The sequence below is a fragment of the Capra hircus genome, chromosome 15, assembly GCF_001704415.2.
Source record: "Capra hircus breed San Clemente chromosome 15, ASM170441v1, whole genome shotgun sequence".
NCBI lineage: Eukaryota > Metazoa > Chordata > Mammalia > Artiodactyla > Bovidae > Capra > Capra hircus.
Genome location: NC_030822.1, coordinates 56,242,677 through 56,819,392, shown reverse-complemented (window position 1 = coordinate 56,819,392; position 576,716 = coordinate 56,242,677). Strand labels below are relative to the sequence as shown.

Sequence of the window (576,716 nt, the reverse complement as noted above, 5' to 3'; positions counted from 1 at the left end):
AAGCCACTGGGGACAGAGATGCAGAGAGACAGAGGCAGGAAGAAGACTTGAGATTACTGCTGTTGATAGTGTTTATTGACATAACCACTTTGGAAAACAATTTGACAATATCTAGTAAAGCTGAAAATACATACTCTATCGTCCAGCAATTGATTTTCTGTCCACAAGCCCTAAAGACACTGTCACAGATGCATACAGGGATGTCATCGCATCAGTGCTTATAATGTGAAATTTTTTTAAGAAAACAAAATGTTCATCAATAGAGGGATGAATATATTGTGATATAGTCATACACAGTGGGAGGCAGTACAGTACTAAAAGAATGTGTTAGATCTATGTGTATTGACATGAAAATATCTACAAAACATAAAATAGATACACACAGTATAAAAGATTTATACAGATGCTGGAAACCCAAAAAATGCAACATTTATTTTTATAGACATACTTTTAAGTGGAAAAAGTATAAAAACATAGACTGGAAGGATATGAAGAAAATTCATGATGGGTGTTTTCTCTGAAAGGGAGGGTAAAGAATGGAAAAAAGATGAGAGAAGAAAGGAAACTTAGTTTCATGTGTATTGTTCTGTTTCTTTTATTTAAAAATTTGAAGCAAAAAAAATGCAAAATGTAAGCATTTAAAAATACTGGATAGTAGGTACATTAATGATAGTTTATTTTCTGAACATTAAAAATTTTCTAGACATTTTAGAAAAAATATGTAAACAACAAAATAACCAAGTTTAGTCCATTAAAAATGGTGTAACATGTAATGTTAATACCTTTGTCAAAGACACGACAAGAACATCTTTTCCGATAGCAATTCTATTGCTCTTGATGAAACTTTTCTACAGGGCAAGGCATCATACTGGCAGAAAGCAATCTTTGGCATTTGTTAGGATCTTTCAAATTTCAAAAATGATATCCAGGCTATTTTGATGACTCTAGCTTATTGTATTGGAGAAAGAAATTAGAAACAAGTCACTTGTTATGTCTGGAACAATACATTTGTAGCCCCCTGTTCTCAGGGTCATCTTCTAGAAACCAGCATCTCTTACTTCTTCTTCTACTGCCTCCATCATAGCTAGTTAGGCTGTTAGGACAATGAGGATCCATTCCTCTAGCAGGATTAGTCCTTGAGACGTTGCACTAAAACGTAACAATTGTGAGAATTAGATGTATGAGTCTTAGAAAATCTGATTGATCATGAGACGTTGACCATGCCGTGAAACTGAGTACCAAAGTGTAACTGGGCAGGACCCTATGGGGCCTTTCCAGGACAGACCCCTTCCCACATCCTCTGCTGTGGTTCCTCTCTCAGTCAGTTCAGTCACTCAGTTATGTCCGACTCTTTGTGACCCCATGGACTGCAGCACACCAAGCCTCCCTGTCCATCACCAACTCCCAGAGTCTATGCAAACTCATGCCCATTGAGTCTGTAATGCCATTCAACCATCTCATCCTCTGTCATTCCCTTCTCCTCCTGCCTTCAATCTTTCCCAGCATCAGGGTCTTTTCAAATGAGTTGGCTCTTCGCATCAAGTAGCCAAAGTATTGGAGTTTCAGCTTCAACATCAGTCCTTCCAATGAATATTCAGGACTGATTTCCTTTAGGATGGACTGGTTGGATCTCCCTGCAGTCCAAGGGACTCTCAAGAGTCTTCTCCAACACCACAATTCAAAAGCATCAATTCTTCAGCGCTCAGCTTTCTTCACAGTCCAACTCTCACATCCATACATGACCACTGGAAAATATATGGTCTTGACTATATGGACCTTTGTTGGTAAAGTAATATGCTTTTAATATGCTATCTAGGTTGGTCGTAACTTCTCTTCCAAGGAGTAAGTGTCTTTTAATTTCATAGCTGTAGTCACCATCTGCAGTGATTTTGGAGCCGCTCAAAATGAAGTCTGACACTGTTTCCACTGTTTCCCCATCTATTTCCCATGAAGTGATGGGACCGGATGCCATGATCTTTGTTTTCTGAATGTTGAGCTTTAAGCCAACATTTTCACTCTCCTCTTTCACTTTCATCAAGAGGCTCTTTAGTTCTTCTTTGCTTTCTGCCATAAGGGTGGTGTCATCTGCTTATCTGAGGTTATTAACATTTCTCCTGGCAATCTTGATTCCAGCTTGTGCTTCTTCCAGCCCAGCGTTTCTCATGATGTACTCTGCATATAAGTTAGATAAGCAGGATGACAATGTACAGCCTTGACATACTCCTTTTCCTATTTGAAACCAGTCTATTGGTCCATGTCCAGTTCTAACTGTTGCTTCCTGACCTGCATACAGGTTTCTCAGGAGGCAGGTCAGGTGGTCTGGTATTCCTATCTCTTAAATAATTTTCCACAGTTTGTTGTAATCCACACAGTCAAAGGTTTTGGCATAGTCAATAAAGCAGAAATAGATGTTTTTCTGGAACTCTCTTGCTTTTTCGATGATCCAGCAGATGTTGGCAATTTGATCTCTGGTTCCTCTGCCTTTTCTAAAACCAGTTTGAACATCTGGAAGTTCACAGTTCATGTATTGTTGAAGCCTGGCTTGGAGAATTTTGAGCATTGCTTTACTAGCGTGTGAGATGAATGCAATTGTGTGGTAGTTTCCTCTCTAATGGAGAAGGAAATGGCAACCCACTCCCGTATTCTTGCCTGGAGATTCCCATGGATGGAGGAGCTTGGTGGGCTACAGTCCATGGGTCGCAAAGAGTCGGACAGGACTGAGCAACTTCACTTTCACTTTCACTTTCCTCTCTAAAGTACCTAAATAACAATATCTGATGCACATTTCCTGAGTTGTTTTAAGGATGCAAAAACCCCCACCAAGTGGAAGATGTTAACTACTTGATGATCATGAGCATATAGCCCTCAGAACTATTGGTGCCTGTTGATAATGTTAACCCCTGTAACTCCTCCCTGTTATCTCACTATCAATCCATCAGAAAACTGTGCATGAATTGATCACTTAGGCTCCAACTTGCCTCCCTCACCTGGCCTTTAAAAATGCTTTCCTAAAACCCATCGAGGAGTTTGAGCCCTAGCTGCCCTGGACTTCTTGTTTGGTGCCTTGCAATGAGCTCTGGACTTTCCTTCATCACTGCCTGGTGTCAGTAGCTTGGCTTTGCAGTACACGGGCCAGTGGACCCAAGTTTGGTTGGGTAACAAACTGGGTCTAGGTTGGACTCAGGAAGGGAAAACTAGCAAAAATTTTTAAGCATGGATATACCAGTAGCTTCTTGGTGTCCTTCCAACACCATGCACTTCCTCCCACCAGGTACACACACCATCCTGTCTCATTTACAGGATCCATTCTTTGATGTGTTGAGTTTGGTTATGCTCTCTGAAGATAACTTATTCAAAATTTATATAAACTTGGATCTGAGTTTTCTATTGGAAGCCTTTGAAAAAGTTACAAGTATTCTAAAGAAATTATCTAAGAACACAAAAAAAGAAAAGAAAAATCACTATTAAATATATGGTCACTCACAGCTATTTTGTTTTGAGGAGATGAAATTGGTGGTTGGTAGAAAACTTGAGATGATGAAAATTTGATCCAGCAATTCAATTTCTACCCATGAAGCCTACAGACACTGCCACAGTTGTTCCTCAAAATAGACTCATAAACTGCATTAGGTAGAGTGATCGATCTGTTTTGATGTTCTGGGACAGTTCATGTAACACAAAGATTATGTGTTTCTTGAAAGTTGAAAGTATCCACTGGTCAAAGTCCCAGGATTGAGAATCTTTATATCTGAGAAAACAATCTATTGGCAAGACTTCTTGAAAACTTGAAATGTTTACATATGTTATTCTGAAATAATTATAACAATGAGTAGTCTCAGTTTTCCTCATTTCTAGTTATTTAAGCTATAGCTTTTAATTAAGTCTAAGGAGTTTTGATGTTTATAAGGTTCTTTTGCATAATGAAGTCTTTATTCTTGAATTTACACTTTTATCCCCTCTTAATCAAATGAAGTACATCCTCAAGTAGTTTCTCAATGAAGAATATTATTATTACCAACAATAATAAGCGCTAACACTTTTAGAACTGATAGATATGGCAGACACTCCTCTGAATGCTTTATGTGGATTATATCTTTTAAGATTCAAAATAACTCTAAATAACATTAATATAACATTGAAATTGCCATAATACAAGGCCACTTATAATATTGACACACATCAAATACAAATATCCCTATTGATTTTCATATTTAACGTTGCTGAGAGGAAGTCAAAGGTCAGCAGGATTTTTGTCCCTTGGCAGCAGCCTGTCTTGCTGTTGTCCCCAGTGGTGGTGGCTTGGTTTGTTTTGTTTTCCTTACGCCACTTACTTATGGTGGCAGCATGATGCCCCTTCCCACGGTGCACTTTGTTTCCTAGCACAAAGTGAGCCCCTGTGATCTGCATGTGTAGAGTGTTTTCATTTCTGGAAAGTTTTCTCCAATTCTGCCTTGTTTTTTGCTTCTGCTACACAATGTCAACTGTAGAGCTCTATTCTCTCTCTTCCACATCTAGTCTATTCTCTTTAAGCTTTCTTTGTAATAGAGAAGAGTTTTTTAAAGTTGTAATAAGTATTGCCATTTTAATTGTCCAGGAAGTCAGATCTGTTCCTCATTGCTTCCAATGGGACTTTAATTGTTCCACTGCAATTCTAGTATCCTTGGAATCCTCCCCTAACTCAGCTTGTTTCCTTCTTGGCACATATCTTTATTTAATCTTCTCACTCAAACTTGCTCTTTCCCACTGGCTTTCTGGTCCTATTTCAAGGAGACCGTGTCCTTATATCCCAATGAAAACAGCAAGTAGCTTCCAGCACTTTGGATGCTTTGGGTTGCAAATAAGACAAAACCAATTTATACTGTAGCAAAGTATTTCTGTCACCCTGCTTATTTAACTTATATGCAGAGTACATCATGAGAAATGCTGGACTGGAAGAAGCACAAGCTGGAATCAAGATTGCCGGGAGAAATGTCAATAATCTCAGATATGCAGATGACACCACCCTTATGGTGGAAAGTGAAGAGGAACTAAAAAGCCTCTTGAGGAAAGTGAAAGAGGAGAGTGAAAATGTTGGCTTAAAGCTCAACATTCAGAAAAGGAAGATCATGGCATCTGGTCCCATCACGTCATGGGAAATAGATGGGGAAACAGTGGAAACAGTGTCAGACTTTATTTTGGGGGGCTCCAAAATCACTGCAGATGGTGACTGCAGCCATGAAATTAAAAGATGCTCACTCCTTGGAAGGAACGTTTTGACCAACCCCGATAGCATATTGAAAAGCAGAGACATTACTTTGCCAACAAAGGTCTGTCTAGTCAAGGCTATGGTTTTATCAGTGGTCATGTATGGATGTGAGAGTTGGACTGTGAAGAAAGCTGAGCACCGAAGAATTGATGCTTTTGAACTGTGGTGTTGGAGAAGACTCTTGAGAGTCCCTTGGGCTGCAAGAAGATCCAACCAGTCCATCCTAAAGGAGGTCAGTCCTGGGATTTCCTTGGAAGGAATGATGCTAAAGCTGAAACTCCAGTACTTTGGCCACATGATGTGAAGAGTTGACTCATTGGAAAAGACTCTGATGCTGGAAAGGATTGGGGGCAGGAGGGGAAGGGGATGACAGAGGATGAGATGGCTGGATGGTATCACCGACTTGATGGACGTGAGTTTGAGTTAACTCCGAGAGTTGGTGATGGACAGGGAGGCCTGGCGTGCTGCAATTCATGAGGTCGCAAAGAGTCAGACACGACAGAGCGACTGAACTGAACTAAACTGAACTGAAAGTATTTCAGGGACATTTTGGATAGAGCTCAGCTCCAGGCCTCAGGACTTTGTTTGTTCTGCCCTCCTTCACATGTCAATTTGTTCATCAGGCTGGCTTTCTGAGATGCCTGCCAGAAGCGACCTGCACAATGCGTCCCAAGCAACCAGGCAGAAAAAGAGCATCACTTCCTACACTTAGTGAAAAAAAAAATTCTAAGCTTCACTCTAATTGGCCACCTTTGAACCAATCACTGTGTCTGAGGAAATGCCTGGCTTAGGTCTCTTAAAACAATCACTGTGAATGGGGATGGTACCCCATCCTCTCCATCCCCACACCACTCCAACCCCTCGCCAGGGAAGGGATTAACAGCCTGAAAAATAATCTGAGTATGGTTAGGAAGAGAAAGGAGAGGATTATCTACAGTTTGTTGATATTTGGTCTAGGTCTTAGTTTTCTGCAGCATTTGGGGTTTTTTTTTTTTTTTTGGAGAATCACAGTTAGCTCTTCTCTTTTTCTCACCATCCCCACCCACCAAAAGTCATCCACTGTAAGAACTAGCAACAATAACTCCCAAATATTTCCTGAATCTGACCAGTTGTTACCATGGCTTCTGTTTCCTCTAATTCCAGCTACTGTCATCTCTCACCTAATCATGACCGCAGTCATTTCGACACTCCATTCTTCACTAGGCAGTGAGAGTACTGTTTTAAAATAGTATCTGGGACTTCCCTGGTGGTCCAGTGGCTAAGGCTCCTTGCTTCCAATGCAGGGGGCCCTGGGTTTGATCCCTGATCAGGGAACTGGATCACATGTGCTGCAACAAAGATCGAAGATCCTGCATAAGACCAGGTGCAGCTGAATAAATAAATACATGTTTATTGAACAACAACAACAACAAAATAGTATCCAAAATATCCACTGCATTAAGAATAAAATTTGATATATCAATGATGGCATATAAGAGGCTAGCTAAAATGGACAGCTTTTCACTATATTCTAGCTATAACTGCTTTCTTCTGGTGCCAACTTGAATTCTACCTTGGGACCTTTGCAAAGGTTATTCCCTGTATCACATGGGTCCTCCTCACAGAAAGTTAGAGAGGCTTTTCCTGACCATTCCATATAAAATCATACCCACTTCATCACTTTATAATCATCTTCTTCATGGCATCTCTCCCTTATTGAAATTTGTTTTGCCCCAACGTAGTAAAAGCTTCACTAGGGCAGCTTTTTCTATCTTGTTCACTGCTGTGACAGCACCTGGCACATAGCAATCGCTCTAGAAATCTCTGCAGAGTGAATGAGTAAATGACAAAGGACAGATTCTCTGGGAAGTTATTGGCTATGCAGAGCCAAAGGTTCACCCTCTGTACTTCTAAAGTGTATTGATAAGGGTGGTAGGGGAGTGGGGTAGGGGAGGGGGCAGCAGATTGTGGTTACGTCTCAGAGAAGGATTCGTTATGTTCAGAGTCACTCGTCAAGGCAGGAAAGACAGGTGGGCCAGAATCTGCAAGAGGGAATTGTCCCTAACATGACATGATCAGCGTTTGTTCAAAAACAAGAGACAAAAGGCATTAGACAGGAACTCTGATTCCTAGAGCTTGTTTTCCAAGAATGCATGAAATATATAAAAGAAATTGATATGAGGCTCTGTGGGGGAAAAAAAAGTTGGTTACAAACAATTCATATAACAAGCCCTGGAAGGCTCATATATCTTCCTAGATTTATTAAATTTCATTTCAAAAGTTGGTTATAAATCAGCCAACAAAACCCCTTTTCAAACCGTCTCCAATATCCTCGGTTGCTGTTATTTAGAAACTTAACTGTCATTTGCACAGAAGACATAACGCTTTCCATGGCCTTCGACAGCCAATAACCTCAGCTGATTTAGACTCTCCATTTTGGCAGTGGACTTGAATGAGCCCCCAGAGACTAACACCCAAAAGGCTGAGGGATAGATGGGGAACGTGGGAGGGCTTCCAAGAAGTGGGGGAAGGCAGAGAGAGGAGAAAGCATTGCCAATACACGTGGAGAAGCATGGAGGGCAGCCCTCGGTGCCCCCAGACCTGCCCCATGCCCTGTGGTGAAGAACAGGAACCTTGCCCCTAGACAGATCTGGGCTGTACTCCCTGTGTGGCTACTTCTTACAAGCATGTCTTGGTTGGACTAGCAAATCGTTTTGAGCCTTTGTGTTATCATCTGAAATGGGCAGCGTCACCTAAATCATTGTGTTGTTGGGAGCATTAAATGAGATCATGCATGTAAAGCACTTAGCTAAGTGCCTGGCACATGTAAGCCCTCAATAAATACAATTTCTCAGGAGCCTTCCTGTCAAATGCACATCTGCCGTCTCTCGGGACAGTCAGCTACTGTGGCCCTGGATGAATTTATAGTAAAGCCTCATTAATCTGGACCTTACTCACTTAGAATTTACGATAATTCAGCAGTGGTCTAAGCTAAAATTTACTTTTATAAGTGCTATTTAAAAAAAGTAACAGGGAGACTTGAACGAATTTATGAGGGGACTGTTTAAGTTAATGAACCATTCACTCTTTCTTTAGAAATAGTCATTTACATACAAATAATGGATGTGCTAATTACAAATGATTCTTATCTACATAGGAGGAAAGTGGGCCCTTGATTTGAAGTATAATTCAAATCATTTAAAGTGTAAAAGTTGTTTAAAAACCTAGTTTATCAGATGACGGTAAGAAATTGATATGATTATAAGGTGATAGCAATGTTTTACCAATTTTTAATATAATTATCTTAATATTCAAGTATTGGCCATATTTAGGAGGAAGTTCTAATGAAGCCCTGTTCAAGTACATGTGGAATAAAGGAGGAAGGAAAGAAAGTAGAAAAGGACATAATTCTTCCCTCCAGGCTCCCTCTCATTGCTGGTGTCACGTTTTCTTTGCCATTAGAGGAACGCTGTTCTCACAATTACAATTTTCCAAGTAAATAATGACCACTTCTCCACTTCTTGAAACTCTTAGCACATTTTATTTTTATTCTGATAAAACTGACATTTTTTTTGTAACTCTCAGCTTTTATAAGAAAACAATTTATCATTCATCCTTTGATCTAGAGTTGTTATGAATAAAAAAGATAGTGAATACAGTAAGCCCCTGCATATGAACGAGTTCCATTCAGAAAGCATCTTTGTAAGTCCAATCTGTTTGTAAGTCCAGCAAAGTTAACCTTGGTACCTAACTAACACAATTGGCTATATAGTTCTGTACTTCAATAGGTTTATAATAAGTTTCACATAAGTAACATGTAAGAAACAAAAAAACCCCAAAAATAAGGAAAACATTGCAATTTTACAGTACAGTACCTTGAAAAGTACAGTAGCATAGTACAACCACTGACATACAAGGGCTGGCATCAGGTGACCAGGCAAGAAGAGTTACTGACTGGAGGAAGGAGAGGAGGTGGGAGATGGTAGAGCTGAAGGAAAGTCAGTGATAAGAGACGGAGGGCAATTTGCAACTTCACTCACGCCTGACATCGATGAAACACATGTTCGCATCTTTGAAAGCTCACAACTTGAAGGTTCATATGTAGGGGATTTCCTGTATATATAAACACTGCTCATTTGAAAGCATTGATTTGGAATGAGAGAGCAGAAGTAAGGGAAAAGATAACATGGTCAGTTGAAAGAAAATTTCATTTTGAGAAAATACAGTCCCTTGGCTTCTACCAACAAGTATTGAAGGGTAAAACAAATCCTAGTTTTCTCCTGACAGAAAGATAAGAGACCCAGGAGTAGAGGAGACTGCGGAAGACATAGCTCATTTTAACAATATTTTTAAACATAATAAACCTTTGGTTAAGGAATTTCATCCTGGCTAAGATGATGTCATAGGATTGGATTTATCCTTATACTGAAACACTATTTAAAAACAACTAAATATATGAAACAACAGTTTTCAAAACAATAGACATCAGACAAAGAAGGACGGTGATCCCTTAGAGATGAGAAACAAAGCAGATGAGTCTTGGGATTGCCCCAGCTTCCTGCCTGAGGTGCAGCCCATAGGCACATCAGTCGGGGGTGGGAGGAATCCCAAAGGGAGCCCAGAGGTGTTCCTGGAGCTTAGTGTCTGAGGAGTCAGGGGTAACTTAAGTTCAAGGGCAGAGTAGTAGAGAAGAGACAGTGGCACAAAGAGACCCTCGGAGATTGCAGAGGATCCCCTTCCAGTCTACAAGCTGAGCACTGAATATCCATGGGAAGAAACCACCCAAGGCTCATTCACCAAACTCAAGAGCTGCAGGGTTGGCGGGGGGAGGGAATTTAAGAAGGGATGAGGACAAGAGCTCATGAATAGGTCTCACCTGAAAAGCTATTCAACAAGATAATCTGTGAATGTTACCAGACCTATGAGGCAGAATCACAGTCTAGAGACTCTGGATTGTAACTGTTGACGTTCAAGAGGATGATCAAGATGGTGCGACATGTACACTATTGATATTATGTGTAGAATGGATAACTAATGAGGACATATTATACAGCATAGGGAACTCTACTTAATGCACTATGGTGACCTGAAGGGGAAAGAAGCCCAAAAGGGAGGGAATGTATGTACATGTATGGCTGAGTCATTTTGATGTAGAGTAAAAATGAAGACAGCATTGTAAAACAACTATACTCCATTAAAAATCAATTTTTTAAAAAAGGTGGTGAGACAAAGGGGCAGATAAACAGATGATGCTGGGCATCTTCCCTTGGGATCTCTGGTGCTCTGTTGCTGGACTCTTTGTAGAATCATGAATGGCTACTTTAGGACTGCCCTGGGCTAAACACCTGGAAGCTTCTAATTCTTCAAATTGTTGTTCTGTCACCAAGTCATATCCAACCCTGTGACCTCATGGGCTGTAGTCTTCCTGTATCTTACCCAGATCAATTCCTCTAAGCAACAGAGAAAGGTTGCTCTTCCAGCCCTCCCTTTTTTCTTCTGGTCAATTGCATCCCTCTCCTTCTATGACCTGGGGCCTGAGTGAGAGTAGCCATCTGCTCACACGTGCCCATAGAAAGTGGACTCTGGGTCCAGCCAAGCTGCTGTGCCAGCCTTAGACCAGAGAAACTCTTTAGGAGGTGGACACATGGTCTAAGCCAAGATAATTAGAGCTCTTCCTTGGAATTTTATTTCACATTAGAACTGCGACAAGAACTTCTTTCTTCTATGGTGGTAAACCTAGGATGATGGGAGCTTAGACATTTCAAGTTGCCACATCCTCAAGGAGGGCTTCACAGGTGGCCCTAGTGATAAAGAACCCGCCTGCCAATGCAGGAGACTAAGAGATGTGGGTTCAATCCCTGGGTCAGGAAAATCCCCTGGAGGAGGAAATGGCAGCTCACTCCAGTACTCTTGCCTGGAGAATCCCAGGCAGAGGAGCCTGGCAGGCTACAGTCCATGGGGCTGCAGAGAGTTAAACACTACTGAAGCGACTTAGCACGTAGCATATCCTCAAGGAAAATGCTTTTAATGATTAGAAAGAAAAGATAACACAGAAAGAAGCAGAAATGATAAATGGAGTGAAAATGTCCTTCAGGGGTTTTAAGTTACTAGGTTTGGGCTTTCCTGATGTCATCATTATATGAGAACAAATTCCCCTTTGGCCTAACCTAATTCAACCTGGCTTTTTAAAATTGCATCAAAAGAAGATATACGGAACAAACTGTAATTTCTTATAGCTAATTTCTGGAGTAACAGGGAATCATTTTTTTTTTCTTTTTTAAAAAAATTTATTCTTTAATTTGAGGAAAATTACTTCACAATGTTGTGTTGGCTTATGTCATGTAACAAAGTGATTCAGCCATAATTACACACATATCACCTCTTTCTTGAGCCTCCCTCCCCTTCCCCCAGTGGAGACAGAGAAATTGCCGTGTAACACAAGGCACTCTATGATGGCCTAGAGGAGAGAATATACTTAATCTTTGTTCCCCATGACAATTTCTTTAGCTATTTGAAAATGAGTATTATGTTTTTCCTAAATTATGTAATTTTTTTCAATAAAAATACTCTGGTTCTTTCAGCTAGTCCTAATACCTAATATTTCAGTCCATTTTAGTTCGCTGATTCCTAGAATGTCGACATTCATTCTTGCCATCTCCTATTTGACCACTTCCAATTTGTCTTGATTCATGGACCTAACATTCCAGGTTCCTATGCAATATTGCTCTTTACAGCATCGGACCTTGCTTCTATCACCAGTCACATCCACAACTGGGTATTGTTTTTGCTTTGGCTCCATCCCTTCATTCTTTCTGGAGTTATTTCTCCACTGATCTCCTGTAGCATATTGGGCATCTACAGACCTGGGGAGTTCCTCTTTCAGCATCCTATCATTTTGCTTTTTCATACTGTTCATGGGGTTCTCAAGGCAAGAATACTAATGCTTTTGAACTGTGGTGTTGGAGAAGACTCTTGAGAGTCCCTTGGACTGCAAGGAGACCCAACCAGTCCATCCTAAAGGAGACCAGTCCTGGGTGTTCATTGGAAGGACTGATGCTGAGGCTGAAACTCCAATAATTTGGCCACCTCATGCAAAGAGTTGACCCATTGGAAAAGACCCTGAATCTGGGAGGGATTGGGGGCAGGAGGAGAAGGGGACGATAGAGGATGAGATGGCTGGACAGCATCACCAACTCAATGCACATGAATATGGGTGAACTCCGGGAGTTGGTGATGGACAGAGAGGCCTGGTGTGCTGTGATTCATGGGGTCGCAAAGAGTCGGACATGAGCAGACTGAGCGACTGAACTGAACTGAACTGAATACTTAATATACCATGGTTTCCAGGTCCCTCCTTATGCTGGTTACTCTACTTTGGATATTTTCTCGTTGCCTATGATCATCCTGAAATATGTAGACCTGATAAGTAAGGTGCCCCCCAACTTGGTCTTATCAGTGACTGAACCACACTCTGGGTACAAGTTCTTATATTAATATAAAAAAGACCAGGTCAATATTTTAGGCAATTGCACTATTCTTTGCTAAACTGAGATTATGATCTTTTTGAAATTCCAGTGTTCACATGAATTACTGCAAAGCCAGTTATTCCCAATCCCACAGTTGTGCAATACACTTTTAAATTAAAGACTTTATAGTTTTTCCTGTTCAGTTTCATCTCACTTTGTTACTTTTGCACTAAGACAATTAAAAATCTGAGTCTTTGATCTTTAATAGTAGTTATCATTCTAAATATGGTAGAGCCGACCTTTCTTGTCTAGGATAATGGACAGAACTTTTAAGGTGCCATAGACATACTCTCTGCCTAGCCATACGAGCCCTTGAAAGGTAAACTCCAGATGGGCAGGGGTGACTAGTGTCTTCTCACAATTCCAATGATAAAAACCAGAGCTGCCTGATCTTGTATTTAATCCTATCCACTATCTATTAAAATTCACTAAAGCTTGCTAAGCCTCATTTCCTTGAAAGCCTATCAGGTTTCGGTTTCATCAAAGTCAAGTGTATTTAATTAACACAATCCAATTCATTCTGGAAGTGGTCAGGTTTTCCGAAAGGTACTCAATAGAGCCACTGGTATTTTTATAGGAATTAAATGTATGATACAATAGACAAAAATAAGCATGCTTTATACATGCCATTCCTACCACGTCTTTTGCATACAATTGAATAAATTACCTTTTGTTAGGAAACATTAATCCTCTTTGCTAAGTGGAGTAATTCTCATCTCAGATTCAGCCTGCTAAGGAGTGCCTTGGGAGTCAAACTTTAGTGATCTTGTACTGGCATAATGAGAAGGGGACATAGTCGTTTGGAGAGGAATGCCTATTTCGTGATGTCAAAATTTTGCCCTCTGGCCTGATCTGGGGCAATTAAATCCCTCACTGGCTTTCCCTCCCTGGTACTCCAAATTCTAAGATGAGCTCAGACATGTAGGTACACGATTGCTTGTAGGAAGCCAAGGTAGTCACAACCAAATTAGCCCAGCAGTTCTTGGTCAGCAAGAAAAGAACTGTGTAAGGAATTGGTGTGAACATTTCAGCCCCCAGGCTTCAAGAACTTTCCTGTAATAAGTTACCTAAGTAACTCAAAAAAAATATGTCCGTGTCCTAATCACCGGAACCTGTGAATGTCATCTTATAGGTTAAAAAGTCAAATGTTATCTTTTTCAAAAGGGTACTTTGTAGATGTAATTAAGCTAAAGATCTTGAGATAAGGAAACGATCCAGGATGGTGTGGGTCCTGAATCCAGTGATGGTGTCCTTATAAAAGAAAAGCAGAAGGAGGTGGGACGCTGAGAAGAGAAGACAGAGGAGAGGTGATGTGAAGATGAAGGTAGGGATAGGTATGATGCAGCCCCAAGCTAAGGAAAGCTGACAGCAGAAACTGGAAAAGTCAAGAGTGGATTCTCCCCTAGACCCTCCAGGGTAGTGAGGCCCTGTCAACGCTTGCTTTCTGTCTCCTGACCTCCAGAACTGTGAGAGAATAGTTTCTGTTGTTTTATTTTTTCTTCAGATTTTTTTTAATGTGGACCATTTTCTAAAGTCTTTATTGAATTTCTTACAATATTGCTTCTGCTTTAGGTTTTAGTTTTTTAGCCCTTGGCATATGGGATCTTAGCTCCCTGACCAGGGATGGAACCTGTACCCACTGCATTAGAAAGCAAAGTCTTAACCAGTGGACCACCAGGGAAGTCCCTAATTTATGTTGTTTTAAAGCACTGAATGTGTACTAGATTGTGACAAAAGCTTCAGGAATCTAATAGCATTCCCCTTAGGTGGCTGAGTAATATCTGAGAAAATGTCAAAAGGTAGAATGGGGCGATGCTTCTATCATGTGTCTCCCGAAGTGTACATTTCATATTTCATACTCAGCCAAAGCTGCCCTCCCTGTTGCCAGGAAGATCAATGTGTTAAACTACCCTTCACTTAATGCTGAGATTTCAAAGGCTGTGCACAGCCATCCTCTGACTTAATGCAGCTCAGAGCTGTTAGCTGTGCTGTTTATGTTAGCCAGGATTTGTATGGAAATAGGTTTGGGGAGAGGATACAGGAGACCATTGAGGGGATTTCCCTAATTTAACCGGCTCTAGGAATGGAAGGAATGGGAGTGGCATGAACTAAGAGCTGGCCAACCAAGCTACCAGTTGCCTGGAACTCCAGTCAATAAGGGCTCTTAAAACATAAATTGAATTAGTTGGAAATACAGGGTCATTTGGGGCTCCCCAGGTGGCTCAGTGGTAAAGAATCTGCCTGCCAAGTGGGAGACTGCATTTAATCCCTGGGTCAGGATCCCTGGAGAAGGAAATGGCAACCCACTCTGTGATTCTTGCCTAGAAAATCTCGTGGACAGAGCAGCCTGGCAGCCTACAGTGCATGGCATTGCAAAGAGTTGGACATAACTTAGTAACTAAACAACAACATAACTCAGGTTTTTCACACCAAACTCCTGTCATATATGCTGAAATGTACATGTGTTCCTCTCTCATAAGAATAGACAAATTCATTGAGAAGAAATATAGAAAGCTCTTTTTCTCTTAGATGTGGTTGTCTGTTTCTTTTTCAATGCATACAAGAAATGCAGCCTAGGTCAACATTGTTTTCTTTTAATTTCAGCACTCACTTTTTGTATTTCAAAAGTTCTTTCCTATTTTCTGACCCTCCTGTTTCATAACACTCAATTCCTTTTTGTATGGATGTAATATTGCCTTGACTTTGAGCAACACTTATAAGTTTTGAAGCTTTGATCATTTTGTTTTATTTCACAGAGACTTTTCTACCTTTTGAAGACTCTTTATTTTCTCCAAGATCTTTAATTTTCTGCTTCTTTCTCTTCATTTTCCTTCAGTTGCAGGTTTTTCTCAAGGGCTTGTAGTAATTAAAGTGGTAGATTGTGTTTTCCAAAGATGGCTGCAGTAATATCCTACACCCTACATGCTTTTCTACAATATAATCCACTCCCCCCATCAATCTGGATCTGAATCTGGATCTGGGAACACTCTGTGATAGCTTTGACCAATAGAGGAAGGCTCAAGTGCCCTGTGACAGTTCTGAGTACACCCTTAACTGGTTCAGCACCTCCTGCTTTCTTTCTCTTGGAAACAAGCCTCCAGGGAATATATGTGGTTACCCTGAGACTGCCATGCTGTAGAAGGCCAAACCATAAACACGCAGAGAGGAAAGCCATGGAGAAGCAAATCGCTAAGCATGTAAGTAGGAAGCCATCTCTTGGAGACTCAGCCCAATAGGAGCATCAGTTGACTTCAGTCCCGTGTGCCACCTGATTTCAACGATATGAGAAACTTCAAGGGAGAACCACCTAGGTGAGCCCAGACAATGTAGAGAGGCAGGAGAAAAAAAATAAGCCACTGAATTCTGGAGTGGTTTCAGGCAGCAATTGATCACCACACTTAGTTTCTCGTTCATATTTAAAATGTGGCAAGATGAAGACTGAAAGCATCTGGGCTGGGAATATTGAGCTGATGGCCTTCAACCTAAAAATATTGATTGGACCTTATCTTTGAGAGCATCAATATATAATGTGGAGAGCTTAGCTTTAGAGTACCAACACCCATACACAGCAGTTGCCCTAGTTCTTCTTTGAGTGTTCTTTAGAAAAGAACCTCATAACTCTTTTCTCTTGGCCTGAGATGAAGGGCCTGCTGCAGTCTTCTCTTTGAGCAGGTGAAGATGAAGGAAGGATGAGACAGGACGTGTAAATTATTCCATACATACACCTCAACTCTGCCTCCAGCTGCCATATCTGCTACTTGGCAAAACTCAGTCCTAAGGCTCTGGGACACTGAAGGGCAGACATACTCCCTTCTAAACAATAGTCACTTGGGTGAATTGTCTCAGCTTCATCTTCTCACTTCTACTGCTTTTCAGGCTGACTTTTGGGGGGTGGGGGCCTGGGTTTTGCATCTTTCAGAAGTGTGTTGAGTTCTGTCTCTGGTTAATGGATCATCCCCAACTCTCTGTTTTATTCTTTCTTACATGTGATGGAGGTGGTTGGGTGCAGGAAAGGGGTTATTCATTGTTTTATTCTTTAAAATCATTTTAAATTTGGTTTTAGATCATTTAAAATTTAGATTAGAATAGATGTGTTCATATCTACATCCTAGAATCTATGTTTTATCTAAATTTAAAACACTTTAATATGTCTCCTAAGAAGTTTTTTGGCTTGAATATTTGAAAATAATTTTTTTAACTAAAGACCAAAAAATAGAAAAAAAACTTTGATTCTACTTCTTGTTTGTATATAGAGCTTTGCAAGAGTCTCCCTTTCAGCCCAACCACCAAAACAGCCCAGGTGATATATGAAACCATAGATTTAAAAAGTCCACAAGAGGAGAACACAAAGAAACCCAAATAAAGTAAATTCCAGAATACTAGGAATCCTTTAAAGAAAAGAAGAGGTTTGCTGCTGTTCTCATCCCTGGTGAAACTTCAGGAGGCAGAGAATTCCATCATGGTGGGGCAAGGAGAACTCAGAAGGAAAGACTAAAGAACTTGTTAAGGCCATGTGTGCACAAGCATGAGAGACTGGAATCCTTAAGGACCACAGCCACCGAGCAAGGCCCTCCCACTCCTAATTGTACAGGTCTTCACAAAGCACTTGAAGATGGTATGCCAGAAAGAAGGGACGAAAGACAGCTGAGAGACATCCACCATAAGACAGATGAGACCACCACTAAACGTAAGGCATTCGCCATTTGAAATCAGGGGGAAGGAGAAAATAAAAGGGCTGAGAGAAATGCAACAAAAACATTCTAAGCACTCAGGCTTTCTTTTTATCTTTTTAATTGAAGAATAATTGCTTTACAGAATTGTGTTGGTTTCTGCCAAACATCAACATGAATCAGCCATAGGTGTACATATGTCCCCTCCCTCTTGAATCTCCCTCCCATTCTCAGGCTGAAGGGAAGGAGAAGGGTTGAAACAACCAGCATCTTAGGTACTCCAGACTGTAACCTAAGGGAAACTGAAACAGAGAAGAAAAGCAAAAAAAAAAAAAAAAAAAAAGACCCTCAGGCAGTTAAGACTTTCAACTACCACAGACTAGGCAAGAGGCAGAATTTCTGAAAGAAACCCCTTTATTCATTCTAGGTCTTTGCAAAAGGTTGGGACTCTGCCCTAAGAAGACCCAGGGGTGAAACAACAGGACTGATAAAGATATCCCCAGGCTCAGAAAAATGAGGGTTAAACTCAGGAGGAAAGAGAATACCTCAGAGACCCAAAAGACAGGCAGTTGGGTTGTAAACCAAGGAGAGATTTTGCAGAAAGCTTTTATTAGTTCTTAGAGCTCGGGGATTATTGAAGAATATGTCCTAATTTCATCCTCAAAATATTTGAAGTCAGTGATGAATTGAATCAAACCAAAACCACAACAAAGACCAGATCCAATTCAACTACAGATCTGGTGGTCTGACATAAAACAGGGTATGCCTTTCCCTGAAGTCAAACAATATTTGTCAAGTTTCTGCTTTGCTTTCATGCAAAATGTCCAGAAAATTTTTTAAACTCACAAAAAGAAAAAAAAATGAAAACAATACCCTTGGTTAAAAGAGTAAATAGTGGTCATGGAAGCAGAGACAGAGATGACCCAGAGCAGAGACAGATTTTAAAATAACTCTGATAAGAATGCTAACAAATCTAGTGTAAAAGGTGGATACAATGGATGAAAAGATGGTACATTTCAGTAGAAGCAGGGGAAGTATAAAATAGACTAAAGTAAAAGCAAGAGAAATGATAAATAATATTTTAAAAAGAGATCATTAGATGGGCTTAACAGAAGAATAAACACAAACAAGGAAGGGATTGCGAACTAGAAGACAAATTTAAGGAAATTATACAAATGGAAATATAAACATGCACACACACACACACACACACAAAAGTAGAGGGAAAAAACAAAAAAGAGCATTCAAGATCAGTGGAGCAATGTCAATAGTCTAATATGTGTAAGTGGACTATAAGAAGGAAAGGAAAGAGAAACAAATATTTGAAGAAATAATGTCTGTGAACATGCACCTGGGAAAACTGACCTATATCAATGAACTCTGAGATACACACTATTAATAATATTAGAAAAACTATTTTAAGCCTACAAGGAACAAAGAATGTTATACTTTTTATTAACCTTGTGTGACATCTCAAAGACGATCTTCATTCAACAAATAGATGACTGGAGAGTCTTGAGCAAAATGACTGATGGTGAACATTGAATAAGTATAGAACTAAGGCTAAAACACAGGCTCCCCTGGTGGCTCAGACAGTAAAGAGTCTGCCTGCAATCCAGGAGACCCAAGTTTGATCCCTGGGTGGGGAAGATCCCCTGGAGAAGGGCATGACAACCCACTCCAGTATTCTTGCCTGGAAAATCCCATGGACAAAGGAGCCTGGTAGGGTACAGTTCATGGGATTGCAAAGAGTCAGACATGACTGAGCAACTAACACACACGCACATACACAAAGCAAACACGATGATGAAGACAAGAGTGGAAGAATAGCATGTATATGTTATAGATTCTGAACAAGAAAAAACAAATAATGAAAATGGGGAGAGAGGGAAAAGAAAATAAGAGAAACAGAATAAACTCGTTGATTGACATATAAACATTAAGTAGGAGACAGAGGATTTCAATATTATAAACTCAGCAATAGTAGCCCATGTAAGAAAAAAGGGAACTGCTGGCATTAAAATTTATTGGTATAAAGGTAAACTGTTGAACAAATAAAGTGAAACTTTCTAAACACCAAAGAAATTACAAAACAAAGAAAAAATGTCACATGGAGAAAAATGTTAAATCAGTGAGAAAACATACCAATCTATTTTTTTAATGGACAAAAGTATTAACAAATATTTTGCAAAAAAAAAAAAATCCAAATGACCAATATGCATATGAAGAGAGGCACAACAGCAGTAAACCACCTATATAAATGCTTGAGAATGACTAGAATTTAAAAATGAGTGGTAGAAAATGCTGGAGAGACTGAGGAGTAAATTAAAATTGTGTACACTGAAGATTGGTATGTAAATGGTACAACTACTTTGAAAAGCTGTGTAAGCAGTGTCTACTAAACCCAACCTGGCAATTAGGCTCTTGGAATGTATGTACCCGACAGAAATGCATCATAGGTGCACATATTGACATGAACAAGCATATTTATAGCAGCTTTACTTAGACTGAACCTGGAAGCAGTACAAATATCTATCAACTGTAGAACACCTAAACAAAGGGTAGCATAGTCATGAAAGGGAATCTATTACAGTCACAATGCATAGCTAAAAGTAGTCATCACTGAGACATAAATTTGGGGCACAAAGGGGGCTCCGTGGTAAAGAATCTGCCTACCAATGACATGGGTTCGGTCCCTGGTCTGGGAAAATCACATGTGCCATGGAGCAACTAAGCCGGTGCAGCAAAATGCTGAGCCTGTGCTCTAGAGCCCAGGAACTGCAACCACTGAGCCCAGGTGCTGCAACTACAGAAGCCCACCCGCCTGTGCCGCAAAGCCCGTGCTCCGAACAAGACAGGCCACTGCACCGAGGAGCCCACGCACCACAACCAGAGAACAGCCCCCATCTGCTACGAGAGAAAAGTCCATGCAACAGTGCAGGCCCAGAACAGCCAAAAACTAATAAATAAAATGAAAAAGTACTCATTTTGAGCCAAAAGGCCAGACATACAAGATTACAAACTGTATCAGTTCTTGTATGTGAAGTTCTAAAGTAAACAACACTAATTTATAGAGTGAGAAGCAGAATTAGAGGGATATTGGCTGCCAAACAATATTCTGAATGCTTCTAGGGTGCAAGTAATAGCTTAGATATTGATCTGCATAGTAGTTATGGATTTGTCCATTTCTAAAATTCAGTCATGTAAAATATGTCTGTATATTTCTGAATTCAATTAAACTTTTTTTAAAAATTTAAGACTGAAAATAAATAAATGCAATGCCCAAACTCAAATGGCATGACAAAGAACAATAAATTAAACAAAAATAATGCAGAAGGAAGGAACTAGTAATGATGGAAGATGGTACATTTCAGTAGAAGCATGCTGCCGCTGCTGCTAAGTCACTTCAGTCGTGTCCAACTCTGTGTGACCCCGTAGACGGCAGCCCACCAGGCTCCCCCATCCCTGGGATTCTCCAGGCAGGGACACTGGAGTGGGTTGCCATTTCCTTCTCCAATGCATGAAAGTGAAAAGTCAAAGTGAAGTCGCTCAGTCGTGTGCCACTCCCAGCGACCCCATGGAAGTATAAAATAGACTAAAGAAATTTTTGAGGTAGAAAGCAGAGAAAGCAATAAATAAACAAAAATACTTCTTGCTTGAAAAAAACCCAATGTAATGGACAAACCACTACCTAATCTAATCAATAGAAAGGAATAAAGCACAAATATAAAAACTAATGATTAAAATGTAGAATTAACCATAGAAACAGAGGAAGTAAAACTGAGAGTGGCAAATAAACTGAAAAGTTAAGTAAAGAGGATAAATTCACAGGACAAGGTAATGTACCAAATTGGGCCTCAGTGAAAATAGAAAGCCTACATGAACTAATTTCCATAAAAATTTTTAAAAATGATTTTACAGGTGAACTCTACCAAGCTTTCAAAGATCAAAAAATCTGAATGCCACTTAAATTGTTTTAGAACATAGGAAAAGAATCACTGGCTCAGACTGAATGTTTGTGTCTTCCCAAAATTCACCTCTTGAAATTCTAATTCCTAAGTGATGGTGTTAGGGGATGGGGCTACTGTTAGGTGATAAGGTCATAGGGGCAAAGCCTTATCCAATGGGATTAGTGCCCTCATAAAAGACAACAGAGAGCTCCCTTGTAGCCCTTTTCTGCCATGTTAGAACACAACAAGAAGATGGCTATCTATCAGTCAGGAAGCAGGCCTTCACCAGATACCAAATCTGCCAACACCATCATCTTGGACTTCCAAGCCTCCAGAACTGTGAGAAAAAAGTTCTGTTGTTTATAAGCCATTCAGTCTATGGAATTTTTTTTTATATCAGCCTGAAGGGGCTAAGATTACATCCAAATTCTTTTTATAAAACAAATAAAGCACTTCTACCAAAATCTGGTAAAGACAATACTCCCACAAAATTACAAGCCAATGTCACACAAATACTGATGTGAAAAAACCTAAATAACATATTAGCAAACAGAATTAAAGATTACATTAAAAATAAAAAGGGAGAATATATCATGACCAAACAGAATTTATTCTAATAAGGCAAGAGTAGATCAATATTAAGAAATCTGTATAATTTAACATATTAATAGAGGCAAATAGAAAATGAGTATGATTTTCTCTAAAAATCCTACAAATGCCTTAGGTAAAATTCCAAGCACAATCCTGGTAAAGGTTGATGAATCCTTTCTTAACAAAATTTACAAATGCTTTTCTCAGTCCTGAGACTAGATTCTTAGTGTGGAACTACCAGAGGTATTGCCTTGAATGTCAGCATCAAGGCAAGATTGCCCACTATGAATTAAAGACATTAGGCAATACAATCAGGTACATGAAAACCTTTAGAGTTGAAGAATTAGAACTAGAAATGAATGAAGAACTAGAACTGAAAATATCTGTCTCTTTTTGTGTGCTAATCACCTGAAAGTGTATGTCAAAGGACAATCAACACAAAAAATAACATACTTCACTAAGATATCAAGACATTAAAATAGCATACAAATCAACAGTTTTCATGTATACAATCAATTCAAATATATAATATATAATGAAGGAGCATAATCAATTCACAAAAGCGATGGAAAAAGTCAGGAATTAGGTTTAACATAAAATGTGCAAAATGCATATAAAGAAAACTTGAGAAGAGTCCTAAAATCACAAAAATAGACTTAAACAGTGGAGATGTCACTTTTCTTGGATAGTGTGGTGGATAGAATAGTTACCTCCCAAAGATGTCCATGTCCTAATTCCTAGAGCAGGTGATACATTACTTGATGTGGAAAAAGGAACTTCATAGATGTGATCACACTAAAGATATAGAGATAGGGAGATTATCCTGGCATAGTATATGGGTGGGTCCAACATAATCATAAGAGGCTCTCTAAGATAGAGGGCCTTTAATGAAAAAGACATCGTTTTGGAGTGTTAGTTCTAGAAGGTCTTGTAGGTCTTCATAGAACCGTTCAACTTCAGCTTCTTCAGCTTTACTGGTCGGGGTATAGACTTGGATTACTGTGATATTGAACGGTTTGCCTTGGAAAAGAACAGAGATCATTCTGTCATTTTTGAGATTGCATCCAAGTACTGCATTTCGGACTCTTTTGTTGACTATGATGACTACTCCATTTCTTCTAAGGGATTCTTGCCACAGTAATAGATAAAATGGTCATCTGAGTTAAATTCACTCATTCCAGTTCATTTTAGTTCGCTGATCCCTAAAATGTCCATGTTCATTCTTGCCATCTCTTGTTTGACCTCTTCCAAAAAAGATATCATTTTCATTATAGGGGACTGCAATGCAAAAGTAGGAAATCAAGAAATACCTGGAGTAACAGGCAAATTTGGCCTTGGAGAACAGAATGAAGCAGAATAAAGGCTAACAGACTTTTGCCAAGAGAATGCACTGACCATAGGAAACACCCTCTTCCAACAACACAAGAGAAAACTCTACACATGGACATCACCAGATGGTCAATACCAAAATCGGATTGATTATATTCTTTGCAGCCAAAGATGGAGAAGCTCTATACAGTCAGCAAAAACAAGACCGGGAGCTGACTGTGGCTTAGATCATGAACTCCTTATTGCCAAATTCAGACTTAAATTGAAGAAAGTAGGGAAAACCACTAGACCACTTAGGTATGAGCTAAATCAAATTGCTTACGATTATACACTGGAAGTGACAAATAGATTCAAGGGATTAGATCTGATAGAGTGCCTGAAGAACTATGGACAGAAGTTCATGACATTGTAGAGGAGGCAAGGATCAAGACCATCCCCAAGAAAAAGAAATGCATAAAGGCAAAACAGTTGTCTGAGGAGGCCTTACAAATAGCTGTGAAATGAAGAGAAGTGAAAGGCAAAAGAGAAAAGGAAAGATATACCCATTTGAATGCAGAGTTCCAAAGAATAGCAAGGAGAGATAAGAAAGACTTCCTCAGCGATTAACGCAAAGCAATAGAGGAAAACAATAGAATGGGAAAGAATAAAGATCTCTTCAAGAAAATTAGAGATACCAAGGGAACATTTCATGCAAAGGTGGGCACAACAAAGGACAGAAAATGTATGGGCCTAACAGAAGCAGAAGATATTAAGAAGAGTTGTCAAGAAAACACAGAAGAACTGTACAAAAAAGATCTTCATGACCCAGATAATCACAATGGTGTGATCACTTGCCTAGAGCCAGACATCCTGGAATGTGAAGTCAAGTGGGCCTTAGCTGGCATCATGATGAACAAAGCTAGAGGAGGTGATGAAATTCCAGTTGAGCTATTTCAAATCCTGAAGATGATGCTGTGAAAGTGTTGCACTCAATATGCCAGCAAATTTGGAAAACTCAGCAATGGCCATAGGACTGGAAAAGGTCAGTTTCATTCCAATCCCAAAACAAGGCAATGCCAAAGAATGCTCAAACTATTACACAGTTGCACTCATCTTACATGCTAGTAAAGTAATGCTCAAAATTCTCCAAGCCAGGCTTCAATAGTATATGAACTGTGACCTTCCAGCTGTTCAAGCTAGATTTAGAAAAGGCAGAGGAACCAGAGATCAAATTGCCAACATCCGCTGGATCATTGAGAATGCAAGAGAGTTCCAGAAAATAACCTACTTCTGCTTTATTGACTATGCCAAAGCCTTTGACTGTGTGTTTCACAACAAACTGTGGAAAATTCCTAGAGAGGGGAATACCAGACCACTTCACCTGTTTCTTGAGAAATCTGTATGCAGGTCAGGAACCAACAGTTAGAACCGGACATGGAAAAACAGACTGGTTCCAAATTGGGAAAGGAGTACATCAAGGCTGTATATTGTCACCCTGTTTATTTAACTTAGATGCAGAGTACATCATGAGAAACGCTGGGCTGGATGAAGCACAAGCTGGAATCAAGATTGCTGGGAAAAATATCAATAGCCTCAGATATGCAGATGACACCACCTTTATGGCAGAAAGCAAAGAAGAACTAAAGAAGCTCTTGATGAAAGTGAAAGAGGAGAATGAAAAAGTTGGCTTAAAACTCAACATTCAGAAAGCGAAGATCATAGCATCTGGTTCCATCACTTCATGGGAAATAGATGGGGAAACAGTGGAAACAGTGACAGACTTAAATTTTGGGTCAAAATCATGGCAGATGGTGATTGCAGCCATGAAATTAAAAGACACTTGCTCCTTGGAAGAAAAGTTATGACCAACTTAGACAGCTTATTAAAAAGCAGAGACATTACTTTGCCAACAAAGGTCAGTTTGTCAAGCCTATGGTTTTTCCAGTGGTCATGTATGGATGTGAGAGTTGGACTATAAAGAAAACTGAGTGCCAAAGAATTGATGCTTTTGAACTGTGGTGTTGGAGAAGACTCTTGAGAGTCCCTTGGACTGCAAGGAGATCCAACCACAGTCCATCCTAAAGGAAATCAGTCCTGAATATTCATTGGAAGGACTGATATTGAAGCTGAAACTCCAATACTTTGGTTACCTGATGTGAAGAACTGACTTAATGGAAAAGACTCTGATTCTGAGAAAGATTGAAGGCAGGAGGAGAAAGGGACGACAGAGGATGAGATGGTTGGATGGCATTACTGACTCAACAGACATGAGTTTGAGCGAACTCTGGGAGTTGATGATGGACAGGGAGGCCTGCCATGCTTCAGTCCATGGGGGTGCAAAGAGTTGGACACAACTGAGAGACTGATCTGAACTGAAGCTAGAGGCCAGAGGATCAGAGTCAAAGAAGGTAATATGACCACAAATGCAGAGTGGAAAGGGGATCTAAACCTGCTATACTGCTGGCTTTCAGGATGGAGGAAGACCACAAGCCAAGGAAGATGGAAAGGCAAAGAAACAGATTCTCTCCTAAATCTCCAGAAGTAACAGTCTTGTGATATTTTGATTTTAGCACAGTGAGACTGACTTAGGAATTCTGAAATGCAGAATCCTAAGATGATATATTTGTGTTGTTTTAAGCTACTGAATTTGTGATCATTTTTACAGCAATTTTTCATAAGAAAACTAACAAAGACTTAATGACTCAACAGTAGTAGAAATACTAGTTCCACCATATTAACACACATTTAAAATGATCCCAATAAAAATATCATTAAATTTTAATTTTTGAAATTAAACAACTTGCGTCCAACTTATCCACTTCATAAATATGTGAATAACTGGAAAAAGCAGCAAGAGGAAGCCAGCCATGCCAGAAACTGAAACATACTATAAAGTCACAATAATGAAAACATTGTGGAAATGGACCACATAGTAAACAGACCAATAGAAATAAATAGCACATCAAGAAATAGACCCTAAATAAAATAAATTTAAAAATAAATAAAAGTTATATTTCAAAAAAAAGAAATAAACCCAAGTTCATCTAGAAAATTAGTACATGAAAAAGATTTCATTCAAATGACTGGGATAAAAATTATTTCTTAATAAGTGATAATGGAACATCTAGTATTTATTCCTCAAAGCATGCATAAAATAAACTCTAAATGAATCAAAGTTCTAAATGTAACCTCTTTAAGAACTAAAAGAAAATAAGGGTGAACTCCTTTATAACCTAAATGTGGAGAAAGACTCCCTAAACTATAACTCAGAATCCAGATAAAATAAATTCACCTACTACATTAAAGAGTTTTTGCCTGAGCAAAATTAAAAAGAAAAACCAATAAACAAATTTTAAACTATTAAAAACAATTGCAAAATGTATCATATGTAAAAAGTTAATCTCCCTAATATATAAAATGTTATTTAATTTCAAGCAAAAAATACCAAAAGTCTTCTTTAAAAAAAAAAAAATCAGATATGAAGTGAAAGGCGTGGACAGATAGTTCACAGGAAAAGATATACAAATGTCCTTTAAACATGAAAAATTGGTCAGATTCACTCAAATTAAAAGAAACTCAAAATAAAACTATATCAAGACACCTTTTCTCACCACCAGATATCCGAGAATTCAAAACCTTGACAACATTCTGTTAGCAAAGCTGTTGGGAGACCAACAATCTCACATACAGCTGGTGAAAGTGCAAAATAGTATAACCTAGTGATTGAGGCAGAGAAGGCAAGGGCACCCCACTCCAGTACTCTTGCCTGGAAAAATACCATGGACAGAGGAGCCTGGTAGGCTGCAGTCCATGGGGTTGCTAAGACTCGGACACGACTGAGCGACTTCACTTTTACTTTTCACCTTCGTGCATTGGAGAAGAAAATGGCAACCCACTCCAGTGTTCTGGCCTGGAGAATCCTAGGGACAGGGGAGCCTGGTGGGCTGCCATCTATTGGGTTGCACAGAGTCGGACACGACTGAAGCGACTTAGCAGCAGCAGCAGCAGCAGTGATTGAGGAATTCAAAATATCAAAAAGAATTACATATATCTTAACCCTTTGACTCTGTAATACCATTTCTAAGATTTTATCCTTAAGATAAAACTGAAGAATCACTATTTAGGTGATGGATGTTAGCTTAACTTATTGTGGTCATTGTTTTGAAAATGTTTCATCTCTCAAATCATTATGTTGTACACCTTAATGTGATGTTATCTCAGTAAACTTCGGGGGAAAATACACCTCCAGAATTTATATGAATTTTTGGTTCCCACTCTGATGTGTAAGAAGCTTGAAAATATCACTTTCATCCCCACAATAAGAAAAAATGCTGAACAAACTGAAAATAAACAATTTTTCTTAGGTCCATCAAAGAACTGAGGTCAAAGGAGAAACAACTGCCCTGAAAACTGAACAGGAAAACACAGAGAACCATAGCCTACAGGGAGCAGAAACCAGTGCTGGAGCCAGCAACTGGTAGGAAATCAGTAGGAAAACAAACATCACTGACTAATTGCTGGGGACTGAATGTGCACTAGCTTGAGAAAAAAAGTCTTAGAGGCCATCCATAAGGTTGGCTATACTTTCCAGAGTTTTATCCCCAAGAGGCTCATTAGTTCTGAGTGTAAAGAAGTGAGAATAATCTGCTTGTATTTCCAGAAAGGGAGGGGGAAATTAACCATTTAAAATATACCCAGTTGTTTTTCTTTTTCCTTAACAAAGCCCTGCCCTCAAGGAAAAACATTTTCTTGGAGCCTAATTGACAGGAGTTTCCCTGGTGGCTCAGAGGGTAAAGAATCCACCTACAATGCAGGAGATCTGGGTTCGATCCACAGGATGGTAAAATCCCCTGGGGAAGGGAATTCTAAAGTAAAGTAATTTAGAAGCTGAGAGTAGAGGGATGTGTGCTCATCTTCTGTGAGAACTCCAAAACTGCAACACACTGCTGAACAACCATCGACAGGAGAGTGTGGGATACCACCAAAAAAAGACACCCCACGTACAAGGGAAAAGGAGAAGCCTCAACAAGACAGTAGAGTAGGAGGGCTGAAATCACATTTAGAATCAAACCCCATACCTTCTTAGAGACACTTGGAGGGCTCAAATAAAACCTTGAGAGGGAGAGGATGGGATGATTTGGGAGAATGGCATTGAAACATGTATACTATCATGTAAGAAACAAATCGCTAGTCTAGGTTCAATACAGGAAAGAGGATGCTTGGGGCTGGTGCACTGGGATGACCCAGAGAGATGATATGGGGAGGGTGGTGGGAGGGGGGTTCAGGGTTGGGAACTCATGTACACCTGTGGTGGATTCATGTTAATGTATGGCAAAACCAATACAGTATTGTAAAGTAAAAAAATTAAAAAAAAACCTTGTGCACACCAGGACCCAGAGGTCCCACAGAGACTGAGCCAGACCTGCCTTTGAGTGTTTTTGAGTGTCTCCTGCAGAGGCACGGGTCAGCAGTGGCCTGCTAAGGAGACAGGGGCTCTGATTGCAGCAGACTTGGGACACGCAGCATGTGGCATAAGCCCTCATGGAAGAGGTTGCCACTAGCCCCACCACAGAGCCACCAAGCAGACAACCCACAAACTGCAAAACAATTATACCAAAGAAATCCTCACACTGTTAAGAAAGTTCAAGGATCCACAATGGACTTCCCAGTCTGGGTATCCAGCCAGGGACTGAGAACCCCAGGGAATTTGACTTTTTAGGCCAGTGGGATTTATACAGAACTTCCACAGGACTGGGGAAACAGACTGTTAGAGGGCACAAACAAAACCCTGTCTGCACCAGGGGCCAGGAGAAAGGAGCAGTGTCCCCACAAGAGACTGAGCCAGACTTGCTTGTGAGTGTCCAGGAGTCTCCAGCAGAGGCATGGGCCACAGGACAAACAACAGGGAGGGAACACAGTCCCATGAATCAACAGAAAATTGGATTAAAGATTTACTGAGCATGGCAAAGGAGAAAAGGAAAGATATAAGCATCTGAAGGTAGAGTTCCAAATAGCAAGGAGAGACAAGACTTCCTCAGCAATCAATGCAAAGAAATAGAAGAAAAGAACAGTATGGGAAAGACAAGAGATCTCTTCAAGAAAATTAGAGATACCAAGGGAACATTTCATGCAAAGATGGGCTCGATAAAGGACAGAAATGGTACGGACCTAACAGAAGCAGAAGATATTAAGAAGAGGTGGCAAGAATACATGGAAGAACTGTACAAAAAAGATCCTCATGACCAAGATAATCACGATGGTATGATGACTCACCCAGAGCCAGACATCCTGGAATGTGAAGTTAAGTGAGCCTTAGAAAGCATCACTACAAACAAAGCTAGTAGAGGTGATGGAATTCCAGTTGAGCTATTTCAAATCCTGAAAGATGATGCTATGAAAGTGCTGCACTCAATATGACAGCAAATTTGGAAAACTCAGCAGTGGCCATAGGACTGGAAAAGGTCAGTTTTCATTCCAATCCCAAAGAAAGGCGATGCAAAAGAATGCTCAAACTACTGCACAGTTGCACTCATCTCACATGCTAGTAAAGTAATGCTCAAAATTCTCCAAGCCAGGCTTTAGCAACACGTGAACCATGAACTTTAGATGTTCAAGCTGGTTTTAGAAAAGGCAGAGGAACCAGAGATCAAACTGCCAGCATCTGCTGGATCATCGAAAAAGCAAGAGAGTTCCAGAAAAACATCTATTTCTGCTTTATTGACTATGCCAAAACCTTTGACTATGTGGATCACAATAAACTGTGGAAAATTCTGAAAGAGACCGCCTGACCTGCCTCTTGAGAAACCTATATGCAAGTCAGGAAGCAACAGTTAGAACTGGACATGGAACAACAGACTGGTTCCAAATAGGAAAAGGAGTATGTCAAGGCCGTATATTGTCACCCTGCTTATTTAACTTATATGCAGAGTACACCATGAGAAATGCTGGACTGGAAGAAGCACAAGCTGGAATCAAGATTGCTGGGAGAAATATCAATCACTTCAGATATGCAGATGACACCACCCTTATGGCAGAAAGTGAAGAGGAACTAAAAAGCCTCTTGAGGAAAGTGAAAGAGGAGAGTGAAAAGTTGGCATAAAGCTCGACATTCAGAAAACGAAGATCATGGCATCTGATTCCATCACTTCATGGGAAATAGATGGGAAACAGTGTCAGACTTCATTTTTGGGGGCTCCAAAATCACTGCAGATGGTGACTGCAGCCATGAAAGTAAAAGACGCTTACTCCTTGGAAGGAAAGTTATGACCAACCTAGATAGCATATTGAAAAGCAGAGTCATTACTTTGCCAACAATGGTCCGTCTAGTCGAGGCTATGGTTTTTCCAGTAGTCATGTATGGATGTGAGAGTTGGACTGTGAAGAAAGCTGAGCACCGAAGAATTGATGTGTTTGAACTGTGGTGTTGGAGAAGACTCTTGAGAGTCCCTTGGACTGCAAGGAGATCCAACCAGTCCATTCTGAAGGAGATCAGCCCTGGATGTTCTTTGGAAGGACTGATGCGAAAGCTGAAATTCCAGTACTTTGGCCACCTCATGTGAAGAGTTGACTCATTGGAAAAGACTCTGATGCTGGGAGGGATTGGGGGCAGGAGGAGAAGGGGACGACAGAGGATGAGATGGCTGGATGGCATCACCGACTCAATGGACGTGAGTCTGAGTGAACTCAGACAGGGAGGACAGGGTGGCCTGGCATGCTGCAGTTCATGGGATTGCAAAGAGTTGGACACAACTGAGCGACTGAACTGAACTGAACTGACCATGGCCTCACCCATCAGAACAAGACCCAGATTCCCCCACAATCAGTCTCTCCTATCAGGAAGCTTCCATCAGCCTCTTATCCTTATTCATCAGAGGGCAGAAAGAATGAAAACCACAGTCACAGAAAACTAACCAGATGGATCACATGGACCACAGCTTTGTCTAACTCAATGAAATTATGAGTCATGCCATATAGGGCCACCCAAGATAGACAGGTCATGGTGGAGAGTTCCAATAAAACATGGTGCACTGGGGAAGGGAATGGCAAACCACTTCAGTATTGTTGCCTTTAGAACCCCATGAACAGTATGAAAAAGCAAAAAGATATCACACTGAAAGATGAACACTCCAGGTCACTAGGTGCCCAATATGCTACTGGAGAAGAATGGAGAAATAACTCTAGAAAGAATAAAGAGATGGAGCCAAAGCAAAAACAATGCCCAGTTGTGGATGTGACTGGTGATAGAAGTAAAGTCTGAGGCTGTAAACAACAATATTGTATAGGATACTGGAATGTTAGGTCCATAAATCAAGATCAATAGGAAGTGGTCAAAAAAGGAGTTGGCAAGAATGAATATTGACATTTTAGTAAACAGTGAACTAAAATGGACTGGAATGGGTGAGTTTAATTCAGATGACCATTATATCTACTACTGTGGGCAAGAAATCCAATAGAAAAAATGGAGTATCCCTCATAGTCAACAAGAGAGTCCAAAATGCAGTACCTGGGTGAAATCTCAGAAATGACAGAATGATCTCTGTTCATTTCCAAGGAAAATAGTTCAATATCACAGTAATCCAAGTCTATGTCCCAACCACTAATGCTGAAGAAGCTGAAGTTGAATGATTCTATGATGACTTACAAGACCTTCTAGAACTAACACCAAAAAGATGTCCTTTACATCACAGAGGACTGCAATGCAAAAGTAGGAAGTCAAGAGATACATGGAGTAACAGGCAAATTTGGCCTTCGAGTACAAAATGAAACAGGGCAAAGGCTAACAGACTTTTGCCAAGAGAACACACTGATCATAGCAAACACTCTCTTCCAACAGCACAAGAGAAGACTCTACACATGGACATCACCAGATGGTCAACATTGAAATCAGATTGATTATATTCTTTGCAGCCAAAGTTGGAGAAGCTCTATACAGTCAGCAAAAACAAGACCAGGAGCTGACTGTGGCTCAGATCATGAGCTCCTTATTGCCAAATTCAGACTTAAATTGAAGAAAGTAGGGAAAACCATTAGACCATTCAGGTCTGACTTAAGTCAAATCCTTTACAATTATACAGTGGAAGTGACAAATAGATTCAAGGGATTACATCTGAAGCTCCTTATTGCCAAATTCAGACTTAAATTGAAGAAAGTAGGGAAAAACATTAGACCATTCAGGTATGACTTAAATCAAATCCTTTACAATTATACAGTGGAAGTGACAAATAGATTCAAGGGATTACATCTGATAGAATGCCTGAAGAAATAAGGACAGAGTTTCATGATATTGTGCAGAAGGCACTGATCAAGACCATCCCAAGAAAAAGAAATGGAAAAAAGGAAAAATGATTGTCCAAGGAGACCTTACAAATATTTGAGAAAAGAAGAGAAGTGAAAGGCAAAGGAGAAAAGAAAAGATATACCCATCTAAATGCACAGTTGCAAAGAACAGCAAGGAGAGATAAAAAAAAGACTTCCTCGATGATCAATGCAAAGAAATAGAGGAAAACAATAAATGGGAAAGACTAGAGATCTCTTCAAGAAAATTAGAGATACCCAAGGGAACATTTCATGCAAAGATGGGCATAATAAAGGACAGTAACTGTATGGACCTAACAGAAGCAGAACATATTAAGAAAAGGTAGCAAGAATACACAGAAAAATGATACAAAAAAGATCTTAATGACCCAGATAAACAAGATGGTGGTTATCTTGAGCCAGAAAGCCTGGGTGTGAAGTCAAGTGGGCCTTAGGAAGCATCACTACAAACAAAGCTAGTGGAGGTGATGGAATTCCAGCTAAGCTATTTCAAGTCCTAAAAGTTAATGCTGTTAAAGTGATGCACTCAATATACTAGTAATTCTGGAAAACTCAGCAGTGACCACAGGACTGGAAAAGGTCAGTTTTCATTCCACTCCCAAAGAAATACAATGCCAAAGAATGTTCAGACTACCACACAATTGCACTCATCTCACATGTTAGGAAAGTAATGTTCAAAATTCTCCAAGCCAGGCTTCAACAGTATGAGAACAGAGAACTTCCAGCTATTCAAGCTGGATTTAGAAAAGGCAGAGGAACCAGAGATCAAATTGTCAACATCCACTGGATCATCAAAATAGCAAGAGAGTTCCAGAAAAATATCTACTTTTGCTTTATTGACTAAATAAAGTCAATGAAGACTTCCCTGGTGGCTCAGACAGTAGAGTCTGCCTACAATGCAGGAGACCTGGGTTCAATCCCTGGGTTGTGAAGATCTCCTAGAGAAGGAAATGGCAACCCATTCCAGTATTCTTGCCTGGAAAATCCCATGGACGGAGGAGCCTAGTAGGCTACAGTCCATGGGGTCACAAAGAGTCGGACATGACTGAACAACTTCACTTTCTGCTTTTTGACTGTGCCAAAGCCTTTGACTGTATGGATCACAAAAATGATGGAAAATTCTTTAAGAGTTGGGAATACCAGACCACCTCACCTGCCTCCTGAGAAATCTGTATGCAGGTCAGGAAGCAACAGTTAGAACCGGACATGTTAACATCAGACTGGTTCCAAATTGGGAAAGGAGTAAGTCAAGGCTGTATATTGTCACTCTGCTTATTTATCCTATATGCAGAGTACATCATGCGAAATGCTGGGCTGGATGAGCACAAGCAGGAATCAAGATTGTTAGGAGAAATATCAATAACCTCAGATATGCAGATGACACCACCATTATGGCAGAAAGTGAAGGAGAACTAAAGAGCCTCTTGATGAAAGTGAAAGAGGAGAGTGAAAAAGCTGGCTTAAAACTCCACATTCAAAAAACTAAGATCATGGCACGCAGTCACATCACTTCATGGTAAATAGATGGAGAAACAGTGGAAACAGTGACAGACTTCAATTTTTGGGGCTCCGAAATCACTGCAATGGTGACTGCAGCCATGAAATTAAAAGATGTTTGCTCTTTGGAAGAAAAGCTGTGATAAACCTAGACAGCATATTAAAAAACAGAGACATTACCTTGCCAACAATGTCCGTCTAATCAAAGCCATGGTTTTTCCAGTAGTCATGTATGGATGTGAGAGTTGGACCATAAAGAAAGCTGAATGCCAAAGAATTGGTGCTTTTGAACTGTGATGTTGAAGAAGATGCATGAAAGTCCCTTGGACTGCAAGGAAATCAAACCAGTCAATCTTAAAGGAAATCAGTCCTGAATATTCGTTGGAAGGACCGGTATTGAGGCTGAAGCTCTGATACTTTGGCCACTTGATGCAAGGAACTGACTCATTTGAAAAGACCCTGATGCTGGGAAAGATTGAAGGCAGGAGGAGAAGGGGATGACAGAGGATGAGATGGTTGGATGGCATCACCGACTTGATGGACATGAGTTTGAGCAAGCTCTGGGAATTGGTGATGGACAGGGGAGCCTGGTGTGCTGCAGTCCATGGGGTTGCAAAGAGTTACACATGACTGAGCTGAACTGAACTGAATTGACAGGAAGTAAGGGAAGTGCCCAACTTTCAGCCTCCTCCGTCCTTCACATTCCACCTAAATGTAGGGAAAAGAGAATAAACTGAGAAACACTCATGAAGGCCCCAGCCTTGGGCAAAGACTCACTAAAAGACTGAGACGTTATCATAGGATTATAGAAAAATTTTCCTCTTTCCCTTCCACCTCTTCGCCACTCCATCAATAGGGCTACCATATAACATCAGGGGAATAAAACTGGAAGAACTGAAAGTCTCTGATATTGTTTAAGAAGTCTCTAGGGAAACCCAAAGACGACGGAGAAGACAAAAGTAGGACACCAGGGGAAGCTTTAGCCTTTGATACCCACAGCCACAGCAAACAGTAAACACAGCCTAACTCTTAGCCTGATAAACATAAAATCTATACTGATGGACTGTTTATGTCAGTTTCTTTTACTTAATAGAGGGTGCCCAATTTTCAACAACAATAGAAAAGAATGAGGACAAGGAAAACTTGCTAAAAAGCTAAGTACACGGTCTGAAGAGACAGAGCAAGCATCAGAACCAGACTCAGATATGGCAGATTTTGGAATTAATCAACCAGGAAGCTAAAATAACTATGATTAATACATTAAGAGCTCTAAAGGAAAAAGTGGACCCCATGTAAGAACAGATGGGCCGTGTAAGCAGAGAGATGGAAATTCTAAGAAAGAATCAAAAGGAAACGCTAGAAATCAACAACACAGTAAAAGAAATGAAGAATGCCTTCGGTGGGCTCCTCCGTAGGCTGGACACCGCTGAGGAGAGAATCAGTGATCTTGAATATATCCCACCAGAAATTTCCCAAATGGAAAGACAAAGAATTAAAAAGGAAAAAAAAAAAGAAAAGAACAGAATAAGCTCAGAACTATGGGGAGACAATTACTAAAGTATAACATATGCATGATGAGAATGCCAGGAGAAGAAACAGAGAAAGGAACAGAAGCCATCCACCTCCACAAATACAAAACAACATATGAACACGGCCACTCTCTGAAGCACTATATGTAGCAGCAAAATATTGGAAGAAACCAAAATGTCTATCTATAAAAGACCAGATAAATAAATTATGATTTATCCCTTGATGGTGCAGTCCTGCATAGCAGTAAGAAAAAATGGGGAAAATCTCCATGAGCTGATATGGAGAGAGTTCTGGAATATGTTGTTATATTTTTAATTAAAAAATAATTTAGATTTTATTTAAAATGCATAAAACATATATATATTTAAATAATTTATATCTTTATATAATTATATTATATATTATTCATAGTATCAGTTCAGTTCAGTTCAGTTGCTCAGTTGTGTCTGACTCTTTGTGACCTCATGAATTGCAGCACGCTAGGCCTCCCTGTCCATCACCAACTCCCAGAGTTCACTCAGACTCACATCCATCAAGTTGATGATGCCATCCAGCCATCTCATCCTCTGTCGTCCCCTTCTCCTCCTGCCCCCAATCCCTCCCAGCATCAGAGTCTTTTCCAATGAGTCAGCTCTTCACATCAGGTGGCCAAAGTACTGGAGTTTCAGCTTTAGCATCATTCCTTCCAAGGAAATCCCAGGGCTGATCTCCTTTAGAATGGACTAGTTGGATCTCCTTGCAGCCCAGGGGACTCGAGTCTTCTCCAACACCACGGTTCAAAAGCATCAATACTTCGGCGTTCAGCTTTCTTCACAGTCCAACTCTCACATCCATACATGACCACTAGAAAAACCATAGCCTTGACTAGATGGACCTTTGTTGGCAAAGTAATGTCTCTGCTTTTCAATATGCTATCTAGGTTGGTCATAACTTTCCTTCCAAGGAGTAAGTGTCTTTTAATTTCATGGCTGCAGTCACCATCTGCAGTGATTTTGGAGCCCCCCCAAAATAAAGTCTGACACTGTTTCCACTGTTTCTCCATCTATTTCCCATGAAGTGATGGAAACAGATGCCATGATCTTCGTTTTCTGAATGTTGAGCTTTAAGCCAACTTTTTCACTCTCCTCAAGAGGCTTTTTAGTTCCTCTTCACTTTCTGCCATAAGGGTGGTGTCATCTGCGTATCTGAGGTTATTGATATTTCTCCCAGCAATCTTGATTCCAGCTTGTGCTTCTTCCAGCCCAGCCTTTCTCATGATGCATATAAGGTAAATAAGCTATAGGTATACAAATAGATATAGATATTAGGATATTATTTTTTGTAACAAAGAAGGGCTGATTTTTGCAAAAAGAAACAGAAGAAAAATGAATTAGAAACAAATAAAAATTGTTATCTTCCTGGGTGAGTGAGAAAGGGGAGGAAAAGTTGGGAACAGAATTAGGACTTTTCTAAATGCAACTTCTGCATGATTTTGACTATTGAGCCATGTAACACTTTTGCATTCAAAAGTAGAGTAACATTAAAAAAAAAAGATGAAAAAAGTGGATACTCAAAGTGAATGCAAACAGGAATGGATGAATCTAACAAAATATTGGAAACAAGCTAATTGCCTGCCCACAAAAGATTTGATAAAAAATTGTGATTTATCCTGTCACAGTATAGCACTATTTAGCAGTAACGTGACCACAACAGAAGAAAGAGTTTTTGAAGTAGCTCTGGAACGTAGCACTTTGGTTGTATACACCTTGTGGAATATATTGTAAGATTTTTAAAGAAGCAAAAATACCTGAACATTATTTCATAAGTTTGCTATTAGAGGTGGTGTTGGTACAGTAAATCTGAAACTCTTTACTGTACATAGTGAATATACAAATGAATAAATATCATTATGTTTTGGGGAATGAGGTTCTTACTGTGTACAAGAGAATCACATATGCAATAAGGGAAAGGGGGTGATGTTTCATTTCCACTGTAGATATCAATATAAACTCACAATTTTGTTCTGTCCACTGAAAGGGCCTAAAGAAATGACACTCAGTGTATTAAATGATATCCTCAGAGAAGTTTCATTTCCATGCCTAGTTCTCTACTCCATTCCCACCCACTTCCCATAAGTGATCATTTCCTTCTGGTTCTGATTCATCCTTATTCAGTTTCTTTTTGCAAAATAAGCAAAGAAACATATAAGTATACAAAATATTCTCCTTTCTTACACAGAAGGTGGCATATAATAAAACTTCATGCCCAGAACTTGACTTTTAAATACCAGTTCTCACTAAAAGAAACTACTTATTCTCAAAGAAATGACCAATTCCAGATCTGAGGTGTAAAAGTTACAAAGAGAACTTAGAACACTCTTTGTGCTAGAAAGCAAGGGAGACAAAGACTTAAGATGATCTATACAAAGGACATAGGAGCAGGCTTGAAAGAGCTCTGATTAGAAAAATGTGGGATAATTTGAGCATCAAAATTACTAGTGAAGATAATAGGCCTTAATACATTGAATTTAAAAATCCATAAATTCAGAGTGATACTGAAAAAAGAGATAGAAAAGGTGAAGGGGGTGAAGAATAAAGTTCTTTATGGAAGCATGCCATCTAAGAAAGACAGAAAGGATGAGAATTAGAAAAAATCAGGATTTTGCAGTCACTGATATAATAATTCCTTCTCGCAAGGATTGTCAGTGGATGCTAAAACCACTGAGTTAAAGATTATTGGGGCACAGCATATTTAGAAGACTTCAAAGTCTCACTTACTCCTCATCCCCCACAGTCACACCTCAGTTTTATTTCTTATGTATAAAGTTAATGAACTACCTTTAGAATAAAAAAGATCTGGAACACACCACCTTACCTAAATGATCAAATTTAGGAACACCAATAGTAAAACTATCTGATGTTATGTGCCTCCTTATGTGATGCATGCAAAGTACAAAACATCAATCATGTAGTATTTTTGTTAAATATATATTGAATATATATATATGCACAAATATATTCAATATATAGTTTATATTCACTATATATCTATCATGGAATCAGTGACAGACTTTATTTTCTTGGGCTCCAAAATCACTGCAGATGGTAACTTCAGCCATGAAATTAAAAGATGCTTGCTCCTTGAAAGAAAAGTTACGACAAACCTAAAAAGCATATTAAAAAGCAGAGGCATTACTTTGCCAGAAAAGGTCCATCTAGTCAAAGCTATGGCTTTTCCAGTAGTCATGTATGGATGTGAGAGTTGGACCATAAAGAAAGCTGAGCGCCAAAGAAATGACGCTTTTGAACTGTGGTGTTGGAGAAGACTCTTGGGAGCCCCTTGGACTGCAAGGAGATCAAACCAGTCAATCCTAAAGGAAATCAGTCCTGAATATTCATTGGAAGGACTGATGCTGAAGCTGAAGCTCCAATACTTTGGCCCCCTGATGCAAAGAGCCAACTCATTAGAAAAGACCCTGATGATGGGAAAGATTGAAGGCAGGAGGAGAAGGGGACGACAGAGGATGAGATGGTTGGATGGCATCACCAACTTAATGAACATGAGTTTGAGCAATCTCTAGGAGATGAGATGGACAGGGAAGCCTGGCATGCTGCAGTCCATGGAGTCACAAAAGTAGGACACAACTGAGTGGCTGAACAACAATGAATATACATATACATATATTCTTGCTAAATATATAGATTGAAAATGTATATATATATATATATATATATATACATACACATACACTAAACTCTCTCTCTATATATATATATATGCACACACACTCAACCCAAGTCTCAGCAAGAGGAAATAATCACAAATCCAGATCATACAAATCTACCAAAAAACTAGCTTAAATTCTTTAAATTGTTAATGTCATAAAATATACATATACCTACACATAGATGTGGGGGACTGTTCTAGATTAAGAAAGAATAAAGACAAATGATAAGCACATCAGAACATGATCCCTGATTGGATCTGGTATTGGGGAAGGAGCAATAGCTCTAATGGAATTGTCTGGATCTATTAGAGTAAGTTGAAAACGTGCTATACATTAAATAGTATTATTGTATTAACATAAAATCTGGGGGGTATAATAATGGTGTTGTGGTCATATAGGAAAATAGTCTTATTCTTAGAAGAATCATGCTGATAGTTTAGCAATGCAATGTCAAGTTGTCTGCAACTTACTTGCCAATGATGGAGAAATAAAAATATATGTGCATATAGTGAAAGACACAGACAGACCTAATAAAGCAAGAGTGAGAGGAAGCAAGCAAGTACACATATGGCAAAATATCAGCAACTGAGAAATGTAATGTGAGTATAGTTAGTTAGGTAGCTCAGTCACTCAGTCGTGTCTGACTCTTCGCGTCCCCATGAATTGCAGCAGGCCAGGCCTCCCAGTCCATCACCAACTCCCGGAGTTCACTCAGACTCACATCCATTGAGTCGATGATGCCATCCAGCCATCTCATCCTCTGTCGTCCCTTCTCCTCCCGTCCCCAATCCCTCCCAGCATCAGAGTCTTTTCCAATGAGTCAACTGTTCACATGAGGTGGCCAAAGTATTGGAGTTTCAGCTTTAGCATCATTCCTTCCAAAGAACACCAGAACTGATCTCCTTTAAAATGGACTGGTTGGATCTCCTTGCAGCCCAGGGGACTCCCAAGAGTCTTCTCCAACACCACAGTTCAAAAGCATCAATTCTTCAGTGCTCAGCTTTCTTCACAGTCCAACTCTCACATCCATACATGACTACTGGAAAAACCATAGCCTTGACTAGACAGACCTTTGTTGGCAAAGTAATGTCTCTGCTTTTGTATATGCTGTCTAGATTGGTCATAACGTTCCTTCCAAGGAGTCTTTTAATTTCATGGCTGTATATATTGATGTTATTGCAATTTTCCCTAGATTGGAAATTTTTCAAAACAAAATCTTAAGAAAATATAGAAAAGTTAGAAATAGTTTGTAGAGTTGTAAATGAGTAAAAACTGGAAATGTAAATATATTGCATGCATGATTTATAACTGTAACCATGTAAATTGCCTCTGCTGTAAATAACTGAGTAGTGGAGCTACAGCTAGGTATGATGGCAAAATTACAAAAATCTAAAAAAATAATAAAATATCGCATGATTTTGAGTATTAAGAAAAAGTGTACAATTTTAATAAGGGAAATTCAATTTTCTCTTATCTCCACTAATAAAACATTGAAAATGTAAAAACTATCATTTGAGGCTTTTAGTTCAATATAGAGGATTTAATATATGCATTTACCTCTGCTCTTCTCCAGCTTTATTTTATTTCAGTTTTTCAAATGAGCCTGTTCAGGTCTTAACCTAGAGAGGAAACTACAATAACAAAATTCTGAAAGCTAAAAATGGATGGACAGGTAGTGCCTGACTCAGCAGTTGAGAAGTCATTGCATCCCAAATCTTTGTGATGGGGAAAGCCACAAAGCAACTCCGCTTATACTGTAGAATCCATAAAAGAGGCTCAGAAATGAGCAACATCTGGTATTTGGGGAAGTAGGGAGTGAACATGGCTTAAAAAGAGGAGGAATGGCTACATGTCTATTTTGTTTTATTTTATTTTAGTTTAGTTTTTTATTTTTTAAATTTTAAAATCTTTAATTCTTACATGCGTTCCCAAACATGAACCCCCCTCCCACCTCCCTCCCCATAACATCTCTCTGGGTCATCCCCATGCACCAGCCCCAAGCATGCTGTATCCTGCGTCAGACATAGACTGGCGATTCAATTCTTACATGATAGTATACATGTTAGAATGCCATTCTCCCAAATCATCCCACCCTCTCCCCCTCCGAGTCCGAAAGTCCGTTATACACATCTGTGTCTTTTTTGCTGTCTTGCATACAGGGTCATCATTGCCATCTTTCTAAATTCCATATATATGTGTTAGTATACTGTATTGGTGTTTTTCTTTCTGGCTTACTTCACTCTGTATAATCGGCTCCAGTTTCATCCATCTCATCAGAACTGATTCAAATGAATTCTTTTTCATGGCTGAGTAATACTCCATTGTGTATATGTACCACAGCTTTCTTATCCATTCATCTGCTGATGGACATCTAGGTTGTTTCCATGTCCTGGCTATTATAAACAGTACTGCGATGAACACTGGGGTACATGTGTCTCTTTCAATTCTGGTTTCCTCGGTATGTATGCCCAGCAGTGGGATTGCTGGGTCATAAGGTAGTCCTATTTGCAATTTTTTAAGGAATCTCCACACTGTTCTCCATAGTGGCTGTACTAGTTTGCATTCCCACCAACAGTGTAGGAGGGTTCCCTTTTCTCCACACCCTCTCCAGCATTTATTGCTTGCAGATTTTTGGATCGCAGCCATTCTGACTGGTGTGAAGTGGTACCTCATTGTGGTTTGATTTGCATTTCTCTAATAATGAGTGATGTTGAGCATCTTTTCATGTGTTTGTTAGCCATCCGTATGTCTTCTTTGGAGAAATGTCTATTTAGTTCTTTGGCCCATTTTTTGATTGGGTCGTTTATTTTTCTGGAATTGAGCTGCATAAGTTTCTTGTATATTTTTGAGATTAGTTGTTTGTCAGTTGCTTCATTTGCTATTATTTTCTCCCATTCAGAAGGCTGTCTTTTCACCTTGCTTCTCTCGCGCCTCTCCGACTGCTGGCGACGGCCGGGTATGGGCCCGATGCTCCAGCGCCATCCATTTTCAGGGCTAGTTGATTCGGCAGGTGAGTTGTTACACACTCCTTAGCGGATTCCGACTTCCATGGCCACCGTCCTGCTTACATGTCTATTTTAAAAAGTTGAATCTCTTTTGCAACTCTTATTAATAGTAGCCATGAGTCTGCCCCTTCCCCACAAACTGGATGCTTATTCTCTAGAAACCATTAAAGAGTCATGCTGCGTGTGAAAGTGCCATACTGAAAACAGAGCAGTTAAACAAAAATTTATATCAGACTGCTGAGAACTAGCCTCCAACTTTCTTTTTCCACTCACCTTCCCATAAGCTGGAAGCCAAGTATTTAACCACCAAACAGGGAATTTGAAGTCTATGCTAATATGAACAGCCCCCAAAGACATTTAAATATAGTGACACAGGGCGTCCCCTGCGCTACCGTCCAACAGATCACACTAACAAAAGAATTATAGTTGACAAGTCCCACCATGTAAGCAAAGTGATCCAGGCCTGATATAAGCGACCAAGGATCATGAACATCTGAGAAAATATTTAATGTGAAAAAAGGAGATCACAAGAGCAGACGGACAAGGGAGGGGATGACTAAGGAAACAACCAATTCAAGACTACAAACCTTAGTTTAAAGAACTATCCTTAAGCTCCTCAGAAAAATAGCAGCTGTTTTGTATCCATGAAACAAGAATACAATGCTAAAAGAAACGAACATGCGAAACATTTTAAACTCAATAGAAGTAAAAGATAAAATTGGGGGGAAAATAAAACAGAAATCAGAACACAAAGGTAAATAGAAAATGGGAAGGGAAAAATATAAGAAAACTGGAGAATTAATCCAGCATTCAGAAAATGGAGTTTCAAAGATGATAGAGGGCTGGAAATCATTAAGAGTAATTTAAGAAAAAGTTCCAGAATTTAAGGGTTTGAATTTCCAATTAGCATTCAAACCTCCTAGTATTTCTCTCAACTTAAAAAAATAAATAAGCTTAGCTCCACCTCCTCTATAGTCACCATCTCATTTTTCTCTGTTTAGTTAAACTATCTGAAAGAGTTGATTTAACAGGCTCTGATTTCTCCTTGCTTATCTTCCTTTGGGTGCACCTAATCAGAGCTTTGGCTCCGCAGCTCCACTGAAACTGATTTTTCTCAAGAACAGTTTCAAGTTGCTCAATCCAATGGCCAACTTTCTAGGCTTTACCACCCACTCCAGACCTGTGGGTGACTTTCAAGTTGCTCAATCCAATGGCTGACTTTCTAGGCTTTACCACCCACTCCAGACCTGTGACTCCTCAAATCTTGCCTGCCTCTTCTAATGACACCTTCCTCTTTGCTGTTGCTCAGAAAAAGAAACTGTCTTCAATTTCTTATCATTCCATTGTAATCAACTGAATCAATTTCCCTACCCCTCAGCATTCCTTTTCCATCCTCCCCATGTTATTGTTCTCCATGGCATTTTCCATGTTGTAGCACACCAGCTTCTTCACTGTTTTTATGATCTTTCCCTTTTGGTAGAATGGAAGCTCCCTGAGGGCCAGGAATTTTCTCTGTTTTGTTCTCTGTTGTGTCACCAGCATAGAGAACAGTGCATAGAGCTTAGGGAGCACTCAATCAATATCTGGGGAATGAATTATTGAATAAATGATTGCTCACTGAGTGCACAGAACAAGGGGTGGAAGTAGATCTATGCTAAAAGTATGATGAGGAGAAAACGGAAAAACTTCCATAGAGAACAAAAAAGCAGGTCACTTACAAAGGATAGAGAATCAGAATGGCATCGGTTTTTCAATAGTCGTTGTCGTTCAGTCACTAAGGCATGCCCTAGTTTTTGTGATCCCATGGACTGCAGCATGCCAGGCTTCCTTTTCCTTCATTATCTCCCAGAGTTTGCTCAAATCATGTCCACTGAGTCGGTGATGCCATCCAACCATCTCATCCTCTTCTGCCCTCTTCTCAGAAGGTAAATGCTAGGGTGTAATTTCTTCAAAACTCCTAAAAAATTCCTTCCTAGAAATTTGATACACAGTTAATTAAATGTATATGTGCACTAAATACACTCACAGACATGCCTTAAGGCCTTGCTACCTGTTATCCTCTCTATATGAAACACTCTTCCCCCTACTACCTTTATGGTTAATTGCTGCACCTCCTTTAAGTCTTTGTCAGCTTCTCAACAAGGCTACCCTGAGTACCTCTAACTCTGTCTTAGTGCCCCTGATCCCAATACTCCTCTAAGATCCAGACAAGAGGGTCTCCGACCTGGGTGCAGATTTTGTAGGGCCTTTGGCATCACAAATACACACATACACACACACATACACAAACACGCACACGCGCAATTGTTAAAGACTATATGCACACCTCTGTCAGTTGGAATCTGGCCCTCCAAGGTGGCCCAGCGCTCTATCTGATGGTAAATGCCCACGCTCAACATGAATACCATTCAGGCCACAGAAAAATGCATTTCTCCATCTCTTTCTTGCTGTCCTTGAAATAAAAGGAATCTGAATACATGAAGTTCTGTGGATAGGGCCACTGCCAGCATCAAAGAGGAACACTGCTTTGGAGTTTAGGGAGGATTTGAGCTGTAGACACACTGAAACAAGAAACAAATTAATTAACTTGTCAAATCTTTTCTCTCAGATACCATGAATGCAGTAGATTCTTACATAAGAAAGCAACATTTTCTAGCACAAGAGTATATTACTTTCTTTGAATTTCAATTTTGTGGTTCTAAGGTACTCACAAACTCAAGAGATACCCACAGTAGTTGCACATGACAGCTGAAGAATATTTTGCAAAATGAAATGATCCATATTGCTGTTAAATTGGTCTATACCTGCTGCTGCTGCTGCTGCTGCTGCTGCTGCTGCTGCTGCTGCTGCTGCTGCTGCTGCTGCTAAGTCACTTCAGTCGTGTCAGACTCTGTGCGACCCCGTAGACGGCAGCCCACCAGGCTCCCCCATCCCTGGAATTCTCCAGGCAAGAACACTGGAGTGGGTTGCCATTTCCTTCTCCAATGCATGAAAGTGGAAAGTGAAAGTGAAGTCGCTCAGTCATGTCCGACTCTTAGCAACCCCATGGACTACAGCCCACCAGGCTCCTCTGTCTATGGGATTTTCCAGGTCTATATCTAGGTCTAGACAAAACATAAATCAAGTGTGATGTTAATTAAAGGGTTCTCATCTTGTCTCTTACTTCAGGTTCCACAGATGTTAGGAGCAGAACTGATTCCCTCTACCCTTCTCTACTTTTTCTTTCTCCTTGGCACTTACCACTTCATATATTAATAATTGACATATTCATTATGTTTGCTTTTGCCATTAGCCTCTCTCTGCTAGAATATAAGGTCCTCAAAGGCAAGAATCTTAGAATATTATTCACTTATGAGTCTCAATATCTAGAATAGTGCTCAACCCTTAAAACCTATTTTTTTTTGTAGAATTCTTAATAAGCGCTCAGTGAAATTGAATTTGTGTGTGAATGAATGGCTTAATTCCGTGTGTTTTCTTTCAAGAAGCAACTGGAGCACGTGCACCCCTACACGAGGGCTATATCGTGGCAAGACAGAATTCAGAACCCACGGATGGTATATGAGATAGATTCAAAGGGCCTTTCCAGGCTGGTGAGGAAAGAAAAGCCCACCAGCTCTGCAAAAGGCAGAAGGCTAACCAGTCCACACTGAAGCATCCCACAAGACTCCCAAGAGATATGAAGATGAAACTGACTCAATGACTAAGATGGTGGAATATATCAAAAAGAAATGTATGCCACTGAGGAAGTACTTGACATTGAAGTATTTGACAATAGCAGAGGAAAACAAACAGGCAAGACAATTATTAACTCCAGGGAAAACCACATCTGACAGAAGAGGAAAAGTTGGCACAGAGTACCACCAGACCTATAATAGTCCTAATAATGCCAGCTCAGAGCATCCGTAGGAGCATGTCAGGGGGAGACCAGGGAGGAAGGCAACCAAACCTTCACATTCCATAAGGGAATTATGCTTAAAACGGAAAGCTCAAGAAGCAGTAATATAAGAAATGTATTTGGTGATCTGGAGATAAATACCCAAAGAATCAGCTAAGAGACTAGAGATTATTTCCGGAAAGAAGGAAATGGAGGGGTTGGTGTGGGGGAGGATTTCAGTTTTTCATAATAAGCCTGGAGGAACAACTGTTTCTCTCAACTATATACATAGGAGACTTTGATTAAAAAAATGAAAACTGTTCAACACAAGCCAAGCTCACAACAAATCACATGGACATGTATAGACATATAGGTGTACATGGATCAAGAGCAGGCGTGCGTGCCAACCATGGACAGCAATTACTTTCCTCTTAGAGAAGGGAGTGAGATGTGGGCGTGGGAGGAAGGTGGATGGGGAGGAGGTGGATGACTCATGTTTTGCTCCATTTACTTCAATTTTTGTTTTTCATCTCAATGAGAATACACTCATGAGAAATCAAACAAAAAGATACCATAGATGTGGGCAAAAAGAATGACATTTTGAAGAAGTATCAAGCTAATAGTTAATCTGGGGCAGCCTCTTATCTAACAGTAAGTTGAAATAGGAGACACAAGAGGGGAAGAAGGAAGAATGTTCAGTGGAGATTAGAAAATGAGAACTGGAGTTCTCCAGGGACTAACACCTGGAAGAGGACTTTCAACCCTGAACAGAAACAGGAAACTTCTATAGAGGCACGGTGCTTCTGCAGAGAGCCTGGTACTCAGGCTGTATTTTAGATGGAAACCAAAATCATTCCCTCCCAGGCAAATGCAACAGCAAAGCAACCTCCCTCCCCACCCTATCCCAATCTCCAGAACTTAGGTTTGCCTCACTCTGTGGGTTGGGTTTTTTCTAAAGCAAGGAAAAAGTGCTTTCCTAGGAATAAGCTGTCTGATGTCTGCTTCCTGCCCTCTGGCCAGCCTCACAGATGGGCCACTCTGGCCGGCAGCCACCCAGCGCTGCCCTTGAGTGTTCTCAGCCCACTCGGCCCCAGCCTGCTCCCCTACCAGAGGCCCCCGGGAGCTGTAATGTCGTGGGCCATTACAGCAGAACATTGCCTCTGCTGCAGGGGCAGCTGGCTCGCCCCTGGAGAGCTGGGCCTTGGCAGATGTTACACCTCCCTCCCCACCCTCACCAATGAGCAAGGGGACAATGGCTCCTACAGGATAGGTCAGGGCCATCCGGCAGGCCAGCAGGAGGCCTGAGAGGTGGTACCTTTGCCTAAAAGAGCACTTTTTACAAAACAGTAGGTCGGAAAAGAGAGCAAGATGATTTGTGGGTTTTGCCTGATTTTTGTTTGGGGTGGGGAGACAGAGGAGGAAACGGAACTATCAAATCACAACAAATTGTTATCCATCTAGGCCTGCATTAAGCCTTGCTAATTTCATGTATTTCAACCCTAATTGAGAACTAGTGCCATAATAGCGAACATTTGTTGAACTGTAGACTGTCTCATGCTGAGTCTCCCTATCTGTTATCTCAGCTAATTATCATGAACTTATGAAGTAGGTGTTGTGATCATCCTAATTTTATAGAAAAGGGCATGAAACTTGGGTTAAAATAACTGGCCCAAGATGACAGAGACTGAGAGCCAGGACTGACCCATTTGTCCCTGGTTTTTGGATATATACCCTACCACCTCCCATACGTTAGAAGCCAAGTTTTGAGCTAGACACTCTGCGTCAATCAGAAAAGCTTGTGTTTACTTTAGACTGTTGTCTTTCCAGACCATTCGGGGTTGAGGATAATGAACTTAAGTATACATGGTTGGGGTTGGGGAAGAAGAAAGGCACTGGTTTGGTGATAACCCAGGTGGACTTAGGGCAAAAGGATGAGTCCAGACTCTCCTCAGTGATGGAATAGAAAATCCATTAACTACATGCTAGTCCCTCATTGCTTTAGGAACCATGCCAGTCTGAGCACGTCAGAAGCTGGCCTTCAGCCCCCGCAGCGGGGCAAGGTAAGGGCAGGGAGAAGCAGTGGATAGGAGGAGGTGAAATGGTCAGGGAGGGAGAAGAGAGTCTGAGAGGGTTAGCCAGAGAAGGTTACCTGAGATGCTATCAGAGCCACTGAAAACTTTTGAGTAGGGCAGAGTCATGATTTAAATTGCTTTTGCCTATCAACTCTGCGTGTATAGCATTTGTATGCAGAATGAACTGGAACAAGAAAAGATGGGAATTAAGGAAGAAGTTCAAAGGGTCATGAAGCCATTCTTCTAAGCCTTAAAAACCTCATGGCTATGGAAATCATGGAAATGACATTTAAAATGATCAAAACAACCTTGCAAAGGAAGGAGAACCCCAGCTTCCACCACCTTCTAAGAGATGCCCTCTGAACTGCCTCCTCGCCAGCTTCCTTCTTCATTCCATCACTCCTCCTGCAGGAGGGTTCTCCATTGACAGTGACCGCAGAGGGGGCCAAAGGCCAAGGAGGATTTCTGTTCTGTGTGGATGGCTTTGCGATTGCCCAGTGCCAGCAATACACATGCAGTTCTGTGTAGAGGAGTTTGCATTGAATTTGGTAGAAAGGAAACTCAGAAAAACCTCTGTCGGAAATGACAGCTCTTGACAAGATGAAAGGAGGTGTCTTGCTCAGATCTTCACTTAAAACAATCTGGAGTTCCATTAGTATTCATGGAGGAGAGGCAGCGTGGAACAAGTGCAGCCCCATGAATAAAATTAAAACTGGTATTGACTCTCTCTGCACAGAAGGAGGGTGGGAGGGGGCTGCTAGGAGCTGGCCAGGCTTCCACAGCCTTGATTCTTAGTAGCCAGATGGGACCCATTCAAGGCACTGCATGTACATTTCAATCGGGCAATTTATCACTGTCAACAACTGCCCATCACCGTGCCTTCCAGCCAGTCGCATTCACCTTCTGACTTTCCAGAGTGAACTCGGCCTCAGGAACCTCCTTTGTTCTTCACACCATCCTGATGTACACTCTGTCCAGGTGCTGCTTCCAGCCGGCTCCTGACTCTCGGCTCCATTCTATGTTTTGATTCTTACCTTGATCTTTGGGGTCCTTGCTGGAATTTTTTCTCACTAATTCTGATGCCTGTCTCTTCTGTTTCCCATGTGTTTCCCTCCCCATCCTGCCATCCGTTTTACTCCAGAGCACAGAATACCCAGGCCTGGTCTGTCCATTGAGCTCCAACCCCCAGCTCCAGCCCCACCTGCTTCAGGTACCGTAAGCTAAGACTTTCTGTACAAGTGAGCAGTAAGGTAGGGTCATCTTCCCCAAGCTGTCCTTTGTAAAACCCATCGGGCTGGCCCTAATCAGCCTCAAGCATGTCACGCCCACCTAAGAAGGATCAGGAAAGAAAAAGGAAATTGTTCCAGGAAAAAAAAAAAATGTTGAAAAACTTCACTTGCCCTTTCTTGGCTCTCTTTCATGGTTCCTACAGGGTTAGAGTGACCTCGCTCTTTGCAGGTCTGCTATGTCCGCAGCACTTATTTGCAAGGCTGTGTTAGCCCCTGGTTGTGTTTGCAGCTGCAATTCTAGACTCCAGAAGGTCCTCTGTTCAGAAAAGCACCTCCGTCTGTCGCTGCCACCCGTATGTTTCCCATTTCCTAGACCCGCCTGAGCAGCTGTCTCCAATGAGCCGCAGACAGAATTTCTGCTCCAGAGAATTCAAGCTGATCAGGGCATTCCTGAGCGCAACGTCCAGCACTGGGACATGGCCAGGGGCTGTGAGCACTGGGGGCCTGGGAGAAAACAAGCGTAACTTGGCAGGAGCCCAGCCCCACTCCAGAGTGACCTCACAAGCTAACTTCCAAAATGACAGAGGCACCATTTCCAGCCACTCTTAATACAATTTTCAAATTCATTTGATGCCAAAGGAAAAAAATGACTCTCTCAATAATATTCAGGAACTCCAGAAATTTGCTATCGTAGACCCAATGGGCCTCACTCCCTGCCCCCTTACCTGGCTTTACTCTCTGGTCCCCTGCTCATTCTCACTTCATGCCACAGTGTTCCCCATCTTCACCTCTTGAAGGATCCAGTCTGAACCTGAACAGAATAGCTGGTTCAACTTGACCACGGCTCTGCTTTTCAGGTGATGTGTACATGGCTCTTGGGCTCACTGAACCGAGAGGCTAAAGCTGTCCATGATGGAATGACAGGGACCCTGTAAAGGTTAAGGCTCAAGAACCCAAGCCCTGGAGGTGCTGGGACTCTGGAGCTCTGTTCAGGTACTGTGCACACAGTTACTCTCACCGGGACTCTCCCCATTGCCTGTAGTTTAGACATGCAAAGGGTGGATGTGGAACAGGTTTGGAAGGAACAGCTAAATGTCTGTCTATTGGGATCTGGTTAACTTCAGATGTCCTCAAGTCCCTGAAAAATGATTCAGTTCTAATAGATGCTTCTCTTAACTAAGCTGCATTTAACAAGATCACTTCTGCACCCAATCACCTTCCAGAAGCTGCTGCCAGAAGACACAGCTGGGAAAGGTGAGTGATGGTCATTTTGGTGATAGAGGTGGAGACGTTGGTGATATCCACCAATTATACAGACTGAATCTCTCCTCTGAATGATGCAAGGACTCTCCTAATGATGCAGATATTTCTGTGGTGCTTACTATGGGCCTTGTACCATACTGCATGCTTTACAAGTATTGTTAACACACTGGATCCCCACAAAGGCACTTTGAAGCAAGTTCTATCACCATCATCTCTATATCTTAGATGTAAAAACTAGCAGAGAAGGGAAGTAACTTTCTATGCTACCAAGCAGTGAGGCCTGAGTTGAAGCCTAGCTTTATAATTCAGGTTCCATAGGCATCACAATAAAATTCTATGACAGCTTTTCCTCATCCATTTATTATGTGTTGTCATTCATTCATTTTTGGTGTCTATGTTTCATCTTTAATTAGATAAAAAGATACTTGAAGGCCAAGACCATGTTTGATGCATGTTTGATATTGTATTTCTCACAGCATTATTATTATTTATTATTTCTCACAGTGTCTCACATCTACAATTGCTTAATAAATGATTACTATGAACATGGTGAACAGAAAAAAAAGGAATTTAATCTAACCAATTTCAATCTTTTCTATAAGTTATTTTGCCTCCTAAGAATCCCTCCAAGAATATACTTGACTCCCCCAGGAGAAGTTATTTTAAAAACTAAATAACTCAGTACTTAAGAAAAATTCATCCCTCCTGATGAACTGATGCTCATGCTGTTTCCCTTTTTATTTCTGCTGCCAAGAATCTCAAGGCTATGTGTGTTTTTTTTTTTTAGAAGACTTGTTATATTTAGTCTAAATATTCTGGTACAATTATACCCCCCTTTATTATTTGACCTTAAATATATATTATACTTATGTTCTTATATTAAGAGCCTTATGAATTTTTTACCCATGTATTTTATTGTAAGTCACTTCACTTTCTTTTTAGAAGTCTGATAGTAGTCTGGAGTTGGTGAGCCTCAGTTTCCTCATCTGTAAAATGGAGAATACCATGGTCCCTATATCATAGGGTTGTTGTGAGGATTTTATGAAAAGCTTGAGAAAGCCTGGCTTGTAACAAACACTCACACGTTAAGGAAGATGAGGAGAAGGAGAAGGAAGAACTAGAATATCTTTCTAGATGTCCATAGAACATTTATGAGCGTGTGTGTTAAAATAATTCATATCTTTAAGCCAAGACTCTTCTTGAATGCCAGGCTTGTTTATCTAATTACTTGTTACCTCCACTACTGTATCTAATAGATGCCTCAAACATGTCCCAAACTGAACTCTTTATATTACCATCCCAAATATTTTCTTCCTACAATCTTTCTCTTTTCAGGCAAATCGTAACCCCACTCTTCCACTTGGGCCAAAAAATTGAAATCATCTTTAACTCTGCTTTTGAGAAAAGCACCCCATGTCTAATCCATCAGGAAAGCCTTTGGTTCTACCTTCAGAATAGACCCAGAAGTCAACCGTTTCTCACCTGTTTGTTCCTGCACCCAGCTCAACAATACATGGATTATTGCAATAGCTTCCTAGCAGTTCCATCTTTCCCAGGCCCCAGCCCCATCCACTTCCAAAGCAGCACCCAGAGTAATCCTACCAAAATATGACTCAGCCTCTCATTCCATTCATAGTAAAGCTTTGGCTTCGACTACCAGGCCCTGAATGACCTGCCCTATGGGTCCCCTCTGACCCTCACTCCTTCCCTGCCACTCACCTCCTGCCCTTCCTGAAGACAGTGGGGCTTGCCCTCACGTCAAGCCTTTCTCTCTTCCCTCCTCCCCAGATCGCTCAAGGCTCTCCCAAACCACCTTTAGATCTTAAATATTACTTCATAGGCTCTTCCCTGACCACTCTGCTTAAAATCACAGCCCCTCAGCCCAAGCACACACCACACACACACACACACACACACACACACACACACACACACACACACACACACACACACACACACCCCCTACCCTTCTGTCCTGCTTTGTTTGCTTTGAGTAGCACTTAACACCACATAACATTCTATAGGGAGACAAGATAGAGCTTACTGATCAGTTTCACAACCTCTAGAGCGCTTCACTTTCACTTTTCACTTTCACACATTGGAGAAGGAAACGGCAACCCACTCCAGTGTTCTTGCCTGGAGAATCCCAGGGGCGGCGGGGCCTGGTGGGCTGCCGTCTATGGGGTCGCACAGAGTCGGACACGACTGGAGCGACTCAGCAGCAGCAGCAGCAGCAGCAGAGCCAAATTACCTGGGTTGAGTCCCAACTCCACCCATTTCAAGCTGTGTGATCTTTGGCAGGTTACTTAACCTTCCTGTGCTTTCATGTCTTCATCTTTAAAAATAGGTTGTTTGGATGATTAGGGTGGTTGATAGGATGATTAAATGAGTTAACACATGTCAAGCATCTAGAACAATGCCTGACATAAAGTAAGCACTCCAGGTGTTAGCTACTAAGTCATCTGGTTTATTACATGTCTCTTTCACTAGAATGCAAACTTTCATATAAGAGGCAGTGTGGCGAGTATGGGTTTTGAATTAGTGTTTATAGTTTTTTTGGATATATACTGAGGAATACTGGAGAAGGAAATGGAAACCCACTCCAGTATTCTTGCCTGGAGAATCCCATGAACAGAGGAGCCTGGCGGGCTACAGTCCATGAGGTCGCAAAGAGTCGGACACAACTTAGCGACTAAAGCACCACTGAGGAACAGGATTGCTGAGTCACATGGTAGTTCTATCTTTAGAACTACCTATTAGAGGTACATCTTTATTACATACCTCTTAGAGAGGTACATATTAGGGAATTACCTATTTCTCTATTTTTCTTTTAGAAACTTCCATACTGTTTTCAGTGTTGTGTGTCTTGTTCATCGCACTGTTACCAGTACTACAGAAAAGTCCTGGCACCTCTTAGGTGTTCAATAAATGTTTGACAGATAAACGGAGTTAGACCCTGGGAGAGGGTCATACAGAGGGTCATACACAGACTTAGTCGTCATTTTTTAAAAAAATAAATGACATGAAGTTTAAAAATGAGAAAGAGAGTAGAGTAAAAGAAACTAGAACATAAAAAGAAATTAAGATCTGAATTTTCACTTCTTTGACAGCTACAGTCATGGGAGAAGAAGAAGAAACAACGGTGGCCAAGAAATGGCCACCAAGCCTGGATGAGACTTGAGATAGTTTAAAACAAAAAGTCATAAACAATAGGCAAAAGAAAACTGTAAGAAGCAGGGGGTGAGAACTGTATTGAACATTAACAAGACTTGGGAACATTAACAAGGGAACAGATGGGTACCCAGGTACCACCCCTGGGTCTGGTTCCTCTCAAAAGAGCAAAGTTAGTAACAAGGTAGGAAAGAAGCCAAGACCAGACTAAGCCAAGGAGAACTGGCAGGTTAGGAAAAGGAAGCAGCAACTATCGACTATTTTTGACAATAAACAGTGAAAACAAATGGAAAAGGAAAGCTGTCAAAATAGAACTCTTCTCACTTCACACAGATCTGAAGCCAGGGTTTCACTGTGACTTTTCACGTTGTTTTCAAGGGAAGCATTGTTATAATTTACTAATTATATATTCAATACATTTATTGATCACTACTTATTGATCACACTGTTTTTACTTGTAGAAACTCTCTCCCTCTCTCTCTCTCTTTCTAGTTATATATTAGAAGAGAATTTTTTTTTTTTTTTAGGAATAGGTGCAGTCTGGGTATATGGGTATATAACTGGCTTCCAAACAAGATTGGTGGGTAACCTCAATAAACTCTCATTGTCTTTTCCCTCTTAGGACTCAAAATCTCTTTGTGGACTGAATCTGTTAATAAATGAATATGTCCAGATGGGGGAAAAGTGCTGTTCTAAAGAAGGGGCTTGGAAGAATACCCAGTCCTCACCTGCCCTACACAGGTTTGTTGTTGTTGTTGTTGTTTAACTGCCCAGTCTTGTCTGATTCTTTTGTGACCCCATGGATTGGGATTCTCCAGACAAGTGGATTGCCATTTCCTTTCTCCAGGGGATCTTCCCAACCCAGGGATTGAACTCACATCTCCTGCATTGTATGTGGCTTCTTTACTGCTGAGCCACTAGGGTACTAACTGGCTTTATAAATCCTTTCGAGGCAACAGAATCCAGCTTCAGTCCGTCTTTCTCCACATCTGTCCTGTGCTACAATCATTGCAACAGTGTTGGGAAGTAGTGTCTCTCACCCACAAGCACCAAGGGGTTCTTGGGCTCCCTGTAATGGGCTACAGAGACACGGGAGAATGTAGAAGCCAGATCCTGGAAGGCCTCTGGCCTGCACAGAGGCTGGAGGAGTGTGCCAGCTCCCCAGAGTTGTACTCCGGAGTTAAATCCATAACACGACCAGGTTGTAAATTTCAGGCCATAGTTCATTAACTCCAGAAGTTCAAAACGATACCCCCTGCTTGCCCAGTCAATGCAGCTGAGAGTTTTCCCGGCGTGTGATGATCCATCAACAATTGGATTCCAATATCTTTTGCTTCATTAATAGAGTCACACAGGCCCCTCCTATGGAGCTGAGTAAGGTTCCTGCCTACATGCCGGCTGGTGGCTGAGGTTGTGCAGGGCTGTATTTTGAGCCTCAAGCTCCAGGCAGACCCCAGGTGCACATTTTTCTGAACTCTGCTAGCCCAGGATCTCCAGTTGACCACAGTTAACATGAAAATGCCTTCCATGGGGCTGGTTTAGCTTTAACAAGATGATTCCAGTGCTGATTCAAGGCAGTGCAGATCTTAGAAAACCCTATGCAGCTTTAGGAATCTGTGGGTGTGGTGCATGCATGCTCAGTCACGTCCGACTCTTTTGCGACTCCCAGGGACTGTAGCCCACCAGGATCCTCTGTCCCCGGGATTCTCCAGGCAAGAATACTGAAGTGGGTGGCCCGGCCCTTCTCCAGGGGATCTTCCCGACCCTGGGATTGAATTCGCATCTCCTGTGGCCCCTGCATTGGCAGGCAGATTCTTTACCACTGTGCCACCTGGAAGCCCTTAGGAATCTGTATTGCTTCCTAAAACTCATACCTGTGGCCTAGGTGACTCTTAGTCCAGTGGGTTTTTATAGTCTAAGATGCATGTCACTGACCCACTGGGCCCCTTGGGAAGTCACCTCCCCGACACATGTTGAACAAGCAGAGATCATCCCCCAGAATGGGGCTGGGCACAAATCCTGTCAAAAATGGCCACGTGAGCCACAGTCAAGAAGGGGAGGCTTGGCTCAGAGTTCGTTAGGCTGAGTGTGAGCAAGGGGAGCTGAAAGCATGGCGAGCCTCAGGTGTGAGTACCATCCGTGTTCAGGGGACAGTGGTCACTGTCCAAACAGGAAAACCACAATCCAGCATTAAGTCTAAGGACAAGCTTGAACTTGAATAAGTCCAAACCAAAGCCAGAAGCCAAACTATCCAAGATGAAGGGCAGCAGTGAAGACAATGGACTCCAGCTCAACCACTCAGTCATGTCCGACTCTCTGCGACCCCATGAATCGCAGCACGCCAGGCCTCCCTGTCCATCATCACCTCCCGGAGCTTACTCAAGCCCATGTCCATTGAGTCAGTGATGCCATCCAGCCATCTCATCCTCTGTCATCCCCTTCTCCTCCCACTTTCAATCTTTCCCAGCATCAGGGTCTTTTCAAATGAGTCAGTTCTTCACATAAGGTGGCCAAAGTGTTGGACTCTAAGCTGTGCTATAAACATCGCTTATCGGCTTGGCTGATGCGCACAGAGTCACAAGGCTGCCTCTTCTCTTCCCCAAATCCCTTCCCCTACCGCCAACAGCCCTTGAAACCATCAGGGTCCCCAATACAAACAGAAGGGCACCACTGCCACGATTTCTAAAACCTTTGTGAAATTCAAATGAGGCTCTTTTCCTTAGCAACCCACTCCCACTGGGAATTCATTTTTTTTTTCCCAGCTCTTAAAATCTCTTGCCTTCTAAGCCACTGAAAAGACATATATTGTGGACCCCATAAACCTCCATTGCCCATAAGCAGTAGTAACATTTTCTGCCTCCTGTTAATAAATTGTTCCTCTCTTTGCACAGCAGAGAAAAGATGAAGACAAAATTGGGGGGAATTATTTCCCAAGTATTGTTTCTCTAACAATAGCAATCCCTGCTCCTGAGAACTCTATTTTGCTTAATACGTTCTTTCTGCAAAGTGGTAAAATGTGACAGTGTAATAACCCAAAAAGCAGCGTGAAGGGCCTGATTCCCCAAGTGTCCACTGAGAAAACACACAAGTGTTTCCATCAAGAAGGAATTGTGTGTATTGAGGGAAGGTAAGTGCACAAAATAAGGGTCTGCTTCAAGTGGGGTCCAGGCATCAAGGATTAAATGTTTGGATACTTTGCTTCACAATAGAAGCATTTGCAGGAAGAATGGGGCTCCATTTCTTTCCTTAATGGGGATATCACGCGCATACACACACAGCAAGTGCATGTCTTCTTCAGGATAAAAAGAAAATTGGCTGGTTTAAACATTAAAAAAAAAAAAAGCACCTGGCTAAAAAATACACCAATAATGCTGAGCAAAATCAGAACAGACTTCAAAGTGGGCCTTGGAGTTAGATACTGGGGAGAACCTCCAGACGTCATGGTCTGATCCCCTGAGACAAACAGCCAAGAGGAATTTTGGAGATGGATCCAAGGTGACCTTTGTAAGTCAGTTCAAATAGCTGCCGTCATCAGACTGGTGGCATGGACTAGATCATCAGATCTGTGGATTCTAGAAAACACTTTCTTCTCCCAGTTTCTTATGGTTTTTCCCCTTCTGTGGTTCCTGACTCCTCCTCAACATACCTTTGGACCACAGCATTTGCTGGTATCCTGGCCAGGTAGGAAGAACACATGTAGGGATAGAGAGGTGACAGAGAGGCGGCGATGCTTCCTAATGAGGGCAGGGGAGTCCATCGAGGAGGAGTGGACAGAGAAGAAGTGGTACAGTGGATTATCCCTCAGCCAGAAAAAAGAATGAGATAATGCCATTTGTGCTGACATGGACGGACCCACAGACTGACATACTGAGGGAAGTAAGTCAGACAGAGAAGACAGATGCTGCTTCTTACGGTATCACTTACATGCAAAATCTAAGAAAACAGTACAAATGAACCTATTTACCAAGCACAGTCACAGATGTAGGAAACAAATTTACGGTTACCAAGGGGAAGGAGTAGAGTAGGGATAAATTGGGAAATTGGAAGTGACATATACACACTACTGTGTACATAAAACAGGTAACTAATAAGGACCTACTGTGTGCACAGGGAAATCTACTCAGTACTCTGTAATGACCTATAAGGGAACAGAATCGAAAAAGGAGAGCATATATGTATATATGTCTATATATATAACTGACTCACTTCACTGTACATCAGAAACTAACACAACATTGTAACATCAACTATACGCAAAAAAATATATATCATTAAAAAAAAGTGATCAGCGGATGATTTGCCATGAGAGAAAGGCGGGATACTGGCGTGAAGAGACAAAAGTCACCAGCAGTAAGACAGGAGTTGGCATCACAGCCTACGGTAACGGTAACTGCTTTGAGGTAGACCCTGAACGGGTGAAATTCAGGCTGGGCGTAGAGAGAAGGGCTGAGAAAGAACCTCTGGGCCAGGCAGGACTGCAGTGTCTGGCGAGGTGCACTGTGTCCAGAACACAGTGCCCGCATGTGTTAATGCTACCCCTTCACTCTGTACTTTGTGACTCTCCAGTTCCTCTCACCAAAGGGTCCAATTATAGTTCCCTACACCTTGACTTTGGATTTGGCCGTGGGACTTGCTCTGGCTGGTGGAATGTTAGCCGACATAGGGGCCAATGGCTTCGAAGCACTTGGGTCTGCTCTCTGTATTTGAATGCTGTCAGGGGAAGACTAGGCACCATCTAGCCTGTTAGTCCCGGGAGGGTGATGAAGCATGCAGCTAACAGGGGGGAACTGCCCAGCAGAGCCCTGCCTAAACGCCCACCCCTGGCCACAGCAGCCGTGCAAGTGAACCACTCAGGAGAAGAGCAGAACCACCCAGCTGAACTCAGCCAACCCCTGACTAGGCACTGGATTCATGACAAGACTGCTGTCTCTTGATGTGCTCTGTTACATGTCATTTTGTGGCAATAAGTAACTGATACAGAGGTCCAGCTGAGGAAGCTAAGAAGGGGCAGAAATCCAGCCTGCACTCAGCTGTGCTGCCCTGCCCTGAAGCTGTGTCATCTTAGCCAATACTGTTTTCTAGCTCATACAAAGGATCTGTTTAGGCGAGTGGTGGTCCCTGTAAAACTCCGTGCGGACCATTCCCCACCTTCATTTTCCCAGTCTACAAAGCCCTCCTCGCTTTTCTTGGCATCCTCATATCCACTTGAAATCCAAACTCAGCCTTCTCCATCTCATACTTACTAACACTCTAGGCTCTCCTCCTACCTGCCCTTCGAAAGCTCTTTCTGTAACTGAGCAGGAGTCTACGGAGCCTTCCTGGGACAGACTCCTCCCCTAAAACCTCTTCCGTAGCTCCTCCCTGATGCAGATTTCCCAAGTGGTTTCACAGAGGCTAAAAACCTCAACAAGATGGAAGACATGAACTACTTGATGACCTTGAGCTGGAAGCCCCCAGACCAACTGGCGCCTGAGGACTGACATTGCCCTATTACCTCACCATCAGCCAATCAGAGAATTGTGGGTGAGCTGATCCCCTCAGTGACGCCCCTCCCTCACCTGGCCTTTAAAAATACTTCCGTGAAACCCATCAGAGAATTCCGGTGTTTTAAGAACCGGCTGCGCTTCAATAAACACTGCACTTCCCTTCACCACAACATGATGTCAGAAGATTGGCTTTTCTGAGCACCGGCGAGAAGACCCAAGCTTACTTTGATAATACTTCTGTGTCCCTCCTCAGGCTTTGCTGTTTTTTCCAGCTTCTGCACAGCTGGATGAAAGGTGTGGCTGATGGCTCTCCGGCACTCACCATCCCACAGCTTGGCAGGGCTGTTTTAAGCCGCTCTTTGCAGGAAACCGCCATCAGCAGGATGCCTCTTTCCTTGTCACTTACTAAAGCTGTACTGTATCTAACTTTTAACTAGGCACCCCCATGCTCTACTCATTTTCAACCCGAGCACACCTTTCAAATCTTTTAATCTCACAATTCCTTGCCTAACTTGGTTCTTTCTGTGGATCAAAGAAATAGGAAGGAAGATAAGTAATTAGCAGATGAGCGGATCTCCCCCCTGGGAGAAGGAAATGGCACCCCACTCCAGTGTTCTTGCCTGGAGAATCCCAGGGACGGCGGAGCCTGGTGGGCTGCCGTCTATGGGGTCGCACAGAGTCGGACCCGACTGAAGCGACAGCAGCAGCAGCAGCAGTCCTCCCTAGCTTCCCCTTCGGTAATCTCACAAACCAAGTGACCAAACTGGGTGAACAAGATAACATCTTGAGAAAGGTCATGAGGAGTTCACCAACCTGCAGGCAGTGGGGGATGGTGACCACTCTGAAGCCCTAGCTCCGTGATTCACTGACATTACTTCCCTCCTTTCCTTTAAAACTTTCCTCCTCGAACAGATTCTTCAGAGCTGGTGTTCATGGGACACTGAGTCCACCATCTTTGCAGACTGCTGGCATTCTGATTAAAGACAACTCTCCCCTCCACGGATGTTTGTTTATCAGTTTGACTGTGTAAGTGGCCAGCAGCAGGAATGATTCATTCAGAAACACTGTGCCCGTGCTGAGCAGGCTCTAGGCTGCCCCGGGTTGACTCCCCACTGCCCTGGACAGCTTCTGTGCCCCAGAAGCCAAGGTCAACCACGTCCTAAGAGCAAAACAGGTTTCAGATGCCCGGTAGGCAGAATGCCTGCACAGTTCCTCTCATTACCTGGGAGGAGAGGCAAGACGACCCAGAAGAAAGCATTAGCTTATCCATGAGCTCCAGATGAAGGGCCGTTGCGTTCTGGGGAGAAGTTTACTTTTAACTGAGGGTCTTTGGAGAGCTTTCAAGGAAGAGGTGACTTTGAAACTGATCTTGAAGGATGGAAGGGCTTTGCAGATGCAGAGAAGGGGGCCTGGGGCTTCAGGCAGGGGGACGCAGCAGGAGAACAAGCATGGACCCTTCCTCAAAGTTCCAGAATCACCTTAGTGCTGCAGAGAGCTCTCTGGCGCCAGGCCACAGGCAGCATTGGCACATGGGGACGGGGAACCTCCTTCCGGAAACCTAATTTGTCAACACGCTGGGCTCAGAGGAGAAAAACAGGAGCCAGAGTCTCGTTAGCTTTGAACGTGCACGGTCCCTTGCCACAGAGTGGCTGCCGTGATGTGGACGCAGCCCGTGTAAATAGCGCCGGACAGGATTGCAGCTAATAGGGTTATTAATACCTGTCACAGCCCCGGATAGCAGAAGAATGGGGAGGTTTTCCACTGTAGATTAAAACCAACCAACAGGGACTTTTCCGAGTCTGGCCGTCACAGCTCTCTCTTCAGACATCTTTTCCTGCAGCCACGCAGGCTGGGGTAAGTAATTGTCCCTGGGAAGGATTGTCACTGTGGTAAATGCAAAAGCAGGAACAAACTTGCCTCCCTTGGCTTCAGGCGAGAACAAGCATATTTGAAATTCAAAAAGGTCAGCGCCAACCCTGGCTTCCTTGGGTAGCTTTGACCTCTTTCCTGGCCCAGGCGGTCACCCCAAAGAAAAGCCACCTTTGTTTGGGCTTCATGTCTCCAGCTCCTAGGAAGAATCTGAGCAAGGCAGAGAGCTGAAGGGAGAAGGGAGGAAAGCGTAGAGTCTGGAGGGTCTGCAGAAAGCCGGGCTCTGGAGCTGGGGCTCAGGCAGGGCGGCTTCTTGGGGACAAGATCACTCCTGTCCCCTCTGGGTCCTCAGATAGTCACTGGAGTCTGGTCCTCTCTATTGCACAAAGGTGCCCCAGAACCATCAAGAAAGGGCTCCGGTAGCAAACAGGTCAAGGGGGTAGAACCCTGCTGGAGGCTTTTCCTTAAACAAGACCCAGCAGCACCCCACCACCCCACCCGCCACAACCTGAGAGAACTTCCATGGGCAAAGACACCAGGTGGGGACTCAAGCTCCCCTCGTTGCTGTGCCTCTGATCGGAGGGTCAACAGGCATTCTGGGAGAGGAGGCACATCGCTTCATCTTGCTTCCCCTTCCAGGTCTGTGTCACTCCTCTTCTCAAACAGAAAGCTCTGGACACTTATTACAGGGGCTTAGGGACCCATGCCACCCTCACGAGCTCCCTGCCCCTGGAAGGGATCCAGGCAAGCCCTGGGGTAAATGGGGCTCGCTTTGGAGAGGGAGACTTGGTTCTACCTCTGTTTTGGGGTCCTCCCTTCTTTTCCCTTTGCATTTTCAACTACTCCTGGGAGTCCAGCTCTTCACTCTCTACTATCATGGACTGAATTTTGCCATTCCCCCCACCCCAGTTATCAATGGAGCCCTAGCTCCAATGTGACCTTATAATCATAGGACCTTTAGGGAGGTAGTTAAGGTTAAGACAGGTCATAAAGACAGGGCTTTACTCCAATATAACTGGTATTTTTATAAGAAGAGATACCAGGAGTGTGTATGCCTGGAGGAAAGGCCGGGTGAGAACACGGTGATAAGGTAGTCAACTGAAAGTCAAGGAGAGTCCTTGCAGGAAACCAGCTCTGCCGGCACCTTGACCTTGTGTTTCCAGCCTATAGAAGTAGAATAAATATCTACTGTTGAGGCCTCCCAGTCTGTGGTATTCTGTAAGGCAGCCTGAGCTGACTAAAATACCTGTCTTGTCTCTCTGCTTGATGACTTACTGGAGAGGAAGAGAAGTCATTTTGACTCTAGAAACCACCGCAGATTGGTATGGAGGACAAATCCTGCATACTGGATCGCAGGACAGTGCTGCCTAGTGGTTAAGGCCATGTACTTTGAATCAATAAACTGGTCCCATGGGAGGTTAATATTCTATTCTATGCCCAAGGAACTTCATCTGTCAAATGGGATAATAATTGTTCCATTATCACAGAGTTGTAGCAAAAATAAAAATAAATAGCAGCACAGAGTAGGAGCTCAATAAAATATCTGCCATGCTTATTGACAGCTTGCTGCCTCTGATATACAGTTTGACCTTGGTCCTACTAGCTTCTCCACTCATAAATGATGATGAGAGAGGCTTCCCATCTCCCAGATTTGGTGACAAATTGGAAAGAAGCAGAGATAAGGAAGAGCTAGGGAAGAAAAATGCCTCAGAAATTCAAGATTGTCTCTATCACCATCATAACCATCACCATCACCATCATTATCACCATCATCACCATCATCACCATCATCATCACCATCATTAGCACCATCATCACCATCATCATCACCATCATCACCATCATTATCACCATCATCACCATCATCACCATCATCACCATCATTATCACCATCATCACTATCATCACAATCATTATCACCATCACTATCATCACAATCATTATCACCATCATCACCATCATTATCATTGCCACAATCATTATCACCACCACTGTCATCATCAGCATCCTGTGGCCCCGATGCTACAAGTGATGCACAACAGTCTCTTTCTGAGACTCCACCCTATACTCTGGTTCTTGTTCCTGCTGCAGACGCACAGGTACGTCCCAGTGGAGGTCTGGCGGTCCGCTGCTTGCTTCCACAGCCGCTTGCACACATGGATATGCTCCCTTCCCCAGCTTTCCTGCACCACCCAGCTTACAGCAACACAAACAGTAGTCAGTGGGAGGGAGGCAAGAAAGCAGAGTGAGTCCCTCTTGCACCTTCCCACCCCTACCCCTGGCGGAGCGTGGTCCCATGCCCACAGGGAGGGCATACCCTTGCTTCTTTCCCTCCAGCGATGTGAGATAAATGAGATAAATGAGGGGCTGTTGGAGAGCATCCAGGGAACCCACAGGGCACAGTCACCCTCCAAACATAAGCCACAGGGTTGGGAATTGAATGACAGGCCTGCCCTCTCCGTGCCCCCACTTTAGCAGGGCTCTGGGAAAACACCGTCCAGCAGCCAGTGGCCCTGAGAGCCATCCTGGGTGGCCACTATTTACAGCCCAGCCCTTTCCTTCTTTCCTGGTAATCCTTCTGCCCATCCCAGTAGCTGTGGCACCATGCCAGCCCTGGTCCTGCTGAACAGTCTTCTTAGACATTTCCATGGCTTATGGGCAGTGGAGTGGTCCAAAAAGTGGAGCCACTGGGTGGGAGTGGATGTCCTAGGTGCCCTTGAAATCTCAGGATTGCGATCTGGACTGGCTTTATCTCCAATGGCCATTTGGTCTTCCCTCCCCGTCTATCAGGAACTGGGAGACCCAGAGCAGAGGAAAGCAGGGTCTGCTTGGAAGAACATTCTAGAATGCATCCTCCATGGCCAAGACCAGCTCACCATAAAAGGCTCTCCCACCCCTCTTCCCCAGCTCTCTTCAAAAACAAACAAAAGAAAGAAAGAAAAGTGGTGAGAAGCACAATCAAATCAGCAGGTGACACTGGTATTAATCCCCAGGGCTCAGGCACAGGGAACAAGATAAGAGCTGGTAAAGAAGCCCACGAGAAGTGTCGATTCTGAGTGGGGACTCAGCACTGTCAGGATGAGCCAGGCCCCGCAAGTGCCCTCTGCCCGGTCTGCTGTTTACAGTAAAACTTCATCACAAGATGCTATTAAGCTTGGCAGTTACTGTAAATGCTACTGTCGCTGTTGACTTCCACAGCCCCAGGAAATTTTATCCAAGACAGAGTGGCTTCAACAGAGAGGCCCCGAACTACCTCTTGTTTCTCTATAGAAAGTAGAAAGTGCCCTGGAGAGAGATGAGCCCAGTCTTGGGCTGGAGAACGGCAGCCCCCCCCCCCCCCCACGCTGAGGGCTGGAAGGCTGATAATGAAGTCAGCAGGGCTGGTGGGAGAGATTCCAGAGCAAAATGAAAAGCGGTTTGTCCATTATGAGGAGGCCAGAGAGCATGGTCCAGCCGCTCCTATCTGTCTTCTCAGTTACCTTGATGGAGGCAGAGAAATTGCCTATTCTGGGACCAATAAATAAAAAATGGACACAGGGCCAGTCTGAATTATCTGGGGGAGGGAGGCAACAAGAACTGCACTTGCTTGAATGTTGGTGACAAGACACAAGGACACACCTGAATTTGTCAGCCACCTACCCCATTTCCCACCTCCCTTCCCCGAAGCAGGTACATAACCTCCAGATATAAGCCACTGAGGGACTTGTTTAAAATTCTCTGATTAGTTCATGGCATTTATCTTACTTTCATCTGATTCTGAAAAGGGAGGAAAGCTTTGGTGCCTCACCCAGCATCCTGAAGCAAAGCCTTATTCATCTCCATATCTCGGTGACACAGCTCCGTGTTCACTAAACACTGGTTGGATGGGTGGTGTTGCACATTTGAGCCAGAGGTGGAAAGAGCAGTGGACTTTTTAACAAGAAAACCTGGGGTCAGATCTTGGCTCTGTGATTTGCAAGCTATGTAACTCTGAAGCATAGGTCCAATTTCCTCTTCAGTAATTTGGGAATAATAATACCTACATTACCAGGCCATTGGGCAGATTAAATGAAACAAAGGTGTTAAACACATCAATAAACCTTGTTGAATCTGAATCTGAGGGATCAAATCTTGACCTCACCAAGACGCGTAGCAAAATGACCCCATGCCTCTGAATGGGGCACAGCCAGCTACTGGGATTATCTGCTGCAAATCTAGGGTCAGGAACCGCTTCCTCCCAGCGTCCCTGAGCCACAGCTCTCTATTTCCTTCCACTCACTCCCCAGCAGATGTAGGCTCAGGGAAAGCTAACGAGTTTTAATAACATCCCAAGTCAAACATCATTATGAGAGTAAACCTGCTGGAAAAAATCACGTAAGGCATCCCAAGGCCAAATGTAAATGGTTTTTTTAGATTTTCCATTATTTTAGGTTACCTATGCCCAGGAGAGACAGGGAAGATAGCTTAAATTCATACAGATAATCAAGAACTGATTGTACTTCTAGATGGCTTGCTTGTTCTCGATTCTAGATCTTCAACCTGATCCCACAGAGAATCTACTGGTCACCTCCCAAAATGGTCCCTCAAGTCAGGGATGGTAAGTGATTCGATGACTGCAGCTGTTAAGTGGTGTGATAGCTGCTTTAAGCAGGGGAGGAGTCTCAGGTTCTGGAAGCTTTTGAATGAAGTAATTTACCTAACTCCTTTAATTCTGCATAAATCCATCTGCAAGCTCCATTCTGCCCCAGTCTCAGAAGATCAATCTGAACTGTAAACAAGGGAAGACTGGCCCACATTGGTGGTGGTGGTGTTTTGTTGCTAAGTAGAGTCCAACTCTTTGCAACCCTATGAACTGCAGCACACCAGGCTTCCTGGTCCTTCGCTATCTCCTGGAGGTTGATCAAACTCATGTCCATTGAGCTGGTGATGCCATCCAACCATCTCATCCTCTGTTGCCCACTTCTCCTCCTGCCCTCAATATTTCCCAGCATCAGGGTCTTTTCCAGTGAGTCAGCTCTGGGCATCAGGTGGCCAAAGTATTAGAGTTTCAGCATCAGTCCTTCCAATGAATACTCAGGATTGATTTCCTTTAGGATTGACTGATTTGATCTCCTTGCTGTCCAAGGGACTCTCAAGAGTCTTCTCCAGAATCACAGTTTGAAGGCATCAATTCTTCAGCACTCAGCATTTTTTGTGGTCCAACTCTGAGTTGATCTCTCCCTATCAGCTGTCTGTCTCTAGATGTCAAGTCATGGGTTATTGTTTCTTCCATGTGGAGCAGCTCCTGAGGCCGGTTTCCCACCTGATAATGCAGCTACGGTGGTGTTCTTGGGTCTGAGCCAGGACCCTAACTCTCCTGCATGCCTGTAGACCACCACCTCCAGATCTTCCCTGGGAACCTCTGCACGTTGTCAACGGGGAGTTTAAGTAGACACCCTGGATCTAACATTCAGCTTGGCTCTTGTCTGGTACCACTTCACAGATGATAAACTGAACAAAGGCAAATTTTTGTTCCATGCACTTAGGATCATATGCCTCATAACTATGATACTAGAATACTACCTTGTACCGAAGAGGTCTCAATAAATATTTACTGACGGGATGTCCTACCTGTTCCTTTCTTTAATCTCCTGGTTTTTCCCAGCCTTTGAACACAGGTTCTTGTTTTCCTGTCTCTGGAACAGCCAGTCTCTGACTTTCCCAAGAAAGAAGGTGTAAGATACAGTGGAAAGTTCAGGACTTTACAGGCAGAAACCTCTAGATGTAAGTCTCAACTCTACCACCTTTAAGTTATGTAGATCTGGTAAGTTGATTAATTTTTAATCTGAGATTCCTTGTCTCTGTCTCTAACATGAGTATAATTGCACTCATAAATTTGTTTAAAAAGATTAAATTATGTACTTAAAGTCCCTAGTGGAATTCCTGGAGCAGAGATCAAGTTTAGCCATTGTTATTCCTTTCTCCACTTTCCCACACACAGAGATGTCGCTGACAGTCAACAGATAACTTAGATAACATTCCTTTCATATTTGTGTTGCCTAATAAATGCCAGTTCCTTTGTCCATGTGTTCAGTCAATCATGAAAGAAAATGTTCACTGGGTCCCACGGCGTACCAGGCATTGTGCTGTGTGCTGGGTATGATGATGAAAAGACTTAAGCAGGGGGTGTTCCCTGGTGGTCCAGTGGCTAAGACTCCAAGCTCCCAGTGCAGGGGTGGAGCCCCGGACTGATCCCTGATCAGGGAACTAGATCCTAAATGCCGAGACTGAGTCCCCATGCTTGGACTAAAAAAGATCCCTCATACTGCACTGCAATGAAGATCAAAGGTCCTGTGTGTTACACCTTAAGATCTGGTGCAGACAAATAAATATTAAAAAAAAAACAGATCTCTTGATCTGGGGTAGGGAGAGGAGTCAAGTCAGCAGAGAATTGCATTAGTCTAGGTCAGAACAACAGGAAATGCAAAGTGGATGTGGAGGTCCTAAAAAGGGTACCCACCTCTGACCATCTGACTCCATCTATGCGTGAATCTGTGCTCTGGCTCAGGCAGCCAGCACCCAGTCCTGACTATGGAAATGGAGCCGATGATTGACAATAACTGGCTCCATTGAGGTACAAGATTAACTAACAGCTTCTAGACCTGTAGCAGAGAAGGCAATGGCACCCCACTCCAGTACTCTTGCCTGGAAAATCCCATGGATGGAGGAGTCTGGTAGGCTGCAGTCCATGGGGTCACTAAGAGTCGGGCAGGACTGAGCAACTTCCCTTTCACTTTTCACTTTCATGCATCGGAGCAGGAAATGGCAACCCACTCCAGTGTTCTTGCCTGGAGAATCCCAGGGACAGGGGAGCCTCGTGGGCTTCCATTTGTGGGGTCACACACAGTTGGATACAACTGAAGCGACTTAGCAGCAGCAGCAGCAGACCTGTAGGCATTCAAAGGCAGAGTTTTCCAAAACCCATGGAGCAGATCATTCCAGACAATTGCGACCCCTCTTTCTACTTTCCCCTTGACTTTCTGTAGAATGAGGGACCGAGGCCAACTCCTCTCTCTTCGTTTACCCCCTCCTGGGGGTAGGTTTAAAGAAAAGTCTCCAATATTATTTTGTGTGGGAAGAAGAAGGAAACCACCACTTACTATGTGACTCCTTTATGCCAGGCATTCTGTTGGCATTTCACGTTTGCTGGCTTCCTTCTCACAGCAGCTCTCTAGGACAGACAAGCATCGCTTCACCCATCCCACAGATATGGAAACTAAGAGTTTAAAATACTCCCCTGAAGTCAGTTACTAAGTTACAAGGAAAGCCTGGTCTGGGCAGACCCGGCTGGCTCACACAGTTGTGCAGGATGTCCAGTGACCCGAGGCATGCATCTGAGGGGCCAAAATCCAGGCTGGGCTCTGCTCACCCTGATGAGCACCTGGCCTGTGTCCACAACCACCTGAGCGAAAGGACACCTGTTTGCAGTTTCTCTAGGGCACTATCTGCTTCCCATACCATTATCTATCAATCAGGCTGAATCTGCCTTTAACTCTTTCAGACAATAGTGCCCTATGGGGGAGTAGCAGCCTCAGTTGGGAGCCCACTTAGCCCATCTCTAGAGTCTGAGAACACCCCAGAATTCCCTGCAGTCTCCCCAGACTTCAGCACCTTCATTTTATGGGTGAGGACACACAGGGGGCTACCACACACTAGGCATTACCATGCGCCAATTCTTAGGATTAACACTGTAAGTGAGACTGACTGCCCCCACCTAACACAAGAAAACAGAGACTGGAAAAGGCAAGAGGGAATGCCCTAAGTAAGGCCAGAACAAGGATTTGAACTCGGGTTTCTTTGGCCCTGAAGCATAAGTTCTTTCCATTGTCCCAGGCTGCCTCAAGAAAAGGACTATTTGCTCAAAGAGCTACCTAGCAGCACAGCTAGCCTTGGAAGCTGGTCTCCTGATTCCAGATTCAGTGAACAATCGTTATTGACTGGTTGGGGACAGTCCTGGTCACCTACTTGTACGTAACAAGCCACCCCAAAACACGGCGAGTTAAAACAAAAACAAGATTGATTTTGCTCAAAAGCTTGTAGTTTGGGCAGGGCTTGGTAGAAATGGCTGGTCTCTGATCTATGTGGCTACAGCAGGAATAGCTTGATAAGGGTGAGAGAATTCCCTACTAAGATGCTGTCACCTGGGAGCCAAACTAGGACTATCATCCAGGGGTCAGGATTCCAGCCCACATGGACCTCTCCATTGGAATGACTTCAGCTTCCTCACAACATGGTGGCCAGGTTCCAAGAACAAATGTCCAAAACCCCACAAGGTTTCTTCCCACTTTGTCTTGGAAGTTCCAGAAAATCATTTCCCCTTGCCTTCTACTGATCAAGAAAGTCACAAAGACCAACCCAGATTCAAGAGGATAAAAATTAGACCACACTTCTCAAAGGGAAGGTAGAAAAGAATTTGCAGTCATCTTTAATCCACAGAAGAACCTTGGTTCTGTCGTTGTTCAGTGGCTAAGTCATGTCTGATCCTTTGAGACCCCATAGACTCCAGGGACACCACGGTACTGGAGAAAGATATTCAATGACATTTTCCAGAAATAGGCTTCATTTGACTGTCACAGCGTCAAACTGCCTTACTAAACAGCTAGTTCAATGTTCACAGGTAAATCATGGGTAAAGATTTGGTTGAAGACTGGACAGGCAGCCTCACCCCTGACCTACAGGGAATGTGATACCTGGAGAAACTGAGCGGATTCCGAGCCCAGAGCTTCAGGGCATGTCATAATCCTGGCTGCTCCTCACTAACAGTGAAAATCACCGGAGCAAAATCAATCCACACAGCATCTGGTCTCCATACACTGGCTGACTCCAGCCAGGCCCTGGGCCCCCCTCACTGTCACAGGTACTAAATTCCCCTGGACATGCATGCCAGAGAAAGCCAGGGTTGAAAACTACTAATAAATCCATCTGAACACTGTGCTCTCTTGGGGCTTATCAGTATTTCATTTCTAGTCACAAAAATAACATACTGTAAAAGACTGATTAGTCATCGGATAATTGAGTTCTTAAATGTCAAAAACAATATCGTATGAATATTCAACAGATCATGCTACTGAAACTTACCTGTTCCATCAACAATGACTAACATTTCTCCTCCATTGTTCTTTCCCAGAAATTATGTTAATACGACTTTTCCGAGGTGATGAATGTGGTTCTCTTTAAAACATATTGTCTTACAGGTTAATGCATAATGAGCTGGTTTAAGGAAAACAGCTTAGGGGTCGGGCTGGATTTGCATCTCTCTGCATTAGCTTCACCTCCCTGTACAGACAGAGGGGGGATCAGAGGAGAATTCCTTCCAGCAACGGATCAACTTCAGAGCTTGATTCTTTGCGGATTTTAGTTCTTATTTATTTATTTACTAGTTGCTTGGTTGGTTTTTGACTGAGACCTGGGAATGATGTACTGTTTTCTTGCAGCTCAAGTTTAAACAAGTACTAAATTTCAAGTTTGGTTGGAAGCTGGCACGTAACTGAATTCCATGGGAAGTTATGGTGCATGCGTGTCTGACTCTTTGCAACCCCAGGACTGTAGCCCGCCAGCTTCCTCTGTCCATGGAATTCTCCGGGCAAGATGACTGGAGTGGGTTGCCAAGCCCTCCTCCAGGGAATCTTCCCAACCCAGGGACTGAACCCACGTCTTTTTATGTTTCCTACATTGGCAAGTGCGTTCTTCACCACCACCACCACCTGGGAAGTCCGAGAAGTTAGGGTATGGTGGGCTAAATGTATTTGTAAGAACTTACCTATGTTTTTCTGAACTCTTGTGCAAACAACACACGCACACACACACACACACACACACACACACACACACACACACACACACACACACACACACACAGCCAAGCTGGGAGGGTGTACAGGATAGCTGGAAGGAATTTTCTGAGCCTAGAGTCCGGCGAGGAGAGAACTCCCCCAAGCAGATCGTGCTTTCTGTTCGCCTGGCCTCAGCAGATGCTGCAGCAGCTGGAGCCAGGAGCAGCTTGGTGGGGTGGGAGCTGATGTTTGGGTCAGCGTGCAGGCCCTGCAGCATGTCAGGGGCCTCGCTCTTGGTGGGAGCAACAGGATAGGCCAGGCACTGTCTGCTCCTCCAGCAGACTCTGTCACCCCAGAGGCTGTTCCAGCTCTTTCTAGCCAGAAGCATGAGACCCTCTGACTGGAGTGTTTCATGTCCAGCCCTCAGCCAGTCCCAGCCTCAGCCCAGTCCCCTGGGATTATTAATAGAATGTGCACAAATGAAGATGTTTGTTGGTTCAAGGATTTACAATCACGCCCACCATCCTAAATCTCACTCCTGAAAAATCCCCAGCCTGTCTCTGCCGGTTCTAATCTTGTTACAGCATCATCTACCTAATAAGCCTTCAAGAACTTTATAATGCTTCTGTCCTCCCACTCCTGTTTCTCCCAGAAGAGCCTTTATTTCTCCCCTAGCCATCCTGGCAAACAGTTATTAAAACTCACACAGATGAAAAAGTGCTTTCAAGTTGGACTATAGGTATGGGCCCAATTGTGATTTCCAATCCATCCCCACCCAACTCCACGCTTTCCCTGTTCTTCCATCCTGCAGACACCAGCTCCCTGATGAGAACAGCAACGTAAAACATCTGCTTACAACAGGAAACTCTGCTCAGTGTTGTGTGGCAGGCTGGCCGGGAGGGGAGTGTGGGGGAGAATGGATACATGTGTATGTGTGTGTATGGCTGAGTCGCTTGCTCTGCTGTGTACCTGAAACTATCACGACTTTATTAATCGGCTATTGTTGTTCAATTGCTCAGTCGTGTCCCACTCTTTGCAACCTCATGGACTGTAGCCCTCCAGGCTCCTCTGTCCATGGGATTTCTAGTCCAATATGAAATAAAAAGTTTTTTAAAAGATATTTAAAACAAACAAATAAGCATCTGCTTACAGAAAACACACGGAGAACCACTTCTTCTCCTGCCCAAGGTTCCAGGGACTCAGAGAATCAAAAGGAGACACTAAAATTAGTCATTCATTCCAGAGCTTCCATCTGCTTCCTGCCCAGTTTCACACGCACAGGCCCTCCCTGCTTTATGTATAAATAAACTGCTTGACCTGGGGCTGTCAGGCAGGCCCTGAGCGTTGAGTGCTGACCCCAAAGCTGTCACACTAGGTCATCAAGAACTGGACAGAAGATTCTTCCTGCCTTGGAGGGGCTTACAGCAAGGCCCTGTGAGAGTGACTCTAAGCAACAGGCAGGCAGATTCCTCCCGCCTCCAAGGAAGGGCCTGGGCTCAGTGGCCAAAACAGAGACTAGAAGCTGGGCGCTTACTCTTGCTGGCCACGTCTTAGAAGCAGAGGGCTTGTGTCTCCCTTAAGCATGTTTTTAATCACTGCAACATTTTGTCCTCCGAAACGGCAGTGTGATTCTCAGTTACCCGCATGCAGACTGATGCTCTCGGTATGGAGTGGGGAGAAGACATTTAAAAACAATTAGGATCATGGTGAGGCAGCTCCAAAGAGCTCGTTAGGTAGGTAGGGGAAAGGGGAAGGGAAGCCAGTATGCTCACCAGATAACAAAGTTATTTGTACTTTTGATGGGGAGGAGGGAGATGATTGGTTTCTTTATTATTTCCCTTTTGATGTCAGATGGGAGCTCTGGACACACGTGGGCGCAGGGAAACACACATACACACACACACACACACACACACACACACACACACGCAGCATTCCCAGATGATGAGACAAATGCAATTTGAATGCTTTAGGAGGCACTGCCAATGAAGAGAGCTAGAGAAACAGCTGATATCTCTTTGGCAAACCCTCTGATATCCTGCCATGCCCAGCAGGCTGAGTGGGTGCCAAGAGGGAGGGCCAGGCCCCAGAAGAGCTGGGTTTGGGGTATGGATGAGCCTATGGTGCTGAGAACAGCCTCCCTGTGCAGGGACCACAAGGAAGTGAATGGCACCTGCCCTCTAGACTTGGCTCCTGAAGCCGAGAGTGCCTTGGTGGGGGTTGTCTTTAACGGAGCCAGGTGACACCAGCTCCACCCCTCTGCCTGTGTCCTTGGTTAAGGTCATCCTGCACTGCTGTGCTCAGCCGCTCAGTTGTGTCTGACTCTTTGTGACCACATGAACTGCAGCCCACAAGGCTCCTCTCTCCGTGGAATTCTCCAGGCAAGAATACTGGAGCGGGTGGCCATTTCCTTCTCCAGGGGATCTTCCCAACCCGGGGATTGAACCCACATCTCTTGCGTATCCTGGGTTGGTAGGCGTATAATTTACCACTGTGCCACCTGGGAAGCTCAGTTAATGCCATGTGTGACCCCACCCCCCCGGGTGTTCTGAGTCGTGGTGGTGGAAGGAAGGAAAGTGAGGGATCTCTTGCCAGTCTCAGTATGGAGTTCCTCTGTTACTCCAAGAGTTGTCATAACAAGCCTCTGAATCCTCACCCCCAAATTTCTCCCCTCACCCCCAAATTTCCAGGGGGCAGTGAGCTTTGTCTACCTTGCACAGCACCTAGGCTGACTCTTACTTGCCCATGGGGAGGTCTCACGTTAACCCACTTTGTTCCCGTGTATATTCATTCACTCAAGCATTTATTGAGGGGAGAGTGCCAGGAAGTGTGCTAGGAGTGGATGGAAAGACCCAGAAAGAACTGAGTGTGGTCAACAGACCCGGAAGCTGTGAAACGTCCCTGCTTCAATGCACCACACTCCCCTTGACCTCCTGATCATGCTATGTCACTGCAGGCTGTTCCCTGAGCTCCACCCCCTGGAAAGACCCTGGTTCAACCACGTACAAGCTGTGTGCTCTGGTCAGTGGCTCAGTTGTGTCTGATTCTTTGCAACCCTTTGAACTGTCCATGGGATTCTCCAAGCAAGAATCTTGGAGTGGGTTGCCCTTTCCTCTTCCAGGGGATCTTCCCAGCCCAGGAATTGAACTCATGTCTCCCCTGTCTCCTGAACTGCAGGTGGATTCTTTATCACTGACCCATCAGGGAAGCCCATACACACTATGAAATCTGCGGTAATTACTTGGCCTGTCAGAGGTTGTTTTCTTGCCTCTAGATGGGCAGCTGTTGGGAAGATGAGCTAAGATGATACCTGAAATGTAGCGATTGTAATAGTAATGATGATACGCCGTATGGTCTCTGCTGTACCTGTGTTCCTCACAGATGGGAACTCATCGTCCACAAAGATCTTTTGAACTCATACCTTCCCCAGCTCTGCATCATATGCCACGGTTCTCAGTCTTTCTGATCACAGGTTAGTGAGACCTCTTGGCCCATCTACTTACATTTGCCATTTACTAGGAATTTTTAAAGGTACCCCAAAATAACAAGTACATGATGCACATTAACGGATTATTCTCTGATATGCCAGAAATATTATCCCAGCTAAAGGGAAGAATGGTGCAGTTTAAAATAAACACCAGTGCATTTTCAACTCCACTCTTGCTTTGTATCTGAGTACACCACAGACCATGCTTCTGGATTTATTTCTAGAAGGTCTCTCTTGGAGCCCTAGGCCAGAAGCAGAGAGCTCCCAGAAGAGGGCGCTAAACCAATCGATGGGATCCCTCCCCAGGGAAAGATCCAGACCCCAGGCCTCCCGGGTGGTCAGCCCCACTACAGCAGGCCCCCGAGATGTTGGGAGTATTTTTGAACATTGATGATCTTGTAATTTGCAGAAATGTTGATATCTCCATATGCCGCCTCCGAGTGGGATTGTCTCACAACAAGCATGAGAGAATCACACCTCGGCAAGGAGTTCAGTAAATTCATCTGTGAAACATATTTCAATTCCAACGGCAATTTTCTAATTAGTAACGACACGCAAAGCCTTGGCAATCTGAAACCAGTTCTCAGCAGAGCCGGTTTTGAGCTAATCTAAGCCTGAGAATGAGGTACCAGATGCCTCCCTGGTCCACGACAGGCTTCTGAAAACCCTTGGGCCTTGATTTGGAATGAGGTGGGGGCACACTTACCACTAGACAAAGAAGTGGATCTTTCCCTCCACCAAAACCCTTTATCTTACAGCCAGGGCTGGGAGCCACAGGGGCTTAGAATAGGCAGCGCACTGTATTTGTTCATTCAGTATTTAATGAAGACTTGTAAAAGGTATGGACCAGAAAGACATCATTCTTGTGCTCCTGGAGCTTATGGTTTACAGGAAAATTCAGACATTACTACACAAATAATTGAGTAACTAAGGAGTAGCAAAAAGGGCTCTGACCAGTATCCCAGCTCATCTGCAAGGTGGAGACAATTTTCTCAAAGGACATGATATTTAAGCATACTGAAGTGGATTTGAATTCCAACTCTATGATTTATTTTAGAATACTTTGTGGTTAGCTAGTCATACTCTCTGGGTCTTGGTATCTTCACCTATAAAATGATTACATAATAACTACTCACAGATTTATTATAAGGATCTACTAAGGTAATGTACTTAGAGTGCCTGGCATCATTTAAGGCACTTAATAGATGCTCAATAAAAAATAGCTCTTGTTACCATTTCAGGAGGCCTCCCAACCTGTGGCTGATGGGACGCCCAGGAAACACAGCTCACTCGTCTACATTCTCCTTCTGAAAGGAAGCTGACAAGTTATCTGGGCAGGTTTTCAGGGACCTGGCCAAGAGAGCTAGCCTTGTTTCTAAAGTGAAATTGCACGACCTGACAGAATGAGCAAATAGATGCAGGAGAGGGCACGTCATTAGGAAGCATACCTTGTTAATGAATAGAATCCCACCAAGCCTTCCAAGCCTGGAACCGAGGAGAGCACTGTGAGATGGAAGACCTGGGCCAGGACAGAGGACAGCATTTTGTGCACTCAGGCTGCAGGGCTAGACGCCCCTGGCTTCGCAGGAGCAGGGGCTGACTGCCATCTATAATGGGGGATCTTGGATCCTCAGGCTACACTCCCTTGGGAGATAGGAGTTTTAATCCCAACTTCACCCCCTACTCAATGGTCTTTATCACACCCCCAACCCCGGCACAGCTTTCCAGGTTCTCAGCTTCCCCATCTCTAAAGTGAAAAATGATCCTTCCCAATTTTGTCCAACATGCTATGCAGATTGTTAAAGACAATGAGATCCTGAGTAGAAATGTGTTTTATGCTTGAAAGAAGAAATCCCAAGGAGTATCACCTGCAACCAATAAATCTTTCTCTCCAGGTGAAGCAGCTGGCAGCACTGAGCCCCCCAGGGATGGAGGCGCCCCCCCACCCCCACCTACATCGCTGAGATGCTTGCCTCGCTCGGCTGCATCCTGGGCTTGGCATCTCTAGAAAACCTTTGGAGCGCTGCCTCTCTCTCTCCTTTCCATCTCATTTCATCCCATCTCCCTTACCCAGGCTGCGCTTTCACTCACGGATCCCAGAGCCCCGAGCCCTCTCGAGCTTCTGGCCGCCCTCGTCCGAGGCCCTGGGCATTTGTTTTCTCACTGCACGAGGTTGCACACTGATACATTTGTACCACAGGAAGCAGAAAACTAGTTTAACATCTCATTTATTTCATAGATGAGAAAGTAATTCCCTGCTGAATGAGCGTCCCAGACCAACAATTCAGAGAGGAGGAATTTACAGTGCTGCTAAGGACCAGCCTGCATCACTGTCGCGCCGTTATATAACGGAGCTGGAACCTTTTTCTCTCTCTCCTGTTAGCCTGAAGAGAAAAGCCATTAAATATGATTAAGGTTAAGAGATTGCTAAAATTACAAACAGCCGCCATTCAATTATTTTGCTCTATAAAATGCAACACAGATTGGAGTTATTTCTCTGAAATGTGTTTTTAGAAAATAACATAACACAACTAATGTGGTTTGATCTAGCAAATCAGGTTCCAGATACCACTTCTAATGCAAAGCTAAAAGGTTCATAATTTAACTCAAAGTTTGTAACTTAAAGTCGTCAGGTGCTTACTTTAGAGAAAGCTTTATAAAGAGAAAAAAAAAATCAATATCATCCCAACTAATATTCTGAAGTCATCTACAGCCAGAGATTCAATCAATTTTATCACCTATTAAAGGGACAGACAGAAAAAAAATTTTTTTTTAATTTAAAGAACCAGTAACCCCTTGACCTAACAGATACATATTTGGGGGGCAGGGGAGGAGGGGCAGGAGGGAGTGTTAACCTCTCAGAAATTTTCTGGCAATTTTCATAGGGCCAAATTGGGATACTGAGGGTGTTAGTTTCACAAAGAAGTGGCAGGTAAATGGGAAAGTAACTCTTCTAAATCTGTTCCTCCCAAGAGCAGTCTTGGGGCAGGGAATAGTCCACAAGGACAGCCTCGCGCTGTCCTTGGACTTATAGTCACATTGCAGATGACTTACTCTCAGCTTAGAAAGAATCAAGAGCCCAACTGCATTGAAATGAATTTTCTGTCCACTTTGTGTTGAATGCTGAAATAATTGGAAATTTCAAAAAAAAAAAAACCTCTATGCAGATATATTAGTGGCTGGAGACTTCTGGTTATTATGGTTAATAAAACACAAGAATGATATTACATGCTGCTCACAGACTCTAGCCCAGGCCTCACAGTCCCTCTAGACAGAATATAAGCCATTTATGAGAGTAAACTTTGTACACAAGCTAAACACATAAAGCCGTGTATTAGAATTGGACAAAACATTGCAAGCCAAATAAAAGCTAGCTAAATGCCATATTCCCAAGGGCAGCCGAGGCGACCTCCTGCTTTCATGAACCACACATGGATTTTTCTCTCGGCTGTTGCAGCGACCAGAACACAGCAGCCTCCCACAGCTGATGGGCCAGTGAGGAAACTGACAGCTTCTGCCCTCTCTGATCATTTTTTCAAGCCTAGACTGACTCATACCCCAAATCCCAACACACTGGACAATGAACAGACCTCTGTGAAATAGAACTGGGATTAGGAGTGTCAGAAGTTTGTGAGAAAGAAGGCACCCGGGAGGAAAGACCAGGCTACTCTACACAGGCTTAAATCACCTATTGTTTACAGCGATGAAGCTATCTGAAGCAGAAATAGAAGCGCACACAGTCAGAGGACTTGATCTGACTTGCGCATGTACGTACATAAAAAGAAAACAGGAGTAAATACCTTAAGAGAGGTGTGAAAATCAATGACAGATGACCAACAGGAGCATTGCGAGGAGGCAAATCTGCCTCTCCCAGGCTCCTCTCAGCTCCCCATGGACCCACTCCCACACACCCTCCACTTGAATCCTGCAAACTTCTTGTGTTTATTCAACACTGTTGGCTATGCACCTACAGTCGATGCCAAGTATCATGCTAGGAGTTGAGTTCCTGTACCCAAGAAACCCTTTATTTAGTGAGAAAGAACTATACATGAACAAATAATTACAAATCAATGTGAACAAGGTGCTACCGGAGCACAGAGAAAGGTGCCCGAACTCCCAGGTTGGTCCACAGAGGGTTCAGAGAGAAGGGAGGCAATCAACCTAGTCTCAAGGGTAGTGTGTCAGGCAGGTAGGGGAGATGGATGGAGGGAGGCAGGGGAGGAGGTGGAGGACAGAGATATACAAAAGGCACCTCGATGTGAATAGAAACGGCATGTCAGGGGATGGTGAGTAGTCCAGGGTGGCTAGAGTGCAGGATGGGAAAGGGAGAGGGGAAGATGATGAGTCCAGAAAGATAGACTGAAGCCCAATTGTTAAGGCCCTCAACAGACACCCCACTAAGGATGATGGAGAGCCACTCAGAATCTTCCAGCAGGGCAGTGACATGATGAGGTGTGTTTGAGAAAGACAGCTCTGGAGGCGAGGCAGTAGATTGAAGGGGGCAGGATGAAGGCAGAGAGAAAAGGTGGCAGGAGAAGAGGCAATAACCCTGGAAAGAAACCGCGAGGGTGAGCAAAGGCTGTGGCTGCAGAGATGATCAGATGGTGATTGATTCAAGAGGATTTTAGACAGTAGAATCTATAGCACTTGGTGTTGATTGAATGTGAGCAATAAAGCAAAGAGAGACTTGGAGAATGAATCTGCAGTGGAGATATCCAGCAGGCGTTTTGGAAATAAGCGTCTAGGACTCAGGAGGAATTTGGGGCTTCACAGGTGCCGCGACCTCCGCGTAAGGTCACAGAGATGCAGGGCCATCATCTGTCCTGGAGGAGAGCCATGGTTCCCAGAATCATGAGCCCCCAGGCACCCTGTGCTATGGGTCTAAAGTCCCTAGCTCCAGGTCCAAGCAGAGATTGCTGTGAGATGAAAGAGAAAAAGAAGTTGGGAAACACATAGGTCTTCGTGTCAACTGCCTTCTGTGGGCCTCAGTTTCATTTGTTGCTGTTGTGTGGTTGAGTCACTGAGTCATGTCCAACTCTTTGTGACCCCATGGACTGCAGCATGCCAGGCTTCCTTGTCCTTTGCCATCTCCCAGAGCTTGCTCAAACTCATGTCCACTGAATTCAGTGATGCCAGCCAACCATCTCATCCTCTGTCGTCCCCTTCTCCTCCTGCTCTCAATCTTTCCCAGCATCGTGGTGTTTTCCAATGAGGCCCACTTGGCATTAGGTGGCCAAAGTATTGGATCTTCATCTTCAGCATCAGTCCTCAGCTTCACTTATCAAGGAAGGCAATTATAAGACACAGAGGAGGTATACTGAAGTATACTGAACTCAAAAGTAAGGCACCTTAAAAGTCCAGGTGCAGAGTGGAGCGTGTGAGGCCAAGGGGAACACCAGAACAGGGGTGATGTGGCCAGAGGCCCCCACATTCCCCACAACACTGACACAGCATTGATACGTGTTCTGCCAGGTGAGTTCAAGATAATCAGACAGAAAAGACCCTTAACAGAAACAGGTGAGCAAATGAGTCACAGGGTATTCAGCTTCACGCCTTAGGGAGATACCCTAGGCTCTCCTATGTCTGTCTATAGATTTATCCAGAAAGTCTCCAAGGACCATGCACTGAGTCCTTAGCAATTTCTGCCACATTCCACCAGCTCAAGGGCAGCTGGACCAACAACAGGTCTCACTTCCTGGACCCTGCCTTACCCTTGAGATGCTCAGACTTTGCAGTGACAGACATCCTGCCTGGACCCCTGAAAAGGCTTTGGTCACGTCTCTCCTCTGACTCTTTAGCACCTTCCTACTGACAGGGACAGCTGGTGCAGATAAGGCAGGCATGGTGTGATCGGCCATGAAAGCCTTGAAGGCATTGGTACACATTCAGAGGGGACAGAGGAGAAAGCAGCGTGTGCTCCTGTGGTATCCACACAGGAGAGGGGGAAAGTGCGCTGACCTAGGATGGCATCTCTGTCTGACCCCAGGGCTATCTTAAGAGCACACTCTCCAAATCCCTTCTACTTCTCCAGGCTTGATGACATGTTTTGGGGGTAAAAAGGATAAACAAAGAAGTGCTGCAGCCATGGGTTCATCTGAACGATAGTCAACCTCTGTGAGAAAACTTTTAAGATGCCAGCGTAGCTAACCTGGTATGCCTATTTCTGATCTTATTTTACCCTCAAAGCTTCACCCCTCTGCTGCCACTCTCCATGACCCTCCCTACACCCTCTTCCTCCTCCTCACTTAGCCAGCTTGAGCCAAGGGCCCAGCGGCACCCAGGCCATGACAGGCAGGTCTTCCCCCTCACCAGGAAGGCAAGCGAGAAAAAAAGATGCTAACACATTGCCAAGGCTTCTGTTGTATAATGTTGTGGCAGGCAAGGCTGGGGCTCCTTTATATACTTAATCATGTTCCATTTCCAGCTGACATAACTCAACGGTTTATGACACAGCACCACTTAATAAGACTCACTATCAACTTAGGAAGGGGGATGATGAAGCTGGAGGAGGAAGCGATGAGCAAAGAAGCTGAATAGAGGGGATGAAAATGATACGATTTAAAAAAAAAAAAAAGGCAGAAAATCTGTTGTCAGTTTAGATTATAGTCTAAGCAACCAGGGCAGGTCCTTGGAGGTTAGAAACATCTCCCAAACAGAGCAGAATCTTCTGTACAAAAGCACTGAGATGGAAGAAGCCAAATCCTTTTCTAAGAAAATGGGGTAACTCTGGGTAAAGGGTCAGGATGGCATTTATCTTGGCTTCTGAGAGCAAAACAGACCAGGGTCAGCAGTGGTTTCTTTTCATCATTCCTGACCTGGGCACTTACCCAAACTTCTCCCTCCAACTAAACAGTAATTTCACCAAAGGCAAGAAGGACATCCTTTTCTTATCTTTATAAAGCTCTACACCATCAAACAGTTGCTGGCTTCACATTGGGCCACAAGTAAAGACTTGCTGATCTGACAGAAAACACTGTTCCCACCCAGAAAGTAGAAAGTGAAGTCGCTCAGTCTTGTCTGACTCTTTGCATCTCCGCAGACTGTAAGCTACCACACTCCTCCGTCCATGGGATTTTCTGGCAAGAGTACTCTAGTGGGTTGCCATTTCCTTCTCCACAGGATCTTCCCAACCCAGGGATTGAACCCAGGTCTCCCACATTGTAGGCGGATGATTTACCATCTGAGCCACCAGGGAAGTCCGCCCAAGGGATGGTCTTATCTCCCTTGATGACAGAGAGAACAAGTAGAAATTTAGAGTGCAAAAGGGCCTTCAAAATCAAATCATTGGATTTTCTCACTTCACTCATTGGAAAAGTGAGCACAAAGAAAATTGCAAACCATGACACAACTCTTAGTGACTCAGCCAGACCCCAAACCCAAGTCCTCCGAGTCCTTATCCCACTGTTCCTTCCATGCCACCTGGTTGCCTCTTCATGCATGTGCCCAGGACTTCAGAGGCATTCCCTTGTCCATCCATCCATGCATCCATTCTTCCACTTACCCGTTCCACCCTCTCTTCTGCAAGCCACGGCTGGGTTATCCCTGAGGTAGTGCAAGAGCATAAGAGCATAAGAAGATGACTCATCACATCCCACCCAGTTCCCTGCACCCCTCATTCCTGAGAGGAGAAGGCATATAGATGTGAAAAATACACCCCAGCATGATTGGGTAGCTTAGGGACAAGTGCTATTTAGCACAGAGTGTAGAGTAGGTCAGGTAGGAAGGTGGAAGGATTGGGAAAGGTTTCACCAAAAAAGGTCGAATTTTATTTTCTCAAATAAAGAATAGATGGTGATCACACAGAGCAAAGCAAGTCAGAAAGAGAAAAACAAATATTGTATATGAACGCGTATATGCGGGATCTAGAAAAATGGTACAAATGAACCTATTTGCAGGACAGGAATAGAGACACAGATGTAGAGAAAGGACTTGTGGCCACAGGGGCTGGGGTGGGGGAAGAAGAGGTGGAATGAACTGGGAGATTAAGAGTGACATGTGTGTAAAAGAGACAGCTAGTGGGAAGCTGCTGTAGAGCCCAGGGAGCTCAGCGCGTGATGACCTAGAGGGGAGGTATGGGAGAGCGTGGGAGGGAGGTCCAAGGTGGAGGGGATATGTGTAAACATGGCGCTGATTCGCTTCATTGTATGGTTGAAACTAATGCAACATTGTAAAGCCACTATTCCCACCCTCCCTCCACCAAAAAGAAAGAATAGATGGGGGTGGTCAATCACAGGAGGGAAGGAAGGTGATCTGGGCAGAAAGAACCCAAGAATGCCTCTCCCCCGCCTCAGCTTCAGGTGTACCATTCTGTCACGGCTCTTCCCCTGCCCTCTGCGCACGCCTGGACATCTCTCTCAAGATCATCATCTCACACCTGTAACGCGTCCCTCGGATTTGGTGATCAGTCAGTTGGCCACTGGGCACTGTCCCTGGCCTTCTAGTAGCTTGTGTTGTTGTTGTTATTGTTTAGTCACTAAACAAGTCGTGTCCGACTCTTCTGCAACCTCATGGACTGAAGTCTGCCAGGCTTCTCTGTCCATGGGATTTCCCACAGGCAAGAGGACTGGAGTGGGTTGCCATTTCCTACTCCAGGGGATCTATCCTACTGAGAGATTGAACCCATGTCTCCAGCATTGGCAAGTGGATTCTTTACCACTAAGCCACCTGGGAAGCACCTAGTAGGTCATATTTACCTGTTATTTGCTCTTGCAGCCCCACATCCCATGCCTTCTTAATACTTATCACCGTGGTCATCTGCTATTTGTCTGTGTTATCTCACTTAATGTCTGTCTGCCCTACTAAGTGGGAGGAAGGTCCTATAGGCAGGGACTGCTTGGCTGTGTCCCAAATACCTGGGTGTGGAGGTTGGGGAGCACACAGTAGATGCTCAATTGATGCTGGCCAACGGAAGCAGACATGAACAGTGGGAGCAGAAATTCATTTTCATGGACCAGAGAGCAAATGGAATAAAAAGGGAGGTAACAAATGTTGATCATTCTTTAAAGAAAAGGTATGGTGACAGACAAGAGATAGTACCGAAGGAAAAGGGGATGCAGGATTTAGGGAGAGTCTTAGAAGGAAAAGACTTTCTAAAGATTGAGAAGAAGCATCAGTGGCAGGTAGAAGCAGAATTTACAAGGTGAGGTGATCACCCTGGGCCTGGTTTCCTGAGGAAGGAGATCATAAACAGATGAAAGGGGAGGCTGAGGTCAGCAGATGTAAGTCTTTACGCATGGAATGGATAAACAACAAGGTCCTACTGTATAGCACAGAGAACTATATTCTGTATCTTATGATAAACCATAATGGAAAAGAATATTAAAAAGAATGTTTGTATATATAGATATATGTATAACTGAATCACTTTGCTATATAGTAGAAATTAATATAATATTGTAAGTCAACTATACTTCAATAAAAAATAAGAAAATAAAAACAAAGTCACCAGGTTAAAGAATGAGAGATGATTAGAACTGAAATGTTCAGGCTGGTAGTCTATGCGGCCCTAAACCACCAGGATAGAAAGTCAACCATTCAGTAAATAATCAGTAAAAGTTATTGGGCTTCCCAGGTAGCTCAGTGGTAAAGAATCCGCCTGCCAATGCAGGAGACCCAGGTTCAATCCCTGGGTCAGGAAGATTCCCTTGGAGAAGGGTGCGGCAACCCACTCCAGTATTCTTGCCTGAGAAATCCCACGGACAGAGGAGGGCTGCAGTCTATGGAGTTGCAAAAGAGTCAGACAGTTTAGCGACTCAACAACAACAGGTTATTAACATGTCATTTCTATAGATTCTTATGTTGGAAGATATTAACCATGTTTGTGTCTTCTCAGTTCTTAGGATTGAAAGTTATCAAAGATTGTACTGCTATGTCAACAAGAACCAGAAATCTTCATTTCTGAATTGGTTATTAATCCTAAGCTATTGCGTGGCTTTTGCTTTTTTAAGGTACATGATGTTTGAGAGAATAGAATTTAATTCATGGTTCCCATTTGTCTCTTCCCACACTTTTAAAATTATTCATTTTATTGTTTAACTTTTTGTCTTTAGAGAATTTCTCTATATTTTTCACTAATAACAGTTACCAATACAATTTAAAAACACACACACACTCACAGATGAGGGCTTTGCTTAGAACAGGAATGTCTCTTCCAGAACAGAAAGAAGCAGATACAGTATTCCACACACAGTTAGGTATCCATAAAACCTGTACTGGCATCTTCTCTGTCCTGTCTTGAAGTACTTTTTTCTACTTGAGTTTACAAAAAAAAAGAAGAAGAAGAAGAAGTTATTTGTGGACTTTTTCAACCTTGCTCCCAGAGAAGAGTAAAAAGTGTCCCTCCCCTAGACAGCCAGGGCGCATCCTCCCCAGCCAATCAGAAAGCCCTGTGCGAAGGTGTCTATCCCTCTCTCCCCATACTCGGGATATCCTCCCTACTCCCTACCCCAGCCCACTCTGCATGGAACCAACACCCTTAGGTGTGAGTCTCTCATCTCAGTCACTTGAAAGCAAAGCTCCAGGCTTTTAGGGGCCAGGCTGAAAATCCCTGCCATGCTGTCTCAGAGCTGGGCGCTGTTCTCCCAGGATGGGTTCTGGGTCCTCCGCCTTCAGTCTCACAGACAGCTCTCTGACCTGGGAGTGGACCGCGGCTGGATGCCCCCACTCCCCTCAGGCTCTGCGGTGCATGCTGCACTGTCGGCCCCTCTGCCCTGTATCCACACCCCCATGCGACCCGGGCTGCTCTTCAAGAGCTTTTTCATCCAGAGCCATCCCCCTGCTCTTGACTAGAAGAGAAAATGGATTCTCTGCTCCAGAGCATGGGAACCATGATGATGGCATCACTAAGGTGCAGGTTAGAAGAGGGAAGCTGGTGAGGCCTCCTAGAGACAGAACCCTACAGGAAGCAGCGTTGGTGCCTGCGCCTGGGTCCCCAGGAAAGCCCCACTGGCAGAAAGCAAAAGGATCCCATCTCCATCCTGCTGTGAATCGTGCGTGCTAAGTCTCTTCACTCACGTCCGACTCTTTGTGAACCCATGGACTGTAGCCACCAGGCTCCTCTGTCCTTGGGATTCTCCAGGCAAGAATATTGGAGTGGGTTGCCATGCCCTCCTGCAGGGGATCTTCCTGACCCGGGGACAGAACCTGCATCTCTCACGTCTCCTGCACTGGCAGGAGGGTTCTTTACCCCTAGTGCCACCTGGGAAGCCACGGGATGAGGGTAAGGCTGCCAACTTGAGAGTTGCTGGGAGGGTTGAAGATAACGTAGGGAAGCATCCCTTGTTGTGTGTGGCACCTAGTGGGGATTCAGTGCCTGGGAACCAGTTGTTCCAGCGGGGCTGAGGGATCTGCATGAGAGTCAGGGGAGTAGGCTCACAGATCAACACAGTCCATCCTTGGCCCTCTTCTCCCTGCTGCGGCTATGTGCTTGGGAGGGAGGCTCCTTGCCAAGGGCCCCGGGGCGGGTGGGGCGGGTGGGGGGTCAGGACCGGGAGGCACAGCCGAGGATGTGGAGGAGGGAGGGCGGCTCCCTCCAGCTCATCCTTCCCTCACAAACACGACAACAGCAATCAGCTGCTTCTCTTCCCTAACCTGTTTCCATGGTTCCCGCCCAGCCTGCCTCTGAAATCTGACACACTTTTAGCATAATGTGCGGCAAGCACCACGGCAAATATCTCTGTGTCGCCCATGGGGTCTAGGCCGAGCCCCTTCCTCCTGTGTCCTGGGGATGCTTCTGGCCCCGGGTCGGGGAGGAGGGGTCAGGCAGGGCGCCTGAAGCCTGGGTCTCCTTTGAGTGCACCACTCTGTCCAAATTACCAGTGCGCGCCAGGTCCCTCTCACAGGTGGACCCATTAGCAGCATTGCGCGTGCAGCCTGTCAGCTCCCTAATTACACCTTTCGGTGGAAGGCTGGCTGGGAGAGTTCCATGCTTTCTGTTGGATACCTTGATCCACGCTGTTGTCGGAAATCCCTGGGTGGCCCGCCTGTGTTGGGGGAGCGGCTGCCTCTCTTCAGCTGGTGTCTTGTTTGGGTGTTTTGGGGTTTGTTTTTGGTTTTTTTGCCCTTTTCTGCCTTTAGCTAAGCTGGATTTTGAACTGAAAATGGCAAGTAGAAAGAACACACAAAAGAAACCAGAAAACATGAATTTAAACCTTGCATTCATCGTTTGTTTGCTGGGTGGTGGTGAGCAGACCTTTCTGGGTCTGTGCATCAGGCGTATTAAGAAGACCTACTCCAGCAGCGTCACTGTGACAGTCAGATGTGATAGCGCATGAGAAAGTCTTTCTTAACTGTAAAACAATCCATAAGTGCTTATTATTCTTGCAGAACCATGAATTTTGGACTAGAGCATGTAGTTAACTTGGTGAATGCTTCAGATAAATCATTTAACCGCTCCGAGCCCCTGTTTCCTCATCTACATTGTTGTTGTTTAGTCCCTAAGTCGTGTTTACTACTGCATGGACTGTAGCCTGTCAGGCTCCTCTGTCCATGGGCTTTCCCAGGCAAGAATACTGGAGTGGGTTACCATTTCCTTCTCCAGGGATCCTTATCTATTAAAAAAAAAAAGAAAAGATTAATAATATACACCCTATCTTCTAGAATTTTTGTGAGGACCAACAAAGGTTCAAGACAGGGAATTATTTGAATGTGATTCATTTCTATATTTGAAAAATATGTTTGAAACAATAGGAAGTGCTCCATACCTGTAAGGCAGTTGTGTTACTTAAAGCAGGCTTGCAAATCAGAATAGGTCTGGGGTGGTAGGGGAGAGATGGGCTGGGAGTTGGGGTTAGCAAATGCAAACCATTACATATAGAAAGCATAGACAAGGTCCTACTGGATAGCACAGAGAGCTATATTCACTATCCCGTGATAAGCCACAGTGTGAAAGAAAATGGAAAAAATTATATTTATATATATGTATAACTGAATCACTTTGATGCACAGAAGAAATTATTAACCAACTGTACTTCAATAAGATATATTTTTTTAAAAGAATGGGAGGCCTCCAGGTTTTGAAGACTTCACTGATCCCACTCTCCCAGGCATGTACCAGTGTGTCTGGGAGTGAATACCAGGAGGCAGTGGGCCATGGAGAGGATCCCAGCGGGCAGTGCAGGGATCCCTGTATAATATTACACAAAATAGAAATTTTGCTGAGTGTTTGCCATGTTCCAGACTCTGTTCCACATATTTCAGGTCCCTCAGATCTCATCTAATCCTCCTACCAGCCCATAAGACAGTCCCATGAGTATGACCATTCAGCGGATGAGAAACTGAGGCTTAGGGAGACAGAACAACAACCCGATTTACCACATCTAATTAGTGGCAGGGCTGGGACCTGACATTTAGTTCTGATGCCAAAGCCAAGTAACAATAATACCTGCTAACATTTTGTGAGCACCCACTGAGTTCCAGTGCTCCTGTGTACTAACCCAGTTAGTTCTGGTCCAGGTTATAGGGATTGTATTGTCCCTGTTCTATAGATGAGAGAACTTGAGGCACAGACAGTTTAGGTAACTCTCACAAGGTTTCACAGCTGGTGAAACCACGGCATCCTTTATGTCAAATTTGTGTTAAGGGCATCTCTAATGTCCGAAAAGGGGCTTCCCAGGTGGCTCAGCAATAAAGAATCCACCTGCCAATGCAGGAGACTTGAATTCGATCCCTAGGTTGGGAAGATCTCCTGGAGAAGGAAATGGCAACCCACTCCAGTATTCTTGCCTGAGAAATCCCATGGACAGAGGAGCCTGGAGGGCTATAGTCCACTGGGTCTCAAAGAGTCGGACACAACTGAAATGACTAAACAGCAACTTCAAAAAGCCCTGTCTGGACAGGGCAGAAGTCAAGGATTCTGGTTGCTTCCATTCTTCATCCCAAAGTGAAAATAGCCGCTTGCTCAGAATCTAACATAAAAGCTATGTTACACAGATAAGAGCTTGCCCTTAGCAAAGCTCCATTGCTTATGGAAACCATCCTTTTTGTCTAGTAAATACTACAGACTTGTGAATGATGATTTAGAGTTAACACGTATTTTTCAGCCTCTTGCCTTTTTTTCTTTGCAAATGCTCACAAGGACCCTTTATTGAGAGGGCTCCAGGCTAATCTGGAACTAGTTTAGGGATAGGGGGACCACCGTTTAGTTAATACATTGTTATCGTCTGTGTCATGGGATCACCCACAACAGTCCCATTATACAGATGGGAAATCTGAGGCCCAGAGATATTAAGGTCTTATGACTAGTAAAAGGCAAACCTACGATTTTCATTCATTCATGAACTTTCCACTAAACCCCAAGATACACCACTGAAAGCACCTCTGAGGTCTGTTACTAAACTCACCCCAGGAGAGGGAGGGGGTTCAGCCTGGGCACAAAGCTCCTGGGATGGGAGCTGGTACCAAATGCCTGAGGAGGCTGGGAAATCCTTAGCAAAACATGTAGTATCACTCCTCACAGAGAAGCAGCAGATCATAGCCACTGTCGCTACGGCTGTGTCCCTCCCCTAACGCGTGTGCACATGTGCGGGCCAGACAGAGAACATCCACTCCACGTGACTTCAAGCCCCAGCCTCCGCTAGCCGCCTCACCGGGATGTCACCTGCAGAAGCCATCGATCAGCGGCTCAGCCCTCATCCTCCCTGACAGCAGGGCAACGCTCTTCACTCGCCTCTGTGAGGCCTGTCTCTCTCAATGGACTCTGCCGGACAGATACAGAAAGTGAAGTCCACAGCAACCTTACCTCGCCCCGAGATTCCCACTTCCTAAAGAAAGCATTTCTTTTTTAAAAATTTATTTCTTTTTAATTGCAGGATAATTGCTTTACAGTGTTATATTGGTTTCTACCATACAACAACATGAATAAGCTCTCAGTATACATACATCCCCTGACTCTGGAACCTCCCTGCCAACTACCCCTTTCATCCCACCCCTCTAGGTCCTCACAGAGCACTGGGTTGAACTCCCGGTGTTATACAGCAGCCTCCCATTAGCTGTCTATTGTACACATGTAGATGTTTCAATGCTACTCTCAATTGGTCCCACCCTCTCTCACTAAAAAGAAAGCTGAGCGCAGAAGAATTGATGCTTTTGAACTGTGGTGTTGGAGAAGATTCTTGAGAGTCCCTCGGACTGCAAGGAGATCCAACCAGTCAATCCAAAAGGAGATCAGTCCTGAATATTCATTGGAAGGATTGACGCTGAAGCTGAAACTCCAATACTTTGGCCACCTGATGCGAAGAGCTGACTCATTTGAAAAGACCCTGATGCTGGGAAAGTTTGAAGGTGGGAGGAGAAGGGGACGACAGAGGATGAGATGGTTGGATGGCATCACTGACTCAGTGGACATGAGTTTGAGTGAACTCCAGGAGCTGGTGATAGACAGGGAGGCCTGGCGTGCTGCAGTCCATGGGGTTGCAAAGAGTCGGACGCGACTCAGCAACTGAACTGAACTCTCCTTCCCCTGCTGCGTCCGCAAGTCTGTTTTCTATATCTGTGTCTCTACTCCTGCCCTGCAAGTAGGTTCATCTGTACCATTTTTCTAGATTCCATATATATGCATTAAAATATGCAATAAATGTTTTTCTTAATGCATAAAGAGAGAGCTGGGGAGAGTACCATCCAGAAGAAAATGCACCCCTTCCTAGGTCAGCTGCTGAACAACTCTCTCCTGTCTGTCATCAAGGGTGCATTTAGCCCCCGTAACTGGCAAAGCAGTATGAAAACAACCATGCACTCAGGGTCTAGAGAGCTGCGTGCAGGTCCGGACTTTGCTGTGTGCCATCAAGTAGTTTAGTTGCCCTCCCTGGCCTTCTTTTCCTTTCTCTGCAAAATCAAGAGATGGGACTCTGAGCTGTAAGCATCTATACCCACGGTCTCCACCACAGCAGTTCATTTCCAATGCCCCGCATGGAGTGCCAAGGAGCATTCAGGGATGACGAGAAGTCCAGCTTCTCCTCAGAAGCTGTGTATTTGGGACCTTCGGATCCCACAAGTCCCATCTTGGGACATATCACAGTGATGCCATCCTGAATGGTGGTGAATCCAGCTCCTGGCAAAGTGACATACTCAGGAAAGCTGGCTGTATGGAAGGATGAGGAATTGAACACACATCTTTGGCCTTTTGGCTCCCTCCCTCCATTATCTCCTGATTATCTCCAAGGTTACCACTTTCCGGAGTCCACTTCGAGACCCCACCTGGCCCTATGGCCTGCTCTCCGAATGATGGCTTCCCCACAAAGTTGTGGCCCTGGCCTCGCCCATGTCCTGATGGATAGATGTCCTCTGTGCAATGAGTAACCCTCTACCTGACAAGTAATTAGCTATGGAGAAAGCCAATTAAAAGAGACACCATATGAATAAGAGGGTGTGGGTGTGTACTTGACTACAGATGCACAATGAATTACTTTAATATGCCAAGAAAACTCTTCTGGTCTGTAGAGCTTGCTTTTGCTGCCAGAAAGATGGAAACTGCCAGAAGATGAGCCCCTACACTTACTTCACTTCTTTAACCAGCGTATTAGTCCAGCACTCGTTCAGTTGCCCGGGTGTCAGCGTTCCTCCTCCCCAGACGCCCAAGTAGCCCGCAGCACCCAGAGGAGCCCCTGGCTACCCCGGCCCCCAGACCTCAGATGCTGTCACTACGTGTTTATTTCTGCAGGCAGTGCGCTTAGGAGAGGAAGCGAGTCCTGGGACAGTCTCACCCGGACACTAGAGGATGCCTGGGATTCCAATTGTGTGCATGTCTCTGGGAGTGTGCTCCCCACTCCCCGCTCCCACCCCCTCAACCACCTTGCTATTGAGTTGAACAAATCCAGTGCTTTAGAGGACTCAGCTAAGATTCTGAGGACACCAGAGGACTCACCACCTCTGGAAGGCCTCCCCTGCCAAAGCACACTTGATATTGCTAGTTATCTAGAGGCAGCTGTGGTAAAGCATGACCCTTAAGTCTAGGTACCTGGGTTCAGATCCCTGCTCTGTGTGACTTGAGCCAGTGACTTCTCGGTGCCTGTTTACATCTGTTAAATGGGCCAACAGCATCTTCCTCGCTGAGCGGTTATGAAAGTTAAATGGAACAGTGCGCTAAAGCATCTGGAACAGCATCTGTCACCTGCCAAGCGCCTACAATCACCCATCCTCATTGTCAGCTTTCTTATTAATACCCCTCTGGGAACTTGCCAGTTCTGAGAAGGCAGGACACACACACACACACGTCTTCTCCTAGTTCCATAAGCACTTGTTCAGTGACAAGAGGAAGGACTGGGCATCCTGACCCACCGTATCAGAGACCACACAGGCTTCAGGAAGCTCACACCTTGCAGGAGAGTCTGACTTCCCTCAGGGTGACTCTCCATCCCACCTCCTTCCCTGGGAGAGCTGGTTCTTCCCTCCCTCCCTCCCGCACAGGTGGTATTTAACGCAATAAAGCAAAGTGAGAAGGAAAGAAAGAGAAACAGCTGAGATTCCCAGCCTCCTCGGGAGGGTGGGGGCCTCTGGGGAGGGACGCCAAGGCAACAGCCCCTGGGTGTGGAACCCAGGAGCTGCTGGAGATATTAAATGCCGATTACCCCCAGGGCTTGTGGTTACAGCGCTGTGGGAACCCACCCCCTGAAGCGCCTGATTGCTTAAGCATCTCTTTGCAGAATGTTTATTTTATTTATTTTTTCCCCATGAATGTTTAATCAGGTACCTTGACAGAGCACAGCAGCCCTCTTCAGAGCAGCTGGAGGCGGTATGATCAACCCTGGTTTGTACAGAAGGTGGCAGAATGTGGCCACTGCCTGGCTCTTGCCTCCTGATTGTCCCCAACCCATGTCTCCCAGTCCCCCATCCCACTGTGCCCAGCTCAGGGCGTCCAGCACCCTTGCCAGCAAGATGACTTGAAGTGCAGCCACTTGGGCCCCTGCATCCGAGTCTGGTGGTGATCAAGGTCCTTGTTCTCCCCCAGCCTGCTGCCTACAGAGCCTGGCCTCCTGCAAGGAGGAGGTGGGGGTCCCTCAGGCAACCCCTCTGCTTGGACAACTCTGCCCAGACCAGGCAGGGGAATCCCCGGGGCCTGCCCACTTGAGGATCTTGAAGTAGTTTAATCCCTTTTTCTCCTGGTCTCCCTTCAGTTTTTATCTTTGTCCAAAGCTATCTGCATAAACAGGGAGCTCTCTCTGCCTCACCCCCATTCTGGCAGGAGGCATCCCCTAGGTGGCTGTTTGGACGTCCTCCAACTCCAAGGGATGGGACGCTGGGTTCACTGGGGACTCCCAGCTGCAGAGGCGGCCGACCTCTCCTCCCTCCTTCTTCCGTCCCCATTCACTCCACGCTCAGCTCCAGGCGGCTTCCTGGATTCTGCCTCCCCCTCACTTATCCCCAGCCTCCTGGGATTATGGGCAAAGCCATTACCTCAGGATTAAGCTGCAGTTTGATTCTCATCAAAGACTCTGGTCACCGAGTATTTGCTTAACACCAGACCTTTCAGGCCCCATCAAATTTAACAAGGCCTGACAGATTTGGGATTAAACAGAGAAACCCAGACAAATCCATACTTTCATAGGAGCCCCCAGTGACTGCGGCAGGACAAGCAGGATTCTCGGAAGCCAGATACCCTAAAGTTAGCGCCTTCCTCCGGTGACCACAGCAGGGACTCTGCTCCCCAGGCTGGCCGCCCTCACCTCTGCCCGCCTGCCCTGAGACTGGATTTCATGCTTTCACTCTCCCCAGTGAGAAGGTTCGGCATTGATTCAGGAGCCAGAGGCTGCAGGGAGAGTTGGAGGGGTGGGGTGGGCAGGGGACAGCATGGGAGAAACCCCCCTCTGAGGTCCGCTAGGTCTGTCCCTACCTCCACCCTGCACTCCGCCATGGTCCTCTGATCTCCGAGGCTCCTCTGGGGTGGGTCTTCCCCCTGACAGATCTGCTCCACCGGCCACAGACCCCCACCATCATCACCCCAATTCCCAACTCTCCATCGAGCCAGACGTAGAACGGTAGCAGCATCAAGCTCTGGGCAGCAGACCCAGCGCAGCCTTGCAAATTGATTTCAAAAATCACTTTGTGACACATGTAATCAAAGAGACAGCAGGATGATGTGGAAAGCTTGGAGGCCGCAAAGCAGGTTTTAAATCTGACCCACTGGTCATGTGGCCTTAAAGCCTTCAGTTTCCTCGCCTCTAATATGGCAGCTGATAGGAAACACCCTCCTCTGAAGCTGTTAGACAGGTGAGCTGAGAGAAGCTCTGTAAAGTTTCCCAGGGCGGTGCCTGGGCAAGTTGCAAGTAGATGCTTTCCGGCTTCCTCTCTCCTTTACTTATTTGATTATACGTGCATGCGTGCTAAGTCACTTCGGTGATGTCTGACTCTTTTATGTAGCCTGCCAGGCTCCTCCGTCCATGGGATTCTCCAAGCAAGAATATTGGAGTGAGTTGTGATACCTTCCTCCAGGGGATTTTCCCAACCCAGGGATCAAGTGGATTCTTTTACCTCTCCTGAATCGGCAGGAGGGCTCTTTACCACTGGCACCACCTGGGAAGAGCCACTATTTGGTTATGCAACTTGATGAATTAAAAAAATAATAAAATGCCTTCACCTCTTGCTTCCTCATTGAGTGTTTCTGCAAGAAGCACATACAATAAGCTTTTCCCGTCTCAGCTCCTAAAAGGTGCAGTATTCGATGAAAATTCTACACCATCAACACCAGAGAGTTAACACCAGGGCATTTCTCGGAGGCCTGTTACCCGGTTTCTCGCAGGCTCTCTGCCCAGTTCCTTTGGCCCTGCCTAACTGCTAATTTGCCCTCCTCCCAACGCCTGGCTTAAGTTCAAACTTCATCCTTAAAAGCCAGAGAGGTGGGGTAGGAGGCAGGGGCGGCTATGGAGGCTTCATTTTAACTTTCATCATTGATACAAAGGAAAACAATGGTTCATGTTTACTTGAAAATTAATTTTTTGGGGGAAATTACTTTGTCATTTGTTTTACTCTTCTTAATTAAAATTTACTTGGTGAAGAGAACACCCCATAAATTAACTCAAATGCAACAGCAAATTAATTAGCATTTAGTGACTAGACATTACTCACAGGCCGGACAAATTGTTTTCAAGCTGTTGTGCAGGGGCGGGGCTGGCAGGGTGCTGCGGGTTACTTTGGCTGGTTCTCCAGACAGTACCTCTTTGTCACCTTGCCCTTCCAGGGGCTTAGGTCACTGTCAGAGCAAGGGCCCTCTGAGTGCAGGTTCAGGCCAGACCTCTATCTTCACATCGGGGATACTCACTGCCCACTGGAAAAATCAGGACAAATCCATCAGAGAACAGAAAGACTGAGTTGGAGCAGCCCTGCCTAGGCCGGAAGACAGCACAGTGACCTCATGGAGCCCCTTCTAGTCACAGGAACCTGAGGATCTCTACAACTCGGGCTTAGAGGATCCAGGACCAACCAGCATCTAGTCTTAGATCACGTGTGGGATTCCTGGGCCTGAGGAAGAGCTTCCCAAAGGAAAGAACTGGAAGGACGGCAGGGAGTTAATACAAGAAACAAGCTGGACTGAACTGTTTCTGACGATGAACTGCCCTTATTTCTTGCGAAAGAGAAATGGAAGCTTAGCATCAGCCAGTTGAGGACCTAGGCAGACTGCCTGGATTGGAATCCCAGCTCATCTTGCTACTTTGTGACCTTGGACAAGTTACCTAACCCCTCACCTTTGGTTTCCTTGAACAGGAATAGTTTCTATCTTAGCTGCTGGGCAGAATCAACCAGAAGGAGCATGTAAGGCCCTGAGGAGGGGTCTGGCATGCAGCAAGGGCTTGGGAAGCATTGGCAATGAGTTTGGAACCTAACCTGGCCACTTACCAGTATCTCAACTACTCTATGCCTCAGTTTCTTCATCTGCATAGTGGACACAAAAGGAGGTTCTTACTCTGAGGAATAAGTGATTTAATACATGCAAAGTGCTTCAAATAGTAGAATAGTGTCTGGTGCATAATAAATGTTCAATAAGTGATTATTATTATGATTTCATAGATATACTTTTTGTGACCAGGACAGGGACATGGAACCAGAAGCTCACAAGAGGCCAGTTCTCCTCCATTATTTTCCAGTGTACAGGAAGCTCCTTCTGAGAGGGAGTTGCCTCTAGGAAGCACCCAGTCCTACCAATGAATGGACAAGTCAACCCAGCCTGGCCTGGCTGGTGGCAGCAGCAATGCCCCCACTAATGCAGCCTGACTCCTTCCTAGCTCTGCAGAGTGGCAGCCCCGTAAATTGTCCCCCTTCCTGACAAATGGGAGGAACGGCCTTGCTGGGGTGCTTGCTCGCTGATAAACAGTGAGGTATGGTGGGCTTCTCCAGAAAAACAATGCTCCCCAGGGAGGGAGGTGGACATGGGAGTGACCTGACTCTGTGATCAGAAGAAGGATCACAGGGGACTCCTGACCCACCCAGGAATTTTCCTCCCCAACCATGGTCTCCTCCATCTAATAAGTGAGCTATGGGGTCTATCAGAAGCAGCGTAAAGGCGGAGCTTTGCTGCGTACTCTGTTAAGAGCAGGTACCCTGAGTCCCCCTGAGCTGGTTCACCACCTATGAACCACCTACATACTCAGAGCAAGGCTTCTGTGTCTCAGTTGTTCCAGCTGTAAAGTGGGAATTGTTATAGTACCTAACTCACAATTACAGGAACAAATACATATAAAGTGCTTCCTTATCCCAACATCTGGAATAGAAGCAGCACTCGGGAAGCATCTGCAATCATTACTAACTAATAACATCTTCCACAAAATAAGTGCAATCCACTCACATTTTTGTGGAGCATGTAGGTTGTAGAAGATGTTGTATCCCATGCAGGAAGCGTGAGAGTAAGTGAGAACACAGCCCCGACACTCAGCAAGCAGCATCTGTTATATAGTGAGCACGTCCACCCAAGTGGTGGCATCCCATCATATCTTGCTTTTCCTGCCACCTATTTCATTCAACAAATATTTCAGTGGCATCTACAACATCCCAGGTACTGTAAGACTGGGGTCCCCAATCCCCAGGTCATAGAACAGTATCAGTCCACAGGAACAGGGCTGCAGAGCAGGAGGTGAGTGGCTGGCAAGTGAGCAAACCGTCATCTGTATTTACGTTGCTCCCCATTGCTTGCATTACCACCTGAGCCCTACCTCCTGTCAGATCAGCGGCGGCATGAGGTTCTCAGCATCAATCATAGTGAACCCTACTGTGAACTGCGCATGTGAGGGATCTAGGTTGCATGCTTCTTATGAGAATCATCCCCAAACCGTCTCCCACCCCAGTCCATGGAAAAATTGTCTTCATCAAAAGCAGTCCCTCACACCAGAAAGGTTGGGGACCACTGCTATAAGAGGCACTGGGGATATATAAGGCCACACAGAAACAGTCCCTACCTTCAGAGCATACAGTCTAATGACTAAAATGATAATTATTGGTACTAGATGCTATGGTATCTACCCAGCATTCATCACTCCAGTTTTCTTCCTGCTAGAGCCCCCATGTCCCATACCATCCCGCCTGCAAACCCATGAACCTGACTGGCCCAAGGGCCCCCTGCCTTTGATTGTTGTAGGAATGGATCTATGAACCAATTTTTATAGAAATATGAGAGGAAGGTGCTGGAGGGCTTGGGATAAACTTCCCCCTCTCCCAGGAGAGAGTCACAGGGAGAGAGAGTCTCTCTCCTTTCTCAGAATAGCATTGTCTCTGCAGGTGATGCCTGTATCTGCTAAGCCATTTTAGACCAGGCTACAGATCAAGCTAACATCCAGGATGGCAGAAGAGAGAGACAAAAAGAACCTAGGTGCTGAAGACACCGCTGAGACCTTGAGCCCCCACACCCTGAAGCTTGATCTACCTTTGAATCTCCTGTTATAGGAGATAATAAATTTCCCTGTGGTTAAGCCCAGTCTGGGTCCTTTTTTTTTTCCGGTTCTTTGTTGCTAGAGCATCCTGTGGAATCATAGGCTAATAATAATACATATTACTATTAATAACTAACATTAAAAAGCACCTGACATTTCGCAATATGGTTTCACATTTATTATTTTATTTGATCTTCAAACCCACACCGTCAGAAAGGTCTTCCTTTCATCCTCATTTTGCAAATGAAGCAGCGAAGGCTCAGGAGGTTTGATGACTTGCCAGGTTGCGCAGTTGGCAAGTGAGGAGCTGGTTCCGCCTGCCTGAGCTTAGGTATGCTGATTCCATTTTCTGTTCCTTACTCTTGTCTTTGCTGGGCTACCATTGCTCCAGCATCTTTGGGGAACATCTCTCCTGGACTCTCACCAATCTAATAAATAACAAACAGCTCCTAAAGGGGCTTTCTGCTGTTTCTAGAGGAATCCAGGCATGCTGGTTTGAACCACTAGGGTCTTTCCTTCCCTAAGGCTTCAATAGATCTCATCAGAAATACGGAACTTTGGAGCCATCCAGGAGGCAGACAAAAAGACTGAACCTTAGTGTCTTGGGCAGTGACCTCCATTGACTTCTCCCAGTGGACAGATGGAGTTCAGTCCACGGACGCTGCTAGATCACTGAAGAAGAGGGATGATTCATTGTTGCCCTTAGCAGTGACACTTGTGTTATCTCTCAGCATGGTTCCAGAGGGATGTAGTGTCAACTTCATGAAAGGGGAGCATATACTATGACAGCAGAAGCCACGTGAAAGACTGTGAACAGTCACTGGCTCGGAAAGAGGCAGGGGACACAGTGGAGCCAAGCTTGGGCATGGGGGGAGAGTCTTGGGACGATAGTTGTCCAGATCAGGATTGGATAAAAAGTGAAGCAGGCCAGAGGCCTGCACGCGTTTGTGAATAGAGAGAGGTAAGTCAACAGAGCAGAAACAAAGGCTGAGCTCAAGGAAAAGACCAGAACTTAATAGTGGGTCTGATGTTAGGAGCTCCTCAGATAGTGAGAGGCAGGCCCCACAGGGAGAGTGGAGCTGAGGTCAGTTGCAGGAGAATGAGATGGTCCAGACAATGGCCCTTTTAAAGGTAAAGAGCCCAGGCTGCCTACTGTCTAGCCTCTCGGCATCTGCAGTTGTCACAACTGTGACTTTAGATCAGGCAGCCCTACTTCATCTTATTTTGGGGTCTGGTACCTCTCTTCAAGAGAAGGTCATTTCTGTTTTCTCTTCTGGTCCCTAAACAGTCCTCACATCCAACAGGAGAGTACCACCCCTTCCTCAGTGCCCACCGCATTCCCAGGACTAATGGTTCAATAGCAACTCTAATACCCCATCTTCTAAAACTTTCAGAATCTGTGCATGGCTCCTTTAAGAACTAGAGGAAGATAGCAAATTGGCAGTGTGGTTAAAGGGCCACATCATTGAGATAAATCAACATTGTCTTCACTTTGGGTCACACTTTCTGTAGTCTGAATGATATTGAAATTCTCCATGGTATGCGTGGGCACGTAGCTTCCAGCTCACAGCAGAAATGGCAGCAACAGAGAACACTAACCAGGCACCTTCCCTATGGAAGCTACTAAACTGCTATTTGCATCTAATTTTATGTAACCTTCCCGGCAGGCCTATGAAGTAAGAATCCTAATTTCCATATTCTAGAAGAGGAACCCAAGGCTCAAGAGGGAAATTAACTTATCCATGGTTACTTGGCTAGTTGTGGGAAAGGCCAGGGTTAATTCTAGTTCCCTCTGGTGCTAATGTTGATGTTGTTCAGTCCCTCAGTCATGTTCAACTCTTTGCAACCCCATGGACTGCAGCATGCCAGGCTTTCCTGTCTTTCACCATCTCCTGGAGCTTACTCAAACTCATGTCCATTGAATCCAGTGATGCCATCCAACCATCTCATCCTGTCATCCCCTTCTCCTCCTGCCTTCAATCTTGCCTGGCATCAGGGTCTTTTCTAATGAGTCACCTCTTCGCATCAGATGGTCAAAGTATTAGAACTTCAGCTTCACCATCAGGCCTTCTAATGAATATTCAGGATTGATTTCTTTTAGTATGGACTGGTTGGTCCTCCTTGCAGTCCAAGGGACTCTCAAGGGTCTTCTCCAGCACCACAGTTCAAAAGCATCAGTCCTTCGGAGTTCAGACTTCCTTATGGTCCAACTCTCACATCCATACCTGACTACTGGAAGAAGCATGGCTTTGACTAGACAGACCTTTGTTGGCAAAGTAATGTTTCTGCTTTTTAATATGCTTTTTAGGTTTGTCATAGCTTTTCTTTCAAGGAGCAAGTGTCTTTTAATTTCATGGCTTCAGTCACCATCTGCAGTGATTTTTTTCCCCTATCTATTTGCAATGAAGTGATGGAACCAGGTGCCATGATCTTGGTGTTTTGAATGTTAAGTTTTAAGCCAGTTTTTTCACTCTCCTCTTTCACTTTCACCAAGAGGCTCTTCAGTTCCTCTTCACTTTCTGCCATAAGGGTGGTGTCATCTGCATATGTGACGTTATTGATATTTCTCCCAGCAATCTTGATTTCAGCTTGTGCTTCATCCAGCCCAGCATTTCACTGATGTACTCTGCATATAACTTAAATAAGCAGAATGACAATATACAACCTTGACATACTCCTTTCCCAATTTGTAACCAGTCCATTGTTCCATGCCTGGCTCTAACTGTTGTTTCTTGACCTGCATACAGGTTTCCCAGGAGGCAGGTAAGGTGGTCTGGTATTCCCATCTCTTTTAAGAATTTCTCACAGCTTGTTGTGATCCACACAGTCAAAGACTTTAGTGTACTCAATGAAGCAGAAGCAGATGTTTTTCTGAAACTCTCTTCCTTTTTCTATGATCCAATGGATGTTGGCTAATGTTGATACTCTTCTTCAATACCACACAGCATCCCAACTTTTTATATCTCAGCACGTATTGTTTCATCTGTCTTCTTAAAATAAAATAAAAGTTTATTTCTTAAAAAGAAATAAACGCCAAGACTTTATTGTTTCTCTTCATCATTCCAACTGTATAGTAGAAGTATAAAACTTCTCTCCAGTTCAGATTTCCTTTCAGGAGGAATCTATCCCTTTATCTAATTTTCACTCTTCAGCCATCCTTTTTTCTGAATGTGCAAAATCTCTGACTTTTTCAGGATTTCAGCTGGGCCGTGGGACAGCTGCTCCATGTATCACTATGGACAGCTTGACTTTGGTCTCCAGAATGTGGATGCCTTCCCAAAAGTGATGCTGACGTGACCCCATCTGCCTATGCTGCTTCAACTTGCTAAGGGTCTCACCTGCAGATTTATTTGCCCTCATCCAAAAAACATGACTTGAAACTTTTGCTAAAGCATCAGCCAGGTACTTTCATATCAACACAGGACAAGATACACTTCTGGTCACCAAAGCTACTTCTTCAAAGACAGAGTGATCTACCATATTTCAGCGACAGTCCTCATCTTCCACAAACCACTCAAAAATTTCATCTTAGCATTCTAGAGTCACAGCACAGAGTGATACTCAGATCTTTTCACATAATAATAACTCTACTCTCTAATAAAATACAAGCTAAACATCACCCGTTGACTCAGTAATACCACTTCTAATAATCTACCCAAGGAAATAATTGAAATATAGACAAAGATTTATGTGATGTTCACTGAATGTTATATATAACAACCCCAAACTGGAAACCATCTCAATATTAACAATAAGAGAATAGTTAAATAAATTATAGTACATAACTACAATGGAATAATAGGAAGCTTTAAGAATCATATTTTCTAAGAATATTTAAAGACACAGGAAAACATACACAATATAGAAGTAGGGTTTTTTTTTCTTTTAAAGAAAGAAAACCACTTTCAGATATATAAGCGAAAAAGGAGTTGTAGCTTATTCTGAGTGGTTCTTTGAGGAGAGATAGAAGTAGTACCAATATGAGAAAATCACTTAGAAACAATTATAAGTGTTTCAACATTGTAGATTTCCTGGAAAAGTAATGATTTCCCTGATACAGGAGGAATTCAAACCAGGGCTGGGCAATCATTTGAAGGGGACATTGAAAAGCAGACTTGGGCACTGAGTGTGAAATTGACCCAGATAATTCTCAAGGGTGCATCTTCCCCCTGATATCACAAGATTACGTTAGAGTTTTTGGATTCTAACTGTGTATCTGAGCATGATCAGTGTTGGAGAAGACTAAACAGAGAAGGCATAAATCAAGGCAGGAGCAGGCAAGTACGAAGTCTGATCAGCCAAAAAGTTCCCCAAATGACAGCAGGTGGGTCCGGCTGAGAGGCTGCCCTGGGCTGTATTTTATGAAAGCATGGCTGCCCTTCACTAGCCCACATGGGTCAGTCTTTGGTTCTTTCAAAGAAAGAAATTCTTTTCTCTTCCTCAGTGACCTGTTTTGTGTGGAACAGCCCTCTTGCTCTTGTCCACTTGGAGTCTCTATTCACCTTTCAGCATGGAAAGTTATGGTCTTCATTGAAGAGACTTGCAATACAGAGATGGAGGGACAGAGCAGTGTGTCGTGACTACTGTTCTTTCTAAAAACAGCTTCTCTGTGATGTGGCCCACTCCTTCATTAGCTGTACATCAGGCTCATTGTGCGTATGTTTAGTTATACCAGGGACTTGGGAAAATAGTGGATTGTGAGGCAACTTTAAGCTGATGAGAGACCACTGTGATAGATTGGAGGTGCTTAATTGGAAATGCGAAAAAGAGATTTGTGTAAGACAAAGAGGAGTCTGAGCTTTCAAAAGATCTAAGGAACACCCAGCACCTAGACCTTGATTTTTAATCCCACTCCCCAGTAAAAGGAATGAAAGTTCCTTGGAGAAATGGTCGACTCTAAGGCTGGTGCTGGGAAGATGAGCCCAGAGCATCTAATAGAGTATCAGAAAGTAAGGAAAACCACAAAAAAATAAAAGGATGAGCAGATTAGAGGGATACAGGAGCCAACCTGAATAAGCTTCCATTGGCTAAAACTGGAAAAAAAAAATTGAGCAACCCAATAAATAATATAGCATGCTATTATAACCCAAAATAAATATATAAAATAAATATCCATGAGTCCATATTGGTATAAAGAAATGATTAAATAAATAAATGAATGGGGAAGGAGAGACAAATCTCTTGGGGGAAAGGATTCCAAATAATTTATGTAGATGCTTTCCCTCATGAGGGAGTGAGCAGAACTCCTCACTCCTTACGTGTGTGTAACAAACAGCGACTCCCTTCCAAAGAGTGTTGTGTGGGAAGAAAGAGGAACTTCACAGGCAGAAATCTGACAAACACGACCTCAGCCAAGGGACCAAGGCCAGCCTCAGCGGTGATGGTATATGCCCGTGATACACTTGATAAGAAGACTCCGTTACCTCTGTGGTCTTCCTCCCCATAATCCCAATCTAACCATGAGGAAAGTGAAAAGTGAAAGTGTTAGTCATTCAGCCGCTCCAACTCTCTGTGACCTCGTGGACTATAGCCTGCCAGGCTCCTCTGTCCATGGAAATCTCCAGGCAAGAAGACTGGAGTGGGTTGCCATGCCCTTCTCCAGGGGATCTTCCTAACCCAGGGATTGAAACTGGGTCTCCCATATTGCAGGCAGATTATTTACTGCCTGAGCCACCAAAGCATAAGAGAAATCCTGACAGAGGCACATTCTTTCTACACAAGAGCTGGCCAGTACTCTTCAAAACTATCAAGGTCATCAAAACTGAGGAGAGTCTGAGAAACTGTTACAGCTGAGGAGAGCCTAAGGATTCAGACAACGAAAGGTCATGTGGTGTATTGAAAGGAATCCTGGAAAAGAAAAAGGACATGGGTGAAAAAATAACGAAATCTGAATATAACACCAACGCTTGTTAATAATAACACATCCACATGCTTGTTAGTTATGACAAATGTATCATCCTAATGTAAGATATTATCAGTGGGAGAAACTGGGATGGAGCATGTGGGAGTACACTGAATTCTCGTCCATTTTTTCCCATAACTATTTGACAATAAAAACTGTTTTTTAAAAAAGTGTAAAGAAGAAACAGGAAAGGGTTTGACCTTCGTGAGCACTTTGTAGAAATTGACTGAGGCCAAATGCTCAGAGAAAGAAACAAATTGGATGGATTTCCAACACTGGCAAACCAAGAACAAAGCAATAGGCAAGGAGAAGCAGGGTGCTTTGGGGAGGGAGCTAGTTTCATCCTGAACCTGGGGTTTTGCCCAGCTCCTGCCAGAAATGCTCCAGCTTACTCTGTCCTCTAGATCTGAAAGAGATTGTCTGCCTGCTTGTGAGGAAAGCTGGAGCAAAGATCAGAGGCTTTGTGTTAAGCAAGACAAAGCCATGCTTTGAAACTCTGTCGTACACAAGCCATTTGAAAACCTGTGTTGTTCTATAGTCCAAACTCCAGGACTCACTCACCTGGAATGAAGTCATGCTTTCATTTTTAACAAAAAGTAAGCAAGTCGATGTCTCAGGAACCTTCCAACAGAGAAGATGGGGGTATAGCCCAGAAGCCAGAGCAAGGTCCAAAAGGCATCATTTGGAGTGGCACCGGGCATGTCTTCATTTCATAGTTGCCAATTAGTGTTTCATGGAAGTGGAAAAACCGGGAGCCAAAGAGGATGGCTTCTGCCTTCTGAGAACTTGAGTGACTCTGAAGCCAGAAGACAGCCCAGGAATAGGGCACCCAGTAATGAATGAAACACTGGGAAGCCAAACACACTCCTTGTTCAGAAATCTTCAAGGAAGATTTGTCAAAGTTTCCTGGGATCTAAATGTCTGTGTACTTAGCCCTTGACTCTGGGCTTCCTACTGCCCATGGGGCCAGCCCTGCCTCCCCATCTGTAATCTACCAGGCCTGGGGATCACCACCTCCACAGAACACCCTCCTCCCAGAGGCTGCTCCAGGGCTGACTGGCTCTTTGGACCCAGACGGTGCCCTCTGGCAGCACCTCCTCATTTCCCCCACTTGCAAAGTAGTAGAGAAAAAGTTTGGGGGGTCTTATGATTAAAAAATTGGCTAGGCAATGTTTTATGCATGCATCTGTTACGCTAAAATAACCATCCTTTCTAACCAGGCCCACCTGCTGTCTTTTTCAATTTTAAGTATTTCTAAGTAGCAATCAAATCAGTATAATTTGTTCTTTATCTCGGCAAAACCATTGTGAAAGAAAAATGTGACCATTATGTTACATCAGGGAAAAAATACAAGCCCTTTATTTGCAGCCTTCTCTATATTCTATCAGATCTCACAGTTGTCATTATGCCAGTTGTATTTAATGTTGTTCAAATGAACAGAGCTTTCTTTAATCACTACAGCCTTCTTTCCCCTAAATGCTTTTTTCCAAGGTTATGGTTTTCAGAGATAAATACATAAATACCAATGTTATGAATACGTTAAGGGTATCCAAGAGACAGCTTTCAGGATTTGTAGCAAGAACCTGCTGTCATTGGAGTTACACAATAGCTGGCTGATGTTTTGAGTACGAAGTTACTGGGTATTAGAAGTCCTGATACCCGCACAGAGGCGGAAGGCTATTTTGAGCCGATCACAATAGACCACTCAGCAAATGCTGACTTTATAAAGCCGGTATCAGGATCCTCGCTGCTAATAACCAAAGCCAGCAAGTGCAGACCTGTGAACGTCCATCCTTCAGATCTGGGTTGGGGTGCTCTGTCCTGCAAGCTTCTGGACCAAACCTGCAGGCATGGTCCCCCATGACCCCCTGACACCAAAGGCAGGCAGACATGAGGACTGAGGTCAGCCTTTTAGACCATCCACTGTGATACACTTTCTTTGCAAATTAGCAATCAGAAGCATGAAGAAGTTCATGACTTGCCCAAATGCATATGTCTAGTTGGAAACGGAACTGGGATTTGAGCACAAGTCTGTTCCCTGGCGACTCAGACAGTAAAGAATCTGCCTGTCATGTGGGAGACCAGGGTTCAATCCCTGGGTAGGGAAGATTCCCTGGAGAAAGGAATGGCTACCCACTCCAGTATTCTTGCCTGGAGAATTCCATGGACAGAGGAAGCTGGCAGGCTACAGTCCATAGGGCCGCAAAGAGTCAGACACGACTGAGCAACACACACACAGAGTTCAACATGTATTTTTCCTTCACTGCCATCTCAGGCACTCTAACCTTTTAGCAGACATTACATGGGATGATTCTGAGGCTATGTGAACCCTACATTTATTCATTTATCCATTCAGTCATTCTGTTAGCAAATATTTACTCTTTGCTGAGATGCTGAGGACAGTAGTTAGAATTATCAATAGCTAATATTCTTGAGTGCCTGACACCATTCTCAGCACCTAATATAAATGAGAGCATTTCTCCCTGATGGTAACCCTCAGGGGTAAATGCTGTTCTGCTCCCATTTCACAGATGAGGTGTGCCCGTATCATTGCAAGTGCTGAATAAACGTTTGCTGAATGAAGCATTGTAACTTGCCCCTGAGAAGCTTACAATACAGAGAGGAAACGTTTATGTAAACAAACAACTGAGATGCAGATATGATATAAAGTGTTAGAAGAGAAACATAAACAAGTATAAACCGGTGGCGTGCTGAGGAGGGCGTGGTGAGAGCCAACCAGGAAAAGTGGGGAGGAGCACAGTGCAGGGGAGGAGCACAGTGCAGGGGAGAGCACAGTGCAGGGGAGGAGCATAGTGCAGGGGAGGAGCACAGTGCAGGGAAAGAGCGGCAGTGGGAAAGTGGGTGGGGCCAGGCGATCTCGCTTCCCTCTTGCACCGCCTGTCTTCAGCACAAATCACAAGGTGTCTACACTTGCCTATGTCTAACAGGAGAATAATGCCTGTACCTTTTATCTCAAGGGGTTAGGTCCAGATTTATAGGAGAGAGTATAAGCAACAGTGATGTACTGATATAAATTGCAAATCTCTTATCGATGTTATGTATGACTAGTGGTTTGTGAGCTCCTTGAGGGAAGGAGAGACATCTTTTTCACTGATTGTATGATCTTTGCTCAGAGCAGGGTCTGACATACAACAGCATTGTTGAATCCTAGAGAGAAACTAGGAGGGGAAAAGGATGGAAGGAAGAAAGGCAGGAAGGGAGGGAAGAAGGAAAAGGGGGAGGAAGGAGGGAAAGGAGGAAGGAAGAAGGGAAGGAGAGGAGGCGGGAGGGAGAAAGGGAAGGAGGGACAATTAATCAAGAGGTCAGAAAAGATGCTGTTTCAATCAGGGCTTTCCAGAGAAACAAAACCAATAGCATCACTCATTACGCATCAAATTTCATTAAGAAATTTATTTCAAGTTGTTCATCCAACCAACTGAAGGAGCTGGTAATTTCAAAATCCATAGGGCAGGCTAGCAGACTGGAATCTCAGGCAGTAGTTAATGCTATAATCTGGAGGGAGAATCTCCTCTTTATTGGACAAATCTCACTTTTTGCTAGTAATGCCTTCAACTGATTGGATAAGGCCCACCCACACTATTGAAAGTCGTCTTTTACTTAAAGGTAACTGATTGCTGATGTTGACCCCCATCTACAAGTTACCTTCAGAGCAGCACCTAGATTAGCATTTGATCAAATCAATGGGTTCTGTAGCCTCGCCAAGTGGACATGAACAAAAAGTTTACGCTCTTCCCAAAGAGGAAACTGGAAGAGGGAAGCACAGAGGCAAGGAACAGATCTCAAAGCTAAAAACTAACTTTACGCTGGGATTTTGGTCTGGGTAGGAGCATGGACTGACAACTGGAGACCATGTCCATCACGGTCAGTTGGAGACATCTGAAGGAACACTAGCGTCATGGGCTATCTGCTCTTCCAGGGAAGGGTGGACTCAAGGAACTTGTTAAAAGCACAGCTAGGAAAGAAAAAAAAAAAAAATGAAGCTAGAGACCCCATTCCAAAACTGCTGCTGCTGCTGCTAAGTCGCTTCAGTCGTGTCTGACTCTGTGCGACCCCAGGGACTGCGGCCTACCAGGCTCCTCCGTCCATAGAATTTTCCATGCAAGAGTACTGGAGTGGGTTGCCATTGCCTTCTCCGCATTCCAAAACTTCTTAATCTGAATTGCTCAGGTGAGCCCAGCAATAAAAACTGTAGATTCTGATGTAACCACCGAACACCATTGTGTAAATCAGAAGTTGGGGAGACTTCTGGTTTCTTTAAGGGGATGGATCGAGGAGTCTCAAAGATGTGGGTTCAAATTTTGCACCTACCGCTCATTAGCTATGTGCCCCTCGGAAAGTTACCTTCTCTAAGCCTCAGTTTCCCCATCTGTAAAATGGACCTCTTCACAGTACTTCTGGGGTTGTGAAAGTGAAATAACACATGTAAGAATAAGACCTAGTCCAGGACCTTGAAGGCACCCCTTGGACACTGTGGGACTGGAGTTAGTTATCTGGGGACAGTCAGTACTGGGTGCTGCAGGTACCCCACAAAGTCTGCTGCTGAAAGGCTCTGGGGTTAGGAGTTCAGGGGGCCACCTGCCCCAACACAGCATCACGGCCTGCCCACTGTGCAGAGCACGCTGGTCGTGGCAGAGGATTTGGAGTCCACGCCTAGGTTCCTTCATGTCACCCTAACCCCAACCCTGAGCTCTCTGTTCCCAGCAAACTGCACTTCCCAGAGGTTGGCCTGGCTGGAAGACTTCTCAAAGTCTCTTCTACACTAAAGGAAATTCTGCGAAACACAAAACCGACCACTGTAAACCAGAAATCCTTCACTTGTTTATGAATTCAGCTCGCCCACCGCTCTTCTCACTCACCTCACCGTACATTCATATACCTTTGATTCTGAGTTTTCTCAAGACAGAGAAAGCTGGCAAGTTAGCAAGTGGGTGTAGGCTTTACTCTGGAATTCATCTTCCAGGGCAGGATATGCTCAGCTCAGAATCTTCTACTCTTTCTGTGTAGCTCTGTGCAGTGTTTGGAGAGGGGCAGTGGGTCATCGAAGAGACAGATAGCCTATTTTGTTGCTAGCGCTACTTGCTAAGGTGGGAAAATAGATTATGCTCTTGTTTTACAAAGATGTGTGGCTGCCCTGGTGAAGACAAAAGGAGTTTTCCCAGTAACACTCAGTTAATCAGAGAATTCAATTCACCGCCACAGACATTGCCACAAACATTGTGTAATTGAGATGTTAGACCCAGCGATTCAGCACTGTCTGGGAGGTGAAAGTGGGGGAGAGGAGTGGGATTCATCTAGTTAGACGGTTCTCAGAACTGGGGTGGAATGTGTGCGTGCCTGTTAAGTCACTTTAGTCGTGTCCAACTCTCTCTGACCCCATGGACTGTAACCCTCCAGGCTCCTCTGTCCATGGGATTCTCCAGGCAAGAATACTGAAGTGGGTTGCCAGGCCCTCCTCCAGGGGATCTTCCCAACCCAGGGCTCGAACCCCCATCTCTTACGTCTCCAGCATTGGCAGGAAGGTTCTTTACTATTAGTGCTACCTGGGAAGCCCAGGTGAGATAGAGAAATCTCCTAACACAGCAAGTCCCCTACACATGAACCTTGAAGTCGCAGACCTTCAAAGATGTGACTGTGCGTTCTCATTTCCAATCATGCAAGTGAGTTCACGTGTCTGGTGTACATCGCCACGTGTGCACATCCTCTATAAGTGGCTGTGCTTTTGTGTACTTTACTGTACCATACTGTATACAATGCAGTCATGCAGTATTTTATTTCAAGGCCAGGATGTCCAGAAGCAAGCCTAAAAGCAGCAGTGGTGTAGCTGGTACAGTACTACCCGGATGGCACTGAATGCTGGATTATCTTCATACCATGGGCAAGCTGGCGGTAAATAGAATTCTGAATCCAGGCAAGGAACCCAGACACCTGCAGCCCATCAGTGTACAAGGCATCTCCACCTGAGTGACGCTGCGGCTCGCCCTCCGTCTCCTGTTGCTGACGATCCACCGGCTCTACCATCTCCCACCTCCACATCCTCCTCCAGTCAGCAACTCTCCTTGCCTGTTCACTCGATGCCAGCCCCTGTACTGTACTACTGTACATTTCAAGGTACCGTACTCTAAGATTAAAAATGTTATCTCTATTTTTGTGTTTGCTTTTAATGTGCCATTTGTGTGAAAAGTATTATAAACCTCTTAGAGTACAGTACTAGATAGCTGGTTGTGTTAGTTGGGTGCTAGGCTAACTTTGTTGGACTTAGGAACATGCTCTTGGAATGGAACTTGGTTGTGTGTAGGGAGCTTAGTTTAGGAAGAAGACTTCTTCACTGAGCTCCTACCATGCACCAGATACTGCACAAAGCACTTTGGGAATGAGCACATTTGCTTCTGACAAGAAGTCAATCTGCTTTGACTCCCATTTTAAAGATAAAGAAACTGAGGCTCAGAAAGGTGATGTGATTTGCTAAGGTCACAGAAATAGTAGAGTTGTCTGACACCAAATTTCCATATTTTATCTTAGTGATGGAAATATCAAAGCCAAATAGCACAGTTTTCTTCATACTGAATACTAGAACTTGATACAGTGAGAGATTGAATCACAGTTCTTCCAAATTTATTCTCAGATGCTGTTACAGCTGAAAAAGAACCAGTTTCAGGGCTGAGGGTCCTTTGTCCCAGGCCCTAAGAGGATCACTGAACCTGGTGGATTAAAGAGAAGGGAAGCAGAGGGAACTCAGCTCAGGAGTAGAGAGGTGATCAGGTTCAAGAAGAAAAGAGGGGATCCTCTCCCCATCTTCTTCCCCAAACCTCTTCGCCTCCTCCTCCAGCTCCTGCTTTTCCAAAATCATCCGTCACTCTCCAATGCTAAGAAAATTCCTTCAGGAACCTCTGGCAGTTGATGAAGATCCAAACTGACTATGGAGAAAATACAAATCATTAATAACCATAAGCAATAATGCCCAACTTCACTTGTAATACTAGGAAATGGGAATACAAATGAAAATAAGATGCTCTGGAAGATTTTTTAAGTGAGGAAGGATGTAGTCAAAATGCTCTCTCCATAATACTTCTTTGATTAGGAGTTTTAATGCAGCAAATCCCTCCCAGATGTCTCAGGATGTGACCAATTTCATATTGTTCATAGTTCCAATTTCATATTTTTCAAACTTTTGAAATAATAGTACTCAGTATTTATTAGAATATAATAATAATCTTTTAAATTTTATTTAAATTATATAAACATTATACTAGTATGTAGCATAAGATTATATAAATTATAATAGTTAAATCCTATGATTTTACTATTATAAAAATAGCAGTATTTCACACCAGCAAAAATACCAGTACTTTTGTACTTAAAAATAGTATAGTACCCATAATGCTGGAATACCCCAAACCAGGATTGCAGTCATGAATTATATTCTTTTTCTGTATTACCTCCCATGAAGCCAGTAAATACTGTTATAGCTTCTGGAGAAACACCCTCTGCACATTAGTTCATTCACTCCTCATATCAATGGTGCGAAGCCAGAGTGAGTTTGATACACATTCTGCAGATAGAGAAAGCACTCAGTGTCACACAGTTTGAAAACATCCGAGCCGAGTGAGACTTGAACCCAACTTGGAGAATTTCAGACCCCAAACTGTGACTCTATTTCCCCTGGGGTCTTCGATCCGTGCTTTCTTCCGACAGTGGGAGACCCTCTGTCTGAGACTTCCACGTACCCACTCTTGTTATCTAACCTGCTCTGTCCCCGGCCCAAGAGCTCTTCCAGGTGGAAAAAGAAAGCAAGAAGAACTGGAGCAGCCAGGCCCACTGGGTCTGCAGACGTTCCCGGACCCTGGCTGGCAATCAAAACCTCCAGATCGCTTCCAGCCAAAGCAGGAGGAGGGTTCCCCTGCTGCCAGGAAAGAAAGGTTACAGTCATTTTCCTGCGAAAGGGTAGGGTGATGGATAACATGCAGAAATACTTTCTCATGTTGGGAGATCTCTTGAAAAGAGCTGGGAGTGGGAGATGCAGGTACACCAGGCGGGAAAACATTCTGCTCACCTTTGGCCCCAGTTCCCAGCTGCACACCCACAAGGAGGCTGCACAGGTATAGACAGCGACCCCTTAGGCAGGATTGGGCAGAGGCAGGGGGGCAGCGATGGGTCAGCCCCTAGGGATTCTGCCCAGCACCCAGGAGTGGCTGGGATGAAGATGGAAGGTCTAGGGGAATTCCCTGTGGGTCCGATCACTAGGACTCTACCTCGCTTCCACTCCAGGGACTTGGGTTTGATCCCTGGTCTGTAAACTAAGATCCTGCATGCCACACGGTATGGCCTAAATAAATAAATAAATAAAAAGAGGAGGTCTGAGGAGGACGAAGGCTGGGCCAGCAACAGTGAGATCATGGACGCAGCACTCGGCAGAGTTAAAAGCAGGACTGGCTCCACATGGCTTTCCAGGGACCTAGGCTCTGAAGGGTGCCCCTGGCTTGGGTTTTCATGCTCTGTAGTTGTCACCCTGAAATTCTTAATAATTTTATCTATGAATTTGCATTTTATAAGAAATTCCAACTGGACCATGGAGCATGTGCTTAGACCTGGAGAAACAGCTCACATGTGGTCCCAACTCCCCCACCTCCTGCCCCCGCCAAGACCAGTTCTCAGCAGCCAGGTCCCCCAAGGGTGCAGGTACGGGAGGGTCCAGAGAGCCTGCCCCATGTGCCGAGTCACAGGCTAGGGCCCCGTGTGCCTGTGAAAGTCTGCATTGATTGCAAATATTAATATCATGTGTTCAAGGGTTGTTGTTGCTGTTTAGTCGCTAAGTCGTGTCCAAATGTTTTCGACTCCATGGACTGTAGCCTGTCATACTCCTCTATTCAAGGGATTTTCCAGGCAAGCATACTAGATTTTCTAGGCAAGCATTTCCTTCTCCAGGGGATCTTCCCAACTCAGGGATCCAACTGCACAGGCAGGCGGGTTCCTTACTGCTGAGCCACCAGGGAAGCCGTGCCCAAGTGAGCACACACTATACAGCAAATAAAAGCACCGTGACATGCCCAGAGGAAGGAAAAAGCTTTTGAACAGGAAGCACACATTGTTATATCTCACTCATCCCTGGAGCCACGTCACCAACCTTGTAAGCGGAATGAGCCTTGGACAGAGACATAGCATCACACCACTAGCCCCATAGAGCAGATGGGACAAATGTGAAGGATAAACCTTCTTTTTCTACACACCCCCACATCCTCTGGGGATTCCCTGATAGCTCCACTGGTAAAGAATCTGTCTGCAATGCAGGAGACCCTGGTTCAATTCCTGGTTGGGAAGATCCCCTGGAGAGGGGATAGGCTACATCTTCTAGCCGGCACCCTTTTAACTCCAGGCTTCTTATCTCTAATTCTACTTCTCTCCTCCCCTACCAAAGTCAGATCTTAGCTGACCCTACTCCATAAAAGATGTAGTTAGTCATACTCTAAAGATACAAAACAATATTGAAGATGTAGATGATTTCAGATCTTTACCCTTCTCAGGGAAACTAAAGCATTTTTACCATAACCAATGCCTTAACTCAAAGAAGTGAGTTACTACTAGTGGGATTTCAAATCCTTTAGAAAGTCAGGATGCTAATAAGAATAATGAATAACTATGGTTTATTGAATGCTTATATTTTCAGACACGGATAAAAAACATTATTTTAATCCTCACATTAACTCTGGAAGGAAGATAATATTGCCTCTATTTTATAGAGGAAGAAACTGAAGTTCAGAGAGGTACCTTGCCAAGAGTTATGCAACCAGTAAGTAGTGAAATGGGATTTGAACTTTCTTTTCTTCTGACCTTGACAAATTTCAGGTAGGATAAAAGCTTTAAAAAAATTTTTTTTAAACTGGAATATAATTGGTTTGGGCTTCCCTGATAGCTCAGTGGTAAAGAATCTGCCTGTCAGTGTAGGAGACAGGGTTTGATCTGTGGGTTGGAAAGATCCCCTGGAGAAGGAAATGGCAACTCACTCCAGTATTCTTGCCTGTGAAATCCCATGGACAGAGGAGCCTGGCAGGCTATGGTTCATGGGGTCAAAAAGAGTTGGACATGACTTAGTGACTAAACAACAACAATAACAAAAAATGTCTTACTACCCCTATGCATAAGGATGATACTGGATTTAAGAAGGCCAGGAGGGCCTTGATGAAAAGAAATGGCTCTTCCAAATTCCAAGCCCAGGCCCAGAGGCCTGCTGAGATGGTAGAGAGCTGCCCAGGTTCATTCAACCTGGTTTAGGAAGCAGGGGCAGTCTTGGCATTGGTCTCAGCCTGCATCTCCTCATCAAGGGAAATGAGACTGACAAGCAGCTCAGGCTATCCAGGCTGCTTCTAATTAAAGTCACTGGTAGCTCAGATCACTGAGAACTCATTCATAAGCTAATTTTTTGAAAGCCTCTTGTGCAAGGCACTGTGATAGGCACTGGTGGTCCAGGATAAATGAGACTGACTAGTCCCAGGCCCCGTGGATTTTACAGACCGAGTAGGACTGTCTCTTCAAACAACCACAAAACAGATTAAAAGGTACATTTTACACGTCAACCTATACACAGGACCAATCCACACACCCACGTGCTAAAACAAGCTTCACAGACCTTTACTAATCCTTACTATATATCATATACTCTTTTGTGTTCTAGTAGTTTCAGTTTTTAAAATCCTAGACAGGAACAAGTGGACTGACTTTGATGGATCACCAGAAAAACTTCTTGTAGGAGATACAGTCAAGTAAGTTAGTAATGTGCTAAGAGGTTCCAGGTTTATGAAAGCACATGGGATGTAGAGCTCTTCAACCAGTCAGAAGGATCAGGGAGGGCTTCCTGGAAGAAATGACCTCTAAGCTGAGATATGAATCCAAGAGAGGTAAATAAGAGCCAGATCACACAGAAATTTTTAGTTCTGTAAAGGAATTTGGACTTAATACCATGAGCCATGGAAAGCCACTGAGGACTATTAAATAGGCATGGTCATCATTGGATCTATTAACAGCTCTCCTTTTGGGCTCAGGTTAGCAATGCATTTTCCTCTCCCTTTTGAACTTAGATGTAGCCATGTATTTATTTGGTCCAATGAAATATGAGGCTTTAAAAACCAAAGAACAATTTACATATATACTTCTTCCTGTCATGGTGACCCTCAGGATGGAACCTAGCAATCATAACTGAAATAGAGCAGAAAGTGACCTGATTCACTGAAGTTCATGCTGAGTGCTAAGAAAAAGATAAGACATTGAAAGAGGATATCAAAGTGTCTTTTACATGTGAAGATCCCACTGCAAAGGTAACTTTCAGTAAAAGATTGAAGATGAAGAAGGAGTTGGCCATGTAGCTATCTGGAAGGAGGACACACCAACCAGAAGGAACAGCAAGTACGATGGTCCTGAGACAGGTGTGTGCTGGCATATATGACAAAGATCTAAGGAGCCAGTGTGGCTGGAGTGAACCCAGGCGAGAAGGGTGGGCCATGTTTCCCAGACCCCCTGACTACAGAGTACTTTCTCCAGGAGACACAACTTCTGGAACTGTACACGGGAACTCTTGGGGAAACAAAGACCTAGACTCTCTCAGTTCAAAAAAGGGGCAATGATACGGATGGATCTTGAAGGCATTATGCTAAGTAAAGGGCTTCCCCAATGCTCAGTGGGTAAAGAACCCATCCACAGTGCAGGAGACACAGGCTTGATCTCTGAGTCAGGAAGATCCCCTGGAAGAGGAAATGGCAAGCCACTCCAGTTTTCTTGCCTGAAAAATTCCATAGACAAAGGAGCCCGGAAGGCGACATTCCATGGGGTCGCAAGGAGTTGGACATGACTGAGCAACTAAGCACATGTTAAATGAAATAAATCAGAGAAAGACAAATACTGTATAAACTCACTTACATGTGAAATCTAAAAAAGCAAACTCAAAGAAAAAGAGATCAGATTAGTGGCTGCCAGAGGGGGCAGATGAACTGGGTAAAGGTGTTCAAAAGCTGTAAACCTCCAGTTATAAGTAAGTACTGGGGATGTAATGCATAACATGATGACCATAATTAATTCTGTTTTATGGTATAGTTGAAAGTTGCTAACAGAATAGGTTCTAAAAGTTCTGATCACAAGGGGGAAAAAAATTTTAACCATATGAGGCGATAGATGTCAACTATAATTATTTTGCAGTATATGCCTGTCAAGTCATTACTTTGTCCTCCTTCAACTTCCACAGTGTTGTGTGTCAATTACAGCTCAATAAAACTGGAAGGGAAAAAAAGACACAATAAATGCTTGAAGGACTCATGAGAATAGAACACTCCTCTTTCAGAGGGGTCCCCAGAGACTTACCTGCTAGGGTCAGGACTCTTGGGTCCCCAGAGACTTACCTGCTAGGGTCAGGACTCTTGGGTGACTTCTGCCAAAGTGACATTACCTCCTTTGGTCAACTCTCTCCTGAAGAGGAATGTGCTTTAAGCAAAAGAGGTTGTACTGAGTTGCTGGGATTTTAAATCTTTTCTTGCTAAAAATACATCTATTGTGGAAAAATCCCAAAAGATGAAGTACATCACTCACCTCAGGGGGTCGAGCGGCCCTTCCTCGCGTGCACGGAGCTGTGTTTCCAGCTCTTATCATTAGCAGTAATCTCAGGTCAGGAGGGGTTGCCTGGCTGTTCTCAGCTACGTGGGCTGCTTGCTGATTTCCTGGGGCCCTTGAGAGGGAGAAACACAAATTCTACTTTAGAACAGTGCCTGTGTTTGTTTATTGGTAATGATCCTTTTCTTAAGATTCTTGAATGTATGGTTGTCCCTATAGTCCCCAAACCTCCACCTCCTCCCCGATCACGCATAATGTCTGCAGTCCTGAGGGTCTAGGAGATCAAGGCCACACACCCCTCCCTCCCAGCCAGCACCAATGGGAAAAACAAAAACAGACCCCATGGCTTTTCTTGGTTTTCTGGAAAATAAGGACAAGAAGCTTCTTCGCCCAGAGGCAATCTCCAGTGACAACCGGGCCCAAATCGCCTCTGCTCCTCCTGTCCCAGGCTCTGTGGGTCCTCACCAGCCTGAACATGTGCATAACAGAAGGAGCAGCCGTGTGTCTGGGCCAGGCTCTGTATTAAGGGTCCAAGTTATTTCGATCTTTCTTAGCTCCAAAGCCACACACTTATTCCCAAGTGGTCTAATGGTCACAGCAGGGACCTAGAGCAAGAATACAGACAGATTAGAAAAGCCCCAGTACAAGGAAAGGAGCTTCAGGCACATGTACCACCAAGCATTTAAGCCATTCTATCCTCACATATAACATCAATAGAGCAGCTGCTAGATGCTGAAGACTAAATTATGAATGAGGCATAATCTCTGTTCACTACTACAGATAGAGATGTGTAGATATACATGTAGATTCAAGATATACGTGTATCTATGTATATACATACGTACATATATTATGAGTGAATGAATAAGTATGATTCATGGCATTCCATTCATGCATAAAAAGCTTGAGGAAGGAACAGTTAGAGGTAAGGGGATGTGAAATGGAGGGAGAGAGTCACAAAGAGCCAAGAAAGCAACCCTGGATTGGATGTTGAAGGAAGAGAAAGAGTGGGCATCTCAGCAACTTGTGCAAAGACACAGCAGTGTACAAGCCCTTGACCCACGTCACTGGACAGCATGTACCATTTCCCACTAGCCAATGCCAAAGTTCATGGGAATGAAGGAACTATCACAGGTGCCTGAACTCTAACCACCTCAGAAAGGTTAGCTGCATCATTCTATCACTGTGTAAAAGGCTCTAGTCATCACCACACAATTACATATCTAAAACCAACCATGTTCAAGGCCCGTGCCAAGTAGGGAACCTATAAATACATATAACTATACTGCGAGGAGATCCAGCCAGTCCATCCTAAAGGAGATCAGTCCTGGGTGTTCACTGGAAGGACTGATGTTAAGCTGAAACTCCAATACTTTGGCCACCTGATGCGAAGAGCTGACCCATGGGAAAAGACCCTGATGCTGGGAAAGATTGAGGGCAGGAGGAGAAGGAGACGACAGAGGATGAGATGGCTGGATGGCATCACCGACCCAATGAATATAGATTTGGGTGGACTCCGGAAGTTGGTGATGGACAGGGAGGCCTGGTGTGCTGCGGTTCATGGGGTCGCAAAGAGTCAGACACAACCGAGCAACTGAACTGAGCCATCTTTTCTCCATTCCATATTCTTGCCACCTTTGTCATAGATTAGGTGACCACAGGTGTGTGGGTTTATCTCTAGGAGTGCGGGTTTATCCTGTGCCATTGGTCTGTATTTCTGCTTTTATGCCAGTACCGTACCATCTTGATTACTATAGCTTCGTAGTAATAATCTGAAGTCAGGGAGCCTGATTCCTCAAGCTCCTTTTTTCTTTCTCAAGATTGCTTTGGCTCTTCATGATCTTTTGTGTTTCCATATAAATTGTAACTCACAATGATGCTTAGCATTTATTGAGCATTTACCATGTTAGCCACAATGCCTAACATTTACTGAGCACTTACAATGTAATAGGCGTGGCACCAAGGCTTTCATGTGCATTAGCTCATGAAGCTTTGCCACGCCCCTATAAGGTCGACACTATCATTATACCCATTTCCCAGAGAAGAAAACTGAAGCACAGAGAGTTCAAGTAGCTTGCCCAACATTACACAGCTCGTCCAACTCTAGAGCCCATGACTCATAAGCTCACAAGTGTAACTCCTGTAGTTCACGTCCCCCAACCTCCACCATGCTCTGGGTGCAGAGAGCAGGTGCAATGGAACGTACATGAGGGAACACAGGTTGTTAGCTTTACCAGTGTGCATGGCTAAGCTGAGCCTTCCAGAAGGACAGGCTTTAGAAACAAGAAAAAAGCTGGAGTGGGCAGGAATAGGGCACCAACTAGTCTTGCTCCAAGTTGGCAGTCTCCACAGGGCTGCTCAGGGGGGCATCCGTGTCCTTTATGAGTTGCTCCCATCCAGGGTTTGATTGTCAGTCTTGCAGGCTGGAGCACTCGATTTTCTCAGCTCACTAAGAAAAGAGGCATATCTCAGAGGTGAGCTTAGCATATTAGAATCATATTGTCTTGAGACAGAGTAGTTCTGTTTATTTGACTAGTACACCCTCTCCATATGAATAAAGTCAGCTCATAATCAGAATAATAATAACAGCTGGTATTTGTTGAGTTCTTATTCTATAGTACGTGCATGAAGCATTGTGTAAATAATGAAACAAAAGGGAGTTAAGATAAATTAAATATACAATGGCACCACACTAAGACAAACTGATGTGCCCATTTCTCCAACATGGAGGGTCCGGCCAATGAGATGGAAATACTTGAAATATAATGGTCATGACGCTTGCTTGAGTCACCATAATGGGGCTCTTGGCCCAAGCTCTGTGCCCTTTGTATGGTCAATGCCTTGGTGACTGTCTTTTCTTTATGCATTAGGCTGAGCAGTGCCACTTCTGATTAACACATGCTTCCTGTAGGTGCGTTAATACATTCAATCAGGTTACTGTCAAGTCTTTCTGCCCAGGGAACCATTCTGTCTCTTGAAGGTGACTTTGCATATCTCTGCTCTGTACAGATCTTAAAGTTTAATTCTCAGCAGACAATGCTAGTTCCCTTATCTACGGATGCTTGGGAGATGCCTCATTTCAGCCCCCACATACAGGCACCATGAAAAAATGATACCAAATATACCAAGAAGCAATGTGTTTTACTGAGGCTTCCCAGGTGGCTCAAGTGGTAAACCTGTCGGCTAATGCAGGAGATGCAAGAGACTCAGGTTTAGCCCCTGGGTTGGGAAGATCCCCTGGAGGAGGAAATGGCAACCTGCTCCCGTATTCTTGTCTGTAAAATCCTATGGAGCGTGGAGCCCGGTGGGCTACACTCCATGGGGTCGCAAAGAGTCAGGTACAACCGATCGACTGAGCATACAGTGAGTCTTACTGAGGCAGAAAAATTGTGCAGGGAAGTTAAATTTGCAAAGATAGGTTGGATCATGGAGCACTGAATGCCAGAATCATCACTGCCCAAAATTACCACCAGGGTCTGCCATTGTGTTGGACGTGTGTGTGTGTGTGTGTGTGTGTGTGTGTGTGTGTGTGTGTTTGGGTGTATGCTCGCTCACTCACTCAGTCATGTCCCACTCTGGGACCCCAGGGACTGTAGCCTTCCAGGCTCCTCTGTCCACGGAATTCTCCAGCCAGGAAAACTAGAGTGGGTTGCCATTTCCTTCTCTAGGGGATCTTCCTGACCCAGGAATAGAACTCAGGTCTCTGTGTCTCCTACATTGGCAGGTGTATTCCTTGCCCTACAAAGCACAAATAGAAGTTTTGTCTGTCTGTCTGTCTGTCTCTCTCAGAGCGTACACAGGCACACACACACACACACACACACACAAACACACACACACACACACAAAAGACCTGCCCTTTCTGAGCTTCTATTTTAGAGCAGAAAACACTGCATAACCAACAGGATTATAAATTCATTCATTCATTCATTCATTTTTAATTCCTTTTCATTCATTCATTCATTCTGGACATATTTATAAAGTACTTCCTGTAGGTCAAGGACTATTCTCAGAAAGGTATCTTCTGGTCTCACAGAGGCTCCCTCTCCTCCCCAGTCTTAACCCTGATAGAATAGATGCAGAAGAGGGAGGGGGAGGAAGTGCCTACCCCTTGCCAGACCAAGCTCACTTCCTCCACTCCAAAGGAGGTATTGAAGCAGGGAGAGCATGAAAGATGAGGCTATATATCATTTCTGCTCCAATTCCAAAGCCTGGTTAGGACGGAAGGAAGTGGAACAGATGAAGTTTGAGTCTGATTTGGGATTTGAATTTTAAACTCGATTGGACTTGTTTTTTCCAAAACCAAAGGTCACCGTAAAATTAAAGATTTTACCCAAAGTATCAAGGGGAAGGAAAAAAGCCCAATTGAAAACAGGCTCTACAAAATAAGAAATTTAAACCAAGTCCATAAACATTTACATGATTTTTTAAATTGGTCCAATTCTTCGCAACCCCACTCCCTTCACTATGGTTTAATCCTCCATCATTTCTCAGGGGGATTCCTGCCAAAGCCTCCCCACAGATTCATCTTTATCCACTGTTGCCCTGATCCAATTCCCTTTCCAGCAAGAGTCAGCCTGATTTTTGAAAAACCTTCTGATCATGTCAACATCTTGCTTAAAACCCTCTGCTGCATTCCCATTGCTCTGGATAAAGACAAATCTCAACAGTAGAATTTTTTGGTTAAAAGGACATATTTGGGAACCAGATATACTAAGGCATAGATTAAATCCATGGATTTAATCATGGCTCTGCCATTCACTAGTTGTTAGTAAATTCTTGGCACCATCTCTGTGCCTCGGTTTCTTCAGTAAGATGTGGATAATCATGGGATCACCACATCATGGGACAGTCTCAAGGATCAAAGGAGTAGATAAGTGTTACGATCTTAGAACGCTGGCAGGCTCACAGCAGTGACTGTGAAGTGTTCCATGCTGATGTTTCCTTGGGGAGCTGGAGTGCTGCAGCTTAATTTACAAAGAATGGAGGGAGCTGCCAGCTAAGACTGGGGACTCACTCCTGATTCCTCACTGCCTGGCCTGCAGCCTGGCATGCAGGAAGTGTTCACTGAATATTTGACGGATGGATGGATGGATGAGATAGAGTCCTCCTTCTACTCACATAGGACCCTGGACCCTCCTGTGCCTCTTCCCTTCCTCAGCTTGAATGGCTTCATGGAAGGGGCTGTGGTAACTTAGCAACAAGGGCTTCTGCAGAGATGAGGCTGCAGACGATAAGATCAGGCCCCTAGTCCCACCCTGCCCTTGAGAACAGGATGTGTGCAAACAGGCTCCTGCACCTCTTTCCCGGCTTCCTTCAGGCCTTGACTCTACTGGCAGGAGCAGTCCTGGCCCCAGTGATATGCTCTGGGAGGTGAAGGGATGGACGCCCTATAGGCTGTCCCACCAGTCCAGGGGATCTGTGACGGGATGGGAACATTTGGTACCCTGGACTCAATAGAGAGAAAAAGCTGAAGGTGAGGGTATTATGCAAGCATCTCCCCCCAAACCCTATTTCCGCCATGATGTGAGGTCCAGGCTGGTAGTCAAAGAAGGATCCAGGATTCTTCAAAAGCCACAGTTAAACAGACAAGATGATCTCAGGATGAGGTGGCTGAGGCTTGTTATGGCAGGCAGGGCAGGAACAGTATTAAAAGACAATAGGGTGGAATGTGCCAGATAAGATGCCTGCACACAGAAGGTAAGATTCTGGCCTGGGAGTGGAGGGATCGGGATTCTGGTGATGATCGGCTGCGGGTGTGCCACCGCTTTGTTCCAGGGCTCATTCTTTCCTTTGCAAGATAAGGAGCTCGACAAGATCTAGGTCCCTCTAGAGCTATTGGCCATGAATCCATGCCAATACCCACCACAAACACCCCTAAAACTGCTCATTTGTATTCCTTTTTTAAAAGAAACATGTCAACTTGTTTTTTCCACCTCCAAGTTCATTTTACATGTTCCTTGCTTGGAGGATACAAACATTGGCATAACCAATTCCCCCATCCTCCCTGCCCACTCCCCAACCTGCACCATCACCAACCAGCACCATTCACTGTAGTGGGAGATGTATTCAGAGTGGCTGCTCCAGAGCTCAGGGTAAGAGAGAGAAGCTGTCAGAACCAGGAAGTGTCAAGGTGTCTAGAACCTAAAGGGCCCAGACAGGCCCTTTGACCCAAGCCTTTAAATCAGGAAAGATCTAGAGGGATGATCAGATGCTAAAGAGACTCCTCATGGAGCCATGGCGATTGTGATGGAGTCAGGAATCAGGAGATGGGCTACTGTTAAATGGGAGGAAGTGGTCCTCGTATGTCCTACCCAACCTAGGTAATCATTAGTGAAAGCAGAGGAGGGCTTGGTGCAGGGCCAGGAGCAGGGCAAGCTGCGGGGTCATGAGGGTGACTGTGGGGGTGCAATTCAGCACGGCTGCACACCAGAACCTAGCAGGCCTGCCTGCTCCCTTGCCGGTGCTGAGAAGCCTGAGCTGGAGGAGACCTTCCCAGGGAAATGCCTGCCAAGAGGTGGTCACCCGTAATGAGGCAATAAACGGGGTAATTACTGGGCAATTACTAGCCCTCCAAGTGTCTGGGAAGCTGCAGGTGAGAGAACTTGGCCAACTTGAGGCTCACACATCTCTCGTGAACAGGAGGCCCAGCTGATAATTAGTGTGGATGGGCGAGGGCGAGGCTTTGAGAGCACGCACTTCATCTTTTCTTGCTTCTTTTTTCCTTTCCCTCTCCTTCTGGCCCAAATTCAAGGCAGTCAGCAAGTGCCCGAGGCCTGGGTATTGGCCAGGAGACAGAGCCTGCTGCAGACTTTCTTGGCATCTTTGGAAACCAGAGTCAACCCCACCCTACTTGCTTCCACCCATTCCACCTGCTCCATCCCACAGAGCCTAGCCCCTGAGCTCTTGGATGGAGGCTTCCGGGAATACCTCTCTAGGACCAAGGCTGGGACAGGCCCATTGGGGCCCCACCTGCCAGCAGAGACAAATTCAACTGTGCCGCTGCAGCCTAGCAACTTGACGTCAAAGTACAGCTTCTCCGGTGGCCTCAGTGGTAAAGAATCCTCCTGCCCTTGCAGGAGACACAGCTTTGATCCCTGATCTGGAAAGATCCCACATGCCATGAGACAACCAACCCAGTGTGCCACAATTATGGAGCCTGTGATCTAGAGTTCAGGAGCCACGACAAGAGAAGTCACTGCAATTAGAGGCCTGTGCACGCTGCAAGTGTAGAGTAGCCCCCCGCCCACCACAACTCGAGAAAAGCCCACACACCAACAGACCCAGCACAGCCAAAAATAAGTAAACAAATCACTTTAAAAAATGCAACTTCTCTTTTCTTATTCAAACTTGGAGGTCTCAGCCCTCCTAGCTCCCTTCTTCTAGTTAACCAAACTGGACTAGTTAGCCCAGAAGAAAAAAAAATGGAAGTAGTTAAACATGCAAAATGTCTGGAACTGTTGAGGTTATTGAATAAAATGGGTTTGTTTGGTCTGGCTTAGTACAGGGTGGAGATTTGGGGGGAATGTGGAAATGAATGAGAACATTTTTTTGGTCTCTTTTATGTATTGCGTGTCACTGTGTTAGTTTAGGAGCATTAAAAATGTATAACATAAAGCTTGTTCTGCTCATAAATGATCCTCTTTGGCATATTAAAATTTAAAGTATAGTTTATTCAGGCAGTAATTACACTTTTGCTAATTGAATTTATCTTTAAATATTTCAAAGTTTTGTAATAAGTTGAGCTACAAGATACTAAGCCTCGAGATATTTGTATTCAGTGGTGTTTCAGAAATAGGCAAAAGCTGGAGAACAGAAGAAATCACTAGCATTAGATTAAAATGAGAAAAGGGGTTTCTTTTCTGGCGTTCTCTAGTGCCCAGAAAAACAAGAAACCAAACAATACATGACACAGCGCATTACTTTATAAAGCTTCTTTACATACATTACCTTATTTGATTTTCACAACAGAAGTCTAAGCAGAAAAAGAAAAGGCTATGCATCTAAAGATAAGGAAAATGGGAATCAGACATGCTGAGTGACTTGCCCAAGGTCACACAGGAATAGCAGAGCTTAGATCTGTCTCCTAACCCCAAAGCCCTGGCTCACTCACCCTTGGAAAAGATTCCTGATAAAATGTCCTCAGTGGACAACTGGATTGACAAAATGAGGTCTGTGCATACAATGGGATATCATTCAGCCTTAAAATTCTAATACTTGCTATAACATGGATGAAACCTGAAAACTTCATGTTCAGTGAAATAAGCCAGCAGGAAAGGAAAAAATATTACAGGTTTCCAATTATATGAGCTATCTAGAATAGACAGATTCATAAAAACCGAAAGTAGAAGATGGTGGTTGCAGGTGCTGGTGGGGTGGGAGGAGTAGGAAGTTGTTTAATGGGTGCAAGGCTTCAGTTTGGGGCGATGAAAAAGTTCTGCAGATGGACACTGGTGATGGTCGGCATAACCTCATGAATGTGCTTAATGACACTGAACATTTTGAAACCATCAAAGTAGTAACTTAAAAGAACCTGCCCTGAACACGGTTTATTTGCTCAACTAGTCTTTTCAGCACATTCTGCTGCCTCCAAACCACCCCCCCACCCCCCGCAACTTCCTTCCCATTCACACACTTCTTGAGAAAGAAAGCTTTGCCTTGGTGACTGTAAGATTCTCTTCAGTGACAAACCAACCTAAACCAATTTGGTTCTTTTTGTAGATAGTTGAGGGCCGTGCTCTCATTTGCAGATAGTATGTTACAACAAAAAAACTTTCAGGCTGGCTTCTCCAGTGCAGACAGACTTATTAGCAAGCTGGCCTCAGTCTATCCAACAAATTCAGTGAAGCCCGTCTTCTGACCTGTGAGGTCATGGGACGGACAGCACCCTGCGTGAATGTGGGCCAAACTCTAGTGACGGGTTAGGAATTAGGCTTTCAAAACCTGTGAGTGGCTATAAAGAAAACTTACTTTAAATCTTAGCACACCATTCCAAAGAGCACACGTCACCATTGGCCTTGGTAAACTGATAGACCTTTCCCACGCAGGGTGGGGAGAGCTCCTGCCTGATAGTGTGCACATGTCAAAGCCTACTTGTTTCACCAAAGAGAACCATTTCTAACATCCATTATGCTAATGAGCAAGGCCTCTAGTGTTGATAGGAGATAAAAATGACTGAAAGTCTTGGAGTAGCTGCCCAGAGAGTGTGGTTTCTGCTTGGAGTCTTTCAAATGTTAACTAACCAGCCCTGAAGTCTGTATTGCTGATTAGAATTCTTTCCGTGTTAACTAACTGGCCCCTAGAATTTGGATCAAAAGCATATCTCACAGTCAGGCTTTGCCAGATGAAATATACATAATATTTGGGACATACTTCCGCTAAGAAATTATTTGGTATTTATGTGAAATTCACATTGAACTCTGCGTTCCATATTTTTATTTGCTAAATTTAACAACTCTGCTCAACAATACTCTATACAACACCTAAGTATTTTGAAATGAACAACAGACAATATAGCACATAACTTCGAGAGGTAAAAATGTTACAAGTTAATGTTTCTCTTGACTTGATTGTGAACATTTCTAAGCCTGACTCTTCTCCGGCTGCAGAAGGCAGACAGTTCTGAGCAGGTGTGACAATCAGCTACTTGTTTTAAAATCCACAGAAATGAAGGGATGTTCCTATCTCTCTCCATGGTCCTTCACTTTCAATCCTCGATGCCTAGGAACACATCCACTGACACTGAGATCCAAATACAGCAAGAGCAGACCCACAAGCAAAGAAAGAAATTCCTGAATCTCCTGTGTGTGTGTGTGTGTGTGTGTGTGTGTGTGTGTGTAATTGTATTGCCCCTGGATGCAGAAATGTGTCTTTTACTCTTGCCTGTGAGAGTGATACTACACTGCTTGTTCCTGGTGGACAAGAATTATAATGATCTGATAGTCCAGGTAGTTTCACATTAAAATCTTTTCCTTGCATCGAGGGATTTAGAATTCACTGGTAGAAGGTGGGGAGGCAGAGGAATAACAAAGACAGGATAATAGCACCGTATCTGAAAGACTGTAGTCATCGTTCTAAAACAAAATGAACATAATTTTTGCCCCTAAAATGAATTTTATTTTCCAAAGTGTTACTAATTTTCATTTTCACCATTGTTAAGGTGGGGAGGGGAATGCTAAGGGTAAAAATAAAACAACATTGTCCCCCATTCCCAGCACTGAAGTATTTGGGGAAAGAACAGAGAGGAAAGAAACCTTGTCCTTTCTAACTGAGGATTCAATGACTCCTAAAGGCCCTAGAGCAGGTGAATTGTTAAAAAAACAACAACAACAACAACAACAAAAAAAAAAAACGCCCCTCTCTGGCCCCTGTACCTCCAGAGCTCCTGGGAAAGGTCGCCCAGCAGGTCAGCCCCTCTGTGGGGCCCAGGGAGCCTGGACTCCCACCACCTCACTCCCTGCAGCTGCAGCTTAATAAAGCTTAATAAAAGGTGTGATTGCCATGGCAACCTCAGTAACACTTTCAAATAGATAGCCAATTATTATTCACTCATTTACTGTTTATTGTGGCGATGCCAATCACAGTGAACACCAGGAGTGTATTAATGGAGATGTGAGTGGAATTGGGGCCCTGGGGACTGGCATTGTAATGCCTCATTCATTAGCAGCACGGCTTCAAGGTGGGTGGGCACACAGTCACTCCCTCTGGTCCCTCAGCCCCCAGCCACTCAAGCACACACACACACACACACACACACACACACACACACACACACACACACACACACACAGCAAAAGGGACTCAGCCTAGAGGTCGTTGAAGGACTCAGGCCCCTTCGGGGTGGCCCCCAGTGCACACCTGGATCACAAGACAAGCAGATGGACCCAGACCTTGGCTCAGCCCCAGAAGGTATTTTCAGTCGTACCTTTTATTATTTTTCACCCTTCCCTATGAACCTGTTCCCCATTTCGCATCTGATAAATACAATGCCTCGTTAAATTCTGCCAAGCTTTTAGGGGAAGATAGATCAGCCCATCCCCCTTCCAGGAGATCTTCACAGTTGGAGGTTCAGGAGACTAGAAGGGGAAAATACAGGGAGTCCTTCTTTTAAAAACTCTACACTCTACTCGGGTGCCTGCTCCTTGCAACCTACCTGCGTCTCCTCCCACCCTGGCAAAGGGTCACAGACCTTCATCTCATCCCAGTGATGAGCATTCTGGGCAGCGTGACTTAGTGAGATGCTCAACTGTGCTTCATTCTGAAGGTAGCCAGGCATTTCCTGAAAGCAGAAGATGCAGGAAGACAACTTCCACCCGTGGTTTCCTGGATGGATTTTGCCAGGCCTTCCTGGAGAGGGAAGAAAGAGGGCTGGGGGCATAAGAGGGCCCTGAGGAACTTCCAAGGCCAGCAGGGGAAAGGGTCTTCCAGGGAGGGCTTCCACGGTCTAGCTACAGGCCTCCATAGGTGTCCCTGCTTGTCCCCAGGTCTGATGTGAGAGCCACAGGATCACCTACCCTCCCAGTCCATGCGGGCCTGGAAATAGCTGCAGCAGCGGACCCGTGGGGACCATCGGTGAAGGCTTCCCACAGCTCCCTCTGTGCCTGACCCTGGTCCAAGGGAAAGAAGGATGGAGAAGCGTTTCTGCCAACATGGTGGGGTGGGACCCAGCATCACATCTCCTTTGATTTAAAAAGTCGACACAGCAGAGGCATGATGGTGCTTGTACAATACGCTGGAGTGCGTGGTAAAACCCAGACTCACTCCACAGGCTGGCAGCTCCAGTTACCAGGGAGACATCACCCCCAGGCAGCCTGCTCTTCAAGCCAGCAGCTTGTTCTTGCCCTGCCTGGCTCCTTTCTAGGGGCCTAAGGCTCCAGGCCCCACCCCAATGCCTGCAGGAACTCCCACTCACAGCTCCCTGTCTCTGGTGCCAAGCGGGACCAGAGACAGACGGGGGTGGGAAGGTGTGAGCGTGACTCACTCGCTTTTGCTTGTCTCTGTCTTTGCCCAGGCTCAGGATGTGGGGGCAGTGTTAAAGAAAAACATTTTTTCTGACACCCATTAAAGAAAGACTTTATTCAGGACTATCCTGAGCCAGTCAGTCCTAAAGGAAATCAACCCTGAATATTCATTGGAAGGACTGATGCTGAAGCTCCAATCTTTTGGTTACTTGATGCTAAGAGCTAACTCACTGGAAAAGATGCTCATGCTGGGAAACATTGAAGGCAGGAGGAGAAGGGGATGACAGAGGAGAGATGATTGGATGGCATCACCGACTCAATGGACATGAGTTTGAGCAAAGTCCAGGAGATGGTGAAGGACAGGGAAGCCTGGCGTGCACAGTTCATGGGGCTGCAAAAAGTCGGAGACAATTTAGTGACTGAACGACAACAATCCCGATAGGAGAGAGAGGCTGGGACTCAACCTGGAATATGGCAAGGACAAGTGGGGGTTTATAGTTAAGGAGCACAGTGAGGGGTTAGTGCATGGAAAGTTACTAAGAGGAGACTTCCAGGCTCAGGGCCACACCCTGTGGCTTTTGGGATTTCAATTTCCCTACTAGAGATGGAACCGAGTCCTAACCATTGCACCATCAGGGAATTGCCCAGAGCAGGGGACTCTTGCTGAAGATAGGCCAGCAAGATCAGAAATCAAAGGACTTCCTTGATAGTCCAGTGGCTAAGACTCTGGGCTCCCAATGCAGGGGGCCTGGGTTCAGTCCCTGGTGGAGGAACTAAGATCCCACATATTACAACTGAAGATTCTCCATGCCACAATTAAGACCCAGCACAGCCAATTAAATAAATAAATAGTATTTAAAAACAGATCAGAGATGAAGAGTAGGGGGATTTTCTGGAAGGTGGCTTAGCAGCGTACTTGCTAACACTGAACTCTGCAAGGGAAGGACTCGGAAGCCCCAGTGAGCTTAGAAAAAGAGAAGGCTCAGAGGAGCCTGGCTAGTTTGGTCAGGAGAGGCTTCATCTCCACCCCTGGGAAGGAGCTGGGGGACAGGTGGGGGAAGGGAGAGCAAAAGGAGAAACTGGATGGGAAGGCAAAGCCATTCAATGGGCAGCCAGCTAGGAAGAGTGGGACTGTTAGGGCAACTCTGAGAGGGCTGGAGAAACTCAGGGAGCCCCGTCCTGCAACTGTCTGTAGACCAGACTTGAGGATCTTGGCACCCATCACCATCATAAGCCAAGCCATTTCTGGTACCCAAGAGATTTGATGCCCTAGGCCCTCGCTCATTAAGGGATTCTAATCCTACCTCAACTTTAAATTTTATTGATGCTTGTCAAAATTGGAAAACTACAGTTCCATTTAATATGTGTGCATGCTCAGTTGCTCTGTCATGTCCAACTCTCTGCCGACCCTATGGACTGTAGCCCTCCAGGCTCCTCTGTCCATGGGATTTCCCAGGCAAGAATACTGGAGTGGGTTGCCATTCCCTTCTCCAGGGTATCTCCCCAACCCAGGGATCAAATTCAAGTTTCCTGCGTTGGCAGGCAAGCCACTTAACAACTTAGCCACTTTAGCCACTTTACCACTGAGCCACCTGGATTCTTTTCCACTGAGCCTTAAATATGGCTAGAAGGATTCTATTTCTTAACAAAAGTTCGATAATAACATATCTAGATTCTGGACTTTTTATGCAAATGACACCAGAACCTATTATCCTGCAATGTTTCCTAAAGACTTTTTCATAAAACACCAATAAACTCATTAAAGGGTTTAATATTCTATTTATTTTTTTGATATATTATTTTTTTAGGTATAGATGTTTACAATTTGCCAGCTATACAGCAAAGTGACTCAGTTATACACACACACACACACACACACACACACAACACACACACATATACATTCTTCAGATGCTTTTCCATTATAAGTTATTACAATATTGGGTATAGCTCCCGGTGCTATACAGTAGCTCCTTGTTTCTCTGTTTTATACATAGCAGTGTGTATCTGTTCATTCCAAACTTCTAATTTATCCCTCTCCCCCTTTCCCCTTTGGTAACCATGAATTTGTTTTCCATGTCTGTGAGTCTATTTCCTTTTTTGTAAATAAGTTCCTTTGCATCTTGCTTTTAGCCTTTTGCTCCCTGGTGACCATGAATGCCCCCTTCCAGCTCAGTTTCCTCCTCACAGGTGCAGTGATAGAGGGACCACCCTCGGGGTTTGCGGGGTCAGTTGAGTGTATGGTGTTTATAAAGCCCAGGAAAAGTGCTCCGTGCATGTGACCTCTCCATCCTCACCCCAGACAGGGAGGACCCGCTGAGTCCCAGGGAAGACCTCCAGCCCTTCCGAGGCACAAAACCTTTGTCTCAACACTGAGGGGCTGGCTTGGGTTGGTCCCCTGGAGAAGGGAAAGGTTACCCACTCCAGTATTCTGGCCTGGAGAATTCCATGGACTGTATAGTCCATGGGGTCGCAGAGTTGGACATGACTGAGCGGCTTTCTCTATTGCTACACTACACGTTCACAAAAGATAAAGATGATGTTCCCTTCTGCTTTACACGGTGCACGGCCACACGGCTCTCTGGTAGAGGCGAGAGACCCTCTCTGGCAAAGGGACTCAGAGAGGCCGGAGTCCCCCTGCTGCCACAGAGCAACACGGTGGAGCTGCCAGGACTTGACTCTCAGTCAACAGCTCCTGAAGGAATGAGGCCCTGGGGGAGGTTTGGAGGGAGCATGGGTGGGCCCATGGATCTCACATAGAGCAGTGCCCAGAAAGCAGACCAAAGCGGGGAGTGTGTAGGGGAATAGCTCTGACAATCTGATTTTAACTCAGCCCAGGAAGCACTCACGTTCTGGCTCCCACACTAGCTCATCATGTGCTGCTGGGCAGGTCCTGGAGTCTTGCTGATCCCCAGGAGCCCTGTCTGTAAAATGGGGATCTCGATAATACCTCCTTTGTGGATGGGCTGAGGATTAACTGAGAGAATATTATCAGCTGCCCAACAGGGTGGTTCTGGCTCACATGAGGCGTCCAAAAAATGATGGTTTGCCTTCAGGCAAAATCATAGGAGGGATGTGTTTGAAGTCAAAGTGAAGGATGTAAACGACTGTCAAGCCAACAGTAGGCTCTCAAAAAAATATTTGTAGAAAGAATAACAAATTAAATATGAGCAAGGGGGCAGAAAGGAGTCGAAGATGATTTGAAGGTTCTAGAAGGGTCTCTTGGCTGGGCGCTGAAGATAGAAGACAGCTGACACGGCTGCCGGGGGTGTCTCCCCTCCTGCCATCCTGACCCCCCCACCCACTCTCCCCAAGGCTGCCTCATCCTGCCACCACAGCAAGACTCGCCTGAAGGGACATTCCGCCCCATCAATATTTGGTTCCCTTTGGGCTTCCCTGTGGCTCAGCTGGTAAGAATCCGCCTGCAATGCGGGAGACCTGGGTTCGATCCCTGGGTCAAGAAGATCCCCTGGAGAAGGGACAGGCTACCCACTCCAGTGTTTTTGGGCTTCCCTTGTGGCTCAGCTGGCAAAGAATCTTCCTGAGATGCGGGAGACCTGACCTCGATCCCTGGGTTGGGAAGATCCCCTGGAAAAGGAAATGGCAATCCACCCCAGTATTCTGGCCTGGAGAATTCCATGGACTGTATAGTCCATGGGGTCACAAACAGTCGGACACGACTGAGTGACTTAGACTACCGCTACACTACATGTTCATAAAAGATAAAAATGCACGTTCACTTCTGCTTTCCATGGTGGACGGCCACACGGCTTTCTGGTGAAGGCGAGAGAGGGGATAGTCATCATCAACAGGGGAAGGGCCTCAAGGGCATCTGGCACCTGGCCTCCATGTGCTAGACTGGAATTATTCCACTTAGTCCCAACAGTACATCTTAGGTGTCTGGTACTAGCACCATCATCCACATCTCACCGAAGAGGAAAATGAGGCTCAGAGAAGCTAAGGGGCTAGCCTAAGATCACACAGCTAGAAAGTAGGGAAGGCAGGGTCCAACCAGGTTACCTGGCTCCAGAACCTTTACTCATCCATCACCCCTTCTAAAGAAGCAGAGACTGGAAGAGAAAAAGATAGATGACAGTGTCTGAGTGAGTCCATTTGGCAGCTATGATAAAATGCCACAGACTGGGTGGTATATAAACAACAGAAATTAATTTCTCAAAGTGCCTGAGGCTGGGAAGTCCAGAACGGAGGCACTGGAAGATTCAGAATCAGTGAGGACCCTCTTCCTGGTTCATAGCCCGTGCCTTTTGCTGCATTCTCACACAGTGGAAGGGGCGAGGGAGCTTTCTCAGGCTCCTTTTCTAAGGGTACTAATTCCATTTGTGACCTAACCACCTCCCGAAGACCCACCTCCTAATTACCATCCTCTCTGGGTTGACTTCTGGGTTGGGATGATCCCCTGGAGAAGGGAAAGGCTACCCACTCCAGTATTCTGGCCTGGAGAATTCCACAGACTGTATAGTCCACAGGGTCTTGCAGAGGCAGACACAACTGAGTGGCTTTCGCTTCACTGGGGGTTAGGATGCAGCATGTGAGCTTGGGGGGAACACAAACACTCAAATCATAGCACAGATGCTAAAAGAAGTGACAAAGACAGACAGACTGTAGAGTGGATGTGAAGGATGAGTCCTACCGTCCAGCCTCGACGGGCGCAGCTGACACCCTCACCCTCTTCTTGACGACACGTGCAGACTGCGTCCTGCACCGTCTGCCTGTCTGTGTCATTCTGCTCTAAGCTCGTCCCCCGTCCTCCTCCCACCAGCTGTCCCACGGCCCCGCCCTCTTCTCAGAGGCTCCTCCTACTCCCCACGTGCTCACAGTCCTAAGGAACCCAGGTCCATAGACCTGGGACTAACCCCTGAAGAAAAACAGGCTGGAGGAGTCCACCTAGACACCTTGGTGCCCAACTCCTAATATCTGAATAAGCTTCTGAGGTGTCTAAGGCTTGTTCAGACCCAGTGAGAGAGGCCCGTCTTCAGTGAAGCCCTTGCTGACTGCAGTACCTGGCATAATTATTACTGTTACTATGTTGTTGTTGAGGGTCTAGTCTGCCCCAGACATTTATATATGTCCTTATTTAAGGTAGGTGAGATTGATTCCACCTTAGAGGTGCAATGATAGAGGTGTAGAGAGGTTAAATAGGTTAAGAGGTTAAAGTCCACATCAGTTAAGACGGGCAGAGACGGCATCTGAACCCAAGCTAACCTAACTCCAAAGGGTGCACTCTGGTCCTTTATAATGCACCTGTTCTTACAGGCAGCTCTGGGCCCCCCAAGGTGACTGGGCATAGAGTAGATATTTTAAAAAGAAACACACTGTTCTTTTCTACCCACAGGTTACTTCTGACACCAACATGTAGATATTTTCCCCACATCAACTGATTCTCCGACTCTTCAGATGCTAACCGGGTGTCCGTCCATTCAATGCAGTTAGGACACTAACTACCTGAGTTAGTCCAGACCCCGCAGGTTAAAGGTTAAGCCCCAAACTCCTCCCTCCTCTTCAGATGCCAGCTGCAAGTCCAGGTTGTCACCTGAACAACAACCTAGAAACCAGGCATTCCCCTGACTCTCGCCTCAGGTTCAATACTTTGCAGCTCACAAAACTCTAACCCTTACATCTGCCTTTATTACAAAGGATTGGCTCAGCAGGTAAAGAATCCACCTGCAATGAAGGAGACAGGAGATGCAGGTTCGATCCCTGGGTCGGAAAGTTCCCCTGGAGAAGGAAATTCGACCCACTCTAGTATTCTCGCCTGAAAATTCCCATTCAGAGAGGAGCCTGGAGAGTTATGGTCCATGAGGTATCAAAACAGTCGGACCCGACTGAACGGCTAAGCACACGAAGATCACACAGAACAAAGAATACAGATGAAGAGCCAGATGAGCAGGTAGAGAGGATGAGGTGAGAAGAGTTCTGAGCCCAGGAGCTCCCGTCCCCGCGGAGTGGGAGTCCTTCATCCTCCCAGCACGCGGACGTGTTCACCAGTCCAGAAGCTCTCAGTCCCTCTTCAGGAGTGCGGATGGAGGCTTCACCTCATAGGCATGATCAGCGATTAACTCCGTCTCCAGCTCCTCCCAGTCCCCAGAGGCCAGGGGGTGGGGCTGAAAGTTCCCGCTTTCTGATCACACCGTGGTCCTTCCGGCAACCGCTTCCCATCCTGAAGCTACCTATGGGTCCCCAGTCCCCAGTCATTCATAAGCATACAAACTCAGAGGGACTTAGGAGCTGTGCGTCAGGAAAATCATCAAAGGCTAAATACATGTTTCTTTTGTCACCACGTTATTCAACGAACATCTGACGAGTGACAAGCTAATAGGGCATGTGGATGCTGGAGCCACACCATCAGAGGAGTGACGATTGGGTCCCAGGAAAGAGGACTGAGAGTCCTGCTCAGGCGTCCCCTCATCTCAGTCACTGCCAAGGAGGCCAGGCAGAAGGACAGGGTCCCTGGAACAGAACCAGGTGATGCCCTTATTCTCTACCCTGGTGGGCATCCTCAAACCATACATCTGAACAAGTCACTTAAATGCTCTAAGTCTTATTTTCTTCATCAGAAAAATGGAAGTGATAAGACGCACTCTGCGTAAGTCGCAGGGGTTCATGGGGACTTAATGGGATAATGGATGTGAAACACTTTATAAACTGTAAAGTACCACACAAATGTGAGGCTCTCTCATTCCTTATAGATGAACACACACATGCCCACACACCCACATCCACAGGCACTCATCCACTCAAAAGCACACACTCTTGCTCCAAAGAGAGATCAGCATTGTGCTGCGACGCCCTGTGAAATCCCATGCTGGGACCTCCCCCTGCCCTGCATCCTTCCTGGGCCATTACCCACTTAGACTGAGTGGGTTCAGGAAGGTTGAGGAGGGGCTGAAGAGCTTCGAGGAGAAGCAAGTGAGTCTGGAGCACAGCCTGCTCAACCCACACCTGCCCGTTCGTCCTGGCCTTTGAGTTTGTTTGCCTCTCCTTGACTAAGAGACACGTGGGAACCATAGAAACCGCCCACCCTCTGGGAGGAAATGCTTGGCAGTGCAGGGCTAACTCTGGGTAAGAGGCTCGGATTCAGCAGCTTTCTTTGGGTGGGTGGGTGGGGGGGTCTACCCTTCATTCATTCACCCTTCCAGTCAACAAAATTTATCAAGCATCTACTATATCCCTAGAGAAGCGCTCTTTCTGCTGGAAATCCAAAGACAAGCAAGTCATCCCTGCGTACCAGGGGCTCACAGGGGCAGTTACAGAGGAGGACCTGGCTGCGGGATACAATGAGCACTTTCGGAAGTGGTCGGCCGCTCTGATTGGACAGAGTAGATGAGCCAAGCCAATGAGGATGATGAGGTCAAAGGCAGGGGCCCGCCTCGAGAGGCCTGGGTGCCACACTGATGAGTTTGGATTCTATCCCGTGTGCACTCGGAGCCACTAAAGGAGGTTAGGAAAAGAAGTGACAGAACTAAGCAGATTTCCTTTTTTTCTTTTCTTTTCTTTTTTTTTTTTTTAAGTATCTTTCCCCTCTCTTTCTCTTTTACTATATTTCTCTTCAAAACTGATAAGGCACTGATGAACATATTTGCAGGGGAGCAACAGAGACGCAGACGTAGAAGACAGAGGTTCAGACACACGGGGGAAGAAGAGGGTGGGACAAATTGAGAGAACTGCATTGAAACAAATACACTACCATATGTAAAATGGATATCCAGTGGGAATTTGCTGTATCACACGGGGAGCTCAAACCCGGCGCTCTGTGACAACCTAGAGGGGTAGGAGGTGGGAGGAAGGTTCAAGAGGGATGGGACATGTGTATACCTATGGCTGATTCATGTCGATGTATGGCAGAAATCAACACAATACTGTAAAGCAATTCTCCAATTAAAAATAAATGAATTTTTAAAAACTGGTAACAGTTACCTAAGTGTATGAAAACTGGTGAAAGAACAAAATGCTATGTGAGGGAAACTTTCATAATTTCTTTCACTTCATTTCCATTACCCCTCTACACCAGCGATTCTCCAAGTTTGTTCCCCGAAAGAATAGCATTCCATCTTCCAGGAGCTTGTTAGAAATGCAATCTGACTACAATTAACAATACTGTCTCAAACACTGGAAAGTTGCTAAGAAAGTAAATCATAAGAGTTCTCATTATAAGAAAAAAAACTTGTACCTGTCTGTGGTGACAGGTGTTAACTAGACCTATTGTGAGCATTCACAATATATACAAATATCAAATCACTGTGTTGTACAGTTGAAACCAATATAACGTTATGTGTCAATTACCCCCCCCCCCAAAAAAAAAACAGTGGAGTAAATGCAAGGACTACCAGCCCTTCAGGTGACTCTGATACTTGCAAAAGTTGAGAACTGTTGCCCTACACACAGCAATTTTTCCACACCAGTCTCTGTGTTTATCACGCAAATATGAGTGCATTTCTTGTACTGATTTTTTTTTAAACTACATCATATCCTTTACTAAAAAACCTGCTTATAGCAACACATATTCTAGTCAATAGATAGAGAACTAGCTCATTTTTTAAAAATGTCTATTTAATTCTCCAGTGCATGGATGTAGTAAATTTATTCAACCATTTACTGTGGGACATTTAGATCATTTACAATTATGTTGACGTCTACAATAGCGCTCCAATAAATAGTCTTTCCCATGTAGTAGCACACACAGGTGCTTTTATTCCCATAGGATAGATTAGCAAAAGTGGGAACGCAGAATCAAAGTTTACAGGATTTTAAATTTTTATAGAAGCACTAGCTTACTTTTCCTACAATTGTAGCAATATACAGTCTATCAGAAAAATAAAGGATGCCTGTTTCTTCTCATCCTCACCAGTCCTTGATGTCATAGCGCTTCACATTTTAAAAAGCTCAGTATGGCAGTTCTGTTTAAAATGGGTTTGAGCCAACGAGGGGAGGTACGAAATTGGAAGTCAAGAGTCCAGTTGGAGGACTATTGGGTTATTCCAGGTGAGAGATGGGAAAGGCCTGAATTAAGAAAGTGACTGTGGGCACTATTTGTAATAGTCAAGGCAGAGAAACCATCTACATGTGCATCAACATAAATGGATAAAGAAGACGTGGTGAACATACAATGGAGCACCACTCGCCATAAAAAAGAATGGAAGAATGCTATTTGCAGCAACATAAATGGTCCTAGATATTATACCAAGTGAAATAAGTCAGACAGGAAAAGACAAGTATCATACGATACCGCTCATATGTGGAATCTAATTTTTTTAAAATGATGCAAACGAACTTATTTATGAAACCAAAACAGACTTACAGATACTGTGAACAACCTTATGGTTAATAAAGGAGAAATGTAGGGGAGAGGGATAAATCAAGAGCTTGGGATTGTCATACACACACTACTGTATGTAAGATAGATAATCAACGAGGACCTACTGTATATCCAGGGAACTCTGTTTAATAGTCTGTGATAACGTATATGGGAAAAGAATCTAAAAAAGAATGAATATATGTATATGTAGGACTGAATCACATTGCTGTACACCTGAAACTAACTCAAAGTTATAAATCAACTATACTCCAATAAAATGAAAAAGATAAAAAAGAAAGCAAGTGGCCATGGGGATAGGGAGGAGGGACCTGATTTACCTTGGGCACTTTACTAACCAACTCACTTAATCTACATAATAATCTACATCATCTACTGATGAGAATTTGGAGAGTTTGATATTGAGACATTATGACTTCCCTAGATGTCTGACGACAGCTGGTCACTTCCTAACCCCTCTATAGTCCATTCTAAGGGAACTTGCCGCACCTTAAACCCCCATCACGTAAGTAGCACATGACCCCACTCTTTCAGCCTGAGATGAGTCCATAAGAAGTGGACATGGAACCTAAGAGAAACTGATCCTTAGGCTAGTGATCTATGGTATAGGGGAATAAGAAAGATCAGGTTCTTCCTGGGGTTTGAGCGAAGACTGTCAGAGGAAAACTGCCATTGGCGGTAGTGAGTGGCATAGCAGAAAGCCTGTGTAAAGACAGGACTGAGGGGGACATGGGCACAAGTCGGTTGAAATAGTAAGTGAGGAGAAAGGATGAAGTGTAAGGTGACCGAATGGAGGAGGAACAGAGCAGGTGCACAAAGAAAAGCCAGATGCTGAGAAGGGAACACCAGGCTACCGAGTGAGACTGAGAAGCAGTGCCCAAGGGCCACTGTGAGCTCACTCACCATCACCCTCACTGCCCATGCAGCCCTGCAGTGCTGCAGCCCTGCCCTCCGCCACTTATGAGATGCCCGTTTCCTCAGTAACCTCTCCCCTCCCCTCTACACCACTTGAGTGTCCGTTCAGGGATCCCTGCTCTGCCCTACAGAGTTCATAAGTATTTGAGTATATTTTGTCATTATGTCATGCATGACTCTTTTGCGACCTCATGGACTGTAGCCCTCCAGGTTCCTCTCTCCATGGGATTCTCCAGTCAAGAATACGGAAGTGGGTTGCCATGCCCTTCTCCAGGGGATCTCCCAACCCAGGGAGAGAAACTTCATCTCTTGGGTATCCTGCATCGGCAGGTGGATTCTTTGCCGCTGAGCCACCAGGGAAGCACTAGTTGAGTATTTACTGAATCTAAAATTACTTTACTTCAATCAAAAGCTATGCAAAGCAAAAAATAATACCTTAGTATGTCATTTACAAAGTGCTTTTTTATCTACAATATCTATGTCAGCCTTGTCCCAAAGAGAAAATAGGAGTTTAGAGAAATGAAATACCTTCTCCAAATATGTATCATTAATAGATGGAGGGTAAGAGGCAATCCTGGAATCTGGGTCATTGGATGCAAATCCCATGTATGTCCCACCTGGCTCTGCTGAGATGGTACCCAGCCCCTGGGGAGCTGTTGCCCTGCCCCATTTCACTCACCCACCTGTGTCCCCTTTGTCACCTAGCTGTAGTTCTAAAGCCTCCTGCTCCATGTTTCAGCTGAGGAGTTCTAATTCAAATCAGGATCTTAGCAGACAGATCCAAACTTCAGCTGGTGATCCATCCCTGGAGCTTATGATGTGCTCTGAGGTTAGCTGAAAGTGAAAGTGAAAGGCGCTCAGTCATGTCCAACTCTTTGTGAACCCATGGACTGTACAGTCCATGGAATTGTCCAGGCCAGAATACTGGAGTGGGTAGCCTTTCCCTTTTCCAGGGGACCTTCCCAACCCAGGGCTCAAACCCAGGTCTCCCACATTGCAGGTGGATTCTTTACCAGCTGAGCCACAAGGGAGGCCCAAGAATACCAGAGTGGGTATTCTTCTCCAGTGGATCTTCCCTTCCTGGTTCAGGAATTGAACCAGGGTCTCCTGAATTGCAGATGGATTCTTTACCAACTGAGCTATCAGTGAAGCCCTTTGAAAGTGAAAGTGAAAGTTGCTCAGTTGTGTCTGACTCTTTGCAACCTATATCGTCGATGGAATTCTCTATGTGGGAGACCCCACTACTCAAAGTGGTTCTGTCCCAGAGGAGTGTCTTGGGACTAAAATCTCCATCTCTTTCTGGTAAGGCCTTTCCTCAATTAGATCTCTGGAAAAACACATCTATTTTAACTTCAGAATGAGTGAGTCATTAGCCTCCACCCAGATAGGAACATGAATAGGTTTAAAAACTAAAAATAACTAACACTTATCGGATGTTTATTATGCTTCAGGCATGGTGCTAAGTTCTTTACATAAATTCATTTAAACTCCCAATAACCCTATGAAGTAAGTATGATTAGTCTCATTTCTCAGATAAGGAAACTGCAGCTAAGCTAGGTTAATTAACTTGCCCAGGGATGTGGGGCTAATACATGGTGGAACCCGGATTTGAACCCAGGCAGTCCACCTTCACTAAGCCTGTCAGATTAGCTGGATCCTCTTACAGAGGGCAAGCCTTGAAGAAATGGATCAGAAGAGAAGGAAGTTTGTCTGCAGGCGGAGAGGGGGTGGGGGATGCCCACAGTGTTTGCTGCTCCTTGCTTTCCAGGTGGCCCTCGTGGTAAAGAACCCATCTGCCAACACAGGAAGTGTAAGAGACATGGGTTCAATCCCTGAGTTGGGAAGATTGCCTGGAGGAGGGCACAGCAACCCACTCCAGTATTCTTGCCTGGAGAATCCCATGGATAGAGGAACCTGGTGGAGTATAGCCCATAGGGTCATGAAGAATCAGACACAACTGAAGCGACTTAGCATGCAAGGGCATCAGTGAGCAGCCTAGAGAGCAGGTGTATGGTTCCAAGAGGAGAAGGGAGGGAAGAGTGGTTTCCTTGGGAAAACAGAATAACCCTTCTTCACACGTGGTTAGCTGGGGGCCAATGGCCATCCACACTTCATGGATCACAGCCTTATTGTGGTGAAGGGTCTTGCATAACTTAATGAAGCTATGAGCCATGTCATGCCCTGCAGACTCAAGACAGGTGGGTCACAATGAACAGTTCTGACAGAGTGTGGTCCACTGGAGGAGGAAACAGCAACCCACGCCAGTATTCTTATCTGAAGAACCCTAAGAACAGTATGAAAAGACAAAAACATATGACTCTTGAGAGTCCCTTGGACAGCAAGGAGATCAAACCAGTCAATCCTAAAGGAAATCAACCCTGAATATTCTTTAGAAGGACTGATGCTAGAGCTAAGTTCTAGTACTGTGGTACCATGATGCCAAGAGCTGACTCATTGGAAAAGACCCTGATGCTAGGAAAGACTGAGGGCAGAAGGAGAAGGAGAAAGGATGAGATATTTGGATGGCATCACTGACTCAATGGATATGAATTTGAGCAAACTTCAGAAGATAGTGAAGGACATCAGAGCCTGGTGTGCTGCAGTCCATGGGGTCGCAAAAAGGTTGGACATGACTTAGCAACTGAACAACAACAAATGGCCGTCCCTTCCATCTCTCTGTTATCCTTTGGCTGCCGCGGGTCTAGTCTAAGTGACAGAAGGTACCACATCCCTTAATAGGAAGTCAAGGAATGAAACATCCCATCTGGCCCTCACCAATCACCATCCTAGTTGCTTCCCAGGGGAATCCCACTGGAGGATTCCTAGCTTTCACTGGGGTTTTGCAGGCATGGCCCTTTCTTTTTTTTTTTTTTTAATTAATTAATTTATTTTAATTGGAGGCTAGTTACTTTACAATATTATGGTGGTTTTTGCCATACAAGGACATGCATCAACCATGGGTGTACATGTGTCCCCCATCCTGAATCCCCCTCTCACCTCTCTCCCCATCCCATCCCTCAGGGTTGTCCCATTTCACTGGCCCTGAGCGCCCTGTCTCAAGGCACGGCCCTTTCAACTAGTTTGGGGCTCAGGAAACCCACACTCTAGACCCTGAGAAATTTGGAACCTTAACTAAATCAGCTGTCCTCTTCGGTCTTGAGAGTCCTCTTCTGAAAAACCTAGGCATCTGTGATGATGCCTCACACTGCTACCAGTTCAACATGTCCTGAAAACAAAAACAATCATTGGCTCTGGAGCCAGAAAGACCTAGGTTCAAGTCCAACCCTGTCCCTCTGGGTGAGTTATAGAGTGCCTTTGCAACTTATTCTCTCAGCTCTGGAACAAGACAAGCCACTCTGCTTATTCCCCCAGCTTGCCTGGAGTGAAATCGAGACTCTGAAAGTGCCCTGAACTTGGTAAAGGCCTCTACATGTACAAGTGTGAGGAACCCAGATCTGTGAATTCTTCCTTCCCTCTCCTAAAGCCAGATCTGCGAGGATGGCATTCATACCCCAGCTCCACAAGGAACAGAATCCAGTAGGATGGCATGGAGCCAGAATTACTGTCTTCCGGGCCTGGCCCATTCAAGACCCTCACTCAGGAGGAGCATCCTCCCAGCACCAGAGGTGACTTTCCTTTGCCCACAATTCCCCGAGGACTCTTCCTCCCCTCCTCCGCCCAATGTCACCTCTGAAAGTCAGATCTGCTCCCTGGACTATAATCACCTCCAAGCTGAACTTGGGGCCATGTCGGCTTGTGACAGGCGCTGCCCAGGCCCATCTGCTCTGAAAAGCAGAAGGAGCTCGCTGCACCACCACCTCACAGTCCATTTTTCAAAGTTTGACGTCAATTTGCGGCCTTAGATTGGTTTTTGTTTCTCCGTACTTTGTTTTCTTTTTTGTGATGAATGGTTATTGTCAAGCCAGCTTAGAAGAAGCGATAGGCAGGAGGCGGGGGGCCTGGGGTGGAGGCGGCGCAACGGTGGGTTTTTCGGTAGGGCTGTTGTTTATGTTTCTCTTTTTTAGGAAAGAAAATGGAGTGGGAGGTACCTGAGGTCATGGCTGGGTCAGATGAGATGGATGCCGGGGTCGGGCGGTAGCTGTCTGGTCCCTTCATCCAGGATGGGAGATGCGGAGACCTCTACCCTCTGCTTCCCCCACAAGCACATGCCTGGTCTGGGGGACGGGCGGCGTGTCACGGCTGCGGCGGCTGATGCTGTCAACTGCAGATAAATACAACCAAAACAGACCCAGAAAATTATTTCCTCTTAATGGAAAAATTATCAGGCCCTGAGCAGCCTGATCTAAGGGCTTTTAGAAGTGCACAGAAATATACTTGAGTCTGCTTTCAAGCTCCTCTTTCCTCCCCACTGTCCCTGGGTGGGGAGGGCTCTGCAGAAAGCAGCCCCTCCCAGACTCTCTGCTGGGGCAGAGCACACACCTCTGGCTTGAAGACAATAGGATCTCAGAGGTCAGGGCTTAGGATCACAGAGAACAGTGTCGTAGAGTCTTCAACAATACGAGCTCGAAAGCACATTAGAAATCACCCTGCCCACCTCTCTCATGTCCCAGTAGTTACACCGAGGCCCAGAGAGAAGTGACTTGCCAAAGGTGCACAGTCACTCACAGCAGGATGAGAAAATGAGACTGTTTTTAATTGAAGTATAGTTGAAATGTTGTGTTAGTTTCAGGAGTACAGGAAAGTGGTTCAGACATACGTACCCCAGGTGGCACTATGATAAAGAACCCACCTCCCAATGCAGAAGACTTAAGAGATGCTGGTTCGATCCCTTGGTCAGGAAGATCCCCTGGAGGAGGGCATAGAAATCGACTCCAGTTTTCTTGCCTGGAAAATTCCGTGGACAGAGGAGCCTGGTGGGCTTCAGTCCATGGGGGTCACAAAGAATCAGACATGACGGAGCACACACACACACACACACACAATGCCTTATTAATTCTCTACAATCCTTCTTCCCTTCAGACTCCACTGAGTCTCACAGTCTGCAGGGTAAACATCTCCACCCGATTGACTCTGGGCTTGTGACTTGCTTTGATGAATGGGATGCGAGTGGAGGCACTGTGAGTGGGAGCTGAAGCCTGCCTGCGTGGTTTAGCTCGGTGGCTTGTGCCTCCACCATCTGCCGCGAGGCTGCGATCCCAGAACTAGAGACACGTGGAGCAGATCTGAACACAGTCCTAAGCCTGAAGCAGGGCTGCCACCGTATCTACAAACAAGTCTGTGAGTGAGGCCTGTGAATGCCGCTTGTTGCAAACTGGAAGCTTTGTAGTAGCATCACAGCAGAAAGCTGACTAACACAGTTACTCTAACTCTCCTCCTCTTCTGCTAGTCATCAGGGGCCACCTCAAGTTTATAGAGGAACAGAGAAGAAGGGCCCACAGAAGCCGATAAGGCTGAGAGATGGCTCTATTCTTATGAAGCAACCTTCACAAGCCCTCACTGCGGAAGCTAAAGGTGGTCCAGTCCACCTGCTCCATTTTCTTCTCTGTGCTCCTAATGTATGCCTAATGCAGGACACCTAATGTATCAGTCAGGACAGATTAACTGCTGCCTCAGACAATCCCCAACTCTCAGTGGCTTGCCATAGTGCATGAGTGAGATCATGTCACAGTCCAACATGGTGGTACAGTTGGAGACTCAGGATCCATCTATCTAATTTCCTTGTCATTCTCTAGAGCCTTGGAGTCCTCTCATGGATCCGCTTCGTTCAGCCAGATGCTGAGCAAAAGACATCATGTAGAAGGCCTCGGAAGCGATTTTCGGGGCTGGATCTGGAAATGGCATGCATCGCTTCCACCCACATTTCATTGACCCCATTTATCTGCAGGTGAGTTGAGACAAGGTAAAAACAAACAAAAAACAGTGGTTGAACCATGCCAGGATTAAAAGGAGAAACATAGGTACTGGGCAACAACCAGTCTTTGCCACAGCTATAGTGTAACCCTCCCTCCATACCAAACTGGTCTCTCCTCTCTGGCCAAGGTATCTGCTGCTGCTGCTAAGTCGCTTCAGTCGTGTCCGACTCTGTGCGACCCCGTAGACGGCAGCCTACCAGGCTCCCCCGTCCCTGGGATTTTCCAGGCAAAAACACCGGAGTGGGTTGCCATTTCCCTCTCCAATGCATGAAAGCGAAAAGTGAAAGTGAAGTCGCTCAGTCATGCCTGACTCTTAGTGACCCCATGGACTGCAGCCTACCAGGCTCCTCCATCCATGGGATTTTCCAGGCAAGAGTACTGGAGTGGGGTGCCATTGCCTTCTCCAGGCCATGGGCATCAATTACCCTATAAAAAGTCCCTGTGGTTAACTTCTCAAGGATCAAAAAGTTTCTCTAAGTATCACCTGCAGTTGGATTTCTGCCTCTCTTTTAGATGTTGCAGTTCCTGCTGCCTCAGATCTAAACCCCCCTGTAGCTAGACTCTTCAAGGGGGCTTGTTATATGGTCTGCCTGACTCTGGTTGGTTCCACGCCAGGAAACTTCTTCTTGGATCCACCTCATCTTGTTTTCTTCTCCAGACACTATAGCCACTCCTCAACTTGAGCAAACTTCCAAGATACCCTTCTCTGGCCACTCCAAGAGGAAAATCTTGCATTTAACCTGAACGCTGGAAGTTATTTTGAGCTATTGACCAGGGGTGTAATAGTTACAGTGAAAGTAAGAATTTAAGAAGAGTCATTTAAATACAATGGAATATGACTCAGCCATAAAAAAAGAAGGAAATAATGCCATTTGCACCAACATAAATGGACCTAGAGGTTGTTACACTGAGTGAATTGTCAGATAGAGAAAGACAAATAACATATGATATCACTTATACGTAGAATCTAAAAAAAGGGTACAAATGACTTATCTGCAAAACAGAAACAGAGCTATAGATGTAGGAAACAAAGAATCACTTAGCTGGATGAATTAGAACGGACTAAAAGAGGGCTTCCCTGGTAGCTCAGCGGTAAAGAATATGCCTGTCAGTGCAGGAGACATAGGTTTGCTCCTTCGTCGGGGAGGATCCCATGTGCTGTGGAGCAGCTAAGCCCATGAGCCGCAATAACTGAATCTGTGCTCTAGAGCGTGGGAACCACAGCTGCTAAAGCCCCTGTGCCCTAGACTCTGCTCCAAAACAAGAGAAGCCACCACAATGAGAAGCCTACACACTGCAGCCAGAGACCAGTGCAGCAGAGAAGACCCGGCACAGCCAAAAATGAACAAATAAATAATTTTTTTTAAAGAATGGACTAAAAGAGGTGGAGTCTGGGAAGATGAAGAAATGAGGAGATGGTTGCCATCACCAGGAGATGGATGTCAAGGGTCTGCACTGAAGCTGAGCTTGGAGGGATGAAGAAAGAGGAGGCGTTCAAGGGTTGGCGGGAAGGCAGAGCCAATACTTGGAGGGACATCTGGCTTCAGAGAGGGAGAGAGAAGGAGGCGGGCTGCATCCCAGCTTTCTAGCCCTGGGCTGGCAGCGCACTTCCCAGTGCCTCTGATTACCTGAACCCACCTGCTGGCCTCCCTCAACTCAGCCCCACCATGTGGCAAGACTGCCCGGCCCTTCCAATCTATTTGGAAGGAATGTGGAGTTACATTTAATTAAAAGTATCTACACAGAAACGAGATTAATTAAGTCTCTTTTACCCAGGAGCCCTCTCTTTGTGTTCACTTAAATGAGGTTTTAAATGTTGTCTCAATGTTATATCTGGGCAAGATTTCTCCAGACAACACTTCGCGTGGTTCCGAGACTCCCGCCTAGCTGCCTGGAAATTACTTAGTGATGAGAACAATCCAAGGACAGTCTTCTGCCCCCGCTTCATTCAGCTGAGCTCCAGGCAGGTGGAGACCTTGGGCCACAGAAAGTGGAGTTTTATAATGAAACGGAGGGAAGTTCTCTCAGACAAGAGCTGCCTCCTAAGGCCACCTGTGGATGCAGAACAGGTGGCCTGGGACGGTCTTTTGAGTCCTGTTTATGGAGTGCTCACCTGATCAAAAGTTTTTCTGAATGCAGACATGCAGATGTGACCTCTCAGAACCGACTGGCAGAGGCAGCGCCGCCTACAGGCAAAGTGTCTCTTGTAGCCAGAATGTCAGTACAGCCCAGTGAGGGAGCAGGGAACCAGGCTGAGTGACGACCACCCCCTCCCCCGCCCCCGCCCACCCAACCACTCTCACCATCCCTTGGGCTGCTTTCCTTTGCCCTGGTATCTTAAAATTCATTTTCCAGAAAAAGTTCATGGGCTGGGCTGTTCTCAGGACGTATGAGTGGAAAGCTGGAGATGCGAAGTGTATCACAGGCATCCACCATCACCCAGGGGAACTGTATGAACTCACAGCGAGGCAGTGTGCAGACAGGAGCAGGCGCAGCTACCATCACTGCCTTGGCCCCACAGCAAATCTTCGCTAACAACCAGCCCCAAGGCCAAAGGAGGCTTGTCTGTATAAGAACCCAGCCCTGAATTCATCCTTGAATCATCCTCATTAGAGCAAAGGTCTCTGTATAACCAGACCATCTCTGCTTCTGAGTTCTACCATGAAAACACAAAGGAGGTTTCCCTCTATTGGGTCAGATGGTGCCTCTTGCAGTGAAAATTTTAACTACTCGGTTTTATTTGTACTGCCCAGATTTGGATGATTTATTAATTTCATTTGAAAAGCATTTATTGAGCCCATTAAAAAGTGTGAGGTGGTGTGCTAGATGCTAACATTAGGAGAGCAGTGAGTCAAAGGCGTCATTCTTGGGCTTAAAAAGATGAGCAACATCGGGGAGCAGAGGAGCGGTGCTAGGACAGGACCGGCTCAGACACCGCCGGAGCAGGGAAGAGGAGCATCAGCTCTGACCTGCGGTGTGGGGTCTTGGGGGAACTGCCCAGGAAAAGTGTACATCAACTCCTAAAATATGAATGGGGATGATCCAGAAAGAGGGGGCAGTCCAAAAGCATGACACCTACTCCCTTTGTTTGGGCCATGGTGGGGGTGGGGGCAAAAGGACCTGGAGGGGCATGGCGTGGAGCAAAACCCAGAGGAGGATGGCAGCAACCTGGCTCTCAAAGGGTCTCTACCACTTACTGTAGAGCCCACTGCTTCCTCAACTGGAAAGTGTAGGAAATGATTCATTAGGTATTTCAAAGCGCTTTGTAAGAATCAGATGGAACAATTCCGGAGCCCAGTCCATGCTACGTTCTCCAGAAATCTGAATTTCCCTCCTGGCCTCCTGTTCCATCTGCTGAAATGTATGACTGTAGTCAGATGTGTTAGCTCCAGCAAGAGAACCAACTCTGGCAGATTTAGCAGAAAATGAATTTATTTAAGAGATGTCCAGGGGTTCCCAGCTTTCAGGAAGGTCATCAGGAAGACCAGGCTTGGAAATGGGTGACTGAGCAGCCACAGAACTAGAGACTAAAGGGATGCCTGGCCCTCCTTGGAGGGCACCAGCGTCACCACCAGCTTCATGAGCCACCTCACCCGGATCTCCCTTGTTCTCTGTCTTTGATGCTGGGCGGATCAGTCTAAGGTGGGAGGACCAGATTGGCTCACTGGAGGACACGTGCCCACCCTGCTTGGAAAGCAAGAGCTAGAATTGTCCCTTTTTTTAGAGAAGAGCATGATCTGTGTCCCAGCAAGACTCAGAATGTGGGGACTACCCATCCTACCAGCAAAATACTCAGATGCCTCTGACCACCACCCCCCCTCCCCCCGCAAAAAAAGAAACTACAGGTGTGCATCACAGCTGTCCACCGCCCATCCTGTCTGCCACGGCAACCCCCTCAGCACTGCCCGTGGGATGACCCAGCAGCAGGCGTCTTCCTTGCACTTGCAGCGGGGACACTCCCCAGGGAGGGTAGCCAGAGCCTGGACCCCAGGAGGGTGGAGTTCTCCACCTCAGAGATCCTGCTTGTCACTGTTTCCCCTTTCCCAGCTCATTCCAGAGCCCCGGGCCCCTATTGATATGGTGAGCACGAGCCTCCAGTAGCCAAAGATTAATTGGTGGGGGATTGGGAGATTTCTCTTCCATAACAATGGACTTTTCAGCTTGTACTAATGAGATGCCAATTAGGATATTTACATTTGGGGTTTTGCCCACTTTCCCAGAGGTGGGCCAGAGGGTTTGTAGTTTGGCGTTCAGTCCATCTGACTCTTTGGAACCCCATGGACTGTAGCCCACCAGGCACCTCCGTCCTGAGATTTCACAGGCAGGAATACCGGAGTGGGTTGCCATTTCCTTCTCCGGGGGATCTTCCAAACCCAGGGATCAAACCCACGTTTGCTGCATTAGCAGGTGGATTCTTTACCACTGAGCCACTGGGAAAGCCCGGGTCAGAGGGTAGGGCGCTCCTAACTGGGCTGTCCGGGATTGGACATCAGGGTGGTCCTAGGATAGCTGAGACTTCCCTGGGACCTTGGGAGTTTGGGGGAAGCTGAGCCCCCTCCCACTCCATCTCTTTTTTTTTTTTTTTTTAGGTTAGTTCCAACTCCTTGGAGTAGCTTCAGACAGCATCTTATTACATATGCCAAATGCTGTTTCAGAAAAAAAACGAAAAGACACGGAGAAAGAAAAACTCCATTAGACACAAGAAACCAATTCTGTTTTAATTTATTTTCACTCTTCTCTTTATTGCCCCTACCTCCTCCTTGAGATCACATCTGATGTCACCCTCACCATCCCCTCCACTGGGTAGAGCCTGGACATCTGGCACTTGGTCACTGACCCTGCCTGGACATGGTCATTTCCATCCTCAAAACAGGAGGAAAATGCCTGGACTGTAGAGCGCATTGCTTTACACCAATAATATGCCTAAAGCAAAGGATCTCAGAGGCCCTTGGGGGATCATGCTGTCCATGCAGTGCTTGGTCCTCTTCCTGGACCCTCCATGGAGAAGCCAGGGCATTTTCCAAGCTGCGCTAGAGGCTTGATGAGCTCAGGAATTAAGGTGCATATGTCGTAGGCAGGCACTTCATCAAGCACTATCCTGTTCCCTTGGCTAATTGTTTCAAGCCTGTGTCTCTTTCTTCCTGAGCCAGCCCGTGAGCATCTTAAGGCTATGGACCACTGCTTCCAATTCTCTGTGAAGTTCTGAGCACCTCACCAACGGCTCATTTCATATTAACTGATTGGCTAAGCTCAGAATCATCTCCGTAAACCTGACCCTCCCGGGGCAAGAGTCCTTCTCCAGGGCATTTTCCACAGGAGAAAATTCAGGATAATGTCCCCCATCTCAGAATCCTTAATCACTTTTTCCAAATAAGGACACATTCATGGCTTCCACAATTAAGACCCAGTATCTTTGGGGGTCACTATTCACTTCCCATGATCTTGCACAGGTGTCCAAATGTCCTAGGTCAGACTCTCTGAGTCTTGTTTATCCCTCTGTGATACAGAAACAATTTCCATGGATCTGCTGGCTTCTTCACAGAGTGGTGGTGAGGACTGAGAGGTAATACATATATTGAAAGTATTTTCTATGCTGTAAAGCCCCACACAAATGCAAGACAATATTATTGCACTGGGAGAGAGGCAAGTTCAGCACTTGAGAAAACTATCAGATTTTAAAACATGTGAGGGACCGGGAAACCAATGTTATTCCAAAACCTCATTTACACCCACACCAAAGCCTCCCTCTCTGCCTACTTTGACTCTCCCCTGTGGCTACAGGGGTGTGACAGAGGCCTGTCTTGGGGGTGGCTTTGTGGCCTGAAAACAAATCATTCTTCACAGCTTGCTCCCAAGTCCAATAAGCCAGAAGGAATTGGTAGAGAGATTTAACGATATGTATTTCAAGAAAAAGATGAAAATGTGTCTACTTTTAGGAGACGCAGTAAAAATGCATCAGCCCCACAATAAACTTTACAGTGAAAATGCATAGAGGAGAAACATAATGTAGACAGGACAGTAATGTCTCATTTATAGGGAAATCCTTTCGGAGATTGATTAGAATTTGCCCTCCACCCATGCCCTATCCACAGCCTGAAAACTGTGGGTTCTTACCCCTCCAGCTACCTCCAGCCTCTGCAGGGAGCCTGTTGGCTCATAGGCACCTTGGCCCTTGGTCTCCCTTTGAAGTCCCCATGAGATATTCAGGTTGGTACCTCGCTCGTCATCCAGTGGCTAAGACTCTGAGCTCCCAATACAGGGGTCTTGGGTTCTATCCCTGGTCAGGGAACTAGATCCCACATGCTGCAATAAGTAAATATTTGTTTTCAAGATATTCAAAAAAGAGTTTGCAGACCCCTAGAGACACGATCGCCCCCAGAACCTGTCTAGCTGGCTCCCTGGTTCTCGTGTGTGTGCTCAGTTGCTTCAGTCACGTGCCACTCTTTTGCAACTCCATGGGCTATAGCCCACCAGGCTCCTCTGTCCATGGGATACACCAGACAAGAATACTGCATTGGGTTGCCATGCCCTCCTCCAGGGGATCTTCCCAGCCGAGGGACTGAACCAGTATGTCCTGTGTCTCTGGCACTGCAGGTGGATTCTTTCCCTATTGAGCCACCTGGGAAGCCTTACGGTAAAGCTGTTCTTTAAAATAAAGCTGAATTGGATCATAGCCATGCTAGTTTTGTCTGTGACTGCAATGGTGCTCTAATAAGAGAGTTCAGTAATTGCAATTGAGATCATATGGCCTGAAAGTCTAAACTGTATATTACTTAGCCATTACAGAAAAAGTTTGTCTATGCCCGGATGATACCGTTAGGTTATAAGTTGTCTGTAGGCAAAACTGCCCGTAAAGCTGCTTACAGGACAACAGCTAATATTTTTTGAGCCTTATTCTGTGCCACTCATGGTGCCGTGCCCGTGGGAATGTTACCTTGTCTAATTCTCACAAGCAGTCCTATGACGGAGGTAATACTAGTTGTATAGATGGATGAGAAAACTGAGGCTCAGGGAAGTGAAACAACAGTCTCAAGGTCTCAGCAGTGAGAAACTGTCAGAAGGGGATTCCCAGCCATGTCTGTCTGACTCACGGACCTCGCTCTGGCTGTCACTGTTTCCAGGTGGGCAATTCCAAAACCCTCTTCCGGGCTTCAGCACCTTCCCAGTTGTTTAGGATCTTCAGTTCAGTTCAGTCACTCAGTTGTGTCCGACTCTTTGTGACCCCACGGACTGCAGCACTCCAGGCCTCCCTGTCCATCACCAGCTCCCAAAGTTACTCAAACTCACGTCCATCAAGTCGGTGATGCCATCCAACCGTCTCATCCTCTGTCGTCCCCTTCTCCTCCTGCCTTCAATCTTTCCCAGAATCGGGGTCTTTTCAAATGAGTCAGTTCTTCGCATCAGGTAGCCAAAGCATTAGAGTTTCAGCTTACTTTCTGTGTCTAATCCCCCCATCATTAGCCTGCACACCATGGTCCCTCTGCTAAGGAGTGGAGGAAAGGAACTCTTCCTTCCCCTTCCCACCCTCTGCTCCCCACCCCTGTCCACATGCATGCTCCCACTAGCCCAGCTGATTATGCACCACTTTTCTGCAGGACCCCTATCTGGCAGTCTTCCCTGCCTGCCCCACTCCCGGGTGAGTTTCTGACTGCTCTAGAGCCTCCAGTCCACGAGCAGCGCAGAGGGGGCGCTGGCAGAGCCCTGGGAAGGGAGGTATTTGCATTCCACTTCCCAGGGCTGTTCTGATCTTTACCTGCAATTCTTCTGACAAATCCTTATCAGCGATGCCCATGGCGAAGTCTGTGGTGACTTTGTTCATTCTTATTAGCTCTGCACAGATTAGCTCTTCACAGCGCTTGGCTGGTTCATACCGATTCCTGATAAATGTTTTGACTGATTTTCCTGACTTGGGAGCGGCTGGGGACTGGAGCTGGGGTAGAGGTGGAGGACCGTGAGGAGAGGGGTGCTGGCAAGGGGAAGGAGAGAAAATTGTGGCCAGGATTACATCTGGGCTATAAAATATTCATCACATGCCTTCGAGAGCAGGGTCAGCACGGCTTCCCCAGGAACAGCTCCCTCCACCCAGGTAGCGCTTTGAAATGCACCAGCCCAGGCGGGCTGCTCCCAGCCAGAGAGGCTTCTGAGAGAAGAGGGCAGAGAAAGTTAAAAGAAAGGAAGAACACGCCGGCTCACTTGGGCTTTCCTGTCCTCCTCGGTCCCTCCTCGGTCCCTCCTCGGTCCCTCCTTTCTCATCTGCTCTTCCAGAACAGCTTTTGATGGCTGAATATTGATGTTCTGGGTGGGCTTCCCTGGGTCCTCTGCTGAATTCCCCCTTCTCCCTCGCCGCTACAAGAAGCCTTCCCCAAAATTCCAGTCCCCCTCTACTTCCCTTTGCCATGAGCTCCTCCAGCTTCCCTCGTTGAGGACTTTAGACAGTTCTGATTAACAGAGTTTCATCACTATTTCCTTTATTTTCCTAACTCGGTGGGAGTCTGCCTAAAGACTTACCCTCACCCCTCCCCCCAAGTTCCTAGCATAAGACTGGGCACCCAGAAGCTGCTTGAAGCATCTTTGGTGAATTAGATATGCCCCTTTCCCTTGGCAGGGCCAACAGACACCACTGACTATGCTGTACCAGTGCAGACATCGCTAAATGATTTCTACATGCTTTCTTCCTAAACCTAGATGAAGAGTTCTAATTTTCTGTAACACAAGGCTCTAAGCAACCGCTTCTAATCAAACGAAATTAAGATTTAAAAGAAAACTGCCATCAGGTTTTCAGGTACCCCCCTGTAAGTTTCTTGCAATTAGGCACTACCTTTATATTCTAAGAACTTAGCACTGTGCCCATACAAGATAGGTGTTCCATACATATCTGGAGATGAAACAGATGACCGTTCCCCTGTTTAGACATATGAGTGTGCATTCTAACCCATCTCTGGACCTATGTGTGTGCTAAGTCGCTTCAGTCATGTCCGCCTCTTTGCAACCCTATGAACAGTAACCCATCGGGCTCCTCTGTCCATGGGATTCTCCAGGCAAGAATACTGGAGTGGGTTGCTATGCCCTCCTCCAGGGGATCTTTCTGACTCAGGGATAAAACCCGCATTCTTAAGTCTTCTTCACTGGCAGGTGGGTTCTTTATCACTAGCACCACCTCCCTGGAACTACAAAAGAAAGCTATTTTGGAACTTTTTGTAAGTATCCGGTCAAGGCTTATCCTCTAAAAGTCCTTTCATGTATCTAACCCAAATTCCTCATGCTGCAGTGTAAGTACATTCCTGGGCTTCTCTCCCATGGGAGATACAAGTCAGATGCTTTGAGAAGTGACATCCTTGCTCACTGCCTTTTGCCACTGCCCGAAAGTTTAAATGCTGGTGCCCAGTGCCTCACTGGAAAAACCCAACCCATGTCAACCACATGCCTGCTCACTCCAGCCTCCTGGAAGATGACCCCCCCTGCACCCCATAATCTTGGAGGCCCTCTCTTGCCACAGCCAAGTTTGCTCATTAGCCTTTTGCCAGATTTATCTTCTCCCCGGTAGTCTGCAGGGCTTTGATTTGTCCTCCTGTCACCAGGACTAATGTTGATGGCAGCACCCCCCGGGGGCATCGGGCTCTCCAGCCTCCTGCCAGAGGCCTCAAGGAAAATGGATGAGCAACTGACCTGCAAAATAAATACCAGGCTTCCCGGTTCTGATAAAGATTAAATATTGGAGGAGTCATTTCAAATGAATATATAAAAGCACATGGAAGAAGCCTTTTAGACACTGACAGAGTGAAATACAGGCAAACAAAGAGAGATGTCTTCGGGGGAAGTTCAGTGGCAGGGAAGTTGGAGGCTCAGAAAGCAATCTGCCGACAAATACCCCTGCTGCAGGAAAGATTCCAAAACCGTCATCCCCGCTTCCCTCCCCCTTCCCCACCCAGATCTCAAGCAAGGAAGAGAAAGTGCTAAGCTCCAAAAAGCCGCATGCCAGCATGATGCTGAAGTCAGCTCTGCCTCCGCTGGCCCATCCAACCAAGGGAGAAGCCCCATTACTCAACACCATCTGCCTTGGGTGTGGGGCAGCCAAGAGCCAGGATTACTGGCGGGGATGGGGCTCTGGGCCCCAGAGGAGAGAGGTACTGGGGAAGAGCAAGGTCAGGCATTGCTGAGACAGAACGGGGAACCGGGAGAGAAGCCAGATGACAGCAGATGGAGCCAGTGGTCCTTGAGCCTGGGGCAGAATGCAGTTTCTGGTCAGAAATGCATACAGATTGACTGAGCATCCTGAAACCCCAGATAACCAGAATTCCATCTCTAGAGAGGAAGGCTGGGATCCTCTAGGATCAAAGCTGGAAGGGAGGGACCTCCCTCGTGGTCCAGTGGTTAAGAAGCTGCCTTCACATGCCTGGGACATGGGTTTGATTCCTGGTTGGGGAACTAAGATTCCAGATGCAGCAAAGCAACTAAACCCACAAGCTACAACTGGAGAGAAGCCAGCATGGCACAATGAAAAATCCTGCATGCCACAGCAAAGATCGCACGTGCTGCAACCAATACCCGATGCCGCCAAAAATAAATAAAGGAATACGTTTGTTTTGCTTCTAAATTGGAAGGGAACAAGCAGGAAGATGGAATAAGAGGAGAGAGGCAGCCTCAATCTGTCTGGCGCCTACAGTGCCAGGCCTTTTGCACCCATGCCCACTTCCTCCTCTCGACAGCCCTGGGAGACGGGTATCAGCACCCACACTTTACAGAAAGGAGGCCGAGGCTGCAGGAGTGGATGACCACGAGGAAGGGGGCGGCTCACTGCCTGAGCGCTCACTCTGGCCCGGGCGCTGGGCAGACTCTTCCTCCAGTTCAGTGGTTCCCCACAACCTGGCTGTGGTGACCACAACCCATTTTTACAGAGTAGGCAACTGGGACTGAGTGAGGTCCAGAGTACGCAGTCTCCAAGGAGAAGCCCCAATTGTGTCCGGCTCCAAATGCCATTCTCTTTCTAACAGGGGTGATGTATAGACAGCCCTAAGGGAATAAGGAGGAATAGTGCCACTGAGTTTTAGGTGGCGTTTCCCACTTGGTTTGAGCCATAGAAACTGAGCCTAAAGGGGTTGGTATGTGGGAGCAATGGGGCTGAGGACCAGCTCACCTCACCCTCCTTTTCAAGCAATGGAAAGAGCCCAGCCAGCCTCCAGGGCTCTAACTGTCCTGAGCGGTCCCCGGGTGGTGGGACTCGGGGCCCAAAGCCTTGGACTCCTCAGCTCCACTTACTTCCTGCTCAGGCCTACCCCTTAGAGCTGCCACTGCCTTCAGAGAGTGACGAGCCTGCTTTCAGGTCCCTAGTGACCCTGCAGGGCTCAGGCCGGCCAGGTTTACTTGCCTGGCAATCACAGGAGAGAAGGTCTATTGAGTCAGGGAAGAATGAAGTGTCCAGAACAATTCCCATCTCCTGGCCTTCACTCCCTCCATATTACTGTGTAACTGTTTCCTAGGGCACCTGGGCAATTTAGCAAGTGTATTTTGCATCAGTCCAGCAGTTTCTGATATTGACTCTCCTGGGGCTTTCTGTGTCTTCTGCACAGACATCACCTCTCCTGGCTACAAGAAGTCAGCAGCAGGCGCCGCCTGGGACCAGCCCTGCTTCCTTGGGAGACAGACCCACACCAAGCCGGATTCTCCCAGAGCAAGGCCTTGGGGCTCTCACGGAGGGCCGGGACCTTTGATAACAGGCTTGCATTGTTCCCAAGAGCTACGGCTACAGATATGCTCAGGCCCATTTTGCAAAGGCTGAAGCCTAGTCACACAATGCATACTTGACCTGCCCCATTAGGATGCTGCCTACTGATTGCCACTTCTGTTTTTTAGTTTTTATTCCCCCATTCTTCTCTCCATCTCCCCTAAGAAAAAAAGCAAAACTGCCCCCATTTCTTTCCCCAGGCTTTGGCCCAAGGTGACATTCAAAATATTTAGCATCCTCTAAGGCACCAACCAAGCAGAACAAATGCCTTAAGGCTCAGCGTGGTCTTGAAAGGCCCCTGTTGTGCCAGGTTAACCCTTTAGTGTCTAGGCCTGGAATTAATATCCTATGGTATGTTGGCTATACCTCAGTATGAAAAATTTTAAAAAGGAAAAAAAGACCAAGAGTGTGAACTCTTTCTAGGCCCATGAGGTTTCAAGGGACGGACAAGAGCAAGAGGAGTGGGTGAGAGCCTCAGGGCAGTGAGTCCATCATCATTTTAACATCTGCTCAACGCCCACAGCCCTATTGCTCCTCTGTCAGCCCCACCTGAGAACCAGTTTCAATCAGGTCCATTTCAGTCACTCCATCCCCCACCCTCTCCCTCTCTCTTTCCCTCCTCTCTTCTGTCATCCACCATTTCTCCTTCTTTCTTTTAAATATGAAGATGAAAGAAAGAGGCAGCTTCCTTCCAATAATTTAAGATCCCCCACACAGGATGAGGGCGTGCCAGGATTTGCGGGTGAACAAAAGGGAAAGTTAGAAGAGGCTGAAAATTACCACATGCCTATTAAAAATCAGCCGGGCTGAAGCAGTCCTGACTAGCAGACAGGGCCTGCAGCCCCAGGGAAGTGGTACTTAAGGGAATTTGCAATTAAGAGAAGCTTGGAGCCCTGCCACAGACTGCCTCTCTTGCCTATATTTATTTATTTATTTTAAAAAGAATCACGGTGCAGGGACCTAAATGGAAGATGACAATAATGTAAGGTGACAGATGCCGGTCTGGCAGAAAACACCAGGAAGACCAAGCCACTTACCTGTAGCATCCGCACAGAGGCCACGTGCTCCGCTCTCCGTCTCGGTCTAGAAGGCAGAGTCTTGGTGGCTGTCCAGGGACAGCTGTCCAAATTCCCGAGAACCAGGCTCAGCAACCAGGTCCTTCCAGCTCGCCCTGGGTAAACATGGGCACCTGCAGACAGGAGCCCCAGCCCCAGCGGGCACGCCCGCTCCAGAAACCCTGCCCATCCAGCTGTCCAGCAGGGGTGGGAGCTGCCACCACCGACGCCTCCCCCCTCCCGCCCCCCGCCCAATGCCAGCCTTTCCAGGGACTTGGCAGCTCAGTCTGCGAGGAGTCACATAAATCTTTGAAGAAGGCTCATTTCTGTTTTCAGAAGCAATTGACACAGGGGCCTAGGAGGGGCGGATTGTTGCTAAGGGCTGGGACACTCAGGAGAAAGAGGGGCTGCTTATGATGCTGTCTTTATGAGTCAACGGTCACTCTATTAGGGATTTCCAGCTTGCTGTGTAGCAGAATCATTTGGGAGCATTTACAGAATTATAGCAGGAAGATTGCCTGGAGAAGGAAATGGCAACCCACTGCAGGATGCTTGCTTGGGAAATCCCATGGACACAGGAGCCTAGCGGGCTACAGTCCACAGGGTTGCAGAGTCAGGCGTGACTTAGCAACCAAACAGCAACAACAAGAGAATTACAGAGTCCAAGGATCCACCTTCAGATATCTTGATTTAGAGGAGCCTGGGTAGGACCTGTGGGGCTGTGTGTGTGTTTTTTCAAAGCTCCCAAAATGTGTGTGATGTGCGGGCAGCTTTGAGAACCAGGGGGCCCATATGACAGGATTTGGAGGCCTTCTCTCCCCAGTGCCTCCTCCTCTAGGGTAACACTTGGTTGAGGTGGAGACGCCATGACACTGATCAGCCTTCTCCATTCTTTCCACAGTGGCTTCCAGCTGAAGCTGCCATTGCTGGGGAAAGAGTGTGTGTGTGCGTGTGTGTGCACGCGCGTGTATGTGTGTGTATGTAGGAGGTCATCATGTGTATATCGGGGGAAGGGATCACCCACAACGGACAGAGCAGGACACTGGCTCAAGCTTGTCTCCCTCGGCTCTGGGGCACCCTGGCCTCCCCGGCAGGCTTCACTGTCACTCCTTAGCCCAGTTTGATCACCTGCCCAAGACGGTGATTGTCTCCCTCTGGACCATGTCCAGTCACTTTCCTGGCATCAATTTTTAAGACTTAATCCCAGCCATAGCCCCATATAGCACTTTATGGCTTACAAAGTAGTTTTCACATGCATCATTTCATTTCCTCTTTACAGCATCTGCTACAGACTGAAGGTTTGTGCCCCTCCCCAAATTCATCTTTTGAGCTCCCAACCCCAGATGTGATGATATCAGAGGAGGGGGCTTTGGGAAGTGATTAGATCCTGAGGGTGGAGCCCTCAGAAATGGGACTAGTGCCCTTATAAAAGAAGCCCCAGAAGCTCCCACAGCCCTCCTGCCATGTGAGGACATAGCTGAAAGCCTTCATCTATGAAGCTGGGAAAGGAGTATGACAAGGCCTTATATTGTCACCCTGCTTATTTAACTTATATACAGAATACATCATGGGAAATGCCAGGCTGGAGGAATCCCAAGCTGGAATCAAGATTGCTGGGAGAAACATCAACAACCTCAGATCTGCAGATACTACCACTCTAATGGCAGAAAGTGAAGAGGAACTAAAGAGCCTCTTGATGAGGGTGAAAGAAGAGAGTGACAAAACTGGCTTAAACTCAACATTCAAAAACCTAAGACCATGGCATCCAGTCCCATCACTTCATGGCAAATAGGAGGAGAAAAAGGGGAAGCAGTGACAGATTTTATTTTCTTGGGCTCCAAAATCACTGTGGATAGTGACTGAAGTCATGAAATTAGAAGACACCGGCTCCTTGGAAGGAAAGCTATGACAAACCTAGAGAGCATATTAAAAAGCAGAGACATCACTTTGCCAACAAAGGCCAATATAGTCAAAGCTATGGTTTTTCCAGTAGTCTTGTATAATGTGAGTGTGGCACCATAAAGAAGGCTGCACACTGAAGAATTGATGCTTTTAAATGGTGGTGCTGGAGAAGACTCTTGAGAGTCCCTTGGACTGCAAAGAGATCTAACCAGTCAATCCTAAAGGAAATCAACCCTGAATACTCATTGAAAGGGCTAATGCTAAAGCTGAAGCTCCAATACTTGGCCACCTGATGTGAAGAGCCAACTCATTGGAAAAGACCCTGATGCTGGGAAAGATTGAAGACAAAAGAAGGGGGCGGCAGAGGATGAGATGGTTAGATAGCATCACCATCTCAATACACATGAATTTCAGCAAACTCTGGGAGACAGTGAAGGACAGAGGAGTCTGGTGTGCTGCAGTCCATGGGGTTACAAAGAGTCAGACATGACTTAGCAACTGAACATCATGAACCTGGAAATGGGCCCTCCCCACGTAGAATCTGTTGGCACCTTAATCTGAAGGCTTCTGGTCTCCAGAACTGGGAGAAATAAATTTATGTGCTTTAGAAATCACCCAGTCCATGATATTTCGTTAAATCAGATGGCAGCTCTGAGACAGCTTGCTTATCTCCATTTCACAGGTCAAGAAACAGGTTCAGAAAGGACCAGGGACTTGGCCCAGGCACACGCCTGGTCAGGATGAGGCAGAGGGGGCCTGACTTTACACGCTGTGTCTTCTCCAAAGACACGTGTAGACAGTTGGTGAGCTGGGCTCAGGGCACCAGCACTCTGCAGGCCTGGGGCCCTGGGTGTATCAGGGTTGGAGGTCGGCATCTACCCGCTAAATAATCACAGTAAGATCTTATGTTTTCTCATGAGAAGACAAGAATCACAGGCACATTCATCTCTTGCCTGGTTCAGAGGAGAGCGGACTCTTGTCAGGATCTGTAGCCTTTAATAAGATTCTCCGCTTGTCTCTTTGGGGCCTGAAACCATGGGGCGCGTGGGGCCATTCTGGCAAAGTGATGACTCCTGGTTTGTGGAGATGACACAGGTTCAAGGTCAGGCTGGTGGCTGCCCCGTGCTTCTTGATTACAGCTGTTTCTTCCTGGAGCCAAGTCTCAGTGGTGGGGCCAAAGCACACCTGTGCAAGTACACAGACATGCGCACACACACACACACACCATCACGCCTCCAGAGCTCGGGCACAAGAGCCTGCCCTCACCATAGAGGAGACTACAAAGGCAAAAATGCAGCTCACCTCCCAGGCAGATGCTCAAAGAGATTGGGTTTGGGGACTTCATGTCCCGGGCCTGGGGTTATCGTCCTGGACTGCTGTAGGAGCCTGGCTGAAACACGATGCAGCTGGCTCTGCTTGGAACTAGGGATCCTGGATTCCAAACCACCTCTGTGCCTAGTGAACTGTGTGACCTTGCAGTAGCACTTACCCCCTTTTTGTTCAGCTTCCTCACCTGGAAACTGTAGACAAAACATCCTTTCAGGGCCAATGCAGTGAGTCTGTGACATCTTGAAATCTCTTAAAAAAATAACAGCTCACATCTACCAGCTCTACGTGCTAAGTATTTTGTGCCCATGCTTTCAATGAAGGCTCATAATGAGAAGCAGCTTTTATTAACCCTAGTGAGTAGGTGGAAAACAGGTGCAGAGAGGTTAAGTCACTGACTCAATATCAGATGACTGTCAAGTGGCCCAATGGGGCTTGAAAGTTTCAGGTCTTGCTTACCCATGGTGCTGTACTTTTTTAAACTGCATATGAAAAGAATTTTTTAAAAATAAAAAACACAAATTTCCACTTCACAGAAATGAAATTAGGTTAGGTAAGAAGCAGAAAACTTGTTGTATAATTACATTCAGTGCTATCATTCAAGCGGGACAGTCTCATACATGACAGTTTGCTAAGCTTTTGTTCCAGAAGCTCTTCTTTCAGATTCTATAGTGGATGCTTTTTGCTTTTACACACCAGCAGCCATTCAGTAGGCTTTCTTTGGGGGAAAAGAACTCTACTTTCTCTCCGTGGAATCACTTGTACCCATGCCTTGGATGTAGTCGGCTGGGGTGGGTGTGCTGGGTACCTGGAATAGTCAATTATTTCCCTGGCCAGAGTGATTATTTTGGAGATGTTCCTGGGACCTGGGCAGACCCAATGAGACACAAGACATTCAAATATAATTTTTTAAAATGAACCTATTGAGAACTGTTTTTCTCTGTGTGTGTGCCATTGGACTTGGCCAGGCAGGATGTGGACTTAGAGCTGAGGCCAGTCGTCTTGCCACCACCTAAACCCTGCCTGAGAAAGAAGCTGAGATAAAAAGAGAAAGCAGAGGGATTTCCCTTGTAGTCCAGTGGACTTCCCTGGTGGCTCAGATGGTAAAGTGTCTGCCTGCAATGAGGGAGACCCGGGTTCGATTCCTGGGTTGGGAAGATCCCCTGGAGAAGGAAATGGCAACCCACTCCAGTACTCTTGCCTGAAAAGGAGCCTGGTAGGCTACAGTCCATGGGGTCGCAAAGAGGGGGTCACAAAGAGTTGGACACGACTGAGCAACTTCACTTTCACTTTCCAGTGGTTAAGACTTTGCCTTCCAATGCAGGGTGTGTGGGTTCGATCCCTAGCCAGGCAGCTAAGATCCTACATCCCTGGAGGCCAAAAGACCAAAACGTAAAATGGAAACAATATTGTAACAAATTCAATATAAACTTGTTAACAAGAGAAAGCAGAGCTCCTGGGTGGAAATGCCATACACCCTTGAAGCCAGCCAAAAAGGGCTTCTCCAGTGGCTCAGCACTAAAGAATCCACCTGCAATCCAGGAGCCTCAGGAGACATGGGCTCAACCCCTGGGTTGGGAAGATTCCCCTAGAAGAGGGCATGGAAACCCACTCCCACATTCTTGCCTGGAGAATCCCATGGACAGAAAGAGGAGGCTGGAGGGCTACAGTTCAGACGGTTGCAGAGCTGGACAAGACTGAAGTGACTTAGCATTCCTGCACACATGCCAATAAAATCTTTTTTCTGATTTTAAGCCTATTGGAGTCTTGTGGTCTGCCACTTACAACCAGAAGAGTCCTAATTGACCGAGAATAAGCAGTTACTAGAGTCAAGAAGCCCAATTATCTGGCTTCAGCCTCTATCCTGGTGGGAGATGAGCCACTTTCAGAGCGGAATCTCCATTCTAGGAAAGACCACACACAACCTGCCTGGAATTTCTGGGGATCCCCAATCCTCGGAACTGAGGGGTACCTGGATTTTACCAGATGAGAGAGGCTGCTTCCAGGACCAGTGGAACAACTGGGCTGAGTTGTTCAAAAGCCCAAGAGTTGGTTGTGAGAAGCAGACGGGGACACCCATCATTGCTGCCCGGGGTGGGGAGGGGGCACGGTGCATGTGTGACAGTGTCCTCCCCCCATCAGCCCACTGCTGGGAAAGGCTAAGGACTGGCGAGCACTGCTGGAAGACACACTGCAATTCTTAAATTTATCAATCAGTGTAAATCCATTGCGCCTCACCCCCATTCACATAGTGAAGTCCCAACCCCCAGTACCTCAGAAAGTAACTGCATTTGGATTTAGGGCCTTTAAAGAGGCTATGATGGGGAAAGGGGTGGGAATAAATCGGCAGATTGGGATTGACATGTACACACCACCAGAGAGTCCCAGGTGGCGCTAGTGGTAAAGAACCCGCCTACAATGAAGGAGATGTAAGAGATGAGGATTCCATCCCTGGGTCTGGAAGATCCCCTTGAAGGAGGGCATGGCAACCCACTCCAGTATCCATGGAGAATCCCATGAACAGAAGAGCCTGGTGGGTTATGGTCCATGGAGTCGAAAAGAGCTGGACATGGCTGAAGCAACTTAGCATGCATGCATCCCAGTTTAAAATAAATAACTAATGAGAACCTACTGCATAGCACAGGGAACTCCACTCAGTGTTCTGTGGTGGCCTCAAAGGGAGGGAAATCCAAAAAAGAGGGGATATATGCGTACATATAGTTGACGCAGTTTGCTGTACAACAGAAACTAACACAACCTGGCAAATCAGCTATACTCCTATATATATACATATATATATTTTAAAGCATACCATACATATATATGGTAGCTCAGACTGATGGCTCAAACAGTAAACAATCTGCCTGCAATGCGGGAGACCTGGGTTCGATCCCTGGGTTGGGAAGATCCCCTGGAGAAGAGAACAGCTACCCACTCCAGAATTCTGGCCTGGAGAATTCCATGGACAGAGGAGCCTTGCAGGCTGTGGTCCACAGGGTTGCAAAGAGTTACACATGACTGAGTGACTTTTACTCACTCACTCTGTCATGGAAGAGCTCATAGGGGCGGGCCTTAGTCCAGCATGTTGATGGCGTTAGGGAAAGAGGGGATTAGGACACAGACACATCGAGACAAGACTATGTGAGGACAGGGAGAAGGCTGCCATCTACAAACTGAGAGGCCTCAGAAGAAACTGACCCTGCAGACACCTTGACCTTGGACTTCCAGCCTCTAGAACTGTGAGAAAATCTATTTCTGTTGTTTAACTTTCCTGCTGCCCCTCCTTGGCCCTCCCTGTCTGTAATACTTTGTTGTAGCAGCTCTAGCATACTAATATGATATAGAAATTAAATCATACAATAGTGTTATAAATATGAAAATAAATACATACTTTAAAATAAAGATGTATATACATGTGTATGTATGTGTCTCTATACATCTATTGGGCTGACCAAAACGTTTGTTTGGATTTTTCTATAGCATCTTGCTGGAAAACCCAAATGCATTGGCCCACTCCAATAGAAGTGGCAACCCGCTCCAGTATTCTTGCCTGGAGAATCCCACGGAGAGAGGAGCCTGGCAGGCTACAGTCCATGAAGCCACAGAGTCTGACACTACTGAGTGATCACGCAGGCACAATACACCTCCATATCTAGGGCCCTGTCTCTACCTGCGAACGTATGTATAATCTTGCATGAGGCCCCTCCATTGCTTTTCTTTGTCAGAACAGGTCCTAATCCGAGAAATGGGGGCCCTCCTTGCCTCCCCAGTGACCGCCACTCCAGCACTCCCAGCTCACAGCTTCACTGGCACCCCACTCGTGGCCGTCTCCAGGACAGGTCACCCTCTTAGCCCTGCTGTCCCCAACCAGGAGCGCCGGGTTCTCAGCCTGCTCACTCGATGAACTTCTGCTCACCCTGCGGCTGCAGAAGCTTTCATCAGCTTTCAGAGAGAACAGGAGTCACTTCCTCCTCTGCTCCCCCCACCATCTGGCACACACCTCTATTAAGACATTGATTCCATTGTGGGGTAGTTATTCGTGTATCGGTTTGTTTCCTCGCAACAGCGGCTCAGTTCCTGAAGGAAGGAGCTGGTTCCTTGTCATCTTGGCAGCGCCGGCCAGGTTTTGCGTGGGAGAGGGATGCTCCTGCCTCCCTGGGCAGCTCGCTTGTGGTGCCGGGGGCCTCAGCCCACGAGCCGCCCCTCCTGTGTTTTTTCCCTCACCCTCTAGAGGGGGGATCAAAGGCAAATTCGGCGCGCTCCACCCCAGAGCGGCGCCCCGCCGGTGGGACAAACAAAAGCCTCGGGTTCAACGACAGGACGGCCGAGAGAGAATTGCAGGAGCTCTCGACAGCAGATTAGGTATTTAGAGCCGAAGCGCTGTGGCTTTCAGAGATTAAAGGCATTATAGATTTGCTAAACGCGAGGCGAGCCGAAGAATAGGTAGAGCATCGCTACCCTTCAGGCAGCCGGGGGTGGGCGTGCGGGGGACGCGCAATCATGCCGGCGTGAACGCGAGACACGCGGGCTTAATTTTTCATTTGCAATCAAGGCCACGTCCCCCCTTCCCCTAGTTTCAGAAACACCGGTCCTTCCTCGGGCTCCTTTCACAGGCCGAATTGCCGAGAGAAGGGAAAATTATCCAGAGATAATGGTGCTGATTATGGGACAGCAAGTGGCTGCGAAGCGCAGGCGGTGCCTACAGATGAGGAGCGGCGCAGGCCGGGCTGCGGATGGATGCGCCGGGCGGGGATGTGCGGGGCGGTAATGCTGGGTCCCCCAGTCCCGCGTCTTTGGCGAGCTCTCGCGTCCCAGCGTTCAGGCCCTGACCCAACTGCACTTGGGGACCTCATGTCTCTTCCTTGAATGGGGAACACATTTAGGCTTCATGGAAAGTTCTCTACCCGCCCCCCCTTCAGTTCACCGCCACCCCTCTTTTAATCCAAGAAAAGGAGCAAAGACTGTTCTATAATGGAGAGAATGCAGAGAAGGCAGAACGCATAGGATTGCAGGAGACGGGACCTCAGGAGCTAGTCTCGAGGAGTCTGAGGACCTGGATTCTGCTCCCTGCCCCTGCCGCGGGGTGCGCCTTCATGAATCTGGGTGGGGCAAGTGCCTCTCGCGAGAAATAGTCTGCACTTCAGAAGCAGGCATAGGACCCAGTGAACATCACTGTTCTGCGCTTCACAGCTGGAAGGAAAACGTCTCTATACTCCTGAAGAAAAGTCAGAAGGAGATGAGGTGATTGTCATTCTCTTCTGAAAAGGAGACAAGAGAAAATTAACTTGAGTTGCAGCCCGATGGACTCAGGCTAGACCTAAAAGAATTCTCACCAGAGGGGCATTGTTAAAGCATGAAACCGGACCCAACAGGAAGTTTCAAAACTTCCTACTGGGTAGCATTTTCAAGAATCGCAGTGTGGGCTAGACTCGGCACGTGCTTCTTCTGAGAGGCGCCGGTGGATGGACCCACTGCCCTCTGAGCTTCCTGACTCACCATAATTCCATCTACGAAGTTCCTCGATGCGCTGGGCGCACATCCAGACACTGCGAATACTGTTTCATTACCCCTCCATTCAGACCTAGCAGGTGGATGTTTTATCCCTCAAACAAGCATGCAGAATTTGGCCGCTTTGCCAAGGTTACTGCTGGCTGTACATGGGAGCTAAATCTGAAGCCGAGTCTGACTGGTTTCAAAAATCTCTCTCTCCCGGAGGCCCGCATCATCTCTTGCTGGCAGCGGGGAAGGTGGGCAGCAAGGGCTCAGAGAGAGTTTCTATGCAGCCTCGGGTAGGACCCCCTCACCACCGCTCACAACTGCTCACCACTCAGATGAAGAAACCACATTTCACGGCAAACAGGGGTGACACCTGAGAGGCGCATCCTGCCTACTTCCTTTACTGAGGTGGCTGTAGAGTCCTGGGTGAGGGCTGTGGCCTTAAAGGGGGGCCCCGGTAGACTCCCAGAGGGTGGGAAGCACCCAGCCCAGGACTTCAGACACTATGGGCTGACAGCAGCCACCTGTGATCAAATATTCCTTTTGCTTCTTTTTCGGGCTTACAGAATTGCTTCCACGTGCTTCCTGACAGCACAGAGGAGCAGGTCATTAAGTCCTGGGAGACAGAGGCGGGACCATCAGCCCTGGAAGAATGGGAGGGTAGCTGGGCTCCTAGGCAGCTCCAGAGACCCACTCATAACCCTGGGGGCTCTGAGTGCCTCAGTGGCTGCAAGGACCCATGCTCAGGTCCTGCCACTCAGGCTCCCAGAGGAAAAAAAAACAACTATCCTGCTTCTCCTAACCCTCTAGTTCCCATAAGAACACAAGGCTGGAATGCCCTAGTGCTCAATGGGGCTGTCAGGTCGGGCCCAGAGGCAGGGCAGCTAGAAACAGACTACATTGAATAAATCCCCACCCACTGACTGCAGGCTCTGTGTGCTTAGGCACATGTAAACTCTTTCATCCTGTTTCTCCACCTGTAAACAATAAGAATAATACCTGTATCAAGGAGTAAAGAGACAGTTAACTGGAACTGGGCTGCCAGGTTGTCCGCACTGTGTACAGTTCACTGGAATATTGCTGTGACCCCAGTGACTACCACCATACAAAACCACTACTGTGAGAGGATCAGAGAGGAAATGGTACCAATGCAGGAGCTGGAGAAAGACAGATGAAGTCTTTTTTTTTTTTTCTTTTTAAGATGATCCCTCCCCACTCATCCAAGACCCTGGAGCCTGTCCCCAGGCTCCATGTGGGATGTGAGAACCCACCCTTGTTTAGAAAAGGGCTTTGCTCTGAAACACAGGCTACAAGGAGATGGAACCAGATGGACAAGGACCACCAACTAACTGGTCCTGGTTGGAGCACTGAAAAAGCCCCCTGTCTCAGGACCCTCATTTGTTGCTATTTTTCAGTCCCCCAGTTGTGTCTGACTCTCTGCGACGCCATGGATGCAGCCCGCCAGGCCTCCCTGTCCCTCATCATGTCCCAGAGTTTGCCCAAGTTCATGTCCATTGCATCAGTGATGCCATCCAGCCCTTTCATCCTCTGACATCTTCTCCTTCTGCCCTCAGTCTTTCCCAGCATCGGAGACTTTTCCAATGAAGGACAAAAAGAAACCTCCTTATTCCCAGGCAAATCTGCAAAGTTGGTCATCCTATACCAAGAACCACCTCCGAGAAGACTGCAGTGGGACCGCAAACTCAGTCACACATGCAGCCCCTTAGTGTCCACTGCGCTGGGAGCACAACATCCCCCAGCTCCATTTTTCCCTTCCCTCTCCTCCTCTCCCTCCCTCCCTTCCTTCTTGTGTTTACTTAGCCAAGATTCCCGTCTCCTCTTTGGTCCTTAGTATGTTCACACTGGCAGACACAGATACACCAGGGCCAGCTACAGAGGGATGAGGGAGCGTGAGATTAGCAGGCAGGGCCTGGGGTCCAGAAGGGGGCTCTGCCCACCTGTGTCGCTTTTTAATGTGATGGTTCTTGCTGGGGAAAACAGAGGCAGCAATTTCTCAAGTCCGAACTCCCTCTGGGTGGGCCTGGAGACACTGGTGACCGGAGGTGACTGGGGGCGTGGAGAAGGGTGGAGAGCTGGAACCCCAGCCCCCAGCCCTGTGTCCTGAGGCCGCTGGAGAGCAAGCAAAGGGCCGCAGTGTGGGCAAGAGTGAGTTTGTGCGTGCCTCTGCAAGTAGGCAGGTCTGATGGACCGGATCTTCCAACAGAGCCCTGGCCAACGGTTCTGAGAGGCAATCATGTGAGAGTGGAAGAGAGAACAGGGGCGGGAACGAGGCAGGAGGGGATCAGATGGGACTCAGAACAGCGGGGTCCCCGAGTTTTGGCCCTCTCTCTTCCCTGACCTCCCCGGGGTCAGGGATCAGGAGGGGCTGGGGCCTCAGGGCATCATGCTGTCCGGGCCGGTTCTGACCGGGGATGCATAGCTGCAGCCAGAGAAGGGCGGTGGGAAACCCTCCCCTCCCTGCACACAGCAGGTGCATGGCAGGGCTTCCAGCCCTGAGAGAGGGGCCTGGACTGTTCTTCGTCCCCTCTTGGGGACTTGGTGGATCATAAAGAACAGGGCGAGCACAGCTGAGTGCCTCTCCTCGAAGGTCCTGCCCTGCCTTGCTAGTGACAACCAGAGAAGGCACTCTGGGGGGATGTTTCTGGGATTGCATGGTTGACTCCTGCTGCCCGTGTTCCCTGACCTCCTCCTGCACCCCTGGCACCTTTCACGAGCTCTCACCATGAACCACTGGGCCGGCAGAAGTGGGTGTACTACCTCCATCAGCCAGGGCAGAGCTCTGGGCAGGGGCTCCTCTGCTCTCTGACCAGTGAGCGGAGCTGAGCGGCACTGCCTCCTCCCAATCTGGGATGCCACTCAAACTTCTAATGCAAACCTCTCTTTGTAAAGGGAGCCACTGGAAGGCTGGGGACGCACGGCAGTGCCGGGCACCCTACAGGCAGCGTGCTGGCTCGAAGACCTTTTCTGGTTCCAAAGGCTGGGGAGTCAGGTGTGGCACCCTCAGTTTTGAAGAAGTACAAGCCCATCACGAGTACCCCTAGAGGCAGGGGTCTGTCCTCATCCTAGCATCTAATATGGTGGTCCTCAGCCTTTTAGGCACCAGGGACCGGTTTTGTGGAGGATAATTTTTCCACGGGGTAGGGGCGGGTGCATGGTTTCTGGAGGATTCAAGTGCATTCCATTTATTTTGTCACAGCTGATGTGACAGTAGGCAGAACTTCGGCGGTGGTTGATGCGGGCCGTAAATTCAGAGGAGGCTTCGCTCCCTGCTCTGCCACTCACCTGCCATCCAGCCGGGGTCCTAACAGACCGTGAATCTGTACTCTTCTGTGGCCCCCAGGGGTTGGGGATCCCTGATCTAATGTACTGTATTTGTTTCTATTTCTTGCTCCAAGAAAATGCAAGCCTCATGAGAGCAGGAACTTCATTTTTTTCTTATCTTCTGTCTCCCCAGCTCCTAGAAGAGTGACGGGCACATTGTAGGTCTCAATAACGATTGTTGGGTGAAGGAATGAACTAAGTAGCGTCATCATTCCATCCCATTCCCATTTTACAGATGATGAAACTGAGGTTGAGTTGGATTAATTAACTCAAGGATCCCTGGTAGCCTTGGGCTTTGAGGGAAAAGCCCTCAAAGCATGTTTACAACAGTCATTACTCCCTGGAAGTTCATCTGCTAGTCTGACTTGCTTCCCTCCTAATCCAAGGATGGCCCGTGTTCAGCAGTGAAGACCAGCTGAGGACCACATTCTTGGAGGGTGCCCTCTTTAGGTGAAGAGAGAGGTTTCAGGTGAGGCTGCCATCATGAAGGGAAGGTCCTCAACCCCCATATCCACGTGGCTGGTTGTCCCAGGAATCGCCTCCTCTGTGCATCTGCCTGTTACTGTCAGGAAGGGGAGGGAGGCTTTAAATGACTTCAGCTATAGATCTCACAATTACTCTCCCTCTCTCTAATTTGGATGTTAATGTATTAGCTACAGCTTTGCCTTCTAGGCTAGAAATTGTTTTTCCCCCCGCCCTGAAATTATACATCCAGATAGAGTAGTGTTCATTAAAGTAAGATTAGGAGAGGATAATATGTGAGAGGTATGTAATCTTTTGCAAATGGTTAGTAAATTGGAACTACCCCAATTACAATCTTGTTCATCACACAGGGCTGAATTACTCTGCCTGGGACGGGAGTCTCAGCCACAGCTCTGCTCGGCTCACATTTCATAAATATTGTATACACATGATATTCTCAGCCATCTGCTTTGCTGGTCGCCGAGCGCATATTCTGACTTTCTGGTTGACTGCAGAGAGCAGTGGGCGTGAGGCGGTCGTCCTGCCGGCCAGTCTCAGAGCCCAGCCTGACCGGCCCTCCTGGAGGGCTCCTCCCATGCCAAGTGCCGCATGCACTTTCCCCCGGGCTGTGCCAGGCCCGCTGCCCCCACTAACGCCTCCTGTGGCTCCCAGGGTCTCACCCAGCAGGGACCTGTGTGCAGTGGGGCTTTGCCGGCAGGAATCAGCTCCAGAAGGGGTGTGTGAAGCTGATGGAGCTGACGCTGAGAAGAGCTCAGGGTGTGGGGTCTGGGTGACACCCTGGGTCATCTGAAGTTTGCCCTCTGCCTTGCAGGGCAGACAGGGAGTGATGCACCCACGGTTCTCACAGGTTGCTGCTCAGCATTAAGGGTGAGTCTGTCTCTTCCTCTCACCCCTTTGGGTTTGGCCCGAGCTGCTGCTTGTGATCACTTTGTGTCCCTAAAATCCTGTGTCTTTCAAAGAGACAGTGAAATGTCTTAATTAAGAGTGAGAACCTGGCCTCAGAGTGTCTGGATTTAAATCCTGCTTTGCTATTGACCAGGCTTCCCAGGTAGCTCTCTGGTAAAGAATCCACCTGCCAATGCAGGAGGCACAAGAGACGCAGGTTTGATCCCTGGGTCAGGAAAATCCACTGGAGAAGCAAATGGCAACCTGCTCCAGTATTCTTGCCTGGGAAATCCCATGGACAGGGGAAGGTTATAATCTTTGGGGTCACAAAAGAGTCGGATATGACTTAGAGACTAAACAGGAGTAATAATCTGGCTCAGAGTGTCTGGATTTAAATCTTGCTCTGCTTTTGACCAGTTGTGGTCCCGAGCACATAGTTTAAGTACTCTGTGTCTAGGTTTCTCCGTCTATAAAAAGGGCATGATAATAATAATACCTATCCCAGAGGATGGTAATGAGTTAATATATAGGACAGTATCTGGCATACAGTAAGTGCTCAAAAAACATTAGCTACGATTTTTTTTTTTGCAAAGGTATTTTGAGTCTCTTCCTCAGAGCTCAGCATCTCCTGCAAAGAGCATGCAGAAGGCTTGTGCAAGAGGTAAACTCCAGGCAGGAGGGAACCAAAGATAAAAGACTGGATCCACCTGGTAGCACATTTCCCAGAGCTTATTTCATTCCATCCTCACAGGTCTTTGAAGCATGTATATTTTTATGCCCATTGCACAGATGAGGAAGGTGAGGCTCAAAGAATTTTTAAGAAGCAGATTTCTTGTTGCTCCCCTGTTCAAAACTTTCAGTTTACCCTTTGTTTTAGAGTAAAGCCCCACATCCTAAAGAGCCTATAATATCCTCTGTAATCTTGTTCTCACCCACCTGCTTGTTCATCCTCTACTCATGCCTGAGCCTATCACCTCGCCAAGTTGTTCTTTATCCACATCACAAGCCCCCCTTCTCCAGGGCCTTGCACATGCTATTTCTTCTCCTGGGCTTGACCTCCCCTTCCTGCTTTGCCAAAATAATTCCTATTGAATCCTTAGATTAAAAAAAAAATTATTTATTTACTTATTTTGGGTCTTCGCTTGTAGCTCAGCTGGTAAAGAATTCTCTTTAATGTGGGAGACCTGGGTTTGATCCTTGAGTTGGGAAAATCCCCTGGAGAAAGGAAAGGCTACCCACTCCAGGATTCTGGCCTGGAGAATTCCATGGACTGTATAGTCCATAGGGTTGCAGAGTCGGACACGACTGAGTGACTTTCACGTTTTTGGCTGCACTGGGTCGCTGTTGTGCGGGCTTTTCTCCAGTTGTGGTGTGCGGGCTTCTCATTGCGCTGGCGCAGGCTCTGGGGCATGCAGACTTCAGTATTTGTGGCTGTTGGGCTCTAGAGCCCGGACTCAACAGTGGCAGTGCACAGGCCCAGCCACCCCATGGCACGTGGGATCTTCCCACACCAGGGATGGAACTGGTGTCCCCTGCATTGCAAGGCAGACTTTTAACCCCTGGACCACCAGGGAAGCCCCATCCCTCGGGTTTTTACCTTCGCATCTTCAGGAAGTTTTCTTGGCCCCACTAATGTATGCTTTGATAGCAACTCCTGTGTCTCCTTCATGGCGTCTCTTACAACTAAACACTCAACTGTGTGTGTGTGTGTTTCCTGTCTTATTAGAGTGCAAGACTCATAGGGCACAGCCTGTATTAGCCAGGAGAAGCTGGGCTAAGCAGTGGAAGCAAAAGTCCCAGATCTCACATTTCTCTTTGCTGCTGTATGCCCCATGCAGGTCAGCAAAGACTTCTGCTCCTCCTGGTCACTCAGGGATCCAGGACAGTGGAGGCTTTAACACTTGCGGCTGCACCATCTGGCACACCGAGGATCCCTGGAGACTGCAGCCGGGGAAGGGAGAGACTGGAGAATCATGTGTGAGCAGGGACTTCGTGGGCTCAGCCTGAGATGTTGGGTGTCCCTTCTGCTCCATGTCACCTTGTCTGCCCAGCTGGTAGAGGGCTAGGATGTATATAGAGGCCATTTCCTTCTCGGGGGGATTTTCCCCTCCCAGGGATTGAACCCAGGTCTCCTGCATTGCAGGCAGGTTCTTTAAACCACCTGAGCTACCAAAGCTCCAGTACACAGGGGAGCAAGAGGAATATTTGATCTGCTGCGAGGACCTCATCCAGCTAGTTCTCTTGTGTGTTCTCCATGCCGAGCACATTGCTTGGCATGTAGTAGGAGCCCCTGACCCCAAGTGTCTGCTGAATGAATGAGGGTGTCCATGAGTGTGGCTCAGGGGTCTCCCAGCAAGCCCACAGTGGAAGAGCTTTGGACCAATGACCCTCCCGGGTTCAAAGCCTTTGGCCCGTGGACTCTACCATGCCTTCCCAGGTTTATGACATGCTTTTTCCCCTCAGAATGGAGAAAACAGGATATCATGCATTTAGGCACTTAATAGATTTGTTTTTCCTGATGAAAGTGATGAAACTTGCATGTCCTCCAATCAGTCTTGCAATCAGCCATTCAACCACTCACCCAACCCAAGTGGCAATTCAAATTCAGCGAACGTTTCCGAAATGCCTACTGTGTGTCGGGCGTGTCACCTGGGCTGGTGTCGGGAAAGCCTGGCCAGGTGGGCCCTGCAGCTCGTCTGCTTTCCCAGCGAGGACTCTGATGCTCCCTAGCAAGTAGGACCTGGATTCAACTTGGGTTTGCTGACTTTGCTTCCAGAGCCCTTTCTCCTATGGTAACCAGAGGCTCTCAGATTAGAGCAGGCATCAGAACTGCCTGGAGGACCGCCCCCCCCCCGACATGCAGATGGCTAGACCCCATTCCTGGTTTGTCAGTTCCATAGAGATGGGCGGGGCCTGAGAATCTGCATTTTCTAATGAGTTCCAGGTGACGCTCTGCTTCGGTTCCCAACATCTGAGAGCCACTAGCCTGTGGTGTGCTGCCTGGTGGTGGGCAGCAAGGTGCCTTTCTCTCCTGAACTTGGCTCAGGAGTCCTGGCTGGGGGAGGAGGGTGAACAGCACAACCTCTGGGGAGCTGCTATTTGGTGCTTGTCTGTGAGGCTGCCTGCTACCCTGGTGTCTAAAGCGAGGGGTTTCAGCCCAGGAGCTCTGAAGCATTCTGTAGATCTGACATTCAGCAGTCTGTGATTGGATGAACTCAACCAGAGCCACAGGTCCATGTGAGTCTCTTCCTCGGTGGGGAGCAGTACAAACGGAAACCTGTGTAATAGCCGGTGCCCAGGGAAGTCAGGGAGTTGTGGAGTAGTCAGTGACTCCAGGACCAGAGTGGGGTGTCAGTGACTCCAGGACCCACTGCTGCGAAAGGCACTAATAGCCTGCTGTGGAGACAATACCAACGCTCGAAACCATGAGAAGAAAATGTGTCAGCCTATAACCAGGTGCTAATTGGCCTGAGTCTCTTGAGGGGCTCCAGGCAGGGGTTGCGAAGCGCCAGGAGGGAACCTAGAAGTTTGACAATAACCTGTGACTACCATCTTTGTCACAGCATGGCATTGTGGTACTCATAGCCTGGTGGTAAGTGGGCATTTTAAGGAGCAAGAAACAGACTTCGAGGCCAGCCCAAAGTCAGCTTTTACTAAGAGAAGAGTTTTGGATCCAAACCCAGATCTGCTGAGAACAAAGCCCATCATCCGTGAAAGATTGGGCAGGGGAGCCCAAGCGACCGTGCAAGCGAGGAGATGCCGGGTGGGTGGGAGGAAGTCACTGAAGAGGTTGGGTGGGCGAAGTACATGCCGACTCCTTGAACCCCAGAAGCCTCCCTGAGGTTCCTGAGCATGCTAGGGATGCTCAGGATGGTGGAATGGCTGCAAGAAGTGTTTCGTGTTGCTAACTTTTCTGTCCAGGACTGTCCAAGGGGAGCGGCCAGGACTCAGATGGAGCCGAGCCTGTATAACTGGGCCCCTCTGCATTCTGGCAGCTCTCGGTTTCCACTGCTTCTCCCCAGGCCACCAATAGGTCACACGGCACCTTTGTGTGGAGTGGGGAAAAGGCGTGTCTTCCTCCAAGCAGGTGCAACTGGACATCACATTCCCAAGCTGCACTAGCAGAGTTGGGCTGAGTCTCTGTCCATACGTACCTGCTCGATCTGACACTCTGGTCAAGGGAATGATCTATACCACTGTGTCTGAGCCTGAGCATGCGCACACACGTGGACCTGACACCCTTTCCCTGCCCAGGGAATTCACTTCCCAGAGCGGGACTGGAAACCTCTGTAACATTAACCTGCGTCATCCCTGCTTCCCCACAGGCTTTCTAACGGAATCTCTTCTGTGAGGGCTGGTTGTCTGCGCTGGGAGCTGCCCGGAGAATACACTCCGCAAGGTCAGGGAGAAGCAGAGCCGGAAGCAGCGATGCTGTGTGTGACTTTAAGGATGGAGTAACAAAGGAGATGGTGCGGAGAGGCCGTCAAGGGCAGACAAGGCTTTCTAGGGGCCCCCTCCCCCATCAAACTGTTGACGCGAAATACAAAGCTCAAGTCTTTATTACAAAAAAAAAAACAGGAAAGCAAAAGGTAGCAGCATCTGAAGAGTGCAAGCCAGAGAGAGGGGAGAGCCACAGTGAAATCAATACTGGCCGGGACAAGCATTATCCCATGTGGAACACCTCAAGCCTCTGCCTGGAAAATTTGATTGGATCTTCAGAAAAACCTATTAGTGTGTTGTCAGGACCTTCTGGTGATAACTGACCAGCTCTCTCCAATCGATGCTCTTCACTTGTGGAGCTCCTGATTTTTTAACAGCATAATTGTTTTTTTAATAACCGGCTGGCTCACCCACTCCAGCAAGTGGGGAGTCAAAGTCAGACTCCCAACTTAAAATATAGAGAAACGTGATGCCCCAGCCACTTCTTCCTAATTGCACAATTACTTTATGGAGCACCGGGGACCCAAGGCGGGAGGGTGAGGCTTTTTTTTTTTGGCTAAGCCAAGTTGTTAGGAAAAGTCACAGAAGTAATTACACAAGTCAAAATTATTTACTAAATGAAATCCATTCTTTGCAAAGGAACCTTTATTTATTTTTAAAGAAAAATGGCCCAAAGAGGGATGGTTTCAGCATGGCAAGGATACCATAAAGCAGCAGCAGAATCAGTCATCAATTATCACAGCATTTTCATTTTCAACTCAAGAACTGATAACACATTTTATTTGGGATTTTAAATGCACTGTAACGACAGCAGGTTTTTTTTTTTTTTTTTTTTTTTTTTTTGCCGTGCTTTGGATCTGAGATGTCAAAGTACTTCACAAACAAATAACTGGAAACAGTTTGGGGTGAAGGCTCTTTATAACTGAGAGCAGGGCCCACAGAGGAAGCGATTCGCCCAAGGTCATGGGCTGAATCGGAGGGACAGCTGGAAAGAGTAGGCATGAATACTGGCTCCCACAGTCAGAGCTCATGTCCACTAGTCTACGCCTTCCCACACACGCCAAAACAAGCCCCCAAAGTCGGGAGACAGCAGCAGACCAGAGAAGTCACATGCCCTCCAACGCCTAAGTTGTCCATGCTGACAATTTGCTGTACAGAATGGAAGCTGGGTGTGCAGGTCAAAGGTCTTTACAGACTGCTGTTGGGCTAAAGCCAGGAAAAGGAGTTGCTAGTGAAAATGTATAGGGTTCTATGCTTGTTTGGGGCAGCCTGGCTTTCCACCTGAGCTCCTGAGTGTATTCATCAGATTCTTCAAGCTGTCAGCCTTCCAGGAGGGCCTGATGGCTCACATAGCCCTTGTTCTCAGCCCACCTGGCAGGTCTCATCTTTCTCTGGTCGGTTCCCTCCAGAACCTGGTCTGTGTACCCAGGGTTGGCAGGGGAGATTCAGAGGAGGAGGGGAGAAAGGGCATGGGAGAGGGTGAAAGAGAGAGAGGAAAAGAAGAAAGTGGAAAAGAAAAAAATAAAAATAGAGAGATGGGCCTGTTTTAAAACCTTTGCAGGCCCTAGGACCTCTTTGTAAGGAGGCTTTGTCCCACAAATATATTATAATCCAAATATATTACATTCCCACACTGAATACAATTTATTCACGATTATTTACCAGTTGAGTTTGGTTGAAGTTTGCTGGCTGATAATGTTATGGCTTTGTAGATATTTAATTAAACATTTAATAATTTTGATTTTACACTTTGCTTCTCTGCCTTTTAGAGCTCATATTTTTTCTTTCCAGGCCCTTGAAATGTTTATAAGACATAGGCACTATATGTATTGACCTTAAAACAGCCCAGAGGGCTAGAAGAAGGGAGAGATGAGGGGGGAAGGGAGAGATGAGGGGGGGAAAAACAATGTTGATTAAGACAGCAAGAAACAGACTCGAAACCACATGGGGACAAATTTCACAAAGCAGACAGAGGGAGCCCTCAAAACTACAGAACTGTTGGTTAGAAAAAAGAAAGAATGCAAGCTTTACCAGGATAGTTCCAGGAAAATAAAAAGAAGAATAGATGAAAGACTAATCCAACCACAGATGAGAAAAAAAAAAAATCTCTCTCTGATTATTCAATAATTTATTGAACACAGGGCCAGATACTGTGCTTGGCTTCTGAGATACCCAGTCAGATCAGATACAGCCTCTACTCTCAAGGAATTTACTGTTTTATTGAGGGAGACAGAAAGGTAAACAAACAGCTCAGATCTGTGATAAGGACACAAATTGAAGTAAGCGTGAGAGGTTAAGGCAGGCAGATGCTCCTGGAAGGTTCAAAGGCACCGAGGTGTGACCAGGAATGAGACGGAACCTGAGGGGAAGTTAGGTGTGGTGCGGGGGGTAGGAGGGCAAGTAGGAAAGTGGGTGTGAGAGGAGACGGAGGGTCACGGGGCGGGCTGAAAAGGATCACACTAAATTGATAGCAGATCATGAGCACTTGGACTTATTCTTCAGTCTAAGGTCAGCCAAGAATGGTTTCCAAGCAGGGGAGGGGCCTCATGCACTCCAGTTAGGGCTGATTTGGGCTGAGGCACCGGGGATCCAGGGAAGAGGCCATTGCACTCCTACCATTGGAGGAAAGGGCCTGGAGCCAGCCAGCGCCGTGGAGATAGTGAGGTGGGTCACTTGGAGACGTATTTAGGGGACAGTGGGCGGGGTTGGTAACCAGTTGCAAGTGGGAGATGAGTGCAAGAGAGGACTCAAGGATGACTCCCAGGTTTCTGGTTATTCATTGAGAAAGGGGATGTAAGAGAAGGAACAGGTTTGGAGGAGAGACTTTTCATTTCCCCCAAACCTGATGACCCTCAGGCAGGTGCCATGCCCCAGTAGGGCCCTTGGAAAGCGGTCAGGAAACCCCAGCAAAACTCTTTAAGAGGTGTGGCAAGCAGGGATGCAGAGTCACTAGCAGATTATGAGTTTCTCTATGGGGATTCTTGGCCAAGACAGAAACATGGCCCAGAGGCCAAATGCTAGAGATCTTTCCACTTGGCCTCAGAAGAAAGGTGCTTGAAACTAGCAGGGATGAAGAAGGAACATGATGGGCACCTCTAAGACTGTTGAACGCTGGACTGGGGCTCCAGTTGTGATTCATAGTTGGGAAGGGTGTTTATTGGATGTTAGCTCATGAAAGCTCCCAACTGTATCTAGAAGTCTGTATTCTCCCAGACTAGCGACGGAACCTATGTAACAGCATGTTGAATTGAGACACAGACATCTATCAATCGCACCAAAATTCATTGGCTTAAACTCCATCACCCAGAGCTGACCCTTTGCTATCGCAGGAAGTAAAGGGCTAGAAATAAGTGCCATCGGAAGCTGAGTCTAAGTAGCTCTGTGATCATGGACATTTTGAGACACAGATTCGGTGTGGGCTTTCAAACAGATGGATCTGCTAGCATGAAATTGCCAAGAGTAAAAAGAGAACGCTAGTTTAATACACACGGCTGGGGAAGAGGCCGGGACCGGATTCCCCAATCCTGGCCCAGGACTTGCTCAGCATTCACAGCAAGTATGCAGCCCCAGAGCAAAGCAACCATGTTTCTTTCCCCCATTTTTGATGTTGGCAAAGGGAAGACAAACGAGGGTTCTCTGGTTTGGGGACGGCGTGAATGAACCACACGTGTCCATAAATAAACCAAGAGCCCTCCAAACACACTGCTCATTTGTTCGCACAAAAGCCAGGCTGGCAGCCCTCTCACCGAGCCATGTTCACAGTTGGATCCTTAATGCATTGTGAGCGTTCAATCAAACTTTTAGTGGTGAAACTCTGGGAGCAGAAAGCCAGCTAAGCCCAAATGGTCCCTTGGCTTTTCCATCTTTTGTGGCTGCCTGGCTGTGCTCTTATGGGTTTTGTTGTCAACAAACTCCTGGCTTGCCTTTGAGCACTCCAAATTATTGAAAATGACTACAGCTTAAGACTGGCAGGATGATTGTTAAAAAACAGCCCTGGCATTAATCATAGCTTAAGAGCTTTTGGAAAATGATTCTAATTCAGAAGGGGTGGCTTACAAAGAGGCTTGTCGAAAGCGAAGCAGGCATCAAATTCTGAAAGGCAAAAAAAAAAAAACCCTCCTTGGCACCCACACCTGGCTTCTTCCTGAAACCCAGCTGGCAGGAGCGTGGGGGGCACAGTTCACCCCACCAGCTCATCCTGTCTGAGGCCACCTTGAGCCTGCCACGAGACCCACAGCATGCTTCCCCCTGGATGCAGGGCTGTTGAGACTGGAAAGACTTCTGGGAGCGCCCACAGTCACAAATTTACTAGTGGTCCTCAGAATCAGGAAGAAGTGGCTGGGCGCCTCATATTCTGTCAACAGTTGGATGCCTTAGAACCAGTGCTAAAATAAGCTGTGTGCACAGAGGCAGCTGCGTGGGCAAACACACGGTCAGCATTTGCAAGGAGCCAGGCAGGGCAACGAGCTAATCCTTCTGCCTCTTGCCTGCTTGGCACAACAAAGGAGAATGATTTTTGCCATCAGCATTCTCCCTATCACGGAATCATTGCACAATTTAGTATGATTAATGGTTTCCATTTAGGAGAAGCTGAGAATGAAAACAGTGGGAGAGAGGCGGCAACCCGGCTGGGGGTGTTTGTGGCTGCACCTCAGGCGGAAGGGGGGGGCAGAGCTGGCCAATGGCCTCTACCTTTCCTGCAGGCACGACTGGGGAGGCACTCTGGGGAGAAGAGACACATGGCTTTGGACATGCATTTGCAGGAACAGTCTGAAAGCTGCAACCTTGTGACGCACTGTTTGCTGTTTCCTCCTTGCAGCCTTCCAAATGTTTGTGTAGGAGAAGCTACTCCCTCTTGACCAGCCCAAGGGAGGGCTTTTCCTCCCAGAGGTTCCTAACTAAGGGTTGGCTCTGGGAGGCAGCGTGGTGATGGGGCTGGATGGCTGAAATTCGCAGAGCTACCTATGCCACTTCTTGGCATTCCTGATGGCCACGTGGGGGTGCCACGCAGGGAAGGACCCCCACCTTCACACTAGGATGGTAGCCGTGACCTTCAACACGGCCACCTCTGTCTCTGGAGCTCTGTGGGTACACCTAGTCTCAGCTCTGAGCGGCTGGCTCTCCCGGGAGTTCTTCTCTGCTCTGCAGCATCCTTCCCTTTCCGCGTCGGCAGGCTCTGCTTCTGGTCAGATTTCACGGCTGCTGGAGGTGAGTGGTGAGACAGAGGCCACCGTAGCCAGAGACTTGTGGGTGCTGATAGAAACCAATCAGGAAAACAGAGGATTCAAGAGGGCCTGATTTTTTTTTTTTCTTAAGCAATAGGCACTGTTACTGAAGCCAGAGAGGGAGAAAATTGGTGATCTTGGCTGGGTCTAGCGTGACTCAGAACCCTTCTTGATGCATTGGTGTCTCTGCAAGGAAATCTATTATTTTCCATAAACTGTCTTAAGCATCTCCCGGGCTACATTTCTGGCTGTGTTAAGAATCAAGCCATCAAGAACAGCTGTGAATGTTACACACTTTCAGCAGCAGCAATGGGCTTTGGCAGGGAAGTAGGAGCAAAAAAACCCAAGTAGGACATTTCAGTTGACAGTAATGGCATTTTCCCTTCCTTGTCCAAACGATAAAAGATTCATGCTCCTAATTGCAACACTATAGCTGCCCCCATCACTTTATTCTGGGAGAGGAGGTTAGAGAAAACAGGCCTAGAGAGAGGGAGAGAAAGAGAGAGAAAGAGAGATGGATAGTAATTTCATCACTAGCTAACAGAGTCTGATTGGTGCAGAAGGCTTCCTTCCATAGCAATACTTTTTAATCAGGGCTGCTGTGTCTGGGCAAACAGCTTTTGTGGATTAGCTAGACTGGAGCCTGCCAGCATCCGTTGCAAGTTTAAACGATGAAATACACAACTACAGAGAAAACAAACCAAAAAGAGTAATAAAGTCACACATTTCAATATTCAGTAACCATTAAGGGATTTAAATATTTGCTTGCTATTAAAGGCTTGCATTAGGCTCTTCCAACACCAGCTCTGGAAGACTGAAATATCAATTACGGATCAATTTTCCCCCTAAGTAAACACTAATGCAGGATAAACAGTATTAGAAGATGCAATCGTAACATTGCTGACTTCAGGATGGACTTCCTGCTGGTAACAGCAAGTTTAAGCCTGGTGATTAATTAACCTGAGAAGATAGCACTTAAGGAAGATTTAAGACGATCATGTCTGAAATATGATTGTGGGCAGTGCACGTCTAGAGGGCAGCTGAAGTCCTGCGTTGATTTCACCCTCAGTGACAGTCTTCATTTTCCCCGGAATCACCACCCACAGCTCAACACCTCCAAGGATTAGGAGGGAGTAAAATGGGAATTGAGGGTGGGTGTGTACATGTGTGAAGAGAAAAAGCAGTAGATTTTAAGTTCCTTGCTGGAATTAATTCCGTATTTCAATATTTCAAGGTTCCAGTTGCATTTCCTGCACTGACCACCAGGGGCAGTAGACATTCTACGTTCACTTTGGAAGGAAAAATAAAAACACAAAAAAACAAAACAGATTCTGCCTGGAAACTGAGGGTTGAAAGACTTTAGAATGATTCTTGATTTCAAGTCTCAGTTTTGGGGTGCTCACATTATTCTTGTGCCTATCACCCTCTTGCCGGCCCGTGGTGTGTTGGGGGAGGGGGGTGGTTGGTGGGGGAGGGGTGGAGGGGTTGGTATGGGGGTATTGAATACTGTGGCTCTTACTGGAGGCACAATTTTGAGATGAGCACAAGGCAGGGATTATGGTGTGTATTTTTCCAACATGGCATACCTCACTCTAAAGGCTCCTTACAATATATGTGGGCAAGGGTGAGGGTTTGCTTAAAGTGAAGTCGCTCAGTCGTGTTCGACTCTTGGGAACCCCATGGACTGTAGCCTACCAGGCTCCTCTGTACATGGGATTTTCCAGGCAATAGTACTGGAGTGGATTGCCATTTCCTTCTCCAGGGGATCTTCCCAACCCAGGGATCGAACCCAGGTCTCCTACATTGTAGACAGTCGCTTTACCGTCTGAGCCACCAGAGGATTTGCTTAGCTGTTTCCAAAAATGTCATCCCCCACTGGGAAGGACAGATGTGCTGTTCCACCAGAGGATTTGCTTAGCTGTTTCCAAAAATGTCATCCCCCACTGGGAAGGACAGATGTGCTGTTCCAGTAGGTCCTTGAGAATGATGGGTTGAATAGGGCCGGCTGGCTCGTTATTGCAAGTCCAATCTGAAAGCTGCTATATGGAGGATGGAGTTATAAATGTCAAGATCGAAATACAGAATTGGTGACCTGTTCAGACTAAGTGGAAAGTGAGATTCGGGCGATCGGATGCTTGGCTGTCTCCCTGTAATGATCTACTACTTGCTGAGTGCCTACTACGTGCCTACGACTGACTTCAATTTATTTGCCCACAAGTTCTTTTGGACGACGGCCAAGAGTCGCTTTCCCTTCGCTTGTACAGTGTGTCAGGACGTCTAAGTGCTTCATTCTGGAAATATTTCCCAACTATATATGTGCGGCTGCGGCCACAAATTTCACCCTGAATTTGGCTGCCAGTTCTTCATGACTAAGGGCCATGTACTTAGTATCCTGAGAAAAGGGTGTGAGTGTAAAAAAGGTCTTAAGTAGGCATGATTTTATAATAAAACCAAAATGCCTTTGTTTTAGCAGGGTCCTTCCACCTGTAGCACGGCGACTGCCTGGTTGTTTAAAGGCTCTGGATGGCAGAATCAAAGGAACATTTTTCCATGGAGTTAAGTCCACAGCAGTGCAAGAATTACATTGCAAGTAGACAGAGGACAGTTAAAGATTGCGCCAATTAACACCTACATAGCACCTGGGGGTTCCAGTTGATGTATTTGGAGAACACAAGCTGGCCAAAACATTTGTGAAAACTCTCTGGAGGAACTGAGGACCGTTTCATTCTTACACCAAAGGAAGGACCAGGCCACTTATCAAGCTCCTGCTGACACAGGTTGCTGCGGGCAACCATGCTTCTTTGCCTACCCCCTGGAACTCAATCACCACCTCACATTTGCCTCAGTTCAGTTAAGGTCTTTCTTGGGTCCCCCTTCTCTGCAGGTCACAGCTGCATCTGGAGTCTCATGTGACAGACAAGGGGAGTGGGTGTGGGACTCTAAACATTCCATATGGCATGTGGCCTGGAATAACTACACTAGTGTGTGGTGGGGACAAGGGGATCCTTGGACGTCCTAAGACCAGCTTCACAAGGGCATGGCGTGTCCACATGCATAAGAGCCCAGATAGCTCCCTTCACTTGAGCCCTAACCGCATCTTGGTATCCTTGGGTAACCTTCTACCTTTAATCACCATCTGCATCTATCCTGTATTATGACTAACATGTAACCACATCTGGCATATTATTCGCTAATAAGCCCTTCCAGCCAATCTGACTTCTCTCTCTTAAAATGGTGACCCCTCCCTTACAGAGCAGGAAAACAAGGCCAGGTAGGTGGGGAAACTCGCCCAAGGCTTCACAGCTAACAAATGATGAGGTGGGGATAGGGACCAAGGCCATCTCTTAGATCTCTCCCGTCTCCCTTGATCTCTAGGCTCTGTCACTACAGGTCTTTTTAGAGTCTGATGATAGTGCTCCCCACTGCTCCCTGCCCTGGGGCAGAGGCTAGGAGAGGCCTCTGGAATCTTAACTCTTGTCTGGACTTTGAGAACACCCACAAGACTGATCCCACCCTCCGTGCCTGCCTTGATTTTGCTTTATTCTTCCCATGCGAATCAGCAGACTGGCTGGGCTTAATGCTGTCTGTACCTTGGACTCACTTCTCTTTTCACTAAACTTTCCTTAAAGGTCCAGCTGGAGTCCCAGCTCCTCTAGGACACTGTCTTGAGTCTCCAGCCTCCTCTGATTTTCCTTCTCCAAGAAATCCCCCTGGCACTCTCTGGGCTCCTTATACTTGGGATACCTCCCCCATGGCTGGGGACCATTTCATGTTTTCCTGTGGCTGTCACTGATGCCCCGGTTAGTCTGCAGGGCCAACCTTACGCTTCCCTGTGTTTCTCACAAGGCTGAACGTGCAGCAGGAGCTCCATAACCACGTGTCTGCTTTGCTGATTTTTACAGAGACAGGTGAGAGGCCAGGCTGGGATGGGAGAGGCTGAAATGAGGCCCACAGCCTCATTTGGATTTTCTGGAGCTTACCTTTTCTCCCACCGCCGAGCTCTCCCCGTCACCTGCCTGAAGAGAGAAAAAGGGGGCGGACTCAGCCACAGCTGGGTGAGCGGTGGGAAAGGGCCGTCTGGGGCCGCTCATGTGTGATCTGAGCATTTGAGAGATCAGTCACCATACAGTGCGGTCGCCTGGGCCTGCAAGGCAATGGGGAAAGTGACAGACCGAATCAGGTGGTCCACCCGGCCTGGAGGCCCCGGCAGCCTAGACAGCAAGTGAGAACGGTCTCCCGCAGGCAGCCAGGCTCGTCCTCTGCAGACCTTGTCTTTTTGTTAAAGGAGAGAGTACTGGAAATGAAGAAGGAAGGATGATTGTGAAGACACGAAATCCCAAAGGAAGAGACAGGTGGAGCAGCCAACACAGGGGAGTGGGTGGGGTGGTGGGTGGAAACGGGGGAGTGGGGGCAGGAGACGGATCCACCGGAGGGGCCGTTCCCCGCTGGCCTGCCATTGCAGCCGGCGTGCCTGCACAAATCACTGGGTCCTGCGTGATGCCAGACACCTGGCCCACCTGGCCGCTAAGAGGGGAGGAGAGAACGAGAACAGGAAGGATGAGCAGAGGAAAAGAAGGCGGTTCCAAGAAGCCCGGCCAACAGCGCCTCCGAGCATCTACTGCCCGAGTTTCCGGCCCTGCACGCGGTCCTAAGGTGGACGTTGGACCAGGGACCCATCTTCTCCCAGGCTGAGGCGTCCGTAAGAAGTCCATAATGAGATGAAAGGATCACTTTGTAACATTAATCTTTTTTTATTAAGAAGACAGATATTTTATAGTACTTATTTTTTTTTCTTTTTTTTTTGTAAAAATGGTATACATGAACCAATACAAAATGCGAATGGAACATATGGATATGGAATTTCTTACACCGTCACATCGTTCATGTACACCTTAAAAACAGAACTGGCCTAAAGGGAAAAGTCAGACGTCGGTGTGACTAAAGAACAAGCTTATTTGGCATCAATTATACATCCTTCATTATTTTATATTCCTTTAAAAAACACAAAAAACAAGTTTGTTCTTTCTTCACTCTAAAAAAAGTGATCAACCTGTACAAAGTAATACTCAACAATACATTTCAAACAGTGCACTGTATACTTAAGAAAAAAATACATAAACCAATATACAACTAAAATCCATAATTTCCTGTTTTTGCTTTGTTTTATTATTATTATTATTATTATTACTTTTCCAATGCGTGGGGCCTACACTTTGCAATCTACCTGAGACGGAAAACACCAATCAAAACACATGAACCTGAGACATGTCGACATTTTAAGCCATAGAGTCACGTCGGGGCACTGCACTACTGTACACGTGTCGAAACAGAAAGACGGGCGGTCCCCGAAGATGAGATGCCAATTCGATGAGCGATGGGAGGGTTTTTTTTTTCTTATTTTTTTGTTGTTGTTTTTGTTTTTTTTTTTCCTAAAAAGAACAGCTGAAAAAAACCTTTCAACGACATGCTAAATGGTTCTCACCCTTTGATACGATTATACTATGGTCGGAATGGGTGCTAAGGGCTCGGAATAGAGCTGCACATTATAAAATTCATTGAAAAAGGGATGTTCATTGTGGCTTTTTGTCTTGGTTAAGTGCCTAGGGATAGGAGAGGGGAAAACAAAATGCTGCTCGATATGGATTTTCTTTTACATACCAGTCCGTTCCCAAAAGGCCCCCATATTGCAATGGTTCTATCAAAGGTTAAAATAAAGACAAAAATAAACACGCTTTCAAATAACAAAGAGTTGACACTTTTTCCCCTTAAATAAATCAGCGTAAGTTTTCCACATAATGTAACAATAGTAAAAATGCACCTTGCAAAATCCAAAATTACTCACTGAAAATGTTATATAATATATATTTATATATATATATAGATCTATCTTTTTTTTTTTGTTTTTTTTGATGCCATCTTTCCATAGGGACTGTATTCTGGAGTCTGGAGCCTTACCAAAGCATATGGTAAGAGTTAGTTTTCGTCCGTTAGGACTACTTCTAGATTTCCTAGACGTTTCAATGAAAATCCCATTTCTTTAAAAAAATGTCAATGGTAACTGGACTCCGCTTCCTTTTCCCAAGGCTCCCCATCTAAGATATGTTCAAGGTAACTTATTTTAGTAGCTATGCACTATGGCTGCCATCATGCGAGGATCAGTAATTTTTTGGCAGATGGTTCTTAAGGCTGAGGAAAGAGGCCAAGGCTAGTGTATGAAAGGTAAAAAGATAAAAACACTCACATCCGAGTTTTGATTAAGTAACTGAAAAACCCCTACATGCTGTTTTTCCACCTCTGCTCTGACCTTTCGAGAACTGAGATGGACGGCGGGCCGGTCTGAGAACAATACGGACCCTTCTTTTGTACCTCCTGCCTTTGTCAAGCCAAATCGTAAGGAATGAAAGTTTCACACGGATTCGAGTTGGAAATCCCAGCATGACAAATATCTGTAATATACAGTACATGCAGGCCACATCCCACTGCCTTCCTAACTAAGCACAAAGGAAAAAAAAAAAAAGAAAAAGAAAAAATAAAAAACCTGTCTCATTCAGTCATTCACACACCACATGGGCTTGCTTTTTCCTACAAATTAGTGAGAAGTAAGGCCGATTGGGAAAGGTGGATGGAATCATTTGGAACAGAAATAACCAGAGCAGAACTATCTTTCCCCCCTCCCTACTTCCCCTCCTGTGGCAACTCAAATTCGTCCACTTATATAAAAGGAACAGACCTCACCTGTCAGGTCTGTTTAGGGCACTGAAAAAGGAGGAGCCCTTTCTGCCCCAAACCTTTCTGGACAGCATGGGGTATTATCTATACTGAGCCGTCTACAGATACAGAATTAAAGACAGTTTCAATCTCATTGTGACACACCTCACTTGCAGATAACCCTGTACAGTAATGTAGTTCCACAGCAAACAGAACAGTTTCTGGATCACAGTCTAAGTTTCTAGTCTTCACTGCTCTAAAGTATTCGAAACATGGGCAGCAGCAAAGAGTTCTCATGGTTTGTTCACCCAAATCTTTACGACAACAGAGAAGAATGCATTATGGATACACTAAATTCTGAACTATGAAATCTAAACTGTGCTGGTTCTCCTTTTATGAAACTGAATTTTGAACAGAAAGCTTCAAAAATAAACAAAGGAAAGGAACAATAACAAAATAAGGAGGGTCAAAAGGTTCTAAGGAATCCCAGCAGGCAAATTCCAAAACGGGAGATTTTTTTTGGGGAAAAAAAAAAAAAATCCAGAAATTTTTTTGGGAAAAATAAATTCACACAAAGGAGGGAGGGAAAAGAAAAGAAGGAACGCAACCAACAAACGAAAAACAAGGCACAGAATTTTCTGCAATCTATCCAAACTAAATCCAAGCGTCCAAGTTTGACTTGGTAGGAAGAAATAAAAATTGAAAAACCAAACAATCAGAAAAAGAGGTGTCAAACAGCAGAGCGTACTTTTCAAAGAACATTTCTTTTCAATTTTTTTCTTTTTTTACACAGCAAATCCCAAGCCTTCCCAGTCTCACACCTTTCCACCCATTCATAAAAAAGCACACGAATTTCTCGCAAGTTCCAATATCACTGTCTCTTTATCATCTAAATAGGGCCAGTTGGACACCTCATTGAAACAAAAGGGCTGATCTAGATGAAGTACTCTTTCTTTTCTTCAGAGTTGTTCTGTCCTCCTTCTGCATTGATTATAGCTGTGTCTGCGTCTGCTGCGTCATCGGCTCCTTTGGCTTCATGAGTGAAGTATGTACCTGAAAGATGAAGGGGTAAAGCACCGTGACTGTCTGATGGCCGCTGTGTAAAGTGGTACAGAGATGGCAACTTGCTTTATGGCCATCATCAGCCGAAGTGGTGTGCAGGCAGCAGAGGGGAAAAAACAATCGGAAGAAGAGAGCGAGGTGGGTGAGACAAATGGGGATCCGGGGGTTCCAAAGGCACCACTCCAACTGAACCGCTGCGATATAATTCAGCAAATGAGACATTAGAGCCGTGATTATGACCAGAGGATGTCAGCAGAAGAAGACGTGAGTGGGAGCTAAAAATGCAGGAAGCTGGAGAGCTGCTGACAGTAAACGCCCAGGACCAATGGCCAGATATGTGCACGTACATGGTTAAAGACCAAAGCAAGGAAGAGCAATTAGCCAATAAATGAATTAGGGCCCTGCTGATTTTCTACCGTCATCTCACATCGTTTACTGAACCCTCGCCTCCTGTCTTTAGGAAGCACTGGCGCCTGTCCATTAGTGAGCGTGTGCTTGAACCTGCACAAGTAGGTTTGATTTTTCTTCTGCTGCCCATTGCAGAGTGGGGTTCCAGATCGAGAAATAATCTGATGTTGTATCAGCTGGAAGCAAGGCATGGGATCTGCCTTAAGAAACAAGTGATTCTTGCTTCTGACGTCACTCTAGCCGGGACCCAGATTCATGGATTTGCTAATTGGCACAGCCACTTTATAATGACAATAGACAGAACATTCACGGAGTTGGTGACATTCTTTATCAGCAAGTCCCAACGGTTTACGTGGAGAAAGACAAGGGTTGCACCTCTGTATGAAATATAGGTAGAGCTGGCACTGCCCATAATCACCCTCCTCCCGTTAGGTATCGTGCTTGCAAAGCTTCTTAAGTAAGAAAAGGCTGTTGAACTTTCACGTTTCAGAGTGACAAATCCGAGAAGGCAGGCAGTCGGATGGTCCTCCCATGTCCCTCTTTCCTCTGCAGAGTATACCCTCCTCCCAGAAACTCGCAGTATTGGGCAGACTTCAGCCCTGCTTTCTCACCTGACCTTCCTGCTCTATCAAGCTTAACACCAAGAGGCTGGGAGTTCTCTGCCAAACAGACTGCCTCTTGGGAGTGGGCAGAGTGTATAGAGAGCATGGGCATGGACAGAAGGGCCCCCAGTACGGAGGGCCACGAACTGTTTTACACTCAAGATGGGCACTTTGGATTCTAAAGGTGACTGTCAAGCACCTTGGACCTCCACTGCTGTGCTCAGGGGACCCACCCTGAACCCAAGGTCTACCATCCGGCAGTCTCCCAGCACCTTGAGTTTATACTACAGGAAAGGCCTGGAAGCCCACGGCTCAGCACTTGAGAAAAATACCCGAGAAAGACCAGGGCCAAAAAAGAAAAGGAAGAATAAATTACCGAGAGGGAGAAGAGGCTTAGAGCAGCGTGGGGTAGAGAGGAGGAGCGCTCGCAAAGATGATTGCCCATCCAGACTGCACGGTTGATAAGTGTGATGATTAATGGCAATTTAAATCAATTGCACTGATAATTTAAAAAATACATATTTATGTGGCTTTTAAGGCACATCAAACCAAGGAAGTATTCCAGCCGCTGTGACCAGCTTATCCAGCGTTGGGGGCTGGGGCACAGGGCTAGCCCACATGTTTCCCGCAAAGCAGAAGGTCACGGGGGTGCTTTTTCCCTGTTTATCATTTTGGGGTTCATGACACACCTCACACATCAGCCCCTTAGACTTTTTACTCTTTCCCCGATGATGGATTGTAGAATAACAAACCTATAAAGCTTTTTATTTAGAGAAAAATCCAAATCAAGGAGTGCTACTCATCAACTCTCAGAGTCCTTCCTAATCAGCGGCTGCTAAGATTTTTGTTTTTTTCTTTCCCAGTTCCAAGAATCAAAGAGGCTGTGTGGCCCCAGAAACCAAACTGCCTATTCAAGGACAAGCTTGCCAAGTCCCACAAAGGCAGGGGCCACGGTGACACGAGGCCTCCTGGCTGCCCAAGCTTACAGGAGGCCCCCGGCTTACCTTTATGTCTGGCAAAATAGCGCCCCAGAATGATGAGCAAACACAGCATGGCAAACACCACCACGGCCACGACGCCGCCAATCACGGCGTGATCCACCGCCCTGATCGCGCCTTCTTCACCTGCTCGAGAATCTGTTGAGATCAGAAGAGGAATAGGGATGTAGAGTCTATTGGGAGACACCAGAAACCGTGGAGACGCTGCCTCCAGGATCAGAGGTCACCTTCTTTATTAACGGAGGAGTCAGGATAGTCGAGATGGATCGAGTGCCACCGAGGGGACCTGTCCAGTGCTGAATTGACCTGTTCTCCCCTCAAGGCAATTTCATTCTAAGCGGCTTCGGATGCTAACACTCGTGAACACGCTTAGGTAGCAGAGAGAGAAGAAACAGAGTCTGTCCAGTCCTGGCCTGGTCTTGGCGTTCACCCTCTCTGCAACCAGTTGCAGATCCTATGCAGGAGGCTGACCTAACTATTTAAGGGAGCTCAGAAAGGCACCTTCAGGCAGTTACAGGAGCTGTGGAAGGGCGGCTGGAGCATCTTTCTAGAGATGCCCCGCAACTTATTCCCTACTAGGCATTTGCATGGGAAAAGCAAGGAGCTCAAAAGCCCCAGCTGCCTAGAGATAAAACAAGGATTAGGGGACTAGAGACAAGTGACATGCCTGCTACATTTAGGATGTATGAGGGAGTAAGCCTCTGTCTAAAAATCTAAAAACCTATTTCAAAAAAAGACAGCAAGGAATAATTGTCCATTGCCACAGACGATTTTTCTTTTATTTATTTAACACTCCACGATGCAATTAATTTTCCTTTATAAGCATCACTCCCTGGGGATGTCTTCTTGCGACTGAGGGACGACATGTTTGGCTGGGGAACAACTCCAAAATGAACCCCGCATGAGCTATGGCGATGCAGAATGGATGTATGGCAGTGTAAACAATTTTAATTTAGGAATGTGGCTACATCACCCCTTGCTGAAATTCTAATGGCACCCGAGATTTATAATGTAGTAAAAAACAATTATTCTCTCGTTGATTAATACATTAACATTTTCGAGTGGAAGCTAAACCATTGTCTTTTTTTTTTTTATTGAGTCAAGTACGACACCTCCATTAAAATGATTTACTAGCTGTACCTTACAATTTAAGCACAGCAGCAACAGAAATGGTAAAAATCTTTTAACTTTACATGATTTGTGAAGTCATATGTGAAGGATTTACCATTTAAATCTTTCAGTACAAGAAGCACATGGCCTATAAATCTGTCCCCATAGCAGTTGCTGGACGCCTAAGAGAAATGCATTTCACCAGGAAGACGGAGAGTGCAAATTCGAGTCAATTTTTAAGAAAGATTTATCTCTGTCTCTCTCCAAAGAACAGAGCAAATCTCTGAAGCCTCCACCTCTAATAATATTTGAAGTTTATCGATCAAGTGTACAGATCCGTGACAGCTAAAGGTAATGGTGCTCTTTTGAGCCGAAACCTGATACAACGCTTTCAGCAGGAGGGCATGATTTACACTTTCTATCGATATTTCCAATTCTGCTCTGAGATTAAGTACTGAAGGATGTGGGGAAATAACTCGTGACTGAGGGTTCTATGAAAAGCGTTTTAATTAAAAGAGTTTAAGTTTAAAAATGGAGTATTTAAAGTGTTTCATTAAGTTACCATTGGAAGGACGACCGAAAAAAAAAAAAGCATCCCTACTCCAAACCCAAACAGAAATGTGGATGGAATCAGAGGCAGCAGCGGGTCGCCCAGGACAACAGGATGATGGGAGTTTAATTGGAGAATGGAGATGGGTTGGAGGCAGAGTGCACTGCAGCCAATTAGCCCACTCCGTGACGCACGGGCCCCTCCAGCCACACATCTAATAAGCTCGCCTTGAAATGTGGCAGAGAGGAGTCTCCCCTTGCATCCCAAAGTGCTGCCTACTGCAGAAGCAGCAGCCTCCGTGTCTTGAAAGTCATTTCAACAAGGCAGAACTCAGCTACGGAAACTTTTTTTTCTTTTCTTCTTTTAAGACAACAGGGCTTGTTGAAGGGGTGAGCTCCCAGGAGGATGCACCATGACACGTGGTATCTGCTGGAGGGTAATGCTTTACACACCAGAGACTCTCACCCCAGCTGCGCAGGTTCAAAATTGCTCACAGGGAGACCAAAGTCATGGATAAGCCAGAAAGCTGTGCTTTCCTTAGGGAGCTGTCAAAATAGGGGCTCTTGTGGGAATGAGAATTAACTCCTCTCCAATGGCCATGAGCTTCAGACCTATTGAAAGATGAGGCTCTTTCAACTAACTCCCTGCGTCTTAGAATGGGGCAAGAAAAACAAAGTGATTCCAGCTACTGAGCAGCGGGGAAAGCTGGGTTCAAGAGGTGAAAAGTGAAGAGAGGTCCAGTCCCAGGAAGATGGAGCAGAGAGAAGCTGCCCGTTCTAGACTTAACCCACTGGGGGTAGCACTCCTGTGCTCTCTGTTCCAAGACTGCCCCCTCCATGCCGAGGCGCAGGACCATCCTAGACCTAGGGGAAGAAAGCCAGAGAGAGAGAGAAGTGGGGAGCGAGGGGAGAGATGAAGAAGGAGGGGGAAGCTCTGATAAGAGAAAGCCAGCCCACCAACATCATAGGGTATGTATCTGCGGGATTAATTTCTCCAGCCAAAAAATCATTCATTTGACCTTTGCTTTCCAGGAACTCAGAGCTGAAGAGGCTCGTTTCTCCTTGCCCTGTGCCCACATTAAATAACTGGGTTCTAGTTATCTTTCCCATCCTCAGGGACATACATATTTTATAGATACTTATTTATAAGGGTAATCTCTCCAGCTACATTCTGATACTCACTTTGATCAGAAAGTTTACTACCACCTCTTAATCACTGAGACATCTCTCCTGCCTTCAGTTACTGTGGACGGACACAGAAGGAAGTGGTGTTGAACATACAGGGAACAGAGTGGGCTGCAGCTCTGCCCCACCTCTTTCCATCCCTGGCCTGCCCTGGGGTTTACTGTGGGAGGCCCTGATACAGTCCTGGCCGTCCTCCAGCGTCTGGTGTGGGCTGGCATCTTCTATGAAGAGTGGTGCTGTCTCCAGACTTGTCTCATTCCTTTTTGTGTGTCCACGTGTGGGCTGAGTGGGGAGTTTTTCTAGTGTTGTTGGTTGGTCCAAGGTGGCAGCTCCGTTAGTAAAGAATCTACCTGCAATGCAGGAGACCCTGCTTCCATTCCTGGGTCAGGAAGATTCCCTGGAGAAGGGATAGGCTACCCACTCCAGTATTCTGGCCTGGAGAATTCCATGGACAGAGGAGCGTGGCAGGTTATAGTTCATGGGATCGCAAACAGTCAAACGTGACTGAGCCACTTTCACTTTTTGGGTGGGGGGCCCAGGTGAAGGCTGGTTCCCTACCCCTGGATGCTGCGGGCTGGTGCCTTGCTCACAGCCCTAAACAGTTACACAGGATGCTATACAGACAGGAACCAGGCTTCGGGACTAGAGTGCAAACTGGAGCCCGGAACAGTGTCGCCAACCAATAGGAGCATTGGTTCCCACAAGGTCCACTGGCCAAGTGACCTTCCTTGTCCTGCTCATAACTGTTCCTTGAGCAATTACCTCACAGAGAAAACTGTGCAAATGCCCCTGCCTTTCACCATCACCCACACATCCTGCTCCGTGCAGGGTTCAGAGCCTTTCCCTAGAGTCCCATCAACTTCCCTGGGGAACATCCTCTTCAGATTTCAGGCTCGCTTTTCGCATCAGGCAGAGAAGGGAACTTACAGAGTCTACAGCCGCCCTCAGCTTCTACACTGTTGTTGTTTAGTCGCTAAGTCATGTCTGACTCTTTGTGACCCCGTAGACTGGAGTCTGTCAGGCTCCTCTGTCCATGGGATTTCCCAGGCAAGAATCCTGGAGGGGGTTACTATTTCCTCCTCCAGGGGGTCTTCCCGACTCAGGGATTGAGCGCATATCTCGTGCATTGGCAGGTGGATAGCTGAGCCACCAGGGAAGCGCTAGCTTCTACATTACCTAGTGTATAATATAGCTAGCTGCTGGGGAATTGCTGCATAGCACAGGGAGCTCAACCCGGTTCTGTGATGATCTGGAGGGGTGGGGAGTGGGTGAGAGGGAGGCTCAAGAGGGAGGGAAATATATGGACATTTATGGCTGATTCACATTGTTGTACGGCAGGAAACCAAGACAACACTGTAGAGCAATTATCTTCCAATTAAAAATTTAAAAATTACTTATTAAAAAAAGTATGTGGGCATTAAAGCACTAGTAAAGCATTAAAGTGCATTAAAGCACTGATCCTCAGGCAGTGGACAGCTCTTGGTTTAGAAGGGAGTATTTTCCTATCTTAAAGAGACATGATTGTCCCTCTCACTTAGTACGGGTGTTAAGTGTTCACTTCTGCTGAGAGTTCCTCATCAATCACTTCTCATGGGACTTACTCTCAGGTAACTCAGGCCTCATCCTTCCGTGAGCCAGATTTTCAGGGGCACTATGTAGCTGCTGGGAAGTGTCAACTCAGAGATGGGGCACAATCCTGCCCACATCGTCCCGTGCTGCAGGCCCTGCAGGCTCTGAGTGTGACGTGAGACTCTGTAAGGACAGATCAATCATGGACTGTTTAATATTCGTGAGTTAGCTCTTCTTTGGGCCAAAACCTGGGACAACTTGACTCCAGGTGAGGGTCTACGAGCAGCTTACAGAATACTAAGTTGGCTACCACTGCTTGGGTCACAGTTTCAACTACTCGGGGTTCCCATTAGCATCTTAGAAACTGCAAGGACAAAAAATTTCAAAGGCTGTCCCAAGAGTGATGCCCGGACCTGCTCAGTTTTCTTTACTTTGGGCCGGGTGACCTGGCTTGACCCTTTTCTCATGGGCACTGTGCAGGGGGTAGATTCTAAAGGCACTCGTTCCCTAGGGCCTGACAAGAAAAGTGACTGCTAGGAAACTTCGTTCTCCTTCTTCTTCCTCCGGGGGCCTCCCCTTTCTCTACTTGCTCCTATTCCTCAAATGTCTTGCCAGGGTCTCCTGAGTGCCGGGCTCTGGCAGTCACACCGCCTGTGTTAAAACAGGGTGCTTTACCAGATCCCGGTTTCTATGGCTACTTTACCACCTGGCATGGGACGCCTGACATCAACTGCTGTGTGAATGCCTTAATCATGGATCTGTGAAAAGCCTAGAAGCCTCTGCTGCCAGAGGCAGAGATCCATGGATAGCCACAGAATGACCAGGATGTCCTAGACAAGCTCCTGGCAGACGGGGACCTTGGCAGAGGGGGTCGCTGAGCCAAGTGCCCACTGCAGCTGCAGCCAGGCGACCTTCGGCCCAGGCCACATGGACAGGACACTAAGACTGTCACCCTGGAGGAGCTGAAGTGTGATAGAGTCATACAGCTCAAACACACGGAGGGGGGCGGGATGACCTCCCTCCCTTGGCTTCCTTCACATTTCAACCCTCCCTGGGCCTTGGCTAGAAGGCATACTCAAAAACTTGGGGAGAGCTAGACACTCCCCTTAAAGGCACATACTATTTTTTAACAAAGGTTATAAACTACCTGAGGTCTCTTCTTTAAAATTAATTCCAAAGACATGGGGGAGGTCCTAAGGAGACGGGGCTTCCCACCTGTATTTATTGGACTACCTTCTGCTACTTCTCTATGAACTGCCTGTTGACCTTCGGGAAAAGTGAAACTGTTGACTTTTCACAACAGTTCTGTCTGTCACTCGCTTTCATTCTATGCTTTTTTCCTGGCCTGAGGTCTGACTGGACAAGTGAGTTTAATTAGAAACTTCGATAAGCAGTGTTCATAGCGGAAATGCTGCCCCCTGCTTCCTAGGGCTTCAGGGATTACTAGATTTCAGAGGATGCTTAATGACTATGACGTCATTTGCTACTTCTTACCAGAAAGAAAAAAAAGCTTGACAAGTGGATTTTTCATATCCGGGACGAAACCAGAATCTGACCTCAAAGATAAAACCAGTCCCCAAACCTGGCACCATCTGAGAACCGCAGCTTCTCATTCTCATCACCTATTGTAGCTCCCATCACGACAACAAAAATAAGTGTGCATTTTAAAAAGCACAACTTTATTACCGAAGGGGAACAAACTGAATGGCATGCGCTGACAAAATGCCACATTATTTGCTAATCCTAATATGTTATTCTTCTTTAAGATTTGCTTTTCTCAGCACCAATTCAATTATAGATGCTACAAATCCTTCTGACATTTAATTCCCTCTTGTCAGAGAGTAGTAAATGTATACAGTACATGCACAGCTTTCCCATTAAGATGTTAATACATATTGGAGCACACCGGCCTCCATGCAGCATAACCTTTCTTTTCTGTCTTCTGAGAGAGTGGAAGGGAAGGAATAAATGTAAGGCAAGAAAATCATGAAGGTTCTCATACAAGCATCCCAGGCATCTAAGACTATCCCTTGGCTGCATCTCATTCTAGCAACGTTAACTCCAGCTATGCTAACGTTTCAAAAGAACTATGTTAAGCTACTTAAAGAAAAACTGCAGTCGTCATCATCACCATCATCCTGCCGCCGAGAGCTCCGGAAGCATCACTGACATCGGAAGTACTGCTCACGGGCTCTGGTTGTACAATGATCAGGACCCATGCTCTTAGGCAGTTACTGTCTATTTTTCCCTCCAGAAAGAGGCCTGAACAGCAGATGCCAGAAGAGGCAGGAGCTGACCTCCTGTGTGGCCTGCTGGAAAGTGCACTGGACTTGGCCACAGCCTTCTAGCCCAGGCTAGAAGCTGGGCTTCGCTGCTTTTCTGTGTGACTTCAGGCAGGTCAATGAGCCACTCTCAGCCACTGAGCAGAGACATACAATTCAGAGGACTGTTTTGAGGAGCCAGTGTGTTGCTGAATATGAAGGGGGCTCTCTGGGCTGGGACTTGGCATGTCATAGGCACTCAACAGGTGTCTGTCAAATTGAAATCCACTGTCATAAAGCCCAAGGCAGGCTTTATTCCAGTTCTAATCACTATTCCAGGCAAATACTTACAGCACTTATGGAGTAAGGGTTGTACTGCACACTTAGTGCTGTTCTCAGAGGCTAAGATGCCCCAGAGACATTTGCTGAGGTGAAATCACCAAGCCCCTTCTTTCCATTTATGCAGAATGGCACACAGTGTGACTGGTGGTCCGGGGTGGTGGTCAAGGCTGTGGGCCTGCCAAAGGTCGCCCCGTCCAAGTTGTAACTCAGGGGTACCATTTAAGCATCAGGATATTAAGCTCTTGTTGTCAGCTAAGCATGAGAACAAGATTTTTTTTTTTTCCAAATGCTGATTTCTCTCCCTTCTCAAGTGACTTGATTTTGTTAATTTAACCAACAGTGGAAATGACTTGATGCAAACGCTCCCAAGGCATTAAGCATCACCAGAGAGACCACAAGGCACACTCCCGAGTCCTCTCTACTCATCTAGTGATGAGGACTTAGAAGTGTGCTTGCCCTTTCCATTTTAAGCAACAGGAAGGCACTGAGGATGAGACTGAAGTTTCCCTTAAAGGAGCAGACATCTGATAAAGAGGGCAGATTTGTGAAGTATTTCCAAACATACATTTCCCACTCGAATCTCTCTCTGGAGAAAGATGCGTCAGTGGACCTCCGGCATTTGGGGGTGTGAGGATGGATTAATGAATATGGTGAAGTCACCCCAAAGCAGTGTCCAACCTGTAGAACTGGAATTCACATTTTGTGTTGGAGCCCACCAACTTATCAATTTGGAAGGAAAAGTTCCTATTTGATGGTCTCCTTCCTCCCCATGGGGGAAACAGTAGCATGTTGGATTATGGGAAGATCAGCAACATCATGAAATTCAAACTCATGTTGTGGTAAAGTCATGGCCAAGCTGGCACGGACCCGGTATGATTGGCCTGTCTACTGCCTTGTATCAAATGGAATTTTGAAATAAGGGGATCTACATGTTTTAATCCTCCGCAACCCAACACCTTCCCATGGCATTTAGGATCGGCTCAGGGGGAAATCATCCCACAGTTTAGGAGATCAACGGGATAATGGTACTGAAAGCAACTTAGCAGAGTTTAAGGTCGCCACTGGATGGGAAAGAGCCTGATTCAATGCTGGAAGAGATCTTTCCTGGTTGTCAGCAATATGCCTGATGGGCTCTGGAGAAACCAACTTTCCCTGCCTCTTTCTTTCCAAGCACAGACTGAATCAAAAAGGGCTTAAGAGGAAAGGATTCTCAAGATCCCTGAACAAAGGGAAGTGTGGATTTCACAGGGGAAGGATAGTCACTTTTTTAAACCAAAGTCTCTGTATCCTAAAAAAGCAGGAAATTCTATGTTTAAATTCTGATTCTGTCTCTTGAGTAAATCATTTAACCTCAGGAGCCCCAGCGTCTTGATTTGTAAACAGCCCTTCCTCAATGATCTCATAGGATTTTCAGGACAAGCCTCCCATGCTGGCTCACGCTCGTCTCTTGGCTGTCTCTTGGTCTTCCTGTCTCACTGGCCTCCCCTGGTGCGCATTTGTACCCTCCACCTCTTCCCAGTAAAGTTATTCGCTTTCATTTTACCCAGGTGTATTTTTCTCACAGCAGTAGCCTAAAATTTCATTGTGCTTTGAGCCTGTCTCCCGGACAAGCATGTAACTGTATGAGGGCAGGGTCCTGGCGTGTGAAATCTGGGGCAGCTCCAGCCCTTGGTTGGTTTTGTTCATTGCTGCATCCCTGGTGCCCAGACCAGGGCTCAGCACACAGGAGCTCAAACAACTGCTGAGCGAATGCGGATCACTGGGATTACGTGTGTGCATGAGCTCTCTAAGTGCTCAAGCACTATACAAATACAAGCTAAAGAAGACCTCACTTGCAATTTAGGGGCCATATCTTCAATTTCTCTACATAGTCCAGCTGGGTTTTGAGGTTTTTCTTTATCATCATTAGTATTACTAGTCTAACAACAACACATGCAACTGCCTGTTTGCCAAATCTAGGCCATACTTTATGTGGGAGCCAGTAAGGAAAGAGTTCCCCCCAGTACTACTGACAGTTCCTTACACATATTTTAAGCAAGTTAAGTCAGACTTCGAGGACACCCACCAGACACATGGTCGTATATTCCACCTCAGAACTGACCATCTGGATCTGAAGGCCTTTCAGGGCTTCCATTAAATGAAGTGTTAGTTGCTCAATTCTGTCCAGCTCCTTGCAACCCCACGGACTGTAACCTGCCAGGCTCTTCTGTCTGTGGAGTTCTCTGGGCAAAAATACTGGAATGGGTTGCTGTTTCCTTCCCCAGGGAATCTTCCCGACCCAGGGATCAAACCCAGGTTTCCTGCACTGCAGGTGGATTCTTTCCATCTGAGTCACCAGGGAAGCCCCATTAACTAAACCGAGACCATATTTTAAACCCGTGATTTCTCTGTAATCCATTTAAGGGACTACAGCTAGCTCACCTAGATCCTTCCTTAACAACTAACATGAATTATCAAGGCTACTTAGAATTTGCCTTCCATCCACACTTTCCTATGGATTGTGAGGGAGAAGTTTTTTCTTCCAGATCACTCTCTTGCATTAGGACCGGAACTGAAAACATGTCTTTGGGAAGCATGAGAGCTCTGAAATTTCTTGTTGGTGCCTTTGCTTCAAAAGCAGAAGCCTGATGGATTGCTCTGATTGTGCTCGAGGGCTATTCTCTGGCACGCTGTATATTTACCACCGTACTCCACTAAACAGTCCCCAAAGGCCCTTCCATCATTGAAGGGAGCAAGGCAGTTGGAGACATTTTTTAAAAAGTTTTAAAATAAAATAGAAGGATAAATAGGCTTGAAGCCATTCTATTCCACATGGGTGGCAATAACCACCAGCTGTCACAAAGAAACAGCAGATGTAATTGATAAAACAATTGAAAACTCTTGTGGATCCATCATCAATAAAGTTAACACCCAAAAAGTCAATGAAAGGGTTCAAAGCAGACCTGGAGAAGCTCCCCAGGCCCACCAACAATTAAATCACTGAACTACACACAAGCATAATTTTTTAATGCAGATTAAAGAGGAGGATCAGCTGGGCAACTTGCTTTGCTGGGTGAGGCTGGGGCACCATATGGTGCTTATGAAATTGTCATTAACTGAGGTGGCAGTGGTGAATGGGGGAGGAGGGGAACAGGGGGCGAGCAGAAGACGGACCAGCATTATTCTGAAGGAAAAAGCAGGATATAACATTTATCCATAACAAGGAAAGAACGAAATTTCTACCCAGATGGAGCAGGGAATGGATGGTAATATTATTCATTACCACAGTTTAGCATTAAATGTGCAACACCTCCTCTAATTTATTGATGGACTGTTTAAGACGGGTGTTAACCTGTTTGTCTTGTCTTATAATTGAATTCAGTCTCCAGGCTACAGAAATTTGAGAAGTTCATCCTTTCTCAATCAATATGCTCCCCTTCAGTGACCCATTTCAAGACAGCTTCATAAAAAATAATGTATTTTGTTTTAATAAATTTAAACACTATGACAGCTGCTCAATTTTTATTGGGTGTTTTTTTTTTTTTTCCCTTCAGACGTCTCTTTGCTGCCGAGTGAAGCCATGCTCACAATCAATAGTAATTGATTAATCAGCATCCCCCTTGAACAAAGGTGCTAATCAGTTTTTGATTAGTTCATCAAACCAGATGCAAAGGCAGCCCAGCCCCTGCCTGATAGATCATCAGGGTTCTACTTGACTTATGGCTTCCGTGCAATGTGTGACTGCAGTGTTCCTGGATGGGGAGGGGGGAACAACGTAATTATTAATTTGACCGAATTATTATGAACACAAACAGTTGTTGGTTTATTGCTCCCAACTCAAGGGTGATTGATAGAGCTGCGGCAAGGCTGCATCTGACTTGGTGCAGAGCTGAGAGACCCAGAGTAGTCTTTAATTGATGATGCTGGAGGAAGGGGTAATGGCTGCTTTAGTCCCATTTTCCTAAGGAGAAAAATGACTTCTGTGTATCTGAGTGATCCTTGTCTGGCTGATATGCCAGAAGGATCAGGGCCAAGGAGAACTCAGTCCCTTCTTAGGATCCTTGAGACGACCCAGTTGCCACTGTGTCACAGGGCTGTTTTATTTAGGGTCAGGGTCAGAAATGAGTGGACTACTTACACTCAGCACGATATTCTAAGCAGGGAGAGGACTCATCTACTCTCACTTCAAAACAAAGATCAGGCTAACGTTTTTGCAACTTTTCTAAATCCATCACAAACGGGAGGCAAAAATAAAACACTGCATTGATGGCCAGCTATCTTTCTAATCTTCTATTTATCTATCTAAATTCCTTGGGATTTGGAATTCATTTATTCACCCAACAAGCATCAGTTGAGAGCTTACAACACAACAGGTGTACAGCTGTGAACGAAACCAATATGGCCTCCTGGAGCTTCCACTCTGCAGGAGAATCCAACAGTTCAAGTTCAAACTGGGACATGCTACATAGCAGAAAAATAAAGGCATCCTTGAGGCTTGCCAGCAGCACAGAGGAGGCAATGTACCTATGGACTGTGCAAGACAGTGGTACTATCTCATTCTCTCACTGGATAAGTAAGACCTATAGTTAAAGCCACACCTCAACAACCAACTATTCCAGGGAGCTGCAGTGAAATCTCTCCAAGAAGGGCAACCTGGAACCCTTGTTTCCAAATGGCTGGAGTCAGCATCTACGGTCCTATGCCTTGGTTTCTCCTAATGAGGAAGGGCCCTTCCTTACTGACTTATTAAGCAACTGATCAAAATGTTTCAGAAGCTATAGCTGGTTGGCAGTGAAGTACCAGGACATCATGGGAGATCATATAATTGTTTAGCTCTGACCATTTTAAATCTCCTTCCCCTCCTTTTTAGGATATGCTTCTTCTTCTGGATTAGTAACACCTAAATCCTGGAATCAAGCATGAAACCTACTTTTGCAAGAGCTCAGTGTGCTGTGAAAAAGGTCTGAGGTGGATAATTAGTTTACATCATGGTGTGTGACAAAACAATTACCCCCTCCCTTCCTCTCTTCCCCTCCCTGTCCCCTCCTAAGATGAACTATGACCTGGCTTTTCTAGTATATTCCACAAAAGGGGATGATCAATATGAACTTTTTTTTAAAAAAATAAAGATCTTGTCTCATAATCCAACATCCTTAAAAAGCTTTGAAATGCAACAAATTTTCATGAACCATTATATACTTAGAACATAAAAATTATTTTAAGCCACTGAACAGAGTGGCTTTAGCACAATCCCAAAAACGATTTGACCTCTACCCCTTTACAGAGTCAGCCCCAATCTGAAATATACATGCCATATACAATCATAGAAATACACAGGGAAGAGAGGTGGGTGGGGAGGAAGAAAGTGTTAATAAAATTCTGTTCTTTCTTTAGTCTCAAAACCCACAGTTTTGAATTAACTGCTCAGTGATCCAAATGGCCATGTTGTGGAAGTGGACGGAGGGCCCACAGGTTGGACACTGCAGAGCCTTTTACCTAATAACTAGCCCTTACCTGAGAGGTCCTCACTGTCCAGTTCTTCTGCGGAATTGGGCAACTGAGTAAGGCCTTACAAGTAAAAACAAATCGTTTTTCTTTTCATTCCTCAAGGGACATAAACAAAACACTTAAAAACTGAGGATGAATTTCTTAAAATTAAAAAAAAAAAAAAAAAAAACATGAGCCAAATCTCTTGCCATCTCTCTCTCTTGTTTGGAGAGCTTAAATGTATTAATCCGTAAGTACATTTCTCCAATCATTTCGTTTTGTTATGGATACACAATCAAGGCAGAAAGATTCCTCAGTCTCCACTTTCAAAGCACATGAAACATGAAGGTGAATGTTTCAAATCACTCATTCACAACAGCATGCAGAAAGAAAAAAAATAAAGCCTGACTGTTCGCTGTCGATGCTCTGATAGAGCTCTTAAATACAAATACATTTAGATGTTACATACTGATGTATGCAAGTTTTAGTTCGCATTTTACTATAAATTGAAATTCCTGGCCAAGACTGACACACACAGTTTATGATCAGTTGATGATGATCTTGGATCATTTATTTCAAAATGGTGCGGCATCTGCTAACTGCAGATTGCAGGTTATGCTTTCATCAGAAAATCTGATTTGCAAAATATTTTTCAAAAAGAGAATTTAAAAAACCAGGGGTATTCCTGAAAAAAAGAAACCCTCAAAGCTGAAAAAGCAGTTAGGTCAGGAGATAATCAACTGGAGCCTGAAATGCCTGTATCTGAGTTAGCACCAATGTTGGCCAGCTGGGACGGCTCTCAGCTAGCTGTGTTTGGAAGGGAAAGATGTGAAGGTGGAAACAGATAAACCATGGGGGGCTTAGCGAGTAGATGGCCTCCCTTTCCTCTTGTTGTATTTGCAGGCTACTCCCTTTAATGAAGTTAAAAGCACCACAAAATATTAGGCAATCAAGGGGGCCTTTACTTGTTTCTCCCTGTTTATCTCAAAGTCGTGTCTGGTTTGAGCAGGCCTGCTCCAGGTTCCCTTGTCTGCACAATAATTGGCTAATATTTCTCCGATGAGGTTTGTCACTTTTGAAGATACCTGTGGACCTGTGAAAATGGAATGAGGGGCGTGCTTTTTTTTCCCCCCACCTTTCTCTTCTCTTATGGTCAAGCACAAAATACTCAGTAAGTATTTGCTGAATTAATGATTTGGGAGTAATGCTTAGTGAACTGCCAGCAAGAGCATAATAGCAACTAAAACAAATGCTCTGCAAATAAGCAATGTCAAACTGATCACATGATTCAAAAGGTCCCAAATCAACAGAAACACTTATGTAGAAATGGACAGTAAAAGCTTGGATTTTGTAAGTTGTTTTATAAAGAAACCAAATGAATATTGATAGCTCAGTCATGTCTGACTCTTTGCGACCCCATGGACTATATAGTCCATGCAATTCTCCAGGCTGGAATTCTGGAGTGGGTAGCTGTTCCCTTCTCCAGGGGATCTTCCCAATCCAGGGATCGAACCAGGGTCTACTGCATGCAGGCGGATTCTTTACCAGCTGAGCCACAAGGGAAGCCCAAGAATACTGGAGTGGGTAGCCTATCCCTTCTCCAGCAGATCTTCCAGACCCAGGAATCAAACCAGGGTCTCCTGCATGCAGGCTGATTCTTTACCAACTGAGCTACCAGGGAAGCCCCTTTATAAAGAAGGCAAATGAATATTGATAGGTTGGTGCTGTGAAAGAGTCATATGAGCTCTTGAAGAATTTCCATCATGACCCTTGGGTGCCAGTCAAGGACATGTGCCAATTAAACATGGGAGGATTCAAAATTCATAGATGTTCCCAAACTATGGATTTAGGCAACCATGGTAAAGCAATGAGTAATGGGATAAATTACAGAGGCAACTGAGTAGGGATGTTATGCACTGGTTCTGAAATCTGATTGGTTGAAAGTGTTCCCATTTCTAATTGGCTTTATTCATTGTATAAAGACTGATGAACACAATTATTTGAATAATTGTTATAAATGGGCAACATAAAGAACTTCTTTGTAGTTAATTATGAATTTGCAGTTCTCAGGAGGCTAATCCCTCACTTTTACGTGGCCCAATGAATATCAAAGCATTCTACATACGTGCTTGGCACCCACTGAACCATATTAGACGAGGATGTTTCAAGTAGGCAGCTTTACTGCTGAAGGCTTGTTTCCCTGGGGAGGGCATTAGAAAGCTAATTTTACAAAATAAAGATAAATATGTTTATGAAATATCATTGATATGCAAAGTTTCCCATTAAAAAGTGACAGACAGTTTATACACACCTCATTAAAGATGAAACTGTCATTTTTAATGGCATAAACTTTAAAATATACCAAATCATCTGGAATCTACTGCTCATATTACATCTGAAAGTGGGAAGCCATTTAGGTTACTGGTGTTAAATTTATTTTTGCACAACTATTGCTCATTTTATGAATCTATAGTGCTCCTCCATAGCTGGCTAATTTCAGAATAAATATAATTAGGAAGAGTTTACTGAAGCACTGAGTGTACAAGTAAAGACAAGCAAAATTTACCTCCTAAAATTGCTTTGGCTTAGGTAGTTTTCTTTCATGATAAAAATTATACAGCTCTCATTTTCTCAAAGAAAAAGACAAAGATGCATTTTATGAGGCAGAGAATACTCTTCAAAAGGAAACTCCGCCATTTAACAATAAGTGGGAAATTACTTCTGAGTTTTGCTCTTACTTATCACTTGTTGAAGCCTTTCCTCCTCACTTCAATTAAAATGTATTCAACACATTTTCTAAACTTCATTAAACAAATGAAACTTTACTTTTGGTCCACATGGAATTTTCTTTTGAGCAATTAATAAAATCCTGAGGTGCAAACATGATGATTTGATACACGAGAATCATCTCTTTCACAGACAGGAATCTCACTCCTTCGTGATGCGATTATGGGCTGCCTATCCCGTGCTTTTCTGCAGACACTGCTTCTGCTGTTGGGATAGTTACTCCTCCTTTCCAGCAGAACTCACTGGCTTCTAAAAATGCTATGAATGGCATGGCAATTTTAAACCAGGTTAAGGAAAACTTCAAAAATTAGAAACAGCAAGAAATCCTAGAGATATTTAAATAAATTCAAGGTCAAGTAAAATCTGAATGTTTGGGGTTGAGTTCATCAGGGTTCCCCCTTTTTTTCCTGAAACTTCCAAAACAGAATGATCAGATAAAATCTCTAGGAAACAAACAACTTCCCCCTGGCCCTAGTATTATTCCCATTATGAAAAAGTAGGCGATGGTCTCTCTCTTACCTAAGCAGCACACATCTGATCACTTGGCCATATTATGGAATCTGTTACTTCCATCACCAGTCATTAAGAGTTCAGACGCCCCCGGTTGTTTTATTCTAAAAGCTCAGTCAGTCATCCTGTTCTTCCTGCTTTGTCAGCTTTTCTGGAGAGTTTTCCCCTTCATCCCATTAGCAGAAATTTGGTTCACGCCGTTAAACAGTAGCAAATTGTTTGCAAACTGCATAGCAAGGCTGAAACGCAATCTTCAGGTCCTGCAGCCATTCGTAAACCTCTTTAGCTTGGTTCTTGAGTAGAACACACATGTCTGCAGAGTCCCTTGACTGAATGACAGCCTTCGAATGCCACTGTTGTGCACTCGAACAGAGAGGTGTGCAGAGGGGTGCATACACAGGTGGTGGACATAGAGGTTGCAATAATGCGCACTGCTGGCTACTGCTCCTTAAAAATGGGCTTCAGAATTTCCCCACAATTGAACAGAAAGATAAGAAATTTCATGTGATTTTAGACTTCCATCACGGCTTGCACTACTTATAAAATTAGTCAGGGAAAGAGAGATTTGTGGGGTAGTTAACCTAAGGGCAGTGATCTAGGAGAAGAGCGTGGATCTAGCATGGGGCCAACGTTTTGGAACCAAAACTGAAAATGAACAATTATGTCAGAGGGGTTCCCGGTGTGAGTCTCGCTACGCTTGCAGACTGAATTAAAAACTAGTTACGTCATTTGGGGTTATAAATCATGAGCCCATCAGCCTCTAATGTATTAAGAGGTGGAAAGCAAAAGGACAGGTAGCCTTGAAAAAACAAAAACAAAAACAAAAACAGCAGGGGCGTAGAGAGAGAGAAAGACAGAGAGAGAACCCCAAACCCAGAGGAAGCCAGCCGACTGCAGTGCAGCAAAAGCACAAGCACTATTCCAGACCACGGGCATGCGATCACCCAGACCTCACGCGAGGGAGGCGGGTGGGGAAGCGAGAGGGGACGCACAGGGCACAGACAGGACACGGCACAAGACGCTTCCGGAGACGCGCCCGCATGGGAGCAAACAACAAAGCCCGCACACACACCCACACATCAAGCGCCATGAGAACGACGACACCATCCGTGCGCACATCACTCATGCATTTCTGCCGTCAGTTTCAGACCATGTGGTGCCAGGATTTGGCAGAGTGTTTTTTTTTTTTTTTTTGGCATTGCTCAACATGCACACATGACACAGGATTCTTCCTGTCCAGGCCTTAAGGATGAGCTCCAAAAACACAAATGCTCAAGATCCTTCTTCAAAGAAGACCCCTTCAGTCAACCTAGTCTAGGAATCCCGTTCTTACACTCACATTTATCTTTACTATCAATTAGATCCTTAAAGAAACACTGCGGCTGATTGTTGTTTGGTTTCTTTTTGGAGAAAATCCATTTGCTTTTGAATCATGCCCATGCACTTCTAACCTTCCAATACATGCTTATTTCAATCAGATATTGGTAAGAACAAAAGGTCAACATACATCAACAACTGATATACTTCATACATACTCTAGCAACACAAGCTTGAATAAAACATTTTAATGAGTCTTCAAAGGGAAAGCATTTTGTAAAAAAAATAAATTTTTTCCTTTTTAGAAAGGAGAAATATGGGAGGAAATCCACTATGAATACTTTAGGACCAGTACAATGGCCACAACTGGCTGATCTAGTATGTCTTGTCATTTAAGTTGCCAAGTTATCAAACCACATTTTTCTAGGCCCAGATCCCCAACATGAACACCTCAAGATAAGTCTCGAGTGAATCTTAGTCACATGGGTTTACTGATAAATCACTTCAATAAAATCAGTTCTATATCCTCATCTCCTTGGAAATCTGGTCCCCTGCTTTGTAACTTCCATCACATTCTATTACCTTTTCTATCCTGGCAACTGACCTGGAAGACTTCTTTCCCCGTCTGTCAAGTCAAATTCTAGATATTACTTTGGCTTTCATTTAAGCTTTTTGCTGTGGGCTGGAGAGTATGCTGTTTAAAAGTGGTAGGATCCCTTTGTGAGGATGCTATGAGGGTTTTAGATAGGTTGGGGCATATATTTATAAATGCATTTTATAGGAATCAACCTGGATTATCACGTCTCTCCTCTTGCTGTTAAGGAATCATATATGTACATATATATAGATACATATACACACATATTATTCTTATTTCCTTTTTTCCTCCCCGAATTTCTTGGCTCAAGGTATACTTCTCATGCACTGCTGGTCAACAGCATCCTACCTGAGATATTGCGGGCCTGAACACTATCCCTGAACTAGCAAGAAAGTGCTTGCTTCTCATGGTACACAGGCATCTCTTGTTTCCTGTCACAGGAATGTGAATTCTGTTCCAAGCGTCTCTTTAGTATACCCTCAAAAGAGATCACCTTCACTTTCTCTTTCTCCACAGAGAAATACATGATCATATGGAGAAAGAGAAAGTGGAGGTGATCTTTTTTTGATCCTATTAGTATCCTAAAATCAGGACTGGGCCCAAAGTTAATTTCTCATTTTTCAGGTCAAGGGACATACTTTTACCTTGATTATCCCACCCAACTCCAAGACCTAAAACTATTACAGTCATATAAGTACACTAATTTTATTAAAGGGACCTAGAAAACAGAACTCTGGAGTCTTAGGAGATAAATGATCAATGTTTCTTCAAAAGAACTCACAGAAATCAGGAATCTTATGGTTACATTTGACCCTGGAGTTAATCATTGAAAGCTCAGAACTTAAAGCATCCTAAAAAGAATAGAATAAAATCTCTTGAACTACATTAAAATAGCCTTAAAGCTCTGAGAATAATCAATAAAAGTCAGGAAGTGCTCAATTAATGATGAAACCTACAAATAACCAAGCTTAATGGAGTGCGATGCCTAAGATGTAGCAGGCACTATGGGGCATTACCTTGGAAAGTGGAAGTTTTATACCTAATTGATTTCTCATGATTGTTGGTGTGTCTGGCCGTTTAACTCATTTTATGAACTTTTCCCTTTATGCCAATAGCAGAAAAGGGTGGGGAGAGGTGGATTAGGGCCTGAAAGGGTATTACCCCATACCCACCTCTGTTCTGCTTTCTTAGAATTTCTCATCAGGAGATCCAGGTATGGAGGTGGTCTGCCAAGTATCAAGGCCTGACCTTCAAGGCCAGCTTACACAGGTTTTGCCAGAGATTTCTAACTGGTAAGGTCTAAATGTAGGTCTATTTAAGAAGGTCAGTCGTGCTTGGAAGAGCTGTTTCTCTAAAAGTTGAATGAACAACATAGGCTTGGCTGATCACCTTTTGTCATTTAAATGATGGATTTCAACTCTGCCACAGTGTGCAAAGTGATTTAAGTAGGCCCTTTACCAAATAATTCCCTTGGATTCAGTTATTAAAATTCAGCCTACTTTTAACTAACATCTCTCTCCAAAGCACAATATCAGCAGGGTGAGATTTGAGCTAAGTAATATACAGATGAAACATGATTCTCATTTTCTAATGGGAGAGACATAGAAAAGTGAATAGACCTCTTCCAACCTAGGAAGTCAGAGGAGAAACTGGGAAAAGGATTCCCTGATACCTGCTCCTGAGCTTCACTTACTTGATTTTTATCCACTTTTGGCTGAAATCATAATGAGTTTGTTCTTTCAGTCTTTTGTCTACAAGATACCCCCCCAACAAATGATCTTTTTCAGGTCTCAGTTAATGCTGTTGAAATGTATGTATGGTATCCTTCTTAGTCTGGAGATGTTTTCTGCCAAATGTATAAACTTATATGCACACATGGAGATTAAGCACACGTGCTCATGGAGGTAAATACAATTGGGAGTATAATTAAAGAACAAACTTCTTCCTCATTCCTACGTCATGCATTGAAACAGGAATCTTTCGTCGCCCTGATCTGTCCTACAAATGACTCCTCTTCAAGATGTACCCGGGACTCTAGCCATAAATGAAGAAAGCAACTGGGCCTTTAATTCAGATGCTATGATTTTAAGGCAAATATTAGTTCTTTTTTTGGAGTCCCTTATGTTTCAGGGTCTGGTGGCATTGTAGAAATAAGGGCTACATGCAGTTAAAACTTCCTCTAACCCAGCTAGCCGGCGCAGAGGCGGCCTCATCTCAGACTGCATCCATTGGCCACTAAACTTTCAACAGAAATGACAAGACTCGACATCCTTTTAAGCCTCACAAATTAGAGTACATTTACGAGATCAGTCTACTTGGAACACAGTTTCCCTTGAAGACTACATTTCTCTTTTTCCCAGGCTTGCCTTGCCGCTCAGCAGTGCTGAGAAAGTAGATAAACAGTAATGTGGTACCAACCGTGAACTGCTGGTTCTGTCGTCGCCGTGGTGTCTACAGACGGGAACAGAGGATTGGAGGAAGGGAAGAAACAGGAGGAACGGCATGCAAAAAAAGGGAAAATGGAAAAAAATGGAACAGATAATATATGAGCAAGCTTTCAAAGAACATCGCGTGACAAGCAATAATAAATGAAAAGCCAAAAGCATTTGAAGTGAGTTGCACTGTTTTAAGACATGCCTTCAGCTCAAAGCTGCGAGCCAGTGAGGATAACAGTAACTTCTTTGGTTTGGGGGGCTTGCCAGGACACATCTATTTGCTAGACAAGAGTCAGGGGAACATGCAAAGTGATGAGAAACACCAGTGCAAACCCAGTGACTGGTGGATGGCTCTGAACGCACCAAGGCTCAGGACTGCGACACAAACACTCAGTTGAGAGGCTGGCTGAACAACAGATTCATACATTCAAACATTGCCTTTGTTTTAACCCAACCCACCCAGGCACTTGGGCTTTACTCCCAATCAGGCGTCACTGAGTCAGTTGCACGTTTAGGATCCTTTCACGGCTCATAAGCAGATGCCTGCAGATGAATACAGGGGTTCAAGTTTTTCATCCAGTGTGTTATCTCAGCAGAATTCAGCTGGAAAGTTCAGTTAACTTGGAGGCCATGGGGATGAACATGTTAAAGGTTTTTGGACTGATCTTTATACACCCACACCCACACCCACACACACAGACACTCACCACTCACCCATTCTTCACTGCAGATCTTACTATGTTACACTCTTAAGAGCAGAAGTCTGGCATGGAAACACCAGGTCCACGTAATTCGTGAAACGCCACTTCTCATCATGTGACATTCCCAAAGTTAAAGCATCCAGTCATCCAGACCCTTTATCCAGAACCGCTTTCACTGCTGTGAGCTGCCAGAAGTCCTGCCTCCAGGGTGAATTAGGAGATGGCACATGCTGCTTTTTCACTGCCAGATGCACTTGCTGTGGAAGAAACCATGGTTTGTCTCTTTCTTCTTCTATTTCTAATGCTGTTCAAGTTTTCTCCTTCAAAACCTTTCAGGCTTCAAAATCAGGCCTGCTGGATTGGCTCCTCTTCATGGAAAATTCCCCAAGGGGCTCCAGAAATTTCCTTTCTCATTTTGGCTACAGGGGAAGTGGGATAAATATCTAACAAAATGCATGGTGACATTCTTTTTCCAAAGTCTTATTTAACACCACTCTTCTAGCCAACTCCATTCCGCCATCAACCCATCTGGCCGGGTTTTAACGTTCAGTTCCACCTCTCAAGGTGTCTCCCTCCATGGACCCCTTCTGGCCAGAGCAGTGGTGACACCCACACACAAGCTGGTCACGTCGAGGGGAAGTGGGATTTGGGGTTAACACTGTTGAGTAGTTGTCTGTACTTTTTTTAAAAAATCATGCAGCTGGTAATTATTTTCACGAGTTTAAGAGACTCCGAAAGACTCTTTCGGACTTGACACAGGCAATGTTTAAATGCACCATAATGCCAAAATGCAACTTTGTTTTTGGTCCAAGGAGCCTGGTGCTTCTGATTTGTAAATATGACACATGAATTCACACCGGTGTTTCCCTTCATTGGCATGCCCTCCTCAGGATCCTAGACCATCAAAAAATTAGAGCCCTTCTAAGGAGCCAGAATTAACTACAAGTCTGAGAGGCCATTGCAGCTTAATATAACTTATAGCTGAGTTTCTGAAGAACAGATGAAGGAAAGAAAAACATAAACCACATCAGAACGCAATACTTACTGTGTGCATAAAATAAAGCAGTTAAAAAACAATACCGAAAATTGTACAGTTGAAACATCTCTACATCAGATGCTCACAACACACCTCCTTACTTGAAACATCCAAATCAAGGTTAGTTTGCGGTGCTTTTAAAGGAGGGGCAAAATCAAATGCACATTTGTACAGAAACACTTAAATGCAAGTTTATACATTCTATGGCTAGACACTGGTTCTTTTCCAAAATTTTTTTTAAAAAAGCAGTAAACATTTTGGTTCATTATTTTTGTAGCAGCATTCTAATATGCTTTATTTTCACCAGTTAAATCATTAACATAAAATGAAAGAAAGGGATTGGCGTAAAACCTAAGGGTCCTCAAAAATGATGTCTTAGCATTAACAGATGACTTGTAGGAAGACAAGAAACTGTCTCCCTATATCACAACATCATGTTGGCTTTATGACAAAATCAAACAAACAGAAGCTGGGTGTACACTACTCTGTGGGTACCATAGGATAAACAAAAGAAGTTCATAGTGCAGCTTGCCTCCTTGTTCTGGGGATGCAAAATCCATCAATTGCACCCATCAGGGAAGAGAAAGGCAAGTTGAGAAGGAAAACACACAGTTCTAGAACAGTTAAAAGCAAGCACATGTTCAAGTAAACAACACAGTTACTGCAGCTGGGAGTGGCAAAAACCAGGGATCAGCAATGGAGCAGAGACCGCAGCAGACACACAGCCTGGCTACAAAGTTGAGACCGAGATTGGAGGGTATACTGGGGGAGTTGCTGATTCCATTTCTCTAAGAGCATCTGGTGTGGTATCTGAACAGAGGCTATTTCAAGTAAAGAATGAAAAAAAAAAAATCCTTTAGAAGTGACTTTGTGCTCTCCACAGGACAGCACTGTGACAGAATCTAATTCTCCTTCATAATTGCATTACGACTTCACGCAGAAACCATAGACACCCTGGCTCTGAAGTGAGTGTGGCTCTGTGCAGTAGGATTTGTTAAGGTATTGTAATCAGAAGGCTGGAAAGATGTGCTAGCCCACCCCTGTGAATCAACTTGTGGGGTCACTATATTGTTTTACAACATTCTAAGCACAGGCAAGACGCAAACAGTAACTTTCCAGTAGAAGATAACATAGGCTTGTAATTAACTTGAAAAATGAGAGTGCCTAATTGCCCTAACGGAGGCTTTCTTCAAACCTCATTCTGTAGCTGTCTTTAAAAAATAATCTTTGCACTAAGCCTAGGAGAAAAATAGGTCACAGAAAGTTGAGGTGGACTTAACGGTGGTATAGGGCTATGAAATTAAAAAGGCCTTGTTGAGCTATTGTCTCTATTTTAATTTTAATTACAATGAGGGAGTAATTTATCGTACATTTATTGTATATGGTCAAGAAAAAACAATCCCACGTTCTTGCAAAGCCAGTAAGTGTGTATGGTCTTAATAGTCACTCCCTAGCTGTTTTATGAGTATAATTAAACGAGGTAACCAAGGGCAGGGCCTGCACTGCTGTTTGAAAGATGAACATTTCGCTAAATATCGACTTTCAGTCTCCCAGCCATACAAACAGTTTATGGAACTCTACCTTGAATAAATTAAACATCACCTATATTTCACATGACAGTATATTTTCAAAATCAAAAGGTTCAGACAATATGTCAGATTAGAGACTCTAGCTGTTTAACCAAGAAGCAAAAAAAAAAAAAAAAAATCCCCAAAACAAAACCCACCAAAAAATGTGTGTGAGGCAGCTGGACACTATTTAGTTGAAACAGTCATGTGTAAGCTCCACTGTGGCACATTCTAATCCTTTCATATGGATTCTCTCCAACTTAGAATTGTTCATTGAGTGTGACAGACTGGGGGTTTAAAACTAATCCATAAATTAGTCCGTGGTCTCAAACACAACGGGTGCCATAAATGAAAATGAAAATCCAAGAACAAAATTAAATTTACAACCTTAAATACTTTTTCTTCTCCAGTTGCTCTGTGGTGCTCCTGCTTCACAATACTCAGATTCACTGCAAGGCTGCCTTTTTTTGGGGGGCAGGGAGGGGTGGGAGTAGGGTATACATTAAAAAATGCACAGGGTAATAATCCAGAGAACCCAACCTGCTCGAAAGCAGAGCTTAATTGTAAAGAATTTAAATTCTGCCATTTTGATTGTCACAAGCTTAGATGAAAGCATACTAAGAAGTCCAGACATATTTTAATACACTTTCCCTTGGTTTATTTTCTTAACTAAAGTCAATAAGGAGCCAATGGGTTTTCTTAATTGAATTCCTCTTCAGTTTGTGTTATGGAGCTGCTTTAAATCTGGATGCCGGGGCAGGCGAGGAATTCCCCTGACAATTTTATTCTCACAGTTGTGCTGCACTAGCCAATATATATTATAGTTTTTTTTTTCTTTTCTTTCTTTCTGACATACTTGAAATCTATTGAAAGCAAACATACGTGCTAAAAAATTAAACTTTGAAATTTATTTTCTACCCATTCCCCAGTTAATTTTCTTCCTATTTATGTTAGGTTTTAATTAAACTCCCATTTCTCAGGGATGGGGGAAGTGGATAGGAATGAAGCTAACAGGCCCGAGTATGAGACTCATGAGAAGCTCCCTTCCGTCTTCACGTCGCCTCTCCTCTGAGGGGAGAGACTGACCCACAGGAAGCTCCCTTCCGTCTTCACGTCGCCTCTCCTCTGAGGGGAGAAGCTGTGCACCAAGGATCTGCGAGAAGGGGACTAGGTTTGGTTTTTCCTTTGGTTAATTTCAAGTTTTGTTAAAAGCTTCTTCAGAATTGTTCACGAGTGCTGCTATGCCCCTGAGATCCCTGCATCGGCAAGCCAGATATTCTGAAAACAATAGGGATCTGTACCATGGTTTCATTTCACAAGAGAACAATTCCTCTCCCACGTTGTTTGTCAGTGCTGGGTGGGAGGCGTGGCAGAGAGGGGCGAGGCACGGTGACAGTGACGGGAAGGTGGGGACAAGGAGGTTGATGGTGGACAGTGGGGAGCAGCTCTAGAAGTAGCAGCTGATACTCCTCCCCGGGTAGATACTCCCAGGGCCGGGTCCTTCCTGCCAAGCCCTGCATTGCCCAACAATGAGATGGCTCCAACTTTCTAATCCTAAGAAACCTGTATTTAAAGTGAGATGATTTTTTTTTTTTTTTGCACTGTTGTGCATCAGTCTTCAGTATGAAAACATGTCAATTCCTTCTCTCTTGGATTCTTTTTCAACAAGGAGCATAAGAGTATGGATGATGACAGAAATGATGATTAGAAGCATTAGAAAAATTCTCACTTCCTATCCCTCAGCCCCTTTTAAAAAAAAATGCAGAATCAGGTGCCCTTCATCATTAATTTCTTCCATTCTCTTGTAAGTCAATATGGGTCAAAACCAGTTGGCCATTGTCGGCATCTGTAATAAGCTTATCAGCAGCAGTGAAATAAAAATGGGCACACTTGAGGCAGTATGGAAAAAAATGGTCAATGCACTTAGGGGGCAAAAGCCTGAAAAGGGAGCTCATTACAACAAAGATGGCTCCTGAGTGTCTGCTAGGGCCCTAATAATATTCTTGTCACCAGACATACTGGCATATATATCAGTAACATTTGATAAGCATTCAGTAAATGATGAATGAAAAACAGTCTTAATGGAGTAGATACAAACTCAAGAAGAAAGGCAATTTAGTAAACATTCTAGGATGAGAGATGAGTATCTCCTAGCAACAGTGGTTTAGTATATACCCAGGATATAAACACACACAAGACAGGCAAACACACTGAAGATAGATGCTTGAGGTAAAGTTAGGTCTTCATGCTTAATTTCCAAAATGCCATCCTTTCGTATCCACTTTCTATACATTCCCTGATGGCACAGACCAGCTTCTACTTCTGTGATGATCTCGCCAATCTTCTGCATCAGCCCTAAGTGCACAGTATCTCTTGCTACTGAGTTCCGGTGGGTATCATCTATTCCCTCAGCTATATTTCAAGGGGTTCCAGGAATTTACTGTCTCCATGGGTGCTAGCACGCCGCTATACATATTATGGGTCCTTGATATTTGGTGAATGAATGCCCTATGAGCATTACCCTTGACATCATGCAAATGTCAACAGCAGAGTGTAGGGATCATGAAGGCAGGACCCTGGATAACAGACAGCTCAATGTGGAGCGAAGCTCTATAGTCAGTCTTAAGACAGGTATACTTCTTTCCTTTGCATTTAGGAAACTAAAAACATGTGCCAGGGTGTAAAGTTTCCCCAATTTGGCATCTTCTACAAATATCCCCGAAGGATAAAGGCTGTTCTCACCTCCTTTATTTATGTGATCTGACCCACATTACACACAGAAAAGCTTACGAATAGGAGACTATGAAAGCCAAAATAATAGTGTGAGCCTGGGGGACACACTTTCTCCAAGGTATATTGAATACTGGGTGCTCAGATGCCAATAAGAAAATCCATGCTGTTTTCTTTCCCAAGAAACACAAAATATTTTAATTGGATATGTACTTTCAAAAAGAGAAAAATTCATTTAGAAATGACCTACTTCATTCTTATGAAAGGATTTTTAAATGTGTTTCAGATTTTGGCCCTATAGCTATTCATTTCTTATTCTAAGGTGATTTTAATTTTTTAATTTATGACAGTTGCACGTATAAGTGTGACCTACAGGTTGAACTCCTCCCGGCCTGAATTTTATATTTAGGCTGCTAAGGGTGTTTAAAACTGAGTGCTGTTTTCTATGGTACTTTTCTCATCAAGCATCTAACCCAGGGCACAACCAAGCAGATCCAATACAATATCCACATTAACTATGGAAGGAAACACTGAATATTTCCCTAAGGTGACTGACCCAACTGGCAGACAGGGGCAAAACTATCCCCAAACACAAAACAGGTATTTTTATGTACATCTGATATACAAAATCAACCAATTTTAAAGAAAGCTCAAAACAAAACAGAACAATGCTCCCCCTGTATGGCAATAGATTTTTCTTTGATTCTGGTTTCTGAAAGGAATCTCCATGGAGGACTGTTACCATGGGTAATGGTTGGCTGTCTCTGTATTTTAGAAGAGGATGCCAGGGACAATTTAAATTATGCAGTTTGCACTTTCATATTATAGCATGTATCTTCCATGAATGAAACCACACAGACTTGATGTTAAAAGAAAAAAAAAAATAAGTGGGGGCCTGCCAGTAGCAATAGTCAAAACAGAAATATGTGGTTAGAATATCAATGTACATGAAAGAGAGCAGAGACACCAAAGAATCTTAACGGACATCACAGGAGGCTCTGTGCGGCTCCCATCCCAACTCCATCCCTCAAATGGCTTCTTATTCAGAAAAAGATTCTAATGGTGGGTGAATAGTTACAAAGCCACAACAATGCTCATATGGCAAACTGACATCAACTCATCCTTTCAGGACTCTAGAGCCTGCAAAAATCTTCCAAAGATGAAGCTACCTTTAGATGTGGCCTTTACATCTAAGTCAGGAGAGCTTCCCCACGCAGAATGGATGTGAGGCAGGGATGCCCTGCTCCTCTACCCACCTATGATTCTGGGTGGGCAGCATCAAGTCAGGCTGTCGTTGCTGAATAGCTAAGTCATATCTGTCTCTTTTGCGATCCCATGGACTGTAGCCCACCAGGCTCCTCTGTCCATGGGATTGCCCATGGCAAGAACACTGGGGTGGGTTGCCATTTCCTTCTCTGGGGGATCTTCCTGACTCAAGGATCGAACTTGTTTCTCTTGCATTGGCAGGTGGGTTCTTTACCATCAAGCCATGTGGGAAGGCCCAGGTTGGGCTCACAATTCCTCTTTTACCAGGGCCTCCAGAATGAAGTGCTAACATGTTTTGAGGGAGTCAGGTGACTGAGAACTCATGGAGGCCTGCCTCCCTAACAAGGGGAACAATTCGATTATTCCGGTTGTGGAAGATAAAAGACAATGCTGGAACACTTCCTTTCAGAGACATCAGAAATCATCTATGACCTTTCGAGTTTCAAAACATTTTTTTCGACTGCATTTGTACATTTTGCTTGTAATGAAACTCTGACCTAGGGAATGTGTTTCAGTCATTGCATTTGCCTGGGAGAAAATAAATAAGATGCCTGTGGGCTTCCTCTTCCTTTTTTTATTTTTTTTAAGCCAACGCTTTATGTTACTGTCACTAGATTTAGCTGTTGAAGCTTTTAAGGCTAATGGTTAGCTGTAATATACCAAACAGTACAAGAAAGAAGAGCAGTAGAAATTAATTTAGCTCTCCATTTGTCAAGATTCAGTCTGGAAGATTTTTTTAGGAACCAATCTAAATCTAGGAGATGGCCTGGACCTTTAAAATGGGACGTGGAATCATTCGGCTCCGTAACCTTTAATCTGTTTGAAGAAAGGAGCAAATGTTAAATTCCACAAGTACACTTTCTGGGCAAGATAAATATATATAACACTGCTTGTTAAGACATAGCAAGCCTGTGAGATCACACCCATTAAGGCAATGGATTCTCCAGTGTTGTTTTAGAGGCAATTTTGCTTTAACGACTCTTGGGTGTGCCACTGAGAAATCAGGGCATTCATCCCCACAAGTGCATCTGTGTGTAGAGAGGGTTCCGCTAGGAACATCAGGAGGCCACAAGTGCATCTACGATATCGTCTTTCATGACCTTGAGCTGAGGCCAGGAGACAAGGGGGAGGAGCAGACAAGTCCCTATAAAGGTACCTGTGATGTGGCCAGAAACATAGCATTGCTTGTTTTTAAAATTTCCTCTTAAATGTGAGTCTCCGTGGTTGGAACTGTGATAACAGTGAGTTGTAGCTGTTTCAGGACGTGCAATGGGCTTCAGTCTGGACTGAAGGATTTGGAGTGTGATTGAAGCACCTCTGCCAAGTTGCTGAGATTGACGGCGAGAGGGGAGGAGTTGAGGGGCTGTTATGAAGGGTCTTTAAAAACAAATAAAAACGGCCTAAGCTAGTGACAGGCCAGCCACAAGTGAAAAGTAGTGGCTCCACACTAAGGAGAAATGTGGCGCTTATGCTGTAAACTTGACTGGTTACCTAGATGGAAACAAGGAGAGGTAATCAAGGAGGGCTCATACCTGGGCAACTGCTGTAAAGAGAAAGGACCGTCAGTGGGTTTTCTCAATGGATTCACACAGGCAGGGCAGTGGCGAGTGGGCTGGATGTCATTCACAATGACATTCAAAGGGTCATTCATAGGAAAATTCATGAAAACCTGGTAACAGGAGCTCAAGCTTAATTGGCTCACTACTGGGATGAGAGGTAAGAAATCATGAAAGGCAAACACCTGGTCCATAGCATGGAGAGATGTTAGCATGGTTGCTCTAGAAATCAGAGTCAGGAAGGAGCGTCTTTGCTGTCTTTATTAACGATACAGAAAGTGGGAGGAATCTATTTGCTCTACTCATAAACTGAATTCACGTAAGAAGCAGAAGAAACTAACAGAAAGCTAAAAGGGAAATACACACAGAGAAGAATTTAGGAAGCAGCCTGGCTGGAGCTGAGTTTAGAGTGAGACACACACACCAATTGATGGATTTTCAGAAGCGTTTCAATTAAGGGCACACACTGATGTTTTCACAAACACCATTCAAACCATCCTCACTAGTGGCTTATTTCAAAGTTCTCTGTTCCACTGTAATACTTGAGAAAGGTGAAGAAAAGTGAAATTAGACCATCTACTGTTATATTTCATAAACTGATGAGGCCTCCTCTTTCACTGACCACTTAGAATTTTCATTTTGTCTATCTTGCCAAGTCCTGTGAAAACTGAAAACATCTCCAGAAAGTTAATGTGAAGGATGTTTGCCATATCTAGGGTGGTAAGGAGGATAAAGATGAGTATACTATTCAGCGATTTTAAAGAAGTCCAGTGATAGGATTGTACACCAGAGCACATGGCTCAGAGATGGAGTGCAAAAGTTAATTTTTAAAGAGATTTTTTTTTTGGGGCGGGGGAGGGTCTCATAGAATAATTACTTTTCCGTGTTTCTGGGGCAGGTACCTGTCGATAGCAGGTAGGTGCAGCCTTATGTAAGGAAATCTTGCATGACTAGCTGACATGGTAAGGCTGTAACCTTTCCCACCCTGGCTGGCAGAGAAAACTCCAAGCCTCCCAGACAAGCAATATCAAGCATTGAGAGCTGCTGAGGACCAGGAAGAAGGACTGGGAGGCACATCTCCTCCCTCAGTGATGGTCAGAAATAGGAGACAGTGAAACTTTTTGAATAAGTTTCAGAGAGTCCAAAGAGCTAAACCACAGAGTGATAACCGCTGTGGCTGCCTCTTCCACTCCTCCAACGTTTAACGGAGGGCAGCAAGGGGTACAGGAGTGCCCAGCGTGGAAAGGACGGTGGGTCCCCAGGTGACACACTCTCAGCAGGTACTCTCTGGGACAAAAAGGATGATGCATTTAGGAACATGGCCCACACAGGCATGGTAAAGGCTGGGTATTTTCTTTCACGTGGATTAAGATGAAATTAAGACAAGGAGAGGATCCAAAGCCAGGATACTTACCATTTTGCCAACCGTGGCTAAACACAAGCTATCCAGCCTCTAAGAGCCAGGCTGCCATTTTTCCTAGCATTCTGCTTAGCACGGTGATGCTTAAAAAAGAATTCTGCAAAATAGCTGATCCTACTGTTAAATTGCTTGGATGTTAAAGATTTTTCTGAGGTCCTTAAGATTCAACTTGAGAACATAGTATGTAATGTCTTTCAAATTACCAAATGAAGGAATACTTCAATTCCAAGGATTCAAAGAGACCTTTTAAGGCTTCTTTTTTTATACATACCAGAAAGACAATATACATTCAGGACATTTTCAATGGCAATGAAGGTACCGTACCTGTGATGATGGTGAGGATGGTGGTGGTGGTGGTGGTGGTGGTGGAGGTTGTTGTGGGAGGAGGGATAGTTGTGGGGGGATCTGGATAAAAAAAAAAGGAAAATCAAACCCACAATGCTGAACACAACAATGACCAGTAATGACAAAACAAAGGCATGAAGACACTGAGATGTTTGTTTGAAACTCAAAACCCCCATCCCCCCACAAAGATTTATGTCTTCTAATTATATCCCAAAGCCTAATCCAGAAGAGCTAAGAAAAGAAGAAAAGAAAATTTGTACTAATGAAGTGAACTAGGGATGAGAAGACGAGAAGTAGAAAAGGGAGGAAAAAATAAGCACCTATGACACCCTCCCATCCAACTTCAAAGGGTGGGGTTAGACCGACTCAGTCCCGAGAGGGTACAATGTCTGCATTTTCTTTCATACTTTTACCGGTGGGAGAAAGGAGGAGATGGCGCTGCTCTATCTAAAGGGCTCCTATCGGCCAAGGAAGAGTGCTCGCCTGCCTCTTGCTCTCTGACTGTTAACTTCATTATTCTCCATCAATACATCCCAGCAGGAAGTAAAACTACTTCTATACTTGTAATAAATACAAAGAAGAGAGAATGTCACCACTAAATATCAAGTTCCAGGCATGTGAGATTTTACTGAGATTTTATTTCTTAAAAGTCAATAAATTTTACAACTTATAAATATTAATGAGTTCGTTGCCTTTGCTTAAGCCTGACCTACGTGGGCGACAGTGATAACACTGAAGAACATTTCCATCTTGTAAACAAGACAACTAAATATAAACAAGACTTGACCCTAAAACCAGGAAATCTGATAGGAAATTCTCTGTCAGATGTTTGATATACTGTATATTCTTCTATAATCTCAAAAATTATTTGGGGGGGGGAAGGGAAAGCAAATATGAAAGAGAAAAAAAATTTTTGACCCAAATGATCAAACTGAATGTGTTAAATTGTCAGCAAGACTTTGAACTAAAGCAGTCATTCTGCTATAATAGAGCATTAGATGACTTGAAGGCTTTTGATTTTAAATTTTATCTAAAGCCCATCAACTTTTTCTCCTTGACACATCTGGTGTCCTTTCATCTCCAAGTGAGCTCTCAGACTGTCTAATTAATACATCCAAACTTTAATTATATATTGTATCTTTATTGTTGGCACAACTTCCTGGAAGTTTACAAAAACATTATCTTGGAGTTTGGTTAGACGGTCTGCTTAAAAGATTCTACCATTGATCAATAATCCGAGGTTTTCATTTTTCTCACAAACTTCTCTCACACATACACAAATGTGCAAATTTGACAGGGAAGAATCAACAGCAGACGGGTCTGTTTTAGGGGAGACTCTGTTTATTTGAGGCTGCCAGCAAATTACTAGCGAAAGCAGCCTCACACAAGCGCCAAAAGGAATCCGTTAAAAAAAAAAAATCCATTCTCCTCCAAGGAGTAGAAATGATTAAATTAATAATTTCAGATGGCTTTTTTAGAAGAACAGACAGTACGTCCAATCGAGCTTTGTGGATACTTGCTTATGGAGGCCACAGGCGGGGAGGCATTTTGTGACCCGGCAGACCACCAGATGCGCGCACACCCTGTGGCAGATGCAGGGACAGGTGAGGTGGGGACGCCAAGGTGAGCGAGGGCACTGGTCCCTCAAGATATCCTGCTCTGCCCACGCCCCACCTCAGCCGCGCCCGGAGACCTGTCTTCTTTGTTCTGATTCAGTGACAATATTTATCACTCAAAAGGAACATCTGTAGCTAGGAGACCTCCCCTGATATACTATAAAGCTATTTCTGCTCCTATTTCTAAATGCATTGGCACAAAATGTGTGATGTCCACCACACAATCAAAGTGCGCCTGAAGGTGATCTGAAACTACGATTACAGACACGGAGAGATACAGAGACTAACGAGGGCAGAGATTTCAGAAACAAAGGTCACCAGTCCCTTTCAGTTTGTGAAACTGACACACTTTCAATTATTTTACCACTACTGGGGTAATCTGTCCTTCACATGTGGCTCAAGTGACCTAAATGAATTAGATTCCGTTACCAGGTATAACGCTTAGATCACTTCTAGTGTTAAGAGCAATGTGAGGTCACTATTTAAGAAAATACAGAGTGGAGCTAATAAGCTATTTGACACATAGAGGCTAAAAGAACAAAACCAATTGGGGCTGAGGCACTAACTAGATAGATTCTCCAAGTGAAGAAGTTACTTCCAGAGAATTAAACACTTTAAGGGCATGTTAACTCTGAGTTCGTAAAGAACTTTGAAAGTTACTGTAGTAGTGCAATCAATTGGCTTTGAAAAGAAAACCTCCTTACCATCTTCTCAAATTGCTAGAACATTTTATCACTAGAGCAGCAAGAACTGGAGTGCGCATTCTAGCCTGCATCCAAGCATTACTACCAGCTCAGGTTACAGAAGGACGGTAGCGTACTGAGGATCTAGCAAACCGCCTAGATCAGGCGAAGCGCCCCATGCTGGGCTGGGGAGATAGGCGGATATAGATGCCCTCGCCTAAATGGATGGGTCTCTGTTTCCTGTCTTTTAAATAATGTGCTCTGGCCCAGAGTTCATTCCCAGGGAACAATCTTGTTCTACCAGGAAGCAGAGAGAAAAAGAGTAACTACAAAGAAAGAAAGACACACGTTTCACTATAGACTTTGGAGTCAAAGTATAGTGAGTCCAAAACACACTCAGTAAACTTGTGCCTGGGCAACTTATGTGACCCTTCTCAGCTTCGTTTTATCATCTTTAAAATGGAAGCATGATGACATTACCTGGTCATCTTGTTACTATGGAGATTAGAGGTGATCATGCATGTAAGACTGTCATCTGAGCACGTGGAAGGAAGTGAGAGAGCCCTCAATAAACGCTAAGCCAGAAGCTGGGATCCAAAATTATTTAAAACTACCTGTCCATCAAATCCACAAAACGTTTCTCATCTTGAGATATCGGAACGGTGGGTACAGTAAATCAAAGTTGTTTTTCCACGTAACTTAGTCTTCTGAATCAAGGAAGCATATAATAGACTTGGGAAAATTTGTATCTGCTTTTTTAACATCTGCCGTTTTTAAAGAGTTGAAAGAGTCTGTAAACCTGGATAACAGCAAGGTTGGGGCCTTGCATGAGGCTCAAACCCTGATGTTAAGGCAGGGGGGTTCATAGAAGTAAAAAGCGAGGGTGGCTGAAAGTGGGGCACACAGAGCCTCTTCGCACCTACATGGAGCGCCATTCCTTTCACTCTGATCTCCTTAACTACTGGGGAGAATTAACGCCATAATGTGTGGACAACAGACAAAACGGGTTGTGTGTAAAGAAAACGCACCTCAGAAGTCTACACATAAAGTGATTAGGTGTGAGCTTTTACTTCTGCTTTATGCTAAAGAAAGAAAACCTCAGGTATAGTTAAGGACTATATTTTAATATCCATGTAAACCTGGGGTAAATCATTTCATTAAATGATTTTTCTAGTTCATCAAAAAGATTGTTCTCCTATTTTCTTCACAGGGAAAGTGGTCAGGTTCTAAGATGTTATGGAGTAGATTTCCCATAGGTAGATTTGTGTGTGTATATATCACAGACACTTATTCTTGGATTATTTGCATGGCTCACATGAGAGAAATGCACACTCCTGTTCATATACTCACACGACACCGAAACTGTCATGTGTATGGTTATTCATTCTGTGTCAAGTCAGCTCATGACTATTCTTCCTGGTGTAAAACTAACTGAGATTCAATTGGACAGGGGAGACTCAATTTGTCATCATAAGACTAGACAAGCAGTGCACTCTTCAGCTAAATAGAGAATATTCACTAGACACAAAATTGACCGTAAGCTGTAAATGGGAAATAAGTTTAAAATGGCTGGTGTAAGTAGATGCACAATACATATTTGTTGACTAGAGAGTGAAATTCCTGATCACGTGCTTTAATAATCCTGCAAAAAGATATTAAGAAAACAGACAAATAAGAAAAAAAACAAACAAACATGTGTCTAAGGCAGTGGCTATAGTGGTTAACGGAGCTACCAGGGACTTTCTGTTTTTTTCCAAGTATTTACTGGCTTGCGACATCTGGGATGTAATAGCTTCATGCTGAAAATAGGATAGTTCTGCTCATCAAAGCAGGAGAAAGGCTAGCCCAGGTATCATCAGAAAATACCACTGGGAATAGACTTTCTGAGCTGAAGAGCCATTAATTGGTAAGGCTGAATTTCGCAGTCATTATTTCTAACATAATCTCCATAGCTTGTGCCTGAGGACACAGCTTTCCTACTCAGCATGACCAGAGTCTGTGATCTAGTGGGAAACCCCCACGGTTAGGAAAGGGAAAGAAAAGGCGCTGTCCTCCTAGTAGAGGCACTGGGGTCCACCTCGGGCCAGGCTTCTTTAATTCTGGAAGGAAACAAACTGGCGTTTTGGCTTGCAACTTGACCAAAAGCTTTAGGAGTGAATTACAAGCAGCAGCTACACAGTAAATGAGTCAAATGGAAGAGGGCTTCATCTTCTCACGTACCGTATACATACAGCATATAATCCGAATGAGCTTTCCCCACTATGTTGGAAGCCTCACAGCGGTATGTACCATTATCTGTTTTGTTTAGGTTATTGATGAACAGGTTGGGCCCCGACAGTACAGCATGTTGAGGCATTTCATCATCGACTCTCACCCAAGTCACCATCACAGGCCTGCAGAAGGAAGGGAGAGAGACAGGTTGCATTATGACTTCCCACCAAGATGTCTGCATCAAACTTCTCACCCACGCAGTAAATGAATCCCATGCAGGGTGACACAATTAAAGAGGACCTACTGGAGATAATTTTAAGTTCACAGAATTACAGCTGTGAAGGCTCTACAAATCTGTTTGGAATATAATTTTCTTAAAAATATTATCAGATGTTGAAAAACTTTCAACAGGCCACAAGCAGGAGTCTCATTATTTCCAATCCATCTTCAACAAACCAGCAAATAAACCATGTGCCCTCTTTTTATGCCCTGCTGTGTGGTTTCACACCAATTCAGACAGGACAGAGCTCACCCATTGTTAATCATCTCATTAATTAGGGGGAAAAAAATTAAATCCTGGGCTAGTGATACATGCATTAATCTCATGGTTACTAACACACAGAGATACTGGCTTAGAGAGTTGTGACACGTAAGTGGATTTCTTGTTTTGCAGAAAGGAATGGACTTTTACCTCTGAATAGTGCTTTCTCTGGCCTCTGCTGTTTGAAAAAGAAAAAAAAAATCACCTCTTCTCATTCTGGAAAGATGCAGTCACTTCCTGTCCCCTTATTCCCTACCCTTAACCTACCCTCCACCAACCCAAGATGCCACCACACCCTCCTAGGCCAAATCCACCGATCTACATGTGCCTGGGCAAGGTGCCTGCCCTCCGTGGCTCTCCAAGGCCCCCAGTGCTGCTGCTCTTGCCCAGCGTGTGCATCCGCAGGCGCCCGGGGACGGGCTCCCAGATGGATGGCTGTGGAGTGCTGACTCCTCCATGTGGACCCCTGGGGGCCTCTAGCACTGGCTCATCACAGGCAAGTGTGTTTTCATGATTAGAGACCACATTTGTATCCATCAGGAAAAAGCAAATTTCACAAGGTACTCCAGAGCCTCAGTTGCACACACACACACACACACACACACACACACAGTCTCTTTCTAACTCACTGAATTTATGATCCTTCAAGGCAGCCCCTATGAAATCGAGGCCACATCTAGGCCTGGGTCTGAAAGCTGCCATTTTCAAGGCAGGGTCACAGGGATCCGAGCACAGAAGTAGCTTCCTTTCATTTCATGCACTACCTCCAGGAGCAGCATCAGGACCAAAGACCCGCGCTTCATAATGAACGGACACTCAAGTGAGCCCTGTCAAGCAGCATTCCAGTTTTCCAGGGGGATGCAAAGTCATGATTTTTCTTTAATTACATGTGGGTTTGTCATCACCACCCAGTAAATTACTTAAAAATGAGCCTTGCATATGTCTTCCTTGCAGGCAATGGCGAATGGGTCTGCCTGGCAATCAGACCTACTGTCCCGCTGCTTGACAGCTGAAATCATCAGTGGGGGTAAGCGCCGAGAACGTTCACAACATTTAATGGCAAGTTAAATTACCATTTTTATTGTATGCAATTTCTTGAGAAAATAAATAGGTAATATGCTAGGAGGGCCAGCAGCGAGTAACGCGTGCTTGCTCAGAAAACCGTGCACCCAGGCCGATTGGAGAGGAACAAACAAATACCCTCTCTGGCATCAATGTCCCGAAGGAAACATGTAATTTACTGTCCTCGTGGCACATTCAATTGAACACAGTACCTTCTTCAGAGGAAAAAAAAAATACAGAAACAAAATATAGGTTAGCAAGCCATATTCTGTAAATGTGGTTAATGTGGCTGGTACTATGTGTGGCAAGAGGCCGGGGAGAATTTATTTTTTTCCGCCACTGGATGGTTTTGGAGGGGAGGTGAGCTGCTAACGGGGACCTAATTCACACAGTTTGCACAAAGAAACAGCTGAAGCTTTTGCAGTGTTCAAAGGAGAAGAAGACTGCTCTGGTAAAGCTGGAAGCACTTAAAACCAAATAACTTCGAAACACCTGAGGAAAAGGAAAGCAAAAGGAAGACCACCTCCTCCTTCCTAAAGGTCATTTTTACAGCTCCAAACGGTGAGTAAAGAGAGAAGCCAATTCTCGGCCCTGGAGAAGTACACATTAAATAGGGAGGGTTGACATGGGAAGAGGGCCCACAGGCCCCCTCTGGCTCTCTGTTCTCTCAGAGTTCATCGCTTAGCTGTCACGGGAAGAATTCTTTCCAAAGACTTGGGGGAAGCTTTGTGAAGATGTGAAGATGCTCTGAGGTCCTTGTATGAAAACTGTGATAAAGATGCTGGTTAGCAAACCTCTGAGAGGGGGAGATAACCGCAGCGTGGGGACAGCAGAGGGAGCTCAATTCTGTTTCTTGTTGGGGATGAAAAAAAAAATCTGAGTGCTCTGGATCCCCTCACTGACCTGTGGCTCCACGTGGTGAGTCCACAGAGTGTCTTTGCCTTCAGCTTGTTTATTCCCAGGTAAAAACAATCATTTTTTCTCTTAGAAAGATGAAAAGACTCCTCCTCCTCCCCAAATGAAACTAAGAGCTAAAGTGGTACCATCACATGGCTTTTGCTGTATCAGTGGTAACGTGTAGTTTGTCTAATTCACTTTCACTCATTTATTCAGCAGGGGCAAATGAAGTAGCTTTTTATTTTTTTACACTTTTCAATAAAATAAAGAGTAAAAGTCAGTTCTTTTCCCGTCTGCAATAGTACATATATATATATATACACACACACACACATTCCTTGGGAAAAATTCCCAAACCACTCCTTACTAACAAAAATATTTCTAGGAGTCACTTTTCCTTGAGGGAAGAAGCACAATGAAAAGTAAGGCAAATTCATTTGCCTACGGCTGGCCCTAAACACAGCAGCTTAATTTAAGTCTGAAAACCATCTTTCCAGCAGCTTAAAACATTAGCACAGAAGGTAGCAGATATATCATTAGATTGTGGGCACACTAAAATTTATTAGGATTATTTTATGTGGGTGAGAGAAAATAGTTCTGACAATCATGCTGATGATAATAAAATAGAATTAGCTGAGACTTCAATCTTAGCTGGCATTTCATTTTTCTCCCGATCCTCACCCTTAAGAACCACAGCTATTTATTCCACTATTCACTGAATATTCTTCTATTTCCTGAAAAAGATCTTCCACCCTTTACAGCAGGAGACAGGTGACAGGCCGGTGAGTTGCGAACGCACATGTCTGTGTTGTGACATTTACTGCTCGTGACCCTCTGCCAACCTCGGCCTTCAGAACTTACTGGGGCTTCCCGATGGCTTCACATGTTAACTCAAGCGCGTCCCCTTCCCGGGTTAGGCCTTGTAGAGGGTAAGTCATCTGAATATGCACTTGAGGCTTATCTGCGTGACAACAACACAAAGTACAATGTTTAGCAAATGATATCATCAGGCAGAACCAGACTTGCACGCTGTCACAGACCCCATTCTACCAGCACTCACACACTCCCCATCCTCATGCCTTCAGTCGCATCCTTCTAATTAGTGAGTAATCCTGGCATTTGCTCAAATTAAATTGCCTAATAACTCTAAGGAGTGAACCACAAATAGATAAGGAGATTCATAAGCCAACTGTGCCACATCAAACATTTCCTGTGAAACACATTTTGTTACATTGAAGTTTATCTCCAGACTCACTCAAGCTAAAGGAAACTCATTTGCCTTCATGCTGAGGTGAAGCCACAGATATTTGTGGTGCTCAGAATTGATACATTTTATCATAGATCATATATTACCATGTGACAATATGTTGTGACACTGCATATTAATAAGTTTGCCTCTTGTTTTCAAATAGGAAAGGCAAAACTTCTGAATTCCATTCTAATGGCTCCAGGAATAAAGACCTGGGAGGTTGTGCTGGCCCCTAAAGAAACTCTATGCCATCTCAAGGTAAACACATCAGAAGGAAGGAGACTGACGTTACTGAGGGTCTACTAAGGGAGGAACCACCACTGGTGGTGGAAAACGCCATTTTACGGATGAGAACACTGGTGGGTACCTAGAGAATGATGTAAGTCGTCCCAGGTCATAGAGATAACATAATGAGACAGTCCCAAGAAATGTATGTTTATAGGAATTCGAACCACATTTCCCAATGGCAATCCATAATTAAAGCCAAGTGTATCGAGTAGAGCTTCCTAATGCAGTCAAGTACTTAGGTATTCTGAAGTAACATTCTCCTAAGGGAGAGAACTTTCATGATGTCAAAGTTTCACGATGAATAGGTATTCTTATTTCTACTATCTATTTAGAAACTGCGTTTGTGGGGTGTGGGAATGAGTGAGGAATGCTAGGAGGTACAGGGACTAGGGAGGGAAGGGGAGGGGTCAGAATTAATTTGGATACACACACAAATATATTTACAAATAAAACCTGAATGGGTTTGGGAGGGTTTTTGTCCCCCTATACTGAACGAACAAGCCAGTGATCCCTAAATCAGTTTTCTCATTTAATTTTGTGGCTCCATAAATGTATATTTTTGGAAATGCACCCAAGAGGTAATACATGTGAGAGGTCAAGACATCAGTTGGCTGAAAGGTCAAGCCAATTTCCATAACTTTACTTTCTTGGACAATCACATCATTCAAACAACAGCCCCTGGGCCTTTTATAAGCAGTGGTTCGCTCATTATCATTCGCCCTATGGAATCAGGGCGCAATAAGAAATATGGTGGGGTTCAACCGTCTCAACCTGCCCATAGCCAAACAACCCACATGAGGTCCTCTCTAGGGATGGCTGCATTGCAGATGCATTTTTACAGTCGTGTTCCTAGCACTGGATCTTTCTGACTCTTGAAGAATTAAAGATTTTAAAATTTAAAAAATAAAAAAAAATAAATAAAATTTAAAAAAAAAAAAAAAGAAAGAAAACTACGTGGCATCCAAAACCTTTTGAGAGAGGCTTCTTGTGCATCGGTGCGCACTGCACGCTGAACTGGTAATGCTTTTCGAGGAGCTAAGTCACTTGCCAGAGAACATAAGTTAACAGGACTGAAAGCTCCAGCTGACTTCTGCAAGCAACATGATTCTATTCTTGAACTTGTTGGCAAAGGAAAATGGCATAGAGGTCTCCAGATACTGCTAACTGGGTGGGGATGCTAGTCATTAAAGAAAGCCAGAAATACTCATAAACAGGAGACCCCAAACAAGAGCTCCTGGACACCCTCCTTTGAGAGTTAATAATACTGTAGGCTATATGCAACCAGTGGGTGACATATGGGGGTCTATTATTTTTGGTGGTATAATACCTGTGCACACAGAACTGGGTGTTAAAATTTATTTTAAAAAACCCCACAAGATATCAAAAAAAAAAGGGGGGGAGGAAGGTTATGCCATTGAAAACACAGACAATAAAATCCTGGCTCCCTTACAATTCATACTCAAAAACAGCAGCACTTCTGGAGTATCTGGTTAGAAAACCACTGTCATCCTTACCCAGGAACCATTCTGAGGAAAGCTAAATTCAAAGCCTCAAATTTGGGCTGAAATGTAATACTTGCTTATAGGTTAATGTCTGATCCAAGCAAGGTCTACATTTTCCATGCACCAATGACTTCGGTCCATTAATTAAGGAGAAGCAGAGTGCTTGCTGGCCGATGTGGAAGGCTTTTTTTTGGTCCTTTTTCTCCTTTGTGTAATTTACAAGCAAACAGAGAGCATATTTTTCAGCACAGTGCACTAAGGGTTTTTACATGCTCAACTTCCATTAATAATAAAGACAGTGTTGAAAATCTATCCATGCTGCCTTTTCAGTACTACTGAGTTTGTTTTAGTTAAATGCCTTTTATGCTTCTAATGGCTATTTACCAGTTGTCAATGGCTCACGTAAATTAGGAAGAACATGCTAAGGTCTTGCTATACCTGGGATTTACATTTTTTAAAAAATCATATACTAAGCCTTAGAAAATACACTTTCAATTTTGATAACTGATTTTCCCAATTTACTCTTTAGGTTTCTGGAGAAACATCTACCATCTACTTATAGGTACAGCTGCCACAGTTACCTTAATAGCTGGCTAGAAAGGTGAACATTAATCTCACTTGTATTATACAGAAAAACATCCTCCTCTGTTGACACATGTAGTATGTATAGGCATATTATTCGACTGTGGGCAGCTGAGCTATATTTATGCCAAACAGAGAGTTTATGTGCCAAGATCCATCTCCGGGTGAAGGAAACTTAGAAAACAAATTTGATCCCCAATCCTTTGTCCTGAAAGAGGAACTTGAGTCCTCTCAACAGGTGGAATAGAAACCCTGGGGCTCTGCTGGCACCTCTAGAACCCAGGGCTGTTAGATTTCTCCAGGAAGATCCTGACTACAATCTGAGCGTGTCAAAATACGGAACAATCCAGATGGCTGATGGAATAGTCCAGAGCTCATCATTTATGCTTTAATTATGTTCATAAATCAAATGTTATAACCCACCAAATCTTTTCTGAAACAGAATCAGACTCCAAGATTTATTTTTAAGTAATGAGCTAAGTAAGGCCTAGTACATTTTCTGGGTGATCATTTTACGCCTCAGTTGGTGTTGGAAGGCACAAGGCTAAAAGCCAGATGACACTTTCTGCCCAAGTGCAATAACTGTCCAGAAATGTATCGCTCAGAATGGCTTAATGTCATTATAAAATGGAACTGCTGTATAAAAATAAGAAAAATAGTTAGGTCTATGCACTCATGGAACATTACAGTTACAGAGATGGCATCACCAACAGACAATCAATTAGGTTGAGGGATCTGAGGTTTTCATAATACCCCGTAATTTTTAAAAACCCCCTAAAAGACATTTAGCAAGACTGCTATAGCAGACAAAATTTGGCCATTAGTCAAAGTCGTACAGAGGGTTAAATACCAGGAGACTTTAGGTCATACTACAGTAGCAGCCAATTAAAAAAACAATATTAGAAAGACATTCTGATTTGATGAGACTTTCCTTAAATGGACTTTGCTCTCTATAAAGGGGGGGAAATATATATCTATATATGTAAAAGGAAACTCTTAAAGAGGTTAGAATGGCTTGCTGGCAGCTTACAATTGATTTCATGCCAGTTTGACCTTGTACCATATTCTATGATCTTTTCAGAAGATGAAACTCAAGACTCCGGAACCTGTATTTCACTTTCCCATGTAAATGAAAAGTCACAGTCTCCTTATCTCTAGATTACTGAGCTAATGTATCAGGTCTTTACAACTCCTTATTTTCAAAAAGACACTGTGGTTTCCTTTTGCCTGGGATGTTATCCTTCCCAGGTATCACCAGAGAGGAGCATTGCTGAAATAAGACAGCATGGCGGGAGGAGGCCTGTTAGCCCAGAGGCTCCTGACATCTTCCCCGCCTGAGAATTTAAGTCAGAGGATGTGGACCTCACATGCTTGCTGATGCGCTGACTGCAAAGCAGGTCTAGAAACCCGAGCACCAATGTGCTTCTCCAGGCTCTTCGTGTGACTGAGATTGCCTCCAACATTCGGAAACACCTGTTACAGTGAGACTAGAGGCCTCTGGACCAAGTGTTCATTGTTTTGGGCAAAGACAAGGGCAGGGTGGGGGCCCAGATGAATCAGACTGGTGGGAGGGCAGTGCGGGTCACTGCCTGCGCATTCAGGTGGGCAAGCTTTACCTGAGGGTCTTTGTCAATCATGGAGGATTCCTGCAGTTTGGAAGAGCACGGCGATGCCAAGATGAACCTGAGGGGTTAGGGGTAAGAACTGACCCCTCTAACACAGCTGCCTAAACCGTTGGGCAAGGCCGGGTTTGCGCTGCAGATGGGCGATGTCTAGCGACACAAGGAGGCTGGGGCTAGGGAGAGAACAGAGTCACAGCAAGCTCTCCGAGGAGTTAAAGAGAACATCTTGCAAAAGGCTTGCTTTCCATTGTCATCACACATTCATGAATAATTTTCACTGCCGTTTATTTTGTTTGTTTGCAAGGTGAAGGCCCTCCTGCTGTTACGTCTGCTGTATGAATCGGAGCACTTAAACGGCACTTCTTGAAGAGGGCTGAGCTATGATGAGTGGGATGAGTCAGGCCTTGGAGGACGGATGTGGGACTGGAGAGCATGTGCCACACCACACAGTGAAATACAATTTCCTCTTGTTGCAACTTGTAAGTGGCTCTGTAGATATTGAAATCACTGTTTACCCAACAAAATCAAATTTAATGCTGTGATGTTGCGGCAGAGAGTTGTTCCCAGTGCCTTTGAAGTTGGGTGCACACTCACCCACATAGTACTCTTCCAGATCTCTGAGAAATCTTCAAAATTTGAAAGTGAACACTGGGGGAGAAAACCCTCACGGCAAGTGTCCGCACAAGAATGTAAGCTCTGTAACAAGAAAAGTTTTCGTTTTTTGTATCCCTGGTGCCTAGAATAATGTCAGTGACTGGAACATGGTAGGCATTTAGTATGTATTTACCAAGCAGATGAATGAATGAAATAGTTGGGAAATGTTGGGGAATGGAAGTCTAGCTCTGCTGCTGGTTAAACAAAAACTAGGAGACCACGAATCCACCGTAGCCCTGTTCTAGGATAGACAAGTCATATTAAAATTTTCAAGTGTTGCTTTGAGCATGCATCCAGTTCAACAGGGCAGTCCAACTGAAAATAATTCAAAAGGAGCTGGGGGAAAGGTTTCTATAAAGATGGCATGGAAGAAAAGCAAGGCAATTATTTGATTGGCTAGAGCTAAGCAGTTGCCTTATTTGGGAAGCCTGGTTAGCTACCTGTGATTGGCTGGGTTTTATTGTCCTGGAGTGCATTGGGTTTGGTTTAGGTTTTGGTTTGCTGACATAAGTTACCAAGGTATTCAGTTCAGTTCAGTTCAGTTCAGTTCATTTCAGTTCAGTCGCTCAGGCATGTCCGACTCTTTGTGACCCCATGAATCGCAGCACGCCAGGCCTCCCTGTCCATCACCAACTCCCGGAGTTCACTCAGACTCTCGTCCATCGAGTCGGTGATGCCATCCAACCATCTCATCCTCGGTTGTCCCCTTCTCTTCCTGCCCCCAAGCTCTCCCAGCATCAGAGTCTTTTCCAATGAGTCAACTCTTCGCATGAGGTGGCCAAAGTACTGGAGTTTCAGCTTCAGCATCATTCCTTCCAAAGAAATCCCAGGGCTGATCTCCTTCAGAATGGACTGGTTGGATCTCCTTGCAGTCCAAGGGACTCTCAAGAGTCTTCTCCAACACCACAGTTCAAACGCATCAATTCTTCGGCGCTCAGCCTTCTTCACAGTCCAACTCTCACATCCATACATGACCACTGGAAAAACCATAGCCTTGACTAGATGGACCTTAGTTGGCAGAGTAATGTCTCTGCTTTTCAATATGCTATCTAGGTTGGTCATAACTTTTCTTCCAAGGAGTAAGCGTCTTTTAATTTCATGGCTGTAGGCACCATCTGCAGTGATTTTGGAGCCCCCCAAATAAAGTCTGACACTGTTTCCACTGTTTCCCCATCTATTTAGAATCACCTAATTAGACTGGTCTAATGGCCTCCTTGTTTAGTCACTTTAACAGCTCTTATTGCAAAACAATCTAGCTCCCCAAATTTGAGGTTCAACCCATGTGTTATGATTTACACACTTTCATTTCATTACACATTTCTTTAGCATTTTGGGTATTATTCCAAGGTGGTATCTTAAGGGAAATCATAAAGGATGGTGTTGAGCCATTCTTTTTATTTACTTTTTTGTTAATCACCTTAAGTATAGGAAGTTTTCTTTGGTTGTTCAATATTTTTTAAAACTTTTTTTTAAATTGAAGTATAGTTAATTTATAATGTTGTGTTAGTTTCAAGTGTACACCAAAGTGATTCAGTTTTATACACACACACACACATATATATTCTTTTTCAGATTCTTTTCCGTTATAGGTTATTACAAAATACTGAGTATAGTTCCTTGTGCTACACAGTAGATCCTTGTTGCTCATCTAGTCTATATGTACTAGCGTGCATATATTAATCTCAATGTCCTAATTTATCTCTCCTACGCCCTTATCCCCTGTGATCCCCTTTGGAGCATTCTTTTTAGATTTTGAGATGTTAGCTCTACAACCATTTACACTTCCACAGACTCAAAATCTGACCTTGAGTTAAAAACCATTGAGAGTGCACATTAGAAGACTAGTTTCACTACACGGTATTCAGCATTCACAGCCTCAGAGACTCATCTTTCCTAAATACATTAGGTTAGACATTAGGTGAGATGTGGAGAGACAAGCCTCTTTCTACAGGGTGTGCCTGCAGGAGGCAGGGATGACGGCAAAGGCTTTCTTCCCTGGGAGTCATGTCATTCAAGTCTTGCTCACAATGGATGTGGCCCAATGTTTTCTCTTTGATTTTTCAGTATTGGTGACTCAGCCTCCTGCCCCTTTGGGCACTGCAAAACGCCTTGCTAACATGCCAAAGAGTTAATAGCATCGGAAACTTGGACCTGCCTCTACTCTGTGTAAACACAAAAAACAACAGTTTAAAACATTAGTTTCAATCAGGGTGTCCCCCATTAATTTTCAGAAGGAATAGTAAATACTGAAATAACTTCCCTGAAACTCACTTCATCACTTTAAAAAAAAATAAAAGAAGGGGAGAGTGAGAAGAAGAGCATATTCTATTAAAAAAGAGAGAGAGAGAGAAAGATCAGAGAAACAGGCCAAATCTGAAAACGCCAGCTATTATGCTTTGAAGAATACAACCTGGGAATAGAATTGATGGGGGAGAGGATGGGACACGGGAGCTGCTGCGGCAAACAGTGTCTTATCCTCCACTCCAAAGAGGAAAGATTTTCCTATTTGCAGGCTTTTCTCCCTCCTTCACTGCAGGGCTCATCGATACAAGAGAAACATTTATTTTGGCCCAGATAAAGAACAGGTTTTGATCATCTCCTCAATGCCTAATTTTCCCCCAATTGAGGGAGGGAAAGAAGAAAAAAAAATCTAGCCTTCAGTGGACCCTGGATGAACAAGAATATGGATTTACAAAATACCTGGCTACATCAAGTCAATAAAACTCATTTTGAAAATGATGCCCATGAACACAATTAACTGGCAGATGATAATCAGAGTAGGGAAGGCGTTCAAAACACCCATTTTTAGAGTCTTTGTCTCATTCGCCCTTTCAAAACTCATCTCTTAAAATTTTTTTTTCAGATATGAGCACACACAAACCCTTCACTAGATGAGGGTTTTTGCAAAACATTTTAAAGAGCAAGCCTATGATGGGAGAAAGCAAAAGACACATAACAGTAATTCCAGAGCTTCGGATTCACCTCGGTCCAGAGTAAGGCTTCCCCCCCTTGCACAGCAATCTGAATTCCACACTGAGGGTCACAGCTTCTCTTTGAATTCCCAGCTTATGTCGCTGTGTGTTGCCACCTTGATGCTATTTAGACAGTTTTCTTTTAACGCTCAGACAGTGAACTGTTCTCCTTTAAACAGGCTTTTATTTGACAAGAGTGTTGGCTCAGATCTGAAGCTCCACTAACTGTGCTACAATTCTACCACGTTCTGCTATAATCAACCCTGTTGTAAATTTCAGGAACGCTATACACACAGACATGGGAAAGAAAGAAAGAAAAAGAAAAAAAAGCAACACACAGAAAGAGTTTAGGGTCATACATTTCAAGAACATTAAAGAGCGAAACTGTTCTCTGCCTAACATCTAAAGAAAGAGAGCTTTGAATTCCAGCTCGCGAGCATAATTATTTTCTGTTTTAAACATTTAACTGCGTGCTGCTGCCGTATCCTTGCTGAGTCTCAGAATGAAAGCTGGAAAACTAAGAGCCCTACTGTACGTTCTTCCTTCCCGGCAACCGTCCTATGAGAAAACCTTATTAATGAGCTTGCAAACGAGTACCCAACAGGGAAATGTCACAAACAAGAGCGGCTAATGCCCCAGAAAATCAAATAACTGAACACTTGGCTGATTGTGGTGCTTTTCATATTTATAATAAAAAAAAGGGAGGGGGGACTTTAATTCACTAATTCTGAGAGGTCAACACCTTGCTGAACAAAACAACTCATTTATTTATGTTCAGAAATCTCCAGATGATAAATTACATCGATGTTAATCACTTCAATGCATACTACACAATTAATAGCTGTACTCACCAAAAACGTAAGGATTATTAAAAGTATGACAGCATACACATCTGGCTGATTTTTCACGTAATTGGGCACAACAAAATTCTCCTGGTACCACAAATAAGTGTCCTAACAAACAAACACTGCAAAATTCTGTGTTCAATTAATTAGGTCTTAAATCCACAACAGCAAAGGATTTCCAAGTTGGAGCTCAAGCCTTGTCTTCCAGGCAACATCATGGTACTCTGCGTCCAGGGGGTGGGCAACCCTTCCCTTCATTTTATCCCTCCTCCTTGCTCCTGTTATTTAAAGAGTAAGATATTCAATGGCATACAGTGTAGGTTTTCATTATTTCATTTCCTTTTTAGAAATAGTGTTTTCTAAAAGGACATACTCTATATAGTATTCAAATCCATTATGTGTCATTTTACTCTGTTCTTATCCTGATTAATATCCATCCATCTCAGAAGAGGCACAGAGAGGCTTCCATAAAATTTCTTGCAGCAAAAGGGCCAGGGTTGAACTGAGTATCTTTAATACCAATCCTATCAGGTCAGATTTGCCTCCAAGGTAGTCTCATTTACTCAGGGTAGAGTAATTCTTAGTCTGAGGTCCATGGACCAGCTCAGGATGTCCTGGGTTTATCACCGGTATTATAAGAAATCTTTTTACTTGGCAAAGGAAAGGAAATTCAAAAATAATAGTTGTATGCTTATTTTAATGTTTACTGGATAGAATACACATAGCAAGTAAAACTCATAATTTTATAGGTATTTTTGCACAGGTCTTGGTTAGGTTAAAGTAATAAAATAAAATGAAAAATTCGAAATGAGATAAGGACACAGATAACCTGTGGATTTGCTAAAGCTTGTGATGAAATTGGCCCTCGAATAACTAAACTTAGTAAAATTGTATAGGATAAATAGATTCCTTATACTGGAAGCAAAACGTGGTGAATGTTCATCATTTCCAGCTCTATAGCTGGAAAAGGATTTAATTTTTAAAGGGGTCAATGATCCACAAAAGGTTAAGAACTGCTGACGCCAGGGTTTGGGCCAATTAAAAAAATAATGGTCTATTGTAAACAGTGCTGCAGTGAAATAGGTAACTAATAAAGACCTAATATATTGCACAGGGGACTCTACTCAATACTCTGTAATGGCCTATATGGGAAAAGAATCTAAAAAAGGGTAGAGATATATATATATGTATGACTGATTCACTTTGCCATACACCTGAAACTAATACAACATTGTAAATGGAACAATTGCGGTTGTTGTTTTCGTTCAGTTGTGTCTGACTCTTTCACTACCCTCTGGACTATATCCTGCCAGGGTCCTCTGTCCATGGGATTTCCCAGGCAAGAATACTAGGGTTGCCATTTCCTTCTCCAGAGGACCTTCCTGACCCAGGGATCGAATCAGAGTCTCCTGCTTGATAGGCAGATTCTTTACCACTGAGCCACCTGGGAAATCCATGAACTCCAATTAAAAACAGTAACAGTCTAATGTTACTCCTCACAGAGTATCTGGAATGATTCACCACCCAGGAAGACTGGCTACTGAATCTTATGCGTTCATTCAAGTATCTCTTCTTTTCTCAAGCCATCAAGATACGGTGTGGCCATCAAGATACGGTGTGGCCATCAAGATACGGGGTGGCGTGGCCATCAAGATACGGTGTGGCTTGTCTGCAGAGTGGGGGCAGCCATGAGAGGAATGGAGCTGAACCCCCAACACCACTGGCCAAGGTACGAGAAAGTCCTAGCACACAATGACGGAATGCTTTAGGGATCTGAAGCAGGAGGCTTTTTGCTGTCCATAGCTGCTGGTGTTCAAGCAGAGTCAAGCTGGTAGGTAATGAAGTACAGAATTCTGATCATGTCTGAGGATGCTACTTAAGGAATTTCTGGCTGACTGGGCACATTTCTCAGTAGTGTTCTAGGAAGGCAGGGTAAAGAACTGCCAGGTGACCTTCTTGAGAACAGGGCATCTTATTTAAGGTGCCAAACCAGACTATGAATTTCATTCAGATTAACTAACACTTTGTAATTCTTAACCCTCTTTTACACAAAAAGACATGACATTTTCTCTCACGTACATTCCAAGAAGCAGAATATCAAGGATAAGATGTTTGCATGGCTTATGCTGAGTAAAAGAATACAGGCTCCCATAAAAAGGTGCCATGTTAGAGCTAAAAAGGATCCAAAGACATGTCTTCGATTCGAGGAAGGCATTACAGTCACTTCCTGCAGTTAAGGGCTAGCAAGAGTTTGTTAAGTTTGAAGTCAAATGGATTCAGATATGCAGCTTTATTCCTTTTCTTAGAAGGACAAATCTCACTTGAATCTTCAAAAGAAAAGGCTTTATAAAGATCATTAGCAAGTCTTCCAAGGGGTAGGAGGTGTAGAGCTTGAAATATTTTGCATTCGGGAGAGAGCATAATTTTTTAGGTGGGTAGGGCTATATTCTGTTTAGAAGACACCATAGGAAAATAAGAGTTTAGGGGTGGGAACTGGGTGAATAGCTTACTCAAGTCTCACAAAAGAGCTAATGCATTATTAAAGCTAATGGGCCCCTACAAGGAAAGTTAATGGATATTAAGTTTGCTTAAATGAATTACATATTAACAAAGTCACAAGAAATCTACTATCTGCCAATTTAGGTAATATCTGATCGTTTCTGTTTTCCCATTATAGGGACATTACACCACGATAGTTTTAGTGATATGAAAATTATAAGCATGGTGCCCATAATGAAGGTACATAATGAAGTAGATGAAACGAGTTAACAAGAAAAACCTGCATTATGTAATGTTAAATTGAGCCAAGCTCATAGGGTAGCTTGCAGTGGGATAGCCTGGTAGAAGCAACCTTTTATCATTTTCCCCATCCCCTGTTTTGCAACTTAAATAAGTGATAAAAATTACTAGGGGGTGTGAATGATGGCCCCTCAAATATAGGCCCACTTCCTAACGTCTGGAACCTGTGATTGTGACCTTATTTCGAAGTGGGATCTTTGCAGATGTAATTAAGCTAAGGATATTGAATTGAAACTATTCTGGGTTATCTGGGTGGGCCCTAAGTCCAATAAGTGTCCTTATAAGAGACACACAGAGAAGAGAAGATGGCTAGGACATTATGCAGTCAGAGACTGCAGTGATGTGGCCACAAGCCAAGGGAACACCTGGAGTCACCAGAAGCTACAGAAGTAAAGGAAAGATCCTTTCCTAGAGCCTTTGGAGGGAGTCTGCCCTGCCAACACCTTTATTTCAGACTTCTGTCCTCTGGAACTGTGCGGGAATAAATGTCTGCTGATTATTGAGCCACTGAATTTGAGATAATTGTTATGGCAGGCCTACGAGGTTAGTAAAATACTCATAGAGAGTAATGCTTTCCCTTTATTCAGTGCTCTGTCACTGTCATCCAATCAAACTCTTGTGACATTTTCACTATGCACACTCAAATAGCACCTGGATCTGCAGAGGTCAAGCTACAGAAGCCTTTCGATAAAAAGTTGAGAAGTTGACTACTTAGCCACAACCGTAGTGCGAGAATAATTGTGTGCAGAAAACACATTGTTCTTATCCACAAGTAGGAGAGTCCAGAGGAGAAGATGAGGAGACAGGGCTCAGAGAGGAGAGACCTCGCTTATCATGATCCAGCTTTTATTGATGAAGCCATCAAAACTGTGGCACCCATCCCAAAGAGTTCCACTTTTAAACTCGTCAGTATAATTTAAGCTATGAGAAGAGAATGTGCAATTTAAAACAAGATGCTGACGTTCACTGGGAATAAAATCCCTTCTAGAAAAAAAAAAAAATCCAGCACTTATGATGGGGTTAATAAAGCCAGGGGGTGGAAATTACCCTAGATTTTGAAGTTGGCATAGAAATGATTACAGTCAATATTCACAAAATTTAATTAATTAAGTCATGCGCTAGAGCAGATTGGAAATATTTTCAAGTTTTACATTTGGGTTAAATGCAGCATTTTCAAAATCCTCATTGGCACTCTGTAATATGGCAGCGTTTCAGTAAAATAATCCTTTGATTATTTTTCTACCAAGACAAGATAAAAATTCTATCTAAACTATATAAAACATATGTATTTAATAAGTGGCTTCTGAAGTGGTTTAAAAAAAAAAAAACTGCTACTGTATATCCTCAGAATAAAATACTTGGGTAATGCTATGGCTTTAGTACCTTTGTCCCCCCAAATCTTGTACATTGAAATCCTGATCCCCAGTGTGATGGTGAAGCCTTGGGGAGGTGATTAGGTCAGGAGGGTGGGACCCTCATGAGTGGAATTAGTGCCCTTATAAAGGTGGTTCCAGGGAGATCTCTAGCCCTGCCACCGTGCAAGGACATAGCAGAAGGCACAAGCCACAAACCAGGAAGAGGGATCTCACTCACAACATCATGGTGTTAACTTGACCTTAGACTCCCCAGCCTCCAGAACTGGGAGCAATACCTTTCTGTTGTTTATGAGCCACCAGCCTGCGGCTGCTTGTCACCACAGCCAGAGGACTGGGACAGCTACTCACACTGCACTTCCAGGTACCGCTGGGTCTGCAGGTTTCCGGTGACAGCAGGGTGCTCCACCTGGCAGATGACTGGAACCCCGTCATCCTCCTTGTGCACCTTCAGCATCAGCTGACTTGTCACCGTGTACATGTCTGACCACTCCTCCACCTCTGATTTGCCTGGGGGGCAGGGGTGGACAGGAAACACCAGGAAACCAGAGCTGAGTGAATTTCACTCTTTTCTTAAGTATCCCCCCTCCCTCCGTGTGCCCAACACTACTATTTTAACAAACACATATAATGGAAGTCACTTGGGATACGGGTAATCTGGGGGTATACAACTGGTAAAAAGATAATTTGCTACTTTTCAGCCTCATGGGTAAGTATTTAAGATAAAATCACCTCCGCATACCATTCACTATTCATTTATTTACATTTCGGGCTGTGCTGTGTCTTCGTTTCCGTGCCCCAGCTCTCTCCAGCTGTGGGGAGCAGGGGCTGCTCTCTCGCTGCGGCGTGTGGGCTTCTCACTGTGGAGCACAGGCTCTAGAGTGCTGACTCAGTAGTCGTGCTGCATGGGCTCAGCTGCCCCACAGCACGTGGGATCTTTCCAGGGACTGACCAGGGATTGAACCAGTGTCCCTTGCATTGCAAGGTGGATTCTTATCCACTGGGCCACCAGGGAAGCCTACTATTCACTGTTTTTATTTAAATACATGCTTCTTCTATCTTAAAAGTCTCCCACGAAAAGGCAGCGGCAAGTTGACCCATGCTGACATCTAACTGCTCAAGGCATTTGGGAGGAGGAAGAGAGAAGCACCTCTTCTCCCTGACAGCCATCTGAACGTAACACATCTACTAGGCTGTCATGCAGTTTAACAATTCCAGGACATCATCCACACCCTTAAGTAATTCAATTGGAGTAGAGATATAAACAACCCCCTTCACCCACCCCCATCAGCAACAATTAAGAGGGAAAGCAGCTAAATGGATTGGCATAATTGAAATTGTAATTGAAATGTTTAAACTCGGAGACTCCTGGAAGAACACAACAAAGTACAGTGGCAGTGGGCAGAGCAAAGTGAGATATAGGCTTCAGGCCAGAAGGGAGCCACGTCCAAGAACACCCAAACAAGGAGGGAGGAGGCTTCCGGATCGGATGAATAGGCCAAGGAGGCCCTTTCCCTGAACTCAGCACTCCCTGGGACAGGGCGCACCATTAACTTTCTTTTAATGTTTTGTACTTATCGGTACACATTTAATGGCTCAGTTCACTTAGACAGAAAAGCAGAGGGGAAATGAGAAACGCCTTCCTTCCAAAAACCATACCTAGGAAATAGGAGATTAAAACAGAGCAAGCTTTTTGAAACTTAAGCCGTTATATATAGATTTTTCTATTTCTAGATATAGATTTTTATATCCCCTTTCTAAAAGAACTTCTTTTCTTCCTGGTACTCTTTATTTATTTAACAAGCACATAGAGAGCACTATACCTCAGCTTAGACATCAGCTCTGTGTTTTACAAATATCCACTCATTTCATCTTTATAAGAATAACACAAGGTATGCAAACATTAATTACTCCACTGTAGAGGAAACTGAGGCACACAGCAAGCATTTCTGTCAAATGACCAGGCAGGGGTGTTCAGCCCCTGAGTCCTCTGTTCTGGGTACTACTTGCAAGACAGTCTTTCGCAAAGAAAGGAATCAGAATGCAGACATGCATGAGAAACTTCGGATAACGGATGGAAAAATAAAAGGATCAAGAGGGGACTAGCTGTATCCTTCAGCCAACGCAGTGCCTAAGAGGGCAGGTATCCAAGGATCCAGGAATCAGATCTGGATGGCCCAGTGCCGAGGGAGAGACAACACAAGCGGGGTTAACGGAGCTGCCTCTCTTGCCAGCAGAAAATCAGAACCTTGCAAAAGAACAGGATGCTGACGCGGGCAAGTGAGTCACAGATTTCACAAGAACGGCAGTGCCTCCAAGTTTACAGTTAAGGTAAATTCTTAGTCCACTTAGCATAACCACCCTTGCAGGAAAGGAGGTCGTCAAAACAACCAACAGATATTAGAATGCCTTGGTATGCACTATGGCTACAACTGCTATGCATTTTTTTTCCCCAATGTACAACACAAGTTTGGGGTCCTGATCTACCTCTGGGTCATAGGGTAAAAGCAAGGGGAACTAAGAGTGCAGACAGGGCCAGTCTGATTTCAGAGGGTAACTCAGTGATTCTAACTGGTCTAGAGAGCTCTGTTGGGTTGGCCAGAAAGTTCGCTCGGATTTTCCCATAACATCTCAATTCATGGAAAACCTCAAATGAACTTTATGGCCAACCTGATAGTTTATGGGTCTGGTTCTCGCTAAGCCTTTGAGTAAGCATCTAGCAACGTCGATGCTTCTTATCACCAAGCATCATATCATCATGAACCCTCAAAACAACAGCATAAGGATATGAACAGAACAATAAAATGCCGTTACACTCTGGCCTCACACACACTTAGTAACTGACGACAAACCATAGATAGATGAGTATTTTTGTTTTGGGGTGTGTTTTGTGTTTGCTTTTAAGTCCACTCCTTCTGGGACCAAGTGTGGACAGGCTGCCTCAGTCCTGGGCAGTTCACGTCTCACCTTTGAGCTCCTTGTTCCCTTTGAACCACCGGATGGTCGTGGCTGGTTTGCTGGCCATGGCGGTGCAGTTGACTTCAATCTCCTCACCTTCCACCGCAGTGTCTTTCTGGATATCGATCATCAGATTACGTGGTGGGACTACAAATTAAACATATCCTTTTTAAATCTATTTCTGGGCATATTCTTGTATTCATTAGAAATTAGGACCATTGCTCTTAAGAAAAAGAGATAAATAATAGACATTCTTGCTGGGAATTTAAAACAAACTGCCACTGCAGGGAACAGAAGAAAGACAAAGTCATCATCAAATAAAGTTATGTAAAATTGCTTAAATCAGAATTTGTGTCTAAAGTTATCTGATAAAGTCGAGTCTTCTACTCCTAAGTTATGCATGACCAAGCTATAATAATATAGCCACTAGTGAAAGTAGTGAAAGCGTTAGTCCTCAGTCGTGTCTGGCTCTTTGTAGCCCCCCAGGCTCCTCTGTCCATGGAATTCTCCAGGCAAGAATACTGGAGTGAGTAGCCATTCCCTTCTCCAGGGGATCTTCCTGACCCAGGAGTCAAACCCAGGTCTCCAAACCATCTAAGCTACCAGGGAAGCCTCTATAGACACTAGGTTAGTTATCAATCAGTCATTAGAAAATTGACCAGGGGAAGTAGATTAAAAAAATAAGAGGAAATCACACTACTGACCTCCTCCTTATCTGGAAGTCTCTGAAAAGAATATTTCTCCTTGAATTCAACCCTTAGATTTCACTCTTCATATGAGCGATTCTGCAGTCAACCAGCAAAGATCTAAAACAAGGAGTCCCTTAAAAGAATCATTCACCATAGACATCCATAGAAAAACTGTGCCTCATGACCAGTTACATTCAAATAAAATTATTCATAAAATCCAGAATATGATCATGACCTCTGATGGGTGGTGTAGTAATAAAATCCATTAGCTATGAAGATGCAGTAATATAGGAAATGCCAGTTAATTTGCAATGATTTTCCATATGCCGAAAGCCAAAGCTCCAGATTTTAGAAAACCAAAGGTGAAAAGGATTGTTGAGTTTGTAAGTAAATTTCATCTTCAGAATGAAAACCACCCTTCTGTAAGCATATTAAACATATCTGTAATAAAATGATTACAACAAAATATTGGGGCTTAAAAGGCTGAATGAAGTATGCAGGATGATGGTGATGATGAACAGAGCATGTTTTCTTTTCTGAAAGTGAGGTGACAGGGAAGCTTCATATACAGTGCAACCTTACCTTACAACTGAGCTTCTAGAAATAAAAATCAGTGAGAATACTGTATTTAGCAGACTGAATCCAAGAATATGTGCTCTGACCACCATGAATAAGCTAAGAGGGTTCTAAGACTTATGATTAATAAGTTTCTCAACTCCGAAGAGAAACAAGAAATTAAATATGTATAAACATGCCATCCTGATGATCAAGTTGAATAATAAATCTCTGATACAGCTTCAATAAATTATGGGATTAAACCATGTATTTGAGATTTCCAACTGTTCTAGTCCAATGTGAAAATTCTACCCACAGGAAGAATTTTACACTGAATTGAAGCTGTTGAAAATTCCTATAGAGAATGATGGAAAAGGAAAAAGAAAATGATTTGTTGTATATGTTTCTCAGCAAGATAGTTGCGGGGGTGGGGAGCATAACCATCAGAGCAAAAGCAAGCCTCTTCTTTGTTCCCTATGCAACAGGAAACTAACGCAGATGCTCAACTGGATGTGTTGCTAAAGTGACACTGCCCCAATGGGTAGTTAAACATCGCAAAGAACTACCCTAGTTTACATTTTAAGAAAAAATAAGCATAAAGAGACACAGGCAAAGATCCGATTTGGAGCTGCATGTCTGCCAGTATTCTAAGAGACAGAAGGTGAATGGGATGGCTTCAGCTAGTTACTTCTTCAGCGCACTTTGGTCTTCCTAGATGACAGTCGGGCAGGTTATAGATTTTCATTACACGCACCGAGATGGTTGATATGGAGTGCACAAGAGATGCACAGAGAGACTAGCTGTGTAGGGCCAACAAATACTACTAGATTCTGAGTGAAGTGTAATGGGAATATTGAAAAAAATGGTATTGTTAGAGCAAATGTCAGACAAAAAGATTGTCTGAGACTAAAGAAAATAAGGTCTCAGTGAGCTGTGAGGAAGAGAATAAGAGGCTTAGACAAAAAGGGTCTAAGTAAGGGGTAAAAGAGTTAGGAATGTCTTCTCAACAAATGTAGGGATGGAAGTCAAACAGTATTAATTCTTTTCAAGGTCCGGGCAGGAATAAAATAGAGGGATGAAAACAATTCCAGTGTGCATGGATAACTTTGGGAAAAACACGTCAACAGTCATTCTGGTCACCTTCCCGAGGGGAGCAGATCCAGGAGCTGTTGAAAGGCTCCAGCAAATATCAACCATGGGGTCTTGATGGCATTAAGGTTCAAACACCTTAATGTGTTTGTCAGGTACTTGTTTCCTCTGTGTTCCTGGGTATCTTCCTGTCATCTTCTTTTCGTGATCCTGAAGACTCCTCCTCACAGGCTCCTTCTAACCGCCACTGACAATTCACCTTCAGCGGTGTTTCTTAGTGAAAGCATGACTTAATCCTCTCCATCAGCTGGAGATCGGCACAAGGATGAGTGTGTGTTCTTTCCCATTACCAGTAACGTCCAGGGACTCAAAGTAAGGACATGGCGAGGGGCAGGTATAAAGCAGGGCTTCCCTGGTGGCTCAGTGGTAGAGAGTCTGCCTGCCAATGCAGGAGACATGGGTTCAGTCCCTGAGTCAGGAGGATCCCCTAGAGGAGGAAATGACAACCCACTCCAGTATTCTTGCCTGGGAAACCCCATGGACAGAGGAGCCCAGCAGGCTGCAGTTCATGGGGTCACAAAAGGAATCAGACATGACTTAGTGACTAAATTACAACAAAAACATATAAATTAGGCCAGAGGAAAATTTACCAATGTCTCTTAGATTTTGTTTAGGGGCTGAGAGCATGACTGGCAGCAGATAGGTCCTTATCTGGATCACCCATTGTTTAGTATTATCCATGTTAATACTTCCTCGACTGCAGCAGGTACAATCTACAGTTCCCTAACCCTTCCTGGCAATCCTGTACCAATGCTAGCTGCTTCTGCAGAGTTGACATCATCTTTTCCTTGACAGGTGAGGTAAACATGTGGAAAACTTCAAAAGTATTGGAAAATATGACCAGTGTAGAAAAATAAAGGACTTGTTAATTGTTGAGAAGAACGTCCTGAGAAATGGCTGAATGACTGTTTCCAAGTCTACAAACAGTTTTCTCAAGATTGTGAGCAGTATTTCTGATTTTTACTAAGTTTAGAAGAAAAAACAGTCAAGTATAGTAGGGGTTGTTTGGTATACAAGTACAAAATAAAATCCAATAATGTGAGTCAGAATGGTTCATTGATATCAGTTATGAAGTTGACTTCTTTCAGATTTTTTTAAAGCAAGAAAGCATTAGAAAATATGAGGTGATTTACATGTATCTTTTGGGGGAAAAGGTGGTTTGGACAAGAAAATCTTAAAGTTTATTTTGGTCTATTCATTCTCACCTGTTTTCCCTTTAACTTCATAATGTCTATTCAAATATGAAAGAGGTTCGTAAAGTATAAAAATCCATTTATAAGGGAAAATGAATTAAAACTGCTACTAACCAGAGAATACACTTATACATGGTACACTAAACAGATACATTTAGTAAAAACTGCAGCCATTAATGAAAATAACCAAAGATGTATGTAAGGAGATGCATAGAGATGGAAATACAGATAAAAGCCACAGAGAGGGAAATGCTAGAAAATAGCAGAGAAACGCCGAGGTTCTTCTTAGCTAACCTCAAATCTATGAGTGCCAATTATAAACATTACGCCTACAACATAAAAAAAAAATCAGCAATATCAAGATGAGCCACATTAATTACAACAAAAGAGGAGCCTTAAAGCTGATCAGTACGTGGAATCTCCCTCTAAGACCCTTTAAAATAATTAGATTCTCCTGTTCCTGGAATTTTAAGAGTGAACACTAATCTTAGAAGCACAGGATTATAATAATATTAGTGATTATTATCAGTAACTATGTTAATCATAAAGCAGTATATTCTTTCTCCTGTTTATCTCCTCTTATGAACAGTAGTATGAAGAGAGTCCTACACTATGATGCCTGTGGGTTCTCAGGTGGCTCAGTGGTAAAGAATCTGCCTGCCAAACAGGAGACATGGCTTCAGTCCCTGAGCCGGGAGGACACCCTGGAGAAGGAACTGGTGACTCCAGTATTCTTGCCTAGGAAATCCCACTGACAGAGGAGCCTGGTGGGTTACAGTCCATGGAATTCAAAGAGTCAGACATGACTAAGCAACAGCACTAGGATCTGGAGACAGGAACAAACTCATCACAAGTGGAAGGAGTGGATGAATATCCTAAAAGGCACCCAAGTGCGTGTAAAATATCATAGAAGAGTTTTAAGTTTTTACAGGGGTAAGATAATAAACATAATAGTAACTACCAAATCCCCATCTCTATGTCTTATAATTATGCTGAAAGCTTCAAGCAACTAATAAAGATGCATGTACTAAAATGAGCATCTTCAACCGATCAAGAAGTTTGACAGCTGTGTAAGTACATATGGGGTCCTTTTCAGAGAACCACAGATAGAAATGAAGATGATGCTAACAGATCATTCTTCATTCATTATAATATCTGAAAATGCTAAACCTTAGAAGGAAGCTTTGAATACACGAGTATCAGTGCAAACTGTCAGATTTTGGAATATGAAAGACTCAAGTACTGATGATAACAATTTGACTCCATCAAGGAATCCTAGAATAAATTCAATGGAAGGAATATTAAATGAACACATAATGTATGCAAAAGGCGCATCTACCAGTATTACGTTCAAGTACCTTTAAGTTAATGCTTCTATACAATACAAGCAAGAAATCTATTACTTCTAGAATAAGCAGACCTCCAAAAGGATTACAGACATAATGCCTCTCAAAAGTCTAGTGCTGGGTGTATTCAGTCCAACTGGACCGATCCAGTGGGTTTGAGAACAAATGTACTAAGTACTGAAAACTGACAGGCAGGACCTGCTTGCCAAACACCAGATACACTCCTGCAAACAAAATATGTCACCTTCAGAGGGAAAACTTGAAAGAGCAACATTCAGGATTTTATTGAAAACAACCTAGACTAGAAGACCCAGAGGCTATGAGCCAGAAGAGTAAGGTCTGTTTCAAACTAAAATTCTTGATTCTCACCGTGTGCTTTGTCCTGGGCAAGATGGCTAACATCTATTGCTATCTCTTTCTTTGAATAAAGACATTCACACTTAAAGGTATATGAAACAAAACATTCTGAAAATTCGAAATGCCTTAAGTATATTCCATCTAGTTTTCTTTTGTGGGCATGCCATAGACAATGGTGGGTCAAAGGGAATATGGTCAATTTGAAGGTTAGGCAGCCAATGACTTACTCCAATAAGCAAACAAAAGACATCTACTGAAAACCTTTGGTGCATCTGCCAAATACCAAAAGTATTGTTGTCCCAGCCAAACCTTCCACACTTACTATTTCTGTCTGTCTAAAAGGGATTAAAGGTGCAATTAGAGATAAATATATATACACCATCAAACACAGACCACAGAGGAAGCAGAATGGCTGGACATTAAACACAACTTTCTAAAATTAGTGTTCCTCTTATCAATAACATATATGTAAGCATTAGGGACACGTCTTAGTTCAATGAATTAGAGAAATGCTCCCTATTACAGCTGTGTTTAAATAAAGCAATGAGGCAGCAGCTGAATACGTACATCCATAAATACATATATGTTCACACACACTAAGCAAAAACGTCCTTCATATTTATCTTCCCCCTTTAATCTTCATATCATTACACTGAAAAGCTGCAGTCTGCTGCCTCAAATAGACTTTGATTCATCATCTTCCCAAAGGTGTAAATCAGAGATCTTGTCTCTTGTTATATGTACGTCCTTGAAAACTCAGTTTCAAAAACAGCTGGTGTTATGTACTGGAGCATATATTTGTCTAAAAGGTGACTAATTCAGACCACCTTTACCACAGGAATATCTGCTCATTCTGTCAAAACACACACATGGAAACCTGGCCACCAGGGTTCTGCTGAAAGTCACAAGCTAGTGATCATACATGAAGATGGGGTCCCCAGTCCCAGGGCCGTGGACTGGTTATGTCCCGTCAGAGCAGTGGTGGCATTAGATTAGAAATAAAGTGCAAGAGCTTCCAGGGAGAGCAGGCTCCCTAAAGTGCACGATAAATGCAATGTCCTTGAATCATCCCCAAACCATCCCTCTCCACCCTCAGTTCATGGAAAACTTGTCTTCTACGAAATCAGTCCCTGGTGCCAAAAAGGCTGGGGACCACTGAATGAAGATGCTCAACTTATTAGAGGAAGAAGTGTACCCGACAGCCAGTCCACAGTCCTTGCTTAGTATCAGCCTTCTCTCCCTAGAAGCTCTTCATTCTTTTATGTCCAATGGTTGCAATTTGTGGCAAAGTATGTGTTCATGGGGTATGATTTTTACAGCATCATCTTGAGTATGAGCAATAAACAAGGCAATAAGTCAAGCCGAAGAAAAGGAGATCAACAATATTAAACGAGATGTAACTCAGAAGGAAAAATCATTAAGCGGATTTCATCACAGAGCTCTGCCACAGGGTGCAGATGGAGGAGCCCATCACCCCCTCTTCTGCACAGGAGGAAAAAAAAAAATCCTGGAAGTTAGAAGCAATGACATTGCATGTGGTGAGTGATTCATTTGAGGGCTCTAAATTCTCTTGATCTTTGCTTCTGAAGCTTGAGGGTTGAAACCCAAGAGCAGGTGGAATCTATAAAGCCTGCTGATTGCCATTCCTTAGAGTGTTTGGTAAAATAGGCTATTTTTAAAATTCAGCAAGATGGGCGGTGAGTTTTCCTAAAACTGTAACATTTACCATTAACCTTTTCCTAGCTGCTGGAAGCCACCTGGCAGTAAGTGCTACCCCTCTCATCTCCTAGGACAAGCCCTGATGCATTCCTTACCCAGGACTGTGATTGTGGTGTAACTTTCCTGCGGGGGGTCAGTGTAGAGCTGGCAGAAGTATCTTCCTTCATCAGAAATGGAGACATTTGTCAGCGACACTTTCAGTTCACTGCTCGAAAAATTCAGCAGCTGGAACCTGCTGTCCTTCAGAGCTGGGAAACAAAACAGAGTTAGTGAATATGAGAAAGACGACCGTCTATTTGCCTTCCGGAGGGGAGGGACAAGCCGGGGGACTAGAAAGCCAGCTACAGAGTAGACAAACGGATTAAGTCGCTCTGCACCTGGTGGGTACTGCTTTGTCCTTCTTGAGTTCCTATTTAGGGCTTCTGCACTGTCTGCATGTAGCAAACGCCCCTGCTGGAAAAGGAAACTCACACACGTGGGTGTGTGTTTCTGTACACACACACACACGCACACACACATACACTCTCTTGTACACACATCTCTTGCTGTCAGTTTTGAGCACTTATTCATAAATTGTTTCGAATCTTCTATCAGAGATAGGCAGAATGAAAACAGGAAGAAAGAGCGGGTCAGGGGGGCCCTTTGGACACTGAAATTTCAGGGAGTAGAACTCATGGGCTTTTAAATTGTCTCTAAAAATCTGAGGCCTTAAAAGAAATAGAGGTCCTAATGTTATGAGAGAAAAATTAAAAAAAAAAATCATTAGTAATTTCAAAAGCAAAATGAAAATCATTAAAAAAAAACTTTATAGCAAAACAATCCAATTTAACTGGGATGCATCTTTGCGTTTGATGTGATTTGAGGCAGAGCTGCTAAACGTCTGTGACCTGGGGCTCAGGGGGCCCTGAGCTCTGACCCTGTTTTTATCCGTATTCAGCTTCACAGTATGAAACCGATTAGGCAAAAATAACATATGTGGGCTTTTTACTGATTTCTAACATTCATTTAAAATCCTTTTATTAATTTGATAAAGGTTAGATCAGTATATCCTAATGACAGAAACTCATTCTCAGAATGAGAAGCTGGCTTCTCTCCTCTTACTCTCCTTCATCCCCTTAATGTTCCTTAGGTTTGTCGACTCTTTCCACAGGTCATGGATGTTCTGAGGCGTCGGGGAAAGTGGAGAAAAGCAGGTAGGAAGCGACATGTCCGACCTCGCTTTGTAGGCGGTGGTGCTCTCAACGGCAATCTTTCGAAAGACCTGACTCTTGCTCTTGCCAAGCCCTGGCACCCATGTGAGCCACTGCCACAGTATACAATTAAGTTTCGATTATTGGCTTTCGTGGTCTTACATTTGGAAGGATTTCAGCACATGGGCACCTCCATCTTGCACAGGCTAAGATGACAGGAGATTTGGTTTTGTCTTTATGGGCACAGATTGCCTTGAAAACTCCAATCTTCAAACCAAACAGATTACCTTTGAGAATGCTATATTTTTCTTGCTTAACCCTATTTGAGTTGTTTGTGTCAGCTAAGTATTTAGGACTCAATTGCAATTCACCTTGAATTACTACAATCAATTCCTATTGCAAAGGAAGACTGCCTTACTTTTAAAAAGGACCATTCAAGGTTTATATTAAGTAGGAAGATTATGATTGCATGTCTCTTCTTCCCTCTGAAGAACTGATTAAATTTTAAGCATCTAACATTAAATTAAAAAAAAAAAAAAAAAGAAGCCCTTTGCAATCTCTTTATCAAGACAACACGTAGGAAAAAAAATTGTCATCTAATGCTATAGAGATAGAAACTTACGCCGGAAGTCCCTGAAATAAATGGTCTGTCTATTGGGATTCAGTAGTTGAATAACAGAGTCGTCACTCTTATTGACTTGGCAGCTGATGGTTGCAACTTCTCCTTCAATCACTGTCACGTCTTTTGTAAACAAATTCTGTCCATCACCTTTAAAAACAGGAGAAAAAAAATTCCATCAATTAAAACTTAGTTAATAGGATCAATTAAAATTAGAAACAAGCAGCAAATTAGAAAATAAACACAATGGGAGTCTCCTAGTGGCCCAGTGGTTAGGGCTTCATGCTTTCACTGCCAAAGGCTTGGGTTCAACCCCTGGTCAGGGAACCAAGACCCTGCAAGCCGCATGACCCAAATAGAAGATAGACATAAACAGCAACATTTGCCAAGCCTTGCACACCTTTCTCCATAGTCCACAAAACGAGTCTATTAAGCTGAGATAGATCTAGGGGCGAAATGTGACGAAGCCTGGAATCAATGTGCTCCCAGAAGTTATGATGCCCATGCTCCAGCCTCTGGTGTCTTCACTTGCGGCGTGTATGCTGGAGAGGTACTGGCTCTCATGAGGGACGGCAGCTCTCACAAAGGGAGTAAGGGAAATACACAGATATCAGCCTTCCTTATCTGAGAGTTGGGCATCTCCAAATCAACCAAGCACAGATAGAAAATGCTAAAGAAAACAAAAAATTCCAGAAAGTTCTCCAAAGCAAAACTTGACTTTACAACACGCCAGCAACTATTTATATAGTACTTACATGAAAATCCCATGGACAGAGGAGCTTGGTAGGCTACAGTCCATGGGGTCGCAAAGAGTCAGACACTACTGAGTGACTGACTTCACTTTCACTTTCACTACCTGTATTTACCACTATTTACATAACATTTACATTGCACTGGGTATTGTAAGTCACCAAGAGATGACTTAAAGTAAACATTTCAAAGGACTTGAGCATCCTGAGATTTTGGTGTCTATGGTGAACCTGGAACCAATCCCCCGTGGATACGAAGGAATGACTGTACTCAACCTCCTCACATCCTTTAGCTATTTGGTCACCTCACAGAAAACTCAAGGGGCCACTTAATAGAAGTAGGAGGGAGGGCTCAGTGAACAATCTCACCTTGTTAGTGGATGTCAAGATTCTTGGAATATAGGCTGTTATGCATTGTGTAGGGGTGGAGAACTGACTATGACTCTTTGGAATCTCAATAAAATCCTAGGAAGGCTTACAGTTCAGTTTGTTATGCTGTTCTTCATGACTCACCAAAGCCCCAGGCGATCCTGAAACATGTCCTCTCTATAGACTACACTCTTGCAGCCAGTTAGAAAATCTCTTTGTTGTTGTTCAGTGGCTAAGTCGTGTGCAACTCTTTGCAACTCCATGGTTTCTAGCCTGCAAGGATCCTCTGTCATGGAATTTTCCAGGCAACTGGAAAATACTGGAGTGGGTTGCCATTTCCTACTCCAGGAGATCTTCCCGACTCGCAGATGGAACCCGTGTCTTTTGCGTAACCTGCATTGGCAGGTGGATTCTTTACCACCTGGGAAACCCCAGAAAATGTCCTAAAGTCTAGGCTTTCAGTCCACTGATACCTGGATTATCTCCAGATCTGCTCTAGTTTGTTGCTTCTAAGACAAGTGAAGCAGCCAGGGCACCTCAGAAATGTCCTAAATGACCCACAGCACAGGTAGGAGGAGAGGAGGCTTCAAAAGCAAAAGATGAAATAATGTTGAATGTCCAATTCTGCACCTGGCATAGCAGGGGATACAGAAGTACATGACATTGTCCTAGCCTGTCAGAAGCTGCAGTATTGGTGAAAACTGATCTCTGATCCCCACTTACAGAGGAAAAGTTAGGTACAGGCAATACGTATGATGGCCAGTCAGGAAGGGGACGGGAGAGATTGCTTTTCAGCTGTAAGATCTTAGGTAAACTATTTCAAGTCCCTGAGACAGTGTCTCATCTGCAAAATGGGGGCAGTAATGAAAAGCTGTCTCACGGGGCTGCTGGGAGGATTAAGAAAGATAATAAATGTAAAGCATTTGGCCCTGTGTCTGGCTTCTCATAAAACTGAATAAATGGAAGCTGTTATCATCACCATCATCTCTTCTCTAGATGTCAGATCCCAACTAAGCAACTATACGTGTTGGGAGTGGTGTGAATACAAGATAGAAAGCTCACGATCCCTGCACTCAAGGAGCTCTCTAGGTAATTATATATCAACTCAGGGCAGCTTATTCGCTCTCTAAAAGAAACTTTGTCACATTAAGAAACAAAGGTCAAAGATAAATACTATTCTAAAAAAAAAAAGTGAGACCGCATAAGCAGAGGTGTAATTAGAGTAAACGGAGGATTTCCACCTGCTATCATATTTCTGCTGAAGGATCCTTTTTTGGCAGGACACAGTGGGGAAGTATGAGAAAGGGTGTCTCAGATGGCTTTAAGCCAAATCCAACTAGAAACAGACCAGCCTCTGGGAGAGGATTAGAAAAGAGGAAACTAGAGGGATAAGGGGAAAAAAAATTATTAGAGCCACAGATAAACAAAAATTCCTGATGCTTGAGGAGCAAACCAAAATGAAACCCAACCTTGAGGCCTCTGATCCAGGGAATTAACCTGGGTGTGAGAACGAGGCCCACAGGGCTTGTAGCAAGTAAAAAGGTAAATTTTCCCCAGCTTGATCCAGCAGTGAAGGCTTAGTGGGCTGAAGAGTGTGAGAGAATAACAACAGAGAGGAAGAGTGATCAGAGGTAAAGGAGAGACGCTTATTTTTTCCTCCGTGTATTACTGTGACAAACACAGAACTTAGAACCCAGCTGGAGAGAGCGTCTTATTCCCAGATCTGAGAACAGAACAAGGGACAGGGAATTCCTGCCAATCCAGCATGCTTTTCATGGTGGTTTCGCTGGCCCTTGAGAAGGTCTGTACAGAAAGGACAATACCCTATTTCCTCCTGTAACCCAATCTAGGACAAAAAGTAAGGAAACATTAAACTGCACGATTCCAATGCTATACAGTGTCAAGTCATGGGACTTGCCTTGAGATCAGAATGCCAAACTGGTCCGCTGGATTGTGGAGATTTCTTCTACCGCAAGGAAGTTTATTAGCAACAAATAAGAATCTTCAGCTTATAAAAGGAACACATGGAAAGGCTATCCAGCAAAAGGCCTTAATCCCTTCGGCCTTATAGATCCTGACTACATCATGCAGGAGGTTTTTCCAGGTGGCTCAGCGGTAAAGAACCCACCTGCCAATGCAGGAGGTGCCTTCGATCCACGGGTTGGGAAGATCCCCTGGAGTAGGAAATGGCCCGCTCCAGTATTCTTGCCTGGAAAATTCCATGGACAGAGGAGCCTGGTGGGCTACAGCCCATGGGATTGCAAAGAGTCAGACACACACACACATACCATCGTAGATACTAGGACGTGAAGCCAACTGCAATTCAGCTATGCTCTAAGGGGATAGTTTCTGCGGAAACAACTATCCACTCTAATTTCAGTCTTTACTCAGAACCCTAGTATGTTTGGTCTGTATTCATAGTGAGGTTATGAAACATCTGCAAAGGAGATGGGAGCAGAGGAGTGACCGTGATTTTGTATTTTAAGCATGATAAGTATTACAACAGAACCAGAGGAGTTTTTGTTTCTTTGTTCATTTCTTAAAAAGTCTCAACATTCTTATTTATTACTTACAATTAAGTAATATAAGATCAGATCCCTCTTATGTGTCATTACTGAATAAATCATTCAGGTAAAATTTTTGCCGTCTGCAAATGTTTGCCCTTGCTGTGCTCTGGCACATAACATGCTCTGCAAATCCATGGCGGTATCATCATCATTACTGTATTTTTTTTTTTTTATGAAATTGCTAAGGCCAACCTAAAGTCCACTGTCTCAGAAAATGATAGTTCCTAGCTATGTTAACATGGTTATAATACTAATGCTAAAAAATTCTAAGTGCTGAAAGATATCAAAGTGCCTTGATGGATGGTGGTGGCCCAAGGGTATCGGTCTGTAAAAATCACCAATAAATTATACGGGTCAGTTGGACAGTAGTTATATTAAACAGAGCTCCATACGTGGAGCATCAGAAGATGGCTGCAATGGAATAATAATGACCTATTTATTGGAGGCAAAGGAAGTGAATGACAGTGATGAAAATACGATATGTATGTCAGTCCTCTTAACCGCCTGAAGCCTTTATGTAAAAATAATTTCTGCTCACATCCTCAAATATTTCTTCCAAACAGAAGGATGTACTGTGACTCGATAAATTTCCCCTTGACATAGATATCATGACAATTAGGTTGTTACAAAACACAATTTGATGTGTAGCAGAAGGATACAAACAGGCAACTCTAGTGCCTTTCTTAAATAATCCATTTTAAAAACCTTTCTGATTTTCTAAAACTCAATTAGCAGATATACTGTCAAGGTAGAAAATAGCACATGTTCTGGGCAAAAGAAATCAAGGAGGCTTCAAGCAGGTACGATATAACCGTAGCCATTAAATAAAGCTGTTAGCAGCAAGGTAATTTATTTTAAGGGTGGAACAATGTCTGACACGTACAGACATTTTTGACTGCTAACTGGTATATGTGGGTGAGGTTTAATAGACAGAACCAAACTTGGTTTTAATTTATACCAGCAACTGAATTCCCTCTAACATGCCTACTTGCCCCACAAATTCTAAAAACAAAACTTCAGCATCAGAGAGGCCCATTCACTCACAAGCAAGTCTCCCATAGCCCTCTAGAAGTTGCCAAGATATTCATGACAAGAATGAAAACGCATCTTATCTAAAGCAGAAAAAGAGCTAAAATTTATTCTGATGATCACTAAAGACCTTTTCAGCTGAGATGGTTCGGGCTGGAGTGGATGCAGTGGACTCATAAATCTCCCATTAATTCAATCATCAATTGACTTAACTCCTGGATTCTTTCCTGAAACCTCATTTAGTTACAAACACTATGTAAATGGCATCACAGAGAACACTAGCCTGGGTTGGAATCTATTGCACCAACAAGAGAACTGCCTGAACTGGGGGATGACGCAAATCTTCAAACAAGGAGCTGAAAGGAGAGACGGCATTCTCAGGCACAGGGACTTGGGGGAAGGAAACATAAGTTGGTCTGATGCTAGGCGCTTTCTTAGTGGCTTTGAATGTGTTTTCTTCTCAAACTCCTGGAGTTTCCAGTATCCCCACTTAAAGGACCTGAGACAAGAAGAAGCTGAAATAAGCTGTCTAATGTAATGAAGCGAAGTGGCCGAGCTGGTGTCAGAATCCAGTTCTGCCAGTTTCTCCAGCCCATACAGCTTGTACTTTTCAACCAGCCAACCGCAGGGTCTGTTGCCAAGGTTCTACTGGCTCTGCCTTGGAAAATTTACTTGTTTTTAAAGAGGGTGATTTCCCTATGAGCAACTTCTCATTTTTTTTTTTTAAATTTCCATAATTTATCCAGAACACAATTACACACTTCAAGATGAGAGAGAATCTGTCCTGAATGTAAAACACCGTGTTTACTACCGCTTCCTTCTTTCAGCACTCGGCACACTTTGCCCCTGGAGAACGCTTTTATTACCACTGCATGGCTCACATTTGCCGGCACCGAGAGCTCTGGCCTCCGCCGCCTGGCTGTTAATAAATAAAGCACTTCATTTACACCGGGGGAGTCTCTCCAGTCAAGTCTATAATAAAAGGGCAAGTCACAGTTAGAACAGGATTCAGCCTATACTATAGCAACTATGTAAACTCTTACTGACTTCAAGGAGCACCAATGACTCTTCACTGTGAACAGTTTGCCCAGAGAAAGAGCAAATAAAGTCCCTTGACCTATTCCTTTAGTAGCAAAATCATATTAGGGAACCTTTTTTTTTTTTACCCTCTGCTGTATGGAAGACTGAACCTAACATTAAATCAGCACAGTCAGGTTGTCTGCATAGACAAAAGTGAAACCAACAGTACAGGCTGTCCAAAAAAAAACCAACCAAACAAAAAAACCATTTTACTAAGGATCATGGTAGTTACTAATTTAAAAAAGCCACCAGAGTTCTTGAAATTTCACACCAATTCCAGGTTTGGGACTATCAATTCTTTCCCTTTAAGAGGCATCTGAGTTCAGATTCTCCGGAGTCAAAAAAACTTGCATGATTTTGAAGCCCTTCTTTCCTGTTGTATGTGAGCTCTGTGTCTTTTAAAACTTCAAATGTTTTCTCCCTCATTCTCATTTCTGTTGGATCCCATTTTTATAACCATGTCAGTTACGTACTCAACTTGAAAGAAAAATGCCTTACCCCAACCCAAATACAACCATCACCCCGTAGAGGCATTGCGATTCCTGCTAACTTTTCTGAGAGCTTGCATTCGAACTGAGTACATTTCAGGAAGTGAGAGAGAAAAAAAAGAGAAGATTCTGTTGAAATCCAGAGGGAAAATTTTTTCTAACTGCTTATGTTCCCCCAAGTCAACGTAAACACAGTGTTCACTACAAATCATTAACAGAGCCATTAAGATTTGATTTCTATCTAAGCAATTATTGCCAGCATATTTTGTACATTTCCTTTAAAAGACTCAACCCTATCTTTCATTTCATTAAACTGTTCCTTGCATTTACAGAGTTTTATATCAAATCAGAAACCTATTTGAATTAATAAGAATTACAGTAAAAGTAATTTGAAAATAAATTATATGAAGTTCAAGCCATGAAAGCTTTTGATGAAAGAATTTAGTCCCCTTTCAATATTACAGTAACATTTTCGGTCAGCCAGCGTGCAAATAAAAGGCAGTGAGAACCAGTGTCAAAAAAGATGGGCCCATCAACCATGGATTAAGGTTAAGGGTGCGCACACTTCAACATAAATACAACTCTTTATTTCAAAGAGAGGCAATACTTCAACCTTTGTGAATACTTGAATATTTATTTAAAGTCAAAAGCGTTCCATCTGTCTGCTGTTTACAAAGCTACTTTTAACCTTTTTGATCCTCACCCATGGTTTGCTATCCCAAACAGTAAAGTAGAATCTGTTGATTGTCTGCTCCAAGGACTGTCTACTCAATGGTCAAAATAATTATGAATGCGAACCATACAGTTCATAAACTTAGAGTTAAACTAAACCCAATTCAATAAATACCTGAGTGGGCAATGGTATGTGACATGGACCAAAACATTTCCTTTATGTCATCTTCTTTCTCATAGAACCCTTGAGGAATCAAAGCAACACAACTAAAAGGCATCTGCCGATCAATTCTCTCATTTACAGATGAAGACAGCGAGATCCAGGGAGGAGATATGTAAGATCATGCGGCAAGTGTGAGGCCACAGTTCCTAACGGCTCCTCAAGGTATTTCTTTTCTCGGCTATTTCTAAATAACATTTATTGATTTTTTTCTAATTACAAAAGTAATACATGTTCAAGGTTTCTTTATATATCTATTAAAGGCTTGTTTCAAGTGTAGTATGCATAACATTTTATCCTATGGCATGGAGATAGTCAGGATCGCCTAAGAATCTCATGTAATGTAGTAACTGTTGTATCACTAGAGCTTATGGAGGGAAAAAATTGAATTTAATCTAATCTCCTCTTATAATCAGTAAAAGGTGAGGCAAATTTTTGAACAGCAAGTTAAAGAGTAATCTTCCTTCAGTGCTGGTTTTTTCTTCAATTAAAATTGTTGATTTCCCCTGAATACAAAACAAAAAATATCATCTGACACAACATTAAGCTATTCATGAATATTCTGTATACACATTCTTGTTTAGTTGACTAATGGCAAATTAACGCTCTCTATTTTAGCTTAAACACATACTATAGGTATGTTTGATTAGCATTGAATTCCAAAAGCTGATTACTATGCATGCTTTGATTATGTAATTACATAATAGAGTATAATGGCTCCTTTGGAGTCATTATGATCTATACGGCAAATATGTTTCAGTTTTGCTATAGTTTAAATACACGCTGAGATGACAGCTCATAACAAGGCTCCACTTTTAAGTCTTATCCGCTAAATGGGCATTTCCTCATTCATCCCAACATCTCCTTGACACCAATTAAGGCCTATTGTGTCAAGCTGCATATACTTCTGAGAAATTCCCTTTGTTTTCTTGGCATTCAAGAAAGGACATTAATTTTAAAAGCTGTATGATGCAAAAGCCCTGTGGTTTTTTTTTTCTTTCTTTCTTTTTTTTTTTCAAAAAAGAGGCTGAAATTCCATCCTTCATCCACCCTTTGAAAAGTCTGCAAGGAATCATATCGAGTTCATTAATCACTGTTCAGACAACCACAAGGGGGTTAAAGATGGAATTTCACCTTTAACTCCAAAATGCACATGAAGGAGGGACAGCTATGAATTTTGACGTGCGTAGTGGTGACTTCCCACAGCGCACTCAGCCACATCAATGACACAAAGGTCTGGTTCTGCAAATCTCCTGTCTTGTAATAATATCCTTTTTAGAAGGGGTAGCTCTGAAACAGCCAAGGCCAGATTTTGCCTTCAAATTTCCAAACACAAGATTTTGATGGTTCCAAGGCCAACAAAGTCTACCGAATGAATAGATGTTTATAATTCCACCATCAACTTACAAACTGGAAAGTGGCTGGGATTGAAAACAGAACAAAGGTTATTGGACAGGATGATGTCAAGATTCTCTTGTCCCCATGAAATCCTTTAATCTTGCGCTATTTCATTTGTAAGAAGAGCTGTTTCTGCTTTTCTCTGCCAAGAGAATGAGCCCTTATACCATGCCAAACTCAAGGTGACCCAAATCTTAACTTTAAAGGCTAATAAGCATCAAGCTGTTTTTTACCTTTGGGTCTATTGGTTTGCAGCATTAAAGCTGAAGAACTGCGGTCAAGCACTGTCCAACTGATATTTACATACAGGATGAGAATCTCTTTTGTGAAAGGAAACATTGATTAGATGTGTGAAAACTCTTTTCCAGGAAGACTGTGACAAAAGAAAGTAGTTACAGCATCTTCGCCTATGCTATTTCAATTTTAACTATCACATTAGCTGCCTTCCTCTTAAAAGACTCTGAGCTCAATAGGACTTTTTAATCAGAGCCCACAGCACTAAGGGGTCCAAGCAATTACGATGCTTATGATCTGAGCTGCCTGATTCCATAAAGTGGAGAGGTGCAATGCCCTCTATACAATGTTTGTGGGGAGTGATACCCATCCACTAAACGTGAAGATCTGAATTAGCTTTTCCATTAAAATCCACTTATCCAAGAAGTGAAAGGCAATCAAAGAAAGAGAATAAAGAATAAACCATGCAAGATAATAATAATCACTGAATCCTTTTGCTCCTCACACAGAAATGTTTTTTCTCCTCTTACTCCTTTTCATGGCTGGATGGGTTTCATGGTCTTTTTGTTCATCAAAAAGATAGCATCTTTTCTGGAGAGAAGATATCCTCACCCTGAAGAAAAACTCCCTCCAGTGGACAGGATTTTGGAGAATTAAAAGAGAGAGGGAAAAATTGAGCCAATAAAGTAGGAAAGTCACTGTTTTATTTGCTTGTAAGATGGCATTGAAATCACCTTGTGGAAGAGTCATTTTAAGCCTGCTAAATCTGCTTAGAGGCTCTTGGGAGAAAAGGGGCTCTTAAAAAAATATTAATTAAAAAATAACCACAGCCATCCAACTTGGATTCTGGAGGAGAACAATCTGAAGACAGAGGCTTCTTACAAAACTAATTGTGTTGGCAAAGCAAGGAATTTCTTCTCAATGGATTTGATTCTGTGATGCTCGTTTATGGCAAAAGAAGAATAAAAGAACAGTTTTATATTGAGCTGCTTCAGTAGCAATTCAAAGCTGGGGAGTGTTCCAGCATTTCAAAATACATTGTCTCTTTCAGATGAAACAGTGTTGAAGGCCAACTGTTGATCTTCGCACAAACCACTTTGCTAATGAACCGATAATAGATACTCTCTTCCCTGGGGTGTATTAAATGGTTACTTTGTGAGTGAAAACTAGTTGTACAATCCTGCTGTCCATGAGCATGGACTATTGGAAAAGAAAATCACATTCTAAAAGGGATGATCTCTGTAGGAAGAAGCTGGTAACTAAGGAAGCACAGACCTTCACAGCATCCAGTGGGGTAGTCACTGATCCCAAAGTTAGTTGAGGGCTGAGGTAATGGGAATGGATGATTTTAATTCACATATAGAACTATCTACATTTCTCAAATCACAAGCTATTCATAACTATAACAAAAGGTTTACATGATGAAAATGCAAAACACATATTAAAATATTTGAAAACCACAAACGATACACATATTAGGCTCTATTATTCCTCGAAAGATTTAAGGGAACTGGGACTTCTTCCATACCCCAGAAGAGATACTGGTAGCCAAGCCATTTACTATACACGCTGAAGCAGTCTCTGACGAACCCTCCCTCTGTAAGAAAGTATAATGTTGCCTTTTTTCTAACCATATGAAAAGAGATTTAGGATTTCAAAGCTATGGACACAGCCAGCTCTACGATGCTCACTTCTTAACTGCTAGTTCTCAGTTTCTTTGAGTTCTAAGCATATTAGAGATGGAGACTGTTTGCAATACTTGCTGTTAAATAACTGTCCCTCTAGAAAGCACTTTATATTGAATTTCCTTAGAATCTCAATGGAGATGGCACCTGTAGTTCCCTTATTTTTTTATACCCGGCTTTTAAGCAGCTAATTTAATATCACCTTTCCCACTGATAAGAGATACCATTATTAAACCAGGTCATTTGCTTCAACTTAATAGAAGCTATTTTTTTCTTTACATTTGCCTTCAGGGTGTTAAAAGTCTAACAATTAGTGTAAAATACTTAAAATCACAACACTATCACATATAACAATAATTACTACACACAGAAAGGAACAGGGAAGTGACTACTTTTCTCCATGTCTGGAGGCAAGAGAAACAAATTATTTCTTTGCTAGAGGGTTCATTATTATTTTAATTTTTTTAATATCATGAAAACACTCATTGTTTCTGGAGGGGGCATTATTTTAATTGTGTGCATGATAACAATAGCTAATATATGTTTAAAATGTTTTCTATGTCCCAGGCATTGTTTTTTAATATTATCTTATATTACCATTAATTATCTTATATTACCATTTTATGTTATCTTATTTAATTCTCACAACAGTCCTATGTGGTTCAATATCTTATCATTAGCCCCATTATACAGATGAGGAAACTGAGATTTAGAGAGACCAAGATTTAGAGAGACCAAGATTTAGAGAGACCAAGTTTGGATACTGGTTCTCCCTCTACTTAACTCTGGTATTATTCACAATTACAGTATGTTACTGAGGCTTCAGAGAAGGTGATGGCACCCCACTCCAGTACTCTTGTCTGGAGAATCCCATGGACGGAGGAGCCTGGTAGGCTGCAGTCCATGGGGTCACGAAGAGTCGGACACAACTGAGCAACTTCACTTTCACTTTTCACTTTCGTGTCCGACTCTTCACGACCCCACTTTCACTTTTCACTTTCATGCATTGGAGAAGGAAATGGCAACCCACTCCAGTGTTCTTGCCTGGAGAATCCCAGGGACAGGGGAGCCTGGTGGGCTGCCGTCTATGGGGTTGCACAGAGTCGGACACGACTGAAGCGACTTAGCGACTTAGCAGCTTCACAGCAACTGAGGCTTTAATTTATGATGCTAAAAGAGTGGTGGGGAACTAATGAAAGAATCTACTGTATCTCGTTTATATGATTTAGGAATAAAACTAAATAATATTTTCAGCATAGAAGGAATTTGAAGCCTGTCAGCCATCAGCATGTTACAATATGCTCCAGCGATTCAATTAGCTCCATAACCGGAGTCTAAATATTGGGCTGTTAGTATTTAGAGAGAGGGTGTCTGTTCTGCTGAATGATTCTGACTCATAAAGCAGTTCAACTCCAACTTAGGCATTTACAGTATCTGCTTCAAGGGCATTCATTAGTATTGACAGTCTATGTGACTGAAATTTGGCTGTAATAGCAGTCTCTCTCTACATCTCCTGGTTCATTTTTTCCTTCCAACAAGAGCCATTGAAAACCTTCCAAATTTAAAGCTTAGAGCCGACAGGACAAGCAAGTAAGAATATCAGTTGGAACACATCAGATATGGACTCAGAGTGAATGTCAGCTTCAACTGACATGACTACAGAAACAGAAAATGGGGAAATGGGAGGGGACGGACGTTTCACATTCTTATTCTAGAGAGTATGCCGAGTGAGTGCAATATGGTTTGTTCAAGAAACACCTGTAAAGCCATGATAACCATCATGCTGGATAATGTGGCAACATTCAACTCACTCACATCTCCTATCAGGAATTCAAGCAGCTTTGCACTATTTTATGAAATGACAATTTCTTACCTAGAAAGTTGGGTTCTGTGAGTAAGGCCCTTATTATTATTACTAAGGCAAATGATTTTTTGTTTTTCTTTTAACCTCTGGGCTCTTGAGTTGCTGGTCCCAGTGAGTCTGGGAAGAAACATACAGGTTAGAAGGCACTTCTTCAGCCAGGGTTTGATGAAAAGATTGCATATGGACAGCGGTTAAAGGAGATTCCAGATTCTACTTTCCTGACTTGTACCAAGTCCCCAGTGTAAAGCCAGTATCAGTCAGGCGTGCACTGCAGCTATCCGAAGTGGTGTTATTATGAAAATAACTTGATTAGTATCATCTGAATGTGGGCTGCTGATTAATCATCATTGAAATTAGGGCTATGTGATAAGGACATCACTTGTGCCTTATTTTTACTTGTTAAGAGTGTGTCTAAGGAAAATGAGACCATATGACTTGAAAAACAGCAATAAGTGCTGTAGTTCTGAGCTTACTGGTGATGAAACCGGGAAAAACTCCGAATTTGTTTTCACATTTTACAAAGGGTAAATGGTGTCTCTCCTCCCAGGGGATTATGAGAATCGAGTCAGAATATGTGTGTAAAAATATTTTTCAAGCTTTATGAATGCTAACGGAAGAATACAATCTTCTTCTCCAACTTCCTCATTAGCATCATCACTATCTCCATGCAGCCTCTGTCTATACGGCTTCGTAGGAGCTTCCATAACATGCTGAATTTTTTTCAATTTCAGAGCTTTAGCTATTATTCTTTTCATTCTAAGGCTAACTTTAAGAAGCACAGAGCAAATTAAAACATCTCCATCACTGATGTTAAATTGCAAACTAAAACCATTCTCACTGAGAAAAGTATAAGGTAAATAGCAGATGTTGGCAGAGGACTGGACATTTGAAATTAGGTTCAATCTCAGATTTACCTTCTGGTTTCTCTCCTTTAATTATATGGCCATAATTAGTTCAATGAACACTCTCCCTGCTCTAAGGTTGCATTAGGTTAGTCATGCAACACACGACATCCTCGCTGGAAAACTTCAACCATCAACACCTCAGGTACCTAGCTACCAAATACGCTGTTCCACAAATGAGAGCTTTCCATGTCATTGAGCCTTTCTCTGAAGGCCAAAATTAAAACGAAATGAAACGAAACAAAAACAATTTTCACAAAGCTTGCTGACTTGCCACTTTCTGTGTCCTGTGCTTCTCTCTAGAGCAGATGCCATGAGTTAATGACATGTGTAGGCCTAGGTGGCCCTTCCGTACACAATCGCATCCTGTTAGGCTGTGTATGTCCTTGCCGCTCCCTTCGAATGCTGCCCGTCACTTCTGGAAGATAATTCCGTCCTTGATTACTAACAGCAAGAGTTTTGAGAAAGCTACTGGTGCTAAGACATTTCCTGCTTACTAATCTGGGATGTTTGAGGTCTCTAGAAACCTAACCTCACTAAGTGGTGTGTTAGGTTACTGTGGCATGAAGGGGCTGTCACTTTCCCCCTTCATTTAACACTGGAGGAAAGAAAAGTGTGCAGACAAAATTTAATTAACAATAATAGTTGGCTTAGTTTGATAATTATACTTTGACACTAATAGACATTCTTAGGGGAAAATATAGTTTTGAATGCAGGAGGCAAAGCAATAAAAATTGGTAACTCACACTACTTCGTTCCTGACAGTAATTTCTAATATTCATGCTATTTGATCCAATCCATCTAAGCTGTGTCTAAAGGCAGGTAAACTGACCACGGAGGATGCTGCACGATTCCGCTGGAAGTCATTCGCTTTCCCTGGGAAGCTCTGATACCTCCCCAAGTTCCTAGACTTCTGGCTCACAGTGCATTGCAATTGTCAGCCTTGGTGCTTACAACACTGAACAGTTCTTTGATCATTCTTTACAGGCTGGTTTCCTTTTCTTAAAAATCCTGATCTAGATGCAACTGCTAGCACTGCCAGTTATTAGCTAAATCTTGAAAAAGTTACTTAAGGTCTTGCAGCCTCACGTTTTACACAAATAAAATGGGTCTAAAAATTATTATTTTAGCTCTTGAGAATAGTTATACTATCTATATCTTTGTATTCTCAAAGCATAATACAGGGTCAGTTTATAGAGCAAGTATTCAATCAATGCTTGTTGAATGGAGTTACTAATGAAGGGCTTTAAGACCTTTATGCTGAGGCACTCTCATTTGTGGAGACAAGTCTCTTAACATCAAACATTAAGTTGCACCTGTGTGTGTGTGCGTGCGTGTGCATTCGCGCATGTGCGTGCATGTGTTCAGTTCAGTTCAGTCGCTCAGTCATGTCTGACTCTTTGTGACTCCATGAATCGCAGCACGCCAGGCCTTCCTGTCCAACACCAACTCCCGGAGCCTACCCAAACTCATGTCCATTGAGTCGGTGATGCCATCCAACCATCTCATCCTCTGTCATCCCCTTCTCCTACTGTCCTCAATCTTTCCCAGCATCAGGGTCTTCTCAAATGAGTCAGCTCTTCGCATCAGCTGGCCAAAGTATTGGAGCTTCAGCTTCAACATCAGTCCTTCCAATGAACACCCAGGACTGATCTCCTTTAGGATGGTCTGTTTGGATCCCCTTGCAATCCAAGGGACTCTCAAGAGTCTCCTCTAACACCACAGTTCAAAAGCATCAATTCTTTGGTGCACAGCTTTCTTTATAGTCCAACGCTCACATCCATACATGACCACTGAAAAAACCATAGCCTTGACTAGATGGACCTTTGTTGGCAAAGTGATGTCTCTGCTTTTTAATATGCTGTCTAGGTTGGTCATAACTTTCCATCCAAGGAGTAAGCGTCTTTTAATTTCATGGCTGCAATCACCATCTGCAGTGATTTTGGAGCCCAGAAAAATAAAGTCAGCCACTGTTCCCACTGTTTCCCCATCTATTTGCCATGAAGTGATGGGACCGGATGCCATGATCTTCGTTTTCTGAATGTTGAGCTTTAAGCCAACTTTTTCATTCTCCTCTTTTACTTTCATCAAGAGGCTTTTTAGTTCCTCTTCACTTTCTGCCATAAGGGTGGTGTCATTTGCATATCTGAGGTTATTGATATTTCTCCCAGCAATCTTGATGCCAGCTTGTGTTTCATCCAGCCCAGCGTTTCTCATGATGTACTCTGCATATAAGTTAAATAAGCAGGGTGACAATATACAGCCGTGACGTGCTCTTCTTCCTATTTGGAACCAGTCTGTTGTTCCATGTCCAGTTCTAACTGTTGCTTCCTGACCTGCATGCAGGTTTCTCAAGAGGCAGGTTAGGTGGTCTGGTATTCCCATCTCTTTCAGAATTTTCCACAGTTTATTGTGATCCACACAGTCAAAGGCTTTGGCATAGTCAATAAAGCAGAAATAGATGTTTTTCTGAAACTCTCTTACTATTTTGATGATCCAGTAGATGTTGGCAATTTGATCTCTGGCTCCTCTGCCTTTTCTAAAACCAGCTTGAACATCTGGAAGTTCACGGTTCATGTATTGCTGAAGCCTGGCTTGGAGAATTTTGAGTATTACTTCACTAGTGTGTGAGATGAATGCAATTGTGCAGTAGTTTGAGCATTCTTTGGCATTGCCTTTCTTTGGGATTGGGATGAAAACTGACCTTTTCCAGTTGTGTGGCCACTGCTGAGTTTTCCAAATTTGCTGGCATATCGAGTGCAGCACTTTCACAGCATCATCTTTCAGGATTTGAAATAGCTCAACTGGAATTCCATCACCTCCACTAGCTTTGTTTGTAGTGATGCTTCCTAAAGCCCACTTGACTTCACATTCCAGGTGTTTGGCTCTAGGTGAGTGATCACACCATCATAATTAAATGTGCTCAGTGATATCCAACTCTTTGTGACCCCATTGACTGTAGCCTGCCAGGCTCCTCTCTTTATGGACTTTTCCAACGAAGAAAACGGAGCAGGTTACCATTTCCTACTCCAGGTGATCTTCCTGATCCAGGGACCGGACCTGAGTCTCTTGCGTCTCCTATATTGACAGATGGGTTCTTTACTACTGAGCCACCTGGGAAGCCCTGTACCCATATCTCACATTAAATAAAATTGTAAGAATTAAAAATATCAAGAAGTTTCATAATTTTGCTTTTGAAATGATTAATTCCAATCATCTGTTGTATTCTGAAGCTAATCATTTTCTTTTCCATGGCTTGACCATGTTCATAAGGCTCTTGAAAAGAAAAAGGCCTTAATAATATGCCTCCAGTGGTCAACAGAGCAACCAGCCCTGCTTCCAGAAGTTCCTGACCTTCTGAGAGAGAAAGACATAGGTATGTACGAGGACAGCACAGTGTGGTGAAAACAGTGAGTCACAGGATGCTAATGAACTACGGGAACCTGGAGGAGGCAGTAATGACTCTGTTGGGATGGGGTGCATATTCCAGAAAGGATGCAGACGAGACCTTGGAAAGAAGGGTCCTGGCACGTTTAGAACAAAGGGAAGAGTGTGATATGCTCTGAAGAGGCACAGGAAGGGGCGCTTTCTAGAAAGGTCATTAGGTCCAGATATTGAAGGACACTGTATGCCAGGCTAAGGAATTTGCACTTTATCTTGTAATTAATAGGGAGCCATTAAGCGATTTTAATCCAGGGAGTGATATGATCACACCTGTGTTTTGAAAGATAACGTCTGTGCAGAGAGGAAGGGAAGACAGGAGGTGGGAAAAGGCTGGAGCCAAGAAGATCAGTTAAGAGACTTCAGTCACTGAGTACTCGCAGCTGATAAGAGCCAAGTAAGGGAATCCGGAGGGGGACGGCAGAGCTCAGGGTAGGAGGAGGGAGAGAGTAGGAGGGATGGGGAGCCCTCCCAGGTGAGGCACATCAGTGGGCTTTCAGCTTCTTCAAGGGGGCCCTGAGTACTCCTCAGTCATCTCTGCTTAACTCCAGCTAGTGTTTAGTGACCTTCTAAGAAAAGATCAGAAGGAGTTAGAAGGCAGATTACACACCCATTCTCATCACTGATCACCAATGTTCACCCCTGAGAGGGGTTTTTGTAGCCTCACTTGTACCAAAAAGGGAATTAGGAAACCTGGGTGTCCCACCCCCACCACACCCCTCATCTCCAACGTGTGCATGTGTGTGTACTAAGTTGCGTCAGTCATGTCCAACTCTGTGTGACTATGGGCTGTAGCCCCTGCGGTTCCTCTGTCCACAGCATTCTCCAGGCAAGAATACTGGAGTCGGTTGCCATGCCCTGCTCCAGGGGCTCTTCCCGACCCAGGGATCAAACCCATGTCTCATTATGTCTCTTGCATTAGCAGGTGGGTTCTTTCTCACTAGTGCCACCTGGGAAGTCCTCATCCCCAGGAGAGCCTTGCTATTCAGTGTGGTCGACCAGCAGTTTTGAAAATCCCTGTGAGATGATTGAAAATACAGACTCTTAAATCATATCAGACTGACTGAGTCAGACTCTGTAATTTAACTAGAGACCTGGATCATTCATATGGACATTACAGTTGGAGGAGCTCTGGCCTAGAGCGCAGTATTCTGTCATGATCATAAACATTGAGACAGATGGCTTAAGCAAGGAAGATCACAGAAAGAAGTAATCAGTGAGTCATGGGATGAAGAAGAACGTGAATCTCCATGGCCAAGTGAGCCCCACCTCCAGGGATAAACACAGCTTTCAGTGACTTCTCTGTATATAAACACTGACTTAAAAATTCAAGTTTGCATCACGGTGATAAATTGACATGGGACATGGGTGCTTCATAAAGTCAACAGAAACTAGAACCTCAGGTTCTTCCTCAAGTTTCACAGATCAACCACTACATAAATGAAAAATCCTCTCTCAAAGCAGCTGGCTGACTGCAACCAAAGCAAATAGATTATTCTGCATTCAGTTGCAAAAAAACCCTGACTTCTTCCAGCCGGTGCTCTCACACTCAGTGGGTTTGTCGCTTTGCATGCTGCACCCTGGTTAATTTTTGCTTCTTCAGTTTTATTGTCACTGTATGTTTTATGCTTGTGTGCATTGAGCCAGTGACGACAAAACAACAAACAGGAAAATAAAACAAGCGGTCCAAAATGGAAACTGAAAAGAGGCTGCCTAGGTTTGTGACAAAAGTGATGAGATTCAATTACGTGATCTGAAGGGAGGAGGGGAAAAAGCTACACTATCCCATTAGAGTAGGCCTTTTCACTCTCTGTCCAGGAGATAAAATTGACTGCAAAAATATAGGTGACGACATAAACAGACGTTTAAGGGAAATAATGAGTCTTAAGCTGGAGGCAGAAAAAAGCGGGCATGGAAAGAGCCTCATAGAATGCTCAGGGGAAGAAAAGGTAAACAGGAGATTCACTTTTCCACAGCCTCTTAATGAACATCCATGGATCAACCTGGACCGGCTGCTGGAGCGAATGTGCCTTGCTTTCCGGATGCAGGCTAACAGCATCCTTAGCAGCTGCTCACTGGAAGAAATGACACTTACCTTGAAAGCAAAGAAGCAAAGCCTTCACCTAAAGCCTAAGAACCTCAGCTTGGAAAGGTTCTCTCCTATCCCTCTGAAACTTTATATACTTAGAACTTTAACCATGTCCATCCTAAACTCCCCAACTACACCTTTTCCCACCCCAGCAACCTTAAGTTTATTCACTGCTATGTTTAAAATGGATAGCTGATAAAGACCTACTGTACAGCACATGGAACTCTGCTCAATGTTATATGGCAGCCTGGATGGCAAAGGAGTGTGGGGGAGAATGGATCTTTTCGCTATTCACCTTAAACTGTCACAACACTGTTAATCAGTTATACCACAATACAAAATAAAAAGTTAAAATAAAATGCCTAAAACATTAAAAAAAAAAAAGAATTCTGACCACTGTGTAAGTTTCTTAGCAAACTTTTATAATTTTTTTTGGCGGGAGGGAAGAGAGGATGGACCAGCATAATAGTGATTGCCACCACTGAGTTTCTGTTCTTCTGGTTGAGTAATAAACAGTGATTGCAATCGGTTCTCACTTCATTCCTCTAACTTGTGTGTTATAGGAAAGCTTTCAGGATTTTGGCTGCTGGCACACCCAGATGCCTTTCCTGCGGTGGGAGCAGATCTCTGAAGGGTTTTCTGTGGGGTTACCAAAGTGCAGTTTCAGAGAGAATACTGCTCTGAATTTCAGTCTTAAAAAAAGTTGTTAGGTTTACAGCTAGTCACATTTGCCACACTTAGTGTGTGAATTACGGACTTTGGTGGAAAACAGTTAAAACTCCACAGTTATGCACAGCCATAATTTCTGCTGAGAAAAGACCAACAATTGCAGAACTTTATTACTACCACTTTTCATGTATAAGATGCAAAAATCAACTCTTCTGACATTATAAGGTGTTCCTTTAAAAAAAAATACAGAGAAATAAAAAAGAAAACCTCTAATGGGCTACTTGCTGTTCTATTCACTTTCTAGATTTGTCAATGTGTGAGTGACTGCCAGCACCAGGGACTCTTTGTAACACCTTGTACTTGGGGTATAATAAAAACATGAAATGATTAAAAATACTGTGAGTGTAGCCACAGAAGGGACTATATATTCTGGGCCCTAAGGAAGGACGTTTCTTTGCAGAATCAGACAGACTCCATTTATGTTATTAAATTGTTGCACTATTCACTATCCAGGCTGGAAGCTTCCTGACATGTCAAAAGCGCTAATATATCCAAAGCACACATTAGAACATTAACCTTTAGGATGCTGGTGTCCTCTAGCCTTGTAATTCAGAGTGCTGGAATTAGACAGCCAGTTCTGCGGCACTGCTTACATGTCCCCGATGTCAATATGTCAGAAAATATGTCATTTTCCTAATTCATCTGCGAGTCAACAAAAGTATGACAATTGTAGGGTTTGTAAGCAGAATACATTATTAATATAAATGGTAGGGTTAAATAATAATAATAATAAACATCAACTAAACGCTGCTTCTCTGAACCATAGCTCTGTGCCAGGCACCGTGTTGATCCTTTGGCCGCACCTGTGGTTCTCAACGTGTTCTGGCATGCGTGAGAATCTTGGGCCCCACTCTGGGGTTTTAAATTTGGCGGGTCGGGACCCAAACATTTGCATTCCTGGTAAATTCCCAGGCGATGTGATGCTGCTACCCTAGGGACCATAGTTTTAGAACTGGCATGTGTCAGCTTATTGAATCCTTCACTGTGTCCATTTTACGGACGAGGAAACTGAGGCTCCGAGAAGAGCTCTGATACTTCATAGCCGTCTACATCAAGATACTTAACTTCTCCAGGTCTCCGTGAGGATGACCATTCCCATTAGGAGTTTACTCATGGCCAAGTCTTGTCCCTTTCTCTCTAAACGTCCCCGACTTTATCCAAATGTTAATCCGTGTCCCTTTTCTACTGCCCATTACTATGGTACCATATTAGTGCAGATTTATGATCTGCCAGCAGTGTTGTGATTAGATGTCATCCCTGTCTTTCTATTACTCCGATATTGATAGATAAAATTCTGTGGTGATGCATCGCCTGCCCTTTCAAAGGTTACTGCCAGCAGATGCTGGGAATCAATACAGTTCTTATCTGTCACAAACCACAAGAAAACCATGGTAAACAAGGCTCAATGAAAGGCCTGTGAACAGGTCAAAGGGAGAATTCCAGAGGCACGGTGTTACCATGGTGTCCCTACCTACCCGAGAACCTGCTTTGGAGTTCAACTATCTGTTGAGGATTTGGGCCATATAATATAGTGGGGCTCAGAACTAGGCCCTGGGTCCAACACCACCTCTGGTGACCCTTTGTCATGAGACCTAAGGTCAAAAGATGTTAAAAATCTATTTTTATTATAACACTCAGCCAAGATCAATAAGATTACTTGAGCTCTTTGAGGGCAAAGACTAAATAAATCTAAGGAGATATGGTAGGTTTACATACCTGCTGTTTTCTTCATCCATCTTTCAATAGGAAGAGTCTTAGTTTAGGCAAAAATGAACATAAAAAGCACAATATTTTCATTTTTTAAATGCTTGTAACTCAGTGCATTAAGAAAACCAAATGGAAGTTAGAGATACCCTAGAAAGACTATTTTGTTTGTTTGTTTTAATGAGGGCAAGTCAACTTTCTAACTTGATTTTTTTTCTCCAAGGGAAAATTGGTTTCTCTACAGAGAAAAGCAGGCCTAGGGTCCCGCTGAGCATTCCTCAGGGATCAATGCAAAGAAATAGAGGAAAACAATAGAATGGAAAAGACTAGAGATCTCTTCAAGAAAATTAGAGCTACCAAGGGAACATTTCATGCAAAGATGGGCTTAATAAAGGACAGAAATGGTATGGACCTAACAGAAGCAGAAGATATTAAGAAGAGGTGGCAAGAATACACAGAAGAACTATACAAAAAAGATCTTCATGATCCAGATAATCACGATGGTGTGATCACTCAGCTAGAGCGAGACATCCTGGAATGTGAAGTCAAGTGGCCCTTAGGAAGCATCACTATGAACAAAGCTAGTAGAGGTGATGAAATTCCAGTTGAGCTATTTCAAATCCTGAAAGATGATGCTGTGAAAGTGCTACACTCGATATGCCAGCAAATTTGGGAAACTCAGCAGTGGCCACACAACTGGAAAAGGTCAGTTTTCATTCCAATCCCAAAGAAAGGCAATGCCAAAGAATGCTCAAACTACTGCACAATTGCACTCATCTCATATGCTAGTAAAGCAATGCTTAAAATTCTCCAAACCAGGCTTCAGCAATACATGAACTATGAACTTCCAGATGTTCAAGCTGGTTTTAGAAAAGACAGAGGAACCAGAGATCAAATTGCCAACATCCACTGGGTCATCGAAAAAGTAAGAGAGTTTCAGAAAAACATCTATTTCTGCTTTATTGACTATGCCAAAGCCTTTGACTGTGTGGATCACAATCAACTGTGGAAAATTCTGAAAGAGATGGGAATACCAGACCACCTAACCTGCCTCTTGAGAAATCTGCATGCAGGTCAGGAAGCAACAGTTAGAACTGGACATGGAACAACAGACTGGTTCCAAATAGGAAGAATAGTACGTCAAGGTTGTACACTGTCACCCTGCTTATTTAACTTATATGCAGAGTACATCATGAGGAATGTTGGGCTGGATGAAGCATAAGGTGGAATCAAGATTGTTGGGAGAAATATCAATAACCTCAGATATGCAGATGACACCACCCTTATGGCAGAAAGTGAAGAGGAACTAAAAAGCCTCTTGATGAAAGTGAAAGAGGAGAGTGAAAAAGTTGGCTTAAAGCTCAACATTCAGAAAACGAAGATCATGGCATCCGGTCCCATCACTTCATGGCAAATAGATGGGGAAACAGTGGCTGACTTTATTTTTCTGGGCTCCAAAATCACTGCAGATGGTGATTGCAGCCATGAAATTAAAGACACTTACCTCTTGGAAGGAAAGTTATGACCAACCTAGACAGCATATTAAAAAGCAGAGACTTTACTTTGTCAATAAAGGTCTGTCTAGTCAAGGCTATGGTTTTTTCAGTGGTCATGTATGGATGTGAGAGTTGGACTATAAAGTAAGCTGAGCGCTCAAGAATTGATGCTTTTGAACTGTGGTGTTGGGGAAGACTCTTGAGAGTCCCTTGTACAGCAAGGAGATCCAACCAGTCCATCCTAAAGGAGATCAGTCCTGGGTGTTCATTGGAAGGTCTGATGCTGAAGCTGAAACTCCAATACTTTGGCCACCTGATGCGAAGAGCTGACTCATTTGAAAAGACCCTGATGCTGGGAAAGATTGAAGGCAGAAGGGGAAGGGGACGACAGAGGATGAGATGGTTGGATGGCATCACCGACTCAATGGACATGGGTGTGGGTGAACTCTGGGAGTTGGTGATGGACAGGGAGGCCTGGCGTGCTGCGGTTCATGGGGTTGCAAAGAGTCGGACACGACTGAGTGACTGAACTGAACTGAAGAGTCCCTGTGTGCCCCTTAAACGTCTACACTTTCAAGTCTGAGTACAGCCCAAATGGAGGTAAAGGAAGGTTTCCTCAAAAGACTACGATCCTGTCAGAAATCAAAGAGCTCTTGGACTCTTCTGTATCCTTGCCTCTGGCTCCATGCCTCTCCTCCACATTTCACCTTGGTGCCAGCCTCCCATTTGCTTAGCTCTGTCTCAAGTCCTGGTGCCTTTATCAACTGACTTGCTTCTTCATCATCTACTCCTTTTTTAAGACAGCAGCTCTTCTTCAACCTCTTGTTTGCATGTGCTTGGAAAGGCTTCTCTGGCTTGATCTTAAAACAGCCTCTAATGATCTAGGGACACAGAATAAGTCTGGGCAGGCAGGGCTCAGCATTTTAAGAACTGGTCCTTTCCAAGGTTTGACACCCAAGCATATTGTTATCAGGAAGGTCTCAGTGTGGCCAGTGGACCTCTGTCTTCGTGCCTGATGACCCAAGTGGCCTAGGTCAGACCTAGGGTTTTGAAATAATGATGGTCACAGTTGCTGACCACAGGTGAAATGGCCACAAATAGCATATGAGAATGCCTGACACTGACAGATGAGGAATCATACTTATTTACCAGGTTATAATTGATTTTCAGAAAAGATTTCCAAACGCTTTTATTGAGACTATCAGCACCTTTTAGGAATTTGCAATGTAAAATTCACTCACTTGTTACACAGGCCAAATACTTTTCAATGCTGGAGACTTACAGCCCATGAGACAGGAGCCATGCGGCGGGCCAAGTGTCCTAAGAGTGTGCCTCAGGACCGAAGCAATTACCGAAGTGCTACCGAAGCAGTGGTTCCCCCCACCGCAAGAAACTATCAAAGACATTATCTAAAAACACACTGAGAAAAGGTACACAAAAATGAAGCTAATATGAGCTTATTAGTTACGCCATACAAGACAACTGAGGCTAACTTTCCTAAAAATTCTCTGGGAAGGATTCTTATCTTGTGCGTGTGTTAGCTGATCAGTCATGTACAACTCTTTGTGACTCCATGGACTATAACCCATCAGGCTCCACTATCCATGGAATTCTCCAGGCAAAAATAGTGGAGTGGGCAGCCATTCCCTTCTCCTGGATCTTCCTGACCCAGGGATCAAACCCGGGTCTCCCACATTGCAGGCAGATTCTTTACCATCTGAGCCCCCAGGGAAGCCCCATCTTACTGAAGGCATTTGTTATTAAACCAGTGCATCAGGGGTCCTGAGACCCCTATGTGACCATTTTTAAGAACTAATATTCTTCTCAAAAATTTATTCTAATTATAAAAATCATGCATATTCTGAGTAAAATAAAGTACAAAAAATCCCACAGTTCTGAAGTAATCATTATTAATATTTTAGTGTAGTTCTTTACATAAATGGGGTGTACATGTGAATCTGTGTACGTGCCTGCCTATGTGTGTATAAAATTCTTAATTACTAAATTATTGATACATCATACAAGTATACCAGAAAAGCAATTTAGATATCCTGCTCTTGTTATAAATTTAGATTGCTTCTAAATTTTATGATTCTAACAAATGGTACAAGAAAATCCTTTTGCAAATAAATTTGTTCTGATTTCAGTGTATATCAAGAACATCTTTTTACATCAAAAATTTCATGGACTCCAATGTAGTTTTACTACTCAATTTTTTAAAAATCACAGTGGCATCTATATAGCTTATATTACATATTTTTACATTAGCTTATTATTACATATTTTGAGTTGTAACAATAATAATGATTCTAACCCAAAGGGATCTGAAGATGCTTCAGTCTCATACAAAAACTATGTAGTGGGACTTCTCTGGTGGTTAAGAACCCATCTGAAAATGGGTTCGATTCCTGGTTGCAGAACTAAGATCTCACGTGCTGCAGAGCAACTCAGCCCAGGCGGTCACAACTACTGAGATCATGCATCACAGAGAGTTCGCGCACCGCAATGAAAGATGCCACATAATGCAACGAAGGTCCCACATGCCGCCACGAAGACTTGAAGCAGACAAGTAAATTAACTAAAAAAACAAACAAACGAAAAACCTGTGTTGGATTCCTCTGGATCTGAGGCACACAAAAACAATTATGACACTATTCTTATTTTAATGGCATTCAGAAACTAGGAAGATGAAACCAACTTCTAAATTTAGGTCGTAAGTATGTTGTTCCTATAGAAAACACTCAAAACCCCTTAACTGAAAGACTAAACAACGCATTTACTCATATTGCAAAGGGTGACCAGGGAACCCTTCTAGTCTTTCACAGCTGGGTTAAGTGCCACTCTTTCGTGCTCCCATGAGCACACCATTTGTCCTATTTCAGCACCTGTTTAAACCCCTACATGCCCCTGAAACTAGGACACTAACAGAAACAAGGGATGACCAAATATTTCCTCTGACCCAAGCACTTTCCACCTAGTCAAGGCTATGGTTTTTCAAGTGGTCACGTATGGATGTGAGAGTTGGACTATAAAGAAAGCTGAGTGCCGAAGAACTGATGCTTTTGAATGGTGGTGTTGGAGAAGACTCTTGAGAGTTCCTTGGACTGCAAGGAGATCCAACCAGTCCATCCTAAAGGAGACCAGTCCTGAATATTCACTGGAAGGACTGATGCTGAAGCTGACACTCCCATACTTTGGCCACCTGATGTGAAGAACTGACTCACTGGAAAAGACCCTGATGCTGGGAAAGATTGAGGGCAGAAGGGGATGACAGAAGATGAGATGGTTGGATGGCATCACTGACTCAATGGACATGAGTTTGAGCAAGCCCTGGGAGTTGGTGATGGACAGGGAAGCCTGGCGTGCTGCAGTCCATGAGGTCGCAAAGAGTAGGACGTGACTGGGCGACTGAGCTGAACTGAAGCACTGTCCCAAGCTCTGCAAAGGAAGAGCATGTGTGTGTCTTTTATGCCACCACCATATCTCCAGGATTCCATACAGTGTCTGGCAGCAAATATTTGCTGAATGAATGAAAAATTAAATAAGTGAATAAAAGAGAATTCAACCCACCATTTTTTTTTTTTTTACCTTAACTTTTCTATGTCCTTGCTGCTGTTGCTGCTAAGTCGCTTCAGTCGTGTCCGACTCTGCGAACCCTTAGACAGCAGCCCACCAGGCTCTGCCGTCCCTGGGATTCTCCAGGCAAGAGCGCTGGAGTGGGTTGCCATTACCTTCTCCAATGCATGAAAGTGAAAAAAGAAAGTGAAGTCGCTCAGTCGTGTCCGACTCTTAGCGACCTCATGGGCCGCAGCCTACCAGGCTCCTCCGTCCATGGGATTTTCCAGGCAAGAGCACTGGAGTGGGGTGCCATTGCCTTCTCCGTTTCTATGTCCTTAAGGTGCCATATTCTTCATATGTTATTTGGAAATGCTTTAAGACTTACAGGAAAATTGCAAAAATAGTGGAGTTCTTACAAGCTCCTTTCTCCTAATGTGAACATCTTATTAAGCAGGGCACAATGATAAAAACTGTGAGATTGCCATTGCCAATGCCACTGCATGGCCTGGACAGCTTGAAGAGTACTGGTCGGCTATTTTGTAACAGGTCCCTCCACTTAGGTTTCACTGGTGTTTTCACATAAATTGACTGAGGTCATGGGTCTGGGGCGAGAATACCACAGAGGTCACGTGCCCTTCTGACAACATGTTGCCTGTGTGCATGCTCAGTCGTGTCTGACTCTTTGTGATCCCACAGACTGTAGCCCACCAGGCTCCCCTGTCCATGGGATTCTCCAGGCAAGAATACTGGAACGGGTTGCCATTTCCTCCTCCAGGAGATCTTCCCGACTCAGGGATCAAGCCCACGTCTCTTGCGTCTCCCGCGCTGGCAGACAGTTCTTTGCCACTTGCCACTGGGGAAGCCCTTCTCACGCCACGTCAGCCTAGACACGATATCAGTTTCTACTGGTGATGCTGACCTTGGCCACTTGGTTATGCTGACGTATGCCAGGTTTCACCTTGGAAAATAACCATTTGTCCCTGTCTGGTAGAATTAGAGTCACTGAAGTTCTGTCCATGAGAGGACGGAACCTCTAGGTCTACCTCCTAGAGGCAGAAATCTAAAGAATTTGTGGATATATATATACACGTTGAAATCACTAGAGTAATTAGTAAATATTTGGGGGGAGATACTTTGAGGCCATGCAACTGCCCTCTTTCTCCATCAACTTTTGCTCATTAATTTTAGCATTCATGGATGGATCTTGCCTGTAGCAGTCACTACGATGGTGTTCAAGTGGTAATTTTCTATTTCTCCTATTCCTTTAATTGAATTTCTCTTGCGTAGAAGAGTTTTCCCTTTCTTCCTAACCATTTGTTTATTCAGATATTTATTTATATTAGTATGGACTCAAATGGATGTTTTATTCTTTGATTTTAACCCAATACTATCATGACTAATATTATTAAGCAAATTGTTCCAACTTGGCCAGGCGGTGCTCCTTCTATTACAGCCGGCCCAACAAAATTAGGGAGAGCTTAAAACTAAGTTAGTAGGAACCAGTGAAAACAGGCATAACAGTGGGGAAAAAAAAAAAAAAAGCCAATCGAACATCATTTTTGAAACAGATTTTAGAAAAAGATAATTAGAGGAAAAGTACATCACTGCTTCAAAATAAGAACAATAATAACAAAAGATTTGGGAATCTGCCTTAATACTATATTTACAGAAACCTTTTCTAATTCCAATGAGAAGGACCATTTACATTCTTATAAGGCAGCTGGGAGGTAAGAACACACTAGTAAGAGGAAGATGAGATAGAGAGTCAAATTCTAAGAGACTCAGATGCTCCCTGCAGACTGCAGCCTCCACTCTGTATGTTTAAATATTACTCAATTAGGATCAACATTCATTTTTTATTAATGTTCTTCTGAGACAATGGCTCTTTTATCTGTGTTTTATCTTCCAGCTACATTAAGACCAAGGACACTCTCGCAGAAGATCTAAAAGAGGAGACCCTGATGAATTGGGAGTTTAAAATACAAATGGAACTTCCTTTGTCTGTCTTGACTTGTTTTATTAACATCTGAAGGTTGATTTATAGCAGATTAGCAGGCAGGAGAGGACTGTTTGTCCAATCACTTTACTTAACACACACAATTAGAAAAAACAAACATTAAAAAACCGGCTCCCTTCTATGGGCTAATAGGTGGCACATTCAGTTCTAAAATAGTCACTTCCATCCCCAGTACCTACTGCAGTGACCAAGGACAGGTACATCCTATCTCAAAACCACAGAAAAGCACTGTGTACAAAACACTGGTTTAAGAGACCTAGTTTTTCCATAAACACAATGAAAACTCCTGTACAAGGACGTCTGTGGTGGGAACAGTGAAGTCAGATGGACCCAGAAGCTCTGTGACTTTGAGGAAGTAATTTCACCTAAGCCTCAATTTTGTCACCTACAGAAATGGAACTTTTGAAACAAATATTGTAATGATATTGCTATAGGTGGAATTAAAAAAAAATAAATAACAGAAATGAATTTACATAGAAAACAGTAATAGACCCAAAGATATAGATAGCAAACTTGTGTTAAATGAAGGGATGACTGTGCCCAGGGCCTGACAATACAAGGGTTCAATAAACACTGGGATTGCACGATAATAATGATGATTTCTCTTAAGATTCTCATTTCTTACAACACGAGGATAAGCTGCAAGTGGGATGACTTCAGTTACCAAATAGGAATGCCGTGGAAGTAAGCAGATGGTTGCACTTCTCTGTCTCTTAGGAAAGAAATGGATATATGCAAAACCATTACATCCATTAGTAATGAAAAGCTGGTCAGAAAGGAAAAAAACTTTATGGCATTAAGTAGACTTGTATTTGCACTTGAAATGAAGTAGGTTAGACTGCCTCGGGTTTATCTGGAGAACAACGGTCTGATAATTTTTAAAATCAAGGAATCTTAACATCCGTCCACTTGTTTTTAGGAATTCAATAAAGGTGAGTCTAACCTCTATGAGGGGAGGAACTTGAATGTTTTGTTCTTGGTTCCTTCTCCAGCACGTAGAAGAGCGCCTGGCTCTTTTTTAAAAAAATGTATTTTCTTTAAGTATAGTTGATTTACAATGTTGTGTTAATTTCTGCTGTATAGCAAAGTGATTCAGTTATACAGATTTATGCACTTTTTTAAGATTCTTTTCCACGATGGTTTATCACAGGATATTAAATATAGTTCCCTGTGCTACACAGTAGGACCTTGTTGTTTATCCTTCTTATATGTAACAGTTTGCCTCCACTAATCCAAAACTCCCAGTTCATCCTTCCCCTACCCCGCTCCCCCTTGGCAATAGCAAGTCTTTTCTCTACGTCTGTGAGTCTGTTTCTGTTTTGTAGATAAGCTCATTGGTATCATATTGTATTTTAAGATTCCACATAGAAGTGATGTCGCAGGATATTTGTCTTTTTCTTTCCAACTTACTTCTCTTAGTATGATCATCTCTGGGCCCATCCACGTTGCTGCAAATGAGAAGAATGCCTGGTTTTAATCGTGCCTGGCCTCTGTGTCTTATGCCAAAATCTGGGCCCTGTGGCTGCTGCATGCCTACTGTTGTTATGTTTTTAAGTTCTTGCAGTTTTATCCCTCCTAAAAGCAGCCACTGCACTGTTTCCCTCCAAAAAGAAAATGCTTTTCTGCATATATGTCTTATGTTCTTAAAGGCCCCAGCTCACTGATCCCTCATAATATTGTGGCAAAGACTTCTTCCTCTCCGCCACTGACAATCCCTTCCTGTGGCTAAACACAGACGCTCCTCCTACAGTACAGAACGTCTTATCAGATGTTTTGGGGGCCATCAGTTCATTGGTCAAAAACATGGCATCATGAGAAAGCACAGAAAATAATACATGTTGTAAATATTTTAATTTAAAAGTAATTAGCCTCCAATTAAAATAAATAAAAAAAAAACCCATAGAGCTGTCTTTTTACTGACCAACCTCTTACGTAAAATCCAAGCCTTTTCTTTCAAGTGCTTTGAGTCAGTGAGGTTGCTTCTTAGTGAGCATATAACTCAACTAGCCAGACACCATCCTTAAACTATGGTCCCTGGACCACAGTCTCACAGTATAAGGAAAACCTGTTAAAAATCAAATTCTCAGGCTCCCATCAAGATCTACTGAGTCAGTAACTCTCAGTGTGCGGCCCGGCCATCTGTTTCAATGAACTTCCAGGTGAGTCTGATGACTCCTGAAGTTTGCACAGCACTGTGGTGACAGATGAGATGTACAAGTGTAGATGGGTAGCCTCTACCTGCCAACATCCGGTGCACCGTGGGCATCAACCAAGGATGTGCAGAGTGTCTGGGTGCACCAGTTACTCCAGTGAAACAGTTACTTACATTAAGATAAACACAGCATTATCAGCTGTGCCTTAATATCAGGCAACTGATCTTTAGAGTGTCTCTGACAGATGCTGTTCATAACCACAAAATGCATCATTTCTGAGCCATACCTAACATTCGCAACTCCTAGTTATTCTGGTTCTCAGCTGGGATCTCTGAACAAGGCTTACTGTGCTACCCTACTCTGCCCGTGGCCTCCTGTTAGGAGAGAGGAGAGAAGCATCCATCAGCCAGTGGAGGTGGTGGGCTCACACCTCCAGCCACGCATGACTGGACTACAGAGGAGGTTGGGTACCTCACCATGAAGAAAACCACGACATACACCGTGTGTTATTTTCCACATTTACCAACTTAATACCTGCTCCATGCAAACCAAAGAACAGCACTCTTTTCTTCCACTACTCGCTAATTTATAGCCACATGAGTATAAACATTTTCCTGGGTTCTTTCATCATTCATAACTTTGTTCTGTCAGTAATATCTGTCATCCTTTGTAGTTCACTAAGCTCTTTCAAACCTGAGATATCTTTATTTCTAAATGGAATCTGAGATGAATTTTGATAAACATGCATTTTGTAGCTTAATAAAAAAGGGATTTTCCCCCTTAACTACCTGAATACATAAATGTTTAAAAAGTTTCTGAAACCTGCCTTTGCATCAGACATTGAAAATTCAATGTCAAAATAATATTAAAAATACACAAAACTGTAGGAAATTGTTTTAACCATGATGTGATAAATAATAAATCAGAATACAAGTTACTCTGAGATTATGGGCTTTCTCCATTCTTTAAGCTTCTCGCCTGTTCCACATCAGTGGATCGACAGCCCTTTAGTTTAACAATTATGCACAGAGGCAATCTTGTTAGGACTTGATAAAACACTGTCACTGTCTTTGTTCCTGCCATGCAAAGATGCTACGGTAAAAGCTAGAATGTATCGAGCTGCCTCCACTAAGGTGATGTGCCCAAACAAGAAAGTTAAAGCAGAGTTCCAATGGACTGAATGTAAGTTGAAGGGCTTGAGGGCACGTGTAGGTAACATCAGTCAAGTGTGATTTTGTTTGTAGGTGGCTCTATAATTACAGCTCAGACTAACCGTTAGCTGGTTGGGCTGGCTGGTACACCTCGCCCCCTTTTGGAAGCTAACGTGTTTCAGGTGTGGAGCCTTTTCCCAAGAGCCGAGAGCTGCATTTTGAGCAGCGTGTTCTCAGGCGAGGCCAGCCAGTCTGCTATCTCCTTGAGAGATATTTACCTACATATTCAGCTCAAATTTACAGTGCCTGGCTTGCGAATGAAATGCCACTTAAGAAGAGAATGCCATACCATTGTGGGAGATAAATCAAACAAGCACTTCTTATTTTAGCCCACGCTGGAAATCACACATTGCTAAAGCTGTATGTGGGTTATCGGCCCAACAGAAACACGTCCCACCCCTTCCAGAGAATTCCCCAGCTACTACACAAACGAACCTAAAACTGCTTTCTTCTGCAGAAGTCTCCTCCCTGAAGAAACCAATTAACCCCTTTGATTCCTTTAAAGAATATGGTGACTGAAAGGCAAGCGAATTGGGGGGAAAGTGTAACCTTTGAGAAGAACACTTTCAAAAGAAGGAAGATTTAGTAACAGCACCCCCCCGCTCCACCCCGCCCCCTGGAGGTCAGAACTGTGTTTATGATACAGTCATGGGGCTGACTTCAAACCTCAGGGGAACAAGACTCGGTAACTAAGGTTGGTCCTGTGAACAGAAGGGTTATTTACTTCTAGACTATATCGTTAACACGTTATCAAACTCGGAGGAGTGGTGATGTCACATAGCAGCTCCCTTCTGCTGATGGTTTCACGGAATCATCTTGCAGTGAGTTTTTACTAAGAATCGTTTTGCTGGTGGTGTTGATGGGTTTGCTCTGAATCGCTTACACCGCTGGCCTTGCAGGCGACAGCCCACACATTTAGGGGGCAGCTAGCTGGGGGTAGGAGGCTGGTGCCTAGGATTCTCAGCTGTGGATATCTACTCACAATACAGAGATGCTCTGTGTCCTTTCTTTCTTTCTTTTTTTGCTTTCTAAAACTTTATTGCAACATAACTATGCTTACAGAAATATACTCATATGGGTTAATAGAATGCAACTTAACTTATCCTACACTGTTTGGACCAAAAACCTGGTACATAGTTTGCTTCAAAAAACACAAAGGGTTTGCAATCTGGTTTTTCATCTATTACAAACGTATATAAAAGAGTCTTCATCAAATGCTACTAAAGCAAACAGCTAGAACTTTGAGGAATTAACCTTTGGTTTGCCTCTGAAAACTAACATGTGTTGCACTGTAAAAGTTTATAAAGCTGGTGCAATAAAACACTGTTGTCATGCTTCAAAGCCAGTTTACAAAGTTCAATAACTAATGGGTATTGGTTGAAAAGGGTGGGAAGAGCCTATGTATACATGTGTAAACATAAAAGGTATCCAACCTAGTTAACATTAAATGTAGATTCCAAATTACTTGAACCAAGATTCAGATAAATTTTAAAATCTGAATGAACACTACCAGTCCATTGCAGCTGCTGAATTCAACAAGCAAACTCTGCATAGTAGGTGTTTTTCTGATTTGTGCAAAAAAGAAAATTTTCTTCCCCATAAAGACAATCTTGATTTTTACATTTGAGCTTTGGGTCCATTTGATTTGGCCACTATACTAAAATATTCGCAGACCTAGGGATACGTAGTTCAGCTCGGGAGGTGGAAAAGATGCTGAAAAAATGATGGAAGTTTATTCTGAGACCATCCTTTTCATGCAAAGAAAAAAGAAAAAACCTCTCACCATCACAACAAAACCAGTTTCCCTTCCTCTCCCCAGTCACTCTTAGAGTACCTATTAGTGCCAGGGAAGTGTGAGTCACTCAGTCGTGTCTGACTCTTTGTGACCCACATGGACTGTAGCCTGCTAGGCTCCTCAGTCCACGGGATTTCCCAGGCAAAAACAGTGGAGTTTGTGGCCATTTCCTTCTCCAGGGGATCTTCCTGATGCAGGGATCGAACCTGGGTCTCCTGCATTGCAAGCAGATTCTTTATCATCTGAGGCACCAGGGAAGCCCAGGAAAGGGGCCACCAAAAACCTCCGGCTCTGTGCTCATTAAAAAAGCCCCCGACGTGGGAGGAACAAAGGATCGCTGGCCCCGCGGCTCAGGGCCCTGCAAGCAGGAGTGAGAGGACCCAGGGCCGGGCCCGGCACAGCGTTCATTGTCTGCACATTTCCTTCTTTGCTTTCTCGATGGGACTGTCAGTCCTCATAATGGTGTTAGCAGTCACAGGGATGTGCTGTGAAGCGGCTTTAAAGGCATCCGATAAAGAGAAAGCCTGTGCTCCCCGGTCCTGAGCCCCTCTTTAGAGTCAGTTAACCAGTGATAAGGTTGGGCATTCTGACTTGCATGGAGGATGAGAAATTTGACTTGGCAAGTCAAACTGCCAAGGTGGCCCCTGAGCTGGCCTCCTCTTAGTCCCTCACACGGGTGAAGCTGACATCACATCACTGCCCCGTTCTGGTTAGCTGCACTGACCTGCAGGGGCAGAACATGCTTGGGCATCACATGGGGACCGGTATGTTTGGATGCCCTGATTTGAAGTCTTTCTCTTGGCTCCTAGACTGGTGTTCCAAGAATAACTTGTCCCTTGTGGGAATTCCTTGGATAGGACTCTGCGTTTTCACTGCCATGGCCTGGGTTCAATCCCTGGTTGGGGAACTAAGATTCTGCAAGCTATGAGGCGCACACATGCGCGCGCGCACACACACACACACACACACACGAGAGAGAGAGAGAGAGAGAGAGAGAGAGAGAGAGAGAGAGAGAGAGAGAGAGAGAGAGAAAACAGAATAACTATCCCCACACATGACTGAGCTTCACCGTGTGACGTCAGCAGGCCGATTAAGCACCTTCAACATGCTGGCATGCAAGCAAATCCAAACTAACCTGGTGCCCACGCTGCACTCCTGTATGGCAAGACAGGGACCCCGAGTGGTCAGTGAGAACAGCCCAGCTCCCTAAATTCCCCCTAGCCACTGTCAGAAACAACCTGCAGACCTGAGCGCCTGGTGTTCCTTCCCAGGGCAACTCTATACCAGCAGTTTTCCCCGGCCAAGTGGGCAAACCATCAAACCGCAGCCTGCTTCAATGCTTCCTTTGTCGACCCTGCATTTCTGTTATTCAGGTCTCCTAAACTGCAAACCATTCAAGGGCACAGTGAGGTTGGTGCTCCCAATTAGTTATTCTTGAAAACCAGGAGCAGTATTACACATTCAAAAAGGAAAACTGCTTAGTACACACTCTGTGGGGGCCTCCGAACGGCAGGTGATTCCACACGCCATATGTGATGCAACGTCTAAAGGCGCTGGGGGGGAGCAGAGAGCAGAGCTCAAGCCTCCACTCTGACTCCCAACCACAGAAGCCAAGAAATTCAGGTTCAGAATTGCAAAGTAGTGTGAATTTCACACACAATAATACCTATCGCGTCACGTGACTGAAAGCATCTGTCACCTGCCCGGCCTGTTTGCCCTCTGCACAGTGGAAGTACGCATGCACACTGACACAGCCGGATAGGGGCCCCTGGAAGGGAAGCTGGGTCCCTCTGGATTTTATGAGGCTTTTAAGGAATAACTTCTCTGCTCGAGTATCTTAGAAAGAGTTGACTGCACCAAAATAGGCCATTTGTCAGGCAGTTATGTGCTGTATTTTTCCTGCTGGAAATTATGCCTTCTGCGAGGAAGGTTTAGGTGACGAAGGATTTGTGTGAAACTGTGCAGTAGTCAGCTCCCACGATTTCCTTCTCAAATACATCCCAAAAGGGACGTGCATTTAAGCAGCACAGCAGGCCAGTGTGACCAAAATGACAGTGCTCTTTCCAATTTATACTTCTAAAAGAGAATAAGCAGACACACAATAACAAAAGCCTTTAGTCTAGATTTCCTATCAGACACTTTGATGAATAGTAGCCTAAAGGGCAACATATTTATAAGTTTTAAGTCTCTCTTGCAACACAAACTGTCCTGATTTATCCCTATGATAAAGGCAGTTCTGAGAGCTCCTTTACTGTATTTATTATTTTACGGGGGTGGGGGGGGAATGTTGATTCAGCCCTCAATCTGCCACTGTTGGAGTTATAAATGCTGGTAAGAGACCAGCGCTGATGTCTATAAATATTAATCTCTTCTCTATAAGCTCTCAGCGGCCCCCTCCCCTTTTCTTCCAGAACGTTTCCCCCTTATTCTCGCTGCATCTACAGGATTTGCTTTATTGGCTTAAACCTTAAAAGGACTGGAAAGGGTAGCCTCTTTGAAGCCCATTACTGACTGGGTAGGTGATGGCCCTGTACAGCTCCGATTCAATGTTTATTTAAAAGAAAGCTCTGTGGACAAATGTCGATACCTCTTTTATGAACTGATAAACAGGCACTCTTATCTGTCTGTATATCCTTCCGACTCTCACCTCTACTCCCAATAAAAACTTCAATATGGAGTACAATCTAAGATGATTAAGTTCCTTTATTTAAGATAGAATCCTCCTTATTCTGATCCTACAATTGAAAAAAAAAAACACACAAAACTCTCCCACTTTCTCTAAAATCCATTTTCTTGGTTTAAGGCAGTTAATAAATCATTTTGGGGACACACCTCAAGTCGTGGCTTCCTTTAGCTACCCGTGAACCATGGGGAGTTTATTCATTAGCAGGTACAAAAAACATCTGAATACAACCGACAGCTTGTGTTTTTCTACAGTGTCAAAGTGAACTGTTCATTAGCATTTGTGAGAAACGACCAAGTCACCAAAGGGTATTAAGCCAACCGAGATGAGGGACAGAGGCTTAGGGACTGATGTGTTAATTCCCTGTCCAGGATTAAACACCAGAGACAGGTCCTTAACACAGCTTCATCTTTACTGGGCTAAGCACCAGGTTAGAAATGGATGCCTTCCCAGGAAGTAAAGGGCCAAGATATATAATTATAGCCATTGCCAAATTATTAAATTGAAGTTCTTCTACATATAAGATCTAGGGCTAGCTACAGTCAACTACTTATCCTACACTACTGTATATTTGTACCCATTATAGGTGAACACGAGTTATAAATTATTTCTATTCAAAGAAGTACTTCTTGGAGATGGAGACTCTTAAAAGACAAGACTCTACAATACAAAGACTAAGGATTTTCATGGCAGTTTTCAGAAGTTTCACTAATACCATTCTTGGCTAAATTAGAAAAACGCTTGGCATAAACACTCTATGTGCTGGTTGGATTGGCTTCCAAAGATCCACTGAGATGTGGTATTCCATGTGGATATGCATCTTTAATTAGTCTCAATAGGTTTTATATGTATTCAACATTAATCTATACCACCTGTCCCAGACTAAAGGCATGAAAATGGTTCTTCCTAACCACTCTTCCACAAAAAATTATTCTGTTCCTTTTTCCAATAACTTCTGAAGGCTCTCTGGAAGGTCTTAAATGTTGGTTTAACATTACTTCTTCTATTATAGTTTTTGTGGGTTTTTTTTTTCTGGAAACTGCAAAGACTATTGCCCTGTGATTTTGTTAAGGGCAAAGGAAAGCAGTTCAAAGATGTGTTATTAAAATCCTGACTGGAGACAATAGTCTCACACCTGCATTTTAATTGTAGTCAGTGCATTTCTCATTTCTATTAAGCCTCCTAGCCAAGGGATTATAGTCAGCTGCAACATGTCTTCAACTGTTCTATCTCAGCTCAGAAATCGGTTTTTTTTGAGCTCAAGCACTATAAACAGAATTTTTGTTTGCTGTCAAATAGTTCACTAGGGTTTCAGGTTTAGTCAGGTGTATATAAATAGCTGGTACTCCTATTTTAACATGCAAAAAAAAAAAAAACAAGCAATTAATTTAAAAGTCACTAAGAACTACTAGATTGTCCAAAAAAGTTCGTTTGGGTTTTCCCTGTAAGCCATGGAAAAACCCAAATGAATTTTTTGGCCAACCCAATAAATGAAACTTATTAACTAGATTGTGATGAGTGTAACCTCAAAAGAAGAAAATCTTAACCCCTCCAGAATTCCACGGAGTTTAAGCTTTCAACAGGATCCGACATGAACTGTTTCAGGGTGACAGATTCCACAATATTCAGGAATCATTCAGTAATTGTTTTTCGGAAGAGACTCAAAACAAGAATATTTCTATGACCAAACACTTTAGGAGCCACCTATTCTGACTGAGCTTTATTTCCGGGAGAGAGAAAAAACCATCACAAAGTTTATACAATGGAAAAGCAAACAGAGAAGACAACTTTAACTTCTGCTCATTGCTAAGCAGGTCAGAGGCCTTCATTTCGGGGCAGTAGGGTCAAGACAGCATTGGAAAGATAAACCACTACTATACTAGCCTGTTTCCTTGAAAGCTGCTCAGCTGTCTCCTTGTGAACACACAGTAGATGTCCTAGCCAGATACTGCTGCTGCTGCTGCTAAGTCGCTTCAGTCGTGTCTGACTCTCTGCGACCCCATAGACGGCAGCCCACCAGGCTCCTCCGTCCCTGGGATTCTCCAGGCAAGAACACTGGAGTGGGTTGCCATTTCCTTCTCCAACACATGAAAGTGAAAAGTGAAAGTGAAGTCGCTCAGTTGTGTCCGACCCTCAGCGACCCCATGGACTGCAGCCCACCAGGCTCCTCCGTCCATGGGACTTTCCAGGCAAGAGTGCTGGAGTGGGGTGCCATCGCCTTCTGAGTCAGATATTGGAAGCTGCATTTCCGGTCTGCCAGGAAGGCCAGAGAAGGAGGCTGTTTTGTTGTAGTAAGTCGCCTCCTTTATGACCATAAGTGGTCCCCAACCTTTTGGGCACCAGGGACTGGTTTTGTGGAAGGCAATTTTTCCACAAACCATGGGTCGGGGGATGGTTTCAGGATGATTCAAGTGCAGTACATTCACCATGCACTTTATTTCTAGTATTATTACATTATGATATATAATGAAATAATTTATACAGTTCACCATAATGCAGAATCAGATCATCAGACACTAGATTCTCCTAAGGAGCCCACAACCTAGATCCTTCACATGCACAGTTGACAGTAGGGTTCAAGGTGCTATGAGAATCTAATGCTGCTGCTGATCTGACAGGTAATGGGAAGCTTTGCTCACTCACCTGCCACTCACCTCCTCCTGTGTGGCCCTGTTCCTAACAGCCACAGATCTGTAGCGGTCTGTGGCCCAGGGCTTGGAGACCTCTGCTCTAAAAGGTCCAAACAGCTCTCTCCAGGCTAGATGTCAGCATACGTGCACGTGTGCTCAGCTGCATCTGGCTCTTTGCAACTCCACGGACTGTAGCCCTCCAGGTGCCTATGTCCACAGGACTTCCCAGGCAAGAATACTGGAGTGGGTTGCCATTTCCTCCTCCAGGGGAATCTTCCTGACCCAGGGATGGAACCCATGTCACCTGCATTTCAGGCAGATTCTTTACTGCTTTACTAGCCACCAGGGAAGGCCTAGATGTCAGAATACAGAAAATATCAAATCAAAACGTAAAAGCCCACAAAACTTGGCCTGACCACAACCAACAGGCTTGAAACATCATGACTGTCTGTCTATGCCTCCACAGTGGTTTATCATTTTGCTATCACATTAATTTTAGAAACTCCTCTTAAATGTTCCTCATTAACTGAACACATTATTCAATTCTGTGCTAAATTTCAAAATAGCTCTTTTAACTAGAAATGAGAAACAAGAAGTCACAGCAGATATCAGCTTGATAATTAAATGAGTTCACCCATGTTTCAAAGAGAAAGGAGAAAAACACGAAACCCACTGATCTTTGTTACTAGAAGCATCCTGATTATCACAGATTTAACCAAAGAACTAGGTACCTTAAATGCCAGATACAAAAATAAATTGTGTTGGGTTTTTAATTAAGTCTTTATCTTTGTGTTAAAAAAAAAAAAATTCAGGCCTGAGGCTTTAGATTGTCATTTTACACAGAAGTAAATGGTAAATGCCTTTCTACATGTGAAGCCATTAGATATAATTATGCAATGGGTAAAGCATGTATCACGCTATAAATGTCATTTGGTTTTACAGTTATAAACTCATCAACATTTATCAAAACATCGCCTGGAGAAAGAAGGAGATGGCTAGAGCTAGTGACAAATTTAATGCCATCTTTGAACGTACATGACAAAGAAGTGTCACTGAAAAACATACAGCTGACGTGCTGAAGTGGTGATCTTCATACCCATTTAATAGAAATCCCGTTCCCTCCAGAACAGTCTCCTGATCACCGTACATTTCAGTGGGGTTTCAAGGTCTATTTTCCTCCCTGGAAAATCATTCCCCCTGCCCCACGCTCCTCAACATTGCCATCAGATGTGTGCAACTCCAGCCAGCTTCTCCAGGTACAGGAATGTGTGAATTCATCTCGAGGAGCTTGCGGGTTTGATTTCAATTGCTTATTCAACCACAAACCTTAGTGCTTCTTAGTTAGTAATCTCTTAATGGAGTTGTGTTCAGACGGAAACCCAGGGACTATTCCTGCCAAATTCTCTGTAGACGTCAGGGGCTCGTTTCCTATTTCTTGCTCTGAATCACGCAACGGCCCAGGTGCTTAAGCACGGGCACCAGCTCGGCTCGCACACTGTGTTAACAGTTCTCCTTTCTGAGTGCCATTTCACTCTCCCCATCAATCCGGTAGTTATCACCCAGGGAGATTTGTCCCTTGAAAAACAAAATGGCTGGGCTTAAAAGAGTCTACCTCTCCCCTTGTCCCCGTTTCCGTCTCACACAAACTTGTTAATATGAAACCTTGACAATGGGCCAGGGTAATAATGCTATTGGCAACGTTTCTGTCCTTTATAGCTCGGTGCCTAAAAACTGGGGGTGGCTGGTGGATGACAACAAGGCAACAAAACCTGGGGGACAATCACCAGCTCTTGGACTGGCACAGAAAGCAAGTAGGCAGAGCCCTCTGAAGAGACGTTGATGTATACAGTCCTCACGCTGTTAATAACTTCATTTTATCTTTCCTCACCAGCTGAAGGCTTCCAGCATCTGTGAGCACCAGGACTCCCAGGGTGGGGGTGGCCGTCTGCTTCCCAGGGGCCCAGCAGCTGCGGGAGTGCAGGCCTCGTGCCTTCTCCCCAGCCTGGACTTGCGCCACCACTAGCGCTTCTCCTCCCGTCCCTGCCCTCCCTGTCCTGACTCCTCTCACAGGGACTGGTTCCTCTTCAAACCCCCTTCCGATGAGCTTGACTCAGGACCCCTTCCATCCCCACCACGGCCCCTTTCAGCAGAGGCATGTGAGGTCTTTTTTCCCCATCAATCAAGATTACCCATTTGGGGACTTGCCCTGGTGGTCCAGTGGCTGCGATTCTACACTCTCAGTGTAGGGGGCCTGGGTTTGGTCCCTCATCAGGGAACTAGATCCCACACGTGCAACTAAGTTCACAGGCTTCATCTAAGACCCAGCAAAGCCATATATATATATATATATATATATATATATATATATATATATATATATATATATAGTTACTCATTTCAACCACTCTAAAGGGTCACCCACCATTCTCTCAGCCAGCTCGAGATGAAGAATCATCAAAAAACACCTGGAAAAACCCAGCTCCTTTCACTCCACAAGTAAACCTTTCCTGTGCTGCCTCACTGCTCAGAATCAGGTCCTCTTACAACATTACGATGCCCCTTCAGCTTCGCCATGGTTGCAGGGATTCGGCTATTTCTGTGTGTTCCAAAAGCAACCTGCTCTCTCCCTACTTACTTCTCACCCTTTTGCTCATTTTGCAGATCTTGGCTCGGATACCGTTTCCTTCACGAGACATGACCAGACTGCATCCTCTCCAGACAGGCTCAGGATCCCTAGAGGGTAGGTCCCATGGCACCCTGTGTTTCCCTGTCCTGGGACTTAGAAGCTGTTTAATCACTTTATAACACAACCTTAGGAAACAGATGCTTTAGTGCTCCCCATCTATAAGATAGAGAGGAAAATCTGTCAATTAAATTTGCGTGGCAAATAAGATTGAAGATAAAAGGTATCTATAGTTCTTTGATAGCAAAGAAACATAAAAATTCAAAATATTATCATTATTTGCTCCTCTTGTATTTTGTAAATCCCTTATTAAATAATAAGTGAAGCATAACTAAAAATAAAGGTATTTTTAAAGGGATTTGGCGGGGTGGGGGTTAGAGGGGAAGGAATAGAAATGTATTATAGTTAAAGATTCATTTTAGCTATTGTAACAGGACTCAGTAAGCCTTAATAAGGAGACAAATAAGAATGCATTAGAGGATAATGGTGCATTTGCTAGTTAAGGTTCTACATTTCTTGTTTTCCACGAACAGAGACGTATTTTTTCTTCAAATTCAAGCTGATCCCATTAGCAGCAATTTTCAATTTTCTAGTCTTTTCAAATAGCCACAGACCTTCTAGAAAACACAGGAAAGTGTCTATTCCATGACTAAGGTTAGCAGAAGCTTAGTTATTACCATTACTTGTATTTAATTTCAAGCTTGCCAACTCATAGCTTTGGAAAGAGGGAAGGAGAAAACAGGTTATTTAAAATTGATGTGTTTTATCATTACCCATCATTAAAAAATGATACTGTTGTACCATTTCAGAAGTAGTAGGCAGTGAATATTTAATGCTTATGCTAGTATTTATTAATTTCACATTTCTACAGTTCTTTACAGAATGACTATTTTAAACGACTATGATTTTTATTTCCTACAGACTCTCTGGCATTTAACTTCTATTCGCAAAGCATTTGTATCTGTGCTTAAGAAGCTACCCAGTCACACCTATAAATCGAGGAACTGTTTTAAACAACAGGCACCATCAGGATTAGGAGGGAAAAAAGTCACATGTGTGGACATTTGTTAAAGAGGCAGCATATGGGAGAAGAAAGAGATGCAGCCCGCCACTCACCAATCTCTCTGTAGAATACACTAGACCAACATAACAGAGCCAAGGCAGCAGGCAAAGCTGGGTGGAGACCGATAGGGGCGCGCATCTGCGAGTAGGCGGATACGTCCTCACGACGAAAAAGAGAATATTGTATATAAAGACGTATATGTCTGCCATATCACTCGGAGGGTTATCAACACACACGTTAGTTTTGAGTTCTCATTTTCTCTCTCTCTCTCTCTCTCTCTCTCTCTCTCTCTCTCTCTCTCTCGAGGGCAAAGCTGCCACTCACATGTATGGTAAATTTACTGTTCAGGTGTCTAGAAACTAAGTTACTCCATTTCTATCGACACGTGCATTTCCTTGTGATTGGTCGCTGATCAGAGTGCCCCCAAAGCCCCGTGGGTGCCGATGAGCTGCCTCGACGTCGCGTGCTCAGGCCGTCTCTGTGTGAGGCTGGGAGTCTGGCTCCGAGCACTGGAAAACTCCCGTTCTCCCGCCCCCTTACTGTCACCCGTCCCGTCTCCCTCCCACACTGAAGCATCCTACCAGTCCTGCGGAAGCGGGCACAGAAAAGTCGATCCGTGCCGAACACTAATAAAGACCACATTTTCTCAACAAGATTGCTTCCAGTAAATTGCGAGCCTGAGGGCAGAGTACAGAGCCGGGGAGGCTTGTCAGCACGGGAGCATCTCACCGCTGGCAGCCAATAGCCTGCCTGAGCAGACAAGAACATGTCGCTGACCGGCGACACCATGCCCGCCGCCAAGTCAGCCCCAGAAATCTCTTCTGCTGTGGCGAGCTTTTGCTTTGTTTCTCTTGCCTATTAGTACCATTATACAACATGGGCACCCTGAAAGCAAGCGTTCAGTCCCCACGCTCTAATGGTGCTACAGAGACTTGATGAAAGCACGGCCTTACAAAACACACAGGGCGCACAGCTCTCTGAAATGCGGGATAGAAGAGTAAGGTACGCTCTCTTCTTCAATTTAGAAGCACAGGATTGCAGGACACCATCATTAATATCGATGGCAAAACAGTCCGCTGAAGTCACGGCGACCATTCCACTGGATGTCAAGACAAAACCAGAACTTAACTAGTAGGAGTGCTAGTTATAATCACGCCAATCCATCCCTTCTGATAACAGAGGTCACAGCACTACGAGTGCGGTCAAATGGGTAAAAGGGGGAAACTGAGAAGCCCTTCTGCAATCTGTAAAGTCCCTCCTCCAAACAGGGTTTCCACGCTATTCTGCCTGCTTCACAGGAAGGAGCCTTCTGTTAACAAAGGGAAGGCTGCCTGTTATGCTATTTTAATTTTTTGCGCCATGGTCATCATCAGATGCCACTGGTTGTGTATGTACTACAGAATGAATGAATGCAGAAACTACAAAAATGAATCCGCTATGTTTCCCTTCCTACAGGACCTCAGGGCTAGGGGCAGAGACAGGACAGACAAGCAAAAAGGAGCAGAAGACACTAAGCACGGAGTGAGGGCTGTGGGCACGGAGCTCTGTGGGATTCCCTTCCCCGGTGCTGGCCAGGGTGCCGTATTCTTCTCCATCGGTGCCTTCTTCCACTCCTGACACCATATGTACAGTCCCATGTATTTCTCCTCCTACTCTGCAACTCTTGCCTCCTCTCTGATCATGTCAGCAGGCCCCTGTTTCGTGGCTGCCCATCTGCACAATAAACTTCTTCCCTACTGTACCCTATGGATTATCACGAAGCCTTGCCTGACTATGTTGCAAAGAAGTGCTCTTGTCTGCCCCTTTGAATTCCATGTGCACTGTTATAAAAGGAAATAACAATAATAATACCTTCTCATGAACTAAAAGGAGAAAAAAAACTTGTATGTAAAGCACTTTGAATAGTACTGTCATCAGCACATAGTTAATGCTCAGTGAATGTCAGCTGTATTTATTATTGATCTGTTGATTACATGGTAGCTATGACACGTGGTAGATTTAAGTAAACTAAAGAAAAAGAATTTGCTCTCCAGGCACTCAAGATTTAGTAGGATAGACAAGACAGGCCTTCAGAGAATTAGGATAAAAGATAGGGTGTGATAAAGATTCTGTGAATATTTTAGAGGAGAGTAGAGCTTAAGGTGGGCGAAGCAAGGCCTTACTTGGAGATTACTACGGAGGGGTCTGAACATTTGGGGAAAAACAGAGACTAATCTTCGGATGCTGCAGAGGCAGAGGAGGCAGTTGAGCTTATGAGTATGGATGGAACGGAGTAAGAGGTATCACATACTCAGGAAGAGAGATTCTACAGAGATAAGATGGACAGAACATTTGTGTGTGATGAGCGTAGGAAGCAGGGGACCACGGACGTGAGAGACTTTGCTGAGAAGTTACTGGAGCACCGCCAGGCAGGCCGAGGCTGGCCTGAACAAGGGTGGGAACAGCAGCAGTCGTAAATAGGAAAGATCAGATCCTAGAATCACAAAGGAGAAGCTATACAGCCTGGTCCGTCTCTGAACGGTGGTGTGGGAGAAGCATGGTGACAGCGGAGGTAAATGCCAAGGCTGAGTCTGAAGGGCTAGGACTCCTCCGTGACGATGGGGGGCCCGGGGGACATGGGCAGTGAGGAGCAGGTGAGAGACGTGTAGCTCTACATTTTCACAGGACGAAGAAAGATGCAGACTTGGGAGTCATGTATACCAACATGACAGCTGAATCAGGCCCTCAGAGGTCCCTGGAGAGCAGGTAAAACAGGATCAGGCAAGACAATCACTAAGAATGTTACCCCTTCCAAGCTCACCTCCCACTGGGCCCTTCGCCAACAGACCCTATAACAACCCACAAATCACAAAATTAGATGCACTAGCCCTTATTTCTAATTACAGTATCATCATAGAGATGTTTCAAGGTTACAAGAATGGCATTTGGGTGCAATCAATGCCTATCAATGGGCTATCAAGTGAAATTGGCCAAACTTAACATTTTTGACCCCTTAAGTCAAATATTTCACAAAGGACATTTAACAGAAAAGTGTCAGGCTAAGAAGACGAAAATCCTGTGTTCAGCTTTGACCTTCTCTTGAATATTCAAGATCTACTTCATCCTAAAGTTGCTTTTCTTTTCTAAGCGAAAACAAATTAGAGCCCACGGATCTGTACATGGGATTCTGTATTAGATAATGCACAAAAAAATAATGCTCTTTTGTTTTCCACCTTATAGGAGCAGCCTGAACTCATACTCCCTATTCATTCAAAGAAGAGAAACATTTCGGAACTAGGGTAACTGTCACGACTTTCCAGATTTTATTATGGTGTCTGGTAACAATAATGAAATAATTCTTCTATGGCAATTCTCCAGACCAGAATACTGGAGTGGGTAGCCTTTCCCTTCTCCAGGGGATCTTCCCAACCCAGGGATCAAACCCAGCTCTCCCTCATTTCAGGTAGATTCTTTACCAGCTGAGCCACAGGGAAGCCCAAGAATACTGGAGTGGGTAGCCTATCCCTTCACCAGGGGATCTTCCCTGACCCAGGAATCAAACAGGGATCTCCTGCATTGCAGGAGGATTCTTTACCAACCGAGCTATCAGGGAAGCCCTCTGCGTTAGATAATGGAGAAAAAATAACGCTCTTTTGTTTTCCACCTTATAGAAGAAGTCTGAACTTATATTGCCTATTCATCCAAAGAAGAGAAACATTTCAGGGCCAGGGTAACTGTTACGACTTTCCAGATTTTATTATGCTGTCCCACGTCAGTAATGAAATAATTCTTCTGTGCAAACAATATCCAAAACAAAAGCCCTTCAGCAAGGATGAGAGAGGGGAAAAAAACCAATTTATGAAAATACATGTAATTTTTCACACATACCCCAATACATTAAGCACATACTTTGCCACGGGCATTAGATTCAGTTTAATTAGAACAATATTCCTTCCTCCATCTGAAATATTTAGCTCCTACCCAGCTCGCCATGCTGCAATGTTCCCTGGTCCCCAAATGAAATTACAGCAAAAGCAGTATCCTAGGACGAATATGAGACTTGCATACTGCAGGGTGGTACAAAGCTGAGCCCTTCCCGTCAAAGTACAATGGACTTGGCCACCCTGTATCCTAACATCAAACCACTGCATTTAACCCAGTTACATACAAGCCTCAATTAGTAAGACATCTGCTATGCAGTTAAGAATGTGAATCTCAAGTTAATATCTTCTACAGACTATCTTATTTCTGTTTTAAAAACTATGAAGCAAGAGGAGAACAGACAGTGGGGTCTGTGCAGAAACTGCACTGGTAGTAGAGATACCTCAAACAGATTCACCATCTTTTCTGGGTCACTCTCAGAAGACCAGACACTTGTCCCAGTTGCAGCTGGTTGTCCTGTGTCCAGCACGTGGTCTGAGCAGTACATATAAATGCGGCCACATAATGGAATGCCTTTTTTCACTAAAATGGAATCTGTGCAGTTTTCTTTCTAGAGGGCTTATAAAAATAAGCTTTTTATTGCTTGCATCTCCAAATTGCTTTATTTGGCATAGTGATGAAAAATGCTAGAATTTCTATATAATGTGGCCACTAGATAAGAAAGCAGAAAAGAGAAAAAGAACAGGGGATTAATTATCAGTCCGACAGAATGAACTTTACCCTGATATGGTAATATAGTTCCTGTAGGCGGAGAAGATGAAAAAATTACGGCATGCCCAATACACAAACAGTTATTCATATTGTATACAAATCAAAGCAGGCCTCACCCAGCAGCGATGACTCACATCTTCACAGATCCACAGTGTATCACCATCGTCAGGATGGAATAAGGCAGCTGGCTCCGGTGTGCGGCAGCACTACAGACCAGGCTGGCAGATGGGGGGTGTCAAAAAGGCACATTTTCTATCAAGATGTGGCTTTATCAACAAGGTTACTGATTTACCTAGGAATGTGGTCCCCCTGTGATTAATGATGAGCAATTCCAGCATGACAAGTGACTTATCCTTAATGTGTCCTGCTCAAAAACAGGCAGCAAAGAGCCATGCAGCTCTGCAGACAGTTTGTCAATTTCAGCTTCTCAATGGAACAGAAATAAGAACTCACTAATGACAACTGCGGGGACCACGGCCCTCTGGCCGTGACCTAATGTTGGCTATTAATGGATTGGACTCCCAGTAGATCGGAAAACCCACCCAAGTACCAAGCAGAATCTATTTCCCTCATTATGGAAAAAGCCCGAAAAAGAACCAGGCTGTGTCTTCCTGCCTGAGCCCTCCTAAAGCCACGGCTCACGGAAGACCCTTGACCACAGTTATGTCAAGCCATTCTGAGCTACCAAACTTCTCTAGAGCATAGAAGGTGGGCTCTTTTGAAATACAGGGAAGGCCACAGAATCCTCAATGAAAATAAATAATAAACAATGGGAGTATTAATTTCATCAAATCAAGAGACTGGCTCTGGGAAAGTTTGCCCCCTCAAGACTCGAGCTTAAAGAGAATATCAAGATAAATGTTAATTTTACCTTTTGAGGGGTGGGGAATGGGCTTTTTAAAAAGGGGGACATTTTCAAAACAATTCTCCAATATTTTTTAGACCTATCCTATTATTACTAATGCATAAAATTATTTCAAAGTTGCTGAGGTTTAAAAAATCATTGCTCTCCACTTATGATTCTGAATAGCCACTGCCAGTTTCATCTACCACATAGTAAAACTTGTTCTTCAAGGAAATCACTTAGTTCTATGAGAGTTTGAAATGAGCCTGCTAAAAAAAGATGGATCTTCAGATTCAGGGCAAATATGCAGTACAAGGTATACCTTAAGTGGAAATACATGAGCTGTCTATAACTACAAGGAAAAAAAGCTTAGTTCCTAGGACATAAAAAGAGTTTAGTTTTCAGCTAAACAAGTGATGTGCAAGGAGTAAAGTCATATTACTTCATTTAACGGCTAACTGAAGAAAAAGACAAAACACCATGCTGTCGACATTTAATCATGGAGTTAAATAACTAGTTCATTTTTCAGGTGGACTTCTATTTACACCATGTTCTGAACTGGCTTCAAGTACAGCATGGATCAAAGACATACAAGTCATCCCTCTTGGAGTTCGACTGAAACTCCCGAGTTTTTCTGAATTTGGAAAGTCCCTTCTGAATTCCTCTCCTTCTAATAGCTATGCCTAAAATAAGTGCTGATAAATAAGTATTGGTGATTATTGTATGCCAAGCACTATTGTGATTTTTATGTGGATTATGACAATAATTCACAGAAATCTCATGGGATAGGTTCAGCGATTAGCCTCATTTTGCCCATGAGAAACAGAGAGGTTAAGTAACCTGTGGAAAGTACAAAGCCGAATAAATGTCTACATCAGGATTCCAACCCAGGTTCCTCTACTCTGTGGCCTAAACCCTTAACTTCCAGAATATTATCACATATGCACTTTCTTAAGTGTGATGACCTAGATAACGTGATCATGAAGAGACATAAAAGGTCAGATACAGGATCTATCCTCGGTGTTCAGATACGAATCACAGTACAAGAGGTATCTTAAGTTTTACTGAGGACACTAGAGTTAGCAACCTGGGTTAACAGTAAACACTGAGGTTCTACTATGGACAGTGTTCTTTCATTCATTTCCAGGAAAATGTTGGAGAAGTGTGAGGGGAGGACCACAGGTTCTCCCAGGGATTGTCAGAGCTGATAAATGACCAAAGTGATTCTCCATGAGGCTGCACTTTGGGTTTCTAGCCAATGCATGGTCACATACCAACCTCAACAGCTGAAGACAGCAGATATTAGAAGGGCCATGGATGAGGGCACAGTCAGGGTCCTGGCAATTATTCACGGCGGAAAGAGAAGGTCTATAAATGAGGACACGTCGATATTAAAATGGAAAGGGAAACTAAGTGGGATTAAGAGAGAGCTCAGGGTTTACAGTTAAAATAGGGTCTTCCACATAGCTTAGAAATCACTGGCCTTTACTGTAGACCAAGGCAAATGGCCCCATGAATCCATCTTTTGCCTTCTCTGTGGGCTGAATTATACTCCATGTGATATACTAAAGACAACCATGAACAGTTTTTATAGCTTTGAGGAATGGCTTTTTAGTTTAGGTTGCATTATGAGAACAAAACAAGTGGTCGTGAATCATAGCATTTTATGGGTGTACTGCTTCATATAGTTTTCTGAAATTAAGCCCTTAAATTATGCTCTACCCTCATTAGGAAAACAGTCCCAGAAAGAGGACACCATTTTAGAGGCTATGCAAAAGAGGGCATGGTAGATCTGTGCCTGGAGAGCCTGAAGTATAATTAAATTGATGGGCCCCAGTAAAGAGCGTGCCTGCAAAGTAGGAGATGTGGGTTTGATCCCTGGGTTGGAAAGATTCCGTGGAGAAGGGAATGGCTACTACTCCAGTATTCTTGCCTGGAGAATTCCACGGACAGAGACACCTGGAGGGCTGCAGTCCATGGGGTTGCAAGAGTTGGACATGACTGAGCGACTGACACTTTTACTTTTTCTCTTTCATGAGGACAGACGGATGTAGTAGCAGAAAAAATTCACATCTCTGCCTGGGAACCAACCCGCTGGAGTTCACTGGCCAGAAGCAAACAAGGGTCAGAAAACAACCATTTTCAAAGTATGGACTCATGGAAGAATGCAGCCAAGAGAAGCATTCCTGTGCAAAGTCAGAAGAGAAGGAGGCAAGGGAAGAGGTGCTAAGTAGATCGGTGTTTACTGTGTATTTTCCATCCACTGCATAAAAATTAAGATAAGGCCATTACCCTCAAAGGAGTTACCATTCAGCTGGGGAGATAGCACACAAGAAAGAGAGCTTGCAAGGCAGCATCAAATTAAATGCCAGTTCCCTGGAAGCTTCTAGAGTTACTCTAGATGTTCAGCGCAAGGTGAGATCTGTGGGAAGACTGGGCAAGGTCTGGACAAGGCACCCCGTCTGAGTTCCCCAAACACCCTGTACCCCATGTCTCAGCCCTTGCCATGCTGCTGCAAAGCCTGACCTCACCCTCCTCTCCCCTGCCCTAAGGTCTCTGAGAGCAGAGGCTAGGCCCACTTTGCTCAGTGTGGGAACTCCAGGGCCTCGCACACTCAAGACATAACATCTAGAATTGGACTGAACACAATCTGGGGAGGAAGACTACAGAGAAGCTCTTAAGGGGGTTTGGCCTTGGACTAGCTCCTAGAGATGACAGAATTACTGAGGCTGAAGGAGGCATTCAGGGCAGGGGGACCTTCAGGAACCAGGGCAGAGGCTCTTGAACACAGGCTCTGTGTGTACGCATGTGTGAGCGCACCTGTGCCCGGGGAGATATGGCAAGGCATATAGACTAGGGTTGGACAGAGAAGCACTTTCAGCATGAAGAGTTTCGGCTCCTAAAATGGGTCACTCATCTCAAGGCCTAGAGATGATATATTATTGCATTCTTACTAACAGAAATAGATTGAAATATTTTAATACTTCTGCCGATGTTACCTGTTGCCAGAAGAAATCATTCCCACTCAGTAGGAAATGGGGGACACCAGGCTGGTCAGCCCTTTACCAGAATAAAGCTCCCTCCTTCCAGTCTGTTCATTAGATTTTAATGTCAGTTTCAGCGCTTCAGTTTACCAATTATTTAAAGGTTATAGTCAGTCAGACAAGGTTGTGGTTTTTTTTTTTTTTTTCTTTTAAGGAAAAACACAGGGGAAGATAGTCATCAAGAAAGAATAAAGCGCGTTCCCATAAGTTTAGAATCTGTCTCCAGTCACAATGCCAATGGCTCGGTTTCTTCTTTCCCATTTTCTCCTCACCACCACTCTACCCCAGCATCCAATAAACAGTCACTTTGATGAATTACAAAAGAAAGCCAAGGAACAAATTTTTTCTAATGCCTTAAAGGTATAATTTAGGTTGTATGTTGAAGTCAAAGGTTACATATTTCTTCATGCCATAGTATTTTCCTAAGCTCAAAAACTAACATTCTCCTATTTCCAACAGACCCAAATGGTTAACACAGGGTTTTCTGACTCCTTTCCTATTAAATGAACTGACCAGAGTCTTTACTTCCTAGTTAAATGGACTCTATCCAAGAATGCCATGGAAGACAAAGAATCCAACCGGTTCAGTGGCTCAGTCCAATGAAGCGTTCACCCTCGGCCTCTGACAGCTCCATCTCAATGCTTCCTGACAGTAAGAAGGATTGCTAATTTCTTACGCTCTCACTGGCGGTTCTTAAATGCTCACCAACGAACCAAATGTTGATCAGTCAATGCCAAGGAATCAGAAACCAAACTGCCAACCCTGTGATTTATACAGTCCAAAGACTCAGGTTTAAAATAAGCTCAGACACATCAGAACTGACTAAAATGTTTTAATAGATGCACAGTAAAAATATTTGTGAATTCAATTTATAAAGGAAAAAAATATTATAGCTCATCATATTCAGTAATGTCTGGAGCACGTACTCTGATAGGAGCTATTCAAAGTATGTCAGTTGCATTAACTCATATATCCTCAGCAAAAACCCAATGACGTAGTGCTCCTATCCCCATTTTACAGATAAGGACACTGAGGCACAACTTGTTCAAGGTCACCAGCTCATAAGTGTTTAAGCCTGGAAACTTAGATGGAGGTTTATATGTGTGGTATCTGTGATGCAAAGTGGTATTACCGGGGGAAACATTAGACTTGGGATAGAAATATAAGAAAAAAATGAACTTTTGCTTAATGGTTATTAAATGTTTTCACTTATTTCATTTAATCCTAGGACAAAGTGAGTATCAGTAGCCTCATTCTGATAGATGAAGAGACAGAGGAATTAAGTCATCTGTATGACAGCACACAGGTGATGATGGCTGGGACCAGAACTCATGACCTCTGATGAACCCACTGCAGGTCCCTTCCTGCAGGACAGAACTTGGCTCTTGGTGAACTTGAGTCCTCTGAGCCTAGCCAAAAACTGAAACCTTGACACTCAGTATTTGCTTTTACCTGGTGATGTTAACTCATCTGAGCCTCAGCATTTTTCATCTATAAAATTATCATAGGTGCAGCTGTTGTGAGAGGAAATAATTTTTACACCCAGCTTTTGTTGTTGAGTCACTAAGTCGTGTCTGACTCTTTGTGACTCCATGGACTGTGGCACTCCATGGACTGGACTGTGGCACCCCAGGCTTCCCTGTCCTCCACTATCTCCCGGAGCTTGCTCAAACTCATGTCCATTGACTTGGCGATACCACCCAACCATCTCATCCTCTGTTGCCCCTTCTCCTCCTGCTCTCAATCCTTCCCGGCAGCAGGGTCTTTTCCAAAGAGTCAGATCTTCGCATCAGGTGGCTTGGAAGTACTGGAGCTTCAGCGTCAGCATCAGTCCTTCCAGTGAATATTCAGGGCTGATTTCCTTTACTGGAGCATAACTGATGGACATATATTATATATATTTAGGCTGTATGTGTGCTTGGTCACTTGGTCGTGTCCAACTCTTTGGGACCCTATGGACTGTAGCCTGCCAGGCTCCTCTGTCCATGGGATTCTCCAGGTAATAACACTAGAGTGGGTTGACATTTCCTCCAGCAGGGGATCTTCCCGAGCCAGGGATCAAACCTGCGACTCTTGTGTCTCCTGCACTGCAGGTGGATTCTTTATGGCTGAGCCATCGGGGAAATCCCCGTATGTTTAGGTTATACAACACAATTTCCTTTAAAGTCGTACAACATGATAGTTTAATGTATGTATACATTGCCACTGTAGACGTATAAATTAGCATTATATCCGTATAAATTAGCCGTTGTCATTGTATACATATAAATGAGCAATCCTTAATACTATCAAGAAGCACTGAGACACATGTACGCATACTACAATCAAGGTGAGTAACACACGCATCACCTCTCTTAGATACTGCAATAACGTCTCAGAAAGCATCACGGACCCTCTAGAGTCAAAGACATGGGTAAAGTATAAAGAATAATAAGCACAATGAGTTTTTAGCTTTTCTGTTTTCTTCTGAAGGGAGTGATATTTTAGATGTGTATAACTAATTCTTTTTATTCTAAAAATCAGAGAACTTAAAATTGTTACTAGGCCTATGCTCATTGAGGTTTATTTTGTATGCTGAGCAAACACGTATCACTCACTGAAATATTCAGTGAGGGGTAATATAATACTATATTATAAGATCTTTTTCCATATACACAGACACACAAACAAACAAACAGAAAAGGACATCAAAGGGGGTTTTCTTTTTCTCAGGCCATGGAAACACCTATTAGTCGTTTTGTTAAGGCTCAAGGCATTCAGCTTATATACAAAACTCATTACTGTCTGCACTTTAAGGGACATTTAAATGCAGTGACCTGACCATGGACACAATAATGAAACAAGATTCTCATTATTGTGCTCTAAACAATAATCTAAAAAAATTAAACCTTGGTAATATTTTAATGTTCAGGTAAGTGCCTGCTTTAAACCCAGTCCATGGACGCTCTGGATTTCTAGCTGAAACAAAACCTGACTCAGGTAAAAATACACTCTGGTAGTTCGACTTGTTATGCTCTGGATAGCGCCTGTCTTCAGAGAACTACCTTTCCCTCCAATTAAGGAACAATTTTGCCAATCAGTTTTCCTGGCGACTCAGCCTCACAAAAGAGAGAGGGAAGGGAAGAAGCAGGGGGTGACAGGAAGGTGGCTGCACCTCCTGACGCATCACGACTGATTAAAGAGGCTCGGAAAGAACAGAAGGAAAGTGCGTCTCAAGAACAACAGAACCTTTCAGTGAAAGTACATTTGCCTAATTGAGGAGCGACTCGAAGCTGTTATTTTTATACCCCAAAATGCGGAATTATTCTTCAGACAATTTCACAAAATCAATAAAAGAGAAGTAGTGTTCTCCCGACCCCTCATCCTAACGGTTGCCGGTCTGAGATATCGCCTCTCCTTTCCTCTCCTGTTTAGATTTAGGCCCAAGTATCTAAAGAGAGGCAAGAGCAGGGCCGTGTCTGTCCTGCACCAAAGGTTTTCCTCTGATGTCTCCACATTGATAATCTACGACACCAGTAACAAGGCTCTCGGGGCTGTGACCTGAACGCGAGACCTGATAGGGGCTGTTTCACTGTTAGCGTCATTATTCTGTTGAAAAGCATGATGGGAGGAAGAAAGGCGGGGAGGGGAAAGAGGCAAGCCCGGGCCATCTGGCTTAAGATCAGAGCCACAGGGTGGTCCTGTGACAGCTCCATGATCTGGCCACACGTTGCCAGCACTCCAGTCACGTGCCATTGCTCAAATGCAGCAAGCTGTGCTTGAAGGCGCCATCCTGGAGTCCACCTTGGTGTCTGATGGGGCAGTACAGGGCATCGGCTTGGCCAAATGGTTACTTGGTGCAGTGAAAATGGGGGTGAGTAGACTCTGATCTGGTTATAGAGAATCACTGAATTCTAAAAGGGAAATGTCCGTTATCTTTTCAGAAGCTAAAAAAAACAATCCAAAGAATAGTTTAACCATTCCTTTTGGAATTGATAATAAATATCAAGATGGAATTTATTCACTCACCATGTATTTATTGAGACCTACTCTATGCCAGGTGCTCTAGCGAGTGTGAGCGTATGATATTGACCAAATCTGAGCGCTGTCTTCATGGTGCTTATGTTCTCAAGATGGGACTCAGACCATGAAGAGACAGTAACACATAATACTCCAGGCGATGATCAGTGCTTTGTAAATACAGCAGGTTAAGGGGAGGTGGGCAGTACCATGGGTGGGAGGCTAATATTCACGTAGGCCTCATATATTATTAATAGAGAGGCCTTTATATTATAGGCAAGGCCTGTGTGATGAAGGAACATTTGAGCAGAATCTGGAGGACAGGTGGGAGAGAATAAAATGGATATCTGAGCGGAAGCATGTTTTAGTTCCAGGCAAACAGAGCAATAAAGCAAGGGCCCTACAGGGAGAATGGCCTTAGTGTGTTCCAGAAACAGCAAGGAAGCCAGCATGGCCAAGAGTAAGAGATGGCAACAGAGAGAAAAATGGCTCATCTGCTAGGAATTCACACCTAGAACAAAATAAAATAATAATCCCCTTCCAGAACACCAGCAGAAAAGTTACATTTTACAGCAAATATTTCAAATGAACTACTGAACTTTGCTACTTGAAGAATTTTATAATGGCTTATTTTATTATACTTGACAATCACCAAGCCCTGTCTCTACAGAGCCTAGATTTTTAAACTAGCTTATGCTAAAGAAGGGCACACTGAACACAAACCCTGGGGACGCACAGACCGACACCCTTCCCGAGGGGCCTCCCCCCACTTCTCGCCCTCTTCCCACGTGCCCGGAAGGCGGGGTCAAGGCCCCAGAGACTTCCATGCGTTCCTGCGCCACGGCGGCCGCCATTCTGTCCTGTCACTGGTTAGCACTTGCCTCCTTTCACTAGATAACAAGGGTTTTACTGTCTTCACTGCAACGGCCTCTCAATGCGTAAGAAAGGTTTGTGGAAGGGACGGATGAAAAGTTGGATAGGGCTCAGCCTTCCCATCTTAACCTTGCTCACTCCACCAGGAGGGGGTGATTCGCACAGCTCACAGGCAGCTTCAGCTCTCTCGGGCTTCCTCTCCTCACTTCACCCTGCCCCCAGATTAGGACGAGCCCCATGTGGATTTTGCTTACAAATGCTGTTTCAGGATGACTCTTCTCAAGAAGAATTGAGAAACCCAAAGAAGCTTAAACATTTCTGGAGGTCAAAGATTAAGAGTGTTATTTATTTACATGTTTGCCTCTTGGATCACTATGTAGCTGTAAGAAACGGGGATGTCCCAGAGCAGCCCAGATGGTAGAACTTCCTGTGATAACTGGAAGTTATCCTGTTCTCCACCTGCACTGTCCAACAGTGTAGCCACCGGACGCCTGAGGTACTTGGAATGTGGCTAGAGTGCATTACCAACTGAATTTTAATTGTATTCAGCTTTGCTAGACTTAAATTCAAATACCCATATGGGACTGAGTGGCTTCTGTGAGGCATAGCACAGTTCTCGAACTTTCTATCATGATGTCCTCTCCTTCAGACAGGTCCACATTGATTCGGATGCAAGTTCCACCAGGACCAGAGCCTTGTTCGTCATGCTCACAGCCCATTCCTGGGAGGTTCTCAGTGACTGTCGAAGGAATCACGTGTGCCTCCATGCACCCACGAATAGCTGAAGGATGGGAGGGTGAGGGCTGCGTCTGCAGAGGCCGTGCTGCGCTGACTGCAGACCCAGTGGCGTTTTCTCCACCAATGGGGCCATTTTTCTACACAGACTCTACAGCACAAAACTGTGTTTGTTTTTTTAAACAATATCTTCAAATGAAGGAAAACTTTCTTATATTATAGCTGACTCTAACTGCTGACCAATCTTGCTGTTATTGACTGCTGCAAGGAGGCTGGCAGGATACAAGTCACTAGGTTCCCTGCTCTCTCTGAACATTTCAAAAGTTGGATACACAGAGCAGGAAGGCACGCATCTTTTTAACCTCATTTGTGATTTTGAGTAGGAAATTAAAACCTGTACACAGGAAAAGAAAGAAGATCCAATGTATCTGATCAGGGGTGCTTTATGAAGAATTTATTATCAGGGAGGAATATCAAACAAGGAGCACGAACAGCACAGAAGCCCAATAAAACACCAGCATTTGACAAAATAAAGCAGATGCTGATGGGCTGGAACTGTTGATGGCTGAGGGGATAAGGAAAAGAAAAAGAGGAAATTAGAACAAATAAGATGAATGATGTAATTAAGAACTGAAAACAAGTAGAGAGGATGAGAAATTTGAGCTGGTTGGCCATGGGAAGTAAGCTATTTCAACCTTTTTAAATACAAAGGGGGTCAGGTTTAGAGTCTACCTAGATCATTAACAAATCTGCTTTAAATATCCAAACATCAAATTGGGCCCAGGGTGGGTTGAGCGTTTGTACTGACCGCCATCCGGTCTTCAGCAAACCAAATCTCCAGATATAATACTGCAGCTCCCCTCTGGCCGCCTGACATTAACGCTGCATCGCTCCCCACTCCTTGTTCTCCTCTGATTGCCTTCAAGATAGCGCAGGGCCCAACATGAAAGGATTACTATAGCAACCCGGGAAGCTCTTTTATCGGCCTGGAGGAGGTTGTGCAGAGTGGAGCCGGATGGAAGATCTGGAGGGGAGAGCCCTGAGGACTGCCCACTGTCAAACCTTCCTGGAGATGCTTAGCATGAGGATGCGTGTTCCAGAAAATGATTAATGCTTTGAGGGGAAAAAAATGTTCTAATTGAACATACAGTAATTCTGAATTTTCTTTTTGTGTGACAGATAAGATATAATCATTGAATTTCTTTCTCCAGGGGCTTTGGAGGGGAAAAAAGGAAAAGAAAAAAAAAACCCTTTGTGGAAGCAGTATCTTCAGTGTCTGAAGGATAGTCTTTTCATATGAAACAAATTCTGCATTGGGTTACTAAAAGCATCCACCTGCTTATCAATCTAAAAGCTGCATCTTTAAAGGTCACAAGTGAAGGAAAATCAGATAGACTCATTCTAATTCCTAGCAAACGGGAGCTCATTTCTCACCAATCCACCCTGCAGCGCTTAGTACATGACCTTTCACTCACAAAGAGAACAGCAGATCTCTGTCTCTCCTGTGCTACCCTTCCCTCCTCTTCACAAATTAAACGCAGTTTTGATATTATCATGACACCCTTCCAGAATATTCCACTGATAGGACCTATGAATTAGCATTACTTTGCCAAAATGGCCAGCCAAATCTCACAATCACTTGACCCTGAAAAGGAACATTAACGAACAGCAATAATAATAAACAGAGTTGACTACTACAGGGTCAGAGAAATCTTATAAAACCTGTGATCTGCAGCAGTTAAATGAATTAAAAATAAATAAATAAAAATGGGTGTCTAACTACAGGTTGCTCTTTTAAATTTGGCCCAACAAATTCAGCCAGGAAAATAATTCTGAGAGATTACAGAAGAGTCTTTCTTTGGCACGTCTGAGAATATGGGTGTCTGAGTGACATTAGCAAGTAATCTGTATGTTGGGAACCTATGGAAAAAACACTGGGAGAATTTCAAGCCTAAGAGTCATGATGACTGGGGGCCTGTCTTGGTTTCTTACCACCCACTGAAACGACAGCTGGAGGGGTCGGTGACCTAGTGTGATGGCAAAAACACTCATTTCTGAACAGTCACTGCCAACCTTGTTCAAGTCTGAAGTTCAGGGATTCCAAATACATATATGCACAGCCAGATGGGAGAACTGAACAGAATGCAAGCTGTCCTGTTTACGTTAAAATGGCAGGCATTTGTAAGACTATCGTTTAACTTTCAGAAGCAATTCTTTGTTGTAGCTTCATGCAGCAATTTCAGGCAAGCTGAATTTCATTTCTAAGTGTATTAAGTTCATTAACAATCGGCAAAAGAAAACGATTCAAATGGACACAAAAAGCAGTCGATTTTATTTCTATGTGCCTCAGTTTCCCTAACATGAGAGTGGAAATCCATCACATCCTTATCCAAGGCCAATGTAAATTCTTTGTGGAAGCCAGAACAAATCAGATGCTTCATACATTTTAAATGAGTGATAATTAAGAATTCAAAGATGACAAAGTTTCTTCTGAAATAGTAATAATCTACACTTGTCTGGTGTGTTGTGGAGTACTAGGAATGTCATCATATTTGATCCTTCCAGGAGGCTGTATTGGGCAGGACAGACAGCAAACAACCGTTCCGTGGATGCGGAAAACGACCCTAGAGGTGGCAGCTCAGCTACTGCCTCACAGAAGATCCCTTGCTGGGGTTAGAACGCAAACCCTGATCAAATCTGGACATCCAGATTTCACTATCCTGAGACGGGGTTAACATTTGGTCAAAAATATTGTTTTCTTTTTGCACATGTTGAATCAATATTGATATTCTAATTTAGGAGACAAGGACGCCCCTTGCTATTTGCATATTGTAATAGCCTTCAGGATAATTACTGGATAGATCTTCTGAAAAAGGAAGCCACATGTTTACACTACTTCACTGCTTTTAGAAAAGTAGGGTACATGACATTTACCAAATGCTGCAGCACGGTTAGCTGTCATTTAAACTACTGTGAAGAAAACACATGAAAAAAAGGGAAATAAGCTGAAGAGTCAAAATTTCCAATGACTTTTTTTAATAGCTAAAAGATTAAGTATAACTCTTCTATTCTACAGAGATCCCCCAAAACCCATTAAAGATCTCAGGGGTTCTTATCCTTTATTCTGCTACATGAACAACAAAAGCTAACTTGTACCTAAAGCTAACTTGTACCTTCTACACGCCAGGCTCATCTAACTCAAAACCATTAGTTTGAAGCAAACAAATAAATGCTATACTGTACCGCTCTGCAGTTAATACTGCTGATGAAATAAACAGTACTTTTTGTCTGATCATCATTTAATACTATTTCTTATTATCGGCTATAATTAGTTCTGATACTATTATGCTGCTTAAGTTAAAAAACAGCCCTGGATTTTTTTTCTGATTTCGATTAGTAATCAACATTATCTAATTTAAATCCTCATTTCAGGCTTACGAACAGAACAGAAAGCAAATCTTTTTTCTTCTAAACCATTAGGCTGGTTATACCTCATAAGCAATCTTTTGGATCAAGCTCTATAAGAGAAGTAAATAAGAAAATCAAGACAACACATCTTAAGTTATTTCACAAGCACAAAGAAGAGAGCCAAGTTTTGAGATATGGCTTCCCAAGGGCTGCCATAGTACAGTTTAGAGCACCAGGTGGCGAGATGTATCTTGGCAGAACAGGTACTAACCAGGACCAGGCTCATACGGTTACTGGCAAGGAAACATAATAAGAGCCAGTCTGCCTCTTCGGATGCTGCCTCTAGGAGGCCCCTACCATGGGCCCCTGCAGACTCCTCATGGAGAATCTCGAGTCATAGGCACTTGCAAGGAGAGGAGGCTGAGGCTTGCACCCCACAAAAATCTAGCCTGCTCTGCGCTAGTGTCTATACTTATGGCTTTTACTTCCTCGCCAAACACTCCTTCCCTGTTTCTACATTTTTCTTTAAAATTGATGTACAGTTGATTTACGACATTGCAGTAGTTTCAGGGTATACAGCAAAGTGACTCAGTTTTTCACACACACACACACACACACACACACACACACAAAATACACATTTATATGTATATGGGCTTCCCAGGTGGCCTAGTGGGTAAAGAACCCGGCTGCAATGCAGGAGATGCAGGAGGTATGGATTCGATTCCGGGGTCGGGAAGATCCCCTGGAGGAGGGCATGGCAACCCACCCCAGTATTCTTGCCTGGAGAGTCCCATGGACAGAGGAGCCTGGCGGGCCACAGTTCATAGGTCATAAAGAACTGGACACAACTGAAGTCACTGAGCACACACGCATATATGTGTATACACATATACACACACATATATGTGCACATACTTGAATATACAGATGCACACATATATATATATATTCATTTTCATATTCCTTTCCACTTCAGGTTGTTATAAGGTACCGAGTATAGTTTCCTATGCTATACAGTAAGTCCTTGTTGATTATCTATTTTATATACAGCAGTGTGTATACGTTAATCCCAAACTGCTAATTTATCCCTCCACCCTTCCCCCTTTGGTAACTGCATGTTTGCTTTCTATGTCTGTGAGTCTGCTTATGGTTCATAAACAAGTTCATTTGTCTCATTTTTTAAGATTCCACATATAAGTGATACCATACGATTATTTCTTTCTCTAACTTACTTCACTTAGTATGAGAACCTCTGTGTTCACCCATGGGGCTGCACATGACATTATTGCATCCTTTCTCGTGGCTGAGTAGTATTCCACCGTACCACATCTTCTTTATCCCTTCATCTGGTGGTGGACGCTTAGGTTGCTTTCATGTCTTGGTGATAGTAAATAGTGTTGCTGAGAACACTGGGGTACACATATCTTTTCAAATGAAGGGTTTTCACCTTTTCCTGATATATGCCCAGGAGTGGGATTGCTGGATCATACAGTAACTCTATTTTGAGTTTTTGAAGGAACCTCCATTCTGTTCTCCATAGTTGCTGCCAGTTCTTACAACTGCAAACAAAACACAGAACCTACCCTCTTGAAACAACATCTTCCCAGAACACTACATCCAACAGACTGTTCTCATCCACCTTTATATGATCCAGTATTTAACCCTGCGCTGACCCACTCCCATCTCAAGACTCCCCTGCCCTCAACTTCAAGAGTCTCCATTTTCCTGCCAACTTTTCTGGTTTTTGTTCCTTCCTCCTCAACTCACCTCCTCTTCTTGTCTACTAAATGTATCAATAGTTATTCCCAAGGATCCTGATAAGCAATATAAAGAGAGGAATCTCTGATAATTGTCAAATTTTCAAAACGTATTTGCGATAAAGCTCCTAACTCTTGCATAGCATTAAATCAGCTCAATGAGACACAATGTTTATTACTTAATAAATATCGCTTACATAGGCAAACTTTATCAAAAATTTCCTATCAATTCAATTATTAATTGTGTATAGAAGACTCTCAAATCCCTCCCCATCAGCCTAACACACTTCATCCACTCCCATGTCCATAGTGACAACAGAGTCTGGGACATTTCCACCTGGGTCAATGAGTGCTCAGGAAGTCAACAACAAAGACTATCACATCCATCCGTAGAGCTGGCCCTCTTCCTGGCCCCTGTTAAGGGCATCCTCTCAAGTCATCTGACCCATCACATTGCCCTGAGTTTGTGCATTCTACACTCTGGAGGTCATATCTGTCCTTCACTGTGTTGGCCCTGGTTAAAGCTCTCACTACTCCTTGGCTGAACCACCATGATCCTTCGTGATCCTTCGGCTTTCAGCTGGTCCCTTCTGCAATTCACAGGTACTTCCACTATTTCCCCTTCTTAAGTGTCTTCAACAACTTCTTGGGTTCTAGTGAGGAAAATCCAGAGTTGCTAACATAATACTGAAATCTTTAAAGGATCCTCTATAATCCGCCTTTCCTGCATTATTTCTCCTGATTAGTCTCCCCAGGTTTCAGATAAACTAGCCTATAACACACCATCCTCCCAACATGAGCTGGGATTTTCTGCTTCCATGCTTTATCTCACGCTGGTCCCTCTATTTAGAGTATCTTCAACTAATTGTAATCTTACATGTTACAATCTTCCCCATTTGTCAATGCCAAACTTCAGGGTTTCTTTTATGAAGCTGTTTTTGACCCGCTCAACTAGAAGTGAGTTCTTTCTCCACTGAATATCAGACCACTTTATGAGTACTCTTCTATCAAAATCAACATATAACATTTCTCTTATCATTAATCTATACATAGCTCATCTCTTTTTAGAATGGGTGCAGTATCTCACTTATGAATGAAGCACACAGTCCTACACATAATGGGCTTGTCTTCATAAGTGTATAACAAATGAACAAATCGAGTGACTTAAATTCCTGCCTTTCTACTGTCATTATTTTAAATGAATCAGTACTTAGTAGATTGCTGCATCTGAGAACGAGCTCCTTTTGTATCCAATAAACATAATGCTTCAAGTACTCCTAAACCACACTCCCCTCCTTGCTATACAGTATTTGGCTTTGAAGGATAAATTAGCACAAGGGCCTCACTGGATCTGCAATAGAAAATTAACTTCTCCTAAAATGGTTTGGTTCACGCTTATTAGAAAGTTCTCGGTTTTACTGGTTTGCTTTGCAGAAAATTTTGTGTTAACTATGATCAGAAATGGTAGAAAGCTGAGCTGCATTGACAGAACCGTTGAGGATCAGAGAGACAGGGATGATGCAATTAAAAGGTGGACAGACAGGTAGACAGATGCTCAGCTGCACGGTCAGGAACAAGACAGTATAAAAAGGCTTCTTTGATCATTAGAGATACTGCTGTAATGAAGCCCTGGATACCTACTCGGTGTTTCTGCCGGCTCTCATCTCCACCAGGTGTCTTATAGAGAAAATAAGGCAAACACAAACAGATCCACTGCCAGCTAGTCAAAGCCGCTTGGCATTTTTTCCTGTTGATTAAGCCACAAATAAAATCATACATGTTGTGCTTCTGACACAGGCAGAGTATGCAGTTCGTGAATCTTTACAAAATACATCTTTCTGAAATATTTCAGCATCCATTACTCTGTTGAGATCAAGAAACTAATATATATTCAATCGTGCATCCTATGTGATCTGAAACATTCCCAAGGGCCAAGAACACGACACAAACTGTAAGTGCCAAAGTGGATTTAAAAGCCAAGCAAACTACAGGATGGCAAATTTGGAAAATGAAGGTAAACTGTGAGCCAGTAGGCGGAATATGGAGGCTTAAGGACTAACTCTTGATTATTTAGAAGAAAGGAGAGCTGCGCTAATCGGGGCCAGTCAAAATGGCAGCGCTAAATATCATTCCTATTTGCCTCTGGTATGCACTTCCCTTGTGGCTCAGACGGTAAAGCGTCTGTTTACCATGCGGGAGATCTCGGTTCGATCCCTGGGTCGGGAAGATTTCCTGGAGAAGGAAATGGCAACCCACTCCAGTACTCTTGCCTAGAAAATCCCATGGATGGAGGAGCCTGCTGCAGGCTACTCTCCATGGACTCGCAAAGAGTCGGACACAACTGAGGGCTTTCCCTTTCACTTTTCATGCACTGCATGGTCCCTTAGAAGTAATGCTGGCTTCTCATTTCATTTCTGCATAGTTTAAAATGAAAGCAGACTCCCTGATCACACACCAACTGACAGGGATGTAGGTGGTAATTAGGGATTCTGTGGGGAGTCATAGTGGCTGTGAGTAATCCACACAGGAGAGACTTGAGCATGACTCTCAGCACTTCAGCACTGCTACCGACACCCTTCTGTGTCAGGCATTCCAATTCATCTCCTTGTCTTGGGCTCCTCCTCTGACGCTTGGAGACAACTATAACACTTGCTGTCTGTCTGGGAGGGATTTTAGGAATGTAAGTGAGGTGCCAGTATATTGCATCCCACTCTTTAGAAGAAGCTATATGACTCACGACAGCATCATTTCTCACAAAATCTGTTGACTTCTGGCTGTACGGTTAGGTTGAGGAGGGCAAGGAGAAAGGGAAGAAGGCAGAGAGAGAGAGAGATCCAGTCACTAGGACTATTTTTATGGCATGGGGCAGAGGTGAATGCCCCAGTAAATCATACTTTCAAAGACAGATGGCCTCTTTAACAACAATCTCTCCTTCTAGAGTCATCACTTTATCTTGTAAAAGACTTTAGCTCCATATGTTCATGAATCACTGATCCTGCGACAACTGTAAGGGCACGGCTCTGAGAGGTCTGATTTCATTATACCAGCACAGGGTGGGGTGGGAGTGGGGCTCTTTGATGAGAAAATGGAGAGAAACAACATTTTCATGTACAGGATGGAAAATCAGCTAAGGCACCTCGATGTTTTCCCCTTTCCTTCTCTCCACTTTACGGTTACCAAGCCCATTCCCAACACACTTTAATCAGCCACTCAATGTCACACGGCTTTTGCTAAATATAAAAGTATGTCGCAGAGCACAAGCCAAGAGAAAAGCACGGCTCTCTTCTTCAGTCACTGTGCTGAGCAGATCTCCACGAGCAGCCCTTTGCACAACCGCTTGAAATCTCAATATGATGGCCCAGTCTGTGATGCTACCTGAACACTGCCAGGTCAGACTCTCTCGGAATACTAATGCTAAGAAGATCACCATGACATCTGCCTACTGTAGGCAACAATGACCAACCACAAAGGTAATCTTAAATTAGGTTCTCTTTCAAGATATCAGTAAGTCAAATTGCTTTTGTCATAGTTCTTTTCAAAGAGGAATATTTTCAATTTAGAGCTGGAGGGAAACATGAAAGAGTAGGCCTGGCTGCCCATGAAGTTCACTGCTATTGCAGTGCTAAATGGGCACAGGCTGGGAGGATAAATGCAATAAGACAAATGCACTCTCCCTTACGCTCAAGTACGGTATTTAATACAGTTGGACACTGCATTTATTTTTATCTTTGACAGGTCCAGAAATGGCCACTTACTTTATCTGCAGCTGGGATAGTCTCAAAAATATGTTTTCTTGCCCTACAGGAGAATAATTTATTTTTTCCAGAGTTCATTAGCAGCAAAAATTGGCGAACACTGAATATGGACTTTCCCCCCTCTTCAACCATCATTAAAGATTAAACATCAGCAACTCTTTAGAAACAAGAGCTAAAAATATGTGAGACGGCAGCCTAGACACCAATATGCATCACTGTGCAAAAGCCGTTTAACAGGTATTTCCTCTCAGTTAAGAGATATTTATACAGCACATAGAATCTGGAAGTTGGACTGCTTTATTATTTTGAAATTCATTCTTCCATTCCTGCAGAGTTTTGCAGTCTGACCTATTTGTCTTAAGGTTGGACGGCATTATACATTCTTAAGAAGCAGGAGCAAGTTGGAGATGGCCTTGAAAATCACCATCAACATTGTAATCAGTCTCTTTGATAGAGGTGATACAGAGCACTGACACTTCAGCAGCCATTTTCCCTGAAAATGGTATTCTCATTCATTTGAAGACAGAAGCAGAGGCCCCTATCCTGAATTTGCAATGTTTAAAAATGGGAGAAACATACTGTTGGATTCAATGTTCAAACATTAGCTAAGAGCACTCAGGGAATCTAAATCAGAAAAAAAAGGAAAGAAAACTTAGTTTGTAGTAATCTTTCCATAAAGACATTCAATATTCCTTTCTGATTGAAAAGTGTGATTTCAGATTAGCTAGTCTAAATGCATTATAAAAAGCAAATGCAACAGGCTTTTCAGCTGATCCAGCCTAAATGAGGCTACAAATAGGGAAGTAAAACAGTAAAATAATAAAAAAATAACCCATACCTGCCTAAATAGGCACATAAAACGCACAGTACTATTAGCTGCTCAATGATAATCGTGAATAACATTACTAGGGACAAGTTATTGCAAGATAAGAATTTTCAGGGGGCTCCTTTAGCTAAATCACGGCAATAATTCCTACCCTCTTCATCATGAATAGTTTTACAAACAGAAGAAATTCTTTTCCTGGTTTTAGACTTCTAATACTCACATCCTCACTTTAAAAACAGACCTTGTCATCTGTCTATTCCAACAGGAGGGAAGGTCTACGATGCTGCTTTGAGAAGGAAGGATCACATTAAGCGGTCAAAGAATCTAAAAATAAAGATTCCACGTTAATATCAGGCATCTTTCCTTTTTTTCTTATCAATGAGGTGCATCTTATTTCTTAAGCACATGTATGTATATCACACAAAGGAAGTACTATCCAAATTCTGTCCTGAAGAAGAACTCAAAACAGAATTTCAGGAGGAATATTCCTGAACTTGTAAAGGGGATGCTCATGTTTTTTATTTGCAATGTATCTCAGCCTGGATCTATTATGATTGTATTGAAACTAAAACTAGCAGAAGGAAACAAGAAAATGAGAATATGTGGTTTCTCCGTGATTATCAGCCATTGTGGCCACCCTAAAGAGGTAAATACTGTTTAGCATGCACGTACGCTCTGGTTATCATCACATTTATCCTCCTCAAGCTCAATTTAAGATGGCACTCTACACTAGGAAAGTTTTGTAGCTCCTTTCCACTACAAAGGAGCTTCTCTGACCATCTAAGAAGCATTCTCCTATCCCTGAACAAAGCATTTTGCCCCCTAATTTTTCTCCAAATACAACTTTACTACTTCCTTTATTGCTCATAGTTTCTTTTGCACTTCAGGGGATTTATACTGGATGATGACAGAAGAATCCCTAGTCTGAAGCAAAATTCTGTATTGATATTTAGGATGATTCGGGCATCCGCACATTAGAGTGAAAGCATGGATGAAAGAGTCTAGTTATTATTCCTGAAGCTGACTCACCCTCACAGAAGAGCCCACAGCTACGGAAAAAGGGTTTATTTTTGCAAAGAGAGATAGGACAGTGTGAGCTGACCATGGCTAATGGAAAAGCCCAGCTCTGGTTTCTGTGTAGCTGGGTGACACAGCCTGCGGGGGAAGGGTAGCATGACAGGAATGAGACGTGGGTGTTGGGCAGTTTGGTCTGGTCTAGAAAGCACTCATGGTTTCTAGGTGAACCAAAAAGATGTTCAATTCAGTCCTCTTACGCAACCCCATGGACTGTGGCCTACCAGGCTCCTCCGTCCGTGGGGTTCTCCAGGCAAGAATGCTGGAGTGGGTTGCCATTTCCTTCTCCAGGGGATCTTCCCAACCCAGGGATTGAACCCGGGTCTCCCGCATTGGAGGCAGACACTTTAACCTCTGAGCCACCAGGGAAGCCTCTTACCAGTCTTGCCTGAAGTCAAAACAAAGGAAGGAGGTCCCAGAGGGAGGGGATATATGTACACATATGGCTGATTCACTTACTTGTATAGCAGCAACTAACACAACATTGTAAAGCAATTATACTCCAATAAAAAAAAAGATAAAAAATAAATGCATGAAGCCTTAGTCTACTAGGGTCTTTGGAGAGTGTATCAAACAAAAATATCCATGATCCTTTACAAGATGCAACATCATTTAAGACTCATATGAAGACCTTAGAATATGACCCCAAGCTGCTTTCTGTAATTGGTAATAGGGAACAGTGCCTGAGAGCTGGGGTTCTAGACTTTAGACAACCTGGGTCTCAAGTTCCAGGTTTGGGTTCCAATCCTGGCTTTATTCTTTATTAGGTGTACAACCTTGACTCAGTTGCTTCATTTCTCTGATGCTTATTTTCCTCATTAAAACAACAACAACAACAACAAATTAAAAAAATTAAAAAGAGATATAATGGTACTATCCCATAACATCATGAGGATAAAACACATTCAAAATGTTTTACCATGTAACATGATAAACTTTGGGGTGACAGAAATGTTCTGAAGCCTGAATGCATGCACATTTGTTAAAACTTACAGAACTGGACACAAAAAAAGGAAAAAAATGGAAATCTTACCGTATGATAATTTAAAATGAAAATTTAAACATATAATATGTGTGTGTCTGTGTGTATGTATATACACACACACATATGTATATACACACACACATACACAACCCTGGGTAAAGCATTCGGTAAAGCATTCAATAAACACAAATAAAAAACACAGAACTGATCATAGTTCCTGGCATATACTTGGCACTTCAAAGTGCCCATTACCAATGGGGCCTTTGCTGCTGAGGCTGTTGCTATGGTTGTTGTCAGCAAGTCAGAAGAATATGAGGAAGAAGGAGGATACAAATAAAGGAGGCAACTGGTAGACCCAGGTAAAGCTCACCGATGAAGGGGGATGGAACGGAAAGGGAAACGGAGCTGAACCAACTGCCACTGGGCTCCAGCTGGGAGCCGGGCTGTGTGTGAGTGGGAGAGTGCAGTTGTCTCTGTGCTGCTCCCAGGTTAGGAAGAAGACACATTACCAGTTGCAATTACAAGATGCCAGAAGAAAAGGGAAAAAAGGGGAAGAAAAAGAGCAGCTATTTCTGCTGCTAGACATGAAAACAAACCAACTGAGAAAAGTGCTTTGATGAGCAGAGTATATGCTGCTGGGTGTGTGGGCTGGATTCTCCCTCATCCTCCAAAAGGGAGGAGATGAATAATCCTGCAGGTTCAGACTCAGATGGGTGCGGTACAGAAGAGCCAGCCAAGTATACATTCTGTTCTTAATAACCTTAAATTCTGTTCTTTTTGGTGTAAAGGTTCAGCATACAAAGTTGGAAAGAGGCACCTTTTTTTTAAGGAGGCAAAGGATATGGGAAAAAATTTCCACACCAGATTCCAGTATACATGTAATCACCGAGATTTTCTATACCTGCATTTTTAAAAAATATATGATGTTTCTTGCTCAAGAGCCAGTAAGCCATTGGCTGCCACAGACCATATAATGTGTTGACGCTCCCCGAAAGGCAAGCAGACGACAGGAAAGCACTTATCTGGTGGTAAAAACATGTTCCCTCTCAATATGCAAGTCTGTTTTTCTTCCTGCAATAAACTACATTTGTTTGATGCTGTATCTGATAGTTTTATAGTATTTGTTCACATACTCACTAATTTGCAAGACTGGGTAATTTGCAATGGGTCTCATAGGTCATTAGTACAAATTAACAGCATTCTGTAAAAGATAAAGAAAGAAAAGCAGATACTTTGTCATACTACATGGTTAAGCATCATGTTTCAATTTAGAGATCTGATGCCTTGTAGTCATTCTTCCATAGTAGAAAAAAAAATGGATTTCACCACCACCATGTCCTGGAAGGGAGCAGGGAAGCGTTAATGAAAGAGATTGTAACCCACCTCTTTAGTCTCCAGGTTGTGATATATTTTGAAAATATACAACTGTATTAACACCCCTTCCTGGCATTTGTCCACCCCGAACAGTTTATTTATATTTGGACCTGAAAAGAAGGCACAAAGGCCTTCTTTCTACACAATCCCCTAGGCCTTCTTTTTGGCATGGAACACACATGCATTTCTGTAAAATTACTCAATGTATACAGCTGCCTTCTACAGTCTTCATTAAGAATTCAAGAGATGAAAACTGTTGGCTTCCATAGGAAGGTGACCAAATCTACAGGGATATTATGTACAAATAGTCTGGTTAGAATAATAAAATGCTGCATGTGCTTTATAATGTTAGACATGTGCAACATGGATTCCTTTGTGATCTGAGTCTCAGATTTTTAAAAACGGATCCTTACTTGCCTTGAGATAAACTTAAGTAAATAATGTTTGCCATCAACTCTAAATGAAGAATGACAGTTAAATTTTATAATCATCTTCACAGCTTCAGGACTTACTTTATGTATTTTCTCAGGCTCATGACCCAAAGGTTGCCATAGCAACTAGGAAATCCTACCTTATCAAGCGCTTACATTTACATTCCTTGCAGCAGCTTCCCTTTATGAATTAAATCCATCATGGTTTTCTATTCTCAAAATAAAAAGTTCTTAGGATTATCTTGCAGAAACAAGGATCAAATGCTTTGATAGAAATACACTATGCAAAAGTTAATTCAATGGTGGTTTTCTTTAGGAAGAGATACAACTATGGCATAATAAACAGCTTATGCCCAAACTTCCTAGCTTCAAAGGAAACTTAAATAGAGACATTGTGCTGAAAATGACACAGCCACTACCTATGCATTTCATCTCGGAATTATCAGAGACATAATCTTATTGGGTAGCACACTTCAAACAAGTATACAGACATACAAAGAATTAAAAACTGCCTACAATAAAGCCTCATTACACATACACATAAATATCGATAAAATGGGTAACAGATATATTTCAATTCACAACTCAAATAAGGAACACAAAACACATGACAAGCTTCACTTTATTAAGTCCCCATGTTTACAGAGCCAATTTTTGTCCTTGTTTTTGGACTAGGTAAGTTACCTGGTAATATGCAATTACCTTGTTTCCAAAGTTGTGCACAATAATTATGCAAACAGTGGGAAAACCTATCAACCTGCCATCTCTGATGACAGATGGAGAGTGAAGGAGTGACTACTCCTGTTCATTGGTACAGCAGCCCAAGATGGCGAAGACCATCTCCCCATGGAAGAGACAGAACCTTTAGGGGGCAGGCACAGAAGCTCAGACAGTGAAATGAAGACTCATTCAACTAAGGGTACAACCAACTTCTGAGGGTTACGCTAGAATCCAAGTCACTTGGAGCCCTCAAGTCACTGTGTGACAGGTGCTTAAGGGAGATGATGTCAAAGATAGAAAAAAAATTAGATTCTCGTCTCACCTGCCATCCAGCTCCCAGAAGGCCACAAGATTTATCTAGACTCCCATTCATGGGCTTCTTCCAGCTCAGACAAGTTGCTGATTATGTACACAGAGCTCAACCCAGTTTGCATTATCCAAAAGAACTTTCTTCTCTTTCTGGTCTGAACATGCATCCATCCAATCCTGTCTTTGAAATGCCCCTCCCTTTCTGTGTTGGCAGTCCTCTGCTTCCTCTAGTCAGTTTTTGCTTTTTTGTCCTTTTGGTCTCTGCTTCTTATCCACACTTTGATTCACAAGCCTTTCTCTCCCCTCTAGCTTGGAGAGTCACAGCACAATGAGATAAAGGATAAATAGAGCACTGGCTGGCCACAGTGAAAGAGGGATTCTTTAAAGTTCTATTAAAACCTAGTTCCTTCCACCATCACTATCTCCCTCACTGTTGCATTTTCTGGAGGCAATAGGTAACTGGCACCTTGATTTTAAATTTTGTGGGGATGGGCTAAAGCATTCAAAGGGGTGAAGCGCCAAGAGTGCACTCAATGTTTTATCTGTGACTCGTGTTAAAGACAGAAACACTATTCATTATTCATTTTAGGATGTTTAGTTCTGAAAAAATTCTGTTTCAAATGAAACTAAAGAACGTGCAATGCAAACTTTCAGGTGGTGTAATATCCTATTTCTATTATATTCAATGTCAACACATTTTTCTAAGCATCAAATCACTTTAAATAATAAGTATCATATAACCTAAAATTTTATTTAAGGTGTATCTGTGGGAGAAATACACAGATATGCACACACAGCACACACATACACGGCACCTACTGAGACTACTAGTCATCCATTCGCTTTAGCAATGCACCATTTAAAAGATTCCCATGTATGGACCATCGATATAGACCAAAATCCGAGGAAATGTTTATTTGTGTACTGAATACAGCTCAACAGAAAACGTCTGTAACATTTTATTTTTTAGAATTCTGAGTCACTGATAATTAGAACTGTCTTACATAAATTGGTGAGCAAGATCAACTGTCACAGGATTAGCACGCCCTAAGCAATTTAGATGAAAGTGAAAGAGGAGAGTAAAAAAGTTGGCTTAAAGCTCAACATTCAGAAAATGAAGATTATGGCATCTAGTCCCATCACTTCATGGGAGATAGATGGGAAACAGTGGAAACAGTGGCTGACTTTATTTTGGGGGGCTCCAAAATCACTGCAGATGGTGATTGTAGCCATGAAATTAAGACATTTACTCCTTGGAAGAAAAGTTATGACCAACCTAGATAGCATATTCAAAAGCAGAGACATTACTTTGCCAACAAAGGTCTGTCTAGTCAAGGCTATGGTTTTTCCAGCAGTCATGTATGGATGTGAGAGTTGGACTGTGAAGAAAGCTGAGCGCCAAAGAACTGATGCTTTTGAACTGTGGTGTTGGAGAAGACTCTTGAGAGTCCCTTGGACTGCAAGGAGATCCAACCATTCCATTCTAAAGGGGATCAGCCCTGGGTGTTCTTTGGAAGGAATGATGCTGAGCTGAAACTCCAGTACTTTGGCCACCTCATGCAAAAAGTTGATTCATTGGAAAAGACTCTGATGCTGGGAGGGATTGGGGGCAGGAGGAAAAGGGGACGACCCAGGATGAGATGGCTGGATGGCATCACTGACTTGATGGACGTGAGTCTGAGTGAATTCCGGGAGTTGGTGATGGACAGGGAGGCCTGGCATGCTGCGATTCATGGGGTCGCAAAGAGTCGGACGTGACTGAGCGACTGAACTGAACTGAACTAATTTAGAAATACACCAGAACTTTAATACAACAGAAAATTCTGGGAAGCTCTTTGATGAACATGATTCCACTCTACAGTAATGAAATTCACAGTCACATCAATAGCCAATATATAGACAGGCAAGAGTTTTAATTTGGCTAATGCACTTTTTATTCATTATTGGGCTTCAGTAAAAACCTGATTTCCAACTTATGGATGCATCATTTAATTACTCACGCTTCACTTTTCAAAATGAGAAAGATTTAAGTTGCCCATGAATAATCGATCGGGTGAGCAAGCGACAAAGTATTTCAGACCCGTCACTTGCTTGTTGCAAGATATATATAACATATATTTTAAATGTTTTCATTTCTGTTGATCTGAATTTCCATCCTTAAGGGCAGATTTAATTTCCCACATTGTAGAGATATTTGTTGTGGATTTTCCCCCAACCCATTGAAAGTATTTGTTGGTCTTGCCTGCTTGATAAAAACTTCAAGCAGAAGTAAGCATGTATGATCACTACAGCCTAAACAATTTTTTGACGACATAGTTTTCCTTTGCAAAAAGCAACTTGGAAAGGTAAAATGCCCTTGGTGGCCATATTCTGCAAATATGAAATTCAGAAATACGTTCTGAAAAAAGCCTTACCTTCCATCAGTAGGAAGAGGACCAAAGAGCAGTTACTGTTTCCAATGAGATGAGAAGGCAAAAAATATAAACACCAAAAAACAAGGTCAGAAGGAGATTCTAAAATGGATTTTCAACTACTTAAGCCAGAAAAGAAAAGTATGCTGTGGCCCAATTACTAGTGTCATCAAATGCCAAGGCTGATGTTGAACCTTACGTTCTCCTTCACGTCTTTCAGACCAACCAGGTCCTAAGTGGGCTTCCCAGGTGGTTCAGTGGTAAAGAATCTGCCTGCCAATGCAGGAGACGTGGGTCTGATCCCTGGGCCAGGAGATCCCCTGGAGAAAGAAATGGGAACCCATTGCAACATTCTTGCCTGGAAAATGCCATGGACAGAGGAACCTAGCAGGCTATAGTCCATGGGGTCACAAACAGTCAGACACGACTGAGCGATGAAACAACAGGTCCTAAGGACCTAGGTTCTTCTCATCCTAGGGCTGCACACCACTGTTCAAGGCTTTATAGGGTGAGGCTTTAATTAATGAGGTTAAAACATTCAAAAAAAATCACTGGACTTTATAGATTTAAAAATTTAAATGCATATTGTCCTTAAAATTATATTACTATTATTATTATTGGCTTTATTTTATGCCTTGAAAGGCCATCTGCTTACCCAATTATTGCTGCCATGACCCCCACAAAGCTGAACTACTCTTTTATCTTCTCGTCCACGACAGTCAACATGACACACTTGTAGCATCTCAGGGCTACACCTGGCCATTCCTTTGAAAAAAGCCACAACTACAATTCCCACCTCAAAGCATGATTTCAAGTGACTTTGGGCTGCTTCCAAATATATTAATTTTCCCCAAAGGATAAATATCTGATACTGCTGAGACTACTCAAATAATCCAAAATAAAAAGCATAAAGGGAAGTTAAGAAAAAAAAAAAGGTTTTGCTCAATGATAGCCTCAATGAAATATCACTATGTGACTTTCTAAAACGACAACTGTAAAAAACACAAAGTATATTATTTATTTTTTTAACCTACAACAAGATTTTTGTCCTTAACTGGAGAAAGTTTTAAACATCACAACGGAAAATTTTCACACTCTGGAGCAAAACATTCTACCATCAGCTGAATAAATCCAACTCTGTTTTCTAGAAGTAATTTTGGGGCAACCCATGGTTGAAGTTCAGACTTAAGAAGAGTAAGTCATAGACAGCAGTAAATGTACTTAGATACATAGAACCTGTAACCATTATTTATTCTAAATCTTAGTTTTCAATCACTAAATATATTAGAAAGTGTTTAAAAGTCCAGAAGAGAGAACTTCCACTTGGTACAAAGCTGACCTTTGAGGTTTCTTTGGAAAATATTAGAATCTTAGGAGTAAATTATTTAACAAAGCAACATATTCAAAAAAAAAAAAAAAGGCAACATATTCCATTTTTAGTACTTGGGTTTTCTTGTAGCAAGGTACAGGTATCAATGACACAAAACACTTTTTTCTAGTTTTTATCACTAACTTTTGTAAATTATAACTGTTACACATAGTCTAAATGCTAATACATCAATTTTTACTTTTTGAATGAAATTTGTTCATTCATTCTTCTATTTAGTCAATCAACAAATATTTATTGAGGCACTGTGCTGAATATATTTATGGATGGTGATTTACCTCTTTTCACTTTAAATTATCTATATAGACAATGAGCACTGAATTATGCTACATTTTACACAAAAGGTAGGGATTTGCTTCCACAACCTGGCAGGAAACATTTAAGCAGGGCATAAATGGTATTCACAGTTTTGAATTAAATCAGAAATGCTCTGCTGAAACCAATAATTTGAGGTTTCATTTTTCTTTTTATCTTCTTTATTCTTATTCCAGCTATAAATCATATCACTACCCATTCATTCTTCTAAGACATGGGAACATTTAAGTGAAGGTTCTGTTTATTCTTTCCCCAAACCAGTGACTAAATTTAAATAAAATGTTCTTGAGGTTAAAGGAACATGCCATTTCTTTTAAAGTTGTCAACCCTTTAAAAAAAAGTTTTAAAAAGGAAAACCAAAAGGAGTGTAAATGTATAATTTTAAACATACAGATTAGCTGTAACTCATGGGCTTTTCAGTGTATAACCCAAGAATTCTGTCAAAGTAAAGAAAAGAAAAGAAAAGAGTAGTTGAGTGGGGCAGGGGGTGGAGAGGGGTGGTTTAAGTATGAAATCTCAGGTCCCTTAAAATAGTTCATTTTCTGAGCTAGGCAGCTATGCCAATTCAATCAACCAGAGAAGTTTAATAATGGATTTCAATCAGTCTTTTTTTTTTTTCCCCTTTTTGTCAATTAAGAAACAGGAACTCAGTTCTTCTAAGTTATAAAGAATTGAAATGGCAAGTCCAGGAACTCTAAGCTTCTCTTGAAGTTGAGCAGTGAGCATAGCAGCTAATATAATACAGCCTTGGCAACAGGGACTACTGCCCATGCTTGATGTGGCTGTACCCTCTGGCTGTGTGACGCGAGGCAAACCACGCAGTCTCTCCGAACTTCCAAATCTTCATCTGTAAATGGGGATAAAAACAGCTTCTATCTCAAACAATTGTTGCTGCAAGGATTACTGAGCACTGTCTCTGTGTGTGGCATGGTGCTAGATTCTGGTGATGCTCTGAGAATAATCCCTTGCCTCAAGTTTCTAATTGTAGTTACGGAGGGGAAGTAGACATTGATACAGTTCTGTATTTGGGGTGAGAGTGTTAATGCAGGATAGGGTGCTTAACACTAAAAAATCAAACTTTGACAAATTCAAATATTTGAGACACCTTAAGTTTCTTTATAGCTATCTAAATATCTGTTTTAAATCCTTTAAGGGGAAAACTAAGGTTGAGGAGAATCATATATGAACAATGGGGAAAAGCAGAAGAGGAAACTTACTCAAAAATAAAAGACCATGATTTATGCCTCAGGAAGGCCATGCTATTAATAGTAGAAAATGCCAGACAGGAAGGAGAATTCTTGATTCATCTGGAATCGTCATGAAGTGTTCCATAAAATCAGTTTCTTTCTTATTTAAACTATATTGAGGACAATGTTCTACAAGTTTATATAATGCCTATCGTTTTAAATGAGCAAAATAAAAAGAATTTCGCTCTCACAGCCAGTTTAGGTCACACAGGCATCTGGCCCAGGATTATCAGTGAACTTCTACTTGAGGCTACTAGAATCCAGTAACATCCCCCTACCCTGTACCTCTCAAATCTCCCATCTTCTGACTCCAATGTATGGACACTGGAGAAAAAAAAATAACAAGATAGATAAGATTTTGTACAAGTTCTATAGGATTGTAAAATTCAGAAATAATTTGGTCTTGGTGAAACCCTGGGGTGCTTTCTTTGAGTGATTTGCATACATTTTAATACAAAAGACTTTGTGACATTTTTTATGGCAGGCAGCTCAAGAGGCTTTTCTGGTCTACTCAGGGTCCACACCGCTGTGTTCCAGATAGCCAAGGTCATCTGATATTAAGACCTCCAGATAAGCGAGGAGGCACTGCACCGCATCACTAGAGCCTAAACAGAATAGAAAATTCCGTAACACAACTGTCGACCTAGAAATCTGTTCTTTAAAACGAAGGAAGAAAAGAGTAATATTTGCTGGTAACACAAAAGTCTGTGGCATCGTATCATTTCACTGGGCTTTGAGCAAGCTTATAGAGCCATCTGACAGGAAGAGATGCCATTCCTTACAGGCATTACATGCTGAAAAAAACAAACAAGTGCCACTTTACATAGTTCATCCGATGCATGATCTGACACCTCTATAAAGCAGGGAGAAAGGTGATCTTACTACATCCTGCTTTCCGTGACGGAAAAGAACCAACTTCACCTAACTTTCCCTAAGCCTATTCCTAGGTATGGAGGATGCCACTTGATTTCCAGGGAAACAGTTCTGTTTAAGAGCATAATAAAGGAAAACAACCACAAATAAGTAACAGACATTGTAAATATTTAAACAAGGAAGACTTCTGAGGAAAAGAACAAATCGTAATTATGCTCGTTATCCTTATAACTAACGCATGCTGGAAGCTTAGTACCTGTGAGCCCCTGGACTAAAGTGCCTCCTTCGGTTCACACAGAGCCTAGTGAGGTTGTCAATTTCACAGGGGAGTAAACAGGCTCAGGTGGTCATCGAGCTTGCAGGGGAGAGGGGTGGGTCAGACACTTGTCACAGGAGAAAAACCCCCTCCCAAAAAGCTTCTGCTTTTGCAACGAGGAGAATAAAAACAACAGGTTCGTCATTTTAGACCAATCTACCTAGTGCGTATTTTTTCTTAATTTTTAAAGAGAAGATTAAGTAATCAGATGGGCAGATGAGCAGAGATGGACAACAAAAGATTCTCGGTGTCCAGAAAACATACGTAACATTTTTTCCCCAAAACTCTGAGGGTCTTTAGATTAGTTTCCAACACCCGACATAAGGACAAGATTTTCCTGCTTGAGGATACTTATCCCTCCTTTAGATCTTTCGTCACCCATTTATTGGATAGATGTGCCATGCAAACTTGAACTGAACGTGTCGCCTTCTTCCAAGAAGCTCGCAGTCTAGTACGGAGGACGGAAATAGAAACACAGAGTTACAGAATGGTGTGACCGGGCAGTGACAGTCACACGAGATGCTATAGTAAGTGAGCAAGGCAAGGCGGCAACTGGTGAAATATCAGGGGAGAATATGATCTGTTTCTTGCTCCAATGCTACTTTACCTACATTTCAAGAACTTTAGTTTTGATAAGTCCTATTTTAATAATGTCCATACCCTAGACATTAAGCCCATCCACAAGACACTGAAGACATATTAATATCACCATTGGAAGAGTGTGTTTTCTGCCCATCACCTTTAGCAAGCCCTTCTACACTGAAGCATCTCATGGTTTGATCACTGGAGGGTAGGAAGCTATATAAATACACTGCAGATATGTACTCATTCATTAATAGTAGCTTCAATATAGCTGAAATCACAGAACTGTGACCTTATAATGAATCATACTCAGAAAGCACTTCACAAAACAGCAACTCCTACTTCAGGCACTATCAATACTGGAGCAACAAGATGTATCAAAATATTGTGTATTTAAAATGAAACTATCCCTACATAAAATAAAGAACATCTACTGGCCATGGTTTAGAATATACCTAACTTATTTCTTGATCCTCTCTCACCAAAAATAAAACAAAACTCAAGGTGATTTGTGTCTGCATAAAACCAAAACTGTCTAGTTGAACTAAGACTTTAAAAGTCAGATGACTATCATTTAAATCCTCTCTTTAAAAATAACATTTCTTGCACAGCAAGAACTGACAATTCCTCGTTTGTGGTAAAGTAGCAAAGGATACTAAGACAATCTCAACACAGGTTTAAATGCCTTAAAGATCTTGACATAGTCCATCCTAAAGCATCAGGAGATGGCTGGGAGTATAATTTCTCTGAACAGTGTGAGCAGAGAATCAGACATTGTCTCTAAAATCTAATCAAGGTAGGCGAAAGCCTGTTGTCGATCCTTGGAGGAAATATACTAGAAAAGTCAAAACCGATAATACTGGCAACAATTTCTCATGTCAACTCAAGAACTGTTTCTGGACAAAGATCCTGAATAGAAACCTAATTTTACATTAGGCAGTGACCATCTGTATACACTAGACAATAATATTTGCAGACAACCGTGTTGATGCCGTCCAAGTTTTCCTGAATAACGATGAACATACCAACGGTATGTACAATACCTTCCCAGATGAAGAAAAAGGGATTACAAATCTACCAAAAAGTCTCTATACTACCATGCTTCCCAAAGACAAAAAAGTGGAGGGAAATTACACAAGCGTTCCCATGTGATAAAATGGGCAGACAAACTGGTCAGAGGATTGACGTTGCTTTCAAAGTGTAAAAAAATACATACGTGCACTGATATTAACCAGAAGGACGTAAGACAGCTGCTTGACCAGTGATGTACATCATCGTCTTCATAAACAGCTAGATCCCAAGGAATGAAAGGGGGGAATAATCAGACACTGTAAAGTCTATGGTAGACAATGGAGCTTTGCAAGACCAAGCAAGCCTGTGGCCCAGCGCCTGCTGTCTGTCACCCACTCTCACCTTCATCCAGGCGGCCTGGCACCAGAGTGGCTGTCACTCTGCACCGCCCAGCCGTCCCCGCGGCTAGGTTGTGACTATGTCCTGCCTGAGTGAGCAGAAGGGATGTGCGTCCGAAGAACAGGCTGCTCCCCTCCCCTTTCCCTTTCTCCCTTACCTTGTAGAAGGTGGCAGAGCCACGGTTAGCCTTGGTCACTGAATGGCTGGGTAGAGCTAGCCTATCCATAGAACCGGAACATCCACCTCAAACTATTAAGCAAAGGAAACTTAATTTCTAAATATCCAACTCACTGCAAAATTTGCAGCTTTCTAACTTCACTAATAGGTTCTCAGAGAACTGCTATTACAGATGCAAGGGTATCCATGACAAAATTATGAATAATGCTCTCAACCGACTTGTCAGGAGTGACCTGCTAATCGTCAAGGTCAACAGAGTGAGTCCATGCTGCATTAGCACCTCAGGACACCCCTGTACACACAGCACCGTGAGCCTCAGTTGGGTGTGGACTCGCAAGCACAGGGAAGGGCAGGGGTGGAAGCCACTCTGCTCAGGATTCTCTAATCCAAGTCCACGGGTAAATACTGCTTAAGGGTAAGAGGGTGAACATAGGGGGAGAAAAGCATTGTCAGGAACCACTAAGTAATTAAGTTAACAAGCTCCAGTCCCTATTATGCATCAACAGAGTCACTTTTCCTTCTCATTCCCAGTAAATTATTTCTTCTATGAATGTAAAAAGTTCACACATACAAAATAATTGCCCCTGTCCTTCAACTTCAAAGGACATACCTCACTATAATTGATACAAGTGAGCCTTCCTAATTCCTAAGAAACCCAAGCAGGGTAGACAAGCGGGCCCTCGGAGCGTCTAAGACAACTGCACGATCATGTAGAAAACGCTCGTTCTTCATTCATTTGGTGCCTCCCAGGTATTACGCTGGATGCCCTGGATACAGCTGTCAACAGAGAACATGTAACTCCTGTGCTCAGGAACTATTACCAACCAGCAGAATTCCTGGTGCCAGATTGCATGATAGACACAGCACCGGGGTAAAGATGAAAAGTAACAAAAACACCCACCAAACCATCATCCACCAACCCTGCCAGGAGAAACACAGACTGCAGACAGGATTTCGTTTCATAGGCAAAGTGACCGTACGAAAAACAAATAACTCTAAAGCTCAATCGATTCTGACCGTGACATATTGGCATCTACAACAAATGGTCACTTTGAGTGAGAACTCGTTTCGTAAATTAGGGGAGGAAGTTCATGAAATGTTAGAAATTCCAACCAAGCCACTGGATGTAAATTGTGATCCGATTCAGAGCTGACACGTTCAACAGTTTAATTTAGGTACAGCTCTCAGCTGCGCTGGGCACACGCAAAAGAAACAGATGCTTTGAATCATTTCAACGTGCATTCCTGTCAGAAATGTCCTCTGTGACACTAAAATCAATTTCCTACGCCTTTAACTAACTGTTCTACCAAAAGAAAAAGGGGGGGAGGAGGAGAGGAAAAAAAAGATTCTTTTAATCGAAAGCCTTCCCACTGAGGCAAAATTAAACCCAAACCTATTAAACAGTACAAATTTATGTTCAATTTTTATAATTAGCGTTGCTTTCATAGAAAGGACGGCAATACGACAAAACGCAACACGATTCGTTATCACTGTGGTGACCAATGAAAGTTTTTTACTTGTCCTGGAGAAATGAGGTACATTTTACAGAGCTGTTATGTTAAAAAGGCAGACTCTGATTCTTGTCCAAACTAGCTCAGAAAACTAAAGGAGAACAGACTCGGTTTTGCTTGGGAATTTCAACTACGGATCCAAACTCAGAACCTGCCCTCTTGCTCCCTACAGATTTTTAGATTCGCATGGCCACCTCTCTTAAAAATCTGTAAAACATCTTTAACTATACTTTATGAGGGCGCCTGCAGAGTTGGCTTGGAAATTCAATTAAACTCATGTCTCATATGTTTAGCCAAAAAAAAAAACAGTTACCAAACCAAACAAAAATGGGAACACACACTGAATATCTAAGCACTGCGGAAGAAGCAGTTCCCCAATACCCCTGCCTCAAGCCACACCAATTAAAGACACAATCGTTTTTTCCTTTCCTATTGCAGTTATCTTGTCCTGTATGGATGTGAGAGTTGGACTATAAAGCAAGCTGAGTGCCGAAGAATTGACGCTTTTGAACTGTGGTGCTGAAGAAGACTCTTGAGAGTCCCTTGGACTGCAAGGAGATCCAACCAGTCCATCCTAAAGGAGATCAGTCCTGAATATTCATTGGAAGGACTGATGCTGAAGCTGAAACTCCAATACTTTGGCCACCTGATGCGAAGAACTGACTCATTTGAAAAGACCCTGATGCTGAGAAAGACTGAAGGTGGGAGGAGAAGGGGACGACAGAGGATGAGATGTTTAGAAGGCATCACCGACTCAATGGATGTGAGTTTTGAGTAAGCTCCAGGAGTTGGTGATGGACAGGGAAGCCTGGCCTGCTGCAGTCCACGGGGTTGCAAAGAGTCGGACAGGACTGAGCTACTGAAGTGAAGTGAACTGAACTGACCTACCACAAAAGCCCATACTCTAGCTAAAAGCAGAAGTGCAGTTTTCCTGAGGCTTGGAAGGTGTTTTCTAGCACATGTCCTCTCTGCCTGCTTTCCGCTGTTGATTTAATGCAAAGCCTGCTGCCAGCTCCCCCTGCATCTGCACACTGTGAAGACAGTGCCTGGAAAGTCACATTCCACCAGAACCCAAATCACTTTGCCAGCTGCGACCACGCCTCAGAATACCGTTCAGGAGTTGTCGCTTATTGGACTGAGATATATATGTGTGTGTGCGCATGCACACACACACACACCCCTTTTTTTAATTGTTCAAAATGTGAGGTTTTTCAAGTTATTTGACTTTAAGGCACTCACCATTTAGGACCAGCAAGCTAGCCTGTATCTGAGAATATCTGATCACAATGAAGTTGGCTACAAGAATCTCTAGAGTCACTTATCGACAAATGATGAGAAAAGGAGTAAGGAGTTCCTCTGAAGTAGAGAGTCAGATGACTCAGTAGCCAAGGGAGCAGTTCGAATCAGAACAGGGCTCTGTTCATACCTCAACTTGCTGACATTTTTCATTCTCTGACAGCCAGTGAAGGCAAAATGAAGAGGCAGAGGTTTGGGCCACAGTGTGTGTGTGTGTGTGTGTTGAGAGAGAGAGAGAATCCTCATCCCTTCCATCCAACACCTCTTGCTAAAGCCAAGAGGAGACCCAGGCATCAAAGAGAGCATAGGCAAGTGCAAGAAACCCCCAAACACAAGGAGCAAGAAACCCATCCTTCTTACGCACAGTGTCACCATGAACAGACACTGTGAACTCAAACCCAGAAACCTGTTGACGTCCTCTGTTTAAGGGTAGGTGATCAACTCTGATGCAATGACACAAACTCCAGGGATCCCTCCTTAGGGTCCCAAAAAGAAGATTTAGTATCCTGGACATCAAGAAGAGTTGTGCTTAAGTTCCTTGGAAGTGTTCAATGAACATCTCTTACAAGGAATAAAACTGACTAGATAGCAAGATAAAGCAAGAGAAAATGCACAGCGTAATACTGACTTCCCAGTCAGCAAAAGTTAATGAGTTGCAGATCACGAGCATCTCAATGTAAAACCACCGTGTGTGCATGTTATGAAATTACTCTACAAAAGATTGCTTAAGCAAATTTACAATGAAAAACAACATCAAAACACCAAGGAAGTGGAATGAATATAAATAGCAAGCACACTTAGACACCTAGGGTGTCTTATTTTAAGGAGGAAAAAAAAAAGGGATCCTCAACCTTCAACAAGGACTTTTCAAACTACAAAGCAAGATCAGACAAGCATCCAGGTCATCTTCATAACAACATAAATTTTACACAAGCAAATAAACCCAACTACAGAAAATTGATCTTCCATTGGCCCTGCAGCCACTCAGACAGCATGCAAAAATCCATCCACGGGCACTCTTCAAAGGGCCGAACTGAATCTACACCACCTGGAGATGAACAAGAAAAATTTAAATGGGGCCTGTGGGTCTCTAAAGAGCAGTTTTTAACTGGCCCATAAGCTAATAAGAGCGGTTATAAACTGTGAACAACCAATGCCCTACCAGGAGGAACATTTATCACACTAACATGCCTGGAAAAGTGGAGAGGGTTCATCTACACTCTCTCTGCAGCTTCTATTAGAATGTTAATTGTTCAAACTGAAGAAAAGGAGACAGAAGGAATGGCTTTTACCATCATGTGTTAAGTTTATTTTTGCTCATCTGACCAGTTCCCAAGGGGCAGGAGGCTAATGACGGTTCTTCATCATCAACTGCAAAGGATATTTACATCCATCCCGTAACCATGACAGCTGTGTCACTAATTCCCTAACTGCCTCCACCACATGAGCCAATCATCTGGCATGAAGCTGCAAGATGGAGTGCCCTGCAGTCATTATTCACCAAGCACTTTCATTAACAAACTGCCCTTAATTACAGCGGTAATTGCAAAATTATTTCATAGCAGCAATTATTTTTCTCAGCCAATCCAGGCTATTTAAGTAGGACATTGCCTACGAGAATGGCAAAAGGCCAAGTAATCTATGACCAAAGATATGTTTTAATTGTACTACAAACTTAGTTTTCCAAATATTGCATCAGAGGGCTTTGAAATTACATTATACATCTCGTTAGGCACTCCACACACAGAGACACACACAACCTCAGTAAAGCTAACCTTCTCTACTTCATTTCAATTTGAAAGCAAAATGCATCCATAGAATTCACATTAAGTACCTAAACTAATGCTATTGTCTAGCAAAGCAAAAATAATGAGTTTCAAGATCTAAACCAATACTTTGAAAATTGCTGAACATGCTAACCGATCCATTTGAGAGACATCAACTCCCCTCCCCCCAAACCCACTCCTTTCACTCAAGGGCCCTTTGTTCTTCTATCCGTACACACTTAGGTACCTAGTTATGATAAGGAGTGCCATGCTGGTATACCTATCTATCCGCTGGCCTCATAAACAAAATCCCAAAGTAGTTGCCAGAAAGCAAATCTAGATATTCAAAATCTGTGCTTAGTTTCCTCATGTTTCAACTGGAGAATTCTTCAACAGCTATCCTGGAGACGAAACGAGAGTCACAATGTCCCATCTGGATAAGAGGGAGTTTTCAGCAGAGCCAGAGAACAAGAAAGGTGTGATCTGGAAAAACTTGGAGGGAGCGGTTGAATCAAGGCAATTCCAATATCACAGTCAGATTACAGGGATTATATGAAGACTCTGACTATTGTTCTCAGGAGTTTGGATGTTACCTGGTAGACAGTGAAGACCTATGGAAAGCGAGGGATGAAGACAGCTTGAATTCCAATAGTTGTAATGGACACGGAGGGACAGGGTGGAGAAATCCATGAACAATTTTGCAGGCAGAATTATACTTGGTGACTGCTGAGTACAAATGGGAACAGAGAGCTATTCAGAGACTGTTCTGTGGTTTCTAGCTTGTAAGACTAGATAGATGGTGAGCAAGGGAAGGCAATAAGCATCTGTAATACATTTGAACATTTCAAGTTTGCAATATCTATGGGATATTAACCTAGAGATATTAAGGAAATAGCTAGAAAGAATAATAACACTTATGGCTTATTTATTATATGTCAGGCATTGTGTTAAAGGCATTAGATGTATGAACTCACTTGATACTTGAAATATTAGGGTCTATGAATGAGATTCTATTTTTACAACCATTTTTAAGGACAAGGAAGCTGGGGCTCGATTACTCAAGGTCACTATGGCAGAGGATGTTAGTTGCTTAGCAAATATCTATTCTACCCTGCTGCTGCTGCTGCTAAGTCGCTTCAGTTGTGTCCGACTCTGTGTGACCCCACAGACGGCAGCCCACCAGGCTACCCCATCCCCGGGATTCTCCAGGCAAGAACACTGGACTGGGTTGCCATTTCCTTCTCCAATGTGTGAAAATAAAAAGCAAAAGTGAAGTCGCTCAGTCATGTCCGACTATTAGCGACCCCATGGACTGCAGCCCACCAGGCTCCTCCGTCCATAGGGTTTTCCAGGCAAGAGCACTGGAGTGGGGTGCCATCGCCTTCTCCGATTCTTCCCTAGCGCTCGGTTAACAGCCTTCTTTTTCAGCTGGCTGCGGTGAAGACGGCATTTCCTGCCTCCCTCACGGGTAGGTCACGCACTGTCAGTGCAAGGGCTGTGTGGGACGGGAAAAGAAACTGGTTCTGCCTGGAGTACTCTTCACTGTCTTTCCTTCTGCCTGAGGGGCAGCAGCTCTACCTGCAGCCCCCGCAGTCATCCTGCACTAAAAGGTACCACCTGGGGACTATGAAGCAGAAAGGAGGAGGCTGAGTTCCTGCAGCCTGAGTGGAGGCCCTGAACTGCCCCCCTTCCAGACTGCTGTCAGGTGACAAAATAACCTAGTATTTAAGCCATCATTTGGGGGGCTCTACTGCAGAGCCAAAAGGAATTCCTCAATGATACAGTAGCACAGCGAGGATCTGAAGGCAAGTCTAATTCTAAGTCCCATGCTCTCAACAAAATGGTCAGACCACTCAGGAGAGAATCAGGCGATATGTGCAGATTGTCAATTACTGGTATATACACATCTTGATAGACTTCATTACTTCCTCTAACACAAAAATAATGCAAACTATTCAGCATCATCATAAAAGGGAAGTATTATCGTTAGATAAACAATCTGGATGCTAGAGAATTAACATATTACTGATTTTAGAGAATGAAAATAAATAATTCTAACGTTCCTAAAATTATCAGGCATGATTTTATCTTCCTGGTAAGGTCTTCTTTTGGAGTCCTGTAGAATATTAAAAAAAAATATATATATATATATGGAAAGGATTTCCTTTGCTTTTTAAGGGTGTTGACACCACAAAAGCCAAAACTACATCCTTCCAGATAATCTTCGAGGAAACCTTTTAAAATTAATTAAATGAAGCATTTCTTGAGAGTCCCTTGGAGAGCAAGGAGATCAAACCAGTCAATCCTATAGAAAATCAACCCTGAAAATTCAGTGGAAGGACTGATGTTAAAGCTGAAGCTCTAATACTTTGGCCACTTGATGCAAAGAGTTGATTCACTGGAAAAGATCCTGATGCTGGGAAGAGAAGTCAAGAGGAGAAGAAGACGACAGAGGATGAGATGGTTGGATGGCATCACTGATTCAATGGATATGAGTCTGAGCAAACTCCAGGAGATAGTGAAGAATAGGGAAGCCTGGAGTGCTGCAGTCCTTTGGGGTGCAAAGAGTCGGACATGACTGAGCAACTGAACAACAAGAATATATATACTAAGCAGAACTACAAAAAAACTGACAAGTTACTTATATACCAAGTAAATGGGAAATGATCTAGTCCCTTCTTTTCTAAATTTTAGTTGGATAAATAAAAATCCAGTTCTGTAAAGAAATGAAATACTACTGAGTTTGCAATGAAGTATATTTTCATAAAAGAATAATTTGTAATTTCTCTTGTCAAAATCATTAATAATTTATAGGCTAAAATAAGATATTACATTGGATTTCCTATGCAGTTAGGTGTTTATAGATATTTCCCTGTATTACACATTGGTGAATTTTAACTAAAAGGTTAAAAATCTTGTATTCCTACAAGAAAAACTGCAAGGTTAGTGTGTACACCCTGAATTTCATAACTTCAATACTAGAATGTGCTGAGTTGGTGGGAATCCAGAAAAGAAATGCTTCATATTATTAATTTTAAAAGGGCTTCTAGAAGCTTATCTCAGAGAAGGCAATGGCACCCCACTCCAGTACTCTTGCCTGGAAAATCCCATGGATGGAGGAGCCTGGAAGGCTACAGTCCATGGGGTCGCTGAGGGTTGGACACAACTGAGCGACTTCACTTTCACTTTTCACTTTCATGCATTGGAGAAGAAAATGGCAACCCACTCCAGTGTTCTTGCCTGGAGAATCCCCGGGAAGGGGGAGCTTGGTGGGCTGCCGTCTATGGGGTCACACAGAGTCGGACACGACTGAAGTGACTTAGCAGCAGCAGAAGATTATCTGGAAGGATGATGCAGTTTTGACTTTTGTGGTGACAACAACCTTAAAAAGCAAAAGAAATTCTTTGTTTATAATTTTTTTAAAAATCAGTATAAAACATGGGTTTTCCCAAAGAGAAATTATATCCTCTTTGTTAAAATATTACTTTTGAAGTTCATGATTTAACTAGAATCCCAGTCTTTGTAGCAAAGAGACAAGACAAATGCTTTCTTCTACCTAAAGCAATGATAGCTATATTTTAGAATATCCACACAGTTCATACTTTTAACAACATTACAGCCAGTAAGTGATTGTATTTCATTTTGATGATTTCATATATTTTATTAATGAGAAAAATCGAGGTATATTATCTTAGGATCTAAAACATTGTGTAATTACAAGTTTTATACCAGCTTTCAAGTAATTCCGTTTTTCAAAGACAGGAAAGGGAAACGAATCTGAACCAGACAGATATTCTCTCTTAACAATAAAGAGGAAGCAATTCAACTTAACATTTCAGTTTTCTCCCCAAAGAGCCGCATGATCAGTCAGAAGCACTGGATTAATTCCATATTCTCCCTGCTTATGTATGTTTTTAAACATCCTCTGGAGTGAATATGCTAGTGGTAAGCACACAGCATTTGGGGAGGAAAAAAAATGCATATTGTGGGACACTCTCTGGGCTCTCCTAGTGACTAAAAGCAAACATAATAAAACAACCTGCCATAAATTCAACGCTTCCCCATTTACCTGCTTCTCTGAGCACTTTAAAACATGCAAATCGTATTCCAATGCATTCTTGTTTGACCCAGATTACATAAAAGAATACCAGGGTAATAAAAATCTTCCAATGCTCTACTTGCAAATATTGGACAATAAAGATAGGCAGTAAACTACTACAACCATGTCACGTCACGGATTCCTCTTCGGAACCCTCTAGCTCCAGTAGCTGCTAACTATTAGAACTTCCTGCGGTGGTCAGATCTTGTTGCAAAATGTTCCCTAAGATTTTCTAACTATGTTAATGCTGCTTGTTTGTCTTCCAAGTCATTTTGCATCAGTGGTGTTACACTCTAGGCCACGCATTCCACGGGGTTAGAGCCCTGCTTGAGGGAATCAGAGGAATGCAATCATCACCCACAAACACACCATCTGCTCTGTCTTACTGCTTAATTAAACTAAAACTGGTAGGTTCTTAATTCTCACAGCTCATAAAAATAAAGGTCACAACAGAGTCTGAGCATCGTGCATCATCCGCATAACATAGAGTTGCTACAGTATATTTTGTCAACCTATCACTCAAAGGAAAAAAGGAAGACACCAACTAGCTGACATCAAGGTATCACATGATTCTATCAGTCCTGGTCGCAGATCAATGACGGGACAGCTTAACTGTCAGCCTGAGTGACCAGAAGGTTCCATTCTTGGCCGTTGTCTTTACCTCTTTCCTGTAGTACTTGCCAAAAAAATTCTTTCACATATTATAAGTTGTCATTGCTGTTCAGTCACTAAGTCGTGTCCGGCTCTTTGCAATCCCATTGACTGCAGAATGCCAGGCTCCTCTGTCCTTCACTGTCTGCTGGAGTTTGCTGGTGCACATTATAAGACTAGTCACAATTTTGTTTGTTATTTCATTAACTAATTCATTCATTCATTCATTTTTCAACCATTTATCAAAGGCTGACTTTTGCAAGGCATTTGGTTTAGTACTTTAGAAGATAAAAGGATGAATCAGATGTAGACTCCAAGCATGCACAGCTATTAATGAGATATATGTGTGTGTATACATATATGCACATAAGTATATACACGTCTTTATGTGTATATTATATAAGAGCTTTACTTAAATACAATTCATAAGCCCACAATTCATTCAAAGTATACAATTCAATTGTTGTTCGTATATTCACAGAGTTGTACAACTATCACTCCTGATTTCAGAAGATTATCTTCACTTCAAAACTAAGTTTACACTCAGTACCAGTTACTTCTGTTCTCTTCCTCCAGCCCCTAGCAGACCATTGATCTATGTTCTGTCTCTACAGACTTCTTATTCTATACATTTTATATAAATGGAATCACTTAATAAGTGACCTTCGGGCTTTTTTCACTCCGCATCACGTTTCCAAGGTTCAACCATGTTACAGCATGTGTCAGAACCTCATTCCTTTTTGCTGCTCAATAATATTCCAGTGTGTGTGTGTGTGTGTGTGTGTGTGTGTGTGTGCGCGCGGCACGCACGCGCGTGTGTATGCGTGTGCATACATTCTGTTTATTCATTCATTGGCTGCTGGACATTTGGGTGCTTTCCACCTTTTTGGGTATTATGAATAATACTGCTATAAACATTCATGTCCTTGTTTTCGTGTGGACATATGTTTCAGTTCTCCAGGGTATGCAGTTAGGAGTGTAATTGCTGGGTCATATGGTAACTCTATGTTTAACTTTTTGAGGGACTGCCAAGCTGTTTCCCAAATTAGCTATTTTACATTATCACTAGCAAAGCATGAAAATTCCAATTTCCCCCCATCCTTGCCAACACTTATTATTGGCTGTCTTTTTTTAGTTTAGTCATCCTTGTGGATGTGAAATAGTATCTCATTTTGGTTTTGATTTGCATTTCTCTAGTGACTAATAATGTTGAGCTTATGTGTTTATTGGCCAACTATATATCTTCTTTCTAGAGATGTGTTATATATTTTGTACAACTTTTAATCAACCATTTGGTAGAAATATATGAAGCATTATATTTGTGATATTCCAGCACCAATGTGTGACATTTTCCATCAAACCACGAATATATCTTCTTACCCTAAAGTTCCTTTTGATGTTTAAATAAAAACACTAACATATACATCCAAATGCAAAAAAATTACTTAAAATTCTGTAGCATAATTTAATGTGGGTTGGGGAGTAAGAATGGGTGACTGAAATTTCACTTGACTAGTATGTTCTTTCTAGCCAATGGCTCATTTTCCAAATCTAGTAAAAGTCAACTAATAAGAATTTCTAAAGAAGATAAATGCCTTGGAAGCAGCTGAATTAAAATTCAGTAAGAGGAAATGAGAAGAAGAAAATGGCAACCCACTCCAGTATTCTTGCCCTGAGAATCCCATGGACTGAGGAGCCTCACAGGCTGCAGTCTATGGGGTTGTAAAGAGTTGGACACAACTGAGTGATTAGGCAAGAGGAAATGATGGTGAAGAAAATGAAGGACAAATTCAGCTTCAGAACAAAGAAATCCAGGAAATGCTAGAGGGGTAAAACAACAGCTCTGGACGGTAGTGTGGAGAGATTCTGTAGATAACTGAGTTATTTCCTGGGGTTTCCCAGGTGGCTCGGGGGTAAAGAATCTACCTGTCAATGCAGGAGACCTGGGCTCGATCCCTGGGTCAGGAAGATCCCCGGGAGAAGGAAATCACAACCCACTCCATTATTCTTGCCTGGAAGATCCCATGGACAGAAGAGCCTGAAGGGTTACAGTCTATGAGGTCACAAAAGAGTCAGACAGGACTCAATGACTAAACAAGGAGGACAACAACAGAGTTATTTCCTGGGAAACTGGATGAATTATGGTGTCACTAGCCCAGAAAAAGAGGAAGGGTCAGGAACGGGAGGAGAGGAGCAAATCAAAAAGCAGATCCACTCAAGGAGGACCAGTTATATGGTAAGGGGTTTTGTTGCTCTTTTAAAGAAAGAGATATGAAAAAGGCAAATAAATGGGATTAATCCAGTTTGGGCCACAGTGGATTTGGTCTCGTATTTGTGAAGTGCTGTTCCAGGGTAGGAGAGGGGAGAGCCATGTAAAAAACCCTGCAAGACAGTGCTCAGGATAAGGTGTGGGAAAAGAAAGAACCGCAGTCTCTTCACACAACAGAGAAAAGCCCAACATTGTTCTTAACTCCTTTCAAACCAAATCATTCTCGTTGAAAACAATGGAGTAGCTGATTCAGTGATATAGTTATGAGATACTGATGAATGAAACTAACTGATGCTCTGTACTGTGCCTTGAAAAGTGATCACGTGTCTCCCTTTAGACTTCTCTGAACTGACTCATGCACCTTCAACTTTCTTCTCTGTGTAGGTTTTTTAAGCTTCATAACATTTCTCTCCAAATAAGACAAATTAAAAAACAAACAAACAAACAAATAAACGGCATCAACAATAAGCATGATGATCTGGATGCCACATTCTCTATAAGAAATGAAAAAAAAAAAAGCAAAATTGTAAAGCAGTCAGCAGTCAGGCAATATACTCCAGGCTCCCAATCCATCTCTGTTCTCTTCTGTTGGAGTGTCTGTGGATATGGTGCATGACAGCAGAAACAGACCTTAAAAAGCAATTAAGGGTGACCAATCTCCTGCTAAACCGTTAGGACAGATGTAACCTTTTTTTCCACTGAGCTTAGCTTCATTCCATGGTCAAGAAGCAGCTTGATAAATACTATATGATGAGCAAGTGATCAAATTTATAAAAACTAAAGATGAGCAATGACCAATGGGAGAAACCCAGGTGCTACGGAGAGTGGCTGCACTGAGTTCCGTGCTTCCTCCTGCCGGTAGGTGGCGCCAAACTCCTTGAAGAGGAAACGCAGAGAGCCAAGTTAAAGGGCTGGTGTGTGTCCAGAGGGAAGCGCTGAAGGATTTGCTTGTTAGTTGACAATTTCTCTTTCAGGGCAGCTTTTCTTCACTTGTATTGGCAAGCTTTAAATTTCAGAAGTGATTCACCCACATCACATTATTTATGCGCTTCTTTTTTCCCCGCTAATGTGAAGTGCCTAGCTTCACATTAACAGTGTGACCATCTTCACTGCACACAGCTCAGCTGTGTCCATCAGATACATGGAAGGTTCGTTACAGCATCTATTAAGGATTTTCAAAGGGAAAATAGCATTTTAAAGCAGTTTGGATCCCGGAAGTTAAAATCTGCAGGAAGAAATGCTACAAAATTGCTACTTACAACCACCAACAGGAAAGAAAAAGAACAAAAAACTGTTTCTGGTCCCCACAATAGCAGCAGGTAATCAACAATAAGGTAATCAACCCTCTGGATTACCTTCTCAGAGGATTCTCATGCCCTTATAAGCTCCAAGTCTTTCAGGCCTTGAGGCGAAAGAGCGTCCACTTCCAGAAATATACTTCAGACATGCATCTCCTGGTGGCCCTGCTCTGGGAGGCAGCCACGGGTCAGATCTCAGTGCCACCTCCATCAGGGTCCTTGCCTCAAACAAGCAGTGGTGATGAGCTGGGGGTTGAGTGGGGATGGGATAGGAGGTTTGGTCAAGTTGGGATAAAAGGAGGATGAAGAGAAGGGCGTGTCTCTGAGGACAGAAGCAAGCAGGTTCTTGCTGCTAGAGTTAGATATTTCGTCCCAGGTTTTCACTACCCTTCCTCTAGATCCAGTTTTTATAACAAACAAACATTTCCTGCCAACCTCCTAAAAATTTTAAACAGCAGCCAAGGCTGACTTCTATTCGGCACAATTACATAAGACCAAGCAGTGCACTGCTCTCATTTTTGGAGCTTTGTTTTAAGCTCCCTCATTAATCTTTCAGTCTTTTGCCATCTCTGCTTGACTATAACTGCCCTGAATTTATCCAAGCCTGCAGCATGCCAGGCTCACTGGTGTCTAAATCACCGGGAGCTGAATACACATGCTACTCATGGGACTCTACACTTCCATCAGAAAGAACCAATCACAGCTCAGGAGAGGTAAACCTCTTTTTAATTGTATTCTATGATACTAACAGGCATTCATTACACATGGACCTTAAAACAAGATTTGCTCTTGGCTGCTCATAATTGTATTTCTACAGCAGTTTAAACCGTTGGCACCTGCAATTGCTAGCAGGCCTAAGCTAAGAATTTCTATTATCCCAGTTTCAAGGGTTACATTTAAAATAAAACTCAGAGGGGCAAAACATTACATACACACATATTTACACAAATTAAATACGATGCACAAGTCAATACCTTCTGCACACAAAACTACATTAAACTCAATTAGCCCTAAGCAAAACTACAGGAAGCAGGTTTTCTGTGAACCAACGTAGGAGCTGTTCTGTGTAATGAAGAATATAAAAGCAGCGAGATTACAGACTTCTGCAGAATTGTCAATAAATGCTTTTAAAAAATCATTACCAAGACTGATTTCTAAATTAATTAACGTAAATGAAATTAACATAAAACAGTCCAAGCCAAGGAATTTATACACAAATAACCTCTGACTTCTGGATTCTAAGAAAGAAGGGCTTTTGAAACGTGTTTCTGTCGTCCAAGGTTTTTCAGGCTATTCCAAATACTGAGGCACAAAACAGTCCCCAAACCTGTCCTGGTTACGGTTTCTGACTTGATTATGACCAAAATTAAATTATACAAATATTTCACTAAATATCTTCTCAACCTTATAAATATTAATATGAACTCAATCTCCTATGTGCCCAGCATTTAAAAATCCATTTAAAAATCTTGGAAACTAATTTAAGATTTCCATCTAGAATACAAATGAGCACGTCCTCTTCCTCGCTCTGTTTTGCTCGGCACCCATTTCTGCACATTTAGTACTGAATGTCAGTTGGTAGCACTTAAAGATGATGAATATTAAAAGCATGCTTCTGCCTGCTAACATATTAGAGCCTAGCAACCAGTGAATTTGTCATAAGCTATGTTTTCGGTGAACAAACTACTGCCTTGAAAGCACCACGGTGTTCTGTTAATTGCCAAATTGTGAAAAAGCTACACAGAGGGTGAAATTTTACAATACATCAGGTGAGAGTACTGCATGAAGCTAAAATCTTTTTAATTTTTAATCTCTGAAAATTTACCACCTTACAGCACCACTTGGCTGTATTTTCTTAAGTACTTCCCTGAGGACTACATTTGAACAATGCACACTAACAACACCGACTGCTGAGAACTGCACAGCTATTATGTGCTGGACACTGAGCATTTTACCTGCACATAGATATGCATGGTTCTGAGGTATACGTGGTACTTTATCTACATGCTGTCTTCACGTGTAAACTACCCTGTGTGTGCTGTGCTCACTCACTCCAGTCGTGTCCAACTCTGCATCCCCATGGGCTGTAGCCCGCCAGGCTTCTCTGTCCATAGGATACTCTAGGCAAGAACACTGGAGCGGGTTGCCATGCCCTCCTCCAGGGGACCTTCCTGACCCAGGAATGGAACCCTCATCTCCTGCCTTGCTGGTGGATTCTTTACCACTAAGCCACCACAGAAGCCCTATAAATTACCTTACCTGCATATATTCATGCCATCTTTACATACACATCACAATATGAAATTTCCTACGCCATAAGCTAAGCTACTGCTTTCCTTGGAGAGGTCAGATGACTTATTTGAGGTCATGAGAAAATGAAAGGTAGAGCAGAATTCCCCACCCAGGTCTAGCTCTCCAATCCCCTATACACTACTATGCAGCCAAGTTTCTGTCATGTAAAACCTCCTGAAGGGCTGACACTTGCTGGATACCGCTTACTCTGTTGAGTCCAAAAGTTTAATGTCTATTTCTTTTACATTTGCCTTAAGTAAGTCTTCTAGTATACAGATCTTTTTTTCTGTAAGGATTCATTCATTCAGAAAACGGAACAAAAATGCAACTTTGATGGGACTACAGAAGAGATTATTATTACTATTATTTTTTACTCAATTAAAAATGGATTGCTGAGATCACCTATTAACATATGGAAGAGCAGCTGGTTTACTCTCTCAAATCTCCGCACAATATACCTGTTCCATATACCCAACTCTGTGCCAGATGATCCAGCGCTCCCACTGCTGAGCATACACCCAGATAAAACTATAATTTGAAGAGATATATGTTGACAGCAGCACCATTTACAGTAGCCAAGACAGGCAAACAACCTAAATGCCCATCGACAGGTGAACGGATAAAGATGATGTTACATGTGTCTGGTGGAATATTACTCAGTCATCAAAAAGAATGAAATAATGCCATTTGTGGCAACATGGGTGGACCCAGAGATTATCGTATTGGGTTGGCCAAAAAGTTCATTTGAGTTCTCCTATAGGTTCCAAAAAGTTCCAAATGAACTTTTTGGTCAACCCAATACTAAGTGAAGTAAGTCAGACAGAGAGAGACAAATATCGTATCAAATACCACTGAGACATGGAATCTAAAATATGGCACAAATGAACATATTTATGACACAGAAACAGACTCACAGACATAGTGAACAGACTTGCAGTTGCCAAGGGGGAGGGCCAGATTAGGAGTCTGGGATTAGCAGATGCAAAGTGTTACATATAGGATGGATACACAGCAAGGTCCTACTCTATAGCACAGGGAACTAGATTCAACATCCTGTGATAAACCATAATGGAAAAAATATGAAAAAGAATATATATATATATATGTATATAACTTAGTCATCTTGCAGTCAGCATAAATACAACATTGTAAATCAGCCATACTTCAATAAAAATTTTTTAAATATACCCAACTGGGTCAAGTTTCTGCAAATTGTATCTGTTCCATATATCAACAACATACCCAACTGCCTAGCTTGGAAGGCAGAAGTGTATGGTAATTGCGATTTGGTTATGTGACAGGAGCTGAAAAATAGGTGCTACTTCCTAGCAGCCATGTGACCCAGCCTCAACATGAACATTTAACAAAGGAGGCAATTAATAGCTAGTTTATAGATTACTGAGCAGGTTAAATGAAGTCATGCATACAGGATGCCAGACACACAGCAAGCCCTCGATAAATGTTAGCTGCTGTCTCCCTTTGGGGTACCAGATTCTATCAGAACATCTTTACTGCTTTCTTTGGATGCTATATGGTTCTTTAATTTGTCTATTAAGAACTGTCTTACACTCAATAAGCATTTTTTCTAAATCAATTTTATGCTATCAGCTCTACAGCTCTCCAAATCATTCTAAATTATCCTTCTGTTTCTCTAGGCTTGGAGAGATTCAAATTCTTTTTCCAAATTACAGACTAAGATCTTCTTTTTGAGCCTGATTTTTCTGGTTGCTTAATCATTTCTGTTGACCTCTGATTTCCTACCAGATTGGCCACATCTTTCTGATATGACGACATCCAGAACAATCTCAATTAACCTTTTGAGAGCCTAAAAATTAAGACTTATTTAAATTCTGATTTCTGCCTTCCCCAGCACTTACTAACATGTTCATTACTGCATGCCACTCTCCACATCTCCTCCATGTCTTACCTCAGGACAGATGTTTCGTCCAGATTTCAGAATAAAAAAAAATTTTTATCTCTCTTTAATGCAAGAGTAACAGAGCAATTACTTAGAAAGTTGTTGGTTGTAGATGAAATTACATTTTCCAAGAATATAGTTAGTTAATTTATATGTCTTTGTCTATTTCTTTAACTAATACCATAGTAGTTGGATCATATACTTTTGAAATGAAAAGATGAAGGCTTAGACACTAAATTCTGTTGTCTGCCTAGATCATACAAGCTGTATGAAAAGAATATTTAAAACTTTTAAGTGTCAAATTAATTATTCATATATTATTTAAAAATATATATGCATATTATATTTATATTTCAAAATTCAATCTCTCTTTGAAAATGATATATAAAAGTGAGTCTGCTAATAAATAAAAGAAATAAATATAAAACTATTCTATTTTTCTATAACTACTCTGTTTTTCTATCCCTAGACGGGGTTATCGTGTTCATTTGATTATATTTTCTGTACTGAGTTTTATAAGCATCCTGTTTTTTTACTTAATTATAAAAACTTTTCATAAGTCTTAAAACATTACGTGGGCTTCACATTCAAAAAACTAAGATCATGGCATACGGTCCCATCACTTCCTGGCAAATAGATGGGGAAACAATGGAAACAATGGAGACTTTATTTTCTTGGGCTCCAAAATCACCCCAGATGGTGACTGCAGCCATGAAATTAAAAGACGCTTACTCCTTGGAAGAAAAGTTATGACCAATCTAAACAGCATATTAAAAAGCAGAGACATTACTTTGCTGACAAACTTCCATCTAGTCAAAGCTATGATTTTTCCAGTAGTCACGTATGGATGTCAGAGTTGGACCATAAAGAAAGCTAAGCGCCGAAGAATTAATGCTTTTGAACTGTGGTGTTGGAGAAGACTCTTGAGAGTTCCTTGGACTACAAGAAGATTAAACCAGTCAATCCTAAAGGAAATCAGTTCTGAATATTCATTGGAAGGACTGATGTTGAATCTGAAATCCCAATACTTTGGCCATCTGATGCAAAGAACTGACTCATTTGAAAAGATCCTGATGCTGTGAAAGACTGAGGCAGGAGGAGAAGGGGACAACAGAGGATGAGATGGTTGGATGGCATCACCGACTCAATGGACATGAGTTTGAGCAAGCTCCGGGAGCTGGTGATGGACAGGGAGGCCTGCCATGCTGCAGTCCATGGGGTCGCAAAGGGTCGGACACGCCTTAGTGACTGAACTGAAAACATTATGTATCTACTCTCAACATAACCCCAACAGATCACATTAATCTTTTAACAGAATACTCATAATTTAGCACTGTTATTTCCCTTACTCTATCTATTAGCTTTCCACTTAAAAAAGAAAAAGTCATCAGAATATTCTTGTGTTGATCTGAAATTAGAAACTCTACTGCAATGTAGGATCAATACCGAAGATCAAGGTAGATCTGAAAAACGTCCCTCCAGTAATTATCACAGTAGATACGTTGGCATTGCACTGTCTTTCTCAATACCCCTGTCATTTCTAGGTTGGAGCTGTATCTTTCTGGCTTCTCTGTTGCATTCTGGGCAGTTTCATGAACTTTATCCTCCATCACTGACTGTGTTTTCCTTTTTTTAATTGGAGGATACTGCTTTACAATGTTGTGTTAGTTTCTGCTGTACAACACGAATCAGCTGTAAGTATACATATATCCCCTCCCTCTTAAGCATTCCTCCCACCTCTCCAACCCACCCCTCTAGGTCATCACAGAGCACCAAGCTGAGCTCCCCGTGCTGGCTGCATTTTCCAAATGAAGTCTCCTTCTAATATTTACAACGAAGATTTATTCTACCTATTATAGTTTTCATTTCATTAGACCTTTTCTAAAAATTCTCATTTACTAGATGCAACCTCTTTATGAATCTCATTGAATTTACACAGAAGAGCTTTTCTGACAGATTCTTGTTCCATAAAGCAAATCTGTTTCTGAAAGATCTTGCTGCAGAGTCCTACAACCTCTTTGCTTTAGAGCTTTACTGCTTTTTGTTTTAATTAGTCATCTGTAATACGTGCACTGCTTCTGTCTTTACATCATTAAGCTTGGTCTGTTGACCTTGGTCTTCAATGCCTACCCTATGTGAGGACTGCTTTAACGCCCTTACCAATGACTGAGCTTCGTTAACGCATCTGACAATCTCTTCAATGATCACCACGTGCTCAGAGCTGAGCAAGCTGCTGGGGGTTCAACAAGAAAGGACCCACCACCCCTCCAGCTTCCCTTCCCAGCCCTTATGGAGCTCACCAACCCGGCAGATGAATGAAACGCACACTGTGATGAAGGGGGACAACGGGGGGCCGGGGGAGGGTGTGGCAGGTGCAAACGCTGGAGGGCCAAAGGCCACAGACCAAGCCAGAAACTGGACGGGGGCCCAGAGGCTATCTGCAGTGCGAGCAGTCTGCACTCCCTCCCCTAAACCCCACGCAGCAGCGAAGCAGAAGGAGCAGGCAGCTGAGGTTTACCGACCCAGCTAAGCAATGAGCGCCACTGGAGGTGAGCAAAAGGGAAAACGGGTCGGTATGGGTAGAGGGGTGCAAAAGGACCGGAGTGGGGGCTGCAGGGGCGGTGGGGTCAGGTCAGGATGGGGGTCACTGAAGAAGGGGCATCTCTTCCTCTGTTTTCAACCACAAGGAAGAAGCAAAATGCCTCCTGGAAACTAGAATGGGCTCCATGTTTGACTCTCACTGTGGTCACTTTGGGGGACCTTTCTTTGTTTCCTTTTCAGACAATTTCATGGGAATTTGAAAGGAAATAAGGAAGACGTTATTCACAGCACTTCCACTCTGCTATATTCCTGGAAGTCAGTGGTTCAATCTCAAAAGAAACTTGCTCACTAACAATATGGTCTGTTACTTACACACTGAAAACAAAGAGTGCTGTGGGGCAAAGATTTCCCCACACACAGACACACAATTCCAGCCTGCAAACCCTGCAGGCCTATCTGTGAAGCTTGCCATCATAAGACTCATTTAATCTTAAATTAAATTAAGGGCCCAATAGGTAAGCATATAGTTCGGGTTATTCCAACTAATGTCCTAAACTTACAGTTTTAGTGATTCTCCATCCCATTGATGACTCCTGCTATAATAAAGAATTCATGAGCCATGGAGCTGACTGACAAAAATAAAATAAATAAGTATCGCTCAGAGTTTAGAAATAAGAAAAAGCATCTGCAAAGTCCCATTCCTAACTGGAAAAGGGTAAGTATCTGGGGGAAATTTTCACCTAGATTTTTATCCCATCTATACCTGTTGAGGAAAAACATGAGGGTACAAAGATTGATTTTCTAACAAAAACAAAGATCCTAAATTTTTGAGATATTAGTTGATACATACAATATATTCACACACACACACACACACACACACACACACACACACTGATCAAATGAACTAAAACGAAATACAGATCTGTTTTCTTCAGCACAGCTCTATCTTCCCCTTCTCCCTGAGTGTGTGTGCATGTGTTGCAAGCAAGGGGGGCATGTTGACAGATTCCTTTATTCACCATACATTTATTGATCCAATTGCCCTAGTTTTCACGAGGTTTTCTAACAATACCCCATTGCCAGAGAGTAGGAGGGGAAAAACAAACCAAAAAAAGCAGGTGACAGGAAGGAATCTGAGTTGGAAATGATCACAGCGCACTGTGTGAGGGGAGGCACAGTGCAATCATGCCAACCGTCTGCTTATTTCTGAGCTGGACACAGCTGAAGGGAGTAACCCGCCTCTGCTTGCCCACGTCCACCCCACCACCCAAAAACAAAGAAGAAAGGTTGAGGGCAGGGACAGGGAGGAGGAGAGAAAACTGCAAACTCAGGAGCAAAAGTGGGGGCGGGGTGTGGGCAGATGGAAGTAAGGAGGCTTTTTCAAAGAGGAGCCTAATGGAGTTTGAAATATTGGAAGTGGAGCTGGCCTATTAGGCGTGGCGCGTGTGTGCACGGCTGAAGTGGACTGGAGATGAAGGTCACTTCAGCGGAGGCAGGAGAACTATGAGATCTGGGTATCAGCAGAGTCATCAAAAGGAATGCTATACACACTTAGTGAGGAGCCTGCCTGAAAAATCACTGAAGAAACAGACACTCTGGAAGTGATTGTGGTTCTGGAATTGTTACTGGGAAGGTGAGCAGCCTATGGGGAGTGTGGCGGTATTTAAAATTGGATTGGCACGACATTACATATGGTCGATACAGTGTCAATGTCCACATCTAAGAACACGCATGTGTGTGCTCAGTCGCTGCGTGTCCGACCTTGAGACCTGTGGACTGTAGCCCACCAGGCTCCTCTGTCCATGGGATTCTCCAGGCAAGAATACTGGAGTGGGCTGCCATTTCCTCCTCCAGAGGATCTTCCCAACCCAGGGATCAAACCCATATCTCTGGCATCTCCTGCACTGCAGGCGGGTACTTTACCCACTGAGCCACCTGGGAGTCCTGTCAACACAGCCTTGGCTTGATGTCTCCACTGACTTGAAGACAGATTACAGGGATATCAGATTTATGGAAATTTTACTCGCGCATATATATGGAATTTAGAAAGATGGTAACGATGACCCTATATTCGAGACAGCAAAAGAGACACAGATGTAAAGAACAGTATTTTGGACTCTGTGGGAGAAGGCGAGGGTGGGATGATTTGAGAGGGTAGTGTTGAAACGTGTATATTATCATATGCGAAGCGGATCGCCGGTCCAGGTTCGATGCATGAGACAGGGTGCTCAGGGCTGGTGCACTGGGATGACCCAGAGGGATGGGATGGGGAGGGAGGTGGGAGGGGCGTTCAGGAGGGGGAACACGTGTACACCCATGGCTGATTCAAGTCGATGTATGGCAAAGACCACTACAATATTGTAAAGTAATTAGCCTCCAATTAAAATAAATAATTTTTAAAAAGTCATTCAGCAATGATGGAGCAATCTGATAGTAAACAAAGAGAGTCAAGAAGAATCATTAATTCCTACTTCTCTACTCGGGACTAGAGGGAAAATATGAAGGGATGGTCCTCTTGAATTTCCCGGGGGCTTCCCTAAAATATCCCTGGCTGGTGTCTTCTCCCAGTTCTCTCCCTGGCACCCTTCCCTGATTCGCCTACACACTCAAAGCAGTGTCAACCTCACCTCACCAATCCCAGCCCAGCACTCGAAATTGACCGCTCATCTTTCCCTCTGGCTCTCCATCAGTTCTTCCAATCAGCGTGATTAAAACTAAGTTTATAACCTTCCTGCTCTCCCCCCATCAACCCTGTTTGTATTTACTTCATCAAGAGAGACAGAAAGTCATCCTCAAACACTTTGCCTCCCCTTACACGGGATCCCCACCCCTACAAAACCAGTGAGTGAAAGTCACTCAGTCGTGTCCAAATTCTCCAGGCCAGAACACCGACATGTAGCCATTTCCTTCTCCAGGAGATCTTCCCAATTCAGGGATCGAACTCAGGTCTCCCTACAAAACCAATGGGTAAATAAATCCCAAGGATTTCAGTGATTTTGAAAATTCATCATGTTTTCAAATCTGACTACCACAAACTTAGGGTCAATCATCTTTTCTCACCTGATCTTCTAAATGACCCTCTAGCCAGCTTTTCACTCTTCAGAAACATCCTCTACACCCTCAACGGGGCATTCTCTCTAAACAATGATCTGATCAGATCATTTTCACACTTAAAACTTCCAATGGCTCCCCATGCCTACAGGAGGAAACTCAAATCTACCAAAGCTCCCAGTCATGTTCTCCTTTAAGGGGCGAGAGAGAAAGAGAGAGAGAATTCCTGCCAAGTCTCCCTCAGAACTGTTGGGAGAATCAAATAAAAATGTATGTAGAAGCACTTTCTTAGCCTTCTGTGGGGTCACAATCCCTTGGACGAGTCTGATAAAAGCTCTGGAGTTTTCTCCAAAACATAAATATCACCATCTACCTGCACGTACAACGTGGCATCCAGTTTCAGGGCATCTGTGGATGTTCAAAGACAATCCAGATTAAGAATGTACTTAGGTATTTATTATCTTCACGTTGGTACCCAGAATTAAGAGTCAGCAGCATCTCGATGGCATTTCCAGCCTCATAAACAAGCAAGTGGCTCTCCTGTGGGCAGTCTGATTATTCATGCAGATGTCTAAAATATTCATCAGCAGGGTCAGTGGGTACATAGTGAATATAGGCAGAAAATTAGTACAGTAGTTAGAGGGTAGGGCTCACAGTCATTTCATCGGAGTGCAGCTGTCCCTAAACACACAACTGTTTGAAAAGAACAGGTTATTTTGAAAACAATCAGCTGAATTGAGTAAAAAAAAAACAAAAAACAAAAAAAAAAACCAGTGGCCAGTGGGTCTTCCTCTATCTGAATGAAAATGAAGTGAGGTTCCTTCCATTTCACATAGCTCATCGATGCAAAAACAGGCACACTGAAGCTATTCCATAGCATAAATGTTCATTATTCATGAGCTGGTTTCTCGCAGCTGCATCTTCCGCAATTTGGTTTTGACTCTGTCTGTATGTCCTGCCACATGTTTGTGCATATTTACATGGTATATTTCAGTTCTCAGAAACTAGCAGGCAAGGAACAATGCCTACACTGCATGTCTGTACAGGACTCACACCTGGAACTGCCAGGACGCATCCAATGGCAGCAAATCCAAATTTCATGAATGCGGGCCTAAATTCCTCATCATAAAAAATTGATCACATCCTCCTTCAGGAGGATGTGGTCATCAAAGTTGTGTTACTGACCAAGGACTTAATCTTAAATCAGTCACAGATGATGATGCCACCAAAATGAAATACCGCCCCAAACAGTAATCAGTAAATTTCAAACAGTAGATAACATGTTTCATAGCCTATAACACCATATATGAGGCAATACGAAAACTAAGCATGTTCTTATTTAAGACTGGCCTAAAACCAATGTTAGCCTTTAAAAATAACCATCTAATTACCTGTTCTTTGCTTGACTTCTGAAAATTAATATTTTGGGCACATATATCTAAAGACATATCCCATGGAAATATGAACTCTTGTTTCTTTTCTTTTTCTCTTGATTAATTTCCAAGAAGCAATCATTCTAAAACGTTAAAAGAGCCTTACAGCTGAGTGCTTTAAAACGCCTGCAGTTCCCCATTTTGTCACGAGATGGCGATATCATGCATTAGTAAATGGTAAAAAATCATTAAGTCTTAATTTCTCTTTAGAAATGGGGTTCTCAAACTTCAGGATGTCAGGGCCCTTTAAAACTCTTCAAAATCACTGAGGACCCCAAAGAGTCCTGTATATGTGGGTTGTGTGCTCAGCTGCTTCAGTCGTGGCTGATCTGGTGCAACCCTATGGACTGCCGCTTGCCAGGCTCCTCTGTCCATGGGATTCTCCAAGGCAAGAATACCGGAGTGGGTTGCCATGCCCTTCTCCAGGGGATCTTCTCAACCCAGGGATCGAACCTGTGATGTCTTCTGCGTCTTCTGCATCGCAAGAGAATTCTTTACTGCTGAGCCACCTGGGAAGCCCTTATGTGGGTTATATCTATCAACTTTACCACATTATTTAAAACCAAAAGTTTACATATTTCTATTAATGAAATTAAAATACCAATAAATCCATTACATGCTAACATAAATAATACATTTTTTGTGTGAAAATAACTATATTGTCCAAAGCAAAAAGAACAGGGAGAGATTTTTGCAAATCTCTTTAATGTATGCCTAGCATAAGAGACCTGGGTTCTTATATCTGCCTCTTTATTCAATCTGTTGTGATATGTTGTTTTGATTGAAGTAAATGAAGAAAAACCAGCCTCATGCAGATATGTAGATGAAAAGGGAAGATATTTTAAGTCTTTTCAGATAATTATGAATATTCTTCTTTGATACTATGCCAAAACTCAACAAGGGGTAGTTGCTTAATGCTAAGTTAGAATGTAGAATCAGAAACCCTATCGTAAGAACTTTCCTGTGCTGCTACATTAAAATCCATTGGTCTATCTTGCATTTCGAATGGAAGATAAAAACCATCCCATGCTTGTTTTTTTTTGGCATCATGCATTGGCCTTTTGAGAAATACTAGTTCACTAAGTTACACAGATCTTCCAAACGTTGACATACTTCATTATTATTTTTTAAAATTGCATACATTTATCACCACCACGCTTATCAGAAAAGTCTTTAAGTACTGGAAAGCTGTCAAACTCACAGTCAGATTCAAGTTTTCTAAAATTCTTGTTTTCACTCGAAAGCTTGAATTTTACTACAGACAACAAACACTGTCCGTTGTTTCACTTAAAATGACAGGTTCACTTCACTTTCAAGGAAACACCTTGTGTAACACCCAATTTTGAATACCCGTGGTTTGTTAACGTAAAACGGTGCTCCACGAAACATTCAGCTAGTTGAGCTTGTAACTCAATCTCAGGAATATTCTTCCTTAGAGAAGCATCATACTGACACGAGGCAGAAGTACTCCATCTGTACCTGCCCTTTCATCACATGGACTATTAAAAAGCTGTGTACTCAAGGTCTAGATCTGATAATAAGCTCTCCTGCGTCACCAGGACGTTCCTCCCTACTGAGAGTGGAGTGTGTAGAGGTGAAGAATATGATGACTTCTAGGGCAGTGTGGCTGCCGCTGACTTCATTCAGGTTAAGGTGCCAGTCATTTTACCCACCACTGCTTTTGTGCCATCAGTGTAAATATCAACAAGTCGAAAAAGACAGATGATGTCTTTGTACCGTAAGAACAGCTTCTATCTTATGGACCCCCAAAGGATCTCAGAGATTCCCAGGCATCCTCGGGTCACACTCTGAAAACCACACCTGAGTTTATAAAAGATATGAAACATATATTTAATATATGCTATGTCATGTGCTATGCTAAGTCTATTTAGTCGTGTCTGACTCTGTGTGACCCCGTGGACTGTAGCCCACCATGCTCCTCTGTCCATGGGATTCTCCAGGCAAGAACACGAGTGAGTTGCCATGCCCTCCTCCAGGGGATCTTCCAAACCCAGGCCTCGAATCTGCATCTCCTGCACTGGCACGTGGGTTCTTCACCACTAGTGCCACCTGCGAAGACTCCTATTTTATATATATATATTCAAATATATTAGTCTAGTCAATCCTAAATACTTCGTGAAATACGTAGGTTAAGTATCTTGACCATCCTTATTTTATAGAAAGTGAGACTCAAGTTTGTAGAAAGTGAAATCTTGAAAAAAGCTTAAAAACGGCTCAGAGGAAATTTAACTTAGGGTTTTGTTCAGTCTGTATTCTTTTCACTTTATTACACCGCGTAGAAAATTAAAGTGGACTTATGATGGTATTTAAAGACAAACTGAGTGACAATTGTAGGGAGAAACGAGAAGGAGGAATTCATAGTACAGAAAAATCTCTCTATGACAAAAACACTTGGTAAAGGGAAACTCATATTTAATTTTATCCTTAACTCTTCCATTATACCTGCTCTTTTGATGCCTACTCTTCTTAAAAAGTTAAAATATTTTAATGGGGACCAAAACATGAACTTAGTAAAATATCAAATTTAAGTCCTTTCCTGAAGTGTTTGTTCACAGTTTAGTTCTTTCAAAGGCATTACTATATCTCATAGCCATAACTGGAAGCACTTATCATTTCACAGCAGTAAGGCTAAAAAATAAGTGTATACCAGGAGTGTCGTTCCAATTTTTTCTTAAGAAGTGGAACGCTAAACAGTTAACACTTTACATGGCATCTCAATATGGGGGGAAAAAAATGAATCAAAGTTATTCTCTCTGGTGGAAGCATACTGTGTTGCTGTTATTAGAAGGTACCCTTAATTAAGTACTCACTATATATGTCTGAATTTGTGAGAAGTTTACATATATTATGCACCTCACTTAATCTTTTTTTTTTTAATTTTTATTTTTACTTTATTTTACTTTACAATACTGTATTGGTTTTGCCATACATTGACATGAATCCACCACGGGTGTACATCATTCCAGAGTTGCCACTTTCCTTTAACATTACCACCATTTTACAGATGAGGCAATTGAGGTTCAGAGAATTAAGTGTTTACTAACACAAGTAGTTAGTAGCCAGGCTGAATCTAAAACCAGTCTAAGAACATGGAAGCAACCTAGATGTCCACGGACAGATGAATGGATGAAACAGCTGTGGTTTATATACATACACAGTAGAATATTACTCAGCCATAAAAAGGAACACATTTGTGTCAGTTCTAATGAGGTGGATGAACCTAGAGCTATTATACAGAGGGAAGTAAGTCAGAAAGAGAAAAACAAGTGTTGCATATTAACACATATATATGGGATCCAGAAAGACAGTACTCATGAACCTATCTGCACGGTAGCAGGGGAGACGCAGACCTAGAGAAGAGCCTTGTGGAGGGTGGGGGGAGGGGCCAGGAGAGGGTGCGAGCATTGAGACAGGAGCATTGAAACATGCACATTATGCAAAAACAGACAGCCAGTGGGAATGTGCTGTGTGACGCCGGGAGCTCAAATCCGATGCTCTGTGATGCTCGGTGACAACCTAGAGGGGCGGGGTGGGGTAGGAGGTGGGAAGGAGGTTCAAGAGGAAGGGGACCTATGTATAGCTATGGCTGATTCGTGTTGATGTATGGCAGAAACCAGTACAATACTGTGAAGCAATTATCTTCCAATTAAAAATAAATAATTAACAAAAATAAATAAAGAAAACCAGCCTATCTAAGCTTGACTGACTCCAAAGATGAACCTATTAGTTCCTGCCTCTGTTCAGGGGTTTCGGGGCCAGCAGCTCTCACGGGTACCTGTGAATAGATCCCTGATGTTCTCCAGTGAGGTAGCTTCCTATGGAGATGTAGTTGGTGAAGTCAGTGCTAAATACATGTATTAATTGGATGTTCTATAGACATTGTCTCATAATTAACACAAACTTCATTCTTTCCACATATTGTATATTTTCACAGCTTACCAACTTGCTATTCAATTATTCTTCGATATAAACTCTCTTTTCCAGTTAAAACTAGGTGGCTTGAGATTTCTTCAGTTACACCTGTCTTCCTCTACCATTCAGCCTGCACCCTTGATTTTGCCTGTTGAAATCCTCCTTTTATACCTCTGTGAAGTCTTCCCCAAGACAGGACGTAGGTATTCTGCCTCCTTACTATCTACCCCTTCACTCTTTATCTTTCTTTTTTATTTATTTGGCTGCATCGGGTGTTAGTCTTGGCATGCAGGATCTTCATTGCATTATGTGGAAACTTTTCTTGAGACACACAGACTCGCTAGCTGTGGCACCCAGGCTTAGTAGCAGCTTCATGGCATGTGGGATCTTAGCTCCTGGACCAGGGATCAAACTTGCATCCCCTGCCTTGCAAGGTGGGTTCTTAACCGCCAGACCACCAGGGAAGTCTGGCTTTATCTTTCTTAATGCTACTTAACCTTCCATATGCACTTGCTCTATCTCTGCAGTGAAGCTGTAATCGTTTTTGCCCTCTTTGTATTTCCTACAACTTCTATCACAACAGTATATATAAACTAGAGGCCGGCAAATGTTGTTGAATTAATACTCTATGGAATTGTGATAAAGATTTACTAAAAATCCATTTCTTAAGGAACTTGTATTAGATAAACATGTTTTAAGAGGGTCACACCGGTGCTTCTAGTAATAAATCACTTCCAAGATAACCAGAGAAAAGCAACTACCATTGCCGAACTAAGACTGAATTTGTAAGACTTGCCTCCAAGAGATTAGTTGGGAATAAGCACAAAGCTGGTGACATACTAACTGGTCCTAAGTGGACTATAATTATCTTGGGATAAAAAATACTAGTCTGGAAGCTTGGTTCTCCTAAAGCAGGGAAAGACTGACACTTCTATGGGTCTCCCTGGTGGCTCAGATGGTAAAGAATTTGTCTGCAAGGCAGGAGACCTGGGTTTGATCCCTGGGTCAGGAAGATCCCCTGGAGAAGAGAATGGCTACCCACTCCAGTATTCTTGCCTGGAGAATTCCATGGACAGAGGAGCCTGGGGGGGTGCTACAGTCCATGGGGTCACAAAGAGTTGGACATGACTGAGCAACTAACACTTTCACACTTCTATATATACTAGAGGAAGAAGGAGGAAGAGAGAATACCATCATCCTCATTCTCATCGTTACCACCATCCCGGCTAACACATTACAGTGCTACTCTTAGCCGGACTCTATTCTAAGCACCTGACATGTTCACTCACTTAATACTCACAAAACTCTGAGAATCTATAATTGGATTTTATAGATGAGAAAACTAAGTCACACTCAAAAAAATATGCAAGTGCCTAAGGTTACACAGCTATTAAATAGTAGAGCTGGGATGCAATAAATTCTCTTAAATGTTCAAAATATTTGTCCAGTACTAAATTACCTAGTGTTTTTGTCTCAAATTTTAGAGAAATTATCATTTGGAGAAAGATTTAAAAGAACTACTAATATCTAGAGCACACACTAATGCACTCTCTCCCCATAACCTTGACGTTGCTGTCTTTTGAAGAATATTAGAAATCGTGAACCCAACATGGCTTTCAAGTATGATAATCACTTAAGCCCTCTGAAGGCTCCTAGTGACCCATGGCAGATGCCCACACACAGGAGCCACACTGTGCAGGAAGCACTGTCTCTGCCTGCTGCCATAATTGGTCACAGCATCCCTACTCTGGTCTCTGCCACGGCTCAACTCTCCTTAAATACTGGGCAATTACATCTCCCTCTGTGTTCTCTCCAAATATCCAGATTCCTCAGTCCTTCCTGGCATAGAGCTGTTAAGGAAGGGGAAGAGGACCAAGTGCTCTATACTTTATCAGATCCGATACCTTCATATTAAAGAGGTTTGTTCTATCTTTCTTACCATTTAAAGATGTCATTTAAAAAGCAAACATATCTCATCTAAGTTTCACGGAGCTTTTGGTCACAGCTGCTCTACAGAAGCTGCCCTTACCTTTTTTGCCTCTTTGCTCATTTTACTTAATTCAGAATTTAGTTGTCATTTTCAAATTCTCCATTCAATGATTAATGGCCATACAAGTAGATGCCTAATATCAGAATATAGGGAATGCAGAAAGGAGTATTAGCTCCAAAATTAATTACCAGTTGGGGGACTTTAGTTTCGCCAAGTTTCTTAACCATCAAACAAGAGAACAAATTTCCTTTCAATCTACAACACAGAATAAGACCATCAAAGCTTTTACCAGAGAGTTCAGGCATGAACCCTCTTCAATCTCCATTTCATAAGCCCAACTGAGATTCATAATGTTTTAGCTGAAAGGAGGTAGAGGAAAAACGTATTGATCTCTCTAGGTATTCTAAATTTTGTCTGTTTTTCCAATAAGATCACCAAATTACCTGGGATCAAATTTAAAGTAAGTTTATTTTACAAAATAAATTTATTTGGCATGTGAGCGTCACTACCCTAATCAGAGCATCTGAACTCTAAGGACAGGATTCCAAATGACCCAGTGTGCATAATGAACTCTGGCTGACTTCATACATGGTTATTTCCGAGTCCACTCTGATGCGTCTTTCTCCCTCAATGACTGAAAGCTGTTTTGAGAACAGTGACTACTTAAAGAGATTCCTATCCAACGTACCTAAGTGGTTTATTAAATAAAAAGAAAGCTAAAGTAACATGTAGCTTTATGGCTGCATTTTCGCTTTTATGGCATTTGGGTCACAACTACAATTATCTTAGCTGTATCTTTGGCTGCAAATGCAAGCTCCATTGTTCCTGTGAGGAGATACAAAACCCTTTAGGACAATTCCTTTTATGATGTGTCTTTCTAGGAACTCTCTGACAAACAGCTAGAACTGGCTATACTGAAAAGAGTTTTAAATAATGAGGTTTATGCAGTAGCCAAAATGTACTAGAATTTTAGGGTGGAGCTGCAGAAAGAAAAAAGTCAGAGCATAATCCGTGTGAGAAAATGAGATGTATTTAAAATCTAATTTCCAGTAGTCTGAGAGTTACAAAACAAAATAAACTTTCAGTCCATGCAGATGGAAGAAAATACTGGCATGAAGTCCTAAAAGGCAATATATTTCAAAAATAACATGAAGACGAGCTCTCGTATGTAGTTAAGAACTGGTGACATATCCTACCTGAAAAAAAAAAATTAAATTCATACTCACTCAAAGAGAAACAGAAAATGCCCAAAGTTACTAGCTCTCACACTGATGGACAGGTCTGCATATTCTAAACTACTTTTCTAGGTTTATATCCTCCTAACTCAGAAATGTAATCTGTTTACTCATTCAACATTTCTTGAGTATTTTCTGTGGCCAGGCACTGCGTATATTTTAGTGAGCTGAACGGGCTTATATTCTGATCAATTTAAATAGCCTCCTGCTGGGCTATAACAAAGCAAAAATAAATAAAAGTGAGTAAACAATCAGTAATGACTACTAACTAGTTCAATTAATAAGATTTGAAAGCCTTAAATAGGATATTTATTCCACCTGCTGAAAATTTAGACTTAAGTAGAACAGAAAATAAGATAACCTCTATGTAAACAAAGCTCTCCATGGAGGAATGTGAGAACTAGAAAATTCTTTGTTCTGCAGTTTCAGTTTGAGTAAGATAAGAAAGTTTACAAAGAAGCAGTGTGTTTTGCTCAGTAGATAAAACATTAATCTAACTGTTGGACTAGAAATAACATATAAAATTATAAATTTGTCACATGAAAGCTTTAAGGAAACAAGCAGCTCACAACACTGGTTATTGGTGGATTCGGTTAGACTGTGGATTTACCAGAATGTGGAAGAGAATGTTATGAGGATCCTTTTTTCAGTTTTGAACAGAAATTAAGTACCAGAACTTCTCCTTTACCTTCTGGAATGTAAGTCTAACACATGCTGAAATGACTGTCAGCCCTTATACATGTAGCTTAAGTCTCACAGCAATGCAAAATTACCAACACAAACATAGTGAAATGGGTTGCACATGATTATATACACTGGATCAGAAAACAATTTATTTCTCGCTTGTCAACACAAAAGCTTTAGCATCTAATCTGAAATTTTATGAATTCATAAAAAAATGCACACCCGATATAGAAGATCCCCAGTTAGACCCATCTACAAAGCACAAATAAATTATGCCAGCCATTTTTCACAACTGTCACTGAAAAAAATAACAACTGCAAAGCTTTAACTTAAGAATTTTGACTACATTAAAATACTTCTACTTACAAAGTCTCACCATTACACTGTAACAAGAGATTAACTTTTCTTCAGAGAAATCGGATGCAAAAATCATAGAGAACCTAGAAATGAATTTCAATTTGAGGAGCTCAAGAGTTGCAAGTGTAGTCTAGCCCGAATAAGACCTGAGGGACACATGATGTGGGCTTCCCAGGTGGTGCTAGTGGGGGAAAACCCGCCTATCAATGCAGGAGACACAAGAGACATGGGTTCAATCCCTAGACTGGGAAGATCCCCTGCAGGAGGGCATGGCAACCCACTCCAATATTCTTGCCTGGAGAACCCCATGGACAGAGGAGCCTGGTGGGCTACAGTCCATAGGGTCGCAAAGAGTTGGATAGGACTGAAGGGACTTCGCACATTTGCAACATATGATGTAGCACCATGTTTCTAAGAGAAACTGCTGCTGCTGCTAAGTTGCTTCAGTCGTGTCCGACTCTGCGCGACTCCATAGACGGCAGCCCACCAGGCTCCTCTGTCCCTGGGATTCTCCAGGCAAGAACACTGGAGTGGGTTGCCATTTCCTTCTCCAATGCATGAAAGTGAAAAGTGAAAGTGAAGTCGCTCAGTCGTGCCTGACTCTTAGCGACCCCATGGACTGCAGCCTACCAGGCTCCGTCCCTGGGATTTTCCAGGCAAGAGTACTGGAGTGGGGTGCCATCGCCTTCTCCTCTAAGAGAAACTAGGAAACCCAATAACTCCCTGTGATCTGAAGGAGATGGACGGAAGATAAAGAGAATCTAAGTGGAGGAACAATGAGTGAGTAGAGAAGATAAGCTTCTTACCAGTTTTCAAGTCTCCAAAGGTAATGGCTAGTATATGTGTTTAAACCCCAGGGCCTCAATGACAGAAACAGCCAGATGGCAAGTCTTGCTCTGTCAAGAGTAACCTTTCTGCTCTCCATCTATCAAAAGACTAAGTGCCACCAATATTCAATTCTGTCATCTCTTTCATGAAGCCTTTCTTAATTTTTCCCCAGGCAAAAAGTAGTCTCTCTAATTGATGTTCCTCCATAGAACTTCGTCCTGTTCAATGACAAGTGTTATGCTGCATATTTTATCACAGCTAGTTTAATCTCTTAATTCTCACGAGTGTGTGTGTGTGCGCGCGCACGCGTGCACGCGTGCATGCTCAGTCATGTCCAACTCTTTGCAACCCTATGGACTGTAGCCCACCAGGCTCTTCTGTCTGTGCTATTTCTCCAGGGAAGAATACTGGAGTGAGTTGCCATGCCCTCACCCAGGGGATCTTCCCAACCCAGGGATCATATCCATGTCTCTTGCATCTCCTGCACTGGCAGGGAGATTCTTTATCCCAAGAGCCATCTGCGAAGCCCACGTTAGATTATATAGGTCATTATAATGAGTAAATGTTCATTCTTGAATAACTTACTATGCCTAGATCGGTAAACTGCACACACTACATGCTCAATAGAAATTTACCATTTGTGAAAGCATATGGAGGTTTGTTAAGGACATTTAAAAAAAGTCAAGAGGAGCACAGCAATTCTACTTCTAAGAATTTACCCTAAGGAAACATTCACAAAGACATACAAAGGTTTATGTGTGCAGAGGTTCATTACAACATTATTCAAAACTATAATGATTATGAAGGCAATAATAAAAACAATTACCATGTATTGTGTCCTTATTTTAAGTCAAGCACTGTGAAAGCACTTTATCTATATTACCTCACTTAATTTTCATAGCTGCCCTATAAGAAAAATATTATTATATAAGCTCAGAGAAGTTTAAGGTAACTGTCCAAGGTCAAACAACTGGTATAAGATGGAGGTAGAATTTGAACCCCAAAGGTCTGACTCCAAAGTCTATATTCTTACTATATGTGTGGGTGCATGTCAAATAGCTTCAGTCATGTCCAACTCTTTGGGACCCCAAGCACTGTAGCCCACCAGGCTTCTCTGTCCATGGGATTCTCCAGACAAGATTACTACAGTGGGTTGCCATGCTCTCCCCCAGGGGATCTGCCCGACCCAGGGACAGAACCATGTCTCACACATCCATCCTCACTTAACGCTCATAAGAACCCTCTAAGGTCAGCAGTATTACTGTCCCCATTCTACAGATAAGGAAACTGGGACACAAAGGTTAAGAAACTGATCAGAGATCACATAGACAAGAAATGGTAAGCCCTGTATTTAAACCTAGACAGTCTAGCTCTCTTTCCTACTGAAAAGAGCAAATGACTAGAACCTACCTATTCAAAGACTGGCTAAAATATAAATATTTATGAATATATGAATGAAGAAGCAAAATGTAAAGGGCAAAAAGGCAGGGACTGCCAGTATCTTCATTTCTCCAAATTATTCCATCAGAATATACACATCATTTATCCTTTATTTTTACACATAAAGTTTATTTCTGAATCATATACATTCTAGAAAAGATAGCATGGAATAAGAGAAAAAGCACATGGAGGAGAATCAGAAGACCCGAGTTTCAGATCCAAGCTACCACCTATTACCTTGGTGACATTAGTCAAAATTGTAACCTCTCTGAGCCCTTCTTTTTCCTTCTATAATAAGAGTTCAGATGGAGTTTCTTCTTGGCATCAATATTCTATATAATCTCATGATAGTAGAGAAGATAACTTTTGTTCAAGTCAACACTTAAATTGGCCAATTAATAAACAATATACAGTTCAGGTAAGAGCTTAAAAAAAAAAAAAAAAACCTTCAATCGCGTTTTAACAAAATTTATATGTTGTCCAGATAAAGTACCCTAAACATCTACTTCCAAATGCTTACTACACCAGGATTAATTACAAGATTATTCTTGATCTGCTTGCAATATGACTGGAGATATAGAAGTATCCACATGCAGAGTTCAGCACCAATATGGACATAACAACTTGAGTTGTCTCTACTAATTTATCCCTAGCCTTCTGCTCCCCACCCCCAATCAAATTGTAAGAGCAAAATAAATTTCACATCTCTACAAACCATCTCCAGTCTAAGTCTCTGGTGCTGATTTCTGTCCCAAACTTTAATACTGTAGCTCTATTTACTGGATGTTTCTCCTTTAATTGGCATTTTTCTAAGTCAGGTCCAGTCACAGTTTATTTCTCCAACATCCTGATTTTCTACTTCAGGCTGTCACTAATTCCTAATTTTCTTCTGCTGGATTGTGGGTTATATTTAGCAGAGGCAACATATGCACACAATACATGCACCATCCCCTATCCTTTCACCCATGACAGACATCACCAACAGATCACAGAACTCCCTCGACTGAGCCCAGACACGGCTCTACAATCCATACTATCATAGCACTCCAAGGAGCCAGAGCCATTGGCTGGAGCTGGGATATAAGACAAAACCTAGTTCTCACCCCTGGTCTCCACAATGGTAACCATGACTAGTCCTGTCTCTTTCCTACAAGCCATTCATCATGGCACGACTGCACTACCGCAACAGTCCTCTAACTAGACTCTCCAGTTTATCCTTGCATCGTCTCTCTCCAGCCCAGTCATCCTCAGTGGCTCCGCACTGTCTGTCTGCAGGGAAGATAAAAAACATGGCCACCTCTGTCAGATGTTCAGGAGCCTCTACGATTTGGCCCAATCATCCTTTCTAGGCCTGTCTCTCATAAGTCTCCAATATCAGACCTTTTCAAATATTTCTGTTTCTAAACTCTTTCATCAAATGAAATCTTGGGCAAAAAAACCAATAAGTTCAAATCACAAAAACATCACTGCCTGGGCTGAAAGAGACCTAATGGTCCAGCAGCAGCATGCTACTCGGGGGGCCCTTTGGCTGCTCAGAAGGGGCTGAAGCTCTTCTGTGACCCACCACAAAGAACCAACCGCAGCCATGCTGGCCAGAGAACATGAGGATCCAAATTAAACTCCTAACCAGCACTGATTTATAAGCTCTTCTCAGACGACAAAACAAACCCAGGGCAGAACTAATCAAAAGAGCCCAAACACTTAAGACCAGAGTCTAGTAAAACACACAGACCTCCCCCCTCCCCATACATAAATTTCACATGATTTTCTTCTGCTCTGAAAATGTCAGTGCTCAGCAAGGGACAGGACAAGGTTAAGAGAATCTGACAGGAAGGATTGGATGGAGTTGAAAGCTGAAGTCCTGCAAGTTTATCTACACAAGCAGCACAAGTTCTCCTGGCATATTCCCAACTCAGCCCAACGCCCTGCAGCAACATAAGAGCAATAATTTTTTTAAACACCCTCATTCTGTCCTACCGCATCTCATAATGTGTAAAGCCCAGCTGGATGGTGTGTAGGATTTTGTCAAGCTGTCTTCAATCTTTAGCTTTTCCTCCATTCCTAACAACTGAGCTGGCGAGCACTTAAGTTGCTGATGTTCATTTACATCCTAGTTTTTTATTATTCTTTCCAGGAAGCATTTCCTGTTGACAGGGGCCAGGGGCAGGGATGCCGTTTGTCAGAGTTTCTTTCACCATGGTGCTCCTCACCCTACCAGAAGCTGAGAACAAGGGACCCTCTTGCTTTACCTCCCAGATGCTCAAGTATTTCTTTACTCAGTTATTTTTGGTTGCACTTCCATTTTATTTATTTATATTTGGAATTCTAAATTTACAAAGAAAATGCATCTAACTGATTTCTCTGAAAATATAATCTGAAATTTTCTTCATTAGATTTTGTGGATGTCCTTTCTTTTTATCCCACATACAGTATAGTATCTGTTGGTCATCACCACTGAAAACAGACATCACCTCTGATGAATCCTTTGGCTCATATGAATCTTATTATCTTAAAAAGTTCCTCTTCCTAGAAATCCTCAGTTTGCAAGCTAGACAGTGACACAGAAAACACAGTCCCCTCTCAAATAGCCACGTGTAGTTTAGCATTATCCCAGACAGCCTTTTTAATCCCACATTGATGCATTGGGCTTCCCAGGTGGCACAGTGGTAAAGAATCCTTCTGCAGTGCAAGCAACTTGGGAGACTCAGGTTTGATCCCTGAGTCAGGAAGATCCCTTGGAGAAGGAAACAGCAGCTTACTCCAGTATTCTTGCTGGGGAAATCCCATGGACAGAGGAAGCTGGTGGGCTACAGTCCGTGGGGTCACAAAGAGTCTGACACAACTGAACTTGAGCGTGCCTGTGGCAGGACTTGTCTTCAGACATTTTGGGCTTAGGGACTGTAAATGAATGTCAATGTGAGAATAAGCAAGACAGGTAAATTTTATAATACATCACAAAATAATTTTAGGAACCCACTGTCAAAAGACATTCCACAAAGATTCTTTTCTGTTGGGGTGAATAATGAGCTGACCAGCATTCTTTTGGAACTCCACTTTTCCTTGGCTTCTTTGGGATGAATAGAAGCTGCCAGGGAGAGGCCTAGATTGGGCCAGATGGGGAGATGGACTTGCCTTTGGAGTCCTCCAGAATCCATCATGTTTCAAGAGGACTTTATATTTTGTTTGTCATTAAATTGCTCTAGTTTGGGGCATTCCTGGCAGTCTAGTGGTTAAGAGTTTGCCGTCCAATGCAGGGAATGTGGGTGTGATCCCTGGTCGAGGAACTAAGATCCTTCTTGCCTTGCAGCTAAAAAACCAAAACATAAAACAGAAGCAATATTGTAACGAATTCAATAAAGGCTTTTAAAAAATTGTTCAGGTTTGGGTTAATGACCATTACTAGAAACAACTGCTAGCAAACTCTTCAAAGTAATTCCTTCTATCTGATTAGATGATATACAGCCCTATTTATCCCCTACCTTTTCAGGGGAAAATACCTATAGATTCATTCAAAAGCCAAAAGATAGAAGAAAACTGAGGGTACCTAAATAAAATGTGTGTGAAAGTGAATTCACTCAATCGTGTCTGACTCTTTGCGACCCCATGGACTGTAGCCTACCTCGCTCCTCTGTCCATGGGATTTTCCAGGCAAAAGTACTGGAGTGGGTTGCCATTTCCTTCTCCAGAGGATCTTCCTGACCCAGGGATTGAACCTGGGTCTCCCGCATTGTAGGCAGACACTTTACTGTCTGAGCCACCAGGGAAGTCATAGAAATATACATTTTCAATGCAACACCAACCTGAGCCAGGGGTATGGATAAGTAAAACTACGCTCGCCACCAATACATCTATCCATGATAGACTGCTATTAACAATCCAAACTTCTAAGCAAAAGACACCTGGCTTACTCTAATGTTGCAGAGCATCAGCCCCTCTCAGAGCTTCTTCCTAGTATACGTCTCACTCCCCTCCTTCACCATTACATTCACCCATTCAAGAACCTAATGAGACTGACATAGAGCGGAAAGCAGGTGTGTGCAATATGTTGTTTGCATCTCCCCACTTGGAGTTATTAGCACCTCCAATCACTCAATTTGGCAGGTCCATTTTAATATTAGCATCACACACAAGCTGCATCCTTGAGAAGGGAGGCTGTTTCAGACTTTTCTGGTGAACTATTACTCAGATAATAGAACAGTTATTTCATGTCATTATAAAATTAAACTTTACCTTTGGGTCTTGGAAAGGCTAACAATTCAACTTCCCTTTTTGACATGCAGGAAGATAAGATTCTTCTGACATAAAAATAGGAAAGGGCATTTGTAAGCACACTGACAGTTTTACTAGGCCGCTCAGGGCAGTGTATTATTTTTTTCAACTGTATAAGCATATGTACACTAATATACTTTTAAACACTGTACCATATTACCCATGTGAAGAAAGCTGAACTCCCTTTCTTTACTGCCATGCTACAACAGTTTTACATCTCAGCTGTGTACCTCTAAAGTAGGTTTCAGAATGATTCACAATGTCAACTGCATATTATGGCTGAGCTTTGAACAACAGTTTTGTCCATTACACACAACTACAACCCGTTTAAAAAGAAAGAAAGACATCTGACAAAGTGGGGCATGAAAAATAAAATTAATATAATGCTCTGCTTCCTTTTATACAACCTTATGTGTTTTGAGGGAGTTCTTCAGAAATGTATTCAAAAGAAGGGAGCATTCATTTTTGGAAGTTAATTACATTTTATTAAATTTCAAGTTTCACGGGAATTCAGTTTGAGTGGTTAGGTTGTGCTTGAGGACTGAAAAGAGAAATCACACCCAGAATTATTTGTTAAAGGTGAGGTGGGTTCATACCACCTCTGATATTTCTAGATAAGCTTTACCAGAACAGAGATGCTGTGAGTAAAAAGATCACTATTAGAAGTTTTCTAAGTTTGCTAATAAAGATGGCAAATTACCAGGCTGAAATCTGTCATTTGTTAATCAAATTGAATAGTAATTCTTTCCTGCAGGCACATGGAGAAGACAAATTATCAATTTCTGTAAATCATAATTAGTTCAGAGGCAGATTCCAATTCTCCAAAAGATTAGCTCAGTGTAGTTTAAATGAAAGACACTCAGTTACCATACACACTGTAGAAAACCTGAGCCTTCAACTGAGGTACTTGAAATCTTGGATTATGACCACTTGAAGGTTTGCGGTAATAATTCAAAATGCTTTTACTTTGTTCTCTTCGCTGAGGCCAATTTTCACTAAGTATGCAGGCAAGGGACTGTGCAGAGAAGTGTTCACCGCAGTTTTCATCTGTGCTGTTTGTCCCCCAGCGTGGATGGATGGCTTGGCTGTCACTGAGGCTCCGGGCCCTTTCCAACCTTTAATTTTCTTTAAGAGTGGATAAGCGTCCTGAGCAAAACGGCTCACCACTGCACTTGAGGTGCTTACTTAAAAAGAAATAAAACATGATTAATTTCAAGGGCTTTACAATTAAAAATATACGATAGGAGCGTTATCTGGGCAATTTAACTACATCGGGAAGGGTCACAGGGCTACGGAGTTTGAGAAACTCTCAGTGAGCCTCAGCGCATGGACTCACTGTCCCTGGTAGCATCTTAGATTATTAAAAGGGACATGCTAATGTGACATTTTACTATTACAAAGGAAACTCAGTACTAAAATTAGAGCATAAATCAGGCAGATATGCTTCCAGACACGCAATCAACTCTGTCTTCCACTCATTTTCTTCTACGCATCAAGGAGTTATATTAAATTTCATTTTGTATTTATTTGTTAACTATGTGTGGCCCTCCTTCCTAAGCTCAATGTGAGGAACAAAAATTTAGCTACATTCTCATAAAACATCCCAGTAAAGATGAAGTTTAATGCAGACAAAGGTGGACGATTATGGCGTCACAAAAATATACTTTCCAAATCAAGACTAAAATATAAACCTATTAGTTTTGAATATTTATCCAGATTGCATTTCATATGCGAGAAAGCTCTCCTTTTTATGGCAAGAAAGTATCTACACCCATAAAACAGTAAGATTTGTCTTGGAAAAAGAGCCTGACAGCCCAACCAATTCTGTTCCCAAAACAATGGCTAGTTCGCGGGTGTAAACGGCAGACAACATAAAGTAAATCACTGTCATGAAATAATAATTAGCATTGTAAAAATAACCTCCACTGCCTCAGCTGACTAATGCACAATCCCTGCTCAAGCCCATATTTCAAGTCTGAAAGTCACCAAATGAAATTAGCACTTTGGTTCCAAAGGCGGATTCTGTTGGTATTTTTGCCTGGAAGGAAAGGGAAACCATTTCAGACCTTCTCACTAATCCAAAATAGCAAAAACTTGTCATCTTTGTGGCTTAAAGGGAAAGCTGTTCCAGGACTTGGCAGAGAAGTTCACAGTTCAGTCCAACAACATTCTCCTCCCTCTCGTCCCCATCCCACTGGTCTAGGTCCTCCCATCAGCAGAGGGATTAATGATGCATTTCTCACTCAGACGGTACATGTCCACAGAACTGTGAGGTTGGGCAGTTCGGTGACAGAGTCCTTAATTACAAGGTCAAAATCATGGGCGTGACACCCACGTGGACCAATTTGTTTTCATCTGTTTCACTGCCCTACCATCTTTAGTGCTAGCCAGCCAATCACAGTCGCATGCTGTTGGTCAAAGGGTGATTCCGGAAGTGCATGAAAATGGTTCAGTGGATCCCAGTCACCAAAGGGAGGGAAGGAAGATGGGAGGAGGGGAAGAACCAGAGAGAGAGGAAGGACCCTGCAAAATCCTAAAAGTGCTCTGCCTTCCTGTCTCAGAGCCTATGACCACTATCTTTCTATTTAAAAGGACAACATATTCAGGCCATATATATTTAAACATCAAACAAGGATACACAGTGATAACAAGAATGGCTAGCTAGCTAATTTATTCTGAGGTTGCCCTATACTAACTTTCAAAAAATTAACTAAATCTATACAAAATTAAACAATGCTTATGAATTAAACACTATATTTCATGCCTTAAAAGAACTCAGCACATTAGCAATTAGCATTTTCTTTGTTTTGAATTCATTGAATTTATATCACCCTTCCACACTGTTTAGCTAAAGCAAACAAAAACAAGAAAATCACATTATTCTTTCTAAGCCATATAAAAGTGATCTGGAAAGTCACGTTTAAAATCGCTATCATGGATTAGCTTAAGGCAATTATTTCACTTGCTGCATTCTTTTACGAGAAGTTAAAAAAAAAAAAAATCAAGCTTCTTGCCTAACAAGAAAAATGAAATCCCATTAGTTGTGTCTCCAGTGTATATTAACATTCCTTTTGTTTAGAAAGGTTAATATCCCCCAAATAAAGGAGCATACAGTGCCTGTTAAAATAATTACATCATGACATTTTAGAAAGGTTGGCAGATAGACGTGGTTCCAAGCAAAGAAACAAACAAAAGTAAAAGCGAGTACTTTTTAAAATATCCATGACTTCAAAAAATGGAAAGCACTGGAAATTCCACCATGTTTGCAATTTCCTGCCAGCTTGTCTGAGGTCTGGTATTTGGCTTTTCTCCCTCGTCCTCAATATCTTTCTGCCATAGAAACTTAGGAAGGTGTATCTTCATGCCCTAAATCAGATGCTCTATTATCAGAAAAGGAAACCACAAATCTGACAAGAGTTTCACAACAGATAGGTGGCTGAGAGCATGACGTACCAACAGAAGCCCAAGTGTTTCACGGCCACCTGGGAGTCCCGAAGGACAGCATTTAATGTCCTTAAGGAAAAAATAGCTTTTCTATTCTAGGCAAGTTGATCTGAAGGCCCAGCATCAGTAAGACTGAAACCAGAGAACAATTTAAGTCTCCAAACTCACTCCTCTAAGACCTGAAAGAAAATACTTTCAATTGTATGCAAATAAATATGGCACTCTGACTCTGATGCCTGAGGCAGAAAGACGCAATTCTCCACATAAGTAAAACAAGTTATTAATCTCTCAAACCTCTGGATTTAGCAAACATTTTAAAATCAAAAACAGGCACAGCAGTATGAAACCTAACTGGCTCTCCCTCTCTCCTTCTCTAGGGCATGAAAGCCCCTGTGGAGCTCTAGAATAGGGTGCCCTGTTCTTCCACTGCTCCCAGGGAGACAGTCAGTAAAACAGGCAAGACAAAGGTGAGGAGAAAAACAATGGTTTTCCCCACCACCACTTAAACCAAAGAAAGCTTCCTCAGTTAATGATGCCTCAGCCTCTGGACAGCAGGTCAGTGAATCTAATTGAACAAGTGCTTTAAGAGGCTTATTAATATTCCCAAAAGTCACAGAATGTTTAACAACAGAAATTCCCAATAACACCCATAACAAATTATACATGTGCAGTGGTGAAAAGGATGCTGCCTAAGGAATCCAGGAAAAAAAACTCATAAAAAAAAATTACAGGTCCCTAAGTTACCATAACAAAAATTCCCAAATAGTATAAATCTACAGAAGGGAAAGTGCAACATCTCAGCCAAGAGTCTCACAACAAACCTTAAAGGAAAGTCTATCTCGGCTTCGTACAAAGGGTAGATATCCCTTCGGCACAGGGCTTTTCAGCATTGAATGATGCCACTGCGTCCCCAGCTCATGCAAATACAGCGCCCTGCACGCAAGAAGCAATCCCTGCACACTTGTTGAATGAATGAATGAATGAACAATTTATATGGAATAGTCTTCTAAAACAGCCTCTAGCACCTCTAAATTGACACAGGCTATGTAGAGTGCTGGCTGAAATAGATGTATTACTTTTTTTCCCCCAGAAGCCAGATAAGAGCACATCTCCAGGAGAGAAAAAAACCACCAACAAGACAGTGAGCAAAGTAAACTCATTTCTCTTCCATATTCAAGGAGCATGTTTTTCTTAATAAGAAGAGAGAAAATGATGATGATGATGGTGGTGGTGGTGGTGATGACGGGAAACATAGCATTTGTTTGGTGCTGGGCACTGTTTGAAGTATCTTACGCGAATTAACTAGTTTCACCCACTCAGTTGCCTATGGACAGCAAGGAGATCAAACCACTCGGAAATTCAACTCTGAATGTTCATTGGAAGGAAAGATTGAAAGCAGGAGGAAAAGAGGGCAACAGAGGATGAGATGGTAGGATGGCATCACTGACTCGATCGACATTACTTTGAGCAAACTGAGAGACTCTGAAGGACAGGGAAGCCTGGTGTTCTGCAGTTCATGGGGTCGCATTCAGTCGGACATGACTTAGAGACTGACCAACAACAACTGCCTATGAAACTGGTATTATTATGCCCATCTTTCGGCTGAGTTGAGACAGAACTAAGTTTCATTCAACTAGTGCCTGGCACAGCCAGTCTGCAAGGCCAGACAGCGCCAGAGCGTGTTACACTATTTGTAACAGCTCTGGTTCAACAGAACTTTCTTCTGTGATGATGGGACTGTCAACATCTGCACTGTCCAATAAAAAAACCACTAGCCATGTGTAGCTACTGAGCCTTTGGGGTGTCACAAGAGCAACTGCGGAACTGAAATTTTCATTTTACTTAAGTCTAAGTGTAAATAGCCACTGCTACTTACACTTCTGTTTCATTCTATAACATAGACAATGTTCAGCTAATGAAATGTAAGATGCTGTAGATGTCACCCTTTGTGATATCATCTCTTAGCAATCTTCTGCCTCTGAGTTCACAAGTCAAAGTTCCATAACCACTCATTTTGCCATAAAAGCGATCAAAGTATTCTGACATACATAGAGTCTTTGATAATTTGTAAGTGTCATCTCTATTTCCTGCAAGCATATGTGTTTGTTGGTGGCAGGTGACGGAGTCAACAGAAATTATTTTCATTCTAAGTAGTATTTCTCAAATAATCTTCCAGGAATCTTTCATCTAATTCATTCAAAAATATTACCGAGCAACTACTGTAGGCTATGATGAGGAGAAACACAAAATATTACAAAAGCACATTGTTATTGCTGTTTGGTCACTAAGTTGTGTCCGACTCTTTGTGACCCTGTGTACTGTCGGGTCCTTCATTATCTCCCAGGGTTTGCTCAGATTCATGTCCATTGGGTCGGTGATACCATCCAAACATCTCATCCTCTGCTGCCCTCTTCACCTTTTGCATTCAATCTTTCCCAGTATCAGGGTCTTTTTCAAAGAGTTGGCTCTTCTTATCAGAAGCAAAGATGTACAAAAGCTATACTTACATACTACATACCCATTTTTTTTTTTTTGGTCCAAAATTTGACACATAGTATATATCCAGTAAGTACCTCATTTCATTTGGATCTTTGTGATGGTCTCTGTCCCCGACTTCCTTCTCTAGTATTGCCCCTTTAAAATCCATCTTTCACAAAACTCTTAGAATGAATTTCCTAAAATGTAGATCTGATCTGGGTACACTTCCAGTTAAAATCCTTCAGTGAGTTCTCATTCTTATAAAATCCAAGCTCCTTAGTATGGTACCTCCTGGACACAGTAACTTAGCCAGGGATGATCTTTCTAGCCTCATCACTCACTTGAATCTTTTGGGGAATTAATAAACACCTTGCAAAATTCTGTTTATATGTTTGTAGACCTTAATTTTTTCAAGGAACCCTACACTGTATATCTCCAGAATTGAGCACAATAGTTCTCAGGCAGTAGGTATGAAGAGACACGTATTGAACTAAATAAAATATAAGAAAAATGATAATGACAGATGGAAGTTACATTTGCCATAATGGATACAAAGAACTTGTAGACTGCTCTGGGCTGACAGGAAAAGGAATAAAGAATAAATCGGGAAGACATTCTAAGGGGCACGTGAACTACAGTAAATTTTAAGCAAAGGGAATATCACAAACATTATCAATTATCAGCTCATGTCATATAACAAGAGTCAAGAGAATAAAACATTTACCCCATTTTTTCCCATGCCATCCACTTTTACCCACTGCCTTTCTAGATACCATCCAGCTCATCTCCAAGAAAGCAGGGTTTTTTCTCCTATAATGAAAGCACAGAGTCCACATCACTGAGGGTTCCAAGTGGATAGGCACTGGGTGTTAAAGGTTGGCACCTATTTTGAATACTCTCTTTAACTTCTTGCTTCCTGGCTTCATGTAGTAAGCAGAGCTAGAAAAGGCTTCATCCCTTGAGGCAGACTGGCTGTCCAATTTGTACTCACTTTCACTTTGGAGCTCTAGCTGTTCCTGCAGTCTCAGTTTGTCTTTAGTGTGGTTGCCAAAAAGCAGTGAGATTCCAAGATTAAGACTTGGAACAGACAGAGGAGTTGAAGGCATCCCTTGGGTTCAAGCCTAAACCTCCGATCCTATCCAGCTTCTATCAGAGCTCTGCACTGGAGTCTCGGGTACTAGTACTTAAGATTCCCATCCTGTACCTTCTTGCTCTGGAAAGAGAGGGTAGTAAGTGGATGAAGCGATTGACAGGACAGGGTCTGAACCTACCTGGGTCCATGGATATCTCATCCCAATCCCTAATGACTAGGAAGAACTGAGGGTTCAATTTGTAAGGATTGTAGAGTGAAGGCAAAAAGAAGATGAGGCTAGATAACTAGATTTGGTTCAGACTGACTACCAATCTAAGTAAATTTTAGTCTCTAGGTCAAAGCCGTGATGGGTTCTTTGTTTATTTAGAATCATGAACTGGACAGAAAAAGCCTAGTGCATATCATATAGTCAATAATTAATAAATATTTAATCTGGCAGCTACATCTAACCTGACCTGAAAGCAGAGGAGACTGAAAACATCAAGGGAAACACTCACGAGGCTTTTATAATCTGGTGTGAAGAAAGAGTTCTTAAATTATTGAAGAGGGTTAACAGTTTTATAAAAGGAAACTATCATTTACTGAGGACCCACTATGTGCAACCATTATGCTGATCATTATTTTTCTTAGCCTTCACAAGTCTACAAACTAAGCATGATGACTCACGCTTTCAAATTAAAAAAATGAAGGCCCCAAGAACGTATAACTTACCCAAGGACTCGCAGCTGATAGGAGATAAGCAAGCTTAGATCTATCTGCAGTCTCGAACCAAGGACTCTTAAGTACCCAGGCAATCCTGATTCTCAAGTCTTGGGAATCAACTGCTCAACGCAGGACAAGGGGGAGGATCAAGAAATACTATGAGGCTTCTGAGCATTTTCTGATGGACCTTTCAGTTAAGTGAGCCAACAGTTTCTAAAGCTGACTGTATAAAGGGCCTTGATCAAAGTACTGGAGACACAAACTTTAATGTGACATAATCTCGGCCTTTAAGGGATTTGCAAGTGGCCAGATAATTACAATTTAAGATAAATTAAACCCTAAATAGCAACAGGGAGGTCATGAGAAAAACCAAGTTTATGTGCATAAGAAATTTCCCTGGGAACTATAGCACTATGGTAACTAGAATTTTTCGAAAATACTGAAATTAAGGATAACCACCTCAGAGTCTCCAGAGTGTTTCTCAATATCATTAAAACGAAGGACTCTCTACAAATTAGTGATCATTAACTTAATTATAACATATTATGCATTCATTTTATTCACCGCCGATACACTGCAGAAAGGATTTCCCTAAACATCTCTAATGTATCCACCTATGTCAGTTAAAAGGAATCGTGTCCGTGCTAATTTCCCTTCTACTTGAACAAAAACATTCCTATGCATCTTAGAGAAGTATAATTTGGTGAGATGATACTAACTGAAATTATCAAACTACAAACCCCCAAACTTTCTGCATTTTCCATCCAGAACGGAAAGATAAGGAAATAATTAATTCAAAGGTCATCTCAAGAGAAATCAAGTGATAGGCAAACTACCTAGAAATCAAAAACTAAACCGATTTAATTCAGCTTCAGATCTCATGCTTGCACACACACACACACACACAGTCACATGCACAAACTCAGAAAGTGGGTTAATCACTAAATTATTCTCTTATACCTTGTGAATTTTTACAACTCTCTTCCTGAAGTACATTATTTGTTATATAACTCACATGGGAGAAGCAGTTACTATGCCCATTTTATAAAATAAGAAACGAGGGCAGTAAGGCCAAGCAACTTGACCTAAATAACCTGTGATTTTGGCAGAGCTGAGAAGTCAATATAAAAGGATTAACAATTCTGATGCTTCTAATATCTCCAAAAGCAAAACTACAGGCAGAAAGGACAAATTTCCTCCATGAAAGCAGAAGGCATTTATGAATGTACCATATATTGGTCATACTTAACACAGACCCTGGCAAGGAATGTGGCCTTGATGAATAGTTTCTGAATGAATAGATGGACAAATAAGAAAATGTCAATGAATCATGCATCTAATGAATGGTATATTATATTGTTTTAAAAAATGGAGCTATAAAGCATAGTTTTTTTTGTAAGTAGCACTTATAGAAAAAATAGCAGTCCACATAAAATCCCAAAGTGACCCCTACCTAGTAGCATATAAGAAATGACACCACTGTTCAGGAACTACTCCTTTTAAACTCAAAAAATGTTGGCAGCTTTTGTAACTTTAATGCACTACCATTAAAAGACACACACACACAAACCGGAGATAAATGGATGTTATAACAGGCTTAAAAAAAAAAAAAACACATAATTACCTAAAAAAGAAAAAAAAGTATGTATTTTCAGCAATGTATCCATTCTTTGTATTCTACAATTCAAACAGGATGGGTATTATAACCAAAAGGGGAAAAGAATGTATTCCAACCATGTTATAATAGTACAATGCAAACATTTTTGTAATCCCTTTTTGGAATTCTAATGTTAGCTTACAAAAATCAACTGGCTTTTAGAAGAACCTTACAAATAATACAACTGTGAGGGAAATTTAATATATGCTTTCTTCTCCCCTCCTGGCACAAACTCACAACATGACAATGGAGAGGACCTGCTCAGGAGCCCCCATTGGAGGTGTGGGCAAAAGCCCACCTGGAAGGGCTTTCCTCTGCTTGCCTGGCCCCGCACCTCATTCAGGTTTCACATAGTACAAACAGAGCGACGTGTAATATGTCAACTTTGCTCTATTAATACTGGGAAAATAAACAAAAGGAAAAGGATTTTCCTGTAAGAAGACCTTTCAGCACCAGGTTCGTTCATTCATTTTTAAATGTCTACTGAATTTCTATTGTGTTGAAGGTGAAGTGCCAGGAACTGAGTCTTATATTCTCGCAAATTTCCCTGTCATAGCTTCATAAAAATCCACATAAGCCATAAAAAAATGCCACAGGGTTCAAGGGCAAAGGTTATCACTGACTAACTCAGACAGCTTGCCCTTAGTTGCCCCTCCATCCTCAAGCCAGTGATGTCCAGCATGTCACCTAACTATTCCAAGCCCTGTTATCCTTTCTGTTAAGTGGGGCCCAAAAGATTGTCTCTCTCAAAAAATACGTTGAGAAGATTAATAAAATATCTTAGCAAAGTACCTGGCACATAGCAAGCGATCTGTGAATGAGGGCTGGCTGTGTGTCACGTGACATGAGTGCCATGTCCCTTTAGTCACACTCAGATGAGTACGTAGCAGGTTCCACTCGCAGTAAACACTGAGGACACAGAAACAAAACAGCAAAAGCCCACCTTCCTGGAGCTTACAGTCTAGTATAAGAGAAAGATGCTACAGAAATCAGTGGATTATCGGTAACAGCCGTAAGAATGTATTTTTCCTAGCAACCTTATTAAGGTATAACTGACACACAGTCAACTCCATATATGTAATGTACATGGGGCTGACATACATAACACAGCTGTGAAACCACCACCACTATCCAGATAATGAACTGATGCACCGGCCCCTGAATGTCCTTGGACACACTCGGAATCCCTCCTGCTGGGACCACCACCTCCCCATCACCTCTCAGTCATTAACCCATTTCTTTTTCCCCTCATTGTAGTTTCTTTTGCATTTTCCTAGAATTCTGTATAACAGGAATCATAGAATATGTACTCTTTTTACCTGGCTTATTTCACTCAGAGCAATTACACTGAGATTCATTCATGTCGTTGTTTAGTCGCTAAGCCATGTCTCTTTTGCTACCCCATGGACCGTAGCCCACCCGGCTCTTCTGTCCACAGGACTTCCCAGGCAAGAATACTGGAATGGGTTGCATTTCCTTCTGCAGGGGATCTTCTCCTCCCAGGGATCAAACCCACATCTTCCACTTGGATTCTTTACCCACTGAGCCACCTGGGAAATTCTCATTCATATTTCATCAGTAATTTTAAAACACACAGGACAAGAGGGTCATCTCATCTACTCCACCACACACAAAACTGTACCTTTTGCTTCAAATATCTCTCCCACTAAATTCACCCCTTTAAACCCTGAGGAGTACAAATCAATCTAGAATTAACCACTTTTCTAAAGGCTTGCCTCCCAAATACAAGATGCTGAGTACTTTCTCCCCAGCATTCAGTGTTTCAGATCCCCTTTGGGTATCTCATACGGACCACTCTTTTTACTGTCAGAGCAGAAGGAGAAATGTTTTTTGTTTCTCACATCAAGTAGGCAAAACTAAGATGAGTAATCTTGAATCAATCATCAAAGCAGACTCTCAGAATAGCTCTGTATACATATATGCATTACCACTTAAAAAAATATTACAAAATGAGAGACAATTTGTATGGTTTGTCATAAAATGGTTGGGATTTTTGAGAAACTATTCCATCAGTGTTCTAGGATCTAAAATATTATTCCTATGGAGACTGACTATTTTCTAGCTGAGTGCTCAAGTACACTGCTCAAAGGCATGGGCTTCCGATAGACAACTAGGTAATGTCAGGATATAAAATCTGGATTAAAAATTCTTTCAACATGAAATTTCTTATAGTTCTAACTAGTGTCATACACCAAGGTGAGATGATACATTTCAAGAACTAAGTACAATGGTTGGTACATGATAGGTACCTCAATAGAGGATCAGCCCAAAGTAAAGGCAAGACATAGTCATACTGCAAACCTCCTTAGAGAAATGGGTCCCTTTCTTGATTACAATGAGTCCTGCATTTTCATTGACTGTCTTTTTTCTGCCCCCACTGTGGTGGGATGCAGAACTTCCCCAACCAGGGATTGAATCTACGTCCTACAGTGAAAGCGTGGAGTCTTAACCACTGGATCACCAGGGAAGTCTGTGGATCCTACATTTTCAGTCATTCTAAAAAATCGCACGTCCCCCATGTATTCACTCCTGAGCTAGATGGCCAATAAGTAATTTACTGAGTGCTTCCTGTGCCTAGCACTGAATAGGGCTCTTTTAAGCACAAGTAAGACAAAATGCTTCCAGGTGGTGAAGTGGTAAAGAATCCACATGCCCTGTAAGAGATGGAAGAGATTTTGGTTCGATCCCTGGGTTAGAAAATCCCCCAGAGAAGGAAATGGCAACCCACTCCAGTAGTCTCACCTGGAAAATTCCAAGGACAGAGGAGTCTGGTGGGGTTGCAAAGAGTTGAACACAACTGAACGCACACACACACACACAGACACACATAAGACAAAATGATCCTGACTCAAACTTTGTTGAATGCTCCAAATTTCTTTAAACACACACACACACACACACACACACACACACACACTGGCTTTGTACTGTTCCAATCACAATTCTTCTAGTAGGGTTAAGTTTGAGACTCTCAAAAATAAGTCATACACTAAAAAGTGTAGCAGGATCTTTCAGTTCCTTGGTCTCTTTCACGCAAACTTATTTTGAGCGGCTTGGAATAACAACCATGTTAATGGCTGGATCTGTTGTTGTTTGTTGGGTACCTACTACATGCCCAGCACTGCTATGTCAGCTGGCTAAGAAGATTAATCACACAGAGAAGGGCATACATAAGCCTTTCTTTGGCAACAAAGTAATACACCTGTTATTTTGACTTTTGCTTAAAGTCCATAGAAAAAGCTGACAGTGATGTTGCACTTGAAGACTCAGAAAGCAGCCAAACTATATAAACACAACTACAATACAAATGAGCTGCCTGAAAACAACTTGAGCTTTTTGCTGACTTTGTGGCTGCATCCTAACCAAAAATATACGGTGAAATTAAATTATCTTGCTGATCAAAGGTTTCCGTTCTTAGGCATAGATGAAATGGAGCATTTGCCAAAACCTGCTAACACTGCTTACGTGATTATGAATGGTAACGGGGACTGTACATGAACCGCATCCAATGAGTAACTTGAGAGAGAAAACCACACACACACACACACACACACACACACACACACACACACACACACACACATTCCAGATGAAATCCTAGAATGAAATGCTGACACCCAAAAGCCGTGCAGGTTCAGCGACTGCAGCAGACGAAAATATTTCAAAGCTAGATACATTTCCTGTTGCAAATTCCTTACATTCCATGACAGAATCCTAAAGGCCGAGAGCAGCCCGGCGGTCTCGGGTTGTACTGATGCACAGAAAGGGAACGCTAAGTGTGTGGTCGAGCCGTCAGCAGAGCCCCTAGACCAAACACCACTGAAAGCGAAATAAAAGTGTCTGGGAGGCACTTCACAGGTTTTCAAAGAAAGACTGATGACTGTGACCTTGAGCCCCTTCTAAAAGGTATTCTTTCTTTAAAGTCTTACTGGGCCCCTGCAGCCTACTCACAAGATTCAACAAGAATTTATTTTTTTGAGATTTTCATTTGACAGTAAGATGAAGCTGCCTGGGTACATTTGTGGTCCTCCTGGCGATCACTAATATTTACCAAGTACAAATGGACTTGGCCTTCAAAGTACTCAAGCTATATTTTAACCTATAATTTACATTTTGACTAAGAATCTCTAAAAGACTGTGTTCAAATGTAATTGGGAATGCTCTGCTTCTTGGATTCCAAATTCTGCTAAAATGACAAAAGGCTGAGTTGAGGGGCACGGGGTGGGGTTGGGGGGACTTCACTAAAAAATGAAAAATAAAACCGCACCAAAGCAAGTAAAACACCATTCATACAGCATAAAACACTGAATCACCCTCCACATCTACTATTTGTCTCTGAAATATCATTAAACTGGTGCTATAACAGTCTTCCATACATGCAAAGCTGGGTATGCTGGTAATTCTCTCACCAGAGAGACGTCAGTAGGATTATAATGAAGTAGCAGTCAGTGCTGTAGTTAACCTCCCGCTCATAAACGAAATCAGACTGTATAACTCAGATTCTACCTATGACTAGCCAGGGCTCACAGGAAGCATTTTAAGAGTCCCAGAGTAGAGTCAGCACTGTAGTCTCGGAACGTCTTGAGTGACCTGTGTCTTGTTGAAGGTGACCCTGAATCGTGTATACAGCCATTATTTAGGACTGCTTATAGTTCTTCACCGTATTTTGCATCTGAGTGAGAAGGAAGCAATTCTAAGAACTGAATTTATGCCAAGAAAAATTCATAGTGTATCTTCAGATTGTGCATGCCTTGGGGCACACGTGCACCCATGCCCACATGCGCCTGCACACACACGCACACACACACGCACACACACACACGAGCAAGCAACATTGTCCCAAATCACATACTCAAACCTGATCCTTCCATGTCCAGAACAGGCTTAAACTCTGTTGGTTCAGTATGGGTATAGGTTGGTGCAATATGTCTCATTTACATGACGGAGTAATATTATTCAAAAACAAGTTCTAACAATAGCTTGTAATAAACTCTTCACTGAGGTTAATGACACCTACCCCTATGGAATACTGATGAGGCAGAAATGCCTAAGAAGCACTTGGTATAAAATAAAATGAAATCAGGTGCCAAAACATGGTCAACCCCCTTTGCCCCCATCTTGTACCACTGAGAATTAACTAGATTAGCCATTTGGAATGTTGATTCTCAAAAGAATATACCTCGATATCAGAAAACTGACAGTTTCGTGTTTTACCTTTTAAACCTGACAAGGTTTTCTTACCATCTTAACTTCAAGAGAAAAAAGAGCAAAAGGCAGTTCCCACAGGCCTCAAGAGTACTGAGACCTAGTCAACAAAAATAGTTTTAATTACAGATAAATTTGTGGTTTAGCTGGTAGGAAATTTACTGAAAACTGTTTTAGGAAAATGCTCGGAGAATAACAGTATAAACAGATTATGAGAGTTTGTCTTTTTTTTTTTAAGTATCTCTACAATACAGTCTTCCATATCTAGGCAGATCTTGTCAGAGACAGATGGCCTAAGCCTGTATTTAACAACGAATGATTAAAAGCAAAGTAAAAGAGGCAAGATACTATTTAATCCTTCTTCACAAATAAGCATTAATAAAGCTATGAGGTCACTGAGTATTTTTATGCTTATAACCTCAAAAGAAGTACACCTTATTGCTTATCCATTGTTCCATCATCACTCTTGCAAATCCCATTTTATTAGACATCGACACAAGGGGTCTTATCCAGAAAATGTAGCGCCACTGATCTTTCATTCAATAATCAAGCACCTACTACGTGCTAAGTGACAGGAACACAGAGAAAGCTGCTGCTGCTGCTGCTGCTGCTGCTGCTAGGTCGCTTCAGTCGTGTCCGACTCTGTGCGACCCCATAGACGGCAGCCCACCAGGCTCCCCCATCCCTGGGATTCTCCAGGCAATAACACTGGAGTGGGTTGCCATTTCCTTCTCCAGTGCATGAAATTGAAAAGTGAAAGTGAAATCGCTCAGTCTTATCCGACTCGTAGCGACCCCATGAACTGCAGCTTGCCGGGCTCCTCCATCCATGGGATTTTCCAGGCAAGAGTACTGGAGTGGGTTGCCATTGCCTTCTCTGAGAAAGCTGCTATTATCTGCTAAGGGATCTGAATTTAATGTTTATCTCATTCACTCATTTCTTCAAGTCTCTGCCAACAGAAAAATCAGATAGACATGCCCAATCCAGATAACTCTTCCCATAAGGATCAATGGTACAAGCTGGGAGCTCAGGTTCTTTTGCCTCTTGTCGCTACAAAGTTCCTTTGGCCCCGTACCCTACACCTGGCACCAGTTTCACAATCAGCAGGACATGGCATAACTAGTGCCAAAGTACCGCATGCATTCAAGCACCAGTGACCTTAAATGGAGGTCATTGTTACCATCTCCTACCGTTTTTTGACAGTTGGCCGCTGTTCTCTGAATGTCAGAGCCCTCTAAATTCTACCGAATGACTGAACGTGTGGACCAAGGTTGATGAGGGGTGCTCCAGGTAATGGCTTTTCAATATTAAAGAAAACAGTTCCTCCTCTTCTTATAAGAAATTATGTTAAAAAAGATTCAGAAACCCCAGACAGTGATAGATCTGTTTATTTGCCAAGTCCATTTTAAGGTAATTTTCCTTTTTAGACAGCAATCTGGATGACTAAGCTAAGAATAATGGAAAGAATGAGATGAATCCATGCAAAAACACAATAGGGGAGGTTTAAGATAAACAGAAATTTGTTTCCTTAGATTCAAGGTCCACTGACCAGTTCATCAGTTCAGCTAGGAAAAGCTGAAGAACGTACTTTGCTCTTTAATAGGAAAGGCTGAGATTCTTGGACTATTCCAGGGCTTTCACTGGGGCCTGAATCAAATGATCTTGGGACTGTTCCTTCTGGTAATTTTCAGTACACGTGTGATCCCTCTCAGTGAAATCTAAGATATGTTCATTCTTATTCTGGCATCGAGTGTCTCTCATTTTCAAAACCTATTTCAGTTCCTGAAATAGTTGCTTCTATAAACTCTTTTGGAAGGCCAAGTTTTCCTTTCAAAAGTGTTCCTAACATTTACATTTAGACCCATCATTAAGTCTCTTTTACACATGAAACCCTCCCAATCAACACTCTCTTATATCTTTCTTTCATGTCTCCTTTTTCTTTTTAAGGAGGTATTTGTTTAAATCAATTCCTTCCTTCCATTTCTAATGAAAACACCTGGACTTGGCCTGGTAGAAGCACACATCTACTATGACCAGAAATACCACCATTCTAAAAGTCCCCCATGCATTTTCTATAGCAGAGTAAGTTATAAAGCAAGAGGAGAAGAAGAAGAAGGAAATGAGGGTGGGGAGGAGGAGAAGCCATTTATTCAACTTGTTTGGTAGGGATCAGATCCACTCTGGCAACATCATATTTCTGACAGAGTATATAAATATCCATGACAGTTCCAGAATGTCACAATCAGTCCTATACTTAAGTCATTGACTATTTCACCTCTCATACTCTATTACATATTTGGCAAGCTATCACTCGGTACTCTTAAATTTTTTAAAATAGCATCACGAATCTAGTAATTAATATGCTATATATAATAAATGCTCAAAGTAGTAAAATTACCAATTCAGAACTTATAATATCAATGTTGACATGTAGCTCATTTAATCATGGTTTCCTTAACATCTACATCACTATATCTGGCTTTTAATTTGAAAAACAGAAAAGGAAAACAAGGGTAAAAATTAAATCTTTTATCAGTTTTCAGCTGTAGCTCTTTGTAGGTGTTTATATGGCACCCCACTCCAGTAGTCTTGCCTGGAAAATCCAACGGACAGAGGAGCCTGGTGGGCTGCAGTCCATGGGGTCGCTAAGAGTTGGACAGGACTGAGCGACGTCACTTTCACTTTTCACTTCCATGCATTGGAGAAGGAAATGGCAACCCACTCCTGTGTTCTTGCCTGGAGAATCCCAGGGAAGGGGGAGCCTGGTGGGCTGCCATCTATGGGGTCGCACAGAGTCGGACACGACTGAAGCGACTTAGCAGCAGCAGCAGCATAGAAAACCTTGACAGGCTTGATTAAACAATGCTCCCTATTTCCCCGTAGAACACGCTAACCGAAGCTCAGGGTATTCTGCAGAGTCATACATGTGGGATTCTCTACCAGCTGAGTTGCACAGTTACCTGAGTTCAGTGGGTTTGCTCCCAAACCTTTCTATTCTAGTTCTCTTTGTTAACGTAATTTCAAAATCTAATTAAATCATATGTGAACAGATGATACCATATAAATCAATGAAATATGAGTGTAAAAAGAGTGATTTGCTATTTCTATCAAAATTAAGCAGAATATTTGAAAGAATTTCATACAGATGAGTCATTTAACAAGTATCACTGACTACATGGAAGTTAGATAAAAGTTTCAGGGGAAATTTAATAAAAGTCTAGAAGGATTCTGCATGTAGCTATTTCACAGTATTTTTAAGTAACATGCTTGATTCAGATAAATATGGATTAGAAATCAGAGGGACTGCATTGTGGTTTACGCAAGAAAGACACAGGGAGGTCCAACCAGCAAAGGAAGTGCTTTGTTTAGTTGCTGTAGATGTTTAGTGGCTGAGTCATGTCTGACTCTTTTGACTTAACATCAAATACTGGCAAATAAAAAATGAAAATATCTATATGCATGATAAATATAACTATAAATGTTAAAAAGCTGAAAGTATGTATATAATTTTTAGACTGGTCAGAATCTAAAAAATGTTAGAATTTTTTGATTGGTCAACTATTGGAATTAACCAAACTGGACAAGAAAACTTCTACTGTAACTTCTTAATGACCTCATATGATAGCTCAGGTGACCCTAATGCAGCAAAAAAAAATTGGAGGGGGGACATAAATTTGTGAGTATTTTCAAAGTATCAAATTCAAAATACTAAAATGGTCACACTGCTAATCTTGCTTAAACTAGGAAGCAATTTTCAGGATCAGAACATTTAGAAACTCAGTCTTGATAATACGGGAGGATTTTACCCAAGTGCCTCTGCCCTCCACCCCCGCACCCCCCACCAACCATCACAGTTAACATGGTTTAGCAATCTAGTGACCTGGCAACTTGTGCAAGCATGGAGGAGGTTTTCTGCGTAAGGGCTGCAGCCATGAAAGGGCCAGGATTAATCGACACCTGTGCGGTAATATTTCCATCGAGATTAATGGCTCCTTTTTTGCCAGCACCCAGTGATTTCTGTCACTAGGGTCACATGTTATCACACAGCCTTCCACAGATAGCGCTGGCGTGCTCTAGACTCTGCTCTGATCATATAATGCATGCACATTTGAAATCATCAGAAGCAAACATCACACTTCTCTGCAGCACAAAAACAGGCGAACAAAAAGACTTGCTAAGCAAATTGCCTGTCTCCGTGCCTCCTTGATAGGAAAAGTCGGGAACCTACTTAAATATTTATTTTTAATTCCTCTGGCTAAGATTCTGACATGCAAAAAATCCAAAATGCATAGCTTTTTAGTGTCAAGTGATGTCCAAAGCAACAGGCAGCATATTTTACATGCAGGTCATCTGTACTGCATTCTTGTAAGGCTGTAAAGAGAGTTAGTCTTGTAGGACCTTGAGTCCACATCCCCTGGGATACCTTAAAAAAGTCTCCTTCGAAATGAGGCAAGTTTCTAATCTTTTTCTTTTACTCCTCACAACATGCAGAGCAGTAAGTCTTTTTGTTACTGAGTCTGTGTGATGTAACAAGTGGCACTAGAGAAGAAAAGAAGAGAAATTGCATACCAAGAAGTTCAGTTCAGTTCAGTCGCTCAGTCGTGTCCAACTCTTTGAGACCCCATGAATCGTGGCACACCCGGCCTCCCTGTCCATCACCAACTCCAAGAAGAGATGTGTTCACATTTCTTAGAACATGCATTTCTTCCAAGTAGGTCAAATAATCTTACCAAAAAAAAGCGCTTCCTTAAGAAATCAAATGAAGAATATAATACAGAGGAAAAGAGAAATATATAATTTGACTTACTCAAGGTCATAGTAAGTCAATGCCAAAAAAAAAAAAAAACTGCAGTCCTGAATTACCTTCACCTCAGAAGTAATCTTTCTACATTATTTCACCAGGAATTAATGTGAAATGGTCTGAAAAGAGCTGAACACTTTGAAACTACTTTATATGCAGTCAATCCTTCCCCCTAGTATCCTAGCATCATGGCAGTGGGAACGTAGAATATTTTGGACCTTGGTGGGTCATGCCCTCATATATATATCGAGGAAACAAAAGTCTCAATGATTTACATAAAAATTGTCAAGAATTACTTTTTGCATGACATTCTGAGTACTGTTAAAGATGAAAACAAACAATAGCAACTGGCTAGACAGTATGTTTTCTTTTAGAAAAGTGTGCAGTGCCCACTTGGAACCAGTCTTTGTTCAAAGAAGCTCCTTCCCACTTACTTGAGTTAATGTATGAAGGATGGACCCATAAATCAAATCAATAGCTCACTTTAATATGTTCTTTTTTAAGTGATAATTTAAGTTTTCTTTTTATTGTAATTATAAGATGAATGCATATTCATCACAGAAAATGAAACAGGAAAAATTAAAGGAGCAAAGAGAGATCACAGGAATCTCACCACTCAGAGTCAACCACTGTTAGCATTTTGTTTTACTCCAGGTTTTTAACATTTTGTGCATTTTTAGCACATTAATATATGCATCAATTTTATAAATTTTAACAGCATTTTAAGAGGATTATTCAGTTGTCTTCTGATTTTATTTTCATTGGTTTAATAAATTTGAGATGATTCTCCTCTGTGAACAAAAGAGTTTCTTAGAAAAAAAATTCAGTGGGATCTCTAGAAGTAGACATTTGATAGGTCCAAATTTAAGTGAACCTTAAAGGCGAGAAAATTCCCCCTTTTTTCCACATGAGATGATCCCCTCAAAATATGAAGTTTTGTTTCGTTTTGTTTTTAACTTGATATAGTATCTTTTAGGACTGAGATTGGGATGGCTAACGTACATGTTCAAAATCACATGGAATATTGCAGAGTATATTTAGGAAAGTGCTTTGTTGTTTTCTTTCACATTTCATGAAGAACTCCTCAGGCACAAAATTGTCTTACTATCCCTAGAGCTGCTTTTTTTTAGGGACACCATCCTGAGCAAATCATTTCTCCTTAGAGGGTGTTTTACACATAGCACTTTTAAAATTCACGTATGACACAGTTGCCACAAGCACCAAGTCACTAAATAGTAGGACAGTTTTCCACACGTCTTTCAGGCACACAATTGAGATCTTCATAGCAAAGACATTTGCAATACTTTTTATCTGCTCTTTAAAAGACTTGGTTAATAGAGTTGCCATATGAGCTCACCATCCCACTGCTGGTCATATATCTGGACAAAACTATAATTCAAAAAGATACATACACTCCTATCTCCATAGCAGCACTGCTCACAATAGCCAGGACATGGAAACAACCTATATATCCATTGACAGATGAGTGGATAAAGAAGACGTGGTGCACACACACAGTGAAAGTGTCAGTCGCTCGGTCACATCTGACTCAGTGCAACCTCACAGACTGTAGCCCGGCAGGCTCCTCTGTCTATGGAATTCTCTAGGCAAGAATACTGGAGTGGGTAGCCTTTCCCTTCTCCAGGGGATCTTCCTGACCCAGGGACTGAACCTGGGTCTCCTGCATTGCAGGCAGACTCTTTACTATCGGAGTTACAGGGAAGCCCAGTGGAATACTACTCAGGCATAGAAAGAATGAAATAATGCCATTTTGCCGCAACATGGATAGACATAGAGTTTATCATGCTAAGGAAGTAAGTCAAAAAGACAAATACTGTGTCATGTCACTTATATGTCAAATCTAAACTATGATACAAATGAACTTAACCATGAAACAGAAACAGACTTGCAGATAGAACAGACTTGTGGTTGCCAAGAGGGAGGAGGAGTGGAGGAAAGATGGATACGGAGCTTGGGATTAGCAAATGCAAACTAGTACATACAGAAAAGATAAGCAACAAGGACCTCCTGTACAGCACAGCAGATGATATTCAATATCCTGTGATAAACCATAATGGAACAGAACATGAAAAAGAATGTATATGTGTATAACTGAGTCACCGTGCTGCACAGCAGAAACCAACACAACACTGTAAACCAAGTTTTCTTCAATAAAAAAATTTTAAGGGATTAAAAAAGGCTTGTGTTTAATAATATCCAACATGTCATCTAGAGGTCATACCTAAATCATTAAGCTTGTGTTAAATTTCTCTCTCTCTTTTTGAATCTGACTCTGCATATTCAGCAAGCATTCATGAAGGCTGTTTCGATGTTCAAAGTAACTGAGAGACTGATCTATGGGAGACTTCTAATAAACTTGAATATACATAATGACTTCTCTTTGGGAGGAATAATACTGGGGGTGGGGGGAGAATCCTAATGTTAGCAGCACATATAGTGACAAGAACACATCAATAGCCCATGGTAATTTTCCGTGTAGCACGTTTTTGTGTTTTGTTTTCCCGTCTCTCTTCTGGTTACTGTGATTCTAAGACTGAGAACAGCACTACGACCCCCACATCTGAGGATAAGTGAATTAGTATAATAACCTCTTGTGCAGTGCTATCCAAGAGGACTTTCTGCCATGAGAGAAAGGTTCTTATCTACACTGTCCAACACGATGGCCAATAACCACATGCAGCTATCAAGCACTTGTCAAGGAGCTAATGCGACTGAGGAAATGAACTTTAGTCTTAAATTTCAATAGCCACAGGAGGCGACTGGCTATCCGGCTTGATGGTACAGCTCTAGGGCAAAGAAATGTGTCAGTCCTTCTGACAGCTGCCTCCCCTCACTGTTCAGCAGAGCAAGAGGAACCTTGTTCTTGCTTTATCTTGCAATAATTTTTTAGATGAATCCTAAGAGAGGCCTCTTTGTCTTAATAAGGGCATTGTGGAATCACTGAAAGGAGCAGAAAAACCCAGTCTCATTGCAGAATAGCCCCTGAAAGAAAAACAAATTCCACAATCCAAAATTATTTCTTATGGTACCTGCTTTGCAACCCATAGGCAAACCTTCAAAACATTGGAGAGGCAGTTATTTTTAAACTATCTAGGATTCTATGGGCATGGTTAATCATTTGTTCAGAGAAAGAAATATAAACTGGACATGCAAGATTTTATAATCCCATTTGCTACAAGAAGCTGGCAGAAGATGCATTAGCTAACAAAACATAGTCATCATTTTATTTTTCAATTAATTGTTAGAACTGCAAAGAAAACTCTCAGACTTTTCAGACTTGCAGAGGAAAGACAGCTAACAAGCTAAAGACTAAATTAAAATACAAAATTTTGATGCCACAAAAAATTCCAAACAAAGCTAAGGGCATACTGGCTTCCCAGAATCTCTGTAACAAAACAAGTATATCTGCATTCACAACATTAACAACTGAAATAAAATTCAGCCACCTCACTCGCAGATGATTTTTTATTTTATTAATCCTCACAGATTTCACCTGTCCACAAGCATTGATTAGAAAGAAAAAAACAGCACCATGTCTGATCAGGCTTCTGACTCTAATATTAACTGAAGGAAGAAGCACAAGCAAAAATCGAGCTACAATACATTATTCTGAAATGCTGCCACAGGAAAAAAGACACAGCACTGATTCCATCCACTTCCATTTTCTTTGCAACAAATCTGTCACTTAAGACTAAGATGTTAAGATATGACTTATCCTTGCCGAACCCATCTTCTTATAAATGCAGATCTCCCAACAGGCTTCATAGCCCTGATCTCTTCCCACAAGTTGCTCCTGATTCAAGCAGATAATTTTGCTCTCTTTAATCCAGTGGAAGTGAGTTCTTGGCACTTTAAAAAGAATTATGAGAACAAAAAAATCTCTTGCCAGAAAAGCACAGGTAAGGCTCTAGTCTCTTGATGGGTAAGTGTTCTTTATTTTGCCACAGAGCCTGCTAGAGCAGTAAGAGAGATCAGAGCAGATGTATGATTCAGGGGGCCTTAATAATATTCAAGTTACACAGAGAAAGATTCAGGTTCATAGGACACTACATTTCCCTTGGATTCCCTTGTGGCTCAGCTGGAAAAGAATCCACCTACAGTGTGGGAGACCTGGGTTCGATCTCTGGGTTGGGAAGATTCCCTGGAGAAGGGAAAGGCTACCCACTCCAGTATTCTGGCCTGGAGAATTCCATGGACTCTATAGTCCATGGGGTCGCAAAGAGTCACACCATGACTGAGCAACTTCCACACTCATACTTCCCTTATGGCTGCTGTTGTGAACTGAATGCTTGTATCCCCATACAATTCACATGCTGAAGTCCTAACCACAACCCCCAGATGATGATGTTTAGAGATGGGATCTGTGGGAGGTAACAAGGGTTTGATGGGGGGTCATCAGTGTGGAGTCCCCACAATGGAATTCCTTCCTTTATAAGAAGAGACCAGAGAGCTTCCTCTCCCGCTCTCTGCACAAAGAGGTCATGTGAGCACACAGCAAGAAAGCACCTACCCACAGCACTGGTTGCACATGTGTGTAACGAACCATCTGGGGCTACGGGGAAGCTACCTGAAATGTAAGAGGGAACGGTGAGCAACACACAACAGGCTGGAAGTGGTGCCTATTCCCCCCAGACAGCCAAAGGAAAGGGTCTCAGAATTCAAGCTATCACAGCTGCACCCTTAATGTGGACTTAAAGTTGGTCTCCCTGATTCCTACGTACCCACCTCTGAAGGAAGAGTTAGAAGAATCCCACGGTGAATACCTAATACCATCACAACTCTGCTGTTAAAGAAGTCGGCATTAATTATTGGCTACTTAACCTACATTTAAAACTAATTAAGACTTCTGCTTCCTGCCAATATGGAGTCACAGGGACCAGGCTGACCCTCCTACCTGAAACAACAACAACAAAGTGAGTGAAAAAACAATGGTTTTCAAGACACTGGACATGAGGAAACAAAGGACACTGGCTCCTGAGAGGCAGGAATCAAACTATGTGAGCCTTCCTGCTGTCCCAATCTTACTTTCTAGAAGAGTTTCCTGGACACAGCCTAGGGAAGGCAAACTGAGGGGAAGTTCAGAGAGACAAAGGTAGCTAGACTGTGCAGGACCAAGTACTGAGGAGAAACGAACAGCCTAGCGAGGGAGCCCCAGAGCTCTGTAGAGGGTCCCTCTCAAGTAGTCAGCAGAACACCAATCAGGGCATAAGTATGATTAACCACCTGGAGCTGGAGAAAATAAAAACTATCTGAAATGTTAGAGGGAATGGTGAGCAACACACAACAAGCTGGGAATTTGACAGAATAAAAACCTCACAACTCCCAGGTATTACATAGAGCACTTAGAAAGGCATTGCCTCAGTAGTGGTAATAATTGGTCATAGACTAAACACTGCTCCAGTTCCACCTAACAAATCTTAAAAGCAGAACCAAAAGGATCAGACTATTTCCAAGTAACGTAACTCCGTACCAAAACCAAGCTCAAGAGTACACACAAAAATATCCAGCACCAAACAGGAAATATCACAATGTCTAGCAACCAATCAAAGATTAGCAGGCATGCAAAGAAGCAGGAAAATAAACCCATGTAGAGAGAAAAAAAAATCAGTTAATCAAAACTGACACAGATTGACACAAATGATATAATTAGCAGACAAAGATATTAAAAGACATAATATAACTGCACTAGGTGAGTTCAAAACAGAGACAAAGATTTTTTTTAAAAAAAAAAGCTCAAATAGGGAATTTCCTGGTTGTCCAGTGGTTAGGACTCTACACTTCCAACGCTGGGGCCCAGGTTCAATCCCTGGTCAGGAAAATAAGATCCTGCAAGGCACACAGTGTAGCCACAATAAATAAATAAAATAAAAGTGCAAATAAAACATCTAGAAATAGATTTCAAGAGATGAAATGAAAAATACACTGGAATTAACAGCTCATTAGACATTCAGAAGAAAAAAAAAGTTTTGAAAATAAGCAATAGAAACTTTCCAAAATGAAATAGAGACCAAAAAAAAAAAAAGAAAAAAAAAAACAAAGGAAGAAATCAGAACAAAATAAAACAAAACAAAAATAATCATTAAGCTGTGGGACAACCACAGACATAATAAGTTCAATGAGCTTCAAGCACAGAAACAAGATGAAAATTATACCCAATCATGTCACTCTAAAATCTCTCAAAATCAGTGATAAAGAAAATGACATGCTATTTATATAAAAAGGAAGATAAAGATAACATCAAATCTATCATTAGGATCATGTAATCAAAAAGACAGTAGAACAATATCCTTAAAGCATATAAAGAAAGGAAATCTGTCAACCTAGAATTAAATATCCAGTGAATTGGTCTTCTGAAAACAAAAAAAGAGGTTTTTAGTCATACAAAAGTTGAAACAAGTAATCATCAGTAGATCTGAATTACAAGAAATGTAAAGGAAAGTTGATAAGGCAAAAGGAAGATTATATCACCTGGATATAACTCTACAAAGAGGAATACAGTATACCAAAAATAATAAATTGAAAAATGAATAGGAATGTTCTATTACTATTTAAAAGATCCTTTAAAATAAAATATTTATTTTAAAGCAAATTAATAGACTATTTACACAAAACAATAATGTGCTGTGAAGTTTCTAGCATATGTTATAAAGTAAAATGTACGGTCAAAATAGCATATAAGCTGGGAAAGAAAATTAGAAGTATAGGATTTAAGGTCCTTGTACATGAAGGATTTAAGGTTCTTGTACATGAAGGGTTATTATATCACTTGCAGATGGATTTAACAAGTTAAAGATGTATACTATAAACCCTGAAATAACCACAAATGTTTCTAAAAGCAATTATAGCTATAAGCCAACAGGGGAGATAACTGGCATTATAAAAAGTACTCACTTAACATAAAAGGCAGAAAAAGAAGAAAAGGAGAAGAAAGTACAGATGGGACAAATAAAAATAAATAGCAAAATGAATTAACCTAACTATATCTATAACACATTAACAGTAAATGATCTAAATATTCCAATTAAAAGGCAGAGATTGCCAGACTGCATGTTTCTCAAAAAGCAAGCCTCAGCTATATACTTACTACATGAAAAATACTTTACATATAAAGACACAAATAGGTTAAAAATAAAAAAGATGAAAAAAGACTTATGTCAACACTAAAAGCTGGCATAAATGCTTCCCATAAGCACTGTATTTCTAGTGTGTAATATCTCATACATAAAACTCTATCAAAGAATTCACATAACAGTGGTTAAGAGAAGTATGAAAGTAGCTCTTTTGAATTATTTTTATATCATTTACAAAATCATCTGGGGAGTATAATTCATTGTAACATCCTTTAGAGAGACATATATTCAATTTATATTCTCCTTACATAATTCAGTGCCTGGAAAATGTCTGGATTCCATGTGAATTCATCTGCTTTCTTTAATCATAAGTACTATAGGAGCCAAAGTCTTCCTTTTATGTCTTGGCTAACACTCAGACAGCCAAAGCTCAATTTAGTGCCAAAGTCTAAAATTAAATTCACTCCCCCGCACTCAGGCTTATTTTCACTCTCTCCTTCTAATTGGTTGTTGAAGTCTCCTAAAATCGTCTTGCTTGCACTATAACACTGGAAACTACTTTGGATTCTTTACGAGTCACATTTTACAACAGAAAGAATATCAGGAATAAGATATGAGTAACAACTGAAGCGACTCAGCAGCAGCAGCAGCAGCAGCAGCAGCAAGTTTGTTCCACCACTTATGACATGTGTGACCTAAATTACAAAGGTTGATAAAAGCTCTGAAGTTTCATTTTGCACCATAAAGTGAGAGTAACAGCGGCCCCTTTGTCTCTCTCTTAAGAACATTAATAAAATGTGAATGTTTACAAATGCAAAACAAAGCTAAACTAATATTAAATGAAGCTAAAGGATTATCCAAATTGTGGTTAGATTTTTAAACCGAAATCTGATCTTAAGAAGCAGTCATTTCCAGATTAGCTCTTTTTCCCCCGTTTTTAATATTAATTCAAAACTGGAGGGACCCACAGAAAGCTAGAGCATGTTCTAGGAGAGGAGGAATAAAATGGCCAGACACAGTCCGATTTCAGAGCTCTGAATGAGGGAAAAGAACAAGGAAAACACCAGCACTCTCAGGTGAGCATGGATGAAAGAAGGCATAACCGAAACCAGGACTGGATCTGCAGAAGTATTAAAGATAGGCCCCTAAGACTTGGGAATTCAGGTATGCACTTGGTACTCCTTTGATTGTCAATTAACATTTCTGCATAAGAGGAAAGGAAGGGAACAAGGGTACAAGGACATAAATTGCTCTGATATTTTATCAAATCAAGAACTGCCCTTAAGCGAATCTACTCCAGTACCAGGCACTCTGCTCTAAGCAGTGAGCATTCTCCCTCTGGCCTCAGGCACAGTCTTAGTTGTGAGGTTCACCTGTATTTTAGCATTCCAAGTGGTCAAACATAACAGCAGCCTAGCGTCTATGGGAGTGCAATACTAATAACTGTAGTCTTTTCTAGTAGATGTACAGAGCAATGAGTTAAACAAGAAGAGAGACTTCAGATGGTACACAGGTGGCTCATCAAAAATACAGCCAATCAAAAAAGAAAAAGGGCGGGGGAAGAGAAGGGGACTTCTCAGAAGATAATTGGAGGCACAGTTAAATATCTATACCATAAAAGTATTTCATAAAACAGATCTGCAGTTCTTACATGTTGGTATTAGAATCACCTATGGAAATTCAAAATGCAGATGCCAAACTTCCTCCACCAGAGGTTATAATTATGTGTGTCTGATACTGAGAACCTCTAATGTTAATCTCATTAGGAACCAGGATTTGAGGTATAAACAAATAAATGAAAACACAAATGCATGCTTTACAGGGCAGCATGCATAAGCCACTTCCAGCCTTGCAGCACTGTTCAAGGAGAAATCAGAAATGGCCACAGAGCTGGTAGATGGGGAAAAAATCTGTGATTTAAGTAAATGTGTGATTTTTAAGTAAAATCTGTGTAGTCCTGAACTAGAAGTCATCATGCATTTTTTACAACAATAACAACAATGCATCCCCCAGCTCTGTACGCTAGAAAGATCTAAAAACAATGATCTACTTGGAAGCAATAAGCATCCCCTATGGTTTCTAAATAATATTTCCCACCAAAAGGAACAAGTCCCTAGAAGAAATAACTGATTCCAGGTGTAAGGGGGAAACAAAAACAAAAATAAACCTTATAAAACAAACCTGGAGTATATCACCATATCAGGAAAAGTGATATTAACAAAGAATCTACAGTCATGTTAAAAGGTCTCAGGAACCAACATGAAGAGACAAAAACAGAATAATGTGAGCATCAACAGAATAATAATTGCAAAAGATGGAAGTGTGTTTCAAGCTATGAGTTCAAAATAATACTAAAACAAAACAAACTCCCCATGATTGTCTTTAAGGGATACCAAAGAACCAACTAAGTATTTGGAAAATCAATCATTTATTTGTCCTTCCCATACGTATTGTACCTTAGGGTAATAAAAGGAAGTTTCTCCTTATGAAGTAGGGATAACAAAGTAAGATTACCACTATCTCATAGGCTCTACTGGAAGAATCCAAACACTGATCTTTGAATAGTTACCAACATCATTTATAATGTGCCTATTTATGGAGTATTCTTGCCCTTCATATACAAAGAGAAAGAAAGCCAAACCCAAATCAGATATACTTCAACTATGATTTATGGGAAATTAAGAAAGAACAAATATGCTGAAGTTGAAGCTCAATACTTTGGCCATTTGATATGAAGAGCCAACTCATTGGAAGAGACCCTGATGCTAGGAAAGACTGTGAGCAGGAGGAGAAGTGGGCAACAGAGGATGAGATGGCCGGATGGCATCACTGACTGAATGGACACAAGCTTGAGCAAACTCTGGGAGATAGTGAAGGACAGGGGAGGCTGGTGTGCTGCAGTGCTGTAGTTCATGGGGTTGCAAAGAGTCAGACACAACTCAGCAACTGAACAACAAGAGACAGATGTACTAAACAACATCATGAGGACATAAAAACCAAAATCTGATTGTAGGAAACTCTATAGATCAAACAGTCTAGTTTCTTCAACAAATACACTTCAAGGGGGTAAAAAGGATGAGGGAGAAGCTATAGGTTAAAAGAGACAACATGAAAATGATTCGGCAGTGTGAAAGCATAGAAATGGGTGAGATTATTAATGAAATAATGTTGGCCTTGAGCTAGTAACTGATGAAGTTAAGTGATGGGAACATAAGGGGGTTCAATACACTATTACCTCTACTTCTGTATGTTTGACATTTTTCACAGTAAGAAGTTTAAAAATGTCCAAAGCGAAAACTACAAAACTATGGCAGTAAAGCTATCTTTGAGGAGAAGAAAAGAGTAGCAATCTTGAGAGGGCATGAGGGTAGACTTCTGGAGTATAGGCTAAAGTCTAATTCTTGAGCTGAATAACAGTTACGCAGTGCTTATTTTGTGGTATTACTGAGCATTTATACTTTGTGCAACTTTCTGTTGTTGTACATCAACCAAAATTAGTTAAGACTAGCGTGCGGAATCTAGGTTACAATTCATCAATAAAATTAATCAATCAGATAGGAATACTTAGTATTCCACAATGCATAATATTCCCATAGTGGTTAAGAAATTTATGGACGTTCATCAAAAGGAAAAAGGATAGTGTGTTGTGAATGCTTTATTGCAGCCTTTAATCTCATAGGAACTAACCATAAGATAGAATCAGAACATATTAAATACAAGGAATACACTAAAAATAATAGGAAATACCTATCATGAATTGAGTTAAAAGATGGTTATAAATTTTTTTAAACTATTCTTTTAGATAGAGTATAAATACTCCACTTTGACTTATAATTTTTTTGTTGGTATACTAACCAGTCTACATTTATTTACTGGTATATTATACAAAGGTAAAACTAATAAATCTATTGTACTGCACAAAGATGAAAGCATAACAAACACATAACCTATTTTGAAAAAGCCAAAGTGAGTTGAAAGTCACGTTGCTAAATGGCTTCAAGCAAGATCCTTGGTGTTACTCAGTCTTAGACAGGAATCCTCACTCATGTACAAGTTCTGAGACATCCAAGTACTTAATCTTTTTGTGCCTTTGTTTCCACATTTGTAAATGGAGTGACAGCATCATGTCTAGTTGCTATGAGAATTAAATGAGACAGAAGTCTTAGCTCAGTGCCTGGCATACAGCACCTGCTCATTAAATGCTAATCACCGAGTATTTATTACTGTTGCAATTATAAAAGGATACCCCTCTGCAATAACTCCCTTGGTAGTTTCAAAATCTTTCTCTCAAAGAAATATGATGAAGAAAATTACAAATACAATATGTTTATACATCATGGGCTCTGCAAAAAGAAGAGAATGCTTTATTTCAAATCAGAGGGGGAAAAAACATACACAAAAATAAAGGGGGCTAGACCACAGCACAAGTAGATGGCTAAGAATATAAAAGCAAGATACCAGAAAAGCTAGGATCAAAACATAATCACTGGTTCTAGGCTGAAAACACAAAACTGCAAGGCAGATTTAGAAGAAATTATTCCATAGTCATAAACCACTAGTCAACAGAATCAGGTCATGCGGTGCAAAACCCTTGGGAAACCCCCCTGAACCAGACAGCCATGTAAAGTATACCAGCTCTTGTCTGAAGCAGGTACCACTTACCTGAGTATGAAGACATAATGCCAGTCACTGGGGATCCGTCAGGTAATTCCGGAGGACAGTGCTGGCCCTGGTCTCTCTCTGAGGCTCCACAGCCTCTCAGAGCCCACAGGACTTTTAAGGTACTTTTAAGTATGTGCTATATTTTGACAACAGCATGTTTTATAAGTCATTTGTCATCAGCAAACTTTAGACAAGGTTAATGAAAGTTCTGTCACTTTAATGTCTAGCCGGCTTTAAATTACAAATGTCATGCACCATGACTAAAGAAAGGGCACTGCAATAATACCATAAACCATCATCTCCAGGGACATACAGGTAATTGCATAGCTCATTAAAAAACTGTTTTAATTATTAATTGACCGTGTCAGAGTTGTCCTTTGAAGTCAATTTTAATTTTTTTTTTTCCTTGCAAGCATTATGATTTCAAGCTGACCTACAGAACTTTGTGCACCACCTAAAAACTACCAGCACTGGTTACCAAGAATGCTCTCCAATACTTGGGAGTTACTTTCAAGTCACTGGCAAATAATTTGCTTATGGATGGGGGAAGGAAATAGTAGAACTTTTCTGAAGAAGTCAGCTATGTTCTAATCACCTTACAGAGACCACAGAACAAGAGAAGTGAACCAAAACAAAATGCCAGGAGTAGAGCAAGCACTTGTCTTTTTGTTGATTTTTCTTCCATGATGATGTGAAACAAGGAATAAAAGGTTTTGCAGGAGGAATAAACGTTTTGCAGTCCTTCTGATCAGGAAGGACTTAGCTAAACTTACAAAAGAGAGAGCTAGATAAATGTTTTCATAAACAATTCTAGAAATAGGCTGGTTGCAATTACCAAAGTTGAATAGTCATCATTCAAAAATGTCAATAGTAATAATTCATACACTTATAGACAACAGAGGATGAGATGGTTGGATAGCATCACTGACTCGATGGACATGAGTTTGAGCAAGTTCTGGGAGTTGGTGATGGACAGGGAAGCCTGGCATGCTGCGGTCTACAGGGTTGCAAAGAGACACAACTGAGTGACTGAACTGGAATGAAAGCTATCTTCAAGTTCCACCAACCAAGAGAGAAACCTAGCAGACTCACTTTTTTTCGAGTAAATCTAGAAGGTATCTTGGGGATTCCCTGGTGGCTCAGATGGTAAAGAATTCGCCTGCAAATGCAGGAGACGAGTTCAATCCCTGGGTCAGGAAGATCCCCTGGGAAGGGAATAGCAACCTACTCCAGTATTCTTGCCTGGAGAATTCCATGAACAGAGGAACCTAGCGGTCAACAGTTCACGGGGTTGCAAAGAGTCAGACAGAACTGAGAGACTAACACTTCCATTTCTTTTTCCAGACGTATCTTATAGAAAGACAAGAGCATGTCCACTCTTGCAAAAGATGCCAGTGGCAAGCTTAAATGACTAATTCTATATTTATAAAGAGATAAGCATCCATAATGTCAAATGACAGAGTTTTCACTGATTTACTAGCAAATTGAACTTTCACTGTAAGAGAAAATAATTTCTCAAAATCTGGATCTTATAAATTAATCCAGTCCTTCTTGAAAACCATTTTAAAAAGACAACGCCAACCTTAAGTTTCAATGATTCATTGCCTCGTAAAAATCTGAGGTGAATATGTCTGATAGCAAATTTCCGGAACAAGAACCCTATTACAACACAACCTGAAAATCTACTGTAATGGGCACTAAACAGTTAGGCTGCAGTCAGGAAACCGTGTTCAGAGTATCCATCAACACAAATACTGACAGCAGAGTTTGTTCACCAAGTTTGCAGGGCCAACAACTTACAACTCAAATCTGGGATCAATTTATGAACTCCGCTGCTGTTAATGACCACACAGGGTGAGGAACCCTAGAAAAATGACGGTGTTCTCATATCATGTCTCGGAATGTGAAAATGAGATAAGTCAATTCTGCCGCATTGTCTGCACCTCGAGAATTAAACAGCAACTACCAACTGATACCAGAAATTACTCTCACTGATGGCTCAACACTGGATTCTCGTTTCCCCCATCAAGCGGAGACTGGCAGATAACGGGATGACAGGAAAAAGTCAGTCGGCCCACATTTCTTGCATTGTGGAAAGTGAACGAGCAGAGATACAGAGCAAATCACTGAAGTCAGTTAGTAAATATACAAATACATAAAATAGAAATAAAATAATGCCTGGGTCGGGAAGATCCCCTGGAGAAGGGAATGGCAACCCACTCCAGGACTCTTGCCGGGAGAGTCCCATGGACAGAGGAGCTTGGCGGGCTACATGTCCTTGGGGTCGCAGAGAGTCAGATGTGACAGCAACTAACACACTCATGTTACCTGCCGCAGCAAGGATGGACCTGGGGATTATCATACTAAGTGAAGTCAGACTGAAAAGGACAAATGCTATCACTTATATTCAGAATCTAAAAAACAAGTTGATACAACAAAAACAGACTTACAGGGCTCAGTGAATGAACCAGAGGGGAAGAGGGGTATGGAGAACAGATTGGGAGTTTGGGATTGATATGTACACACTCCTATATTTTAAATAGAACCTATTGTATAATAACAGTATTGTAAACAAGGACCTATGGAATAGTACAAGGGACTCTGCTCAATACTCTCTAATAACCTAAATGGGAAAATAATCTGAAAAAGGATGGATCTCTCTGCATGCGTAATAAATAGCTAGCTAGATAGGTAGGTAGATAGAATAAGAAACAGGATCCGACAGCTCAGGGGTCAATAACTAAGGTTCAGGAACCAAATCCGGCCTGCCGTCTTGTTTTTGTAGAGCCCATGCACTAAGAATAGTTGTTACAGCTTTAATTGTTTAAAAACTTTTTTCAGGAATAACGGTAAAATCATGACAAGAAAATTACATGACGTCCACATTTCCGTGCCCATAAATAAAGTTTTACAGGGACATATCCAGGCTCGCTGGTTGCATATGGCTCCACGAGTGTAACACATTTACTGCCGTGGCCTTGACAGAAAAAGTTCGCCAACCTCAGCGACAATGAAGTGGTACCTAAACTCCGTGCCTTGGATGACATGTCAAGTGCGACAGTCTCACCTTCATACCTTCAAGCAATCTTGATAATTTAATAATTTAAAGACTCCCCCAACCTTAAATAGGAGAGTTTACAATAAATGATAAAATTCTCTAGCTGGAGGATACGGCAGGAATGTTTCCAAATTGATGATCAAATTCTGTCTCTGGTATACACATATAAGTACAATACAGTGTACAATATTCTAATTAAATTGAAAAATGGCTGCACAAGCCCTGTTTCTATTAACCAGGTCTTATTTGATTTAGCAGCAGTAATGAATGCTGAATCAGGTCAGGGTTGTTAAGCTTATCTGGCTTTGCCAATCTACTGAAATTAGGATAATAAAACCGAAGATATATAATATGGAAGACATTTAAAAAGAAAACTCGTTTATCTTCAATTAAGATATCCACAATACTGACAATAAACTTACTCCTCCCTATAGAAAGGTTAGGTTGAAGAAAACAGCACATTAAAAAGAATTCAGTCCAGCATGGGGACCATGGAATCACATTTTAGAAGACCAAAAATAGCTTGGTTTTCTTGTGATACCAACATTTCACACATTTGTAGGGGGAAAAAGGAAAAACAACAACAGGCAAAACACGGAAGCTCAAAATATTCCTCTGACAAAAAGCTGCACTAGATTTTTCGCTTCAATAAAGCTAAAATTCTCTACATGGAATAGGGAAGGAGCCGTGAACCAGTTTCTTGAAGTGAGCAATGTTCTAGGTGGGCATGTTGAATCATTTGTTTGTTTGAGTCACTGGGGGAACTAGGCGGTCACCACCTCTGATTCACTTTACCTTTTCAGACTAAAAACGAAATTCTGGCTCATTTCATTTTCCAGATTTTATGTATTTATTGACATAAACTCACAGAACATAAAACTCCATACTAAAACTGTATCAGTCATCTTGGTATGTTATAAAATACAGTATCTTTACTAATATTTGTTTTAGGCACCAATTAATTTTATGAGGGAATAATAAAACAGCAGCTTCTTCCTCCCTCTATAGTATAAACTATATAATAAAATCAACAGATATACGCCAAATCAATGGCGTGGAAACAACCTATTTGACATTGGCTATGAAGATGCACTAATTCCAACTCTCATGAGACACTGATTCCTAGGACCCAGTAACTCCATCCTACTCAAAACCAGAGCAGCTAAAATCTATAATCAAAAAGCAAGATATGCAGTTCCTCTATTGCCCCACTTCCCATAATTTAGAAAACATAAAATGAATACAGTAAGGAAGCCAGACAGTAAAATCAAGAAGGATACAATCCAGGAGAAAAAAAAAATAAAGAAATATAAAGTCCTCTGGGTCAGAAGCTGAAGAGAAGTTCCACAAAAGTGCACTTAACATGAGCTGAGATGTCCAGCTCAAGCAATTCACATCCCTCACGTACCAGTCCTGATCATTCTCTTAGAAGTGCTACCGTGTGCTATATTCAAAATACTAAACTATCATCAATGTAAGTGATCCCATTAAACAATCTTTTGATATGCCATCCAGCTCAATGTAAAGGAAACTCTAATAATGACCTGACATGGGAACCAAATAATTTAAAGGGAAATAGAAAGTGTTTTTTTTTTCAATTTATCAAAAGACAAATAATAATTTTAAAACCCTTTTCTATTTTCTACCACCAAAATAAATAAATTGAGTAAGCAAGCATTAAGCTATCTAACAACTCTTAAATATTAGGAAATTTGTCTTGAAGTACTAAGCTGCAGTTCAGTTCAGTTCAGTCGCCCAGTCGTGTCCGACTCTTTGCGACCCCATGAATCACAGCACGCCAGGCCTCCCTGTCCATCGTCACCTCCCAGAGTTCACTCAGACTCACGTCCATCGAGTCGGTAATGCCATCCAGCCATCTCATCCTCTGTCGTCCCCTTCTCCTCCTGCCCCCAATCCCTCCCAGCATCAGTCTTTTCCAATGAATCAACTCTTCGCATGAGGTGGCCATAGTACTGGGTTTAGGGTCCCCTAAGCCATGAAATTAAAAGACGCTTACTCCTTGGAAGAAAAGTTATGACCAACCTAGATAGCATATTGAAAAGCAGAGACATTACTTTGGCAACAAAGGTCCGTCTAGTCAAGGCTATGGTTTTTCCAGTGGTCATGTATGGATGTGAGAGTTGGACTGGGAAGAAAGCTGAGCGCCGAAGAATTGATGCTCTTGAACTGTGGTGTTGGAGAAGACTCTTGAGAGTCCCTTGGACTACTAGGAGATCCAATCAGTCCATTCTGAAGGAGATCAGCCCTGGGATTTCTTTGGAGGGAATGATGCTGAAGCTGAAACTCCAGTACTTTGGCCACCTCGTGCGAAGAGTTGACTCACTGGAAAAGACTCTGATGCTGGGAGGGACTGGGGGCAGGAAGAGAAGGGGACGACAGAGGATGAGATGGCTGGATGGCATCACTGACTCAATGGCATCACTGACTTGATGGAATCACTGACTCGATAGACGTGAGTCTGAGTGAACTCCAGGAATTGGTGATGGACAGGGAGGCCTGGCGTGCTGCGATTCATGGGGTCACAAAGAGTCGGACACGGCTGAGCAACTGAACTGAACTGAACTGAAACCCTCTATCAGTTTTCACTAACAGAGTAGACAGTGAGACTCCATAACTGGAGGTAATCAAGCAAAGAATCATGCATGTGTGCTGAAAAGGGATTCAAGCACTCATTTTGAATAAGGCTGGTGAACTGGATCAGATCATCAAGCTTCATCTCCAAAGTAAAACATGATTGAAGCCACATAAAATGAAACCTACAGAGATGACATTAACTTAAATAAGGAGCTTAATATTTGTTTTCAACTCTTAATTAGTGATACATTTAAAAAGTAAAAAATGAGCAGATTTCCTCAGAAGTGCTGAGAGGCTCCCTTTCACACAAGACCTAAAAGGAAGGTGATAACAACAACTTTCAAGATCATGGAAAATGCAATTCCAGAGGAAAATCACAAACTATAAATACCACTCAGAGGAAACTATTTCAACCACAAAGTAGTAACAATGGGTAAAACCAACCATTATATGAATGCATGCATAAGGTTAACTCATTAATCTTATTAGCCAACAGGGAGTCAGCAACATGTAGCAAAAAATAGCATAGAATTTGGAATACAGTGGCCTTGGGATCATATCTCAGTTCTAATTTGTATTCAGCTACTTAACCTTAGGAATGTCACTTAACCTTTCAGAGCCTTGGGTTTCTTATTTGTAAAAGGTAATATCTTCTTTATTGGGGTTATTAAAAGGATTAAATGAGAAAATATCAAACTATTGAAAACAGTATTTGACACAGTAAGTACACCATAAATCAATTCGCCACCTCAATTCAGTTCAGTCACTCAGTTGGGTCCGACTCTTTGCGACCCCATGGACTGCAGCATGACAGGCTTCCCTGTCCATCACCAACTCCTGGAGCTTACTCAAACTCAAGTCTATCACATCGGTGATGCCATCCCACCATCTCATCCTGTCATCCCCTTCTCTTCCTGCCTTCAATCTTTCCCAGCATCAGGGTCTTTTCCAATGAGTCAGTTCTTCGTATCAGGTGACCAAAGTATTGGAGCTTCAGATTCAGCATCAGTCCTTCCAATGAATATTCAGGACTGACTTCCTTTAGGATTGATTGGTTGGATTCCCCACCTACACTAAAAAAATATTTGCTCAATGTGTAAGGCTAGGACACAGTTTCTCAAATGTGAATCATGAAATAATTTTAAATGGAATCTAAAACTTTGAAAGTTTTAACATTTGAGATTTTGTATGAAAATACAGCTCCCACCCAAACCCTATAATTTCATGGCAAATATTTATTTGGATGAGGGTGAGTAAAAAGATTAATCAACTTAAAGGGAAATAGTATATAAATAATAATATTGGCAATATAAAGTTAAGGCAAAAAATACAGGAAAGGAATACTATGTTAAATATATAAATATATACATAATACACACATGTATATACATATATATGAATACACACACACAAGAGGGTTTCTGCCATCAAAAAGTTTAGTCTAAGGACTATGCAGATCACAAGTGAGCAAACAAATGAAATATGCCAGATATTTCAAGTTCAGAGTCATATTCAGAAGAATGGTGTTAAAGTCCCCCTCTTCTTGGCTCTTCTAACATGTATCACATATAAAAGCTCTTTTAAAATAAATGAGTTTAACAATTGTCGTGCTGAGTTGTAACATAAGCTGATTTGGAAGTTCCTGTATAGTAGCATGTTAGGGATTTGTATGTTAAATCTTCTTTGAATTATCCAGGAAATCATTCTTTTCTCACCTTTATTTTCTTTATGGGAAACCAAGAAAACAAAGGTTTCTGCTGGTTTAACACCCAAATCACTCAACACACTTGGAACAAAACAAGGAGCAATCTGCTTAAAACCATAAGATAGATTTCAGCAAGTCTCATCCTTAGAGACTCTACATGCCACAAGAATAAGCTGAATTTGCATTTGAAAATCGAGTAAAACAAACTAAGTGTCCTTTTTCAAGGGAAATGAATAGCAAAATAAGAGAAAAGCACTTCGTATGTATTCCCAAGGAAAGCCACAGACTCCTTAAAAGCACTCAAAACAGACAGAACCTTCTTGAAACTTGTACCTATCTCAAAAACAAAACAAATGTCCTCTTATCATATAATTCATGCAATATATTAACTTTTGCTCTTTAATCTCTGTTGAAGTTGTCTTCCGGCATGATTCCTCTACAACATTTTAATAGTAACCCTCCATCACGTCAAAATTCATCTATACACAGTATTAGTTTAAAATATTCTTTGATAAAAAATAAGTAAATAACTACATACAGACAACTGAAACCATGCTGAAATACCCAGGGAGCATAGAGCTCTATAGCCAAAACATACAAAAGGGGAACATTCTTGCAAAAGGTAACATATTAAACAGAATCAGTAAAAAGATAACTAGCAGTGACATTCTCTGAAACACAAGTTATGCCTCTACAGTTTGGACCATACAAGGTGAGAGCAAGTTAATGGCTAATTAGAATCCTGTATTAGCTAACAGGAAAGAAGAATAAAGCTTTAGCATATCACAAAATCACTGTCATATTGACATTCATTCCAAATGTCGCCAGCACATTGATTTTCTTAGAAGCTTCATGATTCAGCTGCCTCTGAACCACAGTCAGAGCAGTGCCCACCTGCATCGCTGGCTAAATACAGCTTTAGAAGAGAAATGGATGGAGGTGGCAGAATTAATAAATTATCATTTTTCTTCACAACTTGCTAGGAAATACGCACACTGAGAAAAAAATCTGTAAAAATAGGCTTTGGATTGAACAGAGTTTCTAAAAGAATTTCTTAGACAGGAATTTTTGAAATATATTTTAAAAAATCCTGTTTTCTTTAAAAGCAATATTTTAGTCCAAACAGCTGATCTTTATTCTGGTTCCTCTGTTTTCTGGCTTTCTTCATCAATCATTTTTAATTATCTTTTGTATCAAGAACCAACAGAAAGGAACTGGAAAAAAAAAAAAAAAAAGATGTCAACTCAGGAGACCACAAAAATTCCCTATGAGTTCCAAAAAAAAAAAAAAAAATAGCCACTGATTTTCAACTGTGTAGAGAAATACAAACCCCAGGGTCATTGCCACTAAATCGGCAGGCCAACATGATGAGTGCTGCTGTCAACGCGGCCAGTCTACCTTGACTTCTGAATGTCAAAAATAATATGGACGGAATTGACTAAGCAGTCTCCGAGGTACTGCCTTTAAAATTTTTAACTTTATGGCCATTAAATATTGAACAGATAATTGGATTTATCCCCTTCAGTGCTTTACGGATGTACAAAGTACCTACCTTCTCCTGTTTTATTCAAATTAATGGTGCTCTTTTAAAGTGTCTGCCCTGAGCGCACACTATAGCCAACTCATTAAAAGGATGCTTCTTCTTCTGCTTACCAACTCTTTTCTCTATTTGTAATAAGAGGGCAAAAACCACAGTAAAAACCCACAGGTACAGTTAAGGACAAATCTATTGAGAGTCACCCTGAAAACGAGAATTTTCCTTCCCTCAACTCACGTACATGGTGTGATTTGGCAGTCGATTAGCCGTTATCTTGGAAAACCACAATAGGGAATCCATTTTTTGTTTTTAATTAAAATATTTATAAATGCTTCTTTGCAACTGGATGGCTTACTGCTACATTCTGAAATCAAGTCTGGAGAACATAAGGATGCCAGTATCTCTCTGGAGGATTAGCCAAATGAAACCTTGGATTGTGAATTGGCCAGGGGAAAAAAATATACCCATGGACAGGCTGTGCAATTCACACTAGCGATAAGGTATTTATATCAAGTATGACTAACACCTACAAAAGTACCATCTGAAAATAACTCTGGTGGAGATGTGAGTGGAAAGGGGTTAATGGAAATAATGTTTTCATTTTAAACAATATAAATCCACAACTGGCATCCCACTGGCCCGTGACCTCCCCATACCCAATCCTTGTTCAAGTCATTTGCTAGTGTAATTGAAACCTTCTTTGAGAGTCTTTAGATTTCATTTCATGTTTGGGGGACAATACAGCTAAAAGACATTTACCATCCATCTTTCTTAACATTCCTAATCTAAATAGAAGACCCAAATCCAAGACTGTGCTTTTGATGGATCGCTTGCCTTCCTATACAGTAGAGTTTAAAGAGATCCCATTATTGTTTTCAGAACCTTTACAGAAAACATACATTCATACTCATTTTAGTTTGTACCACAGAGCTTAACAATATATATTTATTTTTAATGGACATTTTTAAAGAAACAGATAAGTTTGCAATTAAAATATTCCAAAGAACAAGATAAGAACAAACACATTAAATGTAGGTGGAAAAAAAAAAAGGCTCAGCAACATGACATGTTAAAAAAATATAGAAATGTAGAAATAAGATTTGCTGCTCCTGAGTAAAATGCTAAAGAAACTCCAACACTTTTCCTGTAAGTGAGTACTTCTCAGAACAGGTTTCCATCTACTCATTTCTCATAGTTGAAACAGGCTATAAAGAAATGCTTCCTTCTGGCTGTCCAGTGTTATTAACACACCATTACTAGGGGACAGACTTTTGATGATCACCTCAATTATTCTATTAGACATGCATTCAAAATAATGGGTTTTATTTTAAATTTGTCTTGGAATATACATGAGGGCTATTAATATGAAGACAAATTTTTAACTGCTATACCTAGGAAAATTTGAAGGATTGAAGGAAAAAAAAAACAAGCCACCCACCTTAGTTAGGTACATTTTAGCCTAGTGGCTAACTTAAGAAAATTTCACAATCTGTCAGAAAACCCTCACATATAAAGCCTTAACTTCGACATTTAAATAGGCTCCTCAGAATAGCTAATGGGCTGCACACGCTCAGCCTCCTTTCATATCCATTTCTAATTATCTGACTTACAAGCACCACAACTGTATCAAAAATACAAATAAAGCTGGCTGACAGCCCCTCAGAAACTAATTCTGAAGTGTCTTTGGTATACAAGCTGCTTTATTGCTTTCTGTGCACTGGGATTTTTCCTATATAAGAAAAGGACAAAATTGGACACATTCTAATATTAAGATTACATAGGTTACCTCTAACAAAATTACCTGCCGGACCTAAAGGAGCAACTGTGAAGTTCATTTCTACAAATCAAGCCTGTCCTGGAACACTATTTCACCTGAAGCTATCTAGCAGTTCATTTAGGCATTTAGGATTAACTGTTGTGAGTCTATCAATCCACAAACCCCAATTGTAATTTTGAACAAAAAGAAGATAAAAGAATATCTCATGGGTAAGTTCACAAACTCCAAATATTTAATAAAGAAAAACTATACTTTTCACCTTGACCCCAAATGGGAGAACATATTCATATTCCATGTGGAACTAGAGTATATGCCAGTCTTTTCATATTAAACATACTCTAAAGTTTGCTGTTGAAAAAAAAAAAAGATATTTAAATAAGGAGCTTAACTCTTGAAAAATGCACACATTTGATACACCCACCTCTACAAGTTGTATTTTTTGAAACTAGAAGGGTGGAAATTAGTAAATGTATCATTGGTAAGCTTATGAAGGAGTCAGAAAAAAAGTCAAACAGGTAACAATAGTGTATAGAATCAGGGAACTTGGTCCCCGAGACACACAGACAAATGGACTAAGAAAGGGCATGCCGCAAATTACCAGGCATTTGCCCCATCGGTTAACCAAATGCTTCTGATTACCTTCTCTACCAAAAACTTAGGAGTGGTGCAAGAATCAAGATAGGTTCTTGTTCCCTTTAATTCCCAAGAAATAGCCTTGATTATGAAAAAAAATTAGAATAATAAAATAAGAGGAGGATTTTAAACTTCAAGAGAATGAGCCGCACTTCCTTAAAATAAATGACCAACTTCCTACAGTGACACACGTCTCAGTATACCTTTATACAGAGTCTGGAATTTGGGAAACATGTTAATAATGTTTTACGTATTGCAGCACTATTTACAACAGCCAGGACCTGGCAGCAATCTAGATGTCTAGATGTTCGCTGACAGATGAATAGATAAAGAAGTTGTGGTACATATATACAAAAGGACATTATTCAGCCACAAAAAGGAATGAATTTGAGTCAGTTCTAGTGAGGTGGATAAACCTAGAGCCTGTTATACAGATTGAAGTAAATCAGAAAGAGAAAAATAACATGCATTAATGCGTATATTTAGAATCTAGAAAAACGCTACTGATGAACCTACTTGCAAGGCAGGAACAGATATGCAGACATAGAGAACAGACTCACGAACAGATCAGGGGCAGAAGAGCCTGGACAAATGGAGAGAGTGGCATTGAAACACATAATTACCATATGCAGAACAGGTAACTAATGGGCGATGGCTGCATAACACAGAGCGCTCAACGTGGCGCTCTGTGATAACCCAGCGGGTGGGCTGGGGTGGGAGGTGGGAGGGAGGCTCACGAGGGCGGGAACATATGTATACCTGTGGCTGATGCAGGTTGATATATGGCAGAAACCAACACAACATTGTAAAGCAATTATCCTCCAATTAAAAATAAATACATTCAAAAATAAATGGAATCCTGAATTAATGTTAAAATAAACAAGGGTGGGAAAAATAAAAACCTAAAACTGAAAGCACAGTGAACCAAATGAACACAAATATCCCTCAAATTAATGACATAATCACTAGGAAGGGAGAGGAGAAAAGATACAAGTATGACCTCAGTATTTTACGATATTCTCCATGCTGAGGAGGCATGGAGGGAAAACAGCAAACATATCCTGAATGCTTGTTTTTAGTAGTTTTCTGTAGTGGCAAGAGTGAAGCAGTTTTGAAAATATTTTAGACATACTATAAAACTGTGTAAATGAGTATCTGTGTTAGGAGCCAGGATTTTCATTGTGGAAGAAGGATATTGATAGAACGGAGGTAGGCATCCTCCTTGGAAACGGTTTGGACTTGGAAGTACTGTAAAGCGCGGGGCAGGCAAGAGCTACCTACAGCAGCCCTGCTCAGCCTTTGGTTGGCACCACAGTAGGCCTCTCCCCCAAGCAAGAGACGGTTAGGGAGCCACTGTCAACCAGTGACTGTGGTCCTGCTCAGTGATTGGTTGGTGCCACAGTGGGCCCCTCCCCCTTTTCTGTATAAAAGAAGCCTGAATTGGGACTATGGGGAGATGGTTTTTTGAGATGAAAGTCTGCTATCTTCTCTATCCACTAGCTTTCCAATTAAAATTGTTATTCCTTGTTATAACAACTCGTCTCCCAATTTATTGGCCTGTCGTGGGGCAAGCAGGATAAGCTTGGGCTCAGTAAAAATACCGGAGAAGGCAATGGCATCCCACTCCAGTATTCTTGCCTGCAAAATCCCATGGATGGAGGAGCCTGGTAGGCTGCAGTCCATGGGGTCGCTGAGAGTTGGACACGACTCAGTGACTTCACTTTCACTTTTCACTTGCATGCATTGGAGAAGGAAATGGCAAGCCACTCCAGTGTTCTTGCTTGGAGAATCCCGGCGACGGCGGAGCCTGGTGGGCTGCCGTCTATGGGGTCGCACAGAGTCGGACACAACTGAAGCAACTTAGCAGTAGTAGCAGTAAAAATACTAGTTCAAACACATGATTTCTAAACTATGTACATGCGTGCAAGCATGCATGTACGTATTTTTCCTCACTGACTCCTAAAGATGGCCTAGAAAAAAATTTCTCCGTTAGTAAGTAGCACACCCAGCATTGTAACAGAATCTAAGACCACTGTCCTCAAAAAGGACCCAGAAATCTGCACCGAAATGGCTGACTATAGGGCTATGCTAGAGAAGGTACAAGATGAGCCTACAGCATCTTATATCAGAAAGTTAGTGCTCAAAAAAAAAAAAGGGAGGCATGTCAAAAGAACACAGGTGATGCAATCTGATTAAATACAATCATTGGTTAAATCTAGAAGTCGAGCATATATGTATTTAAGGGAAGTAATAAGTAATAAACCATTAAAATGGAGAGTCTAAGAGTCAACAACAATAACAGAAGAGAGAATGGATGGATGCATGATGGACGGGTGGGAGGGCGGGTGGAAGGATTCTCTTTGCAACAGGATGCAGACGGCTAACTGGTAAATGCTGATGCTCTAATTCTAAATCATCATAGGAAAGAGTAGTTCATGCAAGAATCATCAAGGGAAGTTAAATCTAAAGGGAAATTTTGGAAGAGGAATAAGATATTTGCATGTTGCCACAGACTGCTTATTAGTTTCAAGGGAAAGTATAGTATCTATACAGTGGAAAAAATATATAATCCTTTCAGCAGATAATCAAATTTAATATCAATGAAGGGAAGAACACTAGGTTCCTCTTGATGTAATATTCCAGTAAGGACACGTCACTTAATTATTTCAGCTGAGAATGTATGGCCTTAATTTCACCACGAGGAAACATTAGACAAACCCAAATGAGCACATTTTTATTTAAAAAAAAAAAAAGAGTTCTATATATTTTTTCATGTCAATGTCATAACAAACAAAGAAAGCCCCATTAAATGAGATATAACAACTAAATGCAATGTGTGATCCTGGAATGGACCTAGTACTATAGGAGGAAAAATGCCAGAAAGGACATCATTAGCTCAGTTGACCAATCTGAAATATGAACACAAGATTATAGCATATCAATGTTAAGTTTCCTGGAGTTAGTAAGTATACTGTAGGTAAACCAAAAAATATTCTCATTCTTTGGAAATACACTCCTGACTATTTAGAAGCCAAGGGACATGATTATGCAGCATACTCTCAAATGGTTTAGGAAAAAATTGAATAGAGAAAGATGGGGAAAGAAAACAGAGAAAAGAAGTGTTTAAACACACAATCCATAAAGCATGCAGAGTTCAAGGAGAGCAAGAGACAAATATGTGTAAAGGGAATATGGGTGTTTTTTGGTACTATTGCTGCAACTTTTCAGTCAGTTTCAAACTATTTCCCCAAAAAGTTAAAACAAAACAAAACAAAAAAACTCCTCCCCCAAATGACCCAGAGAATTTAAAATGACTAATGTAGTGTTCCTAATCTCATACTTTATTTCTGTTAAGGTCACTTAAATGTGAAGAAAGTGTTACACACAAAGATACTGGTCACAGTATTTATAACTGCAAAAAACTGACATATGTATTTACAAAAAAATGGGATAATAAAATTATGCTACATAAACTTAACATTATGCAGCCTTTAAATCTGCATACAAAAGTATATAATAACAATTGGAAATATATAATGAAAAACAGAAGGATTAATGCAGATGGTGACTGCAGCCATGAAATTAAAAGACGCTTACTCCTTGGATGGAAAGTTATGACCAACCTAGATAGCATATTGAAGAGCAGAGACATTACTTTGCCGACTAAGGTCTGTCTAGTCAAGGCTATGGTTTTTCCAGTAGTCATGTATGGATGTGAGAGTTGGACTGTGAAGAAGGCTGAGTGCCAAAGAATTGATGCTTTTGAACTGTGGTGTTGGAGAAGACTCTTGAGAGTCCCTTGGACTACTAGGAGATCCAACCAGTCCATTCTGAAGGAGATCAGCCCTGGGATTTCTTTGGAGGGAATGATGCTGAAGCTGAAACTCCAGTACTTTGGTCAACTCATGCGAAGAGTTGACTTACTGGAAAAGACTCTGATGCTGGGAGGGATTGGGGGCAGGAGGAGAAGGGGACAACCGAGGATGAGATGGCTGGATCGCATCACGGACTCAATGGATGTGAGTCTGAGTGAACTCCGGGAGTTGGTGATGGACAGGGAGGCCTGGCGTGCTGCAATTCATGGGGTCGCAAAGAGTCAAACACAACTGAGCGACTGAACTGAACTGAAGGATGATATATAGTATAATCTCATGTAGGTAAAGCAAAGAGAAAAAAAAAATCAGAGAAAAGGTTAAAAAAAAAAAAAAGATCATGCCAACACTGGTTCTCTCTCCCAGAGATGGTTTATGGACAACTTTTTTCCCTTCTGCTTTCTTTAGATTTCAAATATGTAATGCTTGTGTCATAATGCTATGATAAAAATAAAGTTTATTCTTAGAATAACACAGTAGAAGTAAACAGAAATAAGTTTAAGTTCCTCATATACCTACTGTATACTTAAGGTGGATGTTCAACCAACCAAATTTAATTTGACCTACTTCTGGTCTCAAAGATGGGAAATAGAATAGAGTCATGCTAGGAGACACTCTCTGCTGCTGCTGCTGCTGCTGAGTCGCTTCAGTCGTGTCCGACTCTGTGCGACCCCACCAGGCTCTCCGGTCCCTGGGATTCTCCAGGCAAGAACACTGGAATGGGTTGCCATTTCCTTCTCCAATGCGTGAAAGTGAAGTCACTCAGTCATGTCCGACTGTTCGCAACCCCATGGACGGCAGCCCACCAGGTTCCTCCGTCCATGGGATTTGCCAGGCAAGAGTATTGGAGTGTTGATTTTATATCCTGCAACTTTACTATATTCATTGATTAGCTCTAGTAATTTCTGGTGGAGTCTTTAGGGTTTTCTATGTAGAGGATCATGTCATCTGCAAACAGTGAAAGTTTTACTTCTTCTTTTCCAATTTGGATTCCTTTTATTTCTTTTTCTGCTCTGATTGCTGTGGCCAAAACTTCCAGAACTATGTTGAATAGCAGCGGTGAAAGTGGGCACCCTTGTCTTGTTCCTGGCTTTAGGGGAAATGCTTTCAATTTTTCACCATTGAGGATAATGTTTGCTGTGGGTTTGTCATATATAGCTTTTATTATGTTGAGGTATGTTCCTTTTATTCCTGCTTTCTGGAGAGTTTTTATCATAAATGGATGTTGAATTTTGTCAAAGGCCTTCTCTGCATCTATTGAGATAATCATATGGTTTTTATTTTTCAATTTGTTAATGTGGTGAATTACATTGATTTGTGGATATTGAAGAATCCTTGCATCCCTGGGATAAAGCCCACTTGGTCATGGTGTATGATCTTTTTAATGTGTTGTTGGATTCTGATTGCTAGAATTTTGTTGAGGATTTTTGCATCTGTGTTCATCAGTGATATTGGCCTATAGTTTTCTTTTTTTGTGACATCTTTGTCAGGTTTTGGTATTAGGGTGATGGTGGCCTCATAGAATGAGTTTGGAAGTTTATCTTCCTCTGCAATTTTCTGGAAGAGTTTGAGTAGGATAGGTGTTAGCTCTTCTCGAAATTTTTGGTAGAATTCAGCTGTGAAGCCGTCTGGACCTGGGCTTTTGTTTGCTGGAAGATTTCTGATTACAGTTTCAATTTCTGTGCTTGTGATGGGTCTGTTAAGATTTTCTGTTTCTTCCTGGTTCAGTTTCGGAAAATTGTACTTTTCTAAGAATTTGTCCATTTCTTCCACGTTGTCCATTTTATTGGCATACAACTGCTGATAGTAGTCTCTTATGATCCTTTGTATTTCTGTGTTGTCTGTTGTGATCTCTCCATTTTCATTTCTAATTTTATTGATTTGATTTTTCTCTCTTTGCTTCTTGATGAGTCTGGCTAATGGTTTGTCAATTTTATTTATCCTTTCAAAGAACCAGCTTTTGGCTTTGTTGATTTTTGCTATGGTCTCTTTTGTTTCTTTTGCATTTATTTCTGCCCTAATTTTTAAGATTTCTTTCCTTCTACTAACTCTGGGGTTCTCCAATTCTTCCTTTTCTAGTTGCTTTAGTTGTAGAGTTAGGTTATTTATTTGACTTTTTTCTTGTTTCTTGAGGTATGCCTGTATTGCTATGAACTTTCCTCTTAGCACTGCTTTTATAGTGTCCCACAGGTTTTGGGTTGTTGTGTTTTCATTTTCATTAGTTTCTATGCATATTTTGATTTCTTTTTTGATTTCTTCTGTGATTTGTTGGTTATTCAGAAGTGTGTTGTTCAACCTCCATATGTTGGAATTCTTAATAGTTTTTCTCCTGTAATTGAGATCTAATCTTAATGCATTATGGTCAGAAAAGATGCTTGGAATGATTTCGATTTTTTTGAATTTATCAAGTTTAGATTTATGGCCCAGGATGTGATCTATTCTGGAGAAGGTTCCATGAGCACTTGAAAAAAAGGTGAAATTCATTGTTTTAGGGTGAAATGTCCTATAGATATCAATTAGGTCTAACTGATCTAATGTATCATTTAAAGCTTGCGTTTCTTTGTTAATTTTCTGTTTAGTTGATCTGTCCATAGGTGTGAGTGGGGTATTAAAGTCTCCCACTATTATTGCGTTATTGTTGATTTCCCCTTTCATACAGCCACTATGGAGAACAGTGTGGAGATTCCTTAAAAAATTGCAAATAGAACTACCTTATGACCCAGCAATCCCACTGCTGGGCATACACACCGAGAAAACCAGAATTGAAAGAGACACATGTACCCCAATGTTCATCGCAGCACTGTTTATAATAGCCAGGACATGGAAACAACCTAGATGTCCATTAGCAGATGAATGGATAAGAAAGCTGTGGTACATATACACAATGGAGTATTACTCAGCCATTAAAAAGAATTCATTTGAATCAGTTCTGATGAGATGGATGAAACTGGAGCCGATTATACAGAGTGAAGTAAGCCAGAAAGAAAAACACCAATACAGTATACTAACACATATATATGGAATTTAGAAAGATGGCAATGACGACCCTGTATGCAAGACAGGAAAAAAGACACAGATGTGTATAACGGACTTTTGGACTCAGAGGGAGAGGGAGAGGGTGGGATGATTTGGGAGAATGGCATTCTAACATGTATACTATCATGTAAGAATCGAATCGCCAGTCTATGTCTGACGCAGGATACAGCATGCTTGGGGCTGGTGCATGGGGATGACCCAGAGAGATGTTATGGGGAGGGAGGTGGGAGGAGGGTTCATGTTTGGGAACGCATGTAAGAATTAAAGATTTTAAAATTAATTTTAAAAAAAAAAGAGTATTGGAGTGGAGTGCCATTGCCTTCTCTGGAGACACTCTCTAGTAGAATTTATTTAAGGTGGTGATGAGCCACAGATGCCTCCTTTCTCCTTATTCTGAGCCATGGGAAGATGGTGAGATCACTTTATACCACTGCAGCCCCTACACACACACCTGACCTGAAGGGGAAAAGAGAAGCAGGGCACCAACAGGGACTGGCACGTGATGGGGGCCTCTGTCTACTACACTGTACCTGGCTAAGCTCAACAGTACACTTCTCATCACTCCTGCTCAGATGTTGGAGAGCATACACTCTAGCTGAAATCCTTCAATTCAGTCCTAGTCAACAGCTTTGGTGCTCCACAGGGAAATGGTCCAGCCCAATTATTCTGTGCAGGGAACTTGCCTCTGCATATAGGGTTCACTGTGGTAGTCATCGGGGGTGGGGGAAGGTAGAGAAAGGAGGGATGTGTGCATGCGTGTATGTTGAGGAGCGGGGTGGGGAGGGAGGGAAAAGGGGCGGATAGTAAGAGAAGGAACAGGAAGGGGGAGAAAACATCAGAGCTTTTAAGAAGCAGGTGGGACTTCCCTGGAGTTCCAGCCATTAAGATTCTGGGCTTCCACTTCAGAGGGTATGGGTTAGATCCCTGGTCAGGGATCTAATATCCCACATGCCACACAGCATGGCCAGAAAGTGTAAAAAAGTAGATGAAGATGATGAGATGTAAATGTTTGGTTAACTGAAAGGCTGAAAGGAAAACTGAAACACATCACCATTCATTTTCTAACAACACAAGAGTCTCCCACAGTCATTGCCAAAAAGTCAGGTTATTAAAGGGTTCCTTTTTTTTCCCCTTAATTTAAGAGAATTACAGTAAACAAAAGAGGAAGCTTCTCGATTAAACAATTATTAGAGCTCAGTTCCTGTTTAAGATACACACATTTGCAAGCATTTAATTATATTTATTTCTTAATATACTCTGGTGTGAGTAATCTTGAACTTTGAATCTCATAACTCAGCCAATGAAATAATTAACATTCTTTTGCCAACCTGATTTGGATGAAAAAGTCAAACACTTCATTTAAAATTTATGTGAGGTACATTCATAAGAATACACTAATTTCTCATTCAGATTTCAATTGAATCAATTTAATGACTGCCGATAGCAAAGCAATAGGAATGCAAAGAAGAAAAATAGTCAGACAATTGACAATTACCCAAAGTTCCTGTCATGTTTTATGAATCAACAATTGTCTCCAAACTTGTGAAAGAAATCAATGTGCATTAATTTCTAGAATCTTATAACCTATCTGCACTTAACTATAAAAAATGAAGACAATTAAGACATACAATTTAAAGAATTCGTCAATTTGAATGAACAGAAATAAAGAGTGCCTCTACAATCCCATGTTCCCTTTCAAGGCAGCACAGCTTACAGGGCTGTCTACCACTATTTCTTCTTCGCATTTCCTGTTCTTTATCAGCAAAATGGTTACAATGGCCTTTCAGACTTGAGTGATGCATGACAAAACAACATAGTTCCATTCTCAAATATGAATAGCCTGAGAACACAGCTCCAAGAGGCAACTGCAACGGTTATGCCAGAGAATAAATAACACGGAGCAACATTATCAAATGCTAAAATTAAGCACAAAAAGGGGGTAGAAATAAAAGGAGGAGGAAAAGGCAAAAAAAAAAAAAGAGGGGGAGGGGGAACCCTTGCAATTTCAACACAGGAAGGGAAAACTCACTCCCATCACTGTTCTTCCTGTTTTCCTCTGAAACAGAACATTAACACTAGGACTTACTGTGGGATAGATTCGATTTTTTCTTTCCAAGTGGTGAATAAATCTCACTCTAGTTTTACCACTTGCCTCCCCACACTCCACATTTATAAAACTTCTTTGAAGCTATACATAGAGAGGCCACAAAGCCATCACTCTGATGCTGCAGCTGGTAGGGCCCCAAAAGCAGAGTGTCCAAGGATGAAGGCACTCAGACACAAAGATCTACTTCAAAAACCCTCCAGCAATGTGTAAGGTTCTAGACCAAGGTGATGGATTTCTGTCGGCCATCCTAAAAAAGAGATAACCTGCATAGCAGAGACTTAGACCCAATTAAACCTGGATTGTTCCTGGTCTACACGTACAATCACACCAGTAAGGATACAGTTCTACAAAAGTAAAAACAATAAATTCAAATCTTGCTCAGCTGTCATATATTCTCATTATGCCCAATGCAGATCATCCCATCTAAAATTGTAACCACTCCCCTCCCACTCCCCCCTCTATTTTTTCCATAGTTGTTCCCACACTCAAAACATTCTAAGATTTGTTCATTTATTATGTTAATTGCTTATCTGTCACTCCCCCATCCTCTGCTCTCCTGGACTGTGAGTTCTAGAGGGTGGGATATGTGTTCAGTCCACTAATATATCTCAGCACATAATAGACACTTAAATGAATGAATCATTCATCAAATTAAATGATTTCTTAAAGCTCTTCCTATTCAAGTAGAAAAGGCAAGAATTAGGCAAGGAACCTTTAAAGAGTTATAATAGGACAGATAAAGGCTTCAATCCCTGGGTCGGGAAGATCCCTTGGAGAAGGGAATGGCAACCCACTCCAGTATTCTTGCCTGGAGAATCCCATGGACAGAGGAGCCTGGAGGGCTACAATCCATTGGGTTGCAAAGAGTCGGGCATGACTGAAGCAACTTAGCAGCAGCAGGAAAGGGTTATTATCTTTACTATAAAAAGCCTATTTACATTACATTACAGTATAACAGCTGATATACAGGGTCTAGCAACAAGTGAACAGACAAAGAGAGTTCCTGACTGGAGGAGGCAGAGGAGGTGGAAGACAGAGATGGGGAGTCAGCAACAGGAGATGAAGGGTAGGCTGCAACTTCACTCACACCTGACATTGATGGCCCAGGTCCTGGTTCTTTGCTGTATTCAACTCTATCCGGCCTTTTGAAAAAACGATCCAGTGATGTCTGGGTAGTAGCTCTTTTTCTCTCGTCATAAATGACACGGGAGCATTGAATTGCATTCTGAACAGCTGCTGCAACCTTCATGTACCATTCTACATTCAGGTCCTGTGCCTCAAAAGCTAACAGTGCCTCCTCAAATAAAGAAAATCCCCCTGCCAGTTTCCTGCGTCATGAATCTCTTCAGTTCTTCAGTTACTTCTTCCTCGTGCAGCTCCACTGAATTATTTTCACCTTTGTTTCTATCATTATTGCTTGGTGCATCTTAGCAGTACCAGTTACATCGCAGTGGCTTTACGCTTGCTTCTGGATATCCTCGGCTTGAAATAAAAACACTGTACTACTGTATAGCACACAAAGGCACAACTTGTAGAGGACGCAACGTGAGGGACAGTGTATACCAGACACAAGAGCTGACTTACATGACTGGACGTACAAACACACGTTCATACCTTTGAAAGTTCACAACTTGGAAGATTCATATATATGGGACTTACTGTAAATGAAAGCAAGTCAGTCTGTTCTGAACCGTGGAGGGTGATATGCAAGGAAGGCAGAAATATCTAGAGTATTTATCTGAGTGGTAGGATTATAGATGAATTTTATTCTCTGTATGCTCATGGGTTTTCTTATTTATTTTAAACATGTTCTACCTTTATAATAGAAAGAAAATTTAAATGAAAAAAAGATTTCATAGAAGAGGTGAAACAAAATATGCTTTTATGAGTTGTCCATGTTAGCAAGAAGAATAAAATCTTGAAAAGTCTTGGGGGAAAAAAAAAAAAAGAACTAAATGTTAGAGGAGTATCTGCAAAAACACAGGAGTAGCATTCTTAAGAAAGAGAACACCCTTCATCTCCTTTAAATAAAAAGCAGCAATTGAGAAACCACAGCCCTGAATAACCTCTATAAGTCCTTTCATTCCAAGAGCATATTCTTAGAATTTTTCTTTTAAAGTTCAATATGAAATTTGACAGGGAATCGTTTTATTTTCTAACTCACGAAGCTATGAAAGACGAACAAATCTTTAAAAAAAAAAAAAGAGGGAGAAAATGCAAAACATTTATGGCATGTGTCCTTTGCCATAAACAAATTATTGACAATAAATGGACTTTTCGATCATCTGCTAGAAAAAGGCTGAATTTATAAAAACAAAACAAACAAAAAAAGCTCTATCTTTATCAGATGGTCAGATGAAAAACTATCTAAACTCTTAGGAAAGCCCTTTTCCCCCCCTAAATATCTGTATAGGCAGAATAATCATTTAAACAATTCTAAAACAAATTTAAACATTCAAAACAAAACGTTTGTGCCTACAGATAGAGACCTACCAACGTAATATCTGCACACGCTCTTTGGAAAGGAAACCTACAGAACTGTGTCAACAAATATAAACATCCTTTGCCGTCATCTGACAGCAGTGCTTCATGAAATTACATCAGATCTCTATCTAAACCAAGTTTTAGGGCTCTCCATTGAGGCAGTAAAAGCGAATGTGAAGAAAGGTAAGAAAATTCAAGTAAGCCCATTACTTTTCTGTTAAGCTCAAATCTGTTTCTTAAGGCTAAACATCAGAAGCAAGATGCTCAAATACCAAGACTTTCCTTCATAACCTTTGCTTTGAATCTAGCTCCACAGGGAAAAAGGCATGTTTACAAGAACCATGAGACATGTGAAAAGCAATAACCAAGGTAAATGAAAAAAATGCCAGGTTAGGTTTTAGTTAGAACTTTATTGCAAAAATCTTTTGTTTTATGAGATGAAGAAATCTACTTTTCCTCTTCTCCTCTAGCGTTACACATTGGAAAACGAAAACATGATTAAACTATTCTTTTAATGTCATCTCATCATTTATAAAGAGCTTAAAGAAAACAATTTGCACGCAGGCTGAGCACGATGGTGCATCGTGTGGAACCCAATGTCAAACACTCAAGTTCAATTTCCAGTACTAATCAAGTTTCTAAAACAGGAACTCTGTTCTTTTCCCTTCTAGCTGCGTGCTTTGATTTTCTTTGGCAGTCTTAATTCAAAATGTTCTAAAATTTTGGAGTCAATTTTTTTAACAGACAAATGTAGCATGTCAAAGAAAACATCAGAGGTAATTACTTCTCACTCACTGTTCTCATTCCAGAAGAAAAGACAAAATAGGGGGTCAGAACTTTTGGATTATTCTAATGGTGTGTGTTTATGAAAGAGAAAGTGAGAGAGTACCAGGGAGATTCATTAAGCTAAAGTAAGGAGTGACAAAGCAGATTTACAAAAATTATAATACATCTGTGATACTTCGACTTGTCCTTGATATTTTAATTTCTGGCCATTACTACGTATAAAACTGAGGATTGCCAAATTTGTCTGGATGTTAGAATCATCTAGAGCACTCTTAAAAATTCCAGAGCCCAGGTCTGACTTCCAAATAAACTACAATCCTTTTTTAAAAAAACATGCATCAACACATCCAGAATTAATTGCTAACATTTTGTTCCACTTACTTTTAGCTCTTTTTTCCCCTCCTTTTTTCTTTAATTGAAGTATAGTTTATTTACAAATCATGTTGTATTAGTCAGGTGTACAATAAAGTGATTCAGTCTCATTTGTTCACAAGAATACAGATATACTTTTTCAGAGTATTTTCCTTTTTATATGATTACAAGATACTGAGTATAGTTGCTTGTGCAACTAACTATCATAGGTCCTTGGTAGCTGTCTATTACATATATATACATATTTGTCTACATATATATATATGTATATATATATATATACTTGTCTACATAACCGTCTAGTAATGTAGACCACAATCTTTGAAGAATGAAATTAGGCATCAGAGTTTCTGAAGCTCCCCAGGTTTAGGAACCACTGACACACAGTACAGAAACCAAATAAATTATCTCTCCTTTGAGATTTACCATAGCTGTCATTCCAGGGAATTTAAAAAGAAAAAAAAAGAAAAATCACTCAACCAATGCATTAATCTATACCTGTTTTTAAAGAAAATCACTTACACATATACTCACTGCTGTTACTGAAGCTGGCTCAACAAAATGCTGGAAAAAATCATTATCAAAGTACACGGCATATTATGCTGACATGAGTTTATACCGCACAGCATCATTCCTTTGAGAAGGATGCTGATTTGGGTGAAGGAGCAGAAGGGAGAGTGTCTTATTATAAACTCAAAATGAGGTGATGTAGATTCCAAGGTGACTATCACAGCTTTCCAGTGACAAACTGGCAGCAATTAGAGATGTTTGAAGCACATCAGCTTGCTTAGCCTCCTACCTTAGTTTTTATTCTAATAAGGGAAAGGACATTAAAACCTTCTGTTAAGTATAAATATGCAGAAGGAGAGAGGGAAGAAAATCCCAAAGCCTTAATTCCATTTAAAAAAGGATTCATTGCAGCTAATTTTCTGAATGTTCGCAATACTTAAAGATGCCCAGAAAGATCTTATTCATTAAATAACATGGTCTCCACCTCTTGTTCCTTCTTTCCCCTGCATCTCTAAAAAGAATGAGTAAGGTACACGTGTTCTGTTTGTACTACTGGTTCATGACATTCAAAGAGTTCATCATGCACAGAGCACCACCTGTGTGCTCAGCTTCAATCTGCAGAAATCTTTCATCCCTAGGAAAGAGTATAGATTATTTTTATGCTATCCAAATGGGAGAATGTCCCAGATACCAGATGATGAAGGGGCCCCAGAGGGACCATAAGGCTAACATGCTTATGAGCACTATAAAATTTGGCTTCAAAGAGGCTCTGAGTTTGGCAATGCTTCCACAGATCTCCGTAAATAGTAAAGACATAGTTGCTATTGGTGGTGGAAGCAAAGGGCAGGAGGCAAGAAGCATGCCCTTGTGCGTGCAATCACACTCCATTTAAGATACAAGGGATTCTCTTAGAGAAAACCAGGAGAGCCACTGCATCAATTTATGTGCTACAAACATGGTTTGCTTCATTGCTGTAGCATAGAATTAAACATATAAATCTGGGCCACTCTTCAGAGACCTAAGGTCAAGCTGCAAAACATTTTTCCTCTGTGTTGGCTTTTGGCATTCTGGTGAGTTCAACGACATTTATGCCAGACCAACCTTCGACAAAGCACCGTTTAACTTTCTTTTTTTTCAATAGCAGATGAAGGTGAAGGGAATACTTCTAGGCAGAACAGGTATGCTAGAAATTTAGAGTTGTTCTCTTTTGGCCTAAATTTTCTTCTGCCTCAATCCTGCAGTGAAGTCACGATACATCTGTGACAGAGTAAGTCCCATGGCAGCAGACTGACATCATAAACACCAGATTAAGACTTGGCTGCAAAGCCAAAGGAGATGATGGGCTGGGAAGGAAGAGGCTATAATTCAAACAAATCTCTTCCATAATAGCTATGGGAATACTAAACATTACTGGCCGAGTAAATTGCTTTTTGTATAAGTGTTCTCTTTTTTGAAGTTTGCCCCAGAGTGAAAGTCTCTCTGTTAAGTCAGACCCTTAGCATTATTTTAATGTACTGTTCTGTATTTAATAATTTTATGCTTTAGACATTAGTCTGTTACCATGGGAATGACAGCAGCACAAATACAGGATTACGGCTATCAAGCAAGAGAAAAGAAATTATGAATAAGCCTCGTTATGTTCAATAATTAGCAACTACATGGAAAAAAACAAAACCATGAATTTAGGTTGATGCATTTATCTCAGTGTTTGAATACAACTCTGAGTATGTTATTGCTTTAAAATGAGACTCTAGCAAACTGCCAAAAAAAAAACTTGACTAGCAGTTGCTACTCAGTGCCATGATCTAAAAACTCATCCTGTCCAGCTCTTTCCTCCTGTTTTAATTCTTTCCTTGCAAAAGGGAACTAATGGATAATATACAACATTCAAGATGGAGTCTGATCATTCCATCTAACGCTTTGGGAGCAAAAGTAAGGAAATATTGAATAGAACTGGCTCCTCTACCTTCATCACAAAATGAACAGCTTCCAGGAAAATGATGCTGCCTTCTCCCCACAATGAAAACTCTATTATTAAGGTATATGGGATGGTAGGTACAGAAATGGACTGCTAAGCATGAGACATAAAAGTCCAACTGGGATAATGTAAAATCCATATACGCCTCAGTTGTTTCTGAAGTTACAATAAAGAACATTGTACTCCAGGACACTTACCTTAATGACTAAGGAAGAGTTCCATGCGTTAAGTGCAAGGCCTGAGGTTGCACTAATTGTAGGAAAGATAACCAAAATGGTGGACAAACTTTTTGAGATGACCCAAGACTGCTAAAGAAGTAAGTCCTTCACTAAACCAAAGTCTACCCCCAAGAATGAAAGGGCAAAGTCATAGTATCCAGTCTTCCCCAAGTGCGTGGGGAAGTGGGCACATTCCTAGATCTCTGGCATCCTGTGGGTTCCCTGCCTTACTCTGCAAAAGCAGCAATGCTAACATGATCCATTCTAAATCAGGGGGCAAGAACCAAATTTTAATCAAACAGGTAAACATTTAATGAAGATTGACAGCTCCTTAGTACTTTCGAACTTCCCTACTTCCCTCTTCCACGAGGTTTTCTGCATTCTAAGGCAACGGCACAACACATCATTGGAGGAAAGTAATTTTAGAAAGTGCCATCCAAATGATCTGGTCGTGAATAGGCTCTGATTAAAATATAAAGAGCTTTTAAAATAATTTAAAATGATTCACTGGAACTAATTTGGAGATATTTTAATCTCTGAATGTGCAATGAACTGTAGTCTCCCTTGGCCCCAGCCTCTCCTTAGAGAGGGACGTTTCTAGTTAGGCCTTTGGCCATTGCTAAGAGGCCTCAGTCATACCAACTCAGATGCACTTCACCTGTGCAGCTCCCTCCAGCTTTTCTGATCTGTGTCTTTCCAACTCTGGCACAGTTCCCTTCTACTTTCCAAACTTAGAGATACTTCCCCTTCTCGATGAATATCACTGTTCTGTTTACTAAAGGCAGATAGCTAGATAATTCTAAACACAACAATGTGACAATTATTTAAAGAATCACATGAGATCAAAAGACCTCAGCTTACATTCTGTAGTCATTTGTTTGAATTCCATCCTGGATTAAACAAAGGAATGTTTTCCCAACATAATGTTCCAGCATATTCTCAGAGACTCCACTAAGGCCCACTATAAATCAACACCTAAGCTCCTCTTAACTAGGCTTTTCTAGAGTGACACGAGGTTCAAGGAGATGTTTGCTGCTTTGCAAAGCTCCTTCTTAGATGTACTACAGATTCCTTCACAAAATCCTTTGGGGCTTGGTGTGCAAGATTCCCTAACTCTCAGCCAAAGACACTTCAGATAAGAGGAGGACAGCAGATCTCTATTTTCTTGCTTTCTAGACCTTTCAGTTTCTTTCTGAGACTCTGGATAAAGAGCTAGAGTTGAGAAGAAGAAATGAGGGACAAGTCTACACATTGGAATAGTGTGATAGATACAACTATCCCCTGATTTAATCTTCCCAGCAGTCTAAGGAAGCAGGTATTTTTATATGTTCTTCATAAATGAAGATCTTGAGGAAGAAGATACCCAATAATTAGTAACGGAAGAGTGAAATTCAAACTCAACATAATTCCAAAACTCAAGTTCTTTTAGCTATATCCTTACTGAAATCCAGGCTTCTTGAAAGCAGGAACCCTGGCTTTTAATTTTTCTATGTCATCTTGAGAGACTACATGTACAAAGAGTTCTTAACAAACATGTACAACAAGTAAGAGGCAAAGGATTTAAAGGAAACTGTGCAGTTTCTTTTGTCAAGGTGACCCCCTTGCCCACAGCAGACCAGAGCATGTCAACCAAAACTTACTACCACAGCATCGAGACAGCAGACGGGGCCCTCAAACCTCCACCCACTCTGAAGCTGATGCATCCGAGCAGAAGACAGCCACTTACCTAAAAGAAAGACGAGAGAAAACACCATTATTGTTAATAAGGAACACTGACCTCCTACAACCTAGATCGACAGAAATGCAAAAATTTGCTTTCATTTTACAGTTAATGGATCCTGAGCACAGTAAGCATAAAGAAGAGCTAGTTCTTCATCTCTCTCAGTTCTTCAAAAGCCAGCTCTCATTCTTCATTACTGTGTATTTAAATTCATTCACCCTAACTTAGAACAGTCTTGAAGTAGAGTTGATTTACAATGCTGTGTTAGTTTCAGGTGTATATAACAAAGTGATTCAGTTTTATACATATATATTTTTTTTTTTTCCTTTTTCAGATTTTCCTCCCTTATAGGCTATTACGAAATATACAGCATAGTTCTCTGTGTTATACAGGAGGCCTTTGTTGGTTAGCTATTTTATATTTAATACAGTGTATTTGTTAATGTTAGACTCATTTTGGAAGTCCCCAGCCATAGCAATCAGAGAAAAAATAAAAAGAATCCAAACTGGAAGAGAAGTAAAACTGTCATTATAGCGACATGATACCATCCATACAGTATGCGACCATATGCTAAAGATGCTACCCGAAAGGTACTAGAGCTCATCAATGAGTTTGGGAAAGTTGCAGGATATAAAATTAATACACACAGAAATCTGCCGCATTTCTATACACCATCAACAAAAGATAAGAGAAAGCAAGGAAATAATCCCATTTAACATCACAGTCTTAATTTTTTGCGCTGTCAGAAGACTGATGAATCCTCTCTCTGTAAAATTACACAGAGACATCTCCTTCATATAGCTTCAGTGGGTTCACAGCCCTCCTGCACCCACTGACCCTATTACTAATATCTGATGTAAGCCTGGGATGCAGGATATCTCTGAAGCTTAAACATGCTTTCAATTACTTCAGAACCCACATAAATTTAAAATTCTTAAAAATGTTAGCAATATATGAACAAAAGCTTGTACCCAGCAAACAGATAAACGACATTTGAAAAACTCGTCAGTACTAGATGGCAAAGAAAGTCTCTGGTAATAGCAAAAAAACTACTTGGATATCATCTAGAACTGTTGGGAATTAAATTCAAAATTTAAATAAGTTAAAAGCAAACAAACCCAACAAAGAAGTATCCAGAAAGCCCGAGAAAGAAAAGCTCTGTGAGTGTGTGTGTGTGTCCTGTATGTCGAGGTGGAGATAGAACAACATATGAGAAAGCTTCTATAAGTAAAATAGTGTGGTTTTCTTCCATAATAAAATAGACCAATAGAACAAAACAAAAAGCTCAGAAATGGACTCAAGTATACACGGAAAATTAGGATATGATAAGGTACCATCTCAAATCAATGGAGGAAAAAATGGACTTTTTAATAGTGTTTGGACAACTGGATAGTCACTGGAATAAAATTAATTACATCTGTATCTCACATCATATATCAGAGTACATTCCAAATGAATCACATATCTAAACTTAAAAGTAAAATCACACAATTATTGAGAGAAAGAAAACTTGAGTGAACTCCATTATAAACTGAGTAAGAAAAAGGAAGCTCCATAGGTAACAAGATTATAAAAAATACTGAATCACTATGTTGTACACCTGCACTAGTATAATACTATAAATCAACTATACCCCAATGAAAAATAACTAAAAATAAAACAAATATAATAAAAGGTATCATTAGAAAAGACCCCGATGCTGGGAAAGACTGAAGGCAGGAGAAGCGACAACAGAGGATGAGATGGTTGGATGGCATCACCAACTGGATGGACATGAGTTTGAGCAAGCTCTGGGAGTTGGTGATGGACAGGCAAGCCTGGTGTGCTGCAGTCTATGAGGTCGCAAAGAGTAGGACAGGACTGAGCAACTGAATTTAATATAAGATAAACAAATATGTCTATATAAAAATGTATTTAAAAGTAAAATACTTTGCACAGCAAAAAAATGCCACTAGCCACAACGGAAATCATATACTTGAAAAAAATAGTTGCAACTTACAAAGGGATAATAATATCTGTCACATACAAGGATCCTTACAAAAATCTAAAAGAAAATACTAACATCCCCCCTGCCCCCAAAATAAGCAAGCAATATATACAGGGAGCATACAGAAGAGTAAGTGAAAATGGCCCAAAACATATGAACAGATGCTCAACGTTACTCATAATAAGAGACATGTATTCATTTTTCACTGATTAGATTGGCAAAAATCCAAAAGTTTGACAACATACTTTGTTTGTGAGACAAAGGGGAAACAACACCTTTGTATGCTGCTGGTGAGAAGGCAAAATGGAACAAACTCCTGAAGAACAGGACTTGGCAGATTACAGCAGAAACGTAGATTTCTAAATCGGTATGGAGGTAAAAGGAAAGACAGTGAAGAAAAAACAGACTCTTCAATAAATGCTAAGATTTATTAGCATTAGATTTATTAGTCGTGTCCGACTCTGTGCGACCCCATAGACGGCAGCCCACCAGGCTCCGCTGTCCCTGGGATTCTCCAGGCAAGAAAATTGGAGAGGGCTGCCATTTCCTTCTCCAATGCATGAAAGTGAAAAGTGAAAGTGAAGTCGCTCAGTCGAGTCCAACTCTTAGCAACCCCATGGACTGCAGCCCACCAGGCTCCCGTCCATGGGATTTTCCAGGCAAGAGTACTGGAGTGGGGTGCCATTGCCTTCTATTCCAATAAACAAATGAATAATTATGGAAATAAAGAAACATTTGGCAACCACTGAAAGCAAGAATAGATACTAAAATGGCAATGATAAAAACTATAACTTTGTGGGAAACTGTGGCTGATACCCCTAAGCCCACTTTGGTTATATAAGATGTTAATAACTGGGGCACCTGGATGAAGTCTGTGGTATTTGTTGGATGATTTTTGAAACTTTTTGCAAGTCTGAATTATTTTTATGTTAATGTTTTTACTTAAAAAATAAAAACAGCTTCTTAAAAAAAAAAGGTAACTCAAAAAAAGGCACTGAGACAATCAGACATCCACATAGAAAAAATTAAAATTAGATCCTTACTTCATGCCATACACAAAAATTTCTCATCAGTAAACTGAAAGTAAAAAACAACACTGAAATTCCTAGGAAAAAGAGAGGATATTTTCATGACCTTGAGTTTGCCTACATTAAAATTAAACTTTGTATAATAAAAAATAGCATGAAGAAAGTAAAAAGGCAAGCCACACTTGAAATGCATATAACCAACAATGGATTAGTATTCAGAACATAAAGAATTTCTACATATCAAACAGAAAGACAAAACAATCCAATAGAAAAAAAAAGATCTGATCAGGCAACTGACAGGAGAGAAAACCCAAACGACCAATAAATATGAAATGATACTCAACCTCACGAGTCAGGAAAATGCAAATTTAACCGAGAAGATATCTTTTCACTGCCATCAAATTGTCAAAAAAAATGTTATCATCTGGCACTACCAGCATGGAGAAGAAGGGAAGCAACAGAAGCTCTCAGACAGTGCCTGTGAGAGGACCAGTGAGCACAATTACATTGGAAAGATATAGATTGATTTATCTAGAAAAATGAGGGGTGTCCAAAGTAACTCCACTCTGGGTAATAGCCTAGAGAAATTCCCATACATGTTCAAAAGCAGAAGACTTGTACAGGGTGCTCCACATAAGAACGTTCATCCTATTTCTGGCCATAAGAGTCAAAACCTGGAAACAACCTAGAAGGCCATCAAAAGGTAAATAAATAGTGGTATATTCACAAAATGACGTATCATACGGCAGTGAGAATAAACAAACTAGGGCTACATGCATCAAAGGGCTTCCCTGGTGATTCAGGTGGTAAAAAGAATCCGCCTGCAATGCAGGAGACCCTGGTTTGATCCCTGGGTCAGGAAGATCCCCTGGAGAAGGAAGTGGCACCCACTCCACTATTCTTGCCTGGAGAAGTACATGGACAGAGGAGCCTGGGGGCTACAGTCCATGGGGCTGCAAAGAGTCAGACACAACTTCTGCTGCTGCTGCTAAGTCGCTTCAGTTGTGTCCGACTCTGTGCGACCCCGTAGACGGCAGCCCACCAGGCTCCACTGTGCCTGGGATTCTCCAGGCAAGAACACTGACAACTTCACTTTCGCATGCATCAAAATGAATAAATTTTACATATAAAGGGTAAAGGTAAAAAACAATTTTCAGAATCTCACAGCATGATGCTTATATCATTTTTAACACTTTATTAAAAACATGCAAACCTTACTGCATACCATACATGGACACATGTTTGCATGAAAATGACTAAAAAAGATATGGGACTAAAAAATACTAAATTCAGGATTATACCTTAACCCTTGGAAAGAGGTGAGGGAAAGGCAAATGCAAAAGAGATTTTTTACACACGTGGCAAAGTGTTAAGAGGTGACAAAGCCAGACGTACACCTGTATTTCCTATATTACTTTCCACAAGCTTTTTAAACAAATGCTAAATATATCATTTCAAAAAGAATATGCATAATAATGTATCAGTTAGTTCAGTCACTCAGTCATGTCTGACTCTTTGGGACCCCATGAATTGCAGCACGCCAGGCCTCCCGGTCCATCACCAACTCCCGGAGTTCACTCAGACTCATGTCCATCGAGTCCGTGATGCCATCCAGCCATCTCATCCTCTGTCGTCCCCTTCTTCTCCTGCCCCCAATCCCTCCCAGCATCAGAGTCTTTTCCAATGAGTCAACACTTCGCATCAGGTGGCCAAAGTACTGGAGTTTCAGCTTTAGCATCAGTCCTTCCAAAGAAATCCCAGGGTTGATCTCCTTTAGAATGGACAGGTTGGATCTCCTTGCAGTCCAAGGGACTCTCAAGAGTCCATGGGCCTTTATTATTCAATGACTCCTCAATCGGATTTTGCTTACCTATGATGGGGTTTTGCAGTTTTTTAAGGTTATTTCCTTTTTCTTGATGTTTATATTGGTTATATTGGCATAAAAACATACAGGGCATCTTTAGACTCCATATTCTAATTTTGTTTCCTTAAAAGTACCCAAATACTTCCTCCCTCATTATTCATATTATTCAGTTGCTTCAGAAAAAATTTAACCAAATCCCTCTAGAGTATGCTAGACCCCAGAATATAATCAGAATGTTAAGATGTTTTAAAGAAATTTGATTTTTTAAAAATCAGCTCATTTACAATGCCTTTAGTAGAGATTAAATAACCAAATAAAATTGCATTTTCCATAATGAATGTCAGGTTATACATTACTGTACAATTTGAATGTTGAAAAGTAATATATAATTGTGAAATACCCAATTGTTGAGGAAGCATGAAAAAAATTTAATAATACAGCATAGAGTATATATGCAAAAGAAGTAGTTTTCCATATCATACTGTGTTATACACTCTTGTTGCTGACTTCCACAAGTAACTATACTGACTCAACACCTAGAAGGTCAACACATTCTAGCCTTAGAAGTGCTACAAAGTTTTGGGTGAAGGCTAATAAGATCCCCTTTAGCTTTTCACTGCACTTTTCTAAGATTATGAGATCTATGGGTTAATCAGTTCAGTTCAGTCGCTCAGTCATGTCTGACTCTTTGCGACCCCATGAACTGTAGCACGCCAGGCCTCCCTGTCCATCACCAACTCCTGGAGTTCACTCAAACTCATGTCCATTGAGTCAGTGATGCCATCCAGCCATCTCATCCTCTGTCGTCCCCTTCTCCTCCTGCCCCCAATCCCTCCCAGCATCAGAGTCTTTTCCAATGAGTCAACTCTTCGCATGAGGTGGCCAAAGTACTAGAGTTTCAGCTTTACCATCATTGCTTCCAAAGAAATCCCAGGGCTGATCTCCTTCAGAATGGGCTGGTTGGATCTCCTTGCAGTCCAAGGGACTCACAAGAGCCTGCTCCAACACCTCAGTTCAAAAGCATCAATTCTTCGGCGCTCAGCTTTCTTCACAGTCCAACTCTCACATGCATATATGACCACTGGAAAAACCATAGCCTTGATTAGATGGACCTTTGTTGCCAAAGTAATGTCTCTGCTTTTCAATATACTATCTAGGTTGGTCATAACTTTTCTTCCAAGGAGTAAGCATCTTATAATTTCATGGTTGCAGTCGCCATCTGCAGTGATTTTGGAGCCCAAAAAAATAAAATCTGACACTGTTTCCACTGTTTCCCCATCTATTTCCCATCAAGTGATGGGACCAGATGCCATGATCTTCGTTTTCTGAATGTTGAGCTTTAAGCCAACTTTTTCACTCTCCACTTTCACTTTCATCAAGAGGCTTTTTAGTTCCTCTTCACTTTCTGCCATAAGGGTGGTGTCATCTGCATATCTGAGGTTATTGATATTTCTCCTGGCAATCTTGATTCCAGCTTGTGCTTCATCCAGCCCAGCGTTTTTCATGATGTACTCTGCAGAGAAGTTCAATAAGCAGGGTGACAATATACAGCCTTGATGTACTCCTTTTCCTATTTGGAACCAGTCTGTTGGTCCATATTCAGTTCTAACAGTTGCTTCCTGACCTGCATATAGGTTTCTCAAGAGGCAGGTCTGGTGGTCTGGTATTCCCATCTCTTTCAGAATTTTCCACAGTTGATTGTGATCCACACAGTCAAAGGCTTTGGCATAGTCAATAAAGCAGAAATAGATGTGTTTCTGGAACTCTCTTGCTTTTTCGATGATCCAGCGGATGTTGGCAATTTGATCTCTGGTCTCTCTGCCTTTTCTAAAACCAACTTGAACATCTGAAGCTCATGGTTCACGTATTGCTGTAGCCTGGCTTGGAGAATTTTGAGCATTACTTTACTAGCGTGTGAGATGAGTGCAGTTGTGCGGTAGTTCTTTGGCATTGCCTTTCTTTAGGATTAGAATGAAAACTAACCTTTTCCAGTCCTGTGGCCACTGCTGAGTTTTCCAAATTTGCTGGCATACTGAGTGCAGCACTTTCACAGCATCATCTTTCAGGATTTGAAACAGCTCAACTGGAATTCCATCACCTCCACTAGCTTTGTTCATAGTGATGCTTTCTAAGGCCCACTTGACTTCACATTCCAGGATATCTGGCTCTAGATGAGTGACCACACCATCGTGATTATCTTGGTCGTGAAGATCTTTTTTGAACAGTTCTTCTGTATATTCTTGCCATCTCTTCTTAATATCTTCTGCTTCTGTTAGGTCCATACCATTTCTGTCCTTTATCGAGCCCATCTTTGCACGAAATGTTCCCCTGGTGCCTCTAATTTTCTTGAAGAGATCTCTAGTCTTTCCCATTCTGTCGTTTTCCTCAATTTCTTTGCACTGATCGCTGAGGAAGGCTTTTTTTTTTTTTTGAGGAAGGCTTTCTTATCTCTTCTTGCTATTCTTTGGGACTCTGCATTCAGATGCTTATATCGTTCCTTTTCTCCTTTGCTTTTCTCTTCTCTTCTTTTCACAGCTATTTGTAAGGCCGCCTCAGACAGCCATTTTGCTTTTTTGCATTTCTTTTCCATGGGGATGGTCTTGATCCCTATCTCCCGTACAATGTCACGAACCTCCGTCCATAGTTCATCAGGCACTCTATCTATCAGATCTAGGCCCTTAAATCTATTTCTCACTTCCACTGTATAATTATAAGGGATTTGATTTAGGTCATACCTGAATGGTCTACTGATTTTTCCTACTTTCTTCAATTTGAGTCTGAATTTGGCAATAAGGAATTCATGATCTGAGCCACAGTCAGCTCCTGGTCTTGTTTTTGCTGACTGTATAGAGCTTCTCCATCTTTGGCTGCAAAGAACATACTCAGTCTGATTTCGGTATTGACCATCTGGTGAAGTCCACGTGTAGTGTCATCTCTTGTGTTGTTGGAAGAGGGTATTTGCTATGACCAGTGTATTTTCTTGGCAAAACTCTGTTAGCCTTTGCCCTGCTTCATTCCGTATTCCAAGGGCAAATTTGCCTGTTACCCCAGGTGTTTCTTGACTTCCTACTTTTGCATTCCAGTCCCCTATAATGAAAAGGACATCTTTTGGGGGTGTTAGTTCTAAAAGGTCTTATAGGTCTTCATAGAACTGTTCAACTTCAGCTTCTTCAGCGTTACTGGTTGGGGCATAGACTTGGATTACTGTGATATTGAATGGTTTGCCTTAGAAACGAACAGAGATCATTCTGTCGTTTTTGAGACTGTGTTCAAGTACCACATTTCGGACTCTTGTGTTGACCATGATGGCTGTCTTCCCTGGTGCTCAGATGGTAAAGAATCTGCCTGCAATGCAGGAAACCCAGGTTCGATCCCTGGGTCAGGAAGATCCCCTGGAAAAGGGAATGGCAACCTACTCCAGTATGAGTTAATAACGTTAACTAAATTTGAGACAAGGAACCTAGTTCCATTTCTCCCACATATTAATTTCACAGAGAAAAAAAAAAATTCAGGGCTATGGTTTCCTACCCCTGGCTTACTGTCTTTCAAGTTGAACCACTAGACAGTTCAATGCAAATCCACCACCACCATAACGAAAAAGAAGTGAAGCCCTGGTATAGAGGCTGGACCAGCAGTATCTCAGTGGAGAAAGGATAGAGCATGCGTTTGAAATGCTGCTAAAACAACTAGATATGCACCAACAATCTGACAGTCGATGTCAAGAATGTTTCCAAAACCCATGCCAAGAGAATGACTTTTATTTCAACATTCACTTTGAAATAACAAGCTGTTTTCTAAAGCTAGAGTTTTAGTTCTTGTATATTGAATAAGGATAAGCAATTTTAAATAGCAAATAAGCCCCTTAGCTACCAAATTTCTAAAAAGTATTCTCCTTGCTCTAAAGGGGGTAGGGGGAATAATTTGCCCATGGGCCCAGAAACTGAATGACAAGTTTCGGTCCTAAGCAAATTTTCAGTCAACAGAGTCCTTTAAAAAACTACAAGGAGGGGGTGGTAAATGTTGGTATTGGCAACAGCTTAAACAAAAGCCACACTTTTTTTTTTTTCATGTGAACACTGGGAATAAGAAGGAAGCAATGATGTTCCCCTTAAATAAAATAGCAACCCAATGTATTAACTTCCCTCTGCCTAAAGAAAATGTGTCAATCTTAGTTTCTCAAACAACATATTTTCCCCAACCCAATAGCTCATTTCTTTATACTACAGCTAGTTGGCCATCCCCAATCAGCTGAAATCACGGCACAGCTCAAGATCTGGGACTGAAACCAAAAGGACTAAATCAGCGAAGGCCTGGATTTCTATCCCACCAAGCAGGCCAGACTCTCCTAAGATGAGGCGCAGCCAAAAACAGCAGGGCAGTTCACAACCGTGCTGGTCAGGGATCTAAAATTACAGGGCACGGGAAAGGTATGTGCCCATCAGAGCCCCGGGAAATCTCATTTAATTGCCCTTTACTATGCTATATTGCATTGCAAAGGTTCTATGTAGCTCCTCCACCTAGCACTTTTGCAGAATCAAATCTACTCTAAGAAAATTACTGAAGACATCACTCTTATGTGGAAGGGCTTTCTAAGTAATCAAAGTCCTGCAATAAAGGAAGTCAGCATTATTTCATTGCACAGAAGCTGGGGGCAGGGGGAGATATTGGCCAGAAAATACTTAACTCCAAACAGAAAAGTTACATTTTGAAATTGTTCCAAGAAGAGGATATTGGCAGGAACTTCAAGATTTTGTGCTTTTTGCTGCAACTAAAATGAAATAGATTTGAATTCTAATCCAGTAATGTGAAACAAACCAAAAGCAGACAGACTGGCAAATACTAACTCTCGCTGCCCAATGTCACACATTAGTTCAAAGAGGTCAGAAAAGAAGCCCAGGCAGTTATAAAGTATATGAAGAAATGAACAGTGCACTTTTTTTCTAAAATCCTGATCTAGTGAGAAGGTATAAAGGAGTCCACCTGAGCAGAAGACTTCAAAAGCTAGATAAGGGAGGACAAAGAAAGAGGCTTAAGTGGAAAATTCATCAACAAGCCAAGAGTATAATAAAGCAAAACTAAACTTCAATTTTTGCAAGAATACAGACGTTTCAGCACTCAAACGAGACGCTGTCGCTACACCTCTCCGTATACAAAGGAAATGTGAAATCCTGAAATCCCTGTAGCATGTAGTCACTGAAGCAACTGCCAGGTAGGGCTAATCCCCAAACAAGATTTCTTAAGAAATCGCACTCTCTACTTTATCCCTTTTTTGTTTTTTGGCTTTTCATTTTGTTTTGTTTACTCTTTCTCTTCTTTCATTGTTAAATATTAGCATATTAAAGAAAGGAATCTTGAAAAAAGAATCTTCACTCACTCAAGGGGCTAAATAAAGTCCTCTTCAACCCATGGGGCCCACCAAGATAAAGGGCACTGGAATGATGAGTTTTTAATGAAGCAAGAACTGACTAAGTAATAGGGAGGAGGGTGCTGCTGAAATCTGACCTAGTGGCAAAGAGGTAAAGTCAACATAAACCCATGGAGAAAGCGTGCAGTTTAAGGAATCTGGGCTCTTTACCCTCAATACAGTCTTATTCAGGGAATGCTTCCACATGCTTAAAAAAAAAATCCACTTTGCCTGCTCCCAGATATATAGCATTAGGGCAGGGATAAATTTCAAGCTGGCAATAGTCCAAATCCAACAGTTGCAGCTGTAGTAGCTGCCTTGTTTACAAAGCAATTGAGGAAGCTTTTAGAGGGCAGAGTGCACCAGACAGAAGGGGGTCTGTAAGCAAAACACGGATGGATCTCGATGCATTCAGAGCAGACAACACATCTGTTCCCAGGTCCCCCTTGGAGACAAGCCGACTACGGATCCAAGTCAACCTTTAATGCTCATGTTTTTCAGGAAAGCATATCTACATAAGCACTGAAATCAAAATTATATGCTGGTAGTTATTGGGCCCTTGGGTCATCTCCCACATTCTAACCAAAACTGAGAACATTCCACACGAGGTTTTGAGCAGACGCCAATCAACTATGACCTGATCTGCTTTGCTCAGTAAGAACACCAAGTGTAAGGATGCCTTCAATTGCTATTTTCCGCTTCTTATCAACTACATTGCTAGCTTCCAGCTGACCATGCCTCTGGCCAGCATAATAACATATGATGTCCCAGAAACAACTCCGGCTCCCCTTGCTACTTTCTCACATCCAGTAGATTTCAGTAATCTCACTAGATTCTATTCCCTGTTAGTTCTTTCTAATCCTGTCTCTCCCATTTTTCTACTCTTGGCATAATTTAAGTCAGAATTCCTCTCTTAAAAACAAATGAAATACACAGTCAAGGGAGGGAAGGGGGCGGATGGGGAAAGAGCAATAGAATAAATGCTGAAAAGGAAACAGAGGACCTTCTGCCTGTTTACAGAGCTTCAAAAAAATGTGCAATGATGCTGACATGAGTGAGAGTATGATGGGCACAGATGGGTATAATTAAAACAGAAAGGCACTCTCAAGATGCTTAAAAAGGGGGTAGTTCAGCTCCCTTAGCTCAAAGTAACCAAGGGTTTAAAATTCATGCTATCTGTCTATCCATCCGATCTCCCAGACAGTGGGCCATAGTTTCTACCCACTGCAACTTGATATTTTTGTTCCTGTCAGGCAAAACATCATAAATCAGGCCTACTTACTATACAGACTCTGCCAGATTCTTATCCTTCTTTAAGAAAGCCCTCTGTAATCCTGATCTATAAAAGTTTCTGTTCCTCAGTGGTTTAGTAAATAACTGATGAAAAGATTTTCTGCTAACACATCTGACTGCAAAAAAAAAAAAAAAAAAGAAAAAGAAAAAGAAAGAAATTTAATATGGAGTTAAAAATTTTCATCAATTAATTAAAATGAAAGAGTATAGAGTGAGTATAGAGAAAAAGGAACCCTCCTATACTTCTGATGGGAATGTAAATTGGTGCAGCCACTACAGAAAACAGCACAGAGGTTCCTCAAAAAACCAAAAAATAGACTTGACCATTGATCCAACAAGCCCACTCCTGGAGGACAAACTAATATGGAAACCATAATGCTCCCCTCTGTCCACAGCAGCACTATTACGATAGCCAAGAGATGGAAATGACCCAAATGTCCACTGACAGAGGAATGCATGATGATGTGGTACACACATACAGCGGAATATTATTCAGATATTAAAAAAAAGAGCAAGATAGTGCCACTTGTAGAAACATGGATAGATGGACCTAGAGATGAACATACTAAGTAAGTCAGAGAAAGGCAAATACCATATGATATCACTTCTATGTGGAATCCAAGATATGACGCAAGTGAACTTAATCTACGTAACAGAAACAGACTCAGAGACAGAGAGAACAGAATTGGGGCTGCCAAGTGCAATGGTGGGCGGAAGGGGGATGGACTGAGAGTTCGGGGTTAGCGGATGCAAACGATTATACACAGAATGGGCAAACAACAAGATCTTACTGTGCAGCACAGGGAACTATGTAAACATCCTGTGATGAACCATAATGGAAAAGAGTATGAAAAGGAATGTGTTTCTATATATATATGCATATATAAATATGTATACACACATATATAAATATGTATATAAAACTGAGTCACGTTGCTCTACAGCAGAAATTAACACAACACTGCAAATCAATTATACTTCAGTAAAATAAAATTTGAGAAAATATAAAATCTGTATATTCTCAAGTTGGGCTAAGCCTAGCACAGGGTTCACACACTCAAGAAGGACCATAACATCATGCCAAACCTTTCTTCTGTGGGCTCCCTGGGTAGAATATTTGACATGGCCACAGTAAAAGACAATCATGACCCAGTCACTCCCAAGACCATGAAAGTGCTTCTCCTGACTTCAAATGAAAGAGCATGTACCCCAGCAACAAACCGCTGCAGATTTACTGTGGGAGTAAACGTTGAACCTAACAGTCTAACCATGTCTTTGTGCACGCAGCATTTATACAGTAAATCAGCACAGAGCCCAGCACAGTACACCTCTCACTATGTAATTACACATATTAATTACAAGTTTAATCACACATACTAATAACACCTAGTCTACAACTGCAATGTATTCATGTAAACCTAATCAAGGAAAACTAGTTATTTACATAAAATTTACAATGAAAACTATAACGACTATACTAACAAGATGGGGATAGGAACGCGTATCTGTGACAAACTGTTTGTGTCAAGAAGAATAGAAAGTGATTCTCTTTCCTGAACATTATTTCAGGCCCATTTAACACAATCTGTATCACTCAATGAATGTGCAGCGTCCTACACACATCAAATCAGATTTGGATAATGTTCCTGACTTCAGATAAAATTTCATTACTATATTTAGTTATGGAATGATAGGAAGTGCTTACATTTTTAAGCTTTAATAAAAAGTGAGATAGGCTAAGAATTAGGAGAGCCTGACTCCAATCTGCCATTGATATTTAAACAACAAAACAAGTCTACCCACTGGTGACCTCATACAGCCTCTGACTTAATTCCACCCTTAAACAGTTTAAAAAGTGTGGTCAAAGGAAGTGGAAGACGATGGAAATCCTATTTAGAAGACTTTCACAAAACCAAAGGCAATCATCAGCCATTTGTTGCATGTCAATGCATTTTTTTAAAAAAACTTATTTTGTATTAGGTTATAGCCAGTTAACAATGTTGTGATAGTTTCAGGTGAACAACGAAGGGACTCAGTCATTCACACGTACATGCACCCATGTCATCTTACACACCCTCTCGGGCAACCTGGCATTTCTGGGAGATAGTGGAGGACAGGGAAGCCTGATGTGCTGCAGTCCATGGGGTCGCAAAGAGTCAGACACAACCGAGGACTAAACAACAACACTGGCAAGTGGTATGTTTCTGAAGTTTCCTTTCTCCAAACAAAACCAGAATTTAATAACAGGACAAACAAAGTCAATTAAAACACTACAAATGCTTTGAAAGCAAATAATAACTTAAGACTATAATTAAGTCTCTTCATTCTAATTGTTGTCTGATTTTTATGGAGCACTTCCTTACCAGACTAAACACAAAAACGTTTACAAAACCCAAAATGATAGACTTCAAGATTTTTTTTCTTCATGTAATGTTTGGAAATATTCTAGTTTCACTTTTAGTAATATATGCCTTTAGTTTGTTTGTTTGTTTGTTTATGACTAATCAAGTTGATGTGACCAAGTATAAAACAGGCATATGAAACGGACAGAAGCGATTTACAAAATGAATACTGAACCCGCTCTTATAAATAGCTTTATGAAGCAAACTTCAGTATTTTTAAAAAATTGATTGAATCTGCTTTTCAAAAATGATTCACAATTTCACGTCTATATGAGGGAGAAAGATAGAGTCTCCCAATTGATGCTAAAGTAGAGGGCCAGGGAGGCAGCGAGCGCTTGAGTAACACAGCCCTCCTGTGAGTCATTATCCTTCCAGCAAAAAGAGAAGCAAAGTCTTGTTGCTGAAATTTGTTTTGCACTCAGTCCGTCCTTTAGGACCACCAGCATCTACTTCCACAGCATCACTTACCATTAACATATCCCAAGCCAGTTCAAAACTATAGATGTTTTACAAGCAGCAAGAGCTCTTACCCGTTAAAAATAGCTAATAAATAGCCACGCACCCTGATGGAAGAATGTAATATTTTCCACAAGAAATGATATCATTTATCTTTTCCAAAATTTTATTCACACTTCAATTACTATTCATCTGTCATCATCACTACTAAAACCCAAAGTAAGTAATCAACTGAAAGATAAATTCTCACTGAACTTCCACTGTGTTTACACACAAGAAAAGAAATTTTAAAACTACTATTTCCTTCAGCCATTGAGTTAGTCACCTTAAGGTTTCTTGGTAAAAATGTAAAGAAATGCCTGGTTTTATTTACCCATGGAGGGGAGTTGAGAAAAAGTACATTTTACATTTAAATATTTAGAAGATCTCAAAATATGTGCTCAAAAGTGCAATGAGCTCTCGTACGTCATTCAATATATAGCAAACCAATAATGATTTATAAATCATACTTTTTTCTTTCAACAAATGCTTATGAGATTATTATTTTGTGGACAACAAAAGCAAAAGGTAGGCCAATATTCTCAGCCCAATTTAAACCAGTTTTCTTCAGGGATCCTCTTTGGGCAAAACCTCGAAATTATTCGTAATAATCTAAAACAATGAATCACAACTGCTAACATTTATCAAGCGCTGACTACATGTCAGGCCCCATTCTAGATGCTTGGCAAATATTATTTCATTCTCAAAACAGGTCTGGGAGGATGACTCTGTAAGTATTTCCACAGTCAGACAGGGAGACTGGCACAATGAGACCACACCACCTGAACGCGAACACACAGTAAATAAACGCAAGAGGCAGGACTGGCTCCAGAACGCAGCACCCAGGAGCGACAATTTTATGTTCCCTGGTTCAGGAAGATTCACAGAAAACTGTAGCTCTTATCAAAGACACAGAATTTCATGAAATCAATGAAAATGATGATAAAGACTGTTTGGATCACAAGCAAGATTCTAACCAGTCAAAGAGCATCTGGCAAAGTTAAACCAAATAAAACCAGGAGGTTTTGGAAAGTTGGAAAGGATAAAAACAGGCTAAACACTTGGACATGAGAGGGATATTCAGTCATCCAATCTATCAGGAAAATTGCAAGGCAAAAACAGTTAACACTTGATCCTTTGCTCATTCTAAGAATTACAGACTTGCAATCATATTTTAAATGTTGTTAAATATAAGATAAAATAATATTCCTCACTTTACCTTCACTATCCACGATAAAGTTTAATCAAATCTCTTTAACTCTGTTTACTATGAAACTTTGGTACCTGCTTTAAGTGACTTCACTTCAGTGACCTTTTCAGGCATCAATTATCCTCAAATAAGGAGGATCTCCTGTACCCAAACTGCATTTTAAAAGGAATTCACAACTTCAGAGTGGTATGAGGGAGAACTAGCATACTTCCTAGCAAAGCAGTCTAATAGGGGAAGAGTCTGGAGTCTGAAAAAACTGGTTTCTAATCCCTGCTGAACTGCACAATAGCCCCAGTGAGTTCGGGACAACCTCTTGACCTGTCTCAGACAGTTTACATACTTAGAAAATGGAGTATCCCCTACTTCATGGTGCTCATTTGGGGAGGCAATGAGACAGCACACTTGTCTGTGAATGGCTAGTGACATGCTGGTTATTCTGAAACTCTCAACTGCCATCTCCATGAGTTGACAGTCAATTTCACCAAGCATTCATCATTCATATATTACATATTGACTGACTTTTAGTTGTATACCTTAGAGGCAGAGGGAAGTAACCAAAAACTAAAACAAAATGTCTGTTCTTTAAAGTCTGCTTGAGTTGTGAGTTTTCAAAGTTTATAACAAAAAGGTTTTGCTTTAAAAATTTAGCACATGAGGCAAATAAGTAATATGATATTAAAGCTGTAAAAACAGGAAATAGGGGAACTCCTAAGAAATAGTTTGATTCCAACTAGGATAATCAAGGCAGACTTCCTGAAAGGAGCTACATGGAAGAAAGATTAAATCAAAGTGGTTTAAATCAGAAAGACCTTACATCCATTTCTCTATACGTTTGTTTATCCTGCCCCCTTTCTGTCCCTGTAAAAGGAGTCCCCAGAACACAAATGGTGACAAAGCAATATGGGGCTTGTGAAGACATCCAATTCATTATTATCTACTGTGCCACCTGCCATCTTTGGCACGCAGTGTAAATACTGTAGTGGCGTAGCTCATCTACTGATAATGCCAAGTCAAGCCATTAATATACAGCTCCACTGAAGACAGTGACAGAAAATTTTAGCTTCACATCATGCATTTATGAAGAGATAATCAAAGGCATATTTCTGTGAAAAGCAGGAATCATATTCAAAAGCTGTGCATCTTTGGCCAATCGTTCCCTGCTTTCCTGTATTATATCTCCAGAGTGAGAAAACACGAAACAATGTATTTCTATTTTGGCCCATCAGAATCACTAAACCCTGATATGAAGTGAACTGCTCAGATTGTAAACATGGAAGGAAGGAATAAATCTGCTGGTTAACAGTAAACTCAAGTAGCACAAATCACATCGAGTATTCTTGTAGACTCTCCTTATCAGTATTTAAGCAGCAGAGACAGTTAGAACCAACAACCACAGATAAAGCACACCACACTATTTAAATTCATCTGCTGTTCTGGAGTCCTAGTCGTCTGTCCTATACAAACTGAGATGGCTTATTCAATCACCATGCTAACTTGCTGGGTCTACTCTTTGAGACTGTAGCCACTGACCCCCTTCATGCTGGTTAATTGCAAGGATTACAGACGCACAAGCACAAACTGGCCAACTTTGTACTCAGTCTAAAAACTCAGGCAAGCAACAAGATGTGATCAGCTAGTCAAGAAATAAAATTAGAAAATGTTCTATACACTCTTCTGGCTCTTTTAAACTATTCAAATAATTACTGTTTAGACTCAATCTTATCAGCCACAGGGCATTCAATTTAACATAGAGATGAGAAAGGGAAAAAAAAAATCTGTAAAACAATATAGCAAAAGCAGTTTCAATGAATTGAGTGTTTTTTGAGATGGACATTTATTAACTATAAACAGACTTTTAAATAATTTTAACATATAAGTGTAGATGTGGTTACAGAAACACAGAAGAGGGGAAATGTTTAGGTGAAAATGTGGTCCAATACATGTCTTTCTTTCACCATTCAGGGAAAAATAGATTTCAACTCACTTGAAAACTGTCTGGCTGGAGACTACACAATTTCCCCCTGTAGCTCATTAAACTGTTATATCACCTTGACAGTCAATTCCTGCAAAGTTAAATGTAAATCGAAACATTTTTAATTGAATCATGCAATACATGACTAAGGCAGCTCACTGTTTAGAAGAAATTTGTGAAGTAATTCATTACTGCGCTAAGGTAACTATATCACCCCAGACAGAAATAACTCAGACTTTAACATAGCAACTAAAAGCCAAGGATACCTGCAGTGAAAAGATGCTGTGTTTCTACTTATCTACCTCAAGGTCTATAGCGCTGACTCTCTGACACCTTATTCAGAAGTGGATAAGAAGCAGTATCAGTGAGACCTCCCTGGTGGTCCAGTGGTTAAGACTTTGCCTTGGGATGGGGGTTCAACCCCTGGTCAGGGGATCCCACATGACTTGCGTCCAAAAAACACAAAACATAAAATAGAAACAATACTGCATCAAATTCAGTAAAGACCTCAAACAAGTTTTAAACACAATAAAAATAAAAGAAGCAATATTGGTGAGTAGTAAAGGACTTTAACTTGAAAAAAAAAAAAAAAAAAAAAAAAACCTGCTCCCCCTCTCCCAGCCTTCACAAATAAAAACAAGTCTTTCTTCAACACAGTAAGATTTAACAAAGACACTGAGAGAAACCTTTGCCTCACTCATTCTGGAACACAAAGGTCACCTGTGGCTCTATGGTTGATGTTCTGTATATTTTGAAAATGCACACAAAAAAAGGAAAATTCTTTAATAACACAGCCCAAGGGTGTAAGGGAAGTGGACCACTCAAGTGGTTTATACGATTAGCTTAACAAGAAGGGACATCCATTCTTCTACTGCTTCATGTGATCTATTTACAGTCAAGATGGCTATATTTAGAAAATTCCTAGAGTATGTGAGAACTGAGAGATAAATATCAAACTACTACCCTTCCAGGCTGCCCTAAAATTTCTATTAGCCTCAGGAAAGCATGAGCCATTGGGGGTTTGCTTCAGCAGAATCTGAACCAGAAATATTACTCTATATTATACTTTAAAAAAAAAAGGCACTGCTGCAAACTGTATTCAGCGCAACACTTTAAATCGCTCCATATTTGAGATCACAGTTTATACATATTAATGTGGAAGAGCCTATAGCCCAAACTCTACTGTTTATCACTACCTGAAAAATTAAATTAAACATACCACATTAAGCAACCAACCAAATTTGATCTCCATTAAACCCAAGCCAAGAGTGAGGCCTTGACAATAGGATTGAAGAGATTAGGGCTTAATTTAAACAGAGTGACTGCAATAAGACAATTCAAATGTGACACTTTATAGAAGCAAGTACTTAAAGCACCTGAAGACAAATATTTACACAAACTATACAACATCATAATCTACTAAAGATAAAAGATTCAGAAACCTATTAAATCATAATTTAGAACACAAATATTACAGGAGGGAAGGAAAAGAGACCGCACCGCTAACTGGGTCCTATAAATGAATGTGCAGTGAAGGTTCTTTTGAAGGCAAGAGACAAGATTAACAAGGGGTGAAAATATAAATGTATTAACACAAAGCAAAATGCGATTCTTATTTTGCTATGGTCTGCTACTGACAGCATATTGTACTTTCCAGACAGACACCTTTGAAGTTTTTTATCCTTAAGAATCCCCTTCCCATTTCATTCCACCCTCATATGTCATGATCACATACCTTTATCTTTTCTCCAGTTCAAGAATTTCCCGTCATTTGCCTCTTCCAACATAGGCTACCCCTTTGCTCTGATCTCCTAACCACTCTTTTCTCACAATGCCCTAGAAACACTCTTAAACACTCCAGTAATTTGAAACATTTCTACCCTTTGCCCTCTTTTCCCAATCCCAAGATAAGGTTAAAAAAAACAAGGCTGGTTGCTCCCTCTGATGCCCATCCCCCGCCTTTAAGAAACACACCATAGGGACTTCTCTGGTGGTCCAGCGGTTAAAAAAAAAAAGAGTTGCTCAGTTGTGTCTGACTCTTTGCGACCCCATGGACTACACAGTCCATGGAATTCTCCAGGCCAGAATACTGGAGTGGCTAGCCTTTCCCTTCTCCAGAGGGATCCTCCCAACTCAAGGATCTAACCCAGGTCTCCTGCATTGCAGGTGGATTTTTTACCAGCTGAGCCACAAGGGAAGCTCCCAGTGGTAAAGACTTCACCTTCCAATGCAGGGGGTGCGGCTTCCATCCCAGGCTGGGGATCCCACATGCCTTCTGGCCAAATAAATAAATAAATAAACCAGAAGCAATACTGTAACAAATTCAATAGAGATTTTAAAAATGGTTCACATTAAAAAAAAAAAAAAAACTTAAAAAAAAACCCTATAGATACATTACTTTTAAAATTTTCTAAACTCCCAACTACTCCTAATAATCATTAAAAATTACTATCACCAGAGATTCCCAGTTTGCAAAAATCTCCCAGTTAATGAAAGCTATGTTTTCAGGTTCATAAAGCCAATACCCCATCTGGTCTTTTAAAGCAGGAAATTAACTGAATCCTCTAGAGAACTAAGAAATCTCTGACCATGAACCTGAAAATGAGCCCCTGAGAGTCAGTAATCTGATTAGTTAAACTGGGTGAACACAACGACAGAATGGACCTTACATGGGGGAGATCCAGAGCTGGGAACAGATGCTAGAATCAGGAAGTGGCTTCCATCCAAGCCCAAAGTCAGTCCCGTGGCTCTTCTACAGAGATGAGTCACAGGAACACACTTCTGTCCTTAGCTTCTTTCATATCAATTGTGCCCAAGACCCAAATGATATTTCTCTGCATAATGAGTTGATTTCTTGATCAATGGATTCAGTGTGAGGCTTCCCATGACCTGGTCCAAAGCCTCTTACACTCTCCACGGTTCCTCGGAGACACTCAGGAGAATATTTCTCAACTGGTGCAAATGTCAGAATTACCTAGGGGTCTCTTAAAGAAGAAATGCAAGTGCTCAGGGTTCCCTACCACAACTACTGAATCAGATGCTCCAGGAAGAAGCTCCAAATGGGTATAGTTTTTAAGTTCCTTAAACATCTCTGAAGCCCAGCACTGCTCGAGCACCACTAACTTAGAATGGAAGACAATGGGTATAATGTAGTAAGCAAAGACCCACAGGATCACCCCATAAGGAAGGAGACAGTCATGAGCAGAGAATTTCAAGTTGACTTCCTCCTGATGGTGAGCATCCTCTCCTCCTCTGCTGGTTGAAGTGTCAGCCAGGCTCTGGCCCCCTGGGCAAAGGAAGCACCCAGTAGCCTTGGCACTCGTCTGAAATATCCAACAGGTTGCTCCAGGGGGTATGGACTTTGAAAGTTGCCATATACCACTAGAGCTGGCATCCTGGAGTGTCACAGGTGTAGTGATAATTGACTCGGTCTGTTTTGTTTACAATTTCCTGCCCAACAAATTGCATGTTTCTGCAGATGTCTAACAAATTCAGGACATTTAATTCCTCAGCTGCCACCATCCTGCTGTTTCCGCCCTCCTCATCCATTGGTTATGATGGTGTCCAAAGACACATTCACCGGCATTAGCAAAGGTCATTAAAAAGCTCTTACAGCCATCTGTACCCAGATGGACAGGTCTCCAGCCAAAACAAGAGAGGTTCCCCCTCAAAGGAGGCCCAGAGGACCTGACTCTAAGCAGCGCCACAGTTGGGTTTTTTAATTATTGTTTGTGGGCCCTGAATTATTTACATTTCATCTGTAAATCTTAATGACCCATGCCATGTTCTTCTTGGCTTACTGATGGTAAGCAAAGCCAAACAGTTTCATTTACCTGATTCAACACTGCTGTAGGATGGGGCCAAAGAAAAGTGTATCTTCCTAAATTGTCTTACACAGATCCTTGGAGCAAATTGTTCTTGCTTGGATCCTTGGCTAGGTCATTTGCCATACACTTATCAGTTAATTCCCTGATGCATTCACCCTCCTTATCATCCAATGGTGCATCTCTGTCCAAATGACTCATTTGCGTAGGGTTCTGAATTTTCAAATTTCTTGTTCTTTGAATTCTGCATCCCATACACAAAAAAATCTGACTTTATATGAAATCAAACCACAACATTTTTTTTTACAGTGTTCCTATAACATGTTACAGATACTTAATATGTTGGCACCAGTTTCTAGAACAAAAGTTTAAAAAACATAATGCACCCTGGCAAAGTTTGACAAGATCTTCACAACAAAAACCAAATGCCTAGAAAGACGGGGTCAAAAGGCTTTCCTAGAACACCCTGCACCCTGCCTGGAGAAATCAAATGAATGTAGAGTTTCAGCTAACCTTGATCAAATGAATGAGGGAAGAAAGGATTCTACTGCTCACATCTACCCGATAAAACTAGAGATCACTTTTCTAAGTGCTGATCTCCAAAGCACGAGGAAAAGTGAAACCTGAGTTCTGGCCTCCAGCCTCTGAAAGGAGGCTCTCAGCCACCCTCAGCCACACCTTTTTCCCACAGCTACACTGCTTTTCCACGCTCTTTCTGCCTGCCCTTCAGAACTCAAAGCAGACGTGCTCATCAGCAGAGCCAAATTGTTAGACTCATCAAGTTTATGAACACTGCATACAAAATGCAAACATTTCCTTCCATTTGGGCAAACATTGGCACGGGAAACTTTCTTTCCAATGTTAACAGCAGGGAGCTTAAATAAAAGTTCAGTTTCTAGAAGGGTGGGGGAAGAGAAAAAGCTAATTCTAAAAATATGTCATCAGCAGCATGCCAATGCCAGAGAAAATGGTGCATGTTTCCCTCAAGCACAGTTCACTCAACTGAACTTGACAGCTTCAGAGATCACTTAAAAGAAAGAAAATTTGTTGCACGAGCCCTGCCAGATACTAAAGAGATCACGTCTCAACAGATAAGACTTGATAGATCCTCATCTTAAATATTTCTGCACGAAGATTATGTGAACTCAGAACTAGCACTTTGCCACATATCTGCACACAGACGAATGCCCTAGGGGTATTCTTCCAGTCCATTCATGGCAGTCCTTACTGGAATCTGGCAATTAACTTTAACATCTTGCTACTGTTATCAATTCCCCTGAAAATAAATTAAAGGACATCTGGGCATACAAGTAAAAATTACACAGCTAAACTTTAAATAAGCAGCTCTCCCCTTGTCTACAAGTGTGCCCAGACAAGGTAAACAATTTTAACTGGGTTACAAATTATAGGTGTCAGTACCTTCTCTCAAATCCACCAAATGCTGGAAAATGCTACTCTCCCGGCAGACCATTTCCTAAAAGGGGACTATCCAGAATAGTTTCCCATTTAAACATAATACTCAAGTTACTGAAAATCCTGTAAAAATCAGGTGTGATATGCTCGTTTGACCCGAAGCTGCAGCTCTCAAACATCTGATTAAAAGGAAAAGCAGGCAGGCATTACAACTCCCCAGAAAGCCACAAAAATAAAAGCCTCCATCTTCGAGAAGATGATCTCCAATTACAACACAGTGCTGGTTTGAAGAAACACCCAATGTAGTGCTGGGTGGAAACGTACCAGTCAAAAGGCTTTCCCATCTCAACAGGGGCAACACGGCGGCTAAGCAATCAAGTCCCTCTTATTTGTTTTCTCATCCTCCTAACCATAAACCTAGATTTCTGGATCCCGGTTGAAACTGGATAGGCACTTTCACAAGTGCAACTCCTTAGAAGGGCATCGATGGTTAACTTTGCCCTTGGAGAAGATGAGAGAAGAACTATAAGCTGATCTCTAATATTAAATATTTAATGTGTTTTTAACACATCAGCCCTTTAGATTTAATTCCAGCCTTAATGCACCCGTCATGATACTGACTATGATGGTATTATTGCAACCATATATTTTTCCGGCATTCAGAAAAAGATTTTCAAAAGAATTTGCACCCCAGAAAATTCCAAGTAAAGTTCAATTTAACTGGTTTTAAAACACACTTGGAAAAAAGAAACATTTTCTCTACAGAAAACATTTTTTCTCCACCCCGAAAGAAAAAAAAAAAAAAAGATAGCATGTTACTAAGTACAGTAAAATACAGATCTAGAAAATGCTGCAGGCATTGCTTTTTCTAAACATTGCGTTTTTAAGATGGCAAAGACAAAAGCTGAGCCTTAGTGACAACAAGGTAAAGCTTAAATATGTTCTAATTTATGTAGCAACCCACCTCCAACATCCAAGGGAACCCTTATGTAGGACAACTGCTAACATCAGTTTGATGTTGGAAGTCCGACAAATTCCATTAAGTGATGAAATGGCAGAATATGCATACATGATGTGACCATACTTAGAAATATCGGTGGTTGTTTTTTTTTTCCTCAAAAGAAAATCTTCAATGGTATGCTTTTTCTCTCGTCTTTATGGATTGAACTAGCACCTGGATAAACTTAAAATACCCCCAAACAGGCAGGGGACATGGGACAGAGGAGACACAATTAACACATTATGAGCATTTCCAGGAGGGACAGCAAAATTTTAAATGCACAGCAATTTGATCCCTTCTTTTTGATTGGAAAGAGAGTGTGGTATGTTCTCTAGCCTTGCATCATGGCCCCTCTCCTCTCCAAGAGTATGACGACAAGCTCACTTTGAACATTGTTAACTAATATTGATTTAAGTGGAGAGGGAACTCTTGAAGTTTTTCACTCATCTGAAATGCAGAACACATACATATTTTACCAAAAGGTTTACTATGCATATTAATCTTTGATGCATTTTGCTCCTCCAAGCGTGAAAAGAAACAAGTTGAAGTAATAGAGGTTGCCAGGTGTTGGTGGCACCCATTCCACTGTAATGACAGCCATGACTTAAGGTTTTGTCTCGCTCTACACTTCCGATGAATTGCAAATCTTCAGGTTGCCACAGCAACGCTATACACTGACAGGTAAGCTTCGGGAAGCATCCTGGTCATCCTTCCCATCTTGTTTGCTGGGCCTCAGAGCACTGCAAAGCATCAGGGGATGGATCCCCTTACAGAGTTACTCCAGTGCACCGTCCGGTCACTGCGATCCATCATTCCTGCCTCTTGAGCTGACAAGTCGAGGTGGGGAAATGACTTCCTAAATGAGCGGAGCTGATTACCTGGGAAAGCAATTCTTCAAGATAGCACAGCTAACTAATAGCTCCATCTGCTACACATAAACACCTTCCAGAGCCCCCAGAAGTCATGTCAGAATACGACTAACAGAGCTGAGTCCTGGATGCCAGACTTCTGTGTGTCATCACAGGTGTCTGACGCGCACAGGAAGTACTTGAACTTTTCCTCCTCTGTGGGGTAGCTGGTGCTATATCATCTTCAGATCACGGGCTCCCCACAGAAGAAGACATTTCAGTAGGTGTTCCCAGTTCGATTTTTTTAAAAATAAATGTGAGACGTGCTCGCTTCAGCAGCACATACACTAAAAAATAAATGTGAGATAAAACTTCAGTACGAAGCCATCTGAAGTATACACAAAAAAGCGGTCGGACAGGCCTGGGGCAAAACACACTTCTCTGAAACACAAATGACAGCAAAGCTCCAGGATAACCCAAAGACGAGAAGCTTTTCCATTGCCCCAAATAGACACTGGTATATACTGCGAAAGATCTGCAGCTTGTTTTAAAGTGATTAAATAAAAATAGAAGCTTTAAAAATGGTGACAGTGCATCCTGGTTCTGTAACTTAAACAAACTGAAGAAGGCTGTGTGGTTAGGATGCATCGATAAGCTCAGCAGACAGTTAAATACAATTTGGCGAGGAGAAGCGGAGCTCTACCAAGCTATTATTACAGATACAGACAAAACTATAAATGGCTCTCAGGATTTTTTTTTTTCTTTTTAGAAATCTAAACAACCAGCCACTTCCTCAGTACCCTGAAGGTTCTGTCTGCTTTTATTATTAATAAACCTTTGATAATATAAGTCAAATCCTAACATCTCGATATTGGGTGTTTGAGGAGGCCGCACGTGCCTACTCTCCTGACCGAAGTCTTGGCATTTTATAGTAGCTGCATTTAACACTGCTTCTGTATCAAATGGGAACAGACTCCAGCTCTTTCCACATTAGCTATGATTTTAATAACATGCCAAGCAAAACAGGCTAGCGTAATAAGTTTCATTGCACCCACTCCAACAACAGATAAGCAGCACATTTTCATACAGTTTCCACTTGTTGCTAGGTAACCACACCATAACGAGACATCTCCCAGTATTATGCATCCTCTTCGCCCAAATTTGATGTGCTTTGGGCATTAAATACTGTTATTTTAACCATATCTATCACTCAAACAGTTTAAAGCTTTGGTTTTGATTGCGACATAGGTTTTGAGGATGGTTGCTTCTGAGGGGATTTTTTTGTGTGCAGAGATTCTAAAAGATACACTACAATAACATCTTTCTCTCTTCCCCAGAGCAAACCCACTGCGTCATCCAATGAATTGATAGCCTGATACTTCACAGAGAAAGTAAACCCTCTCGAAAGATGTCCACACTCTGCCCTCTTAACAGTAGACAATGTCAATTAAAAACTTCCTTACTGCTTTACGTGACCATGAAGGGAACTGTGTAAGCAGGGGTCTGTGTGGAGTTGGGCTTCACCTGCGGGCTTCAAACAGAAACCCTTTAACTAGGCGCATCCAGGCCAAAGCGGGAACCCCATCTGTCAGCCAAACAAACCAGCTTTCTGCTGGAGAAAGGAAAAGCTCGGCAGGAACAGATGCAGCCCGACCTGAGATGCTGAAGGACTCAGGCAACGGGGAGGCAGGAGGGGTACCTGCAGGAAAGGCAACAGACACTGACATTTTAAAAGGAAAATAAATCTTAGCAAGCAGCACGAGGCATCTCCCAAACATGAATTTTCTTTTGAGCTTCAGGAATATTTTATCCTACATGATTAGGGGATGCCAGAAAATGTTTTATCACCTCAGACTGTCAATGGGGCTAAATGTCTCTCTCACAGATGATATAGAATTGAAGGGAACTAATCAATGGGGCTGAATGATCTCTCTCACATAGGATATGAAATTGAAGGATATTAATCACACTCCAGAGTAGGATGCAGACAGGGCGCCAGATTCCGAGCCTCAGCCTCTTGTGGACCCAAAGCCTGTTTCCTGTCCTTTCGGTGCCCCTGAAGGTGCAGCTGCCTGCTCTCTTCGGAGAAAGAGAGGGGTGGGAGTCCCAGGGCAGCTTCAGTCCCTACCTGACGTCTTGGCTTGCTGAGCAATCCTTCCCCCTCTTAGGTGCACCCCTGTGGTCAGAGAAGCAGTTCAAAGGGTTTTGCCTCCAGGTGCCCCTAGATACACCTGGTGTAGCGGCCCCAGGCTGGAGAAGCGCCTCCACTCCCTCGGGGGGGTGGGGGGGTGGGGGGGGTGGCCAAGGTCTTTGGGAGTCTGCTGCACCACGTCAGGTGTCACCCGTGAAGCTCTTTTTCCATTTACCATCCCTTCCTTTGCTTCCTCTGGGTCTTTCCACAGCTTAGATGGTTTGACCTATTTTAGTTCTTTTTAAAACCTGGATAATTTTAGGTGGAAAGGCAGGGCTGGATCCCTACCATTCACGAGGACAGACTAAGATGAAACAGAGAGGGTGGATGGATAAGGCAAGAGCCAGGAAAACACTGCCGTGTCTCCTAAGGCATGTATGTTAACAAACTTCACTTAATTTTTCAAAATTCCAAGAATGCTACAGATCCAGAGGGTGGGGGAACTCGGAAGGGATTAATAAATTCATCTTTCCTTCTGCTCTGTATGAGAACATCACTCGGTCCATTCTGTTAACTCAAAACAAACCCACCTAGTTACTGACAGAAAGCTGAAAATGACCAACAGTCAGACGTAGAAGATATCAATGAAAGTTTTCCATGTACAGACTCTGCGGACCAGCAATGCTCTCTGTTGGTGGGTGTCCTTGGCACACGTGCACAAGGAGACACGAACACGAATCTTCACTGAAGTAAGAAAAGTCTGCAAACGACCCATATGCCTATCAATAGGGGGATGGCTGAATAAACAGGTATATGTGTGCTTTGGAATACAAGGTAGTGGGTAAATGGAGCAAGCAAAACCTGCATGTCACAGCACGGCTAGGCTTCTAGGACACCGCTGAGGAAGGGAGTAAGCTGCAGAGGATGCGTGCGGCAGGCTGGCACATATGCCATCCCACAGCACTTCCATGAATTGGATGTTCACATCTGCATCCGGATGGACAGACACAGATACACACAGACAGACAGGCAGGTGGAGAGATACGTGAACAGATACAGAGGAAAACAGAAGTCAGCGGACCCCAACCAGGCATCCCTCAGTGAGAACTTCAGCCTTTTCTAAAATACTTTTAAAGGGAAACGTATATTTCTTAAGTAATTAGAAGTTAAAGAAAAAATATATTTATAATAAACTGGGAGCTAACTGAAGGGGACAACGTCAAGAACTAAAGGAAATACATCTGAGTCTTTCAAGTTCTATCAAAGGACCAGCAGATGAACTGATTCTACCTCCTCTAAAAGTGTTACTTTTGAAAAGCATTTCAAGACAAGGATACAAATATCTAGAAAAAAATAGTTTTGGTGGATTGTGAATTTATGTAAGTTTAAAACATCTAGGCATTTATTTTAAACATCTAAATATTTATGGGCTCCTTTAGAAAACAGCGAACTTTATCAATATAACTACCTTACTACAGCATGGCAATATATCCATTAAATGGAAAAAAATAATAAAATATTAATTCTTATAACACCTTCAGGATAACTGGCCATGGGAGAAAATATATAAATGGGACTCATTTATATAAAAGTGAATCCATTAAGAATGGCAAGAGTCCTTGCATCTGGTGAATTTTTTGTGTTTGGAAATGTGCCTAGAAGTCATCGGATTTGTTGTTAGTGAACCCCCATCTGTCATAGCTTGTATCTGAACTATGGATAGCTCTTATTCCCCAAATCAATATGCTGTGCCTTCGTGTAATCTAGCATCCAGTCTAGAAGCTTTGCAATTGTCTATGAGCTCCTCGATTCTTATTTTCACAGCCCTGTGCTTTGTTATAATTCTTAACATACAACTGACAGAATATAGAAATATCATTTTAAAGACTTCACTCAAGAAAGCTTGGCTGTGGAGAAAAAAAAGCTACTTCTGTGTGTGCGTGTCCGTCTGTCTGTCTCCACCCACACATGGAAACTCAGAGAGGATAAAATCATAAAACATTATACTTCATTACGGTTAGGAGGTTATCACCTCAAAGGACTGGTATCTCAGGCAAGACACTTTTAGCAGTGTCTCATCTATGAGGCCAGGTATCCAGCAAGTCCAGCTTCCTAAAGCATCAGAGGGGAGTGTCAGAGCGCCAAGGCGGGCACTAAGTCACGCCAACACCACAGGCCTACTTAAGCCCTAAGCAAGTCACGGACAAGATTTTACTCAATGGAAGATGATGGGCCATCACCATTTACTCTATTAACATACTTTTCATACACATCTGGTAGTCTTAGTTATCTAGTTTTCCAGCTTATAACAAAATCAAAACAAATTTTTAAAAAATTAAAAAGCTGAGGGCAAAAGAAGAGACAAGAGAAACCATTTTTAAAGATTACTGAGAACTAGGAAAAGCATAGCCTTCTCTCTGAGTGCAGAATGGACAAAACAACCAATCCATATGAATGGACTCGAGTAAGGTGATTAGCATTCCACAAGATCCTGGGTTATCCACACAAAACAAAATTCAATCTCCTATGTTTTTTAAAAGGCATAGAATTGTGTATGCCACTTTGGGACAATTTTCCTCAAACAGCAGGCATTAAGTTTCTCCAGTGAGCTCTACTGAGTTGTCAGTGCCATGACATTTCCAAAGAAAGAAGAAGAAATGGATAAGGTGTACCCATGGTGGAGTCATGTCAATGTATGGCAAAACCAATACAGCATTGTAAAGTAAAATAAAGTAAAAGAAACATCCCCCCCCCCAAAAAAAAAAAGAAATGGATAAGGTAATTTTCAGTTCAGTTCAGTTCAGTCACTCAGTCGTGTCCAAGGTGAGTTTAGGTGGTACTAATAATGTGTGTGTGTGTGCTAAGCTGCTTCGGTCATGTCCAACTCTTTGTGACCCTAAGGACTGTAACCCATCAGGCTCCTCTGTCCATGGGATTCTCCAGCAAGAATACTGGAGTGGGTTGCCAGGCCCTCCTCCAGGGGATCTTCCTGACCCAGGGACTGAAACTGAGTCTCTATGTCTCCTGCATTGGCAGGCAGGGTCGAATAACAGTAGTGTCCAAAAGAAAGATGAGGGCAAAGACTGACTGTAGCTTGTTACCTGCTCAGTTCCCATGCGTAGAGCAGTGACTGGAACTCAACACTTCTAGAGGGCATGAATGTAGAAATGAAATGAATGAGAGGCTGAAGAAATGTATGAATCAGCAGACTGAAAACAAATGGACTCAGGATCTCTTCAAACTCTATAAACCTAAAGTAGAGTTTGAATGAAATATTAAAAATTTTAAGATTTCAGGTTCACCTTTGGAAAAACAACTTGTAAGGAAGGAATATCATAAATGAAAAGCTATGAGGAAGAGAAGGCAACGTGAAACGAATTTACAAAGAGGAGAGGAAAGAAAAAGTTGATGTCTTTAGTTGCCTACCTTCTTCCTAAGACTCAAGAGCTCTTGCATTTTCTCTTTTCACCACCTCATCCCCTCCAACTGAAAGGTGGACATGCATGGCACAGGTCCACAGTTCTATAGAGATCTCTAAAATTGGGTGTGGAGAGAGCCTGACAGCCTTTGTTTACTTAAGATTTACCTCAAAACTTCATTTTTTACTTTGAAAGGCTTTCGTCCTATAATGTGTTTCAAAAATAAATTCCATCAACATTAAATCACATCTTCTTGAATTATAAACCTATCAAGCGGAAGGAATTAGCCTTAAGCTGCCAACATCAAAGCAAAGGAGCCCAGCCTTCGGTGAGAACCGCCTACCTGATTGATAGCCCTGTCCCTGCATTCAGAGTCATGCTAAGTAGAAAACAAAGAGGTTATCAAATTTCAGTAATTAATATGAGTAAACATGAGTTGAGCTAACAAAAGCAATTACTTGGAATTTTAGTGCCATTATCTCAACATTTCATGTTTTGCCTATTTCAATGGAAAGCGGAGATTAAAATGAATGCCTCAAGACTGGAGATTTGGTCATTTCAATTCCAAAGTTACCATCCACCTGTGTAGCACCGTTGACAGCTAATTTAATACTCTCCTCCAGATAAAATAAATTACTCTGACTTCAGTTTATAAAGAATAAAAAGACTCCCTAGTATTTTCACTCATTTTTGATATGAGAAAAATCATTTCAATTTTCTGAATTAAAATCAACAGGAAAGGTGGGAGGGAGCACATGTTTGTTTCTGATGATATCTTTACATTTTGCTGACATTGCTGGAAATATTTCACTTTGATATTATCTTCTGGCTTGGGTCTGCGTCTTTTTGCACTTCTTTCTGGAGTCATAACTGAGCACTTCTACGGCCTTAATTATACTAAAAGGAACAGGAGGGGTAAGAACTGTGATTTCCTTTCTTAAAGATACAAAAAAAGTCCCAGAAAATTGGAAAACAGATTGACAACTTCTATTAGAAATAGTCCCAGTATAATCTCGGAACAGTAAAATATGAATTATTCCGGATTATTTAAGTGTCAGAATAAAGTGTCACTAAACGACCTCTGACTCTATCATCCTGGGACCATCCACCTCCCTCATAAGAACATATTCAGTCCATCACCAAGCTTGCAGATATGGCCCCTAAATACTGCTCAACTTCACCCACTTCTCTCCTTGCCCCCACACCACCACCCTAATACAAGCCACTGCTACCTCTTGTCCAGACAGTAGCCTCCTAAGCTACGGGGCCCCATCAGCATCCACTCATACCCCTTCACACTGGAGCCCGAGTGCTCTTTCTCAGAAAATGACTAGGATCATGTTACCCCTTCCTAATTTCTTAAACCCTCTCAAAGCCTTTCCATGCTTCTTAGAATAAAGCCCCCAATTTTTCCCAGAGCCTACAGGGCCCTGAGCAGCCTGACCACTACCCACCTCTCCACTCGCCCTCTGACTCCAGCCACAAGGGCCTTATTTCAATCCCTTTAACGCACTTGGTTCCTTCTGGAAAGCACTTCCGACAATTTATGGCCTGGTTAACTCACACCGGCCCTTCAGTCACAGGTCAATCATCACTTTTCTGTGGTTCCCACTCTGGCCATCCAGACCACATCAAGTTCTCTTAGTTTATGATTTCATTGAACTATAGGTTTCTCCTCCATGACACTTGGACCATTTTATAACTGTACATTTGTGCAACGTTCGCTTAATAAATAATTATATTAAGTATATTTAATAATTGCTCCTTGACTGCAAGGCACATGAGGGCAGAGGCCAAATCTGCTTTTGCTTACCACTGGCTTCTTCCACTCAGCACCTAGCACATACTCATTAAGTTAAAATATCCTAAATTAATTGTTGCATGCGTTGCAATTATCCATCTGGGACCTGCCTTCCTTGGTGAGCTATGAGGTCAGAGATTATGCCTTTCTCCCCCTTAGCATCCTCATCATCTAGCCTAGAGCCTGGCCCATGGTAGACTGTTGATCAATAAGTGCTTAATGAATGCCTGAGCAGAGTAAACAAATGTTTTTTTAAAAATATAAAAGCAGTAGCTCTGACCATCTCTTGGAATGATTAAGCATCCCAATATTTGTATTGCTCAGGAGAATCAATTATCCAAACTTCCTGCAATGTTGTTATATGACAAGAGATTTGTGGAAATAAGGTGGCTCTGATAGCCGGAGGGTCTGACACATCCACCCACTTAAAACTGCTCCCTTTAGACCAACGCAACATGCCCAGTTCACACATGACAAACAAAAATCTGTCCACACACATTTTCATTTGAACAGGAGTCTATCTGTGCAGAAGGAGAAATTAATTTCTGTGCACTTCTGAGAGTTTGACATCCTACCTAGATTCGTACATCACACACTCAGATGATCAAAGCCTAGCTTCCTGGTTAAAATCAGGTGAATAACAACAACACAAACACTAACGTTTAAACAACATTCCAAATTATGGAATGTTCAAGGTTCAACTTGTCAAGTTCAAGGTCCCTTTAAGGGCTTTTGTAAGTCTAATGAGGGAATCCAAATGATGTGGCCATATATCTGCACCGGTGTTTGGTGGGGAGAGATGCACAGCCCCCAAACCATTACAACATCACGAGACTTAATGTGTTGACTGTTGTACGAGGCCTTTTCTTCTTCTGCAAAGCCATGTAGATAATATTTCAACAATAACCACACATTTCTCCCTGCGGTATAGACACATACAAAATGCATTAGGAAAGATGCCAATAACTGAAATGCTTTTCTCCGTAGCTCTATTCAACTGAGTGTCTCCCAGGTGCCACAGAAGTGCACAGCTTTCTGAATCTGGTTCCAAAGGGAGCTCAGAGTCAATAAGCCTCCTCAGCTATCATCCAGCATGACTAAATCACTCCAAGGGCAAACCTTTCTGAGTTATGTGACCATTTCTTTTGCAGAGTTTTACCGAAAATGGCATGCCATAAACCAATTTATCTCAAGGTAACCCACACTGCTGGATGAAAAGGAGCCCCAGAAACGAACAGAAGGAAGAAAATGCTAACGTTTCAAGTTATACAGGATCTTTGATCACACAGAGAAATGAGCATAAATGAAGAAACCAAGAAAGTTTCTAGAACCTACAAGGGATCATTCCAGATAGCAATAGAATCCCCCTATTCCAGGATTAGAATAAACCTGTCACTACGGTGGGGCTTTGCCTTTTAAAGGGGTGCAGCAAGGAAATTCTCTGCTGATGAGAAGCAAGCTGTGAAAACACGTCAGTTGGTTTCAATGATGTTCAGAGGACATTCTGGGATGCCTTTTATGTTGTTCTCTTGTGAGCCTTGGACAGGAAGACAAGGGAATTCTCCACTCAGAAAATACTCCATTATTTTAATAGGATTACATTTTAGATTGACAATGTTTAAAATAGCCCCCTGAATTTATCAGCCTGCCAGCACTTCAAGTAAGTAATTTTAATGCAAAGATCTTTTAAGTTTAAGTAAATGACTGGCGATGAGTCAAAAAATTCCCTCTGGCTTTCTAAAACACGACACTCCAGCCATCAAATGGGAGTTCATGAACTCAGGAGTAAGGACCTTCACACTGGGTTCTCTGCGTCTATGATTTGCCACATTTTTAAATACATGAGTTTCTCTGAACTTTTATTTTTTATGACTCCTCTTTGGCTTCCAAAAGCATATTCTGGCTTGACAAGATACAGGCTGACTGCAAGGTTCAACTGAGTCTGTGACAAAGGTACCGTATTCTTTAGTCTCTAAAGCCTCATTATCCCTTCCTTCATCACCCTTCTCCCATCGTCCCTTCTCCTTCGCAACAGACAAATCAATGATATTAATATATAGCCAGGACCGACCATACGCCAGGCCCCCTGCTAAGTGCTCTAAATCAGCCAAGTGATTTTTGTTTCCTGCTCCAACTACCCTCCTTGCCTCAGAGATCCTGGGTTAGAAACCAGACTCTGCCATTTACTATTTTACCTTCAAGTTCCCTAGCCCTATATGCCTTACTTCCTTATCTGTATAATGGGCTGAAAATAGTTCTCCCCTCAGGAGAGGGGGATTAAATGAGATCATCTGAGCGCAGCAAGACCAAGGACTGTCACTCTGGCTGGTTTTCACCTCTCCTCCCTACTCTTCAAGCCACTGGCCCGAAATCAAACGGAACAAACAACACTCCTTACACGAGATTTTCTGAAAAGCTGAGTTCCCATTAGATGACCAGTTCTCTGAGGATTGTTATGAATGTTTTGCTTTCTCACATAGTTGCCACCACATTCCATTATAATATGCTAAAGCTTCAGATTAACTAATAGCGTGGGTTGGGAAACATAAACAGTAGACGGTCTGGGGTAGGGGTTGGCAAACTACCATTTGTGGGCCAAACCCAGACAGAGCTAAGAGCGATTTTTGTGTTGTTTAACAGTTGACAAAAATCAAAAGAGGAATAATATCTCATGACACATGAAAATTGCATGAAACCCAGATTGCCGGCATCCATAGTAAAGTTTCACTGGCACACAGCCACACTCATATGCATTTCCTATGGCTGTTTTCACATTACAACCGCAGAGTGAACTCAGTGACAGAAATCTGTGGTCCAAGAGGCCTCATATATTTACAGAAAACATCTTCCAATTTCTGGTATAGACCAGTATTTTCTGGTTTAGAAAAAGCTTCATACATGATGGTGAACATTTCAGAAATCTACAAAACCCTCTGAAAAACCATAAATGGTACTCCTTCAGTATCTCTACAAAGACACTAGGCAACAGGGTTTAGGCTAATAATAGATATCACAGTGATGGGGGCTCTGAATATGAAAAAGTTAACTATCTTCTGCTCTTCATTTTATGCACTAACCCACTTCACTCAATAAAATAAATTAAGAAAAAAAGTACTTATATATGTATATATACATATACACGCATCTCATACAAAACAAACAAACAAGGACCTACTGTACAGTACAGGGAACGATACTCAGCATCTTGTAATACCTTATAATGGAAAAGAATTTGAAAAAGTATACATATGCATATTTATGTACATATTATCTCTCATGTGTATAGATAGATAGATTCAGGCTTCCCAGGTGGCGTTAGTGGTAAAGAATCCACCTCTCAGTGCAGGAGACATGAAAGCCATGGGTTCGATCCCTGGGTGGGGAAGATCCCCTGGGGGAGGGCATGGCAACCCACTCCAGTACTCTTTTTTTTTTTTCTCTTTTTTTTTTTTTTAAATTTTAAAATCTTTAATTCTTACATGCGTTCCCAAACATGAACCCCCCTCCCACCTCCCTCCCCATAACATCTCTCTGGGTCATCCCCATGCACCAGCTCCAAGCATGCTGGACATAGACTGGCGATTCAATTCTTACATGATAGTATACATGTTAGAATACTCTTGCCTAGAGAATCCCATGGACAGAGGAGCCTGGTGGGCCACATCCATGGGGTCGCAAGGAGTCGGACTCGGCTGAAGTGCCTTAGCACGCATATAAGTGAATCACTTTGCCATACACTTGTAACCAACACAATACTGTAAACCAACTAGACTTCAATTTTTTTAAATGCTTATTTTATGTCTATCATATGACACAAAGGGTTAAGATGGTCACATATCTTCTCTTTTTTTTCCCCAGTTCTGAAATCTTTTATATCCTTTAATGTGAATAAATATTGTTACAGCTTTTTCCAAACGTATTCCTGGAAACACGAGTCACCTACTGAGTGTCTTTTCTGCTTTGCTCTCAGTTAATAAGTGTGCGTCTCGAATTCAACTCCCACCTATTTACTGAATTTTGTTGGGACGGGGAGCCCACCTGGCATTCTCTTCTTGACTCTTCTATGTCTCAACTTCCTTTGTCATGTACTTTGACTCTTTTGGATTTATATACATCTGAGGTCATAACAATGACAATAAGTGTAATTGGTAAGCTCTAGCCCATGAGTCCAAGTCTTGAACTTAATTCTCAGTGGACCATTTAGCTGCTCTGTCCTGTAATTCAGTAATTCATGCACCTAGTTTCCAGGAGAACAACTAAGAGAATGGGGATAAATGAAAGCAAATCCACCCTCCCCAACACCCCAGTAGAAGGAGAGCAGTGTCCCGAGTAAGACGACGTGCTTGTTTCTGAAACAAGAGGGACTGACTTACTGATCATGCCATCCCCTCTACTTCTAACACAGAGCCTGGAATGCAGTAACAGCACGCTTAATTTTTGCTTTTAAAAGGTCCTTTTTCAGTGGTCAGTCAATAAACGAAGAGCTACTATAAAAGGTGCCTGAGTCTGAGTTGAACTTTGTTCTCTTAAGTCCTAGCAGCTTCAGAGCTCTAGATAGCACTGGCAATAAAGATAGGCAAGAACAATAGAATCCAAGTAATCCTTCTTGTGAGTGAAATGTCTGCTGGAGAAATCTGTGGGGCAGCACCAAGAATTACATGTACTAACGGAGAACAATGGACATGAGTTTGAGCAAACTTCGCGAGATAGTGAAGGACAAGGAAGCCTGGTGTGCTGCAGTCCATGGGCTCCCAAAGAGTTGCACACAACAGCAGACAACAATATCTGGCGGAGTATTAAGCTCTCAGAGTATTTACATCCTTGGATGGAATATTTCTTCCTACTTAGAGATACTTCTACTCCCAGAAAATTCGATAGTGGTAAGAAATGCAAGAGTTGCCCAAAGGTAGAATGGAAAGTTCTATCACTTTATTTATTTGTTTGCCTCATCATGCAGCATGTGGGATCCAGTTCCCCAGCCAGGTATCAAACCCAAACCCAGGGATCACACCCTCTGCATTGGAAGCACAGAGAATCTCAACCACTAGACCCCCAGGGAAGTCCCTCTATCACATTACTGAACAAGTAATTCTCAGCTTGTTCAGTTCTTTCATGATCTGAAAAAGAAAGCCTTTCCCTTTTTCTTTTTCTGATTTGAGGGAAAGGGAAGGAAAAAGCTAGGCCCAGATTTATAAGACACAAGGAAAAGACCAAACGGACTTAAGAAACTAACACCATTTTAAATTACGTTGACAAAACATGTGCCCAAATTTGCCAGTTGTTGCCACCTGATTCATCTTGAATATTTCTATAATAACAAATCAGCACAAGAAGAAGTGTTCATGACTACAGAATGCTGTCCTAATCCTACCCAAAAGCTGGTGGGTAGTCAGCAACTTCACTAAAGAGAGGAGCGGAAAAAAGAAAGAGGAATGCCCCCCAAAGCAAGAGGCTAGTAATATCCCTGAAGTTCCTCTCATCCCAAAATGTTGAACTCCCCAGTCCAAATCAGATTGAAATGACAACTTCAAAGTCGGATGAGAGAGGAACTAAACAAAGGACATGCTTCTTGCTGGCTGGCTTTCCTTCGGAACCACTTTCCTACTGCATATTTTTTATTTATTGCCATGAAAATGATACCTGTCACCAGAAGTTACAGTGTAGACATCACCTAACTCATTATCAGGGTAGAGAAAAGGGGAGAGTTTGAGGAGGTTTCTCTCCTCTCAGTCAAAAGAAGTGTGTACTAGAGAAAGGAAAACAAATACAGGAGAATCTCTGCTAACAACGCCTAGCTTTAAGGCTCCACATGAATAAAAAAATTAAAAAAAAAAAAAAAAAGAACTAGGGGAGTATCGTGAAATGCCTGACTGCTGAGCGAATGTATTTTAGCATACTAGTTGTCATAGCAAGTCAGTGGGATTTGAGAGCACATTTCTGTTTTGACATCTGGCCCATAACAAAATTACTATTGATCTGTTGTGAGCTTCCAGCAAAAACAGTATCACCTAGGCTTAGAACAAAGAATCATACACTAAATAACAGGCAATAATCATCCTGTATTTGTGCCTTCAGCCCAAAAATCACATCTCTGCCGGTGTTCTGCTTGGTCCATTTTGGGATGAACGTCCTATTCCTGAATCGAGGTGTCCAGACTGTTTTTAAAAGTGAATTTTACCACAATAGGATCAATCCCATCTTTCCAGGAGCCTGGTGGCAGCAGCAGTGCAATGCTGGCACCCACCTTGAACACACACTTTGGTTTGCTGCTGATTCTGGAAACTGACAGGACAAGCATTATTTTCCAACAGATGTTATACAGGCAGTGGAAGGAAACGATGAAACAAATCAGACAGTCAAAACTGTTCATGAAGGTTTGGAAGGGGCAAAAAATAAATAAAAGAAGAAAGTAGAACCATCAGCCTTATTTCTAATTTATTTTCACAGCTCTAAAAATAAGTATAGGCAAGTACCACTCACAAATGACACAGCTTTCATTAAAATGATCATTTATGATTTTTAGTGAGCTGTATTTATCAATGACAGTAATAATGTATTAGAGAACTCTGACATAACATTGTGTGTGCCAAAGAACCAGGTTCCTCCCGTAGCACTGTGTAGCTGGATACTGCCTATTTATTGTCCAGACTGGTAAATATCTTCTTTGTTTCAGGCCTTGGCATATGCACCCCCAAATACATCACAGCCTGCTTTTCAGACCAAAGCTGTATTAACCAAGAAGCTATCAAGTTTTCTTTTTTTTTGGTCTGCATCAGTCAAAAGAAGACAAACAATATAGATCAAGTGCATCTGTGCTCTAGACTGCATTGATCTGTTGCATGTGTGGTTAAATTCTGTCAAGCAGTATTAAAGGGGACGCATCATCATCAGAGCACCCACTCTGAGAGAGGCTCAGTGAGTCATCAGAGAGGCTTCTTCCTGCCATGCAAAGCAGGTACAAAACTCATTCCAACTCAAAGGACTTTCCAAAGGCACAACCTGTAACCCTCCAGCAGTACTTCAGCAAGGTGCAACGATTTTATAATGAAAGGTTAACCACTACCACCATGGGGTGGAGGGAGAGATGATATTAGGGGCACAAGGAAGACCATATACTCAAAGATTTGGTGCCATGGCATCTTAAAAGAGCCTAGTGTGTGTTAAGTTGCTTCAGTCATGTCCGACTCTTTGTGACCCTATGGATTGTAGCCTGCCAGGCTCCCCTGTCCACGGGCTTCTTCAGGCAAGAATACTGGAGTGGGTTACCATGCCCTCCTCCAGATCTTCTCAACCTAAGGATCGAACCTGTATCTCCTATGTCTCCTGCATGGGCAGGTGGGTGCTTTACCACCAGCACCACCCAGCAAGTCCATCCATCTTAGATGATTTAGGTGTAACCTTGACTGCAGGTTAAGAGGTAGACCAGATAGATGCTCTTGTCCAGAACCCATTCATGACTTTAAACATGTTTCCCTTCTAGTTCTTTCACCGAGACTAAAGATAAGAGACCACTCTTGTTGGTCTGAGGTTCACTGATTGCTGTGGATTAATACACTGAGTCCCTTGAACTGCAAGGAGATCAAACCAGCCAATCCTAAAGGAAATCAATCCTGAATATTCACTAGAAGGAGTGATGCTGAAGGTGAAGCTCCAATACTTTGGCCACCTGATGTGCAGAGTTGACTCATTAGAAAAGACCCTGATGCTGGGAAAGATTGAGAGCAGAAGGAGAAGGGGACAACAGAGGCTGAGATGGTTAGATGGCATCACCAACTCAATGGATATGAGTTTGAGCAAGATCCAGAGATGGAGAAGGACAGGAAAGCCTGGCATGCTGCAGTCCACGGGGTCACAAACAGACACGACTGAGCAACTGAATCACAACAACAAACACTGAAGCAGCACACATTTCTATTGATGGCCTCAAAGGATGGATGTGTTCTGCTGACAGACTGCAGCTTAAGAGAACCAATTCTTTGACTAATGTTTGGCAGAGATGTCCACATGCTGACCTCAGCAATATTAAAGGCAAAAAATTATTATGCAAAGTCATGAATGTAAACTTATTTCAAAGTTATCTATGAGAAATTGTCAGATCAACTCTAGTGACAAAGCACAGCCACGTGGTGCTTTGGGAGAGGGAATCCACTACACTGCAGCAGCACAGAAGGTCTTTTCAAAATATCTGCACGAAGAACATGAACAATTGCTCCCTTTTTTCTAGTTTATTTTTTCCCATCAAAACATTGGAGTAGGGTTCAGAATTTCTAAAGTATTTTAGAAATTTTTAATAAACTCCGTTACGTTTTTATTATACACTTGTAAATTTTTTGAAAATCTGTTCCCTGTATTAACAGCTCTACAAGTGGCAGAAATCAGAGAGAACAGCAAACACGTATCCTGAATTTTCCAAGGCAGCACTGATTTCAAATATTCTACCCCCTTAGTACTTGTTTGTGTGTGTTAGTTGCTCAGTCGTGTCTGACTCTTTGCAGCCCAATGAACTGTAGCCGGCCAGGCTCGTCCGTCCATGAATTCTCCAGGCAAGAATACCAGAGTGGGTAGCCATTCCCTTCTCCAGGGGATCTTACTGACCCAGGGATAGAACCCAGGTCTCCTGCATTGCAGGCAGATTCTTTACCATCTGAGCCCACCAGGGTGATTGAAATGTCCCAGAATTTCATATAATTTAATGTCCAAACTATATTTTCAATATCTCCATCCACATGTGATTTTGGGAGGAAAAAAAAAATTATTTGGCATAATCTCCTTCATTTCTCATAATCTTTTGTGGGGTTTTGGTTCAGAATATATCATCACCGCATCAACATGCCAAACAGCACACATTTCATCCCCTGACAGAGATTTTCCCTATACTTATCACACATAATACGCGGTAACTGTTCAGGGCCTTATTATTCTCACTAGACTCTGAGCTCTTATAGGAAAGGCATCCTATCTGCCTGTTAACCAGCATCCCAATATCCAGCAAGGTGCCTGGCACACGATGGGTGCTCAGCAAATACCTGCTGAATTCTGGAGTGAAAAAGAAAGCAAATACAAAGACAGAAATGACACACTCCACCCAGGAAAATCTCTAAAGAATCAACTAAATGCAATAGGGTGCTTTACTACTTCAGAGAGACGTGATCTGTCCCTCCTCATAGGCCAGTATGTGTGTATGAACTTCATAAAGGCAGCAAAGGTGAATTTGGGGCAAAGACCACTACTCCATGGAGTGAGCAGCTAGGTCAAATGGGACCATGAGACCACCATTTAAATAATGAGCCAATGGACTCTGCTTCTTGAAGTTTTCCTTCAGAACTTCTGAGAAAACTGGATACTCAGTGGCCCTTTGGCTTTCATTTTTCAAGGACAATAATCTAAGTTTGGGCTTCCCTGATGGCTCAGTTGGTAAAGAATCCACCTAAAATGCAGCAGACCCCAGTTTCATTTCTGGGTCAGGAAGACCCCCTGAAGAAGGGATAGGCTACCCACTCCAATATTCTTGGGTTTCCCTTGTGGCTCAGCCGGTAAAGAACCCACCTGCAATGCGGGAGACCTGGGTTCGATCCCTGGGTTGGGAAGATTCCCTGAAGAAGGGAACGGCTACCCACTCCAGCATGCTGGCTAGTCCATGGGGTCGCAGCAAGACTGAGCAATTTCACTTTCAGTCTAAGTTTAGTTCAAAATTTTAGCAGTCACGACTCTTAGAAATAGGGAATAGAAATGCATCTTTTTCCTGGGGGTGGGGGGGGGACCAAAAAACTGTGAAACAGTGAAGTCCCTGCCTTCTCAGGCCTGTCCCTGGAGGTGCTGATTGAGGGTCTCTCCCTTTATGTGAATAGACGGGGATATGCACGTGGAGCTCAACAATGAAGAGAACGCCTTGAAGGTCTGAGCATTCGAATAAAAAATGGAACTTAACAGAGATATTTAGTATGCCATGAGACAAAAACAAGATTGAAAGAAAACTGGAACATTCTTTGATTTCTATCAAGACATTTAATAATTTTAACTTCTACATGGAACTGCAAAAACACTACAGAAAAGGTTAGGCTCACCGCTTGGGAGTAAGTAACAGGTGAATTTTTCTCATGACACTGAAGATGGGATAAGGGGTTTTTTTGAGTGAGAAAACTGCTCATGGCACTAGTCAATCTGTGAAAATGATCAAACTTTATAGAAAGTGAGCAAAATACTAGCCCTCATTTATACCAGTTACCTGGATACTGCAGGTTAATATTTGCAGAAAGAAATATGGACTCTGAAGTCAGTGAAAAGTTGTTCAGGGGCCCCTTCAGCATCCCTCTTCTTATTTTACAACCTCTAATATTATATAAAACCCTATACCAGGCAACTATGACAGTCCTAAGAGTTTCAATTGATCTTAAGGTCAATGAACAATGCATAATCAGATATCTTTAAAGTTATACCTATAGGAAAAAAAAAAAGTGATAGTTACTTCAAGCTGATAGGCGCAATACACATTCAGTAACATATATTATTAAGAGCTGGGCACTATATTAGGAACCGTAAATTCTATGATACATTAAGGTCTGATTCCTGCTTTCACAGAATTCAGTCCAGCATGGAGCCCAGTGAACAAACAGGAAAGGATAAAAAAGTATACAGAAAGGACAGGCACATAAGACCACGTGCTACATGGGAAGGGAAGCGTGAGTGGGGCACAACACGGGGAGATCATTAACTTCACCTGGGGACCAAGGGGATGGAGAAACAATGACAGCAACAGAGGAACAGAGTCCCTGGCTTCTGAACTGAATGACTCAACGACCAGGATGACGAAGGTTGAGGGCACAGCATACGACAATGGCATGGAGATGCGTTAACAGCTGAAATTATATATACAATGGAATACTACTCCGCCATAATAGAAAGAAGTAAATAGTGCCATTTGCAGCTCCATGGACAGACCTAGAGATTATCGTTCTAAGTGACGTTAGTCAGAGAAAGGCAAATACCATACAATATTGCTTATATGCAGAATCTAAAACGTGACATGAACGATCACAGCTACAAAACAGAAACATGCCCACAGACACAGAGGACAGACTTATGGTTGCCAAGTGGGGTGCGGTGGGGAGGCTGAATCGGCAGTTTGGGTGTTAGTAGATGCAAACTATTTTAAATAGAATCGATAAACAACAAAACCCTATTGTATAGCACTAGGAACTACAATAAATATCCTATGACAAACTGTAACGGAAAAAAATATGAAAACAAATACATATATAGCTGCAGATCAGAAACTGACAAAACACTGTAAATCAATTATTCTTCAATTAAAAAAAGTCTAAAAAACAATCTGATATATAAGGGAATTTAAGACTGTGCACAGTCAAGGATGCCACACTAAATGGACAACTGACAAGAAAGGATTAGACTCTGGGATGCAAGGAAAGGGATAGAGGAGTGGATGTTACAGGGGATAATTACTATCATCATAATATATGTAAGACCGTTCTAATATGGCTATCTAAACATGAAAAGGCCTACTTTAAAAAAAAAAACTGTATTGATGTATAGTTGATTTACGATGTTGTGTTAGTTTCTGCTGTTCAACAAAGGGAATCAGTTGTACACAGACATATCCATTCTCTTTTAGATTCTTTTCCCAGATAGGCCATTACAGAGTATGCGTTGAGTAGACTTTCCTCTGCTATACAGTAAGTAGGTCCTTACTAGTTATCTATTTTATATAGAGTAGTGTGTGTATGTTAATCCCAATCTCCCAATTTATCCCTCACCTCCTTCCCCCCAGGTAACCACGGCTTGTTTTCTACATCTGTGACGCTCTGAAAAGGCCGCTTCTAAGCTTTATGCTGAGTACAGTCTCTAAGGTCTCTTCCAGCTCTGCAAGAAAAGTTCTCATTTGTAACACAAGAGAATAGACAGGATATTACCCTCTCTCCATCAGTGCAGGTACATTAGCCAAATCCAAAAGTTCTTCCTCCCATCGGAAGACCTAATGTAGCCTTAAAAATAGATACCTACCAAAAGCAATGATTTATGACAGACCAGCAATCATGTACATTTATTTCCCAAACTTCTAAGTTTTTTGCTCTTTGCCAAGCTAATATCAGGCTGTTAATATTCCCAATAAACAGCTTGTCTAAAAGAAACTTCGTACTGTAGCAACTCTTACAACAGGCCATTTGCATCTTCAGAAGCAGAAGTCTGCAGGCATTAATAAGGATAAGTGCAGCTATTTAGCCCAGAACCCCTGAGGACAAGATACATGATCTAACACCTTTTACTTAACAAGTTTCCAAGCCATGAGTCCTCTCATCAGCATGTTTATAAGCTTACTCGCATATTCTAATGGTAACAGTACCAGATGACAGATCTGTACGTAGGTACAAGAGGGTATCATTTCTCCTCCAAGCATATGCCAAGGCACAGAGCTGAAGAAAATGCTGCGTATTGTTCACAATACACTCCAGGACCTCTTCTATTGAAAACTAAGTTTAACTATTCTGATGCTAACGTCAAGCAGACAAACATTCTCCAGCTCTGAGCCAAAGACTCCCAGGATTTACTAATTAGGTGAATGAAGGGGTAAAGATTTGTACCAAGAAAAAAAAAAAATCCTCATGCAGATAAACATAGTTAATAGGCCCCAACCATTAACGAGCTTCTGTAAAAGCCAAACAACCTGATTTTCAAACCATCACTGTGACCACCACTTTATACATTAATTATGCATCAAAATAGATCACTGGTATTTTTGATAATACAAGTAATGGTGAAGTGTACAACCTGAGCACAAAGTCCCAAAGCAGTGTAACTTGGAGTTTTTTCCAAAATTCTTTTGTTATGGAAGCCAGAAGTCAATGGTTCTAATCCCAGCGATGCCTCTCTCCAGAGTTCTTTTTTTTTAAAGTATAGTTGGAATTACAATGTCATGTTAGTTAATTACTGATACACAGCAAAATGACTCAGTTATACATATATGTGCATTCTTCTTCGTATTCTTTTCCATTATGGTTTATCACAGGATATTGCGCATAGCTCCCCGTGCTATACAATATGATCTTTTTGTTTTAACCATTTATACCAGTTTGCATCTGCTAATCCAAGACTTCCAATCCTTCCCTCAGCCATCCCTCAACCCCTTGGCAACCACCAGCCTAATTTCCATGTCCGTGTTTCGGTCTCATAGATAGGCTCCTCTGTGTCATATTTTAGACTTCACACATAGTGCTATCACTGGCGTTTTTAATAGCTGGCAAATCATTAGTAACCTGTAATCTCAATTTCTCTCACCTTTAAAATTCAAAGACTACTTGCGATGTGCAAAATCTTTCTAGATGGAATAAAAATGATTAAATACATGGTTATAATGGATTTTAATGTCCTCAGAAGATGCTGGATCTCAATATTGTTGAAGAACTTTTAATTATAAATATCTCCCAAAGAAGAAATAGAAAGCATTGAATCAGCCTTCCAGAAAAATGTTTTTTTGTCTATCTAACATGTACCAGGCATTCTGCTGTGTTTGTGGATGCAAGGATAAAACAGCCAAATTGTAAGGCTGCCCATAGTCCTGAAATTTCAGAATACTTGGAAACAGGAAATCAGATATAATAGTATAACATCACATGTGAAGTGCTACAGTGGAAGAATGGACAAAATGTTATAGGAGCACAGAAGGAAGTACCACGTTTTTTCAAGTCAAGGTAGAAGATGAGAGGCGAGTGGCTGAGTTTTACATATGTACTATATTTCTAACCAATTCTGAAATCCAAATGAACATAGTCTGTAGCCAACATTAGGACAATTAACATAACTCTAGTTGAAATTAGGAAAAACACTGCTCCATACAATTCTAGTAATCGAAGAACATAAAAGATAAAAATAGCTGCTAGTCAAAATCAAAAGTAAATCCCAACCAACACTCAGTGATAAAGAGAAAATTCATTTGGAAAAACACATTCCAGAAGAAATCAGTAAAGAGTTAATAAAGCTTTCTACAAACTTAAGAGAAAAATATCTCTATAAATACGTACATGTAATAAGGCTACAGATCATTGGTGAGCTGCCAGAAAAATGATGGAATATGGCATAGTTTACTTATTTCTTTTTAATGGCTCCAACATTCCACCTGAAAAATTGGTCCCAGAGCTGTATAATTGGGGATAAAAATTAAATGACAGTTTCCATTTGTCATGATGAAAGCTGATCACTTGTGTTTTCTCATTTATCCACACTGACTAAAGTGGTTCCTGAAGTCTACCAAGCCTATCTTTTCCTTAACAGTGCAAATCATGCTGGTACTAAAATAAAGGGAGAAACAGAATAAGCTTGTTGGCGTCGGAACACATACTTCATGCAGGTTCCCGAGCTCCTGAGTCTCTATCTCCACATTGTCTAGAGGCGGGAGCCAGAAGACAACTTTCAGGGCCTCGTTAACGTAATATGAGAATAAGCCACTGGTCCCTTTTTTTTTTAATTCATCAATATTGTGAAATTAAATTACTAATATTTCACATTATCAGTAGGAAATCAAATCCTCTTTATCGCCCTCATATTTAAAAGACTACTCACGCAGCAAAGACAATGTCAGTAAACAGACTAGGACGCTACAGGGAGAAACTAACCCTAGACCCCACACGGGGAAGACGGAATGCACAGAGCTTGAGGCTGTTACTGCTGTTGCTCTGTTTTCAGGGATGGGGATGTGGAGAGGAGAGGGGAGGCTAAGTGTGAGGGATTTAAGAAGACCAAACACTACTGCAAGAGACCCTGGCATCAAAAACAGTTCTAACATTAAAACATATCAGTTACACGTGCTCGGCTTTTGCTCATCCTGATCTCAGAAGATATCTGGAAAGAGGAAGGCAATCCCAGAAATATATTTAAAGGCTTAAAAACAGATTTTGTCAAGCTGCTTTGAAGTATACACCTTCCCTTTCATTCTAGACTGGGCTGATTTGAATTTGATTGGATTTTCATCAGTGACCTCTGATGAAGTGTTTCAAACCTCAAGCTGAACTAGGTAATTCAATATCAGAGTGAAGAACAGAGGCTCGGAAGTCAGATGGCTACTCCCCCCCATGCTAGCTGCACGATCTGAGGCAAGCTGTTCAGCTTGTGAGTGCCTCAGTTTCCTGTCTAGGTGAAGATTAAAAGAAGGGTGTAAGTATTAAAGGGTTAGTGCATGTAAATTGCCTGGACTGATGACTAACATACAGTGAATCCTTAATAATGTTACTATTGTTACTATAATGCCATATAAGAGTGGTTTTTTTAAAAAAATCATGTCATCAGACAGAAAACTACTGACAAGAAACGTAATAAAATTATAAAGATGTACTGCTTGCTGCTGCTACTGCTGCTAAGTCGCTTCAGTCGTGTCCGACTCTGTGTGACCCCACAGACGGCAGCCCACCAAGCTCCCCCGTCCCTGGGATTCTCCAGGCAAGAACACTGGAGTGGGTTGCCATTTCCTTCTCCAACGCATGAAAGTGAAAAGTGAAAGGGAAGTCGCTCAGTCGTGTCCGGCTCTCAGTGACCCCATGGACTGTAGCCCACCAGGCACCTCCTCCATCCATGGGATTTTTCCAGGCAAGAGTACTGGAGTGGGGTGCCATTGCCTTCTCCGATGTACTGCTTAAAGATACAATAATATGTATAATCAAGCTTATAAAATAAACTCCAAGGTGATTATTCCTACAAAAAGTGTTTACCTGACAAAGATACTCGGCCTGGAAAGGACTCTCCTGGTGGATGTAAGCATCTTAGTTCAAAGTAAGGATGTTACTGAGTGTCCATAAGAAATTCAAGGATGACCAAGAGTCTCTTGGACTCCAAGGAGATCAAACCAGTCAATTCTAAAGGAAATCAACCCTGAACACTCACTGGAAGGGCTGATGCTGAAGCTGAAGTTCCAATACTTTGGCCACCTGATACAAAGAGCTGACTCACTGGGAAAGACCCTGATGCTGGGCAAGATTGAGGGCAGAAGGAGAAGGGGATGACAGAGGATGAGATGGCTGGGTAACATCATTGATTCAATGGACATGAGTGTGAGCACACTCTGGGAGATGGTGAAGACAGGGAAGCCTGGCAGCGTGCTGCAGCATGGGGGTCACAAAGAGGTGGACATGCCTGAGCGACTGAACAAAAACAAGAAGGGACCCTGGCCTTAAGGAGCTTATACCTACCATGTGCCAGTAGCTATGTAAAGAGCTTTAATTACACCACTTCTCTTATGTCACATGAATAAAATGAGCAAGGCGTTGCTGTGGCTACGACACAAAGTAACAGTCTAGGACACAGAAAAAAAAAAAAAATTCCTGTCCAAGGCCTCCTAACAATGAAGTTTTAGTACTAAGATTTCTACCCCCACGGATCTGACTTCAAAGCCACATTCTCACCAGTACATCATACTGTTTTCCATTTATTTGTAATTCATTAACTACTTGCCAGGGACAGGATCAGGCAACCAAAAGCTCACGTGTTTGGAACTGCTGCCAAAAGATGTTAAACTAGAAATAACCACTGAGCGTTTTTAAGATGAGAGGAGCATTTGAAAGGCCACCCCTCTTTACAGACTTAAGAATGGATGAAAGAAAAGAACTAAGCCCCAGAGAGGTTAAGTAATTCACCTGAAGTCAAAAGATAAAGCAGCTGTAAAAACTATAGTGTAACAGTATGAAAATAACACTGCTTTTACAAAAATCTTAAGTATAAATCTGTTATCCCAAATGAGGTGAAAGTAAGAAGCTTAGCAGGACCAGAGATGTTCCAGAAGAACAGGGTTACAAATTCAGCCTCAACCAGCAAACAAACAAGAGCATAGTATCCTGGAAAGGCAGTCTTGGGGAGAGAGGCTGGAGTAAGAAAAAGTAACGTTTCAAATAAAAAGCCAAGACTCACCACTATCTTCCCCTACCCTCCAGAGAGCCCAGGTTGAGACCCTGGAAGCGGCCTGAGCTCAACTTCAATAAGAGGCTTCCGGATGCCACTGAAATATGTACAACCTGTCACTTTAAAACCTAAAATATGATCTACTATAGTAAAAACAGAACAAATGATTCTCCACATCGTCCCTCTTGTCCGTAGGTCCAGTGGGACCTGAACTATATGATGAACTAAATATATGATCTCTGATATATTACCTAGATAAGGGTATTTGGTACAATTATCAGCTTCCACATTGGACTGTAAACATCTGCACTTCAAAGAGGCCAGTAGAAAGAACATAGGCCTTTAAAGTTATAAATCTGAGTTTGAGGTGTGGCTCTGCCATTTATTAGCTATATGGCCCTGAATACATCATTTAATCTCTTTGAGCTTATATCAATTTCTTCTCCTGTTGAAGAGGAATAAACAATAGCTAGTCCTAGCCTCTTTAGGATTAAATGAGAAGAAGCATAGATGTCCTTGCTGGTTATTGGCTTGTTGTTCAGTTGCTAAGTTGTGCTCGACTTATAACTCCATGGACTGCAGCACACCAGGCTTCCCTGCTCATCTCCTGGAGTTTGCTTAAATTCAAGTCCCTTGAGTCAGTGATTCTATATAAGCATCTAATCCTCTATTGCCCCCTTTTCCTCTTGCCCTCAATCTTTCCCAGCATCAGGGTCCCTTCTAATGAGTTGGCTCTTCACCTTAGGTGGCCAAAGTATTGCAGCTTCAGCATCAGTCCTTCCAATGAATATTCATAGTTTATTTCCTTAGGATTGACTGGTTAGATCTCCCTGCAGTCCAAAGGATTCTCAAGAGTCTTTATTGGTTTATTGCCTCTCAACTTCAAATTCACCCTTTTTCGCCTGCTCTGAGAAGACGGATCTGAGCCTTTTAAATGTTCTTCCTTTACCCACTGACACACTGTTAAGTTTGTCAGCAGAGAGCGCTGGAGGGACACTGTAGAAGGAACTGGGTTTCAGCATCCAGCTCGTGAGGTGCTCACAGATTCCTCAGGTCCAACAGAGCTGACTGACCAAGCACAGCCAAAGGCTTGCAGCTTCCCCAGCATGCTCTTTAGGCAAATCCTGTATCAAAGTGTCTACTAAGAGACAGGGTCTACTGAACAGTTTCCCCCAGCATCCTAGAGAACAAGTTTCCAGCCAGTTCCATAGCAGCACAGCAACCTCCCTGCCACACTGTGCCACAGCTGTGCCCACTGAAGTACCGCCTGGGGTAGGAGGCTGGTCTCTTCCTAGGGTCTCTATCCCTACCTCGGCACAGTGGCTGCTCTCTATCTGCTATTCCTATACTCTAGAATTCTCTTTAAATCGTACTAGCAAATCCCTCATTATGACAATGCCCTGTTCATGTGAATGAGTCTTTACCTCTTGAAATAACTGTGCTTTCTCTCTCTTAACTGGACCCAGATTAATACAGTTTCACAGACTAGCGCCTGATGTATAGTTTATGTTCAATAAACAGCACATCCCTGGTGGCTCAAGTTGGTAAAGAGTCTGCATACAACGCAGGAGGCCCAGGTTTGATCCCTGGGTGAGGAAAGACCCCCTGGAGAAGGGAATGGCAAACTTCTCCAGTATTCTTGCCTTGGAGAACCCAGTGAACAGAGGAGCCTAGTAGTTAGAGTCCATGGGGCTGCAAGAGTCGGACATGACTAAGTGACTGAATCTGTAACCACCATATATGTTGGAGTTTCTCTCATCCCTATTCCTAAAACGCATGCACTCGTTTCCCTTTTTCATTCTACTGACCAGAACATGAACTTATTTCTACATGGTGTCAGTGGAGTCATGAATAAGTAGAAAAAGAATGCCCCAAAAGTTTCTGTCCAATATATGAACAGAATAAAAAAGAACACTACCTTCCAACTAACTGTCCCTTATTCAGCATGCAGCTTAGAAAATGCTTTTCGCGACTACCTTGGTTGACCTAAGACAATGTGACAAAGTGTGAAAATGCCTTCTTTTTCATGCCAAGGATATTTCCAAAATGACCTAAAGAACCCAATTCATTAGTATGTTAAACAATTTAAATAGCAGTCATTTTATTTCCTCTTGTCTCAACTCATGGTAATAATAAACTATAATACTTTGAAAAACCATAGAAAATACAGAACATTACCTATCCTAGAATAACTGATGAATTTGTGTTAGAGGATGGGGTTAAGAGCACCACGTCCAGGGGAAGAAACAGTGGGTTTAACAGCAATATTACAAAGCCAACATGTATTTCCTCGTCTTACAAATGTACCAGCTTAATTCTTAAGTAAAGGAGTGTAAAAATACATTATTCAAGGTGTCATGTATTGTTGGCACATATTTTGAAATGAAATTACTATAAAAATAGAAAATCTCAAATGTATTAAGTTTCTGTCTTCAAATTCTTTATTTCTAATCCTCAGAATTATTCTTCCTCTGAAAGAAAAGCTATGTCGCCTTTGACACAATCCCATGTCATCTATATTTTTACTTGTGTCTGAAAGTCTCACTTAATTATCTATTTAACAGGAGCAGAGACTGGATGGGGGTGGGGGAAACCTCATCATCTTTTAGGCAGGCACCTTGTCCGATTTCAAGAGCTAACCCCCATGTTAAAACACCCCAAAATAGATATTGTATGCCACCACAGGACCCCAACATAAAGCAAGGCTCCTCATTAAAAGTTGGAATGGACCCTGCCAGCGATGCCTGCAGGGATGCTCAACAATAGCAGTTCCACCCCATGCCTTTTCCGACCTAGATTAAATTACTTACAAAATGGACAGACTACCCAAAACTGTGAGCAATACATTTTGCCAATGAAAATAATGATCGCGCTTGGTTATAGCACACATGCTTTCTGCTCAGCTTGTCAGTGTTTCAGTTAAGGGGCTCAACGGTCTTATCAGCCAACCCTTCCCCTGCCAAAACCAATAAGCTACCTTCATTTCTTAAGCCCCCTCAGGGCTTTGAATTACTGTCCATTCTGCACTCAGGTCAGTCCTGTAAAACTGTTTTATCCCCGGAGAAGAGCCAGAAGCAGAAGCAGCCCCTACTGAAAACTCAGATGGAGACAATTTGAGAGTATGTGAGCTTCCTATAATTTTCCACTGTCAGTGTTGCACATCTGCATTCTTAAAAGTTGCATCTACTGCTGGAGATGGCAAGGCGTGCTTCCCAGCAGTGGCATCACTTAATGCTCATGGTGTTTTATATGAAAACATGTACTTCTCTACACCAGTGTGTAACAGGGTAAGATTTCAAAACGGCTTAACTTTAGAGTTTCAAGCATTCTAGTGAGTTCAACAGTCTCTTATACAATATAGTGAAACAAACACATATAAACACAAACACACCCCTTAAAAGTATGCGTTCTTGTTGGATTTTTCATTTTATACCAGAGAAAACAAGATCATGCCAGATCTCCTGACAACAAACAAAACCTGTTTAGGAAAAAACAAACCTTGCCATTTATTTTTTTTTTCTTTCGTTCATTCAGTCATTCAATTCGTTTATTTATGGAATAACTTCCCACACTAAAAATCTGTTAAAATTTTTTTGGATAGAAAGAGAGCTCCTTTCATCCACCCTACGTTTTTCCATACTACATGAGAATCGGATACAGTCACTCTGTTTGACCTGGCAAGCTGAACTGCTGAAAACAAGATCCTTTCCCCTAAGGAGGGGTCTAACCGATGCTAGTTTCAAAATATGACTTCAAGGCTTCAATAGAAGATGTGACAAGAGCCCCATTCTCATAAAATACTAGTCCCCAAAGGCCCATCTTTCGGTCCATTTCTTTCCACCTGCATCCAAGTTTGGCTTTCCAGGCACAGCCACTGCTACTTACTTTTTACCTCCAGGCCTCCCACGATTCTCAACTTCACTCACAGCTTTTATTCCTGGCTCTAAACTACGCCTCTACTCTGGTAATATGGGAGGAGGAAACCTGCTAAATGCATCCTTGATGCTGATGTGATCTTTCCAGTTATTGAATGTTTCATTGAATTTTACACTATACAACTTCAAATGCAGAAAGCCGCCGATTCATTTCGTTAACTGTTGTTTGGTATAGATAGCCAGCTCCATAACTATACACTTTGATTTGGTACATGAGAAAACGTATTTTTCATTACAGCCCTTATCCTCCTAATGGCATTTCCAAACAGGATTTTAAGAACTGTGAAGCAGAAATAAAATTATGCTCAAGTTCCAAATTGATCTCGTGGAATGGAAAATGGATATCATTGCCAGTGAGTATTAACAGGACTCTAAGCAGGCAAGTTAAAAGTTCAGAAACATTTCTCAAAGAAGGATCATCTTTCAAATGCCCCTTACATTAGCAATCACAACAGAGATTCTTTGAAAGAACTGAAGAGTCTCTGATGAGATCCAATCCCCAACCCTTAGGTCCTTTATACTGTACCTGGACTTCTCCATCTGCTTTGGTGTTCCTCCTTCCTCTTTAATAATGAATTGGGGCTAACATTTCAGTTATCTGGATTTGCACAAAAACCTAAAGGAGCCATGAAATTGCTTCTGTAAAGCACATTCTGTGGTGACTTTTAAATAGCTTTAAGAATAATTTGGAAATAAAAATACCACAGTAGCAAGTTTTATGTCTTCCACACACATATGCTAGAGCAATTTCTTTCTCCCAGAGAAAGAAGGGAGGGATATGTCTAAACTTCGTAACACGCAGCCAATTATGGCCCACTGTCATCGTGACTGTATTAATTATCTGCCTTCCCTAAGTTATCAAGACCTGAGAGAAGCCTAACAGCCACTTATTTCACGTAGCCGTGGTTCCACTATAGAAAGTGCTGTAATTTATCTCAAGGTCTTTCTGCGTTTACACAGGTATATGTACACTCAGCACAACCTCAGAGTTTTACTTGCAGCCTTTGGAGGATGTCAGTTACTCCCAGCCACGAGGCGCGTGCCTCCTCCCCTCCCCATTACCCTGTACTGGCTGAGGGCTCTCAGGAGATGCAACACAAAAAGGGATTAGATGGTGATCTACAGCCCAGCCCTACACTTCAATGAGTTATATGAAACAAAAACAGGATTATTCACAGAACAGCAGCAACTATTATTATTTATGCAAATGTCCCTCATAGACCACTTCAAGTTATAGACTATTCATAGGCTTCAGCATAAGGCCTGCGTCATCCCAACAAAGAGGCTACTCTTGAAGTGGAGATACCATGACCTTGGAAGTGTGGGAAACACTTGTCCTTGATAATGTAGGCATTAGACAGAGTTCCTAATTGGGTTGGGCCTCTTTCCTAACTACAGGGAAACTATCAGAGGGGTAAATGTGGATAAAAGACCAGTACACAAATTAGGATTACGCTCTGGAAAACACTAAAAGCCAGTCTCCTAAGAAGGTCCTGGGTAGAGACAGCAGTGTATCCAGTGCCAGAAGGGACCAGAAAGGTTCTCAGAATAGTTTCAAGGCAAGTGTGAGTGGCTTGAAGCTGACTGTGAAGGATAAGAAATGGAGGGAGAATAAGGAGGGAAATGTGTTAACTTTCTTCACTATGTCAATTTCTTATTTAAACTTCTTACATCAGAGATTTGGGGAGGATCACCTGCAGAGACAAACTGATTTACACACAGAATAAAGCCAAAATCTCTGTTTTGGATGCTCTCTCTCGTCCAGATGACCCAAGGTTTACTCTGATTATGTGAACTAGATTTCAGTATCAATCCCCTTGGCCAAAAGCTATGAAATCCATCTGAACTATAGCTCACCAACTGCACTTTCACCTGGAAACTAGAGGTGAAAGTCAAGTGCTTTATCTGCTCAGACAAGCGGCTTCTTTCCAGATCAGGAGTGTTTTAATGAAATGAGACTTAAGTGAATTGTTGACATTAGCATTAAATGTTGTCATTTAATATCAACAGTGTGTTTGATTTGTAAACAGTTATGAAATGTCATTCGGACCAGAGAGTTATATTGAGGTTTACCACATTATAGGAATGGATTTCCAGAGGGAAGTGAACTGATCTGTCTCAAAATAAAATGTATTTACATTAACACTTGGGGGAAGCAGACAGCCCTGCAAACATAGATGGAGAGATAAAAATAAGAACAGAACAAAACTCAACTTGGGAGAATAATAGAGTAAAATACAATTTTTGGGTTCCGTGTTTATGTAATATTTCACTGTATATCTGTTCTTTGTCTTTTAAAAAAGAAAAAAATGTAAGTATGAAGTACATGGGAAAGAAATATCACTACGGGGAATTACCTATTATAATTCAGTCTCCAAAATAATTTTTAAGGGGGGAAGTTGGGAGTGATTAACATTTAGATGAAAGAAATGATTCAGAGGTAGACTCACTTCCTTAGAGGGGAAAAACCAAACCTGTAAACATCTAACATTTGCATGGAAAATTATATTAGTTTAGTTAGATTAATTTTATGTAATCTAATTTCCTAGAAAAAATTGCGTTAGTTGTCTAGTTAGTCTAGTTGTCATGTAAATACACTGGTCACAAGGAATGAAAGACACTCATCACAGGGCAAGTGTCTTTAATTTCTTCCCAGAGGTGGTTGCAAAGTATTAATACACCAAAAACATACGTTCTGATCACAACTCCAAATCCAAGAGGCAAGGTTTCATGAATATTTTCCCCCAACACACAGCAGCCTAAAAAAGTTGAAAGACTATAATTCCCTAGTCCCAAGATTAGCCTTGAGCTAAGAAAATACTGGCGAATTCCAAAATCAATCAACATATAAGAAATAGCCACCTAGATCTGGAAGGCACTTTCATTTTTTGTTTTAATGACTATATATAATCTATCGTTAGATGGCTCAGATGGGAAAGAATCCACCTGCAATGCAAGAGACCCAAGTTTGATCCCTGTGTCAGGATGATCCTTTGGAGAAGGGAACGGCAACCCACTCCAGTATTCTTGCCTGGAGAATTCCACGAATAGAGGAGCCTGGCGGGCTACAGTTGACGAGGTCACAAAGAGTTGGAAACAACTGAGCAACTAAGCACACATAACATGAGAACAGGGATGAAAGAGTAGCAGTCACTACTACTAGAATATTCTTTAAAAAAAAAAAAAAAAAAAAAAAAGCCCTTACCTCTCCAAGGATTTGGAAGCAAAATTGACAAAGGCCTCTCTCCTAGGAAGTCTAACTCCTCTAGGTTCCAGGCAATTAAAGTTGACTCAAAGGAAAACCTGAAGGAACTCTAACAGCAGAAAAACAATACTGTGATGAGCCTTTGTTTACAACAGATCTTAATTCTTTATCCTTCACTTGAGAAAGCTGTAAGGTCTTTGGCACCCAGCTAAAAATAGCAGAAGGAAAGCAGGTGACAAAGATGAATGGCTCCCAGAGACGCAATTCAAAGTAGAGGAATTTAAGGAAAACTTCAGTAGAGCCTGCAAAAGATACTCTCCTGCCAGGTAAATCAAGGTGGAAGTAAACTGCTCCTCTTGGAGCAGAATCACAATCTGCCAGGCAGACATTTCTCTTTCAGGGTTTCATATTCACTTTTGTGCTATGTTTTAAAAATATCTTCAAACCCTAAGAAGCTGGTTTTGCCGGGGGGTCAAGGAAAAGAGTTTCAACGTAACCTCATAAAATGCAATGACATTGGATCATATCACGTTTCAAATTCCTTGAAAGCTCCTGGCAAAATGACAAATCAAAAAGCCCATTAAATTCCAGCAGGAGACAGGACGTAAGGCACACGCCTGCCCTTCCAATGGAGGTCAGGATCCACCTGCCTGCTGTGCAGACCCCACCTCCTCTCTGTGAAGCTAAGACTCTGGGTCTTTTTCAAGAGTTCATTTCAGGACACCACGAGAAAGGGTCACAGACCATTTCTTTGGGCAAATTTCATCCAAAGGGTGTGTCGTTTACTGTTACTTTTCTGTCTACCTTCTATCTTAAGGGACAAGTCTTGCACCCCATCTTCCGATATTTTATAAAGAAACCATTTCCTTGCCCCCTACCCAGTTTTCTTGACAATATATACAATCAGAAGGCTTATAAAATAACAACTTTTGATCCCTTGGAAGGACTGAAGAGGAAGTTTCAGACCTTCCTTCCATCCAGAGATGGCAGAGGGACTTCCCTAACAAGAAAAACGGGAAAAGGCTTCAAAGGAGGGGAAATCACTCTTTCTGGGCTCTCTTTTCCAGGTTCTTTTTATCAATATGGCAACTCCTTCTTGGATTGCACCTGCTCCTAGCTTTAGGCCCTTCCATTTTTTCACAATTGCAAAGTCAAAATAAACTCAAAAAGCCTCATACATGAAGCCCAAAAAGACTCATGAGAAACCCCCACTGAAAAGTTCAATAATCATTTCTTTGCAAATCTTCAATGCATTTAGGAAAACAAAAAAAGGCCTGTATGGCAAGGGAGCGGGAGTACCTCTAAGAACAGAAGTACTTTAAAGGGGAAAAAAAAGGGGGGGGGGTGGGAAATACAGGTAAAAGACACCAAGGAAGTGTCTGGTGAAAAATCACCATATGTACTCTAAATAAAAATGTGCTAAGAGATCAAAATGTGTTGGGAATTACATTCAATATCTTATAATAATCCATAGTGGAAAATAACCTAAAAAATACATATGTAAATACATATATGTATAACTGACTCACTTTGATGTATATCCAAAACAAATACAATATTCTAAATCAACTATACTTAAATTTAAAAAAACAAATAAATTTCAGAAGTAGACAACTAACCCATGGTCTTAGAATTCCTGGTTTCACTAGAATCTAGTTTCACTAGAATCTAGTTTCACTAGAATCAAGATTGCCAGGAGAAATATCAACAACCTTAAATATACAGATGATACCACTTTAATGGCAGAAAGTGAAGAGGAACTAAAGAACCTCCTGATGAAGGTGAAAGAGGAGAGTGAAAAAGCTAGTTTAAAACAACAGTCAAAAAACTGAGATCGTGACATCCGATTCCATCCCTTCATGGCAAATAGATGGGGAAAATGTGGAAACAGTGTCAGATTTCATTTTCTTGGGCTCCAAAATCAATGCAGATGGTGACTGTAGCCATGAAATTAAAAGACACTTGCTCCTTGGAAGAATAGCTATGCCAAACCTAGACAGTGTTTTAAAAAGCAGAGACATCACTTTGCCGACAAAGGTCCATATAGTCAAAGCTATGGTTTTTCCAGGAGCCATGTATAGATGTGAGAGTTGGACCATAAAGAAGGCCAAGCACTGAAGAACTGATGCTTTCAAACTGTAGTGCTGGAGAAGATTCTTGAGACAAGGAGATCAAACCAGTCAATCCTAAAGGAAATCAGTCCTGAATATTCATTGGAAGGACTGATGCTGAAGCTGAAGCTCCAATACTTTGGCCACCTCATGCGAAGAGCCAACTCATTGGAAAAGACCCTGATGCTGGGAAAGATTGAGGGCAAGAGGAGAAGGGGGCGACAGAGGATGAGATGATTGGATGACATTGCTGACGCAGTGGACACCAGTATGGGCAAACTCAGGGAGATAGTGATGGAAAGAGAAGCCTGGCATGCTGCAGTTCGTGGAGTTACAAAGAGTCAGACAGAACTTAGTGACTGAACAAGAAGCTTCACTAGTAATTCACTTTGTAATACTTTGAGCCATGCATGAATAATGTGTACCTTTTCTATATAGTTCAATAAAATTTTAACTCTCTTTTATCATTTAATAGTTATGCAACTTTAAGCATAAAGTTATAAATTTTCTAAGTTATACTTTACTCATCTGTAAAATAGGAATCAAATGTATTATGATGATCGAATCTAATGAAGTACTAAGACAAGTGTTTAATACCAGTGAATGTTAAATAAATATTTCTCTCTTCTAAAAAAAAAAAAGGCAGAATTCAAAATGGGAACAAAGCCTCTGGAATGTTCAATGACTCTCTCAACTGTGGAAAAGGTTCCAACAGAGTCAAGTCCCTGAAGAAAATCTTTCAGTATTCCAGGAAGGCCACACAAGTTCTGTGACCAGCGCAGCCAGCCCGTACACCTGAGCCACCTCCTTCCTAACTGAAAGGAGCAACTGTAAATGATCTTCGCTTCAAACCCTGAAGCAGCCAGTTCTTACAAACTCTCTTCCTCAGCAAAGGAAAGAACCCGTTAATTTGCTGTGTGCCCAACAAGGTAAAGTATTTCACAGGTCGCTGGCACATTACCATTGCCATCCATTCACAGCAACTTCGTATTCAAAGACCAAGTTGACAGCATGTTCTGCATTCTCACTGGGGAATGCCAATAACTGGCAGGATCCAAAACCAACTCCCTGGGTTCAAGTAAGTACTCTCTAAGAAGTGGGGCCATACTTCTCCCTTGAGTACTGAGCATCCTATAATTGGCACGGTGGCACAGTTCCTGGGGAGCAAAGAGAATGCAAGTGGTTGGGGGTGAGGTGGGGGGTGGAGGTGGTTAGTTTCTCGTCCATGCATTTACTTTTAAAAATCAATGATGGTGCAAGAGCTATAATCTTAAAAATTTCAACAAAAATCCAACGGGTTTGAATCAAGTATACTGAAACAAAAGTGGGCCTTTAAAGGGAATATCTCCCCCAAGATATGTACTCTTGTCGTTAATGGAGAAGAACAGTCAGAACTGGATGGATAGGCTATTAATTGTACACTCAGCAAATCAGAATGTCTAACTAGTGATATGTCCATTCAGTAAAAAAAAAAAAAAAAAAAAAAAAAAAACATAAAACATATTAATACAAAAAGGAACCGACACTTTAAGTAAAATTCAAGGGTGAGATTTTGACTCTGCATTACTCCGGTGAGAGGGAAAGTGAAAGTCAAGTCGCTCAGTTGTGTCCAACTCTTTGTGACCCCATGGACTGAGCCTACCAGGCTCCTCCTCCATGGGATTTTCCAGGCAAGAGTACTAGAGTGGGTTACCACTTCTTCCCCAGGGGATCTTCTTGACTCAGGGATCAAACCCAGGTCTCCCGAATTGTAGGCAGACACTTTACCGTCTGAGCCACCGGGGAAGTCCAAACTAAACTTTATTTATTTATTTTCTTTTTAATTACAAGATCGCAAGTCACCTACATACAAAGACTAAAGTAAAACCTCAATTTGATTTTGTATAATTTTATCTTAAGTCAGATGAACTTGAGTAAAAACAAATTTGAGTTCAGGGAAAAAAAAGCAAAAACAACATCCTTAAAATCTCATTAAATCACCATTAAAGGCTCAGCACCTGTGTATACAGATGATCTACACCACTAGTTGAGCGATACCGTGAGAAGAGCACTGGACAGGAAATGCAAAAGCCCAGACTCTGATCCTGGCTCTTCCATTGCCTGTATGAACGCGGGTAAGTCACTCAGATCCCTTATAAACTAGAGATGGTAATCCCGCTCTGCCACACAGGGGTTTTGCAAGGATCAAATGAAACAATATATGTCGTGTGTATTATATACCTCAACAACACCGCATCAATTTAGTATTTCCAGTTACACTGATGTCAAGATTAAACACACTGGAACATTAACAGTTCACCGAACAACCAACTTTCATGGTTCCAAACCGACCTCTGCTCAGACTAGTACTGCTTGAAATTTCCTCTGCTTCGCCACTGCCAGACTACCACTAGCTCAGTAAAGACAGGAATCTCTCTGTCTTAACCACCTCAGAATTCCTAAAAGTTGGCAGAGTGCCTATTCATAGGTACTGCATATTGAGTGTCTACTAAACACTAGATACCACCAGACTTTCCTATAGGGTTCCTTAACCCCCACGCCCCAACCCTATTAGGTGGGTAACAGAAGAGGAAGCTGACACTCAGAAAATTTAAATAACCCTGCAAAGGTGATAAAGCTACGTTAGTGCCAAGGTTAGGCTCCAAACCCAGGTCTTCCATATTCCAAAACTTACTCTTTCCACTCTGCTACTCTCCCTTTCATACTGCAGATGCCCAAGGAGTCGTGTTTGATTAAAGCCTTCATTTTAACCATGTTACGTAATAAGACATAACTTAGAGGGAAGCATTTTGACAATAAACTAAAATTGCAAACTGAAATTTTTAAATCCATGAGCTTAAGCCTGGGTAAGATTTCCCCAAAATGCACCTAGATTCGCAGATAAAGCAAAAGCAAAACACGAGTGAAAACGTCATTCTTTGTTGGCCAACACAAAATGGGATGGCAAATACTGAGTGAGGGGTAGGAGAGAAAGGGATCTTCTGTCTTGCCAGAAAACCCTTAAATAATTCAGCTCCCGTTTATTTAAATAATTAAGCAATTGTAACTTTATTTAAAGAGCACTTACATGAATCTAAATGCTTAGGCTGCCAAGAAAAGTAGAACAGACTTTAACACCTCCCCCCAAACCTCTTTTCTGAGAGGAAAACCAGCCTAAGGAGTTTCAGTCTGATAGGTAATTGTTTTGTAAAATTAAAAGCCACAGAAAATTGGAGTTTCGAATGGAAAATGTCATCTCAACCGTAACACTAATAAAAATAGCTAATGAATAAGTGCATTCTGGCAAGAATATATAAAAACTGCAAAGCCTGATGTGGACAGTACAGAATACAGAAGGAATTCATGTGAGTAAACATCAAATGAAAGATTATCCTTATTTGTGAAGAATCCATTCCAGCAAGAAATTGAACTAGAGACCTTTCCCATCCAGAGCAGCAGGACTACCTGTGGCACTCACCGTTCTGGGTGAAGCGACAACCTGATGTTCCAGGGGTGCTAAGAGCAAGCTCTGATTCGCTCCTAGATGTAGAAATACTTATAAGTAGTGAGGAACAACTATTTATAAGTATTTCTACATCTAAGAGCAGATCAGAGCTTGATGTGGGCATTGGAGAAGGAAATGGCAACCCACTCCAGTGTTCTTGCCTGGAGAATCCCAGGGACGGCGGAGCCTCATGGGCTGCCGTCACACAGAGTCGGACACGACTGAAGTGACTTAGCAGCAGTGAGGAACAACAAGACTAAAATAATAAAGGCTTTAAAACAATGCGCTATGCCTTTCCAGCCTGTGCAGAGAGCGAGTGGAATCAAGAACCCCTCTCTCCATTAACTCTGTGATCTTCAGACAGGAAAATGAAATAATCTATCTAAGGCTCAGTTTCCTCATCAGTAAAATGGGGACAACAGTAGACACCAGAATAGCTGTGATAACTCAGTGAAACAATGAAGGTAAAACGCTTTAGGACGGTGCTTTGCAGGAAGCAGGGCTCCCAGGTAAAGAATGGTAAAGAATCCACCTGCCAACGCAGGAAACACAAGAGAGGTGGGTTCAATCCCTGAGTAGGGAAAATCCTCTGGAGTAGGAACTGGCAACCCACCCCAGTATTCATGACTGGAAAATTCCATGGACAGAGGAGCCTGGTGGGATACAGTGTATGCTTGTAAATATTAGTCGTAATAACTCTAATAATAATAATAACAATTATGTTATGCCCTGCCCCAGTCTGTACTTGCATTTCATCTTGCAAGTTAGGGGAAAAAGTCTCCGGTCTTTACCAACAAGTCCTATATAAGGTCCCTTTTCTCTCCATTCACATTTAGCACCACTCTCATTTATAGGGGTTCAGTCACCACACATCTCTTGAAGGATTCTTGAATTTACACACTACTTCTGCAACTTGAAATCCCACTGCACACACCACTAACAGGTTACCAGGCAGAATTTCCTTGAACAAGGCCTCTGGAATCAGATAAAAGACTAAAAAGTGTTAGTCACTCAGTCACATCTGACTCTTTGTGACCCCATGGACTGTAGCCTGCCAGGCTCCTCTGTCTATGGAATTCTCCAGGCAAGATTACTGGAGTGGGTAGCCATTACTTTCTCCGGGGACCTTCCCAACCCAGGAATCGAACCCAGGTCTCCTTCATTGCAGGCAGATTCTTTACCGTCTTAGCTACAAGGAAAGCCCCATGAAAGTCTAGTCCCGATATCAAACTCAACCAATCCTTCCATTTACATATTTCTAAGTAAGGCGTACATACTTACAAAGATCTAATAGACTTTTTTTTTAATTAATCAAAGCCCTTCAAAGTTAGAGCAGGGCAGATACCCCCTTTTCTCTTCATTTTCGTGGATGATGCCTAGCTAGGCTCCACAATTCAGTTAATCACACATCATGGAAACAAAGAAACCTCTCCAGAGCCGACGAGCAGCATGTGCACGGATCGCCGATGCAGAAGGGTTTTTTCAACCGGAACAATGCAATCTATTCAGTAGAGAAGAGTACACCGTGCCAATTAAATATGTTGGGTTCCATAATTATAACTGCAATAATGAATGGAAAGAAGTGTTATTGCCACACAATGCCCTTCTGTATCCAGCTCAGTGATTCGTCTCCCGGGCCCATCCTCTAGATTCTTCCTCTGATTAGATCTTCCTGCAGATGCCACTCTACCGCAAATGTACCTACCACACCTACTTCCCGCATCCAACCAAAGGCCCAACTCTCCAACTTGATGAAAACCACGTCTGGTCTCTTGACAGAGTTTTACGTTTTTAAAATGTAAAATTTCTAAATCCAATGTCACAATTTTCCTCAGAGAGACAAAAAGCTTTGAATAAAATTTCATTCAGACCTGCCTTGCTCTCCAGAAAAGAAATGCAGAGATCTCCTCCCCCATCCCACCCTATTTCTATTCCTAAGAGAGCAGCCCAGAGTCAGGACGAGAAGGGTCCCACTTCCCTCCTGCAAGTCCCCCTAACCAAATCAATGCCTCATTAGTTGTCTCTCCACCACTAGAGAACCTGAAGAGGCCAAATCAGAAGGACTTTCACACACCAAGTTCATTCAAAATGGCTTAGTCATTGATTGCAACCATCTTAGAAATCTGAAAAATTTTATTCTGGGCCACATGTGCATATGGCTTCTCTCATCCTCAACACTTATGCTTCAGTGGGTTTAATAAATTTTAAAAATAAATTACCTCCTAGTACTTCACCAGAACATTCGGACTTCTCGGCCTCTCCACACTCAGGCCAGACTATTTCTGTGTGTATATGTATAATTTGTTTAAACTTCTATTAAACCCTCTACTGATTTCCCACAAATAGGATTTAAATTTTGGAACTGGACATGTACTGAGGGGCTTTGGTAGCTGCAAAGCAGCCCCTGAACACCTGGCACCTTTTCTCTCCAGTTGCCAGGTAGGCTCACAAGAGATTTCTGTTTCTAGAGGAGCTCTCATCAATGCTGAGGCTTTCCTAAGCTTCCCAATCTTATCTTCTGGCAACAAATGCAGCAGTACAGCGAGTCCACACCAGGTTAAGGAAGCCACACACCCTCCCTTTTCATTTGAGTTGACTCCCAGTGCGAACCTTTCCCTTTGGCCATGGGTACTGGTTTGCCACAGTTGTAAACAGCTCTTCGGATCAGCCCCAAAGGGTCAGGCTTTTCCAGGTGCTGGAAGTGTGTCATACAAAATATTATTTACAAATAGCCCGAAACAATACACCTTAGTTACACATAGTGTTACTGGTAAATCTGAAAAAAATTCTCCCTCACCAGTAACAAAATGTAGAAGTATGTCTAAGGGCCTAAGAAGCAGCATTAACCTTTAATGATTCCCTCTGAAGATCTTTAAGTGCACGGTACGCTGTTTAAATGACAATACATGGTCAAAATACAGTGGCAGCAATAGTAATAACAATGAAGTTATTTATTGAGTGATTAACATGGTCAGGGCCTTTGTATTTTCTTCCTTTCATGGATCTCATTCTCCCATGTCTCAGCTCTTTTAACCATATGTGGTTCTGGTCTGGGTCACTGGATGTAAAAGCCACCCATTCTACCCATGTGCCAGAAAACAGAAAAAGATCCTATCACTTATATCAACTACTGGTCACTGGTTCTCTGTGCCCCATCTTTCTTTTACTAAAATCCTTTTGCAGTCACAGCCTGGTTTCTTTCAAGTATAGATTAATTTACTTCAGTTTCTGAGTATATGAACCCATGCTAATTTGCATGGCCAAGTAGAAAGACTCCAAAAACAATTAGTCAAGAAATCTTTAGTAGGAAGAGGTCTTCAGTAACTTTGGGTTAGACTGCCAACATAAAGCAGAATTTCAGTGTGGGAGTTCATTCAGGCACCCCACTCTTGCCTGGAAAGTCCCATGGGCGGAGGAGCCTGGAAGGGTACAGTCCCTGGGTTCACAAAGAGTTGGACACGACTCAGTGACTTCACTTTCACTTTTCACTTTCATGCACTGGAGAAGGAAATGGCAACCCACTCCAGTGTTCTTGCCTGGAGAATCCCAGGGACGGGGGAGCCTGGTGGGCTGCCATCTTATGGAGTCGCACAGAGTCGGACACGACTGAAGTGACTTAGCAGCAGCAGCAGCAGCAGCAACATGTAGACAGTACTATATTAGGCAGCATATGCGTGTGTGTGTGTGTGTGTGTGTGTGTGTGTGTGTATAAAATAGATAAAGCTCCTAGTCTGTCAGTATTTATAGAAAAGAACTTGTCTGCCAGTGCAGGAGACATAACAGACCAGGGTTCAATCCCTGGGTCGAGAAGATTCCCCTAGAGGAGGGCATGGCAACCCACTTCAGTATTCTTGCCTGGTGGGCTATGGTCCATAGAATCGTACGGAGTCTGACACGACTAAAGAGACTTAGCACAGAACAGGATGATAAAATGAAAACACATATAACTCTAAACAAACTTAAGTAGTATAGATCTCATAAAAGAGTGAGAATAGTAGTTCTGATAAAGCCAAGGCAATCAGGGAAGGCTCCATCTTCATACAGAAATATAAAAGATGAAAAAAGATGAATAGTATCTTAATGTAAGCACATGAAAGAAGGTTAAAAAAATTCTGTAAAGTGAGAAGTTACAAACCATGGATGATGGCAAGTTGGGTCAACATGATAACCGCCAGGTCTTTGGTTTCTTCAATAAATAGAAACTGACTGGAGGCCAGACAAGAAATTCAGGCAATGTTTTATTGGGGACCTTGCTTTAGCAGGAAGCAGTGAGAATAAACAACAGGTTCCCTTGCTCATTCCCCAAGGCAGGGTGAGCTCGTTCCTTAAAATATGGGTGAGAGCAGGGGTGAGCCCAGAGGTGGAGCTGCAGGGGTGGCTTAGGTGGTTTGTCCATCCCTTTGTGGTGCTAATATGCAGTACCCTGCTTTGGGGTCACACACCCAGTATTTTTGCTCCAGGCTCTTCAGAAATGGCAGTTGGCTGGTTTTTTTTTTTTTTCTTTGTATCTTTTGGTCCAGAATTTGCCCCAACTGCACATGCACACAGTTATTTCTAGTCCCATATAATTTCTTTGTATCTTGTAGCTCGAGGAGAGGTGTGGTCTGGTGCAAGCTTTGCAGCACAGGGTCCCAGGTCCCAGCCTGTCTCAAATGGACTGGCACAGGGAAGAATCTGGTGAGTCCAGCAGGTTAGAGAATTCTGCTTTTAAAACAAGGAAGCTTTGGAACCAGGGAGTGATCAGAAGAGGGTTTCAGGAAAATAAACCCATCCACAGTCCACGGGATGGACAGGGTCTGTAAGGACAAAAGCCACAAGGGAATAAATAGCTGACGGTAAGCCATCACAATGGGAAGTGTGAGGTGAGAAAGGTTTTTTTAGAAAGGTCAAGAGAACCTGGTTCCTGCACAGACACTAAGTGCAGAAGGAAGACAAAGATGTCTGCAGAGCCTTAGGCCTGGGGCTGCCCGGAAAAAGGGTGGTGAGTGATGAAAGGAAAAAGGGAAACACACAATGACCTGGGTAGCAGGTGCCTGCTTCTGGAGGGGTTGCAGGGACAGCCTTTCCAATTGGGGGTTTTGTCTTTGGTGGGTGTATTTGTATATTTGTTTGTGATCTGAGACAAGGAACAGGTGCAGGATAAACTGTTAGAAATCAGAGTTTGAGGGGCAATGGGACTCCCAGGGTTCCAGGGGTGACAAGAACAGCAGTAAGTTGATAATGCAGTGCATTGTCAGTGCAGGGATTAAAAAAACAAAATCAGGCTGGAGAGAAAAGCCACACTTGAAGGTATGGGAGTGAATGAGACATAGAATGAGATCCAAAACACCAAAGAGGGCCTCTGGAAAACAAAACCACTCAGGACAAAACACTGGGTAGAAAAAACGCAGCTGGAGAAGAAAGAAAAAGGGTCCACACAAGTGCCACCAAAAGCGCCACCTAAAAGGTGGTGCTGCAGCAGACACGGTGGCATTTTTCAAAGGAAATAGGCGTTAACAGTGCCAAGGACTTCAAGGCAGGCAAAGAAGATGAGGCCTAACTGTGCCAAGGACTTCAAGGCCGGCAAAGAAGATGAGGCCTAACTAAGGACCTCTGGCACTTGGTAACCTTCAAAAGTATCATTTCAGGACCGTGGAGGGGGCAGAAGTTAAACTCCGAGACCCAGCTCAGAAGGCTGACTGCTTCAGCTGGACACAAGGATGGCTGGAGAGCAGCAGAGAAGGCAACAGTTAAATTGGAAAGAGAGAATCCGGCATCTCACCTGCAGAACAGCCAGAGACACCTCAGGTTACCAGGAAGTCCTCCCACTCCGCAGCATGAAGCTCCTCTGCTGATCCACCCAATTTAGGTCTGCCGGCCACGGTGACCTGTGCTCCATTAGGGGGTCCGACATTATCAGTGGCCCCTGCTGACAAGTGCCTCATCTCATCTCATACAGAAAGAAAACAGCTAACACTGGTGCAGAGCCCCATGAACCCATTAAATATTCTACACATAATTTCTTTTTGATGTGGAGGAGTTGGAGGGAGGAGAGAAAGGGAAGTCAGAAAACCATCATTACGCTGGGAAGTATCTGAGTAGCCATGAGCTAAGGCATGTAATCAAACAAGCCTTAATGGCTCTGCCCCAGCAGAGCCTGGGAATCAATTTCCTTGACTTGAAGGCAAGGATAGTTTAAGAAAGACCCCTGAAGTTTGTGTGTCAGTCAATCTGGCAAGCACCCAGATCATCCTTTTATAAAAGCGTGCACAAATAAGGGAAGCAGCGGTGTAAAGGAGAAAGGAGGAGAAAGAAGGGAAGGGGAGAGCAGGGGGCGGGGGCTGACATAGGTGTGCTCGGCAGAAGAAGACAGTGACCGGTAAGGGGAAGAACACAACACACAAACTTCATGTCAACCGGTAAAACAGGCATTTGAGACAGCTGGCAGGAGTGACTTAACCTCAGTATATTTATTTATTAAGACATAGATCCTTTCAGAAAAATGCGCACCGAACATGGCATGTAATTTAGGAAACTCAAGAGACCTGCCGAAGGCCATGCATGTATCTCCTGAGGGATTTCATGGACCCCACACAGGAGCCCAGCGCTTGATGTCACCAAACTGATTCTTTCCAGCACCTACACTTCTAACCACAACCACAGAAACAAGTCTATCCCTGCCTCAGTTTACTAACATTGCTCATCCAGAAAAATAGAAGAGTTCGGACTAACTCCTAAGACCAACATTTGCTTCAACATTTATATTTCCTGGTTCTAAGTAATTTCTCACCGTGCCATTAGACTTCTCAGATTTAAAAAAAAAAACATCAATTCAAAGCCAAAACTGATATCACTGTCACAATTGCTTTTCACCCATACGCAGCGACCAACAAAACACCTTCAAGAAAGAATGAAGCCTGTATGTACATTCATATTTCAGAACCATATTATAGGAAACTTAATGCAGGCCTGCCTCCCTCTCCTTTGTAAAGTCCCAGTACCTGACATTTCACTGCCATTGGGTACTCTCTGAAAGGTTATGTTTTTATAATGGAAAAATTCTCTCTGACCCACTGGGGTTTCAGCTTCCTCACTCATCAATTAAAATCATCAGCAAATTTCAGCTTGCTTTAGTGAAGTAGAGGTAAGTGTTTTAATGCTCCCAACATGCAAAAAAGATGACTCTGCTGGAAGTCTACATCACCTGCCCATCTCCCAGTTTATATCTGAAGCCTGAAAACAAAAGGCTCTGAGGGAGAGAAAAAAAAAAAAAGGAGAATTAAAGTCAAATTCTCTGTAGAAAACAGTTACTCGGTTTTCCAGCTCCCAGGTGGAAGTTAATCTTTTCCCCATTTCAGCCCCATCACCACTTGCAAGAAATGCTATATTATCCAGAGGCCGACAGCCTCGGAGATGAATCATCTTCAATTCAGACTTTCAGCAGCCTTGTTTGCTCAAGTCGGGTGACAGGGACGTGGGGCATTCTGCCTCTCTTCCCTTTCCCTTTACATTGAATCAATTAGCAATGTTAAATATTTAACACATTAGTCTTATTTCACTGAACAAAACAATTCACAAGCAGCCTGGGGAGTGGCCGTGGGAGATAGGGAATGGACCAGACGTGGAGAAAGTTGAATGAAGGGAAAAGCAGGTTTCAGGTGAATGTGTATTTTTATAAAAATCTATTCACAAGTCATGAAGATGGATCGTTTGTTTCTTTCCTTCTCCTGACAGGTCCTGAATCTTTATAGAGAACGTTAAATTAAAGCACATAATGGGTTTATGTAGCATAGTGCACATGGCAGACATTAGTCACGTCCCTTAAGCATTTTTCTCATTTTCTAAGCCCGACTTAGGCCCCATTTCCCCATTGATGAGGGAAGTCTGTACTAACCCACAAACCACATCTACAGTCTGGTGGGCCATTTTTCACATTTGGTGTTGTCAACAGGGGCTGTGTCCTGCACTCAAAAGCAGGATTATTACATTTCCAGCATAGTTTATAGGAAATAGTGAAAAGCTGAGAGGTCATTCACGGGAGAATTTTTGTTTTGTTTTTCCCTCTCTCCGCTTTAAAACTTACAGCGGCATTAAGGAGGAGGGAAAAACCGTCTCCCCACCCTGCAGAACCCTGCATGGATGAGCTGAATGATTTTTACTCAAGCACACAACCCAGATTCACATGTAACACAGCCAGAAGCTCAGAATCAACAACTGTAGGGATTGATTATCAACACTTAGGGATATTATTTGTGTGGTCCAGAACAGGCTCAATGGTAGAGCACCCACCTGCTAATGCAGGAGACCTAGGTTCAATCCCTGGGTCAGGAAGATTCCCTAGAAAAGGAAATGGCAACCCACTCCACTGTTCTTGCCTGGGAAATCCAATGGATAGAGGAGCCTGGTGAGCTACAGTCCAGGGGATCTCAACAGAGTCGGACTCAACTGAGCCAGAGTGACTAAACAACAACACATCAGCATACTTGATCAATCTCCTGCTGCAGCTATCACGTCACTGCTGCTGCTGCTGCTGAGCCGCTTCAGCCGTGTCTGACTCTGTGCGACCCCATAGACGGCAGCCCACCAGGCTCCCCCGTGCCTGGGATTTTCCAGGCAACAACACTGAAGTGGGTTGCCATTTCCTTCTCCAATGTGTGAAAGTGAAGTCTCTCAGTCATGTCCGACTCTTAGCGACCCCATGGACTGCAGCCTACCAGGCTCCTCCATCCATGGGATTTTCCAGGCAAGAGTACTGCAGTGGGGTGCCACTGCCTTCTCCGTATCAATCTCCTAATCTGGTCTGATGCTGTACAGTGATTACCAGGAGGCCCTCCTGACTGCCGAGCACAGAGCCTCCCATGTTGCACGTTAGGCTGACCCCCACGACTGCTCTTCAGAAGATACCCCAACTATACAGCTGTTTAACAGTGCAAATCTGATGTTAATGAGGAAACTGAAAAGAACAAGTTGCTTGCCACATAGCTAGATTTCATTAGCATTAGGCAAATTCCTGCGTCATACTATTTTTACCGGGAAATAATTAGAGCCCTTGATCTCCGCCTGGGAGCACTACTCCCTCAGCACAGTGTGTCAGTGATGGAAGAAAAAAAGGCATTTTGATGGGATTCAAAAAGAAAAATAAGATGACTGCAGCAAGCTTCCCCCACAACCTACTCCATGAATCTGGGGATAGTCTCATCACAGCCAATACCGTGTCCTCATCAGGAACTTCTCAGTTGTTTTAGACAGCTGCGTTCCAAATGACAGAAGAGGTTTTCATGAAACTTGGTTAATAAAAATAAGATGACTGGTTAATGCCTTGGCATTTGAAGCCCAGTGCCTTTCCATAGGTATCTGAAAGAGGAAATAAATTTACTTTGGTTACAGTAACTGACATTGATGGAGCCCTTACCAAGTGCCTTGTACTTTGATAAGCATTATATAGACAGAAATATAAATACTGACACAGATACACAGATATTCCCATAACCTCACAAAGGAGATATTATCCCCATTCTACAGATCAGAAAACTAGGTCACAGACAGGTTAAGTTACTTGCACAAATACACACAACTGGAATGGGGAAAGTGAGATTTGAATTCTGAAAAGTCTGATTCCAGAGTCTGCCTTCTTCATTGGTATACTTACTCCTTGTATTTGATATCCTTCGATTCTCCTCCCCCTTGGTCAGTTTTGATCAAAAAGCCTCTGCTGCTCTTTCTAAGGATGACAAGTAGAACCAGTGCTGTAAGTTTTAACCTGGGAATTTAGAATGCATTTGCCTAGGTTTTTCTTGATGTTTTGATGAGCACATTAGCATTAATTCTAGAATACATTTCTGCTGGAACGGGTACCAAGTAATTTACTGCCTTGCAGGTCAGAGTGGGCAACAAATATGATTTCCATGTATCCAATCCATAATGCATTATGGGACTCCAGCAGTAAAACCATGATTTTCAAAGAATGTTCATTTAACCATACAGGTAATTAATAATTGATACGTTATTTGCTTTAAGAGTCAAAAATGCTATGAAAAAGCCTCTATCACTGCTCTCAGCCCAGATCACCCTAAAACCAGGACCATGGGGGCTTGTAGCACCTCGAGTCTACAAGGGTTCTGGCCCACCAGAGTGAACGAAGGCAGAACTAGTTTGACATTTCCTGCTGACTGTGATTAGAACATCTTTTAATGAAGCTCACTTCAAATCATTTTAAATCCATTTGCTCATGTCAACATCAATGTACTCAGCATTATCTACCAATTAGTAAACCGGAAAATATTCTTTAGATAATCTGAAATCTCAGTAAAATATTCAGCATGCCATTCATTTACTATAAACTGCCCTGTAAAAACAAATTAGCAAAACCAGCTGTCACAGGACAACATAAACATCCATTAATACAGCCCAACTACTTCAGTCTCTGGCGAGATTTTTCAGGAAGGAGAAAATGCAGTAGAAATACAAATCAACAAGAATTTCAATGTGCTGCACAATATTAAAGGAGCCATTTACCTTCCCCACGTGTGAGCCCAAACTTGGACTGGGACGAAAGGGGTTAAATGAGACCTTATTGACAGTTCTTTCAGTGAAGGATCTCCAGTCTTTGTGCTGCAGTGAATCTAGAAGACCAAGGCAGTTCTAACACATGTCATACTTCGGAAATGTCAAGGAGCATGAAAGCTGGCCAAATATCAATCTGATTATAAATATGCAAGGGAGCAATCAATTCAATTGCAAGACCCAGATTTTGCACGACTCTCTCGCACACTGCAGAAAGCACCTTCCAAACTTACAGGAAGCCAGTGAGTACATCACTTACCAGCCAACATTGACTCGTCCTTTCCACAAATCAGCCTGACAAAATTCTATAATTTAAATACAGCAATATTTCAATAGCCGCCTTCCACTTAGGACCCTTTCAGTATTTTTCATTTTAATGCATTGGTTATAAATAAACTGCAGCAGCACCTGTTAAGAGGGATTAAAAAACGCTTTTATATTATGAGAGACCGGGTGAGAGCTTGTTCTCTGATGAACACACTCATGATATGCAGAAGACGTCTGTAGTGGAGGAGCAGTATTCTTCAACAATGATTTCGATTTAAGAATCTAAATTAGGCTTCAGTCACTGATGACTACTTCGACCTTCTAAACGACATGGAACACTTCAGAGTGGGTGCCTAACACAAAGGCTTGCCAGTCACAAGATGGAATATGCTCCAATACGCACACCCAACTGATTGAAGGTAGAAAGTCTTGAGTGGGTGGGGCAAGCTCACTCTTTCCTTAGAAGACCCATGATCCCCCTAGTGATGGACAGAAGCACCAGAACCAGCACCAAAGGTGCCCACAAACAGCTGCACATAAGGTTTCCAAAATGCTGGTAGGGCCACCCAAGCAGCTTGATTTCTAGGACATTTCCATTATGAGTTTTGCTAGGTATTTCAAGACATTAAGAAATATACATGCTGAGCTGAGCATGGAAAAGAGAGGACCCATACGTAGCAGGGACCATGGACCAACACCATTGCAAGCATACAATTTATTTAAAGGAGGAAAGAAATCTAAAGCATTCTCATCCTTTAGGTGAACAAGTTTATAGGCACACTAGGGTTGACTCCTAATTCTACAGCAAGTCAATGTTGACCCATAAGGACCTCCAAACCAAAGGGAGGGGGGGAATCAAATGAACTGAAAAAAAAAATTGTTTTAATCAACTCAGTCACATCTGTACATCCTCTGGAGAGAAGTCATAAACTTGTCTTAAGTTTACACTTGTCTTCTTGACATTAATTATTAAGAAAAGCTTTTCATCTTGATTATAGCCATTAATAAATTAAAAGTGAATACATTTCTATAAGTATTTCATTTCATAACCAGGTGCGACACTCAGCCTGTGACTTTTATATACAAAGAGACTTCATTAATGCAAAAGCATCCTGTGTATAGTATCTATAAGAAAGGTAAGTATAAACTTTAAGGATAATTTGCAATTTTCCAAATGTTAATTCTCTACTTTCAACATTTACCAGAATTTTAACGTTTAAATGAGTTTTCCACCTTGTATAAAACAAATACATGTTCACTGAAAAAAGATTCCAGCCACATAGAAAATTACCAAAAAGAAAGGCTGTAAGTACTGTAATGTCAGTCTTGTACTCCTTGGCACTACATTATATGAGATGAGACAGGAGGACTGGGAAGAAAAAAGCTTGAAGACAGCCAGATCTGGAGCGTTCTCTACAATAATGAAGGCTCTCCTGGAACAAGTGATTTGCCAAATCCAGGAGAAAAGAACAGACAAAACTTCATGAATAGGATATTTGTTTCATTTGCGAAAATCCTAAAAGAAAGACTACAATTTCTAAAGAAACCAATTAACAACTTAGTTATCATGGAAATGGCTAATATACCTTATTTCTGTCTTAGGCTGTGTGTGTGTGTGTGTGTGTGTGTGTGTGTGTGTGTGTGTGTTAGGCTGTGTGTGTGTGTGTGTGTGTGTGTGTGTGTGTGTGTACGGTATCCATGTGGGTGGTGTGAATGTGTTTCTTTCAGAAGGCAAAAGAGTCTGCTGGTATGGGTGTACCTTATTGTATTGCTTATATGGGCTGAGTTTTTAGACACAAAAATCAGGTACTCCAAATGGTCATTTATTCCAGAGCAATAAATGAACTAAGTCTATATGAAAATTCAGATGGGAAATGATACCCGCCTAAAATGTATATATTCTCCCATAACAGAGGCTGGCTTACAAATTACACAATTCTGTCAAAATAAACTCTTACAGAAGGAAGCCCTGATTTCCACTTCTATAATTTTAGTTCTGTCCAAGGACAATCACTTACCTTTCAAGCAAGGCACTTCAGCCTCTCCACTATAATAATAAAAATAATAGTTAACACTCATATAGTACGCACTATGTCCCAGGGATAGCTCTAATAGATTTATACTCATTAATTTTAACACAACAGTTCTATGAGGTAGACACAAGTATCCTCCCTATTTGACAAATGAGGAAACTGAGGCGCAGGGAGGTTCAGTGACTTGCCTAAGGTCATACAGAAAGGAGGCAGCAAGACCAGGATTGAACCCCATGTGGTCGGACTCCTGTGTCACATCAATAAACTGTGAGAGACAGTGCTTTTTGGATGGCATGAAACTGTACTTCATCTCTATATCTAACCCCATGAGGAAGAGGTACTGCTAACCTTGACCATATGACCTTCAATTCCTGGTTCTGAGATCTTAGACGAGTCATTAATCTGAACATCATCTCTCTAACCAGTAAAATAAGAAAACAACCATGCCCACCTCAAATGACAGTGAGATATGATACAATGAATGTTAAAGTACTTTGTAAACTACAACATTTGTCTGAAATGTTAGTTGTCATTTTATTCGTTGTTTTTCAGTCGCTAAGTCGTGTCCAACTCTTTGCAACCCCATGGACTACAGCACGTCAGGCTTCCCTGTCCTTCACTATCTCCCTTGCTCAAATTCATGTCCATTGAGTCAGTGATGCCAGCCAACCTTCTTATAATGCCACCTTCTCTTCTTCATGTTAGACCACTGGACAGTTTCATTAATTAGATGTGGTAGGAAAAAGAATTAGAACTAAATAAAGAACCAAGTACCCAGCGTAGTTTGAAACTGTCTTCAAGTAACACTGATTAAACTAGCCATTGACTATGAAACAACATTCATGGTAGGGCACTGTGTCAAAAAGAAAAAAAAAACCATTTAGCTAGCCTAATTTATTCTGCTAGAAAAAAACATAAAAGCCTTTCAGATACTATTAGAAAGTAGGCTATCATTCATTAAAACTAAAGTTGAATGGAAAATTTTTAAGAAATGCAATAGATTTGTTAAGAAGTAACATTTCTTACTATTCATTAACAATTATAAAGCACTAAAAATTCAAAGCTCTGTGCAATCAGGATTCCTGCATACAGAAGGACCACAAAATGCCATATATACCAGCCAATACATTTACTAAGTGCCTACTATGCAGAGAACAGAACTGCTTCTGTGGATTGCCATTTTCTTTAAAAATACCCCGTTCTAGTGGAGTTACTAATGAAAGGTACCATTTATAAATCCCCTAAGGTAGGACAGGGATTGTACGGGACATTACCTATGAAATCGTACTTAATCCCCACAATACAACAATCACATTTAGTGGGCTGCATTATCCTGATCTTTCAAATGAGGAAACTAAGGCCAAACATGTACATCAATTACTTTAGTGAAGGACCCAGAAGTCAAGACTAGGCCCCCTGTCTGCAGTGCATTTCCCCTTACCTCACGTCATCCAAAGTGCCCCGGCCTTTTTATCGAGGATACCTCAAGCATCACAGGAGAGGGAATTAATGACTCTAAGCAGCTTAAGACATAGCCAAATGTTACCTGAATACAGATATCACTTACCCTGGAAAATCACGTTATGTTTTGCCTTCTATATGGTAATATACAGGGCTTCCCTGGGGGCTACGGTTAAGAATCCACCTATAATGCAGAAGACCCAGTTTCGATCCCTGGGTCAGGAAGATTCCCTGGCGAAGGAAATGGCAACCCACTCCAGTATTCTTGCCTGGAGAGTTCTACAGAGAAGCCTGGTGGGTCACAGTCCATGGGGTCACATCCAGACACAACTAACCGAGCAACACACTTTTCACTTTCATTTTTTAATGATAATATGTATTCACTGATTTTATATTTAATATATTATTTTTCTCAAATATTCCAGAGAAATCGATGTATCACAAATATGTGCCAAATATATTCTATGCCAGTTTAAGGAAACACCTCACATCATCCCTGTTGAAAAAACGGAGCATACCTATAGCAATCAACCAAAGCCATTCCAAAAGAGCAGGCTCAAGAAGAAACGAGAACAGCACGACCGAACACCTGCTACTCAGAGGGTAAGCGCTCACTTCCTCGTGGAAGAGAACTTTCAGCCTGATATTTTACATGAGGAACTACGAGTGGTTGCAAAAGAGAGAAGAGGGCATTCAAAACGAAAAAACTGACAGACACTAAGAAATGGAGGTGACCTAGTAAGTAGGGTAATATGATGCAGCATTTTGGACTGAGCGAAGAGAGGGCTGTAGTTATCAAATGAGTGAGCATCAGGGAGTGGCTTTCTAAATGCAGATTGCTAGCCGAGGCCCTTGCCATCCCTGCATCAAGTTCCTCTCGGTCTGGAGTTTTGCATTTCTTACAAGTTTCCAGGTGGTGCTGCCCCTGCTTCGGCTAGCTGGAGCACCTTGCTGAGAGAGCTTCCAGGATCAGGAGGGAGGGAGTATGCCCACTGGAGAGGACCGGAGGGTTTCAAAGATGAATGGGTAGCTGAGTTATGCCCTCGTTTTCAATCTGCAGATACTGAAGAAGGGAAGCGTTCTGAGTGGAATGAGTAGCATGAAAATTGGCTAAAAGAGAGAGAAGAGATCTGGCTTGGAATGCATGGGGTGCTTGCACAGGGGCTAGTAAGGCACTGAAGTAAGCTGACGGCCATGAATCAAGGGAGGAGAAAGAGGCAAGGGGCCCCGGAAGGAACAGTAAGAAGTAAGAGGAGCCGGGTCCAAACCAACCTGTGCAGAAACAACGAACAGAAAAAGGCTATGGACTTAACCATACCAGGGCCGGAAAGAGAGAGGTCCAGCTGATTCTGAGGTTCCAAAGAGCAAGACCATCTTACAAAAAATAAAGGGAAAACTGAGAATGGTTGCTAATTTGTGAGGGGGAGGAGAAAGACAACTCAGTTTTGTGTGTAAGTTTCCAGCGTCAAAAGATCATCCAAACAGTTGTATCCTCTCCTGAATTAGCCATCAGAGGCTGGAGAGCAAAAGCAGGATTAACAAAGGGATGTAGATACGAGTTTTGGAGTCATTAGTCTCAGGAAGCAAGTGAATAAATGGGTTCTCACAAGGAGGAGCATATTTAAGAACAGTGAAGTGAAAGTGTGAAAGTGTCAGGAGCTCAGTCGTGTCCAACTCTCTGTGATTTCATGGACTGTAGCCCACCGGGCTACTCTGTCTATGGGCTTTCCCAGGCAAGAATATTGGAGTGAGTTGCCACTTCCTTCTTCAGGGAATCTTCCTGACCCAGGAATCTAACTCAGGTCTCCTACATTGCACTCGGATTCTTTACCAGCTAGGCTGCAAGGGAAGCCATTTAAGAATAGAGTGCCATGTTAAAAGTACTGAACACAAGAAAAAAAAGAGAAAAATTGCTCTATGTTGGTGATGGATATTAACTAGACTTACTATGGTGAGCATTTTTCAATGTGTATGAATATCAAATCATTATGTTGTACACCTGAAATTAATATATTATGTAACAATTACACCTCAGTTTCTAAAAATAAGAAAAATCACAGAGTGCCTAGACTGAAGTCATTACAGATAATTCTCAAAAACTACACATTTATAGGTATGTGTGTGTGTGCGCGCACGCAACACTCATGCACACACTCCCAGGTATTAACCTATCGATGTACAGCTTGGTTTTTAAAAATCAGAAGTTAACTAAATATGACATTCTTCAAAATTCCCCAGTTTGCCAATATTGAAATGTTAATTTATTATTCACTGCCACAGTAGCATCACTCTCACCTCTTACTAAGTTCCCTGCATAAGCCATCTGGATTAAGTCACTCTCACCCATCTGTGTCCTCACATTCACAAATCCTAAACATTCTTTTCTTGCCATATGAGAAACATGTATTGCTATTGCTCTCTTTAAATTAAAGGAAAATGACATATCGGTTCCTGGATTTAGGAAAGAAGGTTATACCTTGTCAAAGGTATTGATAACTAATTATAGTCTGATAACTAATTAATAGTCTCATAAGCAGAAAAAAAACTTTTGATTTCACATTTTAGATAATCCAATGTAATCTACTTCTCACATCGAGCCTTTCAGAAACATACTGCACAAACAGTTCCTTAGAACCAAAAATTTAAACCAGGAGCAAAATAACTAAGATGGCAAAACAACTTCTCAATATAACATGGGTTTTGATGCCAGACAAACCAGTCTGAGCACTGGTTCAACTATTTGCAAGGCATTTAATTTGACTGACATTCAGTTTCCTCATCAGTAATCTGAAGTTTAAAAAGTATTTACCACAACTGGCAAAAAGATATTCATATTAATCAATTAAACCAAAAGAAGGTCCAAAAATAGAACCACACAAATATGGCCAATTGATTTTTGACAAACGTACAAAGACAATTCAAAGGAAAGGATTCTCTTTTCAACAAATGGTTCAGAAACAAGTGAACATTCATATGCAAAAAAGATAAATTTCAATCCATACTTACTATATTATACAAAAAATAACTCAAAATGAATCACAGACCTAAATGTAAAATGTAAAACTATAAAACTTTTACAAGTAAACTAGACAGAATCCTCATGACCTTGGATTAAGCAGTAAGTTCTTAGTTACTTCATCAAAGGCACAATCCATAAAAGACAAAACTGATAAACTAGACTTCATAAAAACTAAAAACTCAGTAAAAAGACACTATTAAGAGAAGAAAAAGACAAGCTACACACTGTGACAAAATAAATGCAAATCGCACATCTGACAAAGGGCTTATATCCAGTACTTTCAATATTCAACAGTAAAAAAAAAAACAATTTTTAAAAAATGGACAAAATATCTGAATAGACAACATTTCACCAAAGAAGAAATACAGATGGCAAATAAGCACATGAAAAGATGCTCAACAACAGCAGTCATTAGAGAAAGATAAAATAAAACCATAATGGGATACCACTATATATTACAGTGACTAAAATTAACACACAGGCACACACACACACACACACACACACACACACACACACACACTGATATTTTTAAGTGCTGATGAGGATGCACAGCAAATGAAATGCTTATGCATTCTGGTAGGAATGAAAAATGGTGTAGCCACTCTGGAAATCAGTTTGGGCAGTTCTTATTAAAGTTAAACCTATTAGAAGTTACACTTACTATATGGCCTGGTCATCTCTGCTGTAGGCATATAACCAAGAGAAATGAAAACTTATATCCACAAAAAGAGCTGTACACAAATATTTATAGTTGCATTACTGAGATTGCCAAAACTGGAAACAGCCTAAATGTCTGTCAATAGATGAATGGATAACCTGCAGTATATCCATACAATGGAATATAACAGCAATATAATGGAATGAACTACTGATGATAACAAACAACACTGATGACTTTCAGGTGCAAAAGGTTAAGTGAAAGAAGACTGAATCGAATGATTGTATCCAGGATGATTCCACTTATATGCTGTTGCTGCTGCTGCTGCTGCTTAGTTACCAAGTTGTGTCCAACTCTCTGTGACCCCATGGACTGTAGACTGTCAGGCTCCTCTGTCCATGAGATTCTCCAGGCAAGAATACTGGAGTGGGTTGCCATTTCCTTCTCCAGGGGAGCTTCCTAGCCCAGAGACAGAACAGGCGTCACCTGCTTGGCAGGTGGATTCTTTACCACTGAGCACCCTAGGAAGCCCTCCACTTGGATGACATGCTAGAAAAGACACAAAACTATAGGAATGGAGAACAGGTCGGTGGCTACTTATTTCAGAGTTTGAATGAATTAAAGTCAGGTGGACTAAAGTGCATTCTTTAAATGTATACTAAAGGGCTTAGATTAGTAAATTTAACATTAAAGGAAGCAGACTTTCTACCCTCTTAAGAACAGATGCAGATATGCATACATCATGATTAATCACAGTACTCCAAGTATCAATTCAAAAGATGTCAAAGAGTGGGTTTTTTTTTTTCCTTCATGATAGTCTTGGCGAATTTAGTAAACCCTCTGCATAAAGAACAAAATAAAGGTAAAGCATATGAATATTTTTAATGTCTTTTCAGATATGTCTTCTGAATTTAAAAATGTGAATTTTTACTGATTCCTTTATATTTTCACTTTGCATCACTGCAAAATTTTATTGACTCACATTCAAAATGAAAGGTTTATTTTACAAATAATTTCATTAAAATACTATACATGTCTTTTAAAAATCAAATTAAACCACAAATTCTTTTAAAAGGGTGGGGAAAAGGTTTGAATGCCAAGCGACAGCACAAGGGGGTGTGGGTAAGTGAGGGAGCGGAATCCTGACTGTGGTAGTCATAGTGAAACGATTCTGTGCATTTGCCAACATTTACAGAACGGCGGGCTTCCCTGGTGGCTCAGCTGATAAAGAATCCGCCTGCAATGTGGGAGACCTGGGTTCAACCCCTGGGTTGGGAAGCTCCTCTGGAGAAGGGAACAGCTACCCACTCCAGTATTGTGGCCTGGCACTACCCCACCCCACCCCCCAAAAATTAGTTTATGTAAATATTTTTTAAATTCCCACAAGTATCAATTAAACAAAGTTATCACTAGAAAAAGAACCTCCTTGAGCAGTTGTGAGAACACAACAAGATGAATATGTACTAAGAGTAAGCACTTCATAAATTTTAAAATTCTTATAGTATTAGCAAGTCTCAGGATTTAATATGCAATCACATTCAAATCAAATCAATATACTATCAAGGATCAATTATGTTCTGACACAGAGCTGGCTTCTACAGTAAATAAAAGATATACAGAGTGTCTGTACTCTACCCAGTGTCTCAAGAATATATGTTCTGATTCTATAATCTAAAAACTAAAAATTCAGCTACAGACTTGTTCAGGAGCAAAGTCAACACTAAATTATCACTAATAAAAGAAGACTGAGGCCATATAATCCAAGGTCATCTCCAGGTGGCTTTCAAGTATACTGGGGGGGATTGGGGATTTGCTTGTTTGTTTGCTTTTTCCCCCCCTCAGAAGCATATTTACCTCACTTTTGAGGCTTAGGCCCAGAGGCTTAGTCAGACATGACAATGGATTTCTATTCTCTATGCAAATTAGTAGATGGCAGCAAGAGGGGACCATAAACATGCTGGGTGGTAGGAGAAACCGATCCTGGAATTAAACACTCCGTAGTGCATCACTCACACTGAGAAAATGCAGACTTTATTAGCATCATTACCTACTTGGACTGCTCAACATTTACATGATAAGAGCCTCTGGATGATAAAGATGTCCGGGTTAAAAACTTTCCCAGAAGAAAGATGGCTTAGAGCAACAATTACATATCTCAAAATGAGGTGGCTTAATGTTTACATCCTACTACACTCTCAATCAAGCCATGAGGACAAACCATAACTGAGAGCTAACACACTGACTTCCACAGGAAATGGCAGACAACACTCAAGAAATAAATATAACATCCAAGCCCTTTGGCAAATTCATTTACTGCAATTTGTCATCCTTCCCATCAGTGATTTTCAAACGGTGGGCCTTAAATTGAATGGGTCCCACCCAGCATTTGTTTAAATGAAATAAGACTAGAAATGGATGGCGAGAAGAGAGTAGGGCACAGCAGGGTAAGACAGGATACAAAAATGAATGGAGAGATTATTACAGTGGACAAGATACAGAGATGGGTTAGGATCGACAGAAAAGGGAAAAGAAAAACATGAAAGTACATTTAAAAAAGCAAGGCACACTGAACATAGCAATTTATTGTGTATATGACTGCATGGGTTGTGGTCTAAATTTTTTTGAAAAAAGCACTGCCTTAAATCTTAACCCCTGGTATAATAATCACTTGTTTTAAAACTTTTTCAAAAGCATGTTTTTACACTCTTCCCAAGGACAAGAATCTAATGGATATTTAAAAAAAAAAAAAAGGAATTACCTATCTAGCTTTATGTAGCCAAGGCAGAAGGGGAGAAAATAAAAATGTAAAGCTAAATTTGTATTATGTCACCAGATCCGTAAAACATACCCACAGTGTCAGCAGTGTGACCTAAGATCTTCCTCGGAGCGCAGCTTTATCCCCACAGACATCATCACTGTACTGAAACAGCCTCACTCACAGCAAGGGTCTTTTCTGCTCCACTCCGTGCGCTAACACACTGAGCTTATACACTGAAAACGGCAATAAAGGGCTGGCCCGTGTGTAGTTTCTTCCTAATCCTATTTGCATTGATGACTCCTCTCCAAAAAACACAAACTGATTGTTCTACACAAGCCTCTTCTCCAGACTGCTGATGCAGTTGGGGTCCAGGCAGAGACTAGGATCAAACAGACAGACACACACACACAGAGAAACCTAGACATTTGGTGCAACAGAGTCAGGAGCTAGCAAATCACAAGCAGATGAAATCCTGAAGACCACAAATTCTATTCCTGAATTCCATGGTTTACAGAGTTTATATAACTTTAAAATAAAAGAAAGCCAGCATTTGGGCCATGAAAAAAATTCTTTTAACAAAAAAAGCAAGACATTAAAGCATAAATGATAGCAGCGAAATAATAGAAATAAAAAAGGCTGCCTTGCAAAGTGATAATCTACGGAGAAAGTACACTGAAATGCAAATGAAATGAGAAAATAAAACAGCTAGTGGATATCTAGGAAAGTGGTAAATATCAGTCAGTATAAAGGGTTGTTGTTGTTCAGTCACCCAGTCATGTCCAGCTTTTTGCGACCCCATGGACTGCAGCATGCCAGGCCTCTCTTTCCCTCACCATCTCCCAAAGTTTGCCAACTTCACGTCCAAGTGTAAAGGGTATAGAGACATAAATATAATGCTTCTTCAAAGTCCAAGGTATCTAGACAAAAACAAACCATAAATATAAGGTTTCTATAAAGCCTACTATATTTACACGCAGTGTCCATTTCAACAGATTTTTTTTAGACCTTTTAAACAGCAGGCTTTGCATCTTTTCTTTCTAATTACAAAGGTATTCCATATTCATTATAGAAATTTCAAACAACATGCAAGTATAACTTAGAAAGTAAAAGTCCTTCATAATCCCACTCTCCAGACATACCCTTTTTTAACAGCTTTATGTTTGTTCTTCAAATTTTACATGAATATACTAATTAGCTAGTATGCATTATAGATTATACACAAAACATAAGTTTTTAAGAAAAATAGGATCATTCTACATACATAGTGTTCTGCAAGGGGCTTTTTTGCAACCTACTGATATACATCTTGAAAATCTTTTCCTGTCAGTAGACATAAATCAACATCACTCCTTTTAATGGCTGCACAGTATTCTATTATATGGACAGACCATAATTTACTTAACCAGTCTCTTACTGATGGACATTTGGGTTATTTACAATTTTTTTGCCATTAAAAACAACGTAGCAGTTACATCCTACTGTGTTTATTTAAACTATTTCTGTAAGCTGAATTCCTTGAAGTAGGTTTTTGTTTGGGGTCACAGAATATGCTAAAGTTTTTTCTTTAATTATCCACTTAACTATAATTCATACTACCAAAAATCTTCAAGGTAGCAATTGCTTTAATTGCTTAATGATTTTGATTTTCATCTTTAATACTTTTTTAAGAATAATTTATTCTACTCAAAATTAATTGCATAGGAATTAAATCAAAAGGTATGTTTTAACACATTCCTGATCATTTATTAGAAAATACACTTTGTATAATTTTACAGAAAAATATTCCAGTTTTAAGAAATTTCATGTACCCTCCCCAAATTATTCAAATCCTCCTAAGTCCCACATTAGACTTGGTAGATCTTTTTGATTCAAGTAGATTCACTGTAATCACAGTTTTCTGTGATTTACCAAAAAAAGAAAAATATACATACACAAGGATCCCCAGCACACACACAGCTTTAAAATCCAACCCCCCCCAAAAAATCCTACAAAACTGTCACTCCTAAATGAGTGCATAAGAAACTCAAATGCAAAAAGTCATGACATTCAGAGTCTGATTTCCAGTAAATCACCCAGGACATATTTCATGGCAAACAAAATACTTGCTGAGAAATACAGTTACCAGGGCAACCGTAACTGACCTTTTATGTTTTATTTATTAATCATACTGCTGAATAATTCTTATTCTTGGAAACAAAGGAGGAAAATGTATTATAAACAATGGTAATTAATTAAAGGTCCCCTGCTCCACACTAAATAACTCCTGGCAAGTCTGTGTTTAACTAAAAGACATGCTACTATCTGATTCTTAGTTCTTGCCTAGGCCAAGGCTGGAGGTGGCAGATCCCAAGGAGGCATTCACAAGTTAGCGATATTAAACTTGATATCCTAGATGGAGAGGGTATAATAGGAGAGCTAACTCTCGACAGGCATTCAGAGAGATATGGGAATTCACGCTACTACAGCATTACAGTGCCTGGCACCTACCAGGCACTTACTCTGGAAATATGGAATAATCGAAACTTAGAATGAATATATGCATGAATGAATAAATCCATCTATCTTTCAAATTAGATAGTTTCTAAGACTAGAAATTTCAAACATTTCACCATTTAAGCTCTACCTTTTTACAAGTCCCAACTAATATTCTCATCTAATCAAACATCAGCTCCACTTAGGAAAAAATAGATAAGCCTACTTATTTTCAGCAGCTGAAACTGCTTGAACCTGGCAGAGAGGAGGGGAAAAAAGTTGGAAAAAAAAGAAAATGGCACTGGATTCACAGTGTTCATAATAGGACATGTGTGTGCTGTGTGATCAGTTGCTCAGTTGTGTCTGACTCTTTGCAACCCCATGGACTGCAGCCCACCAGACTCCTCTGGTCCATGGGATTCTCCAGGCAAGAATACTGGAGTGAGTGGGTTGCCACGCCCTCCTCCAGGGGGTCTTTCCGACAAGGATCGAACCCAGGTCTCCCGTATTGCAGGCGGATTCTTTACCAACTGAGCCACCAGGGAAGCCCAAGAACACTCAAGTGGGTAACCTATCCCTTCTCCAGAGGATCTTCCCGATCCAGGAATCAAACTAGGGGCTCCTGCATTGCAGGGGGATTCTTTACCAACGGAGCTACCAAGGAAGCCCCCATAATAGGATATTAAGGGCATTTACAATGCATGGAATTTATTCATAATCCTTATCAAGGAGGCAGCAAGGATACAGAAAAGAGCCCCATGCTGCAGGTCAGAGCCTGGGGCTCAGTCCTGGCCTTGGACTTGAGCAAATCACTTCATTTTTCTGAGCCTTAGTTTCCTGATTTATAAGATGGGAAGGCTAGTCTGTATGCCCTCTGAAGTCCCTTTGGCTCTAAATGATCATGATATAATGATCCGCTACCCCTCTAAAAGAGAAGAAAGATCAAGGACTCCTCGGGAGCAAAGCGTCCATCTGGGAAAGAGGAGGGTTCAGTCTACTGCCCCCGAGAGGCCAGGGGGACTGTGGCCAGGTCAGTGCAATGTGAGGTTGCCACCCATAGCTGGGTGTTCTCCATAATCTTCTGAGCAGCCCCCACCTCACCCCGGGAGGGACTTTCAAACCTTTCCATGTCTCCCTCCAGCTCCATCTGAGACACACTGGGACTTAGGACCTGGAACCCTTTGCTGCTGTGGTTGCATCTGGACAAACATCTCCTTGACCAACAGAATACACTGAAACTATAAGGGTCTAAAAATAACTGCACACGTGCGCAGTTGGGGCAAATTCTGGGCAACGAGATACAAAAAGGCCAAAAACCCAACCACCCCTTCTGAAGAACTGGAGCAAAAACAGGATACTACATGCCAGCTGCACTCCACATCACCAAAGGAGTGGGCCCCTCTGGCCTAACCACTGGACCTACCCTAAACCTCACCACATATTAGGAGCCAGCTCACCCCACTTTGAGGAGCAAGAAAGGGAATCTGTCAGTTGTTTTTGCTCCCTCCTGCAGCCTCAGGAGCCCCAGTAAAGCCTTGCCTGAATTTCTTGTCCGGCCTCTAGCCCAATTTCTATTGTTTGGGGGAAGGCCAAGAACCCTGGTCGGTATCACATCCAGCGTCAGCAGGTTTACACAACATGGACTCCAACTTTCGCAAAGAGAACAACCTCCATCTCCTGGGTCCTCAGCTCCTCCACATACAATCCAGCCTATACCCGTACTTCTTCTCAAGGCTTTCTCATTACCTCCATCCCAAGACAAATGCTTTCTCTCCCTCTCCTCTCCAAATCAAGCCCCCCTCCCCACGCCCACATCCCATCCTGGCCTTCATCATGGCCCTCCTTCCTTCAGTGATCACTACCACATCATCTTTCTATCCCTCTGGTTTTTATATAAACCTTCTCAAGTCTTCCCCATTTAAAAGTATATATATATATATACACACACACACATATACTTAAATTTCCCTCAACCCTACATCTTATTTCCCCTTCCTCCTCTCTTGCCCTAGTCTCACCAGCTGCACTCTTGAAACACATATCTACTCTCCTATTCTGCATTCCCCATTTGCCTCACCTACTACTACTGGTTTCCACACTCAGCGCTGAAATTGTTAGTCTGAGCTTCCCTGAACATACTTATGTGCTGTGTCCATGAACAGCCTCCTTTGTGCAATCTGATCCCCCTGTAGCATTTGAGAATGCTCCTTTCTTTCTTTCTTAGAACTCCCTTCCCTCTTGGATCCCAAGAGTCTTAGCTGGTTTTCCTCAAAACTTGACAGTTCCTTCTTCCATCCTGCCCCTGGTACATCATCTTCTGTCTACCTTTAACTGTTGACGTTCCCTCAGGTTCTGGCCTCTTCTCTCCTTATCCAATCTTAGGAGAGCTCATCACAGCCACGGCTCCAAACAAGTACAGGAGATGTCTCCACCTGGACATGCGACAGCTGCCTCCAAAGCTAAGCACAGCGTCTTCAACTCCCAACCCTGTCCACCTTCTAAACTTCCTATCTTGGGTAGTATATCTATCACCCATCTAAGTGACCATGCCAGCGCTTGATCATTCGTCTAGACTTCCCCTCTTCTCGCTCCTAGTTCAGTCGTGAAATTCTATGCTCTTCAAAATACTCTTCAAAATATGCTCTTCCTGAAACCAGTTCCTCCCAAACTACCAGCAGACACCTTAGCTAAAGCCCTCATAATCCCAGCTGTTCCGCACCCCCCGCCCCGCCTGGCTCTTCCCTAACTCCTCTCCTACCTCTGGTTTCTAATCCCCAATCCATTCCATGCATAGCCAATCAGATTCTCTGCACCCGCACTGATACCCTCCCTGGGATAAAGCCTCGACTCCTCATTATCACCAAGTTGACCCTTCAGGATCTGATTCCCATGTGCCTTCTCCAGCTTCACTTTTTGCTGTACCCTCGAAGGCTTTTTCCCCCGACCACGCCAAACTATCTGCAGTTCCCAGAACACCCTGTATCTTTGATGCCACCACATCTGTCTACATGTCATCTCTCTACCTGGAAAAATCCCTAATACCACCCACATGGCTCTCTCTTACTGTTCCTTCAAGATCCAACTCAAGAACCTCTCAAACTCTTTCCTGACTCTCAGTCTCCAAACTGAGCTTGAGAATTCCTCTTTCATACTTATGTAGTACTCCCAAACTATGTCTGTTACGGTTCTAAGCACACAGCGTTCTTAGTTTTACTATCTCCCGCGCAAGAATCTGAAATGTAAGCCTCTGAAGGAAAGAAACCCTGTATAATTCATCCTTGTAAATCTAGTAGTTATATCAGAGTCCAGCACATAGTAGGGGATACACACACCCACACCCACACCCACACTCCACACAGATATGCACGCAGTATTTACTTAAAAGGCTGAGGACAAAATTTAAAGTCACATTAATTTTAACTCTTAGACAAACATCACACCCTGAAGCTTCTCTATACTCACTATAGCACACAGCCTTCTTGAGTTGAGTCGTGGAGTAGGTTCCATTTGTCATGAGAAGTAAAGGTGGGAAACTTATGATTCTGCTTCTCCTATAAAATGGTTGATTTCAGTTGAGAAATATAGCTGTGCACTAGACATCACAGATTCTCCTAAAGAGTTCACTCCTTTCAGGAGTTTATAGTCTCAGAATCTGTAGAATATATCTCAAGAAAAAATTTGTGGTGAGTTTTTGTTATCTATGCATTTCTGTGCATCAGTATTCTTTAAAATGTCATAAAATGAATGGGACCACACATGAAAATTCTGTTTCCAAATGGAACATTCATTTTTAATGTTAAGTTTTGAAAGTTAACTCCAATGTCCTTCTGCTAATCTCTCAGTTTGGTTCGTTATTAGGCTTCAAATCACTGTCATTGGGCAAGCAGTGAACATGCAATAATTATTTCATATTTTTCTTTCTCCCTCTCTATCAGCTTTAAATCCACAATATCTCAATCCAACTGATGTCAGTAAATCCAGGCTGTCGCAACTTTTCTCTAAAACTCTTAAAACTATTTGAATGAGGTGTTGAGCAGCTGTCAGTTATGGATTTGAAAATAAAAAAGAGCCTGAAAATTGTACGTTCAGTATAAAAAGATTAGGTGAAGCAATTCAGAATGTTTAAGAACTTTAAATCAAGTTAAAAGCAGTTACTATGGCCAGATCTCATGAAGCTCTGCTTAAGAGCCGCATTAACCTGGCAGTCAAAACTATTTAAAATGAATAATGTTTTTTTCACATTTCACTCACTTTTGGCATCATCCAAAAAAAAGAAAAAAGATAACAATGTGAATTGGCATATGGCAGTACAGTCGTGTAACAGTAACCTTCAAGATTTCGCTTTCTAAGGACAAAAAGCTAGAGCTATTAATCTGGGAACTAGATAAGCTATACCCCTCTAAGGCCAAAAGGGATAATTCTTCAGATGAAGAAAGGAAAATTGAGATATTCCAGAAGCCTTTAGGTTTGAAAAGCAAGAGGAGAGTAGAGGAAACGCACAGTTTGGAGACCCACAGCAGCTGAATCCATGATTCAATATGAATCTACTGAATTTGGCGTGAATGTTAATACCTTCACCCAACCTCTGTACAATAACAGTAAGCATGAGAATTTGGCTTCTTACTTTTTAGTCTAGAGCTATGCTGTCCAATATGGGAGCCACTAGCCATATGGGGCTATTTAAATGTAAATTACTTAAAATGAAAAAGAATTATAAAAATGCAGCTCCTCAGTTACAGGAACAACATTTCAAGTGCTCAATGGTCACAGATGGCTAGTGGCTACACCACTGGGCAGCACAGATTAAAGAATCCTTCCATCATCATAGAAAGTTCTACTGAAAAGCGCTGGAGACACATGGCTGGAAAAAAGAAGCTAAAGTTGCTAGATCAGAGTTCCTTTCTGGTCCTTCTTATTATAGAAGGAGACCTATCATGCCCTAAAGGTAATATGCAATGCAGAGGACAACTCAGCAGGCTGCCATATTAGGCCTGAGCTACACTCTCACTAGTCAACTGTAAATCAAAATGCTTCCACACATCAGCTTAATTCGTGACCCCCTACTGACTAATAAGCGCTAAGGAACCATGTCCAGTCTTTCTGGACTTTACGCAGCATGCTGAAAGCCAGAGTAGCAAACATTCATCTACCTAAAGAATAGGAGTTGCCGTTAAGCTGACATAGATTCTTCCTGCCATCCTGAAAGTGCTCCCTGCGCTACACTAGGATTTGCTTTTGTTCTCTGGTGGTGGTTGTTAAAGAAGCACACTACCAGAAAAACAGCTTCCGTCTATTCTGCCTCCTTGCCTAAACCTGCCAAAGTTGTCATTCATTACGTGAAATACAACGACAACCATGAGGTTCATTAATGTGCTTTTCATTCAACACCACAACCTCCGGAATCATAATTAAGTCCTTCAAGCTCTATGGACAGACTGAGCAGGCTCTCACAGCCCCCGGTACCGTGGTAAAGGCAGAATGGTGGACTGCTGCGCTACAGTGAGCCCCGCACTCACTGGAGCGCACTCCAGTCCAAAAATCTGGATCAGGAATCAGTGTTCCCACATCTCAGCTACTCTCCTTCTTATATACCCCCTCCCCAGAGTTCATTCACTGCCAAGGAGATCCTGCCTCCTTCAAGTCTCTTCAGCAACTTCGTTAACAAACTTTCATCAACCCTGCCTACAACTCCCTTCTCCTTTCACAGCATTAACCTGACTAGCTCATTACAGTTCCTTATCCTCCTCCTGTCGCCTAAAAACCGGTCCTCCTCAAGGTTCCCCCGCCGTAATCCTCTTCAGGATCACGCATACATTCCTCTCCAGCCCCTAACACAAAGGCACACATCAGGCATTTCGGTACACGTGTATCAAAGAAATAACTGAATGAGTGCATCATATAGAATTCAGCTACGGACTCTTTACATACGACTTTCCAATCTGTTATCTCTTCGCTCCACTCTCAACTTCTCTCCTAAACTCAAGTATCATATTTGAAATGGCTTTCTAGAATCTCTACTATGTTCTAATGGTAGCTCAGGTTTAACATGTCCACAACCAAGTTCATTGTCTTCCCTACAAAACCTGCCATAAGACTCTTATTTCTGTTCATTGGAAGAGTCATTCTTCTAAGCCACTCAAGTTCAAAATCAAAACATGCCTCTTCATTTCATCTTCATTTCCCCTCAATTCCCATTCTCCAGTCAATTCCACCTCCATTTTTCCTCCAGTGCCCTAATGCAAGTTTTCATAAAGTCATACTTGAACTATTATACCCCTAACCAATCTCTCATTTCTAATCTAATCACAAACCATTGCCAGATTCATAGTCCTAAAGCACCAATCTGACATTACTTCCCTGTTCAAAATCCCTTCAATAGTTCCCAGTGACCTCCAGAATTAAATCTAAATTTGGCATTCAAAGTTTTTCCATAATCTGGCCCCCAGCTATTTTTTGCTAACTCTACCTCTCACATGCCAGTTTAGCTCTCCTAACTGTAAGCCTATATTCACATGGTTCTCCTTCAACCTGGAATGTACTCTCCTTACCTTTTTCTGGGTGAAAGTCCTCCCTGTGCTTTCAAGACTTTATTTAAATGAAACGCCAAAAACACCCCAACTCCATGTTAGCGGCCTTCCTTATAGCCCTCTGAAGTTAAGACAGAGATGAGTGACCTGCAATCTCAGCTCCTTATCCAGTCTTCTCCTGCGGCCACAGTCATACCTTCAGGGGCCCCCAAAGAGAATATGAGGAAAGGAAAGAGGAGGTGGATGAGCAGTCCTTGTTTCTGGCTATGGCTTGCTTGTAATCTCAGGATCTGGGCTGTCATTCTCTGCAGCCTTGTTGTTTTGAATCTGAAGGACTCATTCTGTTTAGATCTTGAAGTTTTCATACCTTTTTTAAAAGAGTAAAGCACTTTCTCAAAGGGACTCCTATAGAGATCCAACATACAAATGTGGGGCTTCTCTTACTGAAACGGTAGAGTGCTCTGTGAACTAGCACCAGATAAATGTTATAAAATGAATTTAACTCTCATCAGTTATTCCATTATAAGTAGATTATATATTCACCTTTTTTTTTTTTTAGTCTATCCTTTTCTTGCTCCTTTAGTTCATGAAAAGTTCAGGTCAAAATCTTCAAGGTGATGACCTCATTTAAAAAAAAAATACTAAGACCTTGAAAAATATTCTATTAAAGCATAACTGTAGCACTCACCTTATGAAACAGGGATAAAGGGATATAATCATGGCTGAATTAATATGAAAATGAGACATCATTTTTGGTTTAAAAAAAATAAAGGTGAAGAAAAGTTCTGTTACTATGTTAGCCTAAAATTCTAACTTTCCAGACCATATTCATGCTATTGCATGAATGGAATACAATCCTGGAGGAATAACATTTCAAGAGGAAAAGAAGACTGAAGGTGGTGGTTATTTAAAGAATCATCAACTGGTTTTCATGCAAATGACCAGAAAAACGAAAAAAGCAATCCTGCGAACAGGACCTAGAAGTAATTGTTTTTAAATAGGATGCTTGAAACATTCATTAGCTAGAAGAAACTGATTTACTAATCTTTTCTTTTTCTTGGGTAATACCAATCATACACTATACATTAACACACTGACAAAATGTGTATTTCAAAGATACAATTTTTCGTGAACATTGCTATCACATCATTATTAACTTGACAGTAGGTCAGTGATAAAGATATATTTACCAAGATTTATAGTGAAAAGGAAGGGTTTAATGCCTCTACCTTGACGGATTTCTTAAGAAGGCAATCCTTGAAAAAATGTCTACTACGAAAGGAAAAATGGCAAATGGCACAAAATCAAGGAAGATATGTCATTCCACTCAAAACCTCAACTAATTGCAATAATCCATGCACAATGCCTAAGAAATGCAAGCTGTGTAACCTAAGACAATACAGAGCTAGACAGCTACAAGGGACGCATCAATAAAATGCTACGATTCTCCATAATTCAAAGCATTTAAAGCACCAAACACAGACGAGGCTCGATGCAAGCCTTAGGCAGGGAGAAGACAAGTCTAAATGGATGGATGTGAATATGAAGGAAACACTTTAGAAATAGGCCATAAAAACAAGTTACGATAGGTCCTCCTCCCCTCCCAATACTGTCAGGAAGTTAGAGTTATTGAGCAGACATCACTTATGACAGTGAGAAAAAGGCTAGCCACCCCCTCCCCTTCAAAAACGCCTCGACAAGGTCACAGATATATCAGTGTCACAAATGCATTTAAAAAATATTACAGCAATAAACTCTGGTTAGAGTGGGTTCCACCTCTATATTCACAGTAAAGAACAAACTCCAAACTTCTCCTAAATTAAAAGGTTATGTTAGGAAACTCTCTCCCTCTCTGCCTGTATGTGAAATCTCTCCCATCTTCCATGGAAGAACAGGAAATCTTCTTTCTGTCTAAAACTAGAGCAGTTGAAGGCAATTAACTTTATTATAAGTTTGATTTTGCCATAGTTTTATTTAGCACCAACTATACAGTAACACAAATAATGGAAACATTGCCACAAAACAGACTGCCTTACCCATCTCATTTTTTTAAAAACACAACAACAAGCCATTTCTCATGTTTGATCCAACGACTGTGATCCATCTTTTGATCCTGAAGTCACTGACTCCACATATATCTTTATTATGGTACAAGGAAAACTGTTACCCTGAGGTTTAAATTTCCCTATGTGCACCATGCCTCTCCTGAGAACGTGCCTGTTTTAAGACAAGACTCTCATGAAAACTGAGGGGCAGAGGAGTAGGTAGATGGCCTCAGAGAGAAGTTTCCTGGTTTAGCAATGACACGAAGTCCAGCCACGCCAGGACTATACAGTGATTAAGTAAATGGAAAGAGGCTCTCTTACTTGAGCGGGTATCTAATTGTCTCCAATGGCCACCCAACAACCAAGGATGAACAAACACACCAGAAGTCAGTCCTTCAGGCTATGAAAACATCAGACTGTGACAGCCCTTCATCCATTATGAAAGACCAACTTCTACCAAGAATTAGTGTTCTAAAAACTGATCATTAGAAATACACTAAATTAAATTCATACACAAAGGCCTAGTGCGAATTCTAAACCCCAACTACCTGTATTCATGACAAATGAGAAAAGATAGGCTACATACATATTGGAAATCAGATTGTATAACAGGAAAACTACAAACTGCAGGAGATAGTGAAGCCACAGGGAAGCCTGGCATGCTGCAATCTATGGCATTGCAAAGACTCTGACAAGACTAAGCAACTGAACAACAGCAATAGAAACCAGTGGGTAAATAAACCACCTTTGAAGTGATGCATCTTTACATTGGTCTTCAAGACTGAATTACCACCACCGCATTCTCTGTTCACATTTATACTGCAGGGTAGATATGATTTCATGGCTAATGGATACCTAATTTCCAGTTCATTCATAGCTTTCAGTGTTACTTGTTCAGTTGTGTCCGACTCTTTGTGACCCCATGGACTATAGCCTGCCAGGCTCCTCTGTCCGTGAGATTTCCCAGGCAAGAATACTGGATTAGGTTGCCTTTCACTTCTCCAGGGGATCTTCCCGACCCAGGGATCGAACCCAGGTCTCCAGCATGGCAGGCAGATTCTTTACCATCTTGAGCCGTTAGGGAAGCTCTATTTATTCATAGCTTTAGCAAATGTTTATTGAGCACATACTCTGCCTAGGGCATTCACTCTATGCTCTTATGAATAAGAAATAGTCCCTCCTATAGAAAGGCTAGGAAACACATATCTATGGACACATGTCAACATATAATAATGTGCATGTGTGCCAAGTCACTTCAGTACCGTCCAATTCTTTGCAAACCACTGGACAGCAGCCCGCCAGGCTCCTCTGTCCATGGGATTCTCCAGGCAAGAACACTGGAGCGGGTTGCCACACCCTCCTCCAGGGGATCTTTGCAATCCAGGGATGGAACTCACTTCTCTTAAGCCTCCTGCATTGGCAGGTGGGTTCTTTACCACTAGCATGACCTAGGAAGCATAATAATGTAAGAGGTGTTTAATATCATGAGATGGCTAGAGAAATTGTAACAGAAGTTGAATGAAAATATTACTTTTAGGCTGGAAAGCACATTAAGATTTGAAAAAGCAGCACTTGCACTTGGGTCTTAGGTATACACAGGATTGAAACCTGGAGACCTAGAAGACCACAGGGAGGGGCGTGGTGGTAAAAACAAGTTGGAAAAGCATGAAACACACTGGTACAGAGATGGAACCTGGGGCGGTTTGGAAAGGAATGTTTGACAGGAAGAAAGAAGGTAAGACTGGGAAAGCCCTTAAGGAAGTAGAGAAGAGGGCCACAAAGAACAGGCACCTAACCCACCTGAGAGGTCCTATAAGTTTCCTTGAGAAATTGGAAGCTTGATCTTGAAAGTTATGTGGGAATCAGCCGTCTGGATAAGGGTGCTTGAGGAGGAGGAGGTGACATATAAAAAGCCTGAGAGAGGATGGCGTATCTAGGACACACTAACTTTGGTTAAGTAAAGTACACAGTGTGCGGCTCCTAAAGCAGATCCTAAAGGAAGAACGTGGTGCGCACAGCTGCCAAGAGGTGCGCTTGAGAGGAAGACAAGAGATGAAGGGCGCCGCGGGCCAGGCCGAAGAGCACAGGCGCCCTCTGTAACATGTCGAGAAGACATTCCAGGATTTTATGCAAGAAAGTGGCAATTTAATGTGTGTTTTAGAAAGATCTTCCTAGAAGCAGTGAAAAGGATGCATTAGAGAGGATCAGAACTGCAGGTAAACAAGACCAATTAAGGGATTGTTGTCGTTTAGCCACTAAGTCATACCTGATTCTTTTTGCGACTCTATGGACTGTAGCCTGCCAGGCTCCTCTGTCCATGGGATTTCCCAGGCAAGAATACTGGAGTGGGTTGCCATGTCCTTCTCTAGGGGATCTTCCCAACCAGGGATCGAACCAGTTGTCTCCTTCACTGGCAGGTAGATTCTTCCTCACTAGCCATCTGGGAGCCCCTAAGGGGCTGTTCAGATCAATTTAAATCTACTTTCCTCATCTGTGGAATGAGGATATGGGTAGTTAAGACAGTGGTGGTGAAACTGACAAGAGAGTGAATGCAAGAGATAAGTAAGACTCAGCTACTAACAGAGAGGGAAAGGGCAGCGAAGGAGGAAGTACTCTAAGATGTCTCACAGCTTCATTTAGCTCATTGGGTGGACAGTGATAATCTCCATCAGGATAGAAAATATAGGACAGCAGGAGGTTTGGGGAGTAAAAATGCTAAGTTCAGCTTTAGACATCTTGAGCTTTAGGAAAATGTAGTTGAATGTTTAAAATGATGGGTTTTGAAGACAGACCTGGTTCTATCCCTTATTATCTGTGCCTCTTGGGCAAGAGACCTATTATTATCCTCTCAGCTTCCTCATCTGTAAAATGAAGCGAGGAGATTAACTACTTCCAGGGTGACAGTAGGGATTAAATTTCATGAATATAGTTACTAAATAATAGTTGGTCTTTTGTCATTAATATTATTTGAGATAACTGTGGAATATCAGATTGAGATGTTCAATGGGCAGCTTTGGATCATGATCTAAAGGTTTAGATGCAACAGGTTATACACTTCATAGTAAGTAAAGTGTTTACTTATTTTAAGTAGAGTTGTGTTAACAATCTTTTTAAAAAAGGGGAGGTAGGAAGAATTGGGGCACTGGGAGTTGAGGCACAGATTTGCCAGTTTACTGGATGAGAAGGGTAAATGACGACTGCTAAGAAGCAAAGCAGACACAGTTATTAAACATCAGACGCATACTGCGTTATATAAAAAGAGGCAGTCCCTATTTTCTTACAAGCAATTTGGTGAATTGAAAAAAAAGATACAGAATTCTTCTGACTGCTCAAAAAGAACTAATACCCTAGAACGAAGAAATGAAAAGATATGAATAGAGTAAAAAAGAAAAAAAAAAAGGTTTCCAAAGTAAAATAAAGCCAAATGGGAGTAAATCATCAAATTAATTAGAGAAACCAGGGTGTGTCAAATAAGAAGATACTACAGGCAGACGTTAACATGGTTCATAAAAAAGTATGAAAACAAAGAACAGCACTACTTATTATTTTTTCAATAGGAAAAATAGGAAAAATACATGAGAAAAGGACGAAATTGGCTACTATAGGAAGATGAGTGGGAATGGGCCCGAAAGCATGGGGGAAGGAGCAACACTTCTCTACACAGTTTTGATTTTCAAGCCATGGTAATAACTTATATACTCAACATAAAAAATTAAATCAAAAAGGATAGGTAACACACTGAAATTGAACAGAAACAGAAACTAATGCTCCTAAATATACATCTCATTGATCTCACACACATGCATGATGCACGCGCGCGCACGCGCACACACACACGTAGAAGGAACTAATTTGTGAACTTGTGAATATAGTACTCTGATCGCCAGCCTTCAAAGATGGAAAGAATCTATTTTAAAGGCAAAAAGAATGGCAAAAATCTTCAGCTTCACTTGGTAGTTTTGCTGTTTACCTTGTTCTCTGTGGAGTAATTCCAAAACTATTTTTGCATTAATTTTATGACACTGATACGGCTAGGAACCAAGGTTCACACCATGGGGACAAAATACAAATAAGGAATGAGAGAAAGGAAGAAAAAATCTTAGTCTTACACTAGAATTGAAGACATCAGTATGAACTCATCATTTAAATAAATAAGTATAAATTCAAAATGTTTTCAGATAGATACGTAAATTTATTCATATAATAATAAATATACATGTAATCTCCTAGTTCTGCCCACTGAAACAAGTCAACTGCAATGAAAACAACTCTCTGGTATCTAAATACATTTCTCCACTAAAAGGAGGGGCTTCCCTCATGGCTCGGACAGTAAAAACTTCGCTTGCAATGAAGGAGACCAGGGTTCAGTCCCTGGATGGGGAAGAGCCCTTGGAGAAGGGAACAGCTGCCCACTCCAGTATTCTTGTCTGGAGAACTCCATGGACAAAGGAGCTTGATTGGCTACAGTTTCACTTTTTCACACACTCATTAAAAGGACCCATGACTTCTCGGGTAAATAGCTGATTCCAGATCCAGAACAGGGAAAAGACAAGGTGAGCTTGGACATCTTCTTGTGACCTAAAATAAGAAAGAACTTAAAAATCAATAGACATAAGTCAAAAGGATACAAGAGTCAGAATGAAGGGGTTCTCTCTGGCTGAAGAGGTTAAAGCATCTGCCTGCAATGCGGGAGACCCGGGTTCGATCCCTGGGTTGGGACGATTCCCCTGGAGAAGGAAATGGCAACCCACTCCAGTATTCTTGCCTAGAGAATCCCATGGATGGAGGAGCCTGGTGGGCTACAGTCCACGGGGTCGCAGAGTCGGACACGACTGAGCGACTTCACTTCACTTCACTTCTCCTGATTTTTTAAAAAGAGAGAGAGAGAGTGAGAGTAAGGCAAACTCTTCTTTACTCAAGAAGGCCTCTACCCAATGCAGAGGAATGACAATTAGAAAAAGCACGATTTTGTAAACACTGGTGCAATACTTGATTTAGACAAGGTTTATCAATGCTGCTAATACCACTAGACGAACTGTTTGAGAACAGAATCTTCCATCTCAAAATATCTCACAAATTACTTATTAATGACAAAGGGACAGAAGTGAAAAATTCTGTAAATCCACTTCCACCAAGTGATTAAACATACAGTTAGCCAAGGGATCAAACCTGTCAGCACGAAAATCAGGACAAACTGCAATTATGTCCCTTTTGATGTGACGTTAAAAAGTGGCACCACCAGCCGTGCAATGTTTTTGCTTAGGGTTACAGTCTGAATCGAACTATGAGGAAACAAGAAAACAATCCATAGAACCATGGGACATTCTACAAAACAGATCTGGATTCAACAAAATGTCAATGCCATGGAAGACATCCCCCCACCGCCACACACACACACACACACACACACACACACACACACACTCCTTTACACACACACACACACACACTCCTTTACACACACACACACACACACACACCTTTAAAGAATCTTAACCACCCCCCAAAAAAAAATGAAAGGCAGGGAATGGTTCTAGATTAAAAGAAAAAGAGACATGAAAACCATATCCAATGTGATCTCTGATGGAGTCTAGACCATGAAGGACAAAGAAACACAGATAAAGAACATTAATGGGACAACTGGGGAAGTTTGAATATGGACTAGACATTAAATAATAACGCTATGCTTGTGCTGCGCTTAGTCACTCAGTCGTGTCCGATTCTTTGTAACCGCATGAGCTGTAGCCCGTCAGGCTCCTCTGTCCATGAGATCTCCCAGGCCAGAATACTGGAGTGGGTTGTCATTTCCTTCTCCAGGAAATCTTCCTGACCTAGGGATTGAACCTGGGTCTCCTGCATGGGAGGCTGACTCTTTACCATCTGAGCTACCAGGGAAGCCCAAATAATAACGGTGAATATTAAATTTCTTGAATGTAATGAGGTTGAGGAGGAAAATGTTCCTATTCTCAGGAATCTCATGCTGAAGTATTCAAGATGACATGTTACTATGCCTGCAACTTGCTTTCAGATGGTTCAGAAAAAAACAAACTAAAAAAGATATGTGGATACATTATTTAGAGAGCTAGAGATAAAACAAATGAGCAAAATGTTGACAGTTGATGAACTAAGCAAGGAGTGTACAAGCATTCCTTATACTTTCTACTTTCCTGTGGTTTTGACAGTTTTCAAAATAAAAATTGAGAATAAAATGCAACCATATCCGTCAGGAGTCAGCGTACCCCACGATGACTGCACCAAAGACAATGCCTGGTATAAAAACTTGATTTCACAATAATTTTTAAATTCTCATTTTTCTACCAAGTGCCTTATGGTTTAGCTACAGAAATACAAGTTCTTGATTTAAATATAATATATAAAATACAGGGAGTAAGTAAAATCACAAAGTCTCGTCTGTGTTAAAAGAACCCAAAACTTGAGATTACAATCACTGTCTATTTCTCCAAGGTGACTGGATAATTCTATTTACTTCCAAAAACCATTCAACTCTGGGTGGGATCTTAATCTTGCTGCTGCTGCTGCTAAGTCACTTCAGTTGTGTCCGACTCTGTGTGACCCCATAGACGGCAGCCCACCAGGCTCCCCCATCCCTGGGATTCTCCAGGCAAGAACACTGGAGTGGGTTGCCATTTCCTTCTCCAATGCATGAAAGTGAAAAGTGAAAGTGAAGTCACTGAGTCGTGTCCGACTCTTCGTGAACCCAGGGACTGCACCCTTCCAGGCTCCTCCGCCCACAGGATTTTCCAGGCAGGAGTACTAGAGTGGGGTGCCATTGCCTTCTCTGATCTTAATCTTACTGCCACCTTATTCTTCAGTTTCACCTTAGAGACAGTTGACTACATCCTGAATTAATCCTTTCAGCATAGAATTTTTCAGTAGTCTCAAATGTGTGAGGGATTTACAAACGTGATTAGTAGTAATAGTAGCCAGAAACATAATGCCCATCACTAAACCATGGCTGTTCTAATAAGAGCCATATATATAAAATACTTCCTTGTCAAGAACACTTATATCTGTGATCTTATTTTATTTGTAACACCCTGTAGGATAGGCTGTTTTTAGCACATAAGCAAAGCACTAGGTTTATACTGTTCCGTAACCTAAACTGGGTATTCTTCTTGCCAACCCGGCCCAGAGATAGAGAGATTTGTTTCAGGAAAAGGAAACAAACAGCAACTAACATTCATGTGATTACTAACAAAACTAAAAGAAAGGTCTCTTCACAATGATACGCACAAGATATGCACAAGGAAAAGTGAAGTTCAGTGTCATTTAAGCTAATCTCTATTCAAACCTCAGAGATAAAACCATTTGAGCAGTAATTTAGGACTGAATTAACTTGTTTTTTCCCTCCCTATCTTCGAAGCTTTCGTTATTTAAGTGTTTCTGCAAGAAGCAAGGTCCTCTTCTATTCAGAAGCTGATGGTGTGTAGTAACCTCTGCACGGCTCAGCTTATCCCAGGCTGATAATCAACAAACAGCCAAATACATACCACATCTGACATACAACCTTTTCCCCCAAGACTGTGCCCAAATACTCCATGATAATCAAGCATTCGTATCACTGAATTCTCGTGCTACAAAGCCTGCCAGTAGCAAAAACTGAACTCTGCAGAGGCAGGATACCAGCTGAGGGGAAAAAAAATAGAGAAGCGCCACGTGGCAGATATTCGTATCAGATAAAAGCTTTGCAAAGATCCTTCAGATAACAAGTTTAGCAGTTAGACTGAGAAAGATTTCATTTTTTTTCTTAAGCCAATAACAATTCAACCTGGATGTAATCAACTAAAATGCGATCAGCCTTGATAGAGGGAGAAGCCTGCGTTTAGAAAGGCAGTGCTGATCCCAAAGTCAACGCTAATGTTAGCTAATACAGACCTGGGCTTCCCTGGTAGCTCAGCAGGTAAAGAATCTGCCTGCAATGCAGGAGACCCCGGTTCAGTTTCTGAGTTGGGAAGATCCCCTGGAGAAGGGGTAGGCTACCCACTCCAGTATTCTTGGGCTTCCCTGGTGACTCATCTGGTAAACAATTTGCCTGTAATGAGGGGGACCTGGGTTCAATCCCTGGCTTGGGAAGATCCCCTGGAGAAAGTAACTGCTACCTACTCCAGTATTCTGGCCTGGAGAATTCCTTGGGGCTGCAAAGACCCGGGTTTTAGTGCACTTCCTTCTGGCTCCCTGGGGCAGGAACTTCTTAATAACTGACACAGCACCAAAAGCATGAGCACCTGCTGCTCCTCTAAGGCTGCGTCTTTTGGAATCTTCAGAGAGGCTGATCTCATGTGGGCCAAGTCAGCAGTTCCAGACGAAGCCCCCTGACTCTGACTCTTCCAAAGTCTTCAACTCCTCAAGGCTTAACATTTTGCCCAAAAATCTTAACTTAGCCCGCCTGTACTTTGTTAATTCAATTACACTCTTTTCAAGCTATAGTAAATGTCCGTATTCCAACATGCATTGCCAAACAGGCATAATACACTTTCAGCATTCTAAGGTTTAAATTTTTCATTAATATATTGGTGATAATATCTACACACTGTGGCTTACTGGAACGAAATAGTCATGTCTACACCTGTAAAGCAGAAAAAGAAACGTCTGTGTCGGCATACATTTTAGATAAGCACGTATTAGTTAAACCGGAAGATGCAAAGGAAAGAGATTTATTCTCAAGGTGGGCAAGGGGATTCAGCCGTCCTACAATTATAATCCAAAAGAGTTAAGAGAAAAACTGAACAGAGAGCAGATTTCTACAAAGGCAACCAGCTGAAGGCTGATCAGTGGAACCACTTTCTTCCTCGGTTTCACTGGAGAATCACCAGTCTTCCAGTCTCATCAGGATTGGGCTGAAAAGTAATAAAAAACGAGGGCAGTTAGAGGAGCGAAAGAGCAATTGAGGAAGGAACAACCTAAAGACAAAACGGTGTGGATTCTGAATCTGGTGCGAGGAGCAAGGATGTGAGATTAGGCTCGCTGCTAGGGCAGTGTCATGATCCTGTCCAGGAAAGAATTACAGCTGCGGTTGCTGTTGTTTAGTCGCTAAGTCGTGTACAACCCTTTTGCAATCCTGCGGACTGTAGCCCCCCAGGCTCCTCTGTCCATGCGATTTCCCAGGCAAGAATACTGGAGTAGCTTGCCATTTCCTTCTCCAGCGATCTTCCCGACCCATGTCTCCTGCACTGGCAGGCTGATTCTCACCCACTGAGCCACCAGGGAACCCCACAGCCGTAGAAGGTGGACTTAAATTCTGACTCACAGAGGCTGGGAGTACCGAAATCAGTAGGGAGCTTCTGCTAGTAAAACATGGTTTGGAGAGGACGTTAAGGCGTCCCGAAAATATAGTAGAGAAATCATCAGCCCCATTTTATCCCATATTGTTTCTGTCCAAGGGTGAAAGCTAAGGAAGAGAAAAAGAAGACTCCAAATTTCAGGGCCTTGGAGACCAGGATGACAATGGTGTCATTCATTGGCAGTAATAGAGACTCCGAGGAAAGTTGAGACCTAGGATGAAAGGTTCCATTTCTGACATGTTAACTTCTAGATTATTGCTAGCCAAGTGGAGATGCGCTACAGACAAAAGGAGAGACGGAGCCTGGGAACCTTTTGTTTCTAGGCAGATTCCTCCCTGCCCCCTTGGGGGACCTCATAACTTAATTCTAACTTGATGTTGCCATCTAGTGAGGGATGGCTCAAGAGGATTTGGAGTGCGTGCCTACCTTACCACGGAAGACTGCCAAGAGCAAGCTACTTACTCTAAGCATTTTTAAAAGTCCATGTCACTAGAATATCAACTTCAAACACTGAGTAGCATTTAAATACATATCAGAGCACTTTCATTTCAAGCCTATTTAACATTTCTGAAATATCTAGATCAAAATGTTGGGTCAAATGACTATATTCCAGTAAAACATCTACTGAAAGAAAAATTTTCCCCACCCCACGTCTCTCGTAAGATAATCACCCCATTCAAGACACCTGTCAGTCATAATAGAGTTTTCCTTCCTGCCCGTCTTTCTTGAAACCTTACCGTCAAGTTCCTCTTTTGAGTAGTAATAAAGGCCACATGTCACTTTTCCTGTGCATGTATATAAATACCTCCATCTCCCTTTCTTCTAACCCTAGTTCAAGGCCAACTGCTCCAAAGCTTTTGAGAACCAGCACTGGAAGATCTTCAAAGAGAAAGTGCCCATTAACCACAACAGCAGCTGCTGGCTAGAACCTGCAATTTAAATCTCTGAAAAAGAAACTGTGGCTTCTGAAATTTAAACAAGGAGGTGCCACTTGTAATTACAAACATTCCAGCGGGTTCCTTCGTTCATTGATGGTTTCCAAACAAAGGCTTTTTATTCGATTTTGGTGGTGCTCCCCAAACCGTGAATGCAGGCATTCCTTTGTGCTTTTCTGGTGCCCAGGCCAACTCAGAAAAGGGGTACAGGAGGTGGGTTTTACCTGGCCAAGGCTGCTCCAACCACCCCCATCCCAACCATCTCATGTGTAATTACTTGTTTGGCTGGAAACCAAAAACCCAAATGCTTCAGATTTATAGTCTACGTTAAAAACATTTGAGTAGGAAGCTCTTAAAAGACACACACACACTGCGTAAGATAACTAATGAGAATCTACTCATTAGTTAGCACAGGAAACTCTACTTTAATGCTCTGCAGTGATATAAATGGGAAGGAAATCCAAAAAAAAAGAGCAGATATACGTATGGCTGATTCGCTTTGCTGTAAAGCAGAAAATAATACATTATAAGGTAAATAAAAGACACACACACATACCCTCACATTTCAACAACCTTGGGAAATGGAACCAACCTGTTTTCTGAGAAACCAAAAAATTCCGAAATTAACACCGAAATATTTGAACATTTCTAGCTGAAATTTGGAATTTACATTTTAAATTAATGGACAAATACTGAGAAGTAAAAACAGTTGACATTTTCTCTTCCTACCACCTAGCACCCTCATTCTACAAAAACAAAGCCCAAATACTTACAGCTCCGGATGGGTTTCCCACACCAAAGAAGGCATTTTGTGATCATTTCAGTTACAGAAAACAAGCTGAAATTAGCACTTAGCTAATCCAAAAAAACATTTTTTTCTTCTTTTAAGCCACATATTCACAAAACGCCAAGGCGTTTATACCACGGAGACATTTAAAGAAAAATATACCGAATGAGGGTATCTCACAGCCATCGAACTAAAATAGCCTTTCCTACAGAAGTCTTCCGATGCAAAGTATTCATTATGAGAAAGTCTAGAAATGGCCAATCTCGCCAAGGGTGATTTCCATAGCTTGCCACAGTTGAGGGATTAGCTACAATTACTGCATATTTACACAACCATATTTACACAACAATAAAACTCATCTTATCCGATCCAAACAAAACCTTGCTCAAAATAAACCAAACCACAGGAAAAGGTCTCTTCAGTACAGGCGGTAATCACGTAATCACGCTCTGGCTTCTCTACTGCCTCTCAGCTCCTACCCACTATATCAAGCCTTCACTCCACCTTCCTGGGTGCAGCAAGACCAGGGCGAAAATTCTACCAGTGGATAAAATGTACATTCAGCTAATGATACTGTGCTTTCGGGTGTACAGGAAGAGCTGTATCTTAAAGAGATTCGTTCTAAAGTAATTTATGGAAGAACTGGTAGGATATGCAGGATTTGTTAAAAATTACCTGGGACGGGGAGGGGGTATACGGAAGGTTGATGGACCATGAGTAAGTAATTATCAAACCATATGATTTGCACAGAGGATTAATATGGCATTCTTTCTCCTTTTTATATAATTGAAATTTTCCATAATAAAGTGAAAAAAATAAAAGAAAATACAATCAACATAAAAAAGGTCATCCTGCAACAATAACATAATTTTTGTCTCTAAGAAATTCTCAGCTTTGTCCCAGGCTTAATGCAAAGGACAAGTACCTGGTAAGAAAATCAAAGATGCCTTTTTTGTTTTTAAGGCCCGTTCCTTTATTCTTTAGTTACATGGAACCAGTTCAACTGTTAACATTACTCCTTGAAATGACAAAACAGAAGCTTTAAAGTCTAAAGCTGAAGCTTCTGTGAAGCCTAGTTTTCACGCATCTGACTTAGGACCGCAATACAAATCCAGAGCTCTCCCCTCCGCAGGTGCTTTGAACAACATTCACGTGGTGGCTGCCAGATAAAGTCCACAGGTTTCAAATTCACTTGTCAACACCACAGACAACCTTACCAAAAACTGGCCCTTTCTGCCCAGAGATTACAGCTCTGATCCATTAGTTTATTACCGAGAACAACAATTATTCCTGTTGCCTTTAGAATACAAACTCTTCCTACCAACGATGCCGGCTAACCCACGATGCAAATCCCTTACTGGACATCCTTGCTGGGAGATGGCAGAGACAGTTCACAGGCTGGACATCAGGAGACCAGCTCCTCGTCCAGGAAGCATAGCTAACTTAGCCTCAGTTCAGTCGTCCTTCCTTCTTTGGGCTTTGGCTCCCACACTGCAAAATAATGAGATTTTACTGATGATTTCTAATTCCCTTTCAAAATTCCATGACTGTAAGACACTCTGATTCCTCAACAGGTGATATGAAGAAAAACAACCTTGCATTAAAATGTTACAAGTTTCTATTAAATAATTTTAAATATGACTGACTGAATACTGGGTGAACTTCTGTATAAGTGCATATATATACACATATGCATGTGGCTGTATACGTATTTGTGTGAGTACATACAAACACATGCACACACAGGCTGTTATCATTAGGTGCTTATACGGGACTAATTGCTTACAACTCAAAGCAGCAAATTTTCAATACTGCAACAGATGTCGCTGTGTGATTTCTCCTTTATGTCCTGGATTTTCTGTTAAAAATGCCCAGCGTGATGGTCAGTACTATTCTTCCCAAGAAAGAGATATAATATTTGAATCCTTTGGATTTCTTTCTCATAAAATTTCTTCATATGCTGGTAAATTTCCATTCAAATCATAGCATTGATTCGTTTGGCCCAATTTAAGAGATTCCCCTGCATAAAAATGGGCCTTTTGTTAACACGCAGGCACACACAAAACCATTTTTAAAATGTAAATTCTAAGTGGCCAGTTAAGCATCAAAATGTCACACACAGAAACCAAGAGATTGCGTTTATATTCACAGCAATATTATAAAGTTTTTAAAGCCAGAAAATCACTTAGCAATATAGGCCAAGGAATAATTTTCTTAAAAAACCTCACTTATGTTTAAGGCCAAAATGTACCAGGTGTGGTCAAAAGGCACTGAAAACTCCAAAAGTACCTTTCATGATCATGAAAACTTTGGATTTTAGTTTCCAAAGCATTTCTTTAAAAGTAAATAATAAGGCTAATACTATAATTGCAAGACCTCTTACCCGTGTGACAGTCTCTATCAACCACTTTCTGACACATGTCATAGAAAAGTGATATCTGTTTCCATTCAACCAATATATCCACCAACAACCATCCATCTCAACAGGTAGCTTCCACTTTCTTCCGCTTAAATTCAGAGCTGGGAGAAAGTATTTCAAAATCTCCCTTTTAGACCCAGGATACCATTACCTTCGGGGGGTTTTAGAGGGAACCAAGCGAGCTGAGCAGAGCAGGCAGGGAGTCCAGGGAGCCAAGGACCAAGTCGGATAAGAATATGAAGTCAGGAAACCAGAGAGGAAGCGCCAGTGTCCTGCCTTGGCTCTTCCCTGTCCCACTCCCCTTTCCCAGGAGGGCCATTGGGGAAAACTGGATAAAGCATGTACAACATCCATATGAATAAAGCTCTTTGTTCCGGAGCACTGCCTGCTCTTTTCTTCCCCCCTTTTTCCGTATTTGTTCATTTCAAAAGATTGCTCAATGGGTCTCTTGTTCCACCAAAATGTCCCAGGCAAATAATGCAAGCTTGTCTCGTCACACAAGTCACTAAATGAAGCCTTGTGCGTCTCCAGTGACACACTGTAAATATAAAGTGGCATTAATGAGGGATATTTTATCAAAGCTATCACAGACAAGTGTGAGTCCCTCCCGCGGCTACTGGATTTGATGCAGGGAAAGGCGACAATAGCAGGGCGGCACTTTTGTAAAGTCCCTAACCTTCCCCAGTACACAAGCCCCAACAGGCTGCGGCAAGCAAACACTCAGCCCCCGGGGTCCCCAGCAGACTACACACCCCCACCCACTGGCTATCCTTTCTACAGCTGAAAAAGGGAAAAGGAGGGTGACCAACCAGGGGTTCACTGAGGGTCAAAAACAACAGCATGCCAGCACGCCAAACCTAACAGTCATGATTTACACTGACTGAGCTTTGATGATCCCATTTTAGCTGCATTCCATTAACATCCATTTCTTCCAAACAGCACAGGAAGGATGGGAGATTTTCTCCAGGGGATAGATGGGTTCAGTTACAGGGGAAGAGAGAACCTGGACCCCACTGCACAATAGCCCTGGGTGGCTACCCCAGTGAGGCTGTGAATGAAACAAACCTAATGAAGTTCAAAGGCAATGCCAACAGGTTTCTCTAATCCTGGAGTAGGAACTGGAGACTTCAGAGAAAGCTTAAAGTAAGAAGAGTAAGGAAGAGAAGTCCCTGTGTCCCCACCTGAAATCTACGCTTTGGGTCTAGGACCTGGGGTTAGGCCAAAACCCCTTCTCAAACTGAGCACCAAAATACACATTAAAAGCAAAGAAAGAAGATTTAAAGAAAGTTGTCTCACCCCCTCACTACAAATCAAACCCAATTACTTTCTAATCTGAACACAATCTGATAACCAGCGTACAGACAGGGATGTACACTAGAGCAAGAAGCTGCTTCCACGGTAACCGGCAACAGAATTTTCTTGTAGCTTTGACATACATGCACGGTTGAGCTCCAGACCGCTCCTTTCCAAGTCAGCATACAGCCCTCGCTGGGGAAGGCAACTTCTTACCGCGAGATACTTACAAATATAGTACTGCCGCTACTACCCCGAGCCTTCAATGAGCAGGCTGGACAGAGGAGGTATAATCTGATCCTGTTCTGCTGCCAAGCGGCATTGCACGGCTCCCATTTTTACTCCAAAAGCAATATCCCTGGCCAGCGCTCCCCCCACCCTGCCTTTTTTATTTTTTTGCAGCCAATACAAGTCTATTGTTGCCTTTATTATGCACCAGTTACTGAGCCCGTACTCACGCTAACGTTTAAACAGCACTGGCGCTTTTTACAATGCAGCAGCAGCGGGATCTCGTTCAGGAACATTTTATTGAACCCATCCAGTCAGAGATATCAGCCGAAATTAAGTTGTAACCACAACGGCATCGGCTGAACCCAATTATCTCGTAACTCATAAATTAAGAATTCACAGTGGAAAAACATAAACAACATCCGGAGACAGTGGCAGGGACGAAAAAATCCTCAGCTCTAGAACTGAAGCTGCCGCCAGATTTCCACCCCAATGGATCCCCGATAGGTTTCCCAAGCCGAGTTCCCTTTCAGACCTGTCCGGGAAGTGGGGTGAGCAAGCACCCCAGCATTCCCCCCAAATCCAGAGCTAGCGCTCCGCAGATCTCCCCATTTCCTACGGCGTGTCTCCTGCGGTGTTTACGTAACTGTGTGTCCTCTAGCGTGTAAACAAAAGGCACAGCCCAAGTGGAGAAGCGCCCCGGGAGCCGCACCGTGGCCCCCAGAGCTGCGCCCGCCCGGGTCGGGGGTTCCGCAGGTGGGGGCTGAGCTCTCGGTGTCCTCCGCCACTTGTTGCTCGCGGGTCCTGCGGCTCCGGAGCTGTGAGGAGGGGCTTTGCAGGCGCCGAGCCCTGCTGCAGCCCCTCCAGCACCTCCCCGCCCCCACGGCCCTGAGCATGGGAGTCCTGGCTTCCCGCTCCCGGCCCGCGGCGGGCGGCCAGGGGCGCGGGGACGCCGCGCGGCCGCGGAGCGCGGCGGTGGCGGGAAGGGGAGGCAGGGTGCAGCACGGCTCGGCTCTCCGCTGGGGAAGAGCTCCGGCTCCCTTTTGTTAGCAAAAGCAAACACTGCCCTCTTCTTTCCCGACCGCGCCAACGCGCCGCGCACACGGGCAGCCACACAGCGTGCTCCTTGCCGAGTGCTCGGCGTCTTCAGGGAAGGAGCCGGGCGTGCAGAGCCGCCCCTGGGCAAATTCCCAAGACGGCTCCGCACACAGAGGGCGCCGGGAGGCCCGCAGGGTGCCCGACTGGCCGCAGAGGCCGCGAACGCTCCCTCCACCACCCCCGAGCTGCCGAAAATGACAGGCGGGCTGGAAATCCGGTGTCCCTACTAGCGGCGGAGGACGCCGTGGGGCAGGCGGGTTGCGGACTCCCGCTTCTGCCCGCAGAGGCGGCGACAGCAACCGCCCCCCCCTCCATGGGGCCGGGCCGGGGGAACTTTCCCTGCCTGGAGCCCGGCCAAGGAAGCCCGCAGCCAGGCAGAGGGGGCGGGGGGGCCGCGATCCTCCTGGAGGGAGACACGAGGGGCGAGCGGTTGGGGACAGGGGAGCAAAGGCAAAGCGCGGGGAAAGCGGGAACGATCAGACCAGACGAGTCGGGATGTCCTGTGGACCAGTGAGGAATCGCGCAGGAGGCGGCCGCTAGTCAGCCATGGGGAGGTTACGGGGATGGGGAATGGGGGGCCCGCTGGAAAGGTGGGGGCGAATGGGCAGCCCTGGGAGGCGGAAAGACCTACAAGTTACGGGGATGGAAGCGAGTTTGGGAGGGTCTGGAAGGTTTGTGGGGGGTGCCTTCGATCCACCCCCTTCCCCTATATTCTCTAGCCCCCGGGGCCCCTCATTCTCACTGCACTCCGCACCAAGCAGGGGAGAAAAGGTGTGGGTGCAGCCATCCCCAAGGGCTCTAATTCGCATCGAGCTGGGCAAGGAAGAGGGGATTTACCGATCCCCTCAACCCTTTCCATCTCAGCCCTTGAGTTTTCTCTTCACACTCCCCCCGATTTGGATTTAGGAAGTGGGGGAAGGTTGTCATGGAAACGTTTCCCCCCTCCATGGCTACGGCCACTGGAGCGCCTTAAGAGATTTAGGGGGCCAACGGGCCAGTGCCCACACCTACCTGTGGGGATCAGTGCCGCGGCAGACAGGAGCAACAGCAGAAGCCGGAGCCGGAGCCCGGGAGGCGCCGCCGCCGCCGCCGCCGCCGCACACTGGGGTCCGCTCGGCAGCACAGCACTCGCCATGTCGGGCACCTGCCTCAGACTGGCGGCGGTGGCTTCCTCCGGAGCCCGAGCCGACAGCTAATGAGATGCTAATGACATGCGCTGGAGGCGGAGTCCCGGCCGACCAATCACGTCGCCGCGAGCCGAACCCGGCTCTCGGAGGACTCGCCCCCTCCCCCACCCCTCCCCTTGGCGCTGGGGTTCGGCGGCCCGCCCGCGCCACCTAGGGGCGGGGCCAGGGGGAGGGGCGTATGCAAATATGTTTATGTTAAAATTCGTTTTCGCTTCCCCCGGATCCAGGAAAAAGTGTTCTCCTGGGCCTCTGGCGTGTAAGGGGCTTCAGCTCCGGGGGCGGGGTCTAGCTTCCTGTACACCTTTATTAGGAATGTTTATAGCCATCGCTCCAGGAGACCGACGATAAGAATCTCCCTGGGAGGCTCCCCTGCCCGGTATACCGGGTGCAACCGGCCGGGGAACCAAACGTTGCAAATTTCCGTCACTCACCTTGCACCGAAGGAATAGATCTTTGGGAATCGGGGGCTGTTCGAGAGTAGAGAGTGAGAAGGCAGGTCCCCGGATTGACAAAACAATCTGGGAGAAGTGCATGCGTGCTTTGCACGTCCGGCAGAGCGGGAGAGCCCGCTCAACAACCTAGCGGTAGACTTGAGCATAGTTGGGAGAAAGGAGCCGGAATCCGGCTTTCGGATTTTCGAGTCGGTGTCTTTGCGGTAGATTCTCGGGAAAAGTAGATCGAGGAGGGTTGACTCAGGATCCCCCCAGCATGCCGAAAGCCTCCTACCTGGCTTTAATATATATGTCACAGATGTGAATTTACATGATGCACATGTATTATTAGATATTTACGATTACACACACTCAACAGAAAATCTTTTCTGTGAAGACTTCGGGGTGGAGGGCGGAGGCATGGGATGTGAAGACAGGGTCTGCCATCGTCTTCCTTCAGGACTCAAACCCACTCCCCTTGCCGCCCCTTTGCCCTTACTCGCGCCTTAGATGGCTGGGGACCAACAGGTGTTCTGAGCTTCCCGCGTCTCTGGGAGAAAGAAGCTCTAGGCTGAAGCGACTCGCTTCTCCGGACTCGCTCTCCCTCCCCGAAATTGCCTTTGCTTTCTTCTCAACCAGGCAGCCGGCTCTCTTGTTTGTCTGCTTTTTAATTACTTATTTTCTTCCTCTCTAGAAGATCGTGTGCGCTCTGACCCTCTGTTGCTCAAGCATCAAATTGAAGGACGAGCCATATTAAGTGTAAAGGTTTATAATAATTTAAGTATTCATAGGATGCAGAACAATAAGATGTAGGAAATACAATTTGCATAATAAATATCAATATCACAACAGCTAAAACAAACCATGACAAATTATCTGTGGCTAAATGACCAAGAGATTACTGAATGTAAATTGCTGTCTTGAGCTATAGTCTAGAGGAGCCCTCTGAACTCATCTTGCTAAAAAAAAAAATAATAAATAAATAAATGTTACATATCAAAAAGGAAATCAAGATCTGCCAACCCACCAAATGAGTTACACTTAAAAACAGCCTCCTATTATCCATTATGCATAAACTAATTTCAAGACTGCCCTGTCTTCACAGCCCTGGATATTCTGCTCTGTAATTACAGGCCCTAATACATGAACTGCAGGCAGTCCTCCAGAAGTCAAAAAGCTCCAGCAGGCAGACAGCACTACAGGAGGCTGGAAACCATCACCACATGGTCACTGGGATAATGACCAGTCGGCAAAGTCCGACCTGTTCTTATCACTCCCGGAAGTAAAGCTACCTCGATCAGATTAAATCCAAAGCAGTGTCCCACCACGATCAGGAGAAAAACGCTGACACCATAAGTATGCTAAAAGACATGGCTCAGATGGTTAAGAATCTGCCCGCAATGCAGGAGACCGGAGTTTGATCCCTGGGTGGGGAAGATGACCTGGAGAAGAGAATGGCAACCCACTCCAGAATTCTTGCCTGGAGAATTCCGTGGACAGAGGAGCCTGGCAGGCTACAGTCCATGCGGTTGCAAAGAGTCGGACACAACTGAGCAACTTAGTTTCAGGTTTTCAAGGTCCTATATCCCAGTAAACCTAGACCCCTCAGTTCAGTTCAGTACAGTTGCTCAGTCGTGTCTGACGATCCCATGAATTGCAGCACGCCAGGCCTCCTTGTCCATCACCAACTCCCGGAGTTCACTCAAACTCATGTCCATCGAGTCAGTGATGCCATCCAGCCATCTCATCCTCTGTCGTCCCCTTCTCCTCCTGCTCCAGCATCAGTCTTTTCCAGTGAGTCAACTCTTCGCATGAGGTGGCCAAAGTACTGGAGTTTCAACTTCAGCATCAGTCAGCCAAAGTATTGGAGTTTCAGCTTCAGCATTAATCAGTATAAATTTATATTTACTATTATTATTATTACTACTTTGCACTTATAGAGTTCTAAGTTATTTTGCATAAGTAATCTCATTTAATCCTTAGAACAATCCTCATGGCATAGTGTTCTCTCCCATCTTGTATTTTTTAAATGAAGAAAGAGTAAGTGATTGCCCCAAGGTCAAAGTTTGTGAGGTGCAGGCAAAGCTTATGCAATTAACCCCTGCATTATACTGGGCCTCAATAAATATTTGTTAAATGAATAAATAAATTTCACATTACAGGGCATGAATAATAAGCTACATTTTTAACATAAGGTGAAAATATGCCAGCAACTCAGAAACGTGGTTTTCTAAAATAAATAAATAAATAACAGGAGTGCATTATACTCCTAAGGAAAAGCATTCCTCATGAGGCTGTAACTCCAAGAAAATCTAGTCAGGCCCCAGCCCTCCCACACGAGGAACACAGTATGGGGACATTGGAAGATGCGGAGTGTTTTCATCTCCCTTCATTCTCTTGGCATATCAAATGAACACCTACGTAGATTTCTAGTTGGCAAAGAACAACATGGGACATTTCTGTAGGAAATGCTAATGCTGTATGACTTACCTCCCCAGAAGAATACAAATAGCTTTAGAAACTTCCACCAGAAAATGCCACCCTTGCCATAAGTTTGAGGAACTTGCACATCCGATTTCCCAGGTCACAGGACATCTTGAGCGCTAGGTCTTCATGGAAAGAACCAGAACTGAAAATTTAGGATGAAGCTGTTGCAACCCTATCCACTAGCCACACTCCTCTGCCACCCTCAGCTCTTTCGCACTGAAAATCTCGCCAAACGATTTAACATATGGAACATGTGAAGAACGTATCAAAATTCCTGCAGCCGCTAAATACAAGTTATGACTACTCTGGCGTTCTCATAGTAAAGCTCGTCATTTTCTGCTTCGTGGACTAGAACTCCTCGCCAGCAACGAGTTCCAACATTTTTTCCCCCAGCTACATGAATTTAACCAATTTTGAAAACCAGATGGTGTTTTTGCTATTTATAACTGATAATCAATTGTTTTGTGAATTTAATTTTTTAAGAAAGAGCTGAAATAGTTATCAGAATTACAATCTGGGTGCTGCTTGTATTAGAATAAAATTACCAGAAGCACCAAGAGCCTGGCTCTTTTCTTATTTCCGTAAGAAAACGTGACAGGGCAAGAAAGAGAGAGACCCTCCATTATTTGCCTTCCCTAAAACAGTGGAGAAACAAGGGTAAACATAAATGAAAAATAAACATGAAAGGAAGATTCGTGTTTGGGGAACACATCAGAGACAATCAATGAGAACTAGTGACATTCTGTTTTTAAAAATGCTAATTATTTGAGTGTCTGTGTATTGTTGTTTAGTCGCTGAGTCGTGTCCAACTTTTTGCAACCCCATGGACTACAGCACACCAGGCTTCCCTGTCCTTCACTATCTCCTGGACTTTGCTCAAACTTATGCGCACTGAGTTGGTGATGCCATCCATCCATACATGACTACTGGAAATCATGTATTAAAACAACACAAATTATTAGGGAAAATAAAACAATATTTGGCATCAGCTTTGGCCTTGCTCCAGGATTATTTGAGTACTCATTAAAGTGGTTTAATCAGTTTACAGCCTAAATGCTTTTGTACCCCCATCCCCGAATTCATATGTTGAAGCTCTAACCTCCCCCCCCCCCCACCAAAGTGGTGATATTTGGAGGCAGGACCTTCGGGAGTTATTTAGGTTTAGATGAGGTCATGATGGTGGAGCACCGCTGATGGAGTTAATGCCCTAGGAAGAGAAACCAGGGTGTTCTCTCTCCAACATGCAGGCCTGAGGAAAAGTCATTTGAGTACGGCTGGAAGGCAGCCATCCCAAGCCAGGAAGAGGGCTCTCACCAGAATCCAACCACACAGGCACCCTAATCTCAGACTTCCAATCTCCGGAACTGTGAGGAAATAAATGTCTGTTATTGAAGCCTCTCAGCTTATGGCATTTTGTTATAGCAGCCAAGCACCCTAAAATAATCCCTAGGCCTCAGCTTCCATTGTCAAAAGGTGTATTAAAATTATAACAAATGTCAGATTTGTATGGAAAGTCTTCTGTAAATTAAATTAGCTGTATGTTAGATATTGGACTGGAGAGACTCTTGGTCTACCTAGTAGACATCTCACCTATACTTAGATTATTAAGACCAAGCAATTCACCTTTGGGAGCATGAATCTGTGAATCTTTGTGAAAAATAAAGCCAGGTAGATACATATTATTATCATTACTACTATTATTATTTTGTCTGTGCTGGATCTTTGTTGTGGCATATGGGCTCTTCATTGCAGTATCATGGGCTTAGTTGCGCCACAACATGCGGGATCTTAGTTTCCTAATCAGGGACGGAACCCACATCCCCGGTGTTGGAAAGCAGCTTCTTAACCACTAAATCAGCAGATTAGTCCCCTAGATCCAAATTTTTAAGTGAGTAGTTTAACACTTTACCCGCAAGTTTATTCTTCTAGAATCATAAAGTTAACAATCAACCCGTGAATATCAAGAGTTGAATATCAGTGTGAAGGAAAGGGAGGTACCAGAGTAGGTTGCAGAAACTACTACGCAAACACCAAGTCAAGAAGCAGCCCCGGTGGCCATGGAAGGGTAATTTGTCATAGAGACTCATGTCATAGTTTATTCCATCATATCTAGGAATATGTACAGGTAAACATGGCTGATCCAAATTTATATTCAGTAAAAGGGAAAAAACATATAGCATACCTCAGTGGAACAGTCACTGTTAAGTTATGGAAACACAAAGATGAAGAAGAAACTACTGTCAAGGAACTTAAGAAGGTAGTTGGGGAGACAGATGAATAGCACAGTTTTTATATATGATAAGTGTTTTTATCATATGTGCACAGGACTATGTGAACCATAACTATACCCAAGAGGCAAGTGTGAATGTCTGTGTATCAGGGGGAAATTCACACAGAATATTCATAAGCTGAGTGCTAGACATTGAAAAAGACACCACAGAGTGGACAAGGATGGAGGGAGAAGATGTGACTAGAGAGGTCATTTACAAGGCCCCAAATCTTGGGGAAATATGGATCTCTTAGGAAAGTTTAGGATCATAGGCTGCCAGAGGACAGGCCCCAAGAGAAGAAGCCAAGGAAAATATACAGGGACCAGGGAATGCCTTTACTGATATGCTAAGAAGTTTTAATTGTTGATGATAGGTAATGGGAACCCATCGAATAAAGAGAATTTCATGGTCAGATTTATAGTCTGGAAGAATTATGTTAGTGGTATGTGTTATTCACTCGGTTGTGTCCAACTATTTGTGACCCCGTGGACTATAGCCCACCAGGCTCCTCTGCCCATGGAATTCTCTAGGCAAGAATACTGGAGTGGATAGCCATTCCCTTCTCCAGGGGATCCTCCTGATCCAGGATCAAACCTGAGTCTCCTGCAATGAAGGCAAATTCCTTACCGACTGAGCCACCATGGAAGCCCATGCTAGTGGTATCATGTTTTTTGTTTGTTTGTTTGTTTTAAGTCTTAAAATGAAGCTTAGATTTGTATTTTCAGCATTTTAGTAAATATTGGTACTCAAGACAAGTACAAGAATATGGAACGAGTCCATTTGATCGCTGCTTCTTTGTTTAGGCGAAGGACAGCAAAAAGAAGGTGATTATTTCACTTTGGGACAAATGGGCTTCAAGGTGTCTTTGAAGTATTTAGTCAGGCAGTAAGTCTGAAATGCTGGTCTAGAACTCAGAAAATTGACTGAGCTGGGAGTCAAGGACATGCAGGCAGAAGCTAAGCCATGAACTTGAGTAGGAAGTGGGGAGAAGGGGAAGAGGAAGTCACCTAGGGAGAATATATCGAAGGACATTTGAAAAATGAGTTAGGTGTATCACTCTGATGAAAACCAGTTATTTAAGGAGTGGATGGAGCTTGAGAAAGAGAAACGTGGGAATGGAGTAAAAATAAAAAGACAGCTAAATAAGGAAGGGGCATGTTAATTTGTTGCTACAAACAAGTAAAAAAGTGCATTCACAAGAATGATCAAGAGCTGACAATAGAGATGAAATGCTGAGGTCCAGTGTGTGACCAATCTCACCTTCCATGTCAACAGTTTGATTCAAGTTTGACAGAACAGGAGAGCGGTATGTGCTAGCTTTACTTATCTTGCCAGTAGAGCAGGAAGATGTGATTTGCTAGTGATTTTCTAATATGGAGGAAATAGCTTTAGAGTTTCCTCAATTTGACATTCAATTTCATTGACACTGACAGACAGCCTTGGGTGGGATAGAGGGAGCCTTGCAACTGAGGTAACTCAACTAATTATCACATGTAACTTTAGTTTTTATTTTCAAACTAAAATATGATTGGTCATGATGCTGTAAAAGTTTTTCCCAACACTTTTAAAAGTCACATTACCCTGATATGATATCATAATTGTCAGATCTAGCTTTGTGATAATTTCGTAGCAGTACAGCATAACTTCCCTGGCAGCAGGATTTCAGCAAGATCCATTAAAGACAGATATTGATATCTATAGATTTTCATAAAGCTGCAAATATAAAATAGCCATATTATGAATATGAGATTGTATCACTCATGCTGCTAAAAGATGACAACGGTAATATAACTTTTGTAATGTGAGTTGTAAACAGGACAAGTTCTGAATAGAAATTGTCTTGATCATTTATCTTGCAGTCCCAAACAGGAAAAGCTTTTAGGAAAATGATCTCACAAACCCATCCTTGGGGGTCTTATGATGGCCCTGTCCAAGCTTTCATGTTTGACCTTCTAATCTCAAATGACATGTAAATCCTTCAAGTGCATTTTGAATCAATATTATACTGCATTCTTCTTCTTCCTGGTTATCCCTGCCTGACTAGTGGGTTACTTTGAGATTTTGAGTTTTGCACCGAAGTGCCCATGTTTATTCATTCTTCAAACTGTCAAGTTAAACCAAAGCATCATCAGACTTATATCAAACAACCAAACCCACCATTTCCAAAGGATGACGTGTAATGTAGCTGTGTAGCTTACATTAAAGCCAGTGCCTGCCTAAGTCCCATGAACTTTTTGAAACTGTAGGGGCTTGTCCAAAGGGTTCCAGAAGGAGAATACTCATCTTACTCTTTTGCAGATTTAAGTAGCTCTTTTCCCCCTTTTCTTAAAGTTATTTCAGCTCTCCAAAGAGATCCTTCTATTAGCTAGCAGGAACCCTACGTGGTGCTTTGAATATTGCCTTTTACCTGTCCCCAGAGTGAAGAACTAAAGTTCAGTTTGTTTAAAGACCATGTTTTGAAGAAAAGCAAGGCTTAATTTCAATCTTTCATGTTCGTTGACAGCATTGTCACTTCCTAAGTTATTTCTCTAAGACTTTCGTTACAGTACTAATATCTCTCCATATATTTTATTTATGTGGCTTGGTCTGTGATGAATAACAGATTTATGCAAAAATCTCAATATATCTACAAGATACCAATAGACAGAATAGGCATACTTTCATATGCTGCAGTTCATAAAATGCAGTAAAAAGCATATAGTTTCAGAGGCAATTAGTACAGTTCATGACTTCAATTACCACAAAAAAAAAAGTCTTCATGATTTCTAATAATTGTTATTTATCTTTCATCCAAAGTGTTCCTCTTGTCTGTGTCAGCTTTGGCCCAGAAATAGCATTGCCACTGGGGAAAGCACAGAGCTGCTGCTTGCCATACTAGGATAAAGAAGAGAAATTAAGGATCAGGACCCTAGAAACTCCTACAGTCTGCTCTTGGTATTCACAGATTCTGAGGGTTGCAGATTCAACCTAATTCGGATAAAAAATATTCAGGAAAAAAAAATTCCACAAAGCTCCAAAAAACAAAACCCGAATTTGCCATGTGCCAGTAACCATTTACATAGTATTCACATTTTATTAGGTATTATAAGGAATCCAAGAGTGATTTTGCTGGCAAAATCCCATGGACAGAGGAGCCTGGCAGGCCACAGTCCATAGCGTGTCAAAGAATCAGACACAACTTAGCATACACACGTACACAGAAGTAATTTAAAGTAGGCAGGAGATTATATGCAAATACTACGCTGTTTCATATAAAGCATCTTGGTAACTAACTGGGTCCTGGAACCAGTCCCCCATGGATCCTGAGGGATGACTATACTTCTCTTAGAGAGCTACTCCAAGGGAAAGTCAATTACCAGCCTTCTCAGTTCATACTGCCAGCCTGAGGACTGTTTTGCTTGCTAATGCAAAGGATGAAAAAAAATCTCATGAAGTCAATTTAAACCTAGGAAAGGTTAGTAATTCCAAGTTGATAAGGTCTTTGGCATATTAGTCTCCTAAAGATGCACTTTGTAAAGCAAGGTCATCTTAATATCAGATACCACCAACTCCCTCCATCTGACTCCATTTCTGTTTTGAGAGTGAAACAAGCCCAAAGGGGAGGTTCTCAGTCAGTCGCTTGTCCAGCCTTCCATTTCCAAGCAATGTCTGCGGGATTTTTCCTTCTCCTAAAGGATCTTCCAGGGAGGCTGAAATCACAGGGAACCTAGAAGTCTCATGCTTGATGTTTAAATTGCTCTGTCCCCTCTTCTCAAACTTACAGGGCATCCATCACACTTGAATTCAGCATCACAATGTTATGCTGGTAAATTACATATGTTCAGTGTCTACTGCAAATAGAATTTCTGATTTACAATTTACAAAATTATGTCTTCCACCCTCTGGGTTTGCATTGTGGCTCATCCAGGGGCTTTTACTCAATATGTGTTTTGTTATGAAAATGAAAAAGAAAAAAGAAAAACCCCTCTCCTTCCTTTCCCCCCTCCTGCATCGTAAGTGCTAATAAAACAAGTCTTTTGATTTAAAAGAAATCCTATTGAGGACCTAAAGGCGTGTCATCATGGGAGCATCACTTCTTCATTATCTGATTCTTTTCCCAATTGGAAGTGCTTTGCAAAAAGCCATATTCTTTCGAAACCAGTGATAAAGACGTATTTGGAATAAATAAAAGAGCCCCTGTCATGAATCCCTCAGACTGTTAGGGATGGTGGCTTTTAATGCCACTTCCTAGGAACTCAGTCTTTTTATCTTCTAATGTTCAAAATTAATTTGCCAAGCCATACAGATGGGTTCTCTCCCCTCGCTATAATCGTCTTAAAATCACTGAAGTTTAGACTTTGATTTCCATATGGAAACAGAGGGGACAGTATTTCTGGTGTTTCTTCTCCGTTTTCTTTAAAAAAAAAAAAAACACAGTATCATTGATTTATTTAGCTTGAATAATTGAGAAAAGAGATCCGTTTTTGCAGAGGGCAAGAGGGCTGCAGCTAAAGCATAAATATCTAGTACACAACTGTAGCTCAACTCAATTATCTGGGGTCTGGGGAGACTCCATCCTGCCCTTTTCTGTCTATCCGAGGCAGGCTAAACCCACCCCATATGGAACTGGTTTGCTGAATCAGGTTACAATGGTCAATTCTATATTTTCATCATTTTCAAAAGATTGCTCCTCTACTTTTGAAAGGCGCTGCAAATAAATTAGATGAAGAAAAGAAAAAACCCATTTTCTCCCTTGAAAGACTCAACTAAAGAAAGCTTAGTATTCTTTCTTTATTAATTTTTATTGGCGTATAGTTGCTTTACAATGTTGTCTTATTTCCTGTATAGCAGAATGAATTAGCCATATATATACATTTATCCCCTCTTTTATTTTTATTTCCTTTCCATTTAGGTCACCACAGAGCATTGATTAGAGTTCCCTGTGCTATATAGTAGGTTCTTATCAGTTATCTGTTCTATACATAGCAGTGTGTGTATGTCAATCTCAATCTCCCAATTCATCCCACTCCCTACTTCTCGCCTTGGTGTCCATACGTTTGTTCTCTATATCTATGTCTCTATTTCTGATTTGCAAATAATCTCATCTGTACCATTTTTCTAGATTCCACATATAAATGATATTATGCCACGTTTGTTTTGCTTTTCCTCTTTCTGAATTACTTCACTATTTCATTCTGTATGACAGTCTGTAGGTCCATCCTCATCTCTGCAAATAGCAGTTTTGTTCCTTTTATAGCTAATATTCCACTGTATATGTACACATCTTCTTTATCCAAGAGAGTTTAGTACTCTTGATCCTGGTATTCTCACAAAGCTCCCCAGTTCAAAATCACTGAAAGGACACCAGGAGAACAACCTAGAAGTCACATTAGAAGGATGGTTACCATAGCCCCCTGTGTGTATGTGTGCCTGTGTGTGTTCAGTTGCTCAGTAGTGTCTGACTCTTTGTGGCCCCATGGACTGTACTGCACCAGGCTCTTCTGTCCATGGAATTTCCAGGCAAGAATACTGGAATGGGTTGCCATTTCCTACCCCAGGGAATCTTCCCAACCCAGGGATCAAAATCCTGTCTCTTCCATCTCCTGCATTGGCAGATGGGTTCTTTACCACTGCACCACCTGGGAATGCCACCATAGCACCCTAGTCACTACTAAATAGTATTTTTTGTTTCAGAGTATTTACAGGATGTCTTTTTAGGTTTCCCAGTTGCGATAAAACGCATCATTTTAGACACTTTGCATTTCAGTTAAACCTTTGACTATAGAAGAAATTATTATTTTTCTGAAGGTTAGTTGCTCATTATGTTGACTTTTAAATTTGTTTATTAGGGTGAAAACGCAGGACAACAGGAAGAAACTGATATTTTAGAACACAGTGTGCCAGACTATGTGCTTGTTTGCCTTACGTGAGTCATGCACTCTCTTTTGAAAGCTCTCCACTGATAAGCGTATCATACAAAGGTCCCTTCTGGCAGAAAAATTTGAAATAGGCTCATTCTGATCCTAAAAAAAAAGGGTGAATAGAATGTTATTTGAAATTTTGTTGAGGGGATTCAGATTGTCAAACTGCTTCACTGGATTTATCACTGGATATATGGATAGAAGAAAAAATCTGTATTCAAATGCTTTAGAACTATTTTTCTTTGGTTAGTTTGAAATTCATTTTGACAGAGGTGTACACATTTTAATCAAGGCTGAGACACATGGACTAAGAGAGAAAAGCATCAATATTTCCCTTAAGGGTTAAAGTACTTTTTCCTAATATCTCTTTCCATGAAGCTCAAAAGTTAAATGGTTCTGCCTTCATCTTCCTTTACAATTGCTTTCCTGGGTATTTTAAAATTAATCAATCAAGCAAATACTTATTGACGAATATACCAGTTCTGGCACTAAGAAAGATATGAAGTGTACAAGACATGATATCTTATCTTGAAGAATTTATAATTGAATTAAAGAGGCAAGATCCATGGAAAGTTAAGTAACTGCTTCAGGCAGTATATGAAAAACATCTGATATGTAAAAGGGGAAAAGCTAGGCAAATATATTAGAACCCAGTTAAATGATTTCTTATGGTACAGATGTAGTTATTTCAAGAAACTGCTTATGTCTCTTATATAAATAGAATGAAAAGTTTTATACAATGTAATTGACCATAAATACAGTCAAATTTCAGAAAACATTACTATAATTGTACATCCAAATCATATATCTACTCATGAGCATGCATGCATGCTAAGTGTCTGACTCTTTGCGACCCCATGGACTGTAGCCCTCCAGTCTCCTCTGTCCATGGGATTCTCCCAGCAGGACTACTAGAGTGGGTTGCCATGCCCTCCTCCAGGGGATCTTCCCATCCGAGGAATCAAACCTGCGTCTCTTGTGTCCCACATTGACAGGCAGGTTCTTTACCATCAGCGCCACCTGGGAAGCCCATATCTACTCATATTGATACCTTATTATTCTGAATGGCCAACTTGAGAAAAAAAAATCAGAACAGGATGCAAAGTTTACATATAGTTTCATTTCATAGGAAAAGGTATCCTCTCCTTTTCTACTCTTTTCCCACTCCTTTCTTGCCATTCAAAAGCCTGAAGGACATTGTAGTAGGCTGATGAATGCCCCCCTAGAATTTCCAGCTCCTAATTCTTGGAAATTGTGAACGTTCCTTCACAAGCAACTTTCATATTATATGGAAAAGTGGTCTTTGCAGACGTGATTAAGGTAAGGATCATGAGTTGGGGAGATTATCCACGTAGGCCCTAAATGCAATTATAATTATCTTTATAAAAGGGAGGCCGAAAGAGATGGAACATGCACACAGAGGAGGAGATGCAAAGAAGAAGCAGAAACTGAAGTCACTCAGTCTTGTCCAACTCTCTGTAGCCCCATGGACTGTAGCCTACGAGGCTTCTCCATCCATGGACTTTTCCAGGCAAGAGTACTGGAGGGGGTTGCCATTTCATTCCCCAGGGGATCTTCCCAACCCAGGGTTGGAACCTGGATCTCCTGCATTGAAAGCAGACGCTTTTACCGTCTGAGCCACCAGGGAAGCTCACTGTATATAGAAGGAGCAGAGGGAGATTGAAAGATGCTCGTCTTGCAGACTGGAGTGACGCTGCCCCAAACCAAGAAATTGTTAGGAAGTGGGCCGCCCAGCAGGAGGTGAGCAGCGAGCCAATGAAGCTTCATCTGTGTTTACAGCTGCTCGCTTTACCCATAGCTCTCATTACCACCTGAGCTCCACCTCTATCAGATCAGCAGTGGCATTAGATTTTTGTAGGAGCAGGAAGCTTACTGTGTACTGTGTATGCAAGGGATCTAGATTGCGCGCTTCTTATGAAAATCATCCAGAAAACATCCTTTTTGCCATGATCCGTGAAAAAATTATCTTCCACAAAACTGGACCCTGGTGCCAAAAATGATGAAGACCACTGCAAAAAAATAATAGTAGTGCCCAGAGGCTGGAAGAGGCAAGGAACAGATTCTCCCCTGGAGTTTCTGGAGACTGTGCAGCCTGGCCAGCACCTTGCTTTTGGCAGTGGTACTCACTTCAGTATCTAACTGATGCTGAAGCTAGAGCTCCAATACTTTGGCCACCTGATGCAAAGGGCTGACTTACTGGAAAAGACCCTGATGCTGGGAAAGATTAAGGGCAAAAGGAGAAGAAGGCAGCAGAGGATTAGACAGTTGGATAGCATCACCAGCTCAATGGACATGAATGTGAGCAAGCTTGGGGAGATAGTGAACAACAGGGAAGCCTGGTATGCCACAGCCCATGGGGTTGCAAAAAGTTGGACATGACTTTGTGACTGAACAGCAACAACAACGCACTTCAGACTTTTGGCCCCTAGAACTGTGAGAAAAATACATTTCTCTTTTTCTAAGCTGCCAAGTTTGTGGTGATTTGATGCAGCAGCCTCAAGAAACTAATACAGACACTAATGTTTATTGAATGTTCGCTGCGAGTCTGTTACTCTCTATAAAACATCTCATTTAATTCTTGCAACAACTGAGTTGCAGTATTATTATGTGGATGAGAAAATTGCAGCTCAGAAAGGTTAAACAATTTGCACAGCTCTATCTGAGTTCACAAGCCCATGCTCTTCATATAAGGTCATGTGCTCTTCATATAAGGTCATATTTTCTCAGCGCTTTTCATTCCTGTTGGTTGGCAGTCACGCTTGTGTCAGGGGAGGATAACCCAGCCTGAGGTGAAACATAACCAGTTTCAACACATACATGTGTAGATTTCTTTCCCTTTGTCTACTTCACAGGTTCTATTCTAGCCCAACACATACACTCAGATCCTGACAAAACAAAACACCATTGCCTTCTTGCTGTGGAAACTGACAATGATTTGGGGCTGAAGGTCCCCTTTGGGACAGGTGCTGTGGCTTAACCCTTACCTGGCTGCAGGAGTTGTATCTTGGCCCCAAACTCCAAATTTCCTCCTGCGCTACTGCTGCCGATCTCACATATCTAATGGTGACAGCGTGCGTTGCTAGTTAACATTTTGGCAAAGGAGGCTTTCTAATAGAGCAGGGAGGCTGAGATGAGGGGAGGGAGTTAATTTCATCTCTGTTTCCTCTTCCTCCCTTTGATGACTGCCCTGGCCTTTGAAGTTGGGTAAATACACAGCATGGTGGGAGGGGATGCCAGCTGCCCAGAAACCACTGGCAGAATATGGAAGGGCTATTGCCTTCCCTCCCCAGCCTGGGAGGTGTGCCCTGTAGCAACACTTCTTCCCTGGGGTAATTCACATGGGGAGCTGTCAGATAACAAGTCCCAACTGGTATGCTGCCTGTGAGGCCCTAAACAGGGATCGGCTTTGGATGAGGGTTTTCTGACTCCAGCATTGTCTTCTCAGACGATATTCCACTCTTGAAGTCGTTATCTGTGATGGCAGGAAAAAGAGGAAAAGCCCCTCATCTCTTTCCTTTTGTTCCTTTACCCCCACTTCTCCCCACCACCCTCTTTCTCAGCCCTTTTGCAGTTTTGGGGGCTGAGCTCTCTAGGTCTCCTTCTTTCTTTTCTATTAAACTGTAAACTGATACATGGCCTATTCAAGCCACAAGCGTTCATCAGGTCCCTACAGTATAGCATACCACGTGTTAAGGTTTGTACTGTCCGAAGGCATAGCTTGGTGCCAAAGAAGAGAGCCAGAGTGGCTGTGAGTGGAAGGGGCTATAAGAAGGAGCAAAGGGCTGTGAATAGGATCCAACCTAGCTTTTCTTGTAGGAAAAAGAAAAAACCTTTCAGAGGACAGCTTCCTACTAAAGGAGACACACCTAGATAGCAAAGATTGCAATTGAAAAAAAAAAAATGTCCACAAGAGACGGTTGGACTATACTGACAAGATAATTGGAAACAACCAAAGCAGGGGATCAAAGAGTGGAAGAAGAGCAAAATCAAATGCAAGAGGGGAAACTTTTGAAAGGAAGAAAGAGATATAGCCTGCAGTGAATCTAGTAAAGACTCTGTGAAAGGCTGAGGAGAACGGCCCATGCTTAGCAATCCACAGATTAGGAGAAAACGATGATTGAAAAGCCGGTGTTCTCACAAAGGAGACTGACATCAGCCAAGAACAAGCTCAGGTAGAAACTTCTGGGGCCCTGTTAGTGGATTCTCTTCCATACCACCCTTTTCTCCTTAGAGATTCAACTAAAACTTCATCTTTTCCAAGAAACTTTTCTAATTTTGGGAACAGTATTAATGTCGCTACTATATCTATTAAGAAGAATGATGAAAATGTGTTGAACACTTGCCATATACACACCAAGGTTTATCTATCATATCTAATATTATGTTTTATTGTGAAACACTATTCTTATCCACATTTCCTTAACCACAGATAAAGAAACTGTGGGTTGATAACACTAAGTAGTTTACTTAAGATAACCATTAGTAAGTGGTGGAACCAGTTAGGAACTTGGAACTAAGTGCGTCTAATTCTGAAATTCATTCTATATTGTCAGATATATGGTAAATAGTATGGATGTACAGCACACGTAAGAGAGTTCCAGAAAAACATCTATTTTTGCTTTATTGACTATGCAAAGTTTTTGACTGTGTGGATCACAATAAACTGTGGAAAATTCTGAAAGAGATGGGAATACCAGACCACCTGACCTGCCTCTTGAGAAACCTGTATGCAGGTCAGGAAGCAACAGTTAGAACTGGACATAGAACAACAGACTGGTTCCAAATAGGAAAAGGAGTACGTCAAGGCTGTATATTGTCACCCTGCTTATTTAACTTATATGCAGAGTACATCATGAGAAACACTGGGCTGGAAGAAACACAAGCTGGAATCAAGATTGCTGGGAGAAATATCAATAACCTCAGATATGCAGATGACGCCACCCTTATGGCAGAAAGTTTAGAACTAAAGAGTCTCTTGATGAAAGTGAAAGTGGAGAGTGAAAAAGTTGGCTTAAAGCTCAACATCCAGAAAACGAAGATCATGGCATCTGGTTCCATCACTTCATGACAAATAGATGGGGAAACAGCGGACACAGCAGCTGACTTTATTTTCCTGGGCTCCAAAATCACTGCAGATGGTGATTGCAGCCATGAAATTAAAAGACGCTTGCTCCTTGGAAGGAAAGTTGTGACCAACCTAGACAGCATATAAAAAAGCAAAGACATTACTTTGCCAACAAAGGTCCATCTAGTCAAGGCTATGGTTTTTCCAGTGGTCATGTATGGATGTGAGAGTTGGACTATAAAGAAAGCTGAGTGCCGAAGAACTGAAGATTTTGAACTGTGGTGTTAGAGAAGACTCTTGAGAGTCCCCTGGACTGCAGGGAGATCCAACCAGTCCATCCTAAAGGAAATCAGTCCTGAGTGTTCATTGAAGGGACTGATATTGAAGACGAAACCACAATCCTTTGGCCACCTGATGCGAAAAGCTGACTCATTTGAAAAGACCCTGATGCTGGGAAAGACTGAGGGCAGGAGGAGAAGGGGACAACAGAGGATGAGATGGCTGGATGGCATCACCGACTCGATGGACATGGGTTTGGGTGGACTCCGGGAGTTGGTGATGGACAGGGAGGCCTGACGTGCTGAGGTTCATGAGGTCGCAAAGAGTCGGACACGACTGAGCAATTGAACTGAGCTGAACTGCACAGCACACATACACGCACTGACACATATATACTCTCTTCAACATCATCTTTATGGAGATGATTCTCTACAATAGCTCTTTGCTTCTCATCAGATCCTTGGATGTCATGACAAGCCTTCAACCAGCTTCATCCTGCCACTCTTTCTAGAAATGTTGGTCAGTTATCCCAGGATACAGTGCAACTTACAATGGCCTCCATAATATAAAAAAATGTACCCATCTGTAATTCTGTTTCCTGGATCATTTATTTTAACACAACTCAATCCTCCATGAAGTTTTTAACACTCAGGAAAATAGTCATTCTCTTTTTTTCCAGGGTAAATTCAGTATTATTACATGCACAATTTTTTCTTGGTCATTTAGGTCCAAACAATAATACAAATAAATGGCAAGAAGACAAGCCTTTGTTTCCTCTGTAGGACAGCAGAGAGCTCAGTGGATAAGCACATCGCAGTCTGATGTCTTTATAGTCATTGGTTGAGAACAGACCCTCGCCATGTTCGCTTAATGGTACTCAGTGGCTCTAAGTCTGAAATAGACATCCGATTCACCCGGATGGCTTGTTAAACACAGATTGCTGGGTGCCACTTCCAGAGTTTCTGATTGTGTAGCCTGGGTTGGGGCTCTAGGATTTGCATCTCTGACAGGTTCCCAGATGCTGCTGAGCCGGGTGCCACATTTTGAAAAGCACTGGTGTCAAGAAATGGATTTATATGCCTATCTTAGAACTAAATAACATAACCAATCTGGGCTGCATGGGACAGTGTTAAATGAATATGTATGTATACACACACACACACATACACACACACACACACACATACACACTGTGACCCTATGAACTGTAACCTGCCAAGTTCCTCTGTTCCTAGATTCTCTAGGCAAGAGTACTGGAGAATGCTATGCCCTCTTTCAGGGGATCTTCCCGACCCAGGGATCAAACCTGTGTCTCTTGTGTCTCCTGCTTGGTAGGCAGGTTCTTTACCGCTAGTGCCACCCGGGAAGCCTACACACACACACATATAAATAATATATAGCATGTATATGTATATATGTATGTGTATCACAATATGTGAGCATGTATGTATTAATATAACTTTCCAAAACATGTTAGCTCAGGTCACTTCTTTTTATCCTCATAACTTCCCTGTGAAGTAGTATCATAACATTGTCTATCTAAGGCAATGGACTCTAGGGTCAGACAGACTTACGTTCTCAAACCCAGTCTTCCCATTTCTAGTTCCTTTAAACAACTCAGTTAGACTTGTTTCCTCATTTCTAAAATTGAAAAGTGTGAGTATGTACTTTGTCATGTTGTTATGAGGATTCATTGAGATAAAGCAGGGAAAATACTTCCCACATTGATATTTGATAACTATTCCATGAACGCAGGTCCCATCTTTCTCATCCTAAAAGAATAAGGGACTTGCTCAAGGACCCTAGCCTGGTGGGGGCAGAGCTGAGCTTCTTGAATTCCAAGTCCTGATTCCCGTCTGGGTGATTTCAGCACGTGGCAGATTCTATAGGCAGCTTTGGGGATGGTGGTACCTCAGTTAATGAAGCCTCGGGGAATGGAGCTCTTTTATTTCACATTTTAAAAGCAAACAAAAAACCCTTCATAAATCATTTGAAGAAAAGCTGTGTGTATTCACAGCTGCCCATGACAAAAATACCTCTGAGCACAGCTTCTATTTGTCCCTTCCCAGGTGAATGTAAATAGGGCTCATCCTAGGCAAATCTGTTGAAGAAGTGGAAGATTTCTTTATTCTGCCTTGGTAGCAAATGTCAGGCATGCTCTTTCCTCCCTCTGCCTTTCAAAATAAGAAAGTGTCTGCTATCAGTCATTTTCTCTTGTCGGTAGATTGACTTTAGTGTGAATGAGTCGCAATATATAATCACATTTGTATTTTAAGACTTTCATATTTAATTACGAGAACCAAAACTTTTTCTTCATTAACATAAATTTCAGGCATTAGCTGGCAGACAGAGAGAAATGAGGGAAGTTAAGAGAACCCTGAGCTATCTTTTCTGTCTCCCTGAGACATTAAGAGAATGCACTGGGAACTGTCAAGTTCTTTCCTCCAAACCAATGACTTGCTGGGGAGTTGGATAAGATGAAGTGGGAGAATTTTTTTCCCAAAATTTCCATAACTCATTCCCCTGTCAAGTTCCCCAAGTAAACAGAGAGGTAAAAGCCAGTGCTTCGCATGGCCAACAGAATTTTGGGGCTAGTCTGCAAACCCCACTCAGATTGTCATCTGTACATTCTTTCTTTATAGAAATTCTGAAATGGTCAATGTTCCCGACCCTCACTCTGCCCCTCTCCCTGACCCCTTAGATTTGACTCCTTTTTCCAGTTTAGGATGTGAACGTGATCAAATTACTGGGCTGGCCAAAAAGTGCATTCAGGTTTCTCACCACATCTTACAGAGAAACCAAATAAACGTTTTGGCCAACGGTGAGCAGACGCTTGTTCTCCCCACAACATGTATGGTCTAGAGCAGTGGTTTCAAGCTGGCTCCAAATACATCAGAGCCTCTGCAGAGGGGGCTTTTCCCGAACCCCACCCCAAACCTCCTGACTTGGAGTCTTTGGGAAGGAAACTGATTTATCAAAAGCTCTGCTGATGATTCTGGTGAGCACCCAACACAGAATCATCCTGGGGGTTCAATCTCTCCTCTTCCTTTCTCCTGCTCCCCTTGCCCCCAACATTAAATGTGCTCTCCCCCATCCTTCCCTCTATCCGGGGAGACAGCACAGTTTAGGTATTCTCATCCATCCTTTGTTGTTTTAGTTACCATTTTATATTTTAGTTAGTATTTAATATTGTTTGGGTCATAATCTTTGTGGTCTAGTATCTTGGCACCCACACTTCTCCTGTCTATATATTTCTATGTCAGGTAATAATGTTTATGACAGAGAGCTCTGTCATTGAGACGCATCTTTGTTGTTAATAACGGTTCTACCTGTAGACTGAATCGTGTTGTCTGGGTTAGAGCTACTGTTTTCCTAGAGCACCAGGATTTTTTCCCGGCCCTCTGCCCTCCAGCTTCAGGTCTGATCAGAGCACCTGTCTTCCTTTGTTGCATATTAAATACTGTAACAAATTGTGGTAGTTTGGAGGTCAAGTTTCTCATCTGTATAAGGAGAGTTACTGGTTGGTAAACAAGATCGCTGAGTGCCAGAGGCCTTATGGTTACTAAGTTCATACCAAGTGTTATAATTATTGTGATGATTTATCACTCAAAAAACCCTTGATCGTACAATCAAGTCCTTCAAAGATCCATCCAATTTAGCTCCGAATCAATACCAAATGTTATCCAAAAGTCAAGTTCTGTTATAAGACACTAGACCCATGACTGATCAATAGAAAGATAGACAGATATGCAGGCTATAGGCTGGTCAGTTATAATTCTAAACTGCCAGTTTAAAAAAAAATTTTTTTTAAGGAAAAGAAAGGAAGAAAAATGTTAAAATCCCTAGATTGGATAGAATGAGCTGAAGTGTTTTCAAATGGATTTGAGAAACTGAACTGTTCCCAGGCGGAAAGATAAAATGTGAAGCTACAGTTAGTCTGGCTTTCTGGCTCTCCTAACCTTTTTACTGCCGGATAATGAGGAATCAGCTATAATTTAGACATAGTATTCTTTTCGCAGATTATATTGAGGTTTGTGGGATGGGGAGAGAGAGGGGAAGGGAGAGAGATTCACTTTATAGTCTGGCATCATCTTTCTCCAGCAGAAGAGACAAGCACACCCTCCTAGGAGCCACCTCAGGGATACGCAGCCCTTTGCATGCTGTTGTGCAGACTTCCAAGTCAAGAGGGTGTGCCAATTGGATTTATTACAATTGGAAGAAAAGAAATTGTAATCTTTAAAAGCCAACGACATGGCGCCTTATAATAAGAGAACGAAGGATCATTTCACATTTAAAGCAAATTAGATTACTGGGGTCAAATCCTTCAGCAAAGACAGCATGTCTTCTGATCGATGCTTGTATATTTGACATCCTTCCCTCTTCTCCAAGTTTTGCATTTACATTTGAGTTTTTTTTTAAACATATTTATGGAGTGAAATAAAAAGGCCAGATAATGAATGGAAGGGAAAAGGTGAATCGCTGATCCGCAGGCCGAACCAAGGCTTACCTTCATTGCTTCTACATCTGAAAGTCACCTCACAAGACTGTCTGGTCAAGCACCAAGTGTCTAGGTAGGAGCAAACCCAAGCCACTCAGGAAAGGGTGTCACATTTCCAAATGATCATGGAAGGAGATTTTCTAGCTTTGGCAGTTGCTTGTTCTGATTTGGTCTATAAGTAACACCAGGAGATTCTGCCTATTTGAACTCTTGCCTTACAATTTAAGATTTTGCCGCTAATCTGTCCTTTCCATTTCTCTCAACTTCCTCCAAAACACCCACCAGCCATATTGTTCTGATCTGGGATAGTGCCTGTAATTACGTTTCACTCCCATCCAAAGATCTTCCTAATAATATCACTGAACTTTTAAGGAAATATATAAATTGACATCCATATATGATAAATGTAATACGTATTCATCTTGCTATAGGTCTGTTCTTTCTGTTTCTCACCAAACCAGGAGCCCGTAGGGTCTCTCTCCTTCAATCCCAAGGCTAACTCTGCACCCCTGTTCCCTATTCTTGGTCATGATCCCAAGCTTCTAAAGGGTCTATCTACTTCTTTTCCACTTTTGATTCCTTAGTCTCTCAAGAAATTGCAAAGTAATAAGAAAAATATTCTAGTTCTAATCCAGCCCTGGTCTGTAATCCATTGAAAACTAAAATAAAGAATTCTAATCCAATTCTGGTCAGGGGTTAGCAGGATTTGGGAGTGCAAGGATAAAAATGAGTAGATGACATTTTCCATTCTCCTGCAGTTAGAACAACGGATGGCTGGAAGTTCAAAGTGTTTTCTCTTCAAGCTCTGTCAAGGTCTGTGAGTTTTTATAAACAATACTGTCTGTCTTCTATCTAATGGTTTCAACATACCTGGTTAACCCGTCTCAATAATTACCCCATTGCAGAGGCAGAGAGTGAAAGACAGTAATTAGGAGTTGGGCCAAACTGTTCTCAGCACTGTTGATCAGAATTAGAGTCAAGGCTGCCTACTCCCTGGTCTATTTACTTTCCAGCCAATTCATTCCAAATGGACCTCCCTTGCCCCTTTCACCAGCATCTCCCTTGAAACACAAATGGGCTGAGAAGACCCACTGTCACCTCTGGAATAGTAATTTTTCTGCTCCTAAGAAAGGTCTCTCTGGAGATCCTTTGTGCCAAGTGGAGGTTCAGATGATCCAAACATTTAAGTGCATATTGATTGCAGTCGGATACTGTACCCTGACCCACATCTCAAGCTCTGGACTGTATTTCTCTGGAATACCAGCTTTTTATGTATTAACCTTCTAGCAGCAACTCATGGAACAGAGCAGAGGCCAAAATTAAAGGCCTGGACAGGGGTCAGAGTTTTACCTATTAAGCTGTGCTGGAACTTGACCTTGAGAACTGAGTTTTGCATTAACTTAATATTGCTACAGATTCTTTAAAGAATCTAAGTAATTGGGCAACCATTCTGTTTAATTCACTCTTGTTTTCTCATTCTTCTTTTTGAAAACAAGACTGAGAAAAAAAAGACAACGGAAGCACAGATCTCTCTCTTTTCAGATTATGAGTTTACAGTTTATTCACATCCAACTCTGATTGTGGGAAGGGTCAGGATCCCCAAGGAATGTTGACTTTACAGACACAAGGGAGAAAGGAGTTTCAGGATGGACGGGTGCCATGTCATAGAACCATGAATCCTTGAGCTATAAGATACATTAAAAAAATCATCTGGTTCAGCTACCTGCATTCAGACAAGGCAAGACCATCAGAATTACCTTTTCTCTGGGAGAAACTGGGATCCAGAAGAGGTGACTGGTCAAGTGATTTATCCAAGGTCAGAAGTGGCCTCCTGCCACTGCCTCCAACTACAGCGCTGGCAAAGGAGAGCTCAACTCATCCACAGAAGGGCTATAAATGTCTATTCCTCCGGCAGAAACCAACTACCTTCAGGCCAGATGGCTAGAGTGATAAAACTATTATTAATTTTTTCCAAAAGGTGCTTTTTAGAATGAAGAATGGAGCCGTGCCATTGAAAGCTCTATTCGAGAAACATGAGATGCACACAGGATGGGCTGCTGTCAAGGACAGGCTGGCACCAGGCCCTCAGGAAGCTTCATGGACTTCAAACCAAATTATTACAGAGATTTCAATCAGCAGATGGGATTCCACAAACAATAACATTTACAAGATAATCTCCATTCTAAGTAATTGTTATTTCCCAAGAGCCGGATGGTGGGAAAGAGTATAGCCATTCCAAGGACAATACACCTGCTTCCGAATATCTTTCCCCCCTTCAATTAGCTTTCAGCTCAACATACATATAACACATTTTTGTGCTTACCTACACACACACACGACCATACATAGACACAGGGCCCCTGAAAAGCCCGCAGAGCAGCTCATTGGTAGGATCTTAATCATCGCACATGTAAGTTTCAGACTGGCTCTCCACTAGTAAAGAGCAAAACAGAGCTGGGCAGCGGTGTTCTCGTATCAAAGAACAAAGTTGAAACTCCCATACAATTATGTTTGATCACAGTAGAAGGTGAAATCATTAGATATTAGCGAGGTGCAGTGGAATAAAAATGATGTGTTAGCGGGGGTTCATTACACTGTATTTTCAGAGCCAGGAAGATCAATGCGTTCATGCATCATGAATTAGGCTCCGGCTTTAGCCTTCCCTGCTCTCCGGAAACCCAACATGATCTATCACCAGCCATACATCACCGTTTCAGGATTGCACATTAACGAGAAAGCTGCAGTTTCCGCCTGTCAAGCTGACCAGCTGCCTCTTTCTCTGCAGAAGGGGGAATATTTCTGGTTCAGGATTTTACTTTTAAAACAAAAAGGGGGCACGAGAGGTCAGTATCCACTGGACAGTCACACAGTCTGATCTTTACGCTGTCTCAGTGCTCCAGCTAGTGATCCTGTCCTTCCTGGTTGCTGACCATCCTGAACCCTGGCTGGCAGGAATTCACCTTTATGGCTTTAGATATTACATAAGGACACAGTCCACGTGACACATCTAGGGTCTCCTGGGGCGTGCACTCTATTCCCTTAGGGTTGGCTTAACATCATTGGGTATATTTAGAAGTCTCCGAGGGAGATCCAGGAATTAAAGGTCCCCTCTTCTAGGCCCACTGCCCTGCTTTGCTCCCCAACCCCTCCTTTTCCCTTAATAGAGGCTCTCACCGCCCAGCAGTCTGCTGCTACGCTTTCCCTTCATTTATTCTCAGTCCACCTCACCTCCCCCCTGCCTGACCCCACACCTGCCAGCGCGGCCCCTCTTCCCTGCTGGTGTTCAGATACCCGCAGACAGTTCTGATCGCTGCTTTTAATCGGCGTTTAGCCAGTCTGTCCATATTTAGTTCTTTTAATCTCTCCTCATCATTCAATCCCTCCAGCCTCTTCATCATCTTTTTTTTTTTTTTTTTTTTTTGGTGTGTTGCTCTTTCCTGAGTTTTATCTAATTTGTCTACATCATCCTTCTGGCTGTGACATGCCCACCAGCCCTGAACTCCATCGCTCTAGGAAGAGCGGCTGGGAGGGCCTCAATCCACCCTTCCCTTCTCCTCCAGCCTCTTCTCAGGTCTATTCTTCACCAACAGAAGAATCATGAGAAGTTTGTGGGTGAATGTGGGCTGGGTAGGGCTTCCCAGTGGTAAAGAATCCCCCTGCTAACGCAGGAGATGCAAGAGATGCGGGATTAATCCCTGGATCAGAAAGATGCCCTGGAGGAGGGCATGGCAACCCACTCCAGCATTCTTGCCTGGGAAATCCCATGGACAGAGGAGTCTGGTGGGCTGCAGTCCATGGAGTCACAGACAGCTGGACATAACTGAGCAACTGAGCACACACACACTGGGCTGGGCAAGACCTGCCCCTTCCCTGTCTAGCTCATTGCTGAGACACAGGTAAAGGCAATAGAAGAGGGGATGTCCAAAGGAAAGAGACTGGAGTTAAGTACATAGAAAAACTCCCCAAGGTCATTCCTTGGGGAACAGAAGAGACTACGGCCTCATCAGCCCGGACTCTGGGAGAAGGAGGCTGTCAGAGGAGGTACCACTGGGCCCTCATTCCCTCGCTTCTAGCTAACAGGGCTGACAACGAGCATCAAGGCTGATGGCTTGAGGACTGTGATCAGCTCTGTTAATCTGGGGAAACCATCCTTCCCTGATAACATAGCACATGTAAGGAATCTGAGCACTTGGAAAGGGGTTTCCAGCTCCATCTATGAAGAAGAGTTAGAGCTGGCTCAAAGCCTTGAGAGCATCAGTTTGGAAGGTCACAACTCTCTAAGAAAACTTGAACTCAGAGCAGAAATTAGGGACTGTAGATGAGGGGTGGATGGAGATACTCACTGAAGGATGCGTGGAGCAAGATCCCAGACTTAGGAGGCTTATATCCCCAAACTATTGGAAAGCAGTTTCTGGGGAGAAGACTTGGGGTTGGGGCTAGTTGGAGGAGGGCAGATTTTCTTATTTGTGTAGGTAAAAGGAAGCGCCATATGTTAGTAAGAGGCTTTCTATTTATTGGGAATTTGGATCTATTATTTCGATCAGGCCTTTTCTTAAATATCACTTCCTTGGAGAAAGCTTCCTTGAAAACACCATCTAAAATGGAACTCTACTTTGTCCTCTGTCCACTTTCCCGCAAATTTCCAACGTTCTATTGGTTTAGCACTTTATTTTTCAATTTCCCACCAGATTATGAGCTCCGTGAGAGCAGGGGTTTCCTCAAAGCAACAATGGCCGTGTCAAACACTGGCTCCAGTGGTTGCCTGCGCACCAGCTAACTGCTGTCTTGTTTGGGTAATTCTACCTCACAGATCCCAGTTCAGACTGACAGGATCTGGTGCCTGGATAGGCTGGCATGGTCTGAGTCAGTCCGGTTCTCCTGGGATCTCCAATCAAAGCCCTGCTGAGTTCAGGGGAGGGCGAATGAGCTGAAGAAACCTGCCCCTTCCCTATTGTTTTCTTCTTAACAGCTTGAAATGGAAGAAAAAGAAACTGTCAGTTGTGGAATGAAGGAGGCGGAAGGCTCAGTCCCCCTCTGCCTTCCACAGGCTGCCGTCAAACCTGTTTCTCCTGTTTCGTTGATTTTTTTTTCTTTTAAGCCCTGTACCAAGGAGAGCTCTGTCATTGGCTCGTTCTCCCATGAAAACACAGCTGCTGTGTCTTCCAACTACTGCCCTTGTTTTATGAATGGCTTAAAGCTCAGGAAGACACAGGAACATGAATTTGAGCAAACTCAGGAAGACGGTAGAAGAGGAGCCTGGCGTGCTGCAGTCCATGGGGTCACAAAGAGTTAGACACAACTTTGCAACTGACCAACAATAAGACACAGGGAAAGAGTTTCTGACTCTCTAAAGGAAGACCTTCCTACTTCACACTTAAATCCAAAGCCGGTGGGATCCTCGTTGGTCTCCACTGAGATACCTACATCCCCAGGGCCGGTCATTCACTAGTATGTTCTCATAACCTAAATCTAGGGTACCTGAGACTTGTGTACGTATTTTTCAAATCCACTTTATAGAGTGCATAGTTGCTCTATCTATTGTTGTTGTTATTAGTCGCTAAGTCTGACTCTTTAGCGACCCCATGGACTGTAGCTGGCCAGGCTCCTTTGCCCATGGGATTACCTGGGCAAGAAAAAACTGGAGTGGATTGCCATTTCCTTCTCCAGGGTAATCTTCCTGACCCAAGGATCAAACCCAAGTCTCCTGCATTCTTTACCATTGAGTCTCCTGGGAAGCCTTACTTCTATCTATACTTTGTTCTAATTTAAAATTTTTTAATTATACTTCCCCCCCCACCCCATTCCCTACCAAACATTGAAAATTCCAGAAGAACAGGAAACTTTACTGATTAGTTCACTGTATCTTTAGACTCTATGGCTGGTGCATAGTAGATGTTCAATAAGCACTTGTTAAGTGAATAAATATATTTGTATATCATCTGGTCCTTTGAGATTTGTAGCTTTTAACCCTGGATACCCTAGAGTCTCCTGAGGCACTTTTAAAACATTCCTATACAAGGTCCATCTAGTCAAGGCTATGGTTTTTCCTGTGGTCATGTATGGATGTGAGAGTTGGACTGTGAAGAAGGCTGAATGCCAAAGAATTGATGCTTTTGAACTGTGGTGTTGGAGAAGACTCTTGAGAGTCCCTTGGACTGCAAGGAGATCCAACCAGTCCATTCTGAAGGAGATCAGCCCTGGGATTTCTTTGGAAGGAATGATGCTAAAGCTGAAACTCCAGTACTTTGGCCACCTCATGCAAAGAGTTGACTCATTGGAAAAGACTCTGATGCTGGGAGGGACTGGGGGCAAGAAGAGAAGGGGACAACCGAGGATGAGATGGCTGGATGGCATCACTGACTTGATGGACGTGAATCTGAGTGAACTCCGGGAGTTGGTGATGGACAGGGAGGCCTGGCATGCTGTGATTCATGGGGTCACAAAGAGTCAGACACGACTGAGTGACTGAGTTGAATTGAATACCTGGACCCCATCCCAGACCATTTAAGTCAGCATTTCTGAGGATAAGGTCTAGCTGTTGTTGTTCAGAAGTTCAGTTGTGCCCAACTCTTTGTGACCCCATGGACTGCAGCACACCAGGCTTGCCTGTCCTTTACCATCTCCCAGAGTTTGCTCAAACTCATGTCCATTGAACTGGTGATGCCATCCAACCATTTCATCCAACTGTCGTCCCCCTCTCCTCCTGCCTTCAATCTTTCCCATCATCAGGGTTTTTTCTAATAAGTCAGCTCTTCCCATCAGGAGGCCAAAGTGTTGGAGTTTCAGCTTCAGTATCAGTCCTTCCAATGAGTATTCAGGGTTGATTCCCTTTAGGATTGAATCAGTATAGTCAGTATGTATATATATATGATTGGCTCATATGATTATGGAATCTGGCAAATGCAAAATCTTCTGCTAAGGCTAGAAGGCAAGAGACCCAGGAGAGTACACTGTGCAAATGAAATCTTGAAGACTGCTCCCTAGAATCAGCATGTTTTTAAAAGTCTCAGGTGATTCTAATCTGAGCAAGGATTGAGAGCTACCACTCTAGATGCATCAATGTGTTTGTAAGGAATCTCTAAGCTTAAGTGGGGCCGTGTTTCAGATATAGCACTGGACACAATTGCCATATCTTGAGATTCTGTGGCCATGGTTCAATACACAGAGTGGGTCAAGAGGGATGAGATTCTACCAAGACCTATTCTTTGGGACATGTGATGAGGGAGTAATTTATTTACAAGAAAGACTGAAAAACAGTCCTTCTAATAGCACTGCAGATGCTGAGTCAATAACAGAGGGTCCATGGGAAAGTTGCAAAGTTACTTACCTGTCAAAAGAAAAGAATATGGTAAAAACAAGATGGTGAACTGGAGTGGGTGTTAAAAATCAGACAGATGGGCATCAATGAGGTCTCTCTACAGTATTTGGGGACCCAGACAGTGGATGAAGTTTAAGATAGAACTACTGTCCTTGGGTGGTTAGAAAGGGACTTACTAATAGTATTCTAGGGCAACTGGAGATTGGTCAGGTGGTGGAATAGGAACCTAGGGTGGAGGTGAAAACAGAGACCTCTGTACCAGAATAAGGGGCTGCCAGTGAGCTGAAACTCAGAAATAAAGCTGGAAGTATATAATTATGCTGTTGGGTAGCTCAGCTGGTAAATAATCCACCTGCAAGGCGAGAGACCTGGGTTCAATCCATGGGTTGCAAAGATCCCCTGGGAAAGGGAAAGGCTACCCACTCCAGTACTCTGACCTGGAGAATTCCATGAACTGTGTAGTCCATGGGGTTGCAAAGGGTCAGACATGACTGATCGACTTTCACATTAGGAAAGTAAAGTGAAAGTGAAAGTGAAGTCACTCAGTCGTATCTGACTCTTTGTGACCCCATGGACTGTAGCCCACCAGGCTCCTCAGTCCATGGGATTTTCCAGGCAAGAGTACTGGAGTGGGTTGCCATTTAAACCTGAGTATTAATGTAAAAGGATACTCAATACTAAAACCATCAGATAGTTAGAAGAAGGAGATGTAAGCTACTTAAACAATTCTTGCTGTGTGTGTTCTGTTCATCCATGTGTAGCAGAGTACCTGGCAGATAACAAGTTCTCATTGAATGAGGAAGGAAGAAGCTGGAAGAGGCTTGAATCTGCCTGCAGAGGGTCATTAGTAGATTTCTTTTAAAAAAAAAAAAGCTTTATTGATATGTAAATGTATACCATAGAATTCATCTATTTAAAGTATAGGATCCAATGGATATGCTTCAATTACATTATTAATTTTTTTAATTGTAAGATATAGATAACATAAGATGTGTCATTTTAACCATTTTCATGGATACAATTCAGTGGCACTAATTATGCTCACAATGTAGAATCATCATGTACGTTTCCAAAACGTCGTCATCAACCCAAATAGAAGCTCTGTAACGTTAAGCAATCACCCACAGCCCCCGCAGGAACCTCTAATCTATGTCTGTCTCTATGAATGTGCCTATTTTAGATATTTTATGTAAGTGAAATCACACACTATTTGTCCTTTTGTGTCTGGCTTATTTTGCTTAGAATACATAGTTGTGCGTGTTAGGAAGGCTGGAGGTATGGTAGGACTTTGAAGTTGACAAGTCCATTTTTTCATACTGGCCGTAGTTTTGATCTTATTGCTGAATCTGCTAAGATTTTGTTTTGTTCTGCTAATGCTCTGAGGGTTAGCATCAGTCCCTTCCAACCTCCGCTACCCACTACCCCAATCACCTTGGACTGGATTTTCTCCTCAGAGTTCCTTTTCAAGCCAGTAATAGAGCAAGTTATTAAGAAGCTGCTGCAGCCTCCCAATTAATACACATCTCTATAATAATTAGTTGAAGGAATCCTTTGAAGTCCTGGAATAGAGTGTTGAAATCATTCTCTTTCTGAAGGAAGGGATAGGGCTTCCTCTGCATTGTCAACCCAGAGGGAGAGTTACTCTCAGCTCATCACAGCCTGCTTCTTCTGGAAGGTTCTATCACAAGGACTCCTTCCCTTGAGTCTACCTCCCAACCTTCTGCCTGCTGCTTTCTCCTGCCCCTTGGGCTCTTTCTGTCTCTTAGGATAGCAGCCAAATTCCCTTAGGTCTGCTGAGGGCCCAGCTGAGCCGCTGGTATTCATCCTGGATCTTTTGATGCAGACTTGTTCTCACACCAGTTGCTGAGGCCTTAAGGGGCAGGAGGGGCCATCATGGATAGTTGTCAATTACAGCAGAAGGTCACAGTCCTTTGTGGCAGAAAGGTGTTCCCATTTAGTCAGGTCAGGTACACTGGGGCATATTGAATGTGATATAGACTAGGAGTCCAGGGTCATCCTTTCTAGAATCTCTACACAAGGAAAGCCAAGGAGTTGGGCTGGAGAAGAAGATGAGAAAGTGAGAGGGAGTCTGAAAGATGGGGATTATTTGGGGAGAGAAAGGAGTACAAGGTAAGAAAAATGAGAATTGATAGATGGCTTTGTTGGAATCTAGGTAACACTTCCTAATCTTATTGCCCAAGTCACATTTATGACTGAGACATTTAACTGGGCATTCTACAAAGGCTGTTTGTGGGGTAAGAGCTTTGATAATCTAGAGGTGTTTTTTAAGAAATTAAATAATATGTGCAGCATACTCACAGAATAAAACCTGGTAGTATTCTCATTCTTTTAGAGAGCTGTAGGGTTGAACACCCCACTGTGGGACACAGGAAACCTGATTGCAAACTTCACCCAGGTCTACGGGTTCAGGCATGCATCTTGAATGATACCTGATCAAATTAACTGTAAACATACCTCAAGCAGGATGTCATGTTTAATGTGGTTCTAACTCCAGTTCGCATTTCAGGAGGAAATTTTTCAAAATCTTTAGCTAAGCAAATCCTGTTTTGGTTTGAATTTTTTTTCGTCTTCTTTTGTGCTGGATCTTTGATTATATTCCCTGCTATTATAGACAGTCCACCTAATTTTGAGTGGTTGTTCCCTTTTATACTAATTGTAACAAATTCTCAGTCTCTCTGGCAGCAACTTCTTAGTTTTCTCTGCAAGTACAGAATCTGCATTCACTGTATTTCTGTAGGTCTATCTACTGCTGTTTATAATTGCCACTGTGTTGATCCATGCAATACAGGACCATTTCTATAATCATTCTATGAGTTTTCTATGAAATTACCTAAAACCCCAAGAATATTATCTTTTTACAGACCCCAGTTAAACGCTGTGCTTTCTGTGCTCTGTGAGCTAATGTGAGGAGCACCGGGGAGAGATGATGGTCTCTGACTTATTTTGGGGCAGGGAAGTTGGTTAGAAGCGAATCTCTGTTCAGTTTAGCTGTAGCTAGACAAGTTTTCCCTGACGTCTAGAACTCACTGACTCTATATTATGTTTCCTGTTAGTTTGCTGTTGTTCAGTTGCGAAGTCTAACTCTTAGTCGCTAAGTCGATGGGCTGTAGCACGCCAGGTTTCCCGATCCTTTACCATCTCCTGGAGTTTGCTCAAATTCATGTCCATTAAGTTGGTGATACTATATTCTGCTGGCCCCTTCACCTTTTGCCTTTAATCTTTTCCAGCGTCAGGGTCTTTTCCAATGAGTCAACTCTTTGAATCATGTGGCCAAAATATTGGAGCTTTAGCTTCAGCATCAGTCCTTCCAGTGAATATTCAAGGTTGATCTCCTTTAGGATTGACTGGTTTGATCTCCTTCACAGTCCGAGGGACTCTTAAGAGTCTTCCCTCATTAGTTACTTCATCTCTAGGTGGTTTTTCCTGAACAATTTCACAGTCACATTCATGTGAACGTTTATATTCAGCAAAAATATAGAATTAAATGACTTTAGTTGCTTATTTCTGTTTAGAGACTTTATTTGTAATCCTATCAACTGGGCATCAGAACAGGCAATCCAAAATGTTCCAGAAGAGATACTGAGGTGCTTCTAAGTTTGAGAGGGAATGGGGGAATCTGTGGAAACTTCCAATGGTAGAATGCTGTTCAAGGAGAGAAATGAGCATTTTATGCACTGTGGTGCTTCTTCTCATCTGAAATTAGACAGCCTGGCATAGAGTAAGACTCTTCTTGGGGCTTTTTGGAGTGAATTTGGTGAAGACAATCTATGTATTAGTTGGGATAAGTAGGGCTGGCTGTTTTAACAGATAAGCCCCCATATCTCAGTAGTTTAACCATGGAAGTTCATTCCTCATTCACACTATATGTCAGTGAAGCTGCTTCTAGTCTAGGTGATCATGAAGGAACTAAGGCTCCTTCCCTCTTATGGAAGGAGAACTTCAAAATCCTCCTCATGCAACTAGAAAAAGGAAATGGAAACAGTGGTTTACAGGAGAAGAGGTCTATGGGTCAGACCTGTAAGTGGAAAACATCTTCTCTGTCCACATTTCAGTGCTGGGAATTCAGTCATATGGTAGTACCTCTCTTTAAGGAGCTGGGGAAAATCTGCCTAGGAGGAAACGGAAACAAGATTTGTGCGTATAGAACAGTCTGGGCTGCCGGCTGGGACAGGCTTTCCCACCCCATTTAAAATTTACACATACAAAGGAAATCAATGAATTGCCATCACTAACCCCGGTCGTCTGTTTTGTCATTGTTGTTGCCTTTTTGTTTTTGTTTTCCTTGAAACATTTCACTTCAAGTGGTGACCCTCCTTCCTTCCAGCCCAGAGTTACCTGGCTGAATGAATGACGAACTGTTCTTGGATCTCTCACTCAGAATTCTGCATGCTGGCACGTGCCATGCATTGGCTGGCCATGGAGGGTAATGAAAGCCAGTCCTTCCCAGCTGGTCAGCGCGTCTTTCTTTGCAGCTGCTCCACACTCTCACAGGCACATCCGGATGGCTTATACCTGAGAAGCAGGAGGCAGCCCTGGACACGTGCACGTGGAGCCTGACTCTGGATGTGGGCTTTGCTGCCCTCACTTCATATGAGGAGGAAGGTGGCTCCGTTATAGAGGCCAGCTCTCCTAGACCTAGGGCTGGTCCAGGCGCATCTGGGCACTCCAGAAAACATGAAACATGGCAGAAAGTTTTCTTCATGAATCCTGAGAAGCAGTCTGCATAATGACTGCAGAACTATAAGTTTCTTCCTTCTTTCCTTCAGCAAATCCTTATTATGCCTAACTATTATAGACATCCGGAGAAGGCAATGGCACCCCACTCCAGTACTCTTGCCTGGAAAATCCCATGGACAGAGGAGCCTGGTAGGCTGCAGTCCCTGGGGTTGCTAAGAGTCGGACACGACAGAGCAACTTCACTTTCACGCATTGGAGAAGGAAATGGCAACCCACTCCAGTGTTACTGCCTGGAGAATCCCAGGGACGGGGGAGCCTGGTGGGCTGCCGTCTATGGGGTCGCACAGAGTCAGACACGACTGAAGTGACTTAGCAGCAGCAGCATTATAGACATCAAGGTTATGGAAACCAAGGAGGCCCAAATTCTTGCCATCTTCTAGTGGGAAAAAGAGAAGCTGAGCAAATACACAGAAAAAAAAAAAAAGAAACCACATATAAAATGATTTCAGCAAGTGAGAAGTCTTTTCTGTCTTGATGGAGAAGTCACATTCTTCCCCCAGATGGAGGACTTACCTTCTTGTGGGTCTAAATCACAGGTCTCTCAGAGATGATAGGGCCCTCTCAGCACCTCAGGACATCTAGGCACTCTGACAAACCCACATTCACTTCCCGCTCTCCTACTCCTGGCAGGAAGCATCTACCTTCCAAGGCCCAAGTCAGCTCACTCCTCATCCTTCCTAAACCTCTGAGCAAGAAGTCAGGCTATCAGAAAGAGCTGGGGCAGAACTGGCATCCTTTGTGTCCCATCAGGCCTTACCTGGTACCCAGACTTGGTGCCCCTCTCTTCCCAATGTTGAATCCACTTGACTGCCAGGTCTGCAGCCTCGGCTCTGCCCAGGTTCCAGGAGCAATTCTGACTTCAGGCTGGGGGAATTCAAGCTGCTGTCATCCAACAATATCAATTTGCTCTTGTCACCCTGGCTACTTGCTTCTTTTCCCACATCTTGTGACTCATTCCGACAAGTGGATAATCTGACATATACCTCTGTCCCCAAGTCACTGCCTTGGTTATTTTCTTGGTTCTCAGGCCTTCAGAGGCTGAGGACATTCATTCCTTGCTTGAGTGTCCTGCTGTGGTGGTCTCCAGCCCCCTCGGGGTCTGCATCTTGCCTTTTGCCCTTGTACCTGCAAACAGACATCCCTGGAGATGGCTTCCTGCCTCTTGGGACTCCTGAGTGCTGTCCTTATTTGATTTATTTCTCAGGTGCATCGCTGTGCCCATCCACCCAGGAGGTGGCCCCCAATACTTTCCAAGGAAGCCCCACAGCTAACTTCCTATTCCCACTGTCATGTGGCCTGTTACCACATCTGTCAAATTGTGCATTCTGTGTCCCCCGCACTGGGCTGGTCATTCTGCTCTCACATCAGTGTTTGCCCCACCTGAGTAGATGAACCTAATTCCAGATCGCAACACTCCTGCTGTCTTCCCTGTGCTAATGCAGTTAATCAGTCCC

The 576,716-nt window shown here is 42.6% G+C and overlaps 1 protein-coding gene and 2 long non-coding RNA genes across 8 annotated transcripts; 1 reads left to right on the top strand and 2 right to left on the bottom strand.

Annotated features, from left to right (window-relative positions):
- On the bottom strand, window positions 109,975-116,059 carry LOC102182151. The gene is made up of 4 exons (XR_001296554.1): window positions 115,902-116,059; window positions 115,715-115,796; window positions 110,771-110,883; window positions 109,975-110,248 (listed from the first exon to the last, which is right to left on the bottom strand). It is a non-coding gene; the product is annotated as an uncharacterized LOC102182151 (long non-coding RNA).
- On the top strand, window positions 175,479-185,068 carry LOC108637682. The gene is made up of 2 exons (XR_001919242.1): window positions 175,479-179,860; window positions 182,348-185,068. It is a non-coding gene; the product is annotated as an uncharacterized LOC108637682 (long non-coding RNA).
- On the bottom strand, window positions 184,615-542,312 carry CADM1 (cell adhesion molecule 1). Of its 6 annotated transcripts, XM_013969498.2 has the most exons (12): window positions 542,060-542,312; window positions 253,081-253,227; window positions 251,364-251,516; window positions 244,270-244,407; window positions 241,654-241,812; window positions 228,278-228,377; window positions 224,926-225,098; window positions 220,386-220,466; window positions 209,768-209,800; window positions 202,165-202,218; window positions 189,662-189,793; window positions 184,615-187,638 (listed from the first exon to the last, which is right to left on the bottom strand). In XM_013969498.2, exons 1-12 carry the CDS (start codon window positions 542,181-542,183, stop codon window positions 187,520-187,522), a joined length of 1,413 nt encoding a protein of 470 aa, XP_013824952.2. In that variant the 5' UTR covers window positions 542,184-542,312; the 3' UTR covers window positions 184,615-187,519. The 6 variants fall into 6 exon arrangements, with proteins under 6 accessions (XP_013824952.2, XP_017915241.1, XP_017915242.1 ...); XM_018059752.1 differs by lacking the exon at window positions 202,165-202,218; XM_018059753.1 differs by lacking the exon at window positions 220,386-220,466.

Excerpts from the sequence above, each read along its gene's own strand:
- CADM1 (XM_013969498.2), bottom strand. The coding sequence starts at position 542,183 with ATGGCGAGTGCTGTGCTGCCGAGCGGACCCCAGTGTGCGGCGGCGGCG. Across the intron at positions 244,408-251,363 it reads CACCACAATCACAGTCCTGG|TCCCACCACGTAATCTGATG; the intron begins GTAAGGAATGCA and ends TTTAATTTGTAG. Across the intron at positions 228,378-241,653 it reads GCGGTACCTGGAAGTGCAGT|ATAAGCCTCAAGTGCATATT; the intron begins GTGAGTAGCTGT and ends GTTGTCACGCAG.